The sequence below is a fragment of the Vidua macroura genome, chromosome 12 (assembly GCF_024509145.1).
Source record: "Vidua macroura isolate BioBank_ID:100142 chromosome 12, ASM2450914v1, whole genome shotgun sequence".
Classification (NCBI taxonomy): domain Eukaryota; kingdom Metazoa; phylum Chordata; class Aves; order Passeriformes; family Viduidae; genus Vidua; species Vidua macroura.
Genome location: NC_071582.1, coordinates 12852413 through 13429128, shown reverse-complemented (window position 1 = coordinate 13429128; position 576716 = coordinate 12852413). Strand labels below are relative to the sequence as shown.

Genomic DNA, 576716 nt, shown 5'->3' with positions numbered 1-576716 from the left:
TCCACTCCAGCCCCAAGCATCTGTTCCACACATCCCTGTTTAGGCAGAGTTCTCAGCTCTTGCTGCTTTTCCTCCTCCTCTTCCTCTGCCCACTCTCACATCCACAGCCAACCTCTCACTTCCCCTCTTTCAGCATGGTTCAGTTCATCTGCCTGTTTGGCTCCTGCAGAAACTGCCACTCACACACTCCCAGTTCCCCAAAGGTACAGAGAGACATTAGGAAACTGCTTGAAATAGAGCAAAGAAAAAGGTTTTGGTCTTGTCCTGAAGCATTTGAAATCTGCAGTGCTGCAATTGTTTTAAAGAACCTTAAAATGTATTCCTAGCAAAGCCATGCATTGCTGCATTTCCTGACAGTAGCTTTTAGAGACTGTTTTAACCCCCAGTATGTGTCCACAATGGTGTGCACATGTCCAATAGTTTAACAGTTGATACTGTGATCTCCTAATTATCCAAATGGCTATTAAGTCATTAGCCATAACCTGAGCCAGGGATGCAAATGAACAAGGTGGGGGCAGAGAGGATCTTCCAGATCAGTCTGAAAATTATTTCCTAAATAACCTTTGACTCAATATGCTCCAAAAGGTGCTGTGGACTAAAGCAATCTTTACTAAACAATGCAGAAAAATCATTTGCTCTGTGACTGCTATCAGAAACCACTGTGCTCTTCAGAGTGGGCAGACATCTGTTACATCTGTTTCAATGAAAACCCCCGAGGGATATTCTGCAGTTTGGCACTGCAGTTGAATGTTATAATGTCAAATATGAAGCACATAACACAGCAGGGTGTCCAGGGACAGGGAAAGGCAATCCAAAGGACTGCCCTAGTTTCTGTTAAAAATAGGTCAAAGAGCTGGTATAATCAAAGTCTGGCAGTGCATACTAATTACTGACAGCCTGTCTCACACTTGCATTGACTGCAAGCAGCTCATACACAACCTTATTAGCTAAACACACAAGAAGCCTTTTCAGATATCTAATATTTGAAACATAAATGTAGGTTTCTTATCACTGCAAGAAATTGGTTTTACTCTGGATGACCTGTGAGATTAATTTCCAGTTAAATCAATAACCAATGGAGACATACTTTCCAGGTAATGATTCAAAATTCATTAATATATATTTGCTGAACTAATAAACAAATATTTTACACTATGAATATCAAATAGCTTGTAGATGTTAATTATAGAACATGAGATTGCTGCACAAGTGCATAAAAAAAGTGCCCACCTGTGAAAGCACTGGCAGATAGGAAATGGAAACAGAGTAGAGAAATTTTATGCATTTTTAAAGGTAAAATGTGACTACGATAAAAATTAGTCTCCATACCTAAAAATTAATACATATCCTAGACAACATTGTATTTAAGGCTGATTAGAAAATTCCTTTTAATTTGATCAGAAAGTAGCACAGGAGGAAAAGGACAATGCTACTGTGTCACTGAGACCATCACCAGTCCAGTCTCAGTCACAAATTGCTCTACATACCCATGCTTTGGGAGTCAACAATGCTGCCAGAGAAGGGAAAAGGCTGAGAAATTAATTTTGCAGTTTATACTAAAACAATACATGAACTGACATGTTAAACAAAGGCTCTTTCAGAGGTCTCAAACAACCTCACAGAACCCCCTAAATGAACACCTGCAATGAAATAAAGAAAGATCTTGACTCTGAAAGTGATGTGATGTAACAATGAGTTCAGTTAGACGCATCCATAACTCGCACGTTGCAAAATTATTGATTTGGCTGTATAACCTCTGCTCTTCGATCTGTTCACCCTACCAGAAAAATCTGAAATGGCAACAAGATTATGGATTTCTGCAGCCTAAGAAAGAATTGCACAAAACTGCTCTCAGAAAATTACTTTTCTTGACAATTTTTTCAATTTTCAAGTGGTGGGATAAGGAAACAGATAAATTTTTCTAAATCACTCTGGAATTAGTACAATTTTTAGCCAAACAACCAATGTGTTTCAAAAGTTTTTCTAATTGTGAACAAAGGAAAGGTTCCCTCTTCCTGCTCTGATGCAAATGTTTTGGATACAGCCAATATGTAGAACTTGCTAATAGCAATTTGCTGCTCAAACAGTAGAGTGAATTTAAAAACCAGAAAATGCACTTGTCCCTTCAAATGAACAAATTTCCCAATTATAGCACAGGCCACACTCAGCAATACAAAGAAATTTTCTAGTATTCTTGGTTTCAACTTAGAAACTAATAAAACAATCTCATTTACTTATAATCTTTATAAGGGTAATTTTTTTTAATGATTGGGTAATTCTATGCTTTAATTTGAAAGAAACTCCTGTCTCAGCAAAGGTTTCATGGTGAAGAGCGCTGTTGATTGTGTTTTGCAATCAGCAACGGAGAGAGAGCTGGCTGAAGCATTGTTTGCCCAAGAACACAAAACTGAGCATTACTTGTCAAGAAATAATTGTGTTGATTTAAGGCATTTAAATTGGTCAGGCTAGAATTAATGGCTGTGTTTCTCAAAGTTAATTTTTCTTACGGTACAAGTTACTTGCAAGATGTATTCAGAAATCCTAATGTAGGAAGTAATCCAGGCATGAGGCAAAAGGGTACTTGTGAGCACTTGGCTCCATAAGGCCATAGGAAACTCAGGCATCTTCAGTTTTCACTGGCACTAAGCATTTTTGATCTTGTACAAAGCAGCAAGACTTTAGAATGTTTTTGACCCAAGAATTGTTGCTTCCAAGACAGGTTCTTTTGACAAACACATCAATCCTAAAAATCCATTCAGCCCTGCAGCAGGATTTTGCTGAGAGCATGTTCAGACACATGGGGAAAGAAGACCCTCATTTAAATAAGTGGATGTGTATGGATGGATTAGGCACATTAAGAAAATTTAGCAATGTGCCTGCAAGAAAGCTATCAATTTAGCAAATAATCAATATCAGAATTCTGCAATGTGATCACAAAGCATTGGAACTCAATAAAATCTATTTAGACTAAGTTATCTCCTTTTCTTCTACCAAGATTCACATTATTAATTTCAAATTACATCATTTCCAGCTTATCTACTACATCTAGACAACCAGAAGGAAAGACACAGGCAGTGAAGGCCCAGCAGAATGGTGTGGCACAAAGGCTGTGATTAGCAGCATTTCCTGTACTAGATGGTAGGTCACACAAGCTATTTGAGTGTTGGTAAAGTCTACAGAAATACTGATGGAAACACTCTACATTTAAGAAGCAGTGAAAATATTTCTATGAGATGGTCAATTCTGCTGTATAAATAATGGCAGCCTCTTCAATTTTCTCATGACAGCATTGATCCTGGGAGGCAGGATCAGTAGGAGATTGATTGGTGAAGCATTACAGTTAAACACCAATCCATCACTCAATAGAGGTTATCTAATGCTCATGGCTGCTACTCTGTTGAAACCAGCAACCCACACAGTAACTACTAGAAACTCTCTGGTTCCAACAGTGCCAGCATGGACAAATTTGGCTGTAACAATTCATTAGTGAACAGTGTTGAAGTTCCTGTAATTCAAAAATCAGCACCTTTCCTAATCGCTCATCTCTGTGCTTTCAAGGCACGATGTCCTTTACCATTATTTATTGCACGTTGTAAAAAGGATGGAGGAGAAAATCACATTATAGTCACATCTTGGCAGCACTCTTCAAACAGAAGATTCTTCCATGAACAATATATTATGAACAATTTGAAGTCAATCAAAGCACCATGTCTGTTAACTTACAAGCTCAGAAAATTCAGTCACTCAGCATTTGTTTCTCTTGACCTTAGCCACAGACTGATGAATTCTCTGCAAGCACAGCCCAGCTCATATTAAAAAACCTCACACTTAGGAGATAAAAACCCCTGTCTCACACCTGACCTGTCCATTGTAGCTGAATGCTACATACAAAAATTCATTCTATAAACAAGCCAGCCAAGTTTATTACTTTAAGAGATAACTAGACCTTATGAAAATGACCATCAGACACTGCTGAGCACAAATACTAAACAGGAACTCCACAACATTCATCATCTTTTTTTTTTAAATTTGTATAACCCAGAAATTTCCACAAATGCTTTTCTTCTTTAAAAACCTGGAAACAAGAGCTGCATCCCATAACTAATATTTTGGGAAACTACTCTCCCCTTTGATGTTAGTTAATGCTAAATGAAGTTTCATGCATACATGATGAGCAGGCACAGCATCCTTTATGTGAAAGCTTCTGACCAAAGTAGATTTCTCTGTCTAATCTCCCACAAGAAATAAGTCTTAGGCAATCATGTAACACATGTGTGCTTGTCCAGCTATGTGTTTTCCTAGCAGCTTTTCAACACCAATTTGAGCTCTATTTGCACTCTGAGAATATTAAAACTCTACAAGTTTCCCAGAAATTGGAAGCTATGCAAAGGAGATGAGGCAAAAGACAGATGCATAATTTTATTTTCAGGCCTTTAACCCATTCCCCTACCAAAACCTCTCCCCTATACAAGCGTCTGGAGAGCCCGTACCCCAAAATGCAGGAATGGGCACAAAAAGCCAAGCTCAGAGCAGTCAGAAACTGTTGACCAAGTCGAGAAGCAATGTCCTCAGAGCCATCCCTGGTCACCAATCCCCTCATCACCCTTCATGCCCCTGGGGTTCCCTCCAGCACCACTCAGAGACCCTTAAGAACACCACAGCTCTCACTGCCTAATCTTTGCTTACTGGCACCCACCAATACGTGCCTGTCTTGAAATAACATTTTCATTCAAGAATCTGAAAAGAACAGACAGGTACAAGTTATTCATCATGCAACTTTTAAAATCTTGTGTATTTTAATTGAGATACAAAAAACAAAACTCACAAACTCTTCTCCAAGTGATATCAATACTTACCTACATTAGACAGTGGAAAGATGCTGAATGTGGTTCTTAACTCCCCAAAAGTACCAAACCTCCCTTGTTTCAATGCATTGCTTATTTGTGCCCTGATTTACCAATTTTTGGGACCTACTTGGACAAAGTTTTTTGGTTTGGTTCCATTATGAGAACAATGTTCCCTGACAGTGCCCAGTGCAGAGCAATGCTTCTGTACCATGCCTATAAAAATTCAGGCTCGCTTTTCAAGTGGGGCTGAGCAAAAATCAGCAACAAGAGAGAGCCTTAAGACAATACCCGAAGTGGCACACAAAATATTGAAATTCTGATAATGTAAGTCTTAAAATAAAAATCTGATGTCTCATAACTAAGTCATGAGACCTCATCAGCTCACTACAACAGTCTCAGTGCTTCCTCTAAAAGCCAGGCTGTCTCCAGAGAGCCATCTTGCTAATATTTCTCAGTAGAACGTAGTCTGAGCACAATTGCCACTAATTTTACTTACCTCATTTGCTTGGTATCTCAGATTTTTATAATGGCTGGCACTTCTGATGCATTTTAATATGGTTTAAAAAGGTATCAGGCTGAATAAAGAGAAGAAAATGTTATTGTCTCCTTTCCCTGTGTAGCTGAAATCTAATTGCAAGCCCATTTTCCTGGCAGAGCTACCAGTTTTTCACACAGGTCTCATTCCTAAAGATGTGCACTGCAGTTCAGTACAAGGAATTAACTGGTGCCAGAGCAGCAATTGCTCAAAAGCACAGCCAGACCCTGGGCAGCCTGTGGGGAGATCATGCCTGGGGACAGGGGAGATGGAAAGATCCCTCACCACTGAGGGCAAGGGTCTGGGTCTGCAACTGGGAGGGGAGTGGGAGCAGGGAAGAACAGGACCCATTTCCTGGGGGATGCCTGAGGGGAGGCAGCACAGCAGGGCAGCTGTAGCTGGGCAGAACAAGCAGGGCAGAAGCCCCAGAGCAGAGCTCAGGACATGTCACAGAGGAGCACAAAAGGTGCCCCTGGGGGGGGTTTGTGCCAGATGGACACCAGTTCTTTCCCCTCTCCCCTGGATGCTCCTGCTCCAGCAGCAATGGCTGTGACCCCTGCAGGCTGTTCAGTGTGCTCACAGAGCCACAGGATTTGAAATTAGCTAATGAATATTTAATCAATTAATATCAGGCAAGTGTGACAGACTCAGATAAGCCAGTATTTTCCACAGTGGGAAATCACTAATGTTTCATTAAAAAGAGCATATTTCTGTGCATACCTTGTGTAAAACACAAGTAATAAAACAAAAGGAAAAATAAGCCCATTTCCACAAACTCCTCTACAGATATTTTTTTTAATGTATAACACAACAGCATCAAGGCTTTGGCAGCTATCTAAGAAATAAAAATTAAAAGCTGTAAATTATTTTAGTTTCAGACTCACTGTAAAGGAAATTACCCCACACTTCTCATGGTTTTATTTAAACATCTCAAATGCAGGTAATTGTCTGAACCTGATCCCCTGGGTAGTTCTTCTCTGTCAAAGAGCAGCAGTAGGCATGTTAAAACTCTGCAGCTCATCACTCACAGAAATGCTCTGTACCTGTTTGAGGCAGCAGCATGTTCCTTCCACAAGCAGAACTGGCTGCTCCTGCCCATTTTTGGCACCTCAGCTCAGGAAGGCCTAGTCAAGGCATTTGCAGAACCCAAACAGGGCACCTCTACCACAACCCTTTCCAGCAACTAGATTTTCCAGCAGCCCCTCATCCTTCCTGGGGAGGGACGTGGGAGCATCTTGTGTTCCCAGTGTTCAGGCAAGTCTGGATCCATTGCAAACTGGCAACTTCTTTCTCCACTCACAGACATCAGAGAGGGGAAAAATGTAAAATAAAATGTAAAACTAAAAAAAAAAAACAAAAACAAAAACAAACAAACAAAAAAAAAAACCACCAAAAAACCAACAAAAACACACAAATAATAATTTTTAAAAGGGCAGACACTTTTGTTGTCACTACACACACAGTCTGCAGGCACGGTTACTGAACCAGCTGTAGCACAGGTATGATTTTCAGTGGAAGGCAAAAATGAATCTGTTTTGTCACACCAGCTTCCACAAAGCTCTCGATGAGGTTAAATTACAAGCTATAGACACAGGTATGGGTGGCCCATCAAGACCACGCTTTTAGGAGTTTTCATGAAGGATACAGAACCTCGTACAACAGCTACTGGAGAGAGCTTTTCCCTCAAGTGCTCAGGGCTTTTAGCTTTTCAGAGATGATAATTGGCTTCACTCCCCAGAGTGGATTTATGCATGCTTCTTTCCATGGATCATTTTTTATCTGTGACAGTAATTGCTGTCCATCCCCATGTGCAGTTTTCACCTTACACAGTGTTAGACCATGCTGCTGCTAGAGTGCACAAGGCACTGATTTCCCAGGCCACCACCTTTCTAGTTCCAAACCCCACATCATCAGAACTTCTTGCTGATCAGGAGCTCACACAGACCACCAGCCACCTGTGAGTGTCTTTAATTTACAGCAGAGATGCATTCTGCCTAAGAAAATAACTGAATACTCCCTTTCAAGCATTAGTTGAAAGTAGCTAGATTCACCAGCAACTTTGGGGATAGTGATTGGGTGCTTTGCCAGGATTTTCCTGCCTTGTCATTCTCCAGTCATACTCATACAGCACAAGGGCTGTCAAAAAAAAAAAAAAAAAAAAAAAACCAAACAAAAACAAACCCCAAAAAACCAAAAAAAAACCAAAAAAAAACCAAAAAAAACCTCTCAGCGCAACAGAGCTGCTGAATTTCAGATCCTTAGAAGTGTCCTTTCTGGGATTCCTTGGTTAAAAAGTTAGGACACGGTGGGAGGTAAGGAAAAATATTAATTTTCCTTTTTCCTCCCCAGGAAAAACAAACTCCCACTGATATCTTTTTCATTGGTATGTACCTTTTCTTCTAAGGAAAGGAAAAATACTCTGCTATATTTAAAAAAAAACATAGCAACCAAGCCAACTGTCCTCTAAGGCTTTACAAATACTCTAAATCCCTCGCAGAAGCAGACTTCTTGTTTTAAATTTGCAACCTGTGTCTGGATTCTGCCAAAACATGCAACTTCTACCCTTTGGTTCATGTTCAAGGACAAGCCATTTGCTTGGGAATGAGATCCTTCTCAGTATGGAATTAAGAAAAAGTCTATTTTAGAGCAGGATAGCTGCCCTGTAGGTTATGCATTGAAATTCCTCTACTGCACAGCTGATAGCCAAGGAGGCTCCTTTTAATAAAATCTAAATCTGCCTTCAGCCTTATGGTAAATGTGGTATTTACCTTATGTTAACAATCTTTCAGTGATGATAATAAATGCACTGCAGACAGAAAAGAAACACAATTCCATACAGTAGAGTATCTGTGTGACAAAACAATAGCACTACATTCTTTGTGCAGTAGCATCTGCCTAGTCTGATAAGCAACTGCAAAAACCCACTTTTTTAATGTATAAATTGTGATCCATGTACAGAACACAGAAGAAAATTTGAATTGCCTGGACAAAAACCCGAGCAATGCAGTGCTCTGGAATTACAACCCTGGATTTTACTTACTTGTCTGCCTTGCAGTGGGAATAGTATCACCTCCAAAACCAGTCTTTTTGTTCCAAAAGAAATCCCATTATCAAATTGAGAAAAAGCTGCTTAAATCTGAGGCTGTGCACAGCCTTTTGCTTCCAGAAAACTAGTTCTTTTTTTCCAACAGTATATTTGAATATACATATCTTCCATCCAAGAAATTATCATACAATGTATCTTAATATAAACATTAAAACAAACCTAGAATCCACCATATTATACTTCAAATAGTAGAACTACAATGAAGCTAGAAGGAAACACCCTGGCTGCACTCAAAATTATGATTAAATCCTCTGAATTTAACTATGTAGAGTTTATATCTAAGAGAGAAAAATATACCACAATACTACCCTCAAAATTAGGGCAAGAGTGCTTAGGACACAAGAAGCTGTATTTTGTTGGAAAAATACAATATCAGCCCTGTGCCAAGCCATAGCAAGCTGAGGTGTCTTGAAGTTTATTCAGCAAAGATCTCTCTGATGCAGACTCGATTTTCTCCCACACTACTTTTAATTGTGAAGAGATTGTTCTGATTCTCCAGAAGGAAGAGACACAGCCAGCACACAAACTCTATGCAAACTTTAGACATGTGAATAACACATCCCTCTCCCTCTCTGCTTGGACCCTTCTTGCCCACCACAGCAGGAAAGAGCAGGGAAGGTGGAGCTTCCTCCAGTAAAGCACCAAAGTGCTGTGCCCCAGGCCCAGACTTGTCTCCTCAGCCCTGACAGGAGCAGCTTCACACAGTATCCAAAAAATAATTAGCAGAAGGCACAAAAGATACGGAATTTTGTAAGCATAAAACTTCTCAGGATGAATCTTAGAATTTGTACTTTTGGGGGTTGGTAACACTAATCCTACCACTGAAACCTCTGAGCACCTCTGGATGGTCATTACCATGAGCACCTGACAGGTATATTATACACTCACAGCAAACACTTCAACAAGCAGCAAATCAGCCAAAGGGCTCCGTGCATTTGCATAATTTTCCAGTACCTGTGAAGTGTGTGCTTGCAAGCTGTAGAAATGTCAAAATATACTTTCAGTGGTAGATGATGCTCAATGTTTGATTCTAGGTCTTCAAATCCAGAATACATTTAATTTAGAAATGTAGTGCTAAAGCAAATGCCCCTTTCAGCTAAACATATTTCAAGTATATGGGCAGTTTATAATTTTTAAAATATTTTTATGGAAATGCAGCATTAGAAATATTTTAGCCTATTATGCTATCCTCTTGTGTCTGCATTTTTACAGAAAACATGAAGTTGGAGGTACCCCAGCCAGGCATTTATAGATGAAGGATGCACTGATTCCCTCAAGTTAGCTGTTGCAAAATCAGTTGTTCTGCATGAAATTCAAACCCAGGAGGACTAAAGAGTTCAAATTAAAACATTCAAGTGGATAATCAGTGATGACCATCTCATTCCCTCTGGTATTGATTCTGGAAGACCAGCAAGTGCCTTCTGAAAGTAGGAAGCCCCTACTTTAATACTTATGACCCAGTCACAGGCAGCAAGTGTTTTTCTGGCCATTTTTGTACAGTTCCCTCCCTCCACTGCCAAAACACAGCCACAGTGTGGCACCACTGATATCTGCCTCACCATCAGGTGGCAATGCAGCAACGTGCATCCCTCACCCGAAGCTACAGGGGCTCACCACCCTCTTGAACTGCTGGAAAAATGGAGATAGTATTTTGGAAATACCCAACTGAAGGGGAAAAAAAAAAAACCAACAACCAAAATTGATTAGTTTTCCCTCCTTTTCACATCATCTATTTTTCTAAGGAATTAATTCTAAAATTCTCTGCCTCAAGTATTCCTGGGGTTGTTTGATAATGATTCCTTCCTTCATTTTGCTCAGAATACCTAGGAAGGAAGAAAGGACACTCTGGTAGTGTGTCTGAGGGGCAGGCAACAGTCTAGAAAGTCCAACAGGTGCCTGAGAGCTGGTGGGACCCAGTTCTGCAAACCATGGGAACATGAGGAGTCACATCAGTACAAAAAGCTCAGGCAGTGGCCTCAGTTAAACTGAAATTTCCTCCCACTCCATCACATCACCTGGGGAAGGCTTTTTGCAAAGCAAGGAGCAGAGATAATCACACATAATGACTTCCAGCACAGGCTGAAGGCTCCCTCACTGCTCCTCTGGGTCACAGGCAAGGCACAGGACTAACACAGATGAGATGGTTAAATCATCAAGCACCAACTTGGTCCAACATATAAAAAGCAGATTAAAATCTTAGTTTCACTTCAAATCTGCTCCTGTTTTGCCTTGGTGTCTATTTTTACAACTTAAAAGTCCAGGAAGGGATGTTTAGGAGATACAAGATGAACTTTAAATAACTCAGGAGATTTGTCTTTTGCTCAGACACTCAGTGATTTCAGAGCACAAGAGGAGAGATGCAGGAGGCTCCCGTGCAGGGTGAGAGCACCCCCTCTGTCCTGTCAAACTACTTAGCCCAGCAGTAATTACAAAAAGTCTTAGGGGCTGATTTTTAAGACCTCACTTCCACAAAACCCAAATGCTGCTTTCCTAAACACCACCAGCATTTAAGCCTTAAACAATGAATATGTTTTAAGAGATAAATTCTGTAGTTACCAAGAAAAAATGCCAGTGATTTCGGGGGGTCAGGGGAGAGGTAGTTTGACCAGGAAATCACGTTTCAAATCTGTCAGGCTGAAATGGGAAATGAAATTTTCTCTTACAGGGAAAAAAACTTAATGAAAAATGTATTTTAAAAGTAACAAACATTCACGTTCAATTAAAAAAAAAAAACCTTTTTCAAATGAAAGAATAACTCAGTCACATTTGAACGTCCTGGATTTCTCTTTTTCTTTGTCTTGCTTTGTTACATTTATAATGCCAGAAAAGTAGCTTTTAACTAAGCAACAGCTGGAGTCAGACTCTGGGAATTATTGTGTTTTCATCTATGCTTGGTCCGAGTCCTAACGAGACCACTTCCTCTGGAGGGAATCAAAGTGTTTTACATCACAGGGTCACAAGCTATGACATATGTAAGTGCTCTGCAGGACTTCAACAAAAACATTTGCACATAGAAAGGTCTGGAAAAAATTGCTTCTATTAAGTCTTATTCATTGACTCTTTAAAATTCCTGCAAACAAATTCCACATTCTGCTTCTTGTTTTGTTTGTGGACTGTAGCATTGGCCTTTGCATTCAGCTTGTGTTATGAAATTCAGCTGCATCCAGAGCAGAGCAGCCACCTCTGAGGACCCAACAAAACAAGAGACGCAAGTACAAACTCTCTCCCGTCCTTCAGTGAGATCCTGCAGCAGTTTGATACAACTGATTCAGGTGAGAGAAACTGAAGAGTCCAGCTTTGTATAATTTCATTTTAGAGAACAAGCACACACACAAAACCCCAAAAAACAAAAAGCAGAGGAAAGTCCAGAAGTTTTAAAAGCTCTAGCCTGGAACGGAAATCTCCAACAATCTGACCTTGCAAATGAATGTGGGCTAGTTAAATACAGACAACTAAACTAGAAGTTGTATCTACGTTCCCAAGATGACAACATTTACATTTTAATCTTTTAAAAACCCTTGACCATCCACATAGAACACAAGCATTCCTTTAAATTCATTTGACTGAGCAACAGAAGTGTTTTAAGGGCTTTTAGCAAATCTCCCCCCACGTGTTCAGTTCCTCAAGGCAGGCTCTTAATTCCAGGTCTGGTTTTGGTTGAGCTGCTGACTGAACTGCAGCAGAACACACAATATCCCCTGAAGTCTGGCTGACTGGTCCATACTCTACCCTCACTACCAAATTCCAGGCTTCTGGCTCCAGCTGTGTCTTTCCCATTCCTTGCCCTGCCTGAGGGCTTCTGAAAAGCTGCACTTTCCCAGCTGCTCCCGTGAAGAAGCACATTCCTCCCCACAAGCTCCACCTGATCAATCCAGTTCCTTTGTTCTGTAGGGAATATGAATTTTAAAGAAAGTCAGAAAACCACAAATAGTGTCCATCACAACCAAGGGGGTTTACAAGTCTCCTCCTGAGCACACAGGTTTGTCTTTCTAGGCACAACCCCTGTACGTTAGGAGGGAAGCACAGAAAGCCATGGGCACACTGAGCACAGTGGCCAGCTTCCCACTCCCACCGTGTGCCATGGGCACTCCACAGAGCAAGATGTGTTTGTTCCACAGAGCAGTGCCCATTTGCTCTGCTCTACATTCTCCTTTTGTAACCTGCACTGAGGACCTCAGTATCTGCCTCCTCCCTGCAGAGATTCTCATGTGTGGCCACCTGAGTGCAGCAGGACAAATCAATAGGAAGGAGTACCTGTGCAAGAAACCTTTACAGCTTTTCACACCTCAGGAAGGCTGTGAAAGAAAGAAAGAAATGCCCAGCACATATCCCATCAGCAGAACTTAAGATTACACCTTTGAGAGACAACAACAGCTCCTCTAAATCAGATGGTGACAGAAAAACCATTGGGGTGAATACTTCTGCCTGCTTAGTCAGCACCCAACATCAATGTCTAATAATCCCTAAATAGCTACACCACCCTGTGAACACTGGTTTAATTACATTCCCCCCCTCCAAAAAAAAAAAAAAATCCTTTAATGGAAAGAGGTTATGCCTGCCTACAAGTATTCCCCAAATTTTTGTCAGGAGAGCTGTAGGAGCCACACATAAGGTACTGTAGCTGTTTAGTGAGTGAGAAGAATGAGCAAAGTTGTGGTCAGAAATTGCATTTCAGACCAGAACATGCAGATAGAGTGAGGAAAACTCACCAGCAGTGACCACTTGATTCCAATGCTTGTTTTCTGTAATAACACTGCCTCTCAAGAGACCCCAAAAGTTAACACAAACCCAGATCACCAAATTCATCCCGCCGTGTGTCCTATATCAGCCAACCAAAGAAGCACAAGTATTTAGCAAACTGAAAAGAGCATTCAACAAATATAAAAGCTTTTAATTACAGTAAAGCAGAAGTTCCATTGTTCTATGTGTTTTCCCCTCACCCTCTCTACCATCATCATAATACAATTATGAAATGATGGGTGATATCAGAAAATGACCAAAGAGTGATCTAAAACACCTTGTTTAGCTTTCAAGCTTAGTTACCACGTGAAGACGGGGTTGATAGTCAACCTGATAGGGGTTGACAGCTCAATCCAGCTTACATTTACTGTACTCTAAGCCAACAGCAGCCACAGAACACAGGTAGAAAAATCACCAGCAGTCTATAATCCCATTTCTCCCTGCTATAAAGAGAACTTTTTGGTAACAAAAGTTCTTAAAATTGCATATTGTGACTAAACATAAAGAGAAAGTTAAATACATAATCAGGCTTCTCTAAGAGTTTCTATAGAGAACAAAGTGCTCCTCACTGTCAACTTGAAAGCAGCCACCTCTCCTAGCTCCAGGGTGTGCCTTTACACAGGAGAGGTGTGAGGACCTTTGGTATGTAGCATGGCCAAGCACACAAAGGAGCTGCAGCAGACTGAAGTGGCACAGATTTCAAAGGCTGAGAACCATGTCTCTCTGGGAGCTTTCCACTGAAGAGCTGCTCACTTTCACAAGGCATCATTTTTTAAAGTAACCACCCTGTTGAAAGCATTGCTCAAGATTAAAGTTACCAGCAAGGAAATTATTCTACTGATCACTGATTTATATTGATATATCTTCATTTTTTATAATCTCTAGGCTATTCCTATAGCTCAGAAAATATTACAGGCCTCATCAACCCTTCTGCAGAACAAGATTCAGATGACTGCCAGACCAGCTGGTTTGCTGGGTGCATTATTTTATGAAATTCATGCTGAGAGAACACTCCCTAAGCAAAACACTAGTGAGGAAGAGTGAGCATTAAAAGGAGATCAGTGTAAAAAATCTTAATTTTATAGAAAACACAAGTACACAAAATGGATCCCTGTTTGTAGGTTCAACTCCAGAACATTAGTCAAATGCTATTTATAAGGCAATATGACACTCAGTCAAGCTGGGGAATTCAGCTTCAGATAAACTTATATCATCTTTATCCTACCTTCTTGTGTGTGCTCAGCACTCTGGGGTACCATGTAACAAAAGGCAGCTGATTACAAATTGCATATTTACCATGATTCCACGAGACTAAACAGAGCTGTTGGCAGCAGCAAGGAACTATTATCCTAGGCAGAAAACAAAAAAAAAGAAACACAAAAATTAAGTAAGCACCAGGAGGCAAGGTGACTCAATTTAACTCCTTGAGACAGCAAAGAACATCTGGCTGGTCTCCATGGGTACAAGAACCAAGTGGGTCTGCCAAGGTGACTTCCTCAATGAGATCAGACTCTGGGAGCAAGAGATATTACTTTTCAGATGGTGGCTACAGAGTATTATTAACAATCAAAAGCTCCAGAATCACGGCTGTAGGGCACACAAGCTCTGAAATAACTTCCCCCAGAGTGACCTGTGAGGAGTCAGGAGGCAGGTCTGTGATACATCCATCCCTGTTATTGGCCCTGTGAACTCCCCCAGGCATTCAATTCCTAAGCAGTCAGCTCTGACACTCTGGCAGTGTCACAGATTCTGGCTTTTACTACTGAAGATAGGTCTGATGCCAACATTTTTATTGTTTAAAAAGAAGCAACAGAAAGGAAGTCAAGATTACCACCATCATACATCTGAGACGAGATTGAACAGAATTTAAGTCAAAAAAGAAATAGCATTGTCACAGCCTTAGGGCTTTCCTCTGCTGACTTCCAAAGGCTGGAGATACACACAGCTGTGATGCTCTGAGCTTCTCCAGATACTGCAAAAATCCCTCCTAATGGAAGAAATCTATTCAGAGAGGTCACCATCCCTTGAGCCTCTGGCCTTGTCCCCATCTCCTCAGTTTTAAAATCCTATCTAGCCCCCTAAAGAGGTAAGGAGTCTTACTCTTGTTTTGCTGCACAGTATTTCTGGAGATTTCCACCATCCATCTGCCCAGAAAAAGTCACTGACTGGCACAGCAAGTGCTGGATCTAACAATGATTCCCAAAAGCACTCTTCCCACTGCTTTTTCCAGGGGAGCCAAGAAATGCATTACAAGTCACTTCCAGTTCCCACTGTACCCATAAGAAAATCTGTAATTTAGAGCTCATCATTAAACAAAACCCTGGAGATGACGAGATCAAAGAGGGATTCTGAACTTTAAAACATAGGTTCATCTGGGTTTGCACTCACTTCTTCTTTGTATTGTTAAAGCACAGGGTGATGTGGGAGGGAAAGTTGTGAAAACGTTAAGAGGAACGCAGAGGAAAAGGCACAGCTGACAGTAAAATGACAGAGCTTAATTCTGCCAGATTGTCTGTAGGTGAAAGAGATTTTGCTCAGGCTCTGGGGGAGCCTGGGTTTTGAATTGTTTCTATTAACTTCTTCCTCAGCCTATCACGGTAGAAAAGCATTTGGAGCCCGAATGACTAATTTATTTATTTTTTATTACCAAAGCAAACTAATCAGACTCCCAAAAAATATAGGATGATGGATTCTGCAGACACAAAAATCAATTTTTCTTCCCGTTATTGGTCATCTCTGCCAAGTTACAATTCATTGCAGATTTTATGCATCTGCATTTTAAATCCTCAAACAGAGGTGTTCACATCGCAAAGTAACAGAGTGGGACAAAGAGCTACAGCCAATTTGTTGTGAGCAACAAAGTGCAGATCTCTGTTAGCAGCACAATCTGCTGTGCAATCTCCCCGTTTCACTGTGCAGCAGGGCAGGCGCCAGCCTCCCAGCCAGGAGCCGAGTTCTTCATTTCACCTGTATTTTCTCAACTACTCGCTAAAGCAGTGAACCAGATGAAGCCGGTTTGCGCTGCCTATGACAGGATATTAGCTATTGAGAGGCTGCATACATTAACTGCCAGAACAGATGAGTGCTTTAACACTTACAAATCACGGGAGGGGAAGAACAGAGCAAGAAGAGATCATTCACGTGCTCCTGGCTTAGATATGCTGATATCTTATCGGTTCAACACAGACAAGCCAGATGTGGAGGTGAAGGGAATTCAAGTACAAAAAAACCCCCAACCTCTCTGCAAGCATGTACAGCAGGGGTGCAAACTAGAGCACTCTCAGAGGTGTTTAGATCCAGCACTACAGAAATTCCAGCTGTCAAAAACCTCAATCATATATGGAAATTGAAATTCAACCCCCTGGTGAAAAAACACTGGAGGGTCAGGCCAGGCACAACTTCCTTGCTTCAGTGCAGGCAGAGAGCTTGCCTTGTTATTCACATTCCTTAATGGCAATCTATTACTGGGGAAAGTACATGAATTCTGTTTAATCCCCATATTGCTATTTGCTCACATAGGAATTTCCATTTGTTTCAGCTCTTCATAAGGTTATTCAAGGGACAGCACAAAATCTTAAAGGAAGGCTAAGAGATCATTCTTCCAGAAGCTCCTCCATAGTAGGAGAAAATGAAATATCTGTTGCCTTTATGGACTAGATAAAGGCTGAGGTTTCCCATATACACATAGTGTTTGTTTAAATGAGTACAGTAACTTTACATTTGAGGAAACACATTTATTTCTGTATATAAACAGAATGATGAAAGATTAAGGACAGCTGTGCATCTGTTTATCCCTAACATATACACTATTATCTGACTCAAGGCTAACAGACATTTTAACCTCTCCCTTCAGCACCTGATCTATCATTTCTTTCATCCTTAAATGCCTTCCCGTGGCTGTAGAGCTGCTTGGGGGGGGTGGTGGGGAGTGGCACTGCTCACATCACACGCAGGCATCTGCGGGAAGGAAGGGGGGAAAGCTCTTCTTCATCTCACTCCGTCTCACTTCATCTCTCACTCCGTAGCAGTTTGTCTCTTTCACTTCATAGAGTCCCTGCTTCAAGTGCTGAAGCACTTGTGCACAGTGCAAAAAACCCCCCAAAAAATTAAGAATGGACACAGATTCCTTTAAAGCAAATGGAAAGACTCAGAATTTTAACTGCAAATCCCAGAGTGACTCAATTCATTCATTACAAAGATGCAGCTTTCAGAGCCACCATGGCTTTTTGCAAGCAGTCAGAACCCAGCAGCTTTCACCTGACTTCTCTAGTCCTGTTCTGGTGTCCATGGGGTATCTGAAGAGTGGGGAGCTGCCAGACTCAGCTGAGGGCACCTGGATCTGTTTCTCCAGGGCTGGAACACATCTGCCAGCAGCCAGTGGCAGTGGGAGCAGGCAGGTACAGAGAGCAGGACAGAGCCAGCCAAGCACTCCAAAAGCTCATTCATTCCATGAGGACAGCAGAGGCTCGGAAAGGTGACCATGGAGCACAATTAAATACACAGAAACTCCAGAGGAGCCAGCAGCTGGGGCTGCCCTGATATCACCTCCCTCAAGGGCTCATCCACTAGATGTTTGGACATTTACAGCCACAGCAGTTTAAACACCAGAATAATTCACAACTTTCTGAATCACTGCAGTCAAGAGGAATATTCAATGCCAGGGAAGGATGAATTGCTCCACTTCAATTCTTTCTAATGTAAGATTCCAGGCATCACCAAAAGAAAAGGGTTACTTTTAAGTATAAAAAGGACTAATGAAAACTTGAACTTGCCTTCAGATAAGGGTTGTTTAAAGTTTAAGTGGTTTTGGACTTCTTTAAGTTTTAGCTCAAAAAAAGGATGATTTTTTTTTTTTTTTTTGTAGTCAGATATTAGCACATTTCTAATAGCTGAGTTGATGCAAAAATGGGGACTAAATCAGCCCTTACAGGGTAAAGAATGACAGCATGTCCCTCTCACAAGGATGTGGAAAAAGTAGTCCTAGAAATCTCTAAATAGGGAGAAGGAAGGCAATTAATTTCACATTTCCCAAAACATTTTTTGAGAGTGTTGGTTGGGCTATTAAAACCACAGTTATTTATAGAAACCTGTAAGACTTGTGTGAAAGGAGAACTTGTTAGGAGAAGTGGTACTCATTTTGGACTGGCCAAGTATAATGTGTGCAGTGCTTTCATACCTGCAGGGAAATATTTCCTCAGGGCAGAGCCAACATTAGAATGCAGATTTTTGCAGTATACCATCTCCCTTTCCCATATTTCTAGGGGTTAGTCTTCCCTCGGGAGGAAAGGGATAGCAAAGACATCTCCAAAGAGCCAAAACATGGAGGCACTGACTGTCTACTTCCCTTTCAAAAGGAAACATAAGTACACACACACACCTGATTGCATGTATAATAAGCAATAACCTTCTTTCTCTGCTTGCAGGGACAGATCACACACACGGGACCCTGGAGTTTTTGTCTCACTGGGGTTTTGTCCCCCCATCTGCTCCATTTGTTTTGGTACTTGGTGTTGTTTCTTATGGCTATTTATTCTTTAACTTCATTTTTTTCCCTCTAACATAATTTGAAGGCAGAAAAAACCATATCAGGCTACATTTCTACAAAATACGTGCATGCTCCCAAGAGCTGTTACCTAAATTTGTAGGTCTAAACCTGTGAAAAGGGTGTGCTTGCAGTTTTGGTATTTGACACCCTGTAAAGCCCAACTCAATGCAGAAGGACCAAGCTCAAAATTCTGTGTTTATTTTGTCAGCAAGACAAACCTTTCCACCAGCCATCAGAGTGAAAGAGCAGCTTGTCTTTGTTCACTTGTCTCTACAGTGCTGCCAACAAGAACAGATGCAGATACAGCACAAGGATGCTGGGGGACACCTCTGGGAGCAGGAAAACCTGCTCCAAGCAGAGAGGGCAGGGATGGCTGTCCCAACCAACAGGGAACCTGCACCTGCTTTAATTTATGGGAGGATTTCTTGTTTCTCAAGGCACTGAAACCTCTACACCTCTAAGAAATCCATGCAGTTAGAAGATTTCTGGATATCAGCTTTGAGATTTATGTAAATTTTCTATTTGGATTTCTTCCAGTACTTACATCTATCTAATTACTCTGTTTGGGCCTACAGAAAAGCTGAGCAGCTTTCTGTATCCAAGACATTCTTAAAAACTCAGGATAAAAAGCTGATTCTTATTTGGAACCAGAAATGTGCTAAAACAGCATCAACATGACATTAGTGGAGTGGACTAATATAACAAGGACTCCTGTCCTCAGAGTCAAAAACCATTTTTAAGCCTAAAAATGTCAGTCATTGCAGTGCAGAGCCTTTTTTTTTCTGGTTGTTAATGCCTAATCCCACAATTTTCTGCTCAATACTCCTTCCCCTTCCACCATTTTTTTTCTCCTACTCTTTGCTAAGAGAGTAAAGATGCAGGCTGCTCTAATTTCTTCCTTACTCAGCCACCAAATTACACAAAGCTCATGGAAGCCTATCTTCTTGAAGTCCTTTACACATCTGTTCAGTTTGATTAAAATTAGCCAGTAAGTGAGGTAGGATATGGGACAAGGAACTAGCAATTGGACAGAAAAAAAATCCCAAATTATTTCCATAAAAAAAGTAAACAAAAATACCCCACAACATTTGTAACAAAAACAGGAAACAGAGTCTGGGCCCGTAATTCTCACAGACCACTTGGCTGCTTTTATTTGAACTGCTTAATTGATTCTCAGTCAGGTGTGTACCCTTTAGAAATGTGAACTTTCCAGGAAAGGATTAAGAACTAAAAATAACAGGGTCACAATCCTGAACAGCAGATGCAAATCAGGATAAGTGCTTTACTGCTCATAGCATTCCTAAAAAGCTCAACTATCAGCCAAGGAAGCCATACCCCAGTGTTAGCAGGCACCCTCAACAGGATCTTCTCATGCAGCCCTGCGCAATTATTGATGCCCAGAATCTTCAGGCTCAGGAAGAAAATTGCCATAGATCAACTGGAAGACACAATCCCCAAATACATTTACACTGTTACAGCTATGTGGTGTGTTCCACCATTACTTTTAGCCACTTGATCTCCTGGGTAATTTTTTTTTTTCCTCTTAGCAATTAATAATGCCAGTAATTACTACATGAAGTTATACTTCTTTAAAAGCATAATTGCAATTTCCACTCCCAGCTAACACAAGGCAACAATCATTCGTGTCATGAACCTTGGCATTCAATGGTGACATTAATGAACTCGGAGCAGAAATAAAGAGAGCAAATGACACATGGTCCAAGGAAACACTTGCACTATGGACTTAAACACCAAATCACAAAGTTATTTTCTTCTTCTGTCTGAGAACATACAATTATTTAGTATTCATATTACAGTGCAGTCCCATCTCAAGCTGATTTAAGCCTACATTATAATTGCTAATGATTACTCATGAAAAAGAGACTATTATATGTAAAAACTGCAATCAACGCTAATCTATTCACCTATCCATTTTATACTGATACATTTTCTAAACAAAGCTCTGCCTGAATTGCTCATAATTAGCTTCTATTCTTACATTTTTAATTGCTGTTCTCCCCCTCCCATTTTCAAACTGAACATTTTACACATCTTCAGATTTTTTTTTTTTAACATTTTGGACTGAATTTTTATGAGTGAAAACCTGACACTGTAGAAGTTGGAGTTTTAAAATAACTCCTCTGTTGTCAAATAATAAATGCCTAAGCAGTGTTTCAGGAAATAAATATTTTAAAACAAGATCAAAATTTCAGGCACAGCATCCATGCAGTCTGAGAGCATCTAAGAGAGAAGAGGTGGCTTAGCTACCATTTTATTTTTTATTTTTTTTTCAAAAGCCAAGTGCATTCTGCCCCTCATCTACAGGCTGTCAAGAGCCTGGTAATCAAGAGACATTTGGCACTCCAGCTGGGAAAAACACTGCATTTAAGGGTCTCTGTCTGCTGAGACTCTCATGCTGTACCCAGCTTTCATACACACAGCATTGAAGTTGCTCCTTTTACTCCACTGTCAGACACCCAAGTATCATTTCATGGAAAGATGTGCTGGTTTTGGCTGGGACAGAGTTAATTTTCCTTGCAGTAGCTGGGATGGGGCTGTGTTTTTGGATTTGTGCTGATAGCAGTATTGATGGCACAGGGATGTTTGCGATACTGCTGGGCAGAGCTTGCACAGAGCCACAGCCAGTTCTGCTCTTCACCCACCCCAGCTGTGAGGAGGCTGGGGCTGCTCCAGCACTTGGGAGGGGACACAGCTGACCCCATGGGGCATAATGCTCAGCACACAAAGCTGGGGGAAGAAGGAAGGAGAGGGAGGGATTCAGAGTGATTGTGTTTGCCTTCCCAAGTAACCATTAGGTGTGAAGGAGCCCTGCTCTCCTGGAGATGGGAGATGCCCATGGGATGTGGTGAATGAATTCCTTGCTTTGCTTTGATTGCATGCACAGCTTTTGCTTTACCCATTAAACTGTCTTTATCTCAACCCACGAGTTCTCACTTTTACACTCATGATTTTCTCCCCCGTCCCAGTGCAGGGGGAGGGAGAGAATGGCTGTGTAGTGCTTAGTCACTGGTGGGGGTAAACCACAACAAAAGACAAGTGGAACAGATCACATGTGAGAGCCAACAAAGCATCTTCTGCACTGCACAGCTTACATTCTCCTAGTTATTAGGCAGTGCACCTACATATTAGATGATGTGTCTTGCTTAGGATCATCCCCTTGTCAAAGTAACATTTGGAGAAAATGGAATTCAAATTCTAACTCCCATTCAGGTATTTTCTTCTTCTCACTCTATGAAAATCAATCCCACCTTATATTCAGAATATTATCTCTGGTCCTCAGAGGGCAAGTGGGAATACATCTGGCTTCAGCTACAAACAGAAGAGAGCAGCTTGTTGCTGAGTGTTCTCTGCCAAATCTCTTCCCCACACAAAGTTATGTAAAAGCAGACAAAATTATCCTGTTTCAGTGCATTCAACTTGTGGAAAAAAACTCTGATTTTAATGAACTGTTCCTCTGCTAAAGCACTTAAAAGTGGCATTTGCTAACACTCATCTTTACATCAAATTCACTGGTTCTTGGATCAGACTCTCAATCTGCAAGAGTCCTTCACAACCAGTTTTATACAATTTCCAAAGTGTTGCACTAATCAGTAGATGCTTTAATCTTCATAAATGCAGGAGAGCTCTTAGGGACTAGAGCTACAGTGACTGGAGAAACTCATTCCAAAACATTTTAATCCTTTCAGAAGCCTTGCATTTTCAAGCTCAACACAAAAACAGAGTGCATAACCTGCATGAGTTTGCATAAGGAAATATTCAGAGCTAAAAATGACCAAATTCACTAAGTGAATAATAAGTCTACTTGCCAGCACAGTTTGTGAACGAAATTTATGGATGAATTTCAAGTCAAACCAGGCAGCACCTTGAACTGTTTTAATTTGCATCTGTATTTCCAAACTTTCAACAACTTGGAAAGATCCATACATATGCATCTTATGCATTCATGAGAAAGTCATGCATACAAACATCATCACACACATTCTGTTTCCAGTTACATGTCCCAGCAGAGTATCTCTGTTTTGACTTCAAGGCAGTACTGCCCAGTATATCCAGGAAAAGTCAGTGTTGAGATTTGCTGGTCTCACTGTGGATTTGGTTTAGCTCACAACCTCAACTTGCCATATTCTCAGAACTGCTCCAGCATATACTTGCAACACATCCAAACACCCCAAATCCAAATGTTCAGATTCAGCGGTTTTCTTTCAATACCGGCTGTGGGTGTGGATGGGATGGAGTTAACTCTCCTCATGGCAGCTCATGCACTTGTGATAAAGTCACACTGATAATGCACCAGTGCTGTGGCTGCTGCTGGGCAGCTCACACAGCAGCAGGGCTTTCTCTCCAACCTCACCTCCTCTTCCCAGAGGCCAGCAAGCAGTTTCAGTGCAAGAGGATGGAAAGGCACACGTCTTGGGCAGCTGACCCAGACTGAGCAGAGATATTCCTTCGCATGTGGTATTACACTCAGCAATAAAAATCTGAGGGGTGGGAGCGTGGGGAAATTTGTGTTTAAGGCACATGTCTTCCAAAGCAGCCATTACACATACTGGGGCCCTGCTTCCCAGGAAGTGACTGGAAATCTGCCTGGTGTTGGGAAGTGGAAAGTAAATAACTTCTTTTTGCTTTGGTTTTCTATGCAGCCTTTACTTTTCTTATTAGACTGCTTTTATCTCAACCCTTCACCTTGTCCATCTTTTATCTTCCTGACCTGTGGGGGAAGTGGATCAAGAGAACAACTGGGTCTGGCAGCCAGCTGAGGTCACCACACCATCATATCTATTTTAGAGCAAAAATTGGCATTGCCTGTCTCAAAGTCATGTTGGGTTCTGGTGTTGCTATAAACTTGTACATTGGATTGCCTTGAGGCTCACAGTTATGCTGGCACAACAGGAGCCCCAGAATACCAACATCACACTCACATTCATGGTTTAATTAAACAGGACAATGTCACCTCTGCCAATTTTAAAACTTCTTATCTTTCTCTGGAAGCCAAATAAGTCATATTTAACAATCTGAGTATGTGAAGCTACTATACTGCTTTGCAGCAGCAGCTTCTCTAAATGGATGTAAGTTTCCTCCTAAGATTAAAACCTTGGGGAAGAAAAAGAAAAAATAAAGAAGAAAAAAACCCAAAGCCTGTACAGTGTACAGCCCATCTATGCTTTCAGGTACCTGAGCAATAAGATTCTCTCTAGCTGCAGCTGTATCACCTTAAGTGCTTTCCTTGTTCTCTCCAAGGAAAAGAAGATTGCAACTGTCTCATGTGCCCAGAGATATCACAAGCAAAATAATTATTCATTCTATTGTCTTATCCTTGTGTCAAGAACATGACCATCTTTTATGAGGCTTGATTTGAATCAAAACTGCTGTGTTTTGAACAGAGCTGTCAATGGTACTTAGGAATTACACAAGTCTTTCCCAAGACTTACAAAATAAAATCAAGATCATTTCATTATCTGCCATTCATATGTGCTTCATAAGTTGAAGAAATCCAACTTTCAAATCCTTTACAGAGAAATAAAGGCATTCTTTTACAAAGTCTGACTCTAGCTAAAGACAACGTCAGCTTGGAAAAGTAGAGTGATACAGTTCCTCTGATCACTTCACACAGCAGACCCCTGCTACAAGTAAAGACTTCCATTTTGAAAGCATTGCCAACCCAAGTGAACAGGTATTGATCACATTGACACAACAGAACCCTCAATGTTGCTGGGTCCTGGGAACAGCCATTAGTGTTCAGTTTCCACAGAGCCACACGGCAAGAAGGAAGAGTTTGGGAGCCAGCTTTAAGGCAGAGCTCCTCAGTGTTGCATGATCCCAGCTGGCACAGAATCCTGAGGTACAGACCAGGAAAACAAGCTGAAGTTGCAGTTTCTTACTTGGGAGATGAAGTGACTAAATTGCTCTAGATTTGCAAGAAATGCAGATCTTTTTGTCTTAAAAAGTCATCCTCCTTGCTGAGGCACTGTCAGTGAAGCCATGTCTCCTCTAAAGCATCCTTACTTTCCCTCATGCTACACGCCAGTCACACCTCTACCAACCCTGGCTGAACTCTGCTTTGGCCCCAGCTGTGCACACTTTGATTTTCTGCATTATTTCCTTCTGTTCCCAAAGCTTTTCAGCTCAAACTTCAAAACCCTCTCTTCTTGCTGTGTCTTTATTTGTATTGTGACATGTCATTGCAGACTCACAGCAGGCTTTGCAGTATGTGCTAGGTCAGCCGCTGTCTACTTCTCATGTTCCAGGACATCCTTGGCTTTAGCTACACAGAAGTCCTAACATATGGGAAGGCTCTGAAGACAGCAACTGGTGAGAAAAATTCTACTACATCTAAGACCTTGTGATAGGCTTTTTCCCAATTTTTGTATCCCAGATACTTCCTAGTTTGGGAAGTTCACTACCATTTCTACATCAGGGAAAGCACATTTGCTGTACTTACATGAATATAAATTGTGTGGAAATCTTTACTCGATTAGATAGTAATATTTTAGCTCACTATGGGAAAAAAAAAATCTAACTGGGGCTAATCTAAGTTAGAATAAATTGCCTTTCCCTCAGACATTTTCCCCAAGCAGTTAACCGCTATCATTAAGGGAAACGAACTCGTACAACATCCTTGTGTTGTGGAGGCAAGTTGCTGATGTCAGCATTGGCTGGCATGATGTTAGATCTACAGGCAAAATTCATGAGCATACTTTACTTCTTCTTCCCACATGCTGTTTCATTTTAATTTCAAAAATGAGGGGTTCACTAGTCTTTTTGCTGTAGTTCAGAATCAGAGCAGTCTTAAGGTAGGCGAGGAAAAAAACTAGAAAACAACTCCTGGCTGGCATATGACAGATCAGTCATAAACCTACAGACTTTCATCACTCAGAACTAACCAAGAGGGGCTCTCAGAGTGCATTGCCACATTATTGTGTGATACAGCATTGTCTGGCTGTCTATTGAATGGATGCCCCCACCCCTGGAAGCATTCTCAATCAGAAGCTTTGAGCAACCTGCTCTAGTGAAAGGTGGCCCTGCCCAGGGCAGGGAGGTTGAATTAAACGCTCTTTTAGGGCCCTTCCAATCCAAAGCCTTCAATGAGTCAGAGCTGCACTGCCTCAGTACCTTTTGAAGAACGCTGATTAGATAATTACTTTTATTGGCTATCAGTAAAACAGCATATATATTTTTTTCCTTGCAGAAATTTTACATGCATTTGCTGCAGTAAATGAGGATGTTATGGTCATGTGAAAGATCTGAGAAAGCTCTATGGAGCCTGCAGGAATTAAAACAATAGAGCATCTCCTAAACACTGATTATGACATGATAGTTAGTGCCCTGACACTTATGGGGGGGAAAATGAGTTGGCATAAAACACATACTTCTCTGCAGTTGGTGCTTTTCTATGCCAAAACCTGCTTTTAGATGAAGCAGTGATTTGGGTATCTGAAATAAATAAGTGACAGATTCCAAGGCTCCAAGTTGCTTTATACCACATGGGGCAGCTGCTGAGACATCTCAGCAACAAAAACGCTCTTGCAAAGCCAAGTGTGGCGTTAGACAGCCACAGAACATCCCAGCAGCTCAACTGCTGGCAGACTTCTGGTTTGATACTGAAATGAATTTGTTAACCCAACAATCATCCATGGACAAGAAAGCAGCTCTGGGCTGCATATTTTTACAAGTATTCTGTAGTTTCCCCTGTGTTGCTGCAGCATAATGACTTTTCATACTGACAGCAAAACAAACCAGTGTTTTAATTTTGGAAGTACCATTTCTCATTTATCCAATCCTCATGAATTAGTTTAAGTAGAAGGCATAAATGAATGCTGAAGCTGTGCCTTTTCCTTCAGATTTAATCTTCTTTCATATGGTGACTACAAAATGTAAAATGTATTTCTGTTCTGCCTGTAAAGTCATACAGTCAAGTTTAACTGAATGGCATTCAAAAGTTACAGAGGCAAAATTCTAAACTAACTGTGTGTAACTATATATTTTTATATTTTCAGCTTTCATCAAATTACAAACTTGACTAGAAATGACAAAGTAATTCACCACGGGAATGGTTAACACTTCCTCATGTGTTACAATCAGTCCTGAAATTAAGAAACCATTTCAGATGGCAAACAATTAACTTGATTTTTGGAAATCTCACTGAAGTACTTCTTAGGAGTCCATAGAATGAACTAGGTAGTAGTTCATACACTAACAACAATTTCTGTCTCAAGTCAGGCAACATTCACATAGAGAATAGCTGAAACTCAAGCACCCAGCAGGACAAAATAATAGAAACATAAAAATTATTAAAAACAATACGTAAGTCCATGTTTAAAAGAGAATGATAGAGCTCACTGTTTCGAAAGGAATTGTCTTCACTATACTTACAGCAGATCAACAAAGATATAATAGAGAGACAGATAAAGATGATTTAATGTTATAAAGAAAACGAGTCACAAATGTTTCATGGTTCCTTAAGCAGAAATCATAAACAAGACCAAGTAGCTACAATTTTAAATCAGGATTTGCTAACATAACACACAACACAGTAAGTGGGAACCAACATTTAGCTACATTACTGTGCCACAAGTTCTACTTTTGAAGAATAAATATAAGCTCCTGTAAGGAAAAAAATAAGATTTTATTTCTATTTCTGTCTGTGTATTTATATATAAACTTTGGGTGTTTTTACTTTTAAAAGACCTACTAAAAATTCTTGTAATGTTATCCAAACTGACTTATTTACCTCCTTTTTGTTTTCCAGTCCTTGTTCAAACTGATGGTGAATGCTGTATATCTAATCATAATCCTGCTGTTATCACAGCTGCTATGTGCTTTATTTTTGATGACTTAAAGACAGATGTTCCAAAATTGCCCTAGATTCCTGCCAGCCTTTTCAATTGCATTATACAAACAATTAAACTTTCCTGACCCTATTCCTGTCTCTAGATAAAATTCAGACTTTGACACTTCAAGAAGCAAATCATGTATGTAAATTGGTTCTAATGACAGCTATTGATGTGTATTCATATGCAAATAGAGTATTATCAAACATTAAAATGTCCAGGAGCAGTAGCTAGACGGATGTAGTCAAGAAAAATTAACTAAAAGACACATATTCCAGATACTTCCCACAGTATGTAATGCAATTAAACAGAAGCAAAGGGAAATTCATAATAGAAACTGCCTCTCTCCTGCCATGCCTATTTATTCCCCATCATCTGTTATTATTGTTGAGAATCTTCATATTGTGTCCCAATTAAGCAAATCTCTCAGAATTAATAAGGGTTCACCTTCTCTACCACCACATCTTTAATGTTTGGAACTGAAAATATTGGCACCTCATGCTGTATGTGAGTGTGAGCAGTTAGAATAATAACAATTATAAGATGTGGTTGCCAAAAAATGATTACAAGTCAAGCTTTATTGCAAAGGTGTCTTATTTAGGAGGATTTAGCATAATTCGATGGGGTAACAGCAGTTGTCAGGCATTGATACTAAACATAATAACTATTAAAGAGATAACTCACTTGTTGAATATTCAGGGTGCTACACCATTGTTTGGGCATGGTTGGAATACAGCTTATTTTGCTATGGTTTGTTAGTCTAACAATGAAGGTTTTAAAAACATTACAGCAAACAAGTTCTTTTTGTTTGATATTCTACCCAGTGGTTTTCTGAGAACCCAGTGATAAAAAGATGACAGCATTCAAAATTTCCTGGGAGCTTGACTAAATTGACTTATCCAAAGCATTTCCTGATTCTAACTTGTAAGTCACTTGTGAGATTTCAAGGATTCTGCTGTATTTTTCTGTATGTTTCAGTTGTTTCAATCTTAGCATTGTATCTTTTACTTCCTTAGTGTTTTCAAGCTACTTCTCCTGGCTTTTTGCCATTTCCTTTCCAAAAAAATGTTGGGAAAGGATATTAAAAAATATATTCCTTATCAAAGAACCCTAAGATTTATTTCTACCTCACAATATACGCACGCTGATAAGTTTAAGAACTATGAAAGACCCTCCAGTATTTTCCCTACAGTCTGAGTCCTTCCCTTTAAGTCTTGAATCCTCCCAATAAGCATCAACAACCATTTCAAAAAGATTTTGTCTTTTATGATCATCCCTGGTTAAAAAATCTTGAACACGATTTCATTTTAGAATTTCTAGTCTAATATGCTGGCTCAGCACAGCTCTGCTTTACTCTTTTTGCCTCTTTCATTATCTCACTTTCTGCACCCACCCTCATTCTGCTGGAGGAGACTGCATCATATTCAGAGGAGAGAGTTAATGCTGAGGATATTTGTGTTACACCACACAGACACAGTGATGATCCACAGCCACTCGAGGTAGCTGCCACCTCCACATTTAGGCTGCTAATGTTGCACATAGCACACTAATATTTATCACAGCCAAAGTTAAAGGAAAGCAAGGATCCATTTTTCTCCTACGCATTATTTCACAGAGTGGAAAATGGCAGATATGCACTTGTGAAAAAAAAAAAAAAGTGCAGTAAAAGAAGCAACTGTTTTGGGATCCCTCTGCAACCAGAGGAAAAAAACTCCCCCAGGAAAAAGAAAAAAAAAAAAAATCACAGGATAGATTCAAACTCAGCCTGATTGGCCTCCTCTTTTTCTAATCTAGTCTGATATTGTACATAAATTCAGGCCAATATCCTACTTTATGTTTGCCTTTGTAAAGCAGAAGCAGACAGGAAAATTCAATACTATTATTTAACATTTTAAAGCTAAACCATTCAATTTCTGACCTGACTTTTTCACAGGATAATTTGTACCTTCATGAAGAGTGAAGCACAGGAAGGGAGCTTGGCCTTGGTTAAACACCAGCTCAGCAAACTGGATTTTCCTGTTCCTCTCTCATGAATGCACTGGAAGCACATGAAGATGTAAAGCTACAACATTTATCCACGTTCTCCCCTTTCTTCTTCCCCTGCATTGCTCTCCTCAGCCAAGGAATCTATCCTGGATAACACAAGTAGAGACATTTTTAGTGCCAGGCAAGTTACCAGTTCCTTGTGTCCAGAGAAGTAAGAGCTCCCAGACACGTTACAAAGCTTCCCCTGAGCCCTGGCAAATGCTTGAAGTTTAATGGAGAGTCATTAATCAGGAGAAAAAATCTTCAGTCACATGTAAAGAACTAAAGCTGGGAGACTGTGACAGTCACAAACTACCCTAGTACAGAATCACTGAATATGAGATGCTCTTCAGTTAGTCATACTTCATCATTTTTCCTGGTCTGAAGGGTGACAGGGATGCATAAACATTGCTTATTTGCCAACAAATACAGCACCTTTTCTGGCTCACTGAAATCAAAATAGATGCCCGTCTCATCCATAGACAGCAGAACACTAAAATTACCTGTTCAGCTCTCATGCCACAGCACAAAAATGAACAGAACCAAAGGGAAAATAAATTCACAAGGAAATCTTTCATAGTGTACCTGCTATAAATACACATAAGGAGGACAACACAGACTTGGCTTGTTTTTGTTTCAGAACAAATGTGTTCTAGTCGAATTCCTGTGCTTAAGACATTAGGTGGTATTCTCATGGGAGATTTTAGACTGGTTTGTACATAAATTTAGGTTTTTTCATGAAGTGCTTCTTCAAGAGTCACCCTTTCCAATTGGGAAGCTACATTATAAGGTAACATTAGACCCAAGACCAGCTGTTGCATTTAGGAACCTTGCAGGGATGAAACAACCACTGATGAGGACACAGGTACTGACTGGGCATTTTCCACTGCCAGTCTTCCCCATCCCCTCAAGTGATGAAATTTTTGAGAAATTTTAGCCACAGCCCCAGCACCATGCAAGCTAGACTCTTTGGGAAGACAATTTCCTTGTTATGTCTTAGGCACAGGCCCACTGGGCCCAAATTTCACTCCAGTCTCTCCCTCTTACCTCATCATAGGAAATACGAGAGAGAGCGTGGGGATTTTGGTGAAATTGAGGTGAATAATGTGGGCCATAAGACACAACTCAGCAGATTTCTGAGCTAGAACTTAGATCTGAATTGAAGTTGATACTTAATTGCTGGAAAAATACAATTCTCCTCTTAGGTCTACCATACAGGTATGTACAATTATCTAAGAGACTGGGAAAGGTTTTTTCATTTACTCTAACAAGCACTTTTAACCAAAGAAAGTTAAATCTTACTTCTAACAAAGCACATCACTTCTCTAACAAAACCTTGTGGTAGACAACCTTTATGATTTCAGCTTTGTTTCTTCTTTCTTTGCCCTACTGAAGGCGGAGAAAAAGCTCCAGACTAAGCCAAAAATTCCCGCAAAATACATGTCTTCTGTGTCTGTTGTGGTCAGAGACAGCTGTGCACATGTCAGACACATCTATCCTGTGTCAGCAAACAGGCCCGATCAATCCTCAGTTTCAGCATTTGGGACCACAAATCTGGCCTGCAGTCATATTTGTTTCCTTCACCTTTCCTCAGTATCCACCATCTGTTACAAGTTTTAATTATCAGGAATCTTTTAACTGAATTAGCAGACTTTAGGTCAGGCCTTTGCTGAATGTTTTTTTCTGCTGAGAATCAGGGAGCTCAGACATGCAGGTCTTGCTGTTCCTACTGGTCTTTCAGATGGACCTGCATGAAGAGTTCTCTTTTTCTCTCCAGATTACTGCATAGTTTATTTTGAACTACCACAAAATTCAATTACCCCGAAAGATCTTTCATCCATAGAACTATTCATTTTTTAACTCCTGCCACATTTTTGGAAGAAACCTTCTTACTCTCAAACTTATTAAACATTTGCCACAAAGGCAAGATCATGAAAATATCTATTGTTGTTAAAAAGCTTAAAGTCCTCACATCTTAGTGAAATGATACACATACAAAAAGACATTGGAAGAACATAAACAAGACACTTCAGTGAATAGTGACAATATGCATAAGTGTTTTCAGATTCTAAACCACAGCATCTTTGAAGTTGTATATTGCAGTTGTAAAAGAAAGCTGTTCTTAAGATTAAAATAATTACTTCAAAATAGTAAAGAATACCAGCTCTATCACACCAGACTTTTCACTATCAGATAAGGAAGTTTTCAGGTTGAAAAAATGAAGGAAACAACAGCTAATATTTTTTTATGAGCATAACAGTCATCTGGTAAACTTCATAGGGTCTCTGCCACAATGCTCAACACACACAGTTCTTCAAACTGAGAAACAGCAAAAGATGTAATTTGCCTTCAATATATGAACTTTGTCTTGATTTTCAAAACACAAGTTTAAATCAGTACCCACAGTTCAACCCCTGGTAAGTCTGCATATCACAAGTCTCAATACTGAAAGAAATGTATTTTTTTTTAAGACATACCAGATTGAGTAACATGAAGGAATTATTCAAACCCTTGCTGAGATCTCAATACAAAGTACTGAACAAATAAGCACTACAGTCTTAAATCTCAAGATAAGCCCTTCATTCTGTGGAAGAACCTACCCACCAATTTGTCATCAACTTTGGAAACTTTTTCTTAGTACTACACTTGCATGAAACATCTACATTGCCAAAACAACCTTACACCATGGTACAGCTCTTTGCCTGGCAATTGGCAGACCTCATGCTATGGACTCTGTTTTTTCCAGAGATCAATTTGTGTGTGATCTATTAACATTCATCCTTCGTTCTGAAACTCCAGTGTACAGTTCAATTTTATATTTATGAGCACTACTCAAAACAAGCAAAAAGCCTCCTGCTGCTTTCTGCAGAATGAAAGCATGTGTCTGACAGGAAGCAAAGAAAGCTATTTCAGGATTATCCATGTGGCTCAAAGTTAAACAGGATTTCAAGATGAAAATGTAGCAGATCTGTAAAATAACATAACACCTTTATGTTTTTTCAGGAGTACTTAATACACAAAACCATAAATCCATATAATTTGTTAGCTAAAAAACAAAAAGTCAAAAATACATCAATCTGAGATCTTTGGTAACAGAAGCCTCATTTATTTAAAAGAAAGGACTTTCTTTAGAAGACAAGGATCCAGGTTAACAAAAGGTTAATATCTGTCACCTGACAGAGATCAGTATCTCCCCATTCCAGGGGCTAACATTTCAGAGGCTACAACAATTAAACCATAAGAAAGCCATGACCAGTGTAATGTAATAGCTGTATTAGTCAGGCAGATCATTTTACATCGCTGGGTATTCTGAAAGATCCCATGAGGATTCCAGATGTAAATTCTTGACGAGAAAGGAAATGATAGCAATGTCTCAAAGATTTATTTTTACTTTCTGTACAGCACAGTGAGCACATGGTAGAATAACGAGTCCATTCATTCATAATTGCAGATGTTTTACACATCTTGCTGAAACATGTGCATTAATGTGTTATATGGAGCTCTCTCTTCTGTTTCCAAAGTGTTAGGGTAATTACTCTTTGATTTGCATGTTTGAAGTGTATACATCTATGCATAAACTCTTCTGAGCTCCTGTTCCAGTTATCGTTGTTACAACTCGTGTCAATCACAAATCAAATCATCTCCTCACTGGAAGGTGGGGATGCTGCACAGTTATTGGTACACAACTACACAGTTCACACTCTAGAAGGTTCTGGCAAGGCAAGGCGCTAGGGCTCGTTGCTGTAGGCTACACAGTGTGAACCTCCTCACCCATGTCAGCTGATAAGGCACCTCATATAACATGGATATTTATGCCACCACTGGGAGATTACTTCCAGTCATCCTGGGAATTCCAGAAGCTAGCTGGTTACTACACACAAACCTTTCATGGTATTCAAAGATACTATCACAGAGATTATTTCAGACAAAGCAGAAAACTACTAAGCAGTGAGAGAAAAGGGTTTTGGGGGTTTTTTTTATCAAGTACTTAAACTCTTTGGATTAATGTCTTTCAGTTCCACAAATTATTTTCCTTTTGAGTCTCACTTCCTCTCCTGACAAGTTCTTTCTCCCCTTGTCCTCCAAACCAGAAAGGTGGTTTCCCTATAAAATGCTGTGATCTCTCCAGGTTATTATCAATGCTTTGTTATCCTGATATGCTTCTACAGGCATTTCACTTCTAACCACATTGTGCAAAAGACTAATCTTTACATCTATTTCAGTCCTGCCAACTTTCTCTACCCAAAGGTGCTTTGCTAATGTATTTGTTTATTAGTAACAATAATATCTCTGCTCCCGTTTCCCTAACTTCTTGCAATCTTTTCACACAGAGATAACTTGTTTGAAAAAACAACCAACTTGTTTGAAAAAACAACCAACACTTTTTAAAACGAGCATCTGACAAGTCACTAAAGTAGAGATGCAAAAAAAAAAAGGAGCTGCCTAATTTTCAGAAGTCCCAATCCCATCAGCCTCTACTGACTGCAATGTGCATTCTGCCCCTTCAGCTGCTGAAACCAGACCCTACTCTAGACTCATGTGCTCAACCAAAATGCAAGCTGGATCACATCAGTCATCTGGGACTACAAAAATATTTTATCAACCAAAGATCACCAGTATATAGAGTTTCATGGTAGAAGAGATTAACAAAAGTAGCAGTAACCCCAGGACCATTTGCAGGGTCAAAACCAAAATACATATACTGAACAGGGTGAAAATAAGTTACTGAACTACTGATGACCAGAAAGTGAAATTATAGAAATCATAGAATATGCTGAGCTTGAAGGGACCCATCCAAGGATAACCCAGTCCAACTCCTGGCTCCTCTGGCACAGAACACCCCAACAAATGTCAAACAATATGCCTGAAAGTGTCATCCAAACCCTTCTGGAACTCCTGACTAGTTTTTGGGGTTTTTTAACTGAGTAACACGTCATATCTGAAAACCATTTCTAACTTTATTGTTTCAAAAACAATAAATGCCTTTGATTTCTTTTTATGTTACCACTCTCATCATAGCATAAAGCCTGACACATTAGGAATGACTGGAACTATATAGTAATTTGAAGAACTTTGCATAACTTGCTCCAGGAATAAGAGCCTGGTACATAGTATGACAGCCCCATTGTTACATTACCACAAAAGGAGAAGGAGAAGGACTTAAAAGGCTACAAAAGAGCTAGGACTTTTCTTTTTCTCCTAAGATATGTGCTTATCAGGATGAGGGGATGGAAATAAGTCACTGAGATAATAATACAAAATAGAAAGTCTTGAACTTCATGAGGGTAATTGTCAGCCTGATCTTCATCATGAGATCCCGGAACATCCTGGTTATGTTTGGTAACACGACAGCAGAGACACAAAGGTCACTTGCTGCCCACTTGCAGCCTCTTTCCTCTAATCTGGTTAAGAGACTTGTTGGATTAAAAACCTCATAATTATGAAAACTGCAGTTCAAAATTTTCATTACTTAGCCCAAAATCTACCTCAGAGGAGCTAAGCTGGCAGTCCCAGTCCACAGAACCTGTTTGGACAAAGCTACCACATGACAACAGCAGTGGGCACTAACCTGAAAGTAGACAAAACCTTTCTTGCAATGTCCTGTTTCACACAAAACCATTTTAAATACTTGAAGTACTTAACATGTTTTCCCCTGGTTGCTCTCCACTTCCTTAAATAAACAAAGAAAATAAAACCCCACATGGGTTCTTTTAGTACGAGAGAGGTGCAGCCTGATGCTCAGGGTGCATCTCAGCCCCCATGCAGATCCTCAGCCAGAGAGGAAGGGAGCATGAACAGAAGGTGCAGTGTCCTCAGGCTGCCAGCCATGACCACAGCTCTGATGATTAATTCCTCCAGCACCAATGGATGTGACAGTGTTTGTGCAAGTTCTGTCCAGTTCCAGGGGAAGGCAGGTGAAGCTGTGCACCCATGGATAACAGAGCTCTTATGAACAGTAGGAGTCTATAACAAGGGTATGCTGGTGTGTTTTGACTACACTGACAAGAATTTTGCTGCATGGACTGCACCTGAGGCCTTTCCTTCTCGAGGAGTATTAACACATTTCTTGGTGCTTTCTGAATATTCCTTTTCCTTTAAAGAAAACCAAAACAAACAAACAAACCAACCCAAAAAACCCCACCATCCTCACCTGTAGATATTTACCTATTCTTTTAAATAGAAATCTGCATTTGGCACGCCTCATGGACTGCTTTAAGATTCCAATTTACTTGGATGCTTGATTCTTCTTAGTTTAACCAGAGTCAGAGGGACCATAACTGGGTTTTTGCACAGACACAGAATTGTTCTTTTCCCCACACCACTGAGCTTACCTGTAATCAGCCTCAAAGATTACTTACAGCAGGAAAATAAAGTATATTTTGGATTATTTGACTAGAAAGGAACATACTTAGTTATTGACATCCCAGGAAAGGGGTAAAAAATTTATTTTGAAGTGTTCACACCAAACAAGTTGGCCCAATCTATTCCAAAACACTGTAAAGAGCAATTTTGAACTTGGAGTATTTTCTAGCACATTCAACCTTAGCTGTGGACCTTACATGTATTTTTTGTATAGTTTACAGCTATGCACAAGTCATCACTGGAGAAAATTCCTATCAGTAATGGATATAGGCTGACATTGTCATTCATAAATGCTGCATTATTTTTCTTGCTGGAACACAGGTAAAGTTTATTTTTACCCTGTAATTTCTACCTAGTCAGAATGAGTTAAGAGGCTTGCACTTATAAAGTGTACAGGATACAAAATGAATTATAAGCATGTCAAAGTATGAAAGGGAATTAGTGATGATGGCTGAATCTCAGAAGAGCTTCAAGATAAATTCACAAAGGGCCTTATTTGAGCTTTATACAAAACCACATGGATCTAAAATTGGGGTGAACTGTCAGTCTCAACCCTACTCTTAGCATTCCATCCAGGTGAGAAATACCAGGAATCTCATTTAGATTTTTGATATTTCTTCTTCTAATCACTGCTGAAGCTGAAAGTGTAAGACCCAGGAAAAAAAAAAAAAAAAAAGGAAAGTTACAGAAACATTTTGGATTTGGGATAGAGAAGCCATGTGCTAATTTCACGCTCAACATACCAGGGTTTATTTACCTAAAACACATAACTGTAGTATGCAATGGTCCCTGCAAAGAATGAGAACCCAACCATAGATTGGGGGACTCAAAGGGCTGGAGGGTTGGCATGGAGAGTAAATTATGAGGCAAAAACTCCCATGAATCCACATTTTTGGATAATTAAGCTATTGTAGATTTTCATATGGATGAATGCTCTTGAGACACCTGATATGAGCTATTAGCTGGAGCAATGCAAAATTTAATTTACACAAAGAATAAAGATCTTTTTTTCCTAACAATTTTTTTGTTACTAAAATAGAGGGTGGAGTACAAAATTGGAGTACAAAATACGCATTTGCCATGAAAAGTCATTTTTCACCCATGCGAAAGAGTCAAATTTTCCCAATATGGTGATTAAGCAAAAATGAATTATTTTGCCTGGAGGATGCATTATTCTCACTCTGTCACAAAAAAACATCAGCTATTGAACTTATAGCAGGTTTTGTGTGGACAGATAATTTTTTCTGAGTTAGAAATTATAAAAAAAACAGTATCAAACCCTTGAATACATACTTTTTTTATACAAACAGTGATAATGTGAAACATGACAACTGAAGGGGTTTAGTATATTGGGGTTTGAGGGGAGTTTAAGAGTTCTCTATGCTTTGTATACCACATATTATAAAAATAAACATCTATTATGCAAAACCTAAGTTATTGTGCACATGACATTGCACAAGGCAGGCTTTGAATTTTTTTTCTTGAATACTAAAATCTTGTGTGTTGCAGACACTAAAGCAATGAAACAGAATCTACAGAAGAAAATGGAATTATATAGCCTTAAGCATTATGGAGTCTGCATGCTGTTCTTTGTTAAACAAGCACCATACTCCCTTGTCTGTCAGGGCTTCCATTTTCAGCAGTAGTTCAGACTGCCTCTCTAAATGACACATAGCAAGGAAAATAAGGTTTTCAATGAAGCCTCACACAATTAAAATGTTAAATATTTCACATACTATTCTGATGTCTGCAGGAGGTAAAGCTTCACAGGGAGCTAACTTATCCTCCACAGCCAAAGGAAATGAAGCAGCTTCAGCCATCAGATAACTTTACCTCAGTGCATGTTCCAAAGAGATTCACAGGCTTTGCTCTCATATAAAAATAATTTAGAAAAAGAGGGTGGTGGAGGCCATATTACAAAGACAACAGTTCAGTCTCATTTGACAGGCAGTAACCATGGGTCAGAATGTACAATTGATTTTTCAGAACACTTCTTTGATTTCTATAGGGAGTTTAGCTTAAAAATTGATGAGACATATGTCCTTATTAAAGCAACCATTTTAGGAAAAAAACCTCTCACCTGTTTAGATTTAACTCGTGTTTGCACTGAAGACTGACAAAACCATCTATTATAGTACAACATCCCTTCAAGCCCTAATTTTTAGGAATTCTTAGCTACAAAATCTAGTTTGCAGAACAGGATAAATACAACTGTCTACAAATAAAGTTTGTCAAGAGCTTGTAGGATCGGAACCCAAACTGTTGGTTGAGTTTTTAGTGTTGCTTTTCTCTACCTGCCTCCTTAGAGCTACAAGGAGTAGGTTAAGTGTAACAGAAGTAAAGCACACACAAAGATGCAGAATTGGTTAGGACACCAACTTCCTAACAGGGAAACGATCCAAATTGTGCAATACCTTTATAACGAGGTGTTATGGGGTGTGATCTGAGCAGGATCCCAGGACATGGGGCAGTGGCAGCCCATTCCCGGGAAGGCACACACACCCAAGGAGCCACAGGAGGGCTGCACCGGCGCTCCCAGCCCGCTGCTGTGCCACAGCCCGGCACCAAACGGGGCTGGCTCCGACTGGAAATGACACAGCCGCCTAAGCAAGGCTGTTTAAACAGCACACAAAAGCTCCGTTGAGAAAGGGTTTAAAAGTTTTCACTGCAGTGAATCACAGAAGCAACTTATTGAAGAATTTCATACTAATTGGTTCTTCAGTTTTAAATCACAGCAAAGATCAGTGTCCTTGCCTGCCTTTACCTATAACTGCCTGCAAAAGCAAGGTGACATTCCCCCTTTAGATGTCATCCAAGAGACTTTCTGAGTGCAGCACCAAGGCTGATGTCAAAGAGCAATTCTGCTTTGCAATTGTTATACATTGTTTACAACTGAACAGCATTTAAGCCTGCACTCAGTCCAAGCCCACCCTCTGTCCTCAGCTGCACACAAGCATTACACACACTTTTCTCCCCTCAAGTCCAACAACAGAGATAAGGCAAGATATGAAACATACTGAAGTCATGAGGGTCAGAGAGTTGGATAGTTAACAACATGACAGCCTCATGTGCAGCAAAATGTTCCAGATGCATAATGCCTTCTCTGGAGAAAAAGAAAATAAACCAAACAAACCAACTCCATGTCTTTGACTTTTCAAACCAATTTGCAAATTCACAGAATAATTTTTCATACAAAAAAAAAAAAAAGGGGGGGGGCAGGGATAAGATGATGGGGGACGCACACACACACATATTTTGGAAACACCCAGTATGACAACCACGGTTTACAGTCCAGGTGTTTAGGATTCTTCCCCAAAAAGCTGAATAATCTTGGTTTACAATTACCATTAACTTAATCCAGGCCTTTCATACAAAGAACAGAAGAGATACAAGGGGTACTCCACTGCAATCCTCAAGGTTTCACTCAGACAGCAGTATTCAAGTTTCCCCACTTACTTTTCCAGCCCTGGTTTTCTACACCTTTTTTTACACATGCTCAAAGCCAAGCATTTAATTTTATTTCAGATAAAATGTGTTTTTCAGGGTTTTTGCCAGAATGGCAAAGTCAGCAGGATTTTGACAAAGTGCAGCAGGAATTTAAAGAGTAAAGGCAAAGTATCCCATCATCTGGAAAGTTCTGATAATAACAGCAACCAAGCTAGAGAACCACTTGGAATATTTAATCAGGCTGTGGTACAGATTAATTTTATACTGTCTTTAAAGTGCTTTGAACATGAAAAGCATAACTTAATTGTTTTATCTTCAGCCTCATCACCACCACAATGCCTTATTCCACCTAACGGTGCAAGGCAGCTGGTGTACTTCTGCTCTTCCACTGGGCTGTAACAAGGGAGAGCTGGTTCCAGCAGCACCCCAACCCCTTTATCTGCTTTCAAGCAAGTAACAATTGATTGCTGGGTAGATATTTGCACAAATGTTCTACTCTTCATTCACATCAGCCCAGCTGTGCAATTCCTAATGTGTTCTGGCTTAAAGGTAAATCGGTACCTAATGAAAAAAAAATTTACAAACCATTAACAGTAATAGCGATTGTCACTTTCAAAGCATCAGCATCTGTGACAGCACCCAAGCAATTAACAGGTTCCCTTGGCTTTATGAGGTTTCATGTACAAACATTGTAACTCCTACAGCAGTTTAGGTAGATTAGAGGACACTGTAATCCAAAGAATTTTTAACATCTCCCTTTAAAATCCACTTCTACCAAAAGAGCGTGAGAACAACACAGAGCAACTACTTTCTTTATCCAAAATTATACCAAATTTGTTATACCAAATTTGGACAACAGTACAAATACATAGCAAGTGGTATCTTCAGTCTTCAATTAACTCTTGAAAAAACAGACTTCACTTAAAAGGATGACAGGAGAGAAAGATTCAGGCATTCTGTGTCCGACTGCACATCCAGTGATCAGAAATGTGGTACAATTACACTGTATTAAAAAAATGTGTGATTTTTCTTCATTCAGGCTATCACCTCTGACTTCCAACTACATACTCTAAGACAAAAGGATAGGAAAACTCAACTCAGTTCTGCAGTGCATCAAAATGCCTCAATACTCAAGAAAAGTACAGCACATAGAGCTGCCAGGCCCATGCACCTTTCTGCACTTTGAAGAAGTGAGCATTTTGCACTAGTAACCATCACACTCATCTCATATTACAACAAGAAATGGGCCTGCTGTTTTATTATGATGTTCAAAAACACATCCCTCAAGCTTTGGGGATTTTTTGTGCCTTTCTTTTTGGTGGGTGGGCATGGGGAGGTGTTGGTGATGATTTGGGGGAGAAGGACACCTTGCCTTAAGCATGCAATACAGAGAACTGCACAAAGAAAAGTAATATTCTGTCAGCAACACAGAAACTTGGGGGTGAAAGCAAACATAGGGAAAGAGACTGGAACTGCCAGGGTACCCCCATAGCAGACATCCTGTGCAAATACAACACCTGGCAAATGTTTGAACCACCACCTGTGGTAACAGAGAACACACCTGAAGAACCTCACAGTCTGGAACAACTCCTAGGCACACATTTAAACAACTAACATATCAACCAAAAAGTGTATTTGTAAAAATTTGACATATTAAGAATGAGTCAGAGCTGACTTGCTTTCTTGCTTTTCTCAGACAAAAGAATCAAGTCACCTTCTCAGTCCTTTTTATTTTCCCTTTTTTTGTTTGGATTTTCCTCATAAAAACCAACATTAAAAAAAAAAAAACAAAAAAACACACTCAGCTACCATGAAAGATAATAAAGGGAATAGCACACTTTCCTTGGAGAAACAAGGTGCAGCAGTAGGAACACACTAACTAGCACACGGGAGCCAGAGTAAAGAATTACAAAGTTCTGCAGTACTCTTGTCATAAATGCTTTCAGGCATCCTCTTATTTTATAAATACTTCACGTAGGGATAACATAGGCCTTTATTAATTCATCCTCCTGTTGAAAGGACAGGATCCTACAGCAAAGCTCTGTGACATAAGACACTGAGAGAATGCACAATAACTTGGAATTTCATTTGATTTCTATCCAAATAAATTGAATCAAACAGATTACAGAATAATTACAATTTTCTAAGTCAAAGAAAAAATCTGCAGCCTTTTCCCAGAATCTGTTTTGTGATTATCTTAAAAAAAATGCTAGAGGATTTGCTACTGCAGTTTACATGCTTTTTTAAGTAGCTTATTTCATCAGCTGTCTTAGAGCTGAGGGACCACATGAGTGTGCACTTCATCCCCTCTGGGCAACAGCCCCTCCAAAATTATTGATTTCACAAGGCTGGTAATTCAGCCGGAGTGTCAACCTCAAAATCCATGAGAGAGGCCTCAACATAAAAGACTTAAGATCATTCTGCCTGGCAAAAGCTCCAAGGTTTTCCATGCCTAGGAAGTCTTCCATTTCAAAACACAGGAACTTTTCAGTGGAATATCAGCAAGGTGGTTATGGCACTGGTGAAGCAATAGAACCCTTGAAGGCTCACCACCAGCTTTTACATATAGTGTTCTGCACATAAATTGAGAGAGACTTCAATGGAAATGTTTGCATTTCAACACAAGTCTCCTTGGTGAGTGATCTAGCTTGTCTCTAAGATCAAAGAAATGTGCATTAACATCTTCTGGCTTGCACAAGAAAACACACACAGAACCCACCCATAACTCAAAGTGTAGTGAACTACAGAAAAGCAGCCAGGGAAAACAAGAGGAAACAGAATGGATAAACCAGATCATCCTCCAGAAACAGGACTAAATACAGATGCAGATTAGCCTGGCAAACTGAACATTTCTAGGAAGTGCTGATATGTCACTGTATTGCCAAAATTAGAAAAATTGTGTAGGAAGCAATTAGCTACTGTAGCTTCTCCCTACTTAAAATGATTGTTCAAGCCTATATTGTAATATGTGGTTGGTCACACCAATTCAGTATGTAAATGCATGCCATTTATTCAATCTCAACTTCAAAAAAAAATCAAATTGAGTTGAGAGAAATAACAGTTCTTTTCTTGACCATTCTGCATTTACACTACAATTCTATTCCCAACACGCAGCTTTGCTGTGCACATTGTATGTGTGTCCTCCATAATTAAAGCTTTATTTGAACCTCCCCCCTCTTTCCACAACTCTCTTAGTTAGATCAAAACAGTAGAGACAAAAACTGAAACATGCCTGGGGTGCAGGAGAGAACAAGACAGACTGTTTAGTGAAGTAGGTTAATGGTGTTGTGGAGGAAGGGGGCTGATTTTCACATCTCAGAACTGTTTAGCCTGCAAATATTACTGAAATCACATCTGGGAACAAAGCTCTGCTTTAAGTAAGTTCACCCATGAGTGTTGCTAAGCAATGGAGAAAAGATGAGGGAAAGGGAGGGTGCCTGACTTTAGGATCAGGAGGATGGATACAAGATAAAGTAAGGCTTCTGCATAGCTTTATTTAGAAAAACTTTCAAGTTCTTTGTTTTTATTGCCTGTTTTCCAAACTACCTGTACTCTGATTAATCAGGTCTCATTCATTATCTATCCCAATGCACACCCAGCACAAAGAGAGGTGCTGCATCCTGGAGCACTGGCACAAACACTTGAGCACCAGACCTGCCAACATCTGTCTCTGGATTTAACAGGTAAGAACAGGAGAAGCTTTCCTGATGCAAATGCTAAAGAATTTAATGTCTATGTTTTAGAGAAATACTGCAGATACTTGTTTTTATGTAACTTAAATTATGCAGTGTATGGGAAATAAAATACTTGTGATAGCTAATGCTTGCTCTAACACTATTCTTATGCTGGTAGTTACAGAAAAGTGAAGTAGTTTATCTTGTAAGATCAATAAATGTCATATCTTCACCTTACTTAAATGAAGTTTTTCTGTCCACTCTCTACTGGCATCTTGATATTGTAAAAGTTTCTTGTTCTGCTTTAGCAAGATTGCTTCCAATCCTTAGGAAAGCAACTACACATTTTCAGCTGTAGACAAATACATTGCCTTATATTATTTCCCAGAAAACATTTGTTGCCTTGTTCAGCTAAATGCCTCCATAAACTATAGCATGTACATTTGTAAAGCATGCATTGTTGGAACAGTAAATTGAATTCTTTGATTCATTTTTACAGGGCAGCAGTATTATTCTTTTTTTTTTTCTTTTTAATCATCATAAATACTCCAGAATGCTCATCTCTTTATTACTCAGCATTATATTCCATATGCTAAGGCATTTGCAGCCTCACAGGTCATTTCATAGGCATTAAACTTTTACTGTATACCTGTCTTTTTAACATTTGTTAATAACTCATCTGGAAAGAGAGTGACATTTGTTGCTGAGTAACAGATGTCTGCACACACAGCATGAACTAGGAGCTCTGAAATCCTAGATTATGATTAACTACATAGTCAGCATTCTTGTTAGAGATATTATGAAGGCCTTTCCCAAAACTCAAGATATTCAAAACCTATCACTTCTGCAGCACTCCAGCAGTGTTCCCTGCACATGGGATGCATTTTCCTGACAGGCAAATGGCATTTAACAGACTAAACAATAGAAACTAATTAAGAAGATTGAGTGTTGTAATCACATTTTTATTTTATGCACCTTTAATGCTTTCAGAAGCTGAGACTCTGAACCAAACATTTTAAGCTCAAAGAAGCGTGGACACTGTAGAAAGGCAAATTAAGCCACATGCTGAAAAAACAACCTACAAGTTTTCCTCTGAAGTGTGATAAATTAATTACTGAGACTGGGAAGTTTCCCATGTCTAACACATAAAATAGGTCACCTCTTGTACTATATTTTATTTACATACACAGTCAGATGCAAATCTATGGGCAGTTGCTTTAGAGCTGAACAGGCACAGTCATATCATTTGTCATCCTCCAAGAACTCATCCAGGCAGTCCAAAACAAAGTCATCAAGTGGAAATATAGACCAGGATGGAAGAAAGATGCTTTGGATAAATTTCATATAGCAAACCTCTCGAAATGGATGACATGTAGAAAATGCACTGAGATCCATCATGTTGCATTGCCTAATTGACTTTTTTCCCCTTTTGCTTTTTCTTAATGAAAAGCAAGGAATGAGAGACGAAGAAATCTTCCCTATCAGCAGCAGCAGGGATTGCTGCAGCAAGATGATAATTCCCTCCTGCTACTCTGCTGACAAGCACCAAGCTGCACAGGAAGAGCAGAGCATTTTAATCACGGGATTGAAAAATGCAGCAGTTCCTAAAGCTTCACCTTACCTTGGCTGATTTACATTAATTTAGGATCAACTGGCTTTCAGTGGAATAATGTTATCTATGGAAGATAACAGAGGAGGAAAAATTTGGTGGAACTTCTAGTTTCCTTGTGCATAATGTGCAAGGATCTATGTATATAAACAGTTTTGGAGCATCTTAGATAAGCAAGGACTATTGAATTCCTTAAAAGCACAGTGCAAACTTGAGGGCTCCTTAATTCCATACTAAATGTTTTCTAAGTGCCACACTTTCAAATACACACCATTGAAAGGATAAAAAATACATTAGCAACTGGCAAGTCAGGGTCCAATACAGTGTCCATTGGAACCATCAAAAATCCTGTGACAGAGACCTCAAGGTTTTGACTCTGGCTTTTTCATCTTTCAAATTATCATTTATAACAAAGGCACTCCATAAGGAGCTGCTAAGACAAATGCAAATCTTCTGTCAAAGACAGTCAGACACCCCCCAAAATTAAAAATTTGAGCACACAGCAGCTTACAGGCAGCAGCTTTGGGCATGTGGCACAACATCTGCTACAAAAACACTAGAAAGCAGACCTGCGGCAAACTGGAGCGGTGCCAGCTCTCAGATTATCCCCCCTCCAAGGCTGTCAAGTGAATGGACAGATGGCAGCCGATGCACTCACAGGACAGTTAGCTCAGTTAACAATCAAGTATGCTAAATGATTTCAGATTCACTCTGCACCAAGCATTGTACTCTCCAGTGAACCATTAACACTGTGTCCTAATAGAAATATGGTTTGGTATGAAGGAACTGGCAGATCCTGTATTTTACAAGACAGTTTCTCTGGAACAATTTGTCAGGGAACATTAGATCTGCCTTCATGAATAAAGTGAGAATCTGCCAAGTTTGCCAGGCGGGTTTGTTCATAATTTTAATTCTGCAGTGTTTGAAGAGAGAGGATGGAAACAAACAGGAAGATGCAGGTCAGTTACACACACAAGCTGCTGCCAGGGACGCACGCAGTGGAAAGCAGGAGGGGTGTTAGGAGCACACAGGTCTCACATCACAGCAGCTGTGCCCCTGCAGTGCTGCCTGCCTGCTGTAGGGCATCACACAGCTTTCCTGGACAGGACAGCTATCACAAGCAGCCTGCTGGGTGACACATTTGTCACCCAAGTGCACAGATGTGAAAACTCATCCCAGAAAAGCTAATGGTTCTTGGGTTTAAATGGGTAAAGTCTGTAAAGAAAATTTGGCCCTCATATATCAAGAGGGCAAATAATTCAGCACATAGCATACAGGTGGATTTTGGCCTCAGCATCATAAGAGACATCCTTAAATTCTTCCCCCTTATAGTTAGATATGATTGCCTTTAAGGACTGTTGTACACTTAGTGACAAACTTATTCTATTGATTTACTTTTCCATAAATCAGCAGGGCAAGAATAGTCTTTGAAAATAGATGTTTGTTTCTTCTCCCACCTCTACCCTCTGCTCCTGTTGCATATCCCTTTCATCTGTCCACCCAAAATCCTATGTAGCTAAACAGCTGGTCAAAAGTGTAATAGAATTTATTTATTACATATTTGGCTCCCATGACCATTTTATTCATCATTGTGGCACCTAATAAATACCCTGAGAAAATACACAACCACCAGCCCTTTTCTGCCTGCATTGGAAAAATCCTTCAGCAGAAAGCAGGGGAGAAATCCAAGAAAAACAAGTGGAAAAACAGAAGGACAGGGAAGAGAGAGAACTTAGCTCTGTTGAAGGAGGTAGGAGTTGTGCCATGGATACCAGAAAAGCAGCACCTCACACTTCTTATCTGTTATCTCAGTTCCAAAGAGTAGGACTGAAGCAAATTGGAAAACCTAAAGCATTTCCAGTGGGAAATCAACAAATGAGTTCCCCACACAGTCAGGTAAGTTCACACTGGAGAGCAGCAGCTTCCAACCAGCACTGAGGACTTGTGCTTTGGACTCACACTCAGAACTCTCTCAGAGCACAGAGCTCATAGTGCTGCAGGTGCTGAGCCCAGAGCAGCTGCAATGCATGGTGCAGGGCTGCAGGTGCTGAGCCCAGAGCAGCTGCAATGCATGGTGCAGGGCTGCAGGTGCTGAGCCCAGAGCAGCTGCAATGCATGGTGCAGGGCTGCAGGTGCTGAGCCCAGAGCAGCTGCAATGCATGGTGCAGGGCTGCAGAACCCCCCTGCAGGGCTGTGCCTGCCTGGGCTCACTGAGAGGGCTTCACACAGCTCTGCTCACTTTCCCTTTCTACTGTGACACTGGTTTTCTTCAGAGATGTTCACAGGGCATTGCCAAAGTTATACCAGGAAGATCAGCAACAGCAGGCAAGAACTCCTATTCCCTGCTCTTCCCATTCCAACGTGGAAAGGTGCCACAAAAATATCAGAGCAGGAGCAAGAACTCTGCCAGTGCATCGAGCTCCTCAGCTGTCCTCCCTGCAGCTTTCCTCTCTCTTGAGGAGGCAATGTTGTGACCCTGGTGTGTGATCACCAGAGCAGGGAGTCAGAGATGCAATTTAAAAAAATAACGAGCAAACCGGTCAGAAACGGAGACACAAGCAATCTCATTTTCTGTCTCAACTTTATGAAGATCTGATTAGACCTTAGTGAAATTTAATCTTTGCCTTCCAGATCTTCTGAGACAACAATTAAGATCTCCTGAGCTCATAAAGTACCCAGAGAGGAGAGATACCACCTAACCAGGAAAATGGCTGAGAAAAATTATTTTGCTTGGCACTAATCACCAGGTAAATCTGCAAAACATGTCATTAAAAAGTAAATTATGAAAAGCTACACATCACTATTTTCAAACACAAGAATACACTTTATCAGACAAAGTAATAAAATAATATGAAAAAGACAAGACAAATTAGCTACAGCAATAATTAGGAATGCCAGACATTCAGAAGAGAGTATTTGTTCAAATTGCTAAGATAGTCAAGAGACAGAAAATTTGACTCCCAGCAGTCCCACAGTGCTAACATTTCTTTTTCCTACTATAAATTTACAGCAAAACCAAACCAACCTACCAGATATATTTTTATAATATTAGCCCTTCCCCAGAACAATTCTGCTTCAAAACCACTCATTAAGCTGGAACTGGCAAAACCCAAAGTTCCAGTCTTTTATTCTCAGCCAGAGGATCCACATTTCTCCATGTCCTTGTAGCAGCTGTTCCTGCATTGCCTCATGAGACAAAGAAATATGGGAATTTTATGACTTTCCTCAAAACATTTTTACTTTCATGGACAGAGAATACATGGAGTCATTAACCCCACAAGAGGCCGCACTAATTACTGCTTCCTGGATGTGCTCAGCACAGATCTACGGAAAGCTCCCACTGCAGGAAGTGCTGGTTTTTGGGTGTCTTGCCCCTCTGACAGCTCAGTGGTGGCAATGGCACCAAAAGAAGCCTTTCTGCTTGTTCAGCATCTGTGGTGGAATATTTGCCAAAGGTTTGATCTTGGCCCCTTGGTTTGTGCCTACAGTGCCCAGGATTCCCAGGGGGTCTCACAGCCAAACCTTTCCAACTTTGGGGTTGCTGCACCCACCACAAGCCATGGCACAGTGTAAAACCAGCAAATCCTACAACACTGATGTTTCTTGGATTCTTCCAATGCTCTGCTTACAGTCCAACAAGATCAGCTTTTGCAGCTTGCAGGAAAGAAAGCAAGCAATTCTTACCAAAGTACAGCAATCTGGGAAATTAAAACTGAAAAGGAAAAACCAGATATGAACGGGTGGTAAAATTGTATTTCCAATCTTCTCCTCTAATAATGTAGTACAGCAGCCATCTCCAACCAACTCATCATACCAGACAAAGTGATATATGCAGGAAATATTAAATATTAAAGAAACTAAAAAAATTCTAAACTGTGGACATGCAGAGTCAAAATAATTGAGGACGATGTGCATGTACTAAGTAGAGTTAAAAACTAGAGATGGTATATATGTATATATATATATATATATATATATACACACATATATATAATCTAGGAACTCAATTTGATTTTTGCATGCACTGATTCTCCCATGCCCTTTTTGTTGCTTATAGAATCCTTCACTTATTAATTCCATGTCTCATACAGCCATGCAACAAAAACATGGTTATGTTGTATATAGTTACCCAGCAGAACGTCTGTGGAATAAAGTTTGCTGATCAAAATCCTATTTTAATCATGCAATTAAAAAGTCTACAGTAATACTGCAATTACAATACTTTTAAAATGCATCTGTGCAGAAAGCTAGAAGACTGGAATGAATATGGTATTCTGATCTCTCACTGTACAAGTGTACAATAATTCTCAATCTGTTCTTGCCTGGGCAAGTCAAAGTGTGTGCAACATTCAAGATTAATTAGAAGGAACATGTGTTCCTCATGAATGATGCCATGTCTAGTACTATATGTAAATTAACTCATGTCAGCATGGGCCATGTTGTGTCATGATTTTTCCTTTTTTTTTTTTTTTTTTGGGAAAGGATGTACAATTTTTTGATTGCAAGTACTATAGATTGTTGACTTTACAATAGCTGTAGAGAGATTTTATAAAAATAAAACATTGGGCAATATGTAAGTTGGTTTTCTGCTAGGTTTTTTGTCATTTTTTTGTTTGATCTTTGCCAACTAACTGGAATAAGAGAATGCACAAGGTATGAATACATTATATTCTGTTTGGGCATCTCTAACGTGAACAGAGTGGTTATCACAAAGACTCCACAGCAGCCACCTCTTCCCAGCTTATCGCCTTGAGGAAACGGCGCTGCCTCCAACACCAAACACAAAATAACATCACATTACACATGCAAAATCCAAGGTCTCAGCTTTAACTGTCCTTTGATCTTCCATAACTGAAGGAAGTGTAAACCAAGATCAAGTTTATTAACTACAGATCAAAGTGCAACCTAGCTCTTCCCCTTCCAACAGCAATTAAAGACTGGAGGTAAATTTCTAGAGAAAATTATTTTGAGATATATAGGTTATTGTTGCAATCACTGCATGTGCCATTCCAATTTAAAAACACAACTTCAGGATACTATGACCCATATTTCTCCCAGCTCTTACTTGGAGATTCCTGTTCCTCCTCTGGCATTAGGGTGTTTGTTAATTGCAAGAGTGGACACGTAGCACCATGTTAAGAGCTAACAAAACTACTGCAGTAATACAGTAAAAACTTAGAGGTTCAATAATTTTCAAATGCATTTTCTCCTCAAAATACATTCTTCCAACTAATTCAGCTGTACTGGGAGATTGGCGGTACAGGTTATTTGAAAACTCATTAGGTATAAAAAACCAAATATATTTCTCCAGCCTTGGAAATTGCCTTCTGTTCCCAGTATCATGTGAATTCATCACTTAAGTGCATAGCAAAACAAAAAGCTTTACTGCTCTTGGATTTCACTTTTAGGAGCAGTTTAGTCACCTTTTATAACCCAAGAATTGCAATTCTTTACCATAGCAGCAGCTTCAAAAACATTATAGTGTCTAATCTTTTTGAAACTTAATTGTAGCGTGCTCTTAATATGGCCTTTAAAATAAGACATAATCTAAGTATCATAAAAACCTTGCAGCTTCTTACACAATTAAATTCTTTGAATGAAATGACTTGCAGTTTTGCAAGTCAAAGCAGCAGATGTATATGCTAAAGCACAATTCAGAGTAATCAGATGCCATTAATGATTGAGACTTATGACTGAACTTTTTTTCCAAATATAAAGCAATATGAAACCAAGATATCTGTGAATTACATGCTTTTTGAGGGTATTCATACAGATATATCAGTTTTGAAACAGGACAAATGTTTTCATTGCATATTTGATCATTCCCACAGCAGTCAGCAGGAGGTTTGGGTACAGTTTGGGGTACAGGTGTCAGGAGCATAAGAGTGGTTCTTGTAAAGCATCACCACCCTCAGCTTCCACCATGCTAAGTCAGCCCACCTAAAACAACATGTCCTAAAGTAGATTTTATTTCTTAAAATACCAGTTGAGAGACAAGTGATAACAGCTAAAACTCAGACTACCTTCTTTATTAAAAATAACACAGTCCTCTCTTCAAATTAACACTTTCACCCCCTCTTCTTCAGCTCATCTCCTGTACCCTCTGTTACATTCCAGTGCCACCAGACCCTCACATCAGTGGCTGGATTGCATCCAGGGTTCATCATCTTACAGCTGGTTTCAAAACCACATGGTAAATTAGCATTTACCCTTACAGATGCCCAGCAACCATTACCACACCATATTCAACTCTCTCCTTATATTGGCAAGTACTGCTCAGTATAAAGAGTTGGGATTTTTTAAAAAAACATTCCACAACTACAGCCAATACTGACATGTTTCCTTACATTCCCAAATTAGTTGCATAATGCTGCTGCCCTTTTGTAAAGATAGATCACACTGGCACTTCAGAAATGGCTGCAGTTTCCAAGTGATGACAGAATTTCACATCCCCGCCCTATTCCCACCGAGTGCCAGGATCCTTCCCAACGCCTGCAGCAATGCTTTGAAGTAGGTGCAAATGCAGCAAATGCAAAAGATTAAAGGATTCTGGAGTTCATGGAAAGAGGTGCAGAGCTCACTATCACCAGAAAGATTCAACTAAACATTTTAAATTTTTATTTAAAGAATTTCATCATGAGAGGAGTTACACCATAGTACTTTTCCTCAGGATATATTTTACATAACTGTCTGTGCTGCCTGTGACTAAATCCTTAGATGCATAGAAATGGACACATGTTCAGCCTTCCACCATCGTTCTCTGAGACAGTGCAGATCTCACACACAGATAACAGCATACCAAGAGCTGAAAGGCTAAAAAATGTTCAAAATAGACAGCAATATTACCTCAACATTTTCTTTTTTAAGCAGCTTTCATGCAGAATGTTTAAAGGAGAAGTTTCACATTTAAAACATCCTCCTACAGGGGGAAGCTGCAATATTTCTGACAGACATTTTCATTTTTGTTTGGCATTTCACTTACTCAGTGTCAGTTTAGGAACTAGGAATCAGGGCTTTCAAAAATCAGCTGATGACATGAGTCCCAGTCACTGTCTGTCCCTCCTAAGGTGGCTTACCAAGCATTGTTTCTATTAAGGCAGGGGAGAGGAAAAGTGGTGTTGATGGTGATTTTTTTTTAAATTAATCCTTCAAATCACAACTGTTAGCCAAGTCAAAGTTGAATATTCAAGTAACAAAGATTTCCACCTCAGTCACTGTTGCTGAATGTCCTGGAGTGTGCCAGTAGCAAAACCTGTATACCCACAGGGTAGCACCAAATCTGTTCACTAAGACATTTTGACATCAGCTTCCAGAAGATGCAGTATAACACAGGGTGCTGCAAATTTAGTTGGCTTCTAAAGTAATAGGCCATAAAAGAATCCCTAAAACTTCCTGATGAGTATACAAACAGTAATAAAGTCCATCAGCTATAGTGATATTTTATTTCTATTATTGTCTAGAGATTAGTATGACAGATTTGGAAACAGAACTGGTCTTAGATTAAAGGCCATAAATTGAGCAGAGAAGCAGAAGTGCCCTCTGTTTCTCTACTATTTCTATTCAACTCTGGGTCTGTCTGCTCAAACCTCATCCTCAAACTTGAGCTCCAGCCTCTTCCTTTCCCAGATGGCATATCTTGCCTTCCCCAATCAGGGCCTCAACACCACATCCCTTGTCCTCTGTTCCTAACACCACAGGCCTATTCTCCCAGCCCACCACAAAATCTTTCACTTCCTGCCCACATCCATGTTCCTTCCTTGCCCTCTGCCCTGACTGCAGATCCCAGCGCTGCCTCGGTGATGCAGAGCAAGCAGCAGCAGTGTGTGCAGCAGCACTGTGTTGGAAGTATCCTGCAAGAGCTGAGCCACAATAACCACAGCAAGATGCTTTTAGATTTACTGAACCCTTGGATCCACAGCTCCCACAAACCCACATGGAAGGACGTGAATTGTGCTGGAACTGTTCACCTTACAGCTGACCCAAATAAAGTCTAGTTAGGCTTCTGTTACTGATGCTCTTTCATTTTAGAATCGACACAAATTGTCTAAATACATTCAACAGAGGTTGAGTTTGGATTTTCTCCTAAGATCTGCATTGCTGAAATGAAGTGAAGCAGATCCAGTTTCTCTTCCTGGACCTGTGATACACCATAACAGATTTGTCCTATTTCTAATACTTGTCTCCCTCCCCCATCCTAGACTGAACTGCAGAAACAATTTACACATGGGTATTACCAACTTCACTGTCCTTGTATAAGACCTCTTCCTTTTTGATCTGTTTCCCATTGCTTTATTAAAATTTAAGGAAGAGAGGAAGACTGGGAAAAAGGATGAAATGAGGGAGAGTTAGTTACAGATTTTGAACACTTAGAACTGCTGCAAGGTAGAGAACACAGTATAACTAGTAGAAATATTTGTAAAAATAGGTTTAAAGGCCTAACACATAAACAGTACTCTGAGTTTCAGTGCTTTATGCTTAACAGAGTCAGCATGAGAGCCCTAAGGCTACAGTAAAGTTAATAAGCATGAACAACAGAATTGCCAACACCAGGACACAGTTTATATGTATCCTGTGCACATGCTTTTTCAAATGTAACTAATTTTTACTGAAGATAAATAGGAATACTAATGAGTATCTTAGCCTGTGGCACTGGGTTGGCAAGGTACCACACTCAATGAGAAAGCACAACAAATTTAAGAACTTCTAAAAATATAGTAGCAGTAATAGCAATTTTTAGCTTCTTGCTGTTTTGTCTCATATTTTCAGTGAGACCTAGTGAAGTCATTAGACTTATGCAATGATTTCATTTTCTTCACTTGTGTAGAGCAAGTCAGGCTTTTCTAAGAGGGTCAGTGCCAAGATAGTGGTATTTGATCTATCTTCTTTCCCAGCTGGAAGCCCATTTGCTCTCCCCTAAGCCCTAGTGGTGGAACACTACCCTAAACTACTACATCCTCAGACCTCCTCTGAGCTTAGGAGCTAAAATTATAATTTTTCACCAATACAGTCACACCTAGAGGCCCCAAGGAGTGAACAGCCAACACTGTTTAATCTAGTCTGCCCCCCACTCCTTCTCAACAAGTCCTTTAATAACCCAAAGGTGTGAAGAGATGAAAGCAATACAGCAAGAGCCAACAACTCAAAATACTAAATAACTCTATTCCCTGACTTGTGACTTCTAAGTTTCCTTGGCCAGTCCTCAAAGGTTCTTCCTGAGACCAGGAGGCCTTATCTGATGGAATTCAACATCGGTAACTTCAAAGTCATGCTCTGCAGGCATGGTGGGGAAATCAATCCAACTGTGATACACAGTTTTTAGATCAGCTATTGCCACTCAGAAAAGAAACCTGTGAACCTGCTCGTGGAAGTGTCAGCTCAGTGTTCATCAACAAAGGAAAAATGAGTCAGAGGAACAATCCTCCAAGGAAAAGAGAATGAAATCCAACACACTTTCGTGTGTCTGTCACTACAAACTTGGATGGTGGAATTCAAGTTTTGTTCCACTTTTTTAAACTGTATTCTTTGCTTCTTATCCCAAAAGAACACTGGGGACAAGAACATTCTAGAAAAAGAATGACAATTATGGATAGAAAATGTCATCAACACTGAAAGAGACTAGAAATATTATACTCTTTCAGACTGGAAAAAAAGGGATTTAGATGGGAATAAACTATCACAGCAGATTTTGGATTTTAAAACACTTTTCAGTGCTAGAACACTTATTCAAAGCACAACTCTGAAGACCCAATTCAGATCCAGATTGTTATGGGCAAATCCCTCAGAGCCCCCAGCCAAAAGGTCATTTGAAGTGGCACACAGCAGTCAAGAAAAGAATTGTACAGTGTTTTCACCACCACCACCACCTCAGCCAAAGGACAGGACCAGCCCAGGCTGATTCAGTGTTCCTACCAGATGGTGTATGCCAAGAGGCTCCCACGGAGCACTGGCTAGAAGCTGAAGCTGCCCCCAAGATAACCTGCAATCTGAAATGGGAGATTGTGCAAAGACACCACCTGCTCCCCCTTGCAGTGTAAGCAAGCCTCTGGATGGGAGCCAGTCCCAGGGGCAAAGAATTCTGCTGCTTGTTCACACATACATGCACAAGAGATTGAACGTGTTTTTTCCTAGTGCAGAATTCTTATTCCATAAAACAGGGCTGTTGGGTATTTTCTCACTCCCCTCCTCTGTAGATACCGTGTAGTCTGAAGAGAAGAGAATGAGAAAAATGTATGCCTTCTTGAAAAACTCTTTTTTAATGAATTTAACTCCTTCCACTGCCTTAGGCAGAAGATTCAGCACAAGATGAACATGTGTTTTCATACTTTCAAGCAAGTCTCATCAAGACCAGGCTTACAAATGCAGCCCAGAAGTAACACAATCAATATTTCCCTATAATGTGGCCTAACCCATTGTAGAAGGCTTTGCATATAAGTAAGATGATGGAAAGAGAGCATTTCATTCTTTGAAATTTAAAACCAAGAATTTCTGCCAGAAACCGTCCAGTATTTTTCACCAAAAAGGAGACTTGGCCACCCAACCCCACAAGCCCCTGATACAAGCAGCTGTGCTCTCCCCTCTGCAGCTCTAGTACAACACCAAACCTCGAATTTTAATCCTGCACCTTTCTGTGTGGCTGTCTTTGGGCATGGTGATCACAGCTTTCCCTCAGGCCTTTGTATCACAAAGTTATTGTAGACAGAGACCAAAACCTGTGTCCACTGGTGTAAGAGCACTGACCATGAAGGAAGCACACGCCCCACCAGAAACAAACTAATACTGAATTGAATTCTCTGCTCTGTTATAAGGAAAAGGAGCAGAGTGTGTTGTAGCTTTTGCCTCAACCTGGAAACGAAACTCAAGATAATTTTAGTAAGGAGGTAATATAAAAGGTGATCTTTATTTGGAGGCTTCAAGAGGCAATCATGGAAAGATATCCACAAAATCACAAAATCCTACCCCCTCCCTCCCCCCCCGGATGAGTATATTTTTATAGGCTTTATGAAATTAGCATAATTGATTAAAAGCACCAATTAGGGGGACAAGTGGTGATGCAATTCCCCCCCAGGGTGAGCCCCTTCTCTGGAGTCCCCCCCTTGGCACTAGCTGTACTTTGTCCATGACAATGGATCTGGAAGAGTTGTTCTCAGCCTTGGTTCCCAGCGAGAACCAAGATAGCACAGAGCCTTGTACCTTCTGGGGCTTGGAGCTCTGGAATTTGTTTTGTCTGTCTGCTTAAGAAAAGGCCATGGAATAGTACAGGGAAAACTAGTCATTAATACAATAGACTACAGAGAATATGTGTGTGAAGAATACAGAAAACATAGAAAAAAAGGCAAAACCTAAATGACATCAGTGTGAGCATGGCAATTGTTATCTGAGATCTAGTTCATGGGAGAATCAGCTCTAAGACTCTGTGTTGTAATATACCAGTCCAAAGAAAATGGAAAGGAAGTGCTTCAAATACTGCTACAACATTTCTTTTCTAATTCAAGCACTGAGGAGGATAGCCTAAGGGTTGCTTGACATTACCAGCCCATTGCTCCAGGACTGGTCCTGCAGATCAAACTTCAGCATAAGTTGAGCTGTCCCTAAGGCATCCTGCACTGTACACCTGGATTTTTTACGTCTGACCTTGTCCAGGAGACACCCGCTGCCCTGCCTTGGGGAACAATAGGCTGTTAAAGGTTTCCACAAGTCATGACATTTAATAAATTTGAGGTTTGGGTTGGGGGGGAATTGCAGGGATGAAGATGAGAAGTGGCTCATAGGTGACTGAAGCAGTGGGTCAGCTTTGCTCTCCTGGCTGGCAATCTCCCAAGCCACTGACCTCCCAGAGTCGGTGAAGTGTCTGTCACAGGGTTTTCCCTCTGCAGTTTCACACCCCATTAACATGCCCGGCAAAGTCTACTGTCTGCACAGGAGGAAGCATCACCTCCTGAATCTTTACATCACTCACTACTGTTTTGACAGTGCTTGATTATAACCTATGGTGTAAAAAAATCAAATGCATTTGCCTGCCTGCATTGCAGTGTGAAAATATTTAGCAGTTACATGGTATAACCTTCCAAAGTTATATCCAGATATTAAATTGCAAAGAAATATTCTGTTGACTGCTTCTAGCAGAAACACTGAGAGAATTATTTTAACAGTCTCAAAATTATCCATTACTGTGGAAGAAACCAAAAACAGGCATATCTGGAAGGGAGCAAGATCCAACAATATAGAAATACAAACTCATAACATGGAGGACAGCTGTGGAAAACAAAATTAGCAATGCTTTCACTGGTCAGAGCACATACTGAAATGATAGCTAGAAACCCAGAGTGATATTATTATGCTTTTGTTATATGACCTTGTCAGAACTTCACTTGGCTGGAGAAAGTCTTGTAGTTCTGTTCTTTCATTTCACCCCTAGAGCCAAGTATCACTTAGATACATTTATTTTCTCAGCATGTCATTTTAGGAAGTTGTAATTTTACTCAATATACACAAAGTAATTTCTCTGTTCCAAAAAAAAAAAAAAAAAAAAAAAAAAGAGCCTCTATCCAAACTTGTGCATCTAAACAGTAAGGAAAAGCACTTCATTACCAGCCATTCAGACCACATCTTTGTTGAAAAATTGTAATGAATAGCACATTTATACTACAGCTTACTTATGTTCTAAACTATGTTTTGACCACTATACCCACACTCAAAAGCCTTCCTGTCCACTCTTGCATATCACACAATTATTACAGTGTAAAGTGAAATTCCTATTTTGCTTTCAACTAAAATTTCTAAACATACACATTTGCAGCATAAGTCCTGCTAAAATGCTGGAAGACAGAGCCTATAGCAACAAATGTATATTTGCTCTTACTATATCCACATGGTCTATGCTGCTTTCTGCTTCCCTGGTTAACAGCCCTCTCATTCCTGCTATGAAAGCTGCTGTGTTAAGTTGACCAATGCCTGGCATTTCCCCAGGATCCTTCAGTTGCCAAAGAAAAAACCTAAAAGTGTAGATAAAACTTTTCATGCCTCTGTATTCATTAGATGTCCTGAGCAGTGCTTGGAAGGCACTGGAACTGTAACACCTACAAGAGGTCAGTAGAATAAGGGTCAATTACAAATAAGAGAGCAAAGAGGTCTTGAGTTAGATGATCTCTGAAGGTACCTGAACCATTCCTCAGTTTCCAGGCCATTATTAGCAAATTCAGCAATGCTGATACAGGATCAGACCTCCTTTATCATCACTTTGGTCTTGTAACTACATTTACTACCTGTCTAACAATCTAATTAAACTTTTTTCCTGCTAAACACCATGTGGTCAGGCCACATCATGAGCCACTGCATGACAATTTAAGCTATCAGAAGGAACAAAGCAGAAGGTCAAGTCCAAAAGGTCAGCTCCTATTTGCTGCCTTTCTCAGCAGGTGCTCATAGCCCTGATTTTCCTCAGCAAACACCCGTAGAATGGTGATCAGCTTTTATAGACTTCAAATACTCACACACACCTTGCAGCAAATAAATTTTGGGAACCAAAGTACCACTGCAGGCTTGAGTAGGGCTTGGGCAGCCTGTCCTTTCCAAGGCAAGCATCCTGTTACACTGAGCACATTCATCAGCCATTAAAATATATATAAACCAACTTCAACTGGCCATGAACTTCTGGGCTGACATCTCCCAGGTATCACCAAGTTTTTATCACAAGCCTCCAGACCCTTATCAGAAAAGGCACAGAATTTCCACATCCCCTATGCTGACTTCAGTGTGCGATGCCAGCCATGTGTCACTGACTCCACACACCTGCTTCAAGGGCAACAAGCTAGACTGTGACTTTCACCAAATGCCTTCATCCTGCCAGGAATTAATTTCTCCCTCAAGCCCTCCTGACATTTCTGTGGCTCAGAAACTGTTAATTAAACACTTGCAGTCATGTCCTTTTCTCCTGGTTTGCATCCTGAATGCAACACGAGTGCAGCTGCAAGCAAGAACCATTCATCTGCCTTGCTTCCAGCTGTATTTGTCTACAGCAAGGAGCAGAGCTGAACTCAGAGAACCCTTCTCTGGAGCCATAATGGACAAGGGAACCCTAACATTAACCTAGTGCAGCAATCCTGAAGTAATTAAATCCTTGAGGAGCACACAGAGAACCCAGTACCCCACAACTGCAGCTGTATTGCCACGGGTACACAGGCATCAGTCATGCAGCTCTCCCCTTGGAACTTTGCAGCTGTGCTCTGTGAGCTTCAACCAGCACACAGCGAGCCTGAGAGCTGCTGCAGATGCCTTGAACCAACACATGGAAAAAGTTTCCAGCTTAATTTCAAGATTATATTCTTCCAATAGATTTTTATCTTACATACACCAAAAAATTTGCACTCCTGGAGGTTTTTTCCCAAAACTCTTTCCGTGTAATTTTGCCTACATGCACAGGAGAAATACTTTAAACAAACCTGCTCCTTTAACTGTTTGCTTAAGTGGATGCTATTGCTGTGAATTATCTTTCTTTAGTCACAGCTGCCTCCCAATGGATTTCTTCTGTTTCTTACAGGGAATTTAACAGCAGTCTCTCCAATCCAACAGAACTGACAAGCTGCTTTAGTTTAGTGAGGCTCCATGCTGGGCGAGTCCCAGAACCTCCTATTCTTTACAAACAGCATTTCTTTTTAAAAGGTGCAGAGAGTTTGTTTCCATATGCTCAGGATTTCTCAATACTGCTGTTCTTACAAACTAGTAAATGAATGCCTCCAGCTAGCAGTAACATTTCTATCAATGTAACAGCCCAGCCCACAGGGATCTAATTTACTGAAACTGGTTAAGTGCTACACAAACATCATCTAGAGAGATTAATTGGCTGTTAAAGTTTGATTGCTTTGCAATCCCTTGGTGATGGTTGGAAAATGAAAAAGTGATCTTTTGTCATTACGTAAATACCTTAAGGTACAGTATATATGCAGGGCTTTGTGTACATTTTATAAACACAGCAAGTCTTCAGTGGGTAGGAGAGCCATGACCCATTTATTTATACTGAAGTTTATTTAGTATATTCATTATGGATGACATTTTCCTGAAGTTTATTTAGGAGCAAAGTCTTCCCAGGCTGTAATTAATCCAAATTAAAACACATTTATGCTGATCATTAAAGCAATTTGTTGCAGACAAGTTTCCATTTGATCATTTCCCAAAGTCTGTATTACTGTATTCTGAATCTTCCATTTCCTAAGTGCAACTTTTAATTTCTTCATCTAAAAAAAAAAAAAATAAAAATAAAAATACCATAAGCCAGATACCCCTGGCTTCTGGAATTTTTCCACTCAGAGATTCCCTGAAGTTATAGGGGAATTTGGTGTCAGTCTTCTATTACTCAGATTTCTCCATTTCTGGTTTGTAAAACTCCTGCTTAACCAAGAGTTTTATAACCCTGGTTTTCTCAGGGGGAGAGCCTTAATCAGATGTGAGGAAGGGTGTAGGGAACAGCTCAAAGCTCTGTTCACTGACCATGCTACAAGATCCTGTGAGGATCTCAGGACCAGAGACCAACCAAATGAGCTGTCAGTATGATCATTCCAAGCAACTTCAGCAAATGAAAATAGCTGATTTACACAGTGCAGTCCCGTGGATATAAGAAACTTCTTTTTCCTGATAAATTGTCCTAATATTTTCACAAGCTGCCTCATTAAAAACACTTACATCTCCAATACCTACAGGCATTCTCAGAGGGATAGGTCCCCCCCATTATTGTTTGTATCAGTGTTTAGGATGGTGCAGTAAGGATCAGAAATCCATAGGCAACAGAGTAAGAACAAGTGCTGCGAAGATCAGAGTGGAATTACTGAAATCACTACTAGCAATGTGAATAAGAAAATAAATGTTTTTCAGATTCAGGAGAATTTGAAGCTCTTGCACTGTAGGAAAAATCCTTTTTATTCTTAGCCTCAGGAAAATCTGATCAAGAATCAGCAATACGAAATCCTCAGCATCCCACACTAAATTGCTCTTCCACTGATATATGACTAAATATCCATAATAGTTCAGCATCTGGGTTGCATGTAAAGCTTTACAGAGGGTGAGAAAAAACTAAGAACCATACCACAGACCTCATATAAAACAGCCTTAAAATAGACTTTCCAAAGGCAGGGCATGAAGAATTTAAACAATTTGCAGATAGCGATATGTTTATAGTCTGGATATATGAACAAAAAACCACTTTGTTGCATGCTGTACGAGTGTGACAGCCCATTTATTGAGGACTTTGCACAGTTCTGAAAGAGAGAAAACTGAATAAACCATCTCCTCCAGCTGGGGTGTAGGGCAAAGGATGGGAGTTAAATCTTTAGTGAAGTCTACAGCTGGTGCAGGAAAATAGGTAATGGCCTTTTGGGAAAAGTAATGGAAAAATCCATGATTGTGTGCATTTACAGACACTCATAAGTTACCATTGCAGAACAAAGTTCTCAGATACCATGGTGATGAGCATGTTATAAAACAAAGAATGAGTACCAGCTTGTGTAGTAAAGGGTTCTAGCAGAACTGTCCATCAAATGGGCCTGGACCTAGCTTGTTTAAAAAAACAACCAAGAAACACCAAAACAGCCCCAGGAAAGGCATCTCTCACCACAGAAGGTGTCTAGATTGGTCCTTCAGAGCACCTTATCTGCCTTGTTAATTAGAGCTTTTGACTTGACTTTGGCCATTTCATCATCCTTGGGCCAGCAGAGGGAGGGAGGGGAGTTTGAAGCTTGGAAACCAAGTTTTTCCAAGCTCAATGCAGATGTGAGCTCTGCCAGTGTTTTCAAAAGCTGGTGCACATATCCTTCCCCTTCCCACCCACCTTCTCTTCCACCACCATTCTGTGATGCCTGGAGAGCCATGGAGCACTTAATCCAAGAGATTATCACTGGATTTGGCAAGTGAGATATGCTGGAGGCCAAGATTAGCAGGGGAAGAGGGAAAGCACTGTTTGGAGCTGTTAATTATCGTCTACCAAGAAAATCTTTTGCCACTGAAGCCTGAATTTGCACTCTGCACTAAGGGTGAACACACCAAACTCTAAATTATTTCAAACTATCATGCAGCTGGCTTGGATCATGTTTGGGTAAAATAGCTGACTCAAAACCTCAGATTGCTTATCCTGTTCAGATTACATTCCCTCACTCATTCTTGTATTTAAATGAAACGGTTTCAAAATAGGCACCTATATCACTTAGGAAAGAAATACACTTTAAAAGAAGTAATAAAACTGTCTCCTCTCTGCAGTGAAAAGGATCCTAATTGCCTTATGCTTACTAACACCTCCCAGATTTATGGTGCCAGTTGGATTCATCTCCCTCATATCCCATTAAGAGTGGCTATTTCCTGTCAAGATACACTGAGCAGACCCTGTGCTCGTGCTCTAACCCGCAGATAACGAGAATGGCAGCTCCCTTATTTACACTGCAGTCCAGGGGCAGGAACACTGTTTGCCTTCTTTGCTGCAGCTGTGCACGTTGGGATCAGCACTTCAAGGGTTTTTATGTTCACTTGAAAGTGTCTTTCCTGGGCAGCACGCTCTGGAATTTTACCCATTATATACAACACTTTCAACTGGCTCCCACCTTTTATAGCTTCCTAACTGACTGTTCTGCAATTTATGAGCAGAAACTTAAATGATCTGAATCTCCTGTATCTAATTGCAGCGAGGGAGGCCGCAGCATTTGTTGTGCCTTTTCATTGATTTCTAGCCTCAAAATCCTTGCTTTGTACAGCATTGTCAGAGGCAATTATGGTACACGTGTAAAGCCTGGATTCCACCATAGATCCTAAAATCTCACACTACAGAGACCCTTCAGAACCTGTAAGGTTTACTGATGGTTCCAATTTCCTTTCTGAAGTTGGCCCCAAGTCCTTTCCTTCCTCCCTTTCCCACCAAGTATATTGAGTTTTTTCATTTGTGGAGATTTGGGGTTTTTTTTAATGAAACCAATACCCCATTTTCTTAATATCTTTAAAGACTTTGGGCATGTTCAATATAGAATTTTTGTCATCTGGCTTCTATTGAGAGCAGCAAGACACTGATAACAGAAGAGGTGCCAGCACTTTGTAATGCCCAGCATCATCTCTACACAACTTTCCTCAGAGATTTCCTGATTCTGGAGGGATCTCTTTGGCTTTTCATACTGGTTTGCATCCTGCTAACGGGACTAGTTTGGAATTCAGGGGGCAAAGAGTTAATCATATGACATTTTTTCCAAGTGTTTTCTCATTTGGGCCATTAAAATTCATTTAAACTTTAAAACAGCTTCTAAGACTTTCCACTTGAATGACATCAAACAGTGCAGTCTAAAGTTTTCCAGTATGTTACTTGACCCCTCAAATGCAGGCGTTATATGTTAGTCACATTCTAGACCTCAGGAATCTCTTAAACTTCAAGGTTTTATTTATTTGTTTTGAAGTCTGCTTAAAGCTTTTAATCTCCATTTCCCCATCCAATACTGGTAGATACAAGTTATGTTTGCCACGTACTACTTACCATTTCTATTATCTTAAAACAATTCCTGTGTTGCTTTTCTGGTAGAAACATATCTGAATGATGACTAAAAGACATCTTTGCACTTCTAGCATACAATTACTGTACCTGAAAATCTTTCATCATAAGTCTGAATGATTTTCCCATATTTTTCAAACATTGCTTTCTCACTGAAGTGTGTTACTAGAGTGCCTTGCACTACAGTTGGGATTTTTAAATCTAAAGTAACCAGAATGTTATTTGACTTCCATAGATAGCCCAGAGAAGGACTCCCTTAGTGCCACAATCTAATAGCATTCACAGTTTATATTAGATTGTTTTAGCAGTGATTAGATTGAAACCATATACTGAATGCTTTTTTCAGCTCTGTTATAGGGAAATTTTTCCCCAAGTTTTGTTTATTTTATAAAGTGAAAAAATAAAATATTTAAAGTCAGACATCACAAGAGCTTATGGATATTTACTTTTACAGATCCTAACTTGGTGTACTATTTTTCTTCTCTGATGTTCAGCCTAATGCTTCCATTCATACTATCACAGACAAAATTGAAATATCATCAAACCTCTGCTCACCCCAACAATTTGGCCTTTAATTCATAAGATACCACATGCAAATGTGAAAGAGCTTAATAGCATTCCAGTCTTTTACTGAAAAGTATAAAAAAAGTAACACTACACTTGCCATTTTCCACCAAGCTGCACTTTCTTTAGATCTCTTAGGTAAAGGGAGCATTGCCCACTTTTTAAAGCAACAGAGGATTTAAATTATGAGAGGCTGATTTTTATGTTCTCTGCTCAAGTGAGAGAATAACACAGATACATGGCATTAGATGAGGTTGATAAAATAGGTGAAGCCAAGCACTGCACAGATTCTCCATTTTCAGTTTCATTAAAAGCAGCACACAGAGGGGTAATTTACACCATTTTAGCCTGGGGATAAAGGTGTGGGACAGAAGGGCTGAACAAGGCTACTGACCACATTTTCTCTATTAATTCCCATGCTTTTCAACACCACACAGACCCACGGATACTGGCTGGGTTATGCCACAGTACTCTAGAAAGGAATAATGCTCTGTACACTTGCAAACAGAACACGAGATCAGAGCACCCATGTCAGTAAAGGGACAAATCAGTTTTGTTTCTACTAAACATAAAATAATGACAACACTTATCCCCAGTTCTTTCCCACCCAGTTCTCCTTATGACTTTTCAAGCAAGAACAGTAACCTCATTTGCCAGAATAAGCACAAAGAGTGTTGTTACAGCCTATTTTGTTCATTTTTTCTTATTAAATTCTGACACATAAAGGCCAAACCCAAACAAAATATGCATGTTCCACAATGTCAGTCATTGAAGGCCTGCCTTACCCTAGCAAGCATCTGTGTCTAAATATCATTAAATGTTACACAATCAGTCAACATCAACATATTGACTGCCTGCAGAAAGGAGTTCAGTCCACTTTCATGTCAACCCCCACCCAAAAAAAAACCCCACATTTGAGGTAAGACCTCAGGTTGATCCTTTGCAGAACTAAACTTTCAAGATTATTCAACTTAACTAATTCTGAGTATTCCTATTAACATTTAGAATCAACTTTTCTAAACATAGTCCTCATGGCAATGCTGGGATTATAATTCTAAGAGTTTTTGTAGATGCTGATCAGCTCCTAAAACCAACAGCCCTGGCATTTTTTGTTAAAATAAAATAGCTTTCCCTGCAAGCATTCATCTCTTAGAACAGCCTCAGAATTTTCTTGTCATTCCTTAAGGAATTGCTCTAATATCCTTGACACTGTGTTTGTGTGGCAGATACAGGAGCACAGAGCACAAATGCAGACTTCCAGGAAATTTCACCTGTGCCTTTATTGTCTTGTTTTCACTAGACAATTGCAAATATCTGGCTCTAGAATTATAATGTTTAATTTATTCTTAGTAACCTTACTGAAAACTACTACTCTACTGATATGTCCCCCTGGAGAATCCATGGCTACAGTTACCCAAGGTACTTTTCAGCTGTCTGTCTACTGAAGCAATATTTAAAACAGGAAAAAAACAACCAGAAGACAGAAAAAAAGAGAAAACCAAAACACAGACAAATGCAAGAGTTCTCAGGAGACTGAATTTAACAGCATTTGTAGACCATAATGTGAAGACCCACCCTCCTCAAGTGATTGCTGTAATTTCTTCAAGAGAATTACAAATAGCATGTAAATTTATTTTAAATAAGGTTAATTAAACTGGAATGCCTAACTACAGTTTCTTTCCCTTGCCTTAAGAATAAATAAAAAAAAAAAATACCCCAAATTTTGGAAAGCATCAAAAATTTTGAAGATTGGTTTGTTCAAAACATTTGTTCATAGCTCATGTTACAAGGGAAATCTTTGCATCATTTTACCTCATATGGGAATATTATAAGGGCATATTAATATTCCCTTTAAGTTTCTCAATACTTGCAGCTGAACATCACAGCTCTTTCAAATTACATAAAGAACAACTTAGCATGAAATTAATCTGGATGTGGGGCTTTGGTTATTTTTAACAAGTATTTCAAGCACTTTTTTCACTCTTGCCATGCAGCAAGAACTAAGAACATTTCAGTCAAAGTTTTAAAAGGCATTTGACTAAAAATTGGAAGTGGTTAACATTCTGATGCAATTTTAACAGCCACGTGAATATCTAATTGGGCAATCTCTTGCCTTAATGGACTGTTTCGAAGTGCTCTGTCCTCAGCTAATGACTGATTCAGTTTTTACAGCAGAACTAACTCAGATTACACTTCTTATCAATTTTAATTCTTATGAGATCCTTCAGAAAGTGTAGCCATCTACCAGACTCCTGTAAGTAGAAATTCCTCACACATTACGGGGGGAGTGCTTGGGGGAAGGCATGTGTGTGGTGTGGTGTGGTGTGTGATACAAGACCTCCATAAAGCATTAGGTGTTAGGAAATCCAAATAACATTTAGGTAGAGCAACTTCTCCCCAACACCCCTACTTTATGCTTTTCGAGATACTCAGCCAAGCAACTGCTAGTTAAATACCACAGAAATGGCCATGATAGTACAGAAACTGTAGCATACCCCATAAATCTCACTGCATATGCACTCACCACTCATATTCAATAGTGATGGGTATATTTTAAATCCCATTATCTAGCAACACCAAATGCAGACAACTGTATAATTTCCAAAGACAGCTTCTTGGCATATAAACAAAAGTTATCTCCTTAGTCATAAATTAAACAACTTTCATTGTGAACCAAAAAAAACCAAAAAAAAACCAAACAAACAAAAAAAAAAAATTCCTCTATGCCAAGATTATGCATAAATTTATGGGCTCCAAGAAATTAAGAAAATGTTATCTGTTCAGAAAGAAGTCTCTACACGCACAATAACTCCATTCATTTTCATGATCAGCCTTCTGTTCCAGTCTCCTCATGAAGATCTAGAGCTTCTTCCCACCTTTAGCTCCTAAATGTAGTTTCTTTTATAAATAAGGAATAAATACAGACCCAATGTCAGTGAGTTCACCTAGCTTTGGCTCTGACCCATTGATATTTCTGAAGAATGCCAAGCAGATGGACAGATGCAGCAGCTCTGTGTCCCCCTACACTGGGGGAAGGCAGTCAGGAGGTGAGTGATGACCTTGGCATGAAGGTTATGGGGAAGAGAGACCCAGGGCCAGGACTGGGTTGGCCAGAGGGACACAAGAACCTTCTAAGGAACCAGCCCTAATCACTCTGCTCAGCACAAGATCATTCTCTTCATTGCTTTGCTGAACAAGATCTGGAGCCTGGCACATGAGTGAAGAGGCCTGTAAATGTACACAGATCAAACTGTGTATTTGCTACAGATTCAAACTTAGTTATGTTCTACAGGAGTGTTGCAGCCCAAAATAAATGACAAAATAAGTCACTTTTTTTTTCTGATGGCTTTGATGTGACTGTAGAAAAAGCTTCTTCTCCCATCAAAACATTTCATACTCTATTAACTGACCTGACCTAATAATTTAAAAATTCATTAAATGCTACCAGCAGTCTTGAAATAGAAGGACAAAGGAAATACCAACAATTAACTAAGGTCTAACCAAATTGAAAACACTACAAGGATTAGCTTATGCTGACGTTTAGGAGGAAATTCAAAGCTTTAGGTTTTTAACAGGGTTTTTATTTGTCATTTTTCTCTAGGTTTAGGAATTGGGGTCAAAAGTGGAGTTATCTGTTTGTTCTGAGCCATGACAGTGTATTCTTCCTTTAACTCCTCCTGTAGAACTCTAGATGAAGCCCATTGAAATATAATCTTTTGGGTTTTTTATATTCCATCAGATACTCACAGCTGCACCAGCACAAGTTTTACATTTCTTACCTGGCTGCCACCTTCGTGTGAACTGAGGCTGCCACTGCTGGTTCCAACATCCCAAACCCAGGGAAATGGCAGCAGAGCCCAGGAGGAGCTGCAGTCATGAACAATTTAAGTAGGCACAGCCTAAGCATCTGCAGGAATATTACACTCCAAGCTTCAGTGGTTTGCTTTTTCTTTGCAGTGGTGCTTGTATTTTTACTATGTGGTAAAAATATCTAGAGGCGTAGGTTGAAGGGGATTTAATCTATGACTTGTTTAACTTCAAAACAATAAATAAAAAATAAAAATCAATTAGAACAGCCAGGAAAAGAGAGCTGCTTTTGTTGGCTTCAAATGAAGGAGTCTAATATATCCTTTCATAAACAAACCTCCTCTCTACTAAGGTTTCTTGTAAGAACAAGGCAGGCTTCAAAAGAGGTTCAGAGATTCAGTGAGGATAGGAACCCAAAAGTTCAGAAAATTCATTTGTCTGCAAAGCAGAGCTGGAAGACCCAAGGGAGCAGCTTGAGTGAGACTTTCTAGTACTTACCAGGTCTGTTCAAGCACAAAGGGCACTGTAAAAACAACCTCTCAGGGTGCTTTTCAGGAAACTAGACATTTTCTGCTGAACCAGCCAGAACCCATTAATTTCAATGCATAAAATGATGAATAGAGAAGCTGGCTGCCCTCAAAGGTAAACAGCGGTCAAGGTGGAGCTTGGCAAGCAGCTAGTTTTTGGTTAAAATACCACCCAAAAAAAAAAAAATTGTTTCATGCAAAACCACTCAAATTAAAGGAAGTCATTTACATAAAGATTTTATAAACTATTTTGTTCATCTTCCAGGAATAATCCAGTTGATGAGTTTAATGGCAAAAAAAATTATCAGATCAGAACACTTTTAGGGAAAACCAAAAAAACCACGATTTTTATGTCTTATAAAGTGAAAGCTAATATTCCATTTCAATGTGACCAGCTAACTCTGTATATACCTGTCCAAGCAAGAGAGGCCTACAAGTCTCTGTAGATTTTAGTTAGCATCAAACAAATTACAAGTTATCTGCAGTTATCAACAAGACAATAAGGTTATAAGTCCATAAATAAATTATTTCCTGCTCATTTTCTTTGGATGTTAATAATTTTATCAAAATTGGCTGTTACTCCTTGAGCCACAGTGCTAGATCTTTGCAGTTGTAACAGGCTCCATGTTTAGACACCCAGGAGAGGGCCCAGGTTGCAAAGGAAAACTGACCAACAACACATTCTTCCTTCAAAATGTCTTTATGCTGTTCCAAGTAGACAAGAGCCTTGACTGACAAACCTTCACAGGCCTCATTAATGACCCACTGAACAGCACAAGAGCTCAAAGGTAAGATCTGCAGGGTTCCTGCTTTTTGAATGCATAGATGGAGTTAATAAAAACCAAAACTGGGGTAACGAGAACAGTTTTGCTCTTTCTTTTCCACCCTCCAGATAATCCCGCTTTAATTTCTGCCTATCCCCACAAACAGCTTCACTCTTCTTCTGGTGCTTAATTTTCTCTTCTCCAGACCCCTTTTAGCCCTAAGGCAAGGTGGGGACTGTCAGAGGAAGGAAAGGAAGAGTGGGAGGGAATGCCCTTGCCTTGCAGACTGAGCAAAACAAGTTTTCAGAAATTCCCCACTTTCTCATCTCAGGCAGTGCCAGAGAAAATAACTGTGGAAAGCAGTCACCTGAACCCATGGCCAGACTCTTACTTACACACCCCACTGGGCTCTGCTTGCCAGCAGATGTGATCAAACACGTTCATAGCTCCAGGGATCCCAAACTGACAAATTTCATACCTCAGCCTTCCACAAAAATAGAAGGAAATCAATCATAAGGGTTACTATCACACAGTCCCAAGAATCAGCTGCTCATGATGCCACTGGCTTGCTGGCAGATACAGGAAGGAGGCTGGAGGTGCATTTTAATTGCATCGCCCAAGAGATTCCTATCTGCCATCTTTATGGAGCAGAATGTGATCAGAAGAGTCTACCTCTACCCAAGGCCAAAAAAAGCTTTGCAACAATGCAAATCAAAATGTCCTTGCCTTAGAAAAACATTACAAATGGATATTTTGCTTGTACTTAGAAATAAGACTCATGTTCTGACCCAGGCAATTCCAGGCTAGGTTGCCCCTGACCTTGACTAATCTTTTCTTGGCATGTTTTTCATGTGTATCATCTCCCTAGAGCACAGCACACAGAGAGCTTCCAGTTACCAAAGCAGCTCTTCTTTCCTGAGTATGCCCAGATGATGAGTTGGAATCTAGATTTTCCATGAAACTTATTGTCATAGGACCTTTAAGGGCAAGGGAAGACTAAAGGATTGAAATAAAGATATTTAGAGGAAAACAAGGGATAAAGGAGAAGAGGGGGAAAATTGAGATTCAGGTTCCAAAGGAGAATGGATAAATTCTTTAAGGGGAGACTAAAACAAGGAAGAGTGGCAATGCTAGAGAGAACAGGATAGAAAATAAGAAAGCATTAGTATAGAAATCACCCCCCAGGAGAAACCCTGCATCCTAGGAGTAAGTGAAAGAGGGTTTCCACAGGAGAAAAGGTGCTGTGGCTCCATCATTCAGCAATATTTGCTTCTGGCTCTGTACCTTCCTACCTCTGAGCCACCCTGCAAGAGCACTTGGAATCAGGGGTTTGGAAGGCCTTTAAGTATTTCACCCCATTTTATTTATCATTTAGTCTTTTTTAGTCAAGACCACAATACTCATTCTCACAAAAATCTAAACCTATTAGCTGTCATTGAAAGGGTATCCCTTAAGCTATCACAGTGGCATGTGCCCAAGGAAGTGCCTGTCACACAGCAGGACAGAGCTCTTAGATCACCCAGGCCAGTCAATCAGCAAGGAAGAACTGGATATACAGTGCTCTAGTGCCTACAGAAGGTGTGTAATAAACTGCCTTAGCCAAAAACCCTCATCCCTGCCCTAGAGCTGTGGTTTATCAGATAACTTAATTCACATTCATACAGCAGCTTTTATCCTGTGATCCCAAAACCACTTTATAGGCCATGCATCCAGCATAATTTACCTATTCATACATGCTCTCCAGCAGATGTAGCCACACCAAAGTCAGAAGTAATATTTCATTTTCACCAAGAGGTGAGGATGAAGCGTTTTCTTAAACCAGACTCCTCCTGCTAACCAGAGAAACACCACATGCTAAGTAATAGAATTTTCCTTATACTGGAATAAGATTCTAATTATTCCCTAATTTTGCCAGCTCCTATGAATCATAAGGAAGAGATTAAAGCAAAAGTAAATATTGGTTCCTAGTCCTATTTATTGTAATCATCTCAAACAATGAAGCTACTTGAGTCACTTATATTATTAGAAGGTGTATGTGGTTATATTTTCATCATTAAATTTGCAGATAACTCCCTGCAAACCAAGTGTTACTCTGGAGAATTACTGAAGCAGCAGCTGTGCCCATCCTACCAATACAATGCAATTTTTCTGAAAATTCAAATGCAATCTGCTCCCAGGCATGAGCAGAGTGGCAGCGGAGAGCTGAGTATTGCAAAGCAGCAATCTTACAGAGATCAACAGCCTTGCATTTATCAGCAGCTAAAGATTTTCAAAGGGTGGTAAATAAGAGAAACTCCCCCACTGCTCAGCCCCCCTTTAAAACACACCCCTCCTCAAAACTGGCTACTAAATTAATTTTCCAGGAGAGCCTTAAGTATCTCGAGCAAATAACACTGTGCTACATCCTTCTGGCATTCCTCTCATCACAGAGAACACTGCACACATCACTTAAATCAAATACTTGTGTTTTCACTCTTGTTTTTTCAACGACCAGATGTTTGAGCAGTACTATCAGTGGTTAGAGGAGAAGGAGCCAGAGAAGCATGATGAATAGCATGAGGATGAGTGGGCACCATTTCAAAAAGTCTGTGCTTTAAATCCGTTAGTATTTAAGAGGTTTGAGTGCCACGATGCTGAATTCATTTTATCACAATGATTTAAATAGCCTGTTCTGCAACTGTAAGTCAGATAATCAAGGCATGAACATTTTAGTCATAAAAGCTTGAACAGCTACAACCCTGGCTGATAATTATAGGTGTACAGTTTTATGGCAATAAAGACCTCTTTAAATTGAAAGCCCAGATTTTTCTTCCTGTAGCCTGGCAATTTTATTTACAGAAAATTAAAATAAGACATGCTGTTTCCTAAAAAAATTTCAGTTACAATAATGCTTCACCAAAAGATACCCAAGACCTACTTGTGCTGGCCTTTGAAACAAAAGCCTCCATTCAAGTGAAAAAAAAGCAAAACGGTTCACACACAAATACACTTGACAGTACAAGTCTTTCAAGAAACATTGGAATAACAAATACACAAAAGTATTTAGGTGTAATCTACTGTCCTTCTGATCTGAATGTCATAAACAAAAAGCAGAAAGTTAAAGTTCAAATCTGGCTTACTTAAAGTGTAAGTAAAAACACATCTTTGATACACTTCATTATAAACACTTCAAAGCTTTTTACTGGTTTTCTGTATAAATTCATTTCACTCTTTGCCTAGAAGAAACCAACTCTCTAATAGAATATGCAGCCTTTTAAGGGCAAGTACTTTACTCTATTGGGGAATAAATACTGGAGAAAAAACCTGAATGCCAAATTCAACCACACCTATGAAGGAAAATTGTCACCATCTTGGAGTTCAGGTACATTGAGGGCTTGTTTAACTCTCTTCTTAAAGGGAAAAAAAAAAAACCAAACCAAATCTCTTGAGTTCAGAATAAAGGACAAAGAATGGTTTTTCATCTGTGAAACACCAGCAAGACTCAGCCCTGCCAGAAGTGCAATGCAGGGACACTGCCTTGCTCTCCAGACTGGGGAAAACATCCCAGGCTGAAGACAGCCATAGAACACACTTTGTGTCTGTGGCAATCTCTTTGGTACCCAGGGGGCTCCTGAGCAAAAGGAAAAAAAAAAAGAAAAAAAGAAAGAAGTCAAAACACACACACAAAGAAATAAGTCAAAGCACGCAAATAATTGTAGACTGAGCAGGAAAATGGAGAGGAACATGTTTTAATTCTGTCAGATCCCGAGGGTTTTAAGCCAGAAGTATTACCAGTATGATCCACCATCCAGTCCAAAATTCCCTAACAACATGACAAGCTGGCTTGACAACACTGCTTGCAAAAGATAACGCTCAAAGAAAAAAACATAGACACACTTTCACAAAGGGTCACACAAAGAAAGAACAAGCAATGCAACATTTTTCCATGTCATCAGCACAAAAATCCACCAAAAAAGCAAAACTGAATTTTAAAGTGACAATATTAAAAAAAAAAAAAAAGTTTTCTTGCTGTTTCCTACATTTCAAAGCAAGCAACAGAATCTGAGTTGCACTAAGTTCTCCCCAGCACACTCTAATCCTTCAAATGCCTTTCCTCTTATGCCTGAGGCTTGGCTGAGGGATCCCTGCTCTATGCACAAGCTCCTCACTCTTAAGCTCCCTCTTCTGCCACTCCTTACCCACCATGTACCACATTCCAAAAACCTCTCCTCTGACTGCACTCAGCAGATCACTTTTCCCCCTCTTTCCAGGTTATCTGTCCATTCATTCCTTAGAGAAAACATCCCAAGCCAAATCAAGCAGCTGTCCATCACAGCTAGAAAAGGCACCTTGAAATCAGAGCAGCTACCTTGGCCTCCTGCCTTCAGCGGTCTCAGAGAGGCCACTGGAGAAAAGACTTAGCCAAGGGGTTGCTATTTTTTTTTTTTTTATTTACTTGAAGTTCAGCACTGGCATTCAAATTCTTTACCTATAATGCAAGGGAGACCATAACAGGTACAGCAAAGGGTCTTACCACAGATGTTGTTCGTGCATTACCTTATTTTCCAGAAAATGCAGTTATCTTGCATGGCACATACTAATGTCATATAGTTCCCATTTCCTGAGTAAGATTTATAAATCAAGCCAGATTTTCATCTCTGTTCTAAATCTCAGACTTCTTTTGAATTAATCTATTTGCTCCCAAAGTTTAATGTTTCAAAGCTGCCTTTTCAACCATTAACAAAAAATAATAGTAACAGTATTACCCCAATCATGACCACTTTTGTAACAAAAATCTCTAGTTACCTAGATTTATCATATTTAAGTAATTAAAAGGAACGTTTTTCTGAACAATTTCCTTGGATAAGTTGCATTCTTAAATGCCTGTACAATGGTTTTTAAATTACTACCAAGTTAAAGAGAAAATGGTGTTCTGAGAATCACTAGGAATGGTTATCCTTAATTTCTTTTCAATTTTTTAAAAGGTAATTTATAACATAACTAAAAAAACCTACTGGCAGAAACAACACACAGTTGCCAAAGATCTTTGATCTTCATCAATAACTGCCACGCCATGTTTAGTGAAGTGATTTATGATCAGACAAAATTCCCAACTCTACATATTGCAGTCACAGGCTCTCTCTAAGGCAATTGACATGACCATGCATGGCATGCCATAGACAATATTTTCTAAGAAACCTGGAAAAACAGGACAAAACCACTCAGTGACAGCAATAATGAACCTCAGACATCTTAACTTGCTAGACAGTTTTTTTTCAACCCTATCTTTGCTCCTGAATACTTTGCAGCCTTAAGTAGTTTGTTGTCTACACATACTAAGCACCTCTCAGCACCATCCTCTTTCCATATTCCAACACCATGAAAGCTGAATTACTTCAACTTCCTGCTCCCAACAGAGGTCTAGACCCTGTGACCAGTTCATCCTGTTTTCCAATTAACTTTTCAGGTACAAGGGGTTGCTGCTGTCATAATCAGCCCTTTCAAGCTTTCGTGATGAGACTCTAAATCTCTTCAGCACACAACAGCTTAGCCTGGTTAAGAGTCAATTGAATCTTTTTAATAAAAACAACTATCTTCCACTGATCTGTGCAAATTTTATTTGCTTGATAGAGCTGATCAAACTCCAGAATCAATTGTTAGCAAGTGCTTTCAATGATACAAGCATTGGTCTGTGCTGCTTTTTGTTACTAATTGGTAAGGTGGTGATGAGGTATTTGAAGGATTTCCAAACCAGAACAGTTCTACAGATATCAGTATGCCACAAGATGCAGGATTTATTCAAAGTTAACTTAAAATGGCTTGAATGATCTATTTGTGACTGCTCATTCAGGAAAAATAATCAAGCAGTAAAGAAGAAAACCTCTGCCATCCATCCAGAAATAAATCATAGACTGTGAGCCAAGTGAAAAGTCATCCACCACAAAGGGTAGACGGCAGAAGAGAACAATTAGCAAGTAGCTTATGTTGAAAAAAAACAAAACGTGACTTAAGCAGTGCACAGCAGCTATGAGAGTAGCAAATTTATTTGAATTTAAAAATAAAAGGACAGCATTTTCCAGCTCTGATCCCAAACAGTATCATCTTTGAAACTTGATCAAAATGTCACCTAAGCGTCTCTTGAATGTAAGTATGTTACTACAGTAATAAAACATCTAAATAGTATCAGTGCTCCATTCACAGCTAACTATAATTTAAAATAATAGTAATTCCCAGTATTTTTTTCCTGCTGAGCATAGAGTTTTACAAGAAAGGCTTAAACATATCCATAGTCTGTATATTCCAGGTTACTAGTCCAGTGCCACTCCTAATTAGGCAAAGACAAAAGTTTGTGATAACTCAGTCCTTAACTGGATTTAGGCTACTTTCTGCTTTTCCATCCGAGGCTGGGCAGGCCTGTGTTTTAATGTAGCAGCATCCTGCTGGCAGATCCACTAATGAATCTGCAGAAGCCCATCAATCCAAGCAAAACTCAGAACCATTTGACACTAATTTAAACCTTTCCCTCTTAGCCCTCCAAGCCCCTTTTTCTCCAAGCCATTGTTTGAGGTTTCTTTCCAGCATCACTTGATTGGGTCCAGACATTGCATTGCATTTCAAAGTGAGATGTGGAGTGCCTGCCCGGGGCAGACAGGGTGCTGATCACCGGCATAAACATTAGGAGATAAAATACCCAGTGACACCTCCTTAGCAGATCAACTCCCAGATGTGTTCAGCAACGAACAGGAAAGGATCAGGCCCTTGCTCAGAAGGTGAGTGCTGAGCACAGGAATTGCACATTGCAAATTGATAAAGGAGAATCAGACAATTCAAAATACTTTAAAATACTTGTTTCCTTACCAATAAATGCCAAAGGAAAAAATAAGCTAAAACACATTTTCTTTTTTGCTGCAGGCTAGGACCAAGCCACAGACTTCATTGTGTTAACACACCCAACAGCAACTGCAGTGAAATAAAGGAAGAATGGAAGACCACAGACTGACTCACTTATACAAGGAATATTATCAATATTTGCACTGAGGTAAAACCAGATAACAGGAGGATGAATCCCAGCCAAACATTAAAGTCATAAAGATGGGGAAAATTACATCTTGAATTCATCAGTCTGTTATTACATCAGTCTTTGGCCAGTAACAACCAACCAATTTATCTGGAAATAGCAGATTTTCACTTTTGGTATATGCATGCCTGGGCAGAGAGGCAGAATGTGATACAGTTTTGTTTTAGAGAGTGTTTTGTTGAGGCTTTTTTTAAAGCACAAGTACTCTCTACTGTAATCCTAAGGAATTAAGCCTGTTGTGAAGAAAAAGCTGCTCTGCACTTCTTAAAATACAGCCCACCAGATACTTATCCTAAAAATAAGTTTTGACAGAACAAAGGTGAAAAGATGAATAAACTCTTTATCTTGTCCAGAGATTAAATTGGTATTGCTGTATTTCAGTCAGTAAATTGTGTCAGTTATAGTCTCTGCTCCAGTCTGTTCTTATAGACTGGAGCAGCATGGACAAAATAATAATGATTAATGGTCACCACTGCTCTGCTCTTCCTTTACCTGCCTGGAAATATGATTCTTTAAAAATAAATAAATAAGCTCCTGAGATATGCTTCTCAATTGGAGTAACCCATTGGCTGCTTTACAACATGGCTTAGATGGCCCAACAAGGGACAAGGACCACACTGTCCTAAGTACTGTGCAAGCAAACCACAAAAGAATCCCTGCCCCAAAGTACCTTCCTGTAAGCAAAAAAGAATCTGACTGACAAAATCCTGCATATAGGCCAAATAAAAGGAAGATTTCACTGGGTCAAAAGATCTTCAGCAAACTCTCTGCCCTAGGATAAGTTGCTCTCTAACATAGCTAATCTAAGGTAAATGTTGAATAATGTATGCTTTCATGGATAAAATATGCTCATAAAATTATATGAGATAAAGCAGACTCTTATATCATGTAATGGAAACCACTAGACAAAGTCAAAAATACAAATTTAAACACACAGCTTTAATGCTGAAATATCTTATCTTTCCATTACAGACTCCACCTCTGTTGCACAAGAAAATCAGAGAGAGTTGGTACTAATGATCTCACATCTGCAGCACGACAGAGTTCTGGCAGCAGCATTGATTAGGACATCATGTTCAGCTCTAGAACGTGTTCTGTGACATCTCAGGATGTGCATCAAAACCCATGCCCTCCTCTGGGTGCTCCAAGATCTATTCAAGGCCTTCAGAATGTCTCCAGCTGAGCAGGGGACACTGGTCCAGAGCCCGAATGCACATCAGGGTTGGTTTGGAGGCCTCAGTCAGCAGCTATGGCAGAGGTCCTGGAAATAACTTACATTTACTGGGAGCACTCCACAATTCTCACTAACTGCTAGATTCAAAAATATATTTTGCATTGAACTTGACACCTCTGTAGATGACAGAAACTGTCATTTAATCCTTCAATGAACCTCCCCTGAGGTCATTAAGTGTTGGTGAGAGATGACCAGCCAAGGGAGTCAGTACCAGCAAAGATGATAAACGGGCAAGTGATTCCTCCTTCCACATCTCACGTCTTCAGCTCATGAGGGGGAGTTGTTTGCTTTTTTGGAGTTTTTTGTTTGTTTGCTTGTTTTTAATTTAGGATAAATTTTAATTTAGGATAGACTAACATAGCATTAACATGCTTTGAACTTTAGTACCTACAGTGCAACCAGAACCCCAGATGGAGGCACACAGTCGACTATAACTACTCATGCAATTTCCTCAAAATTAAAATATTAAAAAGCTGTAAGAGGGTTGCTTTTTAAAAAGAAAACATAGTCCACAAGTCCAGTGAAGGGCTTGTGAATCTTTTTTCTGCTCCTTTATTAAAAGACTCATTATTGTCCCAACTACAGAGATCAGAAGAAAAATTATCTTCAAAAATCACAGATTTGATTGCAGAAATAAGTAGGGAAACAGGTTTGTCTCATTCGTGAAGTGCCAAAATCTTGATACAAAGGTGGAAAACTCAGTGAGAATGAAACATGAGGTCAAATATTCAGAAGGCAAATAATCCACCCAGACCTAAGAGTTTATATGCAGAGTAACCACATTGAGGTGTCTGCCAAAGTTCTCTAGAAGCTCAAATTTCAAGCAGGGTGGGGGGGGAGGGGACAAAAAAAAAGCACAACAGAAGACATCCATTTAGACTTGAGCAGGGCAGTTGTAAAGCATGCAACAGCAACAAAATTTTAGTACTAAAACCTGAATTTTCTTTAGTAACCACAACTTCCCATTAATTATAAAAGCATACCCTCAATGTTTTATGAGATATAGCTTAGTCTTGAAGACTATCTGCAGGACTTGATAATACTGATACTTTTGCATTAAAGAGATCAGTAATACTCAGCTAACTAATAAAGGGCAACTACAAGCTACAATGACAGCCTCAAAAAGCAAAAGTCAACAAGGTCATTCTAAAAAATGGATTTGGAGCAAAAAAAATTTTTTTATTTCTTCACATCACTGCAGTATCCAGGAGCCCTGATGAGCCCAGACCCCACTGTGGTAGATGCTACTGTACAGCCAATTTATGAACCAGACATGCTTCTCAATGAGTAAAAGAAAGTACATGCTAATAATGTTATTACAGAATCAGTGCAGCATTATCTTAGACAATGAAAAGTGTGGAAGTTTTATATGCTATCTTTATTGTTATTAAAAGTAGCACTGTTACCTTGGCAACTGCTGAATCACTTGGGAGTTTGTTAAAGAAACCCAAATGTTACTTATACTTGCACATTTGCAATCAATTTAGGGAAAACAATTGGGGTTTTGTTTGGTGTACTTTTTTTAAACAAATCACACATTTTTTCCTTATGACTATGACCCTGCAAATTTCAGCATTTTTGGGGTTTCTTCTAAATAAATCAGTTCTTGGGATTTAATTAAGGCAGTTTATGTCCCATTTGCACACAAAGTAATCTGCACTTTCTTACACAAGAAATTCTAATAATCCACCTAGGATGTCAGTCAGAAATAGAAGCACAGACACTCTGCAGTGCACACAAAAATCCCCATCAGCTTCCCACCTCCTGTGCAGGTACTGGGAATGGGGACAGGCATTTTCCCTGGGGGACTTTGGAGGGGGGACAGGAATCCCAAACCCCTCTTTTGCAGGGGCTCAGACCACACTCCCAGGTATAGGAGCACAGAAATGGGAAAAGTTGGTTGCACAGTATCCTAAAACACCGGGCTGCCAAACCTGAACTTGCTTCCAGGTGTTGGCATCCTTGCGGTTTCCTTGTTTTTTCACCCTTCCTCAGCAGTATCTGCTTGTAATGTAAGAACTTGGTGCATGAAGATAATGGGAAACTGCAGGAGGATCAGTTTTGAGATGTGATGATTGTGTGGGATGCCTCTTTTCTTCCTAGTTTTCATAAACATATTATTCCCCAAGTACAGGCCAACAGCAATGAAAAGCAATATACTGGCAACTCTCAGTTTTTCTGTCAAGGAACCTCATGCAACTCAATTAGGCCACAAAAAAAGGGGCTGATTTTGCATAATCTCAATCTTTTAAACTGAAATTGCCACACACAATCAGTGTGTAAGTGTAGCCCAAGTAAAATGTACATTTTCCCTAAAATAAACACAGGCAAAAGCACATCAGACTCCTTCAGACTGTCATCTCTGAGGTGTACAGAGTCAACCAGATTAAAAGTTAAGTTTTACATACAAATTCTCCTAACCCACACTGGCGGGATAAAAGAAGGCTCAGGGAAAGCCTTATCACTCCCTATACCAGAAAGGAGGTTGTGGGGTTTTGTCTTCTCCATTAATTCTTTATCACATTGCACTTGGAGGCTCATCTTACACCATAGCCAGAGGAACTCCTGTTTAAAATACTTATTTAATATCTTTGGTGAGAGAATGTAACTGAAACCCACCCTCTAGAAAGCATGAACATTCATGAGACTGAGGAAGACCAGAATTCAGCTATAATTAAACAGAACTTATTTCAGTAGGAATATTGAATAGCTATAGAGTTCCTGTGATGGTTATTGCTTTAGAAACTACATTGGCAATAGGATAAATATAGGGCTTTTGGCACCTCCACCACAAGGCTATGTTACAATAATAAATATTGACCATAGAGGCATTTCCTATATGCCTTTAAGAACTGAATAATAAAATTGCTCAGAGGATTCAATCCTTAAACACATAGTATTCCACATTTGCTTACATGTATATAAGTCTGAGACATTGACTCAGCCAGATACAACCTTAACTCTCAATTTCCTTTCATTTAAGCCTCTAATGAGATGATAACAGAAGGGCCTTAGGGTTTTGTTCTATAAGGTTGTGATAGGACTTTATAGCAACTAAAGACTTTTTCACCTGAGTTTGTTCTTGGGGATAAAGGAGGGCAGGACATGGAAACTTTTTCTTCAAAAGGTACAGCAGAGAGCACCTCTGTAAGTGTGCCTTTGTCTCCCAGATCACTCTAAGAAGTGGCTCACATTAAAAAGAAATAACACAGATCAGAGTGTTTATTCACACACACATTCCAATCCCCAGACGTGTTTCAGCAGGAAAACACAGAGTTCAGGGTCTGTGCAGAGACATGCATGCTCCAGCCATGTTTAAAGCTCCATATTTCTCCCACACCAACCTCTCAGTTCAGTCAGTTCTCACTCTGGGCTGCCCTTCCTGCCTGTGCTATTCCCTGGGGCTGTAAAGACCACAGAGCCTGGAGCCAGAGTTTGCTGGCTGCTGGTGTCACCTGCACACAACACCAGCCAAGTTCAACCCCTCTTTCCAATCACAGCTGCAGTATGGAGCAGGAAGATCGGCTTGGCAAGTGTGACCTCATGGGAGATGTGCCTTTAAAAAGTGCCCTGGAGAGAAATAAGAGCTATCACTGGGAGAGCTGTGCTGGGGTACAGAGCAGCAAGACACACACCCCAAACTGGCACAGACTTGAATTACTTTCAGATTCATTTTCAGACCCAAGTGATGTGAATGCTAGTAAAAACAAATACTGTGTAACACAACAGCACCAAAGATTAAATATATATATATATATATATATATAGACAGCAAAACCTGTTTTGACAATTGAAAATGTTTCAAAATTGGTAATGACACCCATGTCCCAGAGAGTATACAGGTAAGAGGCTATAATAAAGGAGGAAGGCACAAAGCAAAGCCTCACTGCTGTCTGTGGGTTCAAACTTGTCACTTTGGTCTTGGTGGAATGTTTAAGGTGGAGTCCTGATGCAAACTCCTGCAAGCAGAAGCTGCAAACTGCAGTCCCAAGCCAGCTGCTTAGTGGCCACAAGTGCTGCCACAGTCCCCCTGCCTCACATTGCTGCTGAATGAGCCTCAAAACTGCAGGAAGCTTGTGTACAGCTCCCTAGGTATGGAAAGGAGCCATGGCTTGTCACCCGTACAAGTCTGCTCTCAGAATCACCTCCTGAGAGGATTGGCAGCATTCATTGCCATTACATTTTGGGAGCCCCAAGAGGAAGAGCAGCTGCCATTTCCTCTTGACCTCACAAGGAAGGGGGAAGGCAAACAGGACAAGGGAGCTGCCCTCCTCAGAGCACTGAGCAACAAGACAGAGGTGAAAAGGCAGAGCGGAAGATTTAGAAAGTCGCCATGAATGCATTCTTCTTGTGTTTTAATTATTCATACTAACTTAAGTCCTATTAGGCTGGTTTGTGTTTACCCAGTTTCACATGGCCCTACTACAGCACCCAAGGCAATTACCTCTGATTACAGGACATAATGACTAAATAGTTTCAGCACACAATGTCTGGTCTCAGAGCTGCCATACATTCCAAGATCACCTCCAAAAAACTACCAAGCTGGACATTTAATTCTGTTTCCCAGAGGGGAGAAGCTACCTTTAAAAATACACCACCATCACCGGGAAGGAAATAATTACAGACTTCCATACCAGAGAGAATAGCTCTTTCTTTCTGCCCCATCCCCACTGTCCCTTTCTGTACCCCTCCAAAGAAATGGCAGGAAGAAGGTCACAGGCAAAAGCACTCACACAGCAAGATTCTGCAGAAAGGTGATGTACTTGTCCACTCACTCCTGTGTCACCACATTTCCTACACAGCAGGATGCAGCACAGCAGCTCCATTTCTTCTCCAGCTTTTCTGACCCTCCTGCTTAAACTGCTTGTCATTTGACATTGCTACCTGCTCTACACTGCTATTTTCTATTCCACAGTCTCACAAGTGAGACCATGAATCCACCCATCAGCCAAGACTGCCTAGCAGAAGAGGAACCCCATGATTAAGGAACAGGACAGAATTATGTCTTGCATTTAAAAATAAATAAAAACAGGACAAAGAATAGAAGCAAAAGTGTTTTGCTGCATCTTCTTCCAAAAAATATTCTTTAAGCTCTAGCTGCTTATGTGCAAAGCAATTCACAGCAGTAAAAAGACAGGAGAGAGCTCTTGCTAAGCAGTGAATAGAAGCAATTAGCCAAGAGAAGAGCATAAGCAACTTGCACTTTGCCTTCATACAGCTTATCAGGTTTATTCTGCCCTGTTACATCTGTGTAATTTATATAAAAAAGCCAGCAGCTATTTGGCAAGATGTACATCTAGAAACAGCAATTTAATCACATATGAAAGATCAGTAGAAGTGGATGCCTCAGGACATTGCAAACTTCTCACCTCCTACTAACCTGCCTGAAACTTGCCCCTGTCATATTAAATGTTCACTAAAAATAACTTTTAAATATCTCTTTCATTATTAGGCTCATCTCTCTAAACAGAAACAAAATTTATTAAGTTATCATGCAAAATATTGAATGCTTGCACAGCAGAAACAAGTAGCTTGCAAGTTCAGCAGTCTTCCCTCTGCAGTGATGTAACTACTCTAACACAGCAGAATTTCTAGCAATTTCTTGGCCAGGCAGAAACAAGTTGAATGGCAGATGTTAGAGATTCATAATGAAAAAAACCCTTCCAGAAGCAAAACTGTCAAACAGGACTTTAGTCCCTAAAACAATAAAAGGAAGGGATTCACATGTAACCTATATGTAGTAGCTAATCCCATCAAGTCCAGGATACCCTGTCCTGTTGTTTCATTATTACATTTCTAACATTTTAATACTGAACACCAGTTATATTTACCAAATGCATCACCTTTGAAGCCTGACCTCAAAGTGTCCTAAAGTTTCACATGCCAGCACTATGACTAGTTAAGTGACTAATTTTAAGCAGTCCTGTATTTACTGCTGTTATACAAAGAACAGAGCTCTTAATCAACCAAGGCTTCTCAGAAGCCTCATTTCTTTCTTCTTTATAAACCTCTTTATGGGCAACAATCAGACAAGACCAGAAGTTGTTTACTTGCTGATTGGTGCTCAGAATTTTTTCTAAACGTGTGTGCCTGCACTACAAACACAGTTGTTGCAACAGGTACCTTCCATGAACTCTTAAGAATTGGGGTCAAGAACAGAAGGGGTTTTAAATTAGCATTAGTTTGCCAGACATAGCACTAATCACTCCCAAATCAAAGCTTATAGAAAGCATGGACAGCCTGCTGAGATGTACTTGATCTGTGAGTAACCCCTCTCACTTTATCAATATTCCACTTCAGAGGATGGAATTTCATAGTTGAAAAAAGGAAAATAATTTAAGTGTCCAACATATAAGCAAAGCTCTGCCCAGTAGGCAAAAAAAATTACAATTCTGCCAATTAATCGGAGCTCTAATTAGAAAGCAAAAATTCATTTCATACACAAAGTGCTACCCTTCATTAAACCCCCTCTTCAGAAAAAAAGAATCTCTTTGGGAGCTATAGCCTGGGGGATTTTTTTTTGTTTATTTTTTCCAACAGTCATTTATCTGCTTCTTGTAAAATACAAGACCAGCACTGAGGAGAATTTCTATTGAGCCCATGAAAAAAAATCGAGTGCAGAAGTTAATGTACATGTTAATGCTCAGAATGATGGGGCTTTGTACAATTTCATCATCTGATACCTGTGCAAAGGCCAAACCTCACTTCCTGCTGTGTTCAGCTGTTTGCTAAATGTGACATTATCTCACCAGCAGCAAAACACATGAGACTCCAAAACCCCCAGTTTCCAATGCCTGCCTAGCTTTTGAACGTGCTCCTTAGCCCACACTTCTAATCAGACTTTTCTTGAAGAAAATAAATTGTTACAATAGGATTCAGTCACATCAAGGAGAGAGCTAAAAGTAGATATTCAGACTGAATTGGGAGCTCAGTAATCAGTGTCCTGATTAAGATAAGCTGGAAGTAATTGAGAAAGCAAATGACTTTTTCACTATGAGTTTACTATAGTCCACAGCTAACAAACAACTCAATCCATCCATTTTCCAGCAGCTCGAGCAATAGTTACTACTGGGATTGTCACTAAAAATTCTACAAAAAGTAATCTTTTTTCCACAAGCATCTCTGAAATCTTAGAGCAGAGATTCTATATGGCAATCTTTCATTGTTATTATTTTTTTTAAATCATGCCACAGCTGACTCTTCACTCATTTTCTTTCATCTCTGAAACACAAAAGGATTATTGCAATCATCCTATTTAAAAACAAATGTGATTTAAAACAACAGTTGTAAACATTAATAGGTTTAAACAATGATGATGGCTTGCCTGCCATTCCATCTGTAGCCAAATCTGTGTTAATTCACAGTAGAATTTCTAACTAATTTGTGTGATGCCACAAGAAACAGAGCTGTGCTCAATTAGCATGACCAGTAAACTATAAAAGATAGGGAAAAATACATTTCTATATAAACATTGCCCTTTATTACAGCAAAAATACACACCTAAAATTAATTTATCCACTGAAAGGCTGTCATTTTCTGTAATTTAGGATATTTGGACTCAGATGCATTCCAAGATAAGGATGCTAAAGAAGAATCCTTTATTACTACAAGGCTGCTGTTTCACATGGAGTGAAACAGTGACAGGGTCCCTCTCAGCCTGAAAGGCCACCAGTCCAAGCATTAAGGGCCACTCCCAAAAAAAAAAAAACCAAACAAAAAAACCCACAGATATTATGTGCCATCTTAGACATGTTTATCAAAAACATTTCAAATTCTTAATCATTATCTGCAGGAATATTCAGAAAATCTAAATCCCAAACAGGACAAAGTTGTTCCACACTGACCTACTGGGACACGTGTACGAGTAATATACGCATTACATGTAAATGTGACAGCCAACATCACTCTTCTGCAGCCAGCTAAAAAACCATGAGAATCAGAATTAAAAATTAAAAATGGAAAATATAAGGATTTTGTAACCTAGAGGACTAGCATTCATTTTATAGTATCTAAGAGAAGTTGTATAATATGCAAAATTCTCCTACCCTTCTTCATAATTCTCAAATTACTTTCCATAAACATGGTCTATTTGGCAATTTCCAAGAGATGTCAGTAATAACAGTGATATTTTATTCAGTAATGAATTTAAAAACTCAAGGTTTTTTTATTAAAGATACACTTCAGTTCTGCAAACTTCGTTATGTAGGTTTTCTGTCAAAAGCGTTTTCAGGTTCACAGGCAAATCTGAAAAGGTTATTAATGGAAAATAAAGAAAAGGTGTTGCTTCAACCAGCTGGACCATGCTGTAACTAACAGCAGTTTGGGGAGGAAAACAATAAATATGATCTTTCCAAAGGACACAACCACATGCAGTTGCACACTTGTTCTGAAATACACGACATTTACACTCAGGATTATGATATAATCATCCATGTGATCTAAATAGGGAATTAACGGCTCTACTCTTCCCTCTTCCACAGGGGGATCAGCTGATGAATGAGAAGGTGAAAATTATAGGTTTGAGACCTTTGAACAGAAGTCATTTGATCCACAGGAAATTAAGATCATATCTGAACAGAGTCCTTTATTTGAACTGGGAATAAAACTCTTCATAAGATTTTTCCATTGTTTCTCCGAGTTATTTATCCTTTCTACTTGTTAGGAAAAAATAAAAAATAACCAACCCAAAATATAGCCCTACAATGCACATGCCTGTAACAAGTTAGGAACAAGTATAAACGGAGAAAATTTTGCAAGCCAAGTACATTTTCAAATCACTTTTAAATGTCCTTCTGCATTGAGGGAGAAGTAATGCCTTCTCCCTCCACCCCCAGCTTCCTCTAAGTTTCAGCTACATGAAACAGTTTAATGCTTTTATGTATTTCCCATGTAGATCATCCAAAACACTTACATAGTCTACCAAAAATCATTTTCTGCAATAAATGTATTAAAATACAGAGAATGTAAAACTACAATTCTCTCCTAAGAAAGCTTAGGAGAGAGTGAAATTTCAAAGTGAAATATGCAGCATTCTAATAATTTCCTTACATTTTTTTCTGCCTATAAGTTTCAGTCTTATAAGAATTACACCACACATTATTTGAAATGTTGTAAGACACCAAGCAATTATAGGTCTGATTTTTTTTTTTTTTAAGTACTAATTTAGAACTCAAATTTGTGTTTTCTAGGTTTATTTTCAAATTCATCTTGGTAATTTACCAAGTCATTGGTAAATTGTTCTTTCTAAACCTGGCCTCTAGTTAATAAGGCTTCCACACATATGGTCTGACTTTCTAAAGGGCCTATTAGGAAAGAAAGAAAAAAAAAAGAAGAAAAAAGAAAAGAAATTCCATTACTGTTTTCATGCTTTTTCATTGAACCATCACCACATTCGCTCGCAATAACTCTAAAGGAGGATTATAAAAGTGCTTTCCCAGAATGTGTATTAAAAGGAAAGGAGCTCCAAACCTGGAGAGTGTCTGAAAGGGGCCTCTTGTGAAGTGAATTCTCCCATGCAGCCCTTTGAAACCCTTTGCCTGGTGGAGCTGCTGGGCCTCTATATACAATTAGCTATTACTGCAGCTTATCCCAAATACTTTCACCAGCCCATCCCAGCAATGATTAGGAAAACCCTTATTGCTTGTCTGTAATGGATCCATTAGCAGCATCCTACTTCACCGGAGAACAGGTTGAAACAATTTTCACTTTCTTAACACATCTTCACTGCATGTGGGCTTTTGAAGGGCCACATGTTAGTTACTTCTCTGCTCTCCACCATAAAGATTCTCTCCAGATATCCAGGCTTTAGTGATCAGAGTTTTATTTTGCAGTCCTGCTTTGACAAATATGAAATTTTTTCAGCTTGCTAACAGCGTGCATGCAAAGCAAAGCTCTGTTAAAAATCATTAATTTTATACACTAGGAGAAGTAAAAATAAAGCAATCAACCATCTGTACTCTTCATTGTTAGGCAACATTTGTTATCCTCTTATTGATGTGATCTCAAACTGACTGGATAAAACCAATATTTTGGATAGGCAGATGGAATTAGCTGCAAAGTGGGGTAGGAGTCTTTTTGCTCCCAGGACAGCAATGCAGCAAGTCTCTGTTTTTCTACATATGATCCCAAGTACATCATCCCCTTTGGTAGTATTTATCTTTATGAGCATGTCTCAGCCACCCCATGACTGGTATTTTCCTTGAACATAATAGCTGCATATCTACCCATACTATGGAAAATCCCAAATCTTTTTATCCACTTATTCATGCAAGGGAATAAAGACAGGAAACACTGTCAAATATCCAAGTAGTCCTAAAGACCATCCATGAATTAAACTATAAAGAGAAGGGAACAAGGTCCCTGCACTTTTTCAATTTTTGAACCAAAAACTGAAGGAATGCCACAATACACCTTAAGCCACATTTTACTTCAGGGAAGAAAAAAAAATAAAGCTGCAGAATTTGACAATTGCACTGCATCTAAAAAGCAGAACTGGAAAATCCACAGAGGCTGAAGAAATGCCAAGGGAAACAGTGGAATTTGCTAGAAGCTTTGAATTGCAAATGCAAGGGGAAATCCTATTCTGGAAAATATATTCAAACTCTATATACAGAGCACATGAATGCCAAAAGAAATCTGATACCTTTCTCTCCCTTTTCACCTTTTGTCTTTCAACCTTCTTTTTTCCTGTTTCACTACTTCACCTTTCCTTATCTCTTTTTGTTCCCCTTATTAGCTGTGCTTTGTCACTGCTGTTACTTTCTTACAGAGACAAGAAATCTTGATGTTTATTCCGCAGATCATCCCGAAAAAAGGGCTCCATTTTTTCCCGGGGTACAAGGGAAGTCCCACATTAGCAGCCCTTCCTTCATATTCATCTCTGGTGTTTTTATTTGCAGCACAGAGCAGCACTGCTGGGACACACCACCACCACCCCCCTCTGCTTTGCTCCCCAGCCCTAAGTGCCAGATGCAGATGGTTGGAAAACTGAGATAGAATGAGAGAGAATCTGCAGTACAAGCCCCAAAAACCCAGATTCAAGCTATGAACACAGATATAAATAAATGATGAATGAACCACTTGCTTAGCTTAGCATCACGAGCTAATCTTACTGTCCAGCAGAACTTAAAATCAAACAGCAGACAAGGTTCTTTCCCAGCAAGCTGGAAGCATATCTCCAAGTGCCATGCTAAGCTCACTGTTTTAGTAATTAGGGTCTGATCCTGTACCAGGGAAGTCACTGATAGCCTTGAAATGAACAAAACTAATGCAAAAGCCATGGGATCACAGCTAGGCATTCCAAAATTGCAATCTAACACAATTGCACATGTTTCCCATTTATGTCTGATGTCACCTTTTAACTGTGAAAAGTGATTTGCAGGTTCTGGCCATGCTTAGGAAAGGAGGAGCAGCAGAGCTTTTATTGCTGCATTTACAGGAAGAGCAGTTCAGTTGATCAAGCATTTTGGGAGCTATATTGCTCTTGTAGGTACACAATTCATTAAATCCTATTGTGGTATCATTTCCCCTTGGAATGGGAAATTCTACACGAAACTTCAGTTAAGTTTAAACCAAGTAACTAGTACAGAATTTGGCACGTGCTTTCTCATTAAATCAGAGTACAAATGCCACACACTCCAATATCAGTAACTAGCAGGCTGCTTCTGGGAGATAGCAAAGGTTTTCCTAATTACAATTTCTAACCAGAAAGGCACCCAAAAATCTGTTCTTCATTTGCCCAAGCACATTAAGCAATTAAAAAAACCCAAGCCAACAATCAAAACCAAAACAGAATTTCAATCTTGCCTTAGCAATTGGATCTAGATAGCTTAAAAATATCCAAGAGTTATATCACATACAAAGCTGGTGAACAACTCATAGGTTGTAGCAGTCAAACCTGGATTAATTAGACAGACACTGAGAGGTTACACATCATGGAACACATATGTGGCAAAGCAAAAAGCAGGCCATAGTGTGTTGGGGATGCAATAGTAATTAAAAAGAATAAGGCATGCTTTAACTTTCTCTGTGCTGCTGCTGAGAAGTGTGAAAATCAGACTTCGTGTTTCTGTGAACCACTCTGTTCTGGGTTTCCTCACCTCTGAGATTTCCCTTTTTTGAAACAGTGGATTTCTGAGCTAAACATGTATCTATGTGCCAAACTCTCACAGGCAAAGCATGCACCTTCCTGGGGTAGACAGCTTTTAAGAAAGCATGAGCACTGTGCAACATAGTGTGCAACATAGCAGCAAAAGACTTTAGGATGAGCAGCCAAGTGAAACTGCAAGGGCAGGGCACGTTAAGATGGGGATTCAGATGACACCTGGGCTGATCTAACAATTCACTGCTACCAAAAGGGTTAACCCTTCCCTCTCTGCCCAGCAGTGTGGTCCAGTCCCCTTGCTGCCCTCAGCCCTGGGGCTTGTCCCAGCCAGAGCCAGTTCTGCTGTCTCAGCCTGCAGCCAGCCCTCGTCCCACCTTGCTGTGCCAGTTCTAGCAGCACTGCCCTGCTCAGGGTCTGGGCCATTCAATGAAACTGCTTCAAACTCCTCAGGCCTTCTGAGCTATACTCGTTAGGTAGCACCAGATAATTACCAGTTGTCACGCTAATTGTCATTATGTCCTCTAGAAAATTTCTATCTTTTCACTCTTTGCCATTTCTCTGCACACACCCAGGTGTAACTCACTTAATGTCTCTTGGTTTGCCACCACATGGGGCAGGATGCAGGTGTGGAAAGGGATTTCAAACCAGCCTTTCTGTTGCTGTGGTGCACCCCAGTTTTTTATTTAGTGTGTGTCTCTCTCAGCAGGCTGACTACACTGGACTACACTGAGTGGCAAATGCAACCCATACACTGTGCTGCTGTGCTATAGAAACTTCTTTTCCCTTTGGTTGTTCTTGTGCACCACTGTAAATGATGGGAGATGCAGAGTCCAGCCAGCCCCAATGCTCAGACTGCATAGTTCTGTGTTTTCTTCAGATTTCCCCTTTCAGAAGGTAGCTTACTTGGACAAAGAGGTGTCTTTGTCTCACCCTCGATTATGAAATTCAAATGACAGCCCTTTGCCTTAGGTGCTGCTTCTGCTTTTCCTCTCTGCTTCTTTCATTTCTCCTCCCTGCTGCTACACTGGAGTGAATAATGCATTTTTTAGCTAATTTCCGTGGATTAGGCTTCCAATTAATTCAAGCCATTTTTACAGACTGCCAATTCAGGTTGCTAAAATTCAGTTGGAGTTGTTGGGGTAGGGTGAGGGGTTTTCCCATAAATTTTTCCCAGATTAACTACAAGAATTCAGCGGAAACAAATTAGTCATTTTTGCACGTGAGTATATACCATCAGTATCTGCAGGATTTGTTTCAGCCCTAACTGAAAGCACAAATTACACTCTTCCTTTCTAAAAGGCCCAAACATGGTTTCACACCAACTGACAGTGGTAGTAATTAATGTGAAGGATCCCTGGGGTCTTTTAACCTCCTTTCTTAGCTTTTGATGGCTGAGACAGCACAACCTGTGTGCCATTTAACCATCTATAAAACTGAGGGGGGAAAAGCATTTAAACACGGCATTGAGTTTTCTTTAAACTCTCTAATGAGCTCTAGATAAAGCAGAGAGGTTTTTACTGTGGATTTTAAGAAACACTTTTCCCCCCTCAATTGTTCTCCCTAGGGCAGAGCATTTCTGTCTCCTCATAGGCAGATGAAATCCAGGAACAGCTCCCACAAAATCCAAGAGCACTGATTATGTGGAACAGGATTGCACAGTAAAAATCTGCTGTAGGACCATTTTACCCATTTCATCAGCTTGGTGCAGTTTGCCCTGTCTCTTTTCAGATGTAAAATTATGACAACTGTTTTTCCTTTGTTTCTGTTTTGCTGCAGATTTGCCAGCTACACCAGGGTGGTTCAGAATTATTAGCTCATTCAAATAATGCAGCTTTATGACACTTTACTTAAATCAACTAATCCCTGAGAGAGATAGCAAGGACTATCAGCTGGACCTGGGGTTGGGAACTAAATTTTGCCACCAAACTGTGATATTGGATAAATCAGTCAACCTTCTCAAACCGAAATCTGTGTAATACCTCAGAAAGGAAGCATCCCCCTGGCAAAGCACTTCAATATCCTCTAACGATGGAGTTTGTTCTTAGTGTAGAAGATATTAAAGGACCAGGGAGAATTAGCTTTTAGATTTATTTCCAGTTCAGGGATTGCAAGTTAACAGCACAGGAGCTGCTCCTTGTTAAATATTCCAATACTTTGTACAGTAAATTACAGAATAACCTTTCCAAAATAACATACCAAAAGAGAGACTGCAGATGCACAAAGAAGCACTCATATGCTTGAACTAAGGCTGCCAATATCCAAGCTCTGCCAGACAGAGTCCTGAGAAGGCCACCAGCAGCTGAGCCCTGCCCTGTGCCCACCTCCAGCGCCACGCAGCAGGAGCAGCTCAGCTTTTCCAGAGTGACATTTTAGCAGGAAAATGCCAAAAGCAAACGGGATGCCCTGGGACAGAGGCTGAGCCCCAGGCAGAAGGGGAGCCCCTCCTTGCAGGGCCAAGGGGTCCCAGGAAGGGCAGAAGGGGCAGCACGAAGCAAACAGCCAAGCCTGGTGGTGCTGCCACCCAAACTCCTTCACAGAGCCCTGGGCTCCCCCCGAGGCTCTGCCCATGCAGGAGCAGACCCAGATCAGATCCTCATTGCAGGAACTGGGGAACTTCACATGGAGCACGAGCATGCACTTCCACTTCACTTCTCTGCACATTTGTCAAGTGTCTGAAATTCTTGGTTTGGGCTGGAAGTACAAGCAGAGCACAAGAATTCTTTTAAAATACAGCAGAATCTGCTGGCAGTGAGAACAGTGAAGCAATTATGGTCTGAGCTTTATTACTTTTATTTATGTAATGCTTTGACTTACCAAAACTGCTTTACAGAAAATTTTGACACAGCTTTACTCTGTTGAAAATTAGAATTTAGGATCTAGCATCTGAAATTAATTAAACATATGAGAAACAGCAAGTGAATAAACTGATTTTCCTATTTGGAGGTTTAGAAAAAAAAGAAATCAGGAAAAAATTGATCTGAAACAGAAGCTGCTGGCTGTTTGGATGAATTCAAAAATAACAAACAAAACAATCAAAACCAAATCAAAACAAAGGTCAGCTACATCTTTTAACCCAGGGTGAAATAATTTGGAACATATTTTGGAAGTTTCCATCTATAAATAAAATATTTTTATATGTTAAAATGTCATCCTAATTCTATCTTTTGGTTGAAATAATTATCCAAATTTAACCTTTTTTTAAATATTTCAATGTTTTATTTCCCAGAAAAATCACTTTATTTGAAAAATTTTATCTGAAGAGGACTGAACTGGAATTTCATTTTCAAGTGCTAACCATAAGGATTTGAAGCAATAGCTGCTTCTTGGGACAGCTACACCATGTCTGGGATGTAGACATTTCGTTCAGGAGACCAGACTGAATTTATTCTGAAGAAAAATCTTCATAGAACATGTGTGGATCAGAAGCCTCAGCACCAACTTCTTCAGAAACTGATCTTCAATTACTGCACTGATTTATGCCTTCATGTAGCCATAGCATAGGGCATCTCATGGTAACATCAGGAAATACCATCAAATCACAAACAGTTCCTGAAATTAAAAGCAACAAAAGAAAACCACTTACAAGAAGAATTGAAAGAAAACAGGAAGGACACAGCAGAAAGTTTGTGAAATCACTGAACTTATGTTTCTTCACAATAGTTTCCTGGTCAAGGCAGGAATTGATATTTCCTGTGTTAGTACACAGACATCCCAGTCTCTTTTAGGTGATATTAGACAATATTTTCATAGTAAACCACCTTGCATCAAACATATCAACAAGAGTTTTACTTGGTAGAGAGACTGCAAAACCAAATACTGAGCTGAGACAAACAAAATGCCAGCACTTTAATGGGAAACTGTAATTTTCCTATAAATGTTCTTTTGAGAGTTAACATAGTAACCATGAATTCAGCTTAGGATTTTTACTATGATACAGTAGTGTCTTGGCCTGGAACAAACTGTGATGTCATATGCAAACTATTCATTACAAATCCACTAATTGAAAACTAAAAATCCTTTGGAGCCATATGCTAATAATGTCAACATTTCTGCAAGCAAAGAAGAGTAAAGATGAAAAGAAGTTGTCATTCAGCTCCAAGCTAAAACATTTCTGTCCCAGCCCAGTCTAATACAAAAGATGATATTTTTCAGACATTAGAGAAGTTTGCAGAAGTCTGCAAAATTACCAGCTGAAATCCTGATATAAATCTGAGATCAAATGGGTGAGACATCACAGACATTTTAGCTACATCCAAAATTTCCAGTCTAGACCTAATGGGACACACCATGGTGGGTATTGCTGTAGCACAGCCCTGCTGTTCACAGGTGACCCCCAGGACATCGGAGGGGAGCAGAGTGCAGCAGTCAGGCTGTAGAGGAAACAATCCCTGACAGCTCAGAAATCCAAGGAGTTTGATTATGGCTCAGCACGCAAATCATGAAAGCCTCATACTACTAAATACCTAAACCCCGTCTTCTACAACGTGTAAAAACTGATCACAGAGTCCCAGACTGGGTGAGATTGGAAAGGACCACAGTGCTTTCCATCATCTGCTCCAACCTCCCTGCTCAGAAGAGAAAAAGTTGCCACTTGAGGACACTTCTCTTTGCTATTTGACAGCCTGTGGGACTGTGGAACAAAAGGGATGGAAGCCATGTAAATGCTGAAAATCCACAACAGCGCTTTTATTTTGGTAGATCTCACTTCTTGTCATTGGTAAATGGAAGAGTCAAAACCAGACTAAAAGATAGAAATAGAGCCTGTTTAAAATTAAGTTAGAATTTGACAGATTTTCTCATTAAAACTTATATTTCTTTCTTTGGAAACTTCTAAGGAGTGCTCCGCAGGTAGATACAAAGCTGTCTGAATCATAATTTTTTTTTTCTTCATTCAGGTTAAGAATCTGGTCCTTCATGGTGACCCATCTCCTTGCAAAGAAGACAGCACCAGGCTCAGATATCACTTAAGTACTATTTTAAGAAATTCAGTACTGAACAAGCTCAGAAGAATCTCAAACATTGATTTCCCTCAGAGTTTTACTGTTTCAGAAGATAAATTCTCAGGCATTAAAAAAAGACATTTTGTGACATTTAAAAAAACAACACCCAGAAACATTGAAGGAAGCAAAAATCTCCCTGTGTCAAGATTTGATCTGACCCCAAGTCTTAAGTCTGGCTTTGTCAAACAGCTGCTGTTACTTCAACCATTAGCAAGAGAGTATCCTTCCATAAAATTTGGGCAAACCAAAATTAAATTTAATTCTTCATTCCCTGGGGAGGAGATAGGTCTGCACTGTGAGGTGACCCACTAATTTTTTATAATCATTAAAACCGTAGCTCAGTACCAGGCAATCATGTAATTTGTAGAGTGATTTTTGTAGTTAGTTTGTGCCATTTCAAATAGAAGCCAGGCTTTTCTCCTGTTGTGCCTGATAAAACATGCAAATACAACTGTTTGAGGCCAATGACCAAAGAGATATTTGGGGCAGGGGGTGGAGGGAGAAAAGAGGAAAGAAGAAAAGGGACCTCCAGAAGGATTATGAATAAAGTAATTAATGAGTTTTGCAGTTCTGTGTGCCAGGACCAGAACACTTCATGGCTTCCTGTGGAGTGTCATGTCACCTTCCAGAGCCCTGCAATTCTCCAAGTGTGTGCTGGAGGAAACTCCAGTTTGGGGTGGCTGGAAGGAGTATTTCAGCTAAGGCTTTAATATTAGCTATGAGAAACTTGGGTTCTTTCCTAAGTGTTTATGAAAACATGAACAAGTGGTCTTGAGAGTATTCCAAGTTCAAGTTTATTTACTTTACTGATTAGAATTAGATGTGCAGAGAATGGCTCTCTCATGATAGGGGTGGGGCCATGGTGTTATAACACAGAACAGCTTTTTAGCATTTACAGATCAAATATGAGGGCTGAACCCATAACAAGCCTCTCTAAATTCCTAAAAACAACCTTTGGTGAGCCTGTAGCAGTCCAAATTTCCAGCTCATGCTCTCAGCTTGAGTAATTGATCAATACTAAACTATGAAGTCTCCAGTTATTCCTAATACACGGTTTTTCTTGACAAGGTGCAATCCATCATGTGAGGATTACAGGCTTTTTGTGTTAGGAAACTGCAAATTTCTGAGATTTCAACACTTCTTATTACAACTGGGCGTAGAGATAGACCAGAGTTGGGTTCTGGGTAACATTGGGCTGAAAAACCTGTGTAGTCAGTGGTGACTGTGGTGGGTGTTTGTCCCTGGAGTCAAATTAATGCAGTGTTTTGGGCAGACTGTTTAAACAATGAAAAGCAGAGGAGAAAAGGGGCTTTTTAAGAAGTTGCTAGCAGGAGACTCTACTTAGGACTGCATCTCATGACCTAGTTCACAACTGAAGAGATGCAGATGTTGATGAAATGTTTGTAAACATGAAAAAATTTAAAATACTGCAGTAAGATGTATTGCCTGAATGACTGGGATCATGGTTTTCATGCAGCTTTCCAAGGTCTTAGGAAAACAATTGTGTCAATCTCCTTTATGTGTGGAAGGAAGCATCAACTGTCTGACAGATAATCAGTTAGATGAGAAGATCTATATGTTACAACTGATAGGTTGCAAATGACAGAATGTGCCTATATGCTGGACAAGTACACAAAGTGTACAATTAATAATTGTTAAAAGTAAAGGTGATGGTAATAACCAGGAGACAAGGACATGGAAGCTCTGACAGAAAGGACTGGATTGTTGAAAATGTGAGTTCAGTGTGGGAGATGCAGGTGAAGCATCTGCAGAAAATCTCACATCTTTCTGAAGAGGGAGGGTTCTGATGAAAAATTAATGTCTCGGTGATGCAGATCCTAAGAGATACTGATTCTGGCCTGTTTTAAAACCAGAAGGTTAAAGCTTAGAAACCAGAGAATTTTCCAGAAGATATGGACCTGAAAAAGTAAAGCAAATTAAAGTTTTCACTTATTTATACATTTTACTTATTTCTCATGGTATTTTTGTAGATTTCCCTAGCCTTATAAACTTGAGGGAAAGTTGCAATTTTATGGTAATTATATGACTGACTGACTTACTAATTTGGAAATACATGCATTGCACACAACACATCAGCCAGTCACGTTAGGAAGGTGGATGTGTTCCAGAGGTAGTATGAATAAATTGTTACCTGCAGTTGCCCTGGTAACTCCTAATTTGTCACTGCATAACAGATTTGTGTTTAAATAGCTAGAAAACTTTCCCTGAGGCTGCTACAAAATCACACAAATGTCATTTGCTTTTACTTTTCGAATTGCATACATGTACATGTGTGCACATATGGACATATTTAATAGGAAAGATGCTTTCCCAGCTTAATTTTACCTTTTTTACAGCTATGTAGCTTCAGGCTGTCATCAAGGAAAGAAAGCATCTTCTCAGGCAAAGGAAAGAAATCCTTGTTCTTGTTCTGGAAGAGAAGTCCTGCAGAACCAGCCGTTCTCCCCTTCAAACACCAGCTTTGTAATAACAGTCTTTAAGATTCCACTTCAATGGTCTCCTTTAGATGTTAGGAAGAAAATATAAAGCAAATGTATGATTTTTTAAAATCTTATTTATCCCAGTTCTGATAGAAAATCAGAATGATTCAACACAGCTATTAAATGAAGTCAATGGTTTGATACTTATCACTCACTGACAGTGAATAAGACTTTTTTAAACATTTGTTTCATGGTTTAAAATAAACAAGAACAGATAAGACTTATTTAAAATACATATACACCTCCTTATTAAAAATAAAAAATCCACCACCTTTAAAGTTGCTTCTTTCAATGCTTCTTAACAGAAAAACCCCAAAGTGAGAAAATGTTTTCATCAAATTTAACAAATAAAAAAGAACCTAATTTTAATCCAGCGACAATCTCAAAGTCTAACAATGAGGTAAAGCATCCATAATTCTATTTAACTCTGCTTGATGTGAAGGTTTTATTTTGTGATCATTTTAGTGCATAAACCCTGATGAATAATGGAATTTTAGAAAAAGAACCCCTATTGAGCCAAGCTTCATTGACATCTGACTGGTAGTCTAAGAGCCTGCAGAGAGGGTCCAAAGCAATGCATCACAGCCTCCCAGCAGGTCATTAAGGCATTACCCAATTAGAAAGCAAGGCTACGGAGCGACATTGTTCACAGCAGAGCAAACATAATTGATTTTTATTTCAACAGGGGGGAGAACCTCCTTACTAAAGAGCTTTAGCATAATTTCTTATTTAGGAGAGGTTTAAAGAGATTTGTGCTGGAGTATTTAATTCCAAACCCTGGGACAGTCTCTGGCAATGTGTATAAATTAAGGGGCAGTTGACTTCACTCATTCATATTCAAAGTAGAGATTCGCTTGTTGCTCAAAAGTAGCATGAAGATTTCTGAGCACTGGCATCCAACACCAGCTGTGTAGGGGCACAGTGCTTGGACCCTCCAAACCTTTATCCAGTTCATGTAGCTATCAGCAAGCCAGTTTCCTGCTTTAAGGCTCCTCTCCAGGGCACTTTAACATGCTAATACACTGTGTGTAGGCCACAGCTCTTCAAGAGCACCATGCAGATGGAATTTGCTCCCAAGACATCTTCATCATCCTCCATCTCCCTCTCATCCTATTGTTTCCCCACTGGTTATTTTTAATCCCACTCTTCACAGGCACCACTGGATGGGAATGTTCAGTGACAGCCTGTAGCAAGAAATGCTCCTAATGAACAACAGCTTGGATTTTCCCCATTTACACTATTACAGTAACACAGGGGAAAATGTTAGCCCTGTTATCTCCCATCTCCTGTTGTATCTGAGTAACATGATGCCTCTTTTCATTGCAAGCCATGCAAGTTAAAAAAATAAAAAGGTCCTATTGCAAGCACCACACTCCATCTTTGAAAGAAATCCAATCAAAATTCTATAATAAATGTTTGTTTTAATTTATTAACACTCAGTGCTTCAATGGCAACAAATAACTTTTGAAGAGAGATGGTTTTTTTCCAGTCTTTGCATTTAAGGTCCACTGGAGAACAGATAGCTGGAGAATGCGATAAAATCCTCACATTTTATGAGGCCCAAAGCAACACAACTGAAGTTCTTACTGGAAATATTTGTAGATTACTATCTCCAAACTATGTATACAGTAGACTTGAAAAAAATTGCTTCCCTCTATTAGTTTTACTTCAGTGTGCCAAATGAAACACTTAAAAAAATTCAAAGGACTTCCAAGCTGCAATGGCAAAAGTCCATTCCCAGCTTCATACTCTGGGTCCGTACATAAGAATCATGTGACTCATCAGTCTCTAATTTTCTATTTTCCAGCATGTTTCTGACAAAAAGAACAATTTTCAACTTAACTTATTCCATAAACACACTTAAATTTTTTTTCTTATTTAAAGAAAAACAGGGGAAAAAAATTACATGGCACTTTAACTGAAAAGCCTGCCAGCAACACAGTGACAATTTTATTCCACTTGGTTGTTCACAAGCCTACTTCTCTGTCTCATGTAAGCACTCTCCTGAAATAGCAGGAAAGCAAAGATATGGAGTAAATAATTTTTATAAGCACTTACATACTCAGATATATCACAAACCTAGCAGCAGCAGGGCAATTTAGCAGTTGTTTGTCTTACCATGGCACTTAGGAGCCCCAGGCACAGATTGCCACCCCTTGTGTTCCTCACAATGCCAACACACATCAAAGCAGCAATCCCTGACCTGAAAAATCCTCCTGTAAAAATTTATACCCAAGACCAGCTGTTTATGAGTTTATCCATATATTCGCAATTCTGTGTCCCTTTTTTAATGTTAGGAGCAAAATCAATTTTTTCCTGTTGTGCAGATCAACACAGGTATAAAATTTCAGCAGCAGCAGCCATATATTTACTGTGCCTGCTACTCAGTCAGGTACCAGCAGAGTTAGGAAGTTTTTCTGAGGGCTGCCAAGGCACACCCAGTGCCCATTCCACAAAAGACCAGCATTCTCTCTTCCTCTTGAGTCAGAAGGACTATGACTAGAATCTTCTTCCATGGACATTTTACCACAGATAAATTTACTGTCAGTTGCCATTCAGTTATTCAAATCCACCCATTCTTAACTGACTAAAGGATCATTGCTTCCACCACATCAGTGCTTGAAAAAAACTTTTAAATTAATTGTGAAAAAAAAATAATCAGTGCACAAAGCAGTGTGGTCATTTTTGTTAGTTACTACTACAGACAAATCTCCTGCACCCCAAACTCTTTTAGCTGTAGCTAAAATTCCTGGGAAATTATCTTAACTCACAAAGACATTCCCACCAAAAGACCTGGTAAAAAGCAGCAAAAAACCACCATTAAACACACTTTCTAAGAAATTAGCTAGATCCACAAACACACAAAAGGATTAAGCTGATCCTCACTTCGAAAACAAATCATCTGAGCCAGTGGTTCTCTACCCTTCTCCATTTGTGAACATCTAAGTGTTTTCTAGCTGTAACACAGACCCAGTACCATCCAGTAATAATAACCTCTCTTTTTCTTAGCCTTGTTACCACTGTCATGTATGTCTTGAAAACAGTCACTGACAAAGAGGGGCTTTTAGCCCCAAGCTGGGCTGTCAGACTGACCAAATATCTTGAAAGCACGCTGGAGGAAGGTAAAAGCTTTGAACTCTCTGAGCCCCTCACACACAGCCATGCACAACTGCAGCAACAAAGCTTCAGGGGTGCACTGTGCAGCCAGGAAATGTGGAAGAACAGGTTCACATGCTGAAAGCCAGACACGGGTAGAGGAAAATGCCCTTTCCAGCTTTAAGAAGGATAAGTGGAATGGCTTACATCTGGAATTAATAGGTCTCTTGACTTAATGAAAATAGGCAATGCATGTTTTGCATGCTAGGTTAGAGTGTTTTGATTTGTAATGAGAAAAGAAAGTGTAGAATATATTGTACACATTCTCCCACAGGTGTGTGATGTGTGGGCTGGAAAAAATGGGCTAATTTTAGAACTTTCACCTTCTTAAATGTTTCTGGAGTTTAACTTTGTAATAGGAGACGTGCTGATATTACGGTCCTTGAGCATTCCTCACCAGTGAGAAAACAGAGGGAAATGGTCTGAAAATTCAGTGCTTAAAATGATAACTATAAATTATACTGTAACTTCAGGCCTTTAAAAATGCTTATTTTACTGGAGGATGTTGACCAAGGCTATGTTTTTCTCTAAGGAAGAAATGCTGCAGTTCACCACAGTAAATCTGCATGCTGGCACTTAAGTACATGAATAACCATTACTTAGTCTATAAAATTTTTCTGTAATATTCAGTAAATTGTGTGCTGTTGAGATCTTAAAAATAAATCTTGGAAAACTATTCAAATTATTCGATTTTACATTTTACATAGTGTCCTTTAGTTCACCTTGTGTAACCTTCATTTACATGGGCATGGCTAGCTGAACATGAATGTATACTGTATGTACTATGTTTGCATCTATACTAATTGAGAGACTAATTTTCAGGGAGAAAAGAGCATGAAGAGTCACTTGAACATAAAATAGCTGTAAGGACGTCAATAATGGGACAACACGGCAAATATCTCCTAAACAGAAGCTTAGTTTTTCTTTAATGTCCTTCAAAATATAAAACCAAAATATCAAATGAACCAGCAAGGTAATTGACACAAAAAATTTATGTCACCAGGTTTCCGGTCATGGGATTAATCAATGTTACACAGACCAACTCAATGTTTTGGGTTCAAGCATTTATCCAGCCCCATGACGTCTGCATTCACAGATACCTGTGAAAAGATACCCAGAGAGTCATTGACCTCTTCAGTGTTTTGTGGCTAAAATCTTGGTGCTGAACTGCTCAAACTCCACAGATTTAGGAGATGCAAAGTGTCCAGTAGTTTTATACAGAGCAAGAAACACAAAGCAACATTGACTATTTAACTCCACGTTTAGAAAGGGTGCGGATAACGAGGTGCAGTCACACAACCCGAGCAGTAATAAAGTGGAAAAATCACTCTTTTCTTTAGCTCAGTACAGTACGATCAAAGAGGAGATATATGTCACCAAGCAGCACTTCTGATCATGCAGTCAAGTCCCTTTAAATGGTACAATAAGGTCTGTCCTGCAGCCCCATGGAAAGCAGATGGCACAGTAATGAGCCAGGGCCTGTGAGCGTTTGAACCCGCGGTGCCACGTCCAAAGTTCACCGATGTCACATCTGTCATGTGCCCCGGCACTAAACGGGGCCCATAAAGAACATCAGGCATGAAAGTGGTCAGGAGTCAGATGGGGCTTTTCCTGTGAATGAAGATAGTCAAGAATAGATTTGCCTAAAATCGTTTCAAGCCTAAGGAGTTCATGGAAAAAGGCCAGACTTTACCAGAGCATTTGTCAGAAAATGGTGCACCACTCCGAGCATCTAACTCAATTATGTATTACATATTAGAGAAAATTTTATCTAAAAGAGGAAGACAGAGAAAACAAGGCAGAAAACATAATTTTCCCAAATATCTGACTCTTGCTAATTTTTTCCATTACAGTTTTGTAACTTTTCTTTTCAAATGGTTGCATTAACTATATAAATTATATAAACATTTTAATCATTTACCACTGTCAAGAGGTGGTCATAGACAATCATTTTGATTTGCACAACATTTTTTATTTTATGCTTTCCATAAGACCCCAGAAGTTTCAGGAATACACATGGGACAATATTTGGGGGGAATAAATTTTAACAAACTAAGAGCTGTGAAGAATATTACATATTTTTTGACTTTTAGGACCAGGGAGCAAGTTATGCCCATCTGCTGAGAAATTCACCACATCCCTGAGGGGTTTCTCATTTACACCCCAAGAAGTGTTGAAAAAATATCTTTAATCTATAAATACCTACAAAGACATTCAGAAAACTTGCTACTGTGTCTGGGCAATTTACTTCTCATATATTTCAATAAATTATTCATCAGGATTTATTTTCCATAGCTAAGTATCACACATAAATTACTGATAAATGCTAGTGAAATCTGACAGCTGAAAACATCTGTCCTCCCATGCTTATACATCTTAATTTTCTTTCAGCTTTCCTTTATTTCTCAAAACTAACTATGCCAAACAGCTTAAGGATAGAGTATATTTGATTGATGTCATGCAAACCAGAGCTGCATGGCACACTATACACTTAGGATACAGAACATCGTTCCCAAGGCTGGAATCATCTCAGTAAGAGCACCAGCTCTTTATGCCTATGGCTAACAAATTTATCTTCTGAAATAAATGTATCTTTTGGACTTGGATCAATGCATGCCTTAATTAAAATCATGTTTCTGTATAAGCATCTAGCAAGAACACATGAAGGCCCTATTTAAATTGGAAGAGAACAGTATAAACCAGTATGGCTTTTAAAACTAACTGCTTCCAGGTGCAGAGAGAGTGGAAGTTTAGTGCTGTTTCCAACTTGATGCTTGGATGCCTTTGTTCTTGAAAGTGTAAGGTTTCTCTCATTCTCAGTTTTATGACTGCAGGTTTCTATGTTCCATAACACCCTATAATAGAGCACCAAAGGGCTTAGTTTTATTGTTTTGTTTCACTTTATTGACTGCATGTTTTATTCAGCTAATATGTGCCATGGAGGCAGGCAGTAACATCTCAATTACCACGCCAGGGCTCTTCCTTCTCTGTAAATGACCAGCTTCAATCTGCACTTTATTATATTCACATGCAGGTGTTAAAAGGCGAGGGAGGAGGGGTGAGGGAAGATGGAGTTGAAACAGACCTTTTAAAGCATTACAACTGGAAAGACTTTTTTTCCCAGGTAATCCTCTAAAGCTAAGCACATTTCAATATATGATATTCAGGCTGTGGCAAGCCACCAAGCACCAGCAACTATTGCATAGCAATGGGTGTGAGAAAGTTCAAATCTAAATAAAAACTCCTCCAGAGTTTGATCAGAGCTGGATCTGGCATTCCACTTCACTCATTTTTACTATTGTGCATCCCTGCTGGAGAGCCAAAGAGACTTTGGCAATGCAACAAGTATACAAGCAAGAATTTGGCACTTCCTACAGCTTATTCAATGTCCTGAATATTAAAGCTTGTTTTACTAAGAGGGGAATGCTGAACAGGGTGACATTAGGAGTCTTCATGGTTTCTTTTTTAATGCCACTGGATTTTTTCATTCCCACAAGATTCCCAGAAGGGCAAAGAGACAGACCAGCTTAACATTAGAGACAGATAAAATCTTTTCCTTTTAATCAAAAGTATGCTGAGCTGGCAGGGAAATGGGTGTGAGTTTGAGGGGACAGAGGGGAGAAAATGAGAAAAAAGTAATCTGGAACTTCATTAATAATAGAGAAACAGGGCAATTCTTTGCAGGTGGAGGTGTAATTGAAGCGAGTCAAAAAATTCTCCCTTATTTTATCTGAAGAACACCAACTCTAATAATGCAGCAGCATCAATCAGTTCAGCACACGAGCCCAAGTCCTGCTAATGGACTTGAAAGTTTGATGTCTGTTTTCCTGGCCATTGATAAACAAGATCCCAACAGACATGAACAACTATCACAAATCACCATCCCCAGAACCAGCAGACACTGAATACTGAATGCTGTGAGGAACAGCCCTTTGCCTTCCCATAGGAAGTGCCTGTGAGCCAGGAATGGATTGCTCCTGTGAAGGCAGATACTGTGGCATTTTGTAGCTCCAGACAAGGAAATAATCTTTACAGTGTTTCAGAGATTATTAATAAATACATTACTTCAGTTGAATTGTCTATACTGTATTGTGAGCCTTCTGGAAAATCATGATAATTTCATCTTGTGTTTATAAAGAACCCAAATATTCAATATCTAGCTCAGTTAAAGGCAGCTGGAAACAGCTAGATGTATTCACTGTGATACTTTGGGCCAATTTGACAACAATGAGAAAGAATGATTTCTTTTTAGCCTGGTATAAAGGGTAGCTTATTGCACAGACCTTTCCCTGTCTTCAAAGGGCAAAACCCTGGCTCAGCTTTTTCACATTTCTCCCACATCCTGACTTTAGTATTAAAAGCAAAGCCATACATCTCAGCCCAGTGCCAACATTAATCTTCTATATAAGGCACTTGAAGATGGTTGCTCTACTCACTGACTACATCCAGAGAATTTACTGGGTGGGGAAAGAAACACTTGGCAGATCAATCCTGCAAGATGTGTGTGTTTCCTGCAAGGTGCTACCATCCTATGGTGACACCAGGTATCAGCATTTGGGCTGACACCTCACAGGAGCTGAGTATTCCCTGGTGCTTTTACCCAGGCTCACCAACCAGCCCAGGGCTGATCCTTAAGTCTAGATGGGAAACTTTCCTGACTCCTAACAGCTCCAATTTGTTATGTCATACTGAGCTTGAGAAATTTTCCACCTTGCAATTCCTTCTTTCTTTAGTTCATGTCAAGTATTTGGACAAGTACCTGTGGTGGCAGCTCTGTGATCAAAATCCATCCAGCTCCAGGTGTAGAATAAGCTGCCTGACCCCAGAAGGGATGATTAAAGATTGCTTTTAGCATCAGGCTGAAAGCCACTCCTTCCTTTAGGATGCAGATTCCTAAATCTGTCAGAGAAAAGAAAAAGGGAGCAGGCTGCAAAGTTCTGATAGGAGCAGGCATGGCCAGCAGCTGCTCTGGTGGTCCATGGGCAGAACGTGCAGGGTGAGCAGCCAGGAGAGGTGCAGTGTGGCAAGCACATTTCTCTCTCTCTCAGGATTTTTCATAAAGGTGCACAGAGAGAAATGAAAGAGAAAACAATTTCTATTTCTGCTCCTTGTTTTTCCTATGTGGAATGTGTTTGTAGAATTGTTTACCTGGGGTGATTGCTTGATTGGATTCTGGTGAGAATTGTTGAATCTGGTGGCCAGTCGGATCCACCTGTGACTGGACTCTCACGAACAGGGTCACGAGTTGTTAGTAGCTAGATCTGGTAGTTAGAGAAAGTAGCATGTACTTTTAGTATCCTCCTTTATATAGTATATTAAAGTATTATAGCATAGTTATAATAAAGAAATCATTCAGCCTTCTGAAATGGAGTTGGACATCATCATTTCTTCCCATTGGGTTCGCCTGCATTTTACAACAGTGCAGCAGCACTGGGACCCAGCACAGGGTGGGTCTCCTCCCCCAAGCCCTGTCCAAGACAGCTGCACAGATCCCATTAGACTTTTTTGTTATTTATGATTATTTATTGAGCATCAGCAGCAAGCCTGGGACAGTACAAGGGACAAAGAGAGAGAATCCCTTCCCAAAAATGGAAACAATCAGGCTCTGTGTGGGAACCTTGAAATCCACCCAAATTAAAAGGCGTCAGTCTCCAGGCTGTTAATCCAGCACATATCAGGAGCAATAAATTCATTTGGAAAAAGTTCCAGAAGTCAGGGAAATTTTGGTCTCTGACAGTTTGCACTGAACTAGAAGTTAGTAGTCAAAGACCAAAAAGTAAATACATTTTACCTGCAATCCTCCAGTTTCCATTTTTGCCAAAATATATTAAAATACAGTCAATACCTTTGATATGCTGATATGATTTCTCCCATGACTTTTATGGCCACGTAAAGATAGTGTCTTTGACAGCTGGGCTCGATGCTTTCGTGACCTAAATCAGTGTCACAACACTAAAGCCAATGTAACTGCATAGAATGAAACCACAGAATTATATGGACCTCTACATGTAATTATTTTCTAAATAGGGAACAGGATAGGAGAACAGGGCTTAATGATCCAACACAATTATTTCCTGCTGAAAGAAAAAAAAAAACTATCACTCTGATTGTACATAGTACATCTTAAATTATTGTTATTGAACTTCCATGTTAAATCCCCAGTAATCTGAGTTCTGCTCTGTGGTGAAAACTGTATTGCAGCTCTGCTACTGATAACATCATAAATACAGCATTATAATAACTAATGCTGCCCTCCTATGACACACTGCAAATTAAGAACATTATTAACAAAACCTGAAGTGGATGCATATTTCAAATCTTGCTAGATGAAAATATATTTTCTCCCTATTTTACTCCCTTCACTATATCACAAAAACACCATTTTTCAGCTCTGTACAACCATACTGTATGCTTTTAATATTATACTAAATGAAAAACCTGCTCCTGTCTGTGGGGGTTGACTCTGTCTGGACCCTGGGTGCCCACTAAAGCCACACTGTCACTCCCCTCCTCAGCTGCACAGGGGAGAGAAAATACAACTAAAGGCTCCTGGGCTGACACAAGAACAGGGAGATCACTCCACAATTACCATCATAACCAAGATGGACTCAACTTGAGGAAAAATTAATTTATTACCAATCAAATCAGAGTAGTATATGAGAAATAAAATGAAATCATAAAGTCACCTTCCCCCACCCCTCCCTTCTGGCAGAAGCCACTCCTGTAGCCCCCCACCACAAAATCACACAGACCAAACACATTCCACCCCTCACCTCTGTAAAATATTAAGAATTACCACTGAAATCCACATTCATCACACAACCTTCACTCAAATCAACAAAAAAGGATTTCCTACACCAAAATCAAAATGATGTAACACAGAATGAAAGTGGGCAAGTGACACACTTGCTGAGGAGGGGAGTGATAGAGCAGCTCTGGTGCCATCCAGCCAGGGCCAGCTCACAACGTGTACCCTACCCTTACCCTACAGGAAATCTCTTAAACAGCCACAGTGTTCACTATATAGGGTATGATTTGGAAACACAAAAAAACTTTGTTAATACTCCTCTCTAAATGGTGACTTCTTTATGTGGGTTTCATGAAGCAAATCTACCTTTAAACACAAAAAGCTGCAGTGTGTGTTCAGTGATCCTCTGGCTTCTGCCAGAAGAAGCTCTTCAAGTCAATTACATGGAAAAGAAAAAGGCCAAAGCCACAGAGCCTGAGCCCCCATGCCACCATAGCCTGCATGCAGCTGTAGTGTGAATGAATATTAAACCTGAATTTCTTTAAGAGTCAACAAGGCACACAACATACCAGGGGGAGAAGGTCATTCTGGCCCATGAGCATCCCTTCACCTGCATGCAGGCATGATATGGGGTGTGTGGTTTCCAGGAACAGCCCCACACACTCATTCATACCACTGTGGGGTTTCATTTCACTCTGTCAGATGGAGCAAAGAAAGGACTTCCAAGTTACTGGCATTTGAACCTGAGAGGAAAGATCCCCTTAGGAGAAGCATCAACAGAAATCTGTAATTTCTCCCTTTTGGACCCTCCTTTGTTTATGCAAAGCACACAGGCAAACATTGCTTTCCCCAGCCAGCCACAAAACTATCTGGCTTATTTGGTGAGATCCAGCAGAAGCTGTTTTTGTGGGTTTCGTCGGCTGGAACTACAGCACACTGGACAAGGATCAGTGCTTAAAGATGTGAACACCTTCCCCGTGCAGTGCATAATGCCCTTCAGGAGGGGATCTGTACAGGCAGGTTTTGCATTCATCACGCTCTTTTATTTCTTGAGAAGGAGGCTACAGTACAACTCTGGGGTGAAATGAGTGTGTTCAGCTTCGTTGCTGCTAAACATTTCTTTTTCTCTTTACTGGCTAACTCTACTTCCATAATAAGCAACACCTCTGTGAGTGACCAGCCAAGAGATCCCCAGAGCTCCCAGGTTCTAGCGGCAGTGGTTGTGCTGCTCCTGCTCAACTGTGCTTTATTTTATTTTAGTGAATTCTTTTGTTCTCCTTCCCTCCTCCTAAGACCTTCATGGCTAAAAACTTCCTGGCAGCCCCTGCAGCAGGCAAGCATGGTGGAGTTCTATGAGGCTCTTTGCTATCAGAGCAGAGCTTGAACCAAAATAATAATTGCCTCAGGTCCTCCTCCCTCTCATCCCAAAAATTATATTTTTTATGTTTCCAGACATTTTTTTGTTTACTAATGAGGTCAATTGTTCTTTTCTGAATGAAGCCCCAGCAAGCAAGAAGTGATGTGGCTGGGGAGTTGCTTTTTTAAGTGACTATCAGAGTAACTTGTCTTGCTGGGAGGTAAGTAACTATCTGGTGGGGAGGTACCAGCCAGTCTGGATCCATGGATTCACTGCCCCTCCTGGTTAAGGTGGTCCCAGTGTCAGTTAATCCTAGTGACTAATGCTGGAGCAGAAACCTGATGGAGCCGATTCTAAGCCTTCCCTTGGCCCAGGAAAAGAAACACAGGCTGAGAGGAGATTTTCCTCTCTCACCAGAGGGGTATATTCTCCACCTTACACCAGACACAGGCTGGTACCTGGAGTACCTGTTGCCTGAAAGAAATATGTACACAGAGCCATCAACTCCCCTTTTACTATGAGTTGTAGGTGTCCTTTAGTAGTCAGGAAAACAGCAGTGCAGCAAAGACCACACAAATGCATCATGTGAATATCTGGAGCTGTGAGCTTAATAAAAGCTCTTTACTACCACAAAGCATAGCTTATAACATTGTGTTCAAAGTATTTCTCCATGAACACTTTGGGTGAATTCTTGGTCGCACCAAAGACAGTGGGAGTTTTGCCCTTCACTTTGGTGGGATGTATTTCACCTTTTGTGTTTAATTGCTAGTTGTTAGGGAAAGGAATAAATTACACTCTGCTAAATCCAGGCACAGTAATAATCAACAAGTCTCTTTTTTAAAAAAATAAATGCTACCAGCCCTTTATATCTAGCTGAAGTCTTAGAGAGTCCTTTTTAAGTGTTCTGAAAGTTATTTTCCGATACTTTTTTGTATTCCTGGATGGTTTCACTGCATTTGCATCAAACCAACTGGATCAACAAGAAAAAACAAACAGGGGAAAGTCATTAGCGGACAATAGACAAGATTTAAAAACCTTTCACAACCATCCACTTAAAAGACTGCACTGTTTAGCTAGCTGGTCCAAATTTACAGTGTAGCAAGAGCAATAATCTCTGTCAGTACCGCTTACAGCCCCTGCCAAGCTGAAAGCAATGTTCCCATTGACTTCTGTATGCAGATCAGATCCTGGAAAAGAGGAGCTCTGTGCCAGAGTTGGAACAATTAGACAAATGAACGTACACGAAGAGGAGATATCCTTTCTCAGAGTTAAATTATTTTGCCATGAACAGGACATTTCAAGTTTGTATTGAGATGACCCATCTGTGTTTTAAAGCAGATTAGAGTGCGTTGGGAAGAAAATGACACGCTGCATTATTTAAGCCAAATGTTCAAAATTCCATTTGCTATTGGTGCAAGCTACACACACTGAATCTTCAGTCATGTGTCTGAGCACATTCCTGGTGAGCTTAAGCAGAGTTAATTGAATCAGTCTATGGAATCCCTACCACACCACTGCAACCTGAAGCTGTGATTTCTATTTTAGCAGCCTTTAAGTAATTTTCATCAAGATCCTCTGATTTCTCATCTTCTTCTCTGCACTACCTGTAAGGATTCCACTCTGCTGGTTCACCACAGTGTCTTTACCTTCATTTAGACATCTTCACTTTATCACTGACCTTTACAGCATTAAAAAATGCTTCTGTTCTACTATCATGGTGTCATGAAACCTGTCTGTGCCGATGCAGCATTCACCAAATACACAAAAATACAAGTACCAAATATTGATCTCATCCATTCTTCCCCAGTTGCCTCTCCATTACCTCTTCTGAAGAGTTTCACCATCCAAGTAGCAACTATGCAGAGCTGCCAGAGGTTTCCTTGCCATCCAGCCCTTGTACATTCCTGCTGCTGCTTATGGCTTTCTCCAGGCAACTTGAGAGCCAGTTTTCTAGAGTCTACAGATTTTATTGGTGAAAGCAACATATGCCATCAGCTAGAGAGAGGCTGGGAACGTGGCACTACCTCATCAGTCAGTACTGCTGCTTAGGATAATCATTCAACATGTTATTCATGTTTAACACATCAGTTCATTGAGCTGGCACTCTCATCCCACTTACAAAGGTAAATGAAGGCTAGAAGGGGCATGTGAAACTTGAGCTAATGAAAACGATGCAGCTGGCTCCAAACTGTAATTCTGGCTCTGAGGTGCAAGATCTTGGCACCATCTGCTCCTTCCAGAGCTAATATTAATGAAGAACTCATCACACCCCTGCTGAGCGAGGGAACGCTAGCACACAGAGCCCCATGGATGCACACAGCTTCCAGCCATATTTTAGCACTGCTGATGTGCAGTCCTGCCAGCTTTCTGTGATATGGAAATTTGAGCCGTAGCATCTGTGTGAGTTCAGGCTGGAAGGCCTGGGCTGCAGCCCCTCTAACCAGGACATCCTGGAGAGGAGCAGGTCCAGGTGCTCCAAGCAGAGCAGCCTCAGCCAGATGGGTCTCAGGCCACATAGAGCTGCCTGGGCACACAGTCCATGCAAGGTACTGCATCTCCAGGATTTCCAGATGCTTAAAAACTTCAAAAATCACCCAAGTCTTCAAATTCCACACTAAATTTTCAGGTGAAAAAAAGAAGGTCCAGGCAGCTCAGGTGGGTGGTAGTCCTTCATGGACTATAAAGCAATAAATCCATTTTAAACCAGGGTTCACACTCAAAAAAAAAAACCCAAATGTGTATGATCCTTTTTCTGCCCCACCCCCCTCTTGGTTCTATCCAAATGATGTCTTGTGGCCCCATTAGCCTACACATACCCATCAGCCTCCCCTTTTTTAAGAAATACAAGACCCAGCAAGACTCAAGAGTCTGCTGAACATAAAATAATCCTTCTGTGCCTCCAAACACCCAATTACACTGCACTAGCACTAACACATGGACAGGCAACATGGTTTGTAGCAACATCCAAAAATATAGAGGCAAACAATTCCCACAACCCAGGGTTTCCCACCAATACTTTTTCCCCACTTAAAAATTTTACGGTGTGTATTGTATTCTGCATGCCACTGAAACAAAAAGCATTTTACTATTTTACTCAAAAAAATGTTTGTATGCTTGGTGTATTTTGAAACTCTGTGTAACCAGACTGCCCAGCTATTTGCTTAGTTGCATAAGAGATCTCATGCTGCTAAACCCTCCAGAGTTATCTTGCCCCCACCCTACTGCTCAGAAGAGACTTCCAAAATAAAATAAATCATTGATCCAGTGTCAGGAAAACTGCCTTCCCAGTATTATCCAGTCCCAGAGTATTCTCTGTAGGACTGTTTCCTACAGATAGTAGGGATAACCCTGAGGCATTTTGTGGATCCATACACTTTAAATTTTACACACAGCCTTTGGCACTGACATCCCTCTTATTAAAGATATAGGATCCCATGCCCATTGGAATTCCCAACAGACTGACAGTAACAAAATTGTGTGGAAAAAATTAGATTCTCATACTGCAGAAATTTTAAGATATGTGCAGTTGATGCTTAAATTGCCCAATTTAAAAATATATACTTTGCACAAGAAAACTACCCAGTAAGAACATTAAGGTTGCAAAGTGAAGTACTCACAGTTTCAGAGATGCTAGAATTAGGATTTCTTGGCACATAGTTTATGCACTCTCTGCATATCCCTTCAATAAGGTATAACCTCTGGAGTCCTGACTTCAGCTCAGTCCAGAGTGTGGCTGAAATTGGTTCTGGTTTTAGCTGCTAAATACACCAAAGCTGTCCCTATGCAACACGTGCAAATTATAAGTTAAGGAAATGCCTACAATTTAACCAAATGTTCATAGATTAGAAATGGCAAGAAAAATATCCCTGAGTCAAGAGCCAGACAATCCTTCCCCACCAAATTTCAGATCCTTGCTTCAAAGCACTGAGATATTTTACCTTTTCAAGGTTCACCCCATTTTTTTGCCAATGTATTGTTCTCTACATCTATTCTCAGGCATCAGTTTGGATTAAATCTTTCTAAAGAGTATAGGGAGTTACTTAGCACAGCAAATTCCCTCCGAATCTTGTTCAAAAGGGTTCAAGTCTAGGAAAGCAAATGCCAATCAAACCAGGGGCTTGTTACACAATCTTCACAGTAAGAGACACCAGCAGCTCCGCCTGTAATATTTTTGCCACTTACAATTAATAGTCTGGAAAAAGACATCTTGAGAAAGTAAAATAAGTGGCACAAAGAGGAGGAGGGTTTCCAAGCAACTGCTTCATTTTCATTTTAAGCCCATGCTGCAGGAGTGTTAGCAGCAACTTAAGGGGCTAGTCTCATCCCCAGCCTGCAGGAGAGTGAGGAAACTAGGTTAGAAACAGTAATTTCTTGCATATAACCTCAGATTAACATACAACAGGAGGGATCAAAAGGAACAGGATTTTAAATTATTGTGCCCACAGTTAATTTCTAGATGCAATACATCCCGCAGTCAGCAAATGTATTTGTACGGCCAAGTTACATTCCCACTGGTTTTTGCAAATCCTCTGCTCCCTCGATCTTAAAATAATAGGGAAGAGAATTATAAAGAAAAAGCAAGCATAAGTGTTGCCTTTTCTGAGCAAGCACCTCCTGAAGAGCTCCCTTCCCAGCCTGCTCCCACTGGTGCTGGCTCAGCATGCCAACCTCATACTGCCCAAGCTTCACTCGCTCAGTCACCACTTACTATTTCTTGACCTTTTTGCTAAACTGCACCTTGGAATTATCACAAGCCCAGTCCCATATTTCAAAATCAGGCACCTAAAGAAGTCCTCTGATTTTTCAGGAGCTGCTGTGCACTGTCAGCAGTACAGGAGGACTTGCAGGTGCCCTGAATGCCCTGGAAATCAGGACACTTTAGGCTGTGCTCCTGCTCTTAGCTTTTTCAGTTTTTTCTCCACCCAGTGGCCATTAACAGAAACAAATCACCTCATAAAATACACTGTACTAGCACTCTATTCACTGAAATACTCTATTAGCATGGCAGTAGTCTATTGTTCTCTGGACTGCTACTTACAGAACATCACTGTGTTCCTCTGTTATGGCATCAAGCAGAGGATTACACTATGGAAAACATTAGTATGACATGTAGGTGACAGAAAGAGAGAAAACCACACTGGTTTTGGGAATGGACACAGGACCAGATGAAAATATTATATCCCCACAAGGTCTAGTAATATAGATACAGTCAAAAACAGTAGTTGCTGCCATTGACAGAAGTGCAAAAAATGTCAAAATGGATTCAAAACTATTGCCATGACCTAAGGCACAGAAATCTGCATTCATTCATATAAATCAAGCAGCTGATGAAATCTCCTGACCAGTTTCCTGCTGGTACTGCAAAAACACAGATTTCTTGACAACTGTCTGCCCCACCTGAGCAGATGTGATGAGCTGCAGATCTGGGCTCCAGAACAGAGCTCCTGCAGGACACACAGGAGGGAGGAGCCCTCTTTGGTCTGGCTACAGACTGCATCAAACCCTTTGGTAATTATAGTCTAATTTTGGATTTTAATATTCAGCCAGAGAATTGAAAAATGCTGTGCTTCTGTAGATGATGAGAGCACGTTACCTGAGCCAGCTGGCAAAAATGTGAAGTTGCATTTATGTTTCATTACTAATAGCTACTGAATTGACTCTGTAATTGAACCTTTAAGGGTATTTGCAAGACATATTCCATACAGTATACTAAAAAGCAGTTTTGCTAGCCATTAGCAGGGCTGCACAGAAATGCAAACACATATATGCAGATTTACCTGCATGTTTACAAACACTGACACCCCTACACTTATATGCTGGATACATATCTCCAGGAGGATTCAGGACTAGAGGAGGAGCTACCTGGTTACATAATTTACAGCTTAAGACAAAAAATACCAGGCAGACTGGTACAAAAGTACAGTATACTACCACTTACTGATTGGAAAGTACAATTTTAATTATTTTAAATTGATTCAAGGTTTGGTCTGCACATATTTGACCATGTCACTGGTCCTGGTGAGCTGCTCCCCTTTGCACACCAGGAGCTTGCTCTTCAGAGTCAGCCCCTTATTCCACTTTTTGACCAAAGAGGATGTTTCAGCTGGGCACTCGAGCACACCACACAAGTGCCCACTTTGCTCAGCACCATGAGGCAGCCCATTTCCACAGCTTGCAGCACTGCTCACTGCTGCCAGGACCTTTGAAGGCTCCATTTGCTCAAGGCTCTCTTGTTGGAAACCCCACTGCTACAGAGCATGAAGAGCAAATAAGGGCTGGAAATACAATACCACAGATTAAACCTCTCTCTGTTTGAAAGAATGATTGAGACTTGCCAGAGTATTTGCCCAGCTCTGCCCATAAAGATTTAGACTTGTTTGCTATTTCTCCCTCACCTTGAGTCTGTAGTTTATGGCAAGCAGGGATGGTAGAAAGGGTGGGGGTAGCCCAGTATCTCCGTGGTCCTCAGAGTGCTTTAAGGCATCATAAAAGGGATCAGGGACAGAGCTCTTAGCCATGACCCCTCTCTGCAAACAAAGCAGGAATTACTGAGCAATAGTGTCATTCACAGCATTTTCCCCTTGAAAGTCCTCTGCAAGAGCCACCACACTTGGGCAGCAGCAGGCAGCTGTGTGTCCTCCAAGCAAGGGAGCAGGGCCAGGGGCTCGCACGGCTCCATGGCTGACCTGGCACTCCCCACTGCCCAGCAGGGCTGCAGACCTGCCACAGAGCTCCATGAATTATGTTGATTGAGCAATTTTCAGTATTTCTCTGGCTGACAGCAGCAGTGGTGCTCTGTCTGCCAGCTCTTGGCTAGACAAAGCAGATTTAGTGTCCCCCATCTGGTAGTTGAACTCTGTGTGCAATCTGCAGGCAGCCACAGCCAGCACTCAAACTGGGACCTCGTGGGACCCTGGCAGGGCTGGTACCAGGTAGGCCAACACAAGGGGTGCTGTGGCAAACCCATCTCTCTGGGAAGCAACTCTGCACCTGCGAGGAGCAGCAGTGGTGACAGAAATATAACCCTAAAATGTAGCTAGCCAGCGTTGCAAAAAAAGAGTTTTAATAGCTATGCAGATTAGAAAAAAACACAGATCTGGCAGTGCTTCTGGGACTTGTTTACACTTAATAGTAAATGCTGGTTACTAGTAATATCTTGTTTAAAATACAAGGCTATTTAAGAGGCAGCTATTGATAGTTTACTGAGCTAAGATGAAGGCATTATTGCCAGAATTTTGCATTTAAATAAACCATCATGCCCTATAAAAATCACAGCTATTGCCTCTAGGCTGTTGCTTTGAATCTGGCTCAAATCAGTAATGACCAAAAGCAGTCACTGTGCAAGGATGCTCGGTGACATGAGCACCCTGAGCTCACAGGTGCAGCCTCTCTGAGGCTTGAACACCTTGCCACAGGGCTGAGGTCCATCTCTGTGGCTGTCCTCAGAGAAGTTGTGTCATTCCACCACCTCAGCACCCAGGACACACACCTGTGAGCCTGTCACCCTCACCCCATATGCTTGAGTCTGAAATTACCTGAAACTAGTTTCTTCAAACAAGTCCCACTTCTCCCCCCAGCTCCCCCAAGGGTCAGTTTGTTCTGTCCATCCTGCTCTACTGTACTTCATGCGTGGCATGTCCCAGCTGGGCACTGCAGGAGATCCACACCAGCACCAACAGCTGTCACCTGCCCGTGCCCTGCCAGCGGGGTCTCTCCAGGACCCATCTTCACTCACTCCTTACAGTTAGGAGTAGATGCTATCCTGACATGGAAGTAAATTAACCTAAATGTGGACTCCTTCTCCAACAAAACCATTGTAAAATATCAAACCTGAAATACACCTCAGAAATCTGCCTCCCTGTTCCCACACTTCACCCCAGTGTTTTGCACTAGAAGTGCATTTTATCTTCAATCTGTGCAATAAATTGTGAATCCCTATAACACTGGCCAAGCAAAACCACTGTAGCAGTTGCAGGGCTCTTCCCAAATCATCCAAAGGCAGCCTGAATCCCCCACGGGTGTTTCTGCCCCTGCATTGCAGCTCTGGCCTCCTCAGGCTCAGTGCATGGTGCAGCTTTCCCTGTTCATGTTCTTGGGGCAGTGAGATGTGCAGCTTCCCTACACGAGGGAGCTCCCTACCTGCTGCTCATCCTTTATCATTACTCCATTCAGGCCTTCCCAGAGAATGAATGTATGCAATCAATGTACCTGCACATGTAACCTGCAGGAACTTGTAAAGAACACCTGATCTCATTTCACACCTGTTTCAGATTTTCCAATTAATTTCAATTAATTCATGATTTTTCTTAAACTCATTACATATTCTACTTGGATACCCTATCAGAGCAACCCAGTAGGTATGGTTATAGAGCAATGTGCTGTCCTCCCTGATCAGAACAGGGATGAGCACAGCCCAGGCCAGGCAGCACTGGAAGACAGGGCTGAGGGCTCACACAGCAGCAGCAGCAGCAGCAGCCTCTGGAATCCTCTGACCTGACTGTACAGTGAAATCCTCTTGCACCGTCAGGGGTTCCTTCTGAGTCAATGACAGCCTGAAGTTTAAATACACCCATAAAAGCAAATCATTAGAGCTTGGGCCTCCCAGTGACTGGATTCTCACCATCCAGGAGCTCAGTTACATGTCCAAACACTTGCTGTCATCTGCTTAACTCTTGCCCATGCTAAGTTTAAAGCAGTGGGCATTGGGCATTTGCACACATGTGCACATGCATTGCAGAGCACACCACTTAATTTTCTGTTCTTCTAGCTGAGAGCAGCTCTTCCCTTACCTACCAGAAGGCATATTTCAGAGGCCAAGGTCTGCACGAGCTGGAAAGGGGCCCCTGCTGCCAGGCAGCTGGGCTGTGCTGTGGCTGTGCCAGCACGCTGGGACCAGGCTGTCATTAGTGCAGCCAGAGCAGCAGGCACTGCAAATCCATCATGCCACTTAATTCTCTGTGAGGGACCAGCAGCTCAGCCTGCACTGGAGCAAGCCCACCAGACAGGCAGGCAGAGAAGGAGGCAGCACTAGCTCTTCTACCTCGTCTTATCCCTAATTAGCTGGGGGATGATGGCTGCCCTGTCTCTGCTGGTGCTCTTCAGGATTTAAATAGATGCTGTCTGCCTGCCATGCCTGCATGGTTTTAGGTCAGCAATAATTGCAGGTATGAAAAATATCCCAAGGAATATCTGTGTGAGATTCATAATAATAGCAAAAAATTAAAACCAAAATGGCAAGTGTTCCAGTATTCTACAGTAAGCACTTGTTCCTTAATGTGAAACAATCAAACATTTAAAATATGCAGGGACACACACACACAATTTGTATGTATAAACATACATTATTTAGATCCGCTGAATTCTCAAGAGCTGCAAATAGTCCATGAATTATTCTGTAATTTATCCTTCCCCCATCTGAGAATATGCTTCCACCAAAAGATTTTTTTTTTCAATTAAAATTCATTATGTTAGCATCTCAAGCAGGCAGCTAAGAGAACACAGAGGGACCGCCAGGTATGACCCACGGGCTTTGCATGTCAGTCTCCTCCCAGACATCATTTTCTCCATCAGTCCCTCAAGGCATGAGCAGAAAGCAGGCTCTGAGCCAGCTGAGCATTTCTGTTCACACACACCTCCCAGGCAGCACCTTTTCAGCAGGCACCTCAAACACTGCTGCAGATGGAGAGCAGCAGGAGCCTCCTGTGCACACCCCGCTGGCCTGATCCAAAATCAAGGAGTAACTGGGATCCACTGCTCCTCGCTGCTGTGACACTTGGGCACAACAAATGGCTTTCACTTCTCTACATTTGCATGTTAAGCCACCATGATTTTAAATCTAAAGTTCCTGCTGTAAGTGTAAACAACCAACTTTCCTTAGCCCTGTCAGTCACACAGTGATGGTTTCCTTCTGCAGCATGGCTGCCCAGGACTGGATCCTGCATAACACCAGGGGCATAGCTTGGGAAACCACAAATATCTGCATTTATTCTGGAGATTGTGGATTTTCTGCTCCTTTCACTTTTGCCTTAACCTAGAGCTTCTAGAGGCTTCTCTTATTTTTTTTTTAATAATTAGTTTTTTCTCTTATCTGTGATGCATAAAAAAACTTGTAAAAGAACTAAATAAGTTATAGACGAGGGAAAATATTTTTATATTAAAAAGTTAATAATTTGTCTATCATAAAAAAACTCAAACCCAAACCTATGAAAACTCATACAATTATAGCTGCAAAAGAAGATGAAAGAAGAAATGTCAAGCCAGACTGGTCCAGGTCCAATATCCTGCTTTTTGCACTAACACCTGTTGAATCCAAATGCTTGGAAAAAGATTCTTCTAAAAATTAAATGCCTCTGACTTGCTGAGCCATGTTTCACTTTCCTATCCTTGAAATCCCCAAGGAGTTGTCTAGGGAAAAAAGGGGGAGGGGTAGAGCAACAGCAGACTTAGTGTTATTTTTAAATATAACAAAAAAATCTCCAAGTAGAAATCTGGGAATATTCAAAGCTTCCCAGACCTTTGTACAATATTTTAAGACCCAAAGGGAAAAAAACAAAATAAAAAGGAGTGGTAGAACCTAATTTTAAAGTTTTCTTAACAGGTCACCTTTGAGATGAAGTCACAGATTTCCTCAACATAATATGGTCTGAAAATACATTATTATGATATTGATGGTTTCTTTTCAAACCAGCAGTGCCAGAAATTAAATTAGGGCTGTCCTTCTCCAAAATACTGTTGAAGCGTCCAGTCCAAAGTCTTGCTTTCTTGTAAAAAATTATGAATAAAATAAAAAATCTTGTCCCAAATACAAGGGGTTCTACCTTTTGGAATAAAATACAGCTATTGCTCTTAGTCCAGCAGATACCCTTCCTATCAGCACACATCAAGTGGTACCACAGTCCCTTGCATGGCATTTTTGGCCACCACTTCTTGCAAGTACCCCGATGAATTTTGTAGCAGAAGCCCCATGAAGATACAGAAAAAAAGCAATTTGAAGGATTCACCCAGAAATATTGTTCTTAATTTCATATTTAAAGCTTCAGTTGAGGATTTGGTTAGATTTTCATGTTCATTTAAAGAAAGAAATTCAGTAATTCACATGGAGCAACACAGCTACTTCAGTTACACTGAAAGTAGCCTCAAAATCTTGCTGAATGGTTTGCACTATTACAATCTTATTGCTTTTGCACTCATATAAACTTACTGCTTGTGTTTGCCCACAAACTGACAAGGCCACTTGGTCCTACTTCCACACTGGAACAGAATCCAAACTGTTCAGGCCCCACACAGCTCAGCTCCTGTCCCTGTACCACTTACAAAGCCAAAGACACTTTCTTGGTGTCCCGGTGCACCTGCCCACCCATGAGCTGATTTTCAGCTCTACATCAGATCATTGCTTGGCTGCACCTCCTATGCATCATGACAAGCATCTCTAAATCAACTACTGTATTTGAAAATTATGTGGAGGGGTTTTGGGGTTGTTTTTGTTTTAGCTCTGGCAATCAGTGAGTGTACAACTTGCATCATCAGGCTATTGGGTGAGAACTTGAATGACATAACAGAAAGCAAAGCCTTGCATTGTCTAAAGCCATCATCTCCCACAATTTATAGAAAAAACAGCCACCCAGACTGTGAAGGGGGTCTGTATGCAAACCCTAAATTTTCCAGTTGTTCCCTGCATAATTTTTTATTCCACATTCCTTTGCTGCTTTCTGAGCAAAGCAGCCTGACAGGCTAAAGGCAGTTCAGACTCCCAACAAGGACTAGGACCCAAACTATGAATAGAAAACACATCAATCATAAACCTCTAGAAATTATTTATCTATTTATATCTTTACTCCTGATGAGATTAGACATGGAATCATCTTCAAAAGGGAGGTAGTGCAGAATCCTCTCCTCCCAAAAAATAAAGAAAGAACTTCAGCTCACAGCCTGAACATCTCCCTTTTATTGTGTTCTGCTGCTCCCTGAGATGGCCAGCAAGAAATGCCCAGCTGATCACATCTGATCTGTATAAAACACCATCTTTACCTGACACTGTTTTGTCTGAGGGGAGCTCTCTAAATTAATTCCACAGGCTCAGAGCTTTGACAGTTCTTTTTTTATCTTCTCTGCTGCTTCTCAACTCTTTCAAGGATGCTTAAACCCAGTCAGAACAGTTCAGAATGAATGGCAACTCTTCTGATAACACTGTCCCTATTGGTGTGGGCACTGAGTTCCCCTTACACAACAGCCACAGGTAAATCAGGACAAAATTAGGAGCACTGCAAGTATTTTTTTTTTCCCCCACTTCTCTTCCATCCAGCTCTGGAAGACGTTGTGAGCCTGTGTGCCACCAAGCCAACCCTCTGCTGCCTGTTCTTAAGCAGGAGTGCAGAACTGCAGGGCAAGCGCCGCGGAGGCGCGAGACGGAGCTCTGGCTGCCAAAACCACCCAGCACCCACGGCCCCTTTGGGGCAGGAGAGGCAGCAGCACAAAGGTGACAGAGCCCTTCCCGTGCCAGGGGGGCTTTGCTGTTCACAGCACTGATATAGAAAACATTAAAAACAAACAAACAAACAAAAAACTTTGCCATTGTTGTGTCCACATATTTTCTCTCTCTACCCTGAAAAAGCTTTTAAATTTTCAAGAAAACATCTCATCCACTGAAATTAGCATATAGCCATATTTCAGATATTCTAAATAAAAGTAGCTGTTTCATCCAGGTAATCCTGGCCACAGCACCAAATATTTCTCAGTGAATTAGACCCATCTCCTGTGGGAATGGCATGAAATAGATTTTCCTGTTCTCACTTGGTTCAGGATTGGGTTTTGTCTCATTTCAGACCCCCTTGAGGATTCATTAGGTTTTGGGTGGGAAGCACACAGTGCTTAAAAGCAAAGCATTTTTCTGCTAAGGCTAATAGCCAGCATTTCTAAACTTGGGCCAGCCAGATCACAGTGGGCGATTACAGAAAATCCATGACATGCTAGAGCAGGAGCTGAAGAAGTTCAGTTTAGCTGAATTTCACACCATGTCAGAGTCCTATTTGCAGCTTAGAAAATGAATTTAATAAAGCTTTTCTGCTGTAACATGGAGTGTCAGCTAGCAGATTCTCTGACACCTGCTGCTCTTTGAGTCTGATACCATATTGCAGCATAATGTGGTCTAAAATTAGACTTCACACAACACACCAGGTTTCAATCTTTCAGAAAATAATTCTGTTCAGCACCTTTCATTCCCTAACAGGGATTTGGGACATGTCCTTTCTTTCATGCCCCCTCCTAGATTAGCACTTGGAATTTTTTTTTAGCAAAGGTTTGAACCATTTGTAAAAAAGAAAAATAAAAACAAACCAAAACTGAAATAGTTTCATTTTCACTTGATTGCAAACTATACCATGAAGAAATATACTTGCCAACTTATACAGTTGCTTCCTACCTGCACCCCCACAGACCACAGATAGCATAAAGCTGGAAGGCTTTCAACTTTGGGTGCAGAGAATTATTGTCTGAGAAGGAAAAATATTCCAAGCTGAAATGACAGACGGGTGTTTGAATATCTATTTCAAGACTGAGAAGCAACCACAGGAAGAAGCCAATGACAGCTCCACAGGATAACGCAATTTTTCTATATAAATTTCTCTCATTACCAAAGAAAAGAATTAACCTGAACTATTTCTTTCTCTAATCAAGATACTTTTTTGTATCTTCTTGTATAATTGTATTTAAATGCAATTAAGTCGTAATTCATTCCTTTTATAGAGAACTGACTGCAATTAATGCTACCGTTTATTCTAAATACTAATTAGATTTCTTTTAAGTGTGCCTAGCCTTTAAATGCTAAGTTGGCTCCAAAACCTAGAGCTCAGCTGAAATCACACAGGAAGCTTTTTCACAAGACAAATGCCTGTCTTGTCTTTCCCAGCTACCTGCAAAATCTTTAAGACAATGTGGAGCTTATGTACACAGCATGAATAACATTTCACTGCCAAGAAATCTAGCACTGATTGGTGTGCTCCAACAGAGACATCAGTATTTTTCAAAGAATTTTTAAGAGGCAAAAATAAAATTTTAAAAACCTGAACATTAAGGTGTAGACCTTAAAATGTATGGAATTTACTGTGGCAGAAAAGATACAGCATTTCACTACCAAGAAATGACTCTGAGATATCCAATAGAATTAGTGACCTTGCTCTCATCCAGGGAATTACAATCGATCTACCTTTTGTATCAAAATTAAATTGCTTCCCAAGTTAGAATGCAACATCCTGTGTCAGCTTGCAAATGAGCTGGAGTCAGAAAGTAAACAGATCACAAACACTTAACTTTACAAATATAAATAGCATGCAGATTGAAGCAAATAAGACATCTAGTGAGGGGAAAAAAAAAATCTAACTTCCCCCGTTTCAACTGAATGTCCAGAATATTGTTTTGTACAGGACACCACCCATAGGAGTAAAACTGAATCTGATCGACTGCCTTGGCCAATTCATAAAACCTTCCCTCACCAAATGTGTTTGAGAAGTGAACCTCCCTCCGTGTGAGCAGCAGGAGGAGGGAGGGCAGGGAAGAGCTGCACTCACACCCTGCCGAGCACCTGGAACAGCACAGGGAGCTGTGGCCTTCCCACCTGGGCCCCAGAGCAGTGCCACTGCCTGACAAAGCCAACCAAAGGTTTCAAATCAAAATACACTCTTCAAACTATCACCCCTCTCAGTAAATATATTTTTGTCAGATGTTGCTGTTTCCATTCAAAACGTGGGTGAAGACTGAAATTTTCTTCAGCACCAATATGTGCTGTAATGCCTGCAAACTACTAACCTCTTCCTGAAAAATTACATGGGGCTGAGCAGAAGCTGACAAGAAAGGAGAGCATAAAAAATCTATACATCTCATTTTGGTTAAACTAGCTTGACATCTTCAAAATGCAATCTACATACTGAAACAAAGGAACCATCCTAATGGGTACAATAACAGCTCCTCCCATCAATCTCCATTTACACCCATCCATATGGAGAGAAAACTTGATAATCTCAACAGAGAGAAGCTTCTCCAAGCATTCTTGGAGTATTCTCAGGCTATTCAGCCTATGAAATTTGCATATATGAACATACCCATACCATTTTAGAGATAATATTCATTAGGCTCATCAAAACTATTCGGTTCCATTTCTATGTTGGAGGTACAGATGCTTATTTACAGCTCAATTAAACTTAAAAAAAAAAAATCCAACAACTTTAAATTGCTATGACCTACCTGTCTCAGAGGTATTCCGAAGTATTGAAAATGCTAGTGTCAAAGCCTTTCAGAAATACCAATAATCCAGAATCTGTGTGTTTGGTAACCTGGGCTGTAGCCAAGCCAGAGTCAGTCCTCCTTCCTACTTTGCATGACCTTTTGTTCCCCCGATGTATCTCTCTATAAACCAAGGGTATGACTAACCAGGCATGTAGGTGGCTTGTGAGAATTGTTCATTAATAAAAACTTACATTTGCAAAATAATGAACATTTTCAGTACCATGTAAATCTTCAGATTCATATAAATGAGGCTATTTTAAACTTTGAAACTCTACACATAAAAATTGTAAGATAAAATGGTCTAAGAACGGCATATGAAACATCTTGTCATTTGGGACAGGTTTGGGGCCTGGAGAGGAGAACTGCCTGCACTAATTCCTGAAGTTTGGGCAGTAACTCGTTAGTGTTGGTTTATGGCCATCCAAAGCTGATGAGAGACTTACTCATAAATTATTTATCTTTTATTTTAATGCTATTTCATGAAAACCATCTATTACATTCTGCTCGCGTATGGTGCTAGCTTGCATTTTAATCTCTTGTAATAATTTCAAACACTGTGATTAAAAGAGAAGTAAATTAAGAGGGTAGACCAGGACAGGCACAGTCCTGTCATACATACCCTTAACTGATCCCAGGCTGAAACTGTGCTCAAATACAAGTATCCCCAGAGCAGTAAGAAACATCTCACTGTCCTGAGGCACCAAATATTTCCACTCACCTCCCTCTCCCAGCCTGCAGCTCAGGCTGTGCTGGGTGATTCCCTGGGACACACAGTGGTGTGCAGGAGGAGCTGGGTGCTGGAGGACACAGCCGACTGCAGCCAACGCAAAAGGCTGCACAGCATTCCTGCAGAAAGGCACAGGAGAGACGGAATACGAGGGGGTGGTGAGGAGAGGAAATTGTGAAAGCTATTCAGAGGCATTGCCAGTGCAGAGTATTTTTATATCCCTCTCAACTTTGAACATACATGACGTAAGATATCACTTGTTTCAATGTTCCCAGACCCAGAAGGACCTGAAAGCCAGCCCTGAAAGAGCAAAACCTGCCTGGAGCTTTAGGCAGCAGTAGTGAAATTTTGCCCAAAAAATGCAACAGAATGTCTTCAAAGTAAGCCCACAGCAGTGGCCTCCAGGACAGGCTTCATCCACACAAACTCTTTCAACTGTGGTGAAGAGGGAACCAGAGGCACTGCCCCAGAGGGACCTGTGGGGTTAAATTGGCCACTTCTGTGTATCTGATAGATCTTGACAAATCATGACATGCACGTGGCCACAGAGAACTCTGTGCAACACAACACTACTCTTTACAACATAAAAAACAGGAATTCACCTACCTGAAAGCAATCACATGCAAACTCCAACCTCAGTTTAGCCCTGTTTGACCCATTTCCTGCTTCAGTATTCTGGCTGGATCCACAAGCAATGGGCAAACTCCAGTCTAACTCCCATGCAGACTGTTTGGATGAACACTGTTCTACCACCTGAGTAGCAGATGAGAAGGGCTGCTGGTAATTCCAGGTGATAAAACCACACAGGTTGGAGAAGCTGGACACAGAAAATAGCTTTAACAGCAGACTCTGTGCTGTACACAGAGACAATAAATGGACCATGAGGGGCTTACAACATCATAGGAAAGCTTTTTCATTTTAAATTTTGATGGACATGTAGTTCTGTACCCAGGACTAACTTAAATCTTTTTTCAGAAACTGGATGAAGTTATGGTTATTGAAAGAAACAGAGATTGTGTCACAAAGGCTCTGTACCAGTACAACAGCGTAGGATAAAGCTGCAATTGGTTTTCTAAAAAAATGCTTTAATGGTTATCATTGCTACTAACACAGCATGCAACCAGTTCCCATGGCATAAGGATGACTTAAGCCAATAATAACTTTCTTCTCTGCTTGAGAATATACTAGGACACAGTCAGGTCCATGGTAGAGTGAGAAAACACCAGCATTACTAAGCACCTCAGAGCAGAACTGAGCATTTCAGACTCTGCATTCCAAGCCAGAAGGAGCTACTAGTTCAACAAGGGCACCAGTAAAAGGACTCCAGTAAAACTGAGCAAAACTTTGGTGGTTTGCATTGATGATTCCCATCAGAGGTCTCTGTGGGTTGCCCAGCCTGAGGGATGCTCTAGGAATGCAACACACACCCAGGAGGGCTCTGACCACATGCCCAGGCTCCCTCCAGGAGACAGAACTATGTGTCCAGCATTAGAACAAGTGGGAAAACCTGAACAAGCCACACACTGCTTTTCCAAGAAAGACTCCTGTCTAACTGTGGCATATGTAGTCTAAGATTTGCCTATTCCATCAAATATGAACAGGAGCAATGGGAGCTCAAAGCTTCCATCCACCAGAGGTATGATGTGTGACAGGCAATACATCTGTGACATACCAAACAGTTTCTTACTGGATCCACAGCAAGTCTTCCCTCACTCACTGTTGCTAGGAAGTTAATCAAGATGTAGTCTGAAAAAAGTCAAATTATTTGTTAGTTCATAGTTATTGGCCAAAATGTGTTTTCAGTAACCTGGCTATTTGCCTGGTCTGTGATTTTTTTGTGAGATTCCGTCTATCAGGCTGTAATGAAGCCAAGATTCAGAAGAGATGTCCTCCTGTTTTAGCAGAGGAGGAGGAACTCACTTCCCTGCTCCCCCTTGCCGTAACTCCCAATTACCTCGACTTGCAGAAGGTTGATCCAGATGGTGAACACAAGACTGCAGGCAAGCATGCCTCGAATGAATTCTCAGTGTGGAATGGTGGAATAAGCCATATGTTTTCACAAATTAGGGGTGACTCTCCAATGCCTGAATGATGAAGCAGATCCAAGAGTAAGTTATGCATGAACCTCCCCGATGAGTGAAGAGAAATGTTTTATTCAGTGCCTCATGCTGTGAGCTATATTTATACCAAATGTATCTTTGTACATTTTAAATATTATCTATTAGGGGATACTGCAACACAGGACTATGTACAGCACCACTTAAAACCCAACAGCTACAGGGGGGCTGTAAGTGGCCTTGACACCATCCAGCTGTGAAGGTACTTGTCCAGGTAACTCAGGCTAGACCTAAAAATCCAGCCATCAAACTGCCTTGAAGAAAGGCTTTTCCCTCTGTGCCTATGAAATCATCTGACTAAACAAATACACAACCATCACCTTGCTTTCTTTGTTATGGTAACTAGCCAATAGCACAACGCTTGAGACTTTTATTTCTTTAAATCCCCACCTTCTGGATTCCTTGGATTATGTTACCTCTTTTCTTTTGCTTAAAACCTTTTTAAGAGAGAAAATTATACATCAAACTAAAATTAACATTCTTCTAATCTCAGAATCTTTGCAGGGACTTTACAAGCCTCCAGCACCAGGCAAGGCTGCTCAGGCAGAGCAGTAGAAGGGAGGCAGCCCTTTGCCTGTCTCGCTGCTCCTGGGAGCAGCATCCAGAGGGAGCACAACTGCACAGGGGGGAACCCAGCCACCTCCTCGGGGACTGCCCTGCTGCCTCCAGAGGCCACTTGCAGCAGACGGGAGATGCAGCCCAACAGTACTTTTGCAGCAAGACTGTATTTCAGATGGAAAAGGAATAATAGTAAAAACAAAAACAAAGATCATTCTGACTGAAAATCCATAGCTTCTCTTAAACATAATAATGACAATTGCATTTGTTGACCAAGTAACAGAGTTAAAGCCCACAGGCAGGGTCATCAGCAAAGATGAACCGCCACAGCATCATTAACTTTACCCTTCCATACTTGATCTCACCCACTGTGCTCCCAAAACGGCCATGATCTTTTTTTCTAGTTTTATTGTACAAAAACACCAACCATTTTTAAAAGTACATTTGCTGCACAGCTTACATTTCAGTTATTTTACACCTCACTCTAATTCGTTCCTCAGCCTAATCTGTATCTAAACACATGCAGCAATGCGGTCTACCAGCATCCCACTTATGAAATTCATGAAGCTAAGAGGCCATAGGAATATTTTTGAAGCCATCTCCTGACCTTTTAATCAGTTGTTACCTTCTGTAACTGAATTTCTCAAAGCTCAGCTGCTCTGAATTCTTGCCCGTCACATGTAATGAGCAGATGTGGCAAAGTAAGGATTTGAAACATGATGAAAGTTATGATGACAGGTCTTTCTCTGCCAGATTTTTATGTTTTTACAGCCTAACACTGAACTGCAGCACTTTTTTTTTCTTTTTAATTCAGCTTCTGACAAGAACATATAGAAAGCATATCAAAGGCAACAATAAATTCACTAAAATAGTTCTCTCGATTCAGACAGATCTGCACTTTACAGGACCGTGCAGATCACGCTCTGTTTGAATTTACTCATAAATATCGACCCCAGCATCTCATGGCGCCCTGCACATCCCTTCTCCCACCTAAAAATAACCCCATGTGTTGCTTGGTGAGGGAAATCAAGATGATGATAAGGAGCAATGTTTAAGTGACAGAAGAAGGCACCACCCGAGCCCAGCGCCGAAGACAATGATGAGAGGCAAGCAGCGCTGTGCCTCCCCTGGGCACCAGGCAATTACGGCGCAGCGCTGCGCCGTGCCTGTTATTGCTGCTGAAGTGGTAGCGCTCTCCATGATTATCACAAATGTCTCCACTGGGAGGAGGGAAGTGGGAGGATTTACCAAGCAGCAAATCCTCGATTTCCCTCCCCCCATTCCCAGTGATGCCTGCTGAAGTGAGCTCTGGCAGCAGAGAGGTGCAGCCCCAGGCAGCTCCAGCAGGTTTACGCCCCTGTCCCAGTAGAGCCAGACCAGGGCAGGGTGGCTGTGGTGACCACATCAGCATCAACCATTACTTTGCCAGGCTCACCCTGAGCTAGTGAGGAACTTCAAGTGTCCTACAAGGCCTCTGGCTCAAAGCTGGGTCATCTTTGATGCCTTGAGAGGCTACCTAGAACAGAGGCTAGGCAGAGTAAAGAAATAAAGTAGGTATTTATTAAAAAAGCCTTCAAATGATACACCTTGGCCAAGGATAAACCCAAGATGGACAACAGGTCACACATTTTCACACTTTTATAAGTTTTGGTCCATTTACACATTGGAGTTAATTGTCCAGTTACAGCTTCAGGTAATGAAGTCCCATCCTCCCAGTTTGCTCCCCACAATTCGCTGTTTTTTGTACTTTCTTGGGCCTGAAGCTGCTATGAGGACCTTGGTTCTCAGGCTGGAAAAGGATTGTTTTGACTGACTAAGCTGTGAAGAGAACTTGCTAACACTCTTTCAGAGTTATATACTAATGCAGTACAGAATCTGAAAAATATGAGAGCTAAAACTTAAGGCACCATCTTGGTATCCTTTCCAATACTTTTAAGCATGACCTTTTTAAACATGACCTTGTATCCCTTTGGCTTTTAACTCAGGACAATTTGAAAAACATTTATGAAATTAAAATTCCAAGTTTTTTCTTTCCAAAAAATTAAAAGTCTAAATGCTTCATCTTGATGTCAACATTTCTAAGTGTTATTACACACCTAAAATTTTGCTCAAAATATTTAGATGATAATAAGACAGAACTGGTAAGAGTGAGATAAAACATGGTGATAATATCTCTCTGGATCTGAAAGAAAAAAAAAGTTTAAAAATCAGAGTTTCCATCTAGTTGCAAAACCAGCCAATTCTGCTGACACCTGACAGATCCCTCTAAAACAGGCTGATCACTTCAAGGCTGCTCCATACATGAAGTGGGTTGATCACCCTGTGCAGCTCTTCACAGACTGACAAAAACTTGCTCAGCCACTGAGCCAAACCAAAAGTAATCAAATCTTGGCAGGATGCTGAGCCCAAGGCAAGATATTCCACCACTTTGGCCAGGTTTGAGAGCAGGGCTGTCCCCACACAACTTCTGCCCCATGAGGGGTATGACAGATAACTCCTGAGCACCTGCTTTGCAAAATACTCCAGAAATATTCTTCTAAATATATTGTAGACATTTAGGAACTAACAATAAGGCCCACAAAGCTTAAAACACGTCACTATCCCTAGGACTACTTCCTCTAGAGGTGAAATGTATTATTAGTGGGATAGGAGGGGAAATGGTCTGCATTGTCTCAGCAATACCTGGTTCATTAAGGAAAAAATCTGCCTGCTGCCTGAGTATTTTCCTGACTAACCCAACATATGGTTCATTATTATTGTGCATTACGATAGCCCCCAAGGAGCCCAGCTCTATCAGGGCCTCAGCCTGCTAAGCACTTGTACAAACACAGGAAAGGAGCCCCTCCTCTGAAGAGCTTGCTGTCTAAACAGAGGAGACAGACAAAGGGCTGCGACGCTGCGCGGAGGTTTGCAAAACTCATCTGGCATTCAGAGGGTTCTTTCCTCCAGTTGGTTTTGCTTTTTGATGAAAAGAGGACTTTAGTTTTCAAGAGACAAAGGAAAATGAAAGGAGGGACATAAAAAAGGCTGAGAACAGGGAGGTTAATGAGAAGAAACTGATAGGAATAAGTACATACAATTTTTACGTTTCCAAAAGGAAGGGGAGCATCTTTCCACCACATGTGCAGCAGATAAAACAAAGAGTAATGGGCTCATACTGCAGAAAAAAATATAAGATATTATAGAAATAAGTTTTATGGACATAAGGATGGGAAAACTCAGGGACAGGCTGCTGAGAAAGCTGGAGTGACACCAACATTGGATGGCTTCAAAAGCACATTGAACCTTCATTAGGCCTGACTTAGTGACTCTGGCTGGAGCTGGAGGCTGAGCTCCTTGCCCTTGCAACTGCTCTCCCACTCTTCTGGTTCCAGGAGTGTCACCTCTGTCTCAGTTTTGGGTGGGATCACTGCTCTTCCACAATGCCTGGAGGTACAAAATGAGCATGATTAAGCTCACTCAGAAGTGAAAGCACCTCTTTCCCCATGCTCTCACTCGTTTTTGTAAAGATACCTCTCTAGGGTTCTCAGTGAAGAGGAATCACAGACACAATGAAATGTGCCCAGAAGAGGGGAAAAACCCACAGGTTTTCAAGCTTCATGTAAAAAGTCAAGTAGTTACCAAAGTCCAAACTGAATTTCCTGGAAAATTCCAAAGATGCCACAAGTCCACATTAGATCATGCAGCCCACAAGCATGGGAGACAGCTCTACAAAGGGATGGGCAGGCAGAAGGGACACGGGATGATAGCAGCACCAGTGGGAGGAAAGCCTTTGCTAAGCCCTGGAACAGACCTGTGACACGTTAGGCAGGGCTGATGTCCCACACAATCCCTTTCACTTGTGAAGGGACCCTTTCTACCCCTTCAGTGAGGACAAAGTGAGCACATGAGATAACCAGAGCTAGAAACACTGAGAGTTTATGGTGTGTGGGGAGAAAAAAATAAATACTGCTGAGCCTCCAAGTGTTTCCCTTGCCTGGTGAAGCAGCAGTGATATCTAATAGCAGGAGAGAGCCCATCTGATACCTCCTGTTCTCTGCCTCCACTGCACGAGATAATTTTTCTTTTCCTCCAGGAAAAAGAAGTGGGATGCCTTCTCCCTGATTCACATTCTAGATGATCAAAAAAAACCACCCTGCCAACTCCCTCTGCTCTCCCTTGTTGAAGGGGACAGACCAAGTGACTCAGACAAAAATGTGAAGCAGTATCCACTTATCCACCACTCCCCACAACCACGAACAAAAGCAAATTCAAGTAAGGTCCTAAAGGGTGTGGAGGATGATGCACTGCTTGCATTTTGGGCTTTTAAAGGATAATGCCATTTTTCTGTACTACTGTTGACTTTCCCACAGGAGAGTCACTTCGTTCAGATGTGCTTATCTGAAATACCTTTATTTTCCTGCAATGGTCTATTTTGACAATGTGTTCTCACCTCCTTTCAAAACCTGTTGAGAAAAACACCACTATCCTGAATGGGGAAAGGGTCACGTGAAGCCTCTTCTAGTCTTTAGTGGGAGTCTTCCCACAGTCAAGACCAGCCTCCTGCAGAAATAGCAGAAGTTAAGAGCCCTCTGTATCTGCTTTCAGCATCACAGATGCTACTGTTCACAAAGCAGCACTTGGAAGAAGTGAAGTGCTCCAGAAACCCTTATCTTTATGACCTGCCTCCAGCAGGGAAACCAGCTCAGTATTGTTTTCCTAAAATATTATTATAGTAAAGCATAATAATATAGTTCCATTGTTTCTATTGCAAGACCTTTGGTCTCACTCTCAGAAGTTTCTTGTTGGATCAACCACACGCCTAGAAAAAGGCAGTCTACATTTTACTGGATATAGGTTAATTTCAGAACTGCAAAGCTCTAGTGGTGCAGTTGCTTCTGCAGACTGAAGGATGTGGTCACAAAGACCATCCTTTCTAACAAACTCTGCCCTTTCCACCACCTCCCCACCCCCACCAGAGTAATTAGCCTCAGCATTTAAGGAGAAACGTAAAAAACCCAAAACAAAACAAACATACCAAATCAACAGACTAAAGCTTGTAACCTGAAATCCTTATTCTGTACATTTTTCCTTCACTGGTTCATCTGCCTGTAGGGAATTCAGTCAGTTACACTGCTAGCTTAAAAACCCTGAAGCTGTCCTTGAAATGAATGGCTCCATTCATTTAAGTGGGAGTGTGTTCTGGTTTTATTACCTGATCCCATATTTCTACCACAGAATCGCAAGGCAAGTAAGTAAAACAACCTGCTCTCAACTGTGGCTGCCTGATTATGTCTTCCTATTACATTAATTTCTGTTATTTTTCCAGGATTAGTTCGGTGCACTAGGAAAGGATAGTATCTCCCACCTCTCCATGAAAACACAGTTTTTAAATATCTTCTGAATGATTTAGTGCCACTCAGCCCATCGAATTTCTGTCTCACCAATTAAAAAGAAAACCAAGAGAATTAATTTATAAACCAAGAGGAAAATAAAAAGGCATCTAAAATAACCATTAACAAAGCTCACTGAATGCAACATTAGCCTTCCCTTCATCTTCAATGGACTTTATATCAGATCCAAACTGCTGGCATTTCTTTCAAATAAAATAGAGCTGTTAAACAGCAACCCAGAAAAACCCCAAGAGCATTCACACAGCTGAGTGCTGCTTTCCCCAGCCTTTTCATCATTCTTTGGCGAGGTTTTCAGGAGTGCATCCCCAGGAATGCCCCTTCCCAAAAGCACTCCACAAGGCATTACCTTGTGTGTCCATGTGTCCGTGACTGCACCCAGCCTTCAGCCCTGCTGCTCAAGCACCACCTGAACCCCCAGCTCACAGGGCTCACCTGTGCCAGCTGCCTGTGCCAGGGCAGGGCTGGGCATGGGCACCCCCAGTGCCCCCACTCAGCACCCCTGGGTGTGCTGGGTGTGCTGCCAGTCCCTCCAACACACAGAAATAATCACACTCACAGTGGTGACCTGATAGGCAAATAAATCTTGATCATTACCCAGCTCTGAAAGAGATAAATACACCTTTTGGACTAAATCATTATCTAACTGCCTTTTTCTGAAGGGAGCTGGGCAATTATTTTTAAACCCTGCTATGAGGAATAATAGTCGACTTCACAGGGCTGGCTGGGAATAGGCCATAACACTTGGGGAAAGTCCAGGCTGAAATGCTCTGTAGTTTAATGACATGTTACATAGGGAGAAAAACGCATTTGGAAGGAAATACCATTAAAAGAGGTAAGAAATAAAATGCTGTACTGTGAAATGCTTATAAGAGAGGGGAAAATATAATCTGACTATTCAATTTTCAAAAGATTTCAGAGCTTGTCTGCCTGCACTGTGATGAGTAAACTACAGAAAAATGCCCTGCTTATGGATTGAGTCAAAAGTGACCTTAGAGGACCTTCTTTGTTCTCAGAGAGAAACTAAGGAAGGTAAAACAGGTGTCATTATTAAGAAAGGGTATTCAGCCCTAGGATGATTATGATTCTTCAAGCTGTAGAAATGCAGTCAGAAAAATCTGCAGCAGCTTTAACATCTATTAATAATACAGAAGCATGTTCTGGCATTAAAATAATGAGGAATGCTAATTCCAGATCCCTTTTTATCCCATCTCTCTCTCTCTTTTTAATGACATATCTATTCTTTTCAGTTTAATGTTTCTGATTATTCAGGAGATAATTATTCATAAATTGTTTCCAGTAAAACCTGTTTAATAATCTATTTTCATTTAGCATCCCCAAGCAACACCAAATTTCTAATTAGTTACATCAATGGTAACCTCTCAAAGATCACTGAGACCTCCCAGAAGAAAAACCTTATTGCAAATGTCCTTCCCAGGCTTGAAAGTCAAACCCAGCCTATTCCACACTTGTGGTTCCTACAGAACCCATTTGGTGGCCATAAGCCATAGAATGCTGGCATTTCCCAAGCCCTCTGATTAGATACCTATTTCCTGACTATCCTTAAAGGAGAATTTTGCAGCTGAAAAATTAAAAGTCTTTTAAAAATCCTAACTGCCAAATTGATGCTTTTTTTAAAAGGAGATAACAGATATTTCGCCTGCAAGTAGAAAGGTCACATAAATAGATAACACAGCACTAAGAGCTCTTTCAAACAATTTGAAAAGTCTTAATCAGCAATTCATGTGTCAAGAGACCCATGAAACAATACAGAACTGTGATGTATATTCAGTAGCTCCTGTAAAACACAGGCTTGAGGTCCCACTGCAGCCAGCGCCGATAAATGAACAGAAGAAAGAAGCTTCAGCCCTAAAAAGCTCATTTCAGGTTAGGAAAGGTGTAGCAGATATCATTTTATCTTGGAAGTCCTTCCAAGACAGGCACTATTGCCTGTCTTTACAGCACAGAGGAAAACAGATCCATGTGTGGGGTGTACAGGCACTGCCAAAAAATAGGGAAAATTTAAAAATAAACAAATATATGATTTTTCTTTTCTTAAAAAATTAAAGTAAGTACATATCAAATGAAGAAGAAGCAGAAAAAAAAAAAAAAAGAAAAGAAAAATGCACCAGTAAATCTGGTTCCATTTGTTTGGAGAGGCAGTCCCAGTGATCTGGCTACTAACCACTCGCCAAATGTGATTTTAAAAAATTAAATAAAATTTTTAAAAATCAATTAAACAAAAAAAAAATTAATGGGAATTCCTTTCCAAGGCTGCATTTTGGAAGAGGAAAGTGGAAGATGACAGCCCAACAGCTGCCAGCCAGTGCAGGGAGGGAGCCACACTCACTGGCGTGGCTGCTCCCTCCTCCGCAGAGCGGAGCACAGAGCTCAGGCTGCAGCTCAGCTCCTCTCCTCGGGCACTGAGCAGTGCCAATCTCTGTCTCCCTGATGGTGACCTCATGGATTCCATGCTGATGGAAGAGCATGTGTCACTGTGTGGAGTATGGCACGTCCCATTCTGTGAGCCAGGCTAGCAGAAGGATTTACAGCACACGGTGTGAACATCAGCTCGCAGCAGACAGGTAAATCAGGACAAAAAATCTTCTCTGCTGCAAGGAGCTCACAGCACAAAGGTACTCAGTACAGCAATAGAAGAGGGTGGCAGTGCTTGTAACCACAGTGTTTGGAGGCTGGAGGGGAGCCCTTGTGCAAGCAGCAAGCGGAGAAGTTCAGTTCAGCATCATGCAAACTATTCTTAACCATTTATCCATGTGGGCAATGGGGCAGAAGGAGACCAGAGAATCAAAAAAACTTTTTAAAAATGCAGCCTGAACAGAATAAAGCGATCACTGAAAGGGTGAAAAGGTGAGAGAAAACATTGCTGACTAGATGCAGACACGAAGGAAATTGAAGGGCAAAGATAAAGAACAGGCTACATTGACTGTCCCCTACTCACCACGTATGTACCATCCCTTGGGCAGACATGGGCAACCTCATATTCCCCAAAACCACACAGAGAATACCCAGCTGTGATAAAGATACCTCCAGTTCCAGGTAGATACTCTGCTGTTTCCTGGTGGTTGCTTCCCTAGAAAGCTAAAAGGCATCTCCCCTGGCTCAGCAAAGGTCTGCTAATTTCCACATGGAAATAAGGTGTGTTCCACCCACCTGGGTAAGGGAAAGCCTAATGGAACTGGTTCCCAAGGCCTCTCAGGGAAGAGACCCTGGGACAGGGCAGGCATTAGAGGGAATTTCAAAAGTTTCATGTGGAAGAGACAATAGCAACAGTGGGAATAACCAAAAGACATAGATCCCTGGTACTTGTCAACCAAAGTCTCAAATTTTAGACTGGTTCACCAGCCCAAGAGCTGCCAGAGACCAAAGCTGTGCTCAGCAAGGACCAGCCCCAAACACAGCCCAGCAGCCTCTAACAAAGAGCAGCTCAGCTGACTGTGACCCAGCAGAACACCCCCTGCCCCAGGGCAGTGTGGCACGAGCAGGTGACACTTTTGGAGGCAGTGTGAGCACCCTGTGATGCTCCCAGGGTCACAGACACCATCCCTGAGCGCCAGGGTGGCACCATGCAGGGGCTCACTGGGCACAGCCAGGCTCTCTGGACACATCTCAAATGCCAGGCTGTGTGCAGTGTCAGACTGAAGCCTCTAAATGAAGATTAGTCATTGCAATTCTTTGTTAGCAGCTACTCTAAGTAAAAGTGTGTTTCCAGTTTAGTGAAGCAAGTGCATAATGCTTTTAACTCACCCTCTAAAGTGCTGTCTCCTGTCAAAATCTCCTCCCCAAGCCATGCTAGCTCACATCAGAAGCACTGCAGATGCAGACTCACTGCCTCATGGCAAAGGGCTGACATTTCTGGTGAGGACCCACAGCCCTCTGCTGCTACAACAGCAGCATCCTGCCAGAAAAATCACTGCAGCCTCTCTTTGAGGAAAAATATTCCTGGAGATAAGAATAAAGAGCAACTAAAAAGCACATCCTCAGAGGAATACTGCAGCCTGGATAAAGGCAGTAAGAACATGGCAAATTACTTTTAAACCCAGCTGAACCATACAGCCCTGCAAGGAAGGACGAAGAAAATGAAAGGAGGTGGAAGTGGGGGTGGAAAGAAGGAAAACTAACCCAACCCCACCCCACACCTCTACCCCTCACCCAGCAAGCACTCAGGCTTCTAGGGGTCCCTGTACAGGCTCATCCCACAGCTGAAGCACATGAAGCCTTTGGCCCTCTAGAGATCACCTTCAGCTGCCACAAAGCCCCTTGATATCCAGCTGCGGAGAAACGCAATTAGAGTCAAACCTGAGCACTCTGTGATATCAAACAAATACTGAAAAAAAGCAGAAATAGCTTTTTTTATTCAGTACTGAAGTTGCCTGCAAGCTTGCAAGTCATTTTTAACTAGGTAATTGAGGCTGTTAGAGCAGATGCTACCTTCTAAGAAGCTGTTTGACTCTCTGCTGGCTAGGGAAGCCAAAATACAACGTGACCAACTAACACCTCTTTCCTTCAGCTCTGCTCTCACAGCTCCGGTGACAACAGGAGAAATGCATGCCTTAGTCATGGTGTGGGGACTCAGGCACAGCTGGTAAGAGCTTAGCAAGGTGCAACAACTGCACACCCAGCTGCCCCTGATGTTATCACAGCCAGCTCTGAGCCCAATGGTGGCAGCTTCACAAAAGACAAGTTTTTAGCCAGCTCCTTGAGGAGGTTTTACAGCTGCAGCAAACTCACCAAAATATGTAATAAAGCTCATTACTATGTGTCTGAGGCACAGGCAACACCCCTTGGTTACACAGAAATCACCCATCAGGAGCTGGTCTCTGCTATTCACCTCCACAGAAAATTAATGAAGGTCTCTCAATCCATCACAACTCATTAGCAACCCAGGATACTGACAGCTCTATTGTTTTATTTTTACCAAAATTGGCAGGGACAGTGTCCCTTTGTTCCAGTGTTTGATGTGTCTGTATCTTTCCTCTCCTTTCCATATGCCAGTTGTTCTTCCAGGATGGATTTTGACTGAGTTTGGGTGGCACAGGGAACCAGCATGTTCTGAGTCCAGGCCCACCAACTGCTGAGGACAGTTTGGGTATTTTGCCACTGAAAGAAAAGTACCATACTTTATAAACTGATTCTTCTTGGGGCTCAAGCATCAGCCCTGAAGAAGGGCTTGTGTGCCTACAGCTGTGACCATGGGCTTTTCTGTAGGAGCCAGTCCAAGAAAAGATAATGGTCTTTTGTGCAAAATGTGTCTTTCTGAAATAATATTCACTTAAATTCTGTTAACCACCAGTACAGGGTGCTCAAAAAGGAGCCTTTCAGGGTCAAATTCTCATGTCTGGAAACAATTATTATCACCTGCACTGCTATTCATCTCATTGGTTTCTGCCTCTAGTATATCACTGCCTGGAGAACTATTTTAGGAGGTAGCATTATTGTGGCTAACACCTTTCAAGTGTTATTGTAGGTCTACTCCAGAACTGAGTGCTATTTAGTGTGAGCAACAATATCAGATTTGGTTCAGATGCTGATATTTGTGATATGTGGCACCATTCCCAGAGATATTAGAGAAGATTCTCTAAAAAATAACATGAGAAATGAATCCTCCATTTTCTTTCTCTTCTGGTTTTTGATCCACTGCAAAGTACTGGTGTGTTAGAAATCACTTGTGGAAACAGGATAATCAGGTAATTTGTCCTTTGCCTGACAAAGATATAAGGGTTTGAGAAGTAAAAAAAGCTTACAAAACCACAGAGAGTTTTTGAATTAAAAAATAATAATGATTTTGTGTTTTTAGCAATAGGACATGTACTTCTGCTGCTTTTTGGGTTTTTCCTGGTGTTCTTTACGTGCAGGACACTCCAAAAACCACTGCATACCCATATGCACAAGGGACAACTGACCTGCACATACCTCAGCCCCTCTGTTTTCAAAAACCTGCCACACTTACCTCTTTTCCTACCATCCTTCCCTCATTTGGAGGACACTTCATTGAGCTTTTGCACCTGAAGAGCCCAGAAGAGCAAGAATCTGAAAACCTAAAATAAATTTCTCTGAGCGTTACTGCTGACTACAGATATCCTTAGCATTCTTTACTTGCATTGCCATAGAATATATATTAATGGTGTTATCTAGATGCTTTGCATAATTTCAGTAAGGATGGGGGTGTTACAGAAGGCAGCAGTGACTTGGGGAGACAGCAGAGAGCAGGATGGCATTTGCTAGCTGTGATGTAGAATAATGTGGACTTGCAGGAACATCCTGATCAGCCTTCCAGGCTTAGGCATTGCCTCCCTCTGTGCAACTGCTGGCAAATTCTCCTTGCACATTAGCATATCAAAGCATCTACCGACAATAAAATTAACAAAACACAAGAATGAAGGAGACACGCTGAAACTGAATGGAAAAGCCAGCAAATAAGCACACCTGCCAGCATTTCCACTCGGGTGCACTTCCAGCTGAACATAAGCTGCCCTGCAGAAGCAAAATTGGGCCTGATTCTGCCTTGTGGGGCTTTTGCAATTCCACAGGTGACAAAGCAAGTCTGTAAATGAACATCCACCTGCACAAAGATTTAATGCTGTTGCAATTTTTAAGACTGTCTTCCACTCCCAGCCTGAGTGGGTTTTGGTCATCCTTCTGCAGAGCCTGGGAGGCAGGCTGGGAGCAGTTTACATATATTAACCAATTTAATGCTGTGAGTGTGCATGATATCTTGGCTAAATAATAATCTAATTACTACTTGCAGTGGGATTATCTGAACAGTGATGGGTATCAAAATTCTAGGAATGTCAAAATGATATTTATAAAGTTTTTTTCAGATTTCTTATATCTTGATTTACTGAAACCTCACTGCTTTCTATCGAAGCTAGTTTTATGTAACAAACTTTATCTCTGTGATATCAAAGCAAGAACTAGTGGTCTGTTAGAGAATCCTCTATCATCTTACATCTTTCTAACCCTATAGACAAATAAATATGCTATTAATGAAGGCATTTTTAACTTTGAAATAGAATTGTACCCTGTACAGTTCTTTTCTCTTCATTTAATCCAAATGAAATCCCTGAAAGGCCTATTCACCCCTCACAAAGGTTAACAAAAGGATGAAAAAAAAATCTGCTGTATCAAAATAATTATATAAAACATTAGTCTCAGAAGAAAAGGCTGGGATCACAAAACCCATTCAGCTTCAGATGTAATCTTTTTAATATGAGGCTAGATTAAACAATGTGAAGTGAAAGGGGTTAAGTATAAATCCATATAGATGCCCAAAGTATTTACAGTGTGCATTAAATAAATCATTTCATGTGAAAGGACAGTTATTGTTACTGGAAAGGTTTCCTAATTCACTTTCAGATAAAAATAAAGAGGGCTGCATCAGGAAGCTTTGTACAGTTTTCCCCTCCTGACAGCTTTCAAGTGGCAGCATATTATTTGGTCGCTGCTACATACAGAGTGTCTTAATTAAAGGTTGTCTAAAAATACAGAACATTTTCACAACCACATCTGCCATTAACTCTTCTGACACGCTGGTGGCATGAAGCACCAGAACATTCTCCTCTCCCAGTGCTCTGCCCCACTCCACAGCCCTTCTCCAGCAGAGCCAAATGGCTCTTCCTGCACCAGCCCAGGCTCTGCTCCCAGCAGGGAGAGGCCATCCCTGCTGGGCCTGGGACACTGAGCCTGCCGGGCAGCCTGGGACCGTGGCCTGAAAAGGAGCAGCTTGGCACGGTCTGGGTTTGTCACTGGCTTTGCCCACCACGCAGAGGCTGTGGCCGGATCCCAAAGCCAGCCCGGCGTGGCTCGGGTTTCCCTGCTGGGCTGTACCCTGCCCACAGCAGGGCTGCTGACCCTGAGCTGCTCCCAGCCAGCCCTGCCACCAACCCATCCTCAGCCACACTCAAGGAGAAGAGCTGTGCCCACACCCCAGCCTGCCTGGCTCCAAGGGTGGGATGCACAGGGAGACTTCTCCACCCCATACTGAGGATAAAATTGATGCCAAAGAGCCCAAAGCAGAAGCAGTGCAGGAGTTCTGATAGGGGGCTGGTGATTATGCAGCCAGGTTATTTATCCCAAGAGGGCATAATGAGAAATAAAATCACTGAGGTTAGACCATAAGAGAAAAATCAAACCACTGCCCTTTTATGCAAAGGATTCATTCCACAGGCACCACTTCAGAAATCTGGTTTTTGTTCGGTTGTGCCATGTGTGTGGATGGCAAAGGGTTGGATCCTCAGGAGCCTAATAATCAACTGAGCAAACTCTGCTCTGTGTTCCCTAAAGGAAGCACTGATTTGTTTTCCCTCTGCTGGACTGCTTCACCTTATGAAATCTGGAGGACTGCAATATCCTTCAGCCCGTCATCTCACAGTCAAATCTGATTCAAATCAATGTTTCTCCACCAAGTTATATCACAAAGGAGAAGCCCCAGCACTGACCAGGGAAGTGGGAACATATGCTTCATTTCCTCAAGAAGTTTGGCTAAAGCAGGACTGGTTTAACTCGTTTAACATCAGGTACATTTAAACACGAGGGAAATACACACTGCCCACAGAATTCCTCTCTCATTCTGACTCCTTAGTCAAGCACTGTGGATTGCTATACATAAGCCATATTTGCAATTATCTGCAGTAAATACAGTTCATGGTTTAAGAAAAAGACCAACTCCCCTGTGAAATTAGGGAGTACACTTCCAAGTGCCTTGTCTGTCCCCCATTGCAATGTTGAGAAAATGAACTAAAGATTTTTATAACTCAGAAGACATTTTACTCCCTTCAGACTCAGCTTTGTCTGATGCCCAAGCACTTTTAGACAAGACTTTTAGACAAGCAAGACTTTTTAGACAAGAACTGTGCTGATCTCTAGCAAATGCTACACCCCTAAGACACATCCACTGAGAGAGATTAATTTCTTAAACATCATGCAGGCAGTTTGTTGTTATTTAGAGTCTTCTGTTTTGTTGGTTTGTTTTGCTTTTTTTTTTTCCCCTTAAAACCTAGAATGCTTAAGCCACTTGTATTGATTTTTTCAAAGGTTAAAATACCTCTAGTGGATGTGCCCTAATGGAGCATTCGAGCTCAAAGAACAAGCTGTGTGACTCACCAGCTGTTAAGCAACCTTTAATGCACATGATTCTGAGAACTGCAAAGCATATAGCACTACAAAGTAGCCCAGGCTCCCTGGGAAGAGCCTGATAATAAAAACTACATTCTCACATTATTCCACTAGACAGATACGGTGATTGGTGGGATATCAGGCATCTTTGGGGAAAAGGTGTTCCCACGAAAGTGGAACATCAAACTGGATAATTCCTTTATCATTCTGAAGGGGTTTCAAGGTAATTTATTTTAATGTGAAAACTCACTGGAAAATTATTGTAAAGTTTATTTATGTTACAGACCTTCAGAGGCAGCACTTGGCTCCTCTCTGTCCCTGTTACAGCACCTGAAACAAGACCGACCCAGCCCCCATTAGCATTTTTGAAGTAGGTGTGCTAAAACTGACCTCTCATGCCCTTATCATTCATTTTATTCACTCACCATCTCCTCCTGGGAAACAACACCAAGTAGGAAAACAGAAATCAGCTTTGATTTTTATTGACAATGATTCAGAGCTCTAAGATTTTGAACAATTCTGAACAGCCCGACTGGCACAGAATTAGCAGTCCTGTGTGGAATTACAGCAGATAAGATGAAATTCATACAGAAGGCATGTAAAATGCACAGTGGCATGATTTGCTATGTTACATGCTTAAAGGCAGTCATGGCAGAGGGAGAATTTTCAATGGGAAGGAGGAGACTGGGAGCAAAGCCACAAGGTGGGAAAGTTCAGGCTGGTGAGTTCCAGTTTGCTGTGCCTGTACTGCAAATGCCTCCTGAAAATTCTCAGGTAAAAAGTGCTCCAATAAATTGTTGTTTGACCCACCCTGTTTGGAAAGGGATGCTTGGTGAAGGAACATTCCCTCATGTCCTTCAGCCCTTCCAAAGGAATGTTCCTGTTATGGTTTCAGGGGGCTGGCACCCTGCTCCTTGTGCTCTGCAGACTGGCAGAACAGCAGGAGCAGGGCCATGTTACATCTGAGTTCATTATTTTAAAAAGCAGAGAAGGGAGGGAGGAACACCTATACCTCTGCATCTCCTTGCTCTATTATTAATGCTTTTCAGCTGTTTTAAATTAAGATAAATGTCTGAAATGCAATGGCATTATGTTTGAACTCCATTCAGTTCAATATAAGTAGATTTTAAACAGGAAACTGATGGTCCTTTTGAATGTGAAACTCTGTATTAGAACCAAATGTAGCTCTTTAATCTCATTTGGTACATATACTAAAATCATTATTTCTTTATGAAACATTTTTAAAGATTTATACATTCCATTGAGTTGGACTTATATGGCAACAGCTTTTTCTTTTAGGTTTAAAATTAAAACAGGAAAAAAATCTTCAACATTCTCAGAACTGTTTTATTTCTTTCTTGGCACAGAAAGCTGTTAAATGAAGTCATTTTCTCCATTGTGCAGCAAAGCTACAGCTACTTGTATGTCAGTCAAAATATACTTTACCCAGAAAGCTCATAGCTGCTTTGTTACAGTAAAACTGAGGTTAGTCTCATTGTTCCAGTCACACAGTAACCAGATATAACCTCTGAAAGGGAAAAATAAAGTGCATACAATTGCTATTAACCAGGTTCTCTTACTCATGCTGGAAGTCTGGCAATCACAGTGGCACTGAGTGTGGAATAACGTGGCTGTCTTCAGCCAGCAGAAGGAGGTTATTCCATCCTATCTGAGAGAGGGAAGATTACTGCAAGAATTTTAATACATTCAGTGCCCGAAGTAGGTATTTGCAAAGGCTAAAATTATTACATGAGAAACAACATGAATAAAGGCATTATCCATCTGACTACTCAGAACCATGCCCTGGTTTTCTAAGAAAACCATAATGTCATAAATAAGCTAAATAAATGTTCCTAGAGGTATAGAGTGAATCAAACAAAGAACACATCATAATAAAATCCAGTGAAGAGAGAAAGCTCACAGGCATATTGTTGGAGTACTTGTTTCTGAGTCAGTTAACTGATTGTCTGTGTTACTATTACTGGAGACTGCACAGACCTCAAGCAAGATCAGATCCCCATCATGCTGGGCAGCCCTTGCACAAAGAGCAGCCCTGCCCCAAAGGGTGGATGGCAGAAAGCTGTGGGACCAAACAGGAGCGCTGCTCCCTCTGCTTGGCCAGAGCAGGAAGGCAGACACGGAGGCATTAAGTGACCCTCCTAAAATTACAGACCATGCCTGCAGCAGATCTGGGAGCTGAAAACAGCTCTGCCACAGCCCAATTAATGCCTGGCCCAGAAACCACACTGTTACTGCCTTTTCACTTCTACTTTCCTCGTGTGATTATGTACAGCTTCAGTTGTGCCAGGGCCAAGTGGACTCCCAGGTCAGTCAGCTTATCTGGGAGGAACAGGAAAAATGGCAAAAGCTGAACCATATGGAGAGTTCCTCCGCCAGCAACCAGGTCTGGCACAGAGAAAGTATAACGGGGTCAGCCTCTTTCCTGGCACCATTCACAGTTAATTGAGGGATTTTGAAAGAAAGGTGGTTTCTAGAGAGCCAGTGTGGGCAGCAAGGGTGGAAAACTCCCAGTGGGGAAACCCGAGCAAGGAGGTTTGCACAGATGCCAGTGCTGCCTCACTCCAATGGGGGGAGGGACAGGCATTCTCCAGAGAGGGAAAGTTACATTTATCACAAAGAAAATGAAAACACAACTGAATAAATTCAAATCTCTTATTTGGATGATTTCCTTTCACTTCAAAGAGAGCAGAAAATGAGGTTTAAACATCAGTTTATCTGTAGATTAATAGGTGAGCCTACTTTGTTCTTACAGAATCCATTTTCATCCAGCATGGCTGAAAACTTCACTGATGCCATGTAGACTCTGAAGAACAGGCAGAACAGCTCCATGGAACAAGGTACTCCTCAGCTGACAGCTGGAAGGAGCTGTCTTCCATACAGCTCAGCTATTGTCACCAATGATCACTGTATGTTCTGGGAAAAAAAGACAATTTGGAAGCCAACACCGCCCTGAACTGAGACAACATATGGCTGAGATCTGCTGTAACAATGTCTGCAGTTGTTTCTTGTGACATGAAGATGAGGAAAGCAAGAGAAAGGAGTCACCAGGAGTCCCCCCCAGCTCTCAGCTAACCAAGAGAAAAGACTGGCAACTCCAAGCAGGTGTGTCCATGGCCACGATTTCCCCTTTTCCTCTACAGGTTTGAACAAGAGCAGCCATGTGACAAAAACACAGCTGGGTAAGCTTTCCTAGGAGAAACTGTAGGGAGAAATTTCTCTTGCAGTTATTCAATTTTTTCTTTTTTTTTTTTTTTTTTTTTTTTTTTTTTTTGAGGTGGGGGAAGGAATGCCCCAAACCTTGTGTGAAACATCTTTTAACCCAATGACATAGGGAACTATTTGACCAAAGCTGCACAACAGAAGATTGTGAAGCCTCTTCAGTTACTCCTATCAGTAATGAGCATGAACACCATGGGAAGTACCTCAGGTGCAATTCCAGAACAGCCCCTTTCTCTGAGGAGCCCAGCAAGCCCTGGTGCAGCACTGGGTGATCACAGCAGCTCATGCTCCTGTCAGATCCTGACAGAGCACTGAGGGGAGAAGCCACAGACAAACCTGGCACCAGGGCCACACTCAGAGAGGTTAAAATGCTGTACCAATTTGTTTCAAATTGTCTTTCACGCATAAAGGAGACATTCCCGTCCTGACAAAAATATTAAAATTGGGGAAAACCACTGAAAAATAATGGTCTGCTTTTTTAGCAGTGATATTTCCTTATTCCACAAAACCTGGATTACCCTTTCCAATGATCACATTTAAGTGGGCCCATTTATAACAAGGAAATTAGCCTCTCTAACCCTTTGCCACTTCACAATTGAACCCACTTAAAGACAGCTCTCGATTAAACACCACTTATCCATCATCTTTACTTTTAATGACTTTCAATCTTTGAGAGAATAAAGAATAACACGCTGGGCTCAGTGATCCCACATGGGATATCCAGTCCCTCAACTCTGGGCCCCTTTTGGAGCCACAGCTTTCTTGGAGGAGGCACAGAGGGAAGATGGTTCTGGGTAGAGGAAGTCTTTAACACTCATTTGGAAATCAGCAGAGATTTTAACAGCTGGCTCCAGGGAATGCAACCAGCGTTGATACTGGTTTGAAACATTGAAACTCAGATTTAATCTGCCATTTCAGGGGAGCTCATTCTTCTCCAGCTTGCTGTACCTGCAGGAAACATCTGCAGGTAGCTTTTCAGAATTACAACTTGCATGAAGTCTTCTAAAAAAGCATCAGTATTAGGATGCAGTATGAGGCTCTGCACACACATGTATTTATGGTACCTGCCAGGCTGCCCCTCGATGTGCTCAGCTCAGCCTGGGGTCACCTAAGCCCCTGCTTAGGTCTAGAAAATTGTACCTCAGGGAGATGTGCTGGTGACCTAAAGAGAAGCTAAATCTGCTTTTATGGTATTACACTACGTTGTAACCACTGGATGGAGAGCACTGAGCCAATGCAAATGCACTTTGCCTTTGCTAACTTATTTAAAAAAAAAAATTATTGGGGTGTCTCTGTACTGGAAGACTTTACACCAAATCAGCTGCTAACCTTGCCTGGCTCACTGTCAGCTGTCCTCCCACAGCAGGCATAAAACTGATCTGAAAACATAAAGCTGCATAAACTTTGCATCATTCATCTGGGCTAATTTGACAGAAGTGTGATTGCACTGCCTCTTGATTCAGATCACATTTATCTCACCAGGTGATAACCTGTATCATGAACAGCCCCTCATTAATGATCAGAGCACCTGTGAAAATGCACCTTGGCCATGCCCCAGCAGTGCATCACATCCCTTCTCTTGAAATTCTAAGGAATTTCCTGGAGTCTAATCAAATTTTATGCTAAAAAAAGGCAAATTAAATTTACAGCATGGAAAGTGCCTAGTTTTGTGCCATCTAAAGCACCAACTGATCTGATAGAGGATTTCCCATTCATTTCCAATAACGAAGCAGCTTTTAGAGAGCAGTGCTGGTGGTCCTCAGTGCAGTCACTACAATGATATGAATTCTCCAAGGAAGGCTTTTTACCCAACACTTGGCTTTTCCAGCCTTTCTTCCCTTTCCCCCTTTTTCCTCTGTCTGTTACATTAGTATTTCTAAACAAGCCTTCCCTTCTCCCATTTGCATGCAGAAGAGTGGCTCCAGACTGGTTTGTACCAGTAGCTTTTCCCTCAAAATTAAACAATTTGAATTTAGGAGGTTTAGCAACACCTGTTTAAATAGGTACCAGCAAATTATTCAGATGATTGCAAATGCTCATTTCTCTGAAATAAAACACATCTCACTGTGTGACTGGAAGGTCTGGATTCAAAAATTTTATTCCACCCAGTTCTCTTCCCTGACTCTCACTTCTCACTTTGTGCCTGCAAGTGCTCGACACACTCAGGTAGCTGCTTGCCAGGTTTGGGAAAATTTTGCTATATCTTTGTGAGTTGGGAAGGAAAAAAAGAAAGGCTGTGGAATCTTCAAGGTTTTCACTGGAAAAGCAGAGAAGATAATCCAGAAAGACAACTCATACAGATAAATTGGTTGGAAACAGTGGTTTCCAGTACCAACACCATGGTTTTCCATGCTGATATAAGAGAATAGAAAGAGCAAGGCAACATGAAAAAACATGACTGACCATTTCCAAGTCCAGGTGTATACCTAAAGATAGTATAGAGGAAATGAATAAATAACCAAGCTTTTAATAAGTACATCAGTGAGCTTATTAACCTGGCAGTGTCTAATGCAAAGAGGAGCCATTGTGAGACAGGCTGGCTTCTGCTCCAGAGCCAAAAAATCCAGTAACACATTGAAATGAAAAGTTGCAACCCCCAGTAAGCCCAAAGCCAAACTCTAACTGCCCGAAAGATTGGAGCAAGAGGAGGGTAGGGGAAAAAGGTGAATAAAAAAAAAAGTAAATAGTGGTATCACATTGAAGAGACAGAAGAAAAACTGGAGGAGTTTCTTCAAAAAGCACAAATGCCCTTTTCTCTTCCAGCTCATGATATTATACACAGATAACCTGAATAGCCCTCAGAGCAGGAAAAGCATGTTTCTGACAGGGGCAACACGTGTTGCCTGCATTCTTAGCCACACACAACATACCTGCTCCATGTATCCTCATTGTGTGAGCACACAGGCAACAAAACATTCCTTGCTGTCCAGGCAGCAAATGTACATGGCAGGAAAACCCTGGATCCACTGAGATCAGAGAGAAAGCATGACTTGGTTCAGGTACCTTGGGGTGACTTTTGATACTTCAAGAGTTTCAGTGCAGCAGGGCAAATCCTCACTGTCTCTCTGCACAGCCCATCTGCTGCAGCTCATCTGCACACAACCCTGAGCTGAGAGGTGAAAGGAGAGAGATAAAACACCATGCAGGAGCTACACAAGTGTTACCTATGAAAACACACACACACAAACAAATAAAAACTGCATTATCTGATAGAAATGGTAATCCAACATGGCAGTAGGTATGAGAGTCAGTATATAGAGTCCACTAATAAATATTACTGAAAATGACACCAGTCAAGTTACACAACTGTCCAACAACTCGGCATGCAAGACAGGTTTATTTTGCAGAAAGTGTTGTGCATTTTCCCAGCCATACAGAAGAACTTCCCTGGGTGCTGCTGGTATTCAGCACAGGCTGTTGACACCACGAAAGCAGTCCTGGAGTGATGGGTATGTCTCCTAGTACAAAGCCATGCAGCTATTCAGCTCCTGGAATTCAGTTTTATGTGATTCAATCAGTTCTAACAAGAAGAAATAGTAACACATTAAGCAAAGTTCTGAGAACATAACAAATCAAAATGCTGTTTCACTGCAGCCTCCATCAGCCCAGCTGTGGCACATTTCTTACTGGATCTGTTTTTCTGCCCCAGCACAGAGAAATGACTGCTGAATGCTAGGATAAACCATGGTGCTAATTCCACAGCATCTAACACAACAAGATGCTTCACATTTCTATTGAGCTCTCCAATCCAGAATTTTAAACATGTTTTAATGGCAGTTAACTTATCTTCACAGCACCCTAATACATCAAGCTAAGACTATCTAAGAGCTGAATCAAACTCCCCAGGGATCATTTTTAGTCTCATTTGCCCCACCAGTGCATTAAAATGGTTTGAGCTGCTCCAGGAATAGCTGACCCATAAACTAGAAGTGAACACTGGAGTGCTGAAGGAACACCACACATCTTAGTATTTCTGTCTGCTTTACACTATTGAAACAAAAGCAGCTCTTTTTCTGTGAGAGCTGTTGCATGCTTCATTAAAAATCCTACTTAAGCTGTGGTGCTAAGCTGGTCAGATTCAGCTCTCATCTACAGCAGCATCAGGATAGGGATAGCTCCTGTCATGCTCACGAATTTACTCTGCTTTCAGAGATTCCCCCTCCAAAGAATCTGACCAAACTGGTCTGATTTTCTCTCAAATACACTGACTCCAGATATTTGCAATTACAGCAATGTCGCCAGTGTTAACTGTGATTTACACTTGCCTAACATAATCAAAATTAGAAGCAGAGCACTTATAAGGAGAGAAGAGAGATTTAACATGAAAATACTAGGGGTCAACTCTTCTCTTGCAAATCATGGGTCTCACAAATCTCCATTTATTGGTGAAAGCATAATCACCATGCATTTGCAGGTGTTAACTAGAAGATTCACTGTTTTTTCTGATTTGCAATTATTTTACTGCCGCTACATCCATTACTATCCTAGCCTCAGATGTCAAGTCTTTCTGAGCCTACTGCCTAGTTTTCTGCAAGAGATAATGAATTTTTATTTATTGCTTATGAAATTTTAGCAACCACACTGCCATTTCAATCTCTAATGAAACTACCTTCCAAAACCAACACATTGTGATTACTAGGCTTTGATGTTTACAGAAAAATAGAGCAGAATTTGTGGAATTATACAGAAAACAGTAAACTGATATTAGCTACATATTCCTGCACAGCAATACAGCAATCATCTCTCAGATAATTCCCTCCATTTCTGGAGTGCTTAAGACCCTGAAACATACAAAACCATCCAGTTCTCCAGAAGAGAGGTGATGAAGAGGCAGAGGAGGGTATCTTCTGTCTGAGTAAATTCCATAGCTGCAGGAATCCCAGCGTGTGTAGGGAAAGAGCTGCTCATCACCAGCCAGACACAGGTTTCCTGCAAACCCACTGGGACATGAACCAACCCCTCTGGTGAGAGCAGAGAGAAGGTGGTGGAGGGTGGGTTTAACTTCAACTCGTGTCCCAGGAAATCAACAGAACCAAGGCCTGATACGTGAAACCCTAAGTTTAACAAAGTTTTTTCATGTGAACAGCAGTTAGTTGGTTTTTAATCCCTCTAAGTTAAAGGATACTCACAGATGCTGTATAGCTCACCTTCTCAAGAGATGGTTGTGCTATTTACTGTAATTAGCAGCTGCCTTGAGGAGGAACTGATAACAGCCAGCCAACACAGACCACCAGCAGCTGAGAACTGGCCTTGGCACTCTGGGCTGCAACTGGAACCTCTTACTTCTGGGAGAAAAAGAGAACAAAGGGCATTTTGATGATGTCTTATTTTTTTCCCTCTCGACACAGAAAAGTCCTACCAAGCATCTTAAAACCAAGTTTTACCAGCTTAGTCTTTAATGTATGCTAGTGTTAAATGATACTTTAAAAGAAGGAAAACTTTCTAAAGGGCAATAATGCATGAAGAGAGATGTGTGCAAAGAAAGATGATCTAATACTAAAAATAAATGTAGCTTTAAAAGATCCTTTAAAAACAGCTGTTGACGTTAGAGATTCAATTAAAATGTAATTAGTTATACATTCTTCTTTGAAATGAACAAGCATATTACAGCCTTCATCTACAATGAATTGCATTTTACATTCATACCTTGCTTTTGCCTGTAAAAAAGGAAGGTTTTACAGGAAGCATAAAGATAGGGTAGTTCTACCTAAAATTTTTGCAGTCAAAAAACCATTAAATGTTTTTCTTTAACCAATATGTACAAAGCCACCTTCATTATGCTTGCAGCGTTCATAAGATACTTCACAAGTGTCCTTAAATGCACAAAATAGAAGAAAAGATAGAGATAAATGGATGAGAGATGGTGCTTGCCATAAATTAGGATTCTGAATTAGGTCACTAAAGACTAAATCAATCTGACTCCTTAATTGTCATTTACCTGAAAGAGAAATGCACCATAAACTGCCCACCCTGCACAGATTTGTATAGGCAACAAGCAAGCAATGGCTTTCCCTGGGGCTAATCCTATATGGAAGCACCATTGACCTGATTTTCTATGGAAACTACACGGATGTTTTCAATTCCAGTGTGGAACTGCAGCCTCGGTCATAGCCATCAAACTCCACATTAGACATTCATGCAGCATTAGGCATCCCCTGGCTGCCAAGGGCCACACAATGAGACATTGTCTGACCCAAAAGTCATGTAATTAGGCTGATGGGAACAACACCAGCGGATGGTGCATTGAGCATATCCTAATTTTGGATAGGCCATTCTTTGGCTGCCTGACTACCAGTTAGCTGGGGAAGAAGTGAAGCCTGCTATTATCAACAGACAACTTTGCTGCTAAGCCAGAGCAATGATGAAAGGGCTGTTTGGCTTGAAAATCACCACTGGGGAGAGGAAGGGCAGCCACAGAGCTGGGATGCTCTCAGAAACAAACAGGAGACCCCACTTTCAAGTACTACTTGTTTTTGCAGAGTGGGTGACCCTACCTTCTGGAAGCCATGTCCCCAGCTAGAGTTCCAGCATGTGGCTGCACTGTCCCAGTGATGGCCCAGCACTCATTATAACATCTAATTCCAAAGGCTTCTGAGGCAGCAGCCAGCAGGATGAACACAGAGCTTGAGGCAAAGGAGAGAAGTGTGAAATTCCTCTCATCAGCAGCGCTGCACATTTGTGCACAGGCTCTCTCCTTCAAAGTCTGACCCCCTGCACAGCCAAGGAAGAGCTTTCCAAGAACCATGTGACTCCAAAGATTGAGGACATGTTCTGCCAGAGTGGGGTTTTAATTTAAATTAGTCATAGAAAATTTCATTTTTGTGGCCTGAAAACATCTTCAACTGTGTCAAACATGAAGCAGTTTCATAATTGCATGTGATAGACTCTTCTTTTTAAAGAAGTGGCATAAGTAGAAAGAAATACAAATGTTTGTGAAACTTTAAACCTCCCTGTCTGCACTTTGTAGCAGTTACAAATAACTCAAAAAAATATCTTGTGACTTCAGTTTCCAACAAGAAGTGTATCAAGACATTTAGGAATGTGACTGGTCTCTGGAAATTGATACAGGCAGCAACTGCATTCACCTCTTTTGTCAACTATGTACTCAAAATTATTATGTTTCATACTACTTAATTAAAGCAAGGCTCAGACAAATTCAATTGTTTCCAGCTTTTTTAAAAATTATTTTTCCATTTTTAAACATGTAGTGTAAGACCTGCACAGTTGTAGCTGTATCTTTACAGAAACAGCAGCGCAGCCATGAGGCGTAAGAATGGACCTTGTTATCTGCATAAATTGCGAACAATTTCACAACATCAATTCCCTTCTGACATTTCCTGGTGTACAATATCACTCCTCCCACCCACCTTCACCTGCAGGAACATCCAGCCCCTGCTGGGATTCTGGGTCCCCTTGGATGTTCCTGGTAGCACTAACATTTTCATCCCCATTTTAAAGGGCAGCGCATTTAAAGTGTTACTAATGTTACACCAGAGGAGGCAAGAAAATCACAGGCTGAAGTTGCCTTTCTGTATCCACAGTAAAGCCTGCCAGGACGATTCATGTATCACTGGGATCACCTATTTCTTCTAAGTCAAGCCCATCTCACCTCTAAACGCCATGGGAGGATGGGAGATTCTTATACTCACCAAAAAAGATGGTTCAAATAATATTTAAAACCAGAAATCTGGGGGAAAAAACCACCCCCACAGATTGCAAATATAATCCAGTGTTTGTTTGCTCTAGACCAATGGTATTCCACATGCTGGATTGTAGACTGATTAATTAGGAAGCATCAGTAATAGTACTTTGTACTTACATCAGGACTTCTACCTGAGGATACTTCAATAATGTCAATTCATTAATCTTCACAGTACTGCCTGTAAGTATGTGTCATTAGTTCATTCACAGATGGAAATCCTGAAGCACAGAAAAGGTGAATTTAATTAGCCAAGATGATACAATGAGTCAGTTAACAGAACTAAAGATCCTGAAAAACACTCATTTTTCTAACTCTTAGAGGGAGGTGATTTACTTGCCCTTTGCAGTTAAATCATGGATATAATTTTCAAATGTGTAACAGAAACTTTTGTGACTCTTACAAAACCACTGTTTACAGGTCATGCTCTCATTGAAATTTTCTTTTGATTAAAATGGCTTCTACTGTTTAGTACACCCATCAAAATATAAAGAACATCAAAATGAAATAAAACTGCCACTAGATCTATAATGAACTGGAGCGCTGCTACTGTTGTCTGAGGTCTAAATTAAAGCTCTTTTGTAGAGTGTAAAAGTGAATAAAACATAAAGACAAAGGACAAAATAAGAGATGACAGACTATTCACCCATTAATGGCCATCACATTTACAAGGCAATTGCCATTCATACTAATACAAAGTGGACCACACAATTCTACCAGGTATGAAAGGCAGAAGAGCCCTTGTACATAAGAGAAAAAAGCACTTTACTGTATTTTATCTCCATCACAAGTGGAAAACCAGTAATGAGGAACATCAAAAATCTCTTTCCATTCTCCACTGAAAACTAACAAAGCACTTCTCTTGGTGCAATCTTATCAAAGGTTATAAATTTCTCAAGACAGCTAATCAATCACATTTGTCATGGCGGAGGTAAAAGATGCATTTAATATGAAAGTATTTAACTGACTAATTTTGTTAAACAATAATCAACAATGGAGAGCTGTAAGTAGTTACAAAAGACAGGGCAAAAAAAATGCTGTAACAAAAAGAACCCACATTAGGGAGAAATACTGCCTGTGTACCCTGGATAAGTGTATATATGCAAACAAACCTTACTTGCCAGTTTACTTTATGAGGGGAACTAAATCCTACTATTTCATGGAGCCCTAAACTCAGAAAAATGCAACCCAGGACAGATACTTGTGGCTTCTGTAGCCACATCCCCACCTGATATTCCTTAAGGCCACAAATTCAATTTCTCATGATAGATGCTATTTCTCAAGACTGCACAAATCTTAAAGGATCAGGGCTCTGTGGTGCTCCCAGTATTGTACATGTATGCATGTACATACCTGGGGCACAGTCAGAGCTGCTGTGCTCTACCTGCACAGATAACATTAAAGAATAATCCATACACCGAGTGCCTGGATAGTTTTGATACAGCTTCATCACAGGAGAAGCACGTCCTGATAGAGCCTATCTCACTAAGACCGAATAAGCTTTTTGCTTTTTAATCAAAGTTAAAACTTGGATGAGATATAATTATTTCATATATCCAACTGTGAAAGCTTCATTAAAAACCTTACTATTAAGTAATAAAACCACAATAAAAGTTTTTCCATAATTACAGCAAGTTTCTCTTAACACCAATGCACTAAAAAGGGAAAGACTTTCTATTTGGTGATTTCTCTGGATGATTCTATGCAGGCAGTTGTGTACACAAGTACATATTAGATCTATGATCACATTTATATATAAGTCTATATGTTTCCTGAGTATGAAGCAAGAGAACACAGGAGTGTCTTCCCACATCACTCACCGCTGGGCAGAGTGCATATTCACCTGCAAACTTGGGCCCTTCGGCGCTTGCCAGGTTGACTGTCATAAACAGGTAAACCAGAAATGCAAATGATTACACAGACTGAAGCCTCCCTTGCCTACCTTCGATTTAAAATAGTCTTTGTTCTCTAATTAAATCATTGTTACTCGAGAGACAACTCGAGTTACAGGAAACACAAATAAGCAGAGGCAGGGTGAATAATTCCTTTTTGCTATTTCTAGATCAATTAAATGCAATACTCACCAGCATGCCCTTCCAGCAGCAGAATCCACATTCACTTCAGTGACAGCAAAGCATCATTTCAATTTCCAAAATGGCAAGACAAGGAGAATGGAGGAAAAAAGATGGGTGAGGAGGTTGGCAGAGAGGAGTGAGAAATATCAAACAAAAAGCAATTTGAATGCCTTAGTGTGTTAGATTCTTATTGCTAAATTTAAAGTTTGCTTTTAACTCTCATTTCAGTGGATTCACAGGAAGAAATCTAAAGAGTAAATTTAGGTTTAATTGATCATTATAATTTATTTTATTAAAATAATATAGCAGAAAGACATTTCTTCCAGTAAAGTGTTCTGGCTTTGATGTCTGATTGTTATGCAAATTCTGTGAAGTACAAGATATGGACAGAGGAATAATTAAGCTTAGGGACTTTGTCTATAATAATTCTTACATATGTAAATGTACCCTGCTTTGAGATAATGATGTGTACATGTGCTGGGAACCATACAAATGTGTTGGGAAAGCCGGGAAACTCCCACAAATGTGCAGGTCCTCACCAGTGCCTCCAGCAGGCACGTGCCAGGGGCACCCACACCCCCAGCAGCCCCAGAGCTTCGAGGAGCTCTGAGCTGGACACCCCCAGGAAGAGCTCCCAGCAGCGACACAAACACTGGACAAACAGAGTGAGCTTTGTTCTGGAAGATAAACATTGACCATATACATTTATATATTTCAAAGCACTCAATTAGAAACTGAACTTTGCCCCTTTCTCAGGCTTTGAAATAGTCCGGCCTCCAACACAGGCCTTTATTCTCCTTTGGTGTGGGCATCCCTCTTCCTCTCCTGCTCCCGCACACCATATGGCTCCCGACCCTGGGACAAATTCTGCACTGATTTATGGCCTCTGCAGTCCGAGGGACTGACCTATGGCATAAATCCAGGGGGCAGAGCTCATGGGCAGCCTGCATGTTCCTCCCCACACTGTCCCTGCTCCCGTGCGCTCGTCCCTGCCAGCCGAGGATGGGGGATTTACAGCCCACACTGAGAGCAGATCTGGGCTCAGGGCACACCAGGGCAACCCAGCAAGCAATGAGATCCAGCACAATGGACACCACGTGTGCCAGTACACCCTGAAACATCCTCCAACAGAGAGGGGGATGCACCAGCCCTGCCAGCAGTGGAGGGTCCAGGCAGTGGAGGTGCCTCAGGTGGGTGAATGCTGCTGAGCCCCCTGGCTCTGCCACCACCACAGGGCATCACGTTTGGAAGGCTGGGAAAAAGGCACTCATTGGATGACAAAGCAAGAGTAATCCAGACTGGTTCCCTCTGCAGGCAAAATAATTCCCAAGGAGGAGTGAACATAACCAGTTTTTAAGGTACTACAGCTCATCTTTCCATCTCAAGACAACAGGCACATGGAGCATGTAAAGGGTCTGAAACAGTGTGCAGAGGCTGAAAAGGCAGCCAGAGCCATGGACCAAGAGAGCATTGCCTTTGTTTCCACCACAGCCTGGTAAAGAAACAGCAAGTCCTGCAAAGATGACCATGGACAACGAGGCCAGTTGGCCAGTTGACAGGCTGGGCAGCCCAGGCCAGGGCATTCCCCGAGCTGCTGGCCAGCGGCTGTTCTCCAGAGGCTGCTCACAGCCATCCATAACACCACTGCCACCACCGGGGACACAGCAGGATTGTACATCACAGGGAAGAAAAGAAGGAGACTTAAGTTTTCACTTTTTGTTCATCTTATTTACCTTTTGGTTTCACTAAGCTTGAAAACCAAGCAAAGTGATCAAATTCACTTTTTTATTTATAGTCATTTTCACAACTTCTCCCTGAAAACTCCACAGGATGTTTATATAGACATGAGAAATTGATTGACGCATCTTGAGAGCTTTTCCTAAACACCCATCACCAAGAAAATATACACATGGACTTAAAATTCCTCATCTCTGAAGTAACTGATTTTGCCAAGGGTTTTTTCAGTGTCTGTACCGCTTATGCATTTAAACACATCTTCTCTGCCACTCTCTGGATTCTTTTCCACAGCCTTGGGGTGGGGGGTTTCTGCCCCTCATCAAAACCTTCAAGATTCCTGAGATAGATTCAACACTCAGTGAGGGATTTTAGCTCTATAAATCAGATGATACCACAACCACAGTTCAATGAAAGAAGCAAAAATCAAATCAAATCAAACAAAGAGATCCCATCATCCCCTGCCGCATCTTCCCTCCTCCCCCTTCCCACCCAACCAGCAGCTCTGGAGTCCATAAAGGAGATCGGAGCAGAGCAGCTCTGCCCATGCACTGCTAAGCACAAAGTAAAGCATATGAAATACGCTACGCACTCTGCGTTTCCTTTGTTGTTTTCACTCACCCACTGAAAAGGGCAATGGCAAGCTCAAAGAGAAACATTTAGGGATGTGCAGCACCTTCTGCAATCTCCTCTAACACACATCAGCCAACAGCCACAGTTCCCACGGACTCCACCGAGCAGCACAAGTCCTGCGGGGCTTGCCCGGTGTGTCCGTGGGCTCGGCTCAGCTTCCCTCGCCCCAATGCCACTCAGCCACCAGCAACGCCAAGCCAACTTTACACGGCAATAAATATTTTATTCAAATGAGCTTGTCAACACCAATTACCCCAGCCACAACTGCCAAATACCAAGAAGCACTGTCAAGGAGGCAACTGCAGCCCTTGCTCCACTCCAGAAGTGCCAAGTTTGGGATGAGGTCCCTGGGCACGGCAGAGCCAGGAGCCTCCATCAGCACAGTGCAACAAAGGAGCCTCCCCTGCTCCCTCTTTAGCTCCTTTTCAGTTTCCTATTTCCTATGTTTTGTCTGCCAAAAGTAACAATTCACACAAACCCAAGTACTTTTCATGACTAAAGATCATTTAAAAAATAGTATTTTGTGCTGTGGAAAACCCCAGCAATATAACACATATTAAAAAAACTCAAATTTTGTTTCATTAATAACATGCTATAAGGTATGATAGCTGGCAGGATTATTCTGGAAGCCTGTACAAGTTCCAGGAACATTAGCATGACACAGTTCAAACTCCCAACGTGTTTCACTGATACAAGCAGGAAACAAAAATTCCAGAAAAAAACTCTCAGCACATGAAATCAAATCACCACACAGAGTACCTTTTTTTTTCTGTAATATTTTATTTTATTTATATAGAAATACTTAAAAAAACATGAAGTAGCACCATTACTTAAGTTTTACTTTTATTATGTAGAACTTTAAATGTCAGAAAAATAAAACTCTTGATACAATTTCAAATCTTGTCTCAGCAAATATAATATTAGTATTTGACCATGAGGTTAAAGGCCCTTTATCATAAAATAAAATATACTTTGTTTTTAAACTTTGCTCAGTAAAGTACATTTAAGCTCAAGTAACGTCACCTACATATACATAAACAAGTGGTAAACAAATGTATTAAAATAGAAATACTAAAACTATAGTGGTGCAACATAATTTTTGTAATTTCCACTGAATTCTATTTATACAAATGTTAGAAAGCTTCAACAGTTCCTTTTGACATATGTTTATACATTTCCATTTTTGTAATAATATAGAATAAAATATGCTTTATATCACTGAATAGAAAATATGCTGGGTGAAGCAGATTTAAAAGATTTTTTCTGAACCTATAAAATCTCCATCCCAACAGAATACTGTTCAAAGCATTACACATTTTATGGTTTGTAATTCCGTTCACAATTGTGTGATATTAAAATAATACAGTGTTCTTTGCCATAAGGCCATACTAAAATAAAAAAGATTTAACCCAGCTACAAAAAGTTCACTGAACTTAAATTAAAATACTTGTAAACATCTTTGCAATATGAAATATAATTTTTCAAGTCAAAAAAGAATAAAATACTTCAATCTGTATTAATGCAATTTATCTTTAAAACCTTTAAACGTTTTTAATATATATAAGAGATATGTTACAGTTTTGTTGGTTTTTTTTTTTCTTTTTTCTTTTTTAAAGTCTGATAAAGCTGCAGTATCATGGTTTTTCACAGGAACTTCTTGCCCTTTCAAGAACATTCAGAAAAGTATCCACCCATAGATTTAATTATTTTGTAATAAGCATCCTAGAACTACCAGCACGTTTTACTAACAGTCCACACACCATTGTCATCATCATAAGCATCTTCTACTTTCAAATTTTTTTTTCTGTTTTTTTTTTCTGTTTGTTTGTTTGTTTATAAAAAAAGGGGAGTTTTGGAAGCTTCGTATTAAAGTACAGTGTAAAAACTAGCCTAGCACTAGAATGGAGTCGCCCGTTATTATTTATAGCATGCACCCGCTGTCACACCACCCCCCAGCCCTCCCTCGGCCGCAGCCCGCACCCCTCGGCGGGCAGCGGCCCCGGCCCCGCCGGCCCCCCCGGTTCGTGCCCCCCGCCCCGCGGCGCTCAGGAGAAGATGCGGATGGCCTGGGTGACGGCGCTGTGGCACACGGGGCACTGCGGCTCCGTCTTCTCGCAGATGCGGTTGGCGCACTCCATGCAGAAGAGGTTGTGGCCGCAGGGCACCAGCGCCGCGATCACCTCGCTCTCGAAGCACACCGAGCAATCGCGGCTGCCCTTCCGCCGCACGCCAGAGGAGGAGCAGGAGGAGCTGGACGAGGAGCTGGAGGAGGAGGAGGAGGAGGCGGAGGAGTCGGAGGGCAGCCCGGGCAGGTGGGCGCCCAGCCCGTTGGCGTACAGCGGGTAGGAGGCGGCCAGCAGCCGCCCGCCGGGGTCGCTGCGCACCCGCCGCGCCAGCGGGTGCTCGGTGCCGGCCGCGCTGCCGTGCAGGGGCGGGGAGAGCCGCGCCGGGGGCGGGGCGGCGCCGCGCCGGGGGCCGCTCACCAGCAGCGCCAGGTTGGCATTGGCGGGCGCGGCGCCCGGGAAGGCGGCGGCGGCAGCGGGCGAGGGCGCGGGCGAGGGCGGCGCGGCGGGGCCGCGCTCGAACTGCGGCCAGAGGAGGGCGGCCCCGGGCGGCGGGGCGGGCGCCAGGTCGAAGCCGGGCGGCGAGTCGAAGGGCAGCTCGGAGCAGCAGTCCGGGGAGGAGAGGACGTCGCCGCCGCCCCCGCCGTACACGTAGCCGTTGGCGCTGTTGTTGTTGTTGTTGCCGTTGTGCGAGAAGCTCAGCGCCGGGCTCGGGGGGCTGTAGTCGGCCAGGCGGGCGCTGCCGCCCCCTCCGGTGCCGCCCCCGAAGTAGGAGTCGGTGGAGGCGCTGCCCAGCGAGCTGGAGCTGTCGTTGCGGTAGTTGCAGAAGGGCTTGCGGCCCGGGGTGGGGGTGATGCTGGGCGGCGTGGGCTTGCTCCAGAGGCTGCCCGTGCCGTTCAGCTCGAAGCCCACGTCCGTGCCGTTGGCGTGGAAGTCGTTCTCGTCCGTCAGCTCGATGATGCCGCCGGTGCGCATGGCGATGTGTGCCTCGATCTCCTCCCGGGCCCGGTCCACGTTCTCTGGCATGCCTGTCACCTCAAAGACCGGCTCCTTGTCCCGGCTCGGGGTCACGATGTACGTGTGCGTCTGCTGCTGGATGCGCTTGATGGTCGCCCCCTTGGGCCCCACGACCAAGCCCACCACGCGATAAGGCACCCGCACCTGGATGGTGGTTTGGCCGGGCAGGTTCGGGGGGCCGGGAACGGTGCCGTTCAGGGCTGTGTTCTTGTTCCGCGAGGCTCGGATCATGGAGAAGTGCTCGGCCGCAGAGATGATCTCCCTGCGGGCCATGGCCACATCTTCCTTTCTGCCCGTCACAACAAAGAGCGGCTCCTCCCCGCGAACCGGGGTCTTGATGTAGGTGTTGGTCTTTGCCCGCAGAGCTTTGATTTTACAACCTGGGAACGAGATGCGGAGATGGAGGGCGAAGGGGAGGGGGAGGAAGGGGAGGTGGTGGGGGAGAACCGGTTACAATCCATTGTTTGGGTGCAGCTAGGGAGGGGAAAAAAAAATACACACCCACCCGAAACACATTGCCCCCAACCCCGGGTGATCGCTGGCATCTCGTCCGGGAGCCTCGGTCACGGTGTAAAGTAATGTCAGCCCACAGCCCTGGCACACGCCCAAAGGCATCGCAAGTCGCCACCGGCACATCTGCCATGCAAACTGCCCCAAAACTACCAACGTGCAGTTCACAGGGTCGGTAACACAGGGGGAAAAAAATAAAAAAAAAGAGAGCGACAAAAAAAAAAATTAAAAAAAAAAAAGCGTGCAGGAAAACTGCACCGCCAGAAAAAAAATAAAATGCAAGCAGCCCTCACAAATCAACACACCCGCCAGTCCACATTCCTGCTCAGCACTTTCCTTTTGGAAAAATAAAATCAGTTCTTAAGGTGAGGAGCAGAGGCTGTACCGAATGAGCCATATTCCCCACTGCGGATGCTTTATTCCAACCCCATTGTTCCACTTCTCCACTCCATTTCTCTTCCTTAAAAATAATCCACGATTTCTAACTTTGGGGTGGTGGAGAGGGGAAAAGCACCGAGGATCCCATTTTCCTCCCGTTTCCTCTTGCAAATCTTAACTTTTGCAGCCGGAGGAAAGGACAGATTTGTATTATTTTCGTGATTTTTTCCCCCAACCCGGCAGCTGAAAGTGCATCTCGAAACTGATGCATAACACTCCTCGGAAACATCACGTCTGCTGCTGCACTTTCTTTGTCTGGGGGAAGCCGGCACTGGCCACCGCCGCACGGCTGCAGCGTTCCTGTGAACGGCCAGTGTCGCATCTGAGCCGCCCGCCCGGCACCGCGGAGGGGAGACCCGCGCCCCCACACCCCCTCGCATGCAGGCACCCACCTTGTCTCCCCACTATCTCAGCGACATGTTCCGAGCTGGGCACCGGGACGCATTCAGTCATGTTCACGCTCTTTTTCCGAGGTTCGTTGTCGTAAATGGAGCCCGTCTCGTCGTTGTCCAGCCCCAGCAGGGAGAGCTGATCCAGGGCGATCTGAAGGGCTCTTTGGTCATCCAGGGTCTCTCCCCCGCCACCACCACCACCACCGCCGCCGCCGCCGCTCCCGTTCCTCTCCATGTCTGCAAAAAGCGAGCTGGGCATAGTCCCTGTGTGTGGTGCACCCTCCGCCTGCGCTCGGCTCAGTAGTAAGAGATCAGACACAAAGGAGAACCCAAGGCAGATGGCCAGCAGGAGAGAAGGGAAGGGAGGGTGGGCGACTGCTGGAGACCGGGGAATTGTTGCCTTTTGCTTGTATATTTTGTATCTTTTTTTGCTTTTTTTTTTCCTCCTCTCAGTGCAATCCGGTTTATAAGATGTTCTCAGGACCCCCCCCCCACGACTCCCCCCCGAGGTTTTTTTTCGGTTGGCTTTTTTTTTTTTTTTCCTTTTTTTTTTTTTTTTGTCGGCTGGGGGTGGGGTGGGGGGGGTGGGAAGAGGATAAGCGAGAGGAGCTCCGATGGCTTCCCCCCCTCGAGTTCCTCGCCGGCCACAATGCCAAGCGGCGGCAGCGTTTCTTTAAGGAGCCCCTCCCAGGCTCCACTCCACTCACTCAGCGTTTTTTTTTTCCTCCTCTCCCCTCCTCTGTCTGAGGCTCTGCTGCAGCCAGACGGCTCTGGAGAGGCGGGCGGGCGCGGGGCGGGGAGCGGGGGCCGCGCCGGGCGCCGCAGCGTAAGCGCCGCTCGCTGTCACCGCGCGCCGCCGCCGCGCGCCGCGATTGGCCGGGGCGGCGCGGAGGGGCCGGCGCTGCCCCCCCGGCCCGGCCCGGCCCGGCCCGGCCCCGCTCTTTGTTGTCGGCTGCCGAACAATGCCGGGCCCCGGCCCGCCGGTCGCCGCTCCCCTCCCCGCCCCGCGCCCCCGAGCGCCCGCCGCCAGCCCCACCTGAGCGCCGGCGGAGGGGGCCGCGCTTGGGGTGCGTTTTTGCGGCGGGGGGGGTCGGTTCGGGGTGTGGGGGGGTGCCCTTTGTGCGCCGTCGGGTTCGGGAGCGGCAGAGCCCCCGGCACCGCCCCCGCACCGGCCCCGGCCCCGCGCCGGCAGCGCCGCCGCCCCTTCACCGGCCCCGCGGGCGGCGGCCGCGGGCGCGCGGAACCCCCCGCCGGCTCCCGCGCGGCCCCGCCCGGCGCGCGCCCCGCGCCTGCGCGCCCCTCCCTCCCTCCCCCGGCGCGCGCAGTGCGCCCGCGCGGGGCCGGGGCCGCGGCCGGGGCGGGGCGGGCCGGGACGGGCCCTCAGCCCGCTCCGCCCGGGCCCTCGGCCCGCTCCGCCCTGGCCCGTGCTGCGGCGGGGGAGGCGCCTCCCGGCCCGCCCTGCGGGCGCTGCAGCGCCGGCGGGCGCGGGGTCTGAGCCGGTGGGAGCCGCGGCCCCGCCCTGCCCGGCCCGGCGCGCCCCGGGCGCGGGGTGACGGCCGTGACCCGAGCGCAGCCGTGCCCCGGGGCTGGAGCGCGGGACACCTCGGTCCCAGCTCCCCGCGTTTCCGCTCGTAAAGAGCCCGAAGGGTGGGAGCGCCTCCCGCACAGCTGCTCCAGCGTGGTGTCACCAGCACCTTACAGCGCCTTGCTAAACCGCTGGAAAATAAATCACCTCTGCCTCTTCCTTGGACCTTGTATGACCAAACGACTTTCTTTCACCTCTACCACCACAGGACCCTTCAAACAGCAAAAGTGGGGGTTTTTTTTATCAAGTACTCTGTCACGAAGACCTCCCTTGATGGGAGGATTAGACATGAAAGTGCCATCACCGTTGTCATAAAAACACCACCATCACATTTGATTTCTCTGGCTCTTTCCCGTACCTCTGTAAGCATCTATACTCAGTCCTTGCCAGCTGTCAGGTACAAAACCCTGATTTTTTCAGAGTAATCATATAATAAACAATTGTTTTCCAGTATCAGGTGTGACAGGGACAGACGTTTACAAGTGCACCCAGATCTGTTTAGCCAGCTGCCTGTACAAACAAGTGTAACAAGTCACAGGTAATTGTTTACATGCAGTGTTTATTGCAAATTACTGTCACTTCGCCAGGATGTTTGAATGTTGTATAACAAAGCTCCAGTGGATTGTTTTCTAGCAAGGGTATACACTGGTGATGTGCCATCCTAAGTGCTGAGCTTGTCCCATCAGCTAAGGAAACTGAAGTTTCATATTTAAAAGATTACTTATTCTACAGATTTACTTCCATAGGCAGCAGTGCTGGTTTTCATAGGGTAAACAAGAGTAAGTGCTCAAGGATCCATAAAACTTACAACAACAAAATAATACTCTTTCTTATTAAATAAAATAATTTTTTGAAGTTTGATTCTTTGCAATATTTTTAATTCAATGAGTCTAAAATCTGTGAGACAGAACATCAGACAGGGGCATTTACCAGACAGGGGCAAGACAGACCAGAGATGAGATGAGGGAAAGACACATGAGTGCAGGGAATTAGTGTTATTGGAGTCCAACAGTGAGAGTCATAAAATACTGAAATGCAAAGATATGAGGAGAGTGGTTGGGTTGTGCTTGGATTTTACCTGTTCTTTGTGTTGTTTCTTCACCTGACTTGTCCATTTTTTTCTTCCTTCCCCTTCCCATCCTATCTGCTTAAACAGATCACTGTACGGTACAGAACAAGCAGAAAAAGGGAAACAGGTTATCTTCAGGTTTATGTTCCTCTACAGAAAAATTTCCCAAAGCAAGATTCCAGGCAGAGCTGGCTTTGTTTTTAATGCAAAGCTAGAAGCTCCAATTAAAAACGCTTAAAATGCATTTCAGAATGAGCACGGTACTTCCAGGGAGCAGGGGGAGAAGAAGATCCATTTCTGGGAGACTAAGCCTGCACTGGTGTGGTGTTCCAAGAGCCTGTGGAATTCTCCAACATCTCAAGCACTATTACTTTTTTACTATTTTGGAAGACATTTAAGAGCAAACAAGAGGGAATAATAACAATTAAAAAGTTATACTGGTGTACCTTAAAACCCGCATGCACCAAGAGCACAGCCCGCGGGGAGCGCAGCAGCTATGCAGCAGTATGTTCATATGGCAACAAGCAACCAGATTGGTACAATTCTACTCCCTCCACTAAATATTGCTTCAGAATAACTTAATCAGGTCTAAATTAAAGTGTTATCTATCTACAGAACGCCTTTCGTTCCATAAAACCTTGAAACATGCACAGAATTAAACTCCATCTCTGGGGGAGAGACCAACCATCTACCTAGCAATTTACAGCAACTTAACAAAAGCAGGAAGGGAGGATATATTACAGGCAAATACAGGACTCATTGCAGGAGGAGTGTAATTCTCAGTCCTTTTAGTTTCTCTCTGTTATCATTTCCCATTTGTGACAGAAGTAATAAAACTTCCTTCCTCCAACCTTTATTTAATTAAAGTGTAAGGTCTTTGGGGCAGTGAGCTTACTGTGTGTATATATACAGCACCTAGCATGAAGAGGTCATGAATTCATCTCAGCTCTTTAAATACTCCTCTAAATACAAAGCATTAACAATAATAAGAATAGGATATAATTTTCATTTAGAATAGATGAGTCTTCTGTTTTCAATTATCACAAAGAATAAATTACATGCATCTCAGGGAATAATTAAATTAAGGGTTAAGGGAAAGTATTTCATACCAGAGACTTGTAACCCTGGTTTTTTGCACTTAATGACACTGCTGCCCACTCTTACAGCATTTACTCAAAATTCTTATTTGCCATAATATTACAAAATAATGTCCCAAATCCCACAGGCCAGCTCATCAGTTAGTGTAGGGGTATGGTTTAATCTGAGGCAGTGCATGTGATTACTGTGATAACATACCCAAATTAACCTTTTGCATGTGCAATAAACTGCAATTAGCAATCTGCAGACAAATGACAAGTTCCTTCGTTTCCTGTAATATGCAGCAATACACAAGCCAGATTTCCTATTGAATCCCATATTAACCTACATTCAGTGGCAGTGAAATCTCAGAGCACTGTGTCAGAATTTATCATCTTTCAATGATGTCAGCTCCACCTCTTGACAGTTCTAGACGAGATGTTTATAAACAACTCATCCATAATCTGACCAATTTCAGCTGAAAACGTTTATCATTTTTTCACCACTTGTTCTAGCCACTTTGAATGCTTTTGCTAAGGGATGGGCCGACCTCTCAAAACAGTGTAGTTGTGTTAATAAATGACAAGAAATGAAATGGAGATTGAGTAGTGAGTGGCTTTGTGATGCCTCTCTGAGCTGGTAGGAGGCTCAGGGGTAGGGAAGCTGCAAAGTGCCTCTTTCCCTTGTGATAAGGAATGTCACATCAAAAAATACAAAACGGGAAGATGATGTTTCCACATGCACTTTCATTCCCATAATTCCACACCTCTCCCTGCTACAAAATTCATTTGCAAAATATTTTTTTAAAAACAAAGATCTTCTGGGACAAGTTGTGAAAAGCAATTTTGCTGCAAACCAGAAAAAGTCTTGCACCTTTAACAGTCACTATCAGTCTCTGATAATGTTGATACAGTACCATAAAAATGAACCAATTCCTAGCAGCTTTACTAAAGTGCTTGTTTCTGGTATAATAAAGCAAAAAAGATTTTTGTAATAGGCATCACTTAACTGCACTTCCTTCATCTGCCTTTGCCGGTAGTGTGACATGAGCAATGAGCGTGTTCATGCATGGAGGGGATGAAGTGCCTTATAAGAATGCAGTTTTGTTTAACATGAGTGATGGAAGGGAATTCAAAAAGCATAAAGATGCCTTTGTAATAAATCAGAACTAACCAGCCAGATCACCTGCCCACTTTAAGACTCTCCACCAGGGTTGTGAGTGGCCTCCTTCAGTCATTGTTCCGCCCTGCCTCTCGCTCTGAACCAGGGTTATCGCAAGGTGCATCTGAATTGAGTGGTGTTTAACAACTGTGCCAAGCAGAGTTCGAAATGAAAATCCCTTCTGCCTCTCCCTTGCTCTCACACGACGTGTTTGGAGTCCATCCTTCCCGTCTGCTCCCGCGAGCAGCTCTCCCTCTCCCGCAGTGGAGCGCTCCCCGCTCCGCGGCTGCGGGGTTGGAGCTCTTTGTTACCACGGCCCGTGGGGCAGCGCCGCGGCTGCCATGCAGCGCTGGCTGCGGGGCTGGGGGCACCTACCGCACCCGTGGGCACTGCCCGTTCAACGGGGCTGGGTTAAAAAGGAAAAAAAAAAAAAAAAAACAACAAAAGAAAGAAAGATTTATATCTGTATGTTTAGGCTGAGCTAGATAACTCATAGATCTGTGAGGTACCTCATAACCTTGAGTCTTTTTTAATCAGTTTTAATCTCTGAAATAGTAAATTATAATTAAAATTTAATTAAAATTTTAATATCTCAAATAGTTAATTATAATTATGGTCATAAAACATGTACAACCTTTGCTTCCTCTCTCCTCCATCCCTCACCTCCTACTCAGAGTTGCTACATGAAGAAAGAGAAAATAATTGTCCCTTTAATGGTAATTGTTTATAAACTCCTTTTCATAGAGGCTATGTTTATATACAATGCCTAGGCAAAAACCAGGCACAAACACAATACTCCTAATAGACGAGTGAATAATACCTCCCTGACCATAATTCCAGTGCACTCCAACAAAAGAATATCTAATTCCTGTCACAGAATTGCCTTGTAGGTTGAAGTTCAGCATATAAATACACATGGGAAAAAGATTAGATTTTAATTGATAAGTATTAATCATCATTCACTGCTGTCTCTGCAGGAAGGCCTGTGTTAAAACATCTAGTTAATATACAGTATAATGGATAACCTTGAGGCAGAAGCTCTTGCATCTGTCTCTATCCAAGAAAAAATGTCAACATCAGCCTTTGTTGTAGCAAAATACCCTGACATCTGAATGGAGTTGCTGCTGCTGGAAAATTGACTATCCCCAGTGCTAGCCTTCCTAAGGTGGGTCCAGTGCTTAGCCTAGAGATGAGGCCAAATTAAAAATCTTTATCTGTGCACACCTGTCCTTAGGAATATTTGAAATCTGGTCTGGGTCAGAATGATGTGTTTGTGATGCATCTCCTCCTCTCTGAACAAACACATTTCTCATGTGATGCTCTCACTGCAACCACAAAGCATTAGCACTCACAAGAGCATCATTGAAGATACTCAGGCTGTTCATTGAGAACAAAGCCATTAATGATTAATACCATGGTAGGAGAAAATGTAGCAGTATTTCTTGGCAGCTGAAATGTGGCAATGTCTGTCCTACGTGCAAAAGACTCACAAATACCTTCAGCTCTTCTTACATAAAATCGTTCTTATTAACTCTGTGGGAAAGGGAATCAAACAAATCCCCTGAAGTAAAGAGAAGGAGATTTTCACATGTAAAACTGGGTATATACAATACATCTCTCTCTGACTGACCCAGCAGATGCAGAGATGCATTTACGTATCACAGGCATTACTGTCCCAGCAGATGCTATAAAGTTGTCACTGACACAGACGCTTACTGTCCCCACAGATCTGTATTTTGGGAGGGAATTTTCGTACCACAGACACTACTGTCCCCACAGAACCACATCTGCTGGCCGAGTTATTGTTTGACATACTCTCTTGCCTCCAGCAGACGTGAGAGACTGCCAGGACAGCAGGCATTTCTGTCACAGCAAATCTCCATCTACAGGGAATTAAACTGCAGCTTAAACTACTGTGCTCCCTGAGCCCTTCGTGTGGACAATACTGACAGGGAGGAGGCAGCATAAACCAATGAAAATGTAATGTTGGGCACCTAGAACATCACCCTTAACTCTGCCTAAATATGGCTGTGTTTGGGGATATGTCAGGAGCAGAAAAGGAATTACTTGCATCCTCCTCCCACCCCTCCTTTAACAAGTATTCCTTCAGAGAAACATTCAAAGGAAAAAGTGTCTGACACCACTTTGGATATAATAGATCCAAAAAGGCAGAAGTCACTCATGACTACAAAGCTGACCACCTTAATGCCCTGTAACAGTGACCAAGTACTAGGTCATTTCCATTTCTATCTTGCTTTTGAACTGAAAATTTTCTGAGTTTCTAATTTATTAACACCAGAAGATTTGATCCCCAATTCTAGAGGTGCAGAAATAAAGGGAAGGGTTTTGCTTTCAATCTCTTTAATTTGGGCCTTCATCTTTTGAGACTCTGCATGACCTCCTCTCAGACTCAGAGTCCAATGGCAGCAGCAGCCACGGGATGCTTTGCTCCTGTGCAGCTGTTCTGCCAAGCAGAAACTCTCCAGACATAAGGAAGAAAATCCTGGGCCTGTGCTAAGATATGACTATGGCTAACTCTCCCTCTGGAGTGAACCCAGCCTAAGGGCCATACCAACACATGTACCTACATATAAATAATATGTATGGTATGTGAGCCTGCACTTGGGAGCTGTCTTGGGCCTTTTTTTGCCTGAGTAGATTTGGTACCAGAGAGAAAAACCCTCCCCTGGTAATCTGCAATAATGTAAATCCTACTTGAAGACACACCATCCAACTTTGGAATTCCCCTGTGGGGAGTCTGGGCATTTATCTTTATCTGAAGCATCAAGAGCTGTCCATTGGCAAAGGCAGGACACACAAATTCCCAGGGTAATAATCTGATACAGCACAGCAAAACCTATATCCTTGGAGCAGATTGTGGGAAAGCATCAAGATTTTGGTTGCCCTGCCAAAGCAAACAAGATGTTTCAAGCCCCATCATCTGCTCTGCAGTTCACACCCTTCCAGTGCTATCTTTTTCAGATGCCACGCCACACTGGTTAGTGGCAATGCTGTTGTCATGTGTGACTCATTCCATTTTACTGGAAATTAGAAAACCACATGCTGCACTGAAGAACTGCTTATTTATGTAGTCATATAATCCCAGAGAGAACTCATCCTGCCATTATTTGTATGCAGATTATTTCAGAATTTTGGAAACGCAGGTTTTTACCAGGGTTCATCCAGAGGACAGATTAATCAATAGCACTTTCCAGGGTCTGCTGTGCCCTTCATACTTTCCAGTATGCCCCCCTGGAAATGCAAATGGTATTTTAGAAGAGAGTACCTTTGTCATTACAGGATGTGTGGGAAGCAAAACAGAACACAGGGAGCAGTGGAATTGGAGGTGCCTTAGCACAAGTCTGTCACATATTTATTTCAGCTTTAGGCAGGTGAATTTCACCCACAAGGAACAACACAATCTACTTGGTCTTGTTTGTTTCTTTTTTAATGGTGTAACTTTATAAAGCCTCCTCAAATATTTCCTGAACACACAAAATGCTACATTCAGTGATTAATGCTCAGTGTGAGTGAGATGAACTGGCATACTCAGGACAACAAAAAATTGCAGAGATGTCAACAGTGCATTCTTTCTGTGGATTAAGAATTACTGGATAAAAACATGAATGCTTTTAACCAATATTTCATGGTGACAACAAATCAAACTGGGTAATTCTGAGTTCTGAAGCACAGGTCTGGAATTACACATGATTCAAAGAACAATTTCCTATATTATGAGTTTTTCTAGTCTATATAAAATTGGTGTTGCTAAAGCAGCTGCTCTAGGATCAAAAGTTGGATTTGAATGTGTGTTGACAGGCAAAGGTTCTAGAAATTCCTAAACGAAGAGATTGCATTACCTTTTACAGGTAGAGATAAACCCAATCTTATCTTTAGATGAAGAAACTGTTAAGAAGTTTCAGGCACCGGACATTTATGAAGAAAGAAAATAGAAATGTGATCCATTCTTTTTTAAAGGTTAGCATAGCTTAAACATTCCTGAAAATATTTATTATCATAACAGACTAGACCTGCTGAAATGTTCTCACTTAGGATTTGGTCTTTGACATTCTCAGAAATTCTGTTCACTTCATCAAATGGTTGCCATGAAAAGCAGAATTGAGCAACAAAAAGGAAAAGACACAAAGTAGTTAAAGGCCATTTGGAAAAAGACATTTGCTTTTAATGTTACTGACTACCCCTCAGGACCAGATTAGAGTTCTGTTATGTTTTAAAGCATTGCTTTCAAGCTTGCTGGTAGTGTCAGACAATTTGAATAGATCTCCATTTTAATTTCCAATCTAGCAATATGGAACAGCTGCCATAACTTTGTGCAACGTGGCAAATTCGACATTCTCATCCCTCAAATGACAATCATCAAGAAGGGACTCTGAAAAAAGCATAATATGCTTCCATTTTTACTGCCTTTTAGTAATTCCCAGTCAAAATTGTACTTTAGATAAGGAACCCAAACCCTCAATTGTACTTTTAACTTGCACTGTCTACACCAGAAAGCAAAGGTCTCTGGTGGAAGTTGATGGGATTTCTAGAACTATTTTTCCTTCTTCCAGCCAGTGAGCTGGAGGTTTGTCCACATCCTTCTGACTTGCACATCATCAGTGTTGAAGGCTCCCCAGTCAGGATTTTCCCCACAGCTGTAGTGGGAAGTTGTAATGGAACAAGTCCCAGTCCAGCCTCACCACATCTGCCTTGTCAAAGCCCCCAGCTTCTACAGCTCTTGCAGCTGGAGTGAGAGTGTGAACTGAAGTATGTCATCCTCATGCTTTTCCTGCTTCCTAGCAGAAAGAAAATGTTGAAAAGAAGATGGGAAGAAAAGAAAAGAAGTTTGGGATATGGTACATCTCTAAGCACAAGCCCCTGTTACATGTAGTTTGAGAAGGATTATGTCTTTAGAGTACTGATGCATGGATGTGTTGGTCTTATTCTACACAATGTCATGGAACAATGAACAATGTCCCATCTAGCTCTCATTCTGTATTCATTCATAGATTATATACTGTGAGCACTTAGGTAAAGCTGCCTCCCACTCCTCTCCTTCATTCCAAACAGAAAACTCAAAGGAGTTTTGGGACCTATCACCACACACAGTGCTGTCACCAGTGCACCCAGTAAGAAGAAACAAATATTCGGGGTCCAGAGACCCTGTTGCTCCAGGGTGGACTATTTAAAAAGTCTCAGAGACAATTTAAAAGTCTCTGGCATGTCTGATTTCAGTTGCTAAATTAACATCTCTATTCTCGTTTCTGCAGCGCTTCTCTACTACCGAGTTTGTGGTTTCTTGCCTTCCACACGATACAACCAGCTTCCGACCCCGAGATTTCCTCCCTTCAATCTACATTTCTCATGAAACTCAATCTTCAAGCATGAAACCAACTCTCACTAATCTGTTTTCTGTTATCAGTATACTCACAGGTATATTTATAAATTAGGGAGGACATACATGTGGGTAGTATGCATGTCTCTCACTTGAGTTTGCCTCTGGCAGTTGCCATTTAAACCACTGAAAGCAGAACAGAAATATTAAGCTCAGCATTTTCCAAATGGGCTCCAGCTTTGGATGGCTTACTTGATAGCACTCACTTCCAGTCAATAAAAATTATTTCTTCCCAAAATCAGATTTTATCCCACCTTTTACACAGTCAACTTAGATCTCAAGGGAGCAGGTTAAGAACAGATAACACAGAAAGGCAAACAAGGCAGGTTAGCTACATTTCACTCTGTCCTAGAGCGGTTGTACATGGCTGCAAGCTTGTGTGATCACCTCCAACACCTATTTCTATCACTTTGCATTTTCTTTCATTACTGGAGATAAGCATTACTTTGAGACAAAAAAAACCCAAACCAAAACAAAAAAAACCCCACAAAACCAAAAACAAATAAACAAAACAAAACAAACAAACAAACAAACGTAAAGAAGTAAATATAAAACAAGCTGCAATAAAGTGGGACCAGGACTCATTTAGAGATGGAAGCTTTCTGATTTGGAGGTTTGGCCATGAGTATGCCCAAGCCTTCCTCTACACACAGGACAACGACAGCTCCCTAAGCTCAGTGGGGATCTGTTTGACCTCAGACACAGATCTTGTCTGCACAGCTCCTCTGGGATCACCAGTTCTGCTCCTGGCAAGGGCCAAGTACTGATCCATTCCTTACATTCACTGGAATTCCTGCCAGTGCAGCTCATGGACACTGGTGGCACAAACACAGTAACTTCACCTGGCAATAAGCAGATCTCTCTCAGCCTGAGTGCATGCCAAGAACAGCCTAATCTGCTCAAGAAATTATAAGCCATGCAGCTATTTGCACTGAAACCCCTGCAGAAACAGCCCTCCCCCACTTCCTTCTCTGCTAGCTTGCTCTAACAGCAAGCAGACATAAGTGAAAGGAAAAACAATGAGAAAGGAAACTTGGGAGGGACAGGTTAGAAGCAGAAGGAAGAAGCAAAAGGTCTGACTCTGCAGACCGTATTCATGATGAAAAGCATTTGCACAAATAACCTAATTGCATTCTCTGGGATTGCTGGGCTGAGTAAAAGTGCTGCAAGTGCAAGCAACAATTGCAGAGGCAGGAAACAAGTAGGAAAAGAAAGAAAAAGGAAGCCTCACATGAATCAGACACCTGCACAGAGGAGAGCAGTCTCACACACCCCAGGAAAAACAAATCAACCAAAACACTCACTGCCTTTGAGTTACTGCAGAAATATTTATAGCGCCTTTCCCGACCTCTGCCTTGCTTCCTGGCAGGCAACACCACAGAAAGAATCTTTACCACTGGCATCCCCTTCTTCTGCCAAACAAGAAAGCAGTCCCTTCCCAGAGCTCTGCAAAGGCAGGCAAGGAGAGCAGACAGGCTGCAGGAGCGGTCTGGTCTTCACCTGGGGAAGGACGAGTGTCAGCCCAGGCACACACTCACAGGAGGGAGCGTGGGCATCTCTCCCTGTGTGAGGAACTGGGGGAACAGCACTGATTTTGTATTGATTGCTCTCAGCAAGGAATAATACAGGAGCCAAGGAAGTGATAGGTTCCAACAAAACCCCTTGTCTAAATGGTCACTTCTTTCCTTTCTCTACAAAGCACGATGAGGCATTGAAGAGAATCTGATGTCCAGTAACTGAACTGCTCCTTTTCCAGTGAGCTCTTTCAGGAATTCTCAAGACATTTTCTATGACAGAGCAATTCTAAAATTATAAATCACTAAAATAATGCACTTATTTATCACAAGCTTTTCTCCTAAAATGAAACACTAGAGAGCAATCCAATCATTCCAATGAAGACATGCATTTGAATTCTCTGGGCTCACACTAATTGGCACTTTTCAAAATGTTTCCAGTTAGGTTTGTCCATAAGTGTAAAAAGAAAAATCAAAATATGTCTCTCTGAGATGGGCTGATGTTTGTGAAACAGAACTATCAAATCAGGGAAACCAGGGACTAAATTCAAAGCAATGATGGTTTGAGATCATACATTAAAGATGACAGGATCTTTCTAAGTCACCTCAAACATGAAACACTTGCAGTACTAAGTCACAAACTTATCTGAAAAATACACACTACCACCTACTGGCAATTATTCATATGTGTTATTTATATACTGATAAGTGGCAACAATATGTGCACATTTGATTTGCATGAACTTTGCTAGAACAAAGATCATTCTTCTTTACAATTACTAGACTTGAAGAAAAATATATTCCTGTGGATGTAGTTCCCACAGCATGTGACTAGTTATTGTTTTCTTTTCAAAAAGAACTTAAACCAGAATAGCTGTTTAGTGAAACACTTCCCATTTAAGGTGGTTGCTTTTGCCAGTAATGTAATATGGGGGATTTTTGGCTCATCATAAGTTGGTAACATGGTCCCACCAGGCTTACAGATCTTCCCTGGGTTCTTTCACACCCACTGTCCTGGAAATAGGGCATTAATTATTACAGTGGTGGTATGGGACCAGGGAGGAAACCTGGGGCAAGTGCTGCTCCTGGATGCAAGCACTCTTCTGCCCCAGTCACACAGCAGCCTGGGAAAAGGAGGACCTTGCCTGGATTGAGGAGCTAACACGAAGGAAAGATGACACTCTGAAACATCTTTTCCTTGGGTGATTCCCTGCCTTTTGCTGCAGTTCTCACCTTCTTGCCCTAAAGTTCACAGTAATGCCACAGAAACATCCTGGAGGTAGAAGTGCTGTGATTTATATGCCAGATTTGTGTGTTAGTTAAAGGCCCTCGTGTGCACAGCACACACATCACCCTGGCTGAGCTGCGGTGACGTTTTTCACCTCCATGCCCTCAGTGGAGATCTCTGCATGATTGCTGAGGTGGTGCTGCTGTGGATGATGCCTAATTTTGCACATCATTCAGAATATAAATCTGATGCTGGGACTATGTCAATGTGCAGCCTGACTGAGCCCTCACCTCACCAAAAAGAAAATGTGCCAGAAAAGCCAGGCCTGACTCCACTGAGTCACGCTCTGACCTGCTGTGCACTTGATCTCAGCCCTGCTGCTCTCATTTCTTGCATGAGATCAGCTTCCAGAGAGGACTTTGGTACGTGGGTGGCAATGTCAGAAAGACTGGCTGGCCCTGATGTGAACAATCCCTGAAGGCCAAAGATGGAGACTGAGAAGAATTGTCCCTGCAGTTCTACGGGCACCTGCCCACACAACACCAGGTTAAACCCCAGACAATGCCTACTCAGAACTCAAACCAGCAACAGGGGAAGCTCATTGCCAGCTGTTGCAGCCCTGCAGGAAAACCACCTTTTCAGCATCTGAGAAATAAACCATTCTATCCATCCTACAATGGCATTGTAGGCATATAAATAAACCAGCATTTTGAAATTAATAAATTTGTATGCATTTACAATTAATACAATTTATAATTAGTTTTTTTTTTTAAACCTCAGTTGATTTTCAATTTTTTTTTTCTGTTAGCTGAATCCTAATTATTCACCAGGTTTCCTGCTGGCAAGTATCAGACTAGCTCAAGACAGGCCTTCAAATATACTGTGCTAATGCCTGACACTCAGAACAGACACTTTTCATTCTCTTCAATATATGCATTTTCAAGTAGTATTTTAATTGGGCTCCCAATTCAGAAGGCTGGAATGAGCTCGTGAGTCATTTTTACAAGTTGACTCACATGCTATAAAACTGAAGAATTTGGTGCAGGGGAAAAGAAAAAGCAGAGGCTGGGTTTGTGGATTTCTGCACATCCCTGTCGTGGGGAAAAGGGTGAGCTTGTCCCTAGCACCCAGCTGCAGCAGCACAGGGGTTCAGCAAGTGCATTGCTCAGATGAGGCTTTTTCATCTGTAAGTGTTGAAGGAAGGATGCTCTTGGGAGGCTTTTGTTTCACAAAAGCTGTGATCAAGAGATTATATAAAGTATTATAATTTTGAAATCCTCTTCCTTTGGGAGAAGGGACCAGTCCCAGCATCACAGGATCCTGGTTTCAGGGTGTTTCAGTGACTGCATTTCAGCAGCTCCATTTCAAGACTGGGCAACATAGAGACAACAGGGAGAGGGCTCCTCCTCTCCCTTAGATGCCAACTCTGTATCTCCAATCTCAAACTGGAGAGAGTTGGATTAAGTTCTTTTCTCCCTGCACATCACCAAGGAAATGTCCCACAGCTCCCACTATATGCATGTGAAAACCCTGATGTCTTCCCACTGCACTGCCTGCACTGCTTGTGTAAACTCAGAGCCTCAAACCATTTGCATGGGTGCAAGGGATGGGAACTCAGTCAGAACAAGGCAAGTGGAATCAAACCTATCTTTCTTTTAGCTGTGTTACCTCAAAAACTGGTAAACCCCACATTTATTCACTGAAGCAAGGAAGTGTGAACTGCAATACACAGAAACTGCAAGAAAATCCTTTTCCTTATACTGAGGAAAAGGCTTTTTTGACCTGTCACTTTGCCTGTCATAACCACATTTTAACATTTTTCTTTCCTTATCCTTAGAGGAATCTATACAATACACAAATGAAAGGCAAATTCAGAGAAGGCAGAAAATGCCAGGGTGTTTTTCATTGTCCTGAGGACAAATGCCAGAGCCTTTCTGGGACATTCAGAACATCTACTCACTGTATCTTATTCGAGGGAAAAGCCATCTGTCAACAAACTAATCACTGGACAGATTCAGAGACAAGCGAAAATAAAAAGCCAACACAAACATGCAAATGAGGTTCCAGTCAGCAACTAGCCACAGAAAACAAACAGATCCCATCCACAAAGCCTGGCCTTTGGGCCCAGCCATTTTTCACTGAAGTCAAAACTGGGGAGGGAATAATGCAAAGTCATCTCCAAACAGGAACTTTCAAATCAATCAATATGACTGTGGAAAGATGGGCATGACCAAACCTGGATCCATACCCTACCTACATAAGCCAGTAACAGCAGCAGAACAGAGTATGAACATAACAACAGAGCTCCTACCACATTATTAATAGTATTAAAAGCCCTAATACTTAATATCTACACATTCAGTGATACTGAACAATTTGAGTCTAAGCTCGTGGCTGACTGCAGCCTTCATTTTTGATCAGAAACACACTACCCCAAGGGAAGGGCTCCAAGTGACTAATGTTCCTAGTGGCCAGGATTCTATCACCAGTGCAAAGTGAAGCATCTGCCCCACGTGTAGGCCCAACTCTCATATTTTTTTCATGAGTGTCTTCTATGACAAGGGACTTCATGATATGTGGACTGAGATCTTTGCCAGTCTTCCTGTTAAAAAATGAAAGCCCTGTCCTGGGTTACCACAAGTACACTTTCCTCAAGCACAAAGGCACAAAGAACACTCTGCAAAGGAGTTCTTTGGTGTTAAAGCCCTGTTGTTCCTTGATTTTCTAAGCCTCACTTCAGGATGTGCACGCAAATGGCAGAAGGACATCAATTGTTTTGATTCTGCATCAAGTTTGCTCTTATATTGGTGAAAAAGATTGAACAGCACAGGAAAACTGGGATATTTCAGATCATTAGTGTGTGCCATGTTAAATAAACAACTGAGTTTGACTTCAGTTTCAGCAACATGAAACATGAAAGAAGTTCAGCTTAGCACTAACTGAAATCAACCTGAAGGAGTCCAAACTTCTGAGAGGTAAAATCATAATTGCTTCCTTAAAGGCATCACTTGAATAAAATTAAATGCATTTCTCCAAAAGCTTCACTAGCATAGCAACTGATTGGCCCTTGAGGATTCCTATAGATACTTGTCATTCAGCATGAAATCAGGTCAGCAGCTAAAATTAAACACCCACCTCTCCCCTGCACCGCATGTGGAGTCATCGCTTTTGGTATTGCTCAGCCTCTGCCTCCCCAAATGGCTTCATTCTTACCACAAGCTTAAAGGCTGTCTTATCAAGGAGCACTGATGGATACAGTCATTCCTGCTCCCAGATGAAACTGTTGGGAATCAGGCTGGCAGTCCCTTTGACTCCATCTGCATTGATTAGCTCTCGGGCAGCCTGCCAAGGCACTGTGCTGCCTCTCACCCTCGCCTCTGTTAATCTGCCTCAGCGAGGCCTGCAAGCCCTACATAAACTGCAATTTCTCTTCATTAGTGTGATTCTGCCTGCATGAATCTGATAACATATGGGATATTATCATAAAACAGCCTATTTCACCAATTCATTTTCTCCTTTATGAAGATTATGAATGTACTGCAAGTGCATAGGCAGGATAGAACAGAGGAGTCTACTGTACAGTTTAGCTTTGATTCAGTTTCTAAAATGCAGATAGCCTTCCTTTTAAATTCACATTTCCCAATAATCCTGTGCTAATATATTACAAAACCTGCTGACTCTCTCTCCCTGACTTTCTCTAGTTCATTATGGCTGATCCACACTCCGCGTCACTTGCCTGGATTGAGACTTTAACGATGAACAGAGCTAGCAGATGCCACACAATGGAAAAAAATGGGAGCTACAGTAACTGTTTAGTCAACCCTAATCACTGCCACAGTCTGACTAAGCATGAACATGAAACATGATCACAGTTTGACTACGGATTATGTAATTTCAAACATATGCTTTATGCCCCCTCACTTCCTGCCTGTTTCAGATAACGCCAGTCTGTTGGAATGGGCAGTTTCTGCACAGCTGAATGAGCACTTTGTCTGGGAATGACACAGATGCAGGTAGATTCCTACCTGCTTCTGAGAGTTATTAATTAGCACGTGTCCCCATTTAATGAAGTCTGCGTGCCCTCTGCTGGTACATGCATGCACTCCGAGGAACATCAGCACTCATAAATGGAATAGTCTTACATAGAGAGCTGCTCTTGCCCCTTGGACATCGCGTGTGTGCCTGTCCTGGTGTGCTTACACGTGCAATATAGAATGAAATTAAATTAAAATCCCCTTTTATTCTAAACTACACAGCTGTTCTGCCCTTGAAACCGTTAGGTTGCTTTATGCCTCTGTTTTGAGGGCATTTTTTGCTAAAAGGTACCATTCCAACTGCACAGTAGTGCATGTCTCCTGCAGAGATTTTGTATGCACTGATCCCTCAAGGAGTGGGTCTAAGGGGATGTTGCAGAGGACAGAGAACACAGAAGCCTGCAGCAACCACAGACTTGTTCTGAGCTGCCCCCAAGAAAAAAAATAATTCAGCTTTCCAGGATTAATCCGTTATAAAATGCTACACTAACTCCTGGCTAATCTGTATCAATTACTGAGTACACACACATGCAGTAAAGGTCATTGTAATAAGCAGTTCACTCCCTAAATTGCTTCCTCTGCCAAACCGAGTCAAGATTGCCAGGGATCATTACTAGGGGATCATTAGCTTAACTCCTCTGACAACCTCTTCTGCAGACCCTTCTAACTCCTTACACTGCCAGACAACAGCAACAGCAGAACCTCCAAGACTGTGGAATGGCTCTTTTTCACAAGGAAACAAGCAAAAACCACAGGATGGGCGGGGTGAAAGTGGCATCAAATGAAGATAAATATGGCCATATACTACCAGCTGGCACCAGTGCCCAGAGAGGTACTGACAGTTCCCTTCCATAGGATGGTTCCAGGAGAAATGGGACATACCCACACACCATTCATGCATGGCTGTAGAGCAGAGGGGGGAAAAAACCATCTCCCTGTACCCTAAACCATGACAAATCCCATGAAAAAAATATTTTTGTGCTTCACTAATGGCAATTAAAACAGTAACAAGGAAAAAGCAAACAGCTGAGTGCATGGCTGACTTCCTGCCCTGGCAAGTGTCAGCAGATCTGCTCCTGGCAGTGCCCAGCAGCACTGGCATAGGTGGCACTGTGTGACTCTGTCACAAGGGTTAACCACTGCATATCAAGGAGAAGGTGCAGGCATGAATGTCATTGAAAACTGGCTAGCTCGGGGCATAGGAAAAGCTGTGTAAATTTTAAATGCTGCTCATGTACAAGAGCCAACACTGAGTGTGGACTAGTGACCTATGCCAAGGAGGTTTGCCTTCAAGAGGAAGCTATTGCTTAGATGCATATCAAGGACTCCTATCCATTCTTTCCTTTCCTTTTAAACCGAGCAGTAGCTATTGCAAAATGTGTGAGTACAGACCAGTCTAACTGCTGCAGGAGACAGAAATGTCAAACAGGCTGTCAGGAATAGGAATCAGTTATATTCAGTCCTGCCCAGATGAAAGCATAGCACAAAAATTACCTACAGTGGCATCTTCTCTATCTGCCTGTAATTTCACTTTATTATTAAGCTCCATTCTCACTGCGGTCTCATCCAGACTAGAAGAGGTCACAACCAAACATGGAAGCAAACACAGCATTAAACCCAATTTTATGCCCAATGCACTGCTATTTCAGCTGTGTTAGAAGTACTGTGATCTGCCTGAGAAAGGAGGGGAGCCAAGAGACAGGTGTAGGCAGAGATTTTTCAAAAGTGCTAAAAAGCATGAGTTTCAAAGCAGAAAACAGCTGGAAAGAAGAGAGGAGGCTCATTAACCCACAGGTACTAATACATTTTGAAACATGACCCATTTTACAGAGTCAGAGTACAGAAAATGTCCACACTGTGGCTCTAATAAAGCCTGTGGCAGCAATAAGAGACACTGAACAGGTACAAGAAGCTGTATGTGTAGGTGAGCAGGAGATGGAGCCAGGCCAAACTTCCTGCCATAAACACACACACATGTTATTTTTCCAAATCCAGACACAAGCTTATTTATTCCTATTTCAAGGATGTACACACTGTACTAGAGACACATTCTCAGTAACAAATATCTGTCCCAATATGGTCAAACTACCTCCCTACAGCTACTCCTGCTGGCTGGTGATGTCTCTGTTAGAGCTGTGTCACCACCAGTGCTGGCAGCTCCCCACAGCAACAACCCAAACTTCATAAACAACTCATCTATGGCTAAAAACCTCCTTCTGGTTGTATGTCCTCATTTAGTATTTGGTTGGACTGGAAGATGAGTTCATCTTCCTTTCCTCCTCCTTCTCCTAAGAAGACACAAAAGAGACACAAGAGCTAGGAAACTGACTCTCTTTTTGTATTTTTTAAAACATTTTTAATATATACTTATATGTATAGAAATCATGGGCAGATGGGAAAATTCTGCCTGACTCCAGGAACTCTTTTTTATATATATATATAAATATATAAATATATATATATATAAATATATATATAAATATATATATAGAAAATATATAAATATATAAATATATAAATATATATATATAAGTTGTTGTCCTCCATCAGAAAGAAGGTGCTGGTCCAGGCAGACCTGTGGCAGTCCTGGTACAGCTGGGCTGGTGGAGCAGAGGGCTGTGAGCAGCCTCAGTCTCTGCCTCTCTTCCCACACTGCCTGCAGGCACAGCTGCTTGCCCTGCTGAAAGGTGCCTTTCCCACTGGGTGTTTGCAGCATTAACTGTCAGACCAGGATTCTGAACCAAACAGGTCAGCTGCCAGAGCCAGGGTGTTCATTTTCCTATCTGGCCAGGGTTAAAAACATGTTAGGTGGCTTTACTGATTTCCTCCCACCACACACTGGAAGCTGAGTGCAAAGGAAGAGAAAGGGAAGGAAATAGCATCTTTACAATGAGATTAGGTAATAAATAACAGAAACTTGATTACAACTTCCAGCCTGTGAGGACATAAGCAAAGGTCTTCAAAGAATAAGATGTTGAGGTGCATTTCTGCAGGAGACTGAGCAGGATGGTAGTGGGAGCCCAAGAGGCCTTTCTAGTTTGTGGCTACCTTAGCTCCTCATAATTAATGCTCTACTCTGCCTAGTAATGGGTGAACAGTAAGACCTTGATCAATAGAAATAACCTTCAGATTTAAAGCAGGAAGATACTTATCAGTTTTCTGGATCCAGTTCACATCTGAACATTCAACCCTTAAGATTAATGTTCATAAGGTTGCCTGCCAGGTCTATCTTCATTTCTCCTACATGTCTTGATCAAGGAACAAAGAGTTCTGTAAGATTGGATTTTATTCTCTTAGTCAAAACAAGTATAGAAAAAAGTTTTTCATTTCCTGAACAGATCTGGCTCACTTAGTGTCTTCTCATGTCTTAATCCTAGGATTACAGTGACCTTAAAGCTTCGCAGTTGTTATTGCATGTATCCTCACTACCAACAGCCAGCAGCAACCACTGCAGAATCAAAGCAAGGAAAAGGTTTCTCTCATCGGTATTTTAAAAAAAGGAAATAGACTGTTTTGAGATCTTAAGAGCAATTTCTGTACTCAGAGAGATCTAAAAGTTGAAGTGAACTGGGAGTACTCACTAACAGAGACCCATTGACAAGCCCAGAGAATGAAGTCCTGTTCCCATCCAAGGAGCAGATACCCTGCACAGTACAAGTTCTCCCACTTCCACCTCAATCTTGTTCTGACGTCATGTCTAGAACTGAGAAAGTTGCCCAGTCTCCACAGCCACTCAATCAGACTATTCTTGGAATTACATTTGTGCCTTCAGGCCTCAACCAATTCAAGATTCAGTTGTATGAAGCATTCAGGACATGAGACAGTCCCTGACCCAAAGAGCTTTCCATATAAATAGCACTTTCTGCAAGCAAAGAGCTCAGAGTGAAGCTTTGCATTTCGGGACCAGCCCATCTGCAAGGATGCTAATTACTGCCAGGATAACTCTGGGTTTATGACGTGAAAATCTTGTCCACTGGGAATCAATGCTCATATCCAGCAAAGCAGCCATCAGATGATAGTAACTATTTTTAGGCTACTTCTGACCTTTCACAAAGTAAGGACTCCTCAAAAGATGATTAAAATACTATGTGAATTATGCAGAGAGTTGAATAGTCTGAAGAAAATGAAACTTCATTTAGTCTTGCATAAGACCTTTGGTAACACGGTTAGATTCTTCTGGCCCACAACAGTCTGATTTTCCACTGAAGTGTCAGGATGTAAGTTGGGCTGGTTATTGAGTAATAGAGAGGGTTTTCTTATTTGTGCAAATGTCCTAACCTTCAAGAGAACAAAGATTAATCAACAACACTGAAGAGGATGTTGTCATGAGACTCAGTCATAAGATTTGTAGGGACTCCTGCAGGGGTTGCAATCCTTAAAGCTGCTTTGGAATAAAATCTGAGAGATGGGAGCACATACAGAAAACATTTTCAAAATAAAATCCAATACAGTTATTAATGATGGAATCAAGCAAGTTCTACCATTGCACTAAAGGTCTGAAGAGCACAGTTCCAGCACATGAAGAAGATATTGTGAGGTAGAAAGAAATGTAGAGGCAGCCGCCTGGTTCTGAGTTTGGTATCTAGAGGACCCACCGGCTTTCAAAAAAAGTACTCCTCATTTTGATAATTACTTCTGAAATCATTGCCAGTGCACCTTTACACTGGCTTCTTGTGCTTCAGGCAATTTTTGTGCTAACATGGAAGTGACATAAAGGGACATCTCTGCACCTTAAAACAAGGTACCTCAGGGATTCACAGCTGTGTGGCCAAAACAAGCATCCAGAAGTACCTGCAGCTGGTGTGGTTCCAAGAAATGAAGGGCAAGATTTCCAAAACCTCGAGATTGCTGACCTCACTCTATTCAACACATGCTGAGCAAGCTCTTGAAAATGACCTCCCAGGGTATTTGGGAGGATTTGAAAAGAGATGGGCTCTGTTGTTCACATGCTGTCTTTGCCTGAGGCCACATTGAGCTGCTTGTGATAACTGCAGATAAAGAGAACTTAGCAAAACTTCCTAATTAAAGATGAGTTTCTGAAATTCCTTAATAAGGGAAGAAGCCCCCTCTCCTGGCTTGTCACACAAGGCAGCCTGAGATAGCAACTTTTCAGATCACCTTTTTCTGAGCTGCAAAATCCTGTAACTGTGGTTTACAGTAAAGTGCTTAACACTACCTAGGAGTGGTGCAGCACTGACAAGCTGGGCAAGGACCAAGCCATGCTCATGTTAGAAGATGCCCCCTCACCTCCCTACAAAATCATGACTTTCCTACCAGGTAAAATCCTCAATCGTCCGAGTGTTGAAATATCTGAGGCTCTGCTGGCAGACCTCTCAAAACAAGGGACAAAAGGAACAAATTAGACAGTGGGAACCATAAAAATGAAGCAGCTGAACTTAAAGAGAGGGATTAGCTGCCTAGATAACCCGGGTGAAAACGAGAACCAGAGAAAGCTGGAAGCAGCTGGACTAGGCTGGTACAGCTGATTGAAGGGCAGGTTCCTGATGAGGAACCAATGGAAGCAGTCACAGGACTAAAAGGCTGGGCTAGATGCAGCAGAAATGCTGTTCCAGCTGGCCTCTGCTGCAGCAAGAGCAGCTAGGTCCAGACCTGCATGTTGTCTGAGAGCAGCACAAGCAGATCAGCCAAAGCCTGAAAGTCCTGGTTTCTCAACTATCCCCAGTAAAAATGAACATGGCCCAGGAAAGGATGGTAAAGGCAAGCAAGTGGTCTGCGTGGAATGTTTGCTGCATTTTCCATGGGCTGTCAGCAGCTCTTTGAGCACTTCCGAGCAGCCAGAAAAACAAAAAACAACAAAAAAGGGAGGAAACCAAAAACCACGGGCCAAGCTGAAGGCAAAGCAGTGAGGGCTGAGCACAACAGCCTGCAAAGGGCGCCCCCGAGTAGCTGCAAATCACAAAAATGAAGTGTGAGGAGTCAAGACTTGCCTTTTCAGGATCCACTGGCTGGGGACACAAGGTGTGCAGGGAGGAAGGGAAGCAGAAGCCAGGCTCTGTGCCAGCGCAGATAACCAAGGGGACCAGAGGAAGGAAACCACAAAGCTCTGCAGTAAACACAGGGATTAGGAGAGGGGGTAAATGAACCAGTCAGATAAAATAACTGACCCAAAACTCTCTTCTCAAAACTCAGATGAGATTTGTGCTTTAAAAATATACAGTGCTTTCCTCTCCTCCCACTTCATATATATATATATATATATATATATATATATATATATATATTTTTTTTTTTTTTTTTTTTTTTTTAAACACTTTCTGGTTTTGGCCAGAAATGGGTAAGAAAGTGCCAGGATACTGCTAGAAAATCTGTCTGTTCTCACAGTGTTTCTGGACCAATCAGAAGTAGGAGGGAGCTGGACTCCCAAGAGAGAGTCTGTTTCCATTTAATTTCCAGGCCAGTTTTGCAGACTTACAAGGTTAGGGTAAGGTGCCAGACTTCTGGGTGCTGCTGAAAAAAACCCTTGAGCCCTTGGAAACTTTTCTTCTCAGCAGTCAGGAGAAATATTGTAAACACAAAGGGAAGAGATTTGAGGAAACAATGATGTCATAATAGGAAACATGGAAGTTTAGAGCCTCCCATGCCACCATAATCACCTCTTTTATTCTTTCCAAGGCTAGGTGTCTGTTTTGTAAGAAAAGCTATATATAAGCCTGTTTAAAGCATTAAGTTAAAGACAACACGAGTTGCACATCACAAAGCAGAGACTAAAAATCAAATTATTTCATTAATTGTTTAGTGTTTCTTCCACTTCTGTATTTTATGCTTAAAAAAGAAAACAAAAGGGGAAACACTTATTGTGAGTAGGGAGATGTAGGTAACATCTGGTTCAAATGCCAGAGGGTTTGCCTGGCAAGGGGCCCTTGCAGGGCAGGCTGTTCACTCACTTGCTAGAATCCCCTGGGGTAGCTGGAGAGGCCAGAGAGGAAAAATGTTCAGGGGCTGACGACTGAAAGGCAGGAAAGGCCTCCCTGAGAGCAAGCAGAAGCAAAAGCAAAGCCTTGTGGGAGCTGCTGGCATAGGTGTAACTTGTCAGAGGCTTGGCTTTTCCCCTCCTCTTGCGGCAGTAGAGCCTGAATCAGGGTGTTCTGACTTCCAGCTCAGTCGGGCTCTGCTCTGCCTGCTCCACAGAACAGCCCTGGGAAAAGTCCAAAGAGCCTTGTGATGGCTCTCGGCGGCACTGAGCAAACGGTGCTGAACCTGCCACTCCAAGGGCTGTGCAGGCAGCACAGGAATTTGTCTGGCTTTCCTTTAGCACTTCCCTGGGGTTAAAGTCTCAGCCCTTTTGAATGTATTTGTTTTCTTTCAGCATACCAAAGAAACCACCCATTTAAAAATATTTGCTTTAAAAAAAACTCAACCCATCCATTTTCAAAGACAAATCACATTTTCTTGAATTCTGGGGAGGGAAGGATCCATACTTGAGACTTTGAAAGAAACAGTCAGCTTACCTCTAGATGCAGTTCAGACTTTTATTTTCAGATTTTTATTCCAATGAAAGGAAGTAACTTCAGCCCAACTCTTTCTCTGCTGCCAGCACCATTTTCAGTCCAGAGGAAGCTACACCTATCCCCACTCTCTGTTTACACAACTGGCACATCCAAAGCAGAAGGATTGCAGCAAGATGTCCCATACCAAGCACAGAGCTAGCAAGAGACAGAAAAACAGGATATAAAAGCAGCTGCTTAAGGAAAGTGATGGCCACACATAAAACCCAAATTTTGAGAACTTCAAAATACTTCTCAGAAAAAGCAAATTCAGAATAAGATCAGAGTGACCTTATCAAAAGACATTGGATAGGAACAGTTGTCATCTCTCCTAATATTGTTTCTAGAGCACAGTTAAGAAGCAAATAGCACACTTCCCGCCTCTGACTCCAGTAGCTACAGGAATTTCTGAATTCAACTTGTTTGTTTCAGAGACTTTCCAAGGTCTGAGAATTCTTGTTAACAGGAGAAACTTCTTTGAAGGTACAACCAGACCTAACAGATCTGCACATTTGCACCTACTTTCTTCACTTTCCTGCTCAAATGCATTTTTTTCTCATGTTTATTTAGGAATTCTGCTCCCTTCCAACCCTCAGTTAGGACAGGCATCCAGGACTTTGTGTGGTCCAATGGGTCTTACAAAGCCTCTCCGGAGAAATCTCCCTTCTGAAGGATTCTGGCTGTCTGCCAAGGGCATAAATGCAAATGCAAGGAGCTGCTTTGGAGATATCCTTGCAGGGATTCAAAACCTGACTGTGGATGGTCCTGCCACGGGCAGCCTGCTCCAGGTGACCTGCCTGAGCAGGGGGTTGGACAAGGTCACATCCAGAGGTCCCTGCCAGCCACAACCACTCTCTGATTCCCTGGGTATGAGCCCAGCACTGTGGGTGACAGAGGACAGCAGACATGGAGACAATGCATTTTACCCACACTGACATTTTTTCACACTCTCCTGTCCTCATTTGCCTCTGCGCAGTCCTGTACCTCTTTTCCCCAGTATTCCCTGCTCTGATATCCATGCTCTGGTGTTTACCATGTAGGTGAACCCTGAAAACAACTTTGCAACAATTCATCAGGAGTTTCCACACAGACATGGAAAGCAAAGAAAAATCAGTTGGAATTTTGTCACTCAAGACATTTTGGAGATACCCATGGGGAGACTGTCAGGAAGGAAATGCTGAAAAGCCAGCAATAGACATGCTGCTTAAAATTAATGTACCTCTCCCAAACCTGGACTTGCTTTCCTAGAAGACAGCCTATATTTATTTTTTAAGAATCTAGGAATGTTGTGAAAAACAAGCTCATCAAGGCAAGAGACAAGATGCAACCTTGACTGTGAAAGAGCTACAAGATTTCCACTTGCCAGCTATGCTATAGCATCTCCCCAGTCTTTCTTTGAATCACACAAAAAAACCTTACAGGTTCTATTTAAAATTAACAAATATTATACATATGCCTGATTTATGTACAAAACTATTCTAATCAGAAACAAAGAAAGAATGAAGGCTAAACATTAATAAATGTTACAGGTAGTGGGAATGTGGGCTGTTAATCTGCAGCACTGCACAGATGGTAGGAAAAAAGGGCACCAATAGATATCCAAAAAACAGCATAAATGACATTTAAATTAAGCTTAATAAATGTATTATAATGTTAAAGTAGTCATAATATGCATGAATGCTAAAAGCTAGAGCTTTGGCCCAGAGCTAGGGGAGGAACCAAGGATGAAACATCTGATGGTATTCATTATATAAGGTGTCATCTACTATCTCAAAAGAAAGCATTTTAAAAACCTCCAAAGATACAGAGCATGTTCTAAAAACAACTTTTCAACATCAGCATCTTGGTTTTGAGATTATTCAAACAGCAATAGCATCTTTCACCCACTTACTTCTGGGGAGAAGGGCAACTACACATTATGATATATAAAAATACATCATCTCTTTTATGTTATATGCTACCAAATAATTACTAGAATCACAAAGCTAGCTTAATGCTAGAATTATTTGTTTGTGTTCAAGCATTGTGAGTTTTAACACTGGCAGAAATGCTCAAGGTCTCCAACCTCCAAAAAATTGTAAATTAACACTGTGAATGTTATTTGGTTGCCCCGTAGATTCTTTAGCACTGTAATACTTTTTTCAGTACACTGAGCCTTGACCTAATGACTACCCTTAGTGACTCCAGAGTGGGGTTTATGTTTGTAGGTGCTGAACTTTAAGGATTCTTTGAGCAAAAGCTATAAGACAGCTAGATAATGCATCTAACATTATCCCCATAAGCAGGGAGCTCAATAGAAACACTAATCCTTTAGCCAGTCATGCAGCTGTAGGCTCCAGCAGATGTAAGGAAATACCCTAAATATTAAACTGCCCGTTCTTCCCAGTAATTTTGAATCACAGAGTGAATAACCATTTGGGCTGGTTCAGTAATGACTTTTACCTGTCCAGGAAGAGAAGAGTTAATGGACACAGCAGATGATGGACTTTCCCTGGCCCTCCTGGAACCCCAGGGCTGGCAGGCCCTTGCCAGCAGCAGCTGCAGCCTTGCTCAGCTGCCACATTTCATGTCAGGACACATGTCCCAGCACAGGAACCTCTCCTGGCCCAGCAGCTGTCTCTTGTACTGGACTGCCCAGTTCACTGTTCCAGACATCAGCAGCTTCTTCCTCCCTGCTCAAATTCTCCTTGCACACATTGGTGCTGTTTATGGTTCCAGTGTGCCCTGGGCATGGAGGGATGGTCCTGTTCCAGCCCATCTCTGCTCAGGTGAGAAACCAGAGTAGTTTTGTTCTGGCATTCAGGCTGGAGACCAGGTAATCCTGTGAGTGAGCTGAACTGGTCACACTGAGGAGCTTTCTGAGAGAGAGCATTTATAATTTCATAACAAACTTCAAAATCAATACGGTAAACACGTGCCCAAGTCAAAGACTGCTCTCAGAAGGATAGCACAGATAGCCATCTTCCTAAGTAGATTTTTACTTCCTTTAGTGAAGCAAAATAGGGTGGATAAGTGCTGGGACATGTTCTGAGTGAATTCACATTCAGAAGCGAGGCTCTTATCTCTGCCATCTCCTCGCTGCGATAGGAACAGGGTAAGCAAAGCCAAGGTTAGATCCTGTTCAGCTCACAATAGCAGCATGTGGTGCCTTTCAGAGCATGAATGCCAGTTTTTTACTGCAGGTGCTCTTGTGGTGTGGCCACGGGAGGAAAGCGATAACTGACATCCTTTTCCATTCAATTTGCAGTCAAAAGAGTGTTTGTAATTTAGCAGTTGACTGGCTGAAGCTCAGCCCATATGGTAGCTGTTGTTCAGCAAAGGAAAAAAAAAAAGTACAGTACTTAAACCGGAAAGAACAGGCAGTCTGTGCATCAACTCCAGGCTTCAAGGGGGTTCTGGCCCACTTTCATTCATATTTAAATGTGCACGTTCACACTGGGGACAGGGACACCGAGCCTCATTTCCTAATACTGCAAATCACTGCTTTACTTTAGGGTCTTGTGCGTTACACACAAAGAGGGGAAAAATGTGAATGCAGATTTGCATCAGTGTCCCATGAGGAATACTGAACGTTAGAAGCAAAACCAGCTGGAAAGTACATAAAGAGCACGACAGACTCCAGTCTGGTTCCTTTTTCAGAATATTTCTCTCCCATTTGCCTTCTGATTGCAGCTCTAAGAGGCCCTGAAGTCACTGTCTACAGCACATAATTCTGAACACAAAGGAAACAAAGACAAACATCCCAGACCATTTTAAATATATCTATGAGGTGAAATGTAATTCTGAACGGAAATGTCAACTTATGAGGAAAATAAAATCAGTTTCTTTCCTTTCAATCTTTTTAGACAAAGATAGGCTGTTATCAGTATTTCCTTAAAAAACATTAAAAGAAGTTAAAAGTGGCAAATATGTCCCACAGAACAACAAACAGAAAGAATGACATTAAAAATAAAAATAGTAGGATGATGATTTCAGGTCCATTTTAGCTTGGGGAGAGTACTGAAAAGAAATCAATCCAGGGTACACTGGCACATGCAATCTTGCTGGTCTTTTGAGTTATATTCTATAGCTATGGAGCTTCCCAAGAAAACAAGGAACAAAGGAGAATGGGCAAAGGGGAAAAGAGGGAGGGAAGGGACCAAACTTCATCTCTTTCACTTGGATTTCACTACTCCAGTCAAGTTTTTTAAAACATTTATGGTACCACTGGGGACCTGGAGCTGACACATGACTCAGAGGGGAGATGCAGTTATTAAAATTATGATTAGCAATTACAAGTGCAGGGCTTGTGAAATTATGCTTTTCCTGTGCAAACGCATCCCAGAGATAGGAGCTTCACAGAAATTGTATTTGCACATCACTGTACAGATTGACAGCTACTGCCAAGCAGCTTCAATTTTTGTCCATTAGCCCTTTAGTTAGGATAGGACACAGACCACATTAACAAGCCAAAAAGGACATGTGCCAGCCTAGAATAAAATAAAACCCATTAAAAAGTAATTTCTGCATCCTTCCAACTAGCTCCCAAACTATCCAGTGTGTGTACTTTGTAATCCTGTTGTCGTAGGAACTTTTCTCTTCTTCTTGCCTGTGAAAAGCCACAGAAACATAACAGGAAATTGTCCGAACATGCAGGAGAAATACTGAAAGTGACTGTACACAAATTGATCTCAGACACACAAATCACGTGAAAACACTGCCCTGATTTGGTTATTTTATTGTCATTATATGAGGCATTGAAAATTAATACCAGCAATGCAGAAGACCTGGATTGCTCAAAAAGTAAAATGCACAAAAATCAACACGTGGAAGGACTGACAAAGGAAAGAGGCTTTCTCTGCTTCAATCCAGCAATAAACCACAGCAAGAATATTCAATTCTTCAGGCTCTCTGCAGCTCCCACAGTCTTGCACCCCATGCAATACCCTGGATGCCAACATGAAGGTATTTACTAGAGAAACTGATAGGCACCATTCTGAGGTATTTGAAAGCAATTTTGCATCCACTAAAACCCTGCTGTGTTAAGTGAGAAAATTGTCTTTGTTGGTTCATGCAAAAATTGGCCTTTTCTATAAATTAAGGACATTTTGCTGTGGGTAAAGTGGTATTTCTATTTTTTACAGTGTGTCTGCAATTTAAAAGTTAGTCACTGTGGAAAGTGTTTCCCCTTGCTGTTGTGTTTCAGGCTAATTAATAAAGGTATTTAGATCACAGAATTAAAAGGAAACACTGAAGTTACATCTGAGGTAGATGCACGTGTGCATACTACATGGGTTGGCATAGAACAGAAATGTTAGGAACAAAAAATGATTATTCAAGGTTATGTATTCAAGTTTATCTCTAATTATCCAAGTTTACTACCTTTAAAAAGTAGTTTTGAGCAGCTAAAAGCTAGCTACACATCTCACAATATCAATATAAGCATTCTGTTATTCCATACTGTATTTCTGCAGGTTTCATTAGCAAGGTCAGGAGTCAACATTAGTGATTTACAGTCTGCAAAAAGGATGATGTCACTGAAATATGAAGAAGGTCAGAATCCCCAAAGAGAAATTATCGTAACAACAGAGTGAGATCATTGCTTGCACTTATCTGCTCCAAGGGGCAATAATCAAACAGACCTACATGTACAGGCTAGGCTGAGCATTAGATAAAAGCTACAGAGGCAGTACTTTCCCAAGGTAATACAGCACAATATTGTAGATTTTGTTCTGAGCTTCACTCATGAAAAAGCTTACTCTGCCAAGGGTCTCAATCCCTTCCCCCCCCCCCCCCAAAACATTACATAGAAAATTTTATACACACATGTGAATAAAAAACCTGGTTCCATTTAAAATAGAAGCACTGATACCTGCACAGACCTAAATAAAGGGGCTCATTAAAAAAGGAGTTTGCCTTTGACCTTTCATGTAAGGTTTAATACACAGCTTTTCCCTGTACTGAAATTCTACAGGCTGCTCAAGATCCCAATCTGCACCAAGAATAAAGTCCCCCAAAGACCCTCAACCAGAATAAATACTTAAAATTCCCTGATCTACGAGAGCTGCAACAATGGCTAACTAATGTTAGCTACCAAGACAAGAAAATTACACAAGTTTATACTACCTGAGAAAACATCCACAGTTTTATTGTTCTACCTTCTGCAATATTTTCCTGTGGATGTGGGGGGTAGAAGTTGCTGTGCTGTGGTAAAAAGAAAATCTGTCTTTACAGAACAGAGAGTGCTGCTAATCATCTGCAATAGGAATAAGCAATTCATCAAAAATTAAGTATGCTTAAAATGAATTTGTAACCAAGGTCTCCTCTTATTTAGAAGTGGTGTCAAGTTGTTAGCTCGCCTCTTTCATCTCAAATAAATATAAATTGACAAAGTTCAGTGCTTCTGAAGTGAAAAAGATGTCCTATCAGTACATTTAAGGAAGAATTGCAATTGTGCTCCCACATGAGAGAAGCAGCTTCCTGGACGTGGGTGTTTCATTTAAACTTTTAAGAGGACATCAAAACACATTTACATGAATATAGATCAGTGCTTCTGCTGGGTGATTTAAATGCATCTTACAGCTGTGGAGAACCATTTTCTCAGTATTCAAAACATTATTCTTAAAAAGAGGAATTATTAACTTATTTCTTTCTTTTTATACACATCAATAAAATCAGCCCCACCTCTGAACCCCCGTGTTTTCTTAGCAGCAACCCTCATGCTCCTGTTTGCCCTGTCCCAGAACTCCAACACTTCTGCCTGGCAAATCCATGGCACACAGAGCTCAGGGTGAGTGATGGGTGGCAGACACACTTCACACCTAAGCCCACCTGAAGCCATCACATATCCCAGCACAGAAATCCCGAGTTTGTAAAATCACAGTAATATGGGTGTGCTGGAAGAACAACCATCATGAGGCAACCATCATCTACGAAACCTGCTGATTCCTGGTGTGGCTTCCAGACCACCAGGATAATTTATTTTCTTTTAAACAAGCAAAGAAAACTCAAGGTTGTTTCTTTAGCTGAAATGTGAGTGTAGAAAATCAGTCTGGGACTCTTCCCTGGGTAGTTCAATGTGTGCTCACTCTGCAGCTCATCTGTGTGGGTGAGGGCAGTGCTGCAGCCCTATCAGCTGATCTCGGGAATGTGATCCATTAGAGAACCATCCTGCCCTGAGGGACCAAACAGAGGGTATGTATGGAAGGCTGCATGAATTAATGCTGCACAGACCGGTAATGACTTCTGATTAGATAATATAATACATCCCTGAGCAATCAGCACAGAAAAAACACCCCAGATTCTGCCACCAGCTCCTCCACTGCTACACGAGTCACGAATCATGCGCTTCCCCCAAGTACATGTTTCATTTTTTAAACATTGTACAGCAAAATATGTAGTGTTCTGAAAGATATTTGTCAGGGCAGAATGAGAAAATACATTTTTTACTGACTTGGTCAGTTCCTGGGATGTTCTCCTCTGTTTTTCTATCTCCAGAGAAAAGCAGCATGCTCTTTGAGAGTGTCACTGGAAGTCAGTGATGAATATCATCACCAAGAAGTTTGACAGAGGACTATCAGAAAAGGAAACATGGCACGACATGTTTGCCTTGAAAATATACCTATAATTAATAAGATTTGGTTAAATCCATGAAGTAAAGGGGATAGAAAATAAACTATCTCCCCTTACTTTGCTATAATTCCAAAAACAAGCTTTTTAGAGTTATAACAACATAAAACCAACATAGCTCAAAGTCATGGAAAATTCCTTTTGATTTCAAAATTAACAAATGTTGCAAAATGACAATCTCTTAAGTATCAGATAATCGTTATTTCTGCTAACATCCTTTGCAACAACTCCATTAACCTTTCCAAAATAATGTTTCTTGTAGCAAAAAGGCCTTTGAACTTACCCAATTCTTATTTTCTCTTCTATAATCTTACCTCTGGTTGCACAACTCCCAAAAGTGAAGTTTGCCCATTTATCCATAATCATCTTTCTCTCTTCAGCCCTGATAAGTGCTTCATCTGCAACAGCATTTATTGTCAACAAAAGCAGAGTGAAAAGCTTATTCTATGACTTTTTTTGCCCTTTCATTACTTATTCAGGATGATTAAATCTGATCTGGAGTAATTTCAAATTGATTTTTACATCTGAAATATCAAACACAACAACTTGCCACTTTTCTCCCTTTTGCTGGAGTGCTGAATAATTATGTTATGCAAGACTTAAACATTTAATCTTTCTCTCTGTGAAAAGAAGAATGGTCAATTCACAGGAGAGGGTGCGAGGAAGAGAGCTCCAGTTCAGTTTGCAGCCCCATCCTTTGCCCAGACCCAGAGATTCAGCCTGAGCACTTCAAGGAAGTGATGACTTGAGACAGTGAAAGCACAGCACGCACACACTGGGGTTTGCTGAGTCAGACTGGGGGCTAAGGGAGGGCTGTATCATGAGAAAATCTTCAAAAAGTGAAATCCAAGGTCTAAAAATGAAAATAGAACAAATTTTTCCTCAAACATTTACTCTGATGAAAAGCAGGGGAAACTCAGCATACGTTGAGCAAAGAGGGAAGACCCAAGACTGGCATTTCCCTCCACAACAGCTCGATATTTTAGCAGATTTACTGTCAGCCTCCAGCCCTTCTGCTTTGGATCATGCAGACTCAGATCAAGAATCAGATCTAGGGAAAAAGGCATCTGTTCAGGGACTATTAGCAGCTCTTTGTTTTATGAAGTGACCAATGTTTCCAAAGGATGCAACATCTTTTCTTTTTCAATAAGGATTTTGCAAGAAGCTTATCTGCAATGAAAAAAACACACCACCACTTTATAAAAAGTATTACAAAAGTCATTTTACAGTTACAGTAAAAGACCACAACACAGACATTAAGAGTCTGTCCCTCAAAACCACAGGTCTTTCATTTACTCGATGGTTTGGGATTTTTTGTTTGTTGTTTTTAAAGTAAAATACTATATTTGGGGGTTCTTGTATGCATTTGTTTTTTCTGCCATCATGGTGAAGCTGCAAACATTTTCATGTTTTTCTCTAATTTGGTGCCAACATCAAATGGAAGCTTTTTTAAAAATGAAAACCAAGACTCTGATGAAATACAAGACCTGTGGTTTTTAGGAAAAACAAAGTATCACAAGATTTGTCGTAACAAAACACAGGGTTGGCAACAGTAACTATCTTATGTACAGTAGCCTGCTATTTATAGGTGCACTCACAAGTCTGCAGACATATTTCTGCTCTCCAGTAACAAACCTAGGAAGAAAAAGGGCTCAGCAACAATTACCACAGATAACTGTCACGTTTTAAGTTAAGAACAAAATGAAAATGGCACAAAACCCAGCTCCTCATCTGGCAGAAATCAAACAGGATTCAACTGCAGTCACATAAAAAATTACACAAAATGAGATTCTGGTCCTAAAACTCTGTAAAAGTCTGTAAAAATCCTAAAGTTCTAAGAATCAAAGGCTTGGCTGTATTACAAAGGGCACTTCCATGAAATGGGCAGCAAAGGGAGGGATGTACATTCCTCTCTATGTCCAGGGGGCCCCTGTGCCACACCAGGCTCACTGAGGGGTGTCTCTGACACTGTACATGTCATTTTCATACTCTGCAGTGACTCTGTCAAAAGTGCTCACTAACTTCCTTCACTGAACAGCCCCTTTGTTCCTTACAAGCTGAGGTTTAAGTTAATATCCACCTCCAACCCTTCTGGCTCCTGTGTTCCTGTGGCTGCCTGCTCACAGGACACCCTCTGGGGGTTAGCACAACCCCACAGCGAGGACTGGGGAATGTGCCTCTTTTTTTGATTGCCTTAGAGTGATTCACACATAATATGACAAAGACATTGCTCAAGTCCTAACTCCTAATATCAATACGAAATCTGTTTATACACAAAAGCAAGGAAACCTTTCAGACATATTTAGAAGATGTAGCTGTTTGAGTTTTTTTTAGTTACCTATGAAGAAATGCACAGCTTAATTCTTTCTGACCAGAGAAATGTGTTGCCTGCAAGCTCCAGAGCAAAAGCAGAGCTCAGCTTGTCAGCCACCAACTCTTTGTCTACACAGTTTAGTAACTGTGACACAGTGATGTTAATCACAGTTTTAGTATTTTCTCTTTGGAAAAAATGATGCTGATAAACTCAAGTAACAGTGACAGCTATCAGAGAGCAGGATGGTTACTGTATTTCCATTTTCTACAACCCAAACTCTGCCAGCCCACGTTAGCAGAGGCTTCTTCATGTGCTCTGGGGTGCTCAACCAAGAATCACAAGAACAAAAAAATTCAGGAATTTCCCTTACAATATTCTTTTCCTTGAGAAAGAGTAAGCTCTGTAATTTCATTAAGTTGGGCCTCCCACCTTCAGGCAATCTCAGAACTGCATCCCCAGTGGATCTCAGAACACCAACCCTGCAAAATACACTTCCATTCAGTTCTTCAGGCTCCATCTATCCCAGATGCAACAGAAGCCCCAGGACAGTGGGAGGTCCTGGCAGAAAAGGGATTTAAAAAGGTTATTTAGAGCTGCTTTCCGTAGTCAGTGAACTGGTATCTGGGGAATTGCTGCTGCTGGGGATGCACAGCTCCCTTCCAACAAGCTCCCAAAATGATGAGCCTGCCACAGTCTTTTTATTGAAATTACAGGACAGCAAAGGAGACAGAGGCTTGTTTCTTCACACAGTCCTTTGCACAAGCAAGGCTACACAGTGTACACTGGTACACTATTACCAGTCTGCTCTGACTGGTAATACACTCTGCCTGCCAAGGCAGCCTATCTTCCATGGAGCACACTTGTACATTATCTATTATTGAACACTTCTAGAGCATAAAGCAATCCCATTATGCAATGAAAACAGCTCCTATAAAGGCATCTATGCAAGTGTAATGAGTTTTTTCCCACAACATTTTTACATTACTCTTCCAGCCTTCCCCTTTCACACCAGCTGGAGCTACTCGCTGGCCTTGATGCTTACAATGTTGGATGTGATAGGAACAGACTAGACATTGTTTTAACACAGGAAGGTTAATTTAAAAGAACCTTCCTAAGCTGTTCATACTGCAAGACAGCAACATTACAAGGAGAAGACATGGATTCATAAATAGGATCAGCTTTCAATCCTCAGAGCAGTGGCAGCAGCACTTGTCGTGAACACTCTGTGCCGAGCCTCCCGGGAAGCGCAGCCCCAGCTGCCGCGTGCACAGCTCCTGCTGTCACTCACTCACAGCAGCAGGGCCAGGCTGTCCTACTGAGGAGCCCTGCTCTTGATCTCCTAAAGGTAAATGCTGCCACGACAAGAGATGAAAGGCAGAAAATGATCCATAGCATGCCTGCTACTGTATTTCAGCACCAGTTGGCTTTTGATGTATCTGTATCTCCTAGCAAATGAACCAGCCTCTGAAATTAGGCTGATTGTTATAAAATCATCATTTAAGGGAGCCTTAGAAAGATTTGAGAAAAAAAACCCAGGACTTACAGTAACACACATGTATTAGAGGCAACCAAAAACCACTATTAAAAAGCTGTATAAGTCCTGCCATAAAATTTTCTTGAGGGATTTTTGTCATCTTAGTCTCTAACTCCCACATGACTGACCTTGACTTTGCATCCTCCCCTTGGAACAAAGCAGGAATAATATCTCAGAGTGCTCAGGAGATAAGCCTAGCCAAAAAGATACACTGCCTTCAGATGCAGCAGAGGATTAGAATTCCTGAAGCTGTCATGGACTTTGTCAAGGCCTTTAAGCATAATTAAACGTGTCTCTTCCTCATGATCAACCTTCTTACAGATCCACAAAGACAGCATTTAGGCAGCCTTGCATGATGGCCACTCCAAACTATTTTCTTGAATCCTACAATGGAAAGACCACTGGATATTGTTTTCCAAATGCCATAAAAATATCACACTGAATTAAAAAGGCCAGGGATCATTTTGTACTACTCCTCTGAAAAGCCTATTGCTTACTCCACAGCCATCTTTTTAGATAAACAGTGTGGGCTTTTTCTTCTATTTTAAGAAAGTTATAATCCAGAATTACTGTTTTCATGAAAATATGGCAGAGGGGATAATGACCCATCTAACTGTCATGGAATCATCACTAAAGCCCAGAAGTTTCTTAAGGCTTGTCTCTAACTCTGAGGCCTCTGCTATAACAAAAAAAAAAAAAAAAAAAACCAAACAAAAAAGAGACAAAATACTCCAGGGTAGCAGTTCTCACTGGCATAAATCATTCTGAAAGCAGTGATATAACAGTGATTTATTCATTACCTTACTTATTACAGTGTAAAAGTACCATATGAAAAAGTCTGGAAAGAGCTCTCCACAGATGGGAAAAGGCCAGCACTGAACTGGTGATGATGAACAATCTGCCTTCCATTTGGAATTCCACCTGAGAAGATGCAGATTTTAGCTGTGCTCTGTGGCCACTTCAGAAAAAACTCTTGTAATAGTACTGAATTCCCCTCCTCCTCAGGGGGTAGCAAACCTGTGTGAGCACATAGGAAATGCTGGGCTTCTGACTGAAGTTTTATTTTTGCTGCCTGGGCAAATTATTATTTATTGTTACCCTTTTACACCAGCAGCTTTTCTGGGAGAAAAAATGCTTCCAGATGTTTCACTGGAGAACAGTAAGACATGTCACTTTCTAAGGGTGAAGGACAAGGCTTTTACAAGGCCATGAAAATGCTAACAGGAAAACACTACTGAATTTTGCTTTTTTTTTTCAAATTCCAGAATCAGCAAGTCTTTACAAAGATAAGCAGTTTCAGTAAAAAGAAGTAAGATGATAATAAAAATATTCCTCTAAAGAACCAGTGGGGTGTTATACAGTTAATCTTTGCTAAAATAGGAAATGAGGGAGGAGGGATGAGGAGAAGAAAGGATAAATTAACAAACAAACAAATAAATAAATAATAAAGCTCCTGTAGGAAAACAGCATCTGTTGAAATAGAAAATATCTGTCAAACAGCCCAAACTACATTATTTCATGGTATCTATTTTTTCCCCCCGTTAGTCATGGTTTGCAGGAGTTTTATGACCATGGAATGATGCAGCTGTAAAAAACCAAAACCTTTTCAGTTTATTAATAGATGCTATAAAAATAAATACTAATTTTTATCTTATCTACTTTTGAGTAGATCCAAAGTAGCACAAAACAAATCAAAAAGCACACTCTCACAACAGAGGATATGACTAAGCCACATCAAGTAGATAAGAGCCCAAACTTCAGACATGCTGCTAAATCAAATTGGTATTTACATGTAAATATTTTATCTTGCATGTAAACTATTTGTCTCAACACCAGTAAGATCAGCAAAGCCTACACAGACAACTCATGTTAGCTCTGGAAGTGTTTTCTTTCTCAGGGCTGTACTGAAGCAGCACATCATAGATACTGCAGATTTGACAAGTAAAACTGGTGAAGAATAACACAATATGAAAAGTACACACTTTTTATCCCTATTCCAACATATCTATGTATGGTTTAAAATAAGAGATTCTACTCCAAGGACCAATTTCAAAACATTTTATGAATACCAAAGGACAACATGCCAACACTACAACAGGTACTAAAAAGCCCTGATCCCTGTTTTCATGACTGTCCCTCTCCTATACACGAGTCAACAAAGAAAACTACACTCTCTTGCCTAGTTTCAACTCTTGGGTTTTCACAGGCAGTCTGGTATGATCAAGAACCAAAATGAATCAGAAGCTATGTGAGAATTCAAATTATGCATTAAAAAAAATGGTGCTGACAAAATAGTCCAGCTCATTCACATCCTCTCCTCCATGTGCTCTTCTGTTTCTGCTTCCAAAGGAAACTAGCAAGAAGCACAAAAAAATTTACACAGCATTGTGAACCAAACTGAAGTTAGAAAGGAGAAAGCCTAATAGAAGAAGCAAAACTATCAGATACCTTCCCTGAAGAATTTAGGTTGATATGATCAGGGCCAGGAGAAAAGTCACATGAGCTCCCAATTCGAGTTCTGCTGCCAAGTCACACTGTGGGAGGTTTTAAGCAGACCTGCAAGCTTCTAGTCCCATCTGTAAATGGTACTTGTCTGGCACTGGGTTTAAATATGAAAAAACGTTTCAGACAGATATATCTGAGGAAGCCCTCTCTAATCAAGAGTGCTGTACTTCCAGAGTTTTCAAGTACAATGTACTTTACTTTCTGCATAAAGTATGGGAAGAAAATTGATGTCCAGTTTCTCATTTATACTGGAGATACTCACTCCCCCTCACCTAGTCTGTGGAAACGGAAGTTTTTAATAAGGTGTGTTCTAAGGAGGGAAAACAAGACAAATCTTGCTCAGCTTTCTGCAGTGCTGTCTTCCACATATGCTATTTTTGCCCTCTGATTTAAAGATACATTAAAAGATATAAGATATAAAGATATATTACTGCTTTAATAACTGCTTACATGAGGAATGGAGTAAGCCAAAAAGTTTAGAAATTCCTAATAGGCTTACATCTATTTACATACAGGTAACTATGAAAGGTACAGGTGAGAAACAAATACACCACAGAAATTAATTTAAAAAACAGTCAAAACCATTAAAGAGCTAAATTCAGTGCATGGTTTATTTGCGAGAAGCTAGCTAACCAGCTCTTACTGTAATTACATCTGACAAATCAGAAAGAAACAAATTGAATTGGGTGTTCCTAATCCTTGTGACAGGACGTTTAATAGGGCATTAAATTTTAAAAATTGAGACCAATTGCAGTGAATACGCTTCTATTTTATTTCAATAAATAAACTATTTTCTCTGTACAAAAGTTGGAAAGGCTTAAGTTTATTAAAACATAAGCCACAGACAAAGCATGTAAGAAAAATGGTATCAAAGAACAAAGTCCAGATGAAATTTTGCATCTGCTGCATATAAAATACTCCACCCACACATCAGGAGAGAAAGGGGGCAGACACAGCTACTTATTTCTGCTCAGAGTTCTTTGCTTCTCAGCGTGCTCCACGATTTTTTCTTCCACATAGAGCCCCTTTCTCTTTCTCACTGCATTCATGTACTTGCGGGCCTGGTTCTCCGAGTCTGCCTTCTCCCCAAAGTGCAAATACTCCTCCTCCGTCGTTGGGACCCAGAACGGGTCACTTGAAATGATCTACAAAAGGAAACAAACAAAGGAAGAGTAAAGTAGTACAAAAGTTTATTAGCATATTTCAAGTAATAACTGTTGAAGGAGAGAAACCAAAGTAGAGCAGATCAGGTTGTCTGGAAAGCCTGCAATTAGCTATGGAAGCAGAAAACAAGAGTTAAGACACACTCTGCAGCTCTTGCCCTAAGAAGCCCACAATAACTTCAAATTCAGCTGCAATTACCTGCACACGTTTTTCTAAAAGCAATTTCAATTGTCTATCAGCAATTAGTGCCAATAATGTTCAGAAAACTCTCAACTTTCAAGAGTGAACTCCTTATTTAGAATATTATCACACAACAACTGTATTAGAATTTATCAGAACTGAAGATTTCTGCTCATTTCTGTGCCCTATGTTTTCCAATCCCAATCCTGAGTTGGACAGATGGCTTGAAAATCACTGTTTCTGGTTCTAACACATTTAGCAGAGCTGTTCTTGCAGCTTTGTAGCCCTTCTCTAGAATAGATTTTAGATCTAACATGATCAGAGAATAACTGGACATATCTTTATTTCTAGTTCATCCTCTATACCCCATACTTGTGGGACTACCATAGAGGGTATTACAGAGAACCCTAAATACAAACATTAGGAAGGGATGGAACTGACTACATAATGTCACACAGGTTCTACTGCAGATTTCAAAAATACTAATTTTCTTGATTGTAGATTTCCTGACAAGAGGCAGTTACAGGTAATAGACTTTCACTAAAAAAAAAAACCCCAAATGTAATACTGTATTAATTTCTTAAACAAAATCCTCATGGAAAAAGCAGTCCAGACAAGTATTAGTTACTGCAAGAATCACAATAGTTGTAACAATAATAATTTCTGAAATATTAGCACTAGCACTAATAACTGACAAGGAGAGAACAAATTTTCCTAAATTACCAATTTTGGCTTAATGCTATAAGCCTTTTCTACCATTGCAAACTTTTTCTTCTGACAAATCCTTTCAATTGCCATATGGTACTTCAACCTAAGCAAAATAACCTAAAGCTCAGGTTACACAAACTAGCAAGAAGAGGAATTAAAAAATGATGACTGAAGATGGATGATTTTCCCCAGAAACACTGACAAGTGTGGAGTCCTAATTTAATACCCCATGTTAAATAACTCCCAACACAACCACACAAATTACACTTTATGGGGAGTTAGGAGAATGACTGTGGCAGCCTAATTTGTATTAGGCAACACTGTAGGTTTAATCTTGCAAAAATGGGATGTAAAGCTAAACCAACAAAAATAGTTCTAGTTTGCTACAGTTAAGCACATGCACAGGCTTGTTAAATTAAGTGGGTATTACTCGTGCTGAAAGTGACAGCCAATCTCAATTATTTACATGGGAAATCACTCTGCACAGGGTTGTCTGGCTGAAAACCAAAAGCAAGTAGAGCTCAGAAATAAACAGTCTGAAACTCAGCTTTCCAAATTTTTCTGTGTTTATTTTTCACCATAAACGTAAGGACTGTCTAACCACAGAAGAATCTGCTTGAGTCATACTCACTCTGATGTCTTGCACAGGGCCTTATAACCAATGCATAGAAACTTAAAGGTGATTCCTTGACAGCTTACATCAATAAAAAAAGAATGGTCCCCCCTCTATGAGAGTTTCACCGTTACTTTATGCACTAGAAATAGAGAGAAAGAGCAGTGAAGATTGCATGCTGACTTGAAAAAGCTGTAGTGATGCTCATTCTGAACATCTTAATGATGAAAAGCTACAAGGGCCTTTCCCTTTCATGATCTGCCTAAAGAGCTGAACAAACAAAAAATTCCAAGTCTAAGAACAGATGAAGAAGAAAAGGTGATTGATGCTCAATGGATTTGCTTCAGACTGAGGGAGGTTATACAGCTACAAACTGATAAGTTCAAGACTGCTACTATGCCCTTTGATGACATTTTTTTTTAATTGGCAAGAAATGTAACGCCCAGAAATTATGTCCAGAGAAAAGCAGTGAGAGAGCAGTTCTTGAAGAATGAATATAACAGAGGGGTCCCAAAGTATACAAAACCGAACTTACAGATCTAATCTACCTGTAAATATTTAGATACTGTAGTGATGGATGTTTAAGAAAATCCCCAGGTTTAACAGACTGGCTCTTTCAAGAACTGATGAAAGACTTGCTCTACTGAAGTTTTGCACTGGATATTTCTTCCACTGACAAGAATTATTTATGCTTCAACAGGTCTCAGGGAAGTCAGCATAACAGCAGGTTTAAATGTACTATTCAGTATTTATTAGCCAGCAAGGGTAAAGCTATTTCAGCACAGGGTTACAGAATCCTGGGTGAACCTTGTACTGCTACATGATGCAGAGCAGTGCAGTAAAGAGGTTAATTAGGTTTCAAAGAACTACCTCAGGAGTTAGCTTGGCTCATCAACCTGTCTAAATAATTCAGCCACTGTACCCTTCTTCTAGAGCAAGATCTGGTGCTATCAGAAAATTTCTGTTAGAGGACTACACCTACCTAAATGGTACAGATACACTATAAAAGATAAATTAATCAGCACACGTGTTACCATGCCATAGTAAGCAATGGGAAAGAGGAACCTGGGCCATCAGCTTTAAGAAGTCACTGTAACCCTATTATGACACACAGGGGTGTTACTGACACAGTGACCCAAACAAAGAAGTAGGAAGTTTTTCTTTTTTGAAAGTTCTGAATCTGCGAGTGAAGGCAAAGGCACAAACCAGCCTGTTCCTCTTTATTCATATCACATTAATGCATCGAGGCAAATGCTCACAGCAGGTGGAATCCATCATTCCCCTGCTCTGTTAATACAGTGCAAGCATGCAAAAGGAGAACAGTCCCAAAGCATTGTCATCAATTTCCTTACAATGGGAACTGTCAGAATGGTGGGTCTGGGTTTCCTGGAATCAGACCTAAGAAGCTTTTTAGGTCCTGAGCTATTGTTTGTATTCATGGGAACCACACAGGGATGGTTCTGGAATTTGTAACAGGAATTGAGTTTTTTTGTCTGGATGAAGCCCTCAGTGATGAATTAGATTCTAAATGGACCATTCATTCTGGAATATGGTATAGTTATTTCACAGAGGGCATTTACTTTGAATCCTGAAAAATCCATAAGATCAAAATAGAGCAGACGTCCAGAAACATTATTGTTGTATGCCACTTTTAATTTAAAATTATTTAAATGTTTCCATATACTACTTTTTCAGTACAAAACTAAAACATATAACCTAAGACTCCCCTTAAAATCAGAAATGTGGAAGCATCTTGAAAACACCTTTTCAAAAAGTTACATTCCTAAACAAAACCGTCAATCAAAAGAGAACCAGATATTCAAAATAATATGCCTTCCACAGATGAAAAATCTTTAAGGGGCTGAAGCAATTCAGTTAACCTTCTATCAATGGTCTGCCTCTCTCTCCGTCAGTGTGTTGTGTGTCTGGGAACCACTGAGCATGGGGGAAAAGAAAATTACCACAGGCAAATATTATGCCCCAATATAATAGACAGAAGAGATCAAGCGGCACTAATATTAGGAATAAGACTCTGCAAAACCAATGATATTATGATATTGTTAGCATTATGATAAAGTACAAATAAAGTTCAAATACCACCATACTGTGCATGACTTGGTAACTGGCAAATTCAGCACACCTTTTCTCCAGGAATTTTTCTAGGACTTGGGAATTTTTCTTTTTAACAGCATGAACTAGCCAGTGGCCTGTGCTTATTTATTACTCAACATCAGAATTCTCTGACAGGGACAGCATCAGCCTTAACTGTAAACAGCCCAGCACACACACGATTACTCCTTCAAGTGTACACAACAAAGTGCTTCCTCCTTAACACAACAAAGTTTTTCTATACATCTGGAAGGCTCTTTTGAAAGACATTTATTTTAAAAAGTGAACTATAAATCAAGATCCATGCAGTGGATCACTGGACCAGCATTTATTCTATTAGAAAACAAGCATTTTCTCTAAATGAGCCCATATACAAGGCAACACAGGAAAATGAATCAATGCACAGCAGCTGATACAGTTCTTAAATCTGTTATTGTAAACACAATGCCTAAGTGATGGAAATGTTCCTATTAAAGGAGCATTGAAATTAAGGAACATTTAAAATTAATCTTCATTGATTTATTTTCTAGAAGTCTTGAGTGATATAATTTGTTTAAAGTATGACTATAAGCACACCTGTAGAATTCCACTATGCTTTAAAGAAAAGCTCCCAGTCAAATACATGAAGTGTGTCCCATTGCTCACTGCAGAACCCACTCTAGGTATAAATAAAACTGTTTACAATGAAGTCAGCTGAGATGAGGTATTTCAAAAGAAGTGAATAGATTACTTCAAATGTTGTAAGCGAAGAGTATTCTTCAGAAGAAGAAACCATTCTAAAGCAAGATGTTTTATTAAATATAACAACTATTCAAACCAACACACCCAAACAATGAAATCTCCTAAGACTTGTTTAGTAAGAGCATGCAGAGTAGCACAGGCAAAACAGATGTCACTCTCTTTTAGCTTAGCAATGACACATTAATTATTCAAGCTATAAATGCTTGTATCTCTATGAGAGACATAATCTGAATACCTGTAATAATAATCAATAAAAATAGAGATACTATGAGCACACTGTGTCAATGCTGATAAATGATAGAGTGTGCACTAATCTTGCAAATTATTATGTAAGCTAATCAAGCTTTTCAGTAAGACACGGGTTAGAGCAGACCACTTGCAATTCAAGAGGACTTGGAATTTTAAGGCTTAATTTGAGGATGATTTATTATTTGCATTTCAGTGTCACCCAGATGGCTCCAATAGTGATCCTGGTCCCATTGTCTAGTGTATTTCACAAAATGATGGTAAGAAACAGTTTCTGCCTAAGGCAGCCTAATTATGTAAAACAAGGTTGAGAAAAGCACCAGAAGCAAACAGAAGGGATCTGCCTAGTTCATCCAAAAGGTCAGGCAGATTTGGGAATACAGCCATGCTCCTGGTAGCATTTCCCTTACTGGTCCTTTCTGACTGATGAAGACAGAAAATTTCTTTTGAGCCAAATATCATCAATGTGGAAAATGCCTTAGCTGGACCATGAATAGAAAGAGCAGTGTTACGCTGTCTGATGGAGATTTTAAGACCAGCAAGCAACATTATGGCCTTTGTGAACTGCTCAATAAGAAATCCCAAGAAACACTAAATTCAGTGTTGACTCGGCACAGCAGCCATCAGCAAGCCAGGAAAAACATTATGCCAGAAGTTCTTTCTTGTCTTAAAAAAAAAAAAAATCAAAGTAACTATTATGCACAATTTCAAAGATGATATGGGCTCCAGTGGATCAGAATCTTCTCTACCTTTGAAAATTTGATGGCAGAAAGGTATTTCAAGAGCATTTACAGTTCAAGTGGTGTCCATCACCTAGTAATGCCAATGACATGGACACAGACTATGCAACTGAGAAAGGTACAGCTGACATGAGAATCTGAGACATCTGAAGTAGCCTTGAGAAACAAAGAATACAGAGATGTCTGTGAATATTTACCTACTGTTTTTCAAGAAAACCATATGTAATAATGCTGGGTAATGCTGCACAAGTGGTTCTGCACTGAGCACAAGCAAATTCAAGGCCACTTGGGTACTGGCAGTGTGGTTCCAGAACAGAGAATACCCCACGTGAATGTGCTGGATGTGGATACCCTGCAAATAAAAGAAGCATCCAAAACTATCCCGTAATTCAGAGCTTCCACTCACAATATAATGGGGACTGCTGCCAAGGCCTGAAAATGCCTGGTTATATACAAGAACTCCTCTTCCAAGAAATATTGTAATAATGAACATTTACACAGTTAGCTATAAAATAAACTCATACAAGTTTATATTGGCTCAGGAGCATCATCCTTGTTTGTGTCTCTAACAGGGACAGCTAAGCTTTACCCTTGACTTCAGTCAGGAGCTGTTAATGGGAATTTGGTAACTGGAAATAAAAGGAGATGTGTGACTCTACTGCTGCATTTTTTCCTGTTACTTAAAAAACATGTATTGAGAAAGAGAATTAAAGCCACACCCCTACCACTCTTATTTACTGTTTCAATTAGCTTCAGACGTTCCTGTTAAAACAATGAGCTTTTTATATTTGAAAGGTTCCAGGTTACTCCTCGAATTCATTTATGTGCCCAAACTGTCACTGGTGCAATAATGTATGTAAAATTACAGTTCAAACCTAGAATAGATTCTCTCTCATTACCTCAGCCTGCTTCCTGTTTAATGCAAGCTTAACAATCTCATCCAGCAACTTCTGTATTAAGCCCCATCTTCTGAGCTGTAAAATGACTTCCAATTCGAAAGGCATGAATTGAAATTCAGAATATAAAACTTTCACATTCACAAGTCTCATATTCCTAGCAATTATTACACACAGCCCTTCTCTTACCTTTCTCCACAGCCCTGAGGCACGTTCTAGGCACTATTCTACTTAGAAGGGATAATGACAAAGAATTCTGATTAAATGTGTTTACAGTTCACTCATGCCCCCTCAAGAAGAAAAGTATGTTTAATAGTTAATCTTCATGCAATTGAAAATATGTGATTTAACAGGAATACTATACATTTCACAACTTTATAACTAGTAGATGTCTTTGACAATTCTTGCCGAAAATTCAATCAGCATCTGAATAGAGCCACATGCATTATTTCTTTTTACTTTTAACACAGATTTCCCAAATGGGATGAGAGTTCCATTATTCTAAGGATTGTGCAATCACAAATATCTTCTTGCCCAAAATCTTATGATTAAGATAAAATAACATGACTGAGTAAAAGATTTAACTGCAAAGAATTGAGAACAAAAGAAAAAGGCTCAAACAAAAACATACATTAACTGAAGGTGTAGTATTAATTCAAAGTTTAAAAAAATACATCTAGTTTGTAATTATCTGAAAGTTAAATATTTTAAATTAACAATTAATTAAGAAAATTGATATTGAAATCTAAGAAAGTACTGCCAAGTAAACCCAACACACCTAATATTTGCCTAACTTTTAAAATTAGGTTTTTAAAGCTGGGACCAAACTGAAAGCTCCCATTAATGTCACTGACCTCAAGGTTCCTTGGTGCTGTCCTTTACAGGCAGGAATAAATTGCATAAGCATGCCAGAAGAAATTAATAAAAAAGGAGTATCTGACAAGACAGACCTCGATATATGTATTGCTCCATCCCTTGGGGCTGGAACAATCTGAACTACACAAAACCCATTCATTAACTGAATTAAAAAAAAATGGCAATATCAATTCCACAGCGACCAAATTGGCTTCATTTAAATGTAGGCTCTATCACTGACTTTCCTGTGTTCAGAGTCTACAAATTATGGTAAAGAAATATAATAAAAGAGTGAACTCAAACTTCAATTCTTTTAACACACTATATGCATGTGATTTCCATGGGACAAAGTGTTTGGAAGTTTAGAAATCCCCCAAACTGTCTATTTCACTTTGTGTAAAATGGGGTTAATAACACATTAGAAGGAATTTGTGTAGACAAATACATGTCCCAGGCACTCAGCTAATGAGCTGAGCACACTGAGAAAACAGCAGCAGCACAGAGAACATTCAGAATGCCATGGAAGGGTTTGGAGAGTGTGCAATTAAAACAGCAGCCACATTCTCAGTAACACAGTTCTAACACTAAGGAACAAATAGTGTAAGATTTCACAAAGTTCACATCATATTATCTTACACAATGATGCAGTAAATTTGGGATTCAAATAAAATGCTGGTGATTCTCAGGTACATACATATACCATAATTCATCAGTAAAGTGATAATGTCAATGTCATGCCCAACACCTGGTGCAACTTTGTGCAGAATTCAAAGAGAAGAAGAAACAGGAGCTGAGATACAATTCTCATGGTTTCTCTGTCATACTAACTAGAAAGTCTGAAAATTGCTTTTATTTAGAAATTGTCTTGATGGTGTAAGAGTAACGTGCACTCCTGCCATCACTGCACAGAGATAACATTACTAGTAGATTAGTAAAAGGCTTATTTTATCACAAAAATACGTGAGCATGGCTTTCATGGAGATAAAAAACCCAATCCTCCCCCACTGACAGATTTCCCAGGTGGAAAGGTGACTGCTTACACTAGTAGTGATTTTCCTACTACTAATGCATTTAACATACAAGCTGCAATTATAATCTCTCTCAGAGGTCAGTTTTAGAATATGCTGCCAGTTGTTCAAATCCCTCTGTCCTATGAGTATCTACAATCATGTGTGAATATTTTCTTATGTGAAATTCGTCACATATGAGAGTGAATGCACACACCAAGGCTTGGGGATAGAAGGGGAGGCCTGAGAGCCACAGGGTTCATGTTTTTGCTTAGTGCTGGAGCACAGGAGCTACAAATCCTAAAGAAGCTGGCATTAGATTTGGTTAGCTGGAATTGATGTCCTAGTGGCTGATATTCCTTTAGGGCATAGATGTCAGAAGCTCAGACAAAAGACCACTAAAGCCACAAAACCTCACCAGCTGCACTTCAGAAGAGACCATCCAGAACTGACAAGATTACTGTACACAGTACAGCCAGCACTCACTGGTTTGAGGTACCTGATCTGTAACTGGCTGTAACCAAAACCCCTATACTCAAAAGATGCAGTTTATCTATTTTTGTGTATGTGTGTACATTATCTGAGAAGGGTTATCCTTTTTTTTTTTTATTATTTTCTGCATTCTGTGCAGCTGTCTTTCCTTTTGTGGTTCTATGTGCAGGTGGACTTAGTTACAAGAAGATTAAATAAATCAATATAAGGGAGGAGAGCTAAGTCCTTGGTGCCTGCATTTACTAACACCAGTAAGGCACCACTGCCAAGCAAGACAAAATGTACTTTTCCAATGTACTGTTTCAAGTACTCTTTCAAATACTCTTCCCAACTCTTTTGCTAGCATGTGGTCAGTTTGCAGAGGTCCTCCTTTTCCATTATCATCCATATTACATTTCTGACACAGTTAAAAGAAAGACAGTTAGTGGAGTTTTTACAGATACCACCTAGGGGTACAATTTAGCTGTGGATGAAGAATCCACACCATGTGAAAAAGTAGCACATACTTCAGAGAAACACTGGTAAGCAGCCCATAGCTGGTAACTGCAGGGAGTGTCACTGACCTCAAAAATCTACAGTTGGCTGTACTCAGAGACTTGACATTTGAGGTGACAAAATAAATCAAGGATCAAACAAAGATTTTTTTCATCCATTTACAAAAGATTCTATTGTCTTCTAACACCAAATAAAGGAAGGCTTGATCAAAACAAACAAACAAACACCCCCAACCAAATCCAGAAAAACCTGGACTTTGAAGTTATTTTAAAAATTTAAGGTGAAAAGTTTATACCCACTGACTTTTGCCCTTGAAGCCATTTTTAGCCTCTCCAGTGGAGTCTTCTGAGAAGCCTGACAATGCAGGTGTGTTTGTCTTGAACAAGGGAGCTCTGATTTACAGCTTTTATTTTTCCCCCTGAATATCTACTCTCCACATCATAGGAACAAACTACACAGCACTTTCAGCTGATGACATTCCTGACCAGTTTTCCCACTTCCTACTTGATTTACACCTTCACACTCAACTCTTCATTTCTTTAAGTGACCAGGATGGCCAAAAGGAATGATTTTGAGGGCACCACTACTTACTATCAAGATATTTAATTTTGAGAGAATGAAATCTATTCGATTTGCCTTTTAAGCAGGAAAATTTATATTGGCTTGGAATATGGAAGATGCCTGCTAGATCGTAAGAGGTTAACTTTCATGTGCCTTAGATTTGCTGATACATTTATTTTCTGTTAGTGGTAGGTTGGGGCTGTTTTGTGGTTTTGATTTTTTTCCCATTCCCCAAACAAGTTTACCAGAGAACTCATGAAAAAGGGCACATAAATACAGGAAAACACATCTAAAAAGAAACAGTTTCATTTATGAAAGACTTACTTGCTACTGAAATAAAAAAGCATCCCATCTAAACAAAATATAAATACATTTCTGAACAGCATGTCTACAAAAAGAAATAATATAAGGCTTTTTTCTTCATTTCAAAAAGGAATTAATCAAATGTCTTGACCAAAACTTAACCTTTTCTGCTTATTATTCCAGTCTGCCACATCTACAGGAAATAGATCACCAAAACAGATGGAATGAATAGATATTTTTACCTCCCAGTGGCTGAACACCAGCTGTGGACTGGCCAGGCCACTGGTTCTCTTCCTGATTTCATCAGCAAAGCCAAAGCTTTCTGCTACTGGCAGGACTGCCTTAATAATAAACACATCCGTCCCCTCTTTCATCTCCTCCTGGAGCACTCTGCCTTCCCTTTTGGACAGCACAGCATACACACGACCTGCAGAGACACAATTCTCATCAGCTTACCAACATATTCACATCCTGAATACGCCATGAAGAGAAATACATCAATATTTGTTCAGGAAAGTTCACCTTTAAGTAAAATGCATAACTTTTTTTGGCTAAAATTCTTTTTTGTAAGTCAATTAAATGGACACATTAAATTCAAACAACATAGCCTGCCATACAATGTGCAGAACCATCTGAGTAACATCTAATACATTATTACTGCTGGATGAATCCATCTATGTCCATTTCATACAAACATATTACTGTTTCAAAAAGGCACTTTGCCAGATTATGTGCCTAACTTGCTTTCTTCTTATAACCAAATATTTGAGAATCATTACTAAGAAATATTATTGTGTTTCAGGAATTGTATTTAAGCTACTGGTAGAAATTTGCTTGGATCACCATATCCCTACATGGTACTTGTCCCAGATAGTGCAGAGCTATTCTAGTCACAAAAAACTAGTTTATCTGAAATACTACATATTTATTATGTTTAATGAGTTCAGTTGGTTTGGTAATAAATTCATTCTTAAGTTAGTCATGGATAATTTCAATTTTCTTTCCCAAGTTAATATTTAATCTATTGAAATATGGTGTATATTTCATGAAAGTAGCTGTGAAAATGCCCATGTTTGACTTCATAGTAGGCATCATATTTTTGAAAGTATTTTACAGACAAAAACTAACAAATACATTTGTGTTGATCAAGATCATAAACACACAAGAAAAACACTTAAAAACACTGCATCCCCCTGTCCTGTTCCTCTCCTCAGCTACAGTTCAAGTTACATATTGTCAGAAAAGTCTGATGGAAAAAGTTTTATATTCTGAGAACACAGAAGACCTCACTTTTGCAGAAGCTACCATCTTAGAAACAAGCAGATCAATATGGAGATATATTAAACTTCCCAGGGTATCAGTGTATGGAATGCCAAAGGAAAGAATAAAGATACAAAGCCAGTGGTTTGTCACATGTCAACTGCCAAGCCTGAGTGCATTGAAGGCCTGCTTTTCACTCCTCCTAATGAGGATGCAATTTATTAGCTGAAGTTTCCACAATAAAAATTAAACCCATGAATTTGTAATGAACTAAGTGCATGCCCATGGCTATTACAACACAATTCACATTCATTAGACTGTACTAATTCGTTTGCATGTCTGAGTCCTAAATTACACTCATTAAATATATATATATATGCATTAAAAAGCCATGTTTCCATTTGGGTTTATGGCACAATAAGCCAATGCATGTTTATTACTTCAGTGTAAACAACCATGCTTTTTGGGTACTGAGTAGTTTGGAAAACATCAATTTATACAGTGTTTTTCAGATTTAAAAATTGGTACCTTGCTTATAGCTTGATATGGAGACTCAGAAGTACTGTGCCAATGTGCTTCTGGTACAGCAACATGGAGCAATACACAGTCCAGTTTTGACAGCTATTAGTAATCTTACACATTAGAAGAGTTTGAAATGCCAAAGTTCCCTGTCATAGGGGATATTTAGGGTAATGTGCCCATAAGCCCATGGCAGCACACCCTTTACCAGGCCTAGTACAGGGTACCTCCAGCAAAGAACAGGATCATGCATCTGCACAAAACAGTTGCTCACTCAAAGGCATTTATTTTCATTACAACTGTAATTTTTGGTCTTTGGACTGCTATCAGTATGATTGTGTGCACAACAGCTGAGATTTTTTTACAAGTAACCAAGTATTTAATTATTGTACATGGGATATGCTGTAATTTGTGCCATGATTATTACAGTCAAAGTAAAATTGCTGATGGCTTAAATGCATTGGAAGTCCATTTTAAAGAAAATCTCAGTGCTTTGGATGAGATTCAGTGTGCAAGCAATTACCATGGAAAACTCCAAGAACAAATACAGTTAAGTGGTGTCATAAGTAGGTCATAAAAACAAGTTTAAGTAGGTGTAAGTGGTAAGGTAATATAAGTGACACCATTTGGCATGCACTGGGTTGAGCAACTTGCATACCAGAAGGATACAGATGCTACTTAAGAACAAAAAACTACTAACTGGACTGCAACAATAATTTAATATTCCTTTTCCTGATTTTATTTTTGTACTATTGTATTAAAATATCTTGATATGGCATTTGCTAAGATCTTGCACTCCCTTAATAAACAGGAGAGGCTTCCCTTCTCTTCATGGAACTTACGCTAATTACAAGACACAGTGCTGATATTCATGGGTACTGAAGCTAGTCTTACAAAAACTTCATAGAAAGGCAACATTTTGTATCTTGCATTTCAAAAAGGTGCAGCATTGTTCTTTATGCCTACGGTTCATATAAGCAAGAAGAATGCTGATTTCTCATTCAGAACAGTGTAAATATTACAGGCATTAGAAAGTCATTGGAGAATCTACTGGAGAACTATAAAAGACTCCTGACAAAACCTTTAATGAAGTTATACCTTCTGATTCAGTCTCATTTATAAAACCTTACCTTGGAAATCAGAAGGCAAATTCTTGGCAAAGGTTTATTTTCTCAGTCTTACCTAAAACTTCTGCAGTAGCCATGATTTCACACGTGTACATTGCTGCCATGAGTCTCTGTGGCTTTGCCTGCAAAGCATAACGACAGGCTTCCTTCATGGTGGCAATCAGCTGTCCAGAGAAAGGGCCATAACAATCTGCAAGTGGTAATTCTCCTTTGTGTTTACTCATTTTCTCAGGTGAGTCTGTGCCACTTTGGTTCCTGTCCTGGTGTTCACTTGCACTGGGACCTTCATCAGTGCAACTGCTTGCTAGAGTATTATCTTCATTTTGCTGATGTTCTGTGGTATCAAGTTCCCCTGAGTCCTGCCTATTATTTGACAGAGTATCTCCAGCTTTATTTATTTCCCATTTTTCCACTGAAAAGCAAACACCCATGAGAGGCTCTTCACACATGGGACCTGAAAGCGTAGCCAGCTGAAATCCACTTACTATGCTATTGTCAAAGTCTCTGTATTTACCTACTTCTTTCACAGAGTTCCCAAGGCACTGCCACACACATCTTTTATAGCCCCCAAAATTATGTAACAAAATATTAGGCCCACACTTCCGTGGTCCAAATGACCAGATCTGATCAACAGCATTTCTCCACTTTCTTCCCTGAAGACTTTTCTCCAACTTTTGCTTGAATTCTTTGATTCTATCAAGAGTCTTCTGATTTATCTCATGTGTTTTTTTATCTTCATTCAGAGATGTGTTGAGTTGTTCCATAGTTCGAATTAAGTCACTGTTTTCTTCAAGAAGTCGAGTTACCTCCTCAGGGAGTGGCATTGCTCTCACACTGAGAGTAGCTTGCTTATTTGGAGTATTAATTGTAACAAGCCCATCTGAATCAACCTGAATTCCCTCAGGAATTTTATTTTGGTCCTCTTTTGTTTGGTGTATGACAGCAACTTTCTGCTGTTTGCCTATTTCTTCATTCACCATATCGACTTTGGGAGGTCTTGTTATGGTCTCTCGGAAGGGTATAATAGGAGCAGATACACTGATCTGCACCTTTGCAAACCTGCAAAATGAAGTTTAAGAATTAGTTTAAAATTTTGAAAATAGTTCTAAACTTGGGGGTGGGAGGTAGGGCGATGGCCTTAACATGAACAGATGTTCATGAAGAAATCTGATTGCAACATAGAATACTAGGTAATGCATTTCAAACCCAAATTTTACGTACTTCAAAAAAGAAGCACTGCCTTTTATGTCTTCAGAAATATTTGGAAAGAAACTCAAGAAAACAAAAGCAAAAAGCACTGCTATGCCTTTGCATAAATCACTGGTTCACCCACATCTTGGAAAGCATGTACTGTTCTCTGCCCTCAAACAAGAGAGAACTAGAAAAAAACTGAGAATAAAGATGATCAAAGGAACGCAAGCACAAGAAGTCTTCAGATGTTCCAAGGGTGCAACAGAGACCTACAAAACCACGTGGGGTATGGGAAAGGCCAACCAGGATTAACTGACAACCAAACCACAAAGGGCCCTGGACTGAAAATGACAGAGGCCTGGGAAAGCATCACAGTTACTCCAGTTTTACTCCTCCTATCCCTGCTGTTGGCCGCACTGCACAGACACAGTACAGAGATGGACACTTGGTGTGAGCCAGCACATCTGCTCACACAGGGAGATGCCCAGAGAAGATGAAGCACTGGGAAAGCTTAACAGAGCTCTGTCTGATAATCACTATTATTAAAGCTCGATGCTATAAAGTGATGCTTCGAAGTCAGGTGCAACATTTTAGGTATGTCAAATGTGAATGACGGCAAGGAAAAAGGAGGAATTATTAATTATCTGACAGACTCAAAGATCAGAGCTGCGTATCTTTCTTAACCATCCATGAGTTCTGAGCAGGTTCATTAAATGACAATGGAAGGACTAACCAAAATTTCCTATGTTCCGGTAAATTTTGGCAGTGATAAACAAAGTTGCAGAAGAAAAGCAAATACAATTGTAAGATTTATTTCCATGGGACTCAGAACCAGGAGATTTATCTCTTTTGCAGTTCTTTCAAGAATTTGCATTATACCAAAAAACCAAACACAAACCCACCCACATGTCACCAGTACCCTAATTCTCTTTGTTTTTCATTCTGAAAAGGGTAACTTAATGTTCCCCATGCTTAGTATTTGCAATGCTCCTGGGAAAGAAATTTCTAAAAATTTCTATTGTACAATGCAGAAAATAAAATGTTGGAAGTTACAAGGTCTAATTTCTTACTCCATTCAAAAAGAACTAATTGAGAAGAAAAAATATAAATTTTGTGAAATCAAGCAGAACATTCATATTTAATCATTTAGAGGAACACAGATGACTAATCTTTTAGTTGTTTCCACGTCTCTCCACATCTCTGACAATAAGTGTTACTTGAACATAATCTTCTAAATACAGTGGGAAAGCTAAAATTAAATATGAGCCTTCGAAAAAGTCTGAATAAAATCTTGACAATGCAATGTAGTTTGAATTCAGCAGAACCTCCCCAGCTGCTGTAACGAGTTCAAAAGCACCAAATCTGCAAAACCCAGTTGATGCAACTGTGGTAGATGCCAATATCAGGACCTGCCCCCTTACTTCAAGTGTGACTCAACCATCTTGAACAACCTGTGCCAATATTTTGGAGGAAAAACTTGTGGGTCACATTTTAAGGTTATTATATGCTGTCTTGATCCCAAGTTCATCATTTGCTTTTCCGAATTATGTGCATTTAGAAAAAGTTAAACATTTATGCAGAAACAAAGAGAGCTAATTAGAACTAACATTTCAGAGCACAACTTCTCCTCTTCACACTTCAATAGTTAAGTAGTGCCACTTTACCACTGTCAGAATTAACACAGAATCCACGAAGAATGGAGCAAGACAAGAATCCCATTCTGGAATTTTTCTTCTACAAAAGGAGGAGAGAAGGAAGGGACCATTCTTGTCCCACTAATGCCTTAAGTTTTAGCTTTCATATTTTCCATATTCTGTACTGCATTAGTATGTAACTCTGAACTTCATATAAAGTGTTAGCAAGTTCTCCTCACAGTTTAGTTAGACAAAACAATCCTTTTCCAGCCTGAGAACCAAGGACACTGCTGCAGCTTCAGGCCCAAAAAATACAAACAACAGTGAGTTGGGGAGAGCAGTCTGGGAGGATTTCATTACCTGAAGCTGTAACTGGACGATTAACTCCAATATGAAAATGGACCAAAACTTACAAAAGTGTGAAAACTCATGACTCAGAGTCCATCTGGGTGTAGCCTTGGCCAGGCTCTAGTACTGCCCAAGGGGTATGCTTTGAAGGCCTTTTCAATAAATACCTACTTTATTTCTTTAATACTGTCTAGCCCCTGTTCTAGGCAGCCTCTCAAGGCATCACCACAAGCTGGTGTGTGAGGGATGGCAACTAAAATATGCCAAATCCCAGGAGATTTAGAAGGAGCATGAGCTCCATAGTGAACACACCTGCTCCCAACTTCTTTTGGGAGCTGGTACCCAACTGAGAAATCATGAACCACAGTCAGGCAGGACAATGGTGGGAGCCCTGCTCATCTGTGTGTCCAGGTGTTTCTTGTTTCTGCTCACAATGCCACAAGCACAGGGGTACAAAAAGGTCACTTTTGACAGGCTATCATTCTCTTAACAAAAGACAAATTAGATGACAACTCATAAAAACCTCCAAAATCATGTACATGAAACAGAAGTTTAGGGATGCAAATGTACATAAATGTATGTAAGTAAGTCCTACTGGCTGCTCACTATAATCCTATTACCCTGTCATGGAGTATTATTTTAACTTTCTTTTTTTCAGATTTGGACCATTGCCAATAATACAATCCTGCTATGCAAACTGCAGCTAAAGATAGGCACAACCAGTTTTGCTTAAAGGCATCACATTTGAGCAAAATGTATCAATAAATAATACTACATTTTTAGAAGCAGTAAAAATACATTGCACTAAATTGTAATGAGAATAACCATTAAAACACATCCAGTTTTACAAGTGATCCAGCCTAATTTTCATAAGAAACTACAGTTCTCTAATATTAACTAAAATGAGTATGGGTACAGTAAGACAAACATTCAACCATTCATCAGGTTTGCTCTTTGGTTTAGGAAGAAAATGCCAGTAAATGTATGTGGCAGAAGCATCAGAAATGTTTTAGTAAATGAAGTTACAGGAAGGGATTGTCTCAGACATCTGTTCTTCTGCCATTTGAAGAAACATTAGAGGATACTAAAGATGTGCATGTGTGCTTGCAAAAAATACTACTCATGAATAAGAACAGATTAACATTTGCAAAAAAAAAAATCAGTGAGAAAAGGCACAGGATAGAGTGTGCACGTACAATTTTGGTCTTGGTGTTTTATGATTTTTCAGAGTTCACTTATCAGACATAATTCTCCTCAGTTTTTATTTTGTATAAATGCCACATTACGTTCTTAATTAGACTCTTGAAAGTACTGCAATTTGTACTTTCTAGAAAGTGCCCCAAGTCTGTGTTAGATGTATAGAAGTGATAAACTAATGCCTTCTGCCAAACTGCAGATAATTTTATAGCTCCAAAAAGGTACATTTATGACTCAATCGTAAAGACTGTTTGTGGATAAAGCTCTATTTTACCAGAATATAAATCAAAGATACCCATCTGACAGAGAAATACAACAGACTCCTACTGAACTAAAAATATTTCTTCCTCCTTGCCCCTCTAACCTTTCTTTCAGGTCATCCAAGCAGCGCTGAAGATGAACTTCTCCTGCTGTCACCAGCACATGTTCTCCTGTCTCCTGGATCAGAACTTCCACACATGGATCAGCTTGGTTTAAAAGTTTCATCCCTCTGACAAGCTGAGGCATATCACCTGGCAAAATTAGGGTATTATTAACATAGGAATAGTGGGAAAAAAATAACCAAAATAGGATAGACTTAAACTGAGAAGTAGTAACACTCATTTTTATGGAAGGTATTTTAGGAATACTCAAAAACTTTCAGTGGGCAATTTTCTGCTTATGAGTCACAGAGAGCAGCGTGGTTTAAGAGCACCAACTGAAAACATAAGCTGCACTCAGCATTTGTCACCAACAATTTATGTACTGATGACAAAATTCACATCATACAAATATAACCATATAACACCACACTTCAATGGATTGCACATTTTTTGTTTACACAGCTTTACAGCAGGTTCAATCACCTATTCAGAACAAGTCACCTATTGACTAGGACTGTGCTATATTGCTTCCTATAAACAATTAACTTCAGATACAGCTTATGAACAGCTCATACCCAATAAAACCCCTGATTTTATCGAAATGAAGTGATTAAAAAATTTAGGACTTCACTCCTCATTTTCACAAATTATCGAATTATAACCTTTCTTATCTAGTACAACTTTTAAAAGTAATCTGTCAGTAAATAATTTCATTTCCTTGCCATCTTTTATAACTAAGTGTAGCAACTTCTAAATTGCTAATGCTTAAAATGCTCCAAATAAATAAATAATAATATTAACTTTACTAAAATAGAAGTATTCTATATGGATTACTTAGAAGGCATAATTGCAAATAAAGCACAGGCAGGATTTTGAAGTAGCTGTAAGCCACTAGAAGGCTTTAAAGTAATTAAAATCTGAAAAGAGGAAAAATCAGGAATGTGAGAGCTTTCCAGTGAAACAAATCACAGCTGTCCTTAAAATGAAGGTGTTTAAAATGAGCTGTCTTAAAGTTAATGGAGAATGAACAAGCACAGCTGAGTCAAATTTGGCTAGATTACATCAAAGCCACACATAAACACCTCATGTCAGCAGCCTTTCATAATGAACACAATTTAAAGAAATTAATTATGAATTCTTTTTTTTTTTATTTCACACAGGCAGTAGAGAATACCCCAGGGGTTTCCAGGAATGTATATTCATATTCAGAAGGAAGAGTGACATTAAAGTTGTCATTCACTTGGAGACTATTAAAAGAAATATGATATTGTTTATTTACTGCTCAGTTTGTAAGTGTGTAATAGAAAAATATCCTTGAAAAATAAACAAAAAAATAAACCAAAAGTGGAAAAACTGCAGTATTATTTCACATGGCCAACAGAGTTGAACAAAGACTTTCAACTTTGTCTCTGCATTTAAGGTCACAGAGTGATGAGCAGTTTTTTTTTCCTTCAGAGCTTATGGCAGGCATACAGGAAGATTTTGACTTGAGTGTGAAGACATGCAGTAATTTTATAAAATGTACATAGGGAAATAATTTATATGAGTCATTTTTCAACATAAGCAGATGTAGTTTTGAAGCAGGTCTGATGTGGCAGTGCAATGCACACAAGTGACAATGTGTGAGGACCACCTCAAGACTACACACAGCTCTCTGGGCAACTGCAGTGGCCACATTTTGCTTGTCTTCCTGTTATTGTGAGCAACAGTGGATTTTCAGGAAACTTCTGCACGTATAACCACCTCTCAGGCTTTTGTCCCCCTAAAAAATTTAGTTCAGATCATAAACTCAGAAGCTACTGAGGAGGAGAAACTAAGTAATGGTGCAAGAATGATCCAGCTTCATTTCTTAAGGAACAAAAATTACCCCCAAACTGGTCAGTAGTTCTAGAATTACATTCCTTTAATATTCTCAATTTAATGCTACAATCTGCAGAACCCATAATTTCAGTACTTTCAAAACTGCTTTAACAAATGTAGGATGTACAATATATGATTATCTGTTACTCAAACACATGAAACAAAGAGCTGCAAAGCTGTCCAAGAGCTCTCTAAAAAAACATGTAATCTCACTGTTAGAGTATTGTGCAACTGAACATAAAGCCAGTTATTTTGGTTCTACCAACACTACAACAACAAATGGAAATTGGGCTGAAATTCAAATAAAGCCTGAGGTATCCCACTGTGTTTTGCAGGAAGTGGGGTGGGGGCATCAGGGAGAAGCAGTACTACAAGCTTACTGACATCCATAAAAGAAGGGCAGCAGACAGAACCCACAGATCTGCTCACCTTCACTGAACTGTTAGCCCATGCAGTGTCTGACTTGTGAACAGCTGTCACAAAAGGGCACAACAGCTTCTCCTGTGTCTCCTCACCTACCGAGACAGGAGCGAGGCACCTGGAACAACTCACACTGCCCTCCGGGCAACCTACAGGTTTATTTTCTACTGGGCAAGTCTCTGATTCAGTGGCTAGCTCATAAACTAGCCAAATCACTGAGGCCTGGAAGCTGCACTGCTGCCACACTGAGCTGGTGTTACCATCCCCATTCTCCTGGAAGCTTACTTGGATGTTTGGGTTCAACTGCTACTCGCACAATCGGGGTAGCTTCGAAGTTGAGAGGTGTAAACGGTGGACAAGCAGGTGATGTTGACAGTGTTGCAGACTTCAGCACAAAATCTTGCAGGCCTCCTATTCCTAATAGAAATTGGGGAAAAAAAAGGCAAAGCAACAGAAAAAGATCACCAACTGTCATATTAAATGAGACTAAAAACATGACCATTAAGTTAAAACAGGTAAAATCATTCTAATTACAAAAGGAGGATTCAAGAATTCTTCACTGTTCATATAAAGTATCTGTTAAGATACTTGTCCATAAACTGGGTTCTTAAGTCTCTGGATGACATTTGATATTTAGTCTCACAGTTCCCATTGCATTCCCTCAGTATTTTAAAAGGCATGTTTATAGCTCTGAAGAACAGAAAGGACATGAGGAATTTTTTCCCTTCTAATATGTCCAAGCCTTTGTACAGCTCAGATTTAATTCTGGTGGTTTAAATTTAGAAAAATTTAGATTGCACGAGGCCTGCAATGGTCATCCAGTCCAATATCCAGGCCAAAGCAGAGCAAACTTCACAACTAGATCAAGTTGCTCAGGACCTTCTTCTCAAGGTTTTCACAGTAGAGACTGCACAGCCTCTGCTGGCAACCTCCTCCAGTGTTCCATCATTATTATTATTGTGAAGAATGCTTTTTTTTTCCCTTCCCATCCCCTCAAGCCCATTTGGGATTCACTTTTTGTCCAACTTGATTCTTGTAAAAATTAATTCATCCCATTGTAAGCTATTAATTCTCATTCTATTATACATTATAATGCTGACAAGTTGAAGAAAAGTGAGATTAAATTGTAGTGATAAGAGAAAATATAGAAAAAAATATTAGCTATAAATCTGCAAAATAGCTGCTGTAAATGCATACTGATTTTTGGCTGGCTGGCTGGCACATTTAAGAGAATGTGAAATTATTGCCTTCAAATTCCTAACCAACTGCACATCATTCATAATTTAATTCAAAGCTATTAAAACATGACTAGAAGTGTGTGAATAATAAAGACAACAAATAAAGCTGATATCAATTTGTACAATCACTTTTCCTGATGCTCCTTCAATCATAAGCAATGAGCTTTGCAGTTCTAATGGAGTATAAATTAAATGAGCATGTAACTTGTAATGCTATGAGAAAACTGAAACCTTCAGCTCATAATCTGTATCTCCTTAAAAATTAAATTCACATTGTAGACTGTAGTATATTTGTGCTCCTTCCTCCTTATTCTCTCCTACATGCCCAGGGAGTTCTTCACTCCAACTCCCCATTATCACCCTAATACTTTTTCCAAGTTTTTTTTTTTTTTTTTTTTTTTGGCTTAGCTTTCTTCATTTGAGGCCAGAAACAAAGAGGGTCAGCTTCCACCCTATGAGATCATGCAGGAGTTTGAGCTCTGGAGTTTGAGTTCTGCTGCAGATTCAGCTGCAGAATGAGGCTGTTCCTCCAGCTCTCAGGCTGGATGCCTGGCCAGCAGAGTAATCCAAAACCCAAAATGTCATTATATCAGAAAACCTGCCTCAAAATAACTGGAAGCAGAACAACATTCAATGGCTTTAAATGCAGGATTGCAGATGCTACAAAGAAAATAAATCTGTATAAACTCTGTGTTGCACCTGACCTATGACCAGCATGTATTTCCTCTTTTTCACTTATTCAACATGTGGTTTGAATGAAAAACAAATGCTAGATCATCATCACCACCAGGGACTGAGAAAAGGGATGGGTCCATTTTATTCTGATCTTCTCCAGCTGGTAAAATGAAAATGATTTAGAATGGGAGGCGAACAGCTTCTTTGCACAGTGTAATGTGAACCAGAGAAATAAAGTTACAAAATCTTACTTCAGACAGACTCACTCTTTTCTTAACACGTTCCTGTACTTTTACTGTCATAAAGAAAAGTTGAAGCTTTTTGCTCTTCTGTTTCACATTTGAAGGCAGAAATATATGAAATATAAGAGTCTGGCATCAGTAAAACACTAAAAATAAAAAAATGCTCAGTTTTCATCAAAATCTGTTAGGCTTACAACCTGAGTGTTTTAATTGATGAAGTGTGTGAGCTAGCAGAGAGCTGTGTCCAGTCATGTTGAATCTATTTAATTTAAAAATTCTTATAAACAAATGTTGGAAAAAAATCAATAAAGATTCTTGGATACTCTTTTTGCATACTGTGATTACTAAGTAACTGCTAATGTGTTTTCTGCATAATTTTAGAGGAAGAGGTAACATAACTAATACCACATGACGTATCAATGGAAGAATTCCACTAATTATGATGATACATAAATCTTAAAACTCAGTTATTGTCCAGACCACTGAAATTTGCACATACTACTTGAGATCACAGATCTCAGATGTGTATCAATATGTTACTTGAAAGGTCTTAGAAAAATCACTCAAAAATTAAGCCTTAAAAAAAGCCTGTGAGATAATAGTAAGAGGTTGGTGGTTTGTGCTTTTAAAAGTAGACCAAATGATGGTTCAGGGAGAATTATTACAGAGGTGGTGAATTATGAGATTTACAAAGGTTCTTTTATTGAGTCCCTTCTCTGACTTGCCCTAGAAGATAAGAATACTAAATCAAGTATATACCTACCTATATCACCAGATATTAGCATATGATAGAAGCTAAATGGTAAAAAGAGATAAGAACATCATGACTGAAATTTTCAAAAGGAGTAGGAGTTTTAAGACAAGTCTCATTTTACTTTTCACTTCTATGTCTTGCTGGTAACCACTACACCTTACACAATAATTTTCCACCTCAATTCAGCTATAAAGATCTGATCACATAAAAGATCAACTTCAAGGTATATGTAATTAGTTTCTCTTGATGTAGAAAGATTTAGGCATTTAACGTTCTTTCAAGCTGCAAAAAAAATGAGGCAGACACCACCACCACGCTAAAGTTTTTCAATCAGATAAGGGAATAATTTAGTTTGCAGTGTGAAAAATCAAACAAAGAAGAATGAAAGCTGTTTAAATTTTAACTTCTGCCACATTGTTACTAGCCTCAGCACATTAGTTCAGTCGATCTTTATCTTCTCTCACTGATGATATCACCACTTAAGAATCCCGGGCTGCTTGGGAATGGAGACTTGTCAGGCTTTGGACTAACAGGGTAAGGAGCTAAGTAAAGCAGAGAGCTGATGTTAATCTTCCCAGTAAGGCTCTGTCTCCACTGAAATCTATCATTTCTTATCAATGATGCCTCCTTAGAAAGATTAGGACCTTACAATATGTAAAGCCTCCTGGTTTAAATGCTCCATGCACTTCACTTTGGATCAGTGAAGACCACGCAAGCTCCTCCATAATTCGTGGGAATTATGTATGTGTGAGCCAAACTTTTGTAAATCTACACAATCTGAAATCTCAAAGTGAGCACGTGCCTGTTGTTTCAACCGGGCTGTACAAACACAATAACACCTCTATAATTTTCTTTGAGCAGTAATACAAACACTTTTATTGTGCCCTGTAAGAGCCATTTAAAAAGAAACATCTTTAGGAAGTGATTTAAAAAATATGTATAAGAAAATTCACAAATACACCTTAAAAGTATGATTGGCTTTAGATGCCTACAGTTCATTCTTGAAGTAAATAGGCTGAAGGCCAACCAAAACAAACTAAGAAGAAGAACAAACTATATTTTCCAAATAATATCAAAATAATAAAAAAATCAAGGAACATGCTTCTATATCAATCATCATTCTTCCTCAAATCCATGCAAATAATTCTCCTTTTCACAGTATATAGCTTAAGGCTACAAATCTACCATTAGCACACTGGTACCTATAGGGTGATTAACATTGGTTCACTGTAGCCAGATAAACTTCAAGCATCAGCCTCCAGCCTTTCATTACTGTCTCTAATTTAAGAAAAAAAAAAAAAAAAAAAGGAAAGGAGGGATTTTGTAAGGAAAATCTTTTGGTAGGATTAAGCTCAGTTACAATAGTATGCCTTTTACATTTGAGGACTCTTAAAAGGTTTTGCTAATCACTGAGATTGTATGACTGTAACTGTAGGGACAAGTAGCTACTATGGCTTAAGAATAACTTGTATTATACATTTATCACCTCAGATTTTAAGCATGTTTCTCTTGTGTCTCATGGGCACTCCAAAGAGACATCTGAGGGCAGAATTTGACCTTTCTATATTAGAAACTCTTTCTAGAAGAGAAGGGAATGTAAGTCAAGACACAGACCACATTCTAGTTGAGATTTCATCAACTTTTTCCATAATACACACCACATGTTAGCACAGATTGCTGTTGAGCCTCCGCATCTCTAATTGTGCACTTCCCCCTAAATTCTTACTTGTTTCTAGGCAAGTGAAACTGTTTGTATGGAAAAACTAATCTTGTAAGGTACGTGCATGGTTTCAGCTGCTCTCAGTTCCAATAATTTTACAGAAAAGTTAATTAAACATTCTCTGATTTCCCAATTTTTTCCCTTGAGCTGAATCTCTAAAAATCACCAGTATTCAACAGACTGTAGAATCATTTGCCCCAGTTTCTTCCTGAGTTTCAAAAACACAAGTTCTACCTGAGTATGCACTGGAGATTAACATGAGTTCAGTTTCTCAATACCAAGGTGTTCAGGTGTAATTTTAATATATAATTTTATTTTTCGGTTCACAGCAGTTGCGGGGAAATTGAGCCTAACTTTCTGATCAGATGGGAGTAAACTCAGCCATATTACAAATAATGCTACAACAAAACTCCCTCTCCCAAGGGGCACAATTGTGGTAAGACACTGAATGCAATAAGCAGCTTTTGACACAAGAAACAACTCAGTACTTCACTACTGAATCTTCAGGAAGTGGAAGATGAAACAGTGCTGGAGCACCCCACTGAGTTCTTTCAGAAAAAAACAGCAGTTCAAAGAACAAAGCTGTCTGCTTTCAGAGCTGCAAGGAGAGCAAGAATACAGTCTAAGAGCAAGTTCCACTAAAATGTTCTCTTACTAGATTAGATTATAGTTTCTAGAAGGATTGCAAACACACATAATGAGCAAACCAGCCTCATTTATCTTCTGCTGAGTATTCTTTGGGAAAAAAAATGTATTTCATTAGGCCCTTAGACTGCACCATAACACACATTTCCCTAAGTGTTGATTGAGCTGACAATTCTAATTATGAACATTCCTATACTTCTTCAGATGACACTACAAACAATTTCAAGGAAACTGTAAAAAAAAAAAAATCCTTTACATTAAATAGTAACATCTTTAAAATGTTACAGTGAATGGCTTGAGATCTACCTGCAATCAATCTGTGTGACAAAGCTGACATCAAAGCTGAGTCAGAAATTTGCTTGCTAAAATACAAATTTACTTTAAAGTAAACAGAATTAAACCAAAATCTGTTAACATTCCAAATCTGGCTTCTGGATTTACAAACTGTCGTAGTCAAAGATGAAATATTGATATCCTTAAGCTGCTTAATGAGACCAATAACTACAGAAGAAGAAAGTATTTCAAATAATCATGTTCTTCTTACAGTACACAATTACTTCATTTATCATGCCATACTAAGTTTTGGAGCTTAGACTGAAGAAAATTATTCCAATTTTCCAACATTTATGTTTAAGTGTCATTTTAGCACAGAAACCTAGGAATTTCATACTTAGATCTGTAACAGGCCCCCATCCATCTTTATGTATTATGAAATCAATGCACTTGTAGCTCCATGGAAAAAAAAAGAAAAAAGGAAAAAAAAAATCTTTATTCCAATTAAAACTACTTTAACCTTTTAACTGTAAAGCATTCTTGATAAAGGCACTGAACAGCACCTTTTGTGGTTTTATAAAATGGTCAGTAGCTGTCCTCAGCAGTATATATGTAATATATTTTGCCTTAGCCCACACATTAAAATTCCTTTCCATACACCAGTTCAACTTGACATCGCTTGAAAGCAGCAATCCTGAACAACAGTAAATATGTGGACAGATCTCTGTGCAATGTGACCACATAGGCACTGGAAGTCACTTCAGTTACAGCTTGTATGTCAAATTAATGCTTCCATTACTGCATGTGGGAAGCATTTAGTGCCATAGAAAACTCTGCAAGGGTTTCTGAAACACAAACCAAATTTTAGATTTATAAATACTTTAAATAGATTATTTTAATTTGACCCAACAGCAACACATCCGAATTTACTTAATTTTTAAAAAAATTACTACCAGAACTTCAGCACCAGTTCAGAACGGTTGCTGTCCCAAGCACATGGAATTTAGGAATAGTTGTTCAACATATTTACTTTGATAATCTACAAGTCTTTTGAAAGGCTGATTTGTTGTTGAGGGTTTTTATTTAGTAATAGTAAATGTGCTTTTATAAATAAACAAATGAAATTGCATGTTGTACTGAAAAACAGATCAGCTGAATTCCTATGAAGCATCCTATGCAGGGAAAAAAATTGCCCAGCAATCCTCTAAGAAAAAAGAAAGTCTTCTAGTCAACATAGCTTTAACTACACTCTCTGAAGACTCTATGTATCTTTCTGAGAAGATGAGAAATGTTTCAGGTGTAGCTCTGGAGGCCTCCCTGCATTGCTCACACATGTTGGCCATCCACTGCTGGTTCCTACTGGTAAAATGAGAAAACTATTAAGCAAAAAAAACTTAAAACACCAAAACCCCCAACAACAACACTCTCATCCATGAACAAAACTCAAGAAAACATTGAAGTGCTTGGTAAAATACTTTAGACTTAGGCTTGATATGAATATCTAAGTTTGTAAAAGGAACATGTACCAAAAGATCCAAATTTCTTCCCTCAAGCTAGCAGAAGAAAAACACAAATCTAGCAGCCACCTAGCAAAGACATATTTGATATTGTTATTTTGGACTTTAAAAAGGAGACAAAGTTATTTAAAAACCAACTTCTCTGGCTAGTTACATTAGAACAATATTTTGCAGGACCACCATCAAAACATTAGCTGTGCACACATACTCAGTTCCAGAAATCTATTAAAAGAGGACTGCATGTTATGGGACCACGAAGATAACAGATATCAGAAGTATTAATCAAAACAATCACTTCTCAATTTATTTCAACATTATTTTAAAATATTTCACCTACATTGGAAGGTATGGATGTTCAGAAGGCAGAGCAGAGGGAGGCAGCAGCCTGAGGCTGAGAAGGGAAGCATGGCATCAGTTGTGCTCTATCCCACTGAGCATGAAAACTGTTTAACATTAAAAGACAGGAGATGGAGGCAAAGCCTTTCTGCTTGAACATATAGCAAAGTTCGATATTTATTTCTAAGTAGAAAATGGGAAGACATAAACCCCCATACAGTATTTTACTATTTTTATGAGAGTACTAGAGGCAAGACACAAATGAACAAAGATCTAAAATTCATTAGGGGTTTCAGCACAATAGAAAACTTAATTCTTTCTAATTTCTTGATCAAATGCTTCCCGTAACAGAGCAAAATACCTAACATCAGCTAACAGATCAATAACATCAAATGATTTCTTCATAAATCAGACTAGTTATAGCATAGATCCAAACTACCCAAAGAGCAAATGCCATTTTAGGCTTTATTCCGTTCTAGCAATGTCTCCTGAAAATGGGCAGACTTCATGTATATATGGTTTTCTTAAACAGCAGATTTAAGAAGATTGTAAAATATAACTATCATCTGTTATTTCCCAGAATCAATTATAAGATGTTAAAATTAATTAAGCCTTCAGGCACTGATCTTGCAAAGAATTAATTTTGATCTGTAGAAGTCTTGGAAGTTTTGTCATGTTTGCCTAGGAAAAGCTACATGAACATATTCCTATAAATCCTGCATTACATATCCCAGGTACACAGGGAATTTAAAATCTACTACTAGAAGTGTCAATTACAAAGGACAATGGCAGTTAGTTCAAGAGCTCATTAAATGTCGTCCATCCATGCGCTGATTTATGTTTAACTGTAGAATCCCAATATATGTGATTTATATTTCATTACTTAAAGAAAGAACATAAGGCCTTCATCATTTAATACATAAATAGATAAATGCAAATACAGACTAAGCATTTATGAGGATATTCCAGATAGCACAGGCAGAAGCAGCACACTGACTACCAAATGTGTACCATATCCTGGGGGAAATGCCTGAGCCATTGACCGTTTACCCTGTTAACTTGTAAGACATGCAAGTAACTAATTAAAATTCAATTTTCCAAGACCTGACCCAATGCCTAATGCTCTCTTTTAAAGGCAACCTCCCCACCCCCCAACACATCTGTCTATAAGTGATTTATGCTGCCTGATTTTGCTGCCTTGGGAAATATGGCTTAGAGTCGTCCAAAGCACCATGAATAATGGACTGCTTCAGTCTGCATCATACAGAAATGGATGTTTACTTTAAATATAGTAATTTTCAAGATGGATAAAGAAGAATATAAAATTTCACTTCAAGCTAAAAGAAACCTTTAAGTAGCTCATTTATAGTTACACAAGCAATAATATTTTGGGAAATAATTAATCAGAAGGATTCTAACCAAATAAAGCACCTTTCAAATGTCTCAGATTTGGACTATTTGACATAATGAGTGTAAAACAGATGGCATTAGAGGGAACAGGGATGTCTTAAATACACTTGTTATATCAGCAGCCTAGGAAGTTATTGATAATGAGTTATTTATCACAGGTTCCAGTTTAATAGCTAAACTAATTAAAAAATAAACAGAAAATGCACTCAAATGGTAAAAAAAAGGAATGAAAAAAGTTGCTGCCACATGAAAACCTGTTACAGAGCCATTAATACTGACCTGAGATTGAAAATAATTCTTATTTTTCCACAAAATTCTATTTAACTAATGGATTTTAAAAGTCAGATTCACTTTAAGTAGCACCGCCAGTCTGCCTCTGAGTAAACTAAGCATACCAAAATCACGTATATTTAAAATGCAAAAAAACCCTAAAAGTTAGGAATGCTATTTATCCTCCATATCCCTCCAAACCCTTTTCCCCCAAAGGAAAGAAGACTGTAATTTTCGCCCTAATTTCTGATTACTTCAGTTAATGTATCATCGAGAGTTATTACTGTAATTTGCAGTCTGCATAATTTTGACTTCCTAAAATATTGCAACATATTAACTTCCATTAGCTCTAGAACAAGAAAAAAAGGGGAAAGAAATACATAGATCATTCCAAAGGTATGAGAATTCGTAGGACTAGTGCAGAGGACCACATAATTAAACTGAGCTTTAAAACATTCCTCTATTTTAAAATGAAGATATTAAATAGAACTAATCTTGATTTTTAATGCCTTGTTGCTAAAAAACCCAAAACCCAACACAACAACTAATAAGATTTAATTTTATTTACATCACACGAGTCTATATGCATTGCGAACATCCCCAAGACTGCTGTCTTCATTTGGTACAAACAGGCACGAACCTCACAGTGACAAAAGATTCCAGGGAGGGAGCTTGGAGCTTTAACACCTCCACATCTGGAAAACCCTGTGTTTTAATTCCCTTTCTTACAGGAATATCACCGGTCACATTCATTTGCATTCAAGGATAAAAGGAAAAGAGACCCCACCCCAAAAGGCAATCTGAGAACACCATCTCAAATACCGCTGGGATGACCTACAGCCAGCTGTCCCCTGAAAAACCAAACCTGTCTCCACTTCTGGCTCCCCAGCACCAGCATTTCTCAGACTCTGGGTGAGACAATTGAGGATACTAAATAAACAGAGTAAAACTAATCTAATAAAAAGTAACTTTCCCTCTCACCCAATTTGCACTCCCTCAACTATCCACCCGTTAAGAGGCTGCTTCTGACATTTTGTCCAAGAACAGGCAACTCAACATATTAATCCTAGTGAAACCCCAATGGCACGATGACACCAACCACAACACCAGGTTAAACAACCAGCATCTCCAAAAACTAGTTGAGAGACCTTTTCCCTCTTTCCCATCTACGTAAGGGAGCAGTTAACACCTCCAGGTTGTGAAAAAGGTTCATTTGTGTCCATGCCCCACCTCTGTGCCCTCCCAAAGGAGGCCGGGCTGGCTGTCATTGTGCTGCCTAAGCAGCGAAGCCCACAGATGAGGTATCTGGTATCACCCACAAGCAACAGCAGTGGCTCGGTTGCTGCTTCAAGACAAAGCAAAATCTTAAAACACACCAAAAAAAAAAAACAGTCAGCTGCTTTTCTGAACAGAAGAAACGTGGCCATTTGCCTCTGCTCTGTATCAGCGTTAAACACTTTGGAAGAGTTCCAGATAGATAAACCTTTTTTACTAAAAATGAGAGGCATTTCTGCTAAAAATGCCTAAGCAGTGAAATGACTCTTTTTGGTTGAGAGGCAAGGCTTTCAACACAGTATGTCATACTTCCCGATGGCACTGAGGACACAAAAGAATCTGTTAAAAATGGAGTATGTTTTTAGTCCCATTTCCAAAGTAAACGCAACTCCTGTAATCACACAGGCTCCCCTCGACAACTTTTAAACATGTTGTCAACTTCCACTAAGTTCACCAGCGAGAGAGAGCAGAGGGTTCAGGTGTAATTAAGTTTCCACAAGTTATGTAAAATCATTGGCTAAGTACTGAAGGGAGACCAAAATTGGTGATCTCACTGAAGAAAGGGCAGGCAAAACACGACCATTATACATCCCGCCTGGAGCAGCTGCCTGGCGACCAGCACGCGCATCCCGGCGGCCAACTGGGACACAACTGCAGCAGAGAGGGGAGCTGAGGATTTTAAGGACATCAGTCCACAGGAATCCAGGCTTTGTTAGTAACACTGCTCAGAGAACTTTCTCTTTGAACATCACAAAACAATTATTCTTTTGTGCAAAAGCTCCAAAAAATACAACCATCAGGATTCCAGACATTTTACATCCTGTTTTGAGAGCTTCTCAATCATGTGTGCTTTCAACTGCCCGGTCCTCATCAGCTCCAGCAGGCTAAAGAGCGGGGAATGGGCATGAATGTCTTTGTGTAAGTGCAGTAACTGAAGGAACAAGAACTACCAGCAGGTTGCATTTTCATTTACAGTAACAAGTTCACAGCCATGCAGCTCACACCAGTTGGTGACCCAATACTTCAATACTGTACAAATCTTAACATATGACACTTGGAAAACATCAAGCCTTTGGACAAGAATTAGTTGCTCAGTATTATGTTTCAGAAATGCAGTTAGTCACTGAAACAGTCTTGTATCAAAACTGGCATTTCACTGAAGTTTAAAATGTCAGTAACAGATAAACTGACTTATGTCCCATACATTAACTTAAACAACTGCTAAACTTACACACCCAGAGTGGAGTTTTTCTATTTTCCCATCAGTACATTATCTCAGCACAGGTCTGGCTACATTCAAGTCAGTATTAGTGCACTTAAACCAACATAAAGAGTCTTAGAAAACTTCCCGACTTCAAATTTATCAGGATGGCAGAAATTACCTCTATTCTGTCACAACATATTTGATTCACATCACAGCTGGGGTCCTTATACTCACTGCAGTTTTCCTACTGCAATCTCACTGTTTTCACACAGACACGGACCAGAAGCAAAGACTCCAATGTGAAATTCTCTCCACCAAATTAGGTGAATTATCTACCAAAACATGCATCTAAAAGGAAGGTTACCAATGTAAAACCCCAGAAAAAACATTAGCTACAGTCCATGACAGTCACGACAGAGGAGCAGCCTTGGAAAATGGAACTTACAATTTTTAAAAATCACTCTTGAATTTTGCCCCTATACATAACAGATCTCACTGGAGGGAATTAGGTAGTAAGGAGCAAGAAAGTTTAGAAAAGAACCCTACTTCTTTTAGTCTTAACTAGATGGAAAAAGGTTCCAGGCATTAATGACAAAATTTAAAATACAATCAAGTAAGGTGAGCCGGTGTTTTGCATCTTAAGTCATAAACTCAATGTTAACAGCCCTTCAAATATAATTTCTTGTCTGTGACTGGAATTTAATAATTCTTTATATATAATGTATCATTCAGATACTGAGATGTACTCATTCAGATTCTGAAACATGTAAACCTAGTGGACTATCTAGGCTTGCTCTTTTCAAATCATACCACTTTGATCATGAAATTACAATCGTTTTTACTAGCTAAATATAGATGGAATTGAAACTTACACTGCTTGGTTTGCAGAATACTTCTAGTAAATATCAGCTTTCCCAATTATTTACTAAATCAAAAAGCACTACAAAACAATCTAAACTTTGAGCCTAAACTATCCAGTGCTGCCCCTTTAACAGTGCTGTTTAGCAGTGCTCCATGGTTTGACATCAGTTGATAATCCTAAATATAGCTCTGCCTTAAGTCCCCCCCACAGTTCAGAGCCCAGACAAAGCCAGCTCCATGAGTCACAGCCTGACACAGGCCAAACAACCCTCACAACACTCCTGCAATTTCAGCTAGGACACGAAACAACATCACAATCCGGGATAATATTTAGAAAATAAGTCATGAAACACAGCCTTTGTTAACAGTCTCTTGACTTTTTAACCTTGCTATTGTGATTCTCTGTGAATCAGGTCCCTTCAGGAGGGTTATGTGCAAAAATGGCTCCGAACTGGTCTTCCCCACTCCGACTCCCGTGCCCTCAGTGCAACCCCTCACTGCTTTTTCTGAACTCCTCGAAGAAGCTCTGGTAACAACAGACAATGGAAGCAAAGCAGACACATCCAAAGGAATAAATGAAGGCTTCTGTGGCTAGTCCAAGTGTAGAAGTAGAGGCATTTCACAGCCACAGATGGTATTTATTTATTGTAAGGATGCTGTGCATTGCAGGCACCAGGGCTACTACACAGTAAGAGGAACACTTCTCCACACCAGGTGTGAAAGCAGGAATCCTGCTCCTCTCCCCCTTACACTTCACATTAGGAAGTGCTCCAGCAGGAATTTCGAACACATTCAAGTAAATTGCCCTCACAGATTAGTGGTTTTGCATAACCAATGCCAGTTAAAAGAAGAGATTTTTCGTTTGCTTAGGCTGTGGTTAACTAAAATATTCTCATACAGTCTTACTTTATTGACATGGGATAACTAAGGTAATACAAATTAAAAGTAGAGGTAGAAAAACAGAAATACAGAGAGAAAGGTGGAATAGAAGAGGTTAACAGTAAGATTTGGGCTGGGAGCTTAGGGGGAAAAGGGTCAACTTCAGAGCCACGTTAACACTCCAAAAACAGCTGAGGGAGGTCCAGCCTAATTTCTACAGTCCGGCTATTAACCTGAGCAGAAGCCAATTAGTGTAGCCATGAAAGTTAAAGAAACATTCAGAGAGGAGCTCCTTTTCTATAAAACAGTAGCTTTTCTTAGGACAAAGAAAGTGTCAAAAAAAAGAAGCTGAACAAGACGTTTTCATGGCAGTGGCTTTACTTAACACTACACTGCCTCTGAAACCTGTACATTTCCAAGCTGAGCTAATAAATAGGAGCCATGCTGATTGCAGACTTTTGGCTCTCAGACTACTTGGTGAGATTAATTTAATTTAGAGTCAAAACATTTGTAGATTTTCTGCATGAAGAAATGTATATTAAAAACCATAATCCAAAGTTTTCACTACACTGACAGTACTGTGAATCCATGAGAGACCTTCATCCAAAGTTGAAATAGCAGCACTTTTTGTATAGTATGAAAAACAGTGCCCTCTGGCTTCACATTAAATAGAAGTAAGAAAACAGTATAAGAATAAAACAAGATAACTGGTTCCTACAGCCAGTTCTTGTAAAGAAACATGGAAAATTACATGACAATTCTCTAATTACCCTAATTTGTCAAGGAATCATCATAACTCAGATGCCCTGAATATTGAGATATTTAATATACAAATTAAAATATAATCCTTATCAGACTGTTGTACATGTGTTTCAAGAAACTGAAACTCAGTGAAAAACAGACCACTAAATTTGTTCTTTAAAACTATTTTGTTCACAGAATACTTCTTTAAAGAATAAAGATGGGAAAAAGCCTTATTCAATCAAATCCACATAAAGAAGTTTCAAATTTGCAGAACCTCAGAAAAGATTTTATACAGAAACAGAGAAGATTAGATATTCAAGAGAATTGTAAATTTTTATTGCTAAAAACACATACAGAGAGCAACTTCCTGGTGTCTTAAAGGTGAAAAATGGAAGACTTAAAAGAAAATACTCAGAAGTGAAGAACTATGCAAAAGTAGTGACAAATAGATGTAACTAACAAAGCCTACACTGCCTAAAAAAAACATGTTTATTTATCCATCACTTGAGGGCACAGAGAGGATAACATTTTGAGACAACTAAACTAACTTCTAGATTCAAGTTTCTCCTCCCCTGCCCAAAGTGTTACACATGGTAAATTTCAGCAGAGATAAACACCAGGAATGAGAATATTTTCTATCTTTAATACAATTATTTGAGTTATTTAGGTTGTGTTGGGAAAAACACAGTGCTTGAGACTGCAAAGAATACAGAAGCAGGACTGCATTTGAGGCCTGGCAAGAGAAGCTTAGCAACAGAGGTGCACACACATATGGAAAACACCTCTACAATACAGAAAACAATGATAATTCATATCGATATCTTTATGATTTAATGTCATTTTTTACAGCCTTCTGTATCTTTGCAACTGCACATTTGAGTAAAAGGCCACCTTAAATGACACCTACAAGGCAGTATTCCAGTTATAATTTCATTTAGTTACCTGCTCCCAAGTATACTATGACTTGATACTGACAAACATCTACATTTCACAACTACCTTTTAGTATATGAATTGACTACCTGTGCAATGGAGCTGCAACTTAATTCATCTGAAAGAAATTGAACTCTTATCTGCCAAAAACAGATAAAGGAATAGCCAGATGATTAAAAGTACACACATATTTTCAAAGATTTCAGGATTCAATTCATGTACACCATCACAGTAGCAAGAGAGATGCATTTTCCATAAATAACACTGCAAAGGCCCAAATCCTTTTAGTATAGAACTTTTCTGCATTGGTAATTGGACACATTCCTAAAGAGATTTTATTTATGGTGTCCTTTTCATGTCTGAATGACTATACATGAATTTACATGCAGAAAGGCATGTATTTTCAAACCCATTTGTGCTTAAAGCAATTATTTTACACCTCTTTCTGAAATGACACTGAATGCTCTGTTTGAATTTTAGAAAACCATGCTCACATTAAAAAAAGGAAATGTTCCTTCAAAACAGGTTTCTGAAAGTTTGAGTTCTACAGCAACAACTTCTGGAAAGGGAATTCTCTAGCATATTTAATTCAGAAGGAAGAAAACCCTAATGCCATTTTGATCAGGGTTCAATTATATAGTTTCAATTATATAGTCTAAATACAGAGCCTTGTTAAATCAGATAATGTACACCTCTGTTAAAAACTGAGCCTCAAATGCTACCTCCTCAATGAGGCCTGTTTGCTGAATCTCTCAGACATTTCTTCTAATGCCCTGATGTCCCAAACTGATGTTTCCCACTTTTGATACACCACTTCCTACCTGCACTAACAGGCAGGATTTTCTTAGAAATGGAATGCTATTAACTTTGAGTACAAGACTGAAGCCACTGTGGTTCCCCTATTATAGATCCTCATTTAGTAATGGATACTAAAGTCTCTTTAAAGATTTTCCACCAATCAAGGCAAGTTGGATGGTTTCCCTTAGAACCACATCAGAGGAAAGGAGGGAGCAAACAGCTACACTACAGACACCTACTAAAAAATGCTGACATTCTAGTTTTAAAGAGGATACTGGCTTAAAAAAAATACAACACACCAAAGAAAAAAAGCATGCTCCGAGCAATTTTTATAAGCAGACTGAGGGGCAATAGCATTCAGGCTCTTCAAATGAAAGCATGAGGTCATTTCCCCAAATGATCACTGAGGTATCTCAGTGTGCTGTAAAAAATCCCACTGGAGATGTGAGCTCAGCAAATAATCCCAAAACTTCACCTTAAGATTTCTCTTACCATTTTACATAGATTACATTAACTACTTTAACTTCTTCTATTTATACAGTATTGGAAAAGAGATTCATTAGCCATATAATAAAATATGACTATTTCTGCAGATAACTGTTCTCCCTTTATTTTTACATGCACTTTCACAGAGGGAGAGACTGAAAATAATACACTGATGCTGACTTAAAGACAGGAAGGTGTGAAATACTGGGGGAAATCCCTGTCTTTTCATTTTAAAGAGGCTTGCAAAATCACACCCATCCAACCACTCCGAGAAGATTTGGAGATTTTGGAGATAAGCCAGGCAGTACCTGTGCCCTAAAGCCGCAGTTAGCTACTGAAAGGCTGAGTAACACCTGCCCAGGGGCAGGGACTACAGAAGTCAATTGTCCACTCGGACACAAGAGGAGTCAGGCCCCTCTACCACTGGCCCTGAATTGTGAACAATGAACAGCAGTGTGAGAATAGGCATTGGACAAATTTGTAGTCTCGTGACCAAGAATCATTTATTTTTGCAATAAACCCCGGGGTGATAGACAACTGCCTGCACCTCAGACCCTGTGCCCACTCTATTTCTAGATGTTTATATTAAGGAGCTGCAGAGCATGTGCCTGCTGCTGTGCTCAGCTCCTTCAAGCAGCAGTGCTATGAAATTGTCTTGATTCTTGTTAGTCCCACTGCTGCCCACAGGCACACAGGCAGCAACAACCAACACCGACAAGTCTGGGCAGTTTTCTTTCTGGTATTATTTGAGAAACCTCAAGCAGCAGCAAGTAGCTGTCTGCATACAAACCCCAAAGAACCAGGAGTGCTTGCCTTGCATTCAGGAAATTATATAGAAATCTAATTTCCACTCACACAAAAGCTCAGTTTTTACAGATTATAAAAATTAAAAGTTGCTATAAAACTGACACAGAATGTTTCATGGCATTCTCCCCTTTCCTCAAAAACGTAATAATTTGCATTTTTTGACATTATAATCCAGCAGTAGTCAAGAGCAAATTTACATGCATTCTTTGGTAGATGAATGCATTATGACTTTAGCTTAAATAGTTTAAACAGTTCAAATTTTTAAATATGATTCATAAGCCCCTTGTATATTAGTGGCAAGATTAAAAACATTTGTAAGATCTCATAATCAACTCCCAAAAATTAGAGCAGAGAACATTCCAGAAGCACTAGAGAATTTATAAGTGTTTTTCCTCACAAAGGATTACTACACCTATGACTTCCTTTTATAGTCTTAAGAAGCTTCAGTTAGAAAAACAGAAAAAATACAGATACTCAAAAAGCAATTTAAATTCTCAAAAAAAAAAAAAAACAAACCTAAAACCCAATCAAAAAGACCCACCAAAAGACCACTAAACAAAATGGGCTTTATAAGGAAACTATTAACCATTCAAAGTATGCTTCCAAAAAAAATTTAGCTGAGTTAATAAAGACACATGTCAGTGCTATAACTCTGACCTAAGACATGGCATATTTTTTTCCTCTCAAGTGATATCTCGATATTGATTTGAAAACATGGTAATGAATCACTTATTTCTTTTGCAATAAAGTTTGTGAAGTCAAAGCCCCCAAACAAGCCACATGAAATGGTAAGGCAAACAGGGCACAGGAATCTCAGCAGATGATCAGCAAAATACACTTCTGATTTCATTTGGTGCTAGTTCATTAGCTGTGCACTATGTCATGTTACATTGCCCTCTAAGCAATACAAACTTCTCTGCCTCACTTATTAGAAGCACACACAGCAAAGAGCAGGAACTGCAAAGGGACTAAATCCAGTACAGCAAAAATAGAGTTAAAGAAAATGGTTTCAGTTTCCAGCTCTGAAAGAGGCCAAGCAACAGATTAACTATTATGTCTTTAGCTCAAAGAAACAACTTGAACATATTCAATTTTTTCAACAGTTTAACTATTAATAAAACACTAACTGGGTAGAAAAATAATATAAATACTATGGTGTCAGGTAAACGCAAGAGCCCATGGAAATCAAACATCATTCAACAACAAAATCCATTCAATTATATACCTTTTCCTCAACAGTGCTGGATTACTAAAAACAAGTATTAAAAGGCTATTTTTAGCCTTAAAAGGCTATTTTATAGACATTATAAGATGGCAGTTAGAGATAAAAATTGTAAGTATTCCAAAACGGAAGAGAAAGGTTTGAGTTTTCTTTGTTTCATTCAGTATTTTGGGCTAAGTTCAGTAATATTCTGGAGGAAGACTGCCCTCCTGTGTTCACCACCACAGCAGGCTGGGCTGAGACAGCCCCTGCAGCTGGAATCACTTCAAGCTGATGGATTTTATTTATTTAATTTTTTTTTTAAATAATCACATTACTGATTCAGAGAGTGAAATTAGCCCACCAAATGTTTGCACAGAAATACAAGGCTGGTGAACAGCAGGCCTGTTCCTAGTGCTCTCACAGAAGGTGGCAATGCCTGCTAGCTGGCATCAGGCCTAGAAAGCCATTCTGGGCCTTTAAAATGGCATTGCTGCTTGCAGCTGCTCTTTGCTCTTAACAGAGGCTGCTTATTAAAAGCTCCTAAATTGTTCAGTGAAGTCCTAAAGGAATAAAATGCTTGTTAGACACCTTGTAATGAGGTTATCTCTACTCCTTCACACCAGCTCTTCATGCTACTGCAATTCTATGGCACCTATCTTCAGAAAGGCACCAAAAAATCCGGAGAAATTAATCCATCATCACCCACATTTCCTGCACCACATTGTTCCCATGTCAAGAATCCTATAAGTGCTTGATAAATAATTAAAACATGAAAGAACACTGTATGGGAAAACTGGCATTTTAGAAATGGAAACACCAAGGTACACAACGGTGTGTCATGTAGGAAGTCTGACAGTGAGCTGGCAACAGGAGGGACTTCCAGATTGCTGCTTTTAACAATGTCATTTGGTAAGTTAAAAAACAAAATGCTCTTAATTTGGTAGAACTCTTGATATCCACATAGCTATTGAAAACATTTGCACGCATTTGAAAACATTCAGAAAATCATCTAACCTCCTATGAGCCCTACACTAAAGCACTACAAATCTAGTGGCAAGGGAAAAGCTCTGCTTCAACAAGACAAAAAGCACTTCAATAGTCGTATAGGCAGCTCTAAGAACATCTAGGTTTTGTACACTAGCAAACACAAGTCCATTGCTCTGGTACTTGTGGACAAAAAGCAGCACACAGATCAATAATTTCAGGTGCATGTCATTATGAACAACATACCTTGAGATGAACTGCACTCCAATTAACAAAAATATATCACTGAACGATCCTTTGGTTATTCATTCAAGAAAAACATGAGACTGAGCCAATTTTAAAAAAATCACACATGATTATTCACTTACACAGGTATCTAAACCAGTGTTTTCAAATAAATGTGTTTTTTTTTACATCAGCACTTGTTTACATTTCTTAGAAATGGTAATCAATATCCAGCATGGGAATCCTAAGCCCTTCATCTGTGCATAATATGATCACAAAAAAACCACTGCCTCTTTTCCCTTTTTTTTAAATACTTCTTTACACTACCTCCAACAACCCTTTTTTTGCAGAGAACAAAAAAGGTATTTTGTTTTCAATTATAGGACAGAAACAAGAAAAAAATTAAATAAGGGAGGGAGAAAAAAAGAAGCTATTATTCTGTACATCTGGAGGGCATGCACTTGTTAAATCTTTACTTATGAGCCCAAATTACTTTTTTCTCACATACTGCCTCATGATTATTCCTTTGTCACTTTGGGGATCACTCAGTTCTTTTTATAGTTTTCAACCACAAGAATTTCACAACAATTGTTGCAAAGTGATGCTTTTCCTGTAATTGTTCTTTTTCTTTGGCTGGTTCAAGCAAATAAATAAAGTAAATAAATACATAAATAAATGTATTTATATACATAAAGGGAGAAAGAGTTTTGCATGGGAACAAGCAAATCAACCATCCCATCTTCTTGCATTGCCCATAATTCAGACTTATTAATAGTACAAGACACTTACTGGTGTGAGACAGTTTTAATTTAGACTAAATATTCTTAACATAGAAATATAATTGAAATTATTTAAAACTTGCATATAATAATCTCCTTTGTGGAGCTTTCAACACTGTTTCATTTAAGTTATTGTTTTGCCTCCTGGTAAACAAGCAACATTGTTTTCTTTCATGGAAAGACCTAGTAAGTGCTGCTTCCCCACAACTTTAATTATAATAAAAAAAAGAAAAAAAAATGTAGTGTAGTGTAAATTCTTCTATTTTTGTACCTGCATTATCAGTCACTATAGCTTGTTAAACAATATCCAACATTACTTAGCAAACAGAAGGTCTTACATACAACATTCAAACTAAATTAATTAATGTATTCTAACTGGACCATTCCTAATTTTCCTTTTAGAATAGAAACCAAGCACTAGCAAGAACAGCTATGATAATCAAATTAGAGAGCAGTGGATTTCAGGCTACAGCCAGGGCTCACCTCCTGTCAAATACACCCCCTCTGGAGATGCCTGCATGGCACCAGGAACCTCCAGTGCCATTGATATTCCCAAGGGAAGTGTCCCAGCAAGAACCTAAGCTACTGTAACACTCACTAAACTGAAGAAGCCAAAACCTCTGGATAGTCAGATGATTGTCTACATCAAGCTCCTTCCTCTGTTATATTTTTGCTGTAGGAAAGAAGGACAAGCCTTTAAGGAGCATGGGACAGTTAGCTTGCTATTTGCACAGATGATATTATGGAAACAAAGGCCAGTGCCAGTGTCTCTAAAAACATACATCAGTCAAGCAGCCTTTGGAATATAATATTTAATGACAATAATAATATTTAAGTATAATTTCTTTCCTAAAAGTTCCAGAAGGACAGTATTATCAAAAGAGCACATATTGTGTCTATGATACTGGACTTTCTTTCCAATGGGTATTCAGGCAGTTTTCTAAAAAGGGAGCACAAAATGTGCCCGAGATGTCTTCGAATCAAAACCCAATTGATTTTGAGATAGGGATTTGGGTGGCACACATAATTGTTGCATTTAATGTCTGCAAGAAGACATTGGAATTTCCTCTATTTGGAATTTAAGCATGGTTCTGGTATACCTAGTTAGAATCCAGAGAGCAGAGCACTTTCTGTTAAGATAACAAGGCCTCAGCCCATGTGAAGCTGATACCAAAGCTGATATGGCCCTGAAGTCAGGACAGAGTGCCACAGAGACAGCCAGCACTGCCACCAGGACATGCAGGTGGGCCATTGGCAAGAGCAGGGTCTCACTGCCAGAACTCTCAGAGCTGATGCCCACAGGGAGGTCCCACTTCAGCAGCTGCACACCTTGGAAAGGCATGCGATGTGACAGAGGAAAATAAGCCATTCCTGAAACACTGTACCAAAGCACACAATGGATTTTTGGACCAGCAGTTCAACATTTTTCCCAATTCAGCCTGAAGATACCTCCAAGGCCCATTCCAATGACTCTCATGTTTTTCATTCAGCAGTTCCAACTCAATACAAGTGCCATTTGGAAGCCCAGGGCACATGCCTAATCTAGTATAACCTTATCTGCTGCCTCAGTAACTAGATTCTCCTCCTGCAAGGTCTCTGTTCATTCAAAGGAGCACAAAACACACCCTTGCAGTGCCAGTTAAAAAGTAAAATATCCTGTCTGCTGGCACAGGACATCTCGCAGAGGTGCTGGTGGGGAAAAAGGTGACAAATAAAAAGCTGAAAAGTAACAGAGTACTCTCTTCCCAGAGGGCACTTTGCTCACATACACCTTTTTACTTCCCAGAGAAATCAACAGTCCTTCTAAATTACAGATTCTACAAACTGGGTTTATTTGTCTAAGACAAGGATTTTATTATTTTCATAGAATAGTCTGACAATTTTTAAAAGAAGATTTATAACAAAGACTTTATTACCCTCTGTCCCCAAGAAATTTTTGTTTTCAATCATATTTCACCTTCTACTCAGGGCCTACAAAAATGCACAATAGTCACAAGTTTGCAAAGAAAAATTCTGAATTAGAAACAGCTTTATGGAAGTGGGTCTATTTTGTATTTGCCATATTACTTGAAAATGACATACTGCTTAAAGCTTTTTGACAAATACTTTTGGCAAAACATTCCAGCTGCAAACTTGCAGCACAAATTAACCAATGCAAAACATTTTGTCTCTCCTAACTTCCAGGAACTCAATACCAGAAAGTAACTTCCCAAAGTTTCCACAATGGCTACACATATTATACAATGACATAATATCTCTTTCCAACTTTAATTCTGTTTGTCACAGCTTTGCTGTTCAAACACACTATGCTTCATTGCCCTTTCTCCTTGGGGTGTTTTGCAATCTCAGATTTTCATCAATTAAAAGGAGAGTAGTATTTTAAGGAAATATTAATATTAGTCTCCTTTTAATTGAGCAGAAGGAATAAGGGATTAAATCTTCCCATCTTCAGTAAAATGACCTCTGTATCAAGCTTTGTCTTTGATCACTAAACCTTTCCATAAGCCAGCATAAAGGACCAAGCAGATCCTCCCTTGTAAGAAACAACAAATAAATAATAGCAAAACCCCACAAACCCTGGTGAAAAAATCTGAAAAAATCTATAACATGAGTCTTAAAGTGGAAATAGGCAGTCATGATTAACTGTGTATTCCTTATAGCAATAATTTAATTATACAGAGTGAAACCACAGAGCTTTCAGAAAAGCTCCCTTAATTTACTGGATAATCCACAAGCAATTTCCTTATATGGCTGGAGAGAAATCACTGCTGTGTGCACTAAAGCTGCAAGACAAATGGCCTCACAAACAGAAATCACTGTTGCTAACTGGAATAATAAAAGTCTTGCATCACCATTGTTACACATTGCTTTCATATAAATGCATTGCATATTCTTCTGAGTGTGATAGATCATCATCAAATCATTAAACAGCTTACTGAATTTATGTAAATTAACAGTGCAGCCTTACAGGGAAATGGGAGAAATAAAGGAAAGGCATTTAATATTTTTAGTCTAAAAAAAAATCTTTAAAATTACATTAGGTTTAAAAACCCAACATACAGACTTGAGCCTACATGCTTCAGGTAAAAATGCAAACTTGCTTTGTTTGATCACTTTACAGTGATGCAGTGATAAAAGATGAAATACCAAACACAGTCTGGCTAAGATTGACTGTGAATTCTGACCTTAAAATTCTAATGAGTTCTTCCAAATATGCCCATTTAGAACTCTTACTACTCAAGTAAACTGCTTTTCTTTATGGAAAAGTTAGACCTCACTGAAGAGCAGCCTTCAGCACTAGACTACCAACAAATTCTGGTAGAATCTGATGGTTACAAAAACCTTTCTTAGAATTTGGTCCAACTCGTAACACCAAAGACACAACAAACCCTCAAAATATATTTTTTCTCTGCTGGAGGCAGCTCTAAGAATATTTACCATTTGCTGTGCACAAAGACCACATCCTTTTATCTTTACTGCAAAGTGTTTTGGATTGGGTTTCCCTATTTTTTTCTAAACTCTTGATCATTTTTTGAAGTAAATAGACCATATACTTAATATATTTTCTCACAGTCACACAGTTACACACTCACTCACTGTTTTCATACTGCAAATGGTCAAATAGAATCACGCTTCAGTAAGGTATAATTCAGAATTTAAAAATATTAAGTTTCCAAATAAAAGTAATTCAGCAGCTGCTTATGTTCTGAATGCTAGACCCATGATAAAAGAGACAAAGCATGGTTAGCTGCCTAAATGAAAATATTTCAATCCTTACAGAATACACCTATTTTTCATTTACTGTATATAAACACCATAAATTTCAAAAAATTAGGCAGTACTCATTCTAGAGCAAAGCAGCTCAGAATCTGGCACAAAAGAGCATAATTCAATGATTAGGTTGACTTTTATAACTTTGTCCATAGAGAAAGTGAAAAAATTGCCACAGCCATAAAAGAAACAATTTTTAGCACCAGGGTTCAAACAGAGTCATAAATAAAACTACACTCATCCACATCACTAGTAAAGGCACATTAAAGAATTTCCACTGTCGGGAAAATATTATAAATAATCCTTGCAATCTATGAAATATGAAAATTTACTACTGCCTTTGGCAATTGCTGGCAGCAATGCTTACCTGGCAATCATCCAACCTGAAGATAACAGACTAATGTAATCTGTACTCTTCTCCTATTCAAAGTGTACAGAAATCCCAATTTAATTAGACTGCCTTCCTTTTTTGCACATACAACATGCTTAGAAATATTAATGGATTTAAGGTTTCTTATTTATTAATCACATTAAACCAATTTCAGTGTATTTTACATGACATAAGGATTCAGGCTCTAGGAAATTAAATCCTAGTTCTTACCCAGAACATTTCCTGCAGGCACTTCCTCAAGATCTTCAAGCTCTCTTCCCATAAGTAAGTAGAGGTTCTCCAAAGTGCAGCACGTCATGTGAGGGATTGCTGGCAGATCATCAGTGGCAGAGCACTGGGATGACAGCTACACAGAGCACAAAACCAGCATTTGGACATTCATCACTTAGCTCTGATAAAAACTTCTTCCACAAAACCTCCTTGCATTCCAAAGCTTAATAATACAATCCAAAGCATTTTCATCTCAAACCTCAAATGTCAGAAACTAACGTACACTCCCAAAAATCCAGGCTTAAGGCAAACATGTGAATGTTACCAAGAAGATAAAAAATAATGCTTTCTTTGGCAAATTTTAGGTGTGTACTACTTCTAACTCACTTTTCATTATCACTAAAAGAACAAATGTTTTGAAGTAAATTCAAAAGTAGTTAACTTCTTTGTTCAGAATCTCAAAACATTTAACACCAGTTTTTTTCCAATACTATTGTGGACCTTTTCTTCCCTAAAAAAATTGCTTTTTTCTTTCTTTTTATTTTTTTAAGAAATAAACACATATTGGATTTATGGTTAGCTAATAAAACACTGTACTTAAAGTACAGTGTTACGGTTTATAATGAGTTTGCAGACACAACCAGCTATTGGCACAATTACCCAAATTACTTTGATACTTTTTGCAATTATTAACTTGCACTTTTTTTCTCTCCTTTGAGTGAGTCAGGTGTAAGAAGTCATCAGTTTTTCAAAAGAATCTCAAGTTACTGTGACAGTTCACAGTCAGCACTTACCTTATGCAAAGACTCAGCAGGATCATATTTTGGTCCTAAAACAAAGATTTTTTGCCCTCTTTTCACCACCCCACTGAACACTCTGGCAAAAGCAATGAAATACTCCTTGTTGTCTGCTTCCTGTTTCACTGCCTTTGAGGTCACACTATCTTCTTGAGCAGGGAGCTGTTGCTCTTCACCTAACCAGTCAGAAAAAATATATTAAGCATACAAACACTTTCTGCCTCATCATCTGGAGAAAAAAAAAATATAATTATATTGTCATATGTGACAAATCACAGAACTGTTCCAGTTAAAACAGACCTTTAAGATCCTGAAGTCCAACCCAGCACTACAAACCCATGTTCTTTAGTGTAACATGTTTTAAATACCCCAGGGATAGTGACTCAACGACCTGGGCAGCCCCTTCTAATGCTTTATACTTCTGGTAAAGAAAATTTTCCTCTAAACCTTCTTTGGCGCAACCTGAGGACATTTCCTCTTGTCCTACCACTTGTTACGTGGGAGAACAGACCAACCCCCCACAACTGTTACCCATAAACCAGTCTGGTTGTTCACATCCTGCTTTTGTACCAATTTTGGCTACTTGGTGTTGAAAGTGACTCAGTTTTTAGCAGAGCATCTCCTTGAAGCATCATCTCCCTTCAATGACTCAAAGCACATTCTCAGGCTAAGGAACACCAACCTATGGCACTATTTCACCATTTATGACCTGTCAGCTTTCTCACAAATCCCTCCTCTCTCTTGGTTCAGCTCCATGTATTGCACTTTGGACTGGCATGTGGATGGCTCACAATATGGATTTGTAAGGTGCCCCTTTGCAACACTATTAACATTTTCCTAGAAAATCAGGTATTCAGGTACCACACACCTTTTGTATCACCAGTGTTCCCAGTTACTTCAGGTGACTCTTCACTTGGGGTTTTTTCTGACACCTCTTTCCCTTGACTTGCTGCCAACTTTTCTGCGTGCCGTCGTTTGGCAAGTTCACGCCGATGAGCAATTTCTTCTTGAGTTAATGGCCTACATTGTATTTTAAAACATCAGAATTTGGTAATGCCATTTATTTTAAAATAAATTGAGTAACAGTAATTAGAATACTATATTTGACATAAGTAAAAACTCATGCAGAATGCCTTTTGTCCCCCAATACAACACTTTTAAGTCAGCTAAAATTAGCAAACTCTTCCTCTACCATATTTAGACTTTCATTTTTCTTCCAAATTCATAGAGATCAAATACTGTCATTTTTAATTACTCATGTTATCTTTATTACCTTAAGGTAATCTTTACAGCAAGTGCTCAAATGCAGGGAAAAGTCTTTGCTTGTTAAAGCTCCCTTTCATAAAGTTATTAAGCCCATTAAGGCAAAAGATTTAAAACCGACAACAGCAACAAAACATAATTTAATAGTCTGATGCATCCATCTACTCACTGATACACCCTGCCTTAAAGCAAAGTGCTTCAAAGTATGATTTAGAGCAATAAATAATAAAAGATAAAGAATATTATCAACATTCTTACGTAAGGCAATATAAAGAGACTTGTTTGTCAATGCAAGCAGATTCAACAGCAAAGTGACATTCATTACACACATATGAAATCCAAGAGCATTACCCAAAAATTCCCATTTGATTTTTAGATCTGGTCCTAAATAAAAATAAATTATATGATATTATCTTCTATTTAATGATTTTAAGAAATGAAAATAAATTCAGACACTAGTCATCTTCTCTTTTCCATTATTACTCTTTCCATTAATTTCCCATGTAAACAAGGGAAACCTAATCATTACAGATACTTCTATGAATAATCTATTCTGTTCACTAATTTCAGTATCAACAAATTCTGAAGTAATGTGCTGTTATGTGCCTACATTAAAAAATAATCTTTAGTGCTGTAACTTAAAAGCAGAAGAAATAATGAAGTTATGTGGATGCATAAAAGATGCATTTCTACAACACAACTGGACAAACTAATCCCAAGTCTTGGACCATGACTTCAGCTGAAGAAGGTGAAAATAATCCCACAGCAAAACCTCACCCACATGATTTGTCCTGCATTTGCTCACATGATGGAGACAAAACCAAGTCCTTAGTGTTAAGATGGTTTAGGATTTTTTCAATTAACTGCATCAAGCACACAGCATTAAAACAAGAAATGCCCCATTAGTAGTTTTAGCTTGTTGAGTAGCCTTGGACAAGTTACTTCCCCTCTTCAACCTCCACACTTAGAAACACAGGTCAAGATTTCCTGAACAGCAACAGCAGTAATGAATTATAAGGGGAAGAAAACCACAGGAAGCACTACAGCAGTACAGTCATTTTTGTTTACAGAAAAACCATATAAATATGATCTCTACTTTTAAAAAGCATTAAAAAATGGACTCACTTTGCTGTATCAACTATTGCACGCTTTGAAATAGGGAAAAACCCTATTAATCACAGGTCAGAGGTTTTATGTGCAGTCAGTAAAAAGAGTTACTGGACACCTACTCTGCTCTTAACTGGATTAATTAGGGGCAGGAAGTCTTGAAGAGATTACATGGCTGAGACCAACTCACTGCCAGTAAGGTTTTTATTTATATCATAATCAGGATTGTTTTCTGCATAATACCTTCTGCAATTTAAAAAATGAGACACTTCATTGATCAAAATTCTTCAAAGAACTTGAAGAAATCACTTGAAACAGTTATCACACTTATCCTGAAACCAAAGGTTCAATTTGAAAGAGTAAGAAAACTATATAAAAGTTTTAAATCTCTATAAAAATTACCTAAGAGAGGCCCCTGGGATAAAATGTCAGAATTTGAAGCACAGACTTTTAGAACACAGGATCTGGGACAGACACATTGCATGGTATAGAAAAGAAGAATGCAAGACAAAATCACCACTTCAAACTTCTTAGCAACTTATTTTTTTTTTTCATAAAAAAGGAAAAAATTGTCTCTTAAACAGTCATGACAGAATTAAGAATATGTATCTCTAAAATTTCAGATACTGTGATATTTCTGCTAGGCTTGTTTATTTTACTGCTGAAGAGAGCAAGACTTAACAATACAAAATGCAAAACAGATGGTGGAGTAGAAAACTTTTTTATGATTTTTTTTTTCCTGAAGGCAGCTGTTCAAAGTTATTTAAAGGTTTGGAATGTCAGAAAAATTTCTAAAGGAGATAGATTGATAGGGAAAGTACAGATCAGACCATCAGGGGTGTCATAAACACAGTCTATATATGATGGCATAGTATACATAAAGGGACTACATATGCATTCCAACATATCTGATTGTCCAAAAATACCTTTCATTTCTGTAAATAATCCTGAGAGCAAAAGAGAAAAGTTTCTTTGCTTTTTTCCACTTTATATGGTATTTTTCAATATCAGTATATTTAGCTGTCAAATAGCCCTAACCACAATTATCAAAGGTACCTTAAGATTCTGAATGCACTGGTCAGAGTTACAATATGTATAAACACACTTAATAACATTCTCATTTTGATAAAAAAGCAGATTGAGCGTAAGTGGGACTTTTACTGCAGGTACAACCTAGACTTCCATCCTGGTTTCTGTCACCATCAATTTCTATAAAATTAATCACTCCCAGTACTATCATTAGAAATGACAAAAAGATAATGTTGCCAAATAAATCCTTATATAGAGTTGTAACACAATCAAGCAGAACACAGAACAAGATTAATGCACATAAAGCACTGGATCTGCAACAAAATCAGTTTCAAATTATACCCTGAATTATTCAACTTCTCCAGTTGGCAAAACCAATCAGAAGTAAAATAAATTTTGAACAAAAGGTGCCCACACCAAAAGAAAGCTTGGTTCTTCTTCTTCCCCCCTTCCCCTTTTTTGTTCCATTAGAAAGGAACAACAGCCTCATAATATTGGCAGAAAGAAAAAATGGCAACATGCAGTCACACAAAAACCAGCAAATAAAAATTCTGTAGAAGAAAGAGAGAGATCCCCTGACTCCAGAGAAATGCTACATCACCCAGACATGGGAGCCTGGCACAAGTAATGAAATGGAGCTGGCACAGAAGGGTGACCACATCATTACCAACTCATCTTAAACTCAAACAAGTGGTAAACAAATGGAAATAGTAATATGGGAAAGGGTATCATGTACATGCTATTGACATTTAATAGATTGCTGATTAAGGGCATTAAATTTCAGGTAATGTATACAAGCTCCTGCTGACTACTTCTCTGATTCCCACATTCCCCCAGGATAACACATTTAGTTCAAACTAAACTTCCTTATGCAATCAATCCTCTGAACATAACAGGTTTCTACTCTTTCACATTATTAAATGTGAACTTCAATGTGAACTAGACTTCAAAAATTCACTTAAAAAGAGTGAATAATCAGAACAGAATTGCCAAAGATAGATTTGTCTTTGATTATTGAAGTGTTAGGTTTATATTTTTAACCTCCAGACCATTTTAAAAAGGAAACACCACAGTCAAAACATCAACTGATTTCTGAAAGACTAATAGTACTGCCAACAAATGTCTGTGATGCATCTCTCATGCCATGAACAGTGGTTTCTAAGCTCTGAGAATGCTTTCTCTCCATACAGCTTTTTCCAGTTTAAACTGCATGAGCCCATGGACAGATGTTTGACTTTACAAGGTGTGGATGGAGTAATTTCTGATAACATCTTTAAATCCATGTAATTAATAGAGAATCCTATTCATGACTCTGCTCTTCAGAATTAAGCTCTAGTGAAATCATTGGCTGCTGCTCTGCTCACCTGGCACTCAAAGAATCCTGTCAGCAACATCTCTAAGAACAGCTTGGTCCAGTGCAGTTTGCTACATTTCAGCACACTGTAAGTCCAGTGGTCTCCCTAATTCTTTAGAAGCTCATTAATTTCTGGATTAAACTACTTAATGTCTATGGAACAATTTCCATTCACAAACTAATGTACATGCACTAAGATCATCTACTATCAGTTCTACTGCAATGAGACTGGTACACAATTTACAGTAGAAATAAATGTGTTAACACAAAAGGAGCAACTGAAAATTATCCAAATCACAACTTACACAAAAATTCATGCAATAGTCTTACAGGACTCTTTCAACAGGGAATACTCTAGTGTTTGTATCACATTGTATAGCAGTTATCATTCAATCTGAGACACGTAATGAAATATGGTATCAATCCCAAGCTGTCACACTCTGTCTGGAAAAACACTCCAGACTGATAGAGCAACCTCTGATTTATCTCACATGCTGAATGTACAAAAAGGAAAAAAGAAACTTGAAGCAAAACTTTCCACAACATTACAAGCTTTACTCACTTAAGATCACCATTACACAAACTACAGTATGTCCAGAGATTCAAATTCCAACCATTACTCTGTATTTCTTTCTTGGATCAGTTGCCAAAGCCTTAGCCAGATTCAAATGTATACTATTACTGAAATCTATTTCATGCTAACCATAACAGGGGTTTTAATTTTTGAAAAGCATTTATTAGTTATGCAACTGGATGCCTAATTCAGATGCTAACCTGTAAATCTGGCAGCTCACTCCGATGATACATGTCCTATTCATTTCTAATGCACAAACTACAATTCAGAACAAACTACTAGTGAAAACAGATGATGGGTGTTGATCAACTGAAGCTGATGCAAGTCATATTGCCTTGAACATAGAAATTAATTTACTTGCAAGTAGATAGTAATTTCTTACAGAGCTTGGAGCTTTATACAGGTTCTCATTTTGATCAATGTCATTTCAGCTGAAGATCTGCAAAAATCACGGGATTTATTTTTTCCCAATACACTTTTAATAAAACATTAGAAAGAAAATAAATGAAGCACACTACAATCTGTTTAGGAGATGCAAACAAGCTGTACCACAAAACAAAGAAACAACTATCACCGTAATTTCATGCAGAATTGTATGGAGAAGTGTCTTTCAGGGTGACACCTAAGGAAAAAACAATCCCTGATTTCAAGCTGACTGAGGAGGAAGAAGAACCTTTTATATTATCTGGAGGAAAATAGAGGTATTATAGGTTTTATACCCCCCAGGCAGTAAAGAAATATAATTTTAGTGCACTACCCTATCTGGTCAATAGACTTTCCTTTATTACCACTGGAAAGCAGAAATAGAATTTCTTCAGTACACTTTATTTATTTATATTATTCAGGATTATAAGATGGACTTGAGGTAACATAAAAGGTTTGCTTCCTATTGCTCACATGGCATTACACCACTGCAAGATTTACACATAAAGCTTTACTAAGTAAGTAGATGATTTCATCATAACAAACATAAGATATTCAGTTTATATTTTCTTAACATTCTACATTAAATACCCCTAGCAATTAGTTGGAAGCAATTCAATTAACTACTAGATATTTCACTTTTACGCTGGGTTATATGAAGACAGAACTCTGAATCTCAAGAAAAGCAAACTGGTACATTTATATACCCTGTACCTAAATGCCAAGCTTGGCTTTTATTCCTACACCTACACTCGAGCATTCTGTGTTAGACCTGGGTTCAAAGTCACACACCAGTAGAAAAGAGGGAAAGAAACAGCATATGCTGAATGAACACTCATATTGCACACAGCAATACTTTAGAATAAATAACCACAGGCATCATCAAATAACCATTACATAAAGCAAGTGGAGGAGAGGCCCTAATCTGTTCATCTTCTCTGCCCAACCAACAATTTACATTTTTGCCTGACTTGGTAGGAATTAGCAATAATTTCAGAAGATCAGACAGAAGAAATTGGAAGACAAAACACTTGCAATTCTCATTTCTTTACAAAACCTGGCAAAAACGAATGACATAGTGGTACCGTACAAAAAGTCAATTTACAAATCTTTCTAAGGAAAGATAAATATAAGCTAAGAACCTGCTTTAACTTGACAACAAACAATTTTCCCATGTATTCTGCTATTTAAACAGCAAAAGCAAAATCATACCAGCTTTAGTATAGAATCTATTAATTTTAGGGTGACCTTCAAGGAGATATTAGTTGCCAACAGCAGTCTCAAAGGAGATTGTTTTAATTAAAAATCCATCCTTTGTTATCATTTACTGTACACCCTGGACTTAAAAGAGATTTTTGCTTTTCCCAACTTATGCTTAGTAAGTATTACAAGCAGATGGCAGAAATAAGGCAGACTATCAAAAATTACAAAGTCAGTTTGAATCTTCTAACAAAGTTACAAAAAGGTAACCTTACCCAATACTGCCTCACAAAAGGAAAAATATAGCATAGATCTACATTTTTTCCCTCTGGAAGTAGAAGACAAGTCTTGCAAAAAAAAATCTGAAGAAAACTCTTAGATTTTTTTACATGCTTTAACATGCTTAAAATTAGTACTTCCCCACTCCCAAGGGATGCAAATAACCTTAGGTCAGCCCAGCAGTCAAACATCAAGATGCACAAGAGCACAGTTATGGCTCCTCAAAATTAACATGTAGGTGAAACACACAACATGGATTTATGTTCTTCAATAGGAAAACGTGAAACAACTGGTAATAGACATAGTGTAGATATTCTCTGTTTCTCCCCATGTTCAGACATTCTTATGGAGCACCTTCATGGAATGCTAGTTTAAATACTGCATCTCACATGCTTCACTCAACCATCACTCTATTTCATGAAGCACAATCTTCACTGAGTAACTGTAAGTAGCACACAATGACCTATACAATTAAAAATATGCTCAAGAACCACAGTACAAAATGCTGTGTTTTTAAAATTCTTGAATTTTTGAGACTGCTTCCTTCATTAGACCTAACCTCCTTTTCCAATTTCTTCAAGAACTGCTTACCTGTAGAATCTTAACAAATCAGGTATTGAGAAACACACATTTAGCTTCACTGCTGTTTTTCAATTAATGGAAGCCAACTGTCACTTCAAAACACTTCTTAAACATTATTTAATTAGCAAAAATCACATAGTACTAATAATGACTGATTCTCTCCAAGAAAAACACACATGTGATTTCATTTTAATATTAGCTAATTAGTAAGTAATTGAATTATTTAATACAAAGGCCAGCAATAGATACTTTTCACAAAAACTACAGAGCAAGACATTAAAATTTTCAATGCACTGAATAAACAGGGAGAAAGAACAACTATAATGCTAAAAATTTCTGGCGTATGTAAAAGCCACCTTTGCCCCTATTTCACGTACTCATAACCTCAAAGACTTTTGATTCTCCCAAGAAATAAAAAACCAGGTCATTATCAGTGACAGAACAGCCAAAAGGCGATGGCCTCAGTGCAGCAGCCTCTGATAACTGCAGCCCATCCCCAGGAAAGGAGACAAAGCAGGAATGGCGCTGCTGTGCCACACCTGAGCGAGAGCTCCTGTGCTAGAGACACTTCAGGACAGCACTCGAAGCAAAACTGCACCATCTAGTGTCTGCTCAGCCCATGCACACGGAGCATCTTCTCCCTGAGTGCAAACAGTGCAAGGAAGATCTCTGCTGGAAGACTCATAGCAGATAACTTCAGTAAGAATAAAATTGAGATAAATCTAGAAAAAGCTAAGGTAGTAGTAAAGCCTTCAAATATTACTACAGTAGCCGAATTGCTTTTCACATAAAGATTAAACAGTCTAATTTAGCAGGAAAATTATCATTTTCTGTATTACTTTGCTGTACAGTAACAATTCCCCCAAAAACGTAAAAAGGCCAGTTAACATAGAAGTTGCCCACTGAAAATGCTCCAGAGGCTTGGAGGAATGAAAGGTTAAGATGAACCTCATTCTCATGAAGTAATCAGAAAAGTATATTTCTTCTGCACAAAAGCTGGTGGTTAAAGTAGTACATTTAAGTGTGCCAGGAAAATGAGATCTAGAAGGATCTACTCCTCAAAGGTAACAGGATGGCTATTAAAAAACAAAAGGCTGTAACAAAAAAATCTTCCAATCCTCCCAGAAAAAGAAAATTCTTGGAAGTGCATTAATGCCCTTCAGATCTCTGTAAAAAGTCAGTCAAGATTTGAACTACTTTAATCAACCCATTTTATTTTGCTGTTGCAATGGACAGGATGATCACTGAGCTGTTATCCCCAGTTTGATGGGAAGTATTCCTTGGTACAAACACAAGCTGCTATGATCATGACAACACAGCCTTGCTGAAAGTTTTAAAACTTTCATCTTTTTTACAAATCAAGAAAGTTTTACAACTCCATCATTTCCACCAGACATCCTGAAACTGCTTACACTGCACACATTAGGATGATACCTTTGGACAACAGTACTATTCTCCAACAGAATTGCTATATCTTCTTAAACTACTATGATTAAACAAATCACTCCTGAACTCATTCAGGAAATCTATACTAGCAGAAAAGACTTTATTGCATTTCAAGAATTCATCAATTATTTTCTTAGGTCTAAACTAACTTACCCATGCCTTCAACAAAATTTTTTTTCCCCCAGAAGTAACTAACACAGACCAGAAATTAAATGTCACATTTTCCTACCTTGGTTTATTCTGTGGCAATGCCTTTGCATCAACAGGAAACATTTTGGAAACAAAGACAATAACTGGGGCTGTTCCTTCACTACTGCATTTCATAAAAGCTGAAACAAAACATAAACACAAGTCATTTTCACATTTTTTCCCCTGAAAGTATGGACGAAGCTATGACTTTACATTAATTTAGTAGGAACTACTGTTTAGTCCCAGTTTCAATAGATAATATGCCAAGAACAAATCAACAGGAAGAAGTAGAAAATTTCTCTGGTCTAGTAATTTGATAACATTTCCTCTATCTTCACAATAAAATGACCAAGACTTCAAAAACAGAACTCTTGATAAAAAAGTACATATACCCCAATTAAACAACTTGAGTCTACAGGCTGATTTAGATCACAATGGAAACCAGAGAGCAGCACAGGATTCAGACTGAACACTATTTATTCAGTACCTCAAAGTATTCTCTTTCCTTTCAAACTAAAGGAGGAAGTCCTGCAAATGTCCAGATGCTCACAAAACCCTAACTTCACAGATATTCCTCAAAAGGTGAAAGATTCACACAAAACTCGTTCAATATGTAGAAAATTCCCATTAACCATTTTTTTATCCAATTTGAAATATATGAAATTCAAACCAGACAATACCGTGCAAAACTTCTAACACAGAAACTAAATCACCTTCTCCTACACTTCTCCCGTTTATCTGAAATATAAAAAGACCACAGAACTAAGGCAAACAGAAGCACAAGACTACTACTAAAAATTAGCAAAATACTCAATGTGGAAGTCCACTACTTGTTCATAACCAAGAGCAGTAAGATCCAAGTTTACAAAGGCAAATTTCTTCCAATTAACTTACCCTAATACAGTGTTGAATACTGTCTGGAGAATACCATGTTTTTAAATGTTCAATAAAGGATGAAAAGCCAGTTTTGTTAACCAGGGAAACAATTCCTAACAGCCTGTCAATTTGATGTTCACATTTCTTTTTTAATTGACATTTGATATCTCATCCTCTTAGATTTCTTTAAGCTCTCCTCAAAACACTGTGCTATGATTAATAATTAATTACTAAAAGCTAATCAATACACTTGCAAAAATTAAATCCAAATTCAAACCACTGCTGGCTAAAAATTAATGATTTTTATACACTAGTTAGCAAAATATTCAATTCTCAATTACATAATGACTTCTACAGTTCAGAACTAAAAGCAAGTATTAACCTTGTATTCTTGTAGAACTCTCAGTTTCAGAGTCCTGGACTTTACATCATCTGCAGCTTAAGTTGTCTAAAACCCAGGAATATATGGGATGGAAGAAAAATGCACAGCCATAAAACTATGACATGTCAATGATAAATATCAACAAAGTTACTGGAAGTAGAGTATTTACTAAATTTACACACAGATTACTACACATCTTACAATCCAAAGACAAACAAAACCACCAGGACAGAAACAACCTTCATGTTAATGGGAGAATAGCTACTCACCATTTTTCAGGTCCTGAGTTTCTGGTGGCAAAGAATCAAATGTTCTTGCTCCAACACACATCAGCTTTTCCACTCTCTCTGCCGTGATGTCCAGAGGACTGGGAATTTTATTACACACCATGGCTAAAACACATTGTTAAGGATACATATTTCTAATTTTCTTATTGAATGCAACCAATAACACGAATACTTTCAATGCTTCTTTAATTGAGCCCCATGCACTAATTGCCAGCAGCAGCAGATCCAAAATCCAGCTCTGTTGTCACAGCACACTCAGGTCCCTCTCAAGTCAGCAACAATTCTTTGCCATTTATCAGGGGCAGAGTTAAGGAGGGGTGGCCCACCCTAAGAACAGCTGGGAAGCCAAAAACAGCACAAGTGGGGCAAGATTTACAGAAGTAATTAGTATTGATGCATCAATAATTTGTGCACATCTACCGTAATATAAGATATATCATATTATACATAATAGGCACAGCTGACAAATAGCAAAGGTTGATTTTGAATTAAGAAATTTTATGCCTATAACATAACACCAGACAGTACAGAACTTCAGGGATGGAAGACCTATAACACTGCTATAAACAGGAGATCAGTTCCTACCTCAGGAAAACACTAAAACTTGAATACAGAACTCCATGAAGAAGGTGTATTGTTGAATTACCTCCAGTTTCATAACTTTGTCTCCTAAAAACAAGATGTGCAAAAGCACAAAGTTGGCAGAAATGTAAAAATTAAGGATAGATACGTAATTTGTAATGTTATAAGCAAGAAGGTAAGTCCAGCTAGCTTAGGCACATACATTAATACAAACAAAACCAAATTATACCAAATCACACAGTGAAATATGTGAGCACACTCAGAAGTCTGAGAACTGCCAATAGGAAAAAAACTTATCTTTTCCAAGGATACAGAGGACTGCATCAGATATTGGCAGCCACTGGCTACAAATGGCATTTAGATGAACTTTTGGGTCTGCATGCCGTGACTCCCGGGCACCAATTCTCAATCCCAAAGAGGTAACTATCTTTTCTATTTTTTCTTTGTCTCTGTAAGGAAAATAATAAATAAATTAAAAATCCACCGAAGCAATATATCATCAGTATCTATTATTTTTGAGTATTTAAAAAAAATCACCAAAGCACATGGAAAGAGATGCCATGAGAACTTTATAGATGCTCTCACCTTTTCATAACAGCCTCATACAGACTCCAAATATTGTCCAGCACCAGCTGTACAAACAAAGGTTTCTTTCCTTTTGACTGGTAGAAGATAAAAACAGCTCATTACCAGCAATTCCTCACTTTTTCAATAGGCTTAAGACTGCACTTTTCATTAGGAACATGTAAAACCTTTATTCAGAATCAAGAAGTCTGTCTTATAAGAATGGTACAAGGCACAAAATAAACGTGAAATTTAAAAAGTGGAGGGCAAGAGTTTCAATTTCAGAAAAAGAACCTGATAAATATGGCACATGATACCTTGAAGCCTGATTATCACCCCTTTTATAACTTTTAATCATCACCTATGTAAACAGCAAAAAAATCATGATTACATGAAAATAAGGAAACTACTCTCTCCTCCCTTAACTTTTAATGGTGGAAATGCTTAATGCTAGGGAAGTGCAGTTTTCAGATCAGGGCTTCAATGGAAATTCCCTACAGCAAAAAAAGTTAATTTAAATCCTAAATCTCAAGCTAAATGTGAATATCCTAAACCACTGGCTGTGAAAGAGCTCTTCACAGAGGAGAGTCACTACTCTTGTTTCTACACTCTTAATTTTCCTTTCATCTTGTGTGTTTCACTCGATGCTGAAACCTTGAAGCTGCAATGTCCCTTATTTAGTGAGCACTGGTAGATGAGATTTCCTTCATGCAGCATTTGAGTGGTCGATTTTGGAATGTTCTGTGCTCTGAGAGTTGTTGCAAGGCTGTCCTGGTGACTTTATATCTCCAGTAAACCCGAGTCAACAGGCACTGAGGTCAAGTTTCAGAATACACTACAAGGAACAGAATTAGGGAAGAAAAAAATTGAGCTCCAAAATAAAAATCAGGTTATATTTTTGACACCCTCCATACCTGATCACCTTTCATTATCTTCTTTGCTTTTGTATTTAGATAATAATCTCCCCATAAAGTCTTCAGAAGTACTGCAGGTTTGATTCCAATTTTTTGGCTATACAGTTTGGCAAAATGTTCAATTCTGAAAGCAAAGAAAACATATTTTGATGGAACTGTAATGTTTTTTACAGCAACAGCTTATGTGAAAATCAGACAAAAATCTCAAATCCTTGTTTTACTCCCACTTTTCCAATTGTCTTCACGTTAGTTCACATTGTTTAACATTTACACCTGCAAAAATATTTAGTCATAACAGATAAAAAACATCAACAGTATCTGAAAGACTTCATTCTGTTTCAAGTCAGCTTCAAGGCTTTACTTGAAATAAACATTTGTGTCCTATCCCCTCATCAAAAACTCAAAAGCATAATACAAATAAATACATTAGTTATGACTCTTTAACTTATTCTTTGAAAGACTTCCCATGACACATTTAACTATGGTCTAGGACCAGAACATTAGGTGTTAAAAACCAAGCATTCTTTTGAGTCACACTTGAGCCATCACATGGTGGTAATTATTTTTAATTAACAACTGATGAAAATTCTTGTTGTTTGAATCATTACTTTAATAATGAGTAAACCCCAGGAAATGATACAGAACTGTAATGCCATAACTATGTTGTAAAGCCAATTCTGTTGTTCAGCAGTCCCCATGAGTTAACAAAAGCAGCCTGCTTAGCCCAGAGAGGGAGTCCTGAGCATGCTATGGTTTCCTTGCTGAAAATGTTCAGTGAGCAGTAATAAAAAATCTTTCCACATATTTGGTCCCTGTGCATGCAGAAAAAAACCACACAGTTATAATTGTAACAATCCTGTTTACATAACAGTGCTTTTGACAATCTTTTCTTTGAAATTCAGAATTCTTAAGTTTTTAGACAGCTAAAAAAAGGACCTATCCATGTCAGCAACACATAAGCTGTGAACTAAGCCCAAAGACATTTATTTTCCAGAAACTACCTTAATTCTCAATTCAGGGAGACCTTTCAAGATTCTTGTGCCAGCAGCTCCTGCATATATATTAATGGCATTTTTCAACACTTGAGAATTGTGAGAAAAGCATATGTACTTACCACATTGGATAAGGCTGACACTGCCTAATAAGTTAATTTTTTTCTGCTAATACCTTCAGGAAATGAACCCACAACCAAGAAACAGCAGTCAAGTCTTTCCATGATTAAGAAAAAGCTCCACTGATCCATATTTCGGCACACAGTACTGTAGCTGGCAGTCCAGAAGAGCCTCTTTGAAGTAATTAAGAAAAATGTTCTTTTTTTACCCTCTCCATTATATGATTTGTCAGAGCCAGGGCCTGACAGTTCATCAGAAGAAACAAAACAGTCTTGAAAGACAATAACCTAAAATAGCCCATTTTATTTTCCCTTCTCTCTGAAGGGACAAGAGCTGTTTGTGTTGGACAACAAACTACACATGGTACCTTATTTACAGTCTGACTCGGATTTAAAAATCCATAAAAAAGGATGATTTTCTGTAAGGGCTCTGCAGTACTCAAGACATTCCCTGCGTCACCACCCAGCATATCCCTGTAATTACAGTTTCAGCACGAAGACAACGCCTCCACCTCGTGGCCAGCGACCAGAACACGGGCACTGCTCCCACACCTGCTGCCCTGCACACCACAGCACCCTGAACCTGCCTGGCTTGCAGGAGCACCAGCTCCTGCCGGGCTTGCAGCTTCTGGCCTTGCCTGCTACAGTCTATTCAATAGCAGCAGGTAAGAAAATAATGTTTACCAGGCTAGGCTGGGCCCCACTGTGGGCTCAGAAGCTCCTAAATAAAACGGGGATCCCTGTCACTTAGGTAATTTACACATAGCAACATATCACAGAAAAATCTAACCAACATCTTTAGAAATAAGAAGCAACTGAAATACTTTAAGATTAATGTCAGTAATCAATTTGTAAAAAAATGTCACTAATTAATTCTCAAACTTACCCAAAACCCCAGCCATCAATTGCACTGGCAAACACCACATTTCCATGTTCTGGTGAAAAATAAAGATGTGAATCATCAGTGTCTTCCAATCCAGTACTCCAGTCATAAATTTGATCTCCTGGTGATGCATCTGAAAGGGTTTCACTTTCTGTTTCTTTTTCAGCTCTTTCTTCTAACACTTTGGAGGTAAAAAGTGTTCCAGTGACTGCATTGATCTAGAGAAAGATATGTAAAAACACCCTCAAGATTCATTCACTCTTTCACAACCCTTGCAATTAAAATGTAATTTTCCCACCCCCAAAAACATAAAAAGAGAAGTTGTGTTAACAAGCTAGCATGCCTGTGATTCATTTGGCAATTAAAACACACCCAATTTTACATATTTGAAGACCACAGGAGTTTATGTTTTGACATAAACACCCTCAAGTTTCCAAATCAGCCACACCAGAACAGAATCAAAGTATCACATGTAACACACTTTGTCTCTCAGAACAAGGAATGGTGAAATAGGAAGTTGTTTCTGCCAACAAAGCAAACAACAACAAAGGGCAAAGGGAAACCAGGCATATAAATGCTCCCAAGTGAGCCTGGGGGGGAAAGAAGTTTTGAGGGCAACTTAAACTACAATTCAAAAGATGAAACAACATTATTCCTACATAAATCCATCAATATCAGAGACAGTCTACCTCCAGTAAGTTTAAGCAATTTAAGAGAAGAACAAAATGTTCAGCATATTACTTCTAAAAATGAAGACTTTTCCTGATGACCTGTCAAGAGGCATTTACCACCCTTTTCTCCATCACAGGCATTCTGAATAAACCTCAAAACCTATCAGGAATAAGATGCACCTCAATGTTAAAAATCAGACTGGATGCTATACAGGGTCACAAAATCTGCTGTGTGAAATGACACCTCAGCACGAATACCTGTTCCAAGATATTTTTAAGGTGCAAATATGCTTCCTGAGGGGTGAGCTTCAGCTCCACAATCAAGCGGTCGATTTTGTTAATCACCAGGACGGGACGGATATTTTCCAGCCATGCCTGCCGCAGGACTGCCTGAGTCTGAGACAGAAAGAGTTTAAAAAAAAACCATTACAGAAAGCCTGATAGCACCAAAAATACAGAATGTTAAAAAAAAAATCAAATACAATTCTAAAATTTAATAAACGTATAGTAAAGGACAGGCTGATGCTCAAACCAGAAGTTTGACTCCCACGATGTACAGTGTTAGTTATTGAAGAATTCTGCAGAATGGTGGGATTTCATGGCAAAAACACCCAAAATAACAAAAAGCAAACTATTTAGAAAAGCCATGAAAAAAAGCACTCTCATTATTTTGTGTATCCTTTTCCAAACCCTGAAAGCCCACATAAGTATACAAAATTATTTCCCTTAAGACTTTTCTCTATCAAAATATTACATTACCTGAAAAATGGCATACCCACTGTTTCAACCCTGCTTCTCTACACCCATTCACCAGCACTGTTCAGTTTTTCAGCACAACTATGATTCTTACTACTCACTTTCACAGCTCAACTGTATTGTCATTTATTAAAAATTTTGTAAAGCTTCTTAAACAGCTCATCTTTTATTTCTATGTAACCCACTTCAGACTTTGCTTACTCCCCTCTTTCTCTACTTAATATACTTTATTTCACCTGTGGACAGACTCCTTCAACAGCATCCACCACTATAATGCAACCATCACAGAGTCGGACAGCAGTAGATACTTCTGAAGAAAAATCCACGTGCCCTGGGGAGTCTATTAAATTAATCAGATACTCCTGATCACCTAGGATCAAACAAATTAATATTTCAGAACAGTTTTCAGAGATATTTCTTCCAGCCACCCATCAGCTATTATTTTTTAATGTCCTGACATTAACTACACTTTAAAAACCCTTACAGTAGAGTGTAACAGGTACTTCAACAGAACTTGAGTTTTGGTATAACAGGTGTTTTGGTGCAACAGGTACCTCAACTGTACTAAAACTTGAGGTTTTTTGAAAGGAAGTCTTGCCTTTAAGTGACATTCATTCAAGACTTAAGATCAAAATATACATATTTATATCTAAAATAAAAGATGAGGTAACTGCTCTCTCATGGCCTCCACTCGGAGATATGTTTTTCCTGACCCTGAGATGGAACTCAATTATTTTGGCTGGCTTACTTGCCTAAGTCTCTGCAGAATTACAGCCTGACACTGAGAAACACAAAAGTAAAAGTTGTACACAAAGATCACAACAGCAACAACGAAGAGACGGGGAAAATTAACAGAAATATATATTAAAATTTATACATGCCAGCATCAACAACTTACTTTTCACAAAGTGCAGTGAAATTGCACTAGATTTCATTGTTATTCCTCGGATCTGCTCATCTTCCCTACTGTCAAGGTACCTCAGCTGAGTACAGAAACAAAAGTAAAAATGGTAAGTCTGCAGAAACATCTTCACAATTTACTTATCAATTGTCAGAGTATGATGGTGAGAAAATGAGGTTTAGCAAGAATACAGATGGAATTTCCTTCATGATCAAGAATTTACAACCCCAGCACGTCCAGACCAGAATTCTATTAAAAGTGACAGTGTAACTCTACCTTTCCTGCCAAGCGGCTGGAGATTATTCCATTGCTAGATATAAGGCAATCTGCTAGAGTGGTTTTGCCTGAAAAGAAAAATAAATTACTTGGACTAAATGAATACAAATGATAGCAAAAGATGCAACGTATAGTATTCTAAGATATCAACATTAATAAAGGTTATAAAACGCCAGGAAAAGTACAAATTAGCTTTCAAAAAACAAATCAAATTACTCCTGTTACATGCACACAGATTTATTTTTGAAGACTGGATGCAAGTTTACCTGTCATGACCAGAAGAGCAGTTGAAATAATAAACAGTACATCAGGACCTCATTATAACATGCAATTAGACAAAGCATTTGTGTTCTAAAAAGGGTGCTTACTATTTCCACCTGCAAAACAAACTTGTTCTATTAAGAAAACATGGAAAAATATTATTCTGCCTCTCAAACTTCTATTAAATTCACACCAGCATTCACCATCATAGCAAACACTGAATTTCAACTATTCATTCAATTTCAAATTATTGAAATTGATACTTTTTTTTATGTAAGACAAGCTGAATCAGGCCAAGAAAAAGTACATAAAGGAGATTTCTGAATCACATTCAAGACAACTTAAAGCTAAATAGACAAAATCCTACTACTTCAGAACAAAGTATGTCACCACCATTCAGACAGACGCAAGAGGAGCGGACACCAACCCCTGCCTTACCGTGATCCACGTGGGCCAATATACAGATATTCCTGATGCCGGACGCCTTCTTCTGGAGGCCAACCATCTTTCCCACGCTCGTGAGCACCATGGCTGGCTAATTTAATTCTGCGAGCGGAGCGAAGTGTTTCACTGAGGTGTCAGTCAGCTTGAGGAAAGGCTTTGGTTTTTAATGACGCACACTGCGATTAGAGCCGCTCCTCAGGGAAACCTCCGCGACACGTGGAGCGCGTCACGAACCCTCCGCTCCGCGGGGACACCTGCAAGAAACCAGGGCCGTGTCTGCACTTTGAACGCGGCTCAGGAGCGCGGCCGGGCGCAGCTCGGGCTGGCAGCGGGCACCGAGCGGCACAAATCCCACGGTTCCGCCCGGCCCCGGTTCGCCTTCCCCTGCCGCCGCCCCGAGCGCGCACGGCCGCGCTGCCCGGGGCGGCCCCAGGAGGAGCACGGCGCTGCCCTCTCGCTCGCCCGCGGGGCGAAGGCCGCGCCGGGGCCGAGCCCTCTGCGCGGGGGCACACGCACGCACCTGCGCCCGCTCCGCCGCCGCTCCCGGAAAGCCGCGCCCGCCCCGCTCCGCCGCTGCCGAGCCCGCCCCGTGACGCCGGACGGAAGCCTGGCCGGGGCGGGCCGGGCGCCGCTGGTGCCGCGCGCCGCTGGTGCCGCGCGCGGCGGCGTCCCTGGTTACCGGCCGGGCGGCCGAGCGGGCCGGGCATGGGGCCGCCGCGCTGCATCTGCCAGATCTGCTCCTGCGGGTGAGTGAGGCGGGCACCGAGCGAGCCAGCGCCTCCCTCCCTCGGCACGCTCGGCCGCCACACCGAGCTGGTGCCAGGACCGGTCTGCGGCAGGGTAGGAAGGCTCTGCAGAGGGACCTGGACAGGCTGGATCCATGGAGTGATGCCAGTGGTGTAAGGTTCAACAAGGCCAAGGGCCGGGTGCTGCCCTTGGGTCACAACAACCCCACACAGCTTTACAGGCTGGGGCTGGACAGTGCCCAGCAGAAAAGGGCCCGGGGTGCTGGTCAGCAGCAGCTGAACGTGACCAGCGAGTGCCAGGAATGCCGGTGGCACCGGGCCTGTGTCAGGAGCCGTGTGGCCAGCAGGGCCGGGGCAGTGGCCATCCCCCTGCACTCAGCGCTGGTGCGGCCACACCTCCAGTGCTGTGTCCAGTTCTGGGCTTCTCAGTTCAGGAGGGTCACTGAGGGGCTGGAGCGTGTCCAGAGAAGGGAAACAGAGCTGGGGAAGGGTCTGGAGCACAAGTGCTGTAAGGAGTGGCTGAGGGAGCCGGGGGTGTTCAGCCTGGAGAAAAGGAGGCTTCTTCACTCCCTGCAGGAGATCACAGCCAGGCGGGGCTCAGCCTCTTCTCCCAGACAACCAGTGGCAGGACAAGAGGACGCAGTCTCCAGCTGCACCAGAAGAGCTTTAGGCTGGACATTAGAAATAATTTCTTCACAGAAAGGGTGATTGGGCATTGGAATTGGCTGCCCGGGGAGGTGGTGCAGTCACTGTCCCTTAGGGTGTTTCAGGCTGGATGTGGCACTCAGTGCCATGGTCTGGTTGTCATGCTGGCGTTTGGTCACAGGTTGGACTTGATAATCTCAGAGGCCTTTTCCAACCTCACTGATAACATGAGCAGCACCCTGGGCCTCTGGGGAGTGGCACCCAAGTATGAGCATGTTCTCAGTAAATGTGAAGTAGTGTACATTTAAATCAGCTAAGGGTAAAAGAAGGTCTTAAACAGATTAAAATAGAACAGAATGGAGAGAGTCTTTAAAAGCCACCCAGACTAAATCAGAATCAGGCTTTTCCAGAAACCAGAGCCAGCTCCCATTGAAGGACTGCACCAAAGAACCTTCAGAAGAGTTCTGGCAACCAAGTCAGAAACCTGTGCAAGCACTGCAGCCCTTGAAAGAGATTTAATCTATCTGCCCTTCTGCCATCACATCCAGTAGCACTCGTCACTTTGCTTTACGTTCCATGATCCCACAGAGAGACAAACAGTTCATCATTGTCCTGTAGCCTCTTTGACCCAGGGAGGCTGGTACAAGAGGGTACAGTAGGCAATTTTTAATGGAAAATTACTGTTACAGGTCTATAAGCAATATTATCAATGCTATAGGTGGAAGAAAAGTACACAAATCAGGTGTCCTGAAATAATAAGGGACTTGGACCTTTCAAAATTCAGATATAAATTTACAGGTTGGAATCACAACTGTTAATATTTTCAATTTCTTCTCTGTTTACTTTTTAAAAAAATCACAAATCACTCTAGGATTCAAAAATTCACTTCATACTAAAAAATATCTAACAACTACATACAAGAACAGTCATCATAAGATCCCAGAGATGTGCTCAATGTTTTTTGGAAGTATACCAATACCAAACCCTATGGTTGCAAAGTGCACCATGACCCACAAGTTTCATATCAAGGTCTGCAGAACAGGCCCCCTCTATGTGTTTCTATGTGGGAAGTCTGTCTATCTGTTCATCAGCCACTTTTTTTTCATCTGTAGACAGAGGTATGAGGCAGGCATGAGTAAAGCTCCTCATGTTCTTTTTGGCCAAGCCTGTGGTGAATTTTGCCCCATAAATTTGTTTCTTAAGTCCTAGATTGATGAAGAGTTGGAACACATTGTTTTCATGATGAAATAACAAAGCTGGCTTGGGCTCAAGTACAAAGATGATGAGATAACACAATGAGGCAGCACAAAATGAGCTTCAACTCAACCAAAAATTCTCAATCCAAAAACTTGAGTTCAATAATATGAATAATAATTAAATATTCATAAAGTTTGTGGTTTAAAATAAACCTCAGTGAAGTTTTTACACTCAATAAAATCTTAAGCCATTGTTGGTTTAGGCAGCACACTGTGTTTGCTTCAGTGTACACAGAGTTTCTGTTTTCAGGGGAAGGCTGCTTGGTCGCTTGGCAGTGTTACCTGGACACTGGAATGCAGCTTAGCAGAGACTTCAAAGCAACTATAAATATCTAATGTGTTGTAGACATTATCATTTAGCTATCTGCAGGAAATTTTATGGCAGGATAATACTGCCATAAGATACTGCTTAATTCTAAATAATAAAATAGATGGAAACAATCTCCCCTATCAACAGAATTTTAAAAACACTGAAAAAACTTAGAGGGGAGCAAAGCCAGTAAGGCAGAACTTCATTCTGCTTTCTCAAATACAGGATGTTAAATCTGGCTTCCAAAGAGAATAAAGCCTGTGTGGTAGATGAACTTTCTGCACTCAAGAATAGTATTTTTCTGCTATAAATATAATCACAGCCTACAAAAGCATAAAAGTTGTTCTGAGACACAAAAATAAACTACTGCTTTATCTCCTTCTCAGTTTGTCAGCCTTCCCCCATTTCATGCCTTTTGTTACCATTATCATAAAAAATCTATATTCCTGAATAAATGTAAGTTACAAGGAAAGATTTCTCTAAAATATGGGCTACTTAAGCCATCATACTGACCACATATAAATACAAACCCAGTAAAAACTACCAGCTCTCCTGTCAAGAACAGGAAAGTAGATGACTCTCAAAAACCGTGTCCATCCATCATTTCTGTCTTCCAGACCATAGTGTGTACATTGGCAAAATTAAAAAGAAATTAAAAATAAAAGCTTTGAGCTGTGTTTGTGGAGGGGTAGTAAGTTTTCTATTATGACAAATATTAAGTTTTTCTCATTATTAGTCTAGTTCCCTGGGAGGAAAATGCTTTGTGGTAGAATTTCAAGGGCCTTGCGAGCATTGTACTAAAAAAAAAAAGTATCTATGCCAGGCTTTAAATAAGTTAAAATCATCAGCATTCTGTTAAAATAACCAGAACAAGAGCATTTGGCACAAGAGAGCTGATGTACTGTCACTTTTATTTAGCTGAGATTCTGTTCAAACCTTATGCAAAACACAAGATAGTCTCCCTCAAAGAAGGGAAAGAACAATAATCCATCAAAGCAAGTGCTAGTCAGGCATGGGAAAAGGGATATTCTCACCAAATTCATTTGAATTATCGTAACTCTGGGGTGGAAATAAAGATAAATACAAGGAAAAAGTTAAAAATAAACAATGTCTCAAAGAGTGCAGGCCAAAGTCTAAGCAACATATTTAATTTATCAGAGCTGTCATCTGTATTCTCTGATGATTTCTAGCATTGTGATGCCTTATATAATCAATTTTATAAATTTATTATCTAAATGAAAAATTTTGGTTTAGCAATTGGACAACATTCTAAATTTGACAGCGTTCTAAAGCAGATTTATCAGTTAACCAAAAAACCCCCAATCTCTTCTCTAAGTCAAACTCATGAGGTAATTTTACATTACCCTTCAGGCTGACTGAAAGCACTTCCACAACACAGAGTAGGATGTAGGAACTTCCTCAACAATATCATCTGATTCCAAGTAATTTTGTGCACAGTTAGAGTGTGTTCAGAATTATTTTATACACTAGAAATGAGTGGTTTGAAGAATATTTTTGGATCAACAATGAATTCTAATAAAATTCCAACCATCTCTTTCCTTGAAAAGATAAGAGTAGATGGCTGTCACCTCTGTTTTGTATTTACCAAGAACTACAGGCTCACTCTGCAGTAATTATTTTTCTAGTGTCTATTTCAGTTTGTAGCATGTCCATTCAGCAATGGGATATACTCACAACATTGCTTAAAAATATTCAGAATTTAGTCCTTCAAGAATGCTGACCCCAGAACACAGAAGGTGATTTGTTTGGTGGTTGGTCTTCCAGACCAGCTTATGGCAAACTGAAGATTGTCAAAGTGAAGCTTTTGCAGATGAGTAATGTTTGTTTCCAACTCCTTTGAATTGTATGCCAAAAAATACATGAAGAACATTACAAATTGATAACCTGTATTCCAACCAGCTTTCAAACCATCCATTCAATGTCTTTTGTTTCTGCTTAGCTGTTACTTTTAGATGCTACGTGACACAGCATGCGTTGTTTGTACTTGCTGAAAAAAGATTACTAAGGTGAAAGTGAATTTCATGACAAATGTAATGACAGGCAAACACTGTAGTGAGAAATAGCACACTTACCTCCTTGTTTTCTTACCTTTCCTGTTCTTTCCCTCTTCTTCCTTTTTCCTTTCCCTGCTATGTTTTGAAAAGGTCTCTCAACTGTTGATTGATTTGATTGAAAAGGAGTAAACACCTGAGGCTTTGAAAGGATCTGGATTCTTAGACAGAGCTACTTCATTTCTCATTTTTTTTAGCTACTGAGCTGGCAAAATCAGGCAGCAGAAACTAATACAAGCGTTAGGATCTCTAGTCTCCAATCCAATAACTTCTTTCAGTGGTTTTTTTTTCATTTTCCCAGCAGGAGTCCTTCATGTCTGTTTCTGTATTCTATCTTACCTTGTTTTAATTTATTATTTTCCTTTATGGTATTCAGTGCTAGCTAAAATTCTCTGCAGACCTTTGAAATGTTCTTTGGATATCTAGCTTCCTGAAACTTGAATTTATTTGTACTTACTAAAAGCAGTGCATTTTTCCTCTTCTTGGGGTTTAGATATTTTTGCTTTTCACCAGAATTTTACAATACTTGTTCATTTGAAAAATTATTTATTGTTTTTTTCCCTTTGCATTGCAAGTTGTCAGCTGTAAGTAGGAGGAAAACCTGTCATTATATATTTCCTTGAGGTCAGCCAGAGATGTGCATTGTGCAAATTAGAATTAATATAGCAAGATTTTCAAAACAATAGCAACATTTAAATTTTAATTTCATGGATCATTAATTGAAAACAGCAAGGTATAAATAAAAAATTGTCATTATATACCTCCCAACACCTTTTTGCACAATGGTATCATTGATATAGGCAATAATGAGAAGCAGGAGGAATTGAAATAAAACCTATTAAGAAAAAGAGATGTCATTACTTTCAAATAAATATGTGTTTTGGATAGAGAATTTAGTCAGTCTATGGAGGAAAAAAAGAGTTGAAAAGTCATAAATGGCCTGCAGAGCACTAGAAGTGCACATGAGATTCCATACCACTCAAATTTTAATAAAAAAGTGTTAATCAGTAGCAGTGAAAATAGGTGAGGTGTACAGAAATAAAAAGACAAGTGATACAGTAATAGCAGCAAAAAAGAGACAATATGAGACAGGAAATGAAGCATAGTTAGTTACTTTTCCAAATAAAACGAGTAATTTCATTAAACATTACAGACAAGAGGAAAGTGCATCTTGGTGGTAGTCTAATTTAGAGAACTGAGATCAATTCTGTCCCTCCTTTGTATTCTGCACCAAGGACTAACTCCCAGCTGATACTGCTTTTATTGCTGTATTAGTATGATGTGCTCTGGGACCTGTGCCATCAGCACAATATTTTGTGGTTTTATCACTCAGAAAAGATTTTCAACAAAAACTACTGACATTGTTCAATCTTTCCCATTTGTTGTGCACTCCCAGTAGACAGAGTATGGGTTTTCCTCTTAAATGAAACGATTCAAAATTCTCTGCTCTGATGTGTTTGAACTAGACGCCACCGCTGCTGCCACAGACCCACAAAGATTTATGATGATGGAGTGCAGCCGAGCCACAAAACGGAGTATTTGGAGAAGTACCCTGGCTATGGCAACATCTGCCCTCCCGAGAGCTGTAAGCCAAAGCCAGAGCTCCAAGAGAATCGGGCGAGAATGGACGGCACCACAACGTTCAAGTAGATATTTTCAAACTATGTTTTATAATTAGTCTATATGTATACTAATTAGACTCTAATACTAATTATATTATAATTAGTTTTTCATTCTTTGTTTTTCTAAGCTGGGGCTAAACATTGTATTGCAATCTTCTCAAAATGCAGTCGTTGCATCCTTTGCACTTTTTGCATATTTAAAGTGTAAGTGTTGAGTATAGAACTACAGTTACCACAAAAAGGTTGTAAAAAATAGCAAAGCATGCATACAGCAAGATTTGCATTCTTTACAGCAGCCTTTAACCTGTAAAGAGAATCAGAATTTTTTGTCTTGTTTTCAGCCTGTTAGGAAATTTAGATTTTATAGAAAACCTGGCAAGCTGGAGAACTTTCTGTAATACATACGTAGAATCCAAGATTGTGGGAAAATGAAATCTTAAGAAAAAAAGAACATGAATTCTTTTACTGATTTTTTAATATTCAGATTATTAGTTTTAAGAAAATTATTCATTTTAAGAAAGCAAACTGTAAAAGGGTTCAGTGTATCTGTCCTCTCTGTGCACACACTCTGATTTTAAGCTTACAGAATTAAAGAGCATCTTTCAAAGAATTAGAGAAAAATATCACCCCTTCATTGTCAGTGATGTGACAGCGGCATCAACTTTTATGCATATACATCCTCTTAATGTAATGTGCCCATACAAAAAGAGTGAAATGCTGTTTCTGATTATATTCCATTCTCCTCATGCAATCAGTAAATGCTACCACTTGTAGTAATTTGAGCTTTGCTCTGCTTCTGCTTTCTGATAGTTCCTTTGCAAAATTATAGCAACTTTGTAAGTCTCTTTTTAGACACTTTAAATAATATTGTTAAACTGTGAATGGGACTGGGAGTGTTAAAAAACCATCTACCTTTTAACAAAGACTGTATAATGCATGAGAGACCCTAGATTTATGTACTATGGTTTTCTCTCCTTTGTGCTATCCCTCCAACATAATGGTGTCTGATAGATTTTTGAGAGTAAACATTTTTATTATTTTTCCAAATAGTGCAAAAAATACAGAAGTGGCTTCAGAAGGAAGAAAAGATTTTTTGACCACTGTTTTCTCTCCCCCAATGCAGATCTGATTATTTACCGTATGAAATTGTTACGAGACCTTTTCGGCCACAAACAGAATATAGACCAAAGTCAGGGAAGATTGACCTGGGAACCATTTACCAGAGAGATTACAATCCCCATAAAGTAGGACCAGTGACATTAGTAAGGCCTCGAGAGAGGAAACACACTTCAGATGCAAAAGTGGATACCATCCCAACCTACCGAGGTAATAACAGGTGCCCCCTACAGAAAGAGAAACAACCAAGATGAAGGTAGCATTTGGAATTACCTATGTTAGAAACTGGATTTGTTGGTTTGGGACAGGGAGTAAAACATACTAGGAAGCAGGTGAGGATGTCCTAAAACATTCAGCACCTCAGTTGTTGAAGGGAAACCTATTGCTTCTAAATTAAAAGCTCTCTCTGAGGTTTACTTTGCTACAAGGAAATTCCAACATGCACTTGGTTGGGCTATCTCAGGTAAAACTCAATGGAAATTAAGGTGCAGTGTATTTTTCAGCTAGTTTTAGTTCATGTCACTTATTTTTCCACAGAGTAAGTCAAAAGTGGAGTTTAGGCTTCTGCTTGTGTATGGTATAGCTTACATATACATCATCCTAGTAATGATCTGTTTTGACACAAATTATTCTATTATGATGGTCAGTGCAAAGGTGCTAAATCTTTTAAGTATTTAAAGCATGTATAAAGCTATTCCCTGTACAGTTTCTGTACCTGGGGCATCAGGTACCATTTTGGGGGTCTGTTTTTATCACACACTATAATAGAAGACAGTTTTGTCAGATCACAAACATGCAGATAAAATTATCATTTTCACTTACATCCATTTTCTTTGTTTTGCAAGATTTAATACCAGAAGACTTTGTCTTAATTTTAAAGGACTGGTTTTAAGTAATAACACCTGTGTGGCGGAATTTTGGTTTTGCCTTGCAGATCACTATAGGTTATGGGAAAGTCAAAGAACAGAATCCTGTAAGGTGGAGCGTGACTACGAGCCACCTTCGGAGAGGTTTGGAAATCCTTCCACGTTTCAAGATGACTACATCCCTAGGCAGCCCAATCCCCCCCCAAGCTGTAAACCTTGTGATAGCAAGCTGCCAGAGGGGCCTTTTGATGGCAACACCATCCATCGCACCGCGTACGTTGTCCATGAGCTGGAGCCCTTGTTCGTGAGGCCAAGGGAAGAGTACAAGCCAAGCGACCAGCCCTTTGAAGATCTCACAACCCACCAGAGAGATTTTAAAGGGATGCCTGGGGAACAAGCAAAAAGCTGCAAGCCTGAAAGTAGAAAACATGGATCTGATGATCCTTTTAAAGGAACCACTGAATTCCAGGATCGCTATCAGCCATATTTGGTCACTGCGCCCAGTTTCCACAAACCAAGAGAATACGTTCCACCCACAGACAAGATGGACCTCAAGTCTTCAAACCGTCTTGATTACATTAAACACAAGGTTGCTCCCAGAGCCCCCATAAAACCAGCTCCTGGCAGAAAAAGTACTGGCCCTTTTCAAGGGAAGACTACTACAAAAGAAGACTATCAACCCTGGAGAGTGTGTCCACAAGGGCTTATTAAGAAAGAAGAGGAAATTCAAAAGCCCACAGGAAAATTTGCTAGTTTAACTACATTCAGGTCCCATTACATACCACATCAGGCCAATCCACCTCCAAGTTTCAAACCTGTACACGCTGTAGCTACTGGAGTTCCTTTTAAAGATGAAACTTTGTATCGCACTGAATATACGCCAAAGAAGAAAGAGGTCTGCCCAGGACTTAATCCAGATGCTCTGGGTTATGTCTATGTAAACACAGATTCTCAGGGTCACAGATTCTACCGCCAGGTGTCCCCAGAACGTTCTGGGTCAAACTGTAGTCCTATTCCAGAGGAAGTGCCTGCTGTGTCATAATACTTACATGCAATATTTCAAGCACCATAGAAAAATAATTGGAAACCAACCTGTTCATTTTCTCTTTAAATAGCACTGAAAGCAAATTAAATACTCCACATTTTGCTTTTAGAAATTTGAAGAAAACCAAAGCCAAACCAAAGTTTATTACAAGACTAATAAAGTTTTGCCAAATGCTGAAGGAGCACTACTCCCTACATGGCATCTGTGCTTTTTCTGATTGTGCATTCTAACTTCCTTGACTCCCCAGATTTCTCATGCTCCATCTCAAGCATCTTTATAACATATTTAATTCTTTGATATTTTCAGATGATTGTATTTCTGAAATAACAAATATCTTTTGCTGATAAAATATTTTACACAGTAAGCAAATAATGCTATTTACAATAATCTAAGAAATCAGTAATAACGTCAGTAATTGGTAAGATTTTTTTCCTTTATATTTTACTGCCCAGATCACAAGATAGCATGCCATGACACCCAGGCATTTCTAAAAATCTGGTTTTAGCTTTAGTCATCACTACTTTAACTTCATTCACATCTGAAGTGAGTATAAAGGTCCCACTGTAATTTCTGGTAGCAATTAACAGGTGGTAAGCTCACTCTTTTTCTGGTCACGTAGTTGAAACCACTCAACCACCAAAAGCAGGTCATTAGACTCTGTTTCCTAATTTCCCTGATCATGCTCTTTCAGCCTTACTTCCAAAGGAAACAAAACTGATGCACCTTGGACACACTGACAGACTTAGTGCATGTGTCCTTCCCGGCTGAATCATCTTTAAAGGCATTGTGCAAATTCAGTCAAATCTCATGATGAGACTGCACAGATTTACAGAAAATAGACTAAACTCAGGTAAAAAAAGAAATACCAGCTGAGATGGAGAAATCTGTGGGCAGCCTGGCTTCAGTCTGTTTGCTTTTCAAAGAATTGCTTGTTCCAAATACACAAGCACCATTTTTTTAACAGAATTTTTTTATGAAATTGCTTCTGTATGAAATAGTTCATATTTTCTCTATGTATATTTAGCTGATTTTGAAAAATCCAGATGAATCAATTTTAGTTTTATTGCAGTCATGATTTAAGCAAGTAGCAATTAATAGTTCTATAATTAACTGTATTGTCATGCTCTACCACACTACTCCAGTATGATTTTTTTTCTCAGTATTGCATATCTTGTATCCATTGGTGTAGAACAGTATTTGAGTTCTGCAGAATCATGTGGCTGTACTTCACAAACAAAGTCTCTTACTAAAGGGCTAAGATCAATGATGGGAAGATTTTTAAAGCAGGAAATTGGTCATATGAAAGCAAGAAAGCTGAACTGAGCAAATCAGCTGTGCACAAAAACATTGCATGAGATGCATCCAGACATTATTAGAGCATCAGTCACTTTTACAGAACTTTTGTCTTTGTACTGTGATTTTGTAGTATCACTCACTCTGTTAATGACATGGCAAATCAGTTTTACTTTTCTGTCTGAAAATTATTCACCTCCCTCAGATTGTGAATGAACAAGGACAATGTAAATCTGAGATCCTAAAAGTCCAATTGTTGTCATCTTTCTGTACCACAAAAGAAAAAATACACTCTACTGACTCATTCTCTGTCATGCCACAACTGAGGAAACAAAACCAAAACTTTGCACAGTCACACCTACCCAGGTCCTCATGTTATACACAGTCCTGGTACCTCTGGAGCCATTTTCAGAAGATCCCAATGCCCTCCAGCTCTCCTCTCTAGGGAGGGAGAAATGCAGTCTGAATTCATGAAGTTCCATGTGCCTGCATATTCTGCTCATAATGGCTCTTCTGCTGGGTCTGTGAGGGAGCCCAGATGCTTTTTTAAATTTTCACAGCTGTTTTTTCAGTTCTGAAATCACTTCCCTCCCTTAAGTTATGGAAAGTCATCTGCTGCCACCTACCAGCCCGGTACAAACATTTTGAGAGGAAGGGAAGTGGAGGGCATATTCAGATACATTTAACAGTTCCTCTGCAGATGTGTTTGAAGGCTTTTTTAGGGTGGAGGGGCATATTTTCTTTCATTTTGTCCATAATGTTTTCCCCTAAGTTTAATAGTGAAAGAGAGAAGCCTTTATTACTTCACAATTGAAAAAGCCCCAACACACTGTGCTTCCAGGAAAAGCATCGAATGATATTATAAACCTTCAGACACTATTCAATACCTGACGTCAACCTTCTCATAAGCAACAAATTACTGAAATGCAGACCAAGTGAAGAGATGGCTGGAAAACTAATATTTTTCCAAAATAACAGCTGTTAAAAAAGCATTTCATGATGTCATGCTAAACCAAGATGTAAAAGCAGCAAAGTTATTCATGGATTCAGTTGCTGTTCTGAGAGTGCTTTCTGTGCACTCTGCCATCCAGCAGCAGGCTCCACAGCACTGCTGTACAAAGCCTTTGCTTTTTTTAAAGACTGCACAAATGGAATTCAAAAGGAAATTAAGCCTTTGCCAATATTGTTATCTAGGATAACTCTTGAAACACCACCATTAAATTGTTATACATTCATTTTCTATTTAATAAAAAAAATTTAAGTCTTTTATTGTTCTTATGATTTCTTAGACTAATCTTTCTAAAGACTATTTACACATAGTGGATATTCTGAAACAATTTCTTTTTCATGGAGGTATTCCCATCACTCACTAAATACAAAGCATGGAGCTGTTCTGACAGATCTAAATGAACTGTGCTTGGTGAAGGCCCAGAAAATAAATCCAATTTTATTCCACCTTTTAAAGAATCCTGATCCTAGATTTCAGTGAATCAGAGCTGACATTTGGATCTTGGCAAATTATGTTCCCACTTTTTCAGTCAGGTTACATCTATGTTGTCTCTTAATAGCAATGCAAAGCAGATTGCAGTGAAAATTAACAGTATGTCTGATTGACTGTTAAAAATAAGAACTAATCCACGGCTTTGAAAACATCTCAGAATTACGGACCAAGTAGGCTGAGAAAATAACAAAGAATGAAAGCACAGTTACCATGCAAATCATGGTAATAAACAATCCCAGGGTAATCACAGTGGTGAATAATCAAACTATACTTTATTTCAGAAAAATTAAAACTACGTTCAAGAAGCTAAAATCTTCAGGTACTGGAGAAGCAATAAAATAATCTACAGAGGAATGTCATGCCAATTGCCATCACAAACATTTACAGCACTGCTTTGGTATAGCATGCATACTTAACCAAAGTTAATGCAACAAAAAATGCTATGTGTTAACATTTGAAAACTTTAAATATAAAGGGAAAACATGAATAAGAAATTTTGGTAATAAGAAAAAATATATGTCCAAAAATCTTTATTAAACACTGTACAAAAAAAAATATTGCACTTTTAAATCAGACAATAAATATCTACAAAAGTATCTTACAAATGTTTAATTTAAAAAACTGCTTAAACAATCAAGACCCATTGCTGATGAAAAAGGTAATGATCAGGAATATCCTCTCCTTGCAGTCAGCCTTGGACACGATAGTCCACCCTAAACATTTTCTATACAGTAGTGCTACCCTAATTCTCAGTGATGCAAACCCTCTGTGCAGGATGCTGTGTCTGAGCTGCCCCACAGCGCTCCCAGCCCTCTGCCTGTCACACAGGTCAGAGATGGAACACCAGAGCCAAGTCAAAGTGAGCATTCAGGCCTCCAATATGAGCAGTAGTTTGGAAACTACAAAAGCAAAAAACATCTAATTTCTGCCTCCTGTGGGGAGCTCTCTGCTTAAAACCCTAGTCAGACAATCTGCAATATGGAAGATAATTTACCCAGGAATATTACAGTAAGAATTTATCAACTTGCAAACGACTCAGATGGTTAATGGTCATGATGGAAAAATCATCTTGATGGAAAAATGCTCAAAATAGATTTCTTGCACTTGTCTATCTTCACAATTAATAATTCTTCCTTGGACATTTTTCCCCATTAATGGAGAAAAATAGAATGATTATTCAAGACAAGAAATCTGACAGCTATTTTGGCCAGTTACTGGCTCCTCATTTGACTTGATGTGCAAGAGAACAGTGCTCACAAGTATTTGTTCACAGCTCTGACAAGGAAGCTTCTGTCTCATTTACTATCAGTACGAAAGTATAATAATCATGTCAGAACTTTGATTGTACTTCAGAGACTGGAATTAGAATAGAAACAATAAAAAATGACACCTCATTTATTCAAAAGAGATCTATTGCTGCATTGAAAATTGTCCTAGGATCTATAGTTTCTTACTGCATACACAGAAATACAAGCAGGAAAAATTCAATGTACTTCTGTGTATCCATCTGAGAACTAGTATCCGTAAAGTATATCCTGTGAGATCAACCCTTAAGCTCAAGCTGTTTATGAAAATGAAGCTGTTGCCAAAATTTTACAGCTACAAGCCACAGCTTCTGTAAATTTAAAAATGGTGTTAAATATGATGGGAAAAAAAAAAAAAAAAAAAAAAAAAAAATCCTGGGAGTAAATAGTTGTTGCATTTCCAAAATTTTTTGAAGTATTTTTGTGACTCTTCCTCATAAGTGAAGGACAGTAACCAATATTTGCTGCTTTTAGGTAATGTTTTTTTTTCACAGATAAAATTATAAATTATAGCCTGTAAAATTTTACAGATGATATGCCATGATATTATCTTGCTAAGCCAGACATGTTTAAAACATTAGAAGTTCCATTGCAAAGAATGAAAAATGAAAGCTCCCAGAAACAATACCTTATCCAGCACATCAATCCACAATACTGTGTTTTCACTGGCCCCATGTTGCCATTTAACTGTTACAACTAATGTCTCATTTACAAGAATATACTTCAAACAGGTTAGTTTAATGAACCTCTCTTCTCATCTCTTCACTGCAGCATCATGAACTTGCCATAGAGGACTTATATTTCTTGACATGATTGACAACATCTTTGTTTGTAGGTGTCTATCAAGCATAACTTTAGTTGCTTTACAAATGTACAGTAGTGAGTTGTATCCTTGCATTCGCCTTCTGAAAAATATATTTAAACATTACAAGGCTTTATAATGAGCAAAAGAGAATTAGCAGAACTTGCCATACTAATTGTAAACAACTGATAGGTTCCTGCTAGCTTTGTCATCATTTTAGTGTGCATTTCTGGCAGCAGTGGATTCAAAGCTAGACAAGGGCACAAGTAAGACGTGTGATCTCATTTACTCATTGTCTGTTTCAGAACACAACCCCATACAGGATGCATTAACAGCTCACTCAGAGAATTTTGAGTCACAACTGGCACAGTCATGTAAGGAAGTTTGCAAAAAAACTTCCTAAATATCCTGTTTCCAAAAGTGCTTTTGAGGCTTTAATATCAAACTGGCCTAGTTAGAGAAAAGAAACCCCAGGATTACGAAGTGCTCCTTGGAGAGGATAGTTTTACCTTTGATGTACAATCAAATGCTTGTAGAATCAATCGTGTACAACTGTGAGTCATTTTCTAATATAACTGCTACAAACTATTACTATTCTCATATTTAAATAAACATTTACATACTGCCACAGGATGTGACACTGCAGTGTTGCCAGGTCACTGGTCTCTTCCTCCCTCTGCAGAACTGCTCAGCCACGGGTTTGCTGCTCTGCCTGTGCACGCAGGACACTCGTCTGGACTGGAACCCACTGCCACAGCCCACACTGCAGGGCCTCCAGGGGCCTGGCCGCCAGTACACATCACACCCCTCTGAAGAACAGTTCCTTCTGGCAGGAGGGCTGTGCAGGGAAATAAATGGCAGTGAAATGTTTACTTTTGTGCTAAACCCTTATTCACACAACAATAGAACTGATCAGCCCCCAAACCCCTGCTCATTGCCCAGACAACTAGACCAGGATCCTCAAGATTTTCCATGTTTTGAATATCTCCAAAGATGGAGCCACCACAACTTTCTGGGTAACCTGTTCCATTTTTTCTTATATTTAAGTTGAATTCTCTTTATTTAATTTTGTGCTCACTCATCACACCTTCTCACTCATGAGAAAACATGAGTTTCTTTAAACTAGTTTCTTAACCCTGGAATAGAAAAGGTATTTTATCTTTAAGAAAACTTAACTGACCCTGAAACACTCTATACTGGATACTGTGTGTTCTTCAGGCATAACCTCTCCTGGGTTCCTGAATTCATCCAGTGTCCACAAAGGGATGACTGTCTCTACCTCCTTTCCTTTGTTTGACACAAAAGAATTTGCCTACTTGTACTGCAGTGACAATCTTGTACCTTCAATATGATCATCTAAAGAATCTAACTTGTAACTTCTTCCCACTGTTTACCTCTTTCTTTCATCACAAGAAGAGTTTGGCACTGAAGATCCATTCCGGAACTGACATATAAACTCACGGTGCTGTGAACCTGCAGGGTTTCCTACACAGCGACCAGAACACTGACAATTGAGAGAAAAGGGTGAGGGGAGAGAAAAAGAAACAGCCAAGTTAGTAAGAACAGGATTATCCTCCTGGAGTTACCCAGCTACACAGCCCAGCCATGATTTTTTGCATCTTGCCTTCTTCAGCCCTGTCACACCTCAGTTTGGATAAGGCCTATGTATTTTTGCTTCTCTCTGTGCAATTTTGCCAAGACACTGACTTTCCTGCCTGTTCCTAAAGCTAAATCCATTATCTTCTCTCATTGTGCCACATCCCTACTGCTACAGAATTCTTTTTGTAGCTCTGCCCATTACAAACTTGCCTTGCTAAAACCTGTATTGGGAATGCAGCAATAGCAATTCTAATGAATTACTTCGCACATTGAACAATAAATACAAATCTTACCAAGATGAACACAAGTTTGCTGCATGAAGGAAGAAACAGAAAATATAGGAAAACAAGACTTCTGTGCATTCTGTGAATTGAACAATTTCTTCAATGTGCTGTTGAAGCACATTCATATATCTTTTTTGGGGACTTCACAAGTATAGCTAGACAAACTGTGTACTAATATGACTGCAATAAAAGCAATAAACTAGCTTGAAAAATTGAATATGTGGCAAGCACATTCTTCTCTCTCTCAAGATTTTTCATAGAGGAGCACAGAGAAAAGAAAGAGAAAACAATTTCTATTTCTGCTCCTTGTTTTTCTCATGTGGAATGTGTTTGGAGAATTGTTTACCTGGGGTGATTGCTTGATTAGATTCTGGTGAGGATTGTTTGAGCCTGATGGCCAATCAAATCCACCTATGTCTGGACTCTCGAGAGAGGGTCACGAGTTGTGAGTTAGATATGATAGTTAGAACAAGTAGGTTTGTAGTTTTAGTACCTCCTTTAAATAGTATATTAATGTATTTTAGTATAGTTATAATAAAAAAATCATTTAGCCTTCTGAACTAGAGTCAAACATTATCATTTCTTCCCATCGGGTTCACCTACATTTACAATAGGAATACATCATAATGGCTTAGTCTGTAAAATACACCAAAGCTAATACTCTGGTTTCAGGACATGCCTTCAACAAAAAAAAAAAAAAAAAAAAAAAAAAAAAAGTTGCTCAGAGAGCATAAAATGAAAAAAAACCCAAGATTTCTAATGGTCTGGTCTGAAAGGAAATTACAGCCACTGAGCTCCTGCCTTGTGCAAGAGGACAGATGTTCAGGCACAAGAGGACAGATGTTCAGGCACAAGAGGACAGATGTTCAGGCACAAGAGGACAGATGTTCAGGCACAAGAGGACAGATGTTCAGGTACAAGAGGACAGATGTTCAGGTACAAGAGGACAGATGTTCAGGCACAAGAGGACAGATGTTCAGCCAGTTCATCAGACGATGGCAGTGTCCCAGTTCCACAACGCAAGGAGGCTGCAGACAAATGCTGTCACTTACCTGTGCTGTGGCCTGTGCTGGCCCCAGGGGACAGGGGTGCCCTGGGCAGGGTTTCCTTGCTGCAGGCCGGTCCCTGGGTGTGCAGGCCCCTGGCAGCAGGGCCAGGGCACTGCCGTTGGCTGTGGCTTGGTGACAGGACAGCTGTCGGTGCCGAAATCCACTGCCACATGATGCAGAGCACTCGGACCAGGGCCCAGCTACCCACCTACAGGATGCACAAACACATTTATAGCAATTATAGCAGTCCTGCTGGTAGCTGGCAGAAACTGTTTGCAAAGAAAATGCAAAAGAACTTGTCCTTGCAAGTTTCAGATGTGAGAATAGTAAGAATCAGCTTCTTCTTCACTTGAGCAAGGTCTTCTTAACCTGGTTAAGTAATGACAGCATATTTGCTAACAGAGGTTACAATGTTTGTTATCAGAATCTGTTACTAGGTGAGCCCTGCACACCCTGCTCGATGTGACATTCCAGGAGGAAGGAGAGTGTACTTTTCCATTACTATAAAATGGATGATAACAATTTTTCTGGTACTAAAGTGACAGCTGCCATAATTCATCCAAATTTATTACATTGAGATCTTACCAGACAACAACTCAAACAGAATATGTTGTTTATTGATTAGAAGTTGCAAATATTTAGTCAGTCTCGGCAGCTAGGAACAATACTGGGGAGGCAGCAGGTGGTAATAAAATCAAGCTGACTTGCTCTTTGCATAAATCTAGGCTAGAAATATAAAATGGACTTTATGTGTACCAAAACAGTGATAATAGGGGAAAAAAATCTATTTTCTTCAGCAATTATTTCATTCTCTTACACTCAAACAGCTTAAATCCACTCAAGGAAGACTAATCTTTTACAGTCTGCACCCTTGTCTTTTTCTCCCTTTTAAAGCTGAAGTACTTTTGCAAACATTAATGCAGTGCATGCACAGCAAAGCACAAGTTAAGTACTCAAGGCCTTATATTTGCTTAACTGTAGCTCTCCACTGTGACAGAGAGAAGTGACTAAACACATGCAAAACTCTTTCAATAATTAAGGTCCCGTGCCACTGACCATACATCTAAAGTCTTTATAATTCTATGGATGCTTTCTAAAGAGCTGCCTTGAGATGAGAAGATTGTGCAGAAATCAGTGTAAGTGGGAAAATGGAATGGACATTTTGCACTTCCCTCCCAGGTCAGAAATCACAGGGAAGGAGAGAGGCTAAAGGCACCAAGAAACAGACACAGGGCTATTTTCCAGGCATCTGGGATGCTCTTCATGTCGAGAAAGCATGGAATATTCCATAAAAGAAAACCGATTAATATGTTAGCATACATGTATGGCTCAAGGCAGAGTTAATTATGTTAGCATATACACAATTGTCTTCCATTGGTGATTGCATAAAGGCAAATTAAAAGCAGAACAAATCTAAGCATATAAAAAGACGATTCAGTTCCCATTCTCTTTAGCCACATGAAAGAACCAGTTTGTTTATGTGGTGAATACTCCCAAGGCTGATAATCAGATTATTTAGTCATGCCCTGCAATCCACTGAAAGGCATGACCTTGCTCAGAGGAGCCCCAGGACTTCTTGCACCCTCCTGTCATCTGCTCCCAGTGCTGGAGCTTAAGAGGGAAACCTGCAACTGAAGCTGTGTTTCAGATTATTAGTTTGATTTCAGTATTTTTCTACTGGCAAAATGTTAGCTTTCTCTGGGCTGGCTGGAGTTCAGTATCACAATTTAAGATAATCTGTTTTTTGGCTGCTAATATTGAAATATAAACAACTTCTCTTGATACATATCTGTGGCTAGGTTTTCTGCATTTAGAACAGAATTTAGAACATACTGGCAAGACGCACTCTCACAATGTCAGCTAAGGTACTAACACTTCCCTGCCAACATTTTCCAGTGAGGGACAACTCTAAAGTGTGTGTATCCCTCACAGAGTTTTGCTGATGGTGATGGCCAATTCTTTAAAGCAACAAAAAGCACTTATTTTGAGGATTCTGTGGGGTTTCCTGTTGAAAACCTGTTGAGCTGGAATGTTCAGTGCAGCCCAAATAGTCTAGAGGTATGGTTTTGGCCTTTGGAATCAGATGTTGTGATACACTTGCCTGTGATATAAATATTTTCAGCCCTGTGATCCCTAGTTGATCCAGTGAGAAAACTGCCAGGGAAGGACATTCAAGGAGCACTGTGGTGAGGGGCATTAGAGAGAAATGAGGCATTCCTCAGAAAACATCTTACTGAGAGCTCTCATGGCACAAAGGAGAGCAGGTGAACACAGAGTTACCCTGGCCACTCTAAACACAACATGTTTTCCCTCTGGGGTGCCACTGATTCCACAAAAGTGCACATCCCAGTGTCTTGGGGAGCTCTCCAGCTTGGCTTTTGAGGTGTGGTGTGGTAGCACAGCAAGACTTGCTGCAGCAGCATGGAGACACACTCAGGTCTTTATTCAGCTGAATCAAGCGTTTCCTTACTTGCTTGTGATCCATTTCCACATCTCTCATGCTTTAAGGTTCATGATGAAATGAACCCCACATTCCACACTCAGAGCATAGCACAGAAACAATTTCAGGAGGTGGTGAGTGCATTTTAATACACAAAGAGCTCATGGAAATAGAGCAGGAGTTTACCTGGGAGGGCAGTCCTCTCTGTTGCAGGGCTGGTAAACAATCCCTGGCTTTTGCAGCTCTCTGCACTGGGACTCATTTACTTTCTGTTTCTCTGTGTTCATGCACTGCAGGCTCCTGGAGCGCGTTCCTGAATGCCCACAGGTGGCAGAGCAAGGACTCCACTCAGCATATTCCCAGGTGTGACCTAAGAAATACAATTGGAAGCAGTGTGAGAGAGGCACTGTACATTGGAACTGTGTCACACTTTGATTGATTTGGCAGCACGCTCTTTAGGCTGGACAGACATCCTCTGTAGAAAAGCAAATATTTCAGTACTGTGAAAAGGGACGCTGGGCCAAAGTACAATTTAGTTCTGCTCAGCTTCCCCTCAAGTTCAGCCCTTACCTATGAGCATGAAGCCCTCTAGAAGGCAAATGAGATCAGCACATGAAGGGCAGAACCTGGCTCACAGTAGGAACTGATGAGCTTCCTTTAAAACTTTCATAACATTTTTATACAATGAGCATTAAAAAGAGGAAATTGTAAATCAGGCTCTCTAGGTTTCCTGCTGTTCTACAGCAAGTTTGTCCTGAACAAAACTCATCTTACTCCAGACACCTCACATAATTTTAGGATTTAAGAAAGTCCTGTACTAAACTACAGAGAAGTATTTAATGTAAAAATAATTTGCCAGTGAGGCATTTGGCAAGATGAAAAAGGAATTTGTTCTAAAGGGCGTTTTATATTAAAAACCGATCACCTCTAACAATTACTACCTTTATATTTAGTCAAAATTCCACACTTACCCCTTCCTCCACAATTTTTTTTGACACTTGGTAAAAGATGAAGTACTATGCAATGTTGACAGATTTTTATGTGATCACAGAAGGAGTCAGGTTTTTCTATAATAACCAAGAATAATTGATAGCTACCAGCTGTGTCCACAGACTCACTCTTGCAGCACATAATGAATTCTTTAACTTATTGTTTTTCAATGTTTCCTTATTACTTCTGGATTTCTTAAAATAATACAAAAGGGCCTTTTTCAAAGTAGAAATAGTTAAATTTACTGACTGCAGCTATGATGGAGAGACTGTACTGCTTATTTAACTAGGATGACACTGCTCAGAAGTGCCCTCAAAATGCCTACTGTGCAAAAACCACCAAAGGGGGTTTTACAGCCTCACAAACGCATGGGTATGGCAGTGATGAAACATTTACTGAAGTGTCAATCACAGTTAAAGCTCAGAACTAGAAAATAGAATCACCCCAAAATACTGCCCAACCTGGAGAGGGCAACCAAAAGGCAGAGCAGCTGAAGACTGCAGGTGGACAGTTCAAATAACTGGCAGAAATTCTAACTGTAATGAGATTAGGATCTAGGGCTGGATGTAGTTTTTGAAAAATTCTATTAGGGTATTTTTTGATTTACATTAGATTTTTAAAAGTAAATGTTTTGATGATAGATGTGTCTCAGTAAGATTCCTTTGCAAATGTAACTTCCTTCATAACCTCAGGCACTCCAGAGGCCTCCTCACCCATGAACAGTCCCTGAGAACATCGTCATACAGAGCACAGGGGATCTGATCCTACTGCTTGAGTCCCTTGCAGATCAGTCATAAGCCAAATCAAACTGATATGTGAAGAGATAAAACATATAGAAAAGCTTACAGTGTCAACAGATGCTTGTTTTTAAATCTGAATTCCTAATTATAATTTGGTTATAATTAGGAATTATAGAAAAAGAAGGCATAATTCTTTTCTAAACACTTAAAATGTTTAAAACTTGACAAAATGTTTGCAGATACAGCTGATTGTCTTGCTGGTGCATATACAAGGTTCTTTTAAAATTCATCAATTTTGAAATCCATGAGTGTGCAGTGTGCTCTAGTATATTGATGTGATTAAGGGCGTCTGCTGTAAGATCATTACCATATTAATTGTGATGGCCCTGGAATATGACAATTACATTAAAATTATTTTTATTATATGAAGATATTTCCAAAGATGACCTTGAAGTCAATATTGTTTCAGTTTGGAAGGCTACCATGGAGAAGTTTGTTGAAGGGGAAGTTGATAAAACCTGTCTGATTTAAAACTGTTTAAGCAGAAAGACACATTCTCTCAGATTCTCAGGCAAGCAGTAAGAACCCCCACAGGATATTTGGATGCACATTAATTACCATATCCAACTCTGAGTATGGGCAATGTCTACTGGCTTAAATAAGACCATTCCCATATGTGAAGCTATATATTTCTGAATTACTTTCAACACAGAAAAGAAGGTTAGTTATCAGGAAAGTCTTTACAGAGCAAAAGAACATATTTTAAAATTCAAGAATTTGTCATATAACTTTCAACAAACCTTCCTTCTTGACATTTACCCAAACTGACATTAGTTTTGCACTAGCTGAAGTCCGACATTGGAATTGTCCAGCAAATTGACCAGAGTTGGTGTTCACCTCTAGGATACGACCCCCAACCAGGGTTCTGTATTCCAAGGTCTGAACTTCCTCAACTGGGCTGTCTCCAAAGAGCCACTGGACTGTACTCCTGTGACTGGGCAGCACTGGGCAACCTAAAAATCAACAGCATTTTAGCAGGTTTTTCTCAGCACATGGAAACGTTTGTAAACAAGTATGTACAAGTGTGATTCGACATAAAGGACATTACCATCCTAAATAAAAACAAGAATATGCATAAATCCACTGAAGTCCAAGCTAGGACAAAATCCTGACTGGCCCTTGAGAGGTATGAGCTCTGTAAGCTGATGAGTACTTACCACACTTCTCCATCCTTTCCCTTTCAGTAAGTCCTTATAAACTTAACTTCTATAGGAACAAAGTGGAAGGGGGGAGCAATGATTTAAATGGAACAAAGATTTCATCCCAGACTCTACAATATGCAAATAGGTCTGCAATTAAAGACCTTCTATCTGTTTGGGAAAGGAGTCATAAACACATTAAATGAAATTGCTGCATTTTCACTGCACAGGGCACAGGCAGAGATGGAAACAAAGGCATTCATTTAGACAGGAAAAAACACAAACAGAGCCCAGCTGAATCTCTTCCATTTTTTCAAGTGAAGCTCAAAGAATAATTGCATGGCTTTAGTGTCAGGGTGGTTCACCTCACAATTGCACTCACTTTTTTTTCATGGGGCTCCTTCTATTTCAATAAAATAAAAAAATATATAATATTAATGAAAAAGCAGAAAAGACAACACACCTATCCTTAGTGGATCGCCAGGTGCCACACTGACACTTGTACCAGTCCCAGATGCCATCAGGACACGCTTTCTTCTGCTTCCCTTCAATAACTGAGTGCTATTCTCTGTAAGTCTTTGTTCTGTAACACAGTGCATAAGATCTCTTCTGAGCAAGAATTAAATCATGATGCCAAAAAACATTTCATATCAAAACATCCAGCATGCTAGTTATGAAGCAGAAGGATAATAGCAGTTTGGAATTCTTTAGGATCAACTTCATTTATGCAGTTAAATTATCTGTTTAAGAAATGAGCTACATGTGTACAGGGAAACAGAAATTATTTATGTTTATGCAACTTTCTGAATAATTCAATAAATCAATACATTTATTGAATTTGTTAGAAAAACAAGCCTGTAACAGAGTAAAAACAAGACTTAGAGGGTGTATTTCCCGTTTTTCATTACAACATTATTTATTATTTCATTGCATGCAGAAATTGTAAGAAAAATAATTCTCTCAGTGGAATCTGGCCAATTCCTCTGTTCCATTAGGTGGAATTATGACAAAGTGTTATAATAGAAAAAAGAACATCTTTTAAAACCTCATTATGCATAGAGATAGCATAATGAATGCAGAGTCAAGTGCCCATCACTATAGCAACTCCTCCTTTTTCTCATATGCTGGCAGAATAACTGCCAAAAATGTGGGCAATCTGTCAGTAACACACAGTTCTTACCACTTAGTCAACATTTCTGTTTTAATGAATGTACAAAACATCTATGTCTCTCCTTCCAGAAGGGTTTAAATCTTTTGCTATATTCTAACTTCTCTGGGTCATTTTACATTGGCTCAACATTTTTCCTCAGTGTGCGATTTCTGTACAAAGCCTCCTCCCTGTCTGTAAACACCAGGACAAAAAAAGTCTCCACAAAACCACAGTGAGGCCAGTTCCCCAGGCAAAGGACTGGTTGCCTTGTCAGCCCTTAGGGAGTTTTATTGGAAAGGCTGCACAGACTTTGTGCTACTGCTGGACTGCCCCTGATCAGGCAAGCAAGTCCTGTAGCCAAGCCAAAAATCTGATGGGATCTTTCAGACAACTCTGAGCCACTGCAATCTCTAAGTCCTGACAGCAGAAGTCCTCCCATTTCATTGCAGTCTTGCACAGCCAAAAACTTGCAGAATTTGGCCCTCTCCTATCCACTCCAGATTTATTTAAACTAATGTCACATGACCAGGAATTGAAACAAAATTTAGACTCTTGTGAGCAATATTCCAGTCACATCATTATAATAAAATTCCTCTCTGGAACATCCGAAGTTTTGATGTACTCCAGGAAAACTGAAACCAGGAAAGGAGCTTCAGTCTACACTCATCCTCACAGAAAGGCTCCTATTGTGTCTCTAGAACATCCTCTTCAGCCAACAGACCCAAACATGCACAACCTGCCCTAGGTGTGCGCCCAAGAAAGGGATCTTTGTAGCAGGACTGGTCACAGAAAGCTGTGCTGCACTTTGCACAGCAAAGGGGTGAGACAGCTCATCTCCAGAGCCAAAGGATCCAACGACTGCAGTGATTTCCAAGGCATGATTGCATTATACTGAATTACATTATTAATTATAGAGGTATAGAGGTATTTACATGGAGCTTTTCCTTTACATTTTCTATTCTGGGAGTTTGGGGTTCATAACCAGAATTTTTTCTTTTCCACTCCCCTACATTTTATTAGCCTCTATAATAATAATAAAAAAAAAAAAAAAAAAAAAAAAAAAAAAAAAAAAAAAAAAAACCACAAAAACAAAAAACCAAAAAATAAACAAACTGAACATCAAAGCCCAAAACCACCTTTTGCTTTCATTTTCCTGCATTTTCCTGAAGATTTTCTGAATACTGAAGCCTGCCCTGTGTCTCTAGTTAGAAGCACTGGGCTCACTGTAACATGACAGTGGATTTAATTCCTAATGTGTTAGGTGGTTTAAAGGCTGATTATTTGTCGCCTGGAAGCAAGATGGAACAACCTTGAAGTCACAAGTCAAACCATCTGTGCCTAGATCCACATTACAGGAAACACAAAATAGAGAACAGATCAAAATAGAGAACAGGAGTCAGATGCAATCAAAAATTTCAAATTTCCAATAAAGTGTTAAATATGCCCCCAACTATTTTATGGTTAAACTTTGATTATAAATTGGCTGGCTTTTGTTATCAGTAAGGAATTCTCATTTAGCACTTACCAGTTATGTGGAGAACAGATGCAGCCTCAGCTTTTCCAAGAGCATTAGTTGCTCTGCAAGTGTATGTTCCTGCATCTCCATAGGAAACATTCCTCAGAAATAAAGACCCATTCAAAACCAAGGAAGAATTGATTTGCAAAACATCCTTCTTCTTCAGCCATGTTACATTTGGTTTGGGAATGCCTTTAAAATGAAAATAATTAAAACATTTATTGTGAGAGATAAGCCATAAAGTTTATGTTGCTAACTGCTACCACAGCATGCAAGAATCCTGAGCTCCTTTGTCATTTCACAGAGTGGGAAAACCTAAGTAACAACATTGCAGTAAAACAAGCAGTTTTCACACTCACAAGAAAACCTCTCAGTTGTGACCCCTATTAATAATTCAGCAACCCACTAAAAATAAAGCTCAAAGGTTAAATACTGCAAGCCCAGCTCAAAGACAGCTTTACAAACTGCTACCAGTCCTACAAAAGCAATGTGCTCACCCTTCTCACTCACATCTTTGAGGAACCAGCTGATGGAAAGATCTGCACAGCACCTTCTCATTCAGCCTGCCTCCCACAAAGAAGGAAGGACAGAAGGGAAGGAAGATTGAATTTTTAATCAAAAATTAGGAAAAAAAATTGGGGTAATAATATTTGTCTTGAAGAAAAAAATAGATTAGAAAATACATGTGGCCAATTTATGCCAAAACACTTGTGACAACTTCTCCAAGTTGCAGATGTGATCTGTACAGCTTGTAATGACAGAGGGTGAAGGGAAGGGAACAGAAAGAGCTATTAATAATGAAAAGAGGGGTTCTCTTGTTAAGCAATCTCAGTTACTGTGGCACAGAAGCTAAAGGTCTATCATCAATGCTGCTATAGTGCTTGAACTCTGAGAGCCTCAGCTCTTGCAGATAACTTGTCATTTTCAATTTTAATCAATAAATTACTTTGAATGCTTATTTTTAATGAAATTATTTTTCCACTGGCACACTACCAGTGGGAAGACTTCAACTATTTTCCTCAAACACTTGCCTTTAAAAAGAGATTTTGCAAGTTGGCAAATCAGACACCTCATTGATGTGCTCTGGTTGAGCTGCTGCAGCAGAAATGCTCTTTCCAAGTTCCAAAATCCCGGGGAAGGCACTGGGTAAGTTGGCACACGTGGCACATTGAGCAGCCACAGACGTGCACAAAGGTGTGGGGATGGGGCAGGTCACAGATGAATAAAATCTTTCACCTGAACCCTTTTTTTTTTCACTAAATAAATCGGTGAGTGCTCACTGAAGACTCCTCAAGTAGGTTCTGCTGCAGGAGCTGACCCCAGTGTGGGACATTTGGAAGCTCCAGCCGGACTGAATGCTAATTCAGCCTCCTCTCCTCACAGATCATTGTGCAGTATTACTTTACAGATGATGTCTTCATGATGTGGAATGGCCTTTAGGAACAACTTTAACATTTCAATCACTGGCTTAGCACTTCCAATGCACACCTCAAGTTTTTCCTTTGCTGTAATAGGAACCAGACATATTTTTTGGAACCTGCTATTTCACTGAAGGAAAAAGCTCCCCCCGCCATTTTGTCTAGAAAGGCAGTGAAGAGAAACACTCTCTGGGCAATCACAGATTTTATTCTAGGCAATTTAGCAGCTGCTCCATGCTTTTAAACTCATGTAGAATTGTGTTTTACTGAATAAAGCTGATTAAAACAAGATCTGCAGAGTGCACAGTGGTCCGAAAACCAGGTTGTTTTTCAAGTTTCTAGAAGAAGCTTTATGCCACTTCGAAAAATCCATCTGGAATTAGGATGAGGTTTTGCTTTAAGGGTCTTTTTTCCATTTTACCTAGATTTCTGGCTAAAGTGTATAATTCTCAGACATTTTTCCTTTACAGTGTACTTTCCACAGCCATTCAGGCATATATACTTACTCTGCAGATGGGCTGAGGAGGTGGTGTGAGGATCTGAGCTGTTTTACTCTAAGGCCTAGAGGTTTGCAGCCAGACTACCCTCACTGGCACCAAAACCCAGCAGGCCAATCAGAGGCAAAAAGAAGCCAGAAGCAGCACAGCTGAGATGGGACTGAAGTAAAAAGGTTTAAAGTCAAATTCCACGAAGCACAAAAACGTTTGGAATGGCTCAAATTTAAACTTTTAACCTGAGCCTCTATCAAACATCAGTGCAGTATCACCTCATGATAGTCCTCCCTCTGCTCTCATGACAGCATTTAGAAATGTAGCTCATTCCCAGGATTTAACTAAAGTCAAATATTTTTCTTCCAAACACTTTATATCCTAGAGCTGTCCCAGAAAAATTGCCATGTCTCTATTCTTCTATGTGTGCCTTATTCAGAGACATGAAGAGCCTTTTAAAATGTGAACTGGAGTTCAGTTTGCAGAAGACATCTGCAGAATAGCTTTGCCACTCATTTTAAGTTCAAAACTGGGTATCTGTCACACACCTTAAACTCAAGTTATAGCAAATGATTCCTCTTTCTTTCTCCAAAGAGCTGTATTTGTTTCTCTTTAGGGAAAACAAGTGAGTAATACCACACACACAAGTAAATCAGACCATTACTCAAGTGAATAATGTGAGCACACAAACATAAATTGTAGGTCTGAGGAGAAGTGCAGACAGAGCCCTGCACCACAGGCCAGCAGCCAGTCCAGCTGTCATGCACCAGGAATCCACCCAAGCCATCCTAGGGGTGCTGGCAGTCAGAGATAAAGAGTGTGTGAGGGGGAATCCATGGAAAACAAGCAGTTAAATAGATCACATTAAAAGCAGCACCAGTGCTTTGCACACTGCTGTTTTCCAGCAGCTGATGTTACACAGATACCCTCAGGGTGCACCCATTCAGGGGAGCTCTTTGAGCTCAAAACAGCAGTGGGAATAATCACAACACCCCTGCACTGTATTCTACCCCAAACTATCAAAGAGTAAAATTTTTATCTAGGAGTTAATGATTGTTATGTGAACTGTGTGCTGAGCCCCTCTGAGCTGGCCTCTTCACAACCATTTGGAGGACCCTTCAAGATTCTTGCATTTTGTGGTTCCATTTCTTTTCCCACCTTAGTATTATATGGAAACCAATTCACTCTGTGAGAGTGAGACTGGGAAATATTGGACTATGTGCTTAAGAACAACTGGTATTTGTAATCAAGCTCCTTCTCTCACCTCTTCACTGGCTTTTGGTTAGGCTGCCATTAACAGTATTAAGGCAAATGCTCAGACTGAGTCCTGAGCTAAGGGGAAAAAAAAAAAGATTGCTTTAGGGAATTCAGGGACCTATTACAGACTGGAGTAGAGCATGAAGAGAGGAGAAGAGAGGAGAAGAGAGGAGAAGAGAGGAGAAGAGAGGAGAAGAGAGGAGAAGAGAGGAGAAGAGAGGAGAAGAGAGGAGAAGACAGGAAAAGACAGGAGAAGACAGGAGAAGACAGGAGAAGACAGGAGGACTCTGCAGCCAGGACACAACTCTATGCCAGAATTCAGGCCCTCTAACCCTGCCTTTCAGGGGAACCCAAAAGTGGAGGGCAAAATGTGATAAAAAGCTTTCAGAGTTGGGCATCCAGAGAGACGCAGTAGAGAAGCCACTCAGAAAAAAGGCTGATATATCCTAATAGACATGCTAGAAACAGATTAAAGAAATAAAGCTGAAGAAAAAGACATCCCTATAATCCAGCTCCTTCACATTCTTGGGCAAAGCAGTATATGCAATTCAAGCTCTTCTGGACAGCTTCACTTTATCTGTATGTTCATTTTGCCAGTGAAAAATCCTTTCCTGCTGTACATCTCATGAGAGACAGGGTTCTTGTTTATATTTTCATTTCTGGAATTCCTATCAAGAGAAACTCCTACTGTTAGAGGACACTTAGAAAAACTAGTTTTAGGTGTACACTTTTTTGCTTAGGAGTACCTTGCATAAAACTCCATCTCATAGCCCATCACAACCCCAGCATGCAGTCAGTATTAGCAAATTTCAGGTGCAAGACCTTCCATTGTGCAGATTTGCAGTGCTTCCTCTTTAGAAATTAGACTCCATATTTACTGCTCCTGAGATAAGATTTCCCTTCCCTACTGGTATGCAGCACTGCACACTGAGCTGAGTCTCAGCTAGGAGCTCTTGGGAAAGAGCAGGCAATTACACAATTCCCACATTCCTCTTGTGACAAGGCTCTTCCAGTTGCACTGTGAAAAGCAACAATTTTCCTACACAGGAACTGCAGGACAGAGCTCAAGTGTACCATTGAAACCAAGAAAAAGTTCAATTTTTTTCCTTGTAAGCAAATAGTTAAGGCCTAAAACCTCTGTTTTACCCTTTAGAACTCATGTAAATAAAAACCTAAGTATTTTAAGCAGTTTTCTCGTTCAAGTAGAAATGAAACTAAGCAAAAATAAGCCAAAACCAAGTTGGCGCCTTTTTTTTTTTTCCCTTAAAGAAGCTGAAATTGCTCAAGCTTTGGGATATATTTGTAGGACTTCATGGAGAATTTTGTCCTGTGCACAAGGTTGAATTTTACTGCAGATGCTTGACTCTCACTTACTTAAAGATTGATTTACACAGGGACTTTAAATAAACAAAAATAACTTCCACATTGTGTTCAGGAGCCTTTTTCATTACAGAATTGAAGCAAGAACAATTACAAGCCAAATAATTCCTGGTTTGATCCCAGAGTGTACCAAAAGGGGAAGGAGGAAGAGGGAAGAGATGGCCTGTAGCCACCTTTGTTTCCTTCCTACCCCATCTCCACGCAGATGCAGCTGAGGGTGAGCCCAAAGACTCAACTCCCCCAAACTGCCAAAGGCTCAGAATCCCCGGGCAAAGTAAAGATGCCAAATGGGATTCAAATGGGAGCTCTTTCACTGGATCCAGAGAGTAGCAGAATCAAACAATTATATCCTACAGCTCCAAGTCAGGAAATCACTAAGGCATGAGACTAAATCCATCCCTATCAGGGAATACAATTAAACACATACTTAAAATTCAGGATGGCTGTAATTGTCCTTCATGAACAAAGATGCATTCCTGAACTCAGGCCTTCTTAGTCTTAGAAAAACCTTGAAAATGCAAATCTTACTCTTGCAACGGATCTAAATCCTCTTAAAAAGTTCTTCCATAGACCTAAGTGGCTATAAAACTTTAAAATTAGTTTAATCTATTTTTCTGACCTCAAACACAGGTTATTTTCCACTTGCACTGGAGCAGCTCTACAATACTCAATGTTCCATGAAAAAAGTCATTTTCTACCATGAGTGGCCCTGGGACAGCAAATGTTATGGAAAAAAAGCTCTAGCTCCGGATGGGACTGCAAAACACGTGTTTAAAAAAAGAGGAAAAAAGGAATCTGCACTATAGGGTGCCCTTAAAATATTCAGTGTTCAAAAACAAATTTCCTCCACCTTGAAAGCCCTGTGAAATATTACACACCATAAAAACCTTGGCCTACTAACTACCTGCTCTAAAACACTGGATACGTCTTCAGAAATTTCCCCCCCAGCTACGTACAATCTCATAAAGCATTCTGAGTTTCCCATTCAAGAGCAAGGCAGAACTGTGCTGGCACAAAGTACATTTTTCTGCACTTCACTAGAACTTTACCTTATTTCAGAGGCTAAATTTGCATGTCCACTTTCAGAGGAAACAATTTTGGGTCAGCTACACCCACACAATGAATGTCACCGGATTATTATTTACCCTACACCCACCAACACCTCTGGTGCACTGAGTGTAACTCACACAGCAATTGCTTCCACTGCTACACCTTTGTATTTTCTCCAGCAGAATTCTCAAACTGCCTTTATATTCATCTGAGTTATACTTGGGCAATCAATTTCCAGTGAACCCTAAAAAGCCTAAACCTGCTGCTACTGAAATTACCTGCATGAATCTTGCCAGCTTCACCAGGAATAAGCCAGCATGGGACATTTTGGCACTCAGTGTTATCCCCAGCCTGCCCTCTGACACTGCCCCTTCTCTGGCAATCTTTCAAAGCCTTACCCCTCCTGCTTCCTACCAGCCATGCAGCAGCCCCTCTTCCTAGGTGGTAGCAGCATCTGGCAGGATTTAGGTATTCTTACCAACATCTGGTGACCTCCTTAGATGGGTTCCCAAAGCAAGACCCCTTCCCACCCCACTCTTGCCACAGCTCTGTCAGGTTCTGTTTAGCTCTCTGGCTGTCAAAGAGAACTTAATCTTTTTTCCAGCTGTAGAAGTTTAAGGCTAATATTTTTCAAAATCAGGCATTTAAAATAAGGCAACTCTATTTAGCAACTGCTACAGTGAATTCTGCAGTGAACCCCCAACAAAGACTCAGTTGGTGTGCATTAGGGCACTTTCCACAATTCAGCACTGTTAGCAGAGACTGGTTTACCCAGCTGGGGTAATTATATAATTACACCTTCACTTCACTGAATAATGGTGCTGCATCACCAGGGATCACACTTTATCATCAGACATTCAACATCATAAAGTAGATACAGACACATGGACTTCAAAAACATAATTTTATCAGAAATCAAAGCACTATACAAGAATTCCTATCCTTAGTTAGACCTGAAGTCCATGTAACTCTGCACTTTCTGTCTAACAATGGACACCTAGGCATGTGTAGGCAGAGTACAAAAATCATGGCACTTATTGAATAACCCTTCCTCAACATACCTTCCTACCTTCCAGGACCGGAAGTAGCCTTTAGATCATGCCTGTTTCCTCCACTGCTCTTCTCTCTACCTCTTCCAGCTCTATCATTTTTGAGATGAGGTCAGCGAGTTGCAAACAGGATTCACCACAGCTTTAAAGAATGGCTAATTTATATTTTCTATTATTTCATCCATTCCTCTGCCATTCATTTTGGTTTGGGTAGCACCCAGCAAGCGTGCTGGTGTTCCATGGAGCTGAGAACCACCACTGCACAGACCTTTCTCTGACTGTCAGACCTTCAGGCACAGCCACATGCACCTGTCTGCCTTTAAGGTTATCTGTTCTATATGTATTTATTCTGCAAATATCAACTTTGAACATCCTTTGAGCTCATCTAGCTTTTAAATGTTACTTGTGCTACTTGTGCATCTAGCTTTTGAATGTTACATCCTGCTGCAAATCTTTGCAGGGAGTTTTAGATACAATAGCCTTTATAAATCTTTATTCTTCACAGTTTTAGTCAACTAAGTGACCACATTCTTTATGAGAACTTTTATAAAAATATTGAGCATCAAAGATCCCAAAACAGCCTTTGGGGCACCCTACTCTCTCTTCACTAAATTTAACCACTTGTTCCTCTCAGTCATTTAAGCAGGTTGGTAACCACTGAGGCAACCTCTTCCTTTACATAATTAGAATTTGTTAAACTTTGTTAAGGCTCTCAACAGCTTTTTGCAAACTGAGGTAGGAAGTATTTGAAATTTTACCTTCCTCTAACACAATCCATCTTAACCCTTCCTGAATTAGGAATTTAAAGGAAATTTCTTTTCAAATCATCAAAGCTGTGAGAGGAAAAAAAAAAAAAATCAGTGCTGTAAACAATTTCAATTTATGGATTTCCTCCCACCTCTCCGAGGCTCTATCTGCCTCAGAAAGTAGCGGAAAGCCTCAGGAATGTTCTTGTAGAGACCTAGCAGGTACCAGTGTCCCAAAAGACACCCAATGTGTGTTTGGATGAGGGTTGCTTTGGACAATGCAGTCAATCTTGCCTGGACCCTCAGCCATACTGCCCATAATACTGGCAAAGTATATATAGTCCCCAGGCACACCCTTCAGTTTAGTTATATCCTAAGGGATTCCGTTTTCATGTTCCCAGACTGTTACCAGACACAAAGCAAAGCACAATTAAGCTTTTGAACATCTTTCAGTCCTTCCTGCTTAAGGCTGATCCCAACAAAAATACTAATGAAGATGCACTTACTGTAAAAAGCATAGCAGCAAAAGATTTTCCTTCTATTATACTAATTATAAATACTGTCACTCCTTCCTCATAAAATAAATCTGTACACAGTCCTTTAAACTTTTGAAATCTATTATCAATATCCTTTAGAACATACAAAAAAACCTAAAAGAAAGAAGGAGCCAAAATCCTATGTATTAAACTTCTATATTTCTTCACTGATATCTTCTAAAGGGGTTAAGCATAGAGGACACAAAACAGCATCACAGTTACATTTGGAATAGTGTGGGTAAATGAAGCAACAGATGGAAAAATCAAAATCTTTATTTTTTTCTGGACCTGTTTCAAGTTCCAACACTGACAGCAAATACTTGGTCCACCTTTGTGAAAATTCTGTGCAAAAAGATACAACAGGCTTTGTGTATTTCTCAAAATTTTTTATCAGTATGTTATTATTAGGGAGCCAAAATATATTCATAGGAATGCAGAATTTGGATGAAGGTGCAGATTCTACTTTTCAAGGCCTGTGTGCCAAGGTATTTCAGAGCTGCAAAGAGATGTGTAAACAACCTCAGCTCAGTGTGTGTCACTTCCCTGCTCTCACCAGCAAGCGGCAGACAACGCACATTTTATTCGTATTTCCACTCTTCCCTCTATTCTACTTCAACTTAGAACTTTCAAAGTTGTTACAATAGATGGAGTCTGACAGTTTTGGTTTATTTTAGCAATAATCACAAGACGTTTTTTTCTGCAAATACAATAAATGTTATCCAAAAGCAATTTGGAGCAATCAGTATTGATATTTATACCATGTGTGTTGATTGAAAAGCTCTTGGCTGTAAGAATGGAATATGAATCTACCCAGAATGTATGAATATCTTCTAATGTATGCACGTGTGGGAGCTATAAAAGTGAGTTTATTATAATTAGTGGAAAAATAGTATTGTTATAAACTAAAAAGAGAAAAGAAAGAGAAACTATCAGTTTGTACACTTCAGCTAACTTTTCTTATTCTGTTCTTTGATGCTCTTTTGTTCACCAGGACACACTGGTCTTCAAGAATTCAAAGAGCTTTTTTCAATCTCAATATGATTTTTGGAGTGTGAGAGAAAGGCTTTCAAAAGGATAAAAGAACCAAATTAGCAACAACGAAAAAGGAAAAAAGCTTCTACCCAAAAGCCAACGCTGCACAAAATATTAAAGTTTGTATCTTCAATAGGTCAATTTCTTTGCAGAAGAAACTATGGATTGAACTCTAAAAATGTCCTTTATGTTTTTCATTCTACAGAAAAAAACCCTCAGAGGTCACTGCAGCCAAGAATTTAAAAGTAATAATTCTACTACTGACATGGCACTAATACTCTTCACGCACACAGACACTTTATTCATTAGATGGTTCTTCTTGTGGAGAACTATTTTGGGGGCTAGCAGGAGTCCCAAAGACCAGATGTGACACCAGTGAGAAATCTGCATGAGTAATGTCTGTGTAGAAGGATCCTGGATAAACTCCTGGCAGAACATGGAGAACACAAAGGCTCATCCAGTGATGTTTCACTCAGTGAAACTCAGGGCAAACACATCCTCTGCAGAGCAGTCAGGAGGAAGGGCAGCGAGGAAGAGGTGCTGCAGATCCAGCCAAGGTCTCCCTGACTCTACAAGAAGGGCTCTCTTATCATTATTTTGCAGGTCTGATCATTCACATCATCTTTTATCAGCATTCACAATGAAGTTCTCATCCTCCTACACTGCAAATGGACACATTTTTGGGTCCCACCTATCAGACAAACGTATCAGCCTAAGGTGTTATTAAATTCAATTTTCCGAAGTCAGTGGTTTATTACTTTCCATTAAGGAAAGAAGAACAGGAAAGCTCTGCTTACATCATTGCAAAAGTTTTTCTGTTTCCAGACTTAGTGACATTTTAAGACATGCAAGCTCTATTTTATTCACAAACAGTAATACTTACTTCCTTGGCAGTGACAGGAAATAAAGCAATTAGATAAATCATTTTCTAAGTCAACACTGGTGTCTCAGCATAACTAAAGTTTGGCTCACCAATATATACAATTCTAAAGCATTTGGAAATCTACAGTCCCATGTGAAAATATTAATTTATATTTAAATTGCTAACTGCTTACCCATCCTAACAATATTAATATTAACAGTGTGACATGAACTCTCTGCTGAATTTGAGATGTAGGTCAGTTATACACGGAGTTGCCAAACTATAGTTGGAAAATATTACTTCATCAAAGAATTAGCCTTGGTACAATGGTGAATAGCAGAGCCACATGTCCTAATATATGTCAGCCTGGCGCCACTATTGTATGCAGAGCTATTTGCATATATATATTTCTATCACTACCCTGGTTCAGTATCAACACCCTCTGATATGCATTTCCCAGCACATAAATGTGAGCAGCACACTGGCTGCTCTGAGGTCGTTCTTTGCACTCACTTGCAACGTTCGTGGTTATTTGCACTTTCACACATCATCTTCACAAAAGGCTGAGCTCAGCTTATTAAATGTTTGACAGAATATTGCTGCTGTGACTGAAATATTACACTTCAAACTTCACAGATAGCAATGGTAAGATTAAAAAGAAAATAGGTACCTTTTCAGCAAAGGGTTAGAAAATAAAATGAAGCAGTGAACTGCTTAATGCATGTTAATTCTGATTAATATTACTCTTCATCCACAGATGCTGAGCTAGAAAATATCTGTATTCTCTCATAGCTCGGCACTTTCCTTTGTTTCCTCACTGCAGCTGCAGACTGATGGATCTAAAAGGTGAGTTTACTTCACCATCAGGTTTAAAGTTCTATTAGGCCACGGCTGGAGATTTCATTTTCAGTTTTAACAATAGTCTAGACAGATGTGCATCTCCAACAGGGATAAGGAAAGTTCTTTGATGAGCAAGTCAGCTGGCCATGCTCACTATTGCAGCAAGATAGCCCCACACTCTACTGGAGCCCTAGCCCACTTCTTGGGAAGAAAGCCCATTTTAGGGAAACCCTGAACATACAGATGTCTATGTAAATTGAAGTGACAGGCAGAAAATAAATAGGACTGGTGTGGGTGACATGCCTAATAAAAACCACTAATGATGAATGACTTTCAGGCTTCTATGATAATTTATTTCAAGACATAAGGTAAATTTCTGATTCTAACATTACAAGCAACGTCAGTGCAGTTCTTACTTACCTTTCACTGGACATTCAATCAAAATATTTGCTCCAATTCTTGCCACGACTGTACTTCCAACAACTGTCGAGAAACTGATGGCTTCCAGATTTGTCATATTTAACACAGAGGAGAAGATGACAGGCACCTCTTTGAAATTAAAGGGATAGTAAGTTTCAAAAGTTTTATTTAACTTCTAAAAATAGATCTTGTGTTTAAATTCATCATGTTTGGAACAGAATTCAGTCTGCAAAGCAGCAGCCAGAAAAGACAGGTGGGACAGATATAGGCAGAATATGTTCACACCTGTTGTGGTTTTAGAGCAACAAGACCATCTTACTGCTGCCTATTAAATCAGGCAGAGTTTTATGGGTTGCCAATAAAAGAAACTATTTCACATTGCAGTGGGCATGGGTGTTTATACGCATATATTTATATACGCATATATGTCTATGTGCATGTGTATGTATGTGAGTGTGTGTGTGTAAAAGCCTGGTTTTGTGGAATGCCACTGTTTTACCTGCACGCAACAGCAGTGATGTTTCCATGTCAAAACCAGAGTCATTAACAACCAGGCATCCATAGGTACCAAGCTCCTTTTGAGTAGGATTCCGAATCTGCACTTTTCCAGTGGTGTCCAGGATCACCCTGCACAAAAACCAAGGAAATTCAAGGGTTACTACCCTGGGACAAACCCAGCTGAATCCCCTTGCAAGAATTACAGACAGAGCAGCAAAGCTCCTTTTTAGGAGTTTGCAGATCCAGAGCAATCTCCTCTCTGGTGGCAGAAGGGATACACACAGGGAATACACACACTCAGGGATACACACAGGGAAGATTGTTCAGATCTCCTTCTCCTACAGGGCTGTGTCCCACTTGCAGCCCTTGGAAGGGCAGTGCATTTGCTACCACAAACCAGGATCCCCTGGGCACAGAAGTGTGAATAAATCAGAATACCACAATTAAAACTATTAGGCTTGGCAAGAAATCGATCCCTCCGGAGCAAGCTTGGTTTTCAGCAGGATTGGGGAATTCACAAATCTATGGCCTGATCTGACTTTCAAATTACTGTGGGGCTGGGGTTGTTGGGGCTTTTTGAAAATATCATCACTGAAGCTAAAGTCTTCCACCAAAACCTCACAGGTGTCTTGAATACCTTTCCTGTCCTCTGAGGAAATCACTGCCTGGGGAAGAGGCTGAAAATGACAACTTTTCTCCTCTGTTACCTTTCTCAGCGCTAAGTTACATGACTTGCCACACATGACTCTGCACATCCCAAAAACCTGCAGCTGGTGTTTTCCCACACTGAGTACATTTACACAATAGATTAACAAAAAAAAAAAAAAATTAAAAATACTTGTGTCTCAACAAAACAAGCCACCTCTTGCATGGCTCAAGTACATCCCTCTTTACAAACCTGACAGATAAAGACCATTTACTCCTCACGCTCTTTCAGATGCAATGCTATTGACCTCACTTTTGGGTCCACACACATATATGTAAATCTGTGTATAAGAAAACTTAGTGGGAAAATAATTAGGAAATAAACCTACTTTGCTAATATATGCCTTAAGTGCAAGAATATCACTCTGGCCTAAAATTAGGAAGCAAACACACTCGTGAGTAAACAAAACACCATCATGTCCACAAAACATGAACTATCACTTGCCACAAATTAATGGAAAATTATGCACATTTCACAAAATAAACATAACTGTTGGGAACAACATGGTTCCAAAAACATTTTCAGTTTTTAAAATGGCTTAGTTTGGGTGTCTTTGCTTTAGCTGATAGCCCTGCAGAAGTGTATTTTTCTTGGCAGTGCATTTAATCAGTTAAATACATTGAGAAATATGCAAAAGTACCTTTATCATTTTAGAACCAGTTTTTTCATTACTCAAGAGGTAGCTATAATTCCAAGAGGCTCACACACAAAGTTAATGTTAATATTACCAGGTGAGCTTCTAATTTATCAGCACTGAAGTAGAAGTATTTGCTCAGTCTTGAGCAAATATCTGATTGTAACAGCTTGCTGTACTCATTTGTCAGCTCTCAAATGTGATGGTAAAACAGGTTCTTTATTATTCTGAATTTCACTGTCCTCAACAGAAATATTTTAAAGTATTGAAAAACATCCATAAAAGCTCATATTTTTCTTTTTCAACTGAAGTTATGCAGCTCCAGTAATACCTAAACAGGGTGTTGAAGAATGGTGAGGGTACTATTGATATTTTCCCTTCTTAAAATGAGTAAGAGCTAAGACTTCTTTTCATCTATACCATGGCAGATGTTTTTAATTTGTTCCCACTGTATTTAGTATCTGAATGAATCCAATAGCCTCTCTAATTTGAGGCTAAATCTGCTCTTTTTCTGACACAGCTGAAATTATTAAAGTAGATCAAATAATACAGCCAGGACATCCAAAACACTTCACCTTATAAAAATACTAAATCGTCCTATGTAGTATCCTGGAAATGGCCAAACACTTGGATGTCAGTAAAGCCAAACAACGTGACAGACACTTGAAAGAATAAAAATAAATTACTTAACTAGAAAGATGGAAGGCCCAATGGCCATGCTTATCTCATTTTTACAACAGTATTTTCTAATATTGCACAGCAGGGTGGATTTTTTCCGTCGACAGTGACATAATAAGTCATTCAAAAGTAAAAGAGAAACTATTTACTTACTTTGCAGAGGCTTTTAAAGTCTTGCCATCTTTTGTCCAAGTATATTTCACTTCACTAATACCAGCTGTTTCACACAGTAGATTGACAGCATGAGTGTTCTTGGTCAGAAAAACTGTATTTCCAATTCGTACAGTTACTGTTTTGTTGAAGGAAACTTGAGGAACTTCCTTTTGCCTCATAATAACTGGAACCTTCTGGTCAAACATTAACTTATCAGCCGTTTTTGTGCTGAAACGCTCGGATTCGTTTGGCGATTTGCTTGTGAGTTTCGAGGAAACTTTCTCATCCTGGGCCCCCTTCCATTTTTCAGCAGTTGGTTGTGGACGCCTGGATAATTCAGCAATCAACTGGTAGATGAGCTGGGAGGCCAAGTCATCGCTGACTTCTCCAGTTTCAATGAGCTGGCTCATGTTCCTCATGAGCTCCTCGAACTGCGCCGTGTCCATGCTGTAGGCGCCCTGGAGAACTGCAGCCTCCAGGCGTTTGTTCCTGAACTCTCGAGAGCTGAAGTCTTCTGCTGAATTACTTCCAAAGCTTCCAAGGTTTCGCAGGAATGGTTGGTCACTGACTTGCCTGTCACCCAGGTAGAGCTCGTTCTTCTTGCTCCACATTTGCCACATTTTGCTCATCTTGTGCCATTTGGCCCCGAGGCTGTTGGCCTCGTTGTGGTCTGGGTCGCTGGTCTCGCCGGGCTGCTTTCGAGGGGGCGGGGGCTCGATGAGCCTGTTGTCAGTCCCGATGAGCTTGAGCACAAAGGTTTCGTGCGCAGAGCCCGCAATGCACCGGTACACACCGATATCCCGGGCTTCCAGACAGTGGATTTTCAGTGAGCCTGACTTAGTGATGCCAAGCCTTTTGGAGTTTTGTAAGTGCTGTCCATCTTTCTCCCAGCGGATAAGGGACTTCTGGAACCTTCGCACGGGGCACTTAATTACCACAGATGTTTTTGGGAGTAAGTAGGCTCGGCTTCCTATGGTAAAATTAATGCGCTTCTCTGGCCGTGTCTGAATATAAACTCTGTGAATGCTGACAATCTGAGGTCCATGGGCAGAAAACTTTGCTGGAAGCTTGGGCTTGATCTCTGCAAGAAAACAACGTGTTGGAAAGCATCTAGTCATTGGCAGTCATGCTTACAAAATCTGCTTTTCTCAGAATGCTTGAAAGAGCTTTTCCTGACTTTGTTCGAGTCAGACTGCAACACACAGAGCTTTTATCTGAGTCACAAAAATGCAAAAATATGAACAACATGAAACCATAACATTCCCTTGTTTTGGCCAAGAATTCTATTGCTTCTTCCCCAAGTCTCCTAACAATAAAAGGATACAGGCAACATATATGAAGGATGTAGATAGTGCACACATATATGAAAGGATATGTACACATACTATATTACTCCATATATATGTTCATATTCTAGTTATATTTCCTACTGCTGCCTCAGAAAGGCTAGGCATGATGGAAATGAAGAAACTGAATTCAAAAAAATGTGAACACATTATCACTTTCCCCACATTTGAGCACTGTTGAGTGCAGAATGACCTAAATAAAACAAAATCTATCCAAAATGCAAGGCTCCCCTTGACTCTTATTTAAAATGTTGGCTGGCTGTGCTGGTTGCCTGAGTCAAGCCAAGCTGATAGCAGTGCAGGAGGTGAAAGAAACAGTCAGTGAAGACACAGTACATGAAACAGGCAAAGCCACCCTGTAATCACAGGCTGAGGGTAATTCATTAGGCTTGAAAAGTGAGTTGCTGACAGTGTTGTGCCAAGAAAGTAGGGAGGGAAGGGAGGAAAGAGAGAAAGAGGCTGTATTAATATAGTGATCAGATACATTACAAAAGCAGGCAATAACAGCATAAAGCTTCATGCAGGCTGGGTATAGAGACACTTGGTATTATGAAGCTCCTCCTGCACTGAACTGCAGGCACCTGGATGCTGGAAGGTTTCTAGGGAGCTGCCTGGATGAACAGCACCACGGGCAGGCTTTCCCAGCAGGCTGGGGAGGCACAGGGGGACTGCAGCGTTTGGGATGCCGCTGTGCTGACTCGCTGCTGGCAGCGGCGTGCCCGCTTTGATCAGCAGAACGGGTCTGGCTGAGAGCACCGGGCAGGGAGGAACAAAGCGCTGCAGGAGCAGGGCCACGCACCCCCGAGCCCTTCCAGGCCAGGTCGAATGGGCCACGTGGGAAGAGTCGGGAAACAATGATGTTGGTGCTAGAAAACAGCCCGGCTGTGTTTGGTGACCCAGCGCTTTGGTATGTGACAGAGACAAAGCTCAGAGCCCGCAGAAGGAGCCGGTGAGCCAGGACATGGACACACGGATCACAACACTTCTCAGCTCGTCTGAATCTGAAATCAGTACTGCTTTTCCACCTGGGAGGTACTTAAATAAAAAGACAGCTACACTGATGGCACAGAAATGTTACCGAAAAGCTGCATCTGCGTGTGCTCCAAATATGCTGTGAAGAAATAGGTGAAAAGCTAAATGCTTCAAGCATTCAATAAGTGTGTACACTATAGGAACTACACCCTGGAGTGCGTTCTTATGCTTATAAAACAAAATGGTTATTTTCAATGTTTTGGGTAATGAGTTCAGACCTGTGGGGATATCATGGTTTCATAATTACACAGCTTTTAAATCGGCATTTGTTATCCAGATACAAGGTTCCCTCAACCATTTCACATGGTACAACAATTGTTTTAGGCACTCAGTTTACTAAAATTATTAAAGTAGCGTCCTGTTTTTAATAAGTTATTGGGCCCCAAATATTTATTTTCAGGGAAGCGTTCCAGTATTAAATCTTCCACTTCCAAAATCCAACTTACAGACACAGTAAGTGTAACTTTAAACACACAAATTAAAATACTTCAGGCTGTGGTCTGTTTACACTCGTTATTCCAACTTCGAATTAAACCCAGTGCATACTTATAAATATGTTAACAAGTCTCATCCATTTCATTTCTTTAAAAAGGACAGAACACTAACTCTCATTAGCAGCTCAACACTAAAGGGTGTGTGTATTTTTACTGGTGACTGGTGAGCAAGGCTGAGAGTGAAACAAAGTTCAGAGTTGTGGATGGCAGGCCATATAAATATATAAGGTCATATGAATGTATGAGGCCACATAACTTTGCATTCTCTAGGTCCTTACTGTCATTCAATCTTGCAGCTGCTGAGGTAATGGACTGTTTGGGAGGGTAAAGGTAAATCTTAAGGAATATGTGCTGGAGCCTTTGGACCTCATTATCACCTGATACAAATCCATCTGCATCTGTGACCTGTAATGGTCCTGAACAGCTTCAGCTGGGTTTCAGATCCTGGTGACCTCAGGGCTAGACTGGCGTTATTTCCTATTTCTCAGAGCCCGGAGTCAGGAATGTTTCTACTTAATAAGCACTACTAAGCCAGAAAACAGCTACAATTACCAGTCTCAGGACAAAAGATTAAGTCTAAAATGACTCAGCATTGTCATGAGACAGTAAAAAAAGGCACTTATGTGAGCCACAGAAGCATCACCTTAAGGAGGGAGATTTAGAAACTGCTCTCCAAGGCAAGAACCCCCAACAGCACTCACACCACACTGCTCCTCATCCATCCACATCACTCCTTGTCCTACAGAGGCGATGCCTCCTGCAGGTTCCTGGGAATCCAAAGCCTGCTGCTGTCCCAGCCCTGCAAGACCCAAACAGGAACTGCAGGTGTGGAGCAGGCTCACACCTTCCCCGTCCTCCTGCTGCGCTGTGAGAGAATCCCCGGGCAGATCTGAGCTGCAGAGGCTCCCGTGCTCCCCAGGTGGTGCAAATGGAGGGAGAGGACAGAGATTCTCTTTATGACTTTGATCTGCACCCATTCTGGCCGATGTTGTTCCCTCTGCAGCCCCGTGTGCTGCTCTCTAGGCACTGTGCTGGAAGCTGACATGGTAACATGGATATCAGTCCGAGTTAAGCAATTTGCAAACCAGCTCCACTGCCATTCAGCTATCCACAATTAATTAAATTCAGATAGATATGCAACTCAAAATATTTTATTAAACCTTATGCCAAGGACATTCCTGAAAGTCCACAGGGCTTTATTTAAGTGGAGTTTTGAACCTCAGGATTTTGGCATGTTAATCTGAAATGCAGGCCAGGAAAAGAAGTTTCATATTATGTATGAATCAGTAATTATTCTATTTCTTATGTTGTTTTGTGAATAATTTTTAAAGCAAAGCTTCAAAATGTATAAAGAAGCTATTTCTTCACAACACTGTGAGTTGAGTCAAAACATGGCTGTGTCTGACTGGTGATCAGAACCAGGACATTGATAAAGGCTTTTTGTTTTCCCCCAGCTCAAAACTAAAAGCTCTTTTTTTTCCCTGTCTTCTCAGCCTCCCACTCCCCAAATCTGCAAACCATTGCTCTCCATTATAAAGGAAGGGGAGCACAGGTTCAGACCTAAGGAGCCTGCATTTAGATTTGCCTATTCTAAATTAGCATATGTAATTGAACACACTCTGTATCAGAGACGTTTCCCATTGCTGTTAAACAATTAGTGCAACTCTCATCAGTATCATAACCCAGTTGTGCCCAAATTGTACAATTGCCATAGACAATCCTTCTGAAAAGATTCTTATGTAGACAGTAATAAAACATCAGATTTTTCAAAGAATGTCTGTACTGTCACCACTCCATGTGCAGCTAATGAGGCCAGTATTGTAGTTTTTACAAGGAAGGATAGAAATTATACCTAAAATTATCACTGGCACAGAGTTTCAGGTTTTTAATTCCACCACGTTAAGCAAAATGTCCAGTGTAATACAAACATACAGAGAAAAGACAAGGCAGAACTGGATTCTTATCTTTTCTAATGTCCTTTGTAATTTATGTTAAATTTATTGATTTTCCTTTTTTTTTTTGTTTTTCCAGTTGGAATAGTGTAAATGATAAAGGAAAAATCAGATCAAATTGTGCATAAGAGTGAGGGTGAGAGGTATGCACCATAATATATATTCAAAAACTGCTTCTTGAGACATAACCTTTGTTTTTGCGTGGTAGAAATAAAAGTAAAAGCAATCCTGTTATTACTGGTATAGTAATTATGACACTCAGTTTATGGCAAGTTATGTTGTGATAGTATAGGGATATGAGTGAATTAATGTGCATACAGATTTCTCTTTATAAATAGATCATTTCAAATCAGCAAGGAACCAGATAAAGTGACATACTTACTTTTGCAGGCATTCATCTGACAAGACCTTACAAGCAGTGAAGGAGACAGAGCACTACACATCGACCCATTTAATGCGACATATTGGCCCTTTGCTGTCAGGGTTTGGCAGGCAAGTTTCCTTCTCTGGATTCCAACACCACAGCTTACTGAGCACTGTGAAAGGAAGGATGCAGTCAAGCTAAACTTGTGGTGCCCCACACCACACATGCTAATTTTAAAGCAGTTTGTTTTGTGGTGGTTTTAATTTTTTTTTAAATTTTTTAGTTCTGAAAGAGTACACACACTCTACTTCATAGGAATCCTTGTGTTATCTAGTTATTAGACTCTTATATTAGTTATTAAACTCTCTCCACTTTTCCAGGCAATAAGAATATAAGACAGACAGTTTTTCCAGCAAGCAAGTCATGAATTAAAATAACATGACAGTGTTTATGCCCAGACATGGGCAAAACAGAGTAATGAGATCAGGTACCTGAGAGAAACAACTCAGCAGGTTCTAAACAGTCTCTGGCAAGTCTCTCAACCCTCTCTCTTAGGTTGCATTGCATGAAACTGTAATTGCAGCTTCTAAATTCAATTTTCTAAATCATTTTGAATGGGGAGTGGTAGCAAGCTTGCATTAAACAGGAAAGGAGGAGGATGTATTCCAGAATAATGCAAAGATTTGCTTTTTGGAAGCTGTACCATGAAATTATTGACAGCTCAAAATGTCCTTCAGTGACTGAAGCACTGCCCAGGAAGGGGACTGTGATCAGTCTGGCTGCAGGCAGGGATGCACAGTTTAGTTCAGGACAGGCCTTGTGACAGCTCCAGCTGCCCTGGCAGCTCCAAACAGCTCATTTACCCAGGCAGAAATCTTCAGAGCTTTTGTTGCAATGGAGGGTTTTGGTTCATCATTATTGCGGCTTGCTCACCTTGGACCATTCTCCAAAGACCAGCTGAGGAGGACAATCAACTTTTGCACATGCTTTACTAGTTGGCAGTTTGGGCTCCTGGCAGGTGTCATCAGGGTGTTTCAGGAAACTCCCATCTGTCAGCAGCTGCTTACAGGACACTCTGCGGGTCTGAATCCCTCCTCCACAGGTACGTGAACACTAAGGAGGAGAATCAAATGGGGCATTTACACCTGCATGGACATCTGTGCTTTTGAAAAATGGCATCTACTTTCAATGAGAAATCAAGCAGCATGGAAAATTCAATGTTAAAATATTTAATATATCAGAGATGAGAACTGGAGTTCAAATGTCAAACGTACCACCTGAATGCATGGATGTAGTAGAAATCTTAGAGAAAAACATGCATCTTATGCATAAATCTATGTCCCTCACATGTTAATACATTAAAAAAAAAAAAAAAAAAAAAAGGTTATTGTGTTTAGAGAGCATAGGGAGAAAGATGATGTATGGAAAAAAAGGTGAAATCTTAACAAGGAGTTCCACCTCATCCTGTGACTACCCGTGGGCACAGGAGTCTGAAGCAGTGCCTTTGGGTTAGTTGGTTCTCATGATGGAAGTTGAAACACACACAGAAGGTCGGGAGCTGCCTTCGTGGCCAGAGGACCCCATTTAGACTCTTTCTGTGACCCAGCCATACCTGCTGCCATTCCTCAGCGTGCCAAGCAGGGGGACAATCAATCTGGTTACAGGCTTGCAGAGAATGAGGCTTTGGGTCTTTGCACTGGTGGGCAGCAGGAGCAGATGCCCCGGGCTGCTGGCAGGACACGGCCCGGCTCTGGATCCCCACCCCGCAGGTCGCCGAGCAGCGGCTCCAGGGGCCGCTCTGCCACCTGTCCCAAAACACAGCCAGAAGCTCAGCTTTAGCAATCCCCTCACACTGGGGAAGGAACAGTCTCATCCAAACAGAGCCCAGCAAAAAGCACAGCTGCAGGCACGGTTATTGATCAATGGCTAAAACACCCCTTTCGTTTGGCTGGCGCACAAAAGTAGCAATTGGATTTATAAAACCTTACAGGTAACAAGCAAATGCAGAATTTATTAACAATGAAGTAATAAACGGTCATTTTCAGACAAATTTTACTCCAGTATTTACCTTTGCAGTGTTTCTCTTAAAAACAGCCTGTTGGCAACCTGCTCATGTTTACATTGATAAATGTAAATATGTAAATAGACCTTTCTTATATTTACAAAACTTCTTTTAAATGCATATATGTTCTCTATAAAACATCCTGTTCCTGTTAACTTCTTCCTTATTTTTAGCAAGAGCAGGTCTCTGCAAACACATAGAAACAATTTGCAAAGGATTTGGGATGTCAGAGATCAGAAATGGGTAAATAAGTCAGCACACATCAAAATTTCATATACGGCCCTTTCAAGTGATCAAATGGCCTAGAGGTTTTCTTGGATTTAGACTGGATTTGTTCTTTCCCCAGAATCGCCAAAGAAACATAAGAACTACATGGGGCTACTAAAGAAGCATTAAATTAATGTGCCTTTAAATCATAATTTCATATTTTTTTTAATTCAGTAAAGATAAAAAGTGAATATCCTCAGCTTTTCTTTTGTGAAATATCGTCAAAATTTTCCTTCTACTACTAGGAGAGTTAAGGCTCTTTTTCCAGCTCTGGCAGATATTCAACATGGAAGAGATTTATTTCAGAAAATGTCCCCTATTTCATCAGTGAGATATGAAGAGTGGAAAAGGAGTGAACAAGACCAAAAAAACACCCCAATCCCAAAACCTTGTTGAAAACGGAAGTAGTGAAATTCCATCCCAAAAGCATGACCACAGTCCTGCAATCTGAACCCTTTCTGAGAAAGCCAATGTTTATTTAAGTCCCATTAACCCCTCCTTTGCCACCACATAATTCCATTATTACAGGGTACCTCGGGGGGCAGAGCTTCGTGTTGCAGGTCCGAGTCATTGGGGGTGGCCTCGTGGAATTGTCACACAGGGTTTCACTGACACCTTGCTTTGTGTCTACGTGCAGACACATGGCAATGGCTTCCTGTGTGCCTGCATTTGGAAGGAAAACACCCGTGAAAGATGGAAGAGATTTCTGTAAAGCTTGCTCTTGAAAAATAATCAGTAAAAAAGCACTGGATTAGATAGCAGGCTTAAAAGTAACATCTCAAGCAAAAAGGAATGCAGAGACAGTTTACTTATTTACTACTCAGAAGATATTTGTGAATTATATCTTAACTTTACTTCTGTGATATTTAAAAGTCTTGACTTGACATTCTGCCGCTCTGAAAACCAATTAAACCTCAGGTTTTTCTGTCAAGCTACTAGCAGAGGCTGCATCTACTGGTTCTGTAATGATCCTAAACCAGCTTCTACCTCCATTGCCAAAACTGAGGTGAAAGTGATCCCTTCTCACTTACCTTGCCTTTAATAAAAAGCTAAAGATCTGCAAAAATTGGTATAAAAATGCAGAAAACTTGCAAAGCTATAGTCAGGAGAAACGTTCTATGTTTAGTCAGCCATTCTCAGTGGCCAAGAGATGCAATGGTTTTGCTGAAGGCAGCAAATCTGACCCAGCCTAGAGCTTTCCTGACTAGTTACCATTCTTGGCACCTTCTGATCTGCAGCTCTTGCTACCTGGATCTTATTACTAAAGCATGGAAGATTACTAATGCTCAAGTTTCTATGAGCAAAATGAAACGTAACGTAAGTTTCCTTTAGAACAAGACAGCTTAGCGAATACACATTCAGTGAACTACTTCTATTTTAAACTTATGCAATTATCCAATTTTATATATCATATTTTTTAGTATGAAAGCCTTGCTCAATTTCAAAGCTCACTCACATGCACATAAAATACAAGATGGTTGTGATGTGCCTGGGGGGTTCTGTGTATCTGGGTTGTTCTATACAAGCAATGCTAATGATCCAAATCCTATAGAACAAAAGAGCTGAAATCATAAAATACCTATATTGGTTCCAGGTAAAAATGGCTTTTGAAGAGCCTGTTTCAATTTAAATTCTTTTCCTTCTTATCTTCAGTGATTTTGTAAGGACACTGCTGACCACCAGCCATTTTCATTCCAGAGGGCTGGAATACCTGACACAGGAAGTTCCACCCCCAGGCCACTATTTCTCTCCTGTACACAAGCACTGTCATTTTTTCATAAACCAAAGATGTTCCCTCCATCTATAAACAATTTTGATTCAGTCCAGTGTATTAGTCCCACTTGAGGCAGTCCAACTACTTCAGACATCTCAGCAGGGGTAAACCAGTAGCAATTTTCAGAACAACACGAATTCCAGTTTCTTGCAGGCTCTCTGGTACACCTCCAGATCCCCTCTGGGACTCATTTGCAGTTCAGATAGACCTTGTTATATAAATGTTTTGACTACATCTACAAAGTGATGAATTTTTATAGAGCAAAAGACCTGACCTTAAATATGATTGACAACCTATTCAGTTCCCTTGTATCAAAGTATTGATAATTCTGTTAACGTAGAGCACACACATTGTGGTAAAACTACTTTACTAGTCAGGCTGAGAATAAATATTAAACAACAAATCCCATGACTGTAATACAGGCATGAAAATGCCCAAAGATGACAAAACAATAAGCACAAATTTTGGCATAGATGTAGGAGAATAAAAGGCTTTTTTTCCAGTCAGTCCTCAATATTTTGTTTAACAGGAGCAGCTTCCCTTTCCCCTTACATAGGAAATTCATATTTGACTGTCTGCAGGAGAGAAGGAAGCATTTAGAGTTGGGTTCTGACAGAAGCAGATTTGTCTTACCAGACAAGTAATCAAGTCCATGCCAAGCATCCATATAATCTATATTTTAGGTCATAATCTACTCTATGCTTTAGCTTCTACCAAGCTTTAGCTTTGCTGACCTCCCTGTGTTGCTGTGAGAAAATCGTGCTCCAAAGCGGTGCTTCTGCTCTGGAACAGGTTGCAACACACAGAATTGTCTTAATAGCTCACACAAAGGAGGGGAATGAAATGAAATTCCCCTCAGACCATCTAAATTGGCAATAATGTAATGGGAAATTTTTATCTTGGTGCTATATAAACTAAACTGGCCAGCCAAATGGACAAAAGGCATGTCATACCAGGTGATGGGGTCTGTCTACAAATTGACACCTGGAGTTCATTAAGGCGTTCCTGCCTTGCAGCAGGACCTGTGGAGGTTTAATCACATTAAGAGAAGAAAATGTTGATATGTGGTGTGTTTTGCATTTGACTGAAGTACAGAGCACAAACTGCATTAGCAATTCTTCCCCACCGGGGCCTCAATGAAAGAAAACTCGCACCCTCTTTTGATGCTCTAAGTACAAAATGGATACTAAAGAGTTGTCAAAAACCCACCAGGAAGTCCCTTCCTGTTCCTTCGTTCGCAGTTCAAGAACTACATTCAATAAATAACTGCATGTAATTGATGTTAAATTTGCTTGAACATAACTGTCAAAATGTCTTCACAATTAATCAGATTTCTCACCCCAAACTATAATTTTCCATTAGTTGGGAACTTCAATCACTGATAAACTTATTCTATGTCGATTGGAAAATGGAAAAATCTATTATTCAAACAAGCAAAGTTTTATATATATGACTTTCTTGGCTTATAATATAAACAGAGTAGATAATTTAACTAAAACATTATGTATGCAGCAGGGACCATTAAGTATTTTTACAGTAATCTGATGCACTATTGTAGTAATTACCCTACTATTCAGTGAAACAGAATATTTTCTATTTTAACCCAGCATTCAAACCACATACATTTACATTCTTCTACAATCTTTTCTGTGCGATGAAATATACAGTGCTTGAAGCTGTTTTAAAAGATCAAAATGCTTGAATTAAGCCCAGAGTTTCTCTTCCTGCATTTTTAAAGTACAAAGAAAATGGGGGTGGAAAGCTGCTGTGCAAACGTTAAAAGGTGGGTCTGTTCTCTATACCTGGAAGAGGAAAGACATTTATTTACATCAGAGACTATCAGTTTGGTGGCTTCTTAAAAATAAGTACCTGGTATGTACTAAGCTGAAAATAACTCAGAAGAGATGCCGAATTCTACATATCCTTGAGCCTCTCTGTGCATCTATTTTATAGTTCTGTAAGAGAGTAAACAACATCTGCAGCTAATGAAACAAATGAGTGACCAGGTATCAAGGTGACTCCAACACAAGCTGAGAGCAAATTCTCTCAGCTTTATATGTGAGTCTCTGAATGGCCATTGTTTTTCTTAGAGCCCTTAAATTTGGCTAGAATCCATTAATATTCTAAGAATCTCAGGTTTCTCATAAATAAAATGGTAAACCTTTAGCCCTTATGGTCCAGACAAAAGCCTGAAAACACAACCTGACTGCATTCTGAAGTTACCAAAGCCACAGAGGCTATAGAGGAAATAACAGGAAGTGCATGTTATTTATTGCTTAATCTCATTATTTTTAGGCCAATGTAATGACTTTAGGTGGCCCAAATAACAGTTTTTGAAGCATATGGAGTATAAATAATAATAATAATTACATTTAGCCACCAAAATCTGCCTCATGCAATTAAAGGTATATTTAAACAAGAAAATGTTCAGAGATTTTTAAAATGAAAAACATCCCTTTAAAATATGGTTGAGTAGTAAATGATTGACAACCAAGAAATGCTAAAGAAATGCTATAGATTACAACAAAAACATTTTTCTTCAGGAATATTCTTTATTCTCACAATGATTATTAATTCCCTACTGATTATATTATGTAAATTAAACTTACATCTGGGAGTCTCATATCATGGCCAAAGTTCTTCAGATTGAAAAGAACACAAAAACAAAAACAAAGAAACACAAAAAAAAAAACAACATTCAGGGAAAATGAAGGCAAATTTTGAGATCCCCAAGCACACAGCTGGCTTATTTTCAGTTTAGGATTTCTTCAGGCGCTGAATAAAAAAACAGATCTTTAGATTTCAGACTGGTTACAGAGCTTCCTACGGGTATTAAAGGTGATGTCTGCCTATGACTAACAGGCCTCGACAACTTTTATTTACACTCATGGAAAGACTGATGAAGGAAGCATTAATTATGCTAAGATGCATAAAACAACTTAGCTGCTCTCAAAACCTCAACTTGTTTGGCTCTTCACATGCTGTGTGAGAAGCCGCAGAAAGTGCACAAGTGACCCGAGACTGGGGTGATTGTTGCTCTAGAACTGGAAAGATGATGTTTGATAACACCTTGCAAATCACTCTCTGTAAGTCTAATACCCAAAAACCCCAATGTTTCCATCTGCATTTTTTCATCTGCTTTGCAGAGGGACCAGAGGAGACTGAATTACAAGTCTAGTCTGTGTGAGGATTAAAAAAAAGGTGCAAGTGACAAGCTCTGAAAGAGAGATTCGGACTTTGCTCAAATATTTGCTATAAAAGCTTCCAGCCTACTTAGAGCCTGCAGAATGTTCCCTCATTCAGAAAGAGTTAAGTACCAAGAAACGGGGGCAGGGAGTTCCGAGGATACAGAAATCCACAGGAATTTGTTTTAATAGCCACTGCTAGATGCATACATACTAGAGAAAAAGTACCCAATATAATTTACATTACACTGGGTTATTCCAAACTCAGACAACATTTATTTCTTATAACGAAAGAGTTCATCTAATTGAAATGAGATTTGAACATAAAACTTAGCAGAAATGGATCAGCTCCTTTGAACTACACAATGGAAAAACAGTAGACAGTGAGATCATTAGCTAGTACATTGCAGTGAGTTGGAAACAGAAGAGATGTCTGGTTCCCTGAAAACTATTTATCGGCAGGTAATTTTTGGTCTGTTTGAAAGCCTTTGCCAAGGCAGCCAGAAGACCAGAGCTGATAGAAAGGAAAAATCACCTAACTAGCACAGCAACATGGGGGCTTCTGAAGCTGCTCATTGATAAAACACCCTGACAACTTCCCACATTTCCCAGGAGCATCACATAAGGAAAATGTCTAGACACAGTACCAGTGATACCACAGAAGTCTTAAAAACACAAACAAGATATTGTCTTTCAAACTTCTTCAAGTGAGTCATTTCTACTGCATAGCAAACAAATTGTTAGATTACTATGAACACCTACAGAACAATTCTGGGTCAGGGAATCTCACAAATTCATGAAAGGGTCAGAAGTCAACAACAGAGTTCATAGTCGGCTCCCTCAGGAACAAAATTTAAGCTGAACACAAGATTCTGCTCATCAATCATTTTGAAGTTCCTTCCAATGAAACTGCTCCTTAAATTACCATCAACCTGCACACCAAGTGCAAGTTTTTATGGGGATGCTTTTGCAAGGACAAACTCACCCTTGAAGATGCAGAATGCAAACACACGCATGTGCAAAGACTAGAGATTATTTCACCCTACATATCTGATGTTACCCTCAAAGTTTGAAAACCTTGGAGTTTCAGAACACCTCTGGCAAAGACATTGCCTAAAAAGCAGTAAAGTGGATTTAAGATGGCAAGAAAATGGTTGTATGTTACAAAAATCAGTTGAGATACCAGAACCACAAATTTAGAATTAATGAATGGTTTACTTCTGCTTTACAGTACAATCTCCTTATTTCTAAAAATATTTATCTTATTAAAATATGAAACAGAGTCACTCACCCACAGTAGCTGTCACTACCATCTCATGCTTCTACAAACATACTTGGACTCCAGTCTCTCCTCCCTAGCCAGTCATGATGCCCACTGCAGGTAATGCAGGGAATGGGATGTTCCAGCTTCTGTGATCACAGGTGCTGTTATTCCTATGGATCAACCCCCTCAGTAAGCAGCAGTGTTAAATGATAAAGGAGGCACTATCAGTCACTTACCATGCTGCTGATCCCATTCTGGGGCATCCCTTCCAGCTTGTGTCTTCCAGCTTTGAGCTGGTGAGCAGCACAAAGGAGGCTGCTGTCTGTGAGCTCTATCTCGCTCCCCACTTCTAATTGTTTCTGTTTCCCCTTTTTCTACATTTTTTATTTCTTCTATGGGTACAACTGTCTTCACTTCCCACTGATGTCAGCAGTCCTGTCATATATAGGTGTGTTCACAATTCCACTGCCTCCACTTAACACTTCATAACTCACTTGTGTTCAGTCCCAAAGTACAGTAAGTAGTAGCAACACCAGCAGCCTTGTCTGGTAACATGTACTAACGACGACAGGGAGATTCGATTACATCCAAGCAGGAATGTGCCTAACTACTTGCAGACAGATGTATGGCACAGAGCTCCCAGGCAGTGATACAGTGCACCGAGACCCAAACCAGCTCCCGTTTGATCCTCACGCCGGCCAGGCTGGAAGCAAGTCTCCCTAATTACAGCCCTGTATTCCTACTGTTCTGCAGAAAATGGCAGCTTTTTGGAAGAAAAGGAATAAACATGGGAATTTTTACTCTGAAACCATACACTTTTGGTTCCTAGGAAAAGGTGGATCATCTAAACATTTCCACCACTGATGCATCAGACATAGCGGTACCAGAGGGCCTTGCAGCTGACACTCCTGCAGCAGCAAGACTAAAGCAAGTTGCTGTATCAACTTCCTGCACCTTACTTTACCCAATAAGTGCTTGCTGAAGGAAAGAAAGTCATTTGAAATACTCTATTGATAACCAGAAATATGTTAAAGCTTGTAGCTGCAGGTTTTAATACAAATCAGCATAGTTACTTTAAGGTAACACTAACGGGAGATGGAACAATACCAAACAATGCCAAATTCTTACAACTCAGGATAAATTAAGAAAAAATAAGGTACCTCCAAGACACGTGGCTGAACATGGAGTGAACCCAATATATTCCCAGTCATAAATCACACTGCCATCTTCAGCATGAGGAAATTCTGGCGTGTAGGGGACAGGATCACTGTCACAGGATGCCTGGTGACAGACTCGTTCTGTTGGTGGCCTCTCATCCTCACATTCCTCCTCAGGCAGCTCAACCTCGGTCTGAGTAAAGGCGAGAAGGATCCGGCACTTCACGTCTCGCACCTGGATGCCGCTGCCACACGTGGCACTGCATGGAGACCAGGGCTCAGGAATAAACCTGCAGATCATCACAGCACTGTCATTTATTCCATGTAATTGTGCCTGTGTGTGCACAGCTAAAACACAGCCAACACACATAAATGGGTGTTTATACACAGAGCAGACATACATAATACTGATGCTTAAATAGAATGCATAATCAAGTATCTTAAGCCTCTCACTTGACTCTCACATCCCAGACCATTTACCAAAATTCACACAAGAAGATGTAGGAAAAGAGGAGAAAGAATCATGAGGAACAGAGAAAGCTGTATCCTTGCTGAGGAAAAGGGAGAACACCTAAATCTTTTCTTAGTCTCCTTCAGCAGGGAAAAAAAGAGAAACTCCAGGAAGATTCATCTGTACAATATAAAATAACTCCCCAGATACACAGACTTGGGCATATGCCAAAAATATATTTGCAATCTGCCTAAATCTGAGAGGTCCTCACCTTATGTCATACTAATAATCAGCAACCAGAGAGAAGAGAAGCACTTTTCAAATAGAGCCATTTCCAGTGCACACCACTGCAGGCTCTTCAGATTCAATCTTGCAAGCAGCCTCTCATCTTCAATACAGAGGTCTAACCTGTCTACAGTCCATCATTTTTATTAGAAAGCATTTATGGCCCTGATGAACTACAATAAAATCTTGTTTTACAGGTCATGAATTTGTTATAATAGTCTCTGACTTTGAGGGTCACATTAATATCTGATAGTCATTTTCCAAATGGCACTAGAGACAAGGGCTTGGATTTCATTAATAAAGTTATCCTGGGTGGCCCTGGGGTGTACTTTATAAGAAGTCAAATACAGAATTTCCTAGAACTTTTTTTCCCCATGAAAAGGCTGCAGTTGCTCTTTATTATGTGTCCAAATGTAGCTGATAATCATAACACCAGTGGGAGATATAGGAGGATAATTTGACCAATGTTAAAAATGTATTTGGAAAGAAAGATCCAAATTAGGATTCAAAGATTTGGCCCTTAGCTTGCATAAATTATCTTTCCCTTACTGCAGGAAAGCTGCCCTTACAAACATAAGAACACTTGTGTAAGACAAAAATGAGTATTTACACTCTACATACACAGTAAGCACAGAAAAATGTCAACAGTGTGGTTTGATTCTGTGCACAGTTTATCATCTTGCCAATAATTTATTGCCAGTATACACAGAGGGAGACTCAAATAGAAGAAAGGAGAACAGATGGCTGGATAACCTGTAAGGATACTCCAAGTCAGTCTTTGGGATAGTCACCCAGGCTGTGACTGGGACAGACCCCAGAAGAGGCTTTTTCCTGTGGAAAAGACTATTCCCATTTCCAACAGAGGTTAAAAGATTAACTGGTTATTCTTTAAGGAGATGTTAATGAAATAGCTTTACGGCTCTGCTACAAAGGTAAATATATCTAAGCCCATCAACATTTCCTTGAGCTGTCTCAGAATTTTTGTTAGAGCTCACTGGTCCTAACCAGCCTTCAGGAAAAGGCACACTATCCCCAGCTCCTCTTGACACCAGAAATTCCCAGTGCTCATCCCTTCACAGGTCTGAGCACCTTCCAAGAAGGCCAGATTGATGTTTATTGGAAGGATGCTATCAAAACAGTGCATGGCTCTGTCCTACAGCGATCAAATCTGAGCAAATGCCAGGTTAGGAACAGCCCAAGAGCCCACTGAGTCCGGTGGCACAGCTGGTGTGGGATCAGTGTCCAGATGCCTCTGGTATAAATTCTAATGACTGTTCTGTGGGAAAAGCTGCAAAGGAAGGCTTTCTCTTACCCCAACAGACAGAATCAGCTTAATCCTGGAACATCAGATCTCAAAGTCTTTTCAAAGACAGCCATGCAAACTACCTAGGGTGGCAAAATCACCCTCATCCAATGAAATGCCTAAGCATGAGCCTAACTTAAGCATATTAGCTGTGCTTTGAAGTCAACAGGATGACAATGTGTTCAGAGGGAAACTTGTGCTTAAGTGCTTTATTGGATCAAGGCCAGTGTGCACAGGCTTAACAGAATGATTACTTTCTTGTCCTTCAGTGAAAAAAAAAATAGGTCCATTTATACTTACGTATCTAATTGGAAAAATAAAATTGATGGACATTTATAGTTGAAAATAGTTGGTCTTCTAATCATACCTAAGTTTATAGTCTGAAAGAAATAACTTCTTTTGGTAAAAGCATGACAGTGGCATACCAGGAATTAGTGTTAGTTTTGTGTACTGTTAGTTGAGTGCATTTAAACATTCTAAAAATAATGTATTCCAAAAACATTCTTTTGAAATCCTGTATAAATTAAAGGAAATTTTGAACCACAGCAACCATTTCACTCAGCAATCAACGGATGTATAAAGAAACTCAGAAAATTCTAAACACCTTTTTCCTTATCTTATAATAAGCCTATATTAAAATTGAACTTTTCATGTTGAATATTAGTGTTTGGTATTTTTTCAGTGAAGCACAAGATAAAAAATGAACACACAAAATACTTTTTATTGTACCTTGGCATTTGCTAAACTAGTCATGTGACTATTTACCTATTGAAATCCTAAACTATAAAACTTCTCCAAGGATGATCATGTTCAAGTCACACTAAGTACCTTCAACAGATGTCAATGGAGACTGCTAATGTGAAAGCAGAGCAAGGAACTGACTGAACACAGAGAGCTGATTTTTATGTGAATTTTGAGTTCAGGCAGATGGGGCTTTTTTTATTTTTTCCTTTATCTTGAACATGCAAAAGCAAAGCCTGTGACAGGTCATTAAAGCAACCTCCACCAGCCTCAGATGTGAGGCATTTTGGCATTCCCAGCATACACATTAAATGCTTTGGACACAATACTTCCCTGAAGAAAACTCAGTCTGCCTCCAGTGGGCACACACTCAGAGTCATCTCAGGTCAGGATTAAGGAGCATCAGAGTGCTTGTACTACAATGCCTTGTAGATCATCAGCAATTTATAATGGACAGGAAACTGGTAACTGGAAATTTGCTGAGATCTTCAGATGAGACTCCTCTTTTTATTAAGAAAAAAGAAAATAGAAAAATGCAAGTTTGAGCAGGTACAACTTTTTATAATCAGCTTTTTTACCCAGTCATTCTTCCCAATGCTCCATTGAACCAAATTTCTCCTATACCCATCTGAGCAGGTATAAATAATGAAGACACTTCAGATGCAGTGGAGGGCATGTCCATGCTGCAGTGTTATCAGTCTAGCACTAATGGAAATGTGCATTCACCTGGCACATGACTGTAGGATGACCTGAGAAATGAAGCAGTGACCTAAACTAATGGTGATTAAACTGGGACAGAGCAGTCCAACTCAACCAAATCAAATCTAAACTGAAAACTGAACTCAGCACAGCCCTCTGCAGCTTACTGAAGATTTAGAAAACATGGTGTCTCTTAATTTTTTATTTTCCTCATAACTATAGTTCTTGCTTTCAGCTAAGACAGGAACTGCCTAAATAATGAGGAAAAAAGGCTGCTCTAACAATATTTCCAGTCCAATCCTAGTGCACCAAGGGTCCTGGATAAGTCTAAAGAAGCATCTACAATGCTGGCTCTTACTGAGCAGAACTTCCATGGTGCTGGCACCCTACCACTCCCTGCATCACCACCCTTGCCTGCTCTGAACAGAGTCACACTGCTGGTTTTATCAGCCTCAAGGGTAATGTGTTGGACAAAATCACCAGCCCATTTTCAGAGAAGGAGCTGTGAGAAATGAGTAATTCTCTATCACCAAAGGCACAGTGGGGACATGTCTGTGAAAATGACTCCAATGCAATAAGTGGGAACCTTTATGAGAAACCCTGCATTTCACATCACTTTTGAGTTCATACTGCTGAAAAAATATATCAGCTTTTGAAAGCATTTTAGTTTTTCCCTAAGCAATGACAGAGAAAGACAGCTGAGGTGTCTATTTCTTTAACTTACGAGTAATAAAAAGGATGCAGAAACTTGCTGGAGCTTCTCTGCGAATCCCACTGTAACTAAGAAGGCTCGAGGGAAGAACATTTAAAATAATGATTGGTATCAACTGTCATCACATTCCACAACTGAAAACTAAAAAGGTCAGACCTACATTTTTCTTGGCCTCACTTTAAGGACAGTCATTTTTTATTTTGCTAATAATAAAAAAAAGAAGCTTTTGAACATTCCCCCTCTATGTAAATTCAGGACACCAGCCGTGGTAGACCACAGAGGCAGAAGTATTTATCTTCCACAAGCTACTTTTGGCATATCCATCACTTGTGGGTTCTAAAACACAGCTGCATTTATTCTCTTATTCATTATCAACGAAAACATCACACAAAAGCATAGAGAGAAAGTTGTCATAAAAGGATGGACTAGAAGTTGAGACTTCATATTGTGGTTTAAATTTGGATGACAAGAGAACAACTAAAATTAGAAGTGATTGCATTTTACCAAGGAAATCATAAGTCTCCTGCTAGGCAGAGGTGGGCTGTGAGTTATCACTGTGCCATGTCTAAATTACAGAAAACAAAGTTAAATAGATCTGAACCAGAGGGAAATCTTGTTATAATTTATTCTGGGAGAAGAAGCAATTTATTGTCACAGTTTGTTTTTAAACCTTAATCCCTGCCCCAAAAATCTGACTCTGGCTGGAAAGGACCAGAACAGTTTGGGCGCAATGTTTAAAGCATTGATGGAGAAATTCTGTGGTTGCAAACCATTATTGTCCACATGACCCACAGACAATCTGCAAAAAGGAATGAAGTCAGGCATCAGCTATTTCTCATCTCTCCTTACCTGCCAACTTCCTTAGAAGACTAAACAGTGGGCAGTTGGCAGCAGAAGACAGCAAAATGTAACTCATGGGGAATCTGGCCACAGTGTTAGAGCTGGGTCCCAGGAGAGCCCAGAGTGGGGTGCACAGTGCCTCAGAGCACCCCAGCACAGAGGGGGTGGTGAGAGGAGTCAGCAAGAGGTGGCTGGAGAAATCTTTCAGGTGAAGATGCTTCTGGAAATTGTGAAGGAAAGACTAAGGACAGGATGAGGCTCATGAATGAAAGAGGAAAACCATCTAAGTCTCCAGAGTAAGTGGAGAAGAAAAAGGCCACAGTGGAATATATGGGTCACAGCTAGGAAGGATGAATAAATGCTGTCATTGTCAGGACAAGGCACAAGGCAGCCCACGACAGTTTCCAGCTCAGCTCTGTTACATTCTACATCTCCTCTGAACCAGCAATGCTGTGTCCCTGCCAGTCCTCCCTGATTGCTCTGTCAGACTGATGCTGAAGGATCCTAAAAACCCAGAAACTGCATTAGCTCATGGTTGCCACAGCAGGAATGTGTAATACTAGAGATAATTTTCTTTATAGCTTCATGCTGAATCCTCTCTAGAAGTGACCTCATATACCTTCATTCTGCTATCCTGACACTTTAAAAGCACACTTGATTGCATCATCCCCCTTTGACAATCACACTTTATTTTTATTATCTTTGCTACTACCCTGCCTGAATTCAGGGCCACTGATTTGGAGAGTGAAATAACCACTCACAGTAGGTTGACACTTGACTTGAGAGGCTGGAGCAGTGAAAAGTTTAAACTACAGTCTCCATAACTATATAAACACCTGTTTGGCAAGAGGTTTCTTCTGTGAGTCATTGCAGGTGTAAAGATTTTATTACTCATGGTCACACCTGTTGCTGCATGTGTGCCAAAAATCAGAAATAGCTTGATGGAGGAAGTAAAATAAGCATAAGGTACACTCTGCTATCAGAGCAATATAAATCCAAAGCAACTTCATTAAGCTTATCTAAATTATTTCAAACTGACATTACTACAAAAGAGTGCAGAATTCAACACAGCACAATAAAATCCTGTTCAAAATCACACCATATACAAAGCTAATACTTTTTAGAAATTTAAATACTTTAATGCCTATATATTGAATATATTACACATATAAATAAATGTGTGTGTGTATGAAATGTACACAGGGGATATAAGGAATTGTGTGGATGCCCTAACATACAAGGGTCAGGAACAAGTGTAGCTGGATTTAAGTTATGCTTTCATCTGCAGGACTTGCAAGGCTTAACCTCATCAGTTTTTAAGAGGACTCACAAAATCCAGATGTTATTTCACACATATACACATGTAAAATAGCACAACTTACCCCCATAGATGCAGCTAAGCACAGAGATCAGCAGGTTTTTCTCACTTTATGCATTGGTGTCACCCCCCAAGGAAATCCTGGCAACCCTACAAAGTACCTCTTAAGTTTTAATACCACCACTACATTCTTGAGGTAACAGCTACGACCAGGATAAAACTAAAGTTTTTAAATTTATTTCTGCCAAAGCATCTCCACATGCATTAATTAGAGCTTAAATAGGCTAAATCAAGATCCTTTGAATTCCTGAATGATAGAGGAGCACTGTAATAGTGCAGCTCTGTAGCATCCAGAACAGGAGCTCCAGAAGCAAATTTACTGTGATACAAAATTAGGAGCAGCTCACCACAGGACTCATCTCCCATGGAGGGCCAACTGTCAAAGCAAACTGCGCAGCAACAATCATTCCAGAGATCTGTAAAACACACTGGAAATATTTCTTCACTGTAAAAGGCAGTGTACTTACGTCGGCTCTTCTGAGACTGTGATGGTCTCTTCCATTTCATGGGCCTGTTTAAACCATGGCAATTTTGCTTCCACGGGACTTTTTTCTGGTAGAGGACAAAAACCCAAAACATTGAGTAATTTCTCCAAAATCAAAGCAATATGTAGATGTCAGCATTAATCACCTCAGAATTTCACGGTTTGCATTGCTTATTGATCTAATGCTTTTGTAGCTATACAGGATAATAACACAAAATTTACTAGAAAACTTTGTCATGCTGTTTGATCTCCATTCTTTGTTTTAAATATGCAGAAATAGAGAAGGAAAAAGGCAAGTAGATTGAGTATAACTTAATGAGCTGCTGAGTCACACTGAGAATGTTGACACTAGGACAACACATTTAATTTAAAGCAAACAAGAACATCCCAGGTGATACACATGGAGTTTCATTCCCATTTCAAGTATTATTGAACAACTCCTGCTCCCTGTGTTAAGCTCATTAATTCTGGTTTTCCCAATTTGACCAGACTATATAGATTTAGTTGGCACGTTCACCTCATGACAGTCTGGCCACATTATCAGCAAAAAATATCAGCAGGGCACTTTTCCTAGCACCAGTAATTAAAGTGCTTGTTTCTGCCAAAACTGAAAAAAAAAAAAAAAATAAAAAATCCTAGTAAATTCCAGCTTCTGGCATTTCTGAAGAAAGGTTACCAGGGGCTTTTAATTCTCTGGACAAAAATGTAAAACGATAACAGGCGCAGACAAAATTCCAGTTACCTTTTGGCTTGTAGCAGGGTATTGGCACGATGCACTCCTCCTTTATGTGCAGTTTGAGCTGCGGGTTGCAGCCCCCGACGTGCTGCCCGCGGTGGTCGATGCACAGCACGACGCGGTAGCGCAGCCCCCGGCCGCAGGTCACCGTGCACTGGGGAGACAGCAAAGCAGCTCAGCCTGCTGCCCCCAGGGCTGCGCTTGCACACACTGCTCACAAGGATGCAGTGCAAGGAGGGGTTCGCTGAAGTTTTCCCACAGAGATGTAAGAATTTGTCCCTGCATTGCTAGGGTGAATAAGGGAAAGGTCGATGCTGGGGGGAAAAAGTCTAAGTTTTGGGAATGTAAGTGATTTCTTGGGGTTCTGTGAAGCTTATCTGATTGGCAGCAGGCTGAAATAGATGTGGCTATGCACTGAGAGTGCACTCTCTCACAGTGGTGATTTTCGGTCGAGGCTGGGTGAGGGGAGCTGCGTTTTCTACACTCTCGTGTCACTGATGTCATCTGGATGAACTAAGGAATTACAGGAGTGCTGACCTGACTGTATCAGATAACTACAGCCAGGACAAGCTGGCTTAGGCTATTGTTACTGTAATGAAAGGTAAGAATGCTGGAAAATCACCCTTGCAAACTTGCCAGCCCCTGAGACAGACACACCTTTAACTATTACAGCCAGTGAAATACTACATTTATCAAGAACTGAGACATAAATGACCTGATTGCAAAGGGGCCTGACCTCTAACTTCTCCATGCAAAGCAGGAACTCAAGAAGCACAAGGAATTCTATATTTGCATTTTGCTCCACACAGACACATCAACGTTTTGATTATCAGGCAAAACTGCTTAGAGCAAACTTTTCCCAGTACTATTGATTATCTTTCAGGGCTATACTTTTCTAATAGTCCTGTGCTAATAAATACATTGTAACACAAGACCAGAGGCTTTCTTTAGAAAACAAGACTGAAGGTCCAAATTGCTTCTCAACTTACTTGAGACCACTCCATTGCCACCCATTTTGGACAATCAAACAGATTGCAGGTCTGAATGACTTTGGGCTTTGGGGCATACATGCATTTCCATTCCTCCACTTGCAGTATCTCTCCATGGATGGTCTCCTCTACACACACAAAGCTTCTCCTCTGAATGCCACCTCCACAGGAAACTGAACATGCAGTCCATGGGTTATGTTCCCACCTGGAAAAAAATCCTCATAAGTCTCTTTCTTGTTCCACTAACCTCTACTAAAAATGCAAAATATGGAGTCCAGCCTTAGTGCAAATCAAAGCTTACTGGTAGTTTGGTTGCTGGATTCTTTATTATACAAATACATTGACTTGCATTATTCAAGGCTTAAGTTCATGTGCAAAATCAGAAGTAGAACTGCAAATGTAAGTATATTTCAACTTTTATTCTCATACATAAGTTAGAAACGGAATATACTGAGTTTGATTACTGGAATAAATTTACTTTCAAATAGTCTAAATTATCTAAATTGAATGCTTTTGACAATTAATTTGCATGATCACCTAGACACTTATTACCATTGTCAGAGACCAAGAAACCCTTGTATTTAAGATCCTATGAAGTCTGAAAGGCAAAGACAAATCTGGCTGCCCTGATTGAGGGTGTTATTACTTACAGGCTCATCACTGCTCTCATCATTCAGACTGCCCTTGAACATCTGTTGGGATTTCTAATACTTTGGGTCAACCCAGCCATTTCATACCAAAATGCCTTCATCCATAAGGACTGTGATGAAATTAAATTGTGGCAGGTACCATTTGGCTGGTCATGTCTGCAGTTCTGCAAGAGTTTCCCATTCTCATTAAAATGCCATTGAATGACCTTGTATTCACACTTTCCAGCTTGCTTCAAGCAAAAGGCAGCTGCTTGTCCATCTCAGCTGCTTTGGCTAGCTCAGCTGATTGCTCCTGCAGCAGGGCAATGCACAGATTAAGGAAAATTTAGGATTAAGAAAAGCCTGTGAACCAGCAGAGCTCTGGGGTAGTAGCCTCCAACAGAGAGATGATAAACAATCCACTGGGAAGAAATAGCTTCAAAATAGACATCTATTCACAATCTTAGACCTAACTACAATAAAGATGGGAACTGTTGCACCATCTGAAGTGAGAATGAGATGGAGGTTTTTAGGCTACAAACTCAGTTCCATTCACCTCTTAGTATGTATGCACATTTAAACAATTACCTCTCAAAAAAACCTAACTTCAATGATGTCCTGCTCCTGTCACATTTAGACATAACAAGCTTCTATCAAAGTGTTTGTCTGTGGGTTCCAATGACCCCCACACACTATCTCCTCACCCTTTACCTCCTATCTCTTGCTTTCCTTCCATCACCCTCATGAATCAAAGCCAAGCCCTTGGAAATGATTGAGTCCTGAAGTACATCTTAAGGCCCATCAATGTCTTGTTAGTTAAACCTTATCTCTGTTACTGCAGAGGCTCAGAAAGGACCATGAAAAGAATTGTATCTGTTCTGAACAATGGACTCAGCAAGGACTACAATATCCCACCAAAATCAATTAATCAAGAGTAATCAACTTGGCTATCATAAAGAAGTCATACTATCAGACTCAATGAAGCAAAGGCCAATAAATCAAAGGTAAATTTAAGCAATATACTTTTTATGATGCAGCAGGTAAATCAAGGACACTTCCTATTTTAGGCAATTCATTAAGCTGCCTACAAAAACATATTAATCATGCTTAAGCTCAACAGAAGAATGAGTATGAAACACAGAGGAAGCCATGGGACATCAACAATGAAGTATACACTCAAAAGCATTCTGAATAAATGATGAGATACTAATGTCATATCACAATAACAAAATGTATTTGAAGAGCAAGAGTTACACTCTTCTTTGACTTAAGTGAATGGCCAGTGTTAACTAATTTTCTTTTAAAAAACCAGGAACTAAAGAGCAATTAGCTGTTTAATGAATTAGCAGCTCATGGATTTATAGATGTAAGGCTCACTGTGCTGTATGTAATATAAGGCTTGCAAGTGTTTATAGTGTGAAATTTTATAGTTGTTTTTCTTTATCTCATCAGTTTCAAACACACTCCAGATCCTATACTCCCACAAGCATTTTCAAGATGGAGTGAGGTCCATGGCTACTGGGGAAAAGGGGGGTCTTGGGCAAGCAGTCAAGGAGATACTTTCCAGAACCCACAGCTGTCAAGGGATCCTCAACAGTCCAACAAGTCTGAAATAAATGGAGGCATTCCAAAAGCTTTAAAAGAAAATTTTCATCCTGGGAAATTTTTCTATTTATTTCAAAAGAATTCTCCATCTGTAAAAATATTTCAGTGGGGCATTTACAACTCTAGCCACAGGAGAACTCTTTCAAGATCTTGTGGTGTGCACCACGACTTTCCCACAACTTCCTCGTGTCAATGGGAAAGCAGTGGTGCACACCACAGGACTGCAAGGCAGCCTCCACATGGCCCTGGTGTTATGTAGGAGGTGTGAGGTAGGACTGCTGGTGGAGGTGAAGCAGTCTGCACAGCTTTGCTCCAGTATGTATCCAGGACTTTGGTTTTCTGCCCGCTTTGCAAGAACAATCCTGGGTCAGCATGCAAGTAACAGGTAAGAGAAGAAAAGAAATGAAAGCAGAGCCAGCACAGGGTAATGCATTTCAGCTCCTTGCCAGGCAGCAGAACAGACAAATGCTGCTGCACTGAAGCAACACTTGCATCCACACTGGACCAGAGTCCTCTCCTCATGCAGGCAAACAAACTTTCAGCTGCTGTTTTCTTTCAGCAATTCCTGCAAGAAAAGGTGTTTCTATGCCTTTGTGGTGTTTCCTTAGGAGCCCTCCCAGTACAATACAGCCCATTTCCTCTCTCCTTCCTGCTGGCACCAACTCTGAGCCCTGCTTGGCCGCCTGCTATTTTACAGTCCTTCCTCTGAAGCATCACCCAGGACGACCATGATGCTTTCTGACAGAGCACACCGAGGTGCTGAAATGAGGTGGGCCTCTGTCTGTAGTTCTTAGTGTTTGAAATAAGAGATCCTGCCCACAGCTTTATCACAGACATAATCTATCTCACCACAGTGTCATGCAAACGTGCTGAGCACAGTAAAGCAGAGAAAGGGGGATTAAATTTCTCTTCCAAGTGGTCTCCTAGCCCTAAGTGGTTCAGAAGATGAAATACTCCTGTAAATACATTAAGCTGAGTTCCAGGAGAGATCTGAAGTACAAAGGCATTGGCAGAAGATATGGAAAGGGAGAGACACAGAATATAATTAGAGAACTCTACAGGATAAAGCTATAGAGGAAAAAAATCCCCATCTATGCATGAAAGCCAAAGTACATCACAGGACAGCAGATCCACAAGGACAAATTGCTACAGAAATAAACTATGACAGTTATATCAGCTGTAATCAGTAGCTCCTCTAAGCTGTGCAAGTCTATGATTTCATTCTTATTATTTCATATCTTTACTTCTTTAGAAAAATACACATTATTCATTGCATGACATAATAAAGCAGAGGTTCAACTCAGATAAATATGCAACTAACTCAACTATAATTCTTTACATTAAAAGCAAATGTGACTCAATACTGTTTAATCCTAACATTCTTTATAAAACATCTAAGGGTTCCTGAGAAGTTTTAAATCCTTGTAATTGATTCAGGTGTTAAAAAGAAAAAAAAAAAAGTAACAAACTGCCCTAATTCCCTAATTTAAGGAAACAGATATTTGGTATCTTGAAAGTGACATGTCATCTTTGATGTCAATAAATAGACTGTAGATCTAAAGAGAAGAAGGATCAGACCTCTCAAGAGAAAAAGAATTTCCAGAATCCTGTACACAGCGAGATCTGTTCTATAAAATATCATACACTGTCAAAAGAAAAACCTTTCAAGACAAGAATTCATACATGCAGTTTAAAGATGATGCTCTTCTCAGCACTACAGCCAGAGGTGGCCAAGGGGGACAACTGTTTATTTTAAAGACTTCACATTGGTATTTTCAAGAAGAGCATATTAACCTCTGACTGTTAAGCTAATCATCCAGAGCATACTAAAATAAACCAAAAGATTCAGAGATGTTTACAGGACTCTTGTAAACTTATCCTCCTGTATAGAAAAAAAAATCAAAATATGTTCCATTATCTAAGTACTGAAGTAGTATATTTGCAGTGAAATTGTGCTAAAGCTGACACATATGCTATCCTGGTTATACATACCGAGGAAGTGGCTGGAAGTGATCATAGGGCATGATTTCTTTAAATCCATCACTGTCAAAAAAAATAAATATTGCATCATTATTTCTCATACCCAAGACTGTACATCAAGTACATACTTTTATGTGATCATGCTTGAAGTAAGCAAGCCCCAATGTGAAATGCAGGAATCTTACTTCATTACACATAAGCCTTATGGCAAACCTTATGACTTGTATAATCTTACCTTTTCTGCATGGATAAAGAACTATTCACCATACAGCTTCTCTATTTCATACCACCATTAAATATTAAATGAGCAAGCCTGCAGCAGAGAAATTTATTATCAGTGACCCTTTAGGTCTGTGTTACTTCATTAACAAAAAAATATTCACATACTTCTATCTGTAGCAAAGACTGCTGAGGGACATGTCAGTGAAATAAATACATCACAAGATTAATCCTAGATAGGTTCTGAATGCTGCTTAGGACTCTTCTAGAACTGTTTCTTTGAACTGCATAGCATAGAGCAGGCACAAAGCCTTACTTCCAATGCTAGGAAACATGGTATAATATCCAGTAGTACTTTCCTTTTCCTGGCTGCATAAACTAAATTTGCAAAGTAAAATATAATTACACCCTTTCTTTCCCCTAATTTTCCCATTCCAGCTTTGGAACATTTGGCACCCATTGCCATCAAGCATTACTGAAGTCTTTCTGCTTCATACAGTGATCAACTCTCCAGGAAAAACTCTTGAAAGTCTGCACATCTATAACTGTTAGAGGTCACTATCAACGATTATGTTCAACAGGAATGAAAGGAAATGGACAGTTTAGCTATAGGAAATGAAATCCATTGAGAGTGTTTCCTTTTCTTGCATATAACTCTAGCTCAGCCAGCTGGCATATTAATGTGAGGTTCTGGGACTTGATACTGTGATGTTATTTTAAGATTCTTTAGCACAGCCAGGAAACCTCACCAGACAATCCAAAAGTTAGTTTGAAATACTGTAGTGCAATTCAATACAATTTATGTGTACTATAGCCTTTACAATTTGGCACTAATATCCTGTGGCGTTTGTACCAAAGGATATTTACTTGGGATGATTTTTTTTTAATGCCTAGTTTTAAAAAACCCAAACAAATAGACCCAAGCTTGAATTATTAAATTGTCAACACTACATTACCAATGAAGAATCAAACTTTTATGGTAGGCAAATGAATAAAGCAAGTTAAACCATATGTAAAACGTGCACCGACTGGAGCTTCTGTCTGGCTGTTGAGATGTTCTGAATGGCAGCATCAATAAATCCAAAAGTAGGCAAACCTTCTGTCCTCCTCACACAACCTCACAAGAGCCTCACACTAGTGCTGTACTACTCAGCAACAGACAAAGCAGAATTAGCCCTTTAGCAAAAAATGTTTACAATATCTCCGTATAAGCAAAATCTTCAATTCTGCAACACTGAAGAAGTGCCACGCATCTACAGGCAGAGGTATCAGCCTTTAACACACACAACAATCAAACAAGACTAAGTAGCCTTCAATATAAAAAGAATTTAAATTAAGTAAATACAACTCCTTCTTCCTTAGTAAGTGCCTGTGTCACAAACTTATTTGCCATGCAGACCTGGAAGGGCAGGGATCCATGTTGCATTCTTTCAGCTTGGGCTTTGGTTTCTTGTTTTCTGGATGATAATGACAGTAGTGGTCAGGAACAACACGCTTCAGACGAATGTCCACACACTCAGCTGAATTGAGCTGATAACCTAGGGCAGAAGCAAAGTTAAATTTTGTTAATGGAGATAAAGTAAAACAGCCTTTTCCCCCCATGGAATTAATGTTCTGTCTTACTCTTTTTTGGTTTGCTTTTAAACAAGGAAACAGGAAATGCACAACCAGACCTTCATTTAAGGCAATTCAGCACAGCAATTATATTAACCTGTCTTAACACTAGATGAGCTTCCAGCTCTTTATTCTACTAATATTCTAAGAGTAGAGGCACACATCTTTCCTTCTGATGCAGGAATACCTGTACTGCACCAACTCACCTGTCAGAAAGCAAAACTATGAAGCCATATGGCTCTAGCACATGTCCCACAATGTATAACTGCCCTTCTCCAAGGAGGAGTTACCAGCATGTTGGAGAGCTATATTAAACAGTCATTCATGCTAAAAGAAATAAATACTTGAGACAGAAAGCCAGAGGAATTGAAGATGGGATCCAAAAACATTGCTAAGGAACTGTAGAAAACCAAGAAATAGATTCAAGAACATTCCGAGTTGAAGAGCCAACAAAAGAAGACTTGAACTAACTACTTGGTGAAAAACAAATAATAAAATACATGTGGAGACTGGTTGCAAGAAGGGATCTGAGTTTTATAAACAACTAGGTTATTTTTTGGCTAAGAAAAAAAGACTCATTCAAAAAAGCTTACTCGGACTTAAACTGAGGAGAGGAGGATGTTCTGGTATGTGCAAAGAAAAAAAGTTTTAGACCACAAGAATTAAAATCAAACCGAGTCAACAAACTAACAGCACAAGTCCCTGTGCCTACTGAAAATGCTAAGTATCATGTATCAGTGGCTTCAGTTGTGTGTCTCTTGGCTGATCCAAAGTGTCATCATGCATGAGAGTGATAACCATAAAGAACTAAGCAGTTCCAGTGCTCACAGCATCTACGTTTCAGTTCTTGTAAGTACTGAAAGGACCCAGAAGAAATGTCACTTGCAAACAAGAGAAACAATTTTTAAACACTCTTGCTCATTCAAGCTTGACTGTGCTTTCTGAGATGCCCCTTCCAATACATGGAGATTACAGAATTAAAGACAGAAGCAGCATCCAAGTGAGGAATGGCAAAGCACTAATTCCAAATCTCTGTTGTGAGGAAGCTTTTCTTTTACTGCCAGCACCAGATGCCAAACAGACAATGTGGACACTAAATCCTCTCTAAGATAACAAGTTAAAGCCAGGCATCTGCAATACAACTTCCCTGCATGCTGTTCTTAACAATACTACTGTCATGACCAAGTAGCTCAGTTTTTGTGCTTCTTCAGTTCCTGCCCTCCCTGAGGACTGCCAAGCCCCTCTGATAAAGGTACCAGTTTTGTATTGTAGACAAGGAGCCACAAAGCAGGGCTTTGAACACCCTGGATGGTTTCAAAGAGATTGACATGTAGCTATAATTTTCAAGCCATAACAGCAGTCTGAATAAGGCTGGATTTGAGCCAATACCTTTGAAGGTAAATATGTCCCTTGAGCTATCCAGTGTTTACATGCAGTCCTCAAAAGTAACTGTGATGCTTTATACTTCTTCCCTTGTCAGACAAGTTAAGGAAAAAAAGTTATAAACACAGTGTGATGGAATCATCAGAGGATATGCATTGCCACTCACAGCTCCAGCAAGGATCACTCTTCATGAGGCCAAGTGTCTTGTAAGATACAGTAGTTTCCTGTGGGACTACATATCAGACACACATATTGTCTGCATTTCAGATCACAGGGAGGTGCAAATGCCAAAACGGATGGTCCTTCAAAAGATCCCCAGACTCTGCTTGTACTTTAAACATCTCTCACTCTCTTTATTCATGCCCCAAGTAACTATTTAAACCACATTTGCACTCTCCAGAAAATCCCTGTATCGGTATCACCAGCATCCTGGTCTGTTTTCCAGGTGCCCTGGGAAATGCTAGCTGAAGGGAAACTGCTATCTGCAGTGTCAAACACTCCTCCTACCATGAGCCCACACTTTTTTTGCAGAACCAGACATGACAAGCAGTGGGCTGGGCTGGATAAGCTGCAGCAGAGAGAAGCTACACTTCATCTAAGCAGCAGTGCTTAAACCAGGAGTAGATCTACAATACCACATGTGCTGCTCTAGCCACCATCAGGACTAAATGTCTACGACCAGACAGCCAAAGGTACTGACAGCAGATGTTCTTTAAATTCTATTTACCTATTCTGCTTTCTGTACAACTAATTCCTCAACTAAATGTTCTAAAATTCTCCCTCATGTATACTACTGAGGCCAGAAATACTTCTTCACCTCTTGATTATTCTTATTTTAAAATCTCACCATGTTTCTTTGCTTACTTTCCCCAAATATCCACTAAGAGTTGCAATTTTCCATTTTGAATGTCATATTTTTACTTCTTAGTCAACGCTCTTACTCAAATGAACATCAGCTATGGAAAAAACATGACTTCCAGTGACAACATGTAAAAACCCCAATGCTGGTGCCAGCTTAACCAGCCTGCTTAGCTGCTGCTCTGTCATTTATTTTGCTGAGGAATTACCAGTGTGCAGAGAAACACAAACATCTAATCACTAAAAATGCAGAACAAAGGTTGTAAATCAGCTCCTTTAATCTTTAGCTGTTATCACTCCTGAAGAATTGACATTACTTACCTCCTCCACACGTCACTGTGCAGGGGAAGAACTCTGTTTGTCTCCACTGATGACTGATGGGTTGATAGAAGAAGAACTGAACCACACTCTCTTTTGATCCAGAGTACCTGGTCTGAAGAAATTTCCATTACAACACACATGTACACTGTACTCAACTGCTCATGCCATTTCAAAACAGAGTTCATACACAATAGCAGTGCAGAGTAAGAGGATAACAGACATAAAACTCCTAGAAAGTCTAGAGTAGCCATGAAATTTAGGCTCCCAATAGTCAAACATTTGAATGCACTTTGTTTTTCAAATTATTCAAGGCATTAATGTGACCATTTGCTTATCTATCCTCAAATAGCAAAGTTCTTAACTGTATTCTTTTGGTTTATGTCTTTGTTAGCAAAAAATTTAAAATATGCTGCAGAAAGAAGTCTAAAAGTGATCCAAGCACACTGTCAGGCAAGTCTAGCTGCACATGACACTGGAGATGCAAAAGGAAAACTACTGAAATTCTATTTCTACAGTGTGACAGGTAAAGCCAGGCAGTCTGATAATACTGAAACTTCTGTCACTTCCAGTGGCAAACTGTATGAGTGCCTTCCTTTGGCAGTCAAATATAGATCTGTTCCTACTTAGAAATATCTTGATGTGTGATGCGAGCCACTGGTATGTGTTCTGGATAGAAAAGAAATTTAAAAGGATTGGAAATGGTCAGTGGTCATTAGCAATGTCTGAGGGAGATTGTAGGGTGCTGCTGGAAGCAGTGCTCAGGTTCAGTAGGTGGCAGTCTGCAATTGGATTAGCTCAATCCACTGCACAGGGTCACACTGCTATTCTTCCAGCAGTATTTAAAACAAAAATCCTGGCCTTTTTTACCATTAAAGATCCTGTGGTACTTTCCACCACAGGGAAGTCATTAATCACGTAACATTTTAATTTGTTTGGATTTTCTTGGCATAAATAATCTCTGGACTGTAATTAGGATTTCTTACTTGCTAGCTAAAAGATTTTGTTGTATTGATACAAGCTGATGGACAGCCACCACTGTGTTGCATGTACTTGCAATAACTTTGTAGATTTGTACATTCACACACCCCACCTTGATAATGAAATCTGCTCCAAGAGGCCCCTGGATCTTTATGATTTCCCTGTCTGTGCTCTTCTGAAATTCAACAGTTGTATTTTCAATGACAAATGTTCCAGGAGCATTGAAACTGTGCTCTCCCTTTTCTCCTTGTAGTGTTTTTGACTCTATAACTAAAGAAGAAACATGCAATTAATAAACTTAAACAGGTTTTTGTTTTCAAGAAAGTCAGAAAGTAATGTTTACAGCTTTGCCTTGCAAGTACCAGCTGCATATGTGCAGTAAAAACACACCAGAGAATCTGTGAGAATATTAACTGTTTCAGATTATAGGCTGATAGATAATTGCAAGACAAGTCAACACAGGAATAGCTGTCTGAACACACTATTCTTTCATACCAGAAGCACTTCTGGGACAGCTTTTCCTACACCAAGTGCTCTGTAACACTTGATATTAGCAATAGCCTGAGCAGGAAAAACTGAAAGAAACTCAAAGTTTATAGAATCAATATAGAGAAAAATACCTCATACTTCCACGTAACTCAAAAGCCAAGCAATCTGAGCAATCAGTCTCCAGAGAAGCCTGAACGGTGCCAAACCCACCTGACACTCACCTCAATACCTGAATCACTGCACCAAGATCCTTAACTCAGCTTTGAGTATTTCCCTTGTGAGGAAAAAGCAGGGCCAGGAGGTGGGCAGCTGCAGGGGACGGCCCTTTCCCAGAACAGCTGGTGATGAAAACCCTTTCTGAATTGTTCTCTACTCCTTGGAAACAGATTAAACTAACAGCCCACAACCTCCAGAAGACAGATGAAGCATTTTAAGATTAAATCACTTCCAGAAAACTGACTGAACTGTAAGTGGACAAAGCTAAAGGAAGATATTCATAATGAAGGTAGAATTTTGGGCTCTGTGCAGTACAGCACAGAGGCACAGCAAAATGCATGACTTGAAATACACTGGTCTGGTTACAATCTACCAGAGCACTGCATGAGAAAAGCATGAATCTCAGATGAGCTCAGGGCAAGCTAAAAGGAATCCTTTGATGAGCTATAAATACCCTCTTTCTGCCACTACCTTGCCTTTTTTGGTACTTTAAACAAAGTTACCTAAGTCAGGCTAGACCATTTAGGTTAAAAGCATCTGGTTTTACCTGCACTGAAAATGTACTCTGAATGCTGCAATCCATCATTAACTGTTTTCTTCCTTTGTATTTTTTAAACAAATATGCATTCTGGAGCACCCCAACAAAGAGAATAGAGAAATTATAGAATTAATTAAAATCCTTGAAAACATACCACCATTATCCCAAGCTTCTAAGCATTAGGTTCCACTGTGCTTATAGGTATAACAAAGATCACATACATGGCTGGAAGGAAGTTTCAGGAAGGATTTGTTTCTAGGAAATGACTTTATGTTAATCACAGGGTATGAATCTAGTGGTGAATAACATGTACTTTGTCAAAGAGAAAAAATAAATCTCTGGGAATCAGTTTGCCCCACTGTGAAACACATTTCCATTAGGAACAAATAGATATAAACTAATCCCAGAAAAAAACAAGTGTTGAGATGATTACTACATATTTCTGTTTGTCACTTTATGGAAGTGTCCTTTCCTGATTGCATTACAAAATAACCCTTTAAAATATATGGAACTCAGAATTCCTGGATTAAGTTCTGCAAGCCTTGATCCCAAACTTCATGCTTAAATCACAAATTTACTGCTTGATCACAAACGCTGATTAAAAGTAAGTAATAATGCATGGTGCCTGTTATTGTCTCATTTTTAAAAATAAGAGTAAAATCAAATCTTAAGTACTTCCAACTCAAATTCAGTAAGATCCTCAGGAGTACAGGACCCTTTTGAAACTAGCATTTAAGATTGCAAGGCATTACAATCCAGCTGGTGCAAAAAGATGATGAAAATGTTTATTTGGTGACCTCAGCTGCATTTCTGAACAGTCTTTTTACTATTTTTTTTAATAAATAATATTTTTTATGTTTTTCTAAGCAGAAACCAAGAATATAATTCAGCAACTAACAAGACAGTAACTCCCAGAGAGCTGACATGTTTACATTAGAGCTACACTGGATGTGGATGCAAATCATGTGTTTATTTGCAAGGTCCGGCTATGGAGCCATGGGCTGTGTCTCTGGAGGTCACACCACTGGAGCCCAGAACAGCTGCTCAGATTTTTCCTGTGTCACACAGGGAGATGAGGAGCTATTCCACAGCACAATGGATAACCTCTGATGCAATGCTCAGTAGTACCTAGTGCTTGTCATCACAGGTTTTTAAAACAGAGAGACACCAAACATTTGGTGTATTTAACACATACATAACAATGATGCTTACTGGGGAGCTATTCCTCCCTCAGAAACTGTTCATTTATTGATTTCAGAGAAGTAACTGAGAACATAGGTTTGATCAAGCGGTTTCATGACAAGAAAAGAATTTACCAAATATTTCTTTGTTCTGCAGAGTCTGTTATACTAAAGACCTGGGAAGTTTGACTTCAGGAGTAAGCTTCCCCATCCTAAATCAATTTCTTGAGACTCCAGACGTGAAGAGTCACATGGACAGGGAATTCTCTTCAGTGCTCACCTGTTTCTGTGCCTAATCACCAGGACAACCACCAGTGCCAAGACCTGTAACTATCCATGTTTAGTTACTTTCCCCCTTGACAAAAATGGCAAATGCCTTGCCCAGCTGTGGACAGAAGGCCCATGGCTGAAGCCTCCCATTCTCTTGGTGGCAGGAAGGAGCAGGGCAGTGTGGCACAGGAAACTCACTGCAGGTACCTCCCTGTGTAGAGAGATGCATGGAAGAGTTCCCAGGGAAACAGCTCCTGCTCCCAGTGCAATAAAGAGCAAGTATGGTGCTGCCCAAAAGCTGCTTCTTTTCTGTGATTCATTTGTAGGTAGCACAATACAAAACATTCTCAAAATGCAAGCAACAAGCAACACCGTGCTCCTCTGAGCATCTGTCAAAGACAGAGCAGTGCACAAACCCACAGCTAAAGGCTGTCACATGATGCAAATCACTGTGAGCAGAGAAAAAATTGACAAAAAGAAAAACATTTCAGTTCCTTTCAGTAACGTTTATCCTCCCTAAGTTCACGAACTCAGTTATCTAGCATTAGCCACTTGTAAAAATATTAGCTTCTGGTTTTCCTGTTTCTTCTGCTGGAGGATTAATTTCAGGGAACTTTCAGTCTTACTTTTGATTCTAACGCTCTTAAAACAACTACTAGAAAAGCCATGATACAGTCCAAATCAAAAACAAAGCCAACACAATGAAACATTTTATTCAGACCCATTTTTGTGCTAATTACTTGGTTATTTTCCACCAAATCTTTCACCAAACCCTAGCAGGCAGAAGTACAGAGGGGCCATATTTGTTAAAAACACAAAGTAACATCTTGATGAATCTGCTGCCTGTCTGTAAGTGCCCAGAGGCACAAACAAAGTACTTATTCTAACCAGCTACAAAGAAATGCCGTTCTTGCTCAAACACTAACTGCAGGTTGCAAAACAATGCTCAGAGCATTTTCTTCAAATCTGTTATGTGCTACATCTCCAACCACATTTCCATTTTTGATTAGTCCAGCAGCTGTGCTTTCCTGGAACAAGACCAGATCATAAACCCAGGATGAAGCCCCACAGAACAGAAGATAAAGGGAAAAGAGCCAGACACTCCATAGTGCTCTTCAAGTTTTTGCTATTGCTGCTGACTCTACTTGAAGGACCAATATATACTGGCAACAGGAGGCAGTATAAAATTTTAACAATAAGTACTCCCCACTTCACCTGTTAAATTGAACTCCTTGCATGCCAGGAAAAACATCTCTGACAAATGGAACCTGTAATAACAGGTGATGTTTTTTTTTAAATTCTGGCTTTAATTATACCAGCACACCCACACTGAAGTTGATGAAGTTGCAGCAAAAGATCATTTGGTATCTTCTGCTGAGTGACAGAAGGTGGAGAAGGAAAGGTGGAGAAGGTGGAGTGGGAAGGTGGAGAAGGACCTCTGGAGAATCAGCTCTTGGAGACCTGGCTATGAAGCCAGAAGCAATTGTCACCTCTCTCCCCACAACAGTTCTCCGTTGTTTTTTTACCTCTGCAATTTTAGTTTTAGGTAAAAAATGTCTAAATCCTTGCAGATTTGCAAACAGATGTGCTGGTGGAAGTGGTTAAAGGAACATTTCACAATTCCTGTCCAGCTAGAGAGTGAACTAACAAAGGTAATGCCAAGCCACAGCTTCTTTACAGAAACACCCTGGGTAGGAAGCCAGGAGCACTCTGTACTTAGTTACTGAGTTGCTGCTGCATTCCTCAGGAGCTTTCCAGAAATCCCCCAAGAGCCACTCAATCTAGTACTTTTTCCTCATACAAAGCTGAAACAACAACTTTCTTCTGCAGAACTACTTAAGAAAGTCCAAGAGTCCTGACCTGAACTGGTCAGGATCACTCCTTCACACATCTCCTGCAACAGTTTTAAAGGAATATTATTTATTTCAATATAAATTCAGCTTTGTACTTTTTTTATATAAGTAGTATATCTAGAAGTTATTGTCACTCTGGAGCTGTTCTGAAGAGGGAGTTTTATTTCAGTTTTTTTTTCTTTGAAAGGATGTGACAATATATTTTTGAAAGCAAACAAATTGATGAGCAATTTTCAAATAAAATGCTTTTTAAAACTTCTGTTTACATATCTCAGAGCTGAAGTTGTTTTTATTTCTATGATCCAGACTACATCTGCCACTTATACAAATAAAAAATTGTTTAAAGTTAAATGAATATTTTATCTCATTGCTTGGTATAGCAGTACCACTTATCATTGAAGCCATCAACTCTCTAGGCAAACTAGGCCTGTGGATAAAGAAATTGCCATAAATACTGCCATCAGCCTTATAAGAAAATATTGGAAAACAATTGTCTTACAGAATAACAAACTGTTTCTCATTGGTGGTATGTAATGACTAAAAGATTTACATGGAAACAGGACTTCTGTAGTCATTCACCCTAATCATTTGTTCCTAGATCACTTGTCAAAGGCTTCAACAGAAATCTGGTGCTGAGTTATGCAAGGGTTGTTGGTTCCACACATAATCCTCTGGAAGTATTTTTTTTTTTTTTCATGTTGTTTAAGAGTGTAATGTATTTGAGATGCCTTATATTGGTTTAAATGGAAGGAATAGAAACCACCACTATATATTCTATTTCCTTTTACCAAGTAAACTTTCCAGTGTTCTCTAGGACTATCTCCAGGCTGGATATTAAAGATGGGAAGAGGAATCAAGGTATCAAGGTCATGATCTTACCCATATTTTCCAAAGTTTGGATGAGTTCAGATACAAGGTTCTGTTTTTATCTTCTGCCTATGTATAAATACATAAAACAGCTCAGTCATACCAAGGTGTGCTGGTCCTTTCAGGGTAATTCTCACACTGCGACTCCCATGTGGTACAGCAATCACAGTTTCTTCTCCTACAAACATTAAACAACTGTTTTAGAAGTTACCTTTCATCAGGGATTTTTTACATCACATAATTAGACTGAAAACCGTCAAATGTGTCTAAGAAAATATTTCACAGCTTTCACAATTTTTCTATTAAAAATAATACGTTACTTTATTAAGTACAGTGTACTGAGTCTGTTTGCTATGTCATGCAACTATTAAGACCTACAAATGGACTTATAAATCTTGCTTTCTCTTGGAAAATAATTTGGTATTAACAATAACAACTGAAATGTCAGTAGTGTATTAGGAACGTATTTGCACTCTGTTGTCCGAGTTTTATTTTCTAATCACTGAATTGACATAAGGAATCTGCTAAGTAGTCCTTCCCCCTTACAAAAATCTGCAGCTGTTCAGTCTCATTTTGCCCACACCTCATTTCCTGCTGCAGGTCACAACTTTAATAAGTGGCAGGACTTACAGGAAATAAATCATCTACTTAACACTAACCCTTAACCAATTACAGACCAGTTAAGAGCAAATATATAATAGCTATAAGGTATATGTTATAATGGTGTCTGCATCTAACTTACCATATAAGATCATTTCTTCCAGTAAGAGGCTCAATTTAAAATGAACTATAAACCAAACCAGCCCCCAACAGGACATATCAATACAAAACAGCTTTTGGCTGCCTGAAAGGCCTCTTCGTATATAAATGTGCAACACACTTACTTCAGTGCATTTTACAAAGGCAGAAAGTTATTACTTCTCATTTCAAATGTAAGAAATCTGTGATTTGCCCGAGCAAACTGAATTACCAGGCAAATCAACAGGCTAGAGACCCTTATGCCAACAAAAGCGCTGCTCTCAGGAAAGGATATCCAGAGGATAGCCACAAAAGGAAGAGAGAAGCATCCAAGGAGCTGTCACCCATTTCCATCATGGCCCAAGTGCATATCTTCTGTAAGGCAGGCCCTGGCACACGTGCCCTCTGCAGCTGCACCCTGTACAAGATGCTCCGTTTGGTGATGAAACTAATGCACATTCAGTGGCTGGTGCAGAGGAAGTTCCTTTTGCAGATTCAGAAAGTAATATGTGTTGAAAGTCAGTGATGCACTGGCTCCAGAATTACCCGTAAAATATTTAGAGGAAGAATAGTTGAGTTTAGTTTTAACTAAAAAAAAATAGTTTAAAAAGGTTTCTTTCCACTTTAAACCGGACCCCTTTATAGTAGATGCTAAATTATCAGCTTCTGGTTTACATCTCCTTAGCATAAGTATGATTTCCTGCCAAATGTTCAAAATACTTCAAGCAAATACTGCAATTATTTTTTCTGAAATAAACACCTTCTTATGTTACAGTTTTTATATCGTCAATTTCTAGGAAGGACATTTAAATATAACAATTTATTTTGGATGTAATAAAATATGAGCTTTATTAATTTCATTCTTGTGTATTCCACCAAAGTGAAAAATACTACAGTAAAACAATAATACAACTAAGGAGTCCTGGAAAAAACATTAACTACTGAACCACTTAATATCTTTTTGCATCTTGGTTTTTCATCAGAGGAATTGCTAAAGATAGCCAGGAGGTAGTGGGTGCGTATATCTTTAAAGTAAGGAAATAACTACTGAATTCACATGTGCTCGACAGTATTTGAGAGAAAGCAGGTTTGAGGGGCCCATCTGTCCTTACTTGGTCAGGAATTGAATCCCATCCTGGTAACAACCAATGGTCAGTCACAGCACAACACCTCGAGTAGAAGTCAGATGATGACCAGCTCAGAATGCACGGCCTGCTGCTCTCAATGGAACTGAGGGCAGCCCGGGTTTGCAGATGTGCACACATGTGCAGGGCTGCTCCTCTGGAGAACAACCAGGGTCGTCCTGCTGAGCTTCCTGAACCTCCCCACAGGCAGCTCCGCTGGCCCCGGCAGACCCTGCAGATCCCTTTTCAGGATGCCTCACATTCCTTTAGCAGTACTACAGACATTCCACCCTCACCAAAGCACTCTCTGATATGGTCCAAAAGTCTCATGGGGGTGCTAAATTTGGTGTTTCTCTGCGGCAGAGACAATATTACCAGAAAGTGTTTTATTTGCATTAGAGATGACTAAGCTCACCGCCGCAGCAGCAGGCAACCTCTGCAGCCCCCAGACCTGTCAAGAAGTCTGACAGCAGGAGATTTTTGTAACCTGACTGAGATTATTATGACCTAGGGCAGTCTCTCCTTGAGATGAAGTTAGTTACAGGAAAAAATAAATGTGAGATTTTTGGACTTCTGAACAGAGATGAGGGTTTGGAAGAAATGGGACAGAACTGACCATAAGAGACTCCTCCTTGTCTTAGGGACAGCTTTGACACAATAGTTAAGGTTGTCCAGGTCTGGCTCCAAAACTATATATTCCAAAGGTCTCTGGTTCTCAGTTGAATGTAATTCATATTCTTAAAGAAACACAAGGCTCTGTAAACCCATTTAAAATGGTTATGAAATGGTTATGCTGTACATTTCCCATTAAATCAGTAGGGTCCACACTGCTAAAAGCAGTGAACTCTTACAAAAACATAAGGGGAAATTGCTACCCTGAAATTCATACCGAGAATTTTCAATTACCTTTCTTTTTCCCCTTTACAGTATTTCTTTGAAAGTTAATTGCTGACCTTTGTCTAAAGATGAAAACAAATTAGCCCAAATTCATCTGGAACATGCAGAAACATTAAACTCTAATATCTGAGCTCATATTAAGGCTCACCTTAAAAACTGAGAAACAGGTGAGGTATTGTCTCTCTATTCTAACACTGCTTTCAGAACAGGGATTCCCAGCAGCACGTGGAGTCATCTCCCTCCACTCTCACCCAGAGACACTCTCAGCAAATATGTGCACACAACACAGCACTTGCTGATTAAGCTCCCGGATTACTTTTACTTTAGATGTCAAGGTTTGATCCTGTTTCTATGGTGTTAATGTGGATTTAGATTTTGGATCTCAATGAGAGCAAGATCAGACTCCCTGCTATGGTAAGACTGGGAGCTAATCCCCAGGATCAAAATAAAGGAGCCACATTCCTAAACTCAATCCAATTCAGCAGGTTTTATTTATTTTTCCATGTGGGCCATGGTGGACCCATTTACTGTTTCACATATGGGCCAGTTGGGATTTTCCTCTCTCTCCTCTTATAGCAGGCCAGAGGGTTTGTTTCAGGTCTATAAAAAGTGTTTCTTTCTATGTATTTGCTCAGAACTTATTTGCTGGTTCCCTGTATCTCAAAGTACAAACAATAATCCAGGAACAACTACAGCACACAGGAACTAAACATCTCAAAATAATTGGAACTTTATTGCAGTGGCTTCCCTCATCCACTCTGGCATCAGGCATAATTCCAGCAGGCACTGCTGCTGGGCTTTGTGCTGACCTGCCTAATGAAAGCAAAGCCAAATACATGCACTGGAGAAAACATAAAAGACATGCAGTAAACAGCCCCTCAAGAGAATGGGTCTTAAGAAAACGCAGTACAAACTAAGAAATGAAATAGCCAATGTCCTTACAAGGAAATTTCTTCAAGACAAAAGGGACCATGAAATTACAGAAGGAAGCTTCATACTACCTGTAACAGCCCCAAGTAAACCAACCAAAATAAAGGGATGTCTAGACTGGAACAGTTGGTGCTGAAGGCCCAGCATCCACACTACAAAATTGCAGGTGTCTCGTTGGGACTAATTCCAGTCTGATCCCCTGGATTGGATATCCTGTAGCTGCTGGAGAACATCAGGTGCTTTTCTGGGACGCATCTTCTGGTTTAGCTTCATCCAAAAAATTCCAGTTTATGCTCTGCAAGACCACTCTGTGATATGAACTGATGAACAGTATCTTAGGGCCGTGATGAAATTTGCTCCAAAAAACATGCTCCTTATCCATATTGGGACAGCATTGCACTGGCACCCATCCCTCCCCACACACAGTTTTCCTGCCAAACCAGTCCCAATTCCCTCTTCTGGCTCTACAGATAGCTGATTTTCCCCCTTCCTCTCCAAGTGTTTTTGACTCCATCTCCCAACCCAGATTCCTTATCTAATCTCAGTCTTCTCTTCCTCTTTTCTTTGACTCAGTGTGTCTGTACAGCCAGTTCCACAACCTCCACCCACCTTCTCACAGCTGCCTTTCCTTCACTGCATGAACTAATGGCAAATTTTTCAGTTCAGCTCATCTCATCTTTCCCTCTCCTCATGTGAGCTCATCACTCCCTGTCATAAGTCTGAAGCTCAGGAGATTGGAAGCTCTCCACAAAATCTCTTCTGAATGCCTGAATGTGAGGTAGGAGGCATGACAGAGTTCATCCCATGGCGCCTGGTCCACATTGCAGTAAAGCAGAAAGCAAGAGCAACCTCAAGGAAAAATTTTAAGAGCTTATTTCTGGAAGAGCAACATGTTAATGTATTCTAAGAAGGCTACACACATGCAATCTGTTTGCAGTCAGAACTTGTAACAAGCTAGAGAACACTTAAAAGGATAAGTTTTCAGAAATTTCAGCTGTTAACATCCAAGAAGATTCCACTGAAACTGAAGGAAAAGGTTGGGGATTTTTGTAAAGGTTGTAGTAAAATATGTGTTGATGTTCACAGACATTGCAAAAGACTTATCCATGACCAGAAGATCATTGCCTGCCAAATTTCAAATCCCTGATCTGTGATCAAGTCCAACAATGGGGGGATTTTAAGACATATTAAATAAAAGGTTTCAAGAATGTTTTGACAGTGGGAAACAACATGTTTTTTCTCTTCTGTGTCCTTGGAATATGCTGAGCTGTTTTGGCTGAATTTTCTCCAAAACACATAGTACCTGGCATGAGAAGTTACTGACACAACTGTCTAATTTTGGCAAATAATCCTTCATACAAAATGAAGTATCAGGCAACCTTGACAATTGCTAGCTCCATGTATATTTATTTCAAAGAGGGAAAAAAACGTGAGGCAAGAAGTTGTCACAAAGTTGAGCTGGCTGATGACACAGAAGAGGGAGCTCTGCCAAAGGCCTCTGTTTAGATGAATGACCAAAGTGAAATTGGGTTTTTGGTTAAGCATGCTTGGGGATGACAGCATACATCATGTGAGAAGAAGTGGCCAATGGTATATTACACAAGTGCCATAGGAAATAAAGCACATGGCAAAAGGAAAATCAAACAGTTACAAAGCCATCCCCAGTGAAAGCTTTTATAAGAAGCTCTTTAGCAAAACATTAAGAAAAGCAAAACTTGCAAGTATCTGAAACCAGACTGGGACAAGTCCATGTCTTCAACTTCACCCCCCATTGAACCAGCATCTTCTCTTCTTTGTTGGTATCCAAATCAGAATATTTTTGACCATTTCTGGCTAACAATAGTGCAGAAAGGAGATATGAGGGCCCAATCCTACAATTTTTCCGTGTGCACAAAGTGCAGTAGAGTTAATGGGAGTTCCATGCATTTAGTACTAGAAACTTCAGGTCCATGATATCTCATTTCCCAGTGGGATGGTACATTTTACAACCTATTACACTTTTTGTTTGAATATCGTTAGTCAAACCTTTAATCATTTTACCAGAATGTTAGAATCTGGCTTGCTGACAGAAGTTTAACTTACTTTGTCTTTCAAAGGCAATTAAGTGTTAGTGGAAAAAATAAACCTTTGAAATAATTGTTCCTTTCATATTTGCAAAACAGTAAGCTCTCTTTCACTGCTGTTTAACTTTCTGATCAAAGACATTAACTTAATGTAAAAACATATAAAAAAGATAATAAAACAAAATTAGTCCTTCATGAGAAATCATTTGCTATCAATGCCTAAATTCCTTTGTTTTAAAATAAAGCCTGAGATAACCAAGCACTTTATTTTCTCTTATGCATCTTTTTTATACTAAAATCTTTGGCTCTTGCTTTCCTTCCAGTTCTTTAATTTGCTTCATTGAACAGTAAAATTTATATCCTGCTCACAGCCTTAAGCTCCCTCTTAAATACATTTCTGTCATGCGTCGATATTTTCTCAACACTAGTTCTGAAAGCTTCCAAATGACTCTTTGGAAGATGATGTGCCTCCCTTCACTGATATTTTACCACAAAGAAAGGATGGCTTTATTTCCACATTTCATTCACACACAGGATGATTATATGGAACTCATTGCATAGTGTTGAACAATTTGACCCAAAATATATTTTGGCACCATCACAATAACCAAGAAAAACATCGAGTTCTGAATTTAGTAGCATGTGTACTGTTTTGCTTATGCCAGTGGTAATTCATTCATATCATCCAGCCTACTGCAGTGCAAGATAAACCCAAAACTTGGCAAAACTGACATCTCTCCTCAGAATAGTCTTTCTTGGTCTTTAATTTTAAGGTACTCTTAAGGAGACACTGAGTTATGACAGAGGAAACAATTAACCATGGGCATTCTTCAGAGCCTTCAAGGCAATGGGAGACCTTCCACCAAGTGATGTCAGCTCTTACCTGAGCCAGAATACCACAAGTGAAATTAATATTTTCTGTCACAAAATGTCAGTTTCAAAACCAGATCCCTTTTACCACTTTGTCTTTACTGCACTTCTATTCTAAGCAGCAATTAATTGTGAAACTTTTTCATGAACTATCCAATCAGAGTCACCAATCCAAAAAGTTTATTTGGACTGCCTTAGAACTAGCTATGGTGTCCCCAGGAATCATACTTCTCCAGGAGAATCTCTGGTGCTGTAAAGCTGGAATAGACAACACAAATCCCTTCAATTCCAGCTGACCTTCACATTAGAAAGGGAAAGAGCTATTTTGTGCATATATATCCCTAAATATCTGTATCTATCTATATATAGACACAAAACAAATACAACTTGGAGACACTACAAAAGTATTTGCTTTACAAGGGCTTGATCTATGCTGACCAGAAGCTCTGAGTCTTTGATATGGCAAATGCATAAAATGTGGCCCCCCATAAAAATTCTTTTTCAGCTCATTGTAAGCATTCAAGACATTTTCTCACTCTTTCATCTATAAATTACTGAACTATACTCTCCCATCTATAAAAAAGACTTTTAGTCAAAGCAATGCAAAAGCTAACACTGATAAACCATCTAATATGTAAAAAAGGCTCTTTGACTTGTGGAAAATTATCCTGTGACTTTACAAGCTGCTGGCCCACAACCAGACACTTTTCAATGTAGATTGTCTTAGCTATACATGTGTATTGAATTACAGAAATTATGCTCCTGCACAGTGGTACCCAACACCCTTACAGGACACCACACTGCAAAGCAATGAACATTGAGATAACAAATAAACTACTCCAAGTTACATCCAAACTGAAGCATACTGCAAACAGTGGCATAAAAAACCCCATGGGAATAGTTATATATACTGCAATAAGATTTTAGCATGATTCAATATACAAAGCTCATTCAAAATCAGAGCACAAGTGAAATCTTTGCAGGCTGAAATACAACAGTATTAAAACATAGGCAGCTGCCAGAGGCAGGTGCTTCATCCATTAAAAAGAAAAGCTGGTTGCATTTGAACTTTGAGCACTGACTTTAAGAGCACCCTTCTATCTGGTGACTTTGCAGGAAGGTAATTAACCCCAAAGGCCTCATGTCCATGTGACAAATGCTCGTGACAAATACACACTGTGAGTTCAGAAAAAGAAAAAATTATGTCAGGCAACTATTCATATGATAAACACATGTGACATGTTCTATGACATTCCAGGGAGCATCATCTGTGAGGGTGGAGAGCACCAGTGTCAGAGGGGAGTCTTTGTTTGGAAAACCCTGCCTGCATATCAAAACAGACAGACTCTTCAGACTCCAGTAAAGGGTCTATTTCCAATACCCTTCCTCTTTCATATTTTATATTTTCAATATTACTGAGACCTACAGAGTTACACCCAGTAAGATGTTAAGATGGAAGTATTAACCCCTTTCACTTTGTGCTTTTTGTACCATATAAGTAATAACTTGCCCCTGAAGTTCAACTGTCATCAGACACCACAAAAAACCAACCCCCCCTCCAAAAAAAAATATCAAAGTTAATTTGAAAACCAGGTACTTACAAGCACAGACCACTATTTCCATAAAACCATCTATAAGATATTTCCATGGATTAAAAACATTGCTGCAGCATCACATATACTGCAACATGAGGATACCCTCTAAAATAAGATGTGCATCTTGATGGTTATTCCTGATAGAACGAATTGAGTTGCTCTATTAAAAAAATGCATATCTCAAATTCTTTCCTAACTATACCCTAATGTGTGGTATCCCTCTCGGAATTTCAGTAGACTAATCTAGCACAGACTTTAGAATAAGTAGCTTTGTAAAACTGCAAACAAGTATATGGCTAAAAGGTCACTGCAATAGGCATGCTAATTTACAAACAGAAAACACAGTCAAGGAGAAATTACCATAGGATCAATTTGCAACCTACTTTTTTCTGGTGAGACATGTGCCTTAGCTTGTCCCCTCACAAGCCTGCATGTTGAGCCATCTCCTGCACAGATTCCACAGTTGTCTTCCTTGGCATTGCTCCCAAGTTGTCGATCACAGCCTACTGCCTGCCAACATCAACACCACAGTCAGAAGGAGGGCAAAGCTGTAGTAGACATGCTCAGGTTTCTGGAATTTTATTTATTATGTTATCCTTTTGATTTTATGAGTTGGCCTCATTCTATCAAAGCATATCTTGCCATTTAGGGTTTTAAAAGCATGCTGTCATTTCCATGATTTTAATGATGAACCACAACAACTGATATATTAAGCTATTCAAGCATAGGAAATACATGAATCTGTTTCCCACTACTTATGTGAATGAATACCATTGAGCATTATTCTTTCCAAGACAAGGCATAACTATGTTATTTACAATTTGGTTTTCATCACCTGTTTAATTATGCCTGAGAAAGGATAAATGCAATTAAATAATCCAAGTTAAAAATTTAAAGGGCACTCAGCCTTCAGCTTCATAGACAGGGAGTTGAAGGCAGTGCTAACATTCTAGTGTCTTGGCTATTCAGAATTTAACTGGCACTTCTGTAGATCTATTTGCCATTTACATCAATGTCAATTATATACACATTTGCTAATCAGCTTTTAAAAAACTTGGACGATTCACTTCTCACCTTCGGATTTTTTCTGGTTTATGAATATAAGACCCATTCTATAAAACTTTCCAAAGATTATTATAAAATACCCAAACTTAAACACTGCCAAAAATTCAAAAAGCAATTTAAAGAAAAAACCCTGTCAACTGAAAACCCTCCAAATTATAATGAAAACATTTTTCCACTTTTTTCCTTTTCTGCATATCAGTCAACTCCACAAGAAAGATGGGAGTGAGAATGGAAAAACAAATAATAGACAAAATTGACTAAAAGTACCTTGGTGAATGGAAGAGAAATATTTGGCCTCAACTATCTTACTCTTCACCATTTCATAGAAGAATTTTTCAGAGAGTACCACGTGCTCAACAATGTGGTAAAAAGCTGATCTCCAGCTTCACGTTTTCTCAAGTCAGCCTACCTGCCTCTTACATTCACATATCCCTGAGAAGGGCAGCTAATTTGTCATGGGTGTATATATTTAACGAAAATCCAAACTGACAAATGGATAGAAAACCCTCTGGAAACTCAGAGTTAAAAGCAGTGCTAGAATTCTGAAACTGGCCAGCACACGCCTCTTCCTATATAAAAATGCTTGGAAGGGGCAGTGTCAGCTGCCAAGATCCACTGCATCTGTGCCGTGCCAGAACTGACACACGATCCCCTTGGAGAGGTGAGGATCCAGTCCACACGTAAGAGGCAGGGCTGGGTCCTCCAGTCTGAGTCAACACACACACACAGACACACAAATCACACACATCCACTGCCAAACACGGAGAAATGCAATCTCAAAGTTTCACATGTCTGTGGAAAAGAAAACAAAGTAGCCCCACCTCCCCCTTCAGCCCCTCTCCCTTATTTTCCCAATTCCCTACAGCCTGAATTCCCTTTAGAGGAGGGCATTTATGGGGGCAGCTTACAATCCTTCACTTGAGAGACCTGCAGGGAAAACATCTCCTCCCTAAGGGCTTCAGATTCACCAGAGAAACCTACATTAGCAGCAGGAAATCATTTTATTCCTGCAGTTGAAGGGGACCTTAATTCTAGCCCAGCAAGGAATTAATTTTAAAAATAAATAAGCCACTTAACATTAACAGTAAATCATTTCAGTTTTAACAAAAACTTAGTTGCAAAAATAAAACAAATGTACACACGTGTGAACTCAGACCATCTCAGAACAGGTGTTTATTTACCACACAGAAGGCATGGGGGAACACTGTACTGAAATTTAGGCATGGATTACAGATTAAAGTATTTGCACTTGAAGTTGTCTTTAGCATTAGCTCTGGGTTCATTATTGAGGCTCAGAAAAACATAAAAAGAAAAAGGTTGCAAACAAATGACTATAAACAAGTCTATCTTCACACGTTATAAACAATTAACATTGAGAAATTAATGAAAACACCATTTAAGAAACAGAAACTGACCGGGCCACACTGAATCAGAAAGCAGATGAAATTTCATGGCACATAATAATACAGTGCTCGACATATTTGCCTCAGCATTGACAACTCTTTCAGTTCCCAGCTCCACAGCAGACTTTCTTTTCTGACCTTTGAAAACCCCTGTGCTTTTCCATTCCATCCATGGAAGGTGTCTAACTGCAGTTCCCCAGCTGAGAGAGATGTTGCATGAATTAATCTTCTAAAGTTTGTGAAGCATGCAGATGGTGCAGTGATGGAGACCATAACAGCATCTGAGTCTATATTTGGAAGACTTTTAAAGTTCTTACTGCTCTCCACTGATTCTCCTGCCCTTACTCACATAAAGCTACTACTAGAACGTGGAGGTAAATTGTATCACTGCAAGTGTAATCTCCCCACAGATGTCTCAAATGCATCTCCATTTCATACTGTAATCTCCTTCTCTAAATATTAAAAAACTGTTTATTCACTCATCAATTAATTTCAAAGGGAAAAATAAGCTCCACATTGTGATACCCTGTGTGGAAAAGTGATTTTTTTTTCTTAGTTTAAGCTCTTGCATATTTGTAGGCTACAGATGCTGCAAGTCTTTAGTGGGAGGAGGGCACTGAGCAAGCAGAGCAAGAGCAGCCCATTAGGGCCCAACATGACAATAACAAACATCCAGACTGGGCTCTCACACACAGCCCCTGTGAACACAAACACCCACTGGGTGTAACAAAAATCACACAACTGTGCAAACACAAGGCATTATTGTGTCCTACATGGAATGCACAAAAAGATAATCAGCACAGCAGCATACTTTAGAGGACTGTTTCATATAGTATTATTGCTTATTTTTTAATAATACACAAATGCCACAGAAATAAAACAGGAGTGCTAGCTGCAAGGGATTTGGATGTGGGAAAAGGTTTACAGCTCCCCTGGCAGCAAAGGTGGTGTGTTCAGCTAGATGCATTCACCCTCTGCAGATTTCCTTCCCAGATTATGTTTACATCAGCTGTTACAAATATGAATATCAAGCAATGATATCTGGGAACACAATTTAGAAAACAACTCAAATTATAATCACAATTTTGACTTGCAGTGAGCGTAGAATCTCAGATTTTGTTTAACGTGAAGGACCCAAAAATTTCACAGGTTTTTAAGTGACAAGCCACAAATTTAGAGCTAATTCAAGCAGGAATCTTAATGAGTGAACACTGGGATGGGACGTATTTCAAAGCTCAGAGTCTAGAGCCAACCTTTTTTATCTGTTTGTAAACCCTTGATCAGGTATGTCTCAGGTGAGCTGAACAGCCACAGATATCACCAGAAGAGGAAGCTGTAAGGTACAGCCTTGGAAACTGGGTCTCAAAAGCACATGGCGTTGTGACACAAAATATTATGAATTTAAGGTATTCATATTTTATCCAATAACTACTGGAGGGGAAAAAAGAGTGATGAAACATTTTGAAGACAGTAAATTTGGTTATTTGCAAATAAAGCTGCAACGAGGACAAGAAAATGAAAAATGGCAACAGCCTTCCTCAGCTCACGCTGCACCTCAGCCAGCCAAAGAAGCTGATGATTTTCACAATTAAAGCATTTTGTGGGATTAATTTACCCTACATTGCTTGTTGTTTACAGAGCAAAGGGATCAGCTGTAAATATTACAGGCAGACTGGGAAAACATCTGCAGGCTTTTAGGGCATAGTCAGAAATAATATTAAGTGATTTTAACATAGGCTGAATAAATGAAACAAGTGATAACACAAACTGTGTAATGGAAGGGTTGGGACCCAATGAATTTAAGAAATTTGTAATCATAAATATCATCATTCCAAAAAACAATACAGGTATTTTAATGACCATGTTGTAATTGAGCTCCTCAGACAGCAGGGAGAATGTTCACCAATATTTAACAAAACAAACAGCAAGTAGAAATTTAATATAAGAAGAATATTGAGGAAATTAGCAGTTTGTGAATTTATAAAATTGTCCATGGTGGGGTATCAATAAATTTGTATATGGCAGGATTATTTTCAGAAACAGGTCTCCAATCCATTACTATTTTTGGACAGAACTTGAATACATTACTTGTCTGTTCTTACAAAGGGAAAAAAAAAAAAAGAAACATGAAAAAGAATTATATAGTTTACAGAATTATATAGATTTTTCTCACACACAGCTCAGATAGAAAGCATCTGGTTAAGCACTGAACAAAACCACTCATCTGCTTCAACAAACCTTAGCATGGCAGTGCTGTGGTGAAAGACAACCCTGAAGGGTGTTAAATCCTTTGGAGCATGCTTAGAATAGTTCATGTAGGTTCAGAAAGGCAAAGGAAGAGCAAAAGGTCAGGGTATAAAATACAGTAATATAGATGAAAGAGAAGAATGAAATCACTGCTGATATGTGAAAGTGGCTATGGAATATTAAAAATATTTTTGCAAATATGAATCCGAAAATCACTCAGAAGTTCATGTAAAGCTGTTTCTTTAGGTCATATTCAATTAGTAGTGTTTCAACTGAGGAATTGGACTTAAAGAAATTCATGTAGCACATTAATTTTGATTTGTGAAGGTCCAAGAATAATCTGTTATATTCAAAAAGCTTCCTTTGTTGAGATGTTTATAATTAAGTATGATAAGAAAACTGACAGGACTGCAAGGTGACAGAATTTTAACTGAAATTCCAATATGGTAAAAAAGCACCATAGTGAAAAACAAGGCAAACCCCACCCACACCCTCCCTCCCTCCTTTCAGAGACTTCTCTTAATAAGTATAAACACAAACATGGACTGGAATTGCCAGTGCAGAATGCGATACAGAATTAACTTTCAAAATTTCAACATTTGCTTGTTACACCATTGCTTTAGCCCTTCTAAATTCAATTTCAATTATTCAAAAAGTTTTCTGGAATGCCAATGACTCAAGATAATATACTTGAAATAAATAAGTTGAATACACACCTACACTTTATAAGATTAAAATATTTATTTCAGAGACGAGTAAAACCAGACATCTCTGCATCATGTAAGTGTTAAGTGTCATTATTACTATCAAAAGCATGAAATCATATCCAGCAATATAGATAATTATAAATAATATTTCTCTTTCAAAGTGAGATTTCCCCCTTCTAGGGTCCTCTGGAGCCAAAGATCCAGGTATAGCCAGAAAAAACAAATATTCTAGATTCTCCTAATAGAAGCAGTCACAAAAGAATAAATCACTGCTATTTTTATTTGTGACAGATACATAAATTCTATAAAACATTAAAACTGAAGCTGCACTAGTGCCATTATTTTTCTATCTACTGTCTTAGACTAAGCTCTTTAGCAGACACACCATTTAAATATTCAGCAATATGTTTGTTAAATACTAAATAATTTCCTACTTTGACTAAGAAATTTATTATTGATTCAGGCTCTCATTTATCAGTGATTCCATTAAAATTTTTAGGTAAGCTTCTGTTTTGTAGTGTTCTATGTTTGCTTGAGGGACTGGCAACTCAGTGTCAGGGAGTAATGCCTTTTTATTAATGTGATTTGGTTTAACAAAATGAAAACAGAAAATCAATTCAACTATATCTCAGTATGACATAATTACTATCCCCCTACAGCTGCTGAGCAAACCCCCAGCTGCCAGGAAACCCCAGCTGGAGGCTACTCTGGATACATTTCTATTCATGTGCTTCCAGTGGCCCGGCTGTTTCAAAGGATGCACAAAACGTGTACTCCAGGACCAACCTGCAAGTGGAATTTCAGCTCAAACCTCCAGATGGCATTTAGTGAAATTCAGCTGAAGCAGAAAACCCACCAAATCATTTATGGGGAGGTGCCCAATGTGCTTAACATGTCAAAGAGGTACAGTATTTCTGCTGAGCAAGGAACTGACTGCAGAATGCACAAATGGAGATGATAATTGTACTTCTCACAAGAATGTGATAAGAGTTACTGCACAGGAGATCCTTCCCTTCAAGGGCTGAACAGTCTGTAATTATCTCAGTACATGTCGTCCAGTGGTTTTTATTTTAAAATTGGCCACCAGCAGATCTGAAAGGTGGCAAAGGCTTTGTGTCCCAGGTGCAAGTGCCTTCCACTGCCTTTAAAATTTGTCAAGATTTGCAAAATATAGTGTGAAAATAAACTGTTACACCAAGTATATCCAACTTAGTGATCTGACTGCCCAGCCACCAGGACAGCAGCATTTGGACTTCTATAAACCAAATTATTTATTTCAGGCTTACAAGAGTTGAGAACTAAGATAAAAATGGAATCAGAACATCTACATACTTATAAAGGTTGTCAGCATTGCCCAAAATACAATATAATCTCCAAATTACTTCTGACAAAAATACCCTTTCCAAGTTTTGTGACTTGACTAAGAAAGGACATGTTTTATTTCAGTATTTACTAGTAAAGGAAGAAAACAGTGAAAAACTCTAACATGCTTAAAAAGACAAATCTCTATTGCAGTTTATTAGAATCACTCAGCAGGGAAAATGAAAATCCTCTGCGTCTTGCTCAGAGAAAAGGGATTTCTATTTCCAAAAACACAGACACTCACAAAATCCAAAACTCAGAGAAATTAAGGTTGTGCTTCATTGCACAGTTGCATGTTCTACGAGAGTACAGAGATCTCATTGCATCAATGTCAGCTATTTGCTGCATTTTCCCCTGCTCTACTTGTCTTAGCACAGAATCCAGCACAGGCAGATGTCAGGACTGACTGTATCCACACAACAAATAACTAATTTTAAATATGGCTATGGGAATTCATTGTAATAAAAATGAATGAAAAAACTGTCATGTGAAAATCCTGCTCTCCCTTGGTCAATATTTTCCATGTCTCTTTGCCCTGCAGTAAAACCTTGCTGTCATTCAAAGTCCATCTATTCATGGACTTTGCAATCTCTGCTCACATCCTTCACTTCATGATAGCTTCAGCCTGCACTTTATTCCTACACAGATAAAATATGTCCCCGAGAGAACATAAAAAAAAAAGCTCCCACTGTCTCTTTCCCATGCTCATCATCCACAAGTAATTGATTCTGACAAGCAGAGGGAGAGATACCAGAACATCCCTCCAATTAAGCAAGTTATTTCTTTTTTTTTTTTTTTTTTCATTTACTTTAAAAGTAGGGTGGAATCTTAGCTTTCAAGCAGCACTTTCAAACTCTAGTTTATCCTCACTGAGGATTTATCTTGGTCTGAAGTCTGATGATTTTATCTGAGTCATGATTTTCTTCTCACATGGTCCTGTCTCACAACTCTTCAGTTATGTCTGAGCTAACAAAGGCCTGATTGTGGCACGGGTTCTCACATCTCTGGAATCAAACCAGCCCAGGACAGTAGCAGCCCAGACAAGCTGACACAGGCTTCAGCATGTGCTAATTAACAGAATAAAGCCCCTCCAGGCTCAGGCCAACAGTGACCTTCCCAGCCCATCTCCTCCCAGCCCACGAAGCTGCAGTCCCAGCTGCCAAGGTGAATGGGCAGCAGCTGTGCTGGGAGGAGGAAAACTTCCTCTCTTTGAGGATTTCCAGTTCCTCACAGGTAAGAAATCAGGCAAAGTGTGTCAAAATGCAAACCTCAGAACTGAGGTGTAAAATAAGTCAGAAGAGCTTCCATGGAGCGTCTCCATGATGCTCAAATTCCCGAGCCATCCATACCGAGGAAAAGAATGTAAAGCAATAAAAAATAACCCAGAAAATAAAAAAATACAGTACATAAAATTCACTGCATACTAAAGGGCTCCTAAAAAGACTTTCCACATATTTCTGCTGACACTTTATATCTGAAGGCAAGAGGCTAAAGAGTGTTCCACAACTCTGTAAATCCACTTCCATCAAATAAAACAAACTGCTTCCAAAACCTTTAACTCTTACTACAGGATCTGTCACATGCTAGAGGAGCTGAGATATTATAGGACCACCCAGCAGGAGCAAGTACCCTTTCCCACATGGTCTCCATTTAAAAAAACACACATATACACAGCCAGAGGATAGGACACAAACTCCCAGTGAGCTTCTTGTTTGTGAGAACACTTTCAGAAAAGAAATCAGTACATGAAATCAAATTACTTTGCTCCTTTTCTGGCTGGGTTCAGTCAAATCTGCCTTGCTTGGTGAAGTTAGCCCTGGGGGATTTGAAGGTTACTAAGGCTCTACTTCAAGATGACACCCGAATCATGAGTTTTTCTGCTATCACTGCTCACATGATTTAGGTCTTTGCTAGGCTGGGAAGTAAAGTCACATTTGCACTCAGCTCACTAAAACAAAATAAAACTTGGCAGTGAATCACTTATGAACAAAGAAGTATAGATAAGACACTGGAGATCAGAAAAAAACCCACTACTCATCTGACAAGAAAGGATAAACTTCCACAGTAAGAAATCCCTATGGAGAGCATTCTCCATAAGAAACAGTAGGAGAGAGAATAAGATAAGACCTGACAAGAAACACCAGTTTCTAGCAGAAGTGGGAAACTGCAAAATAAAAACAAGTGATCCCAAAAACCTTTTCAGTGTCTGAGAGCATCTTGTTATTATTATTTATTTATAAAAGCCCACCACCAAGTTGCCAACAATGTCATCACAAGGGAACCACTACACCAAGGTGGGCAGTGACATTCAAAGGGGACAAGTGCAGCCCTTGAAGGGTGGTTCCATGATCTGCTGGCCTGGGCAGTGCCAAGAGCTTCCATGGATGAGAAACCAACCCCCTGAGGCTAGGGAGGGTGACACTGACAGGTCAGTAGGATGTGGCAGCCCCTGCTTAGCTCAGCCCCATCCTCCAGTGGGGCTCCTGGAGAGCCACCAACATCTCCCAGCTGAGCTGCAGCTGGAGCTCCCCACTCCCAGTTTTATGCCCCCTGTCACACGTGTGCAGTCACATGGAATTATTTATATGTAGCTCTGAGAGCCAGAAAGTTTTGTTGGATCTCCCTGAGTGACTGCCAGTCTTTCTGGGCAGGGTCCAACTTGCCAGCTCTGGTGCAGTAACAGGTAGACAGAGTGCAGGCATCTACACCTTCATGCTCCAAAATGCACTTTACTCTGTGCATTTGCTAATTAGTGGTACCCAGGAAAGAATGCCAGGTTTAGTACACTGTAACAGCTGGCTTGACACAGAGCTACCTCAAAATCAATTCTTCCTATGAATCACTCAAAGGCTAAAAAGAAGAAAAAGGCAGCACAGACTTTTTTTGTAATTTTTAAATATTAAAAAAAAAGGATCAAGAGTAAGTATTAATTTTGGGGGAAAAAAGGTGCTTTTTAACAGCTATTCAAGAATTAACTACTCAGACTAACGTGTGTTAGAAACATGTCTGCAGTAACACAGCATGGAAAGGAAACCTTCCTTTCTAAGTCTCTGCGCACCAAACCTCCTGTGCATCTTGAGCAGTCCTTAAACATAATTACAGGCAAAAAAGAAATGTATGTGCAGGAACCAAAAGAGAAAGGACATAAAACAAACAGTTTGAGAAAGCAACTCTCAGGATAAAAGGAGTCAAGATTCAGAAAAAAATTATAATCTGCTACAATTTTAAGTTTAAAATACAAACAAAGTTTATAAAAAAAAAGAAGTGCAAGAGTCTTCCAAGAGCTTACAGAAACTGTTTTCAATGAAAACTCTGACAGACATTTACATCCAGCACAAGAGTGCTTTGGTGGGGAGTGATACCTACTCGCCAAAAGATGAATGTGGCAGAGGAGAGCGAGCATGGCAGAAGTTGATGGCGCTCCCCTTGACATGTGGGATGTGTTCTGATGTCAGCTAAATTTATGCCATATGCTACAAGGCACAGTGTAGTGTCTGCCTTTTTTGGAACGCAAACAACTTGCTGACACTAAATGGAAAGTTCACTGCAGGATTTACATCATCCTTGACCTAATTGTGACAGCCTAGGACAGAACTAGTCAGGCTGCTCCTCAGGACTCCAGATTTTTTGGGTGATGCGTGTATTTGTTGTCCAAACATATTACTCCATATTAGGAAAATTAGCACTGTAACCATTTCAGGTGCTGGCACAAGTAACACCCCATTCTGCATTCTGGTAGAAAAAAAGTAGGTCTGCACAAATTAAAAACAAAACCCAAGAAGAGGCAGGGCCCCAAAGCAGGCAGAGTGACTGGGTAAATGTTGCCCACATATGTGTCTGACATGCAGATGTTTTTAAATGTCTCCACCCACAGCCAGATGGGCACAGCAGGAACACATTATATGAAAAAATGTTTGGGGAGTTATGCAGAGACTAGAAAAAATATCAGAAGTGTGAAAATCCTGCAAGTGAAGTTTTGACCTGTCCCCATTTAACACAACAGCCCCAGATATTTGGGTTGATAACAGAAGCAGGGCAGTAGCAAACTAAAACATGATCAAATGGTTTGACTGAGTTAAGCCTTAAGCAACCCCAAAATATCTTACTAATTTTCCCAATAAACCTTTCCCTGTCCCGCTATCTTTAGATTTCACCTCCTGTAAAGCCTGATCAGGCTCCTATAGCACTCCTATTCAAAGTGCAGCTTTGTCATCTCACAGTTTTCTTTGACAGAGCTAATTTAGCCTGATTTGCTTGGTAGGGGAAGTACAAAGGATCAGAACTGAAGCTGGAGTACAAGAATTCACCATCTTTGGAAATTCAACTGCTGCCAAGGTGAGAGCTTGAACAAGAGGCAGAATTAGTGATGCAGCCCACCATAGCAGGAACCAGAACACAGACAAAAGTGAAATCATGTTGGGGAAGAGGGGAAGTTGAGTCAACTTTGAGACAATAAATGAGCAAAACCAGCACCAACCTCCTTTACAGAAAGTCTTTGGTGCTCCCAGGCACAGAAGTGAAGATCCCCACATCAGCAGTGTGATGTGCTCATTTAGATGGCTTAGCTGTAAAAACCCTTGCCAAGCAATTTGCTGGTTGTGCCAATTACATGTCAGAACCCACCAGACAGATCTTACAGCAACAATTGTGGAGAATCACAACTGTGCTGTCTCTCTTAAGAGCAGTTGACTAAATAACCATGTTTTTCTGGGAAAGATTAGGTGTCAATTTGTTTTCTTTTCCTGCTCAAACAGGAGTAGCACAAAGCTCTGTGTTGGTTTCTGAGGAAGACCCCTCCTCCCACAGCCCCTTTCACAAGTAAGAAACCTTTCACTCTTCCCCCAAAAGAGGAAAAGATTATTTAAATGAATCTTCATTTAATTTAATTGAATTCTACTGCAGTTTTTTTTATCTTAATAAAATTATCTAACACTAAATTATCAAATATATACTTTAAAAAGTAAAAATTTTCAATTTGTTCAAAAATACCTCAGGGATAGCCAGTGACTTCAAGAAAATAAAGTTAAAACAGTTAATTCTTTATGAGTATCAGCAATAATTTTTTAAAAATGAATAAGTTACAGCACAGAACATTCTAAACATGTTTGTTCCAGGCTTTTTTTCCTGAAGATGTTAACTCACACTGAAAAATATTTTGTGAAATTGGAAGAAATAATTAAAAAAATAAAAATAGGAGACAGAGAAAAGAAATTGATTCTCATCAACAGCGTGAGTTCCAGTTCCTGCTTCTGGAATGATTAATTTCTTCTCCACCACTTCATTTATTCTAAAATGTATTATTACATTTCCAAGCATTTTCTATCATATATACACATGAACATTACAAAATGCTAAGAAGAAACAGTAAAAGCAGCCCTTTTAAATAAACCTCCCAACTGTTCTTCACAAAACTGGATCCACTCTGGGCAAAGAGAATTTTATGCCATGTATGAAGGATGGAAGGAGGTGTTTGAAGTCGCTGTGGGAGACACTGGCACCCCCACAGTGCCCTGAGCACAAGCCCTTAAAGAGCTGCCTTAATCCAGCCTTGCACTCAGGCTGCAATGGGCACAGGCAGCAAAGGCTGCTCTAGAGGCACCTCCTGGAAAAGGCTGGGCAACCCTCCCGGGTAAAAGCCTTTTTATTGGGATAGGAAGCACCACTAAGAACATGGCACAAGAAATACATTATTTGGCAAGTGCTCCCAGAGTGTCTGGAGGTACATCCTATTTCCAACAGAGGGTAACAAACACTGCTGCATCCCACAGTGAAGCACCACTGACAAATGAAGCCTCTCTGTGAGGAATTCTGCTCCAGAGGCAGCAGATGCACCGTGTGTTGACACGACTGGCATCGGAACTGCAGCATACACAGAAGCCACATAAAACCCACAGCAAGGTCCAGATCATATATTAATGTTGCTATAATCCATGCACCAGTCTTCTGCCAAATGTGTCAAATTTTCCTCTATAATAGAGCTATTTTTCTCACTGGGCCATATCCTGCATTTTTGAGTCACACACATTTTAGACATTTAGCAGAGCAACAGCCACTTGCAGAGAAAGAAAACTAATTGCAATAACATGTCCATTCTCTATAAACTGCTCTGTTCATAAAACAAGTTTGCAATATTGCTTTCTTAATGAGACATGGGCAAGGCTAGCAAGCCTCAAATATTGTAACTCTCTGCTTTTACACCAACTGTATAAAGTCAATAGCATAACTAATAAATAATAAATATATCTAGAAATGTAAATTGCCATTTAAAGACTCAAACAATCAGTTCATGCAGACACAACATCCACAGTCACTCATCCATACAACAAGACAGACCTACATACTCACACCTGCCATTATGGGCTGGATCCCATAAAATGTCCAATTTTCTCCTTAACAGAGATTATATGAGAGTCAAAACATAAAATGAAATGGAAGGCTCTGCAATTTCATCACATCCTCACAGATATACTAAATTTCGTAAAGCTATAGCTACAATACCTCGGTTCATTAATTTTTGCATGCATAATTAGAAGAGGAATGAATTTTATTGACCTTTTGTCTATATAAATATCCATGGCTAAGGCAGTCAGGAAGTTCTGTGTCTTCCTGAGAAGGTAATTTATCTACAATCTACTCAGCAGCAATTGCAGATACATCTAAACTGATAAATAGAATGAAAAACAGTCCCAAAGCACCCAATGAAGGGCAAAGGGCCTCTCAACAAAGGCCCCATTTAGAGTCCCACCATGAACATACCTGGCAAATTCCACTGATGCACATATCCAAGGATTCAGTGTTGCAGCGAGTACCATCTAGCACTTTGGGGGCAAGCTCCACAACCAAGTTCTTTCCCAGAGCCTGACATTTCAGGGCACAAGGTGCAGTAGGATCATTATACACAGGGACCCACTCGTAAAAGTGTCCCTGGTATTTGACATCATTGTAGGCAGAGCACTGCTGTGCCCTAAAGTCACCAACATCTGAAGGGCAGTCCTGAAAACAAACCAAAAAATACATTTTTTTTAAACTAGGGAATACTTTGCATTTGCAGTAAAAGTTATCTTATGAATAACACAGATGATCTTCAGGCAGGTTTTGTTCAAGAACTGATCTGCTTTGACAAATACACCACACTACAAAGTTTTACTGTGTGTATTAAAAGAATTTATGTTGTTTAATCCATTGCTTGGAGTGCAAGTACAGAATATCATGAATATTCCAGGAATAACAACATAACTGATATGAGAAGATAATTAAAAATTCTAATTTTTGCAACACCAAGTAGTACAGTTAAAGTCTGGTTCTATAGTAAGAATTAGCTTCTATCTAATCTATATATTTCAAGTAACTACAAGGTGATGTCTGATATTTAGTATTTCTCTTTTCAGTAGCTTTTCCCACTAAAGTATTTCTGAGGCCTCTACACTCATTCATCAATTCATATGTCAGAGTAATGAAAGAGATATTAATGCTACATATAAACAAAAAGAAAATAATTTGTGTAATTAATTGTTCAGTAGTGTTTGAAAAAAGCACAAGATTTAGGAGGAAACACCAGACATGTCAGTGCTTAGTCCGTTAGTCTAATTACAAAGCACCTTCAACTCATGTAAGCAGTAAGGCTTATTTTGTTGGAATAAAATAAACTTCAATTTGGTAGCAATTGTTCCTGTATTTCCAGTTCTAATGAGACAGTTGCCTACCTTCTCCCACACAGTGCCTCAGCATATACAGCTGAAAGACCTGTTCAGTTCAGTATGAGAATTGCTTGATATAAAACATTCTAAAATATTTTTTTCTACATCATGCATTGCACCCAAACAATGATGTTAATATTAAACTATAATGACAGGAATGGAGATGAATACTGATTGATTTGAAAATAATTTTGGTAAAGTACTGGCAAAGGAGTTACTGTGTCAAACAATTCCTCACTGCAGACTTCATCTGAAAGTATGTCCAGTGTCAAAGAGTCCATATGCCAGACTGAAAGGATATTCTTCCAAGAATTCCAACTGCACATCTAAGCCAGATGTGGGGCTGATTTTAGTAAAGTTTTGTTTTCATTGGATGGAAGACTGAAAGATTGTGATGTGTCAGGCAAACTCATGGAACTTATTAGTAAGTATTAGTTAACAATACTGATCCCAAGCACAGCTTCAACCTTATCAGTGAACTGAACCTTCTCTGAATAAATCTGACAAAATAGTAAGTGCATTATACAGGACTGGAGAGTAAAATATACAGGAGAAAGTTTTGAATTTCAGTCCAATGCCACCAACTATATTGCACTCAGTCTGGAGTTTTTTTCACCATGGCAAACAGTAGCCTAGAACTGTCTCTGAACTGGTTGCAAACTACAAAAAATACCTCCTAAAAATCAGTATTCTATCCACTGCCCAACATATGGAGTTTTTGCAGCTGAGCACTGAGCAAGTTACTGAACTTTCCCAGCAAAACTTTTCAGCTCTGTCTAATGCTACGCCTTACAGTGACAATAATTTAGAATGATACTAACACATTTTGTATTATTTTTAATCTGGATGATTCTAGCTTGAGCCATGTTTTTTGAAATGATGGAATAAGACACAGGGAGTATTTTAGCTCTACAGAATCCCTCCAGTGGGAGTTTCTACGAGCATCAAGTAAATACTGTGAGAAGCCACACATATTCACTGCAGTGTCACTCCCCAGAAATTCACCAAGTTTGCACTGGTGTAAATGAGAGCAGAATTTTGGCTCTGACTTATCTGTCACCTCTCATTTTCCACAATAGCAAGGCTAAAAAGCAGAGAGGACTTCGGAGTTTCATATGGATACCATATGCTTCCCTCCCACCAATGCAAACAGGGGAGCAACTAAGGATCAAAAAATAGTAAGTGGACATTAGATTCAGGTAAAGTTAGAAGCAGCACTGGGGAGCAGTGTCACTCAGCCATGCACAGCTACATTTTCATCACAAAGAATTAGAGTACTCTGTCAAGCAGGCAGAGTGATGGCCTTCAGCTGAGCTCTGACAGGCTGCTGTTACAGTCCATTATCACTGGGCCTTGATGCGATGCCAAGACACAAACACCACAAAGTCAGGATGTCAAGCCCATGGTTACTGTATGTTTCTCATTGATTCGACACAATGCAGCTCCTGCCTTCCACTCGCCTCCTGGCTGCTTCAGAGCAAATGAATCCTCATCTCCCTATTCTCTTTTGGCACCTTCAAAGAACCCAAAGTGATTCTGGCAGCTCGATTCACATGGCAGCTCCACCTGCTTTATGTTTGAGCTCTGTGCAAAAGCAGGAGCATAAAAGGAGCATCGCAGGGGGATATCAAAGACCTGAAATTATTATCATTTGCATTATATCAGAGTTTGGACAGCAACCAAGTCCAGATCCCAGTCTTCCAGGGAACAATAAATATTTGTGTAAAGAAAGGAGTTTAAAGAGAAACACAACTAAGCACAGAATGAATGCAATCAAGACAACAAGAGGACTTGTAAACATCAGTTTACTTCCATTAGAGTGGTTTGGAAAAGTGAAAGGGAGTTTAAAAAATAGAAAGGAAAAGGCAGGGCAAAGATGTGAATGGCAGGCAAGGGTGAACTATGTTCAGGAAGTGGGCAGGGTCATCATATCAGACAATGATATGGGGGACCCAGCCCTCATCCTGTTTGTGTGTCTCTGGTTTTAATCTATTTCAGACATCACTTCATTCCACCAATCTCTCTTCCCTCTCAATATTTCACATTTTTTTTTACTTGTTAAATTTTTTTGCTACTAATTTCAGGATTTCTCCAATTTCTTAATTTCAGCAATAGCTTTTCTATCACACTCAATCCACTGAACCATGGCCAGGCCATTTGTAGGTTCATACACTGCATAAGGAGCTGAAGACATATCTATGAAGTCTAATACATGACAATGCTGGCAAAAGTAATCACACCCAGACCTTGCAGTGGAATGAAATGTTTTTATGACATGACTTATGAACATATTAGACAGATCTGAAAAAGATGCTTTAGACATGACTACCATGAAGATTAAACACAGACACACACAGACATATATATATGTTTTCCCTTTTTTTTTTTTTTTTTTTTTTTTTGTGACACACTATTAAAAACTACTGCATCCAAGGGCTGGCTCCTTATGAAATGTATCTTTGACTTTTGGCAATGAGAGCTCTCAACCTTTGAAAACAAAGCTGACCTGGGAAACCTGTAGCTTTGTAGGCAATGTTCATGTACAAAATATGAAGGTTGCATCAGACCCTGTGACTCTTGCCAACAATTACTCTACTGAAAAAAGCACAAAAGAGAAGGCAAGAAACTTCCCAGTAAAAATGATGACACCAAAGAAAGTCTAGCCCTTTGTCTAGTTTTATTCTTTGAATCTCATTTTGTTGAAACCCAGCCAAAACTGATGAAGTCATTGTTTTGTTTTCTTTTTGAAATTAGCCTCAGGTTCTATGTTTTTCCTACACAATTTTCAGGCCACTTCTAAGCAGAATCAAGGTACCTGAGCTGGAAAGCACCCCAGCCAAGGGAGCCTTATGGTGCATCAGCATTGTAAATATAAACTAAATAAATGAACAGATTAGAGAGAAACTATGTAACTCAAGGTGAAATATTATAGTCTAAAGTAGACACAATACAGCCAAGATTTTCTGAATGGGATAAATTAGCTGGTTAAGTGGATGCTGGAACAGTTATAGATAAATGTATTGAACAAGTGTGAGCATTATCTGCATATAATAAAAGTTTACAGTGGAATTAAACATGGGGCTGTCTTTTACAAAACAGTGTTTTTTCTGACTGTGGAAGAATCACTCTGGCAAAAATATAAGCGACTTTTTGGCACACAAGAATGTGAAATTTATGGGGAAATGGCCCAAATAACTTGTTCTGTGAATAGGACCCTAAAGGATTAACTTAAACACTTCCACATAGTGCACATCATAGCATTAGAATGTAACACTATATAGAAAAACTGAAATTTTAAAAAGGGGTGCAAGAAAGACTGAAAATCTCATTGAACAACATACAATGGATAGTTTATTTCTCTAAAATATCTATATGGAAGGCTGAAAGCACACATGCAGTTTTAGGAAATCATGCACCTGGCATCTCAGTTATGACAGACAGATAAGCAGGCTATACATATGCCTTTATCTTAGCAGTTATTTTGTTGTTAAGACCTTGAATTAATTTTTTGATTGAAATATCACTAATATTATTCTGGAACTATGCTGGAGTTCAATGAACTTACTACTATTCCATTACAAATTCACATGAAACCAATTTTCTGGTAAAATGATTCTTGTTCTTTTCATTAGAATGACACACATATTAAGTTGTGCTTCATTTGTACTCCCCAATATAGATGTTAGTGGTGTAATGTATCATGTAGCAAAATTACATTTGCAGACAGCTTTACACTGTGTATTTATACCAAATGTCTCATGTGGTTACCAGTAATACCTACTAATATGGAAAGAAGCTAGTTTAAACTCTTAATTTTCAAACTACAATTTCACTCCTAAAGTGAGAAGCCTTGATTAGGAATAATGCTTTCGGGAAAATTATATCATTTGAAACTAAACTGGCCTAGTAGTCTCAGATTTACATTAGGTGTAAGGTCCTGTTTCAAGGTTAACTCAGATCTGACATGGGGTTTGAATTCAGGAATGCCAGTTTCAGAGATCAACTGTATTAACAGTGGAAATCTCATTAAATATATTTTTCTCAGGAGTTCTTAATTATCTAACCCATAATCTAGGAAAAACCATTCCTGAGAAATTCTGACTGTATCTGAACTGAAATGGGAACCCAATCCCTTTCAGACATGCCCCAAAAGCAGAACTGTAAAGGCAGTTTCCTGTCTGGAAATTAACATCTGAATCATCATAAATTCAAACAGATTCACATACAAGGTGCCTGCCACTTATCGCTTTAAAATAAGTCCTAAAGTTAAAAAACAGGCTCCAGTGACTTCAGATAAATTCTCTGGGAGTTCAGAGAGGATATGAGAATCATCTTAATTTTCTCTATGATGAAGCACAAAGCACTGTCATTTCCATTAGATTTCTACTGCATAAATCTTAAAATGAACAGCATCCACAGCTATATTAAAATACAACAGACATCCTAAAAGCATACAGAGCTGTGCATGACAGCAGGAACCATGCCCACATTGACCTCACCATCCTCCCTTCTCCGTGCACTGGGCAGTTCCCCAGGCCTGGTGCTGGAGGAACAAGGTGCACTGGGATGACCTCTCTGTACTCCTGCAGGAAGCTGCAGTGCACAGGATCCAGCACTCAGAGGGCTGTTACTGTATACAGTGCATACAAACACACATTTAAATAAGCAGTGGAGCACTCAGGGACAGTTTGTTCCTTGCTTACATCCTGACTGCAAGTTAGCAAGTTATCACACAGCTTTTAAACATCAGGGTATTTTTGCAGGTAGCATTTTTATTCATGAGCTCGTGCACCAAGCTGCTGGGCCTTTTCTTCTGAAAGGGTTTGTCTCCAGAATCTGATTTCTGCATGCACTGGGACTGATTCATTTATCACTTCCACTTGCTTCTGCCAGCAGGAACTTCGGCTGCGAGCTGCTGTGGTGGGAAATCCATCCAACACTGAGCAGTGGAGTGCAGAGCTACTCAAGGTGTGAGCAAGCCTTGTTCTCAAGGAGGGCAGGAGCCAACTGGCACAGCAGACACTGTAGGTGTGGCAAACTGAAAAGCAGGAATGGTCAGCTCTCCTAGGAGATGCACTGATTCAGTATTTACTGGGTAACTTCCAGTGTCAGGCGTCTTAAGGAGAACATGTCACATTCCACAGCTGCCTGCTGCTGGCAAAAATCATGGGATTGGTAATGACCGAGTATCACTTGAGCTTACACGCCTTTGGGCACAACTCAACCCATAGGAAAAGTGCCCGTGGTACCACAAACTCCTGCCTGAGCTGCTCACCTTGGACAGCCCAGACCTGGGCTGAAGGGCAGCAGTTGTTTAAACAGCACAAAGCACAGCTACAAGTCAGTGGAACACAAGTCATGAGCTTTGCTGGACGTGAATGGTTTTCATAAAACGTGGCTATAAAAATGAAATGTGATTGCATCACAGCAACAGCAACTGCAGGGTCAAACCTCCAGCTTCACACTCATGGACATCATCTGTGCCAGTGCACCTAAATGTGCATGTTCTTGCATACAGACATATAAAGATCTGGGTTTAGGCAAACAGAGGGAATATAAGGAGTAATTATCCTATTTAAGATCTGAAAGGGACCAGGCACTCTTTGTTCACATGAGGAGAGTCACTGTACCACTAACGATCACAAATGATCCTGAGCTCAGTTTAATGCTCCATCTACAAGACAGCACCCCCAGGAAAAACACTTGCTAGTTTAAGATGAGAATTGATCTGTTAATCCTTCAAAATGTGTAACTCTCCTAATAAGTGATATAAAACATTCTGAATCACAATTGGCACTATAATTTCAGAAGAAAATGTCCATTTGGGAAGTCTAAATTTGAGACCTCATGGTGTCATGCAGACTGAACTGTTTAAAAATGGTAATAATGATGGAAAGAAAATTATGCACCATAAGGTTTTAAATAAGAAGCAGCATTTCTTAAACTTTAACACATTTTTTGAATGAGTAAAACAGGATTAAAGGCCAGACTCACATTACTACTGCAGGTTTTGTATCGAATATTCCGACCTTCACAGTTCCTAAAAAAAAAAAAAAAAGTAAAAATGGTTACAAGTGTATAATAGCAAAACACAACCTTGCCTGTTTTACAGCTAGTTATTCTCCAAAAATTAGACTTTTATTGCTACTGCCCTACCATAATCTGGAGTCAAAATACAAGGTTTAAATACAAAGGGGATCTGGGTATTCAGCTTTACACTGCTGTCTCTCCTCAGCAAAGAACGTGTGACTTGCCCTGTAAGTCCAATTTACTGCAAACCTTATGAAAACCACATTCATTTTGTGAAAAAGACATCTCTGAGCTTGCTCTATGCTGATTGCAAGCAAGTTATTTCTAAAAAATGTGATGTGGCCTAGAAGATTAGAGTATCTGATTCATAATTTTAAATTAAACAGAATTCTCATGGACTGCATGCAAATGTGCCCAATGCATGTGAATCCTGACATGCAAGCAATTCAGATCCTCAGTCTGTTGTTAGTAGCTGAAATAAAAGGCATGTAATAGAGTCATGGTTATTTATTGTGGTCTCATAAATCCGGGGAGGTTGGGTTTCACACTTCTTTTAAAGATATACTCTGCCAAACTTCTCACTAACGAACCAGCACTTTTGCACAGTGTAAGATATTCTTCTATGTTAAAATGGCAATATCAAGACTTTGAAAGAACTTAAAACATATTTCAAATGACTGGACAAGAAATTATAATTAGTGATTTCTCTAAAATCAAGAACCGTGTTTTGGAATAATTCCTTCATACCAAAAAGATGTGCCTTACATTAAAGAATGTGTGATCACACAACTGACAATTTACATCTCTTTGATTAAATTTTCTTCTTCTTGCATGAAAATAACAATTTTTTTATAATGTCTGAGAGGGACTGAAAAAGAGCATTTTAAAGGAAAAAAAAATGGATGCCTGAAGCAAGAGCTCAGCTCAGCTGAAGGTACAACTGTTAAAGCTCAAGGTATTTCAAGTCTCAAATTTCCAATCTTTTGCAAGACTTACTGCATCACAACATGCAAATTAAAAATGTTTATGATTCACACACATGTGAAAACTTTGTTTCACAATTGTACGTTTCCCGGACATTACTACAAAAATCAAACATAGAAAAAGCCTTTTAAACTATGCATTTGTCAAGGTATGGAAAACACATGTTTTTCACGGGGGAACACATTAAAAATATTAATAAAACCACAGTGGAATTTATACTGCTACAATTTATTGAGCTTGTTTCACAGTCCCTAACACATTGGTAGAATATCAAGGCTTCTTGCTGGAACTATTACTTTTCTCTAAGATCTTTGTGCATTTTTCAATAAAAGAAACATGCAGTGCTTTAATCAATCACATTTAGCTCTGTATTTCATACAGTTTGCACTTAAGTAGCACATCACACTCCAAGCCTTCTTTAAGAAAAAGTGACTTCCTGGCTGATACTTGCATTCAACTAAAAAATGTAAGCACAATCATCAGTTTTAAAAATGTTTAAGAATAATTCAAGTAAAACAGGCAATTCTGGATGCCAGCACAGATGCCTCAAAGCTGGCTGGGATCTTTTCTTGCCTGACTACAGGCCTAGTGCATTACTCCTACTTTAAGGATTGTACCAACAAGTCCTACATTTTTAAATCCCAGTTTTACCTTTTATGTTGGGGTAAAAGGCTTTCACTGCATGTATTCTTCTCTTCAAGTCACACTAAGAGTGATACATGAAAACATGTACCAGGACCACTGCATAGGAGGAACTGGCAGGGAAGAATCAGCAAATCAATTTGGTTGAAAAAGATCTCTGAGATCATCGAGTCCAACCTGTGACCCAGTGCCACCATATCACTTTAGACCATGGCACTGAGTGCCAGGTTCAGTCCTTCCTTAAACACTTCCAGGGACAGCGACTGCACTGCCTGCCTGGAGAGTCCATTCCAGTGCCCAATCACCTTTCTGAGAAGAAATTCCTCCTAACATCTAACCCGAACCTCCCCTGGGGCAATTTGAGACTACAGCCTCTTGTCCTTCCTTCCCTAACAGAAAGCATATTTGATACTTCCATAGGAGCAGCAGGCACTTGAACATTATGCCAAGTCATGTCCAAGTGCAGGCTGATTTGTACACAGGTGACTGACCCCTTGATCTGTATTACAGTGAAAGGGACTCCCCTCTCTATTTGACCATACCAAATAAAAAACTCCTGCTCTTCCACAATTACATTTCATAACACGTTAAAGTTCAGAGTTAAAGCCTAAGTTATTTGTCTATTACAAACATGTATTAAAAGCAGTATTTTATAACACTTGATCTATCTTACACAGCACTTGTTCTCAGAAACAGGAGCAACCAGAGAGGATTGGAAATGTGCCAGAGCTGCAGAAGAACCCCCCACACACCAGCATGTGGCTTACCTGCCATTTAAGCATCTCCTCAGAGAGTAGGAGGCTCCCCCTCCACAGGTCCGTGAGCAATCACTCCAGGCCCCCCAGGCATCCCAGGAATCATCCTTGTCTTCATCTGAGCGGGTCGTTCTGGAGTTCTAAAGGAAAACACAGAAAGGAGGGAAAAAAAATTGTTTGGAGTACGTTTTACTGCTTGGCAGTAATAGTACCAATTATGTTACTTTGCTGCTTATTTACCATATTTCAAATCTACTATTTTAATGCATAATAATTATATGGGGGGAAAGCAGAGCCTTTGAAGATCCAGTGCAGATGATGTGTTGCCTCCTGCCAAAGCAGTGCTGTGTCCAAACATGCTGTTGTTCCCAACTCCTCTATGCCCAACTTGCTGTGTAGGAACTAAAGTCTCGAGCACACAGACAAGGCATCATCTTCAAACACCTGATGGGCCTGTTAAAATGAAACTAAGATTTTTAGAATCCTATATTACACCCAGTTTAAGATTAAAACACCAATTTCTCAAACCACCATAGTGATAGTTTGCACATAAAAATACCACTAACATAAAGTAATAGCTTTTGGCATCATTATGAAAGTCAGACTGGGGATAAAAGTGAGGCAATGAGTAATTTTTCTCAGGTGGCAGAGAATATTGACCAATATTTATTCTGCCCCAAAAATCACAACTGAAAGAACATGAAAATTTAACTCAATCTTTAATAAAACAAATATTTCCAGCCATTTTTTTTTAATTCTCATTGACTTCAGTGGTCAACTTGTCAAAAAAAAAAAATAAATTGTTTATTAGAGGATAAGCATCACTATGTGAGAACTGAATTGCTGAAGTTGGTCTAAAAACATCAGTGGCTCCTTAACTTTCTTGCTCTTATAAATTTACAAATTTTACAATTGCTTACCATAAAGCTTTAAAAGCACTCTTAGGCCAGCCTACCATTCCAAAAACTATAGATCCCAGCTCCACCAAGATCCCTGAGGAATATTCACACTGCTGTTGGGTTAACTTTAAATCAGAAGCCAAGTCTGAAATGTCTGACACTGAAAATGGAACCAACTGCCTTCAGTCTTGACAAAAAAAAAAGCTCAGTACTTCCCAACAAGTCACTCAGCACATGAAAATAAATCAAGATGAACAAGAGAGTCACTTCTTTCAAATTTATGGGTGCAAAATTAGTTTGTTCCCTGCAAGCCCAAAGCAAATGACTGGGTTTTAGCATGTTGAGAAATGACTAAACTTGTGATAGTAAAAAATGAACACATGCCACTGTTTTTTAGAACAGCTAGTTTCTTTTGACAAAGCAGTGACAATGCCTAAAATAATCCTAACTTCATCATTGTATTAATACCAGCCAGATGATATTAACAGACAGAGTGTCATCTAAAGCTCTAAACAAAGTCCAGTTGTTCACTTCCCAAATTGCTTTGATAAAAGCCATTGTTCTGAACTGTATCTAATTAAAAAGCTGTAAATACTATGACGATCAAAGCAGAACTTTATGCCAACAAAGCCTTCTTTAGAATCATTGACTAATTCAGTGCCCACAGTGTTGATTTAAGCTCCAGCTAGTTCAAGCTATTTGTCCCATGGGAAAGAGTTAAAAGCAGCTTGCACTGACTTAGTAATTTACTACCAAAATAATATTGATTTACTAGCTGTCTGGTTTCATAAACTCTACACATTACATTTGTCTTCACCATGGTACTAAATTGAAGCAAAATAAAGAAAATATCACCATCATGATTTACACCAACAAAGCCTTGGAAACTCATTTAGGAATTAAATTGAGAGCTAATTGCAATTGGACACAGAAGGATATTATTGTACATCAGGAGTGCATTCCCAGCTTGCTTGACTTCAGCTTTTCTTGTCTTTATTGACTTCAGTCATAATTCTAACATGGTTCAGCAGTGAGACACTGGACCATATTAGAATAGTTTTTCCTTTAGTGCCTTAATTTTGCAACAGACAAAGCACAACACATATTTTGCATATTCATTGTGGAAATATTTATGTACCAGCACTAACGTAAATGGGTGCATGGACATGCACACGTGCACCCATGATGTTACACGGTGAAGCCACAAGTGCTGCAGTGAATCCAGATAAAATAACTTAAACCAGCTATAAACACAACCTAGATTGCTGCTCTTTACGTAGAGCTGGATGGGAAAACACGTCACTGGAAGAGTTGTACCACATGTGAACGCAGGCTTAGATGCAAATATTGCAGTCAGAGCAATAGCTAACAACCTATACAAAGTTTCTGCAGAAATCCAGTGTATATGATAAAGGTAGACTCAAAATATTTCATCCCAATCTAACTCATTTTGAAAGCAAAAAAAGTCACAACACTAAACATGGACCTGCACAATGATTATTTGAATCAGGGGGCAAGGGAAATTAAACTCTTGAGTTTTGTAGCACTTGATGACATAGACTCAAAGACTGAGGTGACAGTTTGCCAAGGTTTTCTCGAGGTCTGAGGCCCAGTGATGTGCAATCTGAGCTCTGTGCTGACAACCCTTAAGTGACCGAGACAGTGCTGTCCACAGAGAATTTTACTGGAGTGTGGCACTGGTAGGTTTGAACCGAGGGAAAAGTGTTCATGCCAGTTTCCCTTCTTCTGCCCAGGGCTCTGTTTTTGCTTCTGTCACATATGGGCACATACTGGACCACCATGTTCTGCAAATTATTGATGTGCATGAGTTCTCAGGCCATATTCCCCTTGCAACCTACTACCCAAAGTAACCCAGTATAGCAGAAATAGGCACTAAGGTAAAATAAATTAAATCCAGATGTTCACAGGGCTGATCATTGCTCCAAAACAAGGGGATTTTTACTGTCACTTGTAGCACCCAGTAAATAACAACAGCTACATTGATACACATTACAAAAATCAAACACAGTGCTGTCAGATGGAGAAAAAAAGATTATTTGGCCAAACTTTTGTTTGGCTGTTATGAAGGATGACATAATTGTCTTGAATTTGGTCATGCAGACTTCAAAGGAGAAGTGGTGCCAGAGAACGAAGGTCAGTTTATGCAGTTTTTTTATTATTATTCAGACAACTATTACATAAGGCTTGGATATGTAAATGTTTAGCATTCAGTGTAACAAAAATTCGGCTTCTCAACAGAAATGCCCTGATACCTGAACTGTTTGTTTTTACAGAGCTTTTAGCATACAATTTTTCTTTAAACACAAACACAAGGCAAGCCCATGGTATTCGACACGAGAGTTACAGCAGCAGTATGTGCAGTCAAAGAAACGCAGAGACCTGGCACACAGATTCTTCTGCCAGAGCCCCCAGGTGACAGTCCCTGTGCCATGCACACATCAGCACAAATCCTGCCCTGTGACAGCCCCTAAACACCTCCCCAGGGCAAGGTGCCCAGCTCTGTCAGGTCCTAGGAGAGATTGGCCCCTGGGACTGGATGGATACACAGAAATGCTCTATTGAAACAGGTTAAAGTGGTGTGGCTCAGAAAATAACTCTGTCATTTCATGTAAGGACCTGGATATGGAGGAATATTTACCAATACAGCTATTATGCCAATGTCACTGCAGCTCTCTGGGTGGCTGTGCTTTTGTTTTTCTCACAGCTGCTTACTAAACTGGTTTGTATTAATTCACTAAGGCTTGCCAAATTTTAAAAGAAAATCACCAAAAACAGTTACACTGGCACAGGTATAGCATATTGCTATTTAATAATATATTTCTTATAATTAAATACAGAATTTAGGTTCTTCAGATTAAACTCATCCAAGGGAAGGAACCTGTTGAAGAGTATAAACACCACTTCTGTACCACTGAAGGCCTAAATTAAGCAATACCCAAAGCTCAGTGCTGGCCCTTCTCCCAGGAGTGAATTTCATCCTTGATGGTGTTTTGAAAAGAGATGAAGCATTTCCTTTTCTTTGCTTCTTCCCACTCTCACAACCCATAAATACTATTAACACTGTCCTGACTTTCAGAGTCTTCCAAAGCACAAGGCTATTTTGCTCTTCACTAATCTTCATGTGCAGCACTGCTCTGTGCCATTTGCTTCTCCTCATACCTACAACAGCTCCAAACAGAGGTAGCATGAGGAATTATGGCACTGAAGGGAACATATCCTGCCTGAGTAGCTCTGTGATGCATTTCCCAGATTCTTGTTTGCAGACACTACACTTGGTGGAAGAGGTATCCAATTGCACTGATGACTGTATCTGTGAGCAGGAAAGAACAAGAATTTACCTGCAGATAATCGCTGGATGTGCTATTCAGCCTCAGCACTGTGTGCTTCACTTTTAACTCTGGCTGTTATGTCTAAAGCTTTGAAACAAGCTACACTAGAAATCTCTTTCACTGCTAGGTCACATACAAAAATGATTTACACCTCTATTTTGTATTCTAAGTGAGGTGGAGAATGCAGATTACAGATCTAGGAAAAACTATTTCACTTGTGGCAGCAACTAAATAGAACAGCCAAAACATATTTCCAGACAAATAAGAATTATTAATAAAGGATCCTGCATTACCTGGTTTTAGCTTAAAAACTCCTCTTGTTTCCTTAAAACAGATTTCAAGACATTTCCTGGTATAATTCTACTATTGCTGAGTGCATTATATATTACCTAATTGTGCACTGTATATGTCATTGAGTTTAATAAATCTTTTACTTCTGTGTACCAAAGTAAATTATATTTTACTCTGTATGTTAAAGAGAACCTATCTGGAATTTTAAAATCCTGGAGAAAAAACAATGCATCATTATTTTAGATTGATAAAAAACACCTGGGAGTAAATGCAGCTATTTTAAGCAGATGTTTAGAATTATTTAGTTTTTAAATTGTTAACATTGTTAACATTTAAATTGTTACATTACCTATTCCTTGCACTTGGCCTCAGCACTGCAAACTCACTGCAAAATGGAAGCTGTGCCCCATAATAACAAGAACATTTCAGAAACACAAGCTGGTAAAGCTCAGTACAAGGTGAATCACCAGCAAGGAATCAGCCAAAAGGCAGATGATGGACTTATTGAGCTACATGAAAAAATACATCTGGGGGCTCAGATGGACTTTAGACACCTCAGTGTTGAATTCTGCACCATATTTTCATTCTACAGAAGTTTTGAATAAATTCAAATTTTGGAGAATAAAGCATGCACAAGTGTCACACACAGGAAATATTTACAGCATAATTCATTTTCATACTAAACTGAAGGCGAATCTCAGCGTGTTTTTCAGTGTTATACTGCATCCAGATTTTTTCTGCTGTCGGAGTGTTGCAAAATTTCATATTGACAGCACAGGCCTGCTCTGCAGGAGTTGTCAGGACAGATTTGGAGGTTTTGGCAGGTGGAGCAGGGATACTTGAGGCTTTTGGCATCCAGGAAGGGATGAAATGTTGCTTGGCTGTTTGGCACCTATGAGCTAGTTGAGGCTTTTGGCACTGAAAAGAGTCTGTATCCCCTCCTTCCTTCTTTGTGAGCAGCAACAGAGGGAACATGGAATTTGTGGGCATGGAGAAGAAATCGTGGATCCCTCCCTAACTAGCCCAAGCAGAAAGCAACTGCACTACAATACCTAACACCTACAGCTCCTTCTGCATCTAACTGCTAAGGACAGCACCTACATGTTCCTGCTAGAAGGAATCAGTATTGAAGTACTTAAAGCATAATTAAGTCGCTATTTTTCAATTTCTGAGTTAATTACATTGTTCAGATGGGTTCACAAAAACTCCACACAAATTCTATTGTACTCGCTGTTGACAGATATAATGACCTACACCAGAGTTCCAGGGTACCTTTTCCTTCCCTTGCTGACTTTGACAAGAGAAGCACTTGCCTCTGGCCTCTCTGAACAACAGCAAACTGGCTTATTTTCTTGGGTGATATTCCATAAATTACTATTTTGACAGAAAAACCTCTAGAAAAGAGAGAAACCCTTTATGAAACCCTGATAAGCACATCTTGCAAATACTGGTGCATTACATCACTGGCAATGCACCTGAAAATCTAGACTTAGTTGCCCAGGTTTACATTCTTGCTTGCCCAATCAGAGCCATATAAGCCCTGTATCTGCTTATCTGCACTGGTAAATATTGTCCCACATTCACCAGCATTAGAACATAGAGAAGATACTCTCCTGAGAACAGGGAGGAAGGCTATTCACTATCCTTGGTGATAGTCAGAGAGGCAGAACAAGTCTCTAATCAGCTTTTGTCCAACCATTCAGGACAACTGCTCAGGATGAAAAATATGAATAACTTGTCCCTGAGTTTCCAGTATTTAATTGCCTTCCAGGATTAAAAAGTACATGTGACTACATAGATGGAAATATATAAATCTGAACTCTCAATAAATATCCATTCCTCTGAATCTGCCACATCTGAAATAGAAACTACACTGAGAAATGCTCAGCATCACTCCAATCCTCCTTTTTTAAGTGGTCTGGAGAATTAGAACTTGAAGATTTGCACGTGTAGCTGGCAAATAGCTCAGAAGTCCCAGACCCTGGAGAACACACAGAGGTTCTGAAAGGAAACATAACCAATAAACCAATAGAAATTGTAGCACACTCTGCCCACTTTCTCAGTAGCCAGCCTGAGGCAAACACTTGCCAGAGCTTGCGAGAGAGATAAAGGCAGAATTTTAAAATGGGCAAAAAAGACAGAATGGAATGCTCTATAATATTTGTTAGAAGCATGACTTTAAAAAAAAAAAATCACTGATTATATTAACATTGCAATGAAGAACTTAAAAGTTAAATCCTAGAATGTAAAAAAAAAATATATACATTATCATGAATTAGAAAACATTCTCCACAATATGGTATTTAAATACTCGGCCCTTGCATGTAGTTGTGCAAAGAAAACTTGGCACAGATATAACAAGAGCTTCTTAAGGTTATGTATTATGTCCATTTTAGGGATGAAAATCTGACCTCAGGAAGAAGGATGAAGTCCTTTGTGAGAGTAGCACAGCTGAGAATTTTACCTCAGTGCCCAAAGGCAGATTTTCATGCACCTTGTAGAGCTCTTCCACCTCCTGTTTTGCAACTCTAAACATTGCCCTTTCAGATATGGGTATGTACAGTAGGTACAAAGTGTGAAGGGGAAGACAATCTTCAAGACATTTGGATATGTTAATTATCTCTGGGCCTACTTAAAAATTTGCATTAACACCAGTCCATATATTTCCTGGAGTTCATAAAACAGTAATAATGCATGAAAGCTTTACTGAATGCATATTCAAATTTTGCACCTGGATACAGTGGGTTTTTCCACCTTCACACAGCACACCACATGTTCCCCATCCAGCACAAACAGTGTGACAGGTCAGCCAGAGTCCAACATGCAGAATGCCTCAGGTGCACAATAGAAAAAGAGATTCCAATTTCTGGGAAGTATATCTGGCATTATTTTTTTGAATTAACTTATTAAATGTATTTGCAAACATCCAAATGAGGGTTCGTTTAAATGCTTTACCATGCAATTTTTAAAACTGGTCTCACTTCAGTGCATGCAGTGGAAAATCAAGAGTAACAGAGATGGAAGTGAGGACATTATGTCTGTGAAAGGAGAGGACCATCAGCTTTCAAAAATCACACCAGGGCACATTGGTGCCACTGTCAAATACAAAAATCTTTCCTGTTGAGGCTTGTTTTTTTAGGGTTATTTTCCATATTCTGATATCATATGAAATTGCAATCCTACTTCTGTGATTAAATATTTTTCAATGCTTTTAAATAATGCTTTCCATGTAAAAAAACAATAAAAACAAAAAGAAATCCTATGCATATCTCCTGAGGGTCAGGCAGCTACCATAGACCCATCTCCTTTTGATAAAATTCCTGTGCTGGTTTAGGACTTCTCATGTCCTTCTTGATGTGTTCATTTGATGGAGACCCACTTGACAGTGTTTGAGGAAATCATTCCAGGCTAAGGAGAGCTATGGCAGGAATGCTCTCAACCACTGAACCTCTAGATTAAAATCAATAAGGCAGCAAACTTCCAGTTCACTGTAGGAGAACAGTGACAGGGCAGAGCATGGGGGGCACTTGTTTCTCAGCCTACAGGTGAGCTGTAAGGACCACAGTCACCATCAAAATCTCTCCTGCTGATTTGTGGTGGTCCAGGTGGCCTTTGCCCAAATTACCACTGCAAACTGAAGTATGGGAAAGGCTGTCCTGCTCCCATGAATGCTCACACAACCTGAGTGTACAGATTGACATAATGGCACCACTTGCTCACACAACCTTATTAATTATTGTATCATGCTGAACTTGTTGAAGGGCTGATTTTCCAAGACTCTTGTGTATAAAACTTACACGCATGTTATGGAAAAGCAAATCAAGAGGGAGTGTGGGCATTTAAAATTACATATTGTGCATGCTATTTTCCTAACAGTTTATAGCATCATAAACAAGCTTTATTCCATCACAGTGACACATGAGTCATTTGACTTAAAGCAGTACCCTAAAAACCATCACTGAGAAATACACAAGTCATTGACACTTATGTACAGTACCTTCATACACATGCTTTTGAAAGAAAAGACATGTTTTCACTATTTGGTTACAACTTTTGTTTTGTTTTTTTAGGAAAATGTTTTGAGAATTTACAATGAAAAAACCCCACTGAAACCAATCCTTTTTCTCAGAAAATAATTACTGCATCTCTAACTTTTAAAAGAGCCCCAATACATACATTTTAAAAATTTGTTTAAAATAATTTTCCTAACTCGAGACACTGTCTGCCAAGTTCCTACTAGAAGCAAAATTTTATGGCAAACTGCCAAGCCTATGAATAAAAGGAGTTTATAGGGGAAATACTGACAGAAGAATAAACTGTAGCAAGAGCAGCCAGTATAGGAAAGTCTTTCTTGTGCATTTTGTCTATCCATAATCTGCAATATTCATAACCCTGGATATTGGGATATTGCACTCCTGCCTGCCTCAGTTTCATACCAGTATTATCCACAGTGCCAGGCCAGTAATTTGATTATAGGTATGTATGCCCTATCACAGAGACAAGGCATCCAAACTCCTCCTTTGTGAACAAGTGATTCTACTCATGCCTCCTGCCTCACCCTGCTATTTAATACTACATGTAGCACTTTTAATGATAATATTTCTATAAACATAATGCAAAACAGATCACAGACCATAAGCAGATACAGCCTGGCAACAGAACAAATGTCAAAAGGAAAAATATTAAATCCATATTGTTAGATGACAGCAATTATACGAATCCCAATTTCTATTTCTATAAATGGAGACAAATTCAAAGCTTTTGAATTTCAAAGGAATTATTTTATATTAATATCTTTTTACCCCTGATTTTTAAGGTAGATATTGCTTTTTGAAGAGCCATTTTAAATTAATATACTGAAGGAGAAGATTTACTAAATCTGTAACTGAAAAGCAGTCTGACTGAAATTCTGCCCAAAGTAACTCTAGAACTTGTCAGCCTGATCCTGGTGCCTCTTTACTGTGGCATAAATCAAAATTAGCCAGATGAGTTTTCTTCTCAGAGAAAGCTGTTCTTGCCTCTTTAACCATGAGCTGATCTTTGGGTGATATTAAGCAATGGCATAACTGATCCAAAATCAAAATTTCAGTGTTTCTTTTTATTATTCATCTTAACTTAGAGACAAATTTAATTTTAAAGCTTGCTCAGCTCCACTGGCTCCAGCTGATTTCCTGCCTTTGAAGAACAGTTTCATTCATTGCCTGGAAGGGGTTGCTTTACACAAGGGCAGCCTGTCTTGAAGATGTTGGGAACCTTCCTTGGTGGGCACCTGCACCAGTCAAACGGGTCCTTAAGGTGCTTCTGTTCTTCCAGAGGTGCAATTTTTGTTTGATCTCTGCTTACTCACAGTCAAAAGCTTGTACCAATTCTGGAATCTCAAGGTTCCTCCAGCTATGTTGCCTCACAAACAGCAAAAGACATTTGTCAGCAAGGGTTTGGGGGCTTTTTAGCTAATTAAAAAAAAATCCAAAAATCCAACCAACCAAAAAAAAAAAAAAAAAAAAAACCAAACCCCCAAACATTAAAATCTCCTGCCTAAATCTCACCTTGCAGAAGACCCCAATATTCAGAAGTTCTGAGGGCAGCTTTTGGATATAACTTATGTACAGGTTAAAAAAGACTGTTGCTGAAAAAAAAAAGGGTCCATGTGCGGAGAACAGTTTCCCAGAAATGTATTTTATGTGGGATTAAAAATGTAATATTCTCTTGTCATTCCTTTCCACTTTAAGTCAAATAAAATATAATCCACTGAAACTCATTTGATATCTGGTGAATAGTTTTCCTTTTATTGATTGTCTAGCTTCCAGCTTGGGGAGAAAAAAACCTGTCTAGGGAACAGTTACAATGGCAGCACAGGTCTAGGTCCAATTCCCAAAGAAGCAAGAGAAAAAGAAAAAGCCACTGACTTCAAATAAAGGAAGATGAAGGCTTAATTACACATGTGGGGTAAAGACATATATTTCCCCATTTGGAAAAATGTTAGCACAACTTGCTTTCTCTTCTGTGTCCAAGTTCCTGGCTTTTAATTCTCCAAAGACAGAATTATCCAATGAATAGCATTCATGGGAGAAAAAGACAATTTCATCTATCTTGAGTTGACTCTGATTTCGTTCCAGATCTCTACTACTGTGTGTGTTTCACCACAGTATCTTTAGCACTCGGCACAGGGCAGCAGGCCTGGATATGGAATATTAGCATGACTCTTTCCATATCTGTTCAGTGCCAGTGTTTCCTATTATCAGTCCAATTTTTTATGGTTATTGTATTAGCTTCCCAGCAGTACCTTCTCAAGTTCTGCAGCCTGAAACCTCCATTAACAGATGCTAAATACAATAGTTGTTTTTCACTTTTAGATCTTGTGAAAGCCCGTAAAAATGAGTGGTCAGTTTGTCCAATTTTCTAAAGAAATTTTCCAAGATTTGAATGGGCAACACATAAAACCACTAAAAATACTCTTGGCAGCTCATTCATTTGGATTATGTTCCTTCTGCCAAGCCAACTAATGAATAGCTTATTCCAAGATAGGACTTCCGCACAAATTTTTTGTAGTAAAGGTAAGAATATCTATTTATAAAATTCCCTGGTTGCTTGTATTTGAAGGGTTTGGTGAAGGGAGGAGTTTGGGGGGATTTTGTGGGTTTTATCATTAGCATTTGGACTTAAGGGAAATTTGTGTAAATAACTTAACCAATAAATTCCCTTTTTGTTTTTAATTCTGCTATATACTCTGGTAAATGAAAGATAACCAAACTATCACTGTCAGGCACCTAGTGAATAAAGCCTGATATAAAAGCCATTGAATCTGATGGAAAGTATCTCACTCACTTTGTTGGGTTTGGTATAGGACCTACAAGAACCCCTGAATTCCATGTCAGATACAGCCAAACTACAGACAGGGATGTGATTTCTTACACATATGGGCAGATAAAGATCAAAGAAGAGGGGAAAAATCTCCTGCATACTTTTCTCAACTTCATTTCTTTTACCAGTCTCCCCTAGCTATAAAGTATTTGTTTAGACTTTAGAATTATGCTTCTTCAAATACCCTTAAAAAAGATCCACCTAAGAATACATTTTTACACACACACACACACACATAGCTTTTAAATGGTGTTTTTTCCAACATCTTTAGCATAGCAAAGTTCCCTTTTTTGGCATGGAAGAGGGAGATATCTTTTATGTCTTTTCCCATATTCCATATACAAATTCATTTTGAAAGCCTGAAACAACTTCCTGCTTGGTTGCACACATTTTTTCCACTGAAATATATAAAGCTAAATTAATTAAGTGAAGCTTTCCAGAAAGCTAGGAGATCAATGAGCTGTGCAGTCCACAACACACAGTTAACAGGTTTTATGCAAGTTTATCCACTGTCGAATTTCAAACACTTTTAAATGTTCCACATTTTACAGCATTACTTATTTCTCTTCTTAAAATAGATCCTCAAAAGAGGCCTTTTTTTCCTCAAGAAAAGATCTTGTTCGCCATTTATCAGTCAACTCAAAGACCACAACATAATTAGTTTATCATATTTATCTCGCTGAACACAAAGGCAGATAAGCACCCATATTTTTCCTCACTGCTGTACTACATCTATAAATTCCATAGTTTTTCCATACACATCATTCAACTCTATTAAAAATTATCTGAGTAGCAACTCGTGGGCTGAAAAATAAAGAACAAGCTTCTTAGCCTTTGTAGAGATGACAAATAGCTAATGGTAAAAGTATAAATTTGGTTTGTGATCTCATTCTCCTTTCCCCTTTGCATGTTCAAAGCCACAGCAGCAGCTATGGCAGCAGATAAGAACAACAAACAGTAAGGGAAGCTAACTACAACAATAAGGAAAAGCTGGGTTTGGAAGGCTTTGCAATCCTGGTCAACAAATAGATTTAGAAACAAGCTAGGCAAATATCCACCAGGAGCAGTTCACTTGGATTTGATCCTGCCTGGAAGCCAAGGATACACCACAGTGTCTTCCAGAGCCATTCTCCCTTTGATCTGTACCAGATACTGTGGTGGGGGAGAAGGGCTAAGGGACAGCTACTCTGAAGAAGCAATCAGGATTCAGAACACAAAAGTAACAAAAGGATTAAAACAAAACACTGTTTTAATCCACAGGCCTTGCAATGTCTCGTATTTGGCTCGGAGACAAGGTCCAGCCCTCAGCTATCTGTTCTTCCCAAGATGTGTGGCCTGGCTTAGGCCTGCCAGAGGGAGGCCTCTTCCAAAACACGTTATCTCACAATATATTTCCCACTTTAAGCAGCATCCTTCAAATCATCTAACTACTGTTTTGCTCTACTCTTTTATCACAAATCAACTTTATGTTTCTTATTTAATATAAAAGCAGCCTGGATGAATCAAGTCTTCTGTCTTCTGGAGGCTGGCTATACATACCTATTCCCAGATGTCTGTCTGGAAACAGATATATTGCACACCCAAAAGCTACGTCTCTTTTGGGGCTTTTAAGCTTGCTGATGAACAGTTCCTGCCCAATTTAGATCATTAACTGAACTCCCAAATCCTCATCTGCACTATAAATACCACCTATTGTATCAATATATTTTCTCATTCTCTTGGCCACCGTGGATTAACAGCTTTCTTTAGAAACTACTCATGAAACACTAGGAAACATCATAAACACAGACAACAGCTGCTACATCCACTTTCATCGTCACTTTGCTTCACCTCAGCTCTCAGCATTTGCACAAGGCCATGTGGAAGATATTGAGCTGCATTCTGTGTGATATTGGAGAGCGACAAAAGTCCCAGGGGAAGCAAAGAGAGTGAAGAGGGGTAACAACCTATCACTCATCTATGTTCTGAATCTGAACTCTTGTAGGGGCCAGTCCCTCCCCTGCCCTTCTGACACCTCTTGTTACAGCAGGTCACTGACCCTTCTGAAGGCTGCCTTACAGAGGATCTGACCTTAAATGAGGCTTTACATTCGTGGTGTACACAATCATAAACCTATAGCACTTCTGAGCCAAAGACATTTTCCTCAGCCTCAGCACTGCTTTTCTGTACCTTCTGGGGCATCAGGTAAATCCAGATTAATCCCACTGCTTTTATTTTACCTCACTCAAATAGTTGATTGCTTTTGACAACGTGGTCTCCTGCCTTTTAGGCATCCACACTGCTAGAGGGATGGTTTAGTACCATCTATACATTGTTTGCCTGGGTCTTACAGTTACACAATCAGATTTCATATTAGATGCCAATAGAGGGTTTTAAAACATAACTATGAAAACATGAGAAGGATTTTAAATCTACTTTGTGTAATTTGGCTGAAGTTATCATGTTGCAAGGGGATCTATTCATAGGCAATCCTATGGGGATTTTTTGCCTAGTTCTCACTAGGGAATGTTTTGGAAGAAAAGTATAAAAAGACATTGTTTCCTTATTATATAATACTCCTGACTTATGCCAAGAATATTCTCATCATAACCATGTTCATAATCTCAAAGGCTGAGCTATTGCATTACTTGTGTCTATACAAATAATAGGCTTCTAAAAATATGATTCTTTGACACTTTTTGAAAGGTGACTTACATATGATTAAAAAGCTGTGTGCTTGTGTTTGTATTTCTGATTTGTCAATCCTATACAGTAATTAAAAGCAGATTTCAAGTGTGTCTGCATACATACAAAGTGAATACAAATCTAAGTCAGAGACGCATTGAGGGAAAATACAAAAATCTAATTTTGCTGGCATATAACTGTTCAGACACTATCAACAATTTTCCCAAGTAAGAGAAAGCTCCTCAGTTAACAGTAAAACTGATCATTTTTTTAAAGGAAATATCTTCTGAAATTATAATTATAAAATGCTAATAAAAGGATTGACAAATAAAAGCACACTGAAATGTACCATCACACCAATTTTGATACAATGCATGAACATAATACCCGAAGCAGCTAATAAATTCTCTGTTGGAAAACAGGAATAAAGCACTGATTTGCTACTTGGGAAGAAAGATGAGCTGATCATATACTCTGACCTCTTATAACACCAGCAATAGAATTTACTCTTCCTGCTTTACTGAGCAACACAACTCAAATATGCCCTTTCTTTCCAATTTGTCAAATGGAGAGAAAGAAGCACATTCTGAGCTGGACTTAAGGGATACTTTTCAATTGCATAGCTAACAATTTTTATTATACCCCCAAATCCTAATTCAGAGCTCAAGCTATTCCTTAGTTCTTCAGTTCATAAAATCAAATCTCCCAGTACAGACAATTTGCATGTCTCTTAAATGACACATTTTTTTGCATTTATGAACTCATTCAAATCTGCTCCCTCCAAACAAGTTTGCAATAAGGAAATGTTTTACATAACTGATACAGATGTCAGTAAAACATCTCAGTCTGTCAGTACAAACCCCTTATACAAAGTGAGAGAGCTGAAAATTTACCCAGACATTAGTGAAGTACTAAAAATAGGCAGAAAGAAAAGAAAAAAAACTCCTTTCATGATTTTACAATACTTAAATGTTGTTCTTGTCCACTATGCAGAACAGGAGGCTCCTATAGTTTGATGGAGCCTGGCAAAGGACAGATTCCTTAAGAAGACTCATGATTAAGGAAAATTGGATAGGATGTGGAGACAGTTAATAATACTTCTGGAGGAATGTGTTGCAGCTTTAGAGGACAATATTGTGTGCATTATTTTACCTCTTTAAAGGAATAATCTTTACCTGGAAGAAAATGTGCACAGTTTGAAGGCCAGTAACCTCGCCGCCAGTCATGGTTGGGTACCCAAGGGACAAAGACAGTTTACAAAAAGTTTGTGTTCTACCTATTCTCCTGTTTTAGCAAGACCCTGGAGTAGGGGCACTCTGTAACAGAGTAAACCTCTGCCTCCTGGCTGAGTTTGACAAAGAAATAAAAGATAGTAAAAGTTAGACTGCTTCTCCAAAACCGTTTTTCCATCCCTTGCAATGCAAAAACCTGTGCATGAAGAGAGTGTTTCAGATTTCACTCTTGCTGCAATAGCTGCTCCCTCATTCAGCTTCTGGGTCTAGCTGAGAAACTGGGAAGCATCTTCAGGAACAGAGCAGAGAGCTCTGTGCCGTGATTGTACCACACAGTGCTCGAGTAGTCCATCTGTGTCAGACGGAGCCAAAATCCCCGCTCAACACTGACTGTAAACCCAGCTTGTCATAATGTTAACCTCCCAAGTGAGAAAAAGAATTGTATTAAAAAAAAAACATGGTCCTCTCTGCCAAGCAATCCCTTTAACTGGCCCAGTTACTTTGCATAAATCCCAGCAATGCTAGGGAAAAAACTCTGAAGACGGACTACGCCCTTCAGTAATTCAAAACCACAGAGCAAAGATATCCTGTTGTAACGTACATGGTATTCCAGGATTATAGTTTTTGCTTTGAGCCACCTTTCAACATAGACCAAATGGAAGCAAACCTCATTCCTGAGTGCTATGAAGCCAGTTTTGTGTCTCTCACAATTATGTTTGAAAGTATAATGACAGATTACAGGAAATGAACATATGGACAGGGTGATTTATAAACACTTTTAAACAATGTAACTTTTATCAGTTCTGCTACATCAATCACCAATATAGGAACAATTATTTTTTTGTATAAGATACTCTCAAGAGTGGTCAGGACAGGATTTGCTGACAGCCTATCTTAAAAACAGAATTATAAATTGCCTTCACTTTCTGTGCCAAGGTAATGGCTCCGTACAGATAAGGGAAATCATGAGCTTCTCATAAACAGAAGAGCATAAGCAGAGAACCAAGAAAACCTTCCTGTGAACACCAACAGAGAAGCAGTCCTGTAAAAATAAACCTGATGCCACACTCTGATATCAGCTGTGGCTGGGAGGCTTAGTGGTAATTATAAAACTGTTTAACTTTTGCAGAGCATTTGATCTGGTAGGCATAGCTTTAAAACCAAGATTTACATAATCAATCATTCATATGATAAATGAGTGTAAATGAGTGGCAGATTTCAAGTAACTCTCAATAAAGACTCAACAAAGGGAATTAGGAAGTCTGTACAATTCCTAATTAATAAATAAAAACAGCTAAGGCGAGTGCTCAGTAGTCAGTAAGAATAAGAAAATCGTTACAACTGCACTTACAAATGGTGATTTTTAAAAACTTGTTTTTAAAAGCCCTCCACAATTTTGGTTGTTATATTTTTATAAGGTTTTGAAAAGCTGAAGGCCCAAAAAGTAATAATAAAAATGGCCCAAGGGCCAAGACAATGTCTTACCTATGGACCTTCATGAACAGAGAAAACACAGGATTGCAGTATTGCAAACATCTTCCCATGAGCAGATCACAGGTATTAGAAGTTTATTTATATCTATGAACTGTCGGACAGTATAACAAACCAGCCATTGGTAGCTGAGATTGGACAAATTCAAATGAGACACTGGGCACACAATTCTCACACAAAGCACAAAGAACAATTGCTTGGCTTGAGGCAAAGGTAAACTGGATTAATTGAATATCCATAAGGTCACAAACATCACCTAATTGTACTTTTCCTTTCAATTTCTGTGACTATCTTAATAGTATGGAAAACCAAGTCTAATGTAACATTTTATTATGGGTGTTCCTGACAGCTAGAAAGAATCACTGAAGAAACTGAAGCTGCAGGAAGGAATCTTAACCCACAGATTTTTAACACAAAGATCACTGCAGCTGGAACCATACAGCAACAACAGGCCCCCAACACAGCAAAATGTGTAGGTTAATGGATTACAGCCTTAAAGCTTCTTTCTAGAGAACAGGAGTAACCAGAGGATGGATCTACCAAACTAACTGATATAAAACAAAAAATCTTAGAGGAAAGGAGGGGAATATCAAAAAAAATCAAAACAAAACCACAGGAAAAAAATAAGCACCTACAATGCAATTCATAGATGACTTCAAGCTCCCAAGTCAAAATTTATAGCTCCTGATTTCAGGAATCTGAAATCTCTCTCTTGAATATCAGATCCTATACATTGTATAGGCAGAAACTTAAGAAAACAGCAATAAAACCTACTTGTATGTACATATATATATATAATCTCCCCTTGCCATAAAACAAGAAAACCCCATTATCTTAGTCTGAACCATGTCAGAATTTCAGAAGTGAAAAAATGTCTTCAAAGAAAATAATTTTCAGTACAGTCTATGTCCCTTACTCTTATCCTTGTTACTAACAACTTCTCACCAGGGCCAATTAATTTATAGGGGGGAAAAAAGTGTAGAACAAAATCATCTATGTTCCAGACAGCAAGGAGACAGCAGTATTTTAACAGAGCAGCAGAGGGCATCGAAGCATAGTAAAGCTCAAATATCCCGGTGAAGGGAAGCTGCCTTTAGGTGACAGCACACGTGCAGCATGGACAAGTGTTTAGGACAGAAGATCTGGGGTCCAGGCACCTCCTCTGATGCCTGATGAGGAGCAGCTACAAGCGTTTGGATAAATAAGTTCCTGACTCAGTTTCCCCAACAATAAGTGAGATTATGTGCAACTAATCCTGACCCCACACAAGGCAGATTTTTGTTTCAAAAGTTGATGTGGATGTAACACTCAACTAAGTAAAGAGAAAGCTGGAGATAGTCCAGTTAATAGCCTTTGAGAGAAGATGCTAATTAGACACTAAATAATATTACTGCAATATACCCTTTACAGCTAACACTGACAGTCCAGTGGTGCACAATACAAAACCAACTGCACTTCAAATCATACTTGGAGTTTTACCACTTCAAGTAGTCAAATCACAAGGTCTCACATATCAGGGCATGAAAGCCAAGTGTGTAATACTTCCTTTGGAGAGTTGCCCAGGGTAGAATGGCCTCATTGCTCATCTCTTGTGCCTTCAGACATGTTCCAGCAACATCCTCTGCCTGTTCCAGGATGACCATCAGCTAAAGGGAAACATTTAACTGCAGCTGAAATGGTCAATAAGAATATGGCTGGAGAAGAAATCTGAAGAAAGCTGTTATAAGTAACCTAGTTGGAGATTTGGAGTTTGGTTATAAACTTAAAAGAGTAAGCTCTTGTCTTCATTTTTTCTCTCCAAATGTTATCACACACAAAAATCAAAATGCAGTAACAGCTTGCAGTTGGCCAGTGCTTTTCCATATTAAACCCTCACACACACACAAAAAAGAGTAAAATATGACAATCTGTTTTAGCAGGGAAGTGGCTAATAACCTACACAAAAAAGGGTGAGGAGAAAGACAGATGTTTCTTATTTTCTTTAAACTGTTTTCAACCTTCTTTTTTATGTGCTTTTTTGAAAAAAACCAAACATTTATATTTCTCTAATGTACAGCAACCTCCCACAGAGACAGGAATCCCACAGGAAATTTCTATCAGTTATCTGCTACCTAGATTTCTGTTCTACGAACTTGATTTACTTTGGATTAATTTGCATTTTCTGGAAATGAATTATTCTGCCATTTGTTTTTCAGCACTCCAATCATGGACGGCTACCCTGCAGCCACCATGAGCGAGCTCACACAGCCCCAGAGCAGAGCTGCTGGGCTGTGAAGACTCTTCTAAGAGTTTATACAGTGATACAATACCCATAAACGAGGGTTGGCACACAAGCAGTTGTCACTAACTTTGCTGTGAGGCCTCACCAGAATGGTAGAAAAACAAGTGGACAGTAGAATCCCTTTTACAAGTCCTGTCTGTTCTGGTTTTCAGTCTTAACTTATGCTGCTGGGTCAGGAGAAGACCCTATCCTAGCCCAAAAAAGGAGATTTCTCAAACAACATACTCAAAGGTTAGCTATGTCTGCTCTCCATCATCCACATCTTCCCTGCAATAGTAATGAGGTGAGAGAGATTTGCAGCCTCTCAGACCATGGTGCTTAACCCCCCTGGAGGCCTTGGCAAGCAGCACATCTTGGGGCAAACTGGTGAAGAATAGAGCACCACGGCTGTCTGGCAAGATGGTGAAAACAACAAGTGTTCTTTCCATGTGTGAGGTGGGGGCTGTAATACCCTAGTGACACTTAGTCTGGGAAAGGCTCAGTGAGGAAAGCCTCTAATAATCCTTCCTGTGCTTGTGCTGTGAGCCACACATCAGGGACGACACTGCTGAGTTCGTTTTCATCTGACAAGGGTAAATAAACTACTCCAGAAAGCTGTTTGCTTTCTTGCTCTGCATACACCCAGAATATATTAGCTTAGTCTTCCCAAACTTCAGCTGGACTTCTGAGTCAATTACCAAGGTTGCTACTAATCTTTCTTCATTCACGGGCTAAATAGTACAAGAATGGTGTTTGGTTCTCCATGAAAAATCAGTTGTACTATTGCCTACAAAGTCTCTCCCTTGTCCAACCAGAGACCAACTGATCTCTGGTCTCAAAAGCAAAAATTAAGGTTTCCTGCATTTCACTTTCAAAGTAAGCAAAAGCAAAATCTTTTTTTTTTTTCCATTTTATAAAGACCATCACTGCTCTTCAAAGCATATTTGGGATTGAATAGTTTTAAAATATATAAAGTATACAAAACCAGTTAAATAATATACAGTTAATAAATATACAAAACCAGTTCATTTCAAATTCCCACCTACAAGAGTTCATCTAAATTTTTAAAAAGTATTCTTATTCAAGAAATGCCTTTTTCAAAGAACAGTGACTCCTATCTTTCATGGAGGAAAAAGCCCATGGACTTCTAAAAAGCCAACTGTTTTATTTCAGGAACAATGACTCCAAGTTTAATCAGGTGAAAAGAGGTATTTCAGAAAGCTGCCTGGCTTTATTCTAATTACACACAAAAATTGCTGTATGTAAGTGGAACAATCTGTTTTTGAGCCATTTATGGTAACCCATCAGCCAAAGCCTCAGCTGAATGCAAATCATCCACAAGACAGAACACCAGAAGTGGAGATACGAGATTAAAATAACAAACTGGGTTATTTCACTTTTGTACTGTCAAATAATGCTTCTTCCAGAAGCTTGTTTAAAAGCTGTGCCCTTAAAAATTGCTCTGGGTTATGTTCCTGATGATTTTTGGCACCAAACCCAATGTTTCTCCACATTAACTTATTAACAATGAATAGAAGTAAATCACCAAGTTAAGGGAAAAAGTACTTACTATGTATTTTGAAAGTTTATAAACCATGTTGATTCCTTCCCTTGGCTTCTCTCCAGAGAAATTTACTGGGGTAGCTGAACTGATTTACTACCTGCAGGAGATTTTAAGGTAGGTCCAACTTAGACACAAACATGAAAGCTATCTTGGTCTCATCCTAAGAACTGTGCTTGCAGGGGAATGTACAAAGGTGCTCTTGGCACAGGGAAGAAAGGCTTGAAGAAACTACAGGAGAGGGAAGGCTGTCAGTCCTGGCACAAGGACAAAGCAACTCTTCTGGCCTAATGCTGCTTTCAGAGCAGAAAGAGCATCTTCTACAGCACCAGGCTCCTCCTGCTCATTCAGCACTACACCATAGGTGTCTGCTGGAAAATGTGGGCCAGCAGTGGCACCTCCAGTGTCATTCTCGTCATTAACTGTGCTTGACATGGGGGAACAGAGAAGGAAATTGGGGAATTATATAAAAAGCTGAACTATCTTCCATTGTGAGTGGTGAGAAGATGGAAAAGAACACAGATGTTTAAAATAGTAAACAAGAACAGCTCTTTACTGTGTAGAGAAGAGCCAGAGGAGTGTCTGGGTCAGAGTATGTCCCAGCAGGGCAGTGAGTGTTACAGCTCGCAGGAATAATGAAGGGCCCAGGAAAATTATAGTATTGCCAGGTTGAGACTCCCAAAAGCCTAAACCTATACCAGAAAGTCCCTACAAGTTTCACAACTGACTCCAATGACAACAACATTGGTTTCTTAAAAGGAAAAAAAAATGAGAAACAGCTGTCCCTGGGCATCAGAAGCAGGTGTGATGCATCACTTCAGACAGAAAAGAATGAAAAACCTGATGGGGAAAGTTATATAACTTGAAGAAAACAAAACAAAACAAAAAAACCCAACAAAAAGAAACACATCAACCAAAAAACTATGAAGAGAGTACAGAATATTTCATTTCAACTCTATTAAGCATGTTATAATTTTCCCTTCAGCTTGCACATCTGATTCTTAACTTTTAATTAAATAGAAAAAGAAATAAACTTTCCATTCTTCTTTTAAATGCACATTTTAGTGAAAATTTATGTTACCGTATCTCAGTTACAGCTTCCATAACTTCTTTATTACTAGAGTTAATTAAAATTAACTTTTATAAGGAGGGTAACTTAATAAAAAAGAGCCAGTGAGATAAAAATGTAATTGAAATAAGAACCCTGAGATGGCCAACAGCACAAATTACAAAAACACAAGAATGCCGAGCTAAATTTGGTAAGCTGAACTTCAAGGTGACAGAGCAAACAAAGAACCCACAGTGTCCACAATTTGGCTATGAAAAGCAGTACAAGAGGCATTACAAATCTTTCCCTCTAACCTATTGAATTACATGTTTGTCATTCCTAATTAGTTTTGTCATTGAATATACACATGGAGAAAAGATTTATTAAAGAAAAATAACCTTACATACACACTGGATCATTTATTCTAATTAAACAGCATTCCAGACAGAAATACAGTTTCAGCTATAGCCCATTTCATCAATAGAAGATGAAAACAGTTCAGATGAAAGGAAAAACAGAAATATAGGCTCAATTCTACAATAAGAGCAATATGAGGGTCACTAGAAGGAACAAGGGTTTCCTGAGCACAGCAGTGATGCAGCTTTTACTCCAGCTGTTTCAGCAGCTACCAGTGGTAGCTTACAGAAGGTGTTTGCAGAAAAGATGTGGTGCACTGCTATTCCACTCACAGGCAGTTTGTGCCTCAGCCTGGGGACAGAGCTAGGGGCAGCTAGCAGGAAGAGGCACTTAACTGGGAATAAATTTTATGTGAACTAGGGCTCCCCCCTCCAGTATCCTCAGTATTTTGTGGTCTTCTGAAAATACCATCATTTACTAACATGAAAACAACTACAACAATATGCTTCAGGCACATTCATTTTAGAAGAGAAATCTGAAATCTGATCTCTGGTCTCAAAACAAAAATTAAGATTTCCTGCATTTCACTTTCAAGACTTTCCTGACCTTATTCAAATCTTAGACATCCCTGACTGGGGTGAAGTATTGTTCCACCACGTCAGAGAGTGATAAGACAGCAGCGTTGAACAGGATCTCCTCTGGCACCAAGCAGGCAGAATGATTTCTGCTCAGACTATTAAAGAGCTGTTGCTCTAATGGGCAGAGTGACAGCAGCAGAAACAGTCCATGTGCTGGAAGGCACTTGGAGAGTTAGAATAATAAGTGTTGTCCATTAGGAACACTGTAGTTGCCACTCAGTTATAAAAAAGTGCTTCTCACATGTCACCGGCAGCTCCAGCTCCTGCACAACCTGACAGCAGGTCATTCCAGGAGGTACTACTGTAAAGCAAACCAAAGCCAAATTATTACTTCACACTAGTTCATTCCACCTTAAATTAGCAGGATCATTTCTTTAATGAAAGTTTTCTTGGCTTCTCTTGCCCTTGGGAGAAAATGGAAGCAATAAGCTGGTTAATACACAGCATTGTTTAAACACTGGTGCATGTTACAACTTCCAGGCTGTAGTAACAGCTCAGTCCACAGAGCACCTACCACAAGTATCCACCCAAATAACTTTAAAGGGCTATGTTTTCATTTTGCAGTAATTGCAGCTTTGGAATCATTATGGCTCAATACAATCATCCCTGTGCAAAGAGCCTAAACAGAGTTCTGGATGCAGCAAACCCCACAGACCCTCCTCAGCCATTGTGTGGCTGCCTAAACACACTGCAATATACCATTAATTCAACCACTTTCATTCTGTAATACCAATCAGGCTATTCCAAACATAAAATAATATTTAGTGTTATTGACTTGGAAAATAATTAATAGTATATAATCCTTCAAATTTGAAAGGGTTTTGCTTGCTTGGGATTAATTGTATCTGTGTAAACATTCACTACAACCACCTGTACAAGTTTCAAAAAATGACACAATATATTGACACAAGACTCATTAAAATTAAGTTGACAGAAATCAACACTTAAAACTGTTGAAAAGGTATTTTTAAATACAGCAGAAGTCAGACAGCAAGAGAAAAAAATGAAACCAGCCATTGGTAAGCCCAGCATCAATGCAGAGCACTGTTATCAGGGCAAACAAAAATTCAGAAAGGGAAAAGTGGGTATATATTTGGAGAAGCTGATAAGTTAGTGAGTACAACTAAAAGGCCATCTTTCCCATATTAACAGCTCTTTAAAGGTTTTGAAGACTGGACTGGAGTTGATGATCACAAAAACAGAAGAGGAGGTGTTTTTTTCCTGGAACATCATTAGGTGTGCACAGGTTTTGCCTCTCAGATGAAGTCAGACAGTTTCACACATGTTCAGGCAGGAGATATCAAGGCACAGGAGTCAATGTGCACAGTAACAAAATGACAAGTGAAAAGACATTATGAATATTGGCTGTACAGATAGCTTTGTGCCTCTACTGTCCTCTTTACTTCATTTTTTGTTTTCCAATTCTGCACAAAATTTTTGAGTTTTCCCTCAGAAAATACTATGTGAATGCTGCTCTTGAAGCCACTGTGCACTATTCCCAGATTTCAGCCCTACATCTTACAGGTAAACCCTTCATACCTCCAGCACAGGAATAAATAGCATTTTTCACTGTGCTTTAAGTATTACTACACGTAATTATTTGCACTATGCTTTGCACAGATGTGATAGCCAGATGTGTCTTGTAATCACACACACACAGTTCAAGGGTATAAATGTTGGTACAGCAGAAATTTACAAAGCTATGCCCACTTCAGGGAGCAGCACTGACATTCTGAGATGGTCAAATAGGAACACTGAACTTTTCTATAAATCCTTCAGCAACTATCTCCATTTTCAAGTCAATGTGATTGCCAAAACTGATGGAATCTCCAACTCCCAAAGGTCTCTGCCTAAGGGGAACCATACTACAAAGGAAGGCACCACAATACTAATGATCTGGCCTATCTCCTCCTATTTCCTTGCTTGGGCTCTTACTATGCTCCCCAAGAAACACTTACAGAGGTTAAGTCATTTCAGCCACAGAAGAATACTGCAAGGATGCTCAGTTTGGTACAGCCTCAACTTCTGCAGCATAATGTCTAAGCACATTATAAGCACTATTTGGCAAAACTCAGTCACACAGACTTTGAACTTGGAACACTAGAAAGAATTTATAATATTAAATTCAGAAAGAAAGCCCAAGGAGCAATGAAAAAGTAAATTGGGATGGTGCATATTTTCCTGTTATATGTGAAACTATTTGCTTTTGCCATAAAAGGGACTTTGCATATAGCTCCTAAGGAACTTGCATACAGCCATCCCCTCCAATATGCTCCAGCCAATAGCAGATTCCCTGCAATCAGAGATGAGTCAAAGGAAAAACGCTGTCCAGAACCACGTGCCAACAGACAACTGATTATACATCGGTCCCACAGGCTGCTCTGCAGCCAATTTAAAAACCAGCAGCATCAGAGCCAGCCAAAGCAGCAAACCAGTGCCAAGTCAGTACTATAATTGTTTGTGCCATTAAGCATAAAGAATGCCACTGCTTCCTAATCTTATAGAGAAAAAATGAAGCATGGGAATAATGACAATTACTGCATGATAAATTATTTTAAAAACCCTATGCGCTTGTTACATCACTGCTCACACATGAGGAATTTTAAAGGTAGTCTTATTTTTAAATTCTATCCCCACCCCCAAGAAGTGAAATGTGATGTCATGGATGAAGTTTATTTAAAAATGAAAAAAGATTTTGAGGGATGTTCATGTTTTGTTTTCTCCTATGAAGCCACATAACATATATATAAAAATAAAGCAGGAGTGAAACATGAGTGCATTTCATCTCTGAATTTGGAGAAGGCATTCAGCCCTGCCTAGTGCCAGGCCTCCTAACAGAGATACTCCAGTAAGCCAGGAGAGAATAGCAGTGAAGGACCCTTACTCCATGCAGTAAAAATACTCAAGAATTTTCCACACTATGCACAGAATCACCTGATGTGAGAAGCTCTTTTCCCTTCTTTCTGCTCTGTTGTTACATGTACCAATGTGGGTGCACCGGTCTCTATCCCTGTGCCTAGTGGCAATCAGCAGCCAGAGTGGGAATCTGATCTAGATATCTGTCAGAGTAAGGGTGTGCCTGTTAGTGCACGTGCTCTGTGAAGTGAACCAAAAGCATTACTGCATTTTTATGTCTGTGAGTCTAAGACACAAACTATAAACTCATCTCCAAAGGGAAAGATAAGATGAGAAAATTTTGATGCTATAAACTGAAGTCAATTATGTTACCTCACCCTTCACCATAAACGAGGAAAATATAAAAAGAGAAAAGGATCCTAAAGAAACTTGGCAAATTCAAGTTTCAAACAGAATACTTATTTACGTATATTACTTTTAACTTAGAAGTCTACAAACTCTAAGGTGACATAAAACATTTAGTACTGATTCTCCTTTCTAGCATCTAAGGGGATAGAAATCACTATCTCATTCTCCTCCAATTCTTTCAGGGAAGTACAGTATCTCTACTCACTTTGAACCAATAGTTCTGAAATAAAAAACCCTAATCCCTATCACTATGAGTCACCCCATCCCACATTTTTCAGCAGTTAGGTGCAATACCTGGTTTGGATTTTTTCCCTGTCAGTCTGTTCCACCGTCCCTTTGAAAGGTACCACAAAAACCTACTCATGTTTTAAAGATTACATCTTGATTCATTTCCCTGCAATGTTTTTTTATAAGTGAACTAGAGCCACAGTTCTCCAAGCTCCATAGTCTTTGAGAGAGAAAGTTTCATCTTTCTTCTCGTATTACAGGAAACCCTATCACCCTTCTGAATCAAAAAATATAGATCTGTATCCTACAATCTTTATATGAGCTCCCACTAATTTCAATGGCTATTTTTGTTCTCTCAGAAGCAGCAGCACCCAGCCTTTAGGCTGAGAACCCTGGTATCAGTCCCTAGTCCTGCTGGAGCACTGTTCCTGTCCTACAGGAAGACGTGCCACATACAGTACATTTCCATCCTGCTTGTATTAATCTTTATTTCAGCACCTACTTAAGCAGAAATGTAGATAAAAGCATTGTGTTTGCAAGGAGCAAGGACTCAACCTCTTCTTGGACCAAATGGGGGTAGCTGCATACAATTTCAATTATTCTAAAAATAGAGTCCCCAGCACTCAAAGATCCATGCCTTCCTTTCCCTCCAAAGTCTTTGGTAACATCCTGTGCTATACCGGGGAATTACAACTGAATTAGAAGCTTGCAGAAATACTTTACTATCTCTGGAAATACCAGGACCAATTTGACAACACTATTATTGTGTCAACATTGCAATTTAAAGTACTTTCACAACCAACCAAAGGAGATTTTCCAAAGGTTACTGCCAAGGATTTCATTGTTCAGTTGTTCCTTATTAAGGCAGAAAAATAGCAACTATCTTAGATGTTATTTGTGGGGGTTTGATACCCACATATGCCATGTATGTATGCAAATTTTATGCATCTACTCAAGCTGATAGGATCATCCAGTGAATCCAGTTAATCCAGAGATTATCTCCAAGCTTCAAGCCACTTTTCAAAGCAAAAAAGCAATGGAGAGCTCTCCACTGAAACCCCCAGGTCCTTAACACACCAAATTCAGTACATCCCACAGCAGCTGATCTCTGCTGGATCAGAGCTGATGCCTACTGCAATCTCCCTCTACAAACCTTTGACCATGGGCTTTAGACTACTCAACAAACTGTCAGCCTGGAACCTTCCATGCACTCTATACCCATGCACAACACAGCCAGGCTCCTGAAAACCACTGCAAGTGAAAACCAAGCAGGAAAATAACATCCAGAAATACACAATGACCATCAAAGTCCCAAAGGCTGCAGAATTCTTCAACTATGGAATTCCTGAGCCTGTATATACTACTTCCCCAATCATTTAAAATCCAAATTGGGGTTCTACAGTTCTTTCACACAAACTTTGTATATTCTTATTCACATATTCAAACCAATTATTCAGAACCCTTTGGTATAAAAAGAAAATTATTTTCTTTTAAATTCTGAAAGCATTACATCATATTGCTTATCTAAATTCAAACATTAGCCCTGTCACAATCACAACATTTATATTTAAGGCTCTTTTCAGTCATAGCTTGTTCATTTTGTTATTTCAGTAGTGTTGTCTCAGTGAAAACTGACTTCACTCACTCAGTTCTCCATGAATAAAAGCTAACTATTAAAGTTTGTACGATAAGAGAGAGCTGGTTTATAAATCAAACTGAAGCCCATTAGTGAGTGGCTTTGAACAAATATATGAACAACTATTGCCTTGAAGTCAATCCTTATTTTCCAGTGAAGCCAGACTATCTCCAGGTGATAGTTTTAAAAATAAATTACAGAGATAAGAGAAATGTGCTGTTTAAAAAGGAATCATGAACAATTATATATTCTCTTCACAACACAGCATTAAAAAAGCCCAAAAGCTTACCCAAGAATCCCACGTATGCAATAAAGGGCTGCTACTTATGAAAGCACAGAAGCAACAAAAGATACCCCCATTTAATTTTGCCATGAACTGATAACCTGGCAAGAAAGGAAGGTAGCTATAAAAAGCTACCCAGAGATCAGCCAATGGGTTACATTTCTAGATGTGCCCTAAAAAAAGGTCATTTCAAAAAGCAGCACAAAAACATTTGTCATTGAAATGGCTGCAAATCCCTAAAAACACACATGCACATATACACTGCCTCTGGTCTTCCATCAAGGACTCCTAACACACACCTGAAATGAACTTAGCACCCAAGTAGATTGACATAAATTCCTTTCAATTTTACCTGAACTCTTTGGTTATCAGACCATACCTTGGCAAGAGGGGGTGTGTTTAGTGCCTCATCTGTTTCTAACTGACATCTAGTACCAATCTGATATATTTCATTAAAATTTCCAACAAATACATTTGAAGCTTTTAAAATATCAGTTTCAGAAAACTTAAAGACCTCCCAACTCCATTACCCTGCCATTTCAAAACCACAGCACTTCCAGATTTATAATAAGGAATATACACTGATGGTTTTACTCTCATGATATAACCCACTAAAAATCTTAAAATAATGCCAAAATAACAAATATACAGAAACCAGTTCCATTGTCTTTATTTTTGTTTAATGGGGCATACACCTCTGGAAGTCTTCAAAGGGCAGTGTTAAGAGGATGGTTTACATATTCTGTGATAAAAGAGATCCATTAACTTTGTGATGCCTCACCCAGCCCAGGATCCCACAGCACTTTACAAAGGCACTATCTAATTACACAGAGGAGATAGAGATTAACAAATCCCCCCAACCCTGAAGTCCTGCAGGAATAAAACATGCAGAGTACAGTTTACTATTGTCTGGGTTTAAATTTGGAAAGCTTAGCATTTATCACATAGCATGGAGTCCAACCCTCAAAGCTCTGCATTGACACGTGAGATGGGTCATGCTGAATAACTGAGGGAAACTTAAGCCTTGGTAAGAGTCCAGACTCAAAAAGGATCTCAGCAGTGAGACACAGAGCCAGAGAAGTCACCCAGACCCAAATAGCAAAGTGGCACCATCTAATTTGCTCATTCAGAGCCACCACCTATGAAAGTCCTAGGCATTTATGTGAAAACACACAGAGGATGTCTCAAACCTACTCCTTCTTCAGGCCACAGATAAAACATAGTCATAATAGCTGGCCAATTTTTAAGCCATTCATTTTATGGCTGGCAAACTCTTATCTCAATTCTGTCTCAATAGTGATTTCTGCTCAAATGTGAGTAACCACAGAGTATCCTCAAATGACCTTATCTACTAAGTGAAGATTTCTAAGCAGAGGAGTTCTGCTACTTGTGCCAAGTGGATCATCCCTTTTTCTTCTGAAGGTGAATGTTGCACATGTCATTAAGTTTCTGAGTTAATTAATAAATGATACAACAATATAAGTACTTCCAGTTTAAAAAAATACAAGTGCTAACAACTATAGAGTTATATAAAAGCATTAAGAATAGTAAAAATTGTTTATTTTCATATGATACTCTGCTTGGCAGATATGTAGAATACCGAAATCACTCCTTTAACTAGTCAGAACTATATGAGAGCAATTCGCTGGCAATACATCTAAGATAAACAAAACTCTTTTGCTTCCATGCTATCTTTTATCTTATGATTTTAGGCCAAAATACTGCCAGGTGAAATAAAGGGAACAACTCAGGCACAGGACATACCTGTCTGGTAATTCTGAATGAATGCCTAATGCTGTCTCCCTGCAGTGTTATCAAGGACCTCCTCCACCTCAGAAAATCTGTTCAAAATTTGTCTCCAAAGTAAGAACAAAAGGCTTTTTCTAGGAGAAAAAGCTATTGCCCATGCTCCAAGCAAGTTCAACTCAGCAAAAATATTTGAACACTTTTAATCACTCTTCACAAAAAGTCAGATTCAGCTGACACACAGCTAAGCTTGAATGTCTCATGGCTATGAACTGTCACCGTCCTGCCTGAAACCTGGTGCTTAACTGCACCTCAGAAAGACAAAAACAAGCCTGGAAGTCCTCTGGATAAAAACCCGAGGCCCAAGGGAAACATGAAGTTCAAACGTACAGTACATGGGGGCAGAAGATTTAATGTATGCAGTTTATACCTGACATAACCTTTCATGGCACCAAGCAGACCCTTCAAAAAGTTTAATGTGTAAAACAGAATCTAATTGAAGTGGAAATCAGTAGTGCCCCACTCTTCAGCATCCAGCCTCAGAGGAAGAACTGAGTCAACTCAACCCTCTGCTTTTCCTAAGGGCACGGTCCTGTAATCACTGCACAATCAAAGTTGCTGTGCAAGAGCCTTCAAATTGTGAGCTATAAAACACCACACCTGTATGTAAAGAAAGGGAAAACTGCTTCATGGGTTAAATGAGACTCATTGAAGTCACCAGAAGAATTTCCACACGGACATCCCAATGCTTTTGCTTTCAGTAATTTGGCAGAAAACATAAGGCCAAACAAAACAACAGAGATGGACAAAAGGAAGGAGTGGGTAGATCTGCATAATACCATGCTTAATGAAAACTGGAATAAAATTTTAATAAATTATATGTATTCTCAGAGTCTCTATGTCTCCTTTTTATTGCTCATCCATTTTTGTGTCCTGTGTGTAACCTTTAAAGAGTAAAATAAGCATTTCCTTGATCCATAATGATCTTTCAACACAGTTGTCAAAAATTTACCAATCAGGAGGTTCAGAAGTTGAGTTTTATTAACATTTCCTATTCTATACAGGGAATAAGAGAAAGTAATTGATACCTTCACTTGTCATACAAAAAATGAATGGCTTCAAGCAATTTTCATTTAAGAAATTATATCCTCTGGACAATACTTAAAACAGCAGGAACCATCCTAGTGTAAGCATATAAACCTATAAAGTTACAGAACTATTGCCAAACCAACTTGAACAGTATATGGATGCATTTGCATTCCAGCTCATTGGCAAAAAAATGGCTGGACATTTTTTTCATCTATGCATGTCACCCATGAAATGCTGGGTTAAGGGAAGGAATTTTATTTCAAACAAATAGGTTAACAACTGTAAGAATTGCTAAGAAAAATAATTGTAACAAGGAAAAAAAAGCCAAATGAGCAATGCACAAATACTTCAGCAAGTAATACAGGTTAGATATGTCCCTGAATCCACTATAATTTCATATATTACTTTAATAAATATTTATTAAAGCACATAAATTAACATGCAAAAACTAGTTAAACATTGATGATACCATTTCTGACTGCCAATGTGTTAAACAATTCAAGTATGTGAGCGTGACCAGCATGGCAGATATCTTCCTACAACTGGTATTCCAAAAAATTAAGTTCAGGAATGGAGCTCCTGAGGCTCCAAACACAGATTTGTGACAGCATCACATTTCTCTTTTTTAAAATAACCAGCTCCCAAAGACAACAGTACTTGTGAAAGAGTAAATACTGCATATGGTTTAACTGAATTCACATAATCTCTAACTGTACAGATAACAGGGACAGAGCAATTTCAGTCTGCAGGACAAGCACAGGATCGATCAGACCCCAAATATGCAGTAGACTGCTAACTGTCTGCATAAACTAAGGTGTAAAGATTTGTCAGTTGGACCCCCCTCTCCCTTTTTAAATCCCACTATGTTTTTGCTTGCTTGTTTCCATCATATTCCAGTTTTAAATTCACAGCAATGTGAGACTGGGCAACATGTAACTGTGCAAATCACCCAAGACTGTGGTGCTAACACCACGTTTCACCTTAACATATTAGCTTTAGGTGGACACTTTGTTGTTGTAAATATGCATCACTTACAGCCTGGAAAAAGTGAAAATCATTCTAGTAGACACAGCTGTCTGTGACTGGGGAGACCCATTAGGCTGCTGGAGTGGTTGGGGACTTGCCTGCGAAATACTGGCACGAGCTGGGCAGAAGAGTCAGGGAAGAACTAAGATCAAACCAGACAATGGCAACAACTCCAAAGGCAAAGTAGTATTCAAGAAATTCAGTCTGAAGGATTTGAGTTAACTGTTAATATCCTATAACCTATATATAGGGAGAGAAGTGGAAGTGAGCATGTTGGCTAACAACCTGTCGAGATTCTGAACCTCTTCAGAGCACTGCTAGAAAGTATTTTAATGGCAGACACCACAGAAGTGGAATCAAACCAAAGGGGAATGACAAAAGTAGAAAAAAAATCACATCCTGTCACAAGAGGTACTAAGTTCCTCTCACAAGGATATCTGTTCAATTATGTTAACTTTTTAAGTACTACCTAGATTTAGATTTTTTTACTAGTATTTTGCATACCAGAGTAAAGCAGTAGATAGCAGCAGGGATTTCACTGGCCATCCCCAAGCTCACTAAGGCACGCTGAGTTTAGCTGAGCACAAGACAAGGTAAGAAGGACACAGTCATATGATTTGCAAGGCAATCAATTCTTTTTTCCTGTTCTATTTATAACAAATATTTCTATACTGTTAATGCTATCAAGGAATGAACAGGTTATGCTGCTGCTGTTCTGTGTGATCTCAGCCTCTTAAGCTTCAGTTGCACCACATGCAGACACCTGCACCACACACACAACTTTATAGTAAGATTTTGTTGTCACTCCCACCAGCTGAACAACAATTAGTGGCACTACCCTGCAGACAAATCAGCTTCCTTCTTGTCAGCTGCAGTCATTTCAGATCCGGCCTTTCCACCTCCAAATCCAAACTGCTACCAAAAAGCAGCTGCAAGAGTCATCTCTCCTCCCTCTCTAGGCCCATCTTCTCCTGAATTCTGTTGGCCTCCTGCCAAGTCATATTCAAGTTGCTTGTCTTCACCTACAAGATTTTGCATAGCAATAAATAATATAGAAATGACCACAATGTGCTGAGGAATTACCAAGCCCTTTCTTAAAAAAAAAAAAAAATGGAGGAATAAGACCTTTGATTACATCCCTCTCCATCAATTCCAGCCCAGTCACAATTCACACCCTACATCCTCCTCCACGGCACACTCCCTTGCCCACGCTGTCACTCCCAGTTAGAAGTGCAGCTTCTCACCCTCCCCCTGCTCCAGCATCCCACAGCAAAGAGGCAGATCAGAGAGAGAAGCCCACAGTGTCCCAGAACAGAAAGGGAACACGTGCAGAGCAGCAGAGCCCCGCACAGACAGGATTCAGCAAACTGTGTCCCAGCTGCAGGCCCCCAGCATGGCCTGTCCCCGGCCAGCTGAACTGCAGGACAGGGCACGCAGCCTCTGTGCTCTCCTGGGCTGGGCTGCCCTGCAAAGCACACAGGCTTTAGCCTTACTTTGGGACACAAAGGCAGCCCGAAGGCAGAGGGACTGGCAAGCACTCTGTGGGACTGGTGCAGTCACAGGGCTGCAAACAGAACTCGCCTCCAGCTCTTTTTCAGACCTTTTACCTTGCCCAGGGCTGCTCGAAGCAGGTGGCTCTGTCCTGATCCCTGCCTGCAACTCTGTTGGGCCTGTCTAGCAACACATTCAATTACAGTTTGGAGATTAGATGACCAAAGATTAACTAAACACTAAATAGAAAAAAACCCAGGCCTTCTGAGACATAAATCTTGCAAATATGGTTCCATAGAGCACAAGTCCAGATTCCTGAATAGTTTATTATTCTGTAAAATCTTCACTGTAAAAGACTGCATATACTCGAAATTTGCAAAGGTAGCAGCTTAAGTTATTTCTAGTCAGCTCATAAAAATCTGTCTTTAGCACTTTTTTCCTAAGAAGAAAGAAAGAAACCCAGACATACTCTAAGCTTAGTGAAAAGATAAGACTCTGGATATAATACCAATATGACTTCACCTTTTATTTTTTAAGGGTTCGAAACAATACTGGATGAAAGTTTATATGTAAGCATAAGGGATCTGCCAAAATGAAAGTGAAAACCCAGCAAATTATATTTCAGACACCTTAACATATTATGCACCATACATGCTGTCAGCTTCACTGTCCTTTCCTTTGCTGTAGGCCGAATGCTTGAATACCAATCTTATTAAACTACAACTCTGAATTTATCCACTATATATAACATTCCAGATGTCGTACCAGCTGGGAACAGGCCCTTAGGCCATCTTTGGTTGATCTCTTAGTCGCTTTCCAGCTTTTGCCAGGCATTCATCCAAAAATATGAAGGAAAGTGCTAAAAACAGATGTCAGAGTTAATGTTTTTTTCTTTTTTTTCTTCATGGTAGGAAATACAGAAAACTTGCACCCTGCACCTATTCTATGAAATATGAATGGTGTCAAAGTACCATAAGTTAATTTTAAATTAAATCACAATGTAGAAGAGTTAATTTTTACACTATTTTTCTGACAACAGGCCAGTCTCCATCAGTCTGTTCTTTGAAAATATTATGTGACCATTTGGATTTTTTTATTAAGTTGGAAAATCTTCTGATGTCGTCAATCTGCAAAAATGGTTTTGAGTCCCTCATTTAAGAAAAATAATAGTTAAAATGTAAACTAGATTGATTGCAATTCATGGTAAGCTTTATGACAAGGCTGGAGTAATGGGAGTTATTAAATCAGTACACATCCGAGCTATGAAAGGGGAAGACCTGTTGGCCCCATCATATTACAACAAATTATTTCAACTTCCACTCACTGCAATATGAGCAGGAGATGTTCAGATCTTCCCAAGAGGTGCTGTCTCTCTTTGGGGTCCTCACAGGAGTTTAAGCATGGAATTTCAAAGATCAGGGCTGGAAACGAGGTCCTGATCCTGCTGACACTTCGGAACGTGCGCCCCTTCCCTTACGGGGTAGCTCTGACGTCCATGGGAGTCCTCACAAGAATTAAGTTGTGCATGTGCAGAAGGGCTGCAGACTCCAAGGTAATCTATTTTATCTGCTCTAGACAGGGTTCCAAATCTTCTGTCCACACACACCAGAATATTAACAAACATATGCAGAACCAATTCTCAAAGCCCTCGTGGTGCTGCCCGCAGAGCCTCCCCTCAGCATGCAAGACTTTGGTCAGCAAAGTACAGGAGACATTTCCATTATAATTACACCTTACAAGGATGATCATCTCTTTTGACACTAAAGATATTCCTTTTAAAATTAATTTCAGGGCAACAGTCTTCAATTAAAGTCACTTAACTGCATTGAAAAAGGACTTTTCTTAAGAGATATTTTCACCCTCTTTTTCCTTGCCTCACATTCACTAGAATGCAGAGCTGAAAGTATGAGAAAAACAGACTATCCTATAGCCTCAATATTGAAGAAGCAGGAGAAGAATGAACATTAACTGGCAAGTTCACTGTAAAGTATAAAAATACCTGCAAAAAAAAAATATTTTTCAAATGGAATAGAAAGGGCAGGACAAGTTTAAAACTTAGCCCTAGTATTTTAATAGTAGACTTAGGATATAATTCTGATTCATACATTAGAATGCAATATTGCCCTGAATAGTTGCCACTGGAGCCAGCACTCAAAGGTGGTAAAATTTCATGGTTTATAGTGTGATATTTGAACATATTTTATCTCATCTATTAATAATATCAAAAAATATTCAAGCCAATGCACTACATTTCTTTTAAGTAAAGGTGATGCATTCCAAGTATTTTTTTATAAACAGTAAAAAAAAAAAAGGTATTTTGCCATATGTTGTGTTGACGTTATGAGACATTATGGGAGCTGCCTGAAAAACCACAGCTTGTTTCATCAGATTTATACCTTACACAACCATATTACTTAGACAAAGGAAGGTCACTGGCCTATACACTACACATATCAGCAAATATGTGTATTTTTAGCAAAGACTTTGCATAAGAATGGAGTAAGAAACTACATTTTGTTAGCTTTTTTTTTTTTTAGGTGATTTGAGTACAACATAATTACTGAAACAGATTATATATTTTGAACACGTGATTCATTTAAGCATTCATGTGTTTAAATAGGTTTGCTTCTATAAATCAGAAAATTCTGTGATCCCCACAATATCCAGAATCTGGAGAAAATACACAAAGTTCACTGTACAAATCTTCACACATCATTTGGACACCAGATTTGACAGAAACAAACACACACCAGTGAACTTGTCTGTCAGCAGAGAACTGCAGTGATGCTGGTGCTTTGCAGGATCTACCCCATTTTCCAGGAGTTCCCTGATTAAACAGTCTATAGCATTTCTTTTGGGGTACCTGAATGCAATCTGCCTGAAATCAATGGCAAATCTCTTTTTGCAGTAAAAAATGAAGGGCTGATCCAAGGTCTATTGAATTTACTATGATTTTTGGAGCAAAGCCTAAATAATCAGGTAAAGGAGAACATATCTTGTATTTACAATTGCAACCATCTCCCAAGGGCTATTTAAAAAATTACAAAAACATCCCACATCATACAGCAGCCTATTACTACTAATTTTTCTCACCCATGTGCAAATACCCTAGTCTGCTTCATGAACCTGTAAATCAGTTAAAGGGTTTGGTGCCATTTTAAAAGTCCTTTTTCTCTTATGCAAAGTAAAAATGTTAAATGAATAAAGACTTATACCATCAAAGCACAAAAATATCTTATAGCATTATAACACAAACAAAAAATTGACTACCAATGAGATAATTTTATAAAGCTAGGTTACATAGGCTCTACTGGAAAGAGGTCAGGTTTTATAGTCTTAAGAGTATTTTAAAAAGTCCAGATTGTTTCCAGTTCTCAGAGGTCTGACTGCCTTTCCTTCCAGACCAGGAATCAGCATAACAATTGCCTGTCTATAGGAAAGTGGGGGGAAAAACACAAAGAATAAAAGGGAATGTTTGATTTGCCAATCATTCCACAAATCATGGGACATACAATTTGTGTTACAAATACATTACAGTACTCAAGGCTCATGCTCAATACTGCATTACTCTTTGCCAAAGACCATGCTAAACACTCAACCAAGCACTGACAACCTTCAACTATTGCCTCAAACCCCATGCAAGCATTTATTTCTGCAGTTTCAGACATGCAAAAAAACTCCATTGACATTCACAGGACATCCTGCATGCTGGAAGTAGCCCCCAAAGTCTCAGTGTTTTCTTGGAGGAAATCATTTAAAGGGATTAGTAAATAGCAATAGCTTATGGTCCAAACAATAAAGCAAGCAACTGCTTTATATGAAACAGAAGAAGAATGAAGAAAAAAATAAGAGCTTCCATAACATGAAAAAATGAGTAACAAAGTCCATATACTTCTTTAAATACAAACTCTCCCAGTTCTGTTTCTGAAAGTCATGGACATGCTCTGTACCCCTCAGCCTCCAAGCCAAGGCTCAGCAAAAGTGCTGGTGGGAAGTAACACCTACACCTGACACACACAGCACCAGGGTGTTGCACATTAGGAGAATTAAAATGCCTTGGATCCTGCAGTACTGCAACACATTCTAAGCTCTGAAAATGAGAACTACAGTTGTCAGGGGTGATCCTCTCAATGAACCTGCATTTACCATTTTTCCTGTAATTGCCAAATTTGATAATTAATGTAGGTCATTTTCTTCTGTGTAAGAAAATAGCATTTGAAGTCTAATAGTTAGTGGAAATAAGATAGGTTTAACTGGCAATGCTGACAGTTATTTTGAAACAAATAACTGTTAGAATTGGTAAAGAGATTGTTCTTTGGTTGTCCCAAGCCTGGTTCATTATGCAAATGTTAATTAAATCAAGAAGCATTTTAACTATTTCTAGAAACACAATCTAAAGATGCAGATTTTTAAAAGAAGATTTTTCACTTCATCTTCTACAGTAGAGACATACAAATTAGAGGAAATTTAGGTTCAAGTACATCTCTCCTAAAAGGGTCATTGTCACATTCAGTCTCTCCTATAAATAATTTTCCCATGCTGGACAGGCCTGAAAGGATGACTGTTAAGGACATGAGGGATATCATCCACGTCCTCAATCATATAAATCCTGTTTCAATTACCCACTGCCTTGCAAAACAATGTAATTTTATCAGAAACACCTTAACATGGGATCAATCATTTTATCAAGCAAGCATTTTCCTAATCATTATTCTAGGGGCAGCATAAACTGAAATTTCTTTCTATTTTTTACTAAGGCTTTCCATGTTAAAAGGAAGAAGCTGCTATGAACTCTCACAGGGCTTTAAATGTTATCTGTGGCAGAAACAACACAGAAAGAAAATAAAATCCATATTGATCACATTCATCCTTCATGAACAATTAAGTAAAACAATTTTATCTTCTCATTTGTGCAAAATTTAACAGGAGCTTAAACAGCTCAAGAAGTTCAATAAATGTAGATTATCAAAAAAAATAAATACAATCTGCTCTTTCCTTGTTTAAGATCAGAGAAAAAAACATAGTTTCAAAACGTTTGTGCTGTATAAGCAAAGTGATTAATGCACCATCAGGCTTTATCAGCCTAAAACATCCTCTCATCCATGTATATCTGAAGAATGACTTTCCAGTTCCAAGGACTGCATTTCCCACAGTACTTGAAATATATCTTTTTGATTTAGAAGCACTTCTCTACTGTATCTCAATGAACTCTTATTGATAGATGGCAGCAGCACTAAGTCAGGGCTGTGTAAGCATGGGATTATTTCTGTTACCTCCAGACCTTTCAGTCTTAATTTAGAAGGCTGAACCTAAGCCTTTATCAATGTCAAAATTCTTGGATAAGAACATGTACCAAGTTCTGGAGGTTCACTAGGGGCACAAGGAGGTCAGTGGGAAATTCACATTACATTGTATCAATCTCTCATGATTTAATCATTGGGCTCCTCTAAAGAATGTCAAATGAGCACCTATCTGTATAATGTTAATTCATCAGGTGTCCTGTTAACTAATCCAGTATAGAAGAATTAAGTTAAAGACTTTAGAGTAGAATATTTGCCTAAATACACATCCTTCTGTCTGCTTCTTGGAGAATGAAAGGTTAAAAAAATAAATTAAGAAAAAGAATACTTTTAATCTATTGCTAGAAACCGAAAAACATACTTGGGAAAACTTAGAATTGTAAACAAAGCAAGGTACTTAGTATTAAAGTGGGTTTTTCTATGTAGCTCAACCTCAAACTGAATAAACATCAATTTGTGGCCCCAAAAGTATGTCTAAGAAAAAAGGAAGAAAATCAGTAGCCCCTGCATAGCCTTTTATCATCCACCGGAGCAGCCTCAGAATCTGTCCAGCACCCAGGGGAGCAAGAATAAGAGAAACAACTAAAAGTTTTGGTTCAGTCTCCTTTCTTCCTTTAGAAACCATTCTGGGGGATGACCTTGCAAATGAGGGGTCACTTCTGCTACCTGGGAATGCTCTGCCAGCTCCTGAGGTCACTATCATCACAGCCACAGGAGGACTACAGACCCAGGCCAGTGAGTTTCACCACAGAATTTGGTGGAATAGGATTACAGCCTCTTGGAATGTATTTGATCCAAATTGAAATGATATAAAATGTGTTTTCAGCAGAAACTGTGCTATTACAGATTCCCTGTGAAGGCTGTTATACTGCACAAGGTGAAGACCTGCTGGCTTCTGTAAGGATGATTTACACACAGAGACCCTTGGCAGGGCTGGGACTGAGGCTGTAATAGAAAACAAGGAAGTCTGTAATTCTTAGTGCACAAAGAAACATGGACTGCAAACAGCAGTTCCACTATTTTCTCTGAACAACAAAACCCTGAACTAAAAATGGTAGTTGGTGCTTTTAAGAAGTGCCAGTTCCCCTTCAGTTTGCCAATATACAAAAGTATTTAAAAACACTTTTCCATTCACTAAGCAACCTATCACACACAAGTAATTATATAATTACTTGTGCATATGCTGCTCACACACTTCCAGCCAGCAATTAGCCTAAACAAAAGTATTGTTTGAATAGGATCATGCCTGACTTATGCAGTACCAGTCTCTAAGAGTAGTTTTGCCTGAAATTGTAAGTGGTTTTCATTTTCTCTTAATCCTTGCCTCTTTTCCACTCCAAATCAGAAACACATTTCACTTGATTATGGAGCTAACTTCCTTACCCAAAAAAAACCCAACCAAAAAACATATTCTTAAAAATAAAGACCAAAATTAGGCCTGTGAAAAAAAAAAAAATAAAGGTATCTATAAAAAATGGAGTAGAATTAAAAGTATTAGGGAACACCTAATATCACCTTCAGTTAAATTTTCAGAGAAACACCAAATGATGCCTTTTATCTTCACACAGCCTTACAAACACATGGCTGTAAACTCCTTAAATATGAATTTAAAACTTGTTATGGACATCTGTAGGGTCAGTATGGAGTACCACAAACCTGACCTAGTAATTTGTTACTTACACAAGATGTCCTAGCTAAGAGAATGGAAAGACTCGCAGGACTCAAGGCAGTGAAATCAGTGTTATTAATTCTAATATCAGCAGACTGGCTGAGTGAGGACTGCAAGGCCAGTCCTCTACATAGCAGCAAAGGAGTATTTCTGACACAGTGCTGAAATTCCCACAGCCACGTACTAGTGGTTGCAATTCTGGTGCTTGGATAAAATTAAGTTTATCGGTTCATTCTCCAAATACACAAATGAAACCACCAAGTGTTCCATAGTGGAATGTTTTCATTATAGAAGAATTCCTGAAATAGTTGGTGGCCACTTGAAAACAGTTTGTTTATTCAAAAAAAGAATCTCTAAATGAAGAGCTAGACATTGAGATTCAATATGTTAAGTCTTTTTAATAGTTCTGAATGCTTTTTTAGGATATCAACAAAAATAGCTTGTCAGAGAAAAACACAGGTTTCAGGCTCCTTCTCAAATCCAGAGTACTGAAACTTTATGTGCATGGGTAGTAAGTGAGCCACTAACTACAAATCTTCCTCCTTTCCCGGGATTAGAGTTTGTCTTCACTGATGTGTTAATTTGCAGTAATGTCCCTTATGTGACTCATCTCCAAGCCTGAAAATTCGTGGCTCCATTTCTGTGGTGATTTAGATGCAAACTACCCGGCAAAGGAATAAAAAGGCTCAGCCTGGGAGCAGCACCCAGCAAGCTGCTAATACTCAAAGCCAGGCTGTGGCTCGGGTATCGTTCCAGGGGCAGGGCAGGGAGGATGGCAATCAGCAGCAGGTGGAATGGAGAAAGATTTAGGAAATTGTGGAAAAACGGCTGTCAGCCCAGTGGGACCCATAAGACAACTTCTGTCCACACAAGAGTTTCCTTGGTGTTATATGAAAAACTTAACAGAACACAAACAGGTGTTGCTGCTGGACTACAAATAAAAAGGTGGAGTAATAGGTTCCATCAGATCATTTCAATATTAATTTTTAAAGTAATTCAGATCCTGAGTTCCACTGTATTTTTTCAAATTAATACTTTAAATGTCATGCTCCTTTTCCCTGTGAAAAAGCAGAAGCCAAGACAGACTATTTCTATTTGTGGAAGACAAGGCTTGAATGAGAATATTTTCCCGATTTTGGCATTCACTTTATAACAAGGCACATTTCTAGCAAATCCAAAGACTAGTTATTAAATGAACTGTAGCAGCTGCAGCCTGGGTATTACAGCTTGCACATCTAGTTGAAAACAGACTGACCAGTTTCTACCTTACCTCACGTGGCTAAACACAAGCCTGACAGTGCAGATTTTCATTAATATTTGTTTAGAAACATTAGATTTCTCTGCCAAGATTGGACTACTTAGAGCCATATATCTCATTCCAGAATCAGGCTATCCTTATTGTGAGTTTAAACTGGTAAACATCATAAAATTCAGAAGAAGCAAGGTCAACTAGAAAGCTAACTGGTCAAGCAAACATTTTCTCTCTTTAAAGATAAACTTATTTTTTTCCTTCCCTTTTTTTACCCACACCCCCAAGAGAACTCTCAGCCAGCCAGCCAATCAAAGTGGAAATGTACTTCAAACACATTCAGCCCAACCAAGTTTTCACTGCTGTCCTTCTTGGTGGTCCGTCATATGGAAAGGTTTTAATACTTGGAAGCAATACCTTAAGTGTCAGAAAACAAGAACATTTTATTTCTGCAAGAAAGCTTTCCAGTACTACTAGTATTTTGGAAAAGAAAAAAATTCCTTGTAGTAGATTAAAAGGTGAAAAGCCAAAAGAAATCAGAAAGAATACTAGGAAACTATTCCTTATGGCAAGGTTCAACATGTATCTCAAGGTTGGAGAAAGGGCTATTGCATGTATATTCATTTCATAATTTAATTTATTTTCATACATTTATTCAGTTATTTAATTATTTTAATGAATGGTAAGGGGGGGCCTATTTTTTCTAATCTCAAATTTCTAACAGCAGTTGAAGTCTTTGGCTATGCATCAAAATCTATTTGGTACCAAGTTAGGTTTAAATTGCATTGACTCACTAAAATTTCAGAAATGAAGGATGCAATGCACTGATACAAGACATTGCGTGGTGAACAACAAAGAAGCCTTTACAAAATGTTGAAATTAAACATTTCTACATTTCTGTCCTTTGGGATCCCTCAGAAGTATTTGCATTGAATCACTGTTTTTCCCTGAAGATACAGCAATAAATGTGTCAAAACTAAAATGTTCCACTGTATGCAGATGTCACCCCAGTGAATCAGAGTGTCAGTATTTAATCAGATCTTTAAAGGTATTTTCCTCTAGAGTCATAGATGTGGTATAAAAGGTATTCACTGAATTTTGAAAATATCTAGCAAAAAATTTCATCTTCATGTAATTCTTAAATACACATAGAACAACAAAATATGCAAAGAGGTTAGTGCAGTCCTGTACAAAAATGAGAGCACAGTCCTGCCAGATTAAACCAGAACAAAATGTACTATCTTGCATGTACAACATGAATCCATGTGTAATTCTGCTGGGCTAGAGCAGAGTACAGTGTGTTCCTATTAATATTTACTCATCTTTCATTTCAAACTGTAAGCTTGTCATTTCAGATAGCAAATACTTTTGAATATTTAAGTAACAGCTAGTTCTATTTTACTGAGATTACTTACTAACAAAGGAATGAATGATTCTGATTAAACTGGCTCCCTGCTTGAAAAATATCACACACAACAGCCAAAGAAAACCCCTTTGAAACATTCCTGTGTTTGGAGGATGTAAGGAAACTAATCTTGGATCATGACGATGATGATGCTGCTATATAAAAATATTATCCATCTCTCGCTGGAAATTTTACTGGCCTGGAGAAAAGGAAGACTACAAGGGGGGAAAGGGCACACTTGGGAAGATAGGGATAGATGGTTTTCCTGCAAGTGTCTCAAGACTGGTTAGCCAAAAGAACAGAGGTTGTGAGCCACCCTCTTCTCCACCTCCATACCACAGTCTCAGGAACCTCTCTCCCCTTTTATCTGTTCTGTTCCCTTCCATGGACACAAGAGGAGGGATCACCTCCACAGCAGACCAGATCAGACTGATCTTGTGTTTTACTAGAGTCAAGTGCACAAGGTTACTTCAATTTTCCAATTTTCAGGTGTAACTTGGGATGCACCAGGACTCTGCAGGGATGCCCAGAGGACAATTCTGCACATCAGGGAAAAGGAGGGAATGTATTTCTCAAAGGCCAGCAGCTCTTCACAGTAGGACAAGACAGAAAATGAATTGCTAAAACTAAATTAAGGAATTAAGGTGTGTGAGAAGATGCTGCTGTATTCTTTATTTATGTGGTAACCTTCCAGTACCGATTCCATTTCTGTGTTGGATGGGTTAAAATGGGCTTTCAATGTATATATATTTCTCTCTTTTTATTCACCTGTGTATTCTTATCACATTTATCATGTATCAAACATATCCATCCCAGCTTATAAAAATTCAAGAGATTACCCAATGAAGACTTCCATCCATTCATACCAGTAAATGTCATAAGAGTTGAATGGAGCACAGAAAACAAAGATCGAATTTTCTTACCCAGTTTGACCATGATACAATTGAGTTTTATATTAACGTTGCAGCAAAAGTATAATTATAACTGTGTATTATTACAAACGTATGATTAATTTCCCAGAAAATCGTGGAAAATTCAGCAAAGAAATTCTTGTTTACTTGCAGGAAGGTAAAGCTGGAGATGCAGATCAGTTCACACCTGCATTCAATGTATTTATAATTTTTAATAAATAATGCTTAGGGACTGAACTTTCTTTCAAAAGAAACTACTGCTAATACAGTTGCTTTTACTTTTAACATTTTGATGTTTCAGCACCACTTTCAGTTCCAGGAATTCAAACTAAATTTCATACTACTAAGTGTCTGGGAAGAGCAGGCTTCAAAACTAAATCACATTTATGAAAGAACAGAAGCTGGCCATATCCTAGATCCAATTCAGATCTCAATGGAATTAATGGAAAACTTTCCAGCAAAAGGAATTCTTTCCATCAAATAGAATTGGGCTTTGAACTGGCTTCTGTATAGAGCTATGCTGGTATTTGAGGCTTTTTCAAGGGATTCATTTTGTTTGTTTTTTAATCAGCTATATTATTCACATAGTCCAAACAGTCTAGTCAAAGACTCAGACTAAGCCTCTGTTATATTTGATTTATCATCTTCTTGAAAACGTGCTCCATTAAATGGAAACTGTTCTGATCAAAGTGCATAACCTTTATAGTGTTTTCAACTACTGTCATTAAATGCAGCCTGAGTTGCAGCTGCATTTTACTGTCCTATAAGTTATTGCTTTCCCAGGTGTTTAGTCCAAGGAAGGTCTTATCCAAGAACCTTCTCTGTTGATAATCAAGACCCTCTAGGGAAGCAAAAGTATGAATTATTGTAAACATTTAAACTAAATTCAAATAGTTCACAGTGGCTCAGCATGCTTTCTATTGTAGCTTTTCTTCTTCCTTTTGTCTATCTAAAAACATTGTCAGTTTAAAGCTTAAATAAACTCACCTCGGTTTTCTCTTTTAGGATAGTGATGAGCAAACTGCTTTCTTCAAGTAGCTCCTGCAAGGAGCCCATCCTTCAAAATAAATCTGCCCATCACTGACAGAACCACACCTTGGGATGCAGGGGAAGTTTGGCTCTTCTCTCACTTCTGTAGGGAGTGTTTCCTAACAAAGTCCCTCCTCTTACATTAAGAAATGTACTGTAAGTGTCTATGAATGTAATTCAGACAGATTTGATGTGAAATTCAACTGACTCCTGGAACACATTTTGTTATGAGTAAATTTCCACAGCACGCCACACATTTCCTAGGTTTACTTCAGATCTTCTGCCAAGATTAACAGCATTTCTTTCATGTTGCTTTCTTTACATTTATATCTATATTCCATGTTTAAAATAATGTTTCTATGGGTCTGGAGAAGGCATTAAAAATTTTTAACTTAAAAAAAAAAACATTGTTTCTTTCTAAACACTGTTCCATCCATTATTCCCATTTGTTTATAATTTGCCCAACCTTCCCTTACAAAAACTTCATTAACTAATACAACATTCTGACTTTTTGCAAGCTGGAAAACGCAAAATCTGCCTAACACTGATTTTTCCATTAAATAAAACAAATTAGGTTAAGTCAAACAATTCACAGAAAGGGCAATCACTTCTAATTCTACACCTTTTGCAGATGTAACTATAAACATCTATTAACACATCACTAAAATATTGCTGCTTTTGTCTCCATTACATCCTATTAATATTTTCCAAAAGTGGTTTCACTTATTACTTATACAACTAAGTGCCTTAATTTGGATTTTGTGCAGCGTGTCATCATCCAACTTGCTATAAATTTGATGTGCTTTCAAAAGATAAGACATGCTCTCTGAACCTGTTTCACAGTAATCTTTATGTCAGAGTTACATGAATCAATTAATCTCTGCCATTTTCACACATGGGACACTGACCTGGTCATCATAACGGTAAGTGAGGAACTGCTCCCCCGTGGTATCCTCAAGAAAACTCCCCTGTGGAGAAAGTGCAAACTCAGGCAAGAAGTATGCACCATGGGACTGCTCTGCTCTTGTCTGTAAGAAATTCAGAAAGGTCACGTTACACCTACTACAAACACAGGTAATTTTTTTTAAACTATGCATATAATTACAAAATCTAGACATGAACTTCTGGAGGGGAAAAAAAAAGTGTTGTGTTTTAAGGCATTTCTGGGTGGATATTTTGCTGTGATGGAGACATGCTAAATACCTAAAGAGGTTCAAACCAAAACAAGATGCCTCAGTTGCAGAATAACCTACTAAACCACAGGAAACCATCTCTGCCTTATTAAACATCACTGCTCAAAGACATTCAAAAAGCAATGTTACATTTTCTTTTTCCTCATGCACTTCACTAGAGAAGTAGCTGCTGCAGGTAATAGGCTTTTGGTTGAATGCAACATATTTGTTTTTACAGGAAGAAACAAAGACAGAATCATAGATTAACTCAGCTTAGAAAATATCTTGAGGGGTCATCTAGTCCAAAAGGAAGCCATGCCACTACAAATTACTTTCCTATCTTGCAGGAAGATATTACTGCAAAGAAGAAATAGGGAGTGGCAATGACTGGAGCTGGCACAGGCAGTGCTCCATATTAGTTCAGGATGCTATCCACAACTGGAGCATTTGAGAACACACTGGGAAAGAAAAGGGCTCATTTCAAGCTACAGAGGAGCTAATTTTGTCAGAATCATAGCTGGTATCTCCAGCTCAGCTGTCTAACACCTGGGCCCTGATTAGAGAAACAGCTTTTGCTTAGAGGATCTGTGCCTGGTCAGCCATCACAACACACCTGAGGAGTGCTCAACACACCCAGCCCTGAGCCAACAGCATCTCCCTGCACTGGAGGGCTCAGGCAAGCCAGATATACAATATACTCTTCTGCCCTTATTCCTCCTGCATTTAACACTGCCCTGAGAAGCCAACTGGTTTGCATACTAGAGAAAATAAGCAATCAGCTTTTGAACGGAGAATATTGAGTCCAGCTGTGTAGTGAGGACAGGGCAAGAAGATGAACATTCCCTTCCAAAAGGTTGAAACCTTTCAGGGAAGAAAAAAAGGCCTGAAATATGCAAGTTACTGCTGGCCATTTACCAATGAATAAACTTAATAAATAGGGGTGTAATTAAACTGTATATTTTGACATTTACACAGCAATTTCACATGAAAGCTGGCAGTTGCCATCATCCAGTTTCTAGACTCTTGGCTAGAACTGTACCAAACAGAGGTGCCAGCTAACTAGAGATTTCTAAAGCAATCAACATAATTTAAAGCAGTTTGTGATGGAAAAGGAAGGTAAGACCTACTGCACTTTCTCTCTTGCAGTAAGTTCACCTTCTGAAGCTCACAATTTATCTCATTAAAAGTAGATGGCATGTCATTTTTGGGATGGTCTGGAGAAGCTTACAGAGCTTTTGCTTACTCTGTTGAGAGCTGTCAGCATCTCAGACTGCAAACCCCATCAGTCATGACAGCATCAGATTAACATACTTGGTTTAAATCAAGCAGTCTTCATATAAACTAGAAATAGCTTGCAAAGGACATGTCTAGACTAGGGTAAAGGTCATATTTCAGCATGCAAGACTGAACACGATTGTAAAGAGGATTTTTTTCATCAGGATTTTTCATCATACATAAGAGTAGTTCACATTCACACCATATTATCATTACATTTCTATAAAGCTTATCGCAGCAGAGATCTCCCTTCTACACTTTAGCCAACTGACCTTATTTATGCATAATTAAGTAATAAAATATGGAGAACAAATCTACACTTGGTAACAACAGCTTCCCCATAAGGCCACCAAAAGAGGGCTGCAGTGCTGCTTCCTGCTGAATCCGAGCTGGCTGCAGCTGATGCAAGCCTTGACATGTGAAGCACAACCCAGACATGAAAGAGGCTGACATAATCTGGCATCTTTCCCCACTGGTTTCACTGGGCTATCCATAGATCCTATGTGAGGGAATATGGCAGTGATGTAATCCTATGATTTCAGCACAGGGCTAATGGATAAGAGATATGCATTCTAAATCTCAAGTGGCCTAGGTTAAAGCACTTATCATTTCTACCTCAGTTTTGCCAGGTGTAAAACAATTACAACACCTACTGACCTATCTTAATGGTATGTTGTTAAGTTTAGTTTATATATGTAGAATACTTTGGAAAATAGTTCTGTTAAGTGCTAGTGATTTATAACAATATTTTTGGAAGATTTGCCTAATTTACAGGCAGAAGAGACTCAAAATTACCCCACCATACTTCTTAGCTAATTGTATATATCACACTGTTGCCTAATCTCTCATAAACAAACTTGTCAGTAGGATACATAGCAATAAACTTGTTTGCATTATTCATCTTTGTAATTTAAACATTTAAAATGTAAAGTCTTTGGACATTAATCAGTGTTATGCTTTGAATATAAAACATGCCAATATTTGAAGCTGAAATAGCAATTTGATAAACATAACAAGAAAAACACACATTCCATTTTCTTGTGAAAAGCTAATGAGCAGCTAGGCACTTGAGGAGCAGAGGAATGCTCACTAGATTCAGGCAAGCAAAATCTGGCTTCCAAGCACAGAAAAATTCAGTGTAAAACATGGATATTTTATAAGGTTACACAGGAGGTTACAATGGAAACTGATTGTCAGCTGCAGCAATAGGTACTGCTACCTGTCTGGTATAAGTCAAGTAAGAAAGAATACCACCAAGCAATTAATTAAAAACAAAAGAAAAAACCCACTAAGAACACACTATCAGCTGTCATGGCAAACTGATATTGAAACCAATGACTTACATCTGATAACCCAAACTGAGAAGTTAATTTTTAAAAAATCAAATATTCAAGTGTTTACAGAACTATTTTGTATCCACTCACCAAAGCAGCAGAAAAACATTTTTACCACCTAGATGCAGGCACCTCCAAATAAGCTGCATGTTCCCAATGCACTTTCATTCATATATTGTACTGAACACAAAATATAATGTTTCCACTTAGTCCATTTTATTCCCCACTGAGGAATCTACCAATGCTCCTTATGAGCCTTTTATATTTCTATGGGCACTTGGGCTTAAATATAATTCAAATTTCAATAGTCTGTGGGTTTATAGTATATTTGAGATCATCTCTGAATGACTTAGCTAATCTGATATAAATTCATGTTTTAAAGTAAAGACTATAAGTGCAAGTTTCAGAAAACAATTACATTTCATGCTAGTGTTTTAGGTCTGTTTAACGGCCAGTTTAATCTCAATAGATTTAAATTAAATGTGTCAAGTTACAGGTACACTTAAGATTTAAAGCAGGCATTTTAAACCACCTTTTAAGACAGTAGAAGGTGATAACATATCCAAAGCAGATATAATACCAATCACTACATAAAATTCATTGACATTAATATATCATGTAGCAAGGAAGTATATATTACCTACTGACAAAAAAAACAAATATAGAAATCGGAAACAGATCAGTGTTTGAAAATCTTTCTAGTTGATTAGGACATGCAACTTATTAGTCAGAAACTGAAAAAATAAGGTCTTCCATGCTACATCTTTCTAGCTATGTGATGGAGGAGAACTATCCTGATCAGCAGAAGTGGGAAGTATGAAAGGCACTGGGTTTATTCAAGCCTTATGCTGGAGCACAGCTTTGATGTCAGGCTGTGATTGCTTCCTCACTCACCACTCCCCACCTGAGTGCTGAAAGACCAAATTACTCTTCCACTTTCAATTGCACAAGACACAAAGAATTGCCTGTAGCCAAGCTCTGCTTTTTAAATCTCTTTCCACCAAAAGCTGCACGTTGTTTCTGCCACTTCCCAGTTTCATTGCTCTGTAGAACACTGACTAGAAGCTGCTGGAGTTGAGGCTTTAAGGATTTGATTTTATTTTATTGTTGAGAGTCAGAGGAATGGTCACTGAGTGCTTCACAGCCAATGCTGCCATTAGCAAGCAACAAGGCTGGGAAGGACTGAGCTCCCACACAGAGCTGAGCCTCTCCCAGACACTGAGCACAGGAGGGGCTGCTGGGGCACAACTTCTGGTTCATTTGACCCAAAATGAATCCCACATTCTGAAACCACCACACAATGCAATGGGCTACAGTTCTTGGAGATCATTTGCTACTAAGGCCAAGACAAAGCTCAACCAAACCTCATAATAGCATGCTACTATTCTACTTAATCACAGCCACCAGGAGACTTGAAAGAAATTGTTCCATATTTACATGTATACAGCAGCAGTTTTAGAAAGAAAACTTTCTATTAAATCTGAGCTGTGAAGGTCAAGAAAATGAGAAAACAGAGGTGTAATGTCTCAAAGAAATCACTTGAACATAATTAGAAATAAAACATTAGTATTTCAGGTACAGAGGAATTTTTAATTTTAGAGTTTCTTGGCACCAAGAACCATAGACAGAGAAAAGTAAGAACTCTTCCTCGTATGTACACTTAATACATATAAACATTACCTAGACTTAAATAAATCAGTCATTCCCTAATTAAGCCTGTGCCCTTGCTAAAATTGGGAGCATAATGAGAATAAACTGAAGTAATGCAGAGGAAAGCTTCAAAATTTTCTATTTCAAATGCTGAAAATTACAATAACATGTTCTTCCTGAAACTGCTTCAATATCTTTTAAAAAGAAACACAGACAAAAGATAAAAGGTCCAATCAACAAAAGCTTTACAGTTATGCACAAGTGCACTACCCTGCCCAAAGTAAATTCTGTAAAGAAAAGAGAAATACAGTGAAGGCAGTTTGCTTTCCATAGTTTTGTGGCTCTTTTATTGGTTCTTGTTGGAAGTGGAAAATGGGCAGCATTCATTTCCAAAAATCATTGTTTTAGGGGAAAAAAAAAAAAAAAAGAGATGCGAAAAACAAAATGAGAAAAACTATCTGCATTCTTAATGACTTGTAAATACATGTTTGTCAGATTAATATGCACAGCAAGTCCAATCATATACCAAATTGTGTGTATTCCCATTTAATTCAAGTTAAATATGTGTCTCCTGAGCTGCTGCAGCATTTGATTTACGCCCCAGGGAAGTAATATACCAGCTAAGTAGCAGTTTAGTTTAATGGATTTTCAAGGACTCCAATACAAAAATGTTAGATAGAGCACAGCACTCCAGCTTCATCACAACATGACAAAGTGTATTTCCAGATAAACAATGTCACACTAACAGTTCAGAACTTCAGCTATCTTCAGAGCAAGAAGTCCTGATGAATAAATATCTAGTAAGAGTCAGATTGGCTTTTGTCATGGCCAAGATCTACAGAAACAGCTTCCTAATGCTAGACACTCTGAAACATTTAAAGACCCTGCAAGGGAACTGAGTTTCCACAGAAGCTGCCAGCAGCTCAGCATTTCTGCAGACCAGGCCAATTATTTAATTATTAATATTAAACTAAGAGGCCAGCATTTCAAATCAGAATTAAAGTATAAATGTCATTTCTCCTAGAAAAATGAAAGAGGACTTGGCTGAACTGAAGTCAAGCACTTCTTCACAGAAGAATCCTGAAAGAAAACTTGGCTGTCAGATTTCATCAGGGAAGTCATAACTGGGACAATGAGACAATCTGAAACACTGAGTCAAAAGCTCTGCTGGGGACTGAACTAGAGTGGGAGACTCAAGGATTGCTCTTCCATGTTGCATGCTCTGTATTAGTTAAAAGCAGACTTAAGACATGTCAGATTTAAGCCCAAATCTAATGATTTTTCCTCTCATCTCTCATTCTAGGCCTGCTTGAACATGAAGAAATAAAACAAGCTTGGGAAAATGTGCCTCTGAGATGAAGATATATACAAAGATAAGCAAAAGACAATTCTTAAATATTTTGGATAAGCCACCACTTTTCCAACACAGTAAAACACTGCCAGCAAGCAACTTAGAAACTTCAGGTATTATTTGAAGTGTCTATCACTGAAAACTGAATCTAAGCTGTAACTATAATCATATTCACAGCTGCAAGAAAGCAACTGCCTACATCATCCCTGCTGCTCAAACCATCCCGCGCCCATTCAAGGACTCGGAGCCGTTCCAGTGACTGGAATGTGCTTAAGATCACGTCACCAGAGCAAAAGGGCTCAGCCTAAACCTTTCTTCAGGCTCTCCATTTGTACAGCCTCAAGCCAACACTGAAACAGGAAGAACAATGGAGAGCATTTAGTTTTTTAATTAAGATCCCATCTTTCAGTCTTTTCAAAAGGACGTTTTTACCACCATTTTTCTTGATTAAATGTAAATACATTTTCTTTGGCATAGCTTGGACTGCAGGCTGAGATCAACACATTTTGAAATTTTTTTCTGCACCCTCTAAAATTTATACTAATGATTAAGCCTTTGGATATTTATCAACAATTACTTATGTTTTCTCTTCTTATTGTCTGGCTAAAAGATTAAACATTTCACTGAAAGGCTGCAGTAGTATTTAGCCAAAACTTCATTTACTTTCAAAACCCAGCTTAAATATCAACCTCATTTTATATTTCTAAAAGAAATATGAACCCTGAAATTTTCCTACATCTTCTAAACTCTGTGTTAGACAGACTCTGCCTTCTTTCCAAAGAATTGATCAGATGTGCCTAAAATTTGCTCTAAAAGGTACAGCACCAGCAGACTGAGGCTGCTCCCAGTGATATCAGTGGCAAAGTTCCCAGGGAGCCCCTCTCGGAACCAGGGCCCAAATCCAGCTGCAGCAGGACAGCATCCCTTGCAATATAGCACTGGTGGGTCTGTGAGCAGCACTGCTTGCTCAGTTCTCTCTAGTTTTGTATAAGTAAGAGCCAAGGGGGAATATTCAGCACGAGGATAACCCCAGAGCAGTTCACTTCCAATTATTGTCAGAAAGTTAGTGACTGTGGATCAGATCCTGCTTTCAAAATATACAATATGCAATTATTTCCCCAAGTCCTTAGTTTAGCCTTGGGGAATGGGGAAGGGGCACAGCTATGTTTAGATCTAATAGAAAAGCAATTTTATAGCATCTAGATCAAGCAATCTACAGAAGTGAATGAAGATTCTACCTGCATGTTCCCCAAAGCTTGTGCTTTGAGGGCATGGAAATGGTTGGGGGATGTTTTCAATCTTTTTTGTTTAAGATGGAATCCCCTTTATCAACTCTCCTCTGTGATGAAACAGTGAAAGGAAGGAATATGAGACAGAAAATACTATTTCACTTAAACCCCTTCTAAAAATCTTGCAAGACACACATAAGTGACTGAAGTCTAAAAAGATATTTTTTATCACCTCTTTCACCATATGTTCCATTATTCCAGAAAAAACCTTCTTTTTATTCCTTATTTAGTAACTTAATAATTGGTAAATTCTTGTCATAAAGAAAGTCCTTTCAGTATTATTGGAGCATATTCTCATGAAACTCTACCTTTTATTCACTGACAGTTTCTAAAGGTTCTCATGATCCCCACAGAAAAAATACATTACAAAAGTACTATGAGCATTCACAGCAAAGAAGGTGGGATAATCTGTAATATTATTTTAAAGTTTTGTGTTGGAGTTTAACCTGATAGGCAGCTAAACACCACACAGACACTCACCCCTCATAGCAGGATGGGGGGAAAGAATCAGGAAAAAGGTAAAATTCCTGGCCTGAGATAAAGAGTTTAACAGGACAAAAAAAGAAAATAAAACAATAATAATGATAAAAAAATGTACAAAACAAGGGGTGCCCAGTGCAACTGCTCTGTATTTGCTGACTGATGCCCAGCCAGTCCCTGAGCATCAGCCACCCACCCCGGTCAATTTTCCAGTTTTATTATTCAGTTTGCTCCCACCCAGCATGGGACATCCCAGTGGCCACTTGGACTCACCTGTCCTGGCTGTGCCCCCTCTCAATTTCTTGTGCAGCCTCCTGGCTGGCAGGACAGTGTAAGAAGATGGAAAGTCCTCAACTTAGTGAAAGCACTGCTCAGCAACAACCAAAACACCATTATTCTCATCCTAAAGCCATATTACAGCACTACACCAGCTACCAGGTGGAAAATTAACTCCCTGCAGCCAAATCCAGGTCATTTTGTTAGTGTCCTTTATCATGAACACCATGTGGGAAGGATTTTTTTGTTTTTCAACTGACAAGCTGCTGACAACTGCACTCCTTTGCAGGAATCTGACAGCCCTGCTTGTCTGTGATCCCTGTTACAGGTCCAGTTACAAACTGGAGGAGACTGGGAGCATCATCTTTGAGGAACTGCAGATTTCTTTACAAAAGGCAAGGAATAAGAATAGTTTAAGGCTATGCAGGATTGCTGTCAGAAGCAGCTGGATTATAAAGTTCAGCAAATCAACACATGCACTGAATGAAGATTCACACTGCTTAAGGAATAAAGGAAAGAACAAATCAAAATAAGAAAGGATACAGGGCCATTCCTTAATGGGTGGAAGAAGCCTCCACCATGAAGGGCCAAGACACTCTAGTAGCTTTGGCAGGCCAAGCATTAACATAGACCTCAGAATTACTCAATAGCACCACAAAATATTGATGAATAGAGGCCTCACAACAAGAACAAGAAGCTGTAGGAGCCTACTCTTTTCCTAGTGAGATAAACAGCACCTGATTGGCTTGCAAGACCAACATCAGCCTTTTCTAATAAATTATTTCCTCCTCATTGCCTTTCCCAGTATCCAGACTGGATGACTAGTCTAATAATGCTCAAGAAAGGTTACAAGAAAGGTGTGAATGCTCCCAGGTAACCAAAAGTTGCAGTTAAACAAAAATCCTCCTAAAAACTAACATAAGGCAAAAATTCTGGGCAGGTAAAACATTATGGCACCATTTTGTTAATAATTCTGCACAGCACTTGTAAAATGCCTCTGTTTTCACCTGGCCACAGTGACATGCCCACACTGGTGTGACAGCAGGATTCAGGATTTAAGCAAAAATACCTTCCACTACATATGACCAACTTTCCTTCATGCAGGTCTCAACATCCCAAGGAAGGCAATACAGGTGGTAGCAATTTGTATATTTATATGCGAGCAAAATGGGACCTAGGACAACTGTGGGCACAGCAAAAGATTGTTAGCACCATCAGATAAACATGATAAGGGTGAGGGAATGCAAGACTGCACACAATACTTAGCTCCCACAGAGGATATTATGCAGAACTAAAAAATAAACTTAGTTCTTATATATCCAGTATTATTGTACTATTCATCAAGACATACTGTGTGATTCAAACCTGTCAATATCCTCATTTACAATGGCTGCTCTCAGGAGAGTCTGGACTTCTGACTCAGATTTTCCCAATTCCTTTTAATTTAAATTATAACCTTAATATTATTAATGTTATGTTATGTTAGTATGATTATTTATATTTAATTTCCTTTTGAGTTTTTTCTTTAATAGTGATATAATTTGAACTGACACAGTAACACTCTTTTCATATACTTCAGTTGAAATTGTGCCTAAGGGCAGTGAAATTCTCATCCATAAGCTGTGTGAAGAAAAAAGCTCTGGCACTCAGAAGCCAAACACCTGCTAGAACTAGTGGCGGATCCAGATTTTTAAGAGAATTCCTGTTGCATAATGAAAACACAAAGAAGGGAAATGTGTGGGGTGATGGAATGGTATTAAAACCACGGCACTTGGGGGAAAAAAAAGAATCCTAAACCTCTATACACTTCAGAGCTAAATGCTGAAGATTTTGGCATTAAATTTGTTGTTCATGGGTGCAATTAAAACCAGAGACTTTTGTCGTGTGAGGAAACCTAAACAGTGACTCTCTCATATATTGCAGGGCACTGCCTTTCACTGCTCATGACAGAGAGCTTTCTCCCCACCCTCATTCTCTGTACATCTGCTTCAGGTGGCAAGGACAAATTGGCAAGTATTCAGCCCCCAGAAAAGGCTGCCCTAGCACTAGTAATTTTTCTTCATTGCATACTGTTTCTACTCTGTTATCATTAGCAACAGTGTGGTGTTTATCATGAACTAAACAGGTAGATGGAATTGCTCTGCTACTGTAAATGAGTACAAATTCTCATAATAGAAATTGACCTGGAAACAGGCAAACTCTCAGCCACCAAGAACTGGAATAATTTCTCAGCAGGAAAATACATCTTTTGCACAACTCTAAGATCAAACAGCCCAAAAATCAAGTAGGAGAAGCCAAAGAGCATGCAACTAAGCAACCTGGACATATCAGGAAGATAGAAAGCTTCTGATAATCAATATCTGCCATCAAAAAGCTTCTCAATGACTGAATAGTCCTGTGGGTGCCACAGGAGAGCTTGGGCTAACACTGCTCTTCATCCCCTTTCTCAGCAGAGCACCAGGAGCACCTGCTACAATCTTGTCAACATTTCTTTAAGGAGGGGCTGCAGAGGGGGTGTGTCCCAAAATTCCACTTACAAAGACAGACCACCCTGAATAAGAGTAAATTTTCAAAGTGGTTCTCCTCCCTGTTACCTCTAGCTGATGAATCCTCTCTCACCTGGAAGAAACCAGACTGCAGAGAAATGCCACAGCCAGATGTTCACTCCCAGGCTCACTTAGGATTTCCAACAGCTCAGCACACAAATGCATTTAACATATGGTGAGGAAAATGTGATTTTTCCACTGTTAGTTTTCCACGACTTCTGATAATTTTAGAGATATTAACCCAGTTCTTTGTCTACTCTTCTTTCTCCATTGCAATAAGTCCCTTTGCAGGGTTTATGGACTGAGCAGCCTTGCACATTGAGTTGGTCAGGCACATTTTCACAATAAGGAAGCAGTTAAATGGTCATGGTTCTGCTGTAGGAATGTTGGTTTAAGGCTATTAATAAGGCACATGAGGTGAATGCCTTTCAGCCAAGCGCCCTCCATGTGTGCACACCTGTTTCAGCACGATTTTAAAAAGAAATTCCCAAAAGAAACTGTTCATAGCACGCACTCTCTAAGTCTCAAATACATTTCTGCAAATACTCTAAAGGTTTTAAGCTTTTTGTGCTTTACTGGTGTCAGGAATTCTGATACACCAACCATGCTACTTCATAGTAAACCATTTTTCCCTGAGAAATTACTTTTGTCTTACCATCTGTCTGCCACTTTGACACTATTGACAGTGACTTCCAGCATCATCATTCCCACCTGATGTGCTACTGCTGAAATGGTTTCCCAGACTGAGGCCCACTCTTCAAACACTACAACTCACTCCTCCAAGCACTCTAATTTAGCTACATTTAAATCTCAGCTTAACTATTCCTTCAGTTCAGTGATGCCAGTCTTGATATTTATGATCCATCCATTTTTCAGCTTCCTCTCCCTTTTTGCCAGGGAGAAAGGGTGGTTGTTCAAGAATATTTCATCTTTCTCTCTTGCCAGTGAAAGCATCTCAAGCAGAGCAAAGTTTTAACTGTGTGTTGTACTGAGCCAGACACTATGCAGCATTAAAAATGAAATGCTAACTAGAAAAAGGTTCAATAACTGAACAAAAACCAAATAATGCAACTGTGTAAAAGGACATACCATTAATCTGAAGATTGTTCCCTTCCTGGTCACAACTCATTTACCAGCATTAACTGACAGCATTTCACGTGTATGCTCACTAATGAGCAACTACTTAGATTACTCTGCTTTAGCAGCAAACCCCAGAGCAATTAAAAGCTCACATGACAGGCACTGCAGGCATCTGTTCACTGACAACTGTTAAGACTAATGGTCATTAGTTTAATGACTCATTTTTATTCTTCTCTACAGTATGCACAGTAATGCTGGAGGACTGATACGGTGAAGGGGAAAGGGCTCTTACTGAGGTGAGAAAAGATAAACACAGGCCCTGCTGCTGGAAAGAATGAAATAAATCCTCTGAACAAACCCAAATTGCTGAAATGTTAAAAGACACAGCTGAGCAAGTCAGACATAAAATGAAAATAGAAACTGCTAATTCAGAACAGGGTGCCTGCTCTAATCAGGATAGTTTCAAAACTACAACTTTATCACCCATCTTCCATGTCCAGCAAAAAAATTTCGTTAAGCAATTTTAAAATGATCCAAGTGATTACAGAAAGGCATTCAATGAACAAATAAAGGATAAAAAATGGACAACACTCAGGAACATCTATAATTCAAAGGCAAGACATTGTCTAGTTTCAGAATTTAAAAATGTATGATGCCCTATTAAATGCTCAGCATTTTCTTTAAATATTTTAAGCACCAAGTATCTTCCTTGTGACTGATCTCATTATATAATAATTTTAGTCTTCTAATGGTCAATATTTCAAATGCAGCAAGTAGAAGTGAGTGAAACAGTTATCACAGAAGGAGCACGGACAGATGGGCCCTGTGATTGTATTCCTGCTCACCCATCTTGTATTCTCATCCGAGCAGCTGAGTGAATTCCCTCTCTCCGTGTGCACTGCTCTGGGAACTTGGCCCCCACGTCCACAACACGGATTTGCCAATACATACCACCTGCATTCTGAGGGAACGGAAGACCTTCCTGTGGAGGAATATCTTCCCATCCTGTGTGGGTGTACAGAAGCAGATGTGTATGTACAATGGATAGTTCCCAGGACAGATGAACTGAGACATGTCATAAGTCATGCACTGCTTTCCAATTACGATTGTCCTTCTACAGGAAATTTAACAGAATAATTTTACTCCGGAATATCACTCTGGAGTTTCTGATGGCATAGCAGATGGATAGTAGGATAAATGGTCATTTCCTTCTCTTTACCAGCAGTTTGAAGAAGCTAACTGAGGAAGTGATAACTTTTCAGCAGGTACCAAGTTACTGGCATTTCACTGAACCTACCAGCAGCTGAAACTTAGAGATCCACAACTGGATACAAAGCACAGACTGTAGTTAAGCTACTGAAAAATCCTCCTGATTGAACAGTAAAGGCTGTGGAGGGACTGACTCTTATTGTTGCTGCTGGTACAATCAAATCTCTTTACACATTTACCTTGCATGCAAAATGAGCAATCAGCTCTAAGTGCCATGGACATCCTTTAAAGGCCACTCATTCGGCCTCTCCTGCTCCAGCCAAATGGAAAACATCACCATTTTGCTCAGAAGTAGGATGACTACTAAGGAAAAACTTTTCAAAAGTAGCTTTTATATACTGAATTCTAAAAGAGTACACATAATCTTGGGTTTTCCCCTTGAACTTGTCTTTTGAAGAACTGTCATGTCTCTTGTAGGACATGGGATACTCTGCTCACTGCTTTTAAAGTCAGCAAGGGCCAGGGGAAATGTAGAGTCCCCAGTACATGCCTCATGTCTAAGCAGTGGCACAAGATCATCTACTCTTGTATCTAGCAGCTGCTCTTTCACCACTACCATTTGCACTTAAGGTTAGACAGAATTCTTGACAGAATAGTTTAATTTTAAAGATTTACAGAGGGGCACTATTCCTACAGAATATTTTTCAACTATTCCTGAGCACTTTTGGAAGGATCTGTGGCAATAACCTCCCCTGAATTTTCTTATCCACAGTCAGCTCTTAGTTTGCCAGTACAAGCTAATGTGAGCTCAGAGGCCAACCCTAACAGCTCAGTATCTAAAGCTTTAGCATGGTTCCAGATTCTCATATGTTTGTCTTTAGCATTCTAAGACTTTTCAAAATACAGACAGAATCCAAGAACAATGGACTGTGCAAGGGAGGGAAATAAATTCATCTGCCCTTTTATTTAACTGCAGAAGATTCCTTTTGCCCTATACATCTATAACTTCTCAGACTAAAGACAACCATGACACTAGAAACTACTGAAGCTGGAACCTTCACAATCTGGTGAACTTGCAGTGGTGTGAAATACTGTGATCTTATTGATTCAGTTGATCTATTCTTATCCTGCATAATTATACATTTCTTCACATTCTTTTCTTCACTGCTTTGCAAATTGAAAACAATGAGAGTCTCACTGTTAAGCCTTGCTGGAGTTATCTGTGGCAGTACTCCTATTTTCATTTGCATGTTTCACAGTCCTGGTTTCCTCTGCACCCTACACAGAGTAAAATGCAATTATAAGAAGCCTAAACAGCAACCATTTTAAATAACAAGATCCACATATAAATCTTAACCTGTGTATTTATCTGCAAGATTGGCTGTACTTGGAATTATCAGTTCAGAACATCTCTATTTCAGAGCCCAGTTCTTTTGGCCAAGATAGATGTTCTTTTATCGTGATTATAGTGAAAAAAGCCAACTTGCTGGCCTGACTCAGGCTGTAATTATTCTGTGTCTTTATACAACCTTTTTATAGTTCCTGGTGGAAAGGCTGAAGGAAATCCTACACATTGCAGAAGGTCTGAAATTTTTTGCCCTCTTGCAGAAAACCATTCAAAAGTGACTGAATGAGACTTATCCCTTCCCTATATGATTTTTCATTCTTCAGGTTAAGATAATGCTAGCAGTGATTTACGACATTTTGCATTGCTCCAGCTTTAATAACAAAGGTACAGACTGCAAATTATTCTATAAAAAATACAACCAATTTTTTTTAAAAACCTGATTACCTACTTATATAAAACCCTCAAAGAAGCAGCTACACACTTTAAAAGGAAGTGTGGGACAATAATTAAGCCTCCAGTTCAAAAGTTCTAGGCCAAGAAGATTTAATATGGTCTCTAAATCTCAAAATAGTCCAAAACTCTTCATTTCTGCCATTTACAAACATGGAGTCATTCCAAATTACCTAAAAGTCATAAGAATCCAAACTAATACCTATTCTAAATCAGTGTGTTCTGTACCACTACTTCCTGGGAGACTGGGGGCCAAAGACATGTAGGAAAGGGAGGGTCTCCCCCACAGTTCTTTACAAGGTATAGAAATTATACCTTAAAAAAATCTAGTAATGTAACAGGAAACCTTGTGCTTAAATCCTCATGTCTACTGTGAGTGGACAAATAGAAAATCAGGGCACCCCACTTAAATAAATAATCCACCTATTGCTACTAATTATATTTTTCTCTTCTCATGTAGATGAAAAACAGCCAATTTGTACTATTTTCAGAATAATAGTCAAGGAACAGAGGAAGTTATGTACAGCACATTTTAAACAAAGTCAAAATACAGAAATCAAATTCAACAGTTGAGGAAAGTTTTAAAAAAATTAAAGTTAATAGAATAAACCCTCCTTTGTAAATCTCTTCTTATAATTTCCTTCAGTTAAAGATAACAACATATTGGATTTAAGTCCATACATAACATATCAAATGCTTTTTTTTTTTTACAGAGGATCTATTCATAGCAGCTTGTATTTGCAACATATGCAGCAAATTATACTATTAAACACTTAATCCCAATAAAGTTTAAATTTCATCCCTAACAATAAAGCTTGTACAGTTCTTGCTCTACTTGAAATCAGATTCTAGAAATAAACAATAGAAGTCATAGGTAGGTATCATGACAATTAATAACTGAACACTTGAGATATATTTGAAATACAGCTGGTTGTGTGGAAATGTTCTGATGATATATTAAGACTAATCATTACATTTTTTACAGTTGGTAAATAAAAAATATTGAATAAACATTACCAAGATGTAGGAAAATACCAGCTAGGTGAGAACCTTGCAATTCAGCTTACATGCCTCTGAAAACCAGCAGCTCTTGTGTGCCCTTCAGAGCAGCCAGGACTGAGTCCACTGAGAGCCCTGTGCAGCTCCAGAGCCTGGGGGAACAGCTGACCCTCACCAGCCCTCATGAAAATCCAGAGGGAAAAATCCCTTCTGCAGCAGAGATCCTCTGGTCCTGACAGCCACAGAAACTGCACTGCTAGGGCAGCTCTCCAAAAAGAGCAGCAGACACAGGTGAGCTACACCAGCATTTGAAAAGCTGAACAGAACAAGTATCAGTGAAGAGAACTGGACAAATTTCAACACAAATACCTGCACAGAGTAAAGAGTTGCTGGAAGCAAGATCCATTAGAATCAAGAATGTCCCAAGAAATCCAAATTTTATTTCTTCTCAGGTGCTCCATACTTAATTCTGACCTATCTGGCGCTAATTACACAGCTCTGAACAGGATTTTTTTCCCCCTAAGCTACTTTATTAAAAGAGTTAATTCCAACACAAAATCATGCAAGCAGGCCTCTATTTTACAAAACCTATCATGCCACTGCAAGTGCCAGAGCAGGTATTCAGGCTAGCAAAATGCATCACTCTTCAACATGAAGCATCATTCCTCATTTTTCTCACCTCAATCTTATTCAGCTGTGCAAAAAGCTCTGATTGTGTCTAATTTCTCAACTAAAGATAACTCTGGGGTAAATCATTGTTTTATGCAGCAGCACTGTAACTTATATATAGGGAAGAGTCCATCAGGAACTTGCAGCTTTCTAACACTTAATTCAGACTAAAATTCAGCTGAAGACAATCTCAGTTTTCCTGAGACTTTGTTAGTGCAATCACACATGCTACACATGCACGTATGTCCATAGAACATACACATAGGAACAAAATTTAAAATTTCAGCAGAGAATTGAGACATTGCACACCTGAAGCAGAGAGTTGTATTTTTCTAGGGTTGTTAAATGCTCCTCATGAAAAAATTTGCTAACTTTTCTCTGCAGGCAAAGGAATAGACTTTTTGACAAGTACTCGGTGCTTTTGAATTCACCTAAAGATGCAGATGTAATTTCTCAGAATACAGATGTCTAACTCTTTCAAATCCATCTATCCCAGACACTGAAAAAAGAATTGGGTCCTTCATTACAAGAACAGGTTAATAAAACTGGACCTGTCTCCTATCAGCTGGGGAGTCCCATTACTGAATCCAGTAAATTGCTTTGGTAACATGGAATAAATCCATGAAGGTGTTCAGAGCAGCTTGATTTTGGGAAGAGCTGGGGAAGAACTAGCAGGTGCAAGGATGTTGCACTTAAAAAACTCTTTCTCAGGAGACTGGATAGAGTTGATGACATGGGAAACTTGGGTTGCCAATTTTCTACATAATATATAACTCTGGGAAAATTAATTGGATTATGAAGATCAAAGATAGAGGCCATCCCATTACTGAAAGATAATCTAATTGAATTTTGCCAATTTTGTCTGAATGATTACTCTCCAGATGAAGAGCTAGTGTCACTTTTTCATTGCTGCTAATCTTTTTTCTTCACTTCTCAGCTCACTTCTTTCACAGACCCATCTGGAACTAAGAAACCACATTTAGTGGAAACTTCCCCCAACCAAAGGGCTGGTTTTGGGCAGCCAGCTAAGCTTTCTCCACACTTAGTGGAGCTCTTCTTGAGACAAGATCATCCAAACTCAGGACCCTTACTCTCAGAGTAAGACATTCTTGAACAGAGTAAGACAATGTTGAGTGGTAACAGTGGAACCTGAAGGTTGGCTTTGACTATTCTGACCCAGACATGCACATCACTACTTAATATTTGCATTATTCATGCACAGAGGAATCTTACTCCATGAGTTAAATTTTATTCATAGCTCAAGTCTACATTCAAAATAAGACTGGGCTAATATGGAAGCAAAGACTTATAAAAATTGAAAACTCCCTTTGAAACACATGCTTTCCAGTAAATGCAGCTAGCAAAATGCAAAACACTGTCAACATTCCTACACCATGATGTCAATTTTCATCTGCACAGACAAAATGCTGCTACATGTAGAAATCAGCTCTGTCTTCCTCACTGGTGTTGTACCCGTGTCTCCCTCTTTTCACTCCCAGAACTGCACCATGCAGTGGAGACTGCAACCCCTTAAAAGGTTCAGAGACATCTTCTGGAGGTAATAATTGTGGCAAAGAGCCGCATTAATTTTTAAAAAATTAGTTTCCACATTCAGCTTCAGTTCTCCTGAAAAACAATGCACATGCTCTAAGGATCAATTTTGATGTTTGCCTCTACAGCAGTTCAGAGGAACTCCTGCCAACAGGGATGGAACCTGATAAAATGGTTTCAGTGACACAAAATAAAAAAAGTGACTTGTAAAAAAAAATGGAAGTCACTTCAACTCTTGCAAGGTTTATAAGCAACAGGAAAATTATCTTTATTATTTCTGGGATTTTTTTTTTTTTTCAGAGATACAAATACAGCCATTTTTTCCAAAAAAACAGCTGCAGGCACCACTTTTAAATGCCATCTGTCCTTAGCAGTTATATGATGAAGAAATGGACTGATTCACACCACTCTAGAGGAAATATGATAGCAAAGTAGTTAGCACTACTAAAATTCAGCCTCAGTTTGCTTCCTATGGGCAGGTCCTCCTCCAGAAAAACTCCCACTGATGTCTCAGGCAAAGTGCCTGCAGACTTCACTTGTTACTCAAATACAGAATGCTGTACTGTTGAAGTAGAAAGCCTGAATTTTCAAAATAAGGCCTCACTTGTGGCACAGAAATCTCATGAAGGATCTTTTTCAGAACCAAAATCTTGTAGAGCTTGGAGTACAAGAGCCCTCATACTATCACTGATTTAAAGTGAGCTTTTGGCAGACAAGGACTGAGAAGACACTCAACAGTACAGGTGAAGAGGAGTAGGTCTTTTCCTCAGTATTGTCAAAGACTGGCCTTAACATTTGAAATAGTAAAAAAAGTTTATCATTCCTACATTCCCCCATTTCTAAAAAGTGGCATCTATGTGACACATTACAGATGGCTCACAGAGATCTAAATTCAGCAATAAAAAAAAGCAATTGCAAACAAATGCATCACTGATGTCTGCTAAGGACATAATTCAAGCAAGTTCAAAAGATCAGAACAAAACCCACATGTTTTGTTATCCCAACTAAGGCCCTTCTCAAGATGGTTATCTACAGGAAGAATTTTTCTCCAAGAAAAGCTTAGTGTTCTGAGAACATCTCTGTTTCCCTTGGAGAAACCATGCAAGTTGGGGTTTTTTAATTAAAATTAAATTATCAATTTTTATTTATGAGTTAAACAAAATATTCCCTTTTATTGTCACATTGCATAAGGGAAAAGCTTTAAAAGGTTGGGTGTTAAGAACAGGTGATGCTAACAGGATATTGGAAAGGCCCATGAGACTTACAACATTAAGTAAAATGTATTTGCCCACTGATCTAATTGCTTACTAATTTTCAAATCTATTCCCACCAGATAACTAATGGCATTTTAAGCCCAGCTCCTGGCATTAAAAATACATTTATAGTTCCCTCCTAGCAGAAGATAAACAGCTGCATGGTAAAACCCCATATGTTAAGACAGCATTCTGGAGGTTTTCCTTATAGTTTTAACCAACCTATTGTGTTCCAAATTTAACTGGAAGAGGGAGGAAAAGGAAACGGGAAAAGCATTTGGGTGTGCAGTTTTACACTGAGGGGAAGGCAAGTGCTCTCTCATGCAGGGAAAATGTCTGGAATATTTGTGCTTTACAGAAGGACTGATCACATAATGGCAGTGGAACTTATGCTAAGCCATCAGAAGCTGTTTATTTATCTTCCTCAAGAAAATACTAGTGTTTGTTTAAAAACAAGAAGCTATTTCAGTAATTAAGTCTGAATTTCCTTGCATACTTGAAAAATCATTCTAAAATTCTAGCATTTGAAAATATATCAGAAACATCCTAAAAATGTTTGCATGAAAAAAATTAATAACAATATAAAAATAAAAAAATATTCTCAGTAGACTCAAAGCAGCTCAGAATGGAGGCACCCATTTAGGTTTAGAGCAAGTCCCCATGTCCAGGATAATTGTCCAGATACTCCTGGAGTTTGGAGCATGTATTTCTTTGTTAATTTTTAAATTATGTTCATAAGTGACATAAATCTAGAGCTGGTTCTAGTTCAATGACACTCAAGTGTTGCCCCAAGGAACACCAAAATTACCTAAGAACAGCTGAACTGATTCAGACCAAGGAACCATCCAGTCTATCAGCTTCCAACAGCAGCCCATAACTGGACACCCAAAGAAGCATGTCCAGAGCAAGAATGCTGCAATACTTTCCTGGACTCACCTTCCCAGCCTGCTGGGGTTCATCTGTATAGTACTGAAGTGGATCTTCCCAGTACTCATCCTGTCTCCCCCGACATCCATGTAACCTTCTACTCAAAAAGTATAGGAAGGAGTGCCAAATATCATCATCATTACATGGGAGAAAGCCACACTTCATTGTTTTCAATCTCCACCTTGTCGTTTTACTTAAAGGCACTCAGTTCTTACACTGAAAGAAAGAAGTTACCAGCTGATTCCTGCCTAACCTTTCCACCCCATTTATAAAGGGATTTGAGCTGTATACAGTGCACCAGCACAGGCAAACCAGGAATTCCTACAGTGAAAGGATGGCACTCTTTGCTTTGTCTTACACCTCCCTTCCACATAATTTCCTAACATTCAATTAGCACTGTTAACTGCTGTTAAAAGTGAAAAGGCTTATCTGAGAATCACCAGTCTCAAGGAAACACGTAATTTTTCAGTCACATAAAGCACCTTATATTCGTTCAAATAAAGTTATAAAATCAGGGCACAAAACCAGGGCCTGTTCAAGCAGTCTTATCAGTTAGTGGCTTTGGCAAAATTCCCTATGTAGCATAAAGCACACACAGCCCATCTCTCCAGGGATAGATGTATTCTCTGTCCTGCTTTCAACAGAAGTGCTGATGAGATCAGCTGAAAGAATCCATAATGTGCCACACGTACCTGGCAGTTCACAGCTAGGATATTGCCTAGCAGGCAGACAATACTCGACACTACTGTGCTGTTGGGTTTTTCAGCCAACATCCATGTTACTCAACCAGGGAATCATTTAAAAGTATTTGAAGACTCAAGAAAACAAAACACCAAACGGGTAATGAGACCTTGAAAACATCTAATAAGAGAAGACTCTCAGGAGAGGAAGACAAATAATATATTAGCATATTTCTTTTGCTGTACATCCACAGAGAGCACTGAACTTGTTCAGCCTTCTGCTTCCACACCACTGCTACACCATAAGAGGCTGCAGTAGTCAGAAAGAAAAGAAAATGTCCACCAGAAGAGGCAAATCTGAATTAATCAGAACCAGTACCTGTCCCTTCACATTTCTCCATCCCAGTAGACAGCCTGGAACAGCCACGTATATAAGCAGGGAAATTGCAACAAAAACAGGGGGGGTTGGAGTTAGTTAATTTCTTGCTGAATCAGCCAGCTGGGAATAAAGCCAGTTCCTGCAATCTTCTCAGAGCTTCAGCAAGGTGCATGCCAGGAAACACTTATTGCCAGAGACTGAGGAAACACAATCCCTCACTCTTCACATTCTGCAGCAGCGCAGGTGTGTCCATGTCACCTTATTCATTGCTTCTAAAAGGGAGGAGATCAGGCAACTAAAACTCTCCTCTACACCTTGATTTACCATGCAGTGAGCCCCTATAGGTCCTTTCACAAATACACTGTAAATGTTGCCCTGTTTTGCTTGCATGCACTAACAGGAGACTGCATCCTATAAATTTTAAGCAGCTTCAATTTTTTGGCAAAGCACCCGATGACAGAAAAAAACACCATTACATAAACACAGAAATATATGTTTCAACATATAAACAAACGTTCCACTTATTTAATGCTACAAATCAGTCTCATTAAGCAGTTGGGACCTCCCACCAGGACACCAATGACAACCATTAAGATACAGCAACAATCTCGTAACTGCAATCATAAATGCAGTTTTAATATTACTTCACAATTTTGTTGAGCTAACTTGAATTCACTGTGTTTCTAGTGCATCCAGAAGCATGACAAACTGACAATTCTTGGAAACCACATTTCTCAAAACAGTCTGAAAACATTGTTCTCATTTTCCCTCCGAAATGATGTTAAATCTAATAAATACAAAATTAGAAACAGAAATAACATTGTTGCTAAACACTTTATGTAATATGCTGTCTGGAAGGGATTTATTAGGCCAAGTTCTCAAAAACTGCCCTCTCTTTATAAACACGTGACACTTGTACTTGCACTTCTCAAGTATTATCAAATAGGCACTTGAGTACTAGAATTCACACACCAGAAACCTGTTATTTCAAAAGAATTTTTAGGGTGAAAATTTTGGTTTAATCAGCTAAATATGATGAAAAATAAGCCAGACTTTTTAGAAGTGCCTAAGGCACCTAATGCCTGGCTCTCATTAGGTTAGTTGAAATTTACCTTGTTTTGAGAAATCCAGCTAAGCATTTACCAGTGCAATTGAGTACTTAACAGTGTTTGTGTTTAACATCTCAGGTCTTACTGAAAGTCATCAAAACAAAGACTTCACAAACCCTTCTGGAAACACTGCTCTATTTGCATTAATTTAGCGCTCTTGTATCACTGTCATCACCCAAAAAGGAGTTCATAGAACTGTCCTTCCTCCTATAAGTTGAAGTGAGGGAATTTTGAAAATCTGCCCCTTAAATGCAAGGGCACTTGACAGTCTTGATAGTCTTCAGCTAATACCAAGTTCTCCCCTTACAGGAAAGGAAGTTATGTGCATGATTTCAAAACCTAAAGGAGTTATTGTCTATCACTGACAATAAAGTGAGTGCATGGAGCACATCAGAACTGCAGTGCTGTACAGTTCCTTGTGGGTCTCAGTATTCTCTCTGGAATTGCCATGGCTATATCCAATGTCCCCTCTGGAATGTTGTGCTCGCTATCAAACTGTACTTCAAAAACAAACCCATTCTTTCACCATGCACAAACTGTCCCTGTTTTGCAGAGATTTTACCTAATAAGAATGGCACTGGAATTGTTCAGGTGTGACTGTGTTGGACTCTGCACAGCCACAGAATTATCATCAGTATTGTTAACTGTATAAAACTATACTAACACATGGATTTGACTAAAGTACAACATTTGCACAATATGATAGAAGTTATACCTGAGATTTCTTTCCTAGACTTAAAATGCCAACAACTATAGATGGATTATTATGAATCTGCTTCCACTATCACTGAATTCACTTTACTACTTTATTGCAAGCCATACTGGAGCTCCTGGGGATTCAGGCGAGCATGGAGAAATGTTTAAAGAAAAGCTTCAACCACAAAAACTGAACATAAAGAAAAATATGTGAACCTACGGGTTATAGAAGTAACAGCGAATAAAAAGGACTCTGATTTTCAAATGTATGTTCTTTTGAAGCAAAATGCATTATATTGGATGGTTAAATCTTGAATTCTGGATGAAGAGTAAGAGCTTTAATATCAGTACAATCAATTATGTACATTTTCTGTGATGCAAATGCAGGAATGGAATTTGGTGCACTGTGCAAATCTACCACCTCAGTGCTGTTCATGCTTCAGTTTGTTAAAGAATATGAGGGGTGCAGCTGCACCAAGCAAACCTGAATGAGTAATTATCAGTGACTAAGCATTCAAGTGTCCTCTAAACCAAAGATCATCCTAGAGCCATTCCTTCATTTCTTGACTACTCTTTCAAGAGAAATTAGAAGCTACTGGCAGTTGTTAGAAATTATTCCTATTCTTGAGGCTTCTCTAAGTGTACCAGACTCTTGGATACCTGGTTTTGGAAACAAAAATGTGCAGCTCTACACACAACTGATCTGAGAACTTCTATCCAACTTTCAGTGTAACTTCATGAGAAATTATCATCATCATTAATAACTTAGATAGTAAAGGGGTGCCTTCACTGATGACATCTGTAGTCTTGGTCCTCTCCCATAGCTGACTTTCATTTTTATGACACATTTTAAAATGTAAGTATTCATACATAGTTTGTGTCTCAAGTCACAAGAAACATCAACTGTTCAGGCAATTCCACTATTGGATTGTAAACTAGGGGTAACAGCAGTTCAGATTCTATGAGCACTGGCTGAGCAATCATTATCAGTCATAAATTTAAAGCATGTTCAGAAACTTAAGCATAAGTTTTCTGGTAATGCAGTCCCTAAGTTGCAACCTTGTCAATAGCAATGAATATTTTAAGTTAGAATACTTGTACAGAGTCTCAGATGTGTTATTTGTCTTTAGAAGCAGCAACTCAATCTTCACACTAAGAATAAAACCACAGGCCTTTTAAGGCTGATGGCAAAACTCCAGATGGGTGCAGAATTGCCACCTGTCTACAGAAACAGAAAACTGCTTCAGGTTTAACTCGGGACTTCCCAATCTCACCCTGATATTTCTGATCAAGGTTACTGGAGACTTAAGAATGTTGTATGGCATGTAGCTCATAATCTATTTTCTGGACATCAGTGTGCAACACATTCAGTGACTGTAAAACAATAATCCAAAGGTTTTCCACGAAGATGGTCTCCAAGTCCACTATGTCATATAATGGACATCAGATTTTTGGCCTTGCACAGCTCAGCCTTAAAGACATTTACTATGTTGGTAGTTTTTGGCAGATTGGTTATGGCAGAATCATTTTGAAGACAATAATGTTTTCAGTATGTATATCCTTCATTTCCAAAATATCACAGATAGTTAGAAAAGACCATAATGCAGGCAGGGATTGCAGGAACATAAATCATGGAAGCAACCAACAGTTTATTGAATGAATATACGACCTATGAAACTTTCCCTTCCATAGAAACCAAGACTTAATGCTGCTTAAATATCCAGACATGGTGTCTTTGCTGTTACTCCCTCTGCACACATTACCAACCCCATGGTCTTTGGAGGCAAACTGTACTGACTTGTAGAGGGTTTAATTTGGACTATAGGAACCTAAGAAAATATCAGTGCATTCCCGATTTGAAAACAACATACCAGAGAATAAATCTAAAATGAATCCATGTGTAAAATTCTTGATATATATTTGCCCATACAAATCTGACAGCCATCGTTTCTTCCTGCCAGTAATCCATTAGTAAGACTATAAAGATATACAGTCCTACATACATTTCATAACAAATATAACAGCATCTAGTTGAATGGTGTAATAAAATATCATCACAAGGTTAAGAAAGAGTTGGTTACCAGGCTGAACATCCTGCCTTTTCAATTACCAATATGAAGCAATGTGTACTCAAGAGATCACTTCAAAACAGCAGAACTGGACTTGGACACTTCTACCTTGTTAGTTTAACCTTCTCCTAAAATCTGTAGAATTAATAGCTCTCCTGCTACAATGTGAGGAAAAATGAGGAGCCTTTTAAACAATATTTAGCAATAAATTCAAGGCTAGGGATGTAGTTAACATTCCCAAATACACATAATCTGTAGAATACAGTAACTTCATTGGGTAGAGTCATCATTTAAATCTTTAGAAACAACGAGTTATTCCATGCTGCTGCTGCTACCATTTGACAGACAAGTTGTCTTGTTTGTTTTCAAGAAAAACATACATATGTAATGTGCTTGTATTACCACTGGCTTTAGATTAATGCACTTCCACTAATTTCATCTATATTGGCACATACAAGAAAAGGTCACTCTGTACTTGCAAAAGAACATGGCCAAGCCTCACCCACAAGGGATCTTTTCCTGAGTGATTTATGTCACTGCTCTTGGTCACGGAGCAGATTTAACAATCAGGCAGCTCAACAATGCTCAGGGGTAAACTGTTCCCTGGGTTATCCTAGGAAACCTAATTTACCTACTAGCATAGCAACTAATTTGCCATTGACAAAATAATTTTGTCAAATTTGAGACACAGCACATCTGCAAGGGCAGAGATGATTTTGGAGCCCAGCTAAACACCACACTGCTTGTTACCACGGTGTGAAGGATCAGAAAGGACTCCTATAACCAAAGTTCCATTGCTTCTCAGGATCAGCTACCTCTTTTTCACAACTTCTCATGTTAAAGTTTTCTTTGCATTATATTCATACCACATTTCCACCACATTCTTTTTAAATGGTCATTTTTTTATTCTGTACCTGCCTCAAGCAGGATGAAACTAATCAATTGCACATAAGTGATATGACATAGACTTGTGACCTTGCCCAGCATCCAATTGTTTCTAATTGATTAGCTCTAGACATAAGCACTTTAATAGCCAAAAATAACAAAAGTGGAAATTATGGTACAATATTAGGGTAAAATGACTGTGTGTGGTCCATTTAGTATGGCCCCAAGCAACCAATTAAAGAATTAATGGTTATTGGATACCAAAAATGTTATGTTAAATAATATAAAATATCTTTAATGTGCCTAAAATTGTGATAAAACACCTAAAACTTAGGAGCAAAAAGGCCTCCTACAAGATTGGGGTTAAGTGCTAATGACTCAAATATGCCAAACAGATTACAGTATTTTAAAGGACAATCAAGACCATAAAATTTGACCTGGATTGAAGTGTTCATAAAGCTACTCACAATAGCCAATTGATTACTACAATGTGTTTGGGTTGTTTTTATTATAAAGAGACAACTGAAGCTATGCCAAACCATTTGTGGAGAAGAGGAAACTATGCCACTACTGGTTCCAGCTCTGCAGTAAGAAAAATGTGGAAGAAAAAATACAAGAAAAATACTTTAAAAGCAAAAAATGGTCCCTTCATAACCAAAAGGCACAAAACCAAAATTAACATGTCCCTTCTCTGAGCTTCTATTCTTATCTTGAACAGAACTATTAATGGAACTCCGTGAACTATTTCCTGAGTGTTTTATAGGGCTGGTTATTACAGCATCACTCAACTGCTTTCACACAAAAATACAAGCTGAACAAGGCATAGCAAATCTGTAACTTGTCCTTGCATAAGAAACATGCAGGCAAAAAGCAGATCCCACTGTGGCCCTATCTGCTCAGACACGTGTTGAATACACTGTGTTTTACTGCACAATTAATACAGATGCAAATTTTTACTTTAATAGCGAGTTCTTTACTCAAGTAACCAGTGCACTGGTTAGCTGCAACCATATCCACAGAGAGGAGGTGTTCATCACCTGCCAAATCACTCACAGCACTCAGCAGTGCTACTGAGGATGCAGGGGAGCCCCATTCCCACTACCTTGAACCTCAACATCCACCATAAACTGATCAACTTACTCAGCTGTCTAATAGTCTTCTCAGTTCTTCATACTCCTTTTGATATTACTTTTGCCTGCTGTAGTGTTCTTCAATTCAAAATCCTTCAGGATGTATGTTTATATACTGCCCAGCACACCAGGCTCCACTTCTCAGTATTGCAATAGTACAAACAGCGCACAACAACACTGATTTTATTTAATGAATTTACTTTTTTGTTGAAAACTACTACTATGCCTCAACAAAAAGTTCCTATTTATTATTAAAAATTAATTCTCTGTTTATTTAGTAATCTTTTTCTCTGTATTTATTGGATTTATGTGTATTTATGACTGAAAAATCCTTGAAATATAATGTGCAGTGGGAACTATCAGTATAGAGAATGACATACTGTAACAACATCTCTGCAGCACACCAGCACACCATATTTCTTGAAATACTCACCTCTTGGAACTGATTAGGCTCACGTGTCAGGCAATAGATCAGATAATAGCTATGGTTTTTCCTCCATGGTTCCTGTACTCATTGAACACTTGGAGCAAAGACCTTTTTGGGCCACCTTCCCTGCCTTCCCACTTCCAAATGCTTTAGATGTTTCTACTAAGGTATTTCTATAACCCTTGTCACTTACAGCACCTTAACATTTATCAGCTGCTTAAACTCCTGGGGGCAAAGAACAGCTGTGCTGCACAGAAAGACCCATGGCATTACACATCTGGACAGATCTCCCTTTGGTCACCCTTCGGTAAAGTCAGCTAGAGTATATTAAGCAGGAGAGAGAATATTCATTTCCCACATGAATATCTTTGAAAGACTGGTGAAAGGAAAATGATCTCATTGGGAAGCTTTTAATTACAGAGCAGCTCCTTCAGCAGTTTTCTGGTTTAAAATAGTAATGCAAAGTGTGCAGCAAGATCACCTGATACAGGACCAGAAATGACAACAGCAACAAGTTCATTACCTACCTGTAGGTGAGCATAGAGAGCAAAAGCAAACCAAGTGATCTCCCAGGACAGCCCAGTGGCTTTAGGGCTGGCCATCCTCATGCCTTGGGGCTCTGCCGAGAGAAATTGTTTCAAGTTACAAACAAAATCAAGTGGGCTCCGCCAGAATTTCAATGACTAAAGCAAAGCAAAGCGGGCCGGCCGCTGGAAGCAGTGCAATGCAAACACCGCAGCGCTGCGCTGGCCAGAGCGGCAGGCGCGCAGCACATGCCATGAGCACAGCCTGCAGGGTGAGGCAGCTCCAATTAGGGCACAGAAAAGGACCACAATGAGAGGGTCGGGGAAGCTGGCAACAGTGGACAAGCTTGATTATTTCCTGCACGGAGGAGAATTTATCAAATTGGGAATCCCTCCCACCTTCATCTCTCAAATGTAAAATCCAAGGAGCATGGAACTCCTGATGTACTTTCCAGCACTTTCACCATTCAAAGATGAAAGCCCAGCCCTGGGATTTCAGCAGTCATTTGCACTGCCTTTGAAAGATCAGAGACTGAACAATCAGGGCTTAATAAGAGTTCCGAAAAAAAAAAAATCCATCCATTTAGTGATCATCAAAATTACAAGGCCAGCATGGGCTTGTCAATTTAAAATTGCCAAAAGCCACATCATGTAGTAATATTACTAATTCTGTTAATTTCTTGTGCCAATGCACCTTCTTGCCTTAGACTATACACTACCAGAGTGATCTCAAAACAGTGCAAGTTTTATGTACCCCCAATACATACACAAACAGCCCTCCTTCCCCTCAGCCACCACCCCACAGGTTTGCCAAGTCACACAGTTACTACAAACTTCTCCTTCAAATAAAGTACTCCTTTCTAAAAAAGCAGGCATCCCAAAGGAAAACCATCTATCCAAACATCTCTTGCACCTGTTCAACCGAACATAATTAAGATTCCTTACAGAAAGAAGCATTTTATTCCCTCCCTCCAAAAACATCGTAAAGTTCCCCTCCGTCCTAAAATCATTAGCACTCCTGGATGCTTTTGTCGTTCAGAAGTATCAGCTATGACAATAAAAGAAAGAAGACTTATTTTTCCCCCGTGTCCAGGCGTTGCCGAGAGCCCCAAGCGGCCGAGCGCACAGGCTCTGGTATTTCCCAGGTGCCGGTGCTGTGCTCCCGGAGCTCCCGCTCCGCCGTGCCCTCCCGGAGACTCCTCCGGAGCGCCCCTCGCCCAGCACCGCGGCCGCCCCGCTCCCCTCGCCGAGGGAGCCCGCTCGGGGCAGAGGGTCGGGGGCTGCCCTGCCCTGCCCCGGGCGGCCGCCGAGCTCACCCACCTGGTGCGGCGCGCCGGGCAGCGCGCAGCGGGGCCGGGAGGGCGGCGGGGAGCGGGCCGGGCACCGCCGGCGCACGGGAGAGCAGCGCCTGTCACGGCACCGGGGATGCAGCATCCTGCCCCGCGAGCGGCGGCCCCTCCCTCACGCCGGGCTCCAGCCCACCGCCGCGCCTCAGCCAAGGTCCTACAGGCTGCTGGCAGCGGGCCGCCCCCGCCCGCCCGCCGCAGCCCGGCCCCGGCCAGAGGCGCCCGGGCGCCTCCACCTGCGGCGCGGGGCCCGGCCCGGCCCGGCTCCCGCTCCGCGGCTCGCTCGGCACCCCCCGCGCAGCCTCTGCCTCCCCGGCCAGCGAGAGCGGGCGGGCGGCCAAGCGAACCCGTTCCCCACCCCCCCGCTCCCCCCCGGAGGCACTGGCGACGCTCCGATGTCGGGGGCCGAGACCCCGGCAGCTCGGGACCAAGTGGTTCGTCTTTCCCCGAGGGGCAAAAGCTACCGTGAAGTCAGCCTCCGAATCTGATGCAAAGCAGCTTCCAAAACCACAACCATCCTGTGTCTCATCTGCAAGTAACTCTCACTATACAGCTACAAATCTGCTCGCACACCGAGTAGGTCTTTAATCATGCTGCCCTCTACAATAATTTTAGGTTTCCTACTGTAAATCTGGCGAATATGTCTCGTACGACAGCTTTGCTCTCGTTCTCCCTCTGAGCTTCGAGCGGCTGAACAGGAACGCCAAAATCCTGTACCTTTGCGCTACGGCTTCCACTGATGTTCCAAGCTTTCGTCGAGTCCGCTAAGAGCAGCACGTAGAGAAAGGGCTCTGATCCCTGCCACTGAAGTTAAAAATATGCTCCAGTGAACTAAACATAACCGATGAAGAGTTTGTTCAAATATGTTGCACTGGAAACTTTTCCAATCTGTTTAGGTTTCTCACCAGCAAGGGAAGGCGCCTCCTCTATCGTTAGGAACAGAGTGCCCTCTGCTGAAACCAGCCCGCAGAGCCCGGGACCGGCAGCCGCCGGCAGAGCCGCACGGGGACCCCGCAGCGACACCAGCGCTGCCCGGCTGCCTCCTCCGTGCCACTGGAACTCGCAGGCTGCTCTGTTCCAGGTCTGTCTCAGCCCAGACACCTGAGGCAAGCTGTTCTTCCCAGTCTGTACGTGATGATAATAGGCTGTGTAAAAGGCAAGAGTGCTGCTAAGGACCCAATCTCCCATTTTTCTAATACCCCTCAGCTGAAAGTGTATCAGCTCCCCGGAAAGCCTGGCTTTCCATCCATTCCAGTTGCCACTGTTACTTAAACAGTCCTTTCACTATGACATCAGTTATAACCTGCAATTATTATCTTCCAAAATTATATACCCATGCAGGTAGCAAACACTTCAGACTTGACCACTTGATTTTAAAGGCAGAATTTAGCCATTAAATCATCTAATGCAGAAAGTACATTTTCCTTTGCCCAAACCATGGAGATGAAGCTGACCCTCAAGACCTACCTTCTTCTTAGAATGTTCCCAGCTGGCACCAACCTTACTTAGAATATTTATTCTCTTATAATTAATATATGGAAGTGTTATAAACATTTGTTCATCTGCAATAAATTTAAGTGTAGAAAAATCATGTAGTAGAAAGCAGCCTAGATTAGCTCACATCAGATTCAGCAACTCAAGCCAGGCTGCAGTTTACACACACACACCTAATTCCTCACGTGATCCTGGCCCCAGGTTAGAGATTGTCTGTCTCAATTTTTACAGCACAGAAGAAAATGGAGATAAGCACCCACAAGCATTAGCCCCCAGAGAGATTTCAGAAAGCAGCATTACAGTAAACAACACAAGTACCTTGTGGTACCTGCGTTGGAAAGTAGAGCTCAGGAAGGTTCTACCCCAGCTGCTGAAATTACTTAAGTGTTGTTAATTCCATTCTCCCCCATAATCCATAGCTCTGGTTACATTACATTGAAATCATCCTTTTTGCAAGGAAGATGAGCACCCAGAAAATAACAGTATTTGAAGCATAAAAATAGCCTTAGCCCACTACTAGAAACTACACAGGGTTTTGGACAGCACTTTCCTATGTGAATCTCATTCTCACTGAATGCTGATTTTTGTTCTCATTTATCCAATTTAATTTCTTCACCTCAGCCTCACTACACACTCCTGCCACTTTACTCTTTTCTCTCTAAGCTCACAGTGAATCTGGAAGCTTTGAAATTTTGACTCCTGTTGGAGGTCTTCATAACCTCTTCTGCTGAGCCAAGCAAAAACTGAATGAAACTCAGGTGTCCAGGCAAGAGGTGATTGAAAACAAGCACTTCAAAATCCACAGCACCTGCAGTTCCATAGCAAACTCCTTAACACACACCCTAAAGTTAAAAGGGACACCAATTAAAGGTTCTGGTCACCTCATTTTCACACCTGGGGAAGTTTGTCAGCAATTTTGCAAAAGCTAATTAACCACTAGAGTTTCAAATAAAACATCATTCTCTTAAAAAGTATTTTACTTCCTTTTTACTTACCCTGTTTTGTACAGATGGCAGACTCTTCAAGGCAGAACTTCTGTTCTTTGCCTATTACATTATGTTGTACATCCCTAGTCCAGTGTCAAGTGCTTTAGGCATCACCTTCATAGCAGTTTTCACCACAGTCTTAATTCCCACTCATGCCACATTAGCCCAGCAGAGTCAGTGTAAGATTTTTGAGTAACCAACTATAGCAATGCTTTTAATACTCAGTTCAGATGTATTTGTTTCTTGCTTTTAGCATTTTTTTTATTTCACATTTGCTTCATTTTTCCTGGTATCTAAAATATACATCATTTAAATTACATGGAAAATGACAATTCTAAAGCCTTTGCTGTTCATAAAATTGCAAATATGGACGCTTGCACTTACTATTTCATGGAACACGTAACAGCAATCTCATCCATCTGTACAGCTGCCATGGGCTCTAATGAGGATAAGGGTTGGAAATACAATGGTCTTATCCTTCATTTTACAGAGACTTAAGACCATGTGTCTTCACTATCAAACATAACTATGAAATAGTTTGTAATTTCTTGATTTATGGTCAATTGCAATAGAAAATTTCAACTTACAGTTGAAATTGGAATATGTAGCAGAGAAAAAAAGATTCTGTAAGATATAGCTGCCAAATGGCCAAACTGAAAAAAACTTCAATCTCTGGTCTGGCAAAAAAAACCCCTTTGTTAAATCACATGATAACCACCAAATTTCACTCTTTGAACATTAATGAAAACAGTCATATTTAAATAAGAAACGCAACACTTCTCTACTTATCTTTGTCCTGAAATGAAGGTAGACATACCTCTTCAACAGATTCCACTTATATATAATTATTTCCCCAAACCAAGTTCAACTACACAAATCTGATGATCATGGAGGCCATTCTTTCATCACAACAGAAGTCTTTACTACTCAAGAGAAAATATGTTTGGCTAAACTACAAATTTAAAATCCATTGAAACAGTGCAGAACAACATTTGGCTCGTAAATCAGTATTCTGAATAACATATAGCAAAATTGGAAGTATCCTGCAGAGGCCCCATGCAGAAACTGCATTTTGGTTCAACATCTCAAAGTTATCAGTAACAGAGCTGCACCTGATTGATTAATGAAAGCAAAATGTTAAATTTCCTGTAGCTAGAGTAATGAGAACCCTGACACAGTCTAATCAGTTCTTTGGCCCTGCACTGTATATGCACAGGGTTCTTGTTTACTCTGAAATAACAAGCCCTCCAGGGCAGAGAACAGTCACACACTGTCACCCTTCACAAGTATGTTATACCCTATCAAGAGTAAAGCCTCTATTAGTAAAAAGGTACAAAGGTCAGCCACAGCACTCTGTCTTTCATGTCACGGTGTTATGGAACCCATTGCCTTCCATGTAGATCATCACCCTGAGCTTTGGAAACAGCTCCATCAAAACAGTAAGTAGAAAAAAAAATAAAAATTGAGGCTTTCAGAAAGAAAAACTGCTTATGTAAAGACCTAAACACTGTAGAAGAAAACTACTGTCTTCCTCTCAGTTTGTGTTCAAATGACTCTAGAATTACCTAAACAATATAGTCAAATGGTCACTATTTCAAGTATTTGAAGAAATATTTGTCCTTTCTTGTCTTTCGAATTCCTTTTGGTTCTTAAGCAAAACAACTTACAGCTCATTTTCATATTTATGATCCTATACAGTAAGAGCAAAACAAACACTCAAATGGCACAAACTTATTTGTTATCCTAGCTCACAGTTCACAGCCTTAAATAATAAATGTTAAAATAAACATTTTGAGATAAACTTATAACATACTTATATGATCATTTTGTGGGTTTGCAAAATATATTTTAGAAAGGATTTAGGTGATTATGTTGAGCATAATTAGAAAATATGAATTTGTATTGATAAAGGCTGAATGCAGATAAAGCAAAATGAAAAATTCATTGCAGAGGTAAAATAGTTTCAGTTTATCTACACATAGCTATGTGTTAACAGATAGTCTTTCTAGCTTGCAAAATAACATATTCCCACTGAGACTATGGATATGGCATATTGAATTCCTGAGCTTGTCTACCATTTTCTTCTCATGCAACAGCGACCTGGTTTCCTCATTCTGCGATGGCCCTCACTTCTGTGATTGTGCAAAACAAGATGTTATTGAGAGCTATGTGGAAGAGGCAGTATTTGGTGAATAAACAGGGGCTCTGAGGAAATCAATTATATTGCAAGTCATGAGCAATGGACAAAGGTCAGCAGGACCTGCCCTTGCTGTAATGGCTCACTGGGGAAGAGCAAGAACAAAGCAGGCAGCCTGTGTGCCACAAGATGACTTGTGCATGTCTCTGCACGAGCATCCACCACGAAGCACACCAATATGGAAATGGTAGAGAACATAAGAATGAGCAAACAGGGAGAAGGAATAAAAAAATTAAAGGTTGGAAGAAACACATGATACATCATTGGGATGAATACCAGTGACACACAGAGTGAGGCTACGAAAAGAGAAGATGAATACGCACTTCACCGTGCGCCTTCACACAGCGAGCCAGGTGCTGGGCACAGCAGTGCCAGTACAGACTATGCACAGCAACAGCTTCTGTGTGTGCAGCAGAGAGCAGGGTTTGATCACTGACAGCTGGAAACCAGGACACCTAAACAAGGAACTTGCCCGGTGTCACCTACAAAAGGCTATTATTTGGTGTATTGTCTACATTTCATATTCTACCAAACAAAATCTATTGTTTACTTCTGTATCTGGTAAGGTCACAAAAAAAATATTTTTTCCCCTGTTACCAATTTCTAGAAGGCTGTTGTTCCATAGCAGACAAAAGCCACTATAAGCCAACTGACTTGTACTGCTTAATTTAACCAGGCAAATAGAGGCATAGGCTGGAGTCCTGCAGAGGAGGATCACTTGTGCAGTGATGTGTTCTTCAAAGGCCCTTCCCATCTCTGTGTACTACCACCAATGACACAGAAACAGGCCTTTAACCTTTCTGGAGGGGGATCTCTATTTTTCTCAGGGAAAAGTACCTCCTCTGGTACTGTAGCAACCATTATCAGGCCAACAAAACCCAATTTGTCCTCATTAGCTCTGGTCACGTGGGAGTCACTAACAGCTCTCTGTAACAGACTGCTTTGGAAGACATTTATTGCTACAGTCCAACACCTCAGAGCAATATCATTTGAAACAGTGTCACTGCTATGCATAGCAGCTCCTAAAGGTGTTACACTGTCCAGTGATACGTTCATTTATTTCCAGTGGGCGTTTAGGAAAAGACTCCGGTAAATTACAGAGCAGAATAACATCTAGAGAAGAACACCAAAATGCTACACAATTTTCCATTGTTTATGCTGATTCTGCGTTTATACCTATATTTTTCAGCACAAAATTGTCACAATAGTCAAGCCTGACTGCTTTCTATGTACAGCCTGGACTGTGTTTAACCCTTGAAAAGTAGATGTGAATTCAAGCATTTTCTATTGGGTCACAAAAAAATGAATTCTAAAAAGAGATATTATTATCAAGAAACTTCACCTTACCAAAAGTATGCAGCAGACATGGCTCTAACAATCTTTCATCCAAGGAGTAGCCCAGACAGGTGGGCAGGAGCCACACAGGCTGTGGCCCTCTCCCATTGCTCCTGGGTGAGATATGCAGCGGGTAAGGGAACAGCCAGGTGTGCAGAGAGCACAGGCAAAGTTACAATAACCAGGCAGGCACAAACCAGGCCAGAAAATCAGTCCACGGGCCAGCAGAGCTCACAGCTCAGCAAAACCACAAGAGAGAATAAAAGGTGGGGTTGAGGGCCAGGCCTGAGCTTAAATGGAGCTCCAGCAGCCCTGGGCACAGCGTGGGCAGAAGCCTCAGATGAGGCTGGTCAAGGTCACGATGGCTGTTAGTGCACCAGGAGCCCTGACAACATTTTGGGACAAACACACATTGCTTACACCTGGCTGGAATTCGTTAGAAGATACCTATAGAAAAGGATAACAAAAAGTTTACTTGATTTTTTTTTTTCCCTTCCTCCTTTTTATTGTATTACTTCAGTGCTGTTTTCTTTTTTTCACTTAATTTTACCAACTCAAGATCAAGGGCTTATTAAGATACTTGAAAAAATCCACAATGTTTTTTATTCCAACGTTTATTACATCTGCTAATACCATCTAAATCTCCCATATCTATATTTTACTGTAAAAGGACTATTTGTATAATATTTTTGCTGTGATTTAGTCTGGGATGTGTATTTTCCTTTTCTCATAGTTCCTCCCCCCTTCCACCCCCCCCCCCCCCATCTCTTAATCCTGGAACATTCCTAATATCTTTAAACTTGAAACAGTAGGAAAGGATGGCACAGGCTTATCTCTGCAGGAATTCCTCAGCTATATTTGTGGTCAAAGCAATACAGACTATCAAAGAAGAAGTCAGAAAAAAAATGACACAAAGAAAAGAATCAGCAACAGACTTCCATTATGCTTTTCTTAAGCTGCCTCCTTCTGGTCTCACACAGGGAGAGTAGGTAAAGAATACAAACGATAAAACTAACTGGACTATTTTTGAACTGTTTCTTTCAGCTGTTTTTGTTTGCATTATTACAAAGCCTTGGCATAAAAGGAAAAATATTCTTAGAATAGCAGATTTCTTGCTTTGTCCTGCATCTGTTCCAAAACTGTACAATGTATTTGAACAGCTGGCCAGTAACATGCAATGATCAAGTATGGCAATGACACACAATCACAGTGTTCTTTGTAGAGGACTGAGGTTTCAAAGCTGAAATAAACCCTCAGATGTACACATCTTGGTCTTAGAGGTAGACGTTCAGATTAAAACTACCCTTTTTCTTTTTCTTGAATTGAACTCTCTATTGGCAATGAAGAACAAACAAGTACTCATTATATCAAAATAAAATGCTGGAACAGCTCTGCAGGAAAGAATTTCCTGGTAGTGTTGCTCAGACAAGAACCAGAGGAGCTTAATCTGGCTCTATGTCACTCCCATGCTGTACATAGTTTTCAAATCTTGAAATTATGTTTTGGGTTTTTATAAAAACGTGTAAAGATGCTCAGAAAAAAAAAAAAATCCTTGTTGATTTTGGTTGTGGATTCACACCTTCATCTGTGTCCTTATCTGTACTGTACCTTCCTATCCATAGGTGTAAGTGACTTAATTCCAAGCTCCCAGCTACACTCTTGGGGCAAACTGTGTTGTTCTCTTATGTTACCTGCCTGTCCACCTATAAACAGGAGTTTGAATTTATGCCTACACTCTTCATAAAAATCTACATTTAAAGAATTCTGAGAGGATGCCAGGATTATTTTTCTGCATAGCAAATAACAGCTTAAGCTAAGATCTTAATTGACATTTCTTGTAACTGCTACAACAAACACTGTAATTTACAGTTATAGTAATGTTCAGAGATATTTATGCTCATACTGAGTGAGTTTCCTGCAGCATCTGCTCTCAAAAGTGGAAGTAAAAAAGGGTAAATTAATTAGCTGGTGGGGAAAACTGACAATTATCACTGTTCTCATCACTACTAAAGGAGGGCTGAAGCAACCTTCTTACTAAACACTGATTTTTATTAAATATAATTAGTGAAAATTTACAGACTGCTTCACACGTTTGTCTTCATGCAGATTCTCTTTCTACATCCATTCTTCCTTTTGCTCACGCATCAGCTTTTAAGCAGAACACTATATAAGTGGGATGGCTGACAGGAAAGCTAAAACGCCCACAAAGAGCAGAACGGTTATTTTCATCAGCTGAACAATTTGCAAAAAGAATCCCAGACACAACAGGCAGAGCATGCTGGAGTGTGAGCATCACTGCAGCTGTCATGCATCTTCCTAAAGCTGGGATTTTGGTTTCGTCCCGACCCCTTGCACCGATCTGTGAGAACGCAGGGCTGCGGTAGGTTTTTCCTTCCCCGCCTTCTCGGGCAGCACCATCGGATTGATAAAATGCAGCAAGGCACATGTAAAAGATAAAGCGGGGGGGGAGGGGGGAGAAGAAAAAAAAATGTTTTCTACAGGGCTCGGCCGGGCCAGGGCGGCCGCAGGGCGCAGCCTGAGCCCTTTAAGCTGCCCACCCTCGGCGCGGGCCGGCGGCAGCTGGAGGCTATTTATACCGGGGCGGCGGCGGGCGCTGGGTGTCCTGCGCGGGGCGGTCCCGGCGGCGGCGGGGCCCGGAGCGGAGGCTGCCATGGCCACGGCGCTGCCCCCCACGCCGGCCGGCGGGAGCCGCTCTGTCAGCCGCGCCGCCGAGTCCCCGCTGAGCCCGGCGCGGCTGAGCCGGCTGCAGGAGAAGGAGGAGCTGCGGCAGCTCAATGACCGCCTGGCCGCCTACATCGAGCGGGTGCGGGCGCTGGAGGCCGACAAGTCGGCGCTGCAGCAGCGGCTGAGCGAGCACCAGGCGGGCAGCGACCGGGAGCTGGGCTGCCTGCGGCTCCGCTATGAGACGGAGCTGGCCGACGCCCGCCGGGCGCTGGACGACATCGCCATCGAGCGGGCCACGCTGCAGGTGGAGCTGGGCAAGATTGGCGAGGAGCACCGGCAACTGCACGTCAGGTCGGTGCTCCGGCCCCGAGCAGGCCTCCCTGCGCGGGGACACCCCGGGGAGCCGCCTCTTCGGGGCTCCTGCGGGATGAGGGGAAGGGGATGCTTCTGGCAGCAGCCCGTGGGTTGTGGGAGGAGTGCGCGGTGATGGTTCATGTCCAGGTCGTGCAGGCGTGATAATCCCGAAGGTGTTGTGCTCTGGGGTTAGGAGACGTCTGGATGCCTGTTCCGAAGGCGTCCTGGGGCAACGCTGCTGGTACCTCTGATGCTGTGGGGTCACATCAGCACCTGCCTGAGATGGGCATGGGGCTCCTGCAGAACGTGGGGTGCTGGCTGCCCTTCTGGGCTATGAATGCATAGCTGCATGGGTTTGGCACTCTACCTGTTTACAAACATTGAAAATGATGGCAGGTATCTAGAAAGTTATGGAGCAGTGGAAGGAGTGTTTGTATGGAGTCAGAGTGCATCTTTTTTGGGCTGTTTAGCTCAGACTTTGCCCAGAGGGGAATACAGGTAGAAGATAGTTTTGGGAGCAGTATGGCTTACCTGGACCAGGTTGGTTCTGCTTAGAAGTTTTCCTAGTTGCTTTTAAGTCTGAGATGAGCTGCCTGCTGTTTTAGCTTGACTTTCTTGTAAGCTGTGTATCCTGAGACTGGAATCATCATCTTGAACTAGGCTCACCAAGCCTGAACAAAGGTAATATAAATGCTGTCCCATCCTCCAGGAAGAGGAAGAGGTGTGTGAACAAGTGTCCAATCCCAAAAAGCTTCCTCTATAGAAATATGCAGCCTGCTAGCTAGTTACTGTAATGCCTGTTGTACCCCCATATCAGTTATAGACTTGTAATAATTTGGATGTCCACAGTCCCCTTAGATCTTGTTATAAACCTGTATCAGAGCAAATTTAGGCACCAGCTTCTTCTTTTAATGCCTAGAGGAAGTATTGCCTCCTCATAGACTCAGTAGGATTCAAGTAGCTGTTCTAGTTGGGAATAAAACATGTTTTTACTGTAAGCTTCTGTTTTCAGCTCCATAGTTGTTGGGCTTGTCTCTGTCATGCTGGGTTTTGGCTCACAGATCTGTTTCATAAATCTGACCAGCTGCTTGAATGGACAGTGAGGAGAGGGGTAATGCCTGTTCTAAGATTTTTCTGCTGCTCTTTGTGTTTGTATAACTCTGGCTTTGTTTGTAAAGCTTTAGACTTGGCAGATATGCAGTTCTCTAGACTGTTGGGTTGGGTTTTTTCCTTTACAGTAACTAGGTCTTAGAAGTGGTTAAATTTACAGCCCGTGGGAAATGATACGTGATGCATATTGGTTTCTGAAGGGACTAGACTGAAGTCCTAATATTAATGTGTGTTGTATCTGGGCTGCCTAACTGCAAATGTCTCAGATGACTTGGAACAAACTTTGAGGGTATCGTGTCCTTAGATATATACACCCTTTAAATAACCTGGTGGCTGTTTAACTCTTATAGAATGAAATGTCACCAGATAATTTCCCAACAGCATTAACTATTGGCCCTTATTATTCACTGATTAAGAGACTCAAGGTTTTTGACAACAATAAATTGATTCCATTTGGTTTTTTCTTGCTACTTAAACAATGGTGACTGGAAGCAGGCCAAAGATGTTTGGGGAGGAGGAATTGTAGATAAGCATATTGGTTGAATTCAGAGCCTCAGGAAGGTCAAAGCAACTGCAGAAAAACAGCAGAGAAAGACAAGAGCAGTTCCTTTCTGCACCAGAGAATATGGATGTGCGTTTTGCTCCTGAATAAACACAGTGTAGCAGGTAAGGTTGTAAGAATGAATTCTGTACCTTCTGCTAACATCATCTGGTCTTGACAAACTGGAGTCTGTTTCAAACACACCTGAAATCTTTTGGTAAAATTATTTAAATTCTCCAGATCAAGCCTATGTGACATCCTGATTTATAAGAAATGTGATTGGCAGTGCCTCAAAGTTTTTGCTTGTAATTGATAGTCTGTAGGCCACACTTAGCTCTGGAATGGTTGGTAGTTGGAATGTTGTAGAGTACTGTAACTGTCAGTGCTTGCTGCATAGGGGTGGAAAGTGGTGTTCTGAACCCCAAACTTGGATTAAAAGGGTAGTAAATGCTCTTGTCAAAGTCAGACTTGTTAAATTGTTGTTCTTAAAGATTAAATGTCTCACTCCAGGGTTCTTTGAAAATAATATTTTCAGGAAAGAATCCAGGAAACCTGAGCCTGGCTGTCAGACGCTTACATTGGAAAGTGAACTGTTAAAGCAGATACTAATAGAATTTCAGTTTTGCACACACTTTGATTGCAGAATGAAATTTATATTTTTGTAGGATGAAACAGTCAGTATTACATAGTGTTACTGACTTACTGACATACTTAATATCATATGTAATACATTAAGTGGTAGTGGTAGCAGAGACCCCAAAAGGAAGGTGAATAATTAATACCTAGAAAAGAAAGAAACCTGAAACTACAGCATGTTATCTTATTTTTCACTGTTAGTAGAGCTATGTTTCTCCTAGAGTCTGAGTAAAGAGTAAATAACTTCTAGCACAACACAGTCAACAAATGCCTCTGAAGAGCAGGGCTAGAAAAGGCCTTGAGCGAGCACCTGATGTAGCCACATGCCCCAGGCCTGTGCTGGAACCACCATACCTGCATCTCTTCCAGCAGATTTTGTGTAACCCTTATTTTAAATTCCAGCTGATGGAGATCCCAGAATATCCCCCCAGGCAGTGTGCTCCAGTGGTGAACTGCCAGTTTCCTCTCCCTAACATCTAACCCACGTATTTCTCCCTGCAATTTAAGCCCAGAGCTTCCTGTCTTTTCCACAATAGACATGGAAAACAGATTCCCTAACTCTATGTAGCGGTTCTTCATGTATTTAAAAATTGTTCTGTCTCTTGTCAGTATTCTCTTCTCTAGACTAAACAACCTTTAGTATTTTCCAATCTTTCCTTGCAGTTTAAGCTTTCTAAAGCTGATCAATCCTGCAGAATTACTTTGGACTTTTGCCAACTCCTCTCAGTTATCCACTGGAAAACTCATTGTATGAGTTGACACAACTTTGCCACTTGGCAGAACTGGTGTTGCCAAAATAAATTGAGGACTTCCTTTACTCTTTGTAATCTCAAATACGAGTTTTGAGCAGGGACTCTGACTCTGGATAGTAGGCAGGCAACTGGAAGGATTCTAAAAGTTGGAGCAGTGTGGGGAATTATGACAGTGTTCTTCCCTGACAGGAGCTCGTTGTGGGCCCTTCTCACACTTCACTGTGGTGCCGATGGCAGCTGAAGAGTATTGGCCATCCAGGTGGTACCTGCGGTTCCACCGCCTGGGCATTGCTCTGGACATGGTCTCTTCTCTGAAAGCAAAGCTCCCCTCTCCCTGTACCTGCTCTGCGGTGTGAGGGACGGGCTGCAGGAGGCAAAGCCCCGGCGGGGCCGCTCCCCGGGCCGGCCGGTGGCCTCCGGGGACAAAGCTGCCTGTGTGCTGCGGGAGGAGGAGCGGCACCGCCGGCAGCCTCAGCCGCGCTCCGCCCCGCGCGGCACCAGCCGGCCCCGAGCTGCCCTCACGGCCCGGCCCGGCCGGGGGCGTGCGGGGCCCGGGGCCCTGAGGCGCTTCCTGCGGGGCTGGGGCCGCCTTTGCTGCGGGGGTGTCCCTGAAGGATTGTCCGGCCCCGGTCGCTGAGCGTGCCCAGCTTTCCCCGTGCAGCCGGGGGCCTGTGCCGTCCGTCCCTTCCCTCTCCCGTTGGGAATGCCGTGGAAAATAGCTGGCTTCCGCTTGGGCTTCGCACTGAACGAGCTGGAAAATGGGTCAGGAATCTCTCCGGTATAACAGATGATGCTTGTCGGAGGGCCCTGTCTGGTTTGTTTTCTGCTCTCGCCGTGAGCCTGACAAACCTTTCCTGTTTTTAACCACAGGCCCCTCTGAAGGGAAACAAGTTGAGGACAAAGTCGCCCTCACTAGCTGCACTTAACAGTGTAAAACTCTCTCCTGTAGGAATTCCAAAAAGGAAAGTGATTTAAACCTGGCCCAGGCTCGTGTGAGAGACCTCGATGCCCAGCTAAATGCAAAGGAAGCAGATCTAGCAACAGCCCTGAATGAGAACCGGACTCTGGAGAATGAGCTCCGTGAATTAAAGGATCAAGTACTCAGTGTAAGGCTTGCTGTTGGAATCTAAACTTTGCTTTTGCTCCTGCAGTTTTTGCTTCATTTTCCTCAATTAGTTTTTGATATTTAAAAGCAGAGAAGGCCTGGTAACTATGACAGTGACAGGTAGACAAAAAGATTTCTACACCCTTGCTGACAGCAAATGCTACTGATGGTGGTTTCCTTAAAACTTCCCCCTGTTGTAGGTACCTTTAATTCTATGACCATAGGATATAATGTGTCTTGTTCCAAAGTCGAAGCAAGATGAAATGTTCTGCTATAGTCCCTGGAGATTTCTCTGACACATGAGGGAAATGTATAATACTGAAAATGTATATTAATTTGTCAACATAGGCTGAATTTGGAGGATTAAGTGTCAAAAAATTATATTAGTAGGAAGAAGTTTGGAATATTTACAGTTTTAAAGGGGAAGAATATATATGGATAGTACAATTGATTCATCAGAAGTCTACTTTGAGGAGTCAAATTTAGCTGGTGGGATTAAGGGCTGTTCTATATTTGCCTTGTGGGAAATCTAGTCTACATAAAAACTAAATAGGATTTTATCTGTTGCTGATATTTGGATTCCACTGACATAAGACCTTACACAGAGTAACCCACTTCACTCAACCAGTATGTTTTGATTGCTGGAGTAATTAAGTTGAATGACCTGTAACAATTTGGCTGCCTTATTTGAAAAAATACCTCTTAATTTTGATAACCCTGTTGTCTGTCTTTTCTAGCTGAATCTGTCACTGGAGGATACTAAAAAGCATCTCCACAGTGAAATGTTGAGGAGGGTGGACCTAGAAAACCATATGAAAACTTTGCAGGAAGAAATGACGTTTCAGAAGCGCCTTCATGAAGATGTATGTTTTAGCTTATTAACAAGGCATCTTTTTAGGTGTCCATGATCCTTGGATACACTTAAAGCCCATCTTAACATTGCTTTTTTTCTCTAAAAAGGTAACTAGCAACCTATGGCAGCCCATCAGCTCATAACATCCATCTAAATAGGAAGGCTCAAGAAAGTACTTAACGTCGTGTTGACTGGGATAGTACCAATAGGTATCTGGGATATGAGAAATTTCTTAGGCTGCTCTTCTAAAGAGAACTGAAATATTACTTTGTGTAAGTGACAGTGCATATATTAGTTACTGTTAAATGATTCCAGATGTTTACTTGAAGCCTAAAGTAAGAGAAGTTAAATCTCCTTTAAGCAACTTGTGTTCCCAACTTTCTTAGCACTTCTCAGAAGTGTCTGGTAACCTTTGTGAGAGAAGTCAGTACATACAACTAAATTAATAATTTATATATGAATGTAAACCAGCTTCCTTCCTATTGGTAGGAATCTCAAAGTGTATGGTTTGATAGAGAATTCTAATTTTTCTAACTGCTGTTACTTTTTGAATAAAACAAGAATAGGTGAAATAACAGTGCTTAAAGAAACTGAACTGTATATGTATGTATTTTAAGTTAAAAAAACAAACAGAATCTATCTAGTTCAAAGAATTTGTCTTGAAAATTAAATATTTACTACATTTTAGTTTAAGCAATGTTGGCAGTGAGGTGGGAAAAAAAAGTGAGGCAACAAGGTGGATGTGGCAGTCTTAATGGATGAATAAGATACACATAAAGATGAATTACTGTGTACTCAATGATAAATCTGCTTCAACAGGGGTGGATTTGTGAAGCTGGAACACTAAATCCAGTTTCAAACTGTATTGGCTTGTTTACTCTCTGAGAAATTTCTTCTAGGAGCTCAAGGAGACAAAAAGAGTCCATGAGAGCAGGATAGCAGAAGTAGAATCTGGCCGTCAAAGAGAATTTGAGAGTAAGCTCTCAGATGCTCTGCAGGGGCTCAGAAAACAGCATGAAGAACAAATTCAAGGCTACAAAGACGAGATGGAACGAACATTCAGTGCAAAGGTGAGTTTGGAAAAGATGACAGTAAAACAAAACTGAAGTTCTCTGCACCTTGACATAATTAAGGTCACACTGGCAAAGACAGCTGATAGATGGAGCCCCTGCATTCACTGCACAGCTTCTTGGAATAAGTAGTTACGGAATTTCAAAGCAGTGTCAAATTTGACAGTAGGATTTCTGCGAACATTTGATCCCAAACAAAACTGGTTCAAGCATAAATAGAGGGAGGGATTAGAAGTTGATCATATTTCAGGCTTCTGACAGATTCAGGACCAAGGTGTGTTATGTTTGTATGAAGCAATTTCAGTCTTGAATAAAACCTAACTTTTCCTACACACCAACTTGCATGCCAAGCCAGGGAATTCCTTTGGATGCCTGTGTTTGTTTCCACTGAAAATTCTGTAAGTGCCTCTTGAAGGAGCACTTTATCCTTTCGTGGGATATCTCAAGGTTGAGGTATTGGTAGAGCAATTCAATGCTGCTTGTAAAGATGCAGGAACTCTTTAATAACAGACCTTTTGGGGAAGAGTGATAATAGTTTGATTTGTATACCCAATATCCTGCAGCTCTATGCTTTGACAAGCCGCTCCTAAACATATTCTCCATTGGTCTTCTGGAGAATCAATTTACTTAATATCCATACAAAGTATTCATACATTACTAACTGCAATATCCTAATCCAGAATTTTTCACTATCTGATTATTGCTGACTTTTTCTGATATAAATGTCAAACTTGTGTTAACCTCTCTGGAAAGCAATACAGAACTTTCTGACCTGGACTTTATTGGTATCTGCACACTTCAGTAAAAGATAACTATTTCCAGGTGTAACAGGTGAAAATTATTTGGTGTTCCTTCCTTGTTTATAATACATGCTAATGTGCAACCCAGGACTAACAGTGACTTATCCACAGGTGGAGAATGCCCAGCTAACTGCAGCAAGGAACAGTGAGTTTGCCAATGCTGCTCGAGAGGAGCTGATGGAAACACAGAAGAGAGTTGATACTCTGATATCTCAAGTTAATCAATATCAAAGCCAGGTTCTGTCTTTATTTGTATAACCTTATAATTATTTTAATTTACTCTCAATTTAAAATTCTCTTCTCTCTAATCTTCACTTATGGTTTCGTTATTTCCCCCTCGCCTTAATTTTAGAATGTTGCTTTGGAGAGCAGAATAATGGAGCTACAGAATTTGCTGGATTACGATCGTGATCTCCATCGAAGGCGTATGGCTGAAAAGGAGGAAGAAATGGCACAAGCTCAGAAGCAGGCACAAGCACAGCTGGAAGAGTATGAGCATCTCTTAGATGTGAAACTGGCTCTAGACTTGGAAATAAATGCATACAGAAAGATGTTGGAAGGAGAGGAACAGAGGTAGGCTATGACAAGATCTTCATTATGAGAACTTGCTTCATTCAAGACCTCTACACTAACTCTTTATCCTTCAAATGCAGGGGGACAAGAAACAAACATTAAGCATGTCATTAATATAGTAATTCAGTTACTGAAGCATCATCTTCTGTAAATGGCATTTATATCCTGCATCTACCATGTGGTATAGTAAGATGAAGTAATGTCATAAATCCAGCTGATAAAATTCAAAGGTCTATTAATCATTCCTCAACTCACTCAAAGTTTCGTGCTACATCTTAAAGAGCATTCAAGTTCCATGAATGAACTTGGATCAACTCCTGTCTATGCAGACATGGTATCTTGCATGCATGGTGAGAACATGAACTCTCAAATACATGCTAGGAAGGGTCAAAAACTTAAAATTACTTTCACTAAAGACTGTCTGTTGAGACTTTAAAGGAATACTTAGTGCAGTTGTGAATCTTCTCTTATCAATATAAGCTTGCTCTGAACTCTGGGGCTGTCTTCCAAACTAAACAAACCACTTAGCTACACTTGCCAATAGAAGTAAAATTTTGTATGCAAGACCCCATGGAAAGCTTGGATGTAGTGGGAGGGTAGGCATGAGAAGAAACAAAGCACATCAGATGCTCAGGTGAATGTTATCTGACTCTCTTCTAGGCTAAAGTTGTCACCCAGTCCATCTTCACACAGCACAGCAACTCAAGCAACAAGTCAGGGGCGACGATACCTGCATGGGAAGAAAAGAAAAATCAAAGAAACCAGAAAGAGGGAGCATAGTGCTGCACTTAAGACTATTCAGCATGTTTCAGCTACTGGAAATATATCTATTGAAGAGATCGATGCAGATGGGAAATTTGTCAGGCTTAAAAACCACTCTGATGAGGTACTTCCATTTTCGAGTCTGCATTGTAATGTATGACTGCTCGGGGATGGCTTTAGCTTAGTGACAGACTAGAGATTGACCTTTTGGTACTGCAGGTGCTCTGTTCCCAGGGCTGTCTGGGAGGTGCTTTTTGGGTGGAGGTGCAGGAGCCTCTATTTTGCAGAAATCAAACACCTTCAGCTGTTTGTCATCAGATTCAGGGTAGCACTACCAGAAGTATTACTCACGCGTGATGAACTAAATAGGGTGCTCTAGTAAATTGGATAAAGATGGATTCACATTAGTTGAAAATACTTAAAACAGCTAAAAGGTTGAATAGAGTTGGTGATATCTAATCTATGCAGAGGGTTTATCTGGCCAATTAGCTAGTTCTTCCACTAGTTTAGTTTACAAATCCAGAACTATTAGAATTCATCATCAGGACTTCAAACACATGGCTTGTAGTTTAGCCATTTCAGCCTGAAATACAAAATGACCCATGAAGTTTTAAGGTGTTTATATATATATATATATATAGTTGGTAGGTGGCCATGGCAAACTTCATTTATGAGAATCTCCCTGGTAAAGACTATCATGACCCTCCCATTAATGGAAGGTAAGAACAGGTGTGGCTTAACTTGATGAAGATTAACCCTGAAGTACAGGGAGAAAACATAAGGAAGCTTTAATGGAAATGTGGCTGCTTCCTCAAAATTGTCAGATATTTGTATGCTACATGAGTGGGATTAAAACTGGCCCATGAGTCTGGAAAGAACCTTGTGCTTGAATTATATGGTGTTGGTCTGAGAGAAATTTCTTGTCCCACAGGATCAATCTCTACATGGCTGGGTGTTGAGACGACGTATTGGAAGTGTGGCAGATGTTACTTACAAGTTTCCTTCAAGGTTCACTCTTCAGGCAGGCCAAGAAGTTACAGTAGGTATTGGGTTTGTAAAACTTCCTCAGAGCTCTGTTCTTATGTTAGATGTCAGTAGAGATTCCTGTAATATGGAAAACTAAATAGATACTCCAAGTGTCTAAAGAACTAAAGCTCTTATTTTCTGTGTAGATAGATAGGGGGAAAATCCTTGAAGCAACTTGATCTGAAATGCTAATTACATTTCCTTTAAAGCTTGGACTGAACTTGGATTATCTCAGACTGGAGTGTACTCTAATTGTAAACAGAATCATTGTATTCTAGGTATTTTTAGTGTTTCCCATACTCCTGTGACTTGATTAAAGTTGTTTGGAGACTCAGACTCTTGCTAAAATCTTTAGCCTACTCTGGGTCAGCAATGCTAAGGTCATGATTTGTAGTACTAAGAGAAATAATAGCTCTAAAACCATAGTCTAAGTACATGTAGATGGTGAGCAAAGAGCTGAACTCTGCACTTGCTACTCCAAACTGTGGAGGAGTTTGTTCAACAGATCAGCGCGTGACTCCAGGCGAGAGGCTCTTGCACACGCAGTTGCTGCCCTGAGCATGTCTGTGACTGTGGCTTGGCTCTGTTACTCAAATGTTCTGAGTGGTCAAGCAGGGCTACCTCTACATTGGCTAGAAGCTGTTAACAGCCTTTTTTGCTGTTAAAGGTTAACAGCCTTTACCAACCATTCTTGGTAGTCCTGAAAAGAACTAACTTGCCAGCGATTACAGTGGTTCAGTTTGTCCTACTGGATGTCTTTGGTATTAAAATACAGTCTAACATATATAATTAATAAGTATCATAATCTAACTATAGAAAAAGATTCTTCAGATGCTCTCTGTAAATCTGTTGCAGATCTGGGGTGCAGCTGCTGGTGTAAGCCCAGGTCCTAGTGATTTGGTCTGGAAGTCTCAAAAGTCTTGGGGAACTGGAGATAATATTGGTGTTACACTCATTACAGATGATGGTGAGGTAAGTGAAATAATAAAATGCTTCTGCTGTCCTAATGCTAAACTTGTTTGTGCTTAATTCCTGCGGGGTCTTGGTGGCAATTCAATTGTATTGTAGGAACTTGCAGAGAGGAAGATAATGCTTGTACCCAGAGAAGAAAGTGAGCAAGATGATGATTATGAAGAAATAACTGGAAGTGAAGCAGAGTTTGCATCTCAGGTAAGCTGTCTAAAGTTTAAATATATGCTGTCAGCAGAGTCATTCAATGGCAATTTCTTTTCCTTACTAAATTAAAATACTTCTTCAAGTATTCATATCCTGCAACTCTTAATGTTTTTCTTGATGTCAGACCAAAAGAAGAAGAAAAAAGAAATGTTGTTTGGTTTCATGATAGTGGTTCCTGTGAGCTTCCTTAAGCAGGTGAGATGGTGAGAATCATGCTTGTCACCTCATAGAAAACTTGCTTCATCAGTAGTGCTGCAGTCTCTTGTCCCGTGTAGGATGTAGCTTGCATGGCTTTGCATCAGAAATGCAACTGAAGTTTTGCTTATTCTCTGAGTATGACCAAACAGTAGCATTAATTGTTTGCTATCTTATTACTGACACACTAAAAATACAACCTTTAATGTCCATTTCATCTAAATATCTGACTGTGAATTAAAGCTGTTATCCCAAGAACAGAATGCAAACACTAACTACTTCTGTGGGATGAAGCGACTTGACACTCCAGCGTTCCTAGATTGCTTTTAAGACAATTTCAGTGTGAACTTAAGGTCAAAATACTTAGAAACTTTTGGCTACCAACTTGCATGGTGTAATATCCTGTGCAAGACTATCCAGCCCCTTCAAATGGCTCTTGACTGACCATAATACAAGTCTGAACTGATACATTTTGGATGCTCCTACTGTACTTTGATATATTATTAGCTATCTTCAATTGCTGAAATAGTCTAAACCAACTAATATGAGCGCTTTAAGTTGGTCCAAACCAAACAGTTATAGACTGTGTTTGATTCAAGTTAGTTTGTGTCTTGACCTGAAACAGTACTATGATACAAACTTCAAAGCCTGAGAGCAAGGGGATGCTTAGCTAAAACCTCTCCTTCCTGCTGGCAAATGTTCAGCTACTGCAGCTCTTCCTAAAACTGATCCTACACAGTTACAAGGAGTTGCATCTTACTGCACTAGGTTAGAGCTCCCACTACCAATTCCTAGATATTTTCAAAAAGTATCTGTCTGAAAACTAACTTAAAAGTACCTTACTACTGTCTTTCTAAAAAAAATTGTACCTAAACAGGCAGTTACTGCCTGTGGGTTTTTTATTTTGGTTTTTTTGTCCTTTCAAACAGAAAATCTGGGTATATATCTGTTACTACAATACCATTTGGCTTAAAGGATGTTAATCAATCTCCTGACTTGCATGCACGTTCTTGTAATATTTTCAGTCTCAATGAAGGATGGTGAGGCCCTGTTAAATAGGCTATTGAGAAGGTCTATAATGCTGTTCTGCCCTTTGGGCTCTTAGTGATGCAAGCTTCTTTTCATACTCAGTAGAGCCTCTCCTCAAGGATGGCTTCTTTTTATTTTAAAAGGCATTTTTTGAATTTACTTATATCACTTGTTTAACAATAAGTGATAGAAAGCAAAAGTAACTTTTTTCCTTACACTTCTAATCTGTTTTATCAGCAACTTTACAATACAGTTGTGTGCCATTTATGGTAAGAATCAATTCTAATACTTCCAATCAAATTTTAATGTCATTCCTGTTTGCTGAATTCCTGTCAAACTTTTGACATTAGTACCTATATGTTTCTGCTGCCTTGGTAGTACAGAAATGGCTGCTTAGTAAACAGAAGTTCACTGGTTGCACACAGTAAAATAATGGGAAGAATGCATGCTGTGCTTTAAAGGAAGGCAGTGTTGCCATGTTTTGCTTCTGCTTTTACCATCCTAACAAGAGCAGCATGTATCTGCACGTCACGTAGGTTCTGATGATTGGGAAGAGAGGTAGTGACGGGCAGTTTGACAGCCTTTCATTAAGGAAGGCACAGAGTTGTGTATTGCATGGATTTAAGACTTGTGTAGCTCAGTTCATGTACTGCCTCTTCTGCTTTGCTTTATTAATAAGTAACAAAATCTACAAAGTGCTAAAAACCCTATATGAGGATCAAGTAGGTAACCAGCAAGGAATACTAAGTTTGTACACAAAGTAATCAGCCTAATGTTTTCTCTCTGCAGCAAAATGAAGATCCCAGCTGTTCTGTCATGTAATGTGGACAATCATCTGAAAACATCTCTCAGTCCCAGGTGACACAGACTGTATCTATGTTGCTATCTTCTGTCATATCTGGAATTTGGAACTCACATATTTCATCTGATGTCTTTGTGAGAAGCACTGTCCATAACACGATGGAATTTCCTCCCTTCTGGTACTGGACCCTGGCCTTGGATTCACTGATACAAAGTAGAATACAAGCTCCATGTGAAGTTTTTTACTTTTATGCAAGGATCTGGTTTCTGTGACCTGCTGAAACAGAGAAGGGTACAGAGTTTACAAAGCTTCTAAACATGTGCCCTAGAAGGATGTTAAATACTTGACAATGAACATGAGGCTGCCTCAACTTTCTCAATATTCTGACATGGAGTTCTCCAAAGGTAATTTCTCTTTCCAGCCTGAGCGGGAAACATGTGACTGATCACACCCTTGCACCTTGAGCAAGTCTGCGGTAAAACACTGTCCTGAAGAGTGATGAGTGGTCTGAAATGTTTCCTGCTCAGAGCCTGATGCAGAGATACATAAAACTGGTCTGGATCAGTTCCTAGAGTTGAAGCACTTCAGAATTAAAAGCAAATTGTCAAAAATATTCCTGCCTGTTATTAAGTGTACTGTTTCTATAGTCTAGCACCTGGAAGTCCCTATTTCAATATTGTATATTCCTAGGTACAGTGTATCACAGCAGAGCTGTGCCAGCCTTAACTTAGACAAATGTATCCTGAAAATGTGAAAAAGCATCTCATTCAGACAGAGCAGATACTGTGACCTGTGCTGCTGGCACTGTTTGTTTGGTCCCAACAGCTTTCTAAGGGGCTAGAGAGAAAAATATGCTAAGTCAAAAATCAAAACTAGAAAGCCCTAACTGTAGTGAAAAACACAACAAAGTCACTGCTCTTGGAGCCCTTATCTCTAATCTCCATTCAGGCTGCAGCCTGAAAACTGGTTATGGGCCAGTGTGCAGCTCCCTGTCACTCTGGTAGCTCTGTGCTCCATGGAATGCTGTCCTGTAACCCTCAGGAGGGAACAGTCAGCCTCGAGGGCACTGCAGTCACTCTGTCTCTCCTCCAAACTGCTCCCCTGCTGGCCCTGGGGGAAAGGAAGGGCTTTGAGCCACATGAAGTAAACTTCCACCTGAAAGCAGGAGGGGAGGAGAGCAGCTGAGCCTGCAGATTTCTCTCAATGCTGGAGTAGTGTTTTCACCATCTTTTACCTTGCCAAAGTGCTCAGTTGCAAATTCAAGACCTGCTTTGTGTTAGGATGCAGGTGCTAAAGTGAGGTTTTCTTATGCTAACTTAAACTCTTACATTATTTAAAAATTCTAATTTTGAGACATCAAGAGTAGATGCTGGTTTAAGACTTGGATTTTAGCAGATCCAAATTCTTGTTCCATCTCAAACAATAGAAATAGATGCTGCTCTAACTTTGCTGTATTTATCTTTATTTCTTATAACTTTTTAACTATTAAAGATATTTTTCATGTATATAAAAGCAGTCTTGGATTTAAATATTTGCAGATTAAATAATAAAGGTCTGTTTGTTCAATGATTTCTGTTGAGTGGTTCAAAACATTTTGAAGTAATAAAACTGGTGATTTTTGGGACTGCAGAGTGAAGGAAGCTTAGGCAATGCACTCTGCTCTCCTGTTTACCACTTACTTCAACTAGAGCTGAACTGCTATGAGCTGAAGAGGAATCTTCAGTAGACAGCTTCCCTGTAAAGAATTCAGCCCTCTTCTCATAAATCTGTCTTGTATGGAGAGCAACTGACAAAAAACTACATCTTCCTCTAGGGCTACTCACTTTGTTTGGTCACTACTACATTACTAAGCAAAGCAGGAGATGGACAAAAACAAAGTGATTCTATCTGCATTTAGGTAAGTACTTCTGATGCCAGACTTCTTCCTTAATTTTGAGGCTTTTGTTATAGTTTTAGTTATTACATGTCTTTCCATCACTGCCTATTCTCTTTCTCCTCCTTTCCATCCCTTTCAACTAAATATAAGAAAGAGAAATGTATTAACTTCTCATTTGTGTGCAGTAGGCACCAGTGCTACTCACCCCTTTCTCTCACTGGAGCTCTATACAAATCCTATGGAACTGGGAGCAGTTTGTACTTAGTTCCAAGGAACTTCTCTCTTTTCCTTCTGCTAGAAAAAGATCTTAACAGACATAAATGCTAAACAGTCAACAGAGAAGTAGCAAGATTATTAAAATTACAGTGCAGTGGTGTCATAAAACTAATACTTTCTTTATTCATGCATTGGTTTTGTCACTGAAAGCTGATCTGTTCAGCAGAAGTGGATTCCTGCTCAAACAAGTGCCAGAACCATCAGTACAGAAGCAGCAACCACTTTTCTTGTCCCACAGAAATATTTATTCAGTTTGGTCAGTAAATTATACCAACTTTCAATGCTGAGAACTTGTACTTAGTACAACATCATCTTAATATTGACAACAACCACTTTGCCTTTTGTCAACATACAATGCAAAAGATGAATTAACTTGTTCACAATAAATTATGGTGTGATAGATGAAAACAGCTCAAGGACATCAGTAACTTAGGAACTGGTTACAGTTAGCTTCACTAACAGTATTTTTTAAAATGGTTTTCAATAGTAAAATCATTGCAGCCAAAGATAAAAAAAACCCCCACGTACAATAATAGCAAGGAAATGCATTTTTGGAGCAACAGTGAGCTACCAGTAAACACTTCATACAGTGATCTTCAAGGCACAAAGCAAAAAAACTGGGTATGGGTTTTTTTGCAGGTTGACAAATCAGGGAAGGTGAAATTTTTTTGAATATAAAATAAATACATTTTAAAAAGACGCATACAAAAGTCAGTAAGTCAGTCAAATAGCAAGGCTTTCACAGAATGCCACACTGACAGAACATTTGTGAATCCATTTCAGTCATGAAATCATGTTCACAGCTCGAATGACACAATCACTGAGGCAAGGGAACTATCACTTCAACATAATTAATGGGGAAGAAGCCAGACTCTCCATTTAACATCCCCTCATACCAATTCTCATCAATCTGATTGGTCAAAGTTATGATGTCCCCTTCCTTAAATCCAAGCTCGCCTTCATTTTCTGGCTCAAAGTCATAGAGAGCTTGGCAGCAAGGCTGATCCATGTGCACTGAAGAACCTGCCCCAGTGACAGAAAAAACAACCACATTAATTGAGCTTCACAGCATCCCACCAGCCACTAAGCACAAAGCAAGGGGTCAAAAATGTAGCCCTGCTGTCAGCAACAGCTTTTCCATTGCTTTTATTCATTAACATCTGGTGTTTCTACATATAAAATACGAGATTAGTGATATAAGTTGAAAGCATAATTGTTCCTTAAGTTCAGATGCTACTCCTCTTTCATTCCTAGTTGCCTTCCCTCTCAAAAGGATGTTTATCTCCAGCTGAGGGTTTGAGTAATCAGTTGTCAAAAGCCATGTGCTCTCCGTGGAGCAGCTGCCAGAGGAATCGGAAGGGCAGGAGTTGAGGAAGCAGAAAAGTCAACAGGGGAAATGACAAGAAAGCCTTTAAACAAATGGCACTGCAGCACACTGATCGTGTGGGAGCACCTACCAGGGGGCAGGGGCTCCTGGTCTGTCCCACAAACACAGCCCTGCAGCCTGAGGCAGACCCCTGGATTTTCACAGCACACATGCCATGGCACGAGTGAGGTTCCACCCTCACCTGAGCAGTGATAGTTCTGGGTTACTGCTCCCTGAGCTCGTGTGCTCCAGTCCTTTATTTTACACATCCTCCATCTGAGCTAAGGCAAAGGCTATGGTAGGAACAAAGGCACCTCACCTGTCAAATTACTTTAGGGATGAAAAACTGTTTTCTGATACAGTATCTGGCTGTTCTCATGATTTGCAATGTTTATCCTAAAAAGATCTTCATTTCAAATCACCCTTAAGCATTAAAAAAAAAGTTAACCTTGTTAACTTGTTAATGCAGTAAATACCTCTTTTAAAGATATTCTTATGGAGGAGTACTAATTAGCTTGGATTGGTGGTACCAATATATATGTAATATTCATATTTATGAATAATTAGAATACATTTTATTAGAATAATTATGTTCAAATTGTAAAGCTCAACTCTGTGGTCAAGGACTAGTCCATGGTTCAACTGTAGTTCAGCCATAACAGATTTTTTAACAACATATGTAATGTATCCAAGTAAAAGTCTGGTAATTTGAAATACATTTAAAAATGAAGAATAGGAGAAAAGACTTAATTCTGCTGCCTTGTAAAGGACATGACACCTCTAAAACACTAGTACTTATATTTAAATTATTCAGGTTGTCTTACTGGGAACATTGCAGCAATACTCAAATATTCCAGTCTTGAGTCTCCCAGCTATCCTTTTTTACTGGGTAAACCTGCATGCAACTGGTAATGCAATACAGATGTAACAGCTAAAATGGCAAAAATGCATTTTAACCTGTTAATCATGGTAACACATAAGAAACTATTAAAGAGTAACTGCTTGGGCATTTTCTAGGTAAAGGAATTAAGAGAAGTCTCTAAAGGAAACCAGCTAAGAGCCAGTGGTGATCACTCAGAGAAAACAGACAGGTGAAAGCATCTTTTTAATTGACAATAATACAATTGGGGGCGATATCTGGTGTTAAAACTGGAAAGTAGGAATTGCTTTTCTCTTTCGTGGGTATATTTTACCCTTGATAGCAACAGAAGAGAGCTTTTATTTATAACAATGGAAGAGAAGTGCCAACAGAGACTAAGCAAACCTTCCCAGAGCAGCACTGTTATGATGCCAGGCTCATCCTCTGGAAGGCTCAGGGTAGTGACAAAGTACTACAAGAAGCAACTAAATTAGAGCTACTCTAATACATTGGTACAGCTGAAAGCTTGTTTGTCATATATTTGCTGAAGGACTCCATGCAGAAAGAGATGATGAGCCAGTTGCCCAGCAAAAATGGACTTATGTTTAAAACCAAAAATGGACTGATTGTGTTTAAAAATAGCTGAGTTATTTTCAGCTTTTGCCAAGGTACCAGCTCTCTGGAGCTGTCAGCAGCAGAAGGTGGTGATTGCAGTAATTGACAGCATTCCTCACCTTCACCGGCTGCTCCAACGGGGCTAATTTGTTACTGCAGGCCAGTTAATTCCTGACAGTGAGCTACCTGATCAGAGATGGACCACATTTGGTTCATTTTAAGCTCCAAAGAACTGCAAAGAAACGTCTGGCAGCCTGGAAAGGTTTTTAAATAATGGCCACAGACAGCACAACTAGTTTCACTCCAGGCTGTAGGATCAGTCAAAGTCTTCATTAGAGTCAGGCAGCTGCTGCTACTGTATAATCCAGTGAGACAAAGCTTCCCTGACAAAGGTAAGCAGGCAGCACTGCCTGACACTCTGCAACACACACTGCTTAACATCACAGAACTGCTGGCACCACTCCAGCCTTTTGCTGTCGACTTGCACAAATGTTGCAGAGGTTTCAACTAAATAAATTGCACTCTTCTATTTCTGCCAATAGGGTTTATGTTAATTTGCAACTCCATATGCACCTCTTTAATTTCTCCAGTTTACATCCCTGTCACAGTTAAAAAAGAACGGTCATTAATTTCCAGACCACTCAGATCTGGACAGCACAAAATCAGGGTAAGCAAGAAGCTGTCTGTGATTCCTGGAGTGCTATAGGATGAAACCAAAATGCCTTTCAATGAAGGTTTGGTTTTTTTGTTTGTTGTCCCCTATGGGAGGGTCTTACTACCTGTACTTGCATCTACTCTGCCTTCTACACCATGCTGTATACATCAGGTAGCAACACTGTACTTTTATAATCACAAACTGGCATCTTGCTAAAATAATTAATCCCAGTCTCCCTCATAGCTGAAGTGAATAAACACTTAGATGCTTATGTTAAATTCCAGCATGTGGCAACCAGATCCATATATTTCATATCATAGTCAAACTTGATAAACAAACTGAGTGAAAGGCATGATGTAATACAGCAATTAAAGAGCTCTAAAATGAGCCAGATGATGCTCACAGCTGCAGCTCATTAATGAGGATAACAATGAATTAGAACTAGAGATTTTTTTATCTGCATTTACTCAAAGCAGCCAAATAACTCACAGCAACATAAAAATTAAGTTTATGTGAATCTAGCCCTGCAAAAGTGTGCAAGTCATAAGTAGTAAATAATCCTCACATGTTAAGAGACTATACATAGGAAAACAGTATTTCTGCTCCAATAAGCTTATAGTTGAAAAACTAATGTGGAACATGGGAAAAGTCATTTCCATGCTCAGAACTGTACCATGGCAGCTGTGCTGGATGTGTCACATCACTCTGAACTGCCCTGCAGATCTACATGGCTTTGCTGAATACCAAGACACTACTTACCCTGAGGGACAGTATCAGAGAAATTAAAGATGTGCATTTTGATAGTATATGGAACATCCTATCAATATGGAAGTGGGGAAAATGAATCATGGAAGGACTTGTTTGAGTAGGATGGGGAGGCCAGCGTTGTAATCACCTTCTTTTTGTTTAGGAAACTATTTCCCCATCTCATGGAGACTTTAAGACATTTATTAGTTTTGCTTAGAACTGCCTGGTTCTCATTTCTAAATCACAGATCATAAAAAAATCTTATCTGTTTCATGATTCCAATTTTAAAAAGGGACAGAAAGGTTTTCCCATTTATAAGCAGGGCATATTGAGCCCACTGCAGTTCACAGAACTCCATACACAACGTTTGAGTAGGAATAGGAAAACAAAAGAGAATGAACAGATATTTCAGTGACGATTTGTACCTGCTGGGGAGGTAAGCACAGCATCCACAGCTTCTTCAGGAGGAAAAAACCAGCATACATGGTCTTTCTAATGTTATTAGCAGATAAGTATGGCAACAATTATCTCATATATCCTATATCTCCTCTTTTATGGTGGTTTTATTTCATTCCATTCTGACAGCACTAAGCAAGTGAAGGAATGACAACTCCTCATTCAGTGATATGCAAACAGTCGGTGCAACAACCCATGGATGGAGTCAGTGAATGGAAGTGCCTCACTCCTTCCCTGTCTTAGTGATCAGAGGTCATTTATTTTCCAGTTTTCACTGAATTTCAGCTCATTAAAACTGAGATTTTTCTTTAACTAAGTGCGCTGGAAACAACCTGGAGAAGTCATCATCTGTCTTTCTCCCAAAGGCAGGATTGATTATCCTTAAAGGACATCTTGGAACAACTGCTGGATGGCAATGATAAACCACTGTAATGCAGTTTGACACACTAGCTTATATACAGATGCTGAATCTGAATCTCCTTTCTCTCCTGCACATGCAAAACAGGCAAAAAAAAAAAAAAATCCTATATAACTTGGTAAGTAGTTGATATTGCCAAAAAATTTTATGGTGATTTTTAATAAAGTTGCTATGTTTTTGCTACTTTCATCCAGATGTGCTGTGAAAATACAAGGGAAGTTACAGATCCCTGCAAACACCTCCAGTACTTTGCATGAAATATGTCTTTGTATCACAGGTCTTAGGAACCTGAGATAATGCACAGAGGGGGTTGTCTCCCTCCATCCCACAATTTACAGCAACACAAAAACTCAGCATTCAGGCAGCACAAGGAGCTTCAAACAAATTGAGGAATCAGATCTCGCTGGGTGGATTTATGCTGCCAAACTGCTGCAAATCCCCTTCAGTGTGCATTGCATAATGGTTTCCTCTTGTAGCACAGTGCAAGAAAATTAAAGAGACATTAGAAGGAGCATGAAGTTACAGCTCCAAGCTTTATTCTTTCACTTTTAGTTCTCTTATTTCTCTCCCAACAACCTTTAAAAAGGAACAAGACTGGAGGGAAGAAGAAATTGGACAGTCAGGAAATAAAAAAAACCAAACCAACAAACCTTCAGGAGAAGATCCTGGATGCCATGCCAAGTAGAGAAAGGAACCTTTGGCTTACTACTTCTCTATTTTCCTTTCAAATAATGTCTATAGAAAATTCTCAGGCTTTTTAATTCTCATTTCTTTGCATATTGTCATTTGGGTTTTGTTTGGGGTTTTTATTGGTTTGTTTTTTTTAATGGGCTCATCTCATCATACAATGTAGTTATTAAGGAGATAGGACAAAATTTTATTCATGAGATGAGGAAAAGCTATTTCAATGTGTAACATTACTGATTATAACTATTCACACAACTTTCAAAAGTTGTCTTTTTTTGTGAAATCAGGGTCTTATCAAAGGAAAGGGTCCTAAGCCCCCACCACCAGGTACCTAAAGGACTTCAGTTCATACTTTGGTACATAATTTAGGGGACAGTAAAGTTAGAAGATCTTAAAACCAGAAGGGTGGGAGTCATCTCTCTGGATTTTACATTGCTAATATTTGAGATCCTGAACAGATCATTTATGCTCTGAGACTGCAGAGAAAAAATAGCACCTGGAGATACTCCAGACTGTGATCAAACACACCCACTGTAGGCATCTGTCATTGCAAGAAATGAACTGTTTTCTGCAAGTGCCTCTCCCTCTCTCTCCTCCCATCCTCAGTGGCAATTCAGAGACCTAAAAGACCAAGGAGAATGCCACACCTAAATTTCAGATGGATAAGAGTCTGTTGAGAGGAACCCTGATTCACAGTTCTGTTTTGAAATGTGGGAAACAATCTGGAGTCAGATGCACAGATACTGACGCCTGATGGATCCATTGTTCTCATGATACAAGAAATATCTCAAGCAACAGTCTGGCAAAACATCTAGAGACACATTAATTCTGTGATGACAGACTCACCTGATGATTTTATGGAAGAACTATAGGCAATCCCATTGTGCTGCTGATTATCACCAATTTCCAGAGTTGTAGTTATTACAGGCTTTGGCTTAAATTCACGCTTAGGCCGACTAGATGCTACATTTATTCTGTAACACAGAGAAGAGCAGCAAGAGATTTACTTAGGAAGAAAGAAGGAAGAAACACTTAGAGAAGTTAAGCTCAGGTTAAGTGCTCTGCTGTTTGAAAGGTGAAGTAAGAAAATCTTGTGTTGGTTCTGGTTTTAGGCTTCTTTTGGTTGGTTTGGGTTTTGGTTTTATGGTGTTGGGTTTTTTGGTTGGTTGGTTTGTTTTGTGGGGAGTGTGTGTTTTTACTAAAAGCTGCTCAATTCTCATGCAATACCTGAATTTCAACAAATCCCTAATTTATTTAATACTTTGGGTCCTGCTGACAAAGGCATAAAGCTTAACAGCCTGAGTTTGAGAAGTGATGAGCACCCACAGCTGCCACTGAGTTCAGCACAAGTTGCAGAAAGAAAGGAGCTCAGCTACAAATGACATATGGAGAAACACATCCAGGACAGAGGCCCAGGGACTGCATCTCACACATGGCCTTTTTATTAGGGAATACAGGAAAAAACCATTTCACCAGCAAAACTGTCTAGTACCTCTTGCTGTGTGTGCCCCAGCTAAGAGCTCCTTGTCCCCCTGGCCCCTCCAGCTGGGATGGCACAGGGTGTCTGCAGACACAGCTGCCCTCATGGCAATGCTCACAGCCCCCACAGCCACCCTGAGCTGCAAGCCCCAAGCAGTTCTCCTGACCCTGCCTACACCAGAGAGTCACTCAGGGCTCTGGTTCTTTAGTGACTCAGTGACAGCAGCACTCCTCCCTTTCCTTAGGCTGACAAAAAGTACCTGGGTCTTTCACATGTGTGTTAAGCACAGCTCTGTTCCTGGCCAGCTGGCTGGCTCCTTACTGTGCTGTAGAAATTTGTTATATCCCTCAATCTCAATAAAAACAGGCCAACTTCCAAGCAAATCCTCCAAAACACAACTCAAAGTATGCAAGTTGAAATAAACCTCTAAACAAAGGGAGGCTGTCCCCATTAACCACCACAAATGGGAGAGACTGCACACACTCAGAGCTCCCTGGGCAGATCCTGTGTTACATTAAAGTCTCCCAGCACAGCAAGAAGCTGCCAGGTGGCAGGGGTTTAAAGCCATGGAGCTCAGTCTGGCACAAAGCACAGCAAATGTGCATCTGGGAGGTGGTGCTAACAAGATCTCTTGCTTCAGTGACTTTCCAACGTTGAACCTCGGCTGCAAAAGAGGTTCAGCATTTTCTGAGGGGTTCTGTCTTACCGGTTTTGCAGCTTGCTCTGCAGGTCCTCCAAAATTTCTGTGGATTGTTTATGGTAATCTAGTGCTGCTTCTACAAACACGGCCAACTGGCTGACTTGTTCTACCTGAAAGACAGAGGAAAATAGTTGTAAGGGCTCTGCAGTACATTCAGCAGAAGGATAAACAAATAGATCATTAAAAACAGAGCTGGTATCTCAAAAGACCACAGTACCTTGTAGAGGTTATTGAAAAAGAGCACATGTGATTCTATCAAAGAAATTGCCAGTTGGAAACTGAAAAAACTGAGGTGTAACTTCAGTTCACTAACTCAGGGCTGGGTCCTTGAGTCATTTCCTTTCACAATGTGCAAATCCCTTCTGCTTTCAACTTCCAAGCCAGCTGTCTGTCAACACCCAAGCACAAACCATTTAATAGGACATGACCCCTCAGCAGGTGAAAGTGGAGCTTTTCTGATCAATGTTGGGAGAAATTACCCTGTGACAGCTCTGATGACTCAGACCCATTAGTGTTTATTATCAATGTTTACAAAGTGCAGTTCTGAAATGATCTGGATTTACCTCACTAGATGGCAGCATTTATAAACTGATAAATGAAAAATGATTTATCTACTTGGATTTAAAACATATTAGCCAATCATTCAAAAATATGAATGATGAGGAAAGGGAGAATGTGAAGGAGAAAGAAAGAAAGAAAAAATATTTTTATTCATGAAGTAACAAATAATCTCATTCCCCTAACACAAGCTGAAAAGTTCAAGCTGTATGGGGTATGGAGCAGTAACATATATTTGTCTTATTCAAGACAACATTAAGAAGCCAGACCCCAAGAAGTCTGACATCTTTCCATTCCATCATGATGTCTTCAGACATTGGATCATAAGAAAATATCTGAGTAAACTTTCTACAAATGTTTTATGGACCCATGGCAGTTTTGTGTTATACTTTGTCTGCTTTTACTCAGCTAAAAAGATCATTAAAAATTCTGCCAGGACTACAAGAGAGCCAAACACTGTCACACAGCACAAAGAAATGAAATGCAAAGAACCAAACCATCAGCTGAGACAATCCCACCACAGTCAGAAGAGAGTAATATAAACAGCTGAGGACAACACACAAAGTGCCTGGGGTCTGGATGCGTGGTCAGAGAATAAAGGACTGTCCAAACAAGACAACTAAGAGCTCGGAGAAATATGGAGCTGTGGATTAGGAGAAGAGAAAGAGAGACTGGGAAAGAGCCAGAGAAACTTAAAGACTAAAAGCTGCTTAGGAAGATGAACCTGGGACTGGCTGTGTGGGAATGGATCTGATAAGAAGTGCATGCAACAGTGTCAATGTGGGAGGTCTGGAGCTGGCTGTGCAAAAACCTGAGAAAGGTGGGGATCAGGATTGAGCCTGGGAAAGGCACCTGGCAAGATGGCTGGGAACCAGAGCTCAGAGAACAGACTTCAGGGCAAGAAGACCAAGAGAGGGAGACGTGGGGAACTGGAAAGGATCAGAAGGAAGTGATTGCAAAGTTAAGATCTCCACAAACACAGTGAGACCATTTGGGGCTAGACAACAAGGCTGTAATGAGAAGTTTTGGGAGGACAGACAGACTGGGTCTGGAAGGGGAAAAGCACAGTTTTATTTAAACAGAAAAAACAGGAAATGGGTACCAAAAAAAACTTCAGAAGGATATCCAGTTCACCCTCTCCCAAAGGCAGAATTACTTACACTAGAATGCATAATTCATCTGTTTTCTAGCGGCTGAGCTAAACCAGTTGAATTCCTGCACGCTTTTATCTTTAGTTTGGTGCTCTGACTAATGATAAACAGTACCTGAAACACTTCTCAGCTGCCCATGCAAGACAGAATTACTAAACACACATCCACTGCAACCAGGCAACTGGTAGAGCCAACAGTGGAACAGTGCTGAAATTGCTGGTAAGAGCATCTTCCAGCTTTTGCTGCCCTCATTAACTTACACTGGTAAAACAGCAAGAGGTATAACTGCCTTAGACTATACACTGCTGTAACAAATGTGTCCCACTTACAAACAGTTCAGGAGCTACAGGCTGGTTTATAACTGGGTGTGCATAGAGAGACAAGTTGCTTGCAGTTAAATCTTCCCACTTCACAGCTCCCCACTGTTGTAGTTTGCTCACAGAAGACAGCACACTTTTTACTTTGTGTCTTTTCTGTGATGCTGCATCTACAGGAGAAGACAAAACTGTGGAATAGACCCAAATAGGTCCAGCTCTCTTTTCTTACATTTCCATGATTACACAGGAGAAAGCACAACCCGCTATTCCTCTGTGTGCGGACAGAAGAGAGGATTATCCTGACTGGCCACAGCTGCTCCTTATTTAGACATAATTTCATGATGGACTTGGACTCTGAGCCAAAGTCCACATATCTGAGCTCAAGCCACAGACTCACTCTATGGACTTTGCAGAGCCAAAGAGTAATAGTAATGATTTTCCGAGGTAAAATCATTCAGAGACTCCACACCAGCAGGGAAGTTTTGACTGTAAGTGAGCTAAAATTCAGAAACCTCAGAGAGTACATGCCCTTGCTTATATTTTCAGCAGCAGGTCTCGACTACACCTATTTCCCAACCTTCACCCTCTCACTGACCAAACTGCATTTTGCTCTCACCTAGTCCTGCTTGGCTACTCTGTGGCCATCTTGTCTCCAAAAGAAATTCCTGAGTTATCCCATTCTCTGCTGTGCATTATGTTCATCTCTGACAGGGGATTTAAAAGTGTGAAGAGGTAGAGTTTCTGCTTTCAGACCTTACCTCCTGTCAAGCATGGGACTGGCTTTAACCAATCCCACACATTTGCCCCTTAAGGATGTACTGCAGCAAACAAAGATGCAGCACAGACTTACATCATTTTCTAAGAAATTGAACATGCTTCTTTCAGCCAGTTCCTTTGACTCTTCAAATTTTTCTACTGCTTGTTTAACTTCTTCATCCGGTATCTTTCCAAAACGCTTCTTTTTATAATCATAATCCAAGCGGCGCCCTTCCAGTTTCTTCAAGTGATGCTAAAAGAGACAGAACATTTATGAGAAGGACCAAATGGGATATGCCCAAACAAACACATTGTGATCTCAGGAAATATCAGTGATGGATGCAAATATATGCAGACTCAAAGCAATACAAGGCTCAGAGACTTGTACAGTCCATCCTTTTGACCCAAGGCAGCACCAGGTAAGTGTAGGGCCACATAAATGAATGAAATTTTAAATAAAGAGGCCTTTGGTAGCACTTGGGGTACTGGCAGCCTTGATTTGCCTATTTTAGACACCCACCTCATGGACTTCACTAAATATGCAACAGTACTGATTCTCTGAGCTGTGGAGAGAAGCAGGATCCAACTTAAATATTTGTGTGTCACCATATTCTACATGTAATTCAATTTTACATCTTGAATTATCTGCAATATGACAACTAAAAGTTAAAGGGCTCTATTCCCCTCATAACGCAGTGCTCCAACAAAGCCTGTATTCTTCCTGTCCTTGTTAGGTATCAACTTGACACTTCTAGCTGATAAATCTACACAAGTTTTTCTGTTGCCAAAAATCCTGGGACTGACGGACTCACAGAATGGACTCAAAGTGACAGTACAAAATGCTCATTAAAACTAACATCAAACAATTTCCTTTCATCAACTCAGAAGAACACAAGTGAAAACAGCTATGCTTCAAAGGAGACAGCCACAGACATTACTGCTATCTTTTTGCTATGCTTTCCACATTCATTTATGTGTAAACAAATAAAATAACTTTCATTTCTGCATTTCATCAGGGTTTTAACTTGCTTATTACCCAAACCCATTGAAATCAACAAACTCAGACAAAGACTGCCTGGATTTCTTTGAATTGTCACATTGTAAACAAAAACACTGAAAAACTTAACATTAAAGGTTAAAAATGTGTTCCTTAGTGTCCTGTATTTTTTCCTATAGTGGCATATGACACTTCAACATTTTATGATGCTATTCAGATCATTCTGTGCTTGCCCTTTTTTAACAGCTATATTCATTCTCCATTATAAACAGCTTTAGGCTGACAGAGATGGTAAGATAGGATAATCATAGCAGTAAATCACAGCCCACTCACATGTTCATAAACATTAATAAAAATGTTCACTAAAATAAAACAGCAGAAAAATAAAGAATATATTTCTCTTCACTATGCTTGTACCGACTGTACAAGCAATATAGCAAATTGAGTAAGTTAGACAAGGGAGAAATAGTCTGGCATTGATTCTAAGCAGATTTTGTCACTGTTTTGCTGGAGAGAAAATCTATTACAACAAAATTTATTTACCCTATTGCTTTCAGTAAAAATATCTCAGGGAACTAGGGTTGATTTGACTCTGATTATTGCTAAGTGAAGCTCTACCCTGGAAAACTTACCCCAATCTCTTTTAAATCTTTGTCCTGCAATAACTGTAGAGGATCAATAAAATTTTGTTTGACATTAATATCAAGAGAGTCCTTCACTTCTGCCATTTGCTTCATGCTTTCACCAGCATCCAATAGTGCAAGACCTGCGGTAAAGAATAGGCTCTTATATCTCAAGATATGTAAAAGCAGAAAATTTGTCTTTTAAAACAGACATTTCAAATAGGTATCTTTGTATCTGCTGCAGTCCCCTGAAGAGCAAAAAAGAAAATAATGCAAGTTATGCTTGTTCTCTATACAAAACTGGAACTAGAAAATTTTTGCTCTGAATTACATTTTGGGTTTTTGTTTTTCCCCAACAGATATCAGGGGGAAAATTTTTTTCTCCCTACTGTACATAGGTCATTACTAAAAAAAAAAAATCATCCAGTGTTACTGTTTATTTCTTTCTACAAGAATTTTTCCTTTAGTTTACTTCTCAAATTGATTAGAGCCATCTTTATATAAAACTTAAAACACTAAACTGCCTTTAAGGATCATCCTAAATTATTTAGGTTTGTCAACTAAGAACTAAAATGCTTAATTATAAGGATGATCAGACAGCATCAGTAACAGTGTTACCAAACCCACCTGCAACAGAGGCAGACAAATGTGCAGGAGCATTCTGCTTCTGAGCTGTATCAACCATCCCCTGGATGCCTGCATTTAACCTTCCCTCTTACCTGCAGTGGCCAACTACACAGGTTATGTCAGTGAGTAATACTTTGCAAAGGACTTTATGCTGAAATATTGGCAGAGGAGATGCACCAACTCACCAAACATAGAATCATCGCCCAGCTCTCTGCCATACCGTATCATGCAGTCTCCCAGGAGTCCCTCTGTCTGGGGGTAGCCTGTGGTTTTAACTTGTCCTCTGATCTTTGACATAGTGTTCAGCATTCCCAGCTTGGCCCTGTATGCTAAGAGGGACATAGAAAAAGAAAAAAAATTTAAAGATTGATAAAATCGGTTTTTAAACTATTTAAAGCAATAAATTATTTCACAAGCAAAGCCACGAAGCTCATCTCAGACTGGTGATTTTTGTATTGTCAGTACCTCGTAGTTCAAAGTTGAAATAAGATTCCATTCAACAATATGGGTCATATAAAACTAGTTTTTATTCCCAACTAAAAAAGCGTCATTTCCCAGGCAAATATTCACAACACTCACATTCCTTTGAATAGTCCTGGTTGTGAGCGCCTTGATTCGAAATACTGCAGAAAGCAAATGCAGGATACAAACACAGCCAAAGCCTCTCCCTCTTGCTTAGAAGAACTTTTCAGAACTCCACACAGAAACCTCACAATGATGAACTAATTAGCTTTTATTTACCTAAAATTAATTTCCAAGTAATAAAACAATGTTCATCAAAATCCAACACCTATTGTTCCTATCCTACCTGGATTTGGCTGAAGATACTCTGTGGATTTGGACAGAAGCTCTGTTACAGCTTTATTAGTAACATCAATTTTCTGAAAAAGAAAAGTAAGTCTACTATGAACATTAAAAAATACACAGAAAGACAAGGGCAATTAAAGAAACCCCACATACCAATTGTAAAAGCAGAAACTGGCACAAACATTGTTTGATTTGCAACACAACTCATCCATGGATAGCAAACATGTCAATTTCATGTACATTTCAGAACATGGATTTAAACTAAAAGATATAATCTTTTACCAGGAGAAAATATGGCCCAAGTAGACAGATTTTTATCATTAATTTTATCAGATGCAAAGGCTTTGTGAAAAGCCTCACTAACACCACAGACTTCTCTAAACTCCCACACAGCCAGGGGAAGGCTCCTCCTGATGCTCTGCACCCTTCTTGGAGTAATTTCTCTTCACTGTTGAGAGGTGTCAGTGGAGCCTGATCCTCTGCTCAAACAGCCTTTGTGGATGTCTCTCCTCCCTTGGCTGAGCTGACAAGGCTCAAGGACAAATTTGCATTTATCCTTTTATCTTTCTGTTTGGAAGCACATTATAGGGTTTCCTCCCCCAGGTAAATCGACAATACCATTCAACCACTTGAAACATGAAATATTTTTGATTCTGCAGTAACTTAATATTGAAAAACATAATGTGACTTTTCTTACCCTTTCCATCTCTTGAAATTCCTCATCTAATTTTGTTCCTTCTGCTCCACTTATTTTTTCACTGAATAGCTGTAAAAAGATAAATTTAATACACAAAAAAAAGGTAGTGCTATTTAATTACAGGAATTGACTTGTTACAGGAATTTACTTGTTACCCTGAGAGTTACAGGAATTTACTCCAGATCAGAAAATAGCCAGCATCCATTTGAGGTAACTATGCAGGACAAAATTGAACAGTCTTAGAAATGAAGCCCTCCTTTCAAGAGAGACAAGTTTAGAACAAGCAAACAAAGAAATAGTTTCTCATGCTTGAAGAGTTTGTACTCCACAGGCATGACCTACACTGCAGATTTCAGCACAGGGACCAGAGTCTGACTGCAGGTAAATCCACAGTAACCTTTTCAAGTGTGTCTCTGCAGCTTTGTACTTCTGAGTGCCTTCTGGCCCTGTGTGCCAGTCAGTTCAGGGATGTAACTCCCATTCCTGCTGCTGGAGTTGTGTGCAATTCTGTGGAAGGAACAGACTCGTGAAAAATGCTTCACTGTGACTCACCTGTGAGACTGAGCACCTTTATGATCAAAACAAGAATGCCAGGTGTCCTTCAAAAACTCAAAGCAGCAGTTTCAGATCTATTTCAGTAAACCTTCTGAAAAGGCTAAAAGTTAACCAACTTTTGTCTAAAATCTCCAGGCTGTCACACCTGACTGTGGTCCTCACTGAGTAAATCATGGCCAGGAAAGCCAGATCCTCACCCAGTGTGAAACAGCTTTTGAAAGCATCCCTCCACTACGACAGTGATTTAACACATATTCAACATTAAATTCCTTCAAAAATACCTAACAGTTCTCTGTTTTAATTGGCTTTTATTACTGAAACTGTAACAGCATAATATGAAATCCAGGCCTAGCTCACTGACTGCTGCTGGTCCCCAAACCTGTCCCCAGTAAAGTGTTTTGTTTGTCCTCAGCGCCTTCTAAAACAGAATTCATCTCACTGAATTAGAAGGGCCTTGGGGACTTGCATAACCTGAAAATGGGTCAGGGCTCTCAGCAGTGCAATGGTTCCCTGTTCTCGGTCACTGCCTGCACGGCACAGGTGTGGGGGGAGGACACTGCCCTGCCAAAAACCAGCAAGGAGCTGATAAAGCAGAGCTGGGAGCTCAGCAGTGGCTGACCTTGCATCAATATCACTGCTACCACACAGAGAGCAGTCCTGCTTAAGGGAAAATATGAGTTCAAAGAGAGACGCACAGCTAATTATTTCTACTGGCTTTACAGCAGCACTCGCAATCTTCATGCTTAATATGCCAAGCAGCACACACACTTGTCAGGATCATTTCTCTTCCAGAGCACTGACAGAACAAACACAAAAGCAGACAAACAGATGGAAAAGCCCAAGTACCAGTGAGTTCCTGTAGGTCATCATCTTGCTGCTGTAAGACATGACAGCAGAGGAGTGACCTGAGGTTACACACAGAGCAGGACACTGCCCTGGTCTCTGCAGGAATGTCTGAGTCCTTGAGCAGACAGAGAAAGGTACATGACAAGGCTGCATGAAAAGCAACAATTCCTCTCAGGAGTTCTGCAGCTCCTCCACAATAACAGTTTCTGTCTCCTTTCACTGTTAATTCCAAAAATAATCAATGCCATTTTCCACAGCCTCACACATGTCTTTTGTCTCCAGCAGGCAAGGAAGAGATCTGTGATTTCCAAAAACCCTTTTCAAAGGCTGAGTACAGTGGGGGAATTACCCTTCTCAGGCTTAAGTTGCAAAACCCACATTCAGTAGCAGCCCATAGCTGTCCCATTACAGATAACCCATTTATATGCTGGTGAAAAATAAACCTAATGAAGTAACATGATTGTTTGACTGTCAAAGTGTAATCAATAATAAAAATATAAATATATTTTACTTGTGGTTTAGATTTTACTAAATCTATTTTACTTTACTATTTCATAGTGACTTGTGGACGCAACTCCTCAGAGCCAGCCATGGGATCTGCAGACACTGTTTCATACAGACTCTGAAGACAACCTAATACACACCTACACCTGGGGAAAAAAGTACTGATCATAAGAAAAACAATTTTGTTAAAAAGCTTTCCCAGTTCTATGCAAACATTAATGATACTGCAATTTGTAGCCCAAGGACACACTTCTTCAATGGTATTTACCCTGAGCTCTAATAGCCTTTGAAAAACGACACTCCATAAAGAATGATTCCTTAAAGTCTGTAAAAACTGGTATAAAGTTCTAATGGTTGTAATTAAATTTTACATCTCTACAGCTTATTTCATATTAGTATAATTGGGAATAGCTGTACTACTCTCCCATTTAGGGACAAAAAAGCTTTTGTTCTGATCATACTGAATTTAGGAGTTGTAAAACTAGCATCACCCTTCTCACAATTAAAAGTCACAGGATACCCAATTAATTATTGAAAATGGATGCACAAAGGAGATAGCTGCTGAGTTTTAGTTCCCTGACTATTTGCTGAGCATCATTTACATGCTTTATATCAAGCTGCAAAATGCTTTGAACATAAATAGAGGATGCCCAGCTGAGAGGCTGTGTAGGTACATGGCAATATCTATCAGGCTTTACGAGCCACCTCATCAAAGACAGAACTGCTGCCATCACACAAGGCATGTACTCCGAGGGAGCTTGGAATTTCTTCTACAGGAAGAATCCTTCACCTCCAAATTCAGAACCTGGGCAACATGGATTCAGCACCGTTTGACTAGACAGGACCACAATTCATGTCTGTGAAAAAAACCAGCTCCCACCAGGGAAGCCAGCACCCCTTGACTGCTCCACTGCAGGTCAGAAGCCAAAGCCTTTCATTAGTCCTGTTTCTGGTGAAGATAACTAGCCTTCCTCTGGATCAAAACCTACACTCAGAGAACAGCTCTGCATTAGGAAAGATTTCTTCCCCTCTGGTGTCTGTTCAACTCCCTCCATCACATATGTTAGAGTTATAGTGAGAGAAAGAAAAAAAGCAACAAAGCTTAATTATGAACACGAAAATACTTTCAAATCAGCCATTTGTATTATCACCTCTCATTTGAAGTTACACACGATAGCAAACTACCCTCAATGGTAAAACTTGGATGCTCTATATAAGACCTTTTTGCCTGAAGAAACATTGCAGTTTGTACACAAATGGTCCTTGTTTGTTACTTCTTGCTAGATCCTACTGTTTTTTTTAAATTGAAAAATTAAATATGACGCTGTATTATAAACAATCTGAAAGTCTCTGGTGAGCTTATGTAGAATTTTATATGATAAAAAAAGTGCAATAAAACAAATAGGCTTTGAAAGAAACCCCTCCAGATATTACGATTTCTGTTTTAGTTATGTATATCCAGCTACAATTCCAAATGCAACCTGCAATTTCGTTACAGTCTTAAAAGACTAAATATTTATCTGATAAGGCATTTATATTCCAATAAATTCTCTGAGAAAAAGATTTTTCTAAAAATCTAATATTCAGATTCTTTTTCTCAGGATATTTCTTTGTTATTCTATTTTTTTTTTTTCAGATAATATAATTTTCTGCTTGATGTGCTTTGTTATGATGAAGCATTGCCTCAACCCTGGCAGAGTTCTAAACCTGGAGAAGGCCTTGAGTAATCTGGTCTAGGAGGAAGTATCCCTGTCCGTGGCAGGGCTTTTGGGACTGGATGATCTTTAAGGTCCATTCCAGCCCCTTGCCACTCTATGATTTCATGAACACAGCACATGAGCTATCCATACTTTAAAGTAAAATCTACAGCTCACCGAAACTCTAAACTAAAAACATCACAAGATATAAAATAAAAATACAGAAAAATTATGTTAAAAATATTAAGATTTATCCCTATTGCACAGAATAGTACATTTCCCCATTGTTATATGGATTATATACAAACAAGCTTCAGAAAAATGCCATATCTTACTAATGTTTTGTACAGCATATCCACTGAATTACACTAGGTTTTCATATTCCACTATAGAAGGTTACTGAATATAAGAAGCTGCCAAAAATATCCCAGATCTACAGAGAGCTGATAAAACTCTCAAAACAATTACCCTATTTTTTTTTAATATATCCACTGGGTATTTTATAATACAAGTCAGTGGGATTCTTCCACCAATACTCGCACACATGCTCTGACCTTCTGTTTCACTTGTTTTGCCCTTCTTTTGCAACACTCTAACTAGGATTGAACCATCACAGTTCTTTTGTTGTTATTCAGCTACTGTTGAAAGAAGTGGCTGGCCAGCAAAACTCTCTTGTACATACCTGGCCAGGAAATCAGCTCATGCTATTTAAAGGCTGAACAAAAGGTATCATATTCTATTAAAGGCTTAAGAGCTTTTAATGACTCTTTACCAAGTTACAGCATTTATTTTGTTCTGAAGGACTAGCTGCTGAAATTATCTGTTGAAATTTTAATGGATAGAAAATTCCTACATTTGTCATAAATATGCACACTGTCAAACCCATGAGGCAAAACCTAGATTTTTTTTTATTCTGACAAAAAAGCCAAGGCTATGAAAAGCTTTTAAATTTATTTCCCTCTCTCTCTAAAAAGGAAGCAAGCAATCAACTGGGAAAATAGATAGATTCATCCCAAAGTTAACACACAGAGAGCCAGGAAATAATGTAACTGCATGGCTACATTTCCCATAGAAACAGAACTGGGCCAAACTGCACAAATGCATTAAATACATTTTAAATACAGTACTTAGTACAAAATACTACATTCCAGTATGGTTAACACACAATAGTTATGCTCCTCTTAATAAATCATCCAGAGTTCCAGCGATTTCCCTGCAGCCATGTAAGTGTTTGATTTGGTTTAATGCAATGTGACAATCCTAACAGCTTTCTCAAGGATCTTATTTAAGCCTGTAATAAACAAAGAGAAGAATAAGGTGGCTGGCAGGACAAAGTCAAATCTCCTTGCAGTATCCAAATCCTGAGGGGAGGGAGAGATTTTCTTCTTTGTCCTCTTCCAGTATGCTCTATCAGATTAGAGACAAAGATTTCAGCCTCCTTTCTAGATCAAAAGTAGTTTAACCTCAAATATCTGTAATTCCCTGTTTTGTGCTTCCAAGTTCTACTACAATGCTATGCGTATTACTTGTTTTTCTTCTTTCCTGATTGTTGTATTTCATATAAACTGCTATCTCCCACACTCAAAAAAAAAAAAAAAAAAAGGTTACCACTAGTTCATGTATTGCAGACCACCAAGATCTTGACCTACAACACAGTTTAATGTCTTGCAACTTAGTAAACATTTAAAGGAATGCACACTGGCAGAGCCAGCTGCACAAAGCTTACCACCATGATAGAAAAATATTCCTTGAAAAAAGAATAAAATATTCTTCTTTACTAACTAGGTGATTGGGCAGCTATTAGGCATCCCTGTGATTGATTTCTAGAGATTTTCTAAAGGTCTGGATGCTCAGAAGAAAAAGCAGTGCCCCATGCTGAGGAACTGAACTAAGATGCACATTCTCAAATTCAGATCTAAACAAAAGACTAAAGAAACACAGTACTTGTCTCTTGGGTACAAAATCATCTGCAAATGAAAATGGTAATATATACCTAAATAGATATTTTCTCCTAAAATACAACAATAAAGAAAAAACCAAACTATGCAAGTGTACTGGTACTTGGACCTCTTCTTTTAATTGAGCTGAATAGCTCATTCTATCCTAATGCTTTGGAGAAAATACAAATCCCTCATTTTAGACGTTAAGCAGGAACTCTGGAGTCACCTCAGTACCTTGTGTTTTCAAAGGAAACAAAAATTCTCTTGCTCTGATGTACTTCAAAGAAAAAAGATTTATTCTACCCTCCAAAATAAATAGAGGGTCTACTACAAAGTGCAGATGTTTCTGTCACACAGATACAGAGTACTCTGGCTCACCCCCAGCAAATCATTTAAGTTCATCCTCAGTAGGTGCTAAAGTGCTTTTCTGGATGGAGCCCTGAGTGCTCAGCACCTCACAGTGTCAAGCTCAGAGGGTCATCACCTTTACATGAAGCATTTTGTAACTTTTTCTTCAACTAAACTTTCCCAGATTTCCCCAAAGCATTTGGTGAAATGGTAGAAATGATTTCTGACAGCAGCAGCAGGAACTGGTTTGTTTTTTTTTTTTTTAAATTAATCAAGCAGCTGAATTGGGTTCTACTGCTATTTAATCAAAATTATGGTGTGCAAGAAGCTGTGCCCTAGAAGTCAAATACTTGTTATTACTCCCATGGCTGCATAAGTGCTATAAAATATCTCTGAATTTAACAATGCATGTACAAAGGTATTTAAGAAAGTGCAGCTTTCTCTTTTGGTAACGGTTCATACATAATTATAAAACATAATAACATATTGGAATTTATGTGAGACATGAACACATTAAAAATTATAATCACATTGAGGATACAAAATTCAAGCAGCATTCTGTCAGTACCCATGGCAGAGTACACCTCTACAGAAATTCATGGAAACAAAGAAATACTTCATAAAATTGGATGATTCACCCATCTTTCACTACCTACAACAAGCAGCTGAACCAGAACTCCAGAAAACTACATCCATGGCCAGAGGAATTCACATCCTAATGTTTCACTGAAGATGTCTATTCTCAGATATTTAAAGTAGAAACATAAAGAACCGTAGGACATGCTTGTACTTCAAAGACAAATCATGACTATGCTCACAATATCAACTTCCTTAGGGATTTCTGATGGACCCAGTAGCAAATCTTGTCCCTGCAGCCAACAAAACAAAAATACCAAAAATATTACTATTTTTGTAAAATATGAAGGATTTAAAATATATGTAGAAAAACGTGCTACATTTAAAGACACACCAAGATTAATATTAATTTTTTTTTTTACATATTTTCTAATGTTAAAAATTTCATACAACTTACGAAATATAAAATCTGAGCCCCATCTCATTTTTCAAAGCCCAGTTTCTGGTAGGAAATTCCTTTACACACACAAAAAACCCCAAAAAATACAAACCCGAAAAACCCCCAGGCCATCTAAAGGACACCAGGAATCTCAATCTCAAGGGCCTGTTTTCCAAGAAGGAAAACATACTTTTTCTACCAAGAGATCTCTGAATCACACAAACAAAGTTAAAAAAATGCATGAGAGTACCGCCACAGTGTTTATATTCATGAAGAACATTCCTGTCTCACTAATATTTATGAACCCACTACTTTATTACTTGTAACTTCTCAGGCAAACAGGAGCAACAAGATCACAGAAGATTATTTTTAGGAAGACAGATGAACAGAGTTACACAAGGATAAGCCCCCTAGAGAGGAATAGAAGAGAAAGGTGTTTGTGACACGGCTTGCCTGGGAAGGGGGATCCAAGGGTACCCCCAAACAGCTCTTTCCCATGTGGAGATGTTCTGAGAGCTGCCAGGGGAACACGAGCTCAGCATTGAGCACTTCACTGTTGAAAGGTCCCGTGCAGATCTATGCCAAGCATTATTATCCAATCTACTTCGCTCCAGTTTACACATGGAGCAAACTCTTCACAGCTGAGCACGACCCAAAGTGTAGAGAAGCCCAGCCAGGCAATCAGCTGAGACCTCTACAGTCAACAGGAATGGACCCAGTCCATCAAAGCTCCCCATGTGCTCCTGCAGAGAGAAGTGCCCATGGACACAGGGAGCATCAGGCCTGCAGCTCCCGTGTGGAATCCATGAACAGCCGCAGCTGTCGAGTGCCACAGCACAGCTCTGGCAAAAGCTCACAAGTGGCAGCTTAGTTCTGCTCAGAAAGGAAGCTCCAATAGTGCAATCCACGTGTTCTGGGATCAAGAAAGCCCTGACAAGCACTGGTACACCTAGGGAGACTGAGCGATGACAGCACTCCCCACTGATGGAGGAGTTTCAGCAGGCAATCCAGATACACCTCACAATCCAAGATGCAAAATTCCCCCACCAACCCATCAGCTGGAGGTTCTGCTTTTCCACTGATTGTGTGAGATACTCACACCTATGCAGACAAGGTGCTGCTTTCAACTCTTTTATAAACAGTTGTGCTGTACCATTTAGTGTGGACTCTCCTAACTTAGATCAACTTCTATAAATAAGGACTGCAGAAGACACCCGGGTATGTGTCAATGTATTTAATCAACTTAACAGCCTTTGCTTGGGAAACCCCATCAAAGAAAACGGAAAAGGCACAAAGCCCAAGAACATGACAAATGAGGTTACTGGTTGAGGACTGTGCCTTTTCTTGAGGAAGGACTTACACAATCCAAAAAAAAAGACATAAGAAAATAGAGTGTTATTTGTCGAACAGCCTGATTTCACGTAGTCTAAACAAAAGATTCTGCCATGTGGGAAGATTATCACAACAGAAATTTTTCTAGGGAGAAGGGAGCCATTTTAACCACACTAATGAGGGTTTTACACAAAGATCTGCTACACAATGCCTATGAGTGGGTGTCTGACCAGAGCTCCCAGTTCCCAGCATCTTTGCAATTCTTTCTGCTGACAGGAACTCCAGGATGCATCAAATAGTTTTTGATTCCTGCTTTTTCAAGAAAAAGAAAGAAAACAAAAAGGAAACAGACCCGAGTATATTAAAGGTCTTAAGAGATTGAAAAATTCTGTGCATGTGCTTTAGAATCTCATCATCTCTCAAGAAAGCAGCAAAAGATACAGTAACACCTTTTGATTCCTGCTTTTTCAAGAAAAAGAAAGAAAACAAAAAGGAAACAGACCCAAGTATATTAAAGGTCTTGAGAGATTGAAAAATTCTGTGCATGTGCTTTAGAATCTCATCATCTCTCAAGAAAGCAGCAAAAGATACAGTAACACCTCTTGGTCTCAGGAAAGGTCTACAATTGATTAGGGAAGATGAAGTATCTGGCATTAAACAACTAGTCATCTGTAAAAACAGGCCAATATGCCAGATATGGTCCTGCATTTTAAGAAAGTAAATAACACCTAGTGAAAGATTTATTAATTAGTTTGACATTTGCTACATCTGTTTAAAAAAAAAATTAATCTCGTTTCTTTGACAGTGATCTGAGAACTTACCACATATGATTCCTGTGCTCTTCCTAGTGTATTTCTTGGATGTAATCTTTTGCAAGAATTAAGCACAAAATTAGATATGGCTTGGCTTGGGTGTTTTTTTTTTTTTAATTAATTTGAATTCTAGCTCTGATACCGCTTGAAGTTGTTCTACAAGTAAGTCTATGCCAGAAAGAGAATTTTAAGTAGGGTCAGGAATGCTGGGCACTTGATGTTCCGTAGTCAACACTCAAAATCCTGTACCCAGCTGATCTAGTCTGCACACAATCATACAGCCTTTTAAATTAACCTTATTAACCAAATCCAGCCAAAGTATGTGTAAATACAGACTGTGTAATCTAGACTTACAAAGAAAGTCTGCACATTGAGAAGGGTGCTGTCTCTTGCTCTAAGCAAGCATGTCCTTTGAAAGGTCTTAGCATATTTCAGAATATTTTATCCTCACGATGTAATGGACAGTTTTACCCTTTCTGTGACACTCCAAAGGTCTCGAGTGTCTCATTAAAAGCAAGCCCATGCTACCCATGTTGCTTTTCCACATGTCTGGATTCCAGACTTTCTGCTTTCAGCAAGAGCTACTCTTTAGCCCTTTAGATGCTTCAGAAAACATGGGGAACAAATTCCTACAGGCTGAAACCACACATCCAAGCTCCAACATTAATGCAGGGGAGGAACTACAAGACTAAATGCTTGAATTTGGGTTAAACTGACTTGTCCTTGGCCACACAGTAAACAACTGTTAACTTTGAAATGAGAATGCCAGAGTCCCAGACCTTCACTATCTGCCCTGAGGAATGCAGTCTTAAATAAAATATTCTATCTGTATTTCTGAGCAGGCAAAACAAGGGGAAGTTATGTTTATGGGACACAAATTGTGAGTTGCACAATTTATTTATTATTGGAATACAATTTATTTATTATGAGAATGTAATTCCAGATTTTGTCGCAAAAATTAGGAGATGAATGTTCAATCTACACAAGAGATTTTACTGTACAGAGTCTGTAGAAAAGTGTTTATAACTATTTTCCATGTTAAACTAGATATGACTAGATGGTTTCAAGTTTTCAAATTTTGAGTGATAACATTAAATTCTGCAATATGATGTGTCAAAGGACATTTTTTTCCATGCAGATCAGAAGGCCCAAGGATTAACAACTTTTTTTTTGTTTTTGCTTCAACAAATAGAGGCAAATAGTGAAAAACAAGAATAAAACAAGAAAATTACAGGAAAAAAGATACAAGCATAGTTGTATTTGTGAAATAACTCAGTGGCTGGAATGCTATTTCCTGTTGAATTTTATATGATTTTTCTTCAAAATAATAGAATTAATCAACAGCTTTTACACACACGCACATGTGCATATACACACTCCCACATTTCCTTAAGTAAGCCAAGAGGTATTAGAGACCTGGATGCTTTTGAACACCCCACCAAGTGCTTATCTAAATCTCTAGGCATGTAAATACTTCTTAAGAGTCTAACCCAAGAGACTCATCAGAGAAGCACACAGGACTCAACACTGCCAAGATACGAGCTCTGTTTCATTTCAGATTTTAGTCACAAACAGCTAAGAGCAGCTAAATTACTACTACTGCATTACTGTTACTTAATGCCTTCTTTTGAGGAAATATTTTGTCCTTGAGTTTCATCTGGCACAGCAGAGCAAATGCTTCTGTTATTTACATTCAAAAATAATTGCCAGATAGGTTGTGGGTATTTTCTTAGTCTAACATCCAAATCATGGAGCCATCAGTATGCCATAGGACACATGCAGTTTGGGGCAGCCTCTGTGTATGGTCAGCAGTTATCACAAAGAGAACACTACAGAAATTGCCAATATTTAACTATTGCTGTGGAGTTACCTGTACATGTTTGGACCCATCACCTCCTTGCAAACTACAAAGTATATGGCAAGATCCTCATCACTGTGGCCTAACACATTTCAAACAGGATTAAGAATTCTGACCATCAGCAAATACTTTCTTCACAAAAATAATCTAAATGGTTAAAAAGTACACAAGAAGTTGAATACTCTAGAAAGAAGGCAGACTTGTACAGCAAAGCTCAGACTGATGGCTCCTGGCCTGGCAGCACTCTGCCAGTGTAAATGAAAAGATAACTTTTGCAAAGAAACACTGCATGATTATTTGCAAAGCAATGGCAATCCTACCTATCCAAAAGGCACATGTAATAATACTAAATTATACACAGAAGTTCCATTTTTGCAGTATTCTTTTTTCTGCAATGAATGCACTGATTTCTTCCTGGAGTCCACTATATGCTTCCTTTTCTTATTTCTCAAATCCCAGTTTTCTGCAATTGCAAAATTAGTTCAAGCTGGCACTTCTCTTACAAGTATGACCAGTGCCAGAGTTTGCAAAAATGAAGTTTTAAAGAAAACCATGGCAGATATTACTGCTTTTGAAAGGGCAGCATATTTAATGCTCCATAATAATTTAATTCCGAGTCCTATTCAAAACATTAGCACTTCAAATTCCTATAAAGAGATTTTCTACAATTTCTTCTTTTAGCCTGAGGATCCCAGTTTCAGAGCCTCTGATGGCCTGAAGCTGTACCAACCATCACAGCTCAGACACTGGAGAAGACCTGCAGGAATGGAACATGCCCCTGGCAAGAAGGGATGTAGCAATTCAGAGCATTCCCTAAGCAGCCACTACCAGCTGAGTTCCCAGGGTCCCAGTGACAATTTAGACTGCTGAAGTTCCTGTACAAGGCTGAAGTACAAACACTGCTTGCCTCCCTGGGAGAGAGGCAGCGATAGTGACGCTCCTCTGTCCCATCAAGGTTAAATCAATGCCACAGGTTCAACTATCAGGACAAAGCCTGCTCTTTGTTAGGGTATCAATCATCTCTGAGATTGAGAAAGAGTTTGGCTCGGTGCTCAAAAACTGAAACAAGAAGGAGGGAAGGGTAGAGCAAGGAAATCACTTTGCCACTGACACTGACTGTATTAGCCACAGCTCTGTGCCAGGGCAGTCAGCTCTGTTCAGGCACTCACCTCCTGCACCAGGCTCTCCTGGCAGTGCCCTGGGTGTGCTCACCTCACCCTGCAGCACAGGAGTGCAAGGCTGTCACTCTCACCCATCTCTTGAGTATTTCTACTAAGCTTTTGAAGTTTTCTTTCTCACAGAGAGGTTGTGCATCCTGAGAAATGTTGTTTTCTCTTCATTTACTCATCATGGTATCTTAGCACCTTTCTTTTTTTCTTTTAGTCTCTTTTCACTAGCACTGCTTCCATTTAGTTTGTTTTTCTCTCAGTTGCCTCACCCCTCATTATCACTTACCTATTTTTTGCCTTAGGTTTCTTTCAGTTTCCATTTTGTTCTAACACTTCTCTCCACCTCTGCTGGATGTAGGGCCTGTTCAAAACCAAAGCAAACTTCATGCACACACACACTTTTTCCAGAAGGTCTAATCATGATGTTCGATCCAATGCTCAGCCCAACTCAGAGGTACCAAGAATTGTTCAGCTGTTGCTCCATTTTTGTTACATAAGTGTCAAAAAGCATGTTCCCACAGCTAGGAGCAGTTGCTTGATAAACTGTCCAGAGAAATGATACTTAGGCAGGAAATGAAACATTTTAGAATGACCAGTTACTTTGTGCATCTAAGGATGATAAAAATTCATTCAACTTTCCATCCTAAATATTCTCTCTCACAAGCCAGCTCCTCCTTCCCATTTTCCTGCTAGTGTCTCTTTTCTGTTTCCATCAAGAGATGCATATACTTATGTTCTCTTCAGTGTTCTGTTCAGGAGTCATTTATTGGTACACTCTCACGTTATTTTATCAAAGTACAAGACTGGTTTATCCTGGCAACTTATAATTTCAACTCAAGGTTAAAAGAATAAAGACTCCTAGGACAGAAATACTGTAGAGAACAGCCCAGAGAGGATCGTGTACTTGCTGTTATTTTGAGAAACATAAAATAACAAAAGGAGCAGGAAGAAAACAGCCAGAAAGAGATAAAAACTACCTTTGCTTTCAAGGAGGGTTGCAAGAAATCGTTCCTTGAAAACCCACCTTTTATCACCTTTGCTTCCTATGACATAGATATGCACCTTTTATGACTCCACATTTCATTAAATTTGACCTTCTGGCTTTAAGTTGTAAAAGCACTTTCCCTCAGATGCCCTGACACCTGAACTTAAGAACACAACAGATAAGCATCACCACTCGCACTGACTGTGAACTCTGTCCAAATGGCTTATAAAGGACTGAGTGCCAGGCTCAAAAATGCAGTACACCTTGGTTCTAAATCACCTGCAAGAGTAAAGGCTTTTGACTGGAAATCTGTCACTAAGACAAAGTATCATCAGCATGTGTTTTACCCTTCATTTTTTAAATGGGACTTGGGTCTCCTCCTACCTTCAGACCTGTCAGCAACAGAACACTTTTTGATTTAAGTTTCAGGTGAGGCCTACAGCTCTACCAGGTAATGTTAAGTTTAATGTAAAATTGTAGCAGAAAATGTTTAAAGGAATGTAGTCTACCACTTAATAAACCGGAAAGGCTAACTTCTTTCTCTTATAATGCATACAGTATTTGTTTTGAGATAATTTTCTTAACAAAGTTTTTTGACAGAAAAATATTAAGCAATCAGTAATCACATGCAGAAAATTATGGCAGGACCCTCAACTGTAGTTGTAAAAAGTGTTTTTTATTTCTTTCCCATAACACAGAGCAGCTTTCTCCACTTCCTAATACACACATTCCTTATTCTTTTTAACCACTAGCACAAAGTGCTTTAAACATTAGCCACTGAACCATGTGAAAGGAAATGTGTTGTACATTTAAGGGAAGGAAGAGCAGCTGTCACAAAGCAGACACTCAATGCCAGCCACAGAGACCTAGAACAACACCTCAATGGCAGTGGCCCAGTGCTTGCTCCAATAAAGAACAATTCAAGCACAATTCCTTCCCCTCTGCTCCCCCAAGGTCTTTTTACAAATGAGCTGGACCACCCAGTGATTAATGGAACTTGTTATTAACTTACCCAGACAATCTGCTGCAGCAATATCATTATCCTGAAATTGGACTTTTACCTCTGGGTTCTATAGGATCTTAAACCAGCTGAACTGGGGCAGAGCCCCTGTTTCTAGGTCTGTAATTCTGAGACACATAGTGATTGTCTAAAGTCTTAAATGCTTTAAACTTGAAATACCTATCAGACTTGGCATCCTTCCCAGGTAACTACACTGGCTTGCTTTCTGAGTGCACCCACTAACACTGCAATTTTCACTTTAACTGTTTGACCACAGCAGTGGGATGAAAAAGTAAGAAACACAGGCTTCACAAAGGCACTTTTAAACCACAGTGCTTTTACACTTGATGCCTTTGGTAGCTACTGAACTTTGGAGGCAGCAAAAACACTGAGAAGTACCCTCCAGAAACTGCGTCCACCTCATGGCAAACTCAGTTTTTCAAGTTACCTACACAACATCTACTCCTCCTTGCCTATAGATGCAATTTGTGGCAAAATCAAGACACATTTCAGCAACAAAAATAATATTCCTAAATAAAACCTTCATCTCTATGCCATTGCATAAACCATGGAGCTCCAGCACCTCTCTCTCATGCTTTCTCCAGACCTGTTCCAATTCTCTGCACAGAAAGATTTCCCACTGCCCTGTGATGACTTCAAAGGTGGTTCTTCCAAGCAGCACTAAATGATCTTTCCTACTTACTGCAACTGTTCAGTCAGAACATAAAAAGTTGTTCTGAAGCAAGCCCAAATGAATACAGCTCTGAGGCCAGTATTTCTACATATGACAAAACAGCCACTCCAGTTTGACAACTGTACTTAGTCTTTAATCAAATCTAAAAAAGTATAGAAAAAAAGAGTAAGATACTAAACCCTGAGAAAATGGAGGCAAGTGGCACCAATCAAACAGGTCATTAGCATGAGATGGTACATACACCAATGCAATGCTGTCTAAGGGCTTAAATTAGATGCACACAGATATTGAAGAAAACCAGTATCATGGACAAAGGACAGTCTTGTCCATATATGAATAAAGTACAAGACTCTAGACTCTATAATGTGATTTTGCATTTCTATAGAGAGTGACTCATTTCGCACCAGGCAGTGACACGTCACACTATTACTGAGCATTTTAGTCCAACTTGTCTGCTACAGCTATTCTTTAGCACATGCATTGTACAACAAAAACTACTTTGTACTGCAAAACCTTGAACTCTTCCTGACAAACCTCCACTGTTTCCTAAAGAACTCAATAGTGATGCTTACATATGCATTTATAAATCTAGAAATTCAAAGTCATCATTATTGTACACATCTCTAAGGGAAAACATCTTTGTAAGAATTCAACTGTAATAAATTAACCAATCTAAATTTTTGGACACAGACACATTATTTGCTCTGCAAGCCTACTTAAAAAAATGTAACAGTGTCAGACTCAAGACTGCCCACTTTTCAGAAGAAAAGATACAGGTGCTTTTAATGAGAAAACCTGATTATATTAAAGTCTCTGACAGTAATTTAAATTATTGATGTAAGACTTTAAATAGCCTAGAACAATGGGGAACCTGAAACCATGAATCTCCATGCTCCACACTTTTACTTCCATATTTCATTACGCAAATCTAAAATACTGTTCCCTAATCTGTTTGAAATCTTGTTTGTGAAAATGAGCATACCCTAAAAAGAGAAATGCAAAGCCATCAAAGGGCTGCAAAAAGACACTCATAGTGATTATCCTTCCTCACTTTTTAATTTCACTGATTTCTCACTTAGTTCCAAACTTATGCTTAAAAAAACATTCTGAATTTCTTTGAAAAGTAGATTTTGGGGGTTTTCTGTCTCATTATGTTGGCAGTTGCCTGTCCAGCCTACATAATGAGACAGAATGAGCATGAGCACTGCAGACAAGTAGAGTTAGTGGGTGCATCCCAGAGAGACAGCCCATCCTCCTCAGGGTGACCAGGACAAGCAGCACCTCAGTGCCTGTCAGAACCATGTTCTGCCTCTCTTCCAGCATTTTGTTTCAGGTACAACTGGGCAATATTTCATTCTGTTTCCTCTGCATGGAGAGTAGTTGGAGCTGTGAATAACAAGTTACACACTGCGTGCATTCCACTGGCTGTTTACCACATTAACACTTCTTCCTCCCTCCACAGGTTCCAAGTGCAAAATTTCACTTGGCAGTAATACCATTCTGATTTGGCCTTAAAACAATCCCCCTTTCTGAAGTTGTCCCCTGTGCTTATAAGGAAGGTGTGGCTTCCTTTTGACCTACTCATATATATCCACTGCAAAGATGAGAAAGGGTGATTGTACTATAAAACAAAATCCTTGAAATCAGATATTTAAATAACCCCTTTACACACTTCCTTTCCAAGTAATATGAGAACCTTTCATATTATCTTATTACTCCTGTGTAATCTGTGTGATTTAAGATGTCTCTATATTAGAAGTCTCTCATGACTATATTTAAAAATTGCTTTTACAAATGCTAATAAGTAACTGTGAAAGAAGTTCTTAAAACATTCTGTTTTGCCCAGAGTATTGACAGAACAGGAGAAGTTACACCACATTTTTTACTGATTATCTTGCCTCTTGCTACCTTTAACAACATCATCCTAACTTGTGTCTCTGTTGTATACCATTTGCCCCACTAGTACTTACTCTGAGAACTTCCTTCCCCAGACTCTACTCTCAACTGAAATAAAGGCACTCCTTCCTCCACTTAGGAAATGTGCTCCCTCTCTCCTTCAACAGCATTCTCAGTCTTTTGCTGAAGTCTTGCTGAAGCCTCTCAGATCTCACTGTGTAAGCCCTCACATAGCCTGAGGTGCTGCTTTCATCGGAAACATTGCTTTTACCTACATCCAGGCTGATCACCATTTCACTTAAACCTGTTCCAAACTGTCCTGTTTGGATTCCAGGCTTGCTGGGTTAGGGATAGATCTTTTTGCTCACACATGATATATTAACATAATCACAACATTCACCATTAACCCAGGGTGAGCTGGTAGCAGAGATTCCTTGTGGGCTCATCATTCAGAACTTCAGTGAGATACAAATCCCTCACAAAGCAGAATTTATTCTACTCTCTGAACAAAACATTCTAATAATCATTAAGGTACTTTTCCACAGCTGCTTAGCCTTCTCTAAGTCCTTTCCATCCCCATCGAGGTATTCTCTCCATTTCCCTTACACTGGTAGCAGCAACTCTTGTGTGCTGCAAGCTCTTCAGTGGGTTAATCCACCTGAAAGCTGCTCACACGCTGGAGTTGGGTTGATTTTGAGATGGATAAGCTGCCTCTAACAGCTTAGTGTGTGTGATCACACAAGCATCCAGAGCTGACTCAAGGAGATGGGACAGGACCTTACCCTGAAGGCAGAGCAAGGCAACCACAGCCTAGATTTAGGGTGATGCAAGTTGCCATGGAATTTTATGCTGCATCTGACAGCATGCAGCTGTTAAAGGTGACTGCACAAACATTGTTCCTGCACATGCAGTGCAGAGGTGTGTGTACAGTGAGGGGGTCTGACTTCTTTAATGACCTCTCTGCCCCAAATAAGCACACTTTGCCTTACCATTCAGTACCTCTTCATTTCTGCTCACTTCCATCACCACTGCAATTGCCACCACTGTAGTGAAAATTTATGCTCTGCCTTCTATTGTCAGTCACAGTTCTGGAAGAGAGCACTACTCTGATTCATAGCTCCTAAGAGGAATTGAATACACTTCGTGTTCCCAGAACATTATGTGACCAGTTCCAGCACAATGCCCTGGAATTAAACCCAAAAACTGGACCCTTCACTCTTTTCTCAGGTTAAACTACCTAGCTTATTCAGGGAGATGGCTCCCACTGGCTTGTGCAAAAGTTAACTCTAAATATATCACTGATTGTAGCACAGGCCTGAACTCAGGAGGGTCTAGCCAGCTTTCAGCACATCAAGAGTCACAGACCTACCCATGGCTGTAAAGCTGTACAAGGATTTTACACCTTACTGTAACCATAACCCAGTGTGGCACTCTGTAGCTGGGTCCTGCATGAAGTCTGACTAGGTTAGAATTGCTATAGAGCAGCCAATTGCACCATTTTTCTGTGAAAGTAACATTCTGATGTTGGTATTTCTTTCAAAACAAAACAAAAAAAGTCCTAGTTTGTCAAATAGAAGAGATCAAGCAACACAAAGATCATAGCCTGCATATGCAGAACAAGAAATTAAAATCTTTAAAACATGTAAATATTTTTTCTTCTTAAAACATGTAACTGCACTGCATAATTCATGACTACCCAATTGCCCTCCTGCATTTTCACCACCAGAGATTTCTGCTTATTCGACAGCTTTACTGAAAATCCATTTAAATACAAATCAGCTGATCTAAAAGTTCAATTCTTTTTTTTTTTTTTTTTAAGGCTACCTTGGGCCACCTTCTTAGGACACCGAGCACTTACACATCTTCAACACTCACATGCACAGTTAGAAAGATCACTTACACACAACTGATGTCAGAGAGCCCTGTCAAAGAGCAGGAAAATGTCATGGACAATCTAATGCAGTTTCTGTAAAGCCAGAATATATTCACATAACCTTTGCTGAAGTCACACCTATTCATTCACATTCAACACCAAAACAGTTTATTTGAATCTTAGTAATTCCTTGGCAAATAGTTTTAAGCACCAGTACAAACTAACTACAGGAGAAATAACACAGACAAGATGTGGGCATTTTTAACAGCAACTTACAGCTTTAAGCTCAAAGCTTATGTATTTGAGCCAAATATTTTTAAATTTGTCAAAGTTCAAGAGCTGCTAGCACTAAAAGATATGTTGCAAATACTTAGGAGTATTAGTTATAAAGTTACTATACAACTACATATTTATCTAAAGTAAAAACTTCCTTGGCAGGGCCATAGTTTAAAGTGACAGTTTTAGTGAGTCCATTACCAGCAAAAATGTGGTCAAGATCATTCCCTACAGAGCCCCAGGCAAGCTGTGCAGAGGAAGCAGAACAAGACTGTCAACAGAAGCAGTACACAGCCAGATACACCAACAGTCAAAAATTTTAAGTTGATTTGCTTTAGAATTAATTTCTCCTCACATTAGCATGCTCTTTCTCATCACAACGTCTGGATGTTTATCAGCAAATCTACTTTTCACACATGAAAAGTGACAAATAATCTGTTTATTGCTCTTTCAGAAACTATTTTCCAGACAGTAATTCTTACAGAATCCCATTCCACATAATCAAGTTAGAAATTTGTCCTTCAGTGTTATTAAACTGCTGCTTACATGTTTTAGCACTTAAGACAAGCTGTGTGAATTTTAAATCACTATAAAATGGACTGAGAACTCCTTCTCATACACTCACTTTTTACTGCACATTATTTTGCTTTAAATGGCATCATTCCTACTTATCTGAGCTGCCAGTCCTGTAGCTTCCTGTGCTTTTGGTACAGTGTGAAACACCCACATTCTTCTGCCACACAGTCAGCTCCCACTTCTTGATACTCAAGGCAATCTACCTGGTTCTGCTGTACAGGGATTGCACACATTCCCTTTGAATCAGCAAGCATATTGTCTGTGCTACTTGAGAGGTTTCTTGTTTGTTTGATTCTTTTTTTTTTTTTTTAAGGCATTTTAGTTCACAGCTTTCCCAAGTCTAAGTTCATATCCAGCATCAGAGCACTGTGAAGCAATGTGCTTCCAGTTCTTGGGTCTACTACAAATGCAACTGAATTTTTAATGGTCTTAAAAGTCACATTCCTCAAATATTTTGAAAAATCCATCAGTGTGCTCCTAGCAGCACTGCTGACTTAGCTAGGATCCATGGAGGCCCTTAGAAACACTACCCATGGGGAAAAAAGAAAGAACTTAAGATCTTATTCTTTGCTAATGCAACCTGTGCTCATCATCAATTGGGAAACCTAAAGGGAACAAACAAGTCTCAAGCACTTTCTTGTATCAGAAAGTTTGCAATAATCCATGCTCCTTTCATTCACTTCATAGAAAACCTCCATGTATCACAGTGAAAAGTGAAGGAAAAATCCCACAATCATTATTTCATCAGTTTGAAAAGGAAGTCACTGTACATTTTTGCCTTATTTTCGTAACTCTATTTCAAAACCTGCCAGTGGTTTTAGGCAGCAAGACATTGGTACACACAACACCACAAACTCAAATGCAATTGGGGATAATAGGGCTCCTCAGCTCCTTTTCTAAGAAAGACACACACTGTCCTGAATCTCCTCAAGGCACAATTCTTTCTAGTAGTAAGAACAGCACTGCAGAAATGCACCACTGACTTCATCCATGGGACAGAAAAAAACTTCCCACAGCACTCACACAGAATTGACTTCTACTGTTATCAAATTAAACAAGTGACAGAGAAAACTGAAATAATTTCCAAGTACAGAGCCCTCCAGAATTCCCCAACGAGCTATAAAGCACTAGTGCAAAGGAGGTCAAAAGGCTTTGTCCTCCTCTGGGGGGGGGCACATGGCTTTGCAGCAAGAAATTCCTACAAAAAAGGCAGTACATCCATCAGTAGCAAAACAAGCCAAGTCCCATGAAACAGAAACCTTTAACCACAGCTGAAGAGATCACTGAAGGGAAACTCTTAATCATCAAACTCACAATGAAAATGCCATGATTCTTGCATTCTCCATACAAAACAAAGCAGTAGATATGGCCTTTTGGATCCTTGGTAGTTGCTACAACATAGAGGGGAAAAAAAGCAAATAGGGATTATTCAGAAGCTAAATTCATAAAATGATAAACAGTTAATCTTAAAGGTAAGTAACAGCAGGTCTGTAACCTGACTGCATAAGAACAGAAACACTGGCAATCATAGAAAACAGAATTTTAGACCCCCTTGATTTCCTTTCAGTCCTGGATTCTTAAGTCATGTTCAGTTCTTAACCAGACTAATTCCATTGTCGTCATTACAGTTCATTAAACACAAGTACAGTATCAAAAATACACCTTAATTAGGGTGGTAGGGAAACAGAATTGATTCTCCTCAGAGGCTTGGCAGTGTCCTTTGAATAGCAAGTATGTACGGCCAAGTTATTTTTGTGTTTCACGTGCACAGCTGCTGCTGTCTGAGATGCTGCAGGAAATTAACTGGTATATTCTCCTATCAATGCATAAAACTCTTAGTAACTTTGATAACAGAAACATGTACACAGTGAAAGGACACTAGGGCTCTGGAAAATCAAATTGAAGGTGTAACCTTACATTTGAATAGCTCTTTTTGATTTCTGAAAAGCATTGTTAAAACCTACGGGTTCAACTCTCAACTAGTCATAAAACTCCAGCAGGGCCTTCCTCTCCATGAACAGAAAAGAGACCAACATTGAGAACTCAGCACAATATAGAATTAGACTATGGCAATAAATTGGGGTGAAAGTGGGATCAACATAAACAGAAGCACTTTGATCTTAACAATATCATTACAAAACCAAGTCTAGGTTTTATATGCTTTTTACAGAAGCTATGAAGAATGGGATGCATTTTATATTTTATTTACATGTGTGTTTACAGAAAGTGCAGGTGCACTGCAACTCCAAGTGCTGCTAAAGAAAATCCCAATGCAGTGCTGCTGCTGGGCTTCACTTGGCTGTTGGTTTCTCAGCATTGCAGGATTCCCAGGAGCCTGCACTGCAATGTATTACCCAGCATGTGCCGCAGTGACTCAGGCAGCAGCAGGAGCTTGGGGTGGAGTGCCAGCTCTCACTCCAACTTTCAGGATGCCTATGCAAAACTCTACAGCAAAGCCAAGCTATAAAAGGAGATGAATTCAAGGAGAAACTTCAGCTCCCTCCTCTATTATGCCACTCTCTATTCTTTTGCAATGCCATTTAGACTTTTATATATAAATATTTTATGTGAAAAATATAAATAACCTGCTTCCAAATAGCAGCTGCATCTCTGCTGGATTTCTGAGTTACTGCATTATGATCCCCCTCTTGCAGGCTTTGGGAGCTGCATTGTTAAAGGCTGCAGAGCACATGACCTCTACCTTCTGCTAGCTTGTACTATGCCAGCTGAAGCACTCACCGCTTCCTTGTGCTACACTTCTGCCTTACTGCCAGGCTACCTTAGCAGCTGATAGATACAACTGCAGAAGCACAGTTATTTATTTTAAAATGTATCAGACAAGAAACTAAATTCTATTGTCCTTTTCACCACTGTCCTTCTTCCACAATTCTGTAAGATTTGAAGAAAAGTAAATCCAACTATCTAATAAAAACTAGGAAGAGGACAGAAGCTTTCTCTGCACTACTGTCATGGATTTATCATGCCCAATTCACAATGGATATGAAAGGACAGTATCTCCAACAGACTGTATGATAACAGCTTATAGTCCTAGGAAATAAATATAGCTGGATGTAGGCAATAAAGTTTCCTTTCATGTCCCACTGTCAAGTTCAGGCTGTCTTTGTATAAAGTTTGCCAAAGTACTTCCTTTGCTATCAAGCACTTGTGTAATTGAAGCTTTTTGCGTATTAACTCAATGTCAACATGGAATTTAAAAAAGGCTTAAATATTATGTCTAGGCTAGTATCTACAACATAACAGAAAAGAAAAATAGTCAAGTGAAAAAAAAAAAAAAAAAAAAAAAAAAAAAATCACCAAAACCACCATCACCCCTAATAACAACAAAATCCAATCACACAACTTATTCTGTCTGGGGAACAAGGTGGTCTTGATTCTGATTTGGTCTTCACTCCAATAGATGGGATCAAAATGCCACATAAATCAATGGAGAAGAAGAAGAAATCTGGGATATATGAAGCAGCATCCCTGCAACTGTTGGTGATAGCTGAAAGTTCAAAAAGTATTTAAAAATTAGAAAAAGGCCGTTTAAAAATTGCTAAAAAAATTGCAGTACTTGAAAAGACAAATGCCATTCAGGATACATAAGAAATTAAAACACAGAGCATATTATTTATGTATTTATTACACTAGGTTAAATCACTTTCAGAAAGCAAAATAGCTGTAACAGATTTTGGTTGTTTTGGTTAGGAAATCTGCTTCCCCTTAGGCTCTATCTATAGACAATAGAACCAGCTCTTGGTTCACACTCTCTTGGAGCCTCTCTTCCTTCAGAGACAACAGGAGAAGGTTTAAGAACCTTCAGTTTGCAGAGGCTACAGTAGCTGTTGATGACCACATTACAAATATGACAATAATTGTGAATATTGGCAGATGTATTTCCTCAGAAAAGCATTACTTTCCACTACCTCTGAGAACCTAAGCCTAAGAAATACAACATGAATAAGCTGTAGAAAGTGAAAGTGCTTCCATACACAGCCTTCAGCTACAATTAATTTAAAAACTACATTTAAAAAGTGCGAATTCAACAACAGATTTCCTATGGCAGTACCATGGCTGAGATTTCAAAACACCTTAAGGAAGTGAGGTTCTGAGCTCACCAGCCTCCAAACACTTTGAAAAATCACACATCTTTACATAGGGATCCTAGCCTGGCTGTGGTTTTAGAGCACAGCAGAAATTAGAAATGCATCTGACACCTATTAACGCTTTCTTATTCACTCTCAGTGCTTCCTGCTTTTCTAAACTCTAAGAATATTCCCAGTACACACCAAAGATGCAGTCCTCCCACCACCTGGGTTATCCCACATGCACAACCACCACGAGAACCAGGCCTGCAGAAGCAGCAGGCAGATAAACACACCTACATCAAAAGCTTTCAAATTGAAAACAGCAAAACAGATCCGATCTGGCAGAGGCTGAAAGCGACAGGACACAAACTCTCACTGCAAATAAAACTCCACAAAACTTAATTTTAAAAAATAGAATAATAATTTTATTAAAAAGCTGAATTTCATGGGAGTTGCACATGAATTAATCAGCCCTGAGAAACAGCCTGCCCTTGCTTATCAGCCAGTGAGAGGTGGTAAGACACTTCACAGGTTCTGCTTAGTATTTCATGAGTTAAATGAGTTACACTCAAGGAATCATCACTGATATTTAATGAGGAAAATGAAAGAGACCCTCACTGCAGTACACTTTCAATTAAAGAACTTCAATATAAACTTATAACCTAAGTAGAAGGCATAGTAAAGAAAATTCAAATAACACGAAGGGTGTTATCACTTCGTAACAGACACCGAAATTTTGAGATCCATCCCAGCTTCGGGTCTATCCATTCCATGACACCAGGGCAAGCAATCATTAGGGGACAGATAATGGAGTAGCACTGCAGCTTTATATATTGGAATGTACAGAAAACCAGCACAAACTCTACTCCCTCTGGGGTACAGACCTCACTGCAGTAAATTTTGACACTGTAACACAAGAGCTGTCTTCTAGATCTCACTGCCTGACACTTCAGTGAAAACCAACAAACATGCAATTTTCAGTGGAAAAAAAAATACAATTGGGTAAGAAATTCTAAGGGAAAACCACCCAAACAATCCAGTAATTCCACTGAATTACTGGATTACAGACAGACCCATGGTGACTTTTTACTACACTAGCCAAGTTTGCAATAGCTTGTCATGCCTGATTTTAGCAAGGGCATTAGTAACCATAAAAAGTTAGCTGTTGACCTTTCATAAAGCAAACACTCATTTACTTAAGTGTAACTTCAGACAAACCAAGCTGACAAGCATCAGACAAATATCCCAGAAACCTCAACTGCATGTATAAAATCATAAGTAATTTTTGTTTTCCTGGACTCCTGCACTTAGAATTTAAGCCTACACACAAAGGTGATCACCACTAGTCAACAAAATCTTTACATAAAGACACATAGGCTTTTTACAAGCACAAAACTAAAATGCAGTTTTTTGCAAAAAAAAAGTTCAGTGGTTCAGTAAGAGCAAGCAGCGTTTAGAATAACTCTATTTATTTTACTTTTATAACTATGTATCTATACTACTCTATATTTAATTTAGAATTGTAATTTATTTCCATTTAACAGAAGTCTATTTTAGCATGGAAATAGTATATATGGATCTTGTCATTTTTTGGATATTTATTCACATTTCTGAATGAACTGTTAAATACAGATTGTCTTAATACACTTGCTTCAGCCTTCAGATGTTTTGTCCTTAGGTTCTGTCAGCTTTCAAATATTATTCTTTTTCCTTAATCACATGTCCTGACAGTAGTCTCATTCCCTCCAGTATTCCTCAATGTCCTCTGGGACATTTGCCAGTTTTTGTCATCTGCCCCCATTCTCCTTTGGGAACACTAAAGGAATTAATTTCATTCTTTCCCCAAGCAATGCCTGTCTCTGCTGTTAACAGTTACCATTGGCATCTTTCATCCACTCAATACACAAAGGTCTCTGTCTCCTTAAGTGATCCCACAGTACTTGGAAATTTAACAAACCTTCTGTAGAGAAATACCTCTCATGCTCTGCATTTGCTTGTTTTAGCATTTTGTAAATAATTCTTCTAAAAGATGGAATCTCAATATTTCCATTTTTCATGTCCCACCTTATTTTTGTTAGTTCAACAAGTTTATATATCTAGGCATGACTGTGTCTCTGTGTGTCAGAGATAAGCAGTTTCATTGTTTAGACATGGCTGTTCTGATCCACTACATATATATGCTATTTCTTCTGTTATTTTCCCACTATTATTTTGCCCAACATCTTATCTGAATTGTTACAGAATGAGCTTTTAAGAAGTGTCTCCTATTACCTTAGTACCAAAAAAAAAAAAAATTCCAGTATCTTATTCCTGAACTTTAATTTCCTAGGAAATACATTTCCATAACTACAGACTTTTTCAATCAACTGATTTAATGTTTCTTCCTCAGTTCATTTGAAAATAACTTGAAACTTTTACCTTTAACCCACCCTGAGAAGAAGAATATTCTTATGAGTTATGCATTGCAGTTCCTTACTGTATTGAATATTGGAAGTCATACCACAACTTTCCAATAGATGCAGTCAAATTCAATATATTTTACAGCTCCTTTCTGCCATTACTACTACCTTTATCAGATCCCACCCATCCTTTTGTTTGCTTGTTTACCTGACATCTGAGCAGGATTAAGTAACCTGCACTGTTACTCAGTGCTAGACAAGAGAGTTCTTCCTGTGGTTACCTCTCAAACTTCCTTACTGAAGTATCTTCAGCTTCCTGAGTTACAAGCTCACTACAGCAAAGGCTGCACCACTTACCAGAATATCAGATGCAAAACAAGCCAAAATCTTTAATAAATTGTCCTTGGATTTGTTTATTCTACAGGTCCAGCATTTTCTCAAAGAAACAGTGAAAGTTAACTAAAAGATACCAATTCACAACATTTTTCAGGATCAGTACATTCCATGAAAGAGAGCACACTACTGAAACATTAGATACAAATATTTAGCATCTCTGTATCCAAATAAAGTGCAGATTCTGTACTTGGGTTGCTGACAAGCTACATAGCTGAAGGAAGACCTAGCAAGATGACAGCCAAGCACTCAATGAACTTTTATTTTCCTCACTCTCCTCAAGACAAAAGCAGCTGTCAGATTTTACTGAACAGGTTACAGACACTAATTTCAATATTACCATTATCATTAATGACAACCAGCAGAAATACAGATCTCTTTGACTTGGAATGAGCAAGCAAAGCAGCCGAGACGTCCAAAAACCTTCAGTGGAAGAATCCCACTACAGCCACATCCTGAAGCCCCTGCATCAATGCAGGGTTTGGCACTGGCACCATCCTGCCATGGAATTCAACCAGTCTTCCTGCTTGGAAGAAATGTGCTCCTCTCTTTAAAGAAACCAGCTAAACTATTAAAATAAAGCACATATAAAAGAGAGAAGAAATAAAGGGGTCAGAAGAAGATGAAGATTCACTTTAGAGAAGAGTACAGCATCTAGAAAAGGAGGGAAAACTCTAGAAACATCTGATACCCTCTACAGGACAAATACATGGCATTCCAGGTAGGAAAATAAACCAGCAATTCGCGGCATATCAAAACAATGAACTCTTCAGGGGAAAGCTGCTACCATACAGGCTGTAGCTTTAACTGAGGCCTCAAAACACGAACCCGAACCCACCAACAAATAGAAATATTAATAACTAAAGGAAAGACCTGAAGCCCCAAGCAAAAGAATTGGAAGGGGCAACCTTCTCCTGTGAGAACAGCACAGGAAGCTGACAGGCAGAAACACGAGCGCAGGGCCCGGAGGTAACGCTGAAGGAAACACTCCCCGGAGGTGCCAGGGTGATGCTGCCACAGACGGAGGAGAGACCCGCCGCCCGTGCGGGAGCGGGCGCTCGGCGACCCGCTCATCAACAGCACAGCTCGCCCGGGCCCCGCCGCGGCCCCCATACCTGGCTGGCTTTGTGGAACTGCTTCTTGAGCCCCGCCACCGACATGGTCCCGCCGCCGCTGCCCCGCGGCCGCCCGGGCCCAGGGCCGCCCGCGCCCGGCAGGTCCCCGCGCCCGGCCCGGCCTCGCGCAGCACCGCCCGCGCGCCGCCGGGAGCATCGCCCTCCGCGCGCCCGGCCGCCGCCGCCCCATTGGCCGCCGCCCGGCCACATGCAAATGTGGCGGCAGCGCCGCCCGCCCATTGGCCGTTCGCCGGGCTATGCAAATGAGAGCGCTGGGAGACGCCCACGCTCCGCTGTCGCATGGAGACAGCGGCGGGAACCGGGCGGGGGCTGCGCTGGGCCGGCGAGGGCACGGCGGCGGCGGGGAGCACCGCCCGGGCACCCACACAGCACCCACAGAGCACCCCGCCTGCGGGGAGCACCGCCCGGGCACCCACACAGCACCCACCGAGCACCCCGCCTGCGGGGAGCACCGCCCGGGCACCCACACAGCACCCACAGAGCACCCCGCCTGCGGGGAGCACCGCCCGGGCACCCACACAGCACCCACCGAGCACCCCGCCTGCGGGGAGCACCGCCCGGGCACCCACACAGCACCCACTCTGTCCGCGGGGAGCACCGCCCGGGCACCCGCTGGTGGAGAGCACAGCCCCGGCACCAAAAGGCCAGTCAGCTGCCTGGTTTCATCTGTCTTATTTCAAATAAGGCTGAAAATGTCTCATTATGGGTCTGTCTCATTTCTTGTGGTTCAACGTAGCATCTCTGTCTGAGCTCATTAACCTCCGGTCCATCATTGTAGGTGGTAATTTAATTATAGCTCTTAAAACATGAAAGCTCTTGCAGCAGTCCAGAACACACCTGGCTGGTGCTGTGCACCAGAAAAAATCCACTTGGTAGTGTGACTCCATACCGGCAGTGATGCTGCTCAGGGTTCCAAAGGGCACAGTCTCTCACTCAGAAGAGCAGACAGACTAGAAAGAGCTCTGCTGAAAGGATGTTTTAGCTGTTTGGTTGGTTGTTATGTGAGGGATTTACAGATTATATACTGAAATATGACTGTGTATCAGGAATGTGCTGATATAAATTAGAGATGTGGTTCTGCCTTCATGGTACAGCAATTCCAAGCGATGCTTACATTCTGGGGAAGATAAGCTCTGTGATAATGCTGCTTGATCCCAGCTGTAAGGATACTTGGGAGTTGTGATTCAGCTGAAACTTATGCAGGGACATGGGGAGCAGTTCAGAGATAAGCTTTGCTGGCTGCAGCAGAGCTCTGTGTTACTCACTGTCATGCTCACTGCATTTTGCTTGGGTTAGGAGAGAAAAACATTTTCAGAGTATGATAGAGTTACTTCTTTAGAATAGCAAAGAAGAAAAAATACAAGAACTTTCATACTGGTTGTCACACTGCAATTTGGGAGAAAGGAATCGCTGTTCCCATTTCTTAGAAAAAAATATTATATGACTAAGAAATAAAGTGTAAAGACAAACACATTAATGAGCTGAAGATCTGGCTGTTACTTGACAAAGGACTCTCTGTAGAGGAGAGGCAGGAGAGAAAGCAAAGAGGAGAGCATCAATCAACATTTACTCTGGAAGACAAACTGTTTGGGGAAGTCCGTCAGGGATTTGGAAATGTTTGAAAGAAGCCTGCCATCACCATGTTATCTGGGGCCACCTGTGTCTAGGGAAAGAGCATTTTTGGCCTCCTTACGAGTAAACATGATTACACCACAGACACCTGATTTCAGCAGTTGTTTCTCCTCCCTAATTGACACTGGCAGCAAGATGTTAACTGTCAGGGCCAAATTAGTTATGCCTTAAATTAGTGACACGTCTGTAGACACCTCAGGTGAGGAAATAAGGCCTAAACTAGGATATTGGAGCTCCATAAAAGGAATTAAAGCAAGCTCTTACTGTACTATGGAATTAGGGAGACTAGGCAGCTTTGGCTAATCTTCAGCTTTAGGAATGGCTGGACCAGAGCAAAGAAGGAAGGAGCTTGAAATAAATCTCTGTGGAGGGGAATGAATGGATTATGGAGTTGCTGTGGGTGTTAGCTGTAAAATTGGATTAGATAAAAAACTTTAGTAAGGCTGCATGTCTACAACTTCTTTTTTTTTTTTTTTTAACTCCTTTTTGTAGCCCAAGGATAGCAGCCATGTTGCCTCTGCTGAAGGGGTACAAGAATTTGCAAGTGGGAAATGCCCTGTGGGAATTTCACTTCATAGCCTAATTGCTCAGTGATACAGACAAGGTGAAAACCTATTTAATGAGCCAAACTGTGTAGTCCAGGTACTGATGACTTGGTGGAGGCACCCTGAAAGACACTGGTATTCAGGTCAGTACCAAGTAAAAGTTATAGCTTGTAGCCAGCAATGCACAGCGGCTAAGGAATGTCTAGAAGGCTTTATAATCACATAGTTTTACCTCATGGGAAAAAAAAGAAAATATTGTAATTTGCTGGGTGATAATCCTTAAGATTTATGCAAAGTTAGTTTAGTCTATAAAATGAGAGAAATGAGAAATACTACCAAAAAATTTGGAAAGAGGTTCAGGTAAATGCTGACATGATGGAAAAAAGCTTCTAATGAAGTTGTTAGAAGTGGAAGACAGGCTAGGGCAGAGTGAAAAATGCTTCACAGAGGAGACCTTCAGGGCAAAAGTTCTAGATGTCTGGGTATTCAAACAACAATTACACTTCCACTACTCAGGAAATATTAAAGTGCATGAGAGGAATTCATAATGGCTCCAGCATGTTACTGAATCAGGTGTGCTAAAATGGACAATGGAATTTGCACAAACTGAGAACTCCTAACTGGGCTCAGATCAAGGTAGTGACTAGAAAATATGCACTGCCTGCTCACATGGGAGAACTGTGCTTGAAAATTGGTCCTGTGAAATTCAAACAAGAGAGAATCTTGACTAAAAGGTTAAATTTGTAATTCACTTGCATTTCAGTGTGGCTAATACTATGGGAAAAACACTGTTATTAGAAACTCAATCTAAAGATATGACAAATAATCTCATAGGTGATTGGTTTTCAATGAACAAATCATCCTACTTGTAACAGCTGAAATTGCAGTAGCAGCCACGTGAAGTATTAGGTTTCCAGCAAAATGAAAACTAGAGGTATTTTTTAAATTATATAGAGGCACCTTAGCATTGGAATTTACTTGGTATTTGAAACCAACTACATTCACATTCGTTTGAATGTCTCTTAAAAATAATGAAAACTGTCATTGAAATATAGTCTGGGTCTTTGGTGGTTACTGCCATAAAAGAAAATGTCAAAAAAGGAAGGAAAGATGAGTTTGCAATGAAATTCTATTGTATTTGATTCTGGGTCATGCTGACTACATTATTAAAGCTTTTTTTTTTTTAATATTTAGAACTTAAAGAAAAGATAAATTACTGTGTATCAGCTTATCATGCAATGCATTTCAACACAAGGCATTAGAAGGAGCCTTTGGATGTACTCACCTGATCCAGGGCAAGAGCAACTACAAACAACAGTGACCAAGACTCTCAGACGTGGTGTGATATCCATTAATGGTCTGTAAGGATTATCTGTATGTAATGACAGTGCAGATTACCTAGTTAGTTTTCATGTTAGTCATCAAAATTGTGGCAATAGGCTGTGGTTTTGGTCACAGGAAGAGAGTATACTTGAAAATTGTTATTTAGAAAACGAGCATTTGGAAAAGATGATCCTCTAGGAAAATGATGCCATTTGAAAGAACAGTTGGCCAATAACCCACTCTACAAGAGCAAACTTGTAGAAAGCCTTCAAAATAAAGCAGGCTCAGATTCACCTAGTTTGACAATTCTAGAAAAAAGAGGGGATTACTAAACTCAAGTGACACCGATTCTTAAGTTTTGACCCAAGCAAATGAAGTAATATAAAACATAGTCTTCCAGAGTGAGATCCAAAGGAGTAGAACACTTGGTGAAATCAGTCCCAAATGTCATCCATTTCATTATTTTACAGATGTCACACAACAAACTTGGGAGCTGACAATATGAAAGCAATGCCAACAGCAAATGACCCCAATAACAAGAACAGAAGAAAATCCTTCTGCAAAATATGGCCAGGACGGTAGGGTTATCTCATGTGGCTGTTTTAGCAGCCTTTCTATATATTCAAATGAAAGAATTATTTATAATGAAACAAAAAGAATTGGTCACACAAAGATGCATTCATCCTGCAGGAGCAGGCCAACACTACATTTTTGTTTCTAGAACATAACCAAGCAATTCTGCAGATCAGCACATTCTGCACAGATCAACTGGCTCAGGTATTTCTGAAAGGGCTTTACATTGCAGTATACATTTCATAAGAAATCATGAGAAACGGAAAAGAACAGACAGTTTTCCCTCCACAGCCAGCACTGGCCAGCACTTGGAAAGCTCCTCATTCCAAAGGGACGCTGCTGGCAGTTAGAGCAGGAATATGTGACCCTGGGGCCAGCAGACACTCTGGCTAACCTACTGCAGTTGTTTAGGATGCTTATGTTTGCTCCCCAGATCTTCTAACTAAATGTAGCTAGTGAATTATTTTTGGCATATGTGACTGTTCTTCTCAAGCTGACTTTCCATATGTGTTGCTTTACCATTATGCAGATCCTTGCTTTTCTTGTCTCCTTCCTGTGTTTGTATTCCACATGCTTCTCCGTGATACTGCACATACCTTCTGTCAGCACTTTGCTAAATCTCTGGCTGATGTTCTGCAAGTGTCAATAACAAAACAAAAGTGTGTTAGGTCTTATGCCATTAATAAAGATGGTTCTAATTATGTGTTTATTTTAAAAAGAGATATAAACAATTCAGGTGAGTTCAAAATCTAAACAGAGAATTTTTTTTAAGTTACATATGTCCATACCATAAGTAGATTCTCTAATTTTAAAAACGCAACAACCTACTTTTTTTGTGTATGCAGCTCTGTCATTCCGAAGTCTCTGAAAATTAGCAGTCCTAATCTTGCAAATTATACCATGTGGATAGACTCCTGGACAGCTCCAACTTGGAGATCTTGTAACTTTTAGGTGCCTATGTTGCTCCTGGTATCACTAAAACAAAAAAGGTTTTGTAATTAACATACACCTGGGCACTCAGTGCTCTCAGACAAGCAGCTAGACTGCTCACCAAAAATTAGCTATATGTGTAAATTGAAGTAAAGATGTGACTGTCCAAAATTACTCCACAGTGGAGACAAACCTGAAAATACTGGAGTATTACTAATCTAGTATTACTAATTTTTATTTCCTCCTAACTTGGAGTTTTCAACTTGGCAAACCATTGTAAGATGTTTTCTTTTGAATAAGTCTGTTTCCATAAAGGGAAGCATTTCTATTTTCTGACCAAATCGGAAAAAAACATCACTTAAACTTTGAATCTCATTGTTGTCAGTGCAGCAGCATCACTTCCCACGAGCAGCTGCTCTGGCTGCTTAATCCCTCTGTGGAAGTGCTGCCTCCAGGGCCTGCATCCCCCAGAGCAGATCCCTGCGTGGCGCTGCTCCGGAGCAGCGTGGGAGCCGCGGGCTGAGCACAGCAGCAGAACCGAGCACCTGGGTCCAGGGGGAGCTGCTTCGTGGAGCTACAGCAAGGTAACAAATCCACCAGGAAAGGCTGGGTTGGGGAAAAAAACCCTTTTTTCTATTGGAAAATACCAAAAATAAATATAGGGCCATTTCTGAATTGAAATTTCTTCACCTCTTTCCTGGGAAAGAAGAAGCAACCTATTGTAAAACCTATTTGATTTAAGAGAAAAACAAATGTTGATGGTATCATCAATAAGCACAGAAGAAACACCTCTCTTTGAGGTGGCCTTTTAAAGTAGCTATGTTCCTTCTTATTAAAGAGTAAGGCAAAATAAACTTTTGATGAGTCATTGTAGTAATGTGGAGATATGTTGCTTTGATTTAAACAGATTGCACCTGAGTTCTCTGTGCTGCTGATTCGCAGGTGACAAAATGAAGGTACTGATTTTCTGCGCACAACTGCCTGTGTTCATCAGAAAATGCTGAGACTCTCATGGCTGAAAATGCCAGCACAAAATATGGAGTTGAAATGTTGCTATAAGAGTAGCACTAGCTTCAGAAAGGTGTGAAGGATATTCATAGTAATGTTAAAATTACCGTATCATGCTGTTGTACCATGCTGGTGTAAGCTGGATCATATATGCTGTCTGAAATCCCATCTAGAATTTCATGTCACTGTTATTCAGGTACAGAACAAAGGTTTAAGTAATATCTTTGTAAGTCTTGATCTTTATAATGATGTTTTTCAGTGGAAAAAGGCCACACTGAAGAATAGCACATACTGCCTTGACTTGCTTAGCGAATGCAATGCACAGGCTGTTAAAAATCATTATTTATTCAGCTTCATCTGAGAAAAAAATATATAATTATCAATAAATCTGAGTAAAAATCTGCAAGGACACAGATTGCCTGTAGTGAGAAGAGACAAATAGTAACATGAAGTAAAAAATCCAGTGGTTTATCTTCTCCATGTGTAAGTAGATGCTTAATTCTATTTTAACTTGCTTTATATTGCAGAACTGAAAATTTTATCAATTCTGTGACACAGAGTCCTTATATAATACACAATGTGGACATTTCAGAGTTGGACTGATTTGTAAAAGCAATTTGAATATCAGTAAGTATCTTGTAGCAAGTTTGTGAATATTCAGGCATACATGAATTTAACAAAACCTCTACAACATAGATGTTGTTTTGCTTTCAGTGTAATTTAATAGGTCTTTTGGGATCCGCCGTGTTTGAACATCTGGGAAACATCACATGTTGTCTGTTGATCAATGAGGCAACAGGAAAGGCATGATGTGACACAGATGTTAAATATGGCAATACTCCATAGACCAACTGGATCACAAATGGCAATGATCAGACTTTGAAAAATCTGATTAAGATTCATTGACTGGATAAAATTCAACTGGGTTTTTTTCCCCCCTCAGATTTCCTAACTGTTCTTATAACAGTATTATAGTGGGTAGTATTGTGGTCAATTAATTATTGCAAACTGGCTTATTTGGAGGAACAAAATGACGGAATTGAAGACAAGGACTTTTACTATCAAATACTTTACAGGAAGATGGATGCAACTTGCCAGATCCCTGCTGTCTCATGATGAAGATTAATGTCTACTACTGGATAACTCTGCCACTTCTCGTAAAATAAAGACTATATAAAGCAAATTTATTGCATTAGTTTAAACCTCAGTTAATTGACTAACTGCCACTATAGTAAGAAACCTTTTTCTCTCTCAAATGCAAAAGAGAAATTGTGTATACGAATTCCTTTAACTGTAACCCAGGAATGCCACCTCCTGGCTACATATAGAAACACCCTTTGAGAGAGAGGGGGGGAAAAAGCAGCTTTCATTCTGTAGTTTCCATAAAACCATTTCAATTAAATAGATGTTAAAAATATGTGAAACACAGGCATGCCTCCTGTCAGACTTCCTAACTTGCTCGTTGAAATGTAAAGATACTCAGATATTTACTTTCCTAAAGAAATTGTGTGGCTTAAAATAATAAACACACCTGACACTGACTTTCTGTAGAAACAGCCTTAAAGCTGTTGTATTTAAAGGTAGCAGCTGAATCAATATCACAAATGAAAATCTGATCTTACTGAAGCTGACAGGACTTTTGCCTCTGACTTCAGTGGGGCCTAAACTTTCAGCCTGTATTTTTTGAAAGTTGCTCTTATGAGCTGGGTTCAAATTGTCAGAAGTTTTGAAGGAAACCAGACATACCTTCTGCAATTCAGTGGGCACAGGATTATCAAAGGGAAACTGGCTGTGCAAAACAATGATGGTAAAGATTTTCAGAGTCAGAGATCTCTCCTTCCCTATGATCAGACCAGATTAACTGTTGCTTTTATACCTTGAACTTGTCCAAAAATACACTTGTTTGGTGTTGCTAGTATAATAATATGTTCCTTGAAGCAATCATGTAATCATGCTGCAATGGGCTCCCAAATCAAAGGAGAAAAAATTGTACTCTGGCTGCTAGGATGATGGACAGACAGTAGGACAAACAAGCCAGGGAAATTCTCTCACCTGAAAAGCAAATAAGAAGCATTTCTCCAGTGCATGAAGGAGACTATTTGGGCAGACAGCAAATGAAAGCCCCTGCAATTACAGATTACATTAACTCTACTGTATTTAGCTTCTGCCTTTTTTCACAGCTGTGTGATCTCTTGCAGACTTAAATTCTCAAGTTCATAGGTTAAAAATAATTTCTATGAGCCCAATCCTATATTTAGATAGTTCAGAGGGAAATAGGTTCTTTTTGGTTCTGCCCATCAGTTTCTTTACTGTGTCAAGTATAACATGGCAGAAATGGAAATGCAAGCTGCCAAATCACTTACCCTTAATGGGGACACTGGACTGCTTTTAATTTTCCAAATCTGTGATTCTAATATTTTGTAATGTTTTCACATAGGCAGTAATTTCAAGAATTCAGTGGAACAGCACCTATTGGAAAAGGTTAAAAAATGGTGAATGCCATCATGTCTTAGTGATGGATATCTGACATGTTTGGTAAGCATTTTGTTACAATTAATAACTTTCTATATAAATACAGAAGATACAGGATGGAAATCACTGATTTTATTCTTTTTGCTTTTTAAAGTTATATTAATTGTAATGAGTTTTGATAGGCTGCAGATGTGTGGTTCTTCTATAATAAAAATAATATGACGCTTTATCAATTTTCTTAATCCCTTATTTGGAGGAAGAAAATAGAAGACAGAGATTAAATTGAGATTAAGCTGTATCTCTGCTGTTCCTACAGTGCCATACTTGCTTGTCTTTCCTGATGTGTCACTTTGAAACTATGACCCAGGCAGTGGAATGTGGAAAGCAGGTACCCACTTAATCCATCTACACAAATATCCACAGAGTTTGCTATTTCTCTCAGCTGCCTTCTGAGAAAGAAGTCATTTATAATTTTGACATGTATACTAAATTTTGACAAATATAATAAGTAATGGAAAGCACATTTGTGAATCCTGCTTTTTAGGTTTTTTCTTTCAACTTTGACTTGAAACATTACAGGGCTTCTAAGATTCTTAAAAGTACCATGCTTTTTCTTCAATGAGGGTGATTATGGTCAGGGTGCCAAAGAAATGACAGCGTGTGTTGGGTGACTTTGTGGGGGTTTTTTAAGAGGAAGGCAGGATTGAGGAGACAAGTGCTCAAGGGAAAAAGAGAAAAATGTTCCAGCATGAAATTGTTTCAACAGTTTGCTCTAATATTAGTGATACTATCTCCTATCTGTAGATGGCAGTGATCTCCCACTGCCTGCTTCAGGAGGAAAGGGGGAATGGTGGTGGTGAAATCCTAAAATTAAAAACCACTGTGAAAAACAGATGTGAGGAAGAGAAGTCATAAGGTGTGGGAAAGTATATGTCTTATTGTATTTCATTCGCGTGACGAGAAGATGCGTCAGGCCATTTAGAATCTATAATTTCTGTACCAAAGGATTTTGACAACAAATTTCAGAATATTGTGTTTTGAAATTTATCTATCATTAAAACCCTTTGTTGGCTTTCTGGACTTCTTGTACGCACATTAGACACATTTCATAATTTTAAACATGTTTATTCAAATAATACCTGCTGTTTTCCTTCCAAACCCCTCTGGGTACTTAGCTACCTCCTTCATCAGTTGTTCAGCAGCTCTATTACCCATTTAATTTTTAGCTGTTTTTCTCTTGACACTTGCACTAGTTTTCACTTTCATTCAAATAAAATGCAGTAAACAGTGTGTATGTTTATCTGGATATTCTTCAGTGAAGGGTGTGATATGAAGATCACTGAAAACAAAGAGTTTTTATTAATTTCTTTAGGCTTATGATCTTGCCTCACAAAATCTACCATGCTTGGTGACCGGCAGAGAGAACCTTCAAAATACAACATAAAGTCACTATTTTCAGTTGTAGATTGTTTTTATCTTAAAGTTTTGCCTGAAGAAATTCAAAATATAATACTTTTCATTAAGATCAGACTATAAAAACTACATTTTTGAAGTTCTGTTTCAAGTGTCACATGGGCTTCTAGCATCAGATTTTAAATGGAATCTAGACACAGAAATGCAGATGAGGAGCCTAATAGGATTTCAAACACCACTAAATAGCATTTTAAAATCTGCTTCTGAAGTTTAAAAATATCAAGGAGATTTTGGGTATTGCGAGGCTGAAGATGCCTCCAATGCATGTATATGCAAAGTGGACACAGAGAAGTACCTAAGCCAGTTATTTCTTAAGAGCCATTGTTTTTAGTACAAAGTGAATCACTGCAAAGAGAAAAAAAAACCCAAATATAAATCTGCTTCTAAGGCAGCCCAGCCTAGTGTAAATGGTATGAGCATTAGATACCTTAGAGTGACTTTGAGACATTCCTCAGCAAATCACGAGCAGCTATCTGTTTCAGCTCCTTCCATTCAACACTAAGGTTCATTCCTTGCTGCTGAAAGAGGTTTTGCAATATCAGCACAGCTCATCTGCAGCCACTGTTGTTTCACTGCAGTCGAGCAGAGGCTTGTCATTAGTATGACCAGTGGCAATTTTGACCTCTAGTGCAGAAAGCCAGCATAAATTACTGTGCATTGCCTAAATCCTTTTTGGAAAGCTTAGCTGGGGGTTTTGTCCTGCTGCACAGGAATGTATGACATCCAGTATGTTCTGGAGCAAAAAGGACACACACTTCCCATCCTAATGGCAGGCTTTCCACACTTTCCACTAAGATAAAACCAGCTACATGGCATCACTGCATTAAAGCTTTCTATACATGAATCCTACATTTTCTCCTCTGAGTTTTGTCACTTCTTTCTTGCCATGCCAAATGGCTTTTCCTCTTCAGTTCTCTGACAAGCAGCAGCAGCTTCTCTAACTGATCTGTCATATTACTAAACTTGCAGTTCTAAAAATGAATTTGTTTTTTTAATGAGTGAATGGTTAATCTTTATATTCCATTGTCTGAAAAATAATCCAATAATCTGTTCCCAGTATGTAGTTTCACAATATGCACTCTGAACAAAAAAAAAAAAAAAAAAAAAGGCAGCTAAGGAATTGTGTATGGCCTTATGGCCTATTATTTACAGATCCACACATGTCTATAATGTCTATATCCAAACTTGCCTTTTCCCTCACACCACTGGCAGGGCACAGTATGGAAAATTAATTATCTTAACCCACTTCTATTTTTCTCCCTCCAAAAAAGATTATTGTGAGATATTAAACAAAACCTAGGTTTAATATCTCCACTCATGCTCTAAATGCACACAGTAAGACCCCTTCTTTGGGAGTTACCTTTGGTCACTTCACAAAAATGTCAACATTGGAATTTTGCAAAAAACATCATTTAGTAAGCTGTTGGCTCAGTTTGCTTTATATACACTTCCAAGAATATTTGCAGTTTGAACTCAAAGTGTGCAGGACTCAGTGTAATTCTCCCACTGCTTCCAGTGACACTGCCTGACTTGCAGTGTTTCTGTCTACCCTTCCTCCCTTCTGCTTCTTCCCATCCTCATGCTTTTGCTCCCTCTCTTCATCTTTCTAATTCATTCCACATGCCCTTGAATATGTACCATGCAAGCTGCTGTTTTGCATTCAACATTTGTTTATCCTGGGACTTATCACAGTATCTGAGAATCTCATAACTTTCACAGATTTTTATCCTCTTGAAGCCTTTGTGAAACAAGGAAGTGTGTGTCAATTTACAGGTGGGGAGTGGTCACACTGCAGATTAAGTGAGGTGCTCAGAGCCCTGCTTAGCCGTGGGAGCTCTGTTCAAGTATTTCTTGGCTCCTGATCTGCTGTATAGATTGAACATTCCTGTCGAACTACATCTCCTGCAGTGCACCACAGTCTCTTTTCAAAGTGAGGACAGGCCATCACTCCAGCATTTTTGGCTTCTGGGAGATACGAGTTGGATGAGGAGACTCTTCTTACATTAGAACAGGGACATGAGACACAAAATCAGAAATTTCAGAAAATCCCATTGCAACTTTTCAAAATCAAAATTAATGGATGGGTAGAAAAGAGAATGTGTGTGGGAATGGTTTCAAGGGTCTGACCTACATTTCCATTCCCCCAAAAGAAACCAAAACATCTTAAAAAAAAAAAAAAAAACAAAAAACCATGCAAAGCAGATACTTTACTCATAAACAGTTAATGATCTAAAAATGCTGGCTTCTGAAGAAAATCCTGTAATGGCCCTAGTTGTATCATAGACTGGAAGAAAAGCACATATCTACAATTTCATTAGAGTTATCTTGTCTTTCTCAATTCAGCATATCTGCTGTAGATGTAGCCAGCATGCTTTTTGCAATAAAATTCACCTACCTGTACATCCACACAGTAAGTTTCTTAATGCTGGTTCTAAATTATTTTTTTTTGAGTTGTCAAAACATAGGACTGTGTATCCATATTTTCCAACTCAAAGGGGAAGCTTCCAAAGCAGTGAAAGGAAGGCTCACATAAGGACTGAGGCTGGCAACATGTGAAATTTGGGTGCCAGGTTATTAAGTATTCTGATTTAGCCAGGATGTGAAACTCCACAGTGAGCTCTACAAATAGCTTTGCTGATACTGAGGTAGTGACCTCTGAGGCTTTCATGTGACTGTGCTGCCAATGGGTTGTCTGGTCCACCGGGGTGCCACTTTCCTTTGATTTATCTTTGAGTCTGAGGATTTTTTTTTTCTGTAGTAAGAAAATCCTATTTCAAATTCATTATTAGAGCTGGCCCCAGTGGATAAATCCTAGTAACTAGATATTTATTTTCCATGGATATATGTACTGACTTTAAAACAAGCCTCATGCAGATAGATGTCTGGTTTTCCTTATTAATTAGGGAAGTTGGGGAAGGGAGGAAAAAGGGGAATATATAATAGCTCACTTACCTGAGAAAAGCTGTGCAGCTGGGTGTGATCTGTTGTATAATTCAGAAAATATGCATCTAATCAATTGTACTCTCTTGGAACCTAAAAAAATTAGTTTATAGCAAATGTCATACAAACTTGGTGATAAAATAAACATTCTGATTACTTCTGCACTTTTCTGCAGACCAAATACAGTGACTATAAATGAAGTTTAAAAAATAAAGAGAAAGAACAGAAACGTAACAAATTAAATGTTTGTGTAAAACTACTCTGGTAGTGAGCCCATATCTCCTATTCTTGGGACTCAAACTGCTTTGCCTAGTGAAAATGTTTCAAAACTGACATGCAGAAACAGCCTGCATTCTGCTGCAAGCATAACTTCCACTGAACTGTGTAAAAATAAGGCAAGATACAATGTCAACACTAAGAAGAAAAGGTTAAGTTAGAGTCCTTGTAAATTTAATGGGTACTGCATAAGAAAGCATTTTTTCAGTAAATCAGTTTAGAGCTTTCTTCAGTTCAGTATTAAAAACATTTCAGCAAAATCAAAAATTTCTAGATCTGTCACAGAACTGTGAAAGTAGCATTTCTACAGGCTACAGAAGATATTTTAAATCTTATCAGAAATCTCATCAGGGGACTTATTCTGCCGGCTGAAATTTTGCAGAAATTGGCTCTATCACCTCTATGACCAACTACCTAAAGTCACCCACAAAACTAGAGATGAATTTTAGTCTGTGCTCCATGTTCTATGCAAGAGAGACAGTAAGGAGAGTAGTGTCATCTCCACCCTCACAGCAATTCCAGCTGCTGACTGCACAGCCGGGTGCTGGGCAAGGAGCTCAGTCCAGGTAGTTTCAAGAAGTGTGCTTCATGCTAAGCACTAACAAAAATAACCAGTATTAGCTGTTCATACCCTGAATATAACACAAAGGCTATTGCAGCTTACTGGATTTTTCTCCAAAACTTCCTCAAAAATTACCTTTTGCACAAAGGGAATCAGCAATGCAGTCGGTGTGCAAAGGCTGGGAGTCTCCCACGCCCAGCTACGCTTGAGATGATGCCAGTTACTTCCATGATGGGGATTTTCCTTATATTTTTACTCTCTGAGTAATCCTCTTTCTCAACATTTTTGTTAATCTATTTTTTGCTTCATACTTTCAGATACCTAAATACATGGAAGCATTTTACAGGAGTTCCAAAGCTTCCTGAGAAGTGACTGACCTTTCTAACTCTTGGAGTATGTGCACTTAATTGAAAAGTTCTCCCCTCGATATCTTTTCTCTAAACAATGGAAAAAATATCTATGTTAAACAGAACCCCATCCAGGTATGTGTGTAAACTTGAGAGAAGAATGCAAGGGAGTTAAAAATAAAAGGATGAAAATATTAAGTATTATTTATTTAGTGCCAACTATATTCTTGGTTCTTATCTGTTCTTACAAGCAGCTCTCTGTTCATATATGGAAGATGCAATTTGAAGCCACAGCATCTGAGCTACAGTAATTTTGATATAATGGCAATGAAAAGATGCCAGCAAAGTACCTTTTATGTGTGAGTTAAACTTAGCTTTGGTTGACAGTGTGCCCACTGCAAAACATACACAATACCCATAGGAATGATAAACAGAGCTTTCTCCAAAGAAAGATTTTGTTCCCTTCTGTTGTAACTTAGTCATTAATTTAGTGTATAATTTAATCTATCAATTCCTTATCTATAAAAGGGATGCATCAGGACTTCTCTGAGTCTTGTCCAGGCACATTTCAATATCTTCTAGAGGAGCTACCCTGCTACAGGTGTTGCTCCACCCCTGCTACTCCACAGCCCTAGTCAAGATTGGGGGCTCAAACTGTAACTGTTATATCCAACATAATATGAAACATTAATTTTATTATGGTAGCTGCAGGCATTAGACTTTAAACAAGGAATAAAAAAATACTACTGTTTGACATAGAAAGAATATGAAGGAAAGTGTTCTGGAAATGCTTTAAAATACCTTAGTAATATTTTCTGAAGCTCTGGACATATTTACTATGATCACGTCTATCTTTAAGTCTTGTAAGCTAACACCATCTTATTAACTTTTAATATATGAAAAATACACACTATAGGAAATGTAATGTTACTAATGAGGTAAAGATCTCCCCCCTCGCTGTTATTTCCTGTCCATCTCCGTGGTAAGTAACCATGTATCTTTGTATATGGACATGTACAAGATAAGTGAAATAGCTCCTTACCCATCTCCAGTCCCAGCGGACCTCGATTAGCCAGTGAAAAGGCAGAGGCCACATCAAACCAACGCTCTACAGAACAAACCCAAAGAAGTGCATTAAGATTCTGCCCTTGTAATGCCAGCTAGTGAGATTTTCACACATGGAGAATACTGAATAGGACCTTCTAAAGCTAAAAGATCCTGCAATCACATTTCGTCCCATCAACTAGTAGTTGCCACTAAGATAAATACAGAGAAATCTGCAGTAAGAACATAGAGAAATACTCCCAGAAAATATCTCAGACTTTTAAATCACAGCAATATTCTCCTTGTTAAAAAGCAGATGAAATGTATTTGCTTGTTAAACATTGCATTCATAAAAGAAAACTTTTCTTTGCTGAGGACTGCACACAGATTTCAAGTACTTTTCTGCAAGCCAAATGCAGACATATTTTTTTTTTCTGATACAAAACGCAACCCTTCTGCAACCTAATCAAAAGTTAGACTGCCAGATCCCAAATGATACTACAAAAAAAGGTCACATTAAATTTCTATGGGTCTTTATTAAAAACACGTGGAATGTTCCCTCCAGTACCTTTGGAATTTAATTGCACACTGCCTGGACACTCAGAGTATTCCTCTTAGGCAAGGAACAAAACATGCTGATGTTAGAGGCCACACTGAAAGCACACCCTTGCTTCCCCCTGCCCATCCTCTTGTCCCTGGCCCTCCCTACTGCTCTGGCCAAACCCTAAAGACAATCAGCCCAAGAAACAGCATGATCATGGAGGAGTGCTTGAAAGTACGGTTAAAACCAGATTTTCTCAAGAGTAAGAAGAAAAACTCAGGATAAAGCAGTTTAACTGACTGGTCCAAATTGAAACAAAACCCACCCAAAGCAGCAAACCAGGCAGAGCAAACCAGGCTCTGAATTAAAGCCAACTCCTGTGAACTTCAGGTCAACCAATGGCTAACAGCAGCTCCACAGGGATTAGAAGCTCTGCCTGCTACTAAACTGAGCAACCCTAAATGTAAACTCACTCAGCCATTGAAGCCATGTTGAACATCTACTGGAGCATAACTCAAATCAATCCACAGAATTCCAGAGAAACTGGTGACAATTTGTTTGGCAAATGTATCCAGTAGAATTTGATTTAAAGGGGTTATTCAGATCTCCCTGACACCTCCTCCTGTTCCAACTTTTCTGGAAAAGATGCTTCAATACAAAACTTGTAGCACTTCCATGAGCTTTAGATTCCCTGACCTCCAGCGAGTGGGAGGCTTATTGCAGTTTCCCTGGAAGTCTAAAAACACATCCTTTTTGGAATGGCACATTGAGCATTTTGTCACTATGCAAAGTGCAATGCTCTCTGTGCTGAAATTTAGTTTCCATACATGAAATAACATCTGGTAAGTTACAGCATCCTTGCTCTGATTTACTGATACTTAGTTTCCTAAGATTAGCTGGTTGGAACTATCTAGAGGGGTATGGAATTTATTTATAAGCTCTAGTATACTTGCTCATAATTTATTTAAAAAACATTCCAATCATTTATTTTATAAATCAATTAGTTCCTACTGATTTCCTTCCAATTTACAGTGAAATATCTTCTGCCTGTTGTTATTCTGCTTATTTAAGTTGGGTAAATGTCCTTTAAATCTAGTTCTTATGCTGTAGGATGATGCCCTGAAATCACTTTTCAATAACAAATTTATTTCTAAATTCACTTGAAAAGTTTAGTAAAAGGATGATGAGAAATCAATCAGCACTGTGCTGATGAATTAGGAATTATTATTATCTTAGCTTTGCTTTGAAACAAACAGAAAGAATATACAGCCAAACAGATGAAAATACCATCCATAAGGAATACAATTTTAAAATGTAGAACTAGTACCAATGTACAGACTGTTCTGTGAAATCATATTTCTGAGCTTAAGGAAACTCACTGGGATATGGGTCACTGGGTTAGAAAGAACTGTGTTAGCAAAAGAAAAATTACTGTCTTTCTAATTTAGTATGCTAGACAACTAGAGGAACTTGATTTCAATAAAATGTTTCTGATATTATATAGCATGGAGTTATGCACACTGCAGCTAAAAGCAAGTTAAATTCTTAGCAAATAAAGGGGTAGGAATGTAAATCTGTCCTGTATGCCCTACTTCTTCTATGTACTATACAGTGGGAATTCTGCAAGGACATAATATACAAAATGTATATATCTAGGCTCTGCAAGAGCACTACAGAGAAACAATACATTTAAAAATTACAAATTAAATTTGCTTTTAATCTCCCTTTATGTTTCTTATTAAAAAAAGAGGAAAATTTGAAGACTTCAAAAATTAATGTAATGACATCTTACAGAAAAATTAACTTACTATAAAAGATTCAGTTAAACTTTAAAATATATAGCTAAAAGTCCTGAAATATTTTATGGTTCACCACCTAACATAAAACAACAACACAGAAAAACAACAGCAAACACACCCTGCTGCCTTAACCAAATCTGTTCATGTAAAATAAACCCATGCAATGAGTGCTACACTGGATTAATAGAAATGAAAACCAACAAGTTGCCTCTTCTAGGCAAGAATTCCTTGTAGCTCCATGCTAAAATCTATTGCAAAGAAATTCATACTCCCATAAGAAATTTCAGATGGCATGACAGTAGCATTGCAAGGACATTTGAAATAGGCTGGAATGGAAATTTATTCCCAATGAGTAATACTGGGTATTCCTACTTCATGGAAGGCTTTGGCATGGATTACCTTGTATTTGGATTATGTTTTACCTTGCAAGACTCTGTGATCTCACAGTGAATGATTACAAGCACTACAAGTGTTAAGGGTGATGTGGTATTTAACTCATCGTGTAGTTGGGGAATATGATCCATATCTTACCAGTGAAGGGATTGAGATACAGACTGGTTAAAGGGTTTCACCTAGAAAATTCTTCAGAAACAGGTACTGAACACCTCTCTCAGGCTCCACAGCTGTGCCTTAGCCAAATGCTTTGTCCCTGCCTGGTGTTCAGACCACACCTCACTGACAGGGTGTCACAGTACTGTTTTGTTGGGAGTTTCACCCTAAATACATGTGAAATCACAGGTAAAATTCTCACTTTTTGAATCTTCAGATACAATTTTGTAAGGCATCTTGCCTCAAAATTCCTTTCACTGATATTTAAACTTTTTTTATCTTTTCCTTAGAGGGGAAGAAAATCCTACTTCAATATAAATTGCTACACAGGAGAAAAGCAGTAATTTCTCTTTCTCTCTGCTTGAAATCACCTCTGCTTGGATATTCAGATACAACCACTATATACTTACAGGCCTAAATAAAACTACTGATATATTTCAAACAAACTGGTAAAATTATTTTAATGTTGCTTGTATAGACACGAAAATCAGATGCACGTGTAGTTCTTCTGCTCACTACAGGTGAAAGGCTGCAGATGGGTGTATGTTTTAAAGCAGTCTGAGATTATAAAAAAAAAAAACTAATAAAAATTCAGCTCTAACTAGATCAAGTCTGTGACCAACAGGGTGAAAATGAAGGTATTCAACTTCTGCAAAGCTGCAGGGACACAATCATTACTGAACAATCTGATCCACCTTGGGCAGCTGGGAATTTTATAATAGCCCTCACCAGGGCCAGCATTTTTTATGATTTCTCATTTCTTTGGTAAGGTCCTCAAAACCTTACATATTTTCATATAAACCCAGTCCCTTCTGCATCATCTGACTTCTCAATCAGCCCTTCAAAGAATACTGCATTGGCAGTAGGTACTATGCACAGAATAATCTTTGTTCTCTGCCATATGCCCATGTGGTATTTTAAAAAATGACTGATTACTGCATGATTGTTCTGTTTTCCCTTGTAGCTCTTGGGCTATATATCTTCAGGTGTGTTAAGGTACCCATGGTACAATGCCAGACTAAAATTTGCCTTAAACAAACTCCCAATAACTCTGATATCACTTTTAATTTATATTATAATTTCTAAATTCTAGTTGTTCCCTTGTGACCTTTTTTTTTCCCACAAGCACATCTGGAGCTGAGAAGCAGTTCTGTGCAGGAAGCAACCATGTGTATTAAATGACACCCTTCTGTGGGACTTGTGTCACAGCGCAATCTGACCTCTTTCACCAGAGTGGCCAGTTGAGTCCCACAGGTTCTGGGCAGTTCTTACTGTTTTACCTAAAGCAAAAAATTCCTGGGAGTGTCCACAAATCTGAACCGGCATCTGTTCTTTTCCTGTTGTTTCTTCTCTGAAAATATAAACAGAATGTTAATTACCTTGCCATGATTTTATCCTGCTGCTCAGTTTGTTTCCTTTTAACTTCTGAATCTATTACCACCTGCCAATTTGTCTAATCCTCTATTCTGGCAGATGTAAGGTTTTAGCTGAGATTACTGCAGTGATCCTGAAGGAAAATGAGCCATATTCCACTAGGTCAACAAGACTCAGAAAGACAAATCTGTTACAAACATTACTTCATCATTTGCAAAAATTGGAATCTACACACAGAAACACATTTCATAATTTTGTTCATGGATGCATTCAGAGGAGCTTGACTGTACTTGACCATCTCTCACATGAAAGAAAGTAAGTCATAAGATTTGTGCCTCCAATACTTTCAATGTCCTTTTCATTTTTGTCATGTTTTGTTCTTAAATGAATAATAAAATAAAACTTTAAATAATTGGAGATTCTTCACTAGTTCTCAGCACCACACAGAAGAAGAAAGCTGAATCAGCGTTTTCACACGTGCTTAACTCCATAATTATGTGCTATGCTAAATTAGAGAGCTGTGCTAAGGTTTCATATTACAAGGATTACTTTAATTCTATACAGGAAAAAAAGAATATTTTACACTATATTTTAATAAATAATTAATATTAACCTGCATCTATTAAATAAAGGTTCAAACTTGCACAGTGCCGTAAGCTCCCACTGGATGGTGTTTATCGACTTGCAAAATCAGGACCTGGTACAATGGTATTTGGAGAGAACTTCTGTTTCATACTGTGCCAGTTCAATATTGCTAACTACAGGTGTTTAAAAAGCATAAAGTGGTCCATCAAATATCAAAAGATTAGCTTATGCTTGCCAAATCTTAAAAAAATAAATAAATAAATTTTGGGCTCTGCTTATTTGCCTTCTGGTTTTTGATACTCCAGGGTTCAGCTGGCTCATGTTTTCATGTTTTATCTCTAACCATAAAGGCGAGAACTCTTTTTTGATGGAAGCTAAAGTTTGCATCTACTCACTAGCCTGCAGGAGCAGACTTTAGGAAAACATCAAATATCATTAATGCTCATGGGAAAATCATGAAAATGGGCTATGCTGGTTGATAACTTACTAATTTACAAATTTTAGTAATAGACATTGGTGCTTTGAACTACTGATGTGAATTAGCCAGGTTCTACAACTTACTTAATAGTCTGTGCTCCTTGTGGCATTGAAATTACTGTGGCTTAGAAACCTACTCTACAACTGAACACAGCACTGCTTGCCATGTGAATCTGGAACAGATTTACTCCTAGAGCAGTGGGGGGTTTACATTTTATGCTGGAATAGAAACAGTATTTTAAGAGTAGACGGAGTATCTTTAGACTAGTTACTCCAATTGTTTCGATAATGAAACTGCTCGTTTCCCCTCCTTTTATCGTTCTTTGCCTTCAACAAGAAGCTCCACAAGGTGCAATTTCATGCTGTGGATTTTCATTGTTTGCTGTTTGATAGATGAGACATAGTCAGAGGTGTTTTGTGAGCCATTTTCAGGATGGAACTATAAAACCCTGAATATCTACATCTTTTAGTCTGTCTTAAATACTGGAGCTACTGAAACAAGTGAAATGGCGTAGATTTGTTGGAGGAATGAATAACTGAGTAGACAAGAAATAACACACACTTGGGCTCTGTTGCTGATGTATCACAACATTGTTCCAGTAGTGAACTTCTCCAAAGAATTAAGACTTCAATTTGAAGGCTCATTCTCCTGTCATTTTTGCACCCGGCTAGATTAATGCCTCAAGAACTGAAAACAAATACAAAGATCTAAAAATTTTCAAACCAATTTTTTACCCTATGTGCTGTGACAAGAGTAACTGAGTTCTTTTCTTTCATAAACGATTTAGGGCTTTAATTGGCTGTGGGGTGCTGTAGAAAATATAAAATCTCATTCTATACCTCATACCTTACAACCTATGAACCTGTCAGTTCAAACAAAACTGCCATGGTAATCCCAAAACAAAATTAGCTGAGAACGAAGGGGAAACCTTGTTCTCATTATCGTTTAAAAATCTCTTGTGTTACTAAGTAGGTATAGTAACTAGAGAAGAACTACACATAAACCCACCTAATTCAAACGTGGTGCTTTTATAAATTGAACTAATAATAACAAAAACCATTTCAAATTATGAGTTAATTAAATATCTAGATATTCTCTTTACTGTTGCATTCATTTTTACCCAATTTTAGGATTAACAAACTGCCATGCTCAAAATTACAATTGAGGTATCAAATCACTATTTATGTACCTCATACTGTGACAGTGCTTTGTGTACCTCATACTGTGACAGTGCTTTGTGCCTTACAATCTCAGTATATATTCCTCTATTGATAGGTGTAGCATATTTGTGTCTAATGGTCTGTAATTACTATTAGCAGCTGAATAAGCAGAAAACTATTCACTCACCTAATAACATGCAAATATTTAGTATTTTAAATATTAAGTGTTCTAAGTATCAGTGACTGAAAACCCTGGTACATTCAGATCATGCAGAATTATTTCACTGAGGAATGAATAACCTTGCCTTAAGTTCACCTAATTGCCTCTGCTGGACTCCCTGGCTTTGCAGCCAGACATCTTTAGCAAAATGTGCCATGGTCCATCAATGCAATCACACTGGAATTTCTGTTAATATCTTTTGTTGCTTATTTCATACTATCCATGCTAACACAATTATTAGTAATTTTATATGAGTATTGAATTAGTAAGATTTATGCTTCCTTACAGTATTATAAAATCCACATTTGTTCTTTGTAAGAAAATAGGACACTTTAGAACACCTCTGTTTGCATGAAGTCAGCAGTAGTTTGGAATGGGCAGAATGCAGGTTTGAGCTTTTGCTTTAGTAAACGTTAATTACACAGGTATTTCCTGCATGAGGAATTACTCTCTCAGAAATATAGAGCTGTGTTTTGAGAGTCCGTTTTTTTAAGAACTTGGGTTTTTTTGCTTTCTTAACCAAAAAGGAATTTTTTTTCAAAGTTTATTTATTGCTTGGTTTTTTTACCCCCTTAAGTACATTCCCAAGATTTTGATTTTCAATCTGGAGTCCTACTGGGTTTAGAATTTCACTGAATATTTGAGAAGTGTCCTGGCCAAGAAAGGCTTGCAGCACTAGACACTTTTAAGCACAGAAGTATTTTTAGTTGCAAATATTAAAAAAATGCACTTGCAGCTGTTCACACAGCAGTGATTGGAATGGTTGCAGTCCTGGAGAATGCTGATACCTTGATATGTTTTATGAGTGTAATGTAGCTGTGCTTCAGGCAGAAATTCTTCAGAAGAATGAGAAAAAAGAACATGAAGGAAAACTTTAAATTTCTTTTAAAAAAGAGTTACCTTTTTTTGTTGTTTTTAAAAAGGATCTAAATAATACCAGAGTTCATATATGTATGTACTGAAATGGAAGTATATTTTCATTAGGGTACACTGTGCAATTCTGCTTTCATTAAAATTATCTCAAGTAAACGCCACAACATGAGAAAAACACAATACTGGCTTAGAACTGATTTGGGGGTTTTTTTTTCATACTGCTCATGATGATCAAGCTGTCAATTGTGTACATTGAAAAAATGAGTGTAAGAACACAGGCAAAACTAGATTTTTCAGGGGACTTAGAGAATGTAATCTGTATGTCTACTTGCCCAGTGCCCTCTTCCACTTTTTCCTTTGACCCATCTGAAAGGAGCACTTGCATTTCAGCATAAATTTGTTCTACCAAACCCCACCCAACCCCAACAGCAACCTCCTTGTGCATCTGAGCAGTGTCCCACCAAGCCCAGCAGCCAGAAAAGCCTGTATTGACTACAGGGTTTTGAAGCCAAGCAATTGATTTCAATCTGCAAAGACCTCCTGAGCTGAAGCTGGCAGTTTCCATCAGTCTTAGAAAATCTAGTTTCAGACTTTAGAGATTTAAGTCAGCAGTTGGTTCAGGGAAATTTGTTAACATTTGGGTACTTACACAAATAGAAGTCTTAATTTTAATTTATTTTTACTTTTTTTTGTTTGAGTTCTGCACTACCTGCTTGGAAGAAATCATGATTGCCAGGACTGAGCACTGATACTAATTAATAACTTCCAATGCAGTATACATCAAACACTGCATTTAAAGAAAATCTTCTGGTTTATTTGCTTTTATTTCAGGAAGAAAACACATAAAATAACTGAACCCTGTAAATAAAATAAAATTATAAATTAAGATAAAATACCACCCTTTTTCTTTTTCTCTATAGCCTCATGCATTCCTTTCAAACATGAAATAACTTCTGAAGGAAGGATGGCTGTGGTGAAAATCAATATTTTTCCTCTAGCTGAGCCTACTTCAGAGAAAAGTCAGATCCTGCCTCTGCCCTCTGCTTGCATCTAAAAATTTTAGGTTTCATTCCCTGTGGTAACTATCATAACTATACAGCTACTTCATACAGTATATATTGACTTTGTAAACTGTGGTTGTTCTCTGGTGCGGGGATCAGTATTCTGGACTGAGCATTCAAGTGTGGAAACAGGAAAATTCTGACATGTTATTAGATGCGTCCTTACTCATGCTCTTTGTAAGACTTCCTACATATCCCTGGATAGAAAATCAATGGTTACGTATGAAGTATCTGTGGTTACCTATTGGAAAGCAGCAATATGCTTCTTGAGCTTGTGAAAGAATCTTGGCTTTCTTATTTAGCAGTGATAGACTGCAAAAGACAAAAACAAAGTTGACCAAAGAATATAATAATCCTTAGTTTATTGCAAGAAGCACCAAAAGACACAATGAGCAGGAAGTGAAGACCTACATACCAACAGTCCCCTGCTAACTACACCAGAAAGTTTTGCCTTTGAGCAGAGCAGAATCTACTGCTTCTGCAAAAGAAGAAAAAGTTAATGAGGTAAAATAACTGAAGATGAAAGAAGAGTGACTATAGACAAGAAGAGGATTAGAGAGAAGAAAGGTATTTATAAACAACAATTAATAAGCCTCAGAACTTAATATAAGCTGTGAAGAGTTTTTGTAATAATTTTTCAGTAGAACGTTAGTTAGGAACAGGGCCTCGTATAATTATCAAATAAAGAGATGATTTCCTGCTCCAAAGAGCTTTCTATCTAAGTGTCAGTCAAAAGAGTCAGACAAAAAATATATTGCTAAGTGGTCAGTAGGGTTTGTTTAAAGTTCTTAAATCAAACTGGTCTTAGCATCTGCAGGTTATCATGTACCAGCACTCAGTTCACATAGAATTGTCACAGAGTTGGCAATTATTGCTTTGTAACACAGGTTCTACTCCCTCACATTTCAGATGTAAAAACAAAGCAGAGGATGTGCCCTTATGAGGCTGTAGTGTCTAGTTGAGGAATCACATCCTAATAAATATGATAGGCCAGATTCTGCCCCTGGTTATGTGCCTTTGTCAACCTACTGACAACATTAACTACAAAATAATATAAAGTGACACAGGGATTAAGCATTTTTGCAGCTTAGAAAGCAGTGAGCTCACCTTAGAACATTCAGGTATTCTAGGCTCAAAGTACTTACCTCTTGCAGCTGCAAAATGTTCTTTCTGCAGAGGATACACATTACACATCATGCAGGTGGCAGTCAGATCCTATCACTATTGTAAAAGCAGTTTATTAAGCATACACGGTGTGACAGGGAAATGGAAGATAGCCAGGAATTTGATCTTACCTGGTGCTCTGTGCTGCTGCTTCACGGTCTCTTGCCATGCTCAGAAGTCCTATGCTTTGTATTTGCTTCAGGCCTAGAGCGTCAAAGTGTATCAGTTCTTTTACAAAGCCACACAGCATCAGTATGACATGTGAAACTAGCCAGTTCTGCAGCTCTTTACACTTCAAATGTTTTCATGATATTGAGCCTTACAAGAAGAAATGTCAACCCAGCCTGATCTTTAAGCCTTTCACCATTGAATCAACACACGTATGTCACAGATATTTAACAGTAACTGTAGAGATGGATGAACAAGTTTGTGGAAAATCCTGACCCAGCATGCATTTGCTCCAAAAGCCCTCCCAACCCTCTCTGAAGTTCCTGTCACATCAGTGGAGATCTTATTTCTATGTTACTCCTTACTAATTTCCTGGTCATCATGCTCCTTGCTGCTGATGTAGTAAAGCGACATCCATCATCACAACCAAACCCTTTAGCTGAGTCTACACAGCTTAATTATAAACCTTCACTTTGGTAAGGTAGATAAGCAAATACCTACTGTAAGAAACAACAGGCACTCTGCTGAAACAAGCAGCACATGCTAGAAGTGAAGGATGTGCCTAAATACTCTGCTGTATTTTTGATCTTATATAACAAACCATTTTTTCACAGGAAGTAGATTAACTCTGTAAAGGAGGTGTTCTGTGAAGCATGGGCCATCACTGTATTTGCTGTCATTTCTCTACATTCTCTATTTTAATAATACATATCTTCCCTTTTCTACTACTTTTTTCCCCTCAGGTTTTCTTCCCCTTTATTTTCTGCTTCTCTCCTTTTGCTTGCAGACTCCAGATCTTATAAGGACCTTGCTTTGTCACTTTGTCTTGTACAGAATTAATTTAGTACTTATCCATTATTTTGTGTTATTCTGCTTTAAATGTGTGAGTTCTACTGTCCAAGCAGGAGCACATGACCTGTGTGAATGCTGGTGAGCACCTTGTTCTCTGTAGCTGACAGGGTATAAAGCCTGTCACTCTTAATTGCCACTACAGACAACCTTTCAGCCTGGGTTCTGAAGTTCAGTCATGAGCTATATGGTATTTCCCAAGCTATTTGCACATGTTTTAACTGAAGGCTGTGTGTCTGTGTATGCAGCCATGGGTCATTACACAAAGTGAAACCACCAGCTTGTGTGTCTTAGGCCACCAAACAGCCACCAGCTGATAACAACTCTCGGTTATTACTAACCAGGGTCAAATTCATGCCAGTGACCTAGGAGAAAAGGGCTCCATGTCTCATTACTAACATTCTGAGCTCTCCAGTCGCTCTGACCACTGTGTTTAGGTTTTTAAATAAAAAAAAAAAAAAAAAAAAAAAAAAAAAAAAAAAAAAAAAAAAAAAAAAAAATCAGGAAACGAAGCCAGGTATTTCAGTAAAATGCATGTGTGGTATATGACCACATTAAACGCCATCCAGAGAGTGAAATTCTTCCACTCACAATCTGATAATGCATTTTCAGCACATAGATACCTTCTTATTCAAAACAGCTAAAAAACTATCAACTAGGAATTAGTATGCTAGAGAAGCACCTCCAGTCTTTTGAATGAATAACAGACATTTAGAGGAATCCCTAAATACGTTTTTACTTGATAGCCCCTAACTTTTCTGAGTGAGTCACTCTGGTGTGTTCAGTAAATAAAAAAGATTCACAAAAGTGCCTCAGTAAATAAAAAAGATTCACAGATTTCACAGAAGAAAAGGCATTTCAAAGTCTTCATTAACTCATACCAAGATAAGCTGTAAAGTTTAAAGACATTTCTTTTTTTTAAATCCTAAGACATTAATGAAGTGCATTTGCAAATATCAAAATAGGATCCCATTATTCAAAAATGGAATTCTAAATTATTTTCCCCCATTTCAGGTTCTTGTGCAATATTTTTGTTTTCTATTTTGGGATTGTAAGTAACTGTTGTAAAGTCTCAGGATATTTAGACAGAAAGGACTCAAATCTGCAGGATACCTTTAATGTGATAGTGATCCAGCAAAGAAATTGCAAATGCATGCTTCAATTCAGTTAAACTGCTGATTGCCAGAACACATTTTAGGATTTAGTTCTAACAGATCTAGGAATTCGAGGTCTTTAAAGCCTAACTAATTTAAATAAATGTATACACTCGGCTCTTTCCTTAAGATGATAAATAGTACAAAATCATGAACTCTTAAGTTCTTTCCCACGTTATCTGTACTACCTTATAAAATATTTCTAATGTAAATGTCCTAAAGTTGACAAGATACTCATTAAAGTAGGAGAACTCATAGCCCCTAGCATAGCAGTTATACTACCCCTGTATTTTTTGAAATACTAATCCTAAACTCAGGCTTGGTATGTAAGTAGAGAAATTAATTTTTAATATTTTAGCTTACTATAGATTTGCATCATTTGGTTCATGAAGAGCACATTATTCATCTATTTATTTGAGCTTTTAGATATATTCCTTCTGTAGCAGGCTATTAGCCACCTTCAATGCAAAAAATGTGTTGAAATATTGTGTCCAAATTAGTTCATTTGCCTGAAAGGGAGTGGGAGGGGAATAGTGATAGTAAGAAAACTCTTTGTGAGTGTCGTTCCAGGCATGATAGTAGCCTTGCCAAATCCAGGTGTTCAAAAACCAGAAGACAGTTCCCAAAACACAAAATTGGATCAAACATCACAAGATTAATATCTGTTTGTTTTTCTTTTGATTTACTTTATGGCTTCTGAGATTTAATTTTTAAATGAAAGCGGAGATTCTTACCTAACCACAGAATTTTGGAAGCTGTGAGTTAAAGAAGAAAATTATACTGAGAAGTTCATCTGCTCCTGCTTTTGCCCACCTTCTGTTGCTCAAGATCTACACTAGAACTGCAAGGCAGGAACTACACAAGCCTTTTCTCCAGAGCTGCACCACCTGGACTCCCCAGCACACTGTGAACCTCTGGGCTGCCAGTTAATGTAGCATCAAGCCTGCTTTGTGTTGAGGAAGTGATGCAAATGAAAATTAATGGCCCAGTGAGTTTGGTCCTGCAGGAATACAGTAGCAGTAGCACATCCTGAATCTAGTATGATTATTTGGGTTATTATAATATAATAATAGATAACATAATTATAATAAGTGTGATTACTTGGATTATTCAGAGATCTCATTGTATTTCTTCTGTAAAGGACAGTCTGTGAACTCTGAATCTAAATTTCACACAATTTGGATGATTTTGCCTCTACATAAACTAAACTGAAGGAATAGATGCATGAAATCTCAGAGACTTCCCATGAGTTCAATATAAGCACCTACAAGTTTGTGATCTGCCTATAAGGATTCCACTGCACATCTCCACAATGTCAAAATTTTCCCCTGGATGCTGGTGTAATTAGCCTTAAAGACTGTTCCAGATTCAAAGTTATTTCCATGATGCAGAATGTGGAAGGAGAGGCAATGTGAATATGCTGACACAAGCAGGTCTCCTTGACCCATTCCTGGGATAGCATTATTTACAGCGTTTAGGAATCTATCTGATCTCTGAATCTGTTTGTCTCCTTCAGTCTAGTGAGTACACACCTAAACAGTGCACTAGTCTAGTCTGGCACTCAGAAAGCATTACTTTGTTCCTAACTTGATCATCCCAAACTTATGCAACTGTGTTTTCTGTCTTTCCCATTAACTTTTGAATCTATTGGCCAATCTCAAATAAATTCGATAGAAGAGCAGTGATCTCAGAGATATTAAGTTCTACCCAGCTACATGAAAACTGATGACTAGATAGATGACTGGCCTCATTAAGAGAAAAACTGCAACGTGAACTTAAAAGTTCTGTTTTGTCTGGCTCACCAGCTGGACAATCAACACACAAGCAGCCACAGGACATGCTGCCTCTTGCCCAGCAAGTAATTAGGTACAGCAATGAGACCTCAGGATACTGTGTATGGACAGCAAGAGAGGACAAGAAAGCACAGGTGGAATATTTGAGGTCCTGGACAGAAGAATCATAAGGTACATGAGAGGAAGCAGCTGACATTACTATTGTGCAGCCTTACAGACACATAAGATTGAAAGACAAAACTGTAGGCGTTGACTCATGACAACATTCCTCATCACCAGGAAGGTGTGTAGTTGGTGCTTATCAATAACGTGCAACTCTTCCTTTTTGATTGTTAAGACAAGAATGCATATCTGAAAATCAAATCTGTTAAATGCTCAGTCAGAAGTCAGTGCATCAATATCCAACTGCAGAAACCAAAGATGGAACGAGTGAGAGCTAAGACAATACCCTCCACAAAACATTTATAGCCTAAACCAGGATTTTCCACATCGCACTTCACAGGCAAATCCTGCACTGGCCATGCTATGTCAACCCTGTTACAAACTGTACCACAGGAAAGAAGTCACCAAGAACAGGACTGGGGTTTAGAACATTTTGCAACTGCAAAATAGGGACTTTCCACTGGCATTCACTGTCTTGGACATCATATACACAGGTGGCATAAGTTACCTTCTAGGTTAAACAGATGCTTGAAGCTACAGTAAACCACCTATCTGGGTATTTTAAGAGAATCAAACACAGTCTACCTGAAGATCACAGAGCCATAATGTTCCGTGATAATATAGATATAAACACTATGGAACATAATAGCTCTTCATCAATATGTGACTTATTAAGGTATTTGTTGTATAAACTAAATACAGGGGTCACAAAGAGAAAAATTAATTCCCCTCCTCAACTATTAAAGCACTGTGCATGTTCATATTATTCTTTATTCTCTGACAACTGTGGATATTCTTATCATGACCTCTAGTTAGTGTTCAGTGTGCTGAACAGTTGTTACCCTTTCTCATCCAAAGTTTCAACAAAATGTTTCCCAATAGAATAAGGAAAATTTTAGAAATGTATTCTTTTCCTTGCCCAGAGATCTCGGGATGCAGATGAACTGCAATATGAAGAGCAGAGCCATCATAAAGGAAATGGTCATGCACGGGGTTTCTTCTGAAAATAGTTCTACTGATTTTGAGTGGGGCACCCAAGTACAAAACTGGGTGCTGTAGTCTCTGAGTGCTCTTGACAAACATTTTTGATACACGTCATACTTTGGTAGACCCATTATACTACATGATTAAACAATGGGGATAATTTTCTTATGATGACTTAAAAAAGTTGTCATCGTGCTATTTTCTCCATGTAGAAGTAAAGAAATGACTGTACAAATACTTCAGCATACAGTAAGGGAATAAAGGCAGGAGTTTTGATCTACATCTCTGACTCATGTTCACGAATTCATTAACCTCAGTGGACTCATTCACCTCTGTTTTCAGAGTAAAAAATATTCTCAGTGAAAGATTAGTCTACAAATGGTAACATTTCCCCAAAGTCGTGGCTGACAAAATCCATTTCATTGTCTGGTATATATTAGAGTGCCGCTAGGGTTGCTGTGAATTCAATCCCTCTACCTATAACCATCAAAGGACTGATGCTCCAGCTGGAGGTCAACAGCCATGCACAGCAGTGACACTGCTGGAAATGCTGTATAGGAAAAATTCTTATACAAGAGGAATCAACATCTGGAGGTACCTACAAACTCCCTACAAACTCTCTGGTCCTTTGGACCCCTGGAACAGCACATTCTGCTCAGAGCTCTTGAGCAGGAATTAGCCCCTGATTAATTTATCCATCTCAGTATTTCTACTGGGTTCATCAACAAGATAACTTGTTAAGAAGTGCTTAACTGCTTATTCAGTTGAGCATTATTATTGCCATCAGCATTTCTCACAGATCTTTCAGTGAATTTACAATTAACCAGTCCTCAGCTTGAATCCACAAAATCTTGGCATATACCAATAGCAATGGGGAACAGTTCAAAATCAACATTAAACAAATATCACTACAGTGCACAAAAATCTATATTTTTCCAGAGCAGAACAAAAAGCATAACCTACCTGTTTCTTTTTATAGTCCAATAAGTTATATTTACTGTACTTTCCTATAATAAATATATTATCTGGTAACACTTTCCCTAATAAGTAACAGGGCCCACAACAGTCTTTACTACAATAAATTCAATGCCTGTAGCAAACTTGAGAAAACTAATCATGCTATAGCTTTAAAAATAGTGGCATTGGTCACTTCAGAACTGGTTTGCAGCAAAAGCATCTCCTCAAAGTATGAAGCACCACAACTCCCACTGAGCTCAGTAAGGCTGGCACAGTTTTAAAACTTTTGTGTATGTGTAGGAGAAAAATAGATCAGTCTAACCCACCCACAGCTTATATATTGTTTTCTTGAGAAAAGTTCAGCTCAAAAAGTTCAGCTCAAAAATAAATGTTTAAATTTGCAGGCTCTTTTCTAGACTGTATTAAAGCAGATCATATTCTGACATATTTGCTCTTTGTGCTTCCTGATCCTTGAGTGTTATTTTTGATACACAGCTGCAGATTTCATTTATGCAATCTCAGTGTTTTAGGTTTGCATTAATGAAAGCTGTTAGAAGTAATCACCTGCCTTTTGCTTTTCTACATCTTGATCTTGTAGATTATTAGCATGAAAGAGAAAATATTGACACAGAACTACTAATGTAAGTGATTTTTGTCATAAAGTGGTTTTTTGTCATCAAGGGTCATCGATCTCTTTCTCTGCAATGAATTCCTGTTGCTTTCTAGATTGTGACAATCAGGGCTTGTCAGGACTATCCCATGTATAAAATATTTGTGCCAGCTGGCAGTTCAAACTAACAGCTCATTGTGAAAATGTTTTGCCTGGATTTTAAAATCAGATCTAGGGTTAAACTAAAGATTGTACCAACTGTATGTCTTAAATCCATTCATTCCATCTGACCTGCAAGTACACATCTGCTGCATGTTAGCCTTACCCTGCTGTCTGACAGTGGCACACATTTGAATCCTCATCATTTTGATTAAAGACTTGGTTTTGTTAGGATGTCATGTACAGTATATCAAAGGAGATCAGTAACTAGTCTGAAAGTCAGATGACAAAGAAAACAATCAGCACATGCACAGTTAAGCAGAGTTTCATGAAAAGAAGGCTTAACATAATGAGTCATAATTTGGAAAAGTGTCTGTAAGTGGTCTCAGTACTCCGAGCTCACAGTGGACAGTTTAGGATTTTAGAAACGGTTACTAAGTACAGACAATCACAAGAGGTGTGCTGTCATGGGCTCTGTACTACTCTGAGTACAAATTGGTTATCTCAGATCATCAAACTGTACAACATTCAGATTTAGGACAGGCAAAGCACAATATACTTCAAAACATTTGGTAATAATCTTTTTTAAGTTTTGGAGATTTGTCCAGCTGTTCAGTAAATTAATGTAGAATAGAAAACCACCTTTCCTTTAATCAATGGATAATGAAGAGCATTTGTCTCTCACTTGTAAGACTATCTAAAATACTAATTCTTTGTTTAATAAAAATATTATTTTTTTCCCTGTCACATTAAAAAAAACCTGCTGGTCAGCCTTCCTGACTGCTTTCTGGTTTAAACATCTTAACCTATTCTGTTTCCTATTTGTGTTTATTAGTGTATATATAAGTGTATCTGTGTCTGTGTGTCAAGATCATTATTAATCATAGTAATGGCAGGGAAAAAAAAAGAAAACTTCTAAGCCCACTGGAAGAGCAATAGTGTTCCAGTAAGTTCAAGGTCTGCTAGGATTAAGGTTTGGCTGATCTGAGCCACCTGTTCTTCAAGTGAATACAAAAAGATGTGAGTGTAGTTCCTGAAGAAGAGAGGATGGATTAGCTGGTCTTAGGAAAAGACAAATCCAGATATTTGCTGAGCAGAAATGGTCAGTGTTAGCTGCCAATCCTACCAAAACAAAGTTTAGGGTCTGCTGTTTGTAACACTTCCTTTGATGGTTACCTCTCTACATGTCTTTATGTGGTACTTAAAAGGTAACAATTATTTATGTAAGCTCTGTATATACATTTTTTTTTCTCATGGTATACAGGATAACTGGTTAGAAATCTTTCAGCTAACTTTTAAACTTTATTATTAAATGAACTAAATTGTTTTTAAAACAGAAATAAGTTTTTTTTTAATGATTCACCAGTCCTTTTGTTTATATCACTCCAGGATTTCACAAGTGAGTAATTAATAATCACTTGAGCTGTCCACTGAAGGATCAGGCTTCCACCCAGAGTACATATGGCACTTGTGCCTTCAGGCTTAGGGTTTTAAAGCCTGTAAAGAAATGCAGTCAGGCATAACGTGGACTACCTGTGACCGAGAAACATGTGCTCATTAAAGAACACCTCTGCAGGAGAGGAGCAGCACAGAGGCTGGGAAAGCTGCAGCAGGGTGGATTTCCTTGGATCACTGTGCTAAATGCATTTGGAAGGCAAAAGAGCACAAGTAGAAAGATATTACAGGAACACTCCTACTAACTGGAAAATGTTGATCTTGAACATATGATCAATGTATTTCCCAGGTTTCCTTTTAAAATCATCTGTGTTCTTTTAATGCACTTAGAGGCATCCTGTGTTGTATCTTCTGCACTGACGCCACCAGAAAGGTTTCCATGGTATGCTAGTATTTGTGCACGATCTTCAGCAGGAAGCTCTCCTTTGGTCTCCTAAGCCATGTGCTATTTATTATAGAACTAGGATAGCAGCTGATATTTTCCCAAGCAATTATGTGAATGAGGACCATGAGCTCTTTTGACTTTCAGTAAAACTCACCTGCAACATTTAAATATTTTGAAAATTTCACCGAGTTTTGAAAAAGCTTTCAAAATAACATGAACACAATCCTGTACTTAATCTTTATAAAATAAATATTTGACTTATTTTTGATACTCAATCCCTCTGTATTTTAGACCAGTCTATAAGCAAAGATAACTTTTACTTAACAATTTGAGTTCACAAGGATTTGTAAACATTAATTTACTAAGACAGTAATACTTTCACTGTGATTTCCTTGCAAGGACTTACTGAAAGTCTTCACAGTCATAAGAAAATTGAATTCCTGTATTGCTGATACCACCATATAATAAGTGATTTTGACTTGTCTTGTACATTTCACTGCCCTAAAAAACACCCAAATATCTTATCAGATCAGAATCCACTGATTAATAGGATAGCTGTAGTAACTTATTTTTCTGTTAGTGCTTGTTTAAGCTCTGTTAAATCATTCTGTCTTCAGTGACTGGATTAAACTTTGGGAAAAGACAAATTTCTCTTTCTTATTCAGCATAGTTTTCTTTACTGAAAGTTGCAAAAGAATTAAGGTGATCTTTATTGCAATGGACAGCATCACAAATTATAATACAGTTTAGGCTCTTATTCACTGTACCTTCATTAGCCATTTTCCCTTCCTCCTCAAGTTTTTGTTTCTTCATAGTGACCACAATCAGATGTCTGGTATACTCCTCCAACATACATCCTCCCCCAACATTGTTCTTTTCAGGATTTTCCTTTCCAAGGCTGTTTGACAGATTTTGTAGAGAATATATTTTTATATGTAAGATATTTTAAAATATTATTGAAATTTATTAAAGGGATTTTGCCGTATTAATAGATAAATCACAGTACTTTTTTAGGACAATCTGCAAATGCAACATCAAATATGTGTTCCGTTTCAGTGATGTACAAGAAACACGTGCTCAATATTCTTTAGCTATCTTGTAAGCTACTTTTCTTTATATCCCTGTAGAACAAGTAGTACCATGGCTATACACGTAACATCAAAAGCTTTCCCTCAAAAAGCAGTACAGAGTAGTTCCATTTAAAAAATGAGGGGATGAATCAAGCCTCCCTCATTATTTCTGGGAGATCTGTCGCATCTATTTCCATTAAAAGAACACTAGAACATGAAAATGAGCCTACTGAGCCACATCAAGAGTCTCTCCTGCCCTGTATCCTACCTTGTACACAAATGGATGCCTAGGGAAGAGTAGCAATGAGACAAACTCCAGAACACAACACATTCTCAATGCTACTGATGTCCTGCATCTGAGGGCAAATCATTGCTTAGTTCCTTTCTCAGTGAGCATTTCCATTTACATTTAATCTTATGTTTTCTTCCAGTTTCAACAGTTTCACAGCTTTTCATTTTAGCAAACTGTAAATTGTTTTAGGAAATTAAGTTCCTACAACAACAAAAGTCCATCTTTATCATTAGCAAAGCAGACTGACACTGGCAGAAATGAAGAACTTTGCAAACACAAAATTAACTCCACAGCACTGTGAGATAATATGCATCTATAAAATGCAGTTCCCCAATTTTCTCTCTTTTGTCTCACTTAGGAAAAAACCAGAAGATTTCAGTAGCAAGTTAATGGAAGCCCTGTTACAACAAGAGGCTTTCAAAGGTACATGCTCGTTCTCGTACCTGGTGCTCAGCCAGCAGATGGGGCTATTAAAGTCACAGGAATGAACCAGATAAACACTGTAATTTGCAAAATTAATGAAAGTCTCTGAGTACTAAAGGTCAGAATAAAGTATACTTTACAGCTTAAAAGAGGTCCAAATGCATTCAATGGTACAATAATTTACTGTATTTTTTTCCAACATGTACATGTGCTGGACAGTGAACCAAAGGTATTGTGCATATTAATTTCTTTTGAATGGGTGGAATTTCATTGCATGTGATGAGGCCCACTTATATCAATGTGACACTTTTAAGGTAAGATAAAAAAAAAAAAAAAAAAAAAAAAAACACCAAAAAAACCCCGTGTCATAAATGCACATCAGGTACTAAATCAGCATAATTTCAGTGTTTTGAATTGCCATGGGAATAGCTGAGTTCCCATCAAGTTAAGTCTTGCAGAGGTAGCAGTCATCCTTCTCTTTTCCTAATGGTGCTACCATCACTCCCTTCCCCGTTGACTATTGTTCATGTATAATTATAATGTGCCTGCAGAAATCCCATTAAATGTCTAGCTTTTGTTTGTAAATTATATGTATCGTAAGGCTTATGAACTGATTTGTGTGTTAAAAATTCACAGAAGGATTCCAAGTCAAGAGCCTTAGAGTATTATTTTTCAGTAAATGAAAATAGCATGTCAGTATTTTAAAATGGAGATTTGGGCCCCTTTCTCCAGCTCAACTGAACCTGCCTTTCAAATATTACAAAGGAAAAATGGGCATTGCCCAAAGGCTGTCTGTTTGCAAGCAGCACAGCCAGTGAGCAATTTATTTATTAAGGGCACAGCAAACATGTCATTCAGCTGTACACTTTGCCCAAATCTAAACACAAAGATGCTGCTGCAGATCTTAAATTCTTGAATTGCTCCTCATCCTATCAAAATACATTGCTAGAGTACACTTTTTAATCAAAATTGATCTGAAAAGTGATATAAGCAAAAATAAGTTTCTTGTTTAAAAATAAAATTTCATCTGCTCAGAGATCTGAGCTCACATAGGATGCTGAAGAAAAGCATTAAAAAAAGCAGCCAAGGAGAAACGAAGGGATGTATTTCATAAAGTATGAGGTCACCCTGCTGTCTCAGCAATCGTGTCTGTCTCTTTTTATCACTGTACTTAGGTAAAACTTTTCCACATATTTTATGTCTGAAAGGTTAGGATTAATATTTGCTGAAGGGTGTAGGATCCACCAAACATTCAGACTGCCCAGCTGCACAGTAGTCTGCAGCTGAGATTTGTACTTTTATAAAATTTATGCTATCAAAACTGTTACCTGATTTGTTAAATGGCAAGGAATACACACAATTTTAAACCCTGCTTCTAATGTCTTTCCCTTACGTGAGTTTCAAAACATTTGGCTTTTATACATCAATTAGTCTTTGTATATTGAGATGGAGAATTGCATCCAATAAATCTGGAATTAGTACATTATTAGACATAAGATGAAACCTTGGCTTTACTGTAGTGTTCTAAATTTTACCTCACTCTAGAGCTGAGAAACATGGAAATGCTAGCACTGGTACATCAAAGCATTGGAAAAATTTAATCAACGGCACCTTCAAGCTATTATGCATATCAAGTGGCAAGATAAAATCATGAATAACAAAGTTCTGCAAAGTGGTTGCACAAACAGTGTTGAAGCAATCTTATAAAAGCGTATTTCTGCTGGACTGGACATGTCCTTTGCATGGAGGACACCAAGCTCCCAAAGGAAAGAACGTGCAGTAAACTTTTAATGTGTGAAAGATCAAGAGACCAACTCAGGCAGAAGTAAAAAGATGCCCTGGAAAAAAAAGAAAAATTACCCTCTCCCATTGTGACACAAGTAGCAACACATGTGGCAAACAAAACATGTTGGTGAGACCCATTAACATCTGCTGCAGAAAGCTTGGAAGAAAGACACACAAGCCAAGAGGAGAATAGGGTAACTGGCAAGCAGAGAGAGTGTGAGAGTGGGAGCACGTGCAGGGAAACTGCAGAAACAGCCAGGAAAAATTATCCCAATGTACAGAAGCTGATGTCACACAAGCTCGTGCTTCTTTTGTCTTCAGAACAACAGGCACCAACCAATGATGACAAAGTCACATTTGGACCTTCATGCCAACCCTTAATCTGTGCTGCAGCAGTTAATGTTATTCTTGGAGCTAGACAGGTCTTGCCTAAATAGCAGTAACCTAAAAGACTGTGTTCACTTCAGCTCCATTAAAAAATGTGGGTGGGGTGAAATACATGGGAAAGAAGCAATCATGAAAGCGATCCATAAGGAAGTTCATTTCATGCTTCTAAAAGGGTTTGGCAATAAGCAATTGAGGATTTTTTGATCAGGAAAAGGTCCTTGTACTAAAAAAAGAGAGAGACCATTTATTACAGTAGATTTGAGAGAGAAAGGGTTCCAAGGCATCCATTTTTATGAAATAAATCATCTAGTTTTTTGTATTTTCTTCTTTTCCCCTGGCAATGTCTGCTCCAATTCTTTGTTGCTGAGTTTAGGAGACTCTTACTTTCACAGGAGACATGAAAGAAGGACATTAAGTTCACGTCACATCTGTGAACATGTTGCCATGTCAACAGGCAGTACTTTGTGGCTTAATTATTGATTGACTCATGTTCCTTTAGGACATAACACAAGCAATAACAGCACACTGAGCAGCTTTTCTAACTTAGATACCTCTTTATGCCATCTAAGAGGTGTGGCACTTCCAACCTAGGCATGGGTAAAGCCTGTATTGGAGCTTCAGCATAAAATACCCTACCACAGCCATCCTGCACAAAGAATATGCAAACATACATAATTACATTAATAACATTGATAAGGAACTGGGATTAGAGCCTTTGTTATTTAGATAAAGATCCTTAGCATGCACAGCTCCAGCTAAGGAAGAGATTTTATAGGCAATGCATGGATTAATTCCTACAATCACTCAGTCATTCAACAAGTCAGATACAGCAACCAGAACGAGTTATTTCCAGGCATAAACTGTGAAGTAAGAGGAGGTAAAAATTACAGTGCATTACATAATCCATGGCAGCTATTCATGCACACATTGTTTTCCTGTGGTGGGTACAAGGTTGATTAGCCCACTTTCATTGACCATCAAAGTACCTAAACTTACCTTATGTTTACCAAGATGTAAAAGCACATCTGCTAATTATTAAGAATGCAGTATCAAATAATACAAACTACTACCCTAACCTGCCTCACAGGAATTTGTTCCTACAGCTACATTCTAGTTAAGTGTCTAGTCTAGTTAAGTATATGCACAAAGCAAGGGTCTATACACAGACAGAGAAGAGCCCTGAGTAGTTCCAAGAACTCTCAGTGAAGTTTGAAGGGGATAAGCAGAATGGGAAGAGAGATGAGATATTTTTAAGATGAAGTCCTTAAAAGTTCAATCTGTTCCATTTCACAGCTGGGTAAATTAGTATTATCTATGCTGGAGTCTTATGAAGCCTCCTTTGCAAGAGTAAATTCAGATCTTGTATTGGAAGTGTAGTCAGGCAGGATTCCTAGGAACTCAAAAACAAAGCAGAAGGGAAGGGTAGGGTCTTGGTTTTTTGAAAGAGGATATTTAAACCTGGAGAAAGACATATAAAAATGCAAGACACATTCCTAATCTAAAAAGAGAATTTTTATTTTTTACAGTATAGGTAGTTCCTTCGAAAATTTCATCTATCACTTACAATTTTATGCTTAGCATGCTGGGAAGTGGATGCACAGAAAGAGGCAAGCAGCATCTTGGAACATCCTTTTGATGTGTGTGGTCATGTTCACATCTTGCTAAGATTATTATTTCAAACCCAAGTTGTAGACACCGTGGTGCTCACACTCCATTTGTCACCGTCGCACCATTACATACATGTGTGGGCCAAAATAAGTGCTCCTTTCTGCTTAGTTCTTTTTCTGTAATAAATAGAAATTAAGATACAAGATAACAATTTAGAATGTTATATTTGAACTAAAGAAATTTTAATAAGGAATGTTGCACCATTTTTAAAGGATTTTTTTATAAATCATGGAGAGCGAACTCTTCTAAGTATGTTCTTTGAAGTAATTTCTATATAAAATTGTATTTCTTACAGATACCTAAGTTATGCTAAAAGATACATTTTACAATAAAAGTTAAATTTCTTTTCTAATTAGATTGTATATTTATTTGGAGATGCATTTCACATTTGTTGACCGGGCAATATTTGCTTTTCAGCACTTCACTGATTATTGGAATTTACTGTTGTTTCCTGTGAAGTATCCTCTCCCACTCAGAAATCTCATCTCATGACTAAGAAAACATATTCACTCACCAGATCTACTGATTTTCCTCTGTGGCCTGGACCAAGTCTGTCCAGGCCTCAGAACCTCCTCTGTGTAATCAGGAAAACAACACTTGCCTTCTGCTTTTGTTCCACAGTGTCTAGAAGGGGGCTGGGACAGTCTCAAAAAATACAGCATTCAGCATACTGGGATTCCAAACTCAAGAGCTTCTTAGTGCAATAAATGAATAATAATGATCCTGTTTTAGTTTCAGAAGAATACATCCATCCACGCCGTTTATGTAAATAAGTTAATTTGATACACAGAAGTGCTGCAACCTTACAAATTCTACTTCTCCCCATCTGTAAAAATGACACTTCTAGCTCCTCATTGCTCTTGCTTAGAGCTACTTTTCAATTTAATGAGCAAACTTTTCTCTTGCCCCTTAACTCCCCTCTCTTTAAGCATTAATCTCTTGGGTAAAACATTGTCAAATGACTCCTGAAAATCTAAAAATATAATGTCCATGCTACACCCTATCTTGGCAGTGTTATCTTCAAAGAGTTCCAGAAGGCTAGTGAAGCATGACTTTTTTTTTTTTTTTTTTTTCCTAAACCATGTGTATACAACTAATCAGGCTGAAGGATGCTTTTACAAGATACTCCTTCCCCTAATCTATTAAAATTCTTTCAAATGTCATTCCTACACATGAAATTAGCCTAACTGGTCTAATGCCACATGGTAAGATCTTTATTAAAGAAAGCTCAAAGTGAGACAAAGTAATAATAGGGAAGAGCATTAAATTTGTGAGGGCTTGACATACACTGCTTGTGGAGCTGTAATAGTCAGAAAAGTCCTCATTTGCCTCAGAGAGTGTTACCTGAGTTATCATGTCATGATGACTCAAACTTTCTTCTGTCTTTTTAAACACTGGAGTTACGATGACTCCCAGCCACCTTCAAAGGAGCCCTCTGACTGCCTGGGCAGAGAGGAGCCCTCAAGGAATCTCAATTATTTTATATAACTTGAAGAAAGCAGTATTCCAGAGTACTCCTTTTCACTACATTTGTTACAGAGATAGCCACTAGAAAGGAAAAGGGCCATGGACCTGTTTCCCCCAAAACTAATCAGTAGAGTCAGCAGCTTAAATGCAAAATGCCTTCTGCTCCTCTGGACTGACACACTATTGACATTACCCAAATCAAATTAATATCACTTAAAAGCATATATTCATAAACCTTAATGAAAAGTACCCTTCGTTCATACTTTCTTGTTATGCCAACTTTTGTCTGCAATTTACATGGTCCACTGTAGGATGCAGTATTCCATCTGCCAACCACTGAATGACAAACCAAAAATTTGTGCTCCTGCAATTCCAATTTCACCACTGCCACTCCCCACAAGGAGAAGAACCTCTCAGCTGGCTCAAGACAGAGACTCTGTAGCTGGCATGGCCGTCCTAATGAATGATATCATAGCCTGACATGTTCACTCCTTAACAGAAGTACAAGAGGAAACAAGATGAACCAGAAGTGAAACAGAACTATATAATTTTCAGCAATATGATTAGATTGCTTATTTCTTGACAGCTGGACATGTATCCTTCTTATCTTCTCACTGTGCTGAGCCAAAATGCCAAAAGCATAAAACATAGCTGTATGAGGTCACTGTGGCATTAGTCAATTTTTTTACTGAAGAAAAAGAAAGACATGCTGTTCATTCTCTTGAATTTATATACTGATAGATGATAAAAATCCAACCTCAACCAAAGATTCATTCAGGGAGACTCTTCAGTGGCTGAACAAAAACATGCAGCTGGCACACATCACATGATTTTTTTCCCTAGTGGTTCGAACTGTGATTACTTTTAAATGCATTTTCCAAAGATTCTAGAACACAAATAATTTACAACTTTGCTTATCAAATTCTATAGCTGAATTTCATAATAAAGTTACAATACAGTAATTATTACATAACAAGGCTAGCTGATTCCCAACAGAATCAGTACCAGATACAGTTCCCTGTACCTTCTATTCTTCTGAGAAGTACAACTCTTCTTTTTTCTAAAGCAGTTCTGAACTGCTGGACAAATGTTGCTTCTCCCATATGTAGTAGGCAATAGCGTCTGAGTGACTATGATTGAGTGAAATCATCACAGCTGGAGAACAGGAAATAACCTGAGGTTGAAGGGAGTCAGAAAATTATCTGTTCCAGGGTCCAGAAGGTTTCCTTGGCTGCTGGGGTCTGCAGTGGCTGAGTATGAATGAATTAAACACAAGAGTGAGAATAAAAGGCAATGCTCTTGAAGTCGAACAATACAAACGAATGAAACGTCTGGCCTAGGTTTTATATATCTATGTATTTGTACTTCAAAGTCGTATTTAGTCACACTTAGAGTTCAAAGACCTCAAAAAATAAAGAATTACTTTATCCAAGATTGTATTTAGTATTGTGTAATTTGAATCTCTACATGACTGAGAAAAGTTCCAAGTGATTATTGATGAAACTTTGAGTATAGTTCCTCACATTTCTTCCTCAGCCAAATATAAAAATGAACCGTGAAGTTTGGTTATTTATTTGATATTGAGTGTTATATTAAGCACTCCGCTAGGCCCAGCTGTTCTCTCAAATAGTTTTAAATGGGCTTTCTTTGGCTTATCAATTTACTGATTTAGCAGTCAAACTGTTTACTTGTGCACGTCTCTAGGTGTATGACCATGTTATATCAACAGCTGTAACTGCTGCCTGTGGATATTTTCTTGGACAAAATGGATGACTCAATGCCCCTTCTCACATGAATTCAAGGTGTGGTCACCTAATTCAGTGTGTTTCTGTCTGGAATAGCAACCTCTCGTGACATGCAGCATAAAAGAACAACTTGTATAATGCTCTTTCTAACCATTCTTTCACATTCCAAATATTCACGGTATCCTATGCCAGCTACTTCTGACTAAGGACATCAGTTAGGAAGTGACGTTTTTTCAGGAATATAATTTACTCACAGTTTTGCTTAGGAAAAAGTTCCTCCTTCATCATTGTTTTTCCTGCTTAGTAATCTAGAAAGAACCTGGCACACCAGAAGTTTTTAGCTTCTTTTTCAGCTGCCCCAGAAAAGGTATGGAGATGTCATCCTCTTCACAATGAATGACAAATCAGAATTATCCCAGTAGGATGACCCAATATACAGATTCTGGTAGTACCGTCCAATATACTGAACCAAATATACCTTAAAGTGATCAATAATAAAAAGGCCGGGGTTTTGTTTGCTTGCTTGGTTTCATTTTTTTTTTTTTTTCTTTTCCAGAAATCCATTCTGAACAGTCAACAGTGAGCTACAGGAAAACAAAAGCCACCTTAATACAACTTTTCTGGAAACCTTTAAAGAAAGAGTTTTCAAAATTGGTCTGGAATTCTTGAGTGTCCTCTCCTAATCACTGCTGGCTAATGAAGCTTGTGGAAGTCAATCCATTGCCTTGCGTTCACTTTGTGTCTTTTTATTCATCAGGATCCCTTGAAAAGTAGAAAGAACAAAGATTGAGATTCCAACTGTGACTACACCTCAGGCAGAGCTCTCTAGTGAGGGGATTGTGGTTGCTAGCACACACCTCACCATTTTAATATATGCATGTTTTGAAATAAACAGAAATGCTCGTAACATATTTGAATTCCCAAATATTCACACTGATTTTGGCCTACGAGCACCAGTATTCAACAAAACACTGGGGGAAAAAATACAAGTAAGCATCTCAAACATCCCATTTTGATTTACTTTCTTGTGGACTAACATCTGTAGGTGGTCCCAGTGCTGAATTGAGACTCTCTGTTGTAGAGGCAAGCTCGTAACTCCAGGGTTTAACATTACCCTGCACCATGAAGGAAACTCTAGTTCACATTCCAGCCCTTTCACTAAATAGCATGGAAACTGTATACACTCATTCCAGGTATAAAATTAATCTCTTCCTAGTGCTCACTGGCCTATTAGCTTGGCAGCCTTTCAGCACTATGCTTTTAGAGCATCGACACATTTCAAAGAGGAAAGTAATGTGTCTTTAAATTCCTGTTTATGGAATTGAAGATTCTTTGATTCTGTTTCAAAATCATGACGATCATGACATAAAACAGGAGAGCTGTGTCTAAAATGAGTTGTCTGTAAGATCTCTATTATTCACATGCATTTTCAACCTTCTGAAAAGATCCATTTACTTGAAGCAGCTTAGTGAACTTCAATATTCTGGTAATTGTATGCTACACATTTACAAAAGATCCATTTAAGAGACCTTTTTCTGTTTGTATTTCCCACATTTTTATTGCAAGACCAAATAAAGAGTATCAGTAATAAGTTCATGCATAGCATTAAATCAATATGGTGTTTTTTTACCCAAGCTGCTTCCTTTCTGAAGAGTTATAACACTTGGCATTAAAGAATTTCAGCATAGAAATTATACATACCAAAAACCTCATACTATGTTCTCAGACTGCCTGCTGTAATATGCTTCATTTAATTATTTGAACATTTTTGTCTGATTAATAAGTTGGTTCTGTACACAGTTTCTTAAGTGATTAAGTGTGGACAGTTGGTTGACATTAGTTACTGTTTCCACTAACACTCAATGAGATTGCAAAGGGCACAGAGTGATTAAAGGGTTTAAGTTCTATACATCATATAAGAATCAAATTGTATTTGCTTGTTGCTGTATGAAATCATATACAGTGGTAATAATAGAACTGTAAAGCTGTAACCACAACTATTCAAACTGATCTTCATAACTGTGTAACAACCTTTTAGCCTGAGTAAAAAGATATTAATTAGTTATTTTGGCAAAAAAGGCGCTAAGGTATTTTTCCCCTGCGTTCTGTCTATACAAGATGCACAAATACAGCTTGTGTATGTTGCACAATGAATACACCATATTCTCTTTTTCATACAGTGATTCGTAGGATCCCCACCTTTGAGTCACTATTTTTTAAATGAGTTTATCTTCTTGGGAAGATAAGTCGAATTCAGACAACTATTCAGTTTTTTGTTTCTGTCACAGGTAGTTCTTCTTAGCTGTAGAAGCTTCTAGAAAAAGAGAAGGAAATTTTTCTTGTCACTTTCCCAAGCCGTACACCGATGTAGCTTTGCACATTGCTGTGGGATCACTTCCCCTTTCCACCGTGTCAGAAGTCCAATTCAGACTTTCCATCGAACTCTTGCTATGCTGGCTGACGGCAAAGGCCACCTCTTGGCCTCTCGGAGCACTCAAGGACTGCGCTCCTCACGGTGTCCGAGCTGTGGCCTCCTCACGGCCGGAGCGCTGCCCATGTGCGGCGCGGCTCCCCAAGCCTGCCGGGGCTCCCCGGGCCCGGCTCCTGCCCCTCAGCCGGCGCTGCGGGCGGCACCGAGGGACGGGGCGGACCCGGGACGCTGCAAAGCGCGGAGCGGGGTCACAGCCGGCAGGTGACAGCCCACCTGTGACAGCCCCACCTGTGACAGCCCCACCTGCGACAGCCACACCTGGGACCTGCCCCCGGCCCGGGGCGGCGAGCGTTAAATAGCGAGGGGGCAGAGCCGCCCTCCCCGCAGCGCAGGGGCCGCCGCCGTCGGTTCGGGTCGCCTCAGGGCTGGTCCCAGCGCCGCGTGCCTTGTGGTGCCGTCAGACATGGAACCTGTGAGTACCTTCCCGGCGGGCGGCTTCGGGACCTCGGCGTTATGAGGTGTCGGGATGAGGGGCAGCCCCGCTGGAGCCTCGGGGCCGGGCCGGCGGCTGGAACGGCGCCTTGCGGGAGGCCGCCCGCTGCCGGGCTCCGGGGGGGCCGTGCGGCAGGGCCGGACCGGGCCGCGCCCCGCGGCCTTCCCCGCTCCCCGCCCGCCGCACGTGGCGGCGCCCGACGCCGAGGAGGCTTCGCGGGGCGGCGGGCACGGAGCGGCCCCGGCCCCGGGAGAGTGACCGCGGGGAGCGGCGCCTCACGGGAACGGCACCTGCCCGAGTCCCAGCAGGGACGGGGCGGCTTTTGGCCTTAACTTTTGGACTTGTTTTTGTGTGTATGTGTTTTTGCTTTTCTTCGTGCCGGCCAGAGGGCACGATTTTTTGCCCTTTCTGTTAGCAAGCTTGGGCGTTGCGCGTTTTGGTGATGGTTAATTGCTACCTTGTAAAGCTTTTGATAGCAGTCGGGGAAGTATTTCTGTGGTCATAACTTACTGAAATATACAAGTACGTTTACAAGACCGCTGAGAAATTGACAGCAGCATCACAACATCCTCTGAAGCCTCCTGGAAGACCCTCTGGTTTCATTTTACTTGTTCCGCTATTTAGGGTAAATTCTCACATTTAGCTTTGATTCTTGAATTTTAAGTGAGTTACGCAAACTGTGTTTTTATGTCATTTGAGTTAACATTTTAAGGTTGATTTCCTCCTCTAGTCAAACATACAAGCTTGGGTTTTGGCAGTGCCTTTGGTTTTTCAACTACCAAGAGGGACACAACAGAGCTGCTGAAAGTAAGCATTCTTGTAATGCTCATTACTTACAGGTGAATGTGACTTTTTCTCATGTATAAAGATGCCTACAAAAAGGCAGCTCTAAAGGATGCACAAAAATGTGTTAACTCCTTTTTTCCTTTACATGCTAATACATTTGCTCTTAGAATGTTCTCTGTAATTCTACTTGTGGTCCAGTTGAGGGTAACACGTTACTTTCAAAAAAAATAAGCTGCTTATCTATGAAATAGATTGTCTTAATTATACCATTTCATTTGACGTGTGTTTCTGTTGGACAGTTCTTCAGCTGCTGTGTGTTTGCTTTGAAGGACAGTTTTGAAATAGTGGGGTTTTTTTAAGCCTTCAGGGATGCTGGATGCTTCCACTAAAATAAGGGGGGAAAAAACCCTAAAATATATTTAATTAGCTGTTGGTGTGTATAATGGCTGTCCTAATTCTATTTTTTTTTTCATTTTTTGTTATTTTTAAACCATTGCAATTAGATAAAGAGTGATGGTATTCATTCCAGTTGGGATAGCAAACAAAAAATACAAACATGTGCAGGATTTAATTATTTTAGGTAACAGAGCAGTTTGACAGCCTTATGTGCAAACTTACAACTGGACAAGAACCTATGACAGATAAATCACAAAACTTCGTTTTTCAAAGTCAGAATGCCAAAGATAGCTTTGAAAGCCTTCAATGAAGGGAATTCTTAGGTGAGATAGAAGACTGGATGTAAGTTTTGAGCATTTTGAATGCCACAGACCATTCCAAATATGTGACCGTCATGCTAATGCAGAAAGTTTTGCTTGAGGGAAGGCAAAAGGCTACAAAATCAAGTTCTCAAGCTAGAAATGGTGTTTGCCTGGGCAATCTTGAGTCTGTTACCTTGTGTATTATGGAATTCATTTAATGTTTTCTCATTACGTGCTTTTCCAGGCACATGGTTTGCTCATCTCACATAAAAGGATAACGCTGACTTACTGGGGATCTTTGGTTTGTCTTTTGCTCTCTGTAATGGAATAATCAGATAATCATACTGTAAGACATAAAACTGAACTGTGGTACACACTTACATGCAAGTCCCTTGGCATTTCTTAATGGGAAGGTTCAATTTTGCAGCCTGTTTTGTGGGGGGTTTTCAATATGTATTTTGATGTTATTTTTCATGGAAGCAAAAAAACTTCAGTAAAACTCATAGAACCATGCTCCTTGGCAATATGATAGGATTCAAAGGGCAGAGCCTGTTGAAGGAACATCACACTTTGGATCTTCATTTCACTGGGCTTATTGGTAACAAAAAACAGACTACTAAAAGGATAACTGGGGAGAGAGCAGACTTCTGTTTTGTAAATGGATTTTGTAGCTGTTTGCTGACAACTTGTTTGAGAAATCTCTATTCCTGAGCTCTTTACCCTTTTGCATTGGCCCCCATCTGTTCTTGTCCTTCCTATCTCCTTTCAAATCTGTCACCTAAGTATGTTTCTTGTCCTCTGTTCCCCAGGAAGGTGGGAACTTGCAGAAGGAATTTTATTTTTCTTCTTTGACACCATCTGAATGTTTTGAATATGTTGTGTAAAGACATTCATTCTCCTCTCTGTTCTGGTACCTGTTGTTACACTGGCTGTTTCCTTCAGCTAGTAGAAGTATTTTCATTAAAATTTATGTTCAGTTGTAGCATACCCGGCAGTCCAGAGCTTCTGCAGTTTCAACTCCTTTATAAATGTTTATGACTTAACCCTTGCTGTACCATTGTGGTAAGGAGGCATTCATTTTCCCACACAGGGAAGAGAGGGAGGAAAGTGCACTGATGATTCAGAGGTGTGAAGCACTGGCAGGACCTGCACATGAAACCCCTGGTGTCTTACAATTTTTTCTAAGATCACAGAGGGAACTGGGCCAGGGGCTTGGAACTATGTCTTCAGCTTACATCTAACAAACACTTCTAGTGCAAAGCACTCAATTACATTTGCATTTCTTTCATTCTAGTCCAGAAAAGTGTCTTGTCACTCAGAATATTGATTCTCACAGTTGGTCTCTTATTCATCTTAGTATGCATAGAATTTTTTTATATATACTTCTGTGCCTATTTTTTAAATACAAGCATATTTGTAAATATATGTATCGCTATTTTGGTATAGACTATTTAGTAGATGATGATGTAATTCAGTTTTTTTGGTCTATCCCACATTGCTTCATACTTCCAAAGTCAGTTCTTACACCATGACTGGAAACAAATGCTGCTTCCTAGTGAAAAGTAATGTATGATACATGAAGTGTCAGGCAATTCATCAGGAGTAAGGAGGAGATGGCCCTAAGGCAAACAGTTTGCTCTTTAGAATATAATGGTTACTTAACCCTTTAACTTAGTGAGCACGTGTATGAAGAACAAACTGAAGGAAAAAAAAAATCCTTCTCAAGAAGAAATAGTAATTCTCTATCTTGAGATGTTGTATATGAGAACAAACACTCAGCCTATCAGTGCTGGTATGTATGAGCAATTGATTTAAATTATAAAAACTGCATCTGAATTTCTTTCTTGTGAACTGTGGATAGTTATTTCAAGGTTTTTAAGGTTATTAGTGGCATGTTCCCTGAATGAAAAATAGTTGCAGGCATGTTAGTGTCTTTCTGCCCAAGTCCAACCTTGATTATTGTATGTTTGTTTTCAACAAGAGCTGCAATAACTGTATTACTTTCAGTATGATTTCTTCCACAGATGGAAACCTAAAGTGTCTTCTTAAAACTGTTAAAAAAATACTGATGCTCAACTTGAATCCTAGCCTACTGGAAAGCAAGTTGGAAGTAGTTTTAGGAAGTGCAATATTAATAAGTACATTTGTTGATAGTGCAAGCCTTGCCTTATTTTTTTCTGCTTTACTTTTTTATGAAAAGCCACACACAAACTAAAAATTTGAACACATTTTGCACAGGAGAAACAAACGAAATTGCCTAGATGTCTGCTTTTAGATCCACAAAATAAACCTGGTGAAGAATAGGGGCCAGTCTTACTCTAAGAGCTGTGACTATTTGCTTGCTGTTTATAGCTACAGATGCTTTTACCTGCAATAGTGTACAAAGAGTCTTTGATACACTTCACATCTACTACTGCTATTCTTTTGAAATAAAATTGATTTTGCCTTTTTGTATGAAGTGGCATGCATTTATATTTGTCGATGGCTTTTTAGCTGCTGTTTAACTATTGTTAGGTCAGTATGTGCTTCTAGGAATGAGTATGTTTATTTTGTTGCATTTTTTTTCCTTTGGTACCATATTTACAGAGGAAAAATATTTTTAACAATGTTATTCTTTGAATGGCTGCTGTTTTTATTTTAAAGTAGCTGGTTTAGACTCAGACTGAACAAAGTGCTTGAACACATGTGCAACTTTAAGCCCAGGGACTCTTCACAAACTTAGAAGTTGCATGCAAATTTTTGTCCCTGGGGCCAGATCAGACCCAGAGAAAGAGTTGTGGAGTTTGCTGGACGGCTTTTGGATTAGAAATCCTGTTGATTTAAGGCCTGAATAGTCTGTTTGGCTGAAGGGTAGTTAATGGGTGTTCTGATTGCAAGAGGGTAAAGCAGTGTCCTGGGTCTGCAGACATGAACATAAAACTGTAAAGTAGTTTTTACTGCGTCATTTTAGGTATGGGACCATAGCATGGTATGAAAAAAGAAATGTTGTCTGATGCTAACCCTTAACTTCTAATTCCTGTCTTTAAGGAAATACAAGGGTGGATTTACTAATTGTCACTGATAGCCCACTGTCTGTACTTTAGTTAGTCAAAGTTTCTGGAAGAAGAGTGTCTTGTATTTTTTCTGTCGGTCTACCCCCCACCCCTCTAAAAAAAAAAAAAAAAAAAAAAAAAAATGGAGCAATTACTTTAAAAAGGTTCAGCACAAAGCCCTCAGTTACTCCTGAAGGGGTTAATGCAGCAAGACTCTTGGAGACATCTGGCAGGAGCTGTGGGTGTTGGGTGTGGCAGATCCCAGGGCCGTACCAGTCTCTACAAGGGAGCTGTCATCCTCCTTGATTTATCCTTCCCTAATGTCACGGGGTATGGATGTTGAAACTGTGGCTAGAATGTGAAATACGAAAAACATGAAGATTATGATTTAGTGTCTGGGGAGGCTCATTGTTGGCCTCTGTTCACAAGTTGTAAGCATCGGAGGTAGCTTGACACAGGTTACAAAATCTGGTATGTAGCACAAAAAAGAAAGGCAAGAATATTTTGGCTTTTGGAACTCCTACATGTGTTAGTGCACAAAAATGAGTGACGGCAACAATTAAATCAAAGGCTGCGCTGATGATATATTACATTGGAAACACATTGAAGGTGCTTGTAAATAACATTTAAATAAATGTACTTTCTGGTCCTTCATTTGCAAATAAATATAACGGGAACAGTAGATGAAAAAACAAGGAATTAACTGTATTTAGTAAAGACATTTTTGATAAGTAACTGATAAATTAATAGAGCTCAAATATAAGAATACTGTGTTCATGGTTTGGCCTGTTTTTGAATCTGACATCAATAAGAAGCTATGTTTTAGTATAAATTTACATGCAGATTTTTGAAATTAAAATAATGAAATTGATTTTGTTATTTAATTTCTTCTATCCTGACACAGTTTTCTGTAATTACAGTAGTTGGATCAAAGTGAGGATTTTTTTTGTCAGAGTATCCCAATATAATAAATGTTAACTAACTGAAATGAGTTTATTGCATAAAATTGTTTTTGTTTTTCACTTCCTCAAAGCATAATGATGAATAGGACTGTGCTTTCATGATGGTGGAATACAGATATCTTAGTCATAGAAGCTGTTAATTAATACTTAAGTATCAACTTACAAGTATCAACTAATCATATCTAGTGAGTAAAATGTTTTCTGATACAGCGTGATGTATATAAAGTCTCATGGGTGAAGTTCTTTTCTTTTGGACATACACCTATTATTTGGTTGGATGATAATTCCATTATTATCAATAAATGTAGTGAATTTTGAATTAAACTGCTCTCTACAATTCAGCTTCTGAAACAGCACTTTCTTGAAAAGTCTCTAAGAGCATAATGTAAAATCTATGCTTGAAAAAGCTGTAATTTAGCCAGTTGATGCAGAAATTAATAATAAGTAAGTTCCAGATTTGGAGATGCATTTTGGTGGATTCAGGTGTGAATGACTAAAGGAATAAAGGGTATTTGTTCTGAGGAGCAAAAGCAGTGCTAAACTTCTACTGAGGAAAAAATGAATTAGGTTTTTAAAGTACTACATGTAACGTATAAAACAATATGTTGTTTAAAGCCATATTTATGGTTTTTGCCTATTTGGTTTTTTTTTTTTTTTTGGTAGTTTGTGGGTTTTGTCATCTGATTTGTTGAGTTTTCAGTTTTTTAAAGGACAGAAGTAGTGTTGTGCTGTTAATGAGGTATTTTAAATTGGTTGGGTCTTTGCCAGAGAGAGCTGGGAAGTTGTTTTCATCACAATGCACCTGGATGTATGAGGAAAACACTACAGATCAGTTTATACATTCAGGAATACATGTGAAACTGCTGGTTTTAGATGTGCTTTATCAAATGTGTTAAGAAATTTGCAAGATTTTCTGAGTTTTGGAGTAGGATTGTGTTTGAAACATTGCTGACATTATGTTCCCTAAGAAGTTCCACAGCTGGAATTGTACTGGGATTCCACATTAACCTGCTTCAAAGCAGGAAGTAGCTGCTTTTCTGATACCTTTATACATTGGAGTCTGTCTTGGCATTGTTTTATATTACCTTTGCACAGATCTAGGTGGTACAGCTGATGCAATAGAAGCTGAGGGACAGTGAAGACTTAGCTATCAAATATGTGTTACTCAGTGGGTTATCTTTCTGAATATCTCTGCAGTCTGAATCTTGTTTGGATTACCAGGTCATTTTGTTTCAGTTATAGTGTTGGGATCTTTGTATAATCTTATCTTTGCCTTCTTGTGTTGTCATGTAGTACCATCTGTCCTCATCAGCTGTAACTGTCTAAAGAAGTCTGGAATAGTGGAATATGGAGCCAGTAAGATTTTGTTAGAACAATGTACTGGTACTTAAAAAAAAAAAGAAAAACCAATAACAAAAAAAGTAGGATCACAAAATTGCGGGTATTCTCTCAAAATAATGTATGTTTGGACTAGTCAGGATATCTGGAGGGAGTTTGAAGCCAGAGAAAATTGCTCAGCTATACAAGGCTAAATGAAAATATAAAAGGCAGCTACATGGCTTCATTATATATGCATAAACCAAGAAATGAACACAGTTATGATCTGTAAGATCAGACAAAGATGTGCTAATAAATGTCAGCCTACCCAGCATCCCTCATAAACATAGGATGTTGATAAAAACAGGAAGATCGGCATTTTTCGGAAACAAAAGCCTTAGTTTTGGTATCCTGCTGTCTGCATGAAAGTAAAAGGTTTGAGAAACCCTGTACCAGCAGAGTCTTCTGCTTCCTTGTCTCCACAGTTGTTTGTATGAATGGCACTACTGTGTATCAGACACAAGTTGTTACTCATGGCTTGTCATAATCAGTCAGTTGCCCTGTTTAATGTCCAAAGAGAGTTTTCCTGGTAAATACAGGTATGGGTTTCCAACAAGCAGGCTTCTCTGCTGTTTTGCATCATACCTACCTGCAAAAATGAGATCAGCTGCTTTTCCACGTACGGATGCCTTCATTTAGGAGATATGTTGAAACAAACCAAAAGTTGTCATAGAGAGAAGGATTGTTCTTAATAGGTACAGAAAGTCCATGGGCTCACGGTTTGAAAAGCCCTTTTAATTATAGGAAACGATCTAGGCACACACAGAAATTCAGTTATGTTGGAAATAGGTTTCCCAAGTCTTTGGATCTTTTCAAAATCATGTTTCCAAAGTGAATACACCACTTGAGGAAGTTTTGTGCATTTATTAAGAGCTTAGTTTCAGATTATGAGAAATGCGTTTTTGCTTCATCTTTCACTGAGTTGTTTTTGTTTACTCAGTCCACTCACTGCCTTACAAACTGGTAATGAAGACTCTACAAACCTAAAGTGAGGGTGTCTTAATTCTTGCACCTATCTTCGTACAGAAAACTTCAGAAGGATGGCATCTGAGAAGAGTTTTTCATTTGCAAAAATATTGCACACATCTCTGAATTTTGCTCTACTTAGCAAAGCAGCTTTATTTGTGCAAGGAAAGGTAACTTTTTTTAGACCACAGGTTTTTGTCCTGCAAATCCCATTCGAGATCATGAGTATTGTTGCTGGCTGTGAATAGGCTTTCGATCATTTGAGTCTTAAGAAATTAATCCTGTTTGGTTTATTCATCCTTTTTTCAAAGAGACTATTTGAATCACATGGTTAATTTGGAACATCCAGTTATTTTTTTTTTTCATAATGATGCTAAAAACAACTTGTTTTTGTTGTTGTTTAGAGTATGTCTGTGGGAAAGTATACAGGAAAGTATAGTATATAGCCTACTTCAAGTCTAAACATGATTTCAAACATATATACAGTGAAATGAAACACCTTCAAGATTTGAATCTAACCTGTCTGTCAGTTGCCACATTACAATAACCTAAAATCCATAGACCTTTCCTGGGCCAGTTACTATTAATAATCCAGAATGTGCACAGCACAGAATGTGCTGTGAATTTAAGTGAGCATATTATCTTTGGTTTTTAGGGGGTTTTGTATTTTAAGATGCAACTTCACTGTAACTGAGAATTCCACATTTCAAGCAATAACACTTTGAACTTAAGTGCGGGCATTTGGGATCTTCTGGTGAGCCATGATGTTCATGACCACTGTGATAAATATGATTCAGATTGGAAACTACTTACTCAAACTGGAACTGTTCCTCCATTAAATCAGGGAAATTATTCCTTTGAGTAGCTGTTCAGGAGTGTGGATAAGAGATTCACAATCTGTCTGAAAAACCACATGCATATTTTCCAAGAGTGTTACACATTAGCTTCTGTTTGGTCAAGCAGAAGCTAATGCTTTCTCTGTAGCTAAATCCTCCTCGGTTTAAAGGCGATATTCTTTCCTTTCTGTCCTAAATATTACGCAGGAGTTCTGTCTGCTGTTAAAAAGCTCTGGTTCTCCACCCAGATGTAGCTGTTTTTCAATGGAGAGGGAAATGATCCTTGTGTATCTCTTCCCTCACTTGCCATGGAGGCGGGCAGGGGGGTAATGAATTGCTTGTAGAGGAGTTTGCAGTGCTTACATGAAGTGTGCCGCTACGGAAGTTTGAAGTTATTTACTTGCAAGATGAATAGTTCTTTAAGAGATGGGTTAAACATTCTGGCTAATATGCAAGACATTAAGTCTCTAAAAAGTCATTGTACATATCATTTGAAACAGCATAACCCCTCCCTCCATCTTAAGTTTATAGCAACAATAAGCCTTGCAGATGCTTTTCCTGGGAATTAAGGACCAGCTGGGGTAAACAGACCTCAAACTATCCTCTTAGCCAGTCATTAATCTTCAGGGAAAGCCTTTGCTTTGATCATTATTGCTAAAATATGCCTAGTGCAGCCTGGGTTTACATGCCAGTAAAAGCAAAGTAGTATTTTGCCAAAACATGAATATTCTTTTGTTTGTCAAGTAGCCCTATGTCTTGGACTCATTTTTGATGTGTGTAAACATGCTTGTGTATACGTGTGTGCACACAAACAGACATAAGGGCATGAGTTTCCCAGTTAAATTATTCATCTTGCGTTTATAGCACTCTAAATTAAGTGGGGTGTCTGACTCAATGCTGTTGTATCGATCAGTTTTTCAGTTAGCTTTGCTTTGTCTCAAAACTTGTCTTGGATCAGGCATCTTTGATTTTGAAAATTAAGAAATACTTTGCCCATTTTTGACCTTATGAAGACCCAGTTTTAATTACCCCAGGGTATCACACTGAGGACCAGAAGGAATCAGGAACTGTGCAGCATAATTCACCTCAGCCTGGCTTTTCCTGGTGCAGGTTGATTGAGAGTTGTGTTGGTGCTCAAAATTAAATAGCTGACAATTAACAAACTAATTTTTTCTTATCTTTTTGTCAGGGGCTTGTTGCTGTGCAGTGTATCTAGTAAATAATCACAGGTTTCAGAAGTCAGCTGTGGTACACTATTTCTGTATACAGGTCGCAGAGCTGAAAGTCCAGCAGGCAGTCTTCCTGACCTTCCCAGCTGTAGATTTCCTGAAGTGTGGCAAATCCAGAATTCTGAGATTGGAGGTGTCATGAATCACTCTGCTTTCCTGATGAGCTTGCCATGTGTTATGTGTTAGGCAGTGTCTTCTAGTCAAGCACTAACAAGAAAACAATGTGCACTTCAGATATTTGCTGCTTTTTGCAAAATGACCTGTATTACTTGTATATACTAGTCAGTTTAAGCCTGGATTAAGAAAGATACTCAATGCTTGCAGTGTTAAAATGTAAAGTTTCACTGGAGACAGCAATTCTTTGTGAGTTTCTGCAAACATTCCTGAATTTAAGAAAATACTGGTATTTGTTGAAGGAAGAAAATTCCCAAATTCTGTAGTTAACTCTGCTTGTGGGGGTGGGGGGTATTCTTTATTTTCTCTTGTGTTGTCTGTCAGAAGTAGAGGTTGTGTAGTGCCCTGTTGCATGAGGCATCAGGCACTGTGGCATCATAAAAGGAGGTGCATGGAGTTGACAATTGGATTGTATTGAATAGATCCCGAAGAAGGGAACTGTTTCACAACCTGTGTCCTTTGCCCTAAAAGACTTTTGGATCTTCCCGCTACCGCCAATGTTGATTTTCTTTGTTCTGTGTTCCCTAAGGGGAATCATCAAAGTAGCAAGAGAAGGAAATCATTCTTATATCTTCTTGCCAACAGCATTTTCCCTATTTTACTATAAATGAGCACTGTGGAGGAAGTGGAGCGGGGGAAAAAATAATTCTGCAGACCTTAAACACCCTGAGCAAAATCTCAGCTGTTGCAGAGTGTGAAGCTCTGATGGACCTTCTTACAAGAATCAAGCAGCTGGAATGAAGGCTCTCGCTGGTAGAGGGCTGGGTATAATAAATTACTCTATGGTCTGATCAAAGATAAAAGTATATTACGTACAGCATATGTAATGTGAACTTAGAATATTTTTTCTATGTTTAAGCCATGTATTTTAAATTACAAGACTTCACCTCTGTGATACACTGCAGTGAGCTTCAGTGGGCAGAAACCCATTGGACTTCATTTGCTCCCCAGTGCAGTTGCCCATGCAATTTTTCATTATTGTATGAAAAGAATATTTTGGGAAAGCAGTCAATACAGTTGCTTGGTCTTGTGTCTTGGTATCAGATTTTTATTTTTTTTCACAACCCCCTCTCCCAAAAGTACAAAGCAATAAATAGCTAGGCATGATGCTCTGTAAAAATAGGTTTTTGACCTCTCCATTTATTGGTATACCTTTAACCTTGCAGGTTTCTAACAGTCTCTGCTTGGTCCCACTTTTACACTCTTTAAAAAGAGAAGTTACTGTTAGTATAGCAGCAGTAGTGTTACTTTATTTTCTGAACATTTTTAATACTGTTTCTCATTTATTAAGAGAGTCTTTAATTAAAGTTATTGGTTGCAAATTATCTTTTTGTATTTCTGCTCTGGCTGACTACTTTCTATTCAAAAACTTGTTTCTGCTGTGCAGTGTAAATGTGCAGGCTGCTAGTATTTAAGTAACTTCTCTGCCTCTATAGACACTTCAACTACAGTAGGTAAGTGAATCCAAGTGTGCAATTTAAATTCATTTAAATTCATTACAAAACCTGCATGATTATTGTTTAGCTCATTACCATCATCCCTTGAAGTTACTTTGCTTTTCTTGTTAGTAGATATCCCTGGATGTCTCAAGCCTGAGAAGTCCCTTGAGAATTCGTGTCTGTTTTCCTGTGCTGCAGGAAAACTGCCTGCATGTTCCCCAGTTCCACAGAATCATTGCCAGCATTTTTCTTTTGCTTCCTAGCAACTGCCAATTTGGCAAAAATGAATGTGTGGGACCTGGAACTTTCTAAACTGCAGGAGATGCAGAAACAAGGGTCTGTTTGTATTGCATGAATGTGTTTTATAGTACTTGAATAGTAAAGAGGTGTCAGTGTCACCAGCCTGCCAGCATGATAGATCAAGGAATAAATTTTCAGGGCAAAAGATATCCCTTCTCTGTAAGAGGTGTTTGTAGAAGAGAGCAAATGCAGCATGGGGAGACCTCGACTGTGCAATGTGTGATACCATTTGTGTTTAACTAACGGCCTTCAGCCTGGGACAGTGTGCCCTGACTGCAGTCAAGAGCAGGGATGCAAATTTAACAGGGATGGCTTTAAAGAACTGCATTACACAGATAAAATGTTTTCAGATAGTCATGGCAAGATAATCTTGTCACTATAAATCTGCCTGCTCACTTGAATTTTGCAGCCCACACTCAGCTTTGTGCATCTTCCACTATGTTATTTTTGGTTTAAGCCTAGTCTGAGGAGTGTTGACACTCACTGCCAATTGCAGTGTGCACATGTGAGAACTGTCACACCTGTGTCTCATCCCTTATTCCACTGAGGGAAGCCTGTGTTGTCCTTGTGGTCCTCGTCCTACTTTTCATTTCTAAAAGGTTTTACCTCCATCCTTAAAATTGCATAGATCAGTCTCTTTTTGATCAAGCTAATCCCAGTTGCTTGTTGATTGTTAAAAAAAAAAAAAAGAAAAACCCAAACAGTACAAAAGCACCTCCAAACATTTGGGATTTTGTTCTCTCATTCATCTTCTCAACTTGCCGAATCTGCAGACATACTTCTGCATAGTATTTCTGATAGGAACTGGGAAGCAACTTGCTCTGCACTGAGAATTCATAACTAAATGTTCTTTTTTAGTATTTTGCTTCTTTAAGCACATTTAAATTCTAACATTTGAAGCACCTGATTAATATTTTCAGAATGTTGGAAACAAGTTGTCCCCTGGCTGAGATCTTATACAAAATATTTCAGCCTGCAGCAAGCTTTTCTGTTTAATCTGGAGTTTTTGTAAACCCTCAGAAAGTCAGGTTTATAACTGAAGTGACAGCAAAACCCTAATTGTAGCACTACTGGCACACCTCCATAACTAAAAGCATACATTACTACCATTTTAAAGAATAAAAATAAGCCCTAGTATGTTAGGCAGTGGACTTTATGCTTCCTGCATTTTTCTGCAATTTTAGAGAAATCTGAAAATTACAAATGGTTGCATTGAGGATGGACTATCTACAATTGGCATAAGGCAGTGTGATTCAGTTGGAGGCAGTGATACTGTGTAGATTAGCCTGAGGTGACAGAGTAGCATAATAAATTTTAAAAGTGTGTAACATGTAGGAAGCTTGTGTTTTCTCAGGTGGAATAGCTGAGTACTTTTTATATGTTTTGGGGGCTTTTTTTTGTGTACAATAATACTGAAAGTGTCTTGAAATTTCCAGTCACATTTTGTACTAGGAAACATGTTTTCAGTAAAAAAAAAAGAGCTGCTTCCTTAACCACATTTCATGCACAACTTATCCTTTCTGTGAATTGTTGAAGAAAAATAAAAATGCTCTGTAATCTTACATCAGACCTAAGGGGCCTGAGCTGCTGGGTGGTCCCAAGGACATGATATCCTGCCAGTAACATTTTGCATTGTATAGTGACAGATTTGGGTGAGGAGAACAGACCAGTGTCATCTTCTCTTCTCATGCATGTCTCATAATACTTGTTAGCATATGAATATGCAATTCTTTATATAATCACCTGTAATTCTCTGTGGTGTAACACATCTAGCCTTGGGACTCCAGGTCCTTGGCAGGCACATAATTGCCCATTAGATACTGCCTGTTACTTTCAGTTGTCAGGAGTGACAAGTGGAGCAGAGTATGAAAACAGTCATATCTTAACAAGTGGGAGGATGAAAAAGTACTTTGAAATGGCTTGTGTTCAGCTCTACAGCCAGAAGTCACGGCTGTGAGGACAATTTAGGGATCTCTGCTAACAGTTCTCAATTAGCTGAGGTCTAACCAGACTAGAAAAAACACGTTTCACACCTTTCCAGGGCTACTGAACTTTGCCTTGCACTTCTGTCACTATAAACCTTCTTTGCCCCTGCCAGCAAACTTGTGCTGCCACTGGTCCAGTGTGAGGAGAAGGTGCAGATGCTCCCAGCCTGGCCCCACGTGAAGGCAGCACAGGTCCAGCAGAGCTGGCTGTGTTCAGGCTGTAAGGGCACGGCAGAAGGTGCCCACTGCACAGTTGCTGCAATGTGCAGCTCTCCAGGCCGTGTCCCAACCCTCCTTCCTGTTTTTTCAGAGCTGTGCCAGAGACACAAAGGCACAATACTGTGTTAGCAGTTGGACACCCCTTCTCCCTGTGACAGAAGGGAAGCTGATGGGTGAGTGTTTTAGAAGATAAATGGTGACCCTGTCTTGGAGGAGTCTCTTTTGACCCAGACTGAGGTCTGCCTGTGCAAAGAGAAACTTAAATTGCAGATACTATTGCTTGTACTACTTTTGTTATAGGGACTGATAAACATTTTGTCATTTAACATCTGTCACTCTAAGACACCCTGCAAGTATCCTCTTAAAAGGGCACATAAATGACAATATAAATTAATGTGCTTAGTACTTCAGGCAAATCTGCATGTATTTAATAGTTTAATTGTACAATTATGAATTTTATATTGCATTGCTTAACATTCTTGATAGTTATGCAGTAAGAGTCCTGCCCCTCAGATCAAATAGCTCTGTATTTCCCCAGAGTCCCCATGGGGAATTGCTCAAACCATATTTGGTTCTCCCTTGAAGAGTAAATGAGAGATGCACATGACAAAAATGACTGTAAACATACCAGTCTGCATCACTTCCACCAGCAGTTCTCACTGGTGTTATCTCTGACACTCAGGCTAACTTTTTGTAACCATCATGCAACATCATGAGTAATAATCTGTTGTTAACACACTGTCCATCAGACATGTTTACTCACAGAGTGACAGCTAGCACATCTGGACTACATACCATGTTTGATCTGAAATACCAGACTCACTCTGCTGTAACAATGACAAAAGCATTCCATGGCTGTGCAGTTCAAAGCATAAAATGTAAGGACTGTGTGATGTCTGATGTAATTTAAATATTTATAAAAATATTGGCTATTCTAAAAAACATATTAACAAATATTGTCTAAAAAATTATTACAGTTTGTAACATAAGTGCATTTTTATGGTGTAATTGGTACTACAAAGTTAGAAAAGCCTTTTTTGAACTAGGTTTTCTAAGTGTACTGTTTAGTGAATGTGCTGTACAGAAGAGCATAAAACATACATAAAATCTATCTTAGTGCTTCTAGTAGAGGTCTTGTGTCAAAGCACTCAGTTTTGAAGCCCAAGTATCTCCATTGTCATCAAAGCTGTATTGATGTAAATCAGGGATAGGGATTGCTGTATCCCAGTGCTTTATTGCAATGAAGGCTTTTCAGATGTGGACTAAATCTTTTGCAGCTGTAGAAGGGGACTCTGTAGGGGACTCTTACCACCTGGATGCCTCACACAGGGCTTTCTGTGGGCTGCAGTATTCCTCAGGCAATATTGCATCCCTCCTCTGCTCTATGTGCCTTTCCAGGTGACTTTAGCACCTGAAAGGGAAGGGCAGCTTAGCAGTCTGCCTCAGTCCCTCTTACAACTGATCCAGAGCAGTCCACTTTGCCAGTGAAAACAACCTGTTGTAGGCTTGGACCAAACAGAAAACATTTGCCCTCAAGTCTATTAAGTGGATAAGTTAACCCTGACCATTTACCCTGTCCATACCCCCCAGTACAGTCAGAGTTGCAGGTGCATTTTTCTCTGGGAAGGAACCATAACCTGTATCTTTCTAACCATAACCTGCATATTTTCCAGTAGGCTATTGTACCTACAGGATACAGGTGTAACACTTGACTGTGTATACAAAACAGAGTTTGCAATCTAGTAAGATTTATATTTGAAGAAATTTTAACACTTAATGAAAATACCATAATTTCAGATCAATTCATTCAGTAAACTGTTTCTTAGGACATAATGGGTTTGTTTCCTTCTTTGTTTCCTTCCAAAAATCTAAACCATTTATATGCTTGAAACTGAGAGTTTGTGTGACTGAACCTTATTAAATCTCACAAGCAATAGGTTTTCCTTTTAGATTCCTCCTGAAGTTTTCTCTCAAGATTCTCTACCAAAAAAAAAAAAAAAAGGCTCCTAAACTAGATATTTGTTTTCAGAATATAAGTGGAGGAGATGACAGTAGGGAAGTAGCAATAACTGACATGGGACAAGACAGGAGATACTGACTTTCTCTGGATCAACTTTAGCAGGATACTATGTAATGAGGTTTTGTTGGTAGGCTGAAGAAGTCTGAGATGCAGATGTTTCTTGTTTAAGGTGAAAAATCAAATAGTGGTTGGTGGTTTATTTAGAATGATGCTGTTAGGCAAGAAAAAGCACTCTTGCATGTCACATGAAAAAAAGATCAAATAGACATTTCATGACTGGAAAAATGAGTACTAAAGGGGCTTATAAGACAGAAAAAGTGGTTATGCAGAGTTTTCTTTCAATTCTTCCTTTAATGATCGCCTGATTCGTTTAACGAATCCTCCTTGCTAGAGGAGCTCCACCTTTAGACAAAAATAATCATTAAAAGACTGTAATTTATATAAAATTATCCCTTGAATCTACTGTTCCTCATAAGCCTAAGCATGTCATTTTGCAATTATTATTAATTCTAAGAGGAAAGGATATTTGGTGGGTTTTTTCCCTTTGGTTTTTTACACCCCAGGGAAGAGCATGTTTGGCGATTTTTACAGCACTCAATGGTTTACAAGGTGCACAGGAAATATTACGTTACAGAGAAAAACTTTAAAGTAGTTTTGGCATCAAATGGAAATTAGAGCCTTACTTTTAAAGTGATTCTGAATTATTAAATACCAAGGAAGATACTTCAAAATTAAGAAATGGTGTGTAGGTATTCCCTGGAAGGACCCAATTCATTGTCAGAGGCTGAAATGAGATCCTTGGAAAACTGGAGCCCTCTTTTCCTAAAGAGCTTTGAAGCAGTGTCATGGGTTTCCTAACTGTAGTCATGATTGCTCTGGCAGGAACTTTCAACCTATCTGCCTTCTTCTGATTAGTAAATAGAAGAGGTTTCTAGAGTGAAAGCAACTGGACTTGTGGATCCTTCTGCATCAGAGGAGCAGTTACACTCTAGGTTGTCTGCAGGTGATCTGTTTCTAGAAATTGCAACTCTTAATTGCTGCCTTAGTGTCTTGTGGTTCTAAAATTGTAGATGACTGTACGTCTTGTACTTTCTCTGGTTTGTGCAAGGAGATACCTATGAGAAAAGCTGAAATACAGCAAACACTTTGACCTTGAAGTTCCTGATTCTGAATTTGCAACATGAAAATGGAGCACTGCCACAGCATTATGATGACCTCTTACTTGCTTTCTGCAGGTTATAGTGGTTAAAGTAATGAGGAAGCTGAGAGATGCTATCTTTTATTTCTCTGCACAAAAGGTACTCCTCATTTTGTATTCAGCTGTTCACTTTATAAGTAGGTGGAACTATGTATGCATTAAAAGCATATATTTGATAAATGTA

At 39.6% G+C, this 576716-nt stretch overlaps 6 protein-coding genes and 3 long non-coding RNA genes across 19 annotated transcripts; 4 read left to right on the top strand and 5 right to left on the bottom strand.

The window, feature by feature from the left end:
• Positions 1-157573: 157573 nt before the first annotated feature.
• On the bottom strand, positions 157574-162270 carry MEX3B (mex-3 RNA binding family member B). Of its 2 annotated transcripts, XM_053988840.1 has the most exons (3): positions 162104-162270; positions 161068-161304; positions 157574-160107 (listed from the first exon to the last, which is right to left on the bottom strand). In XM_053988840.1, exons 2-3 carry the CDS (start codon positions 161300-161302, stop codon positions 158693-158695), a joined length of 1650 nt encoding a protein of 549 aa, XP_053844815.1. In that variant the 5' UTR covers positions 161303-161304; positions 162104-162270; the 3' UTR covers positions 157574-158692. The 2 variants fall into 2 exon arrangements, with proteins under 2 accessions (XP_053844815.1, XP_053844814.1); XM_053988839.1 differs by lacking the exon at positions 162104-162270 and having other exon boundaries at positions 161068-161904.
• Positions 162271-200189: 37919 nt separating this feature from the next.
• On the bottom strand, positions 200190-264983 carry EFL1 (elongation factor like GTPase 1). Its single transcript, XM_053988777.1, has 20 exons — positions 264926-264983; positions 264400-264659; positions 263701-263768; positions 263422-263506; positions 262760-262893; positions 262026-262163; positions 261100-261314; positions 259103-259226; positions 258210-258286; positions 257937-258073; positions 257025-257147; positions 255538-255637; positions 246920-247071; positions 246049-246227; positions 245255-245390; positions 220910-221041; positions 218347-218494; positions 213668-214671; positions 210949-211133; positions 200190-200741 (listed from the first exon to the last, which is right to left on the bottom strand). Exons 2-20 carry the CDS (start codon positions 264488-264490, stop codon positions 200553-200555), a joined length of 3417 nt encoding a protein of 1138 aa, XP_053844752.1. The 5' UTR covers positions 264491-264659; positions 264926-264983; the 3' UTR covers positions 200190-200552.
• An 84-nt stretch (positions 264984-265067) lies between these two features.
• On the top strand, positions 265068-274271 carry SAXO2 (stabilizer of axonemal microtubules 2). The gene is made up of 4 exons (XM_053988918.1): positions 265068-265151; positions 270901-271080; positions 272180-272382; positions 273107-274271. Exons 1-4 carry the CDS (start codon positions 265111-265113, stop codon positions 274078-274080), a joined length of 1398 nt encoding a protein of 465 aa, XP_053844893.1. The 5' UTR covers positions 265068-265110; the 3' UTR covers positions 274081-274271.
• A 2859-nt stretch (positions 274272-277130) lies between these two features.
• Positions 277131-448441, bottom strand: ADAMTSL3 (ADAMTS like 3). Its single transcript, XM_053987886.1, has 31 exons — positions 448379-448441; positions 447062-447153; positions 419209-419328; positions 373335-373462; positions 370906-370951; positions 363971-364207; positions 350814-350940; positions 342317-342391; positions 336912-337069; positions 335822-335933; positions 333045-333183; positions 331439-331489; positions 327213-327417; positions 326230-326377; positions 325471-325555; positions 318598-318884; positions 311748-311877; positions 310498-310690; positions 309819-309998; positions 308904-309057; positions 303698-304778; positions 301528-301655; positions 301029-301157; positions 289960-290142; positions 287748-287867; positions 286886-287098; positions 284542-284725; positions 281919-282123; positions 280378-280487; positions 279607-279821; positions 277131-279086 (listed from the first exon to the last, which is right to left on the bottom strand). Exons 2-31 carry the CDS (start codon positions 447140-447142, stop codon positions 278977-278979), a joined length of 5334 nt encoding a protein of 1777 aa, XP_053843861.1. The 5' UTR covers positions 447143-447153; positions 448379-448441; the 3' UTR covers positions 277131-278976.
• An 8631-nt stretch (positions 448442-457072) lies between these two features.
• On the top strand, positions 457073-470498 carry LOC128813123 (lamin-L(III)-like). Of its 4 annotated transcripts, none has more exons than XM_053987887.1 (12): positions 457073-457452; positions 461444-461600; positions 462337-462462; positions 463352-463522; positions 464434-464559; positions 464675-464895; positions 465556-465781; positions 466589-466696; positions 467539-467655; positions 467752-467853; positions 467984-468054; positions 469873-470498. In XM_053987887.1, the coding sequence occupies exons 1-11, from the start codon at positions 457088-457090 to the stop codon at positions 468023-468025; spliced, it is 1761 nt and encodes a 586-aa protein (XP_053843862.1). In that variant the 5' UTR covers positions 457073-457087; the 3' UTR covers positions 468026-468054; positions 469873-470498. The 4 variants fall into 4 exon arrangements, with proteins under 4 accessions (XP_053843862.1, XP_053843864.1, XP_053843865.1 ...); XM_053987890.1 differs by lacking the exon at positions 457073-457452 and adding an exon at positions 460981-461256; XM_053987891.1 differs by lacking the exon at positions 457073-457452 and adding an exon at positions 461191-461272.
• Positions 470499-472259: 1761 nt separating this feature from the next.
• SH3GL3 (SH3 domain containing GRB2 like 3, endophilin A3) lies at positions 472260-514034 on the bottom strand. Of its 2 annotated transcripts, none has more exons than XM_053987892.1 (9): positions 513925-514034; positions 486554-486622; positions 485858-485930; positions 485235-485378; positions 484432-484565; positions 482897-483055; positions 480027-480130; positions 478687-478814; positions 472260-473060 (listed from the first exon to the last, which is right to left on the bottom strand). In XM_053987892.1, exons 1-9 carry the CDS (start codon positions 513967-513969, stop codon positions 472855-472857), a joined length of 1062 nt encoding a protein of 353 aa, XP_053843867.1. In that variant the 5' UTR covers positions 513970-514034; the 3' UTR covers positions 472260-472854. The 2 variants fall into 2 exon arrangements, with proteins under 2 accessions (XP_053843867.1, XP_053843868.1); XM_053987893.1 differs by lacking the exon at positions 513925-514034 and adding an exon at positions 498916-498934.
• Positions 514035-516086: 2052 nt separating this feature from the next.
• LOC128813126 (uncharacterized) lies at positions 516087-520577 on the top strand. The gene is made up of 6 exons (XR_008438915.1): positions 516087-516265; positions 517317-517479; positions 517916-518023; positions 519339-519532; positions 519856-519904; positions 520484-520577. It is a non-coding gene; the product is annotated as an uncharacterized LOC128813126 (long non-coding RNA).
• A 1753-nt stretch (positions 520578-522330) lies between these two features.
• Positions 522331-528199, top strand: LOC128813127 (uncharacterized). Its single transcript, XR_008438916.1, has 3 exons — positions 522331-522491; positions 522745-522816; positions 527997-528199. It is a non-coding gene; the product is annotated as an uncharacterized LOC128813127 (long non-coding RNA).
• A 20174-nt stretch (positions 528200-548373) lies between these two features.
• LOC128813362 (uncharacterized) lies at positions 548374-559472 on the bottom strand. Of its 6 annotated transcripts, XR_008439006.1 has the most exons (7): positions 559299-559472; positions 558587-558701; positions 556642-557149; positions 555667-555892; positions 553690-553799; positions 553072-553291; positions 548374-548448 (listed from the first exon to the last, which is right to left on the bottom strand). It is a non-coding gene; the product is annotated as an uncharacterized LOC128813362 (long non-coding RNA). The 6 variants fall into 6 exon arrangements; XR_008439004.1 differs by lacking the exon at positions 548374-548448 and having other exon boundaries at positions 552998-553291; XR_008439007.1 differs by lacking the exon at positions 548374-548448 and having other exon boundaries at positions 552998-553291; positions 556993-557149.
• Between the last annotated feature and the right edge of the window lie 17244 nt (positions 559473-576716).

Bases quoted from the DNA above. Each gene is read 5' to 3' on its own strand.
- SAXO2 (XM_053988918.1), top strand. From the start codon at position 265,111: ATGGGGCCGCCGCGCTGCATCTGCCAGATCTGCTCCTGCGG. The intron at 271,081-272,179 runs GTAGATATTTTC...CCCCCAATGCAG, and splicing joins GACGGCACCACAACGTTCAA to ATCTGATTATTTACCGTATG. The intron at 272,383-273,106 runs GTAATAACAGGT...TTTGCCTTGCAG, and splicing joins TACCATCCCAACCTACCGAG to ATCACTATAGGTTATGGGAA.
- ADAMTSL3 (XM_053987886.1), bottom strand. From the start codon at position 447,142: ATGAGGATGGCCAGCCCTAAAGCCACTGGGCTGTCCTGGGAGATCACT. The intron at 419,329-447,061 runs GTAGGTAATGAA...AATTTCTTACAG, and splicing joins CTCTCTATGCTCACCTACAG to ACAAGAGCAGAGCAGTCCCA. The intron at 337,070-342,316 runs GTATGACTGAGC...TTTCTTCTTTAG, and splicing joins GAAAGGACCAGCACACCTTG to TTATAGAGTCAAAAACACTA.
- EFL1 (XM_053988777.1), bottom strand. From the start codon at position 264,490: ATGGTGCTCACGAGCGTGGGAAAGATGGTTGGCCTCCAGAAGAAGGCG. The intron at 246,228-246,919 runs GTGTGTGGTACC...CTGACTGGTTAG, and splicing joins GAACACTGGTGATACAAAAG to GTGAAGAGCAACAGCTCCCT. The intron at 200,742-210,948 runs GTAAAAATATCT...TTCCTTTTGTAG, and splicing joins TGGTGTTCAGCCACTGGGAG to ATCATTTCAAGTGACCCGTT.
- LOC128813123 (XM_053987887.1), top strand. From the start codon at position 457,088: ATGGCCACGGCGCTGCCCCCCACGCCGGCCGGCGGGAGCCGCTCTGTC. The intron at 465,782-466,588 runs GTACTTCCATTT...CTTGTCCCACAG, and splicing joins TTAAAAACCACTCTGATGAG to GATCAATCTCTACATGGCTG. The intron at 467,854-467,983 runs GTAAGCTGTCTA...TCTTGATGTCAG, and splicing joins AAGCAGAGTTTGCATCTCAG to ACCAAAAGAAGAAGAAAAAA.
- SH3GL3 (XM_053987892.1), bottom strand. From the start codon at position 513,969: ATGTCGGTGGCGGGGCTCAAGAAGCAGTTCCACAAAGCCAGCCAG. The intron at 485,379-485,857 runs GTAGGATAGGAA...TGTCCCTCTTAG, and splicing joins GTATCTTCAGCCAAATCCAG to CATACAGGGCCAAGCTGGGA. The intron at 480,131-482,896 runs GTAAGTCTGTGC...TCTGTCTTTCAG, and splicing joins TCAATTTCTTAGAAAATGAT to GTAGAACAAGTCAGCCAGTT.
- MEX3B (XM_053988839.1), bottom strand. From the start codon at position 161,326: ATGCCCAGCTCGCTTTTTGCAGACATGGAGAGGAACGGGAGCGGCGGC. The intron at 160,108-161,067 runs GTGGGTGCCTGC...TCTCGTTCCCAG, and splicing joins TGAGATAGTGGGGAGACAAG to GTTGTAAAATCAAAGCTCTG.